We start from the raw sequence: 562,594 nt of genomic DNA, 5'->3' as shown, positions 1-562,594 counted from the left end.
ATCATTCAAAAAGAACATGAAAAATTGAAAAAAATAAAAAAGATTTTGTTATATCAATATTGAAAGGTACCTTTACAGAAACACAAATATATAATCTGCTGGAGAGAAAAAAGAAAATTAAATGGAAGAAAGAAGATATGAATTTGGCATTTACTTTGAGATATTTAAGCATAAGATCATATTTATACTTAAGAAATCAAATGAATATCCCGTTACCTGCAGTTTCGACACTTCGACGATGGGCTTCAAAAATAATTCTTTGTCAAGGCATATTAAATGATGTTATAAACATCATGAAAATTAAAGGCTTTGAACTTTCAGAAGAGGAAAAACTTACAGTTCTTCAGTTTGATGAGATGAAGGTAAATACTGTATATACTGTACTCATATTGATAAAACCACATAATTCAATAATTATTTTAATTTTCTGTTTTAACATTTTACTGATATTTCAGGTAAAGAGTATATATATGAATATGATAAAGTGAGAGATAAATTTATTGGACCCAATAATCAAGTTTTAGTAATGATGGCAAGAGGACTATTTGCATCATGGAAACAACCAGTTTACTTGGATTTTGATGTTAAAATGAAAAAAAAAACTGTTATTTACTGTTATTTCAAAACTTTTTGATGCAGGATATACTGTTGTTGCTGTTGTTAGTGACTGTGGTGGACAAAATATAGGATTATGGAAGGAATTAGGGATAAATATATTCAATACTAAATTTATACATCCATCTAATGGAAATAATATATACTATTTTCTAACTCTACAGCTATTGCTATTAAAAGATATATTAAAACTGAAAATGCCTTAGCAGCTTATGAATTTATATCATCAGTTAATGCATGGTTTGATGTTATGAATAGTTCAACACCCAATTTTCATTACAAAATTGATTATTCCTCCAAATGTGCTTATGGCATTAACATAAATGAACAAAATAATATACTTGATAATACTTACAGAATAATTGAAAGTATGAGATGTGTATCTAAACAATCACTTCAAACATTTCAAAAAGGAATGCTTATATCTATTAAATCTATCAAAGATTTATTTTTCGACCTTAGTTCAAAATTTCCTAAATACCATTATATCTTAACATGTAAAGTAAATCAGGATTCTTTAGAAAACCTATTTTCACAGATTCAAACTAGAGGTGGTTTATATGATCATCCTAGTCCACTCGAAGTAATATATAGAGTAAGAATGAAAATTTTAGGCAAATCACCAGGAATATTGCAAAATAAATTAAACACAGAAGATCAGATAGTTGAAAATTATTTAATAAATGAAATGTTTGAAGAGGCAGATTTACTGCAAGAAGTTTCAGATATGTCTAGTTCTAAAGAACAAGGAATATCTGAAAATTCATGCAATGTAAATGATGATGAGTTTATGTGAGATATCTCAGGAAAATGTAGAATTAAAAAATGATGGATTACAATATTTAGCAGGATGGATTGTGAGAAAATACAAAAAAAAAAAAATATTTAAAATATTAAAAAAATTTTGTACCTGATTTAATTGTTTTTACATAACACTTAATTTGTATATATTGATATCAATAATATGTTTATAACATAAAAAATTGTTCTTTTTATAAAGTTATTTTTGTATATGTATGAGTAAATAATATCGTTTTTGGTACATGAATATTAAAAATTAAAAAATAGACCAATATAATTTTTAGTTTTAAAAAAGAAGTCGTTTGACGATATAAATTAAATTAATTCATTTATATATAAATCACCTACGTAGGATTTACCAAAATTAATCTTTTAAGAAACTATTATTGTTATAATATCATAAAATAGATAAAATTGATTTCATTTACAAATTAGAAAAACGCATTTTAATTTCAACTTTACACGTAAAAATTACGAAGATTTGCTCAATATTCCGGATTTTTCTTATTTATAATCCATTTTTATTTACATTTAATAAAATATAAATCGTAATTAATGAAATATTAGCGTGTAATTAAAGCTACAAGCCTCTGATCGGTAATGTTTTTACCATAAGGACATAGTAAGATATTTCGTTTTCGACTAGGAATGACGTCAAATAAGCAACCAATGAGAAGCGTTTCTTCTCTATGAGCTAACCTTATATTCTAGGACCTTGAATTTTTTTTTTTTTTTTTTTTTTTTTAACTCTTTCCGCCCTGTGGGCACTAAGAGGGCCTCTTTTAGTAGGCCCATTATGGGTTCGGCCAGGCCCACAATGGGGCGACCGGGTGGTGAGGGACGGGACCCGACATATCCGAACGGACCACCCTCCGAAAAATTCCTGGGGATTATTCGATCCCGGGTCCCCCAGAGCGGTAGGTTGCCATCTTTACCGCTCGGCCATCCGGCCGTCTGACCTTGGGTTTTGGTAGGTATGCAGTGCGTGCATGCACGCTTGCAGCCTGTAGTGCACTAAAAAATATAATTTTTCATACTGTAAATATAATAATCAACTGGCTCCTGCCGGTCGTTATCTAACTCCTTTTGGCGGAGACCTTTTTTGAACGACGTGTAGTTAATCGGGACATGCCGTCCCTCAGCTTTCTACATTTGGCCTTGAGTTTCGTGTATCGAACTCCGTTCTCGAGATTAAGGAAGGGCAGTCATACGGACGGACGACAGCGGGAATTTATAGGTATTAAATTTTTTCAAATTGTAGCCCAATTTAAATAAACAAAGAGGTGCGCACCAACGTTGTTAATTTAAATAAATTTTTATATACACATATTCATATACTAAATGAGAAATATTTCATTTTAGTTTGCAGCTTCTATTTCATGGCGGCGCAGAAAAGCGCCTATTATCAACGGGGAAGTTTGATTTGAATAAAATTAATATATATCAAATATTTTAATGGATTTTTTAACCCCCTGTCAACTACATGAAACTATCGATAGTACGCTCTCATGGGTTGGCTTGGGTTTTGAATTTACTCGCGATCAGCATTGATAGGAGCGGTCAAATACGTGTAGCACGCAGGCGGCTAACAGTGCAAAACATGTCCTGGTGGCGTCGACAAGCAAAAGAATTCTACTTGCAGTTCAACATCCGCCTCCCACATATTGTAGTATTTTCCATTATCAGAAATTTCTTCAATAACAGCTACCGTGAGAAACTAAATTCATTCCACATTAAATAAATGTTCTAAAAACTGAAACATGAGAAATAATTTTCTCGGGCTACAAAGTATTAATTAATAATGTCATTTGTCTTGGTTCCAAGGGTGATCACCTTAAGCAGGTCCAACTGTATTTGTATTTTCAAATTATATGTCTGCAAAGACTTCAACTAAGTATGAGTTATGACGGCCGGATGGCCGAGCGGTAAAGGTGGCAGCCTACCGCTCTGGGGGATCCGGGATCGAATCCGAACGGGTCGAATAATCCCCAGGAATTTTTCGGGGGTGGTCCGCTCGGATATGTCGGGCCCCGTCCCTCACCACCCGGTCGCCCCATTGTGGGCCTGGCCGAACCCATAATGGGCCTACTAAAAGAGGCCCTCTTGGTGCCCACAGGGCGGAAAGAGTTAAAAAAAAAAGTATGAGTTTATTTAACATTAACTAAATATCGGATCAAAAATATGCCTTTTCCGAAATTCGTTAAAATTTTATAAAAAAAAAAAAAATTAGTTTATTTTTACTTAAAATTTATTTTTTAAATAAGTAAATTATTAATTCTTGTTGTATTCATTAGCATTAAGATAATTAAAGGAACAGGATTAACTATATACAGTGTTCCTACTCAAATTTTTGTTTTAAATTCTATGACATTCCCTGACCGACGTTGTACAAATTCTCCGACAGTATAGCACATTGACAAAATAAAACAGCACACGACTTACGATCAGTGGTGATATTCGAAATATTTAACAAAGGGTTCGCTAGCAGAAAATTTTTCCCTGACAATCACCGACAAACGAAATGGAACTTTTGGCTAGAAATAAATATAATACCTTTTCTTGCGATATATCTAATAATCAGTGGCGCATTTGGAAGGTAACGAGCCCTGAGCGAAGACCAGATAACAATAGTATATTAGTGCTGTCGACCTTTTTTTTGGGGGGGGGCAGAGAAATTTTTCACCCCGAATCGCACTACTCATAGTAGACAGATGTCATCATCTCTCGTAATACAATACAGTATTTGTTTTATTTCGCTGTCCATAGCCCGACACATCTTCCACAGCAATCTTGTATTTTCTCGCGCGCGTGGGATTGTGGGATCTCTCTTATGACTGGATCTAGTTTTAAGAACTCTCTTGAATCGATCACGATTAAACCTCGTTTCGGTCGAAATTGAAACGGTCGAGAGAGATCGCACCAAGACATAGTCCCCGACCTCGCTCACAATCTAGATTGAAATGCTCGGTGCGAACGGGGTATAAGGCTCTAGTTTAGTAGTATTACAGAGTATAATACGTATATTTTAATATATTTTTTAAAAGAAACAAAACCACCGAGAAATGTTCCGTGTGTTAACAAGGTTCGGAAAACTGAAAATTTTAACGAATTCGGGCAAACCCGTTCGGAAAACTGAAAATTTTAACAATGGGTTCGGCCGAACCTGTGCGAATCCGCTGAATATCACCACTGCTTACAATGCAAATATGCTATTGCTTCTTTGACCTTTTAGTCAGTTATTTTTTCTAATTAACAGTTACATAATTTATATAATTGCCGAATAATTAAAATTAAATATGAAATGTTTTATTAAATTAATCCAGAACCATAAATCTATGTGGCTTTGAAAAAAAATAAATAAAAAGCCATTATTTATTGATTCATGTAGAGAAGTATATATTTATTGAATTTATCTCTTAAGAAATTTCCTGAACTTTATGAAATATTAATAAACGGGGTAGAAAGATCAGAAATTGTTTTTATAATAAAATCACATAACAGATAACGCCACACACGATTCTATTTATTATGTCGTAGTTAAAAACACAAAAGTTATTTTTTAATAAAATCTCACAACAGCCAAGAAAGTTGCACAACTCGTTGCCGGGTTTTTGACTATAAAAAGAAAATTAGATCGTTCGTTTCGAGCAGTAGGCCCATCATTTTTCTCCATTTCCGTACAAGAACAACTATACTGGTAATATTTTGATTCCTTAATGTAGAATACTTACACGATATTTTCTTTGTGGCAGGTAAACTCATAAAATTCGCTTATTTAATATATAAGTCACTTCAATTAACGTTTACATAACTAAACTATAACACGCATATTTCATATAACCAACGTCCGATGACGTCAGGTAAACCACTTTTAAAATGGCGTCGGATAAACGAAATATTACGAAATTTAGCAAAAATTGCGCTGTCGGTCAATCGGAGAATACTGGACGAACGAGAGGAATGATTTGTTCTAGTTTTGGGGGATGGCGAGGTAAAGATGACGTTCGATTATAGAAAATCTTGCTTCTAACCCCTTGTGGAGAATGGAAACGGAGGGCGGTAGGGAGTCTCTCGATCCCAATCCGTCGTCATTCGGGGGATAGAAACGTAAAAAATGCAGATATTTAGCCTTAAAATTCAAAAAGAATCCATTACGTCAATCGCATTCGAATTCGTTAAGCGCTTTCTAATCTCCATAGAAACGGCAACAATTGCCGTTTCTATGTTTCTATGGCAGGGGTCCCCAACCTTTTTGTACCTAAGAGCACATTCCAGAATACCGGCTGGACGACGGGCACCATTTATTTTTTCAAGGTGAATTCATATTTGGACATAGTTAACAGCGCCGGATTAAGCCTCTAGTGGGCCCTAGACAAAATTTAAATTGGGGCCCCATTTAAATAAGTTGCTTCTAAACAAATCTTATATAATGTGACATTAGCATGGGTGACACCCGGTGCGGATATCGCGGTGTCACCCAGGAATATTTCTAGATGGTGCGAGAGATATCGTGGCGGAGATTACTTCTGACACACGGATGGCTGTTGACCTTTTATTTTTTTTTTTTTAGCTAACGACTGCTGAAATTTCTAGGTCACTCCAAGTTACGGACCGTACACGTGATTTTACGGTATTCAGAACGGATCGTTTTACTTCATTTCAGGTATGGGAAATTGAATTAGTGCACATTTGGCGGAGGAGAAAAAGAAATCAGTCGCATTTCGCTTTGTGCTTTCATCCGTGTTGGACGCCATTTCTACTTTTGAATGGTTAATCATTCAAAGTAAAAAAAACTTTTACATAGCATTTTATTGAAAACCGAAATATTTTTATTTTTATCGTGGTCGCACAGTGGCGGGCACACGTAAAACGATTGGCGGGCGCCATGGTGCCCGCGGGCATAGGGTTGGGGACCACTGTTCTATGGAAACGCGTATTGTTGCAACACGATTTTGCGTCACTTTGCACGTTTTCGCTTGCCGGACGGATGTGTGCGCTCTTTGCTCCTGTTTTCGGTGTGTTTTTTGCCTTTTTTCAAGTGTTTTTTGCTACCCGAAGTGGTTTTAAGAAGACTTTTGGACGCCGACAGTACACAAAGTAAGATTTTAATTAGAATTTAGCTAGCTGTAAGATTTTATTTTCGTTTCGTTTAATCCAACTTACGGAGACGGCATCGGCCGGCGTATTTGCGTTTAAATCTGCCATCGCTTGTGAATTAGGACTTTTAAACAAGCCGCCACATTGGAAAGCGACCGAAGCGCCGAAAACGGATTAAGTATTTGCTCATTGGTTTATTTTCGTAATTAATTCATTTATATTTTATAAACACTGTCAAAGAATAAGGATTATTTATAGAAATTCAATTAAAAATTATTTAATACTAACTTTAAATACGAATTCCATCGTAATTTTAACTGAAATATACTCTGGTAACATTGATGGACGGAGACGGCATTCTGAAGCATGGGATGTTCCTTCGACAGGTCAAAAATTTCGCCCTTTGACCTCCGACTTCTCCATGCAATTTATGTATTAGTTACAACGCTTTTCAATGGCTTATTTTGCTAGAATTAAATTGTCTGCAAACACGTCTAATAGTAATACACTTGACAGTTATCTATACAGGCTGGACACAAAGAATTCTTTTCCTTAGGCTCTTTGTGTCTTTCCACGAGGTGGTCTTTTCTGAGTGCAGTCGATCTTCCACACTTACGTAACCCTCTGCCAATGCTTTGTGCCACTTAAACGTTCGTGTCCCGAATGGCGAGTACGGCTGTGGGCACGTTTCGCTTCTTCGTACGTTTGTCTTGTGTTTTGGACGACTCGTTGGCAATTTCTTTGCACGAAACTCTTTTAAATGCCGTCGTTGCGTTTATGCGACATACACGTTAGGGTAAATTGCTCTATAACGAAACACTTGTTACGACTTGGGCTCGAGTGCCTTTTCCGCATGGCTACGTGCGGCGTGTCTTTAATTTTCCGTCGTACAAATACAAATTACATGTAAGAGAGTTTCTTCGTTCCGGGTCGGTCGTTTCTACTGCAAATACAGTTAGAACGTTCTAGCAATTTCCGCTAGGATCTAACGCTAGCTATCCGAATTCCGATTCGTCGTGAACTTTTTCTGCGTTAAGTATATCCGAATCCCATTAATATATATATATATATGTTTTTCTTTCTTTACAGAATGAAGGACTGGCGGTTTTGGCGGTGGCTGCGGCCTAAGAAGATGAAGAAGATGAAGAAGTGTGAAGGGCGTTCTCCTTCCGCAATGGATGAAGAGAGGGCCTTTTCCCCCTTTGAGCGGGGAGAGGAACTCTCTTCCATTAATTGCGGAAGGGGTTCTTTCTTCACCGGAACGACTTCAGGAATAGAAGATGTCGACAGCATTCTCTGTTCCGCGTTGAACGGAGAGGAGGCATTTCGCTGTTCGGACTTGTTCCGAAAAGTGAAAATTCTCCATGTTGACGACATCATCTTTGCCGCACTGGGAGGGGAGGAATGTTTCGATCATTCCTCCCTTTTCCAACGAGTGGGATCCTCTCGTTCGGTGTGGGCAAGGATGCAAAGGAAAAAGCGTCGCTTCGCAAGAGATGTGAACGACTTTTTCCTTTGCTATTTCTGAAGTATCATTTAAATTTAAGGTTTTAGTTTCAATTTACTAACGTAGTATAAGAAGGCAAGAGGTTTTTTAATTTTTTTTTTTCCTCTTGTCGTACTAACATTAAATTTAAGATTTCGGTTTCAATTTACTAACGTAGGATAAGAAGGCAAGAGGTTTTTTAATTTTTTTTCCTCTTGTCGTACTAACATTTAAACTAAAACCTTAAATTTAATTAATTTTTTTTCTATTTAATCTTTACCGGATTAGACACTTTTCACCCGGACTCGACACCTTTTCCCGGACGTGATCCACGGACTTGTCTCCCGAACGTGACACTCGGTCGACGACAACGGATTTGACTCCCGATTGTGACCACCCGGACGTGACACGTTTCTTCACCGGAATCGACATTCGGCTTACCTTTCTTCCCAAACAGCTGTTATGAGGATTGAGCTTCCGGTTAGGGTAGGTTAGGTTAGGCTAGGCTAGGCCAGGTCCTTCGCTCTTCTCATAACACTGTTCGGGAAGAAAGACTGTCTGATAAAGGTAATAATCTTCACCTTAGGTAATGAATGAATCAACTTCTGCTTTTCTTACTGTCTTTGTGTTTTGTAGGAACATTTGGGAGGGAGATTCTTCTCCCTTCCCAACTTTACCACGAAGAGGACCAAGTGGACATATGAATATTTTCCGAAATCTTCGATGGTAAGAACTCTTTCGTTTCATTTTTTAACACATCTTATTCTCGTATCGTAATTTACCGTTTTTCTGTTTATAGGCATGCCGAATACGTTCTTCGATCACACACACACACGGACACAACATCACTGTACACGAAGATATACACCGTTTAACCTTTACTCGAATTCTCGCACTCACGCACTTACACGTCAAGCGCCACGTTCTGTGTAATTCGACACAATGAAACAACCCGAACACTCGCTTCCCACAAATCCAACCCCTGGGTCCTCACATTAGATTAAAAGACTTTAAATTGGCGGCCGAAGGGGCTCTGGTAATCACACATCTTGCGTGGATTAAATAGAATTTCACACATTCGCATCAATAATCGTTTTGTGATAAATTTTTCTGTTAAATTTACTGTGGTAAGAAATTATCTGCGCACAAATCTCGCTCGTATTTTAGTATTGCTAACTCTTACCTAAGATCGTTAATTAAAGATCTTCGTGCTCATCGTATATTTCATCACACTTGCATATATGGCAGCTGGTGGTTCTTTGTTTTGTTTATAGAGGGCCGTTTTAATCTTACCCATCGTCGGTTTCTGAAGATCCACAATTTGGGCTGCTGGACTGTCTTGACACACCAGGTACAGATCGCCCCGGGTTCTTCAACAGCCCGAAATCGATCTCAGAGCGGTAGACTGAAGTCTTAATCGCTCAAACATCCGGTCGTCATCTTGTTAACATTAAATAACTCGTCGAACAGTAAAATTATAACTAACTGTACAGATACTATGTTGTTTCGTCATCGGTGTGTTTAAATTGTGAAAATTATATGGCATTGTAAAGCAAAATTAAAACAATTAAAATAATCTTAACACAAATAAAAATAAATGCAACACAAATAAATACTTACACATCTACATTACAGATAACCTTACTTTCTGCTGGCAACGATGGCAATCTTTAAAAGTGGAAAAATGTCCCAAATAATGCTTACGACCTAAGTATTTTTAGTTTAAAGTAATTTATATTCATTCCTGCACTAAAATACAGAAGCGTGAAGAAATAAACACAAATTTTAATTTTTTAGCCACGAAAAATTTGAAGTTTTTCTTCCAGAAATATTGAGAACAACGCAAAGTAATCAGTTCGACTAAAGATACGACTAAGAGAAAACTACAACAATTTTATGTTCCAATATTTTAACAATCATATAGACATTCAGGTAATCAAAATGAATAAAACCAATAAAAAAAAAAAAAAGAGCTAAGTTATCTCAAAAATTAGCGTTGCTTGGATTTAATTGGAAAGACCTAATCATTCTTAAAATGATAAATAAATATTAATTTTTGTAAAACACATTAGATTAATGTAGGTCATTCATCACATTCTAATATAATTTCCCGCATGGCTTCTGCATTTCTGTTAGCATTACGTAAATATGACCTTTGCTGGAAGTTAGTGACTCCGAGAAATCGTTAATTGATGTCATTGCAAATAAATAGCTACTGATAACTGGAAGTATAAGTTAAACATTTAAAAGTAATAGAAAGCTTAAAGGTTAGTTCAAAATTATTTTAAAATCTAAATGATTTTGTAGTTTGGCGTTATAATTTAAGTATGCGCCGATGAGATTTCCGTGGATACGCGCAAAAATTCTAAAAACTAGTAAAAATTGAATTCCAGTAAATTTAAATGCAGGTATAAATCATTTAAAATATTTGTTCTTAATCTTCATTAAGTAATTTGAATAGTTTTGTCAATATTATAATTGAACCGTAACGCAGCGATTCTGAACTTTTTTAAAACTTTCCACCCCGTAGTCACCGAAGTCTTTTTTAGCGAGCCCATTACGGGTTCAGCCAGGCCTTACATTAAGAGACAGGGCCCGACATATCCGGATAAAATTTCCTGGGTTTTAGAACTTATTTGGATATTCGATTCCGGATATCTCAGAGCCGTAGGCTTCTATCTTAACCACTCGGGCATCCGATCGTCAGTGATTCTCAACTGATACGCCACAAACTTTAAAAAATAATAAAATACTCCACAAACGATGATTACTTCGCTACTTTTTACTATTATTTACCTGGAGGCTTCGTCCCTATTCGCTTGCTCCATGGACTTTGGCACACGTTCAAAAACTTTCATTACGATTTGTCGATTGTTCCCTCACGAAAAAGTCTGACGATTTTAAACTAAGTAGATATATATATCTATCTTGAGGAAACCGTGTTTTGTATTTTCGTTTCTTTTCTTTTCTTTCGAAGACACAATGTAGTGACGTAAACTTAAACACTGGGCGAATTTTTCATCCTTTTTATTCGGTTGGCCGAATAAAAAGGATGAAAAATTCGCCCAGTGTTTAAGTTTACGTCACTACATTGTGTCTTCGAAAGAAAAGAAAAGAGATATATATATATATTGCAAGCATTGGTGTAGCCAGGATTTTGTTATGGGAGGGACCTAGTAGAGGCTACGCCCATGATTGCAAGTCACCAGCATCTCGTTCATTTACTTATATAAGTGCTTCTTTGGTTCGGTACTAACTTGTCACCAAAAATTTAAAATTGTAATAATATGCCACTAACTCAAAAAGATTAAGACCACCATGTTTCGGATATGTTACACCCCATCCCTCACCACCCAGTCACCCCATTGTGGGCATGACCAAATCCATAATGGGCTTGCTAAAAGAGACCTTCTTAATGCCACAGGGTGTAGAGTTAAAAAAAAACCCATAATGTTTTGATAATTAGTCTATGATATGTGAATTGGAAACAAATGAAGATGTAGGCTATCTAAATATACTGTGTGGAACATTTATGATTTTCAAGAACTATCTTTTTAGGGGCTCACAGTTTAAATTTATTATTATTTAGTAAATAGAGTAAGGTGAGTAAGAACCTCTTATACGGTCTAGCTTAGGGTCAAAAATCAGTCTATGTTTAGAGGCAATACATTTTATGAGTAATGATTGAATATATAATATGGGTTTATGTTATATGAGGGTTGTCAGCATTAAGGTTCCACATAAATTTGTGCACTACCCTCTCAGACAAAGCCTTATGGCTGAGCAATTAAGATGTCAAGCTGCTGCTCTGGAGAACCTAGGTACAAATGAGGATAGGTTGAAAAATCTAGGAATTTTACATAGGCATCCTGTTCAGATATGTCAAGCCCTATCCCTCACCACCTAGTCATACCATTGTAGACTTGGTTAAACCTACTGTCTGCTTGATTAAAAAAAAAGCCCTCTTAGTGCTTACAAGTTGGAGAGTTCTAAAAAATGTAGTCTCAGATGCAATCAATCTTTGTATTATTTATCACAGTGATTAGTATTCAGTAGTTCTGTTCTCTGTGTTTGAAATGTCAGAAGATGGAGAAGCACACTGTCTTAAGATTTAGCAACACTAGGAGTGCATTAACTGAACAATTCATCATCTGCAAAAACATGAATCTGAGTAAATCAATCCCACATAAAGCAAGACCTAATGTACTGATCTTACTTTGAAATTTTGAAATGAAGTAATTTCATCCATTCATTTTTTTACTCTTTCCTTCCTGAAGGCACTAAGAGACCTTTTTCAAATTTATCATAGACTCAGCCAGGCTCACAAAATGGGGTAATGGGTGGTGAAGGATGGAGAAAGACCAAACTTCATAAAATTTGTAGGGTTTTCAACCCATTAAGATTTGATCCTGGGACCACCAGAGCAATAAACTGACATTTTAACCACCCTGCCATCTGGCTGACTGAATCTTAAGATGTACAGTACCAGTTCCAACAGGGTTGAAGATCTATGGCATAATCTTTGAAGTCATTTTTTACATATAGCATACTAATTTATGCATAATTTTACAAATTTATAAATAATGGTTTTAATAAATAAATATTCATTTATTAAAACCATTATTTATAAATTTTTGATGAATGCAATTCCAATACTTTAACATTATTATTCAAATTAGCTATTAACTAAATATAACTATGCATAAAAATTCTCCTGTACCTTTCACATCTTCGTAAACTCTGCTAAGATTAATCTGTATGGATGAACATGCAAAAGGTAAAAATTTATGCTATTTTAATTAATGCAGTTGTTTGTTAAAGAAGCTTCACAAATCCAATTCAAACTGCTTCTTTCAGAATGAAATGTTTATCACTCTGAAAGAAGCTGCTTAAATTGGATTTGTAATTATTATATACAGTTTAATGATATTTATTTTTTAAGTTATAAGATCTCTTAAAATTAATAAATATATAATAATTTTAAAGATTCCTGTTGCTTACGTGAAAATGGATAGAGTAGTGTGCGGACAGGTAGTTGTTGAATCATGCCATAATAAGTGTTATTTAAAAGACTGCCCATATTTACCAAGTGAAGTCATTCAATGTGTTTATAAATATCCTGTAAGTGTAGTTTGCTTTATTAAAGTATTGTCAGCATCCTATCATTAACAATAATGAATTTATTTTCAGTTGAAAATAATAATACCTAAATATGCAGCAACTGGTTGTTGCAAATGGATTTATTCTTTAAATTTTGGTGTGGTTTTGTTTCTGGAGATTCATTCAAAATTGATGTGATTGTGAAAGAAAAATGTTCTGTTTTATGGACAACACAATCTTTTACTAAAGTTGGTAAACTATGCAATTATTAATAAAAGTTTAATTATATGGTATAGGACATAGTTATTAAATATTTTATATGTTTACTTTTAACAGGTATATAACTGCAAAAAGAATAAAGAATGTAAACAAGATATTAGATATACAGTAAATTCAGAAAGTCTCCTGTGCATCTTACCAGAGCCTGTTGTTTGCTTTAAAGATGCAAAATATAAACAATATCAAGAAGTAAATCTTGACTACGATGGAAATCTTGTACTGTTGGACTGGTTTACATCAGGTCGAAAAGCTCACGGTGAACATTGGGATTTCGAAAAGTTAAGTTCTATTAAAATTCATAATTTTATTCTGTTGTTAACTATTTTGTCTAATGAAATGTTTAACATTGTAGATATCAAAGTACTACAATAATTAAAGTAGCTGGGAAAATCATTTTGAAAGAAAATATTTGTCTTCAAGATACACCATTTCTTTTGAAAAGAGATGCCAACAAAAACTATGCATTATTTGGAATATGCATCATAATTGGATCAAAATTTTCTAAGTTAATAATGCACCTGTTACAAAAATTACAATTAAGAGAACCATATGGTAAAGTTTAAATGAATAATTATAATAATAAGTATTTTTAATATAATTATACTATCTTTTCACCATTTGATAGCTCTTATTCTTGAGATTTAATATATTTTTGAGTAATTGGACATTATTTTGGATATAAATTTAGATACGTTCTCTGAGCCAAAACTGGATAGTTTGAAGGTGGTGTTTGAAAATACATTGTTAATCATCAATTTTCTGGCACTCTTGGTTCCAGAGCCTTGTCAAACCAATCAAGATCATAATAGCAACCCAATAACACATCTTGGACCACTTATTTTATCTTATATTTTGATAAATGGAATTCAAAATATCATTATTTATCATTACCTTTTTTTAACATAGAAAACATTGTCTAGGTTTTTTACTCAAAGATGAATAAAAGCACACTCATCAAAAATGAGGAATAAAGCAAAAGTAATGAAAGGTAGAAACAAGTAAGAAAAGTCCATATTAGAATCTTTTCTGGATGAAGATAGTAAAGAATTGTTTTTATGATAAACTTGAAAAATATGTTTATCTCTAGAATTAGTTAAAAACAAATCCAGAAATAAGAGGGAATCGACATAATTTGCTACAATGGAAAATTTAATATACGTAAAAATATTTGAAAGTTGTCTATACTATGTTCTCTTCCTGTAATTACATCATCTCTACATATCTGTATGGTGCCAACGAGCTGGATAAAGAATTGAAATTAGATTATGGAAAACTCTTTTCTGACTCTTTCACTGAAACTGAACTCCAGGAACTTATGGATATGTTGCTTCTTTAATTAGATTCTTGTCACTAATGTCAGTCTTGATATAGAGATCTGAGTATTTGAGATTCATCACACAGTTCATAAAAATAATCAACTTTTTATTTGTCTTAACACTATCACAGAAACTACAACAACACACTATATTAACCTTCTTCAAACTGTCTTGCCATGTTTTGAGCACATGGTTATGTTTTTAAAAGCTGCCAACTCCTAAAGTATAGTGCACTCTTGTGGCAATGTAGCATACTGCTAGTGTATATATATATATATATGAACTGAACAAGTAACAAAAATATTTTAAACATACAGTATATATTATTTTCTCATGAGAGTGTAACATTGTTGTATGTCTGAAAGACTATTTGAAAGGGATGCAAGTTATGCGATGTGATAATATATGCCAATTTTAAATTGCAATTATGAACTCACACATTTGGAGCAATAATTACTCATAGGCATGAAGTGTATGGTGGAATGGATTTTGAGCTGGTTTTAGTTTTGTTCTAGCAATGTTCTGTGTAATATATGAAGTTAAGGGTTATATGCATGAAAATGCGGTATATGTTTGTTTGTCTAGTTTCTTTATCACACTACGGTTCACCGTTAATGCACATACCTGCTTGTTCTTGTATGTATTGATTATCACTTAATGTTATACCACTGTTGCACTGTATATCCACTGTATAGCCACTTCCATTTGCATCCGTGTAACCATTTACTTGTATAGTCAAATTTATTTACTTACAATGTAACATATTGTTTTAAATAAAATCCTGGTGTGGCTGGTGACCTCCCCTTCCCCGTCTCACTTCTCTTTCACATTTTCATTCCCTTTGATCTCTGCCACAAATAACTTTTCCTTCTGTCTAACACCTTCTCAATCCTTTTCATCCCCTTTAAAGGAAATACCATTGAGTAATGCCTTCTAAACTTTCCATATGTCTATGTCTAATTTCTTTATGTATAACTCTGCTAATCTGAATATTTCACAAATCTGAACAACCCGACCAATTGGATTAGTAAGTGCACTGTATTCACGTATTTGTTCCAAAATCTAGAAAATGAATAATTGCATAATTCCAAAATAATACTTATATAATAGATGGATAGATGCTGGACAATAGAAAAAGATTGGAATCACATGATTACTGTTTTTCATGATTTAACAATATTTAGAGATCCAGTTCTTTTCTTTGGAACATACCATATAACATACTATTTACATTAAAAAAGTTAATTTTTCTTTAAAATTTAATTAATGACAACAATGATTTTTGGATAGATGTTAACTATGAAATTCCTTGAAATGTTTTAATTATAAAATTAACTTTATTTAAGAATTACAAAATAAAAAGATTTTATCTTTTTGATACAATTGTTAATTATCTTGAAATTTATTTAACATCGTCTTATTTTTATTTAGGGAAAACTTCACATTCCAATTTTGTCTGTGGAATTAGTCGCTGTTCTCCTGTTATAAACATATCATTTACAGGTTGCATATTACGTTTTGCATCAACTTCGACATACAATGTGAGTATTTCTTAGACTGTTCAGTAGTGTATCATACTATGAAAAGAAATATTCAAAAATTTTCAAAATATATATTTTTCACCCCATTAAAAATTGAAATATTTCTCTCTCTCATCCATTCATTGTGGGTTGAATCCTTCTGATACAACTGATCTCCAATGCTCTCTATTATTTGCTTCTGTAATAAGTTCTCTTTAATGTATAAAAAACACTCCAAGACTATAAGTTAATCCAACTAATCCTGGAAAACCAGATGTTCTCTTTTCCTTTCATTCCATGCCCACCAGTAGCTAGGTGGTTAAAACTATTGGCTCTTTAAAGTAAGAGATTGGCATTCTCTATGACCAATTTCTATTGGATAATAAACTCATGTACTACAGGAACAACATGTTTTGTTAGCACAAGGATGTAGCTAGACTAACTATAGTAGGGATGACTCTAGCAAATAGGGAAATGGCTGTACCAGGGGTCTGAATTATGGATTATTCCAAAGAAAGTGTGTCTGGGACCCTCTCCCAGAAAATTTTTAAAATATAATATATGTACAAAATAGTAACATAAATATTCAACATTAAATGTTAAAAATTATATATTTATCTAAAATATATAAATAATCAAATATAATTTTATCATTTGGCCTTCCTGGGCCTCTACTAGTTCATAACACATTAAAATAGTCAACAAAAAAAAAATGTATAAAATGCTGTATTTTATATGCTATCATAATAGAAAATTTATACCAGTTATGTAAGAGAGAGTTGTAAAGCAAGGGTCTTAAAGTAGAGAATATAGGGGCCTTTTTATGCTCTCTTTTGAGCAGAAAAGGGCCTAAAACCACAAAAAAAAAAAGTAGAGAATATAGTATATTTGTATTTCTTTGACACATGTCATAATTTATGAAAAGCTAAGAATTCATAATTTAAATGTAATGCCGACAGACAGTGGTGTATGTTATCTTTCCCTATTATCATAATTTAAAGAAGTGTTTGTTTAAATAAAATTACAAAAAACTTCATAATTTGGTTTTACAAATCCTTATTATTCAAACTCCAGTAATGTTCAATTCTGTCCTAAAAAACGTAAAATCTAAAAAAAACTATCTTTGAGATTCAAGATTAACCGATAGTTTCAGATTCCAAAATATCTGAACTTTTACTATTTAAAGTACTTAAAATGTACATCAAGTCAAAAAATTAAGTTGGCAGGAGGTGTTTACTGATTATATGATGAATTAAAAATATGCTAAGACTATGATGTTAAGTTTTTACTTTGCACTTTATGCTACAGATACATAACTTTAACATTAATTAAATATAGAAAAATAATTGTAACATGATTGAAATAAGTAAACAGTTTGTAACACAAAAACAATTTAATTAACACAATTTAATTTTGCAAATGCCATCAAAACAATCTTCATGTATTGAAAGTTAGTAATGGATGTGGTCACCTTTGGCTGTAATAACTACCTTTAATCTCTCTGGAACACTTTAAACTAGTTTTTGCAGTGTTACAAGATATTTTTTTCTCATTGCAACTCTAGTGCCATTTGAAAAACATTTTTGTTTTTCTGTGATTCTGGAGGAATGTTTCTATCTAAAACATCCCATGTTTAATCAAACACCTTCAAAGACCCATTTTCTTGATGCATATTGAATTAAATTGGCATCTAATATATCTCTATAAGCAACTGCATTTATTGTAGAGATAATAAATTCTAAATTGCTAACATTGCTGTAAGAGAAGCAGCCCCAAACCATTACAGAGCCTCCACCATGTTTCACTGTGGGCTTCAAATGTTTTCAAGCATGATCTGTTTGGTCTCCACATACAGGTTTTTCTTTTTTGTCCAAATAGTTCAAATTTAAATTCATCAGACCAGATTTTCAAAATTCAGTAGTTTGTTGACATATTTTTTTACAAATTGTAATTTCTTTTCTTTTTCATTTGAGTAGGAGTTAAGCATTGCTTTTTTCTTACTATTCTGCCACAAAGGTTTTTCACAAAGGTAGTAGTGTTTGATCTTAGTAAAAAAAACCTGCCTTTAAGCAGTTGAAATTCTTTAATAGATTAATAGTGTTGTTTTTGGCTAGTTTTACTAGCTATCATCAGACTTAAATCCAAATTTAAATTAAAACCAATGGAATATGTTCAGCAAACAGAACTTATACACCGATTTAACTTAACGTTTGAAAGCAGTGCATTTTTACATTTAAAGTAAGTTAATGTAAGATTAATACTACAAGTTAAAAAATTAAGAAGTAAATTCAGTAGTATATAATTACATATTTCCAAGCATTCTCCAGATTCCACGTCCCTGTAGTTAATGTATTCTCCTTTGAATTTTTGTTTGAAAATTTTGAGCCTTTCATAGACTAATGATTTTGTATGGAAATTAATCAGTTTAATAGTATTGGCCTCATCCATATACTAATGTAAAGAATCTGTTTATAAAATTATAAGAGTTTGAAAAATTTTATATATTAATGAAAAAAATTATCTATTTTGTCTAAAACTATAAATTAATGATAATCTTAAAAGTTTTTTTTAAATGTAAATATTTACAGCTAAATATACAGTATTTATAATAGAAAGATATTTCTTTTTTTTAAATTAGATTTATTTTAATTATTTTAAATAATGAGATTTTTTAATGTTACAGGCTTATCCAGAAATATTAAAAATCCTTTCTCCTGTGTTTGATATCATTGGAGGAAATCCATTTGAAGATAAATAACATATTTTAATTATTAATCAACATAATTAAAGAAGTTCATATTGTTGTTTGCCACTAATTCATTACCAAGATTTTAAATGCATTTTTCAGATCAAATTAATATATACATTTCTACATGAATAGAATTATAAAATTTCTTAAAAAGTCTATAATAAAATCATTTTAGTGATTATCATGTTAGATTGCAAGATAATTACATAAATTACAGTATTTTAAAAATTAAATTAGTTCATTTGGAAACTTAAACAAATATAACGAACAGTACTTTTTATTTTATAAAACTTTCTACTTAAACTCAGCTGTTCCATAATCCAACATTATTGGACATCATCATCAGAATCTTCCTCACTAGAATGTTTTTGTATGGCTGAAGCAGATGATGGTTTCCAAGTGTAACATTTTATCGTTGTTGCTTTTAAGTAGCTCCTTTGCTTGCTAATAACAGTGCTTCACAAGAATCAGTACAAACTCGATTTTGTAGTTTAGTTTTTATTAAATTTAATTGCAAAAAAATATGTTCAACTGCTGCACTTGAATGAGGAAGCAATAAAAACATCTATTTACTGCCAAAGTAAAGTAAAAAAATATAGAATAAAAATAAATGTTTTGAAAGGTACTAAATTGAAAGGAAAGGTATTAGGATTTCATGAATGGTACTAGGAAAATTGTGTTGGATATCTTGGTACTGGAACAAGTAAAAAGGTACTAGATTAGTACAAAAGTACTAGGTGGAACAACACTGGTGCTGATTTTGTAGCCCTGATTCTGTTACCCGGCGTTGCTGCTAGAGGCGCCTCAATCTAGTTTTGCCGTTCCTTCCACTAACCCTATATGTGAAAAACCTGATAAGAACCAGTGTATACTGGTTCTTAATAGGTCTTTTGCATGAATAAGAAGTTTTGCACAGAGGTCAGTGGATGTAAAGTGAACCGTGAAATTTAAATACAATAGGCCAATGTTGTGATCATCAATAGGTGAAAATGGACATTGGTAAAATTTGTTCAACCTTGATTTCAGCAAAATGTATGCAATATTAAATGTATTAGTATCACCATTTTTATCTGTTAGTGAAGGCCAGTTTCCACTAGTGCATAATCACATTGAGAAGAATGCTGTTGCTTTAATTCATCTCTGTTTTTTTCATCACAGTAAAAATTTGTAAATGAATATTTGATCAATCACATCACTTTGGATTGATAATATTCATATATTAATGCATAACATGATAAACAGCAAGTGCTTTCTGAATGTTGGAATCCATTGTTGACAATCATCATGACGCACTAGATTTCTGGAAAAAATTTACAAAATCAAAACATTGTCAATGGGAATCACTGGACAGATTTTTCACTGAGATTATCTGCAACAGTTTTAACTGCTGCAGATAAGTTTAAGATCATATGTTCCTAAAGCCCCTAGTTTAAGATGAAAACCAGTCTTGTCCTTAAAATTTCTTTTGATGTAAAACTATTTTAGGTGGGTCTATTATACATAAGTTTATTATATTTGATAAGTACATATTCTTTTTCTATATATGTGTGTTTATTTTTATTTGAGTTTATTTCCTTTATGTAATATACCCAGTTTTTCTCATGAAAATGATGAGATATCTCAATTAGTAAAATTAATAAAAAAATTGAAATAAATATTTATTAAAACAATTAATAAAATTAAGATTCAATTCTATTTTACAACAAAGTTTACATTGATAATATTGACATGTGTTAGTTATTTTAACATTTGTAACTTCCAATCAACTGTTTTCATTTTCGGAGGATATTTTAATTCTGGATCAAGAACAACATCACTCTTCGAATGGACTCTACTGTGTAATGCTGCTAATGTATTTGCTGTTGATAATGGTCCTAAAGTCAACAAGTCCTCATTTGAATTTTCTGGAGGCCAAATATTTGTAAGGTTTTTTTCAATTAACTCTATTAAGCTATGTACTTCTTCCTGAAGTTTTTGACTTTCATCATCATACTCAAAAAATATTAATGTCTTTATTAGTTTTCTCACATCGGTTTTTATAATTTCCACATTACTTATCAGCTCTCTCAGGCTTGCAATTAAAGCAAGATCTTCATAAGGGCTTCCTTCTTTCAAATTATATAAATTTTTCATACTCTTTTTACTTTTAGATATTACTGTTGAAATAGACCTGGCTTTCTGTTTTGAACCTTTTACAGAATGAGAACTACCACTGACAGAACTAATATCTGAATAATTATCTTCCTGATCCTCTGCATCATAAGTTGCCCTTTCTAATTTTATAGCTCTTACCACTTTTAACCTATTCACTTTCTTTTGAAAATCATACTGTATACTTTTTATTGTTTCAAAATTACAGGTAAAAGTATCTATCAAAGCAGGTTTTAAATGTGTTTCTAGTAAATTTAGATAATTATGTTTATATATCAATCTAATAGCATCTTCCCACTCTTGACCTTCAATAAGAACTAAAATACTTTCTTCATATTTATTTGCAAACTGTTCCAAAAGTGTTGCTGCTTCAGCATATCTTCTATTATTCTTTAGAAAAATAACACTATTTGTTGCTAATTCAGCTAATTTATCCTTTCCAAAATCAAGCTGTAGTGCAATTGAAAGCATTAAACACCAATTTCCACACAGCTGAAATGCATTTAATGCATCATCAAATTTTTCACATCGCTTATAAACAAGACCTGCTTCTTCATAATGCCTTTTTGACATTAAATAATCTCCATATAAGGCCCATATTTTCTTATTTTCTTCTGAATGAGGTGGATATATATGTAATGCTTCTTTATACAGTCTCTCAGAACATATTAAAGATACACACTCATTAAAATGATCTTTACATTTGCTTATATGATATAATGCTTTTTCATAATCTTTAAGATGCATATCTATTTTAAACTTTTGATAATTAGAATCTAAAGAATTTAAGTAATTTAAAAATGGTAAATATTCTTTAGGATCCTTATTTGATTTCTCAGCAACCATTAATATGATATCAAAATCATATGTTCCTAAAGCCACATCATATAAACTGTTAACATCTATAATTGTGAAAATAAATTTGAGGGCTTCATCAACTGCTCTAGAATCATCAAGAGATTTTATTTTTTTTAATACAATATCTAATTCTGGATTAATTTTTCTTGCATGAGCAGCTAATATAGGTAATAAATATTTTTCTTCATCTAATCTTTTCATTGAATTCAATAAAGCATTGTAGACTGCATTCAATTTTAAAGCTCTGTCATTTTCATCTTTAGTTTCTAATTTAGAATTTGGATCAGAACTTGAATTTCTAATATCAGCAATAAATATGTTTATTTTTGATGCAGAATTTATTTGTTGGACAAACAGCTCAGTATTCTCTAAAAATGCTGTTGGGTTATGATCATAAATGAAATTCATGTTTATTCTATGTTTCCACATTAAATCAAAAGCAGTTTTAAATTCTAATTTGTCCAATAACTTTCTCAAAATGTAATATATTAGAGTACGAGGATGGATAACTTCTAAATTTCCTCTTGGCAATTGTAATACCACTTTAGTATCACAAGCAACTCTAGTTATCAATTTTGACCCCTTTTCTACCATTCTAGGATTTTTTGAATTGCAAATGTTCTTCACAATATCCAAAAAGTTTCCTTCCATTGATGTACATTGCAAAGAATGTTGATAAGTTGTATATATAAGAAAATCTTTGTTAACTTGAAATGAAATGCAATTAGATGAAACTTCTTTATCATTACAATAAAGTTGAAATCTTTCACTTAACCCAAATATAATATTATTATTAAAAATTGACATTTTAGGACAGTAATATGGAAATTTTATATGTTTATCTTCAAAAATCCAGAGATCCAAATTATTGGACTTACAATCATATTTGTATATACTTCCACTGTGTGTCTGAATAGCTAATATGTCACCAATATCATTAGTGCATATATTAATAACATCATCTTCAATCTTATGATAGTGTTCAATTACTAAATCTTTATCATCTTTTAGTTTTATATGACATAAGTAGTTATTTTTCTGTGATTTAGAAATTACAAATAATCTGTCTTCCATTGTCCATGTCCAGTGAAGTAATGCATTGTCATCTGGATCAACTATTTTATATAAAGTGCAAACACTTGGGATCTGGACTTGTGAATTTGGTATTTGGATTTCTAATTTGCATCTATCATCAAAACATGATGCATTAGAATCAAATTTTACAACAGCTATATTTTTATTATTAAGACAAATAATGAAATTGTTACTGTATGGTGATGGTGCAAAAATAACATTTTCTATATTGTAAGGCATAGTAATAGAAAATGCATACATTGGTGGTGGTACAACCAAATGCCTAAAAGGTGTCAAAAGTAATTTTTTACCATCAATGACAGCAACAGAAGCAGAATCCAATTCTGATTGCCCAAAGCTACTGTTTATTGACCAACTCCATAAATATTGAATGTAATCACCATTACCAAATACAACATGTAATTTATAAGGATTCTGTTGATCCCATTGTACAATATTAATTTTATCATTAATTCTGAAATTATACTTTGAATACCAATGATAATTGCCTGTAGTCCACAATGAAAGTTCAAAGTAAGTTTTGTCAGAACTGTTCGAATAACCAATTTCATAACCCCAAATTGCAAGAATTGAAGAATCCATATTCCAAGAAATTCCATTAACATAAAATGTTTTTGGTTCATATGGTAATTCAAATTCTCCATGTTGTAACCCATTCTTTTCAAAAAATACAACAGCATGCTTTTGAGGAAAGTGCTGTGATGAAGCTATCAAATTTCCTGATGGTTTCCAATCCAGAGTACTTTCTAAACCTACAATTTTCTCACTGGTAAATTGTAAAATTCCTTCTCTATTCCAAATTCGAAGCTTTCGATTATTTGATGAATCAGTTGCAGATATCACAAAATATTCGCCATCACTTCTCCAGCAAATGCAAGGACACTTACGAAGAAATTCTGTCGACATAACTTCTTTGCAGTCTTTATTAGATGGTTTTTTAATATCAAACTGAGTTTCTTTGGATCCCCATCCAACAGATATCGGTTCACTTTCACCAAATACATCTGAATGTATATTTTCTTCTATAATTGGATCAAAGTCTTTTGACATCAAGATAAAAAGATCTGTTCCTGTCACAAAAACAATCAGTTCTTGATCTGGACTCCATACCATATCTTGTATCCCATCAGCTATTGAGCCAACAGATTCTATTTGACTGAAAGATATATCATACATAAATATATCACCATTGGCACAAGCTAAGCAGATAGATTGCTTCTCAATAATATACGTGCACTTTACAATCTCAGGTAATCCATCTAATTCTGTACAAAAATCAATTTCTGAATTGCGCAAATGTAATTTATAAATAGAACTATCAGCTATAAAGTATACAAATTCTTCACAATCGTCGAGGCAAATAAATTTTGCTTTTTCTAAACATGGATCGTTAATACGACGAACGTTCATTAACTTTAGATTGCGCATTTTTTATACTGATAATATAAATTATATCACTAACATTACTTAATACATAAACATTAAATTTTTAAATTCTAAGTTATCCACAAATTCAAAAATTGTTATATTTTTTTGTCGAAACAATTTACCTTCTACACGTGTTCTCGCAGATGAGACGAAATGCAGGTTGCCAGATCTTAATTTTTTTCTTATAATTATATTTTTCGATAAAATCTTTATGCTGTTAATTAAAATTTAAATACATTTCAGTTAAATTTATTTTTATTCGTAATAAAAAATTATTGATACATTATAAAAATAAATAATTATATTAAATACATCATAGATATCAGAGGTATATTCAAAATTTTTCCAATGAGTTCTGCGTATTAAAATTTCGAGAAAGCCCACCAGTGGCCAAGCGGTTCCGTTCCCTGAACACATGGGGTGCATATACTTTTCGTTTTGTATGGATCGATCTGTAAAATCGGATCAGTCGTTGTCACGTGATACAAATAGCTTCTGTCACGGCAGAAAGTATACAAGTAGAATCGAAGATGGCGGCAAACATTTGTTAGTTAATAATAGTCTCTGCTTGTTAGTTAACATATACTGAATTTTAAAAATATTATACGTATAATATCTTTGAAATTCTGTATATGTTAACTAACAAGGATTAATTAATTAAATTAAAATAATCCATTTTATCCTTAGATATTAAAACTGTAGTTGGTACTAAACGACCAACGCTGTTATGAATTATCGTTTATTTGGCAAAATTGTTTGTGCTCATTCATGCGAATTTTTAAATCGTATTACTCTGTGAATAAAATTGTTTTCCAAAAAATAAAATTTAAATAAAAATTTCACAAAATTAAAAAATAAAACTTGCAAAAAAGATGAAAGTGCACGCTAGTGTTACCAGCCGTCCGGTTTTCACCCGGACAATCCGGGAATTGACTCACTGTCCGGGTGAACTATTAATTTTGTCCGGGAATTTCGTAGAAATTGTGAAATTACGATGAAACAAAGTTCTTGCAAATATTTTTATAAATTTACAGCATTTGAACAACGAAAGACCTCACACTCACTGAAACTCATCTGCCATTCCGCCATGTTACTCTGTTTATGCTGACGTGTGACGCGCAACCTGCCTCTCAACCTTTTTTTTTTTTCTTTTTTTGTCTTGCTTGTATGTTACTCCTACGCAAGTTCCTAGTCCCTAATTGTAACTGATTTAGAACCAGCATGCACATTATTCTTCGCATTGTAAAATGACATTGCGCATGCGTCAGGAACTTCTGTTCGAACAAACCTGACCTGCCGTCCGGGTCCAAGGTCCTAGAATATCAGGTTAGCTCATACAGCCGCTTTAGCCACTTCCTGCCAGATTCCGGATATACGTCATCCCTAGTCGATCCGTGGTCGAGCGACTGTTTCACCACAGTAAGCGAGGGAAGAAAATTTTGGAATTTCACTATTTTTGTTACTTTGTGCAGCGTTTTTAGACTCATAATCTTCGAAGGTAAATATATCTATCGTTATTACTATTATTAAACATAATTATGTCGATAAAAATTGTACGGAAGTAACAAGTGTGTTCCTAGAACCGTTTGATAATCTGTTGTTGTCTTTACTCTTCGTTCTATAGAAATTACAGAATATGATTACGGATAAAATATATTTATTACTAAAATACTTAAAAATACTGAGAATAGTTTTCTGCATGTATAAAAATAGTATCTGCACGATGAAACGACGACTACAAATAATAAGCTGGCCCCGTAACAGGATGGTGACACTTTTAAGATAACTCGAGGTGTAAAAAAGAAATATTGTTTATTATTAATTAATATAACTTTTTAAAATATGCATATTTACGTAAAATGCATAGAAATGCAAAATATAAAAATGTTTTATATATTTAGTATAAATTTATTGTAGTGTTATTTATTCGTATAATAATTTTTATGTAAGAAATGTTAATACTACTTTTTACCACTTCAGAATATTATATCTTGATTAGACTTACTTGGAAAAATGAAAAAATACCTAAATTTTATTATTATTTTTTTTTAGATGCCAAGAGGAACATGTGCTGTTGCAACTTGTAATAAAAGCTATTGTAAAACAAAGTTATTAAACAGGAAAGTTAGTTATTTTACATTTCCTAAAGATCCAATAATAAGGAGAAAATGGATCCATAATTGTAAAAGAAAAGATAAATTTAATCCTGATTCTTGTCATGTTTGCTCTGATCATTTCACAGAAAATGATTTTGAGAGAAATTTAAAAGCCCAATTATTAGGTTTATTGGCAAGACCTAAACTAAAGAAAACTTCTTTACCGACAGTAAATTTAGAAAATATAGAAAATGAAAATATTAAGCAGTCAAATGAAAGAAAGAATCGTTTATTAAAAAAAAAAAAAAAATAGAAAAAACCTGATAGAAAAACTTTTAGATGTAAATAAACAGGATAAACCAAAAGAATCTCTTAACAAATGTAACAATTGTAAAACTTTAGAAGATCTTAATTTTAAATTTAAACATGAAAATTCTATTTTAAAAATGAAGATTAAACATATTGAGATAAGAACGTAAGCAATCCAAAGAAATCTGAAATTGTTGAAAAGTAAAACTGTCATCATTCAAAAGGAACATGAAAAATTGAAAAAAATAAAAAAGATTTTGTTATATCAATATTGAAAGGTACCTTTACAGAAACACAAATATATAATCTGCTGGAGAGAAAAAAGAAAATTAAATGGAAGAAAGAAGATATGAATTTGGCATTTACTTTGAGATATTTAAGCATAAGATCATATTTATACTTAAGAAATCAAATGAATATCCCGTTACCTGCAGTTTCGACACTTCGACGATGGGCTTCAAAAATAATCTTTGTCAAGGCATATTAAATGATGTTATAAACATCATGAAAATTAAAGGCTTTGAACTTTCAGAAGAGGAAAAACTTACAGTTCTTCAGTCTGATGAGATGAAGGTAAATACTGTATATACTGTACTCATATTGATAAAACCACATAATTCAATAATTATTTTAATTTTCTGTTTTAAGATTTTACTGATATTTCAGGTAAAGAGTATATATACGAATATGATAAAGTGAGGGATAAATTTATTGGACCCAATAATCAAGTTTTAGTAATGATGGCAAGAGGACTATTTGCATCATGGAAACAACCAGTTTACTTGGATTTTGATGTTAAAATGAAAAAAAACTGTTATTTACTGTTATTTCAAAACTTTCTGATGCAGGGTATACTGTTGTTGCTGTTGTTAATGACTGTGGTGGACAAAATATAGGATTATGTAAGGAATTAGGGGTAAATATATTCAATACTAAATTTATACATCCATCTAATGGAAATAATATATACTATTTTCCAGATGCACCTCATTTGTTAAAACTCATTAGAAATTGGTTTTTAGATACAGGTTTTGTAACTTCAGATCATACATTAATAAACAAGGACTCATTACAACAGTTACTTCAAATAGATTTCAATGAAATAAAAGTTTGCCATAAATTAAAAGAAGAGCATATTACGTGTCAAAAATTTCAACGACAAAATATTAGATTAGCTTGTGAATTATTTTCTAACTCTACAGCTGTTGCTATTAAAAGATATATTAAAACTGAAAATGCTTTAGCAGCTTCTGAATTTATATCATCAATTAATGCATGATTTGATGTTATGAATAGTTCAACACCCAATTTTCATTACAAAATTGATTATCCCTCCAAATGTGCTTATGGCATTAACATAACTGAACAAAATAATATACTTGATAATACTTACAGAATAATTGAAAGTATGAGATGTGTATCTAAACAATCACTTCAAACATTTCAAAAAGGAATGCTTATATCTATTAAATCTATCGAAGATTTATTTTTCGACCTTAGTTCAAAATTTCCTAAATACCATTATATCTTAACATGTAAAGTAAATCAGGATTCTTTAGAAAACCTATTTTCACAGATTCAAACTAGAGGTGGTTTATATGATCATTCTAGTCCACTCGAAGTAATATATAGAGTAAGAATGATAATTTTAGGCAAATCACCAGGAATATTGCAAAATAAATTAAACGCAGAAGATCAGATAGTTGAAAATTATTTAATAAATGAAATGTTTGAAGAGGCAGATTTACTGCAAGAAGTTTCAGATGTCTAGTTCTAAAGAACAAGGAATATCTGAAAATTCATGCAATGTAAATGATGATAGTTTATGAGATATCTCAGGAAAATGTAGAACTAAAAAATGATGAATTAGATGAATTAAAAAATGATGGATTACAATATTTAGCAGGATGGATTGTCAGAAAATACAAAAAAGATATCCAAATTTAGGAAGTGTCAGTTACCAAAATAAATATGAACATAATTATACAATAATGTCCCTTGTTCAGGATTTATCTTCTGGTAGGCTATCACAACCATCAGAAGATTTCTTTAATTTAGTTAAAAAAATGGAATCAATTTTTACAAAAATTGTGAAACAGCATTTCAAATGTAAAACGGTTTCATCTATTACATCATTAATTAAACAAACAATTAACTTGCCAGAAGACGTTATATACACGTACGTAAAGCAACGTATATGGATTAGACTGAAATTTTTGAACAATTTAATTAAATATGATCGTTCTGCTGAGAAAAGAAAAGTAAATTGTAATAACAATAGGAAATTAAAAAAAGTTTGTACCTGATTTAATTGTTTTTACATAACACTTAATTTGTATATATTGGTATCAATAATATGTTTATAACAAAAAATTGTTTTTCTGAAACTTAATTTGTATAAATATGTTTATAACACAAAAAATTGTTCTTTTGACAAAGGTATTTTTGTATATGTATGAGTAAATAATATCGTTTTTGGTACATTAAAAATTAAAAAAATAGACCAATATAATTTTTAGTTTTAAAAAAGAAGTCGTTTGACGATATAAATTAAATTAATTCATTTATATATAAATCACCTACGTAGAATTTACCAAAATTAATCTTTTAAGAAACTATTGTTGTTATAATATCATAAAATAGATAAAATCGATTTCGTTTACAAATTAGAAAAACGCATTTTAATTTCAACTTTACACGTAAAAATTACGAAGATTTGCTCAATATTCCGGATTTTTCTTATTTATAATCCATTTTTATTTACATCTAATAAAATATAAATCGTAATTAATGAAATATTAGCGTGTAATTAAAGCTACAAGCCTCTGATCGGTAATGTTTTTACCATAAGGACTTAGTAAGATATTTCGTTTTCGACTAGGAAAGACGTCAAATAAGCAACCAATGAGAAGCGTTTCTTCTCTATGAGCTAACCTTATATTCTAGGACCTTGGTCCGGGTCGGCGATTTTGTAAAAGTGGCAACACTAGTGCACGCCATACGTTCTTGCTGTACAATCTAGCAAAATTATCTCTAAATACTTATTTTTTCATCTCAGTTTATCGGATATTTTAATAATGATGTTTTTACTTGTCATTTATAAGTTTTAAATAAGTTTCCTTGTCAACAATTAAACATGTTTCTTCGTTATTTACTGTAAGCTTAACTTCAACCATGGAAGCCGCCATCTTTAATCTCTTTTATCCGATCCAAACGATCCTACTCTCCGCTCGGATTAGTTTGATCGCGATCCAGTTGATCCTAGATGGCGTTTGTATACGCGAACAGAGGGTACGTTCGTTAAGTCGAACGAGTTAAGCGCGTTAGTAACGAATCGTTCGAAAAGTAGTAGTCTCGCTCAGTGCGCATGCTCCGCGGTGATGACGTATCGAACGAAACTCTAACGAAGCTCACGAAGGAAAGAGTTAGTTTACTTCGTTAAGAAAATGGCGCACGACGATATCGATGTTTCTAGATCTACTCGAGTGTTTAAATTGTGAATTAAAAAATGAAATGATTGAAATAACTGTCCATCCGAAGCAACCTAAGAAAAATATTTTGGATAAGGCTGCGCTAGCAACATTCGTATTTTCGATTTTAGAAACAGCCATTTAGTTATAACGAATCGTTCGAAAAGTCTAACGAAACAAGAATAACGATGACGTCATTCTTGTTTAACTCGTTTGACTTAACGAACGTACCCAGAGATTGATCGGATCGCAGTAGTTCCTTTGTATACACGATTTGAACGATCGAAGTGATCTTGGATCAGTTTGATTCCAAAAGTATATGCACCCATGGAGTCGGTCAGGGTTCACTCCTAGTCCGGACGAGCTGGCCATGTGGAGTTTTCTTCACGTCTGTAGCGCCTGAATAGGGACTAGTTACCCTTAAAAGACCTCCCGGAAGGCATTATTCCCACATATTCCATACAATTACGTCACACTTTACCATGGGGCGATATAACCTAGAAGCTCATGCCCAACTAGCCGATACGGCCCACCAGTGGCCGAGCGGTCTTCGTCCCCGCACTTGAATGGACTAGATCCTGAACACTGGGAGTTCAGTAGTGGATTTGCATCTCGCTAGGATGGGCTGGCCACGTGGAGTTTTTCGGGTTTTCTCCACGTCTGTAATGCCTAAATAGGGGCCAGTTTCTCTTAAAAGACCTCCCGGATGGGATCCCCTAGGCAGATCGCCCAAGTGTTGCATTGTCATAACCAAACAAACAAACTCTCGGAGTAAAAGGTGAATAGCCACAAAACTCCATATGAACCACCATCAAGAAAGAACTAGCCGATACAAGACAGGACAAATTTCGAGAAGCTTGTCCTGTTTCATTTATTTGTCTCGTATATACATAATTACAAAAAACATAATTAGGAATTAATTTTAAAAAATGTGTACTCCTTTTATGCCTTTATGACATAATTGCTTAGGATAAAGGTTTCCAACTTATTTTTATCACGGAACCCTTTTCACCTTAATAAAAATATTGGAACCCTAATAATAACAAATGTTTGAACTCTGCAGATATTAACGAATTAAAGCATACTAGATAGTAGGGTTTCTCATTTCCCGGTACTTTGCTTGTCCCTGTTTACGGGGATATAATTAATTATTTTTAAGATATAAAACAAATCTCGAAATGGAATGATATAATTATTTTTAATTTTTTAAGTAATTTAATACGTCTTGCAATCTTCAAAATAATAATAATAATAATAATGCTATGTAAAATATGTATTAAAAATTACCTTTGAATTACATAGAAATTTTCAGAAGTATAAAAAATTTATTAAAGTTTTTTTTACTCTTTCCTCCCTGTGGGCACTAAGAGGACCTTTTTCAGCAAGCCCATTGAGTTCGGCCAGGCTCACAATGGGGCGGCCGGGCGGTGAGAGATGGGGGCCGACATATATATATATGTATACAAATTTAACGATTGTATTTTAAATAAATATGTTGGATTTTTTAAAATTTATGATTTTTTTAATGATCTTATAGCTGTAGTTTATGTTTTACGGTTTTTGTGGTTTCCATTACTGTGTCTTGATTTCGGTTTATTCCGTTACTGATAAATCGGTACCCACTGTTTATAAAGCTATAAATAACTTTAGCACGTGTATAGTCTTGGATCGAGTCCGCGTATCGTCATACAAGGACTCGATCCGAGACTAGAACAATTACACCTCACCACCTAAATCTGCATTGGCACTTTCATACATCACTAGACTCAACTGATTTTATTGTGGAACCCCAAATTTTTACTGGCGGAAGTTCCGCCAATAAAAATTTGGCTCCACAAGTTAAAAAAGTTCCACAAGTTGGAAACTCCTGGCTTAGGATATTAGATGAAGATTAGATGCTTTAAATTTTGTTTTTTTTCTAATTTGAAAAATGAAATTCAAAGTAAGATATTAGACGATTTAACCTGAATATGTTTTGCCTCTCGCCATTCATATTCTCCATTGTAGACCTGGCAAAGCCTTATCTTTTTTATTCATTGTAGACCTGGCAAAGCCTTATCTTAAGAGGACTTTTATTCTGAGAGAAAAGATATTTAAAAATCTAAAGATCTAAAGCTGAGTATCCACTTACAAGAAATATTAAACCTGTCCCCCACCTATTTTGATGAATTTTGGTACAAAGGTAGTGTTTGATATGATAATGCAAGCATTCAAATCATTTTATTATATGGACCATAATGAGTGAGCTATCATGATTTAAAAATTAAGGTATCCATCCGCGTAGTCTGCTGCCATTGGTTAGGTTTTTAGAGACTCCACTGTATCACACTTTTTGGCGTTTAACTATGTTACGATTGTAGTCTTTTTACTTTTGAGTGATGGATATTTACAAATAAACACGTGTGTGATACGTTTTCCTGCTCTAGAGTTTGGTAAGCGCAGACGATGTTTTCGGATTCGGAAAGTAAGAAATCGGTGACGATAGGGCATTTTTTCGAACAGTGGAGGTTCGTCTGTTCATAGTTGGGAAATGCAAAGAAAAAAGCAGACGATGAGAGGAAATTTTTAATATTAAAGTTATGTCAGTATGGAAACTCAAGTTGAGTCTGATCTTATATTGCAGGGGTGGCCAACAAGTCGATCGCGATCGACCGGTCGATTACGATGCCAATTTTGGTCGATCGCTCGCGATGTCTTGACTTAATGTGTTACATTTGTAACTAAACGCAACTTGTGAACGTAACGCGCAAAAGCAACAATATGCATGCAGTTATCACTGGACTCGTAGAAAACACAGCTATTTAGCTTGAATATTTGATACTGTCATGCGGTAGCTTCTTTTCTTTAGTATTAACAATATTATTATTATTAATCAATATTATTTATCCACGGTGACAACGTTGAGTTTCAATTTTTCATTTGTTTAAAATGTAAGTACCTGTTCTTTATGTTTTAAATTAAATTATGGCTTTTCTTACCTATCTATTTACTTGATAAGTGAGCGTTTTCGGCAACAGACCTCTATATTTTTGGATTTTTGAAAATACGTCAATTGAGAAAAATATCCCAGTATCACCAAATGTAGCAAATATATTTATTCCTGTTTCGGAACTACATACCTGTGTGAATTGGCATTTTCATACTTAAAGTTAACGAAGACTAAACATTCTGTCCTGACTGATTCCCATACTGAAGAATCATTATTATTATCTTTGTCAGGATATACACCTAATTATGTTTCCTTGGTAAGAGACGTGAAAACTCAGTCCTCCCATTAATGTAACGTAATAAAATAAATTCTAAATCTGTCTTTATCAGTAGCTAATTTGAATTAATAAATATTGTTAATAATTACTCGTGTTGTTTTAATTCCCCTGGACGTGAGTTTTTTGGCCCGTTAAATAATTACGTTGTTTTTTACGTAGGTAGATATACAGGGTGTTTCAGTACAAAGAGCACTCCCGCGAGCTATTGATAGATTAGCAAAAAATAAGTCTAAAAATCTTATATCATTCTTCCATGATAAATTTTCCTCGCCCAAAAACAAATCGCGGAAGTAAAATCTTATAATCAAATTATCAGCCGTACTGTGCAGTTTTATAACAACTTTTTCAAGTTTACGAACAAATAGTACCACAATTTATACATTGTAATTGATAAAAAAAATGAAATTATATTTTAAGTTAATAAAAATCTATCTTAAAAGTGTGGAAAAATCGATTTTTTTTAGGTGCCGCCTGTACGGAATGAACTCCTAATTGCAAATATCAAAAGTTGGGTCTGGAAATTTATTTTCTTTATGAGCTTATATCTTGAAAACTTAATAAGTGATTTAAAAAATAAAAAATAGTTTTGAACATATATTTTCCTTATCTACCCATAGCTCGTGGGAGTGCACCTCGTACTGAAGCACAGTGTATAAACATAGTATGTATTTCACACCCCCCTCGCCACTTAGACTATGCCTACGACAAGTCGATCGCGACACATTTTTAAGATAAAAAGTAGATCTTATGTACACAAAAGTTGGCCACCCCTGTTATATAGTATCATATATATATGTAAATATGTATGTATGTATATAGATGTTACAGTCAAAACCCGTTTTTAGTTAGAACGCGTTTTAACTAGCTGAAACTAGTTTATGCTGGGTGTCTTTGTTAAAACCCGTTTCGTCTATTTAAAACTAGTTTTAACTCAAATTCATTTTTGATTAGCAGTAAATTCCAGTTTCAACAGACATCCAGTATAAACTAGTTTCAACTAGTTAAGACGCGTTCTAACTAAAAACTGGTTTTGACTGCAACATATAGAGTGATTCGGGGTAAGATGGTAAGCGGGGGTAAGATGCCTACTTTTTGATATTTTCAAACGGTGACGTCAGATATTGTCATGTGTTTACATGATGAATCGTTGGGCCAATATTGAGTGCGGAAAGTTGTAGTTGAAAGCCGTTACTTTATTTTCTACATCCGAGAAGAATAAAAGCAAGATAAGAACGAAGTTTTTGTTGTGAAATGTTTCTAGAATTATTTTAAAACTAAAAGTTAAAATAGAATTTATTAAAAATTGCGAAAAACAATTAATGTGTGATGTAGTTAAGGTTCCAAAGTTTCCACTGTGAACTACCGCCGATCCCGATCGGACACGCTAGAACAAGTGACTCCGCTAGGCATCTTACCCCAACAAATGGGAAAGATGCCACATTTTTCTTGGGGTAACATGCCTATTTTTTGTTAATTGAATTCCGATATGCCTATTTTAAATAAATTTTTGTTTTCTCGTTTTATTGCAGGATATGCATAGAAATTATATAAAGACTTCTCAAAAAGGTTTTTGGGCTGAAAAGAGCTTTCAGCTAGCTATAGAGCACGTTAGAACGGGCGGAAACTTAACAATACTTATACTGCGCTGTTATACTTACTATGAAGTACTTTGTACTACATGTGCAATAAATTAAATTTAGTTAAGATATTCGAAAATTAATTTTACGCAATTATATTTGTTATCTTACCCTAATGGCCTTTGGCATCTCACCCGGATACTTAGGGTGAGATGCCTAAAATGCCAGACAGTAAAAAAGTCGTCATTGCAAACACAATATACAATTATTTTTCATATACAGTAGAATCTCGGTATACGTCTGCTTTAGAATACGTCCAATTCGGAATACGTCCTGTTTGGACGAAACAAATTTTGCTCGGTATACGACTTTTGTTCGGTATACGACTTAATTCAATCATACGCACCATCTATGAACAAGTAGCACTATCGGTGTATTAGACCAGACTAGACGTTCGCGGTCCCACGGTTTATAACTTTGTTAAATTTCTTCTGATTTTAATTTGTAAGTAAAATTTTATTATTTTTATTAATCATGAATTGCAAAGAGGCAAGTGAAAAGCAACAGAAAACTAAAAAAATGACTAGAATCACAATGGAACTGAAACAAGAGATTGTTGAGAAATATGAAGGTGGCATGCGTGTCGAGATTTAGCTAGAGCCCAATATAATATAATAACTTTAAAAATCTGTAATTAAATTTATTTTCTTATTAATGTGCTCAAATAGTGTTTAAATTATTTTACAACCCCATTAATATATATTAAGAGGGTTTTTTTATATGAGAACGGATTAATCATTTTTACATTACTTCTTATGGGAAAGGTTGGTTTGGTATACGTCCTATTCGGTATAAGTCCAAACATCAGGAACAGATTAAGGTCGTATACTGAGGTTCCACTGTACTCCAAAGTTTTATTTGAAAAACATGCTTAAGAATATGATATTTTCGTTAGAGGTCTCCAAAACCCAAATTATCGCTACAATTTCCTTCATAAGCAAAATGTTAGGCATCTTCCCCCGAATCACTACACATAACTTTATTTGTTTCCCCCAAACATATTTATGCAGCTAAAATTAGTTTTAACTAATCTTAAAAGTTAAAACTAGTTTTAACTAGACAAAACGGGTTTTAACAAAGACATCCAGTATAAACTAGTTTCAAGTAGTTAAAACGCGTTCTAACTAAAAACGGGTTTTGACTGTAACATAGATAATAGAATGTTGGTGTTTCTCTGTTCTTAGCTTTTTGCTCGATCTGAATTAAATTTTTATAGTGATTCTCTAGAACTCTAAAGAAAATACAGACTACCATACACCTGAAGGTACCCAGAGAGCGGCCGGATGGCCGAGCGGTCAAGGTTACCAGCCTACCGCCCTGGGGGACCCGGGATCGAATCCGGACGGGTCGAGAAATCCCCAGGAATTTTTCGAGGGTGGTTCGTCCGGATATGTCGGTCCCCGTCCCTCACCACCCGGCCGCCCCATTGTGGGCCTGGCCGAACCCATAATGGGCTTGCTGTAAGAGGCCCTCTTAGTGCCCACTGGGCGGAAAGAGTTAAAAAAAAAAAAAAAAAAAGAAGGTACCCAGAGAGAATATAGACTTCTCCTGATTTGATCTCCTTGATTTTGTGATAAAACAGTAGACTAAAAAAACCAAACGTTTAATATAGTTTTTATTTTAACGTTTAGCTTTCTTACTTTTTAGTCTGGCAATGCCGGACATCTGCTAGTTAATAATAAAAACAAATAATTACGAACTCTATTGAAAATATAAATTTTTAAAATATCTTTATAAATTTAAAATATTCAAAACTACTTTCATTATTCCTAAAACTTCATGGAACATTTTAAAGTTCAAGTTCAAATCCAGATAATGAGTTCACTATTCCGTGAAAAGCTGTATTCATAGAAGAACGAAACGAAGAATGCATTGGTAGGTTCGACCGGAACTATCTCAACATTCGGTGTGGAATTGTTCCTAGTAGTTCCAAGTCCAGAACGATTCCGGGCCAGAACTACCTATCTCTAATATATACTAATGCAGATATAGCCAACGTCTAGCAGACACACCATTGGCTATATCTGCATTCATATATAAAAAAAGGAAATGTTCCCAAAATTGGGAACATTTGATGATTTTGATAATGATGAGATAACCGGATGGCCAAAGAAGTTACAGCGTCATCATACCAATCAGAGAAATCCAGAAAAATATCCGGACAGAGGGTCAAAAACGGGGACTGTTCCCAAAAATCAGGGACGGATGGTCACCCTATCTATATTGAACTTCATCAATGGGAATGAGCACGAACCAGAGTAACGTCATCTAGCAGAGATAGCGGATGTAAAAATCGCCTGATCATACTATTTACGTAAAATCATGAAATACGAAACAGATTCTCACTCTTACTCTACAGCCATAAGCAATTATCATCGATAATAAATATGCAAAAACAAAAAATAAATTCAGTAATATTCAAAAGTAATAAACAAAAAAAGTAATATTCTTATTACTTAGGCATACATCAAAAATTAGCAATAATAATTATTTAATATCTCGGCCGACGGTTTTTATTTTTTTTTAATATACTTTTCCTTTGCATATTCGTGATATTTGTACATTTTTAAAAAATAAATTATTATTATTATTTTCACCTTAATGGAAATTAAACAACAATTTTTCGCTCGCCAATTAGCGAAGGAGTACTAAATATTCCTTTTATTACAATAATTAATAAAATATTTTTACAAACTATTAACTTCTTACCTATTTATACAGTTATAAAATAATTCACAATAAATTTAAACATATTTTATTTTTTCGTGGTCAAAATAACATTTCAAATTTATTTACTCGAAACAAACCGCTAGAGGGCGTCTATGTTACGCGCCAAAATTAAGATCGAGGACAAAAGTCTGTGCCGCGTGTTATGTCAGTGCATTGAATTGTTAGATTGGAAATGGTCGAAGAAATGGACAGTGAAAATGTCTCTCTGAAGCAGACTCGTCTTCCTTTTAAAACGTTGGATGCGAAATCCGATCTGCATCCTGTAGAAAACGTGCGAAAACGAAAGTTATCTGATTGTGATGACATCAACGATGCTGTTAAATGTAAAAAAGGTAGCGAAACGTTATCACTCTCCAATTTTGATAAAGTCGAGGCAGATGTGGAGATCGAAAATAGACCAAACATTACGTCTAGTCCTAAAATTACTAAGCAAACTAAACGAGTTTCGCAGAATTGCACCGAATCAATGACATTATCACCATTAAAACGAGCAGTTTCTCTCGAATCGAGCAGCACTCGTACGTCTAAAATTAATCAAAATATAGAAACATTTAATGATTCTGGATTAGATTCCAGTGCATTGGTGGAAGAAAACAAAGGAGAACCTTCTACAATTAATTCGTCTTTAGACGAATCTTACAATGATACCGCACGAGTCGACAGTTCTCGAAATAATTCCGGTGTCGAGTTGGTGGGTGATTCTGTGTGTGGTGCCAATGCTTCTTTGACTGCCGATGCTCCTACTGATGAAAGTTTAAATAACAACAGCTCCGTGATAATTGATATTGGGGATGATGAGGATGACGACAATAGTCCGGGAATTAAAACTGCAAATGTTAATAAAATAAAATTAACTAAGATTCAGAAAGAAAAAATTAAACGGGAAAGACAGAGAATAAGATTAGAAACGAAGGAACGTAAAGAGAGAGAGAGATTGGAAGCCAAAGCTAAGAAAGAGAGAGAAAGAAACGAGAAGTTACAACACAAAATCGAGAAGAAGGAAAGAGAAGAAAAGGAACGTCTCGAAAGACTGAAACAGAAAGAAGAAAGGCGTCGGCAGAAACAGTTGTTGTTGGAGTCTAAATTACTGGAGAAGAAAAAACGGGAGGAAGAGAGGCAAAAAAAGTTAGAAGAGAAACAAAAGAAATTAGAAGAGAAACGAAAAGCTGAAGAAATGCAAAAAATTCTGGACGAGAAGAGAAAGGCAGAAGAAGAGAAGAAGAAGGAAAGAGAAAAGGCTGCTTTTGTTAGCTTTTTTGTAAAAACAGAACCTACACTGTTACCTATGATTGATTATCAAGAAAGTTTATTTCTTCCATTTGAAATTACAAAAGATATGAAAGTTGCCCCTCCTGTGCCTTTGGTTGCTTTTGAAAAGTTTAACCAAGAAAACTTTGAAAGCTTAGTAAGTGCTCAAAATGAAAATGTGTTATATACAAGCGAACTTAAAATTGGAGCACGTAAGCCATATATTTTTTGTAAAGAGTTCAGAAGTGATGTTGACGAAATGGATGATGATGTTATTGTTATAGATAGCAAAGAATGTGAAATGAAGAAGAAATTAAAATCTAAACTATTACAATTTTGTGAAAATGTAAGACCACCATATTGGGGGACTTGGAGGAAAAAAAGTGTTAAAATTTCTGCTAGGAAGCCTTTCCATAAAGATTCAAATTGTTTTGATTATGACATAGATAGTGACGAAGAATGGGAAGAGGGAGGTCCGGGAGAAAGCTTGTCGGGTACCGAAGACGAAAAAGAAAGCGAAGACGATTACGAAGTGGATAACGATTTTTTTGTGCCTCACGGATATTTATCGGAAGACGAAGATGGAGACGAAAATCTTAGTCCAGAATCGAAGACGGCTCTTTTAAAAATGAGAGAGAGAGAATTTCAAGACGAAAGAAAGAAAAAGTGCTCGGAATTAAAGCCCGAAATTATCGCAACATTTAAAGGAAATGGAAAAATTGAATGGACTGACAAATTAGAGGATGCATTAAAGTTATATTCTCCTATTTTTCTAACGTCATGTCCAATAATGACAACACAGATATCATCGAAATCCTCTCAAGATTCACACGTAGATACCGCTAATTTATCATCATCCGGTTTGTGTGAAGTTCAAAAATCAAGCTCGAAACAGTTTGTTCCAGAAGAAGCCATGCCACATCTAATTAGACTCGTTCACGCAAATACATTTGGTCGTCAGACTGTAATTAAAGAATTTCAAAAATTTTGGCAACAACACTGTTCAGATAAGTCAGATGCAGAATCTTTACAAGTAAGTGTTCCAACTTTATCTGAAAATATCGGTCAAAACGCGAACTGTCCACAGCCGTCAAATTTTAAAATTGGTCGCATATCAAAAAGGCAGGTAGACAACACTCTTCAGAAGATAGCCGAGTGGTGTAAAAATCTCACTCTGAATAAACATTGCTGGTGGGTTCACAAGGAAGTTCTGCAACAGTACAATCTGACAGATCTTCCAGTGCCTAATAATTGGCAGTACGTAACTCCACCGAAAGAATCGAAACGCTCGAGTATCACAAATAAAGATACGCCATCTATTAAAAAGTTTGCAAAAATCATTACTCTTAGTAATTAAAATGATATATTGGTTTAGTTTAAATATTGTGTTGTATATCTATTGTAATTCACAAGGAGCTTTTATAGCTAGGTGGATAAAAAAGAACTTAGTTTGTTAGTAATATTTATACAAATGATCATATAAAGAAAAATTTCTCTAAACCAGAATATTGATTTGTGTATTTAAAAAATATTTTTACTGTAAAAAGGAATCTTGAAAGAACTTTTTTGCATAAAATTTATTTTGTTCAACAGTTTAAATATTTACATTTTCCTTATATTGAAAGGATTAGAATCTTAATTGTGAGATATTGTAAATATTGGTAAATTTGGGTTTAATTTTGAAACAATGTAATTTACATTTTATGATTGTAATAATAATAATAATAACTTTATTATCTTTGGATAATAAATAAATATTTATGTGTATACAGTTATATTTTATTTAAAAAATATATATATATTTTTTTAAATAAAATATTTTCTTTTAAAGAATGTAAAGGATGCAAACAATAGTTGTCATAAATAAATTGATTTAAATTTTTAAGATGCTCTTTTCATAGTAGTTTTTACGAAATCAGAATTACTGACTCCATCTTTATATGTATTGATATATAACAAACCAAAACCAATTTTATTCAAGGATTCAAACAAATATTTAATTCTTACAATAAAAACTCCAAACTATACTAAAATGAACATGTGTTTACTTCATAAAAGCATTTTAAGGATAAATATCCATAAGGATTTTTCAAATATTCACTCATTTGCAAGGTCAGTTTTGAATTTTTTCAAATTGAACATATTGATCAGAAGAGCAAATAGCTCACAAACAAGTCCAAATTTTCTGCACTCTTTCCTGCTGCTAAGGATGGTATGGAATTGCTTATTGTTAGTGTTTCAACAATACTTTGTTGAGCTATTCACTGATAAACACCCTTCTCGGGTGTTTATCAGTGAATAGCTCTACAAGGTTTATCCTTGTGTTTACTCCAGGAAAGCATTGTTTTAATGTTTTCATTCTTGAACCTTATTACATTGTTTTGTTCAAAAGAATAAAAGATCTAAATGAAAAGTAAACAAATAAAAATTAGTTTAGGGGTTTTATTCAGTTGTAATTTTCTAAATTAAAAACAATTTTTTAGTAATAGTATAATTAATCTTAAAAAATATTTTAAATCATTCATTCAAGCAACTCTGCAATGAAACTGAAATGAAATTTTAACACATTATGTCTATCATGTAGTGTTCTGGGAAACATTATAGTACATTTTATTATAACCCTGCAGGGCTGTGATTCATCAATGTAATGTCTTGTCTAAGGAAACTGGTTATTTCTTTCAGTCTGTCATAAAAACTATGTTATCTATTCTTGTGTAGTGACTGATAACTTCTACAGCCAAATGAAATTTTAAGTTTTCTGATTAAAATATAAAAAATGATGTTAATTGCTGATGGTTTGTGTTAGAAAATCTTTTTCTGTTTCAGAAAGTGGAAATATTTGTTCAAGATACATCAGATTTTTCTTACATGAAACAAAAAATATATTAAAATTTCTGTCACATGAAGGGTGGAATAACCTTTGAAGAAATCCTAAATTCTAATTGATCTAATCTGATTAAATGGTTTATAATAATGGAATATTTTTATGGGATTTATAAAAATAGATCTTTCCACTATTTCAAACAATTTATATACAGAAGTTCTATTTTAATGTTTGTATTATTTTTATTGTATGAATTTGAGATGTCAATCAAGCAATTTAATATAATATTTAAATTGATTAAGTCCTATGTTCAAGTACTTTTAAGTAATACAGTATACAAGATGAAATATTGATCTCTCTAAAATACATCAAATAATATATGAAAAATTTTTAAATCAGCCTTTAGAGATTCAGGTTAGAAACATTGAGGAAAGGTTATGCATCTATGTTTACCAGGTGTATGATGTTTTATTAATGTCTCTAAAACAAGAAAAAAATTACTAGTTACTGAAGATGTAATATAGTAACAAATACATTAGTTACATAGAATATCAGCAATAAATTTTTTTTTCTTTTTCAAGTAATTAGAATATCTAATTTCCTTTATTCACAGATTCTATTATCTTCCATCTTAATAAAAAAGTGCAATATGTAAAGAAATTCAGTCAAATCAATTTTCTTATTATATAAAAGAAATGTTTTATTAAAAATTTAAACATTTTCACTCTATTTGATAGATCATCTTCACATGGAAACATTAACCTTTGAAATAAACTTAGTACAAACATTTGAAAATAATTGAATACTTAAATAGATTGACAAAACAATATACCACAATAACAATTGCATTAACATTCATGGCAGGAACACTGAGCTCAATGGGATTACAGGAATAGCAGTACTTGGATATAAGAAAGAATTGATCTGCAATCTGGTCCAAGTCTTTCATCTCCACAAAATAAACACCGATTTTCTAATAACAAAACATTTGCATTCTTCCAATACATTGGTAACATTACATATAGTAATGAATTAGCCAGGAAACAAAATGCTATGTTTAAAGAACTATAAACAGGATTCTTCAAGCACAATAAAACAGGTGTTCATGAGAATATGAGCACAAATACAATACCATAATAGAAGAAACAATACAGCTCTATCAGTTTTGCCAGCATTGAGAATATTGAAATAATATGGAAGAATGCAAAGATAATCAGGAACATCTCTAATATTTCCATTCTTCACACTGTGCACCTATCAGGGTACACGGGAAAGAATGGAAATATTTAAACAGAAGTTAGTAGGTGAATGCTTAAACATAAGATGCTGAATCTGTTTGCCAATGTGTGGGAATATACATTAATTAACAAGTCCAGAACAAGCATATCAATACAATTTTAATGCAAATATAATCCATTTGGTTATATATTTTTTTTATTATAAAACTGCAAGCAATGGTCATTTATGCAAAGTGTTGTTGTGGTTGATGTTATTTTGATGTATTTGAGCATTCAGTTTTCAAATCTTTGTATTTATTTCAGAGGTTATTGTTTCCATGTTCTACTTAGAACTGTTTTTTATCCAGAAGATAGTCTTTCAAATAGACTGAAAATGTTTGATTTTTGAATAAATCATCTGTTTATTCTGTAATTGTTTGCTTAATGGTTAAAGCAGTGTTCATACTGAATTTTAATAAATGTGCTTATATTATTCATCTAACGTTGTGTCTAAGGAAAATTTTTAATTTGGATTACAGCAGATTAAGAAAATATTATTTTTACTGTATAAACCAAACTTGATACAAATATATTAATGCAGACTTAATTCAGATAGAATGTCCTATAAGTAAGTTTAACTTTATGCATAGATAGTTTTTGCATGTTGTCTTTCCATATGAAGTATATTAAACTCACTATTATGCAATTTTTATAACTTCCTTTTATAACTTGTCAACCTTTCATTGTGTGTAAGGCTACACAATGAAAGGTGGTGACAATCTTTATACAAATGTGTTCTCTCTTAGTCGTTACATTGAAAAACGACTGAGAAATAACACAATTTGTATAAAGATTGTCAATCAAACTTGATATACTTTTAACCATTTATTCAATCTTCGTTCTTTTCTCAGTAACATATTTATAAAATTCTTTTTCTATTAGACAAAGTACTAGTAGGCTAGTAAAATGTAGAATACAATGTAATAGTGCATTATACCATATACACTGCCAGTGCCAGGTTATTTTGCACCCTAGGTAAAGTTTACAAGTGTGCCCCTTATTTCACAATTTGGGTACTTTTTAAAATGAAATTTAAAAATAAAAATTATTTTGGCATGCCTTATTAATGATATATAAAGTAATATAATATGTAATCCTACTAACAACAGAGCCTTTTTAAATTAATTTGAAAATTATATATCGTTATTTAATTTAATATTTTAGTGAAGTATAGCTTGAAATTTTGCGCCCTAGGCGGTTGCCTAGTTTGCGTAAATGGTAGCACCGGCCATGCATATATAGAGTAGTTCGTTTTAATCAATCTCTGAAATAACTTGAAAAATATGCATCAAAAATTATAAGTATAATCCCAGGTCAAGATGGCTATGGAGTACTGAGACTGATAATGTTGATGTGACGTCCGACGTTTTTATTTTCATTTGCATCTAACTCCGTACTCCGTATTTTATCGCTATTGTCGGAATTGATTCCTTTTTCTTGAGATTCCTATAAATGTTACTTTTTTGTAACAAATGTAGTACTAGCTTACTTGGTTTATGTTTTCCATGTTCAGATTTAAGTTTAAATGTAAAATGACTTAATCATTCACGTTCACTCACTAAGGAATTTTCGTGTACCAGCAAAGACGGCTTTAGCCAAAATTTCGCCCGAGGCAGTTTTAAAATGAGGCGGCCTGAGATTAATCTGAACCACTCACTTCTCAGAAATTTCTATGTATTTAAAACATTAAGCATTTTATTTTTCAATCCTACTTTCAGAAACTTATTTTCAACGATTATTTTTATTATACAAATTTAGCTTTTCTGGCTTTTATCCCTTTAAAACAGAATTATAATTAATGAAAAACCAAATTTTTTTATTGCAATAGAAATCTAAAGCAAAATGTAATCTATGTATAGTACTATAATTTTAAAAGTTATGTACAGGAAACGTACGTTTTAAAAAATAATAATGATAAGCTATGAGACAAATGTGTCCCAATTTGTTTCAACGGCCCAAAAGCATATATGTCCAGATATCACAAAAAGTATCAATACGAGTATCATGAATAGTTTTACAGTATCAGCATCGGGTATCGAAACTGGAAATCTTGCCGGCTGTCCAGTTTGTCGCGTCGCCTTCCAGTTGTTTTTACTGCTAAGAACTTTTTACGAGGTGGATACGTTTCAAAGAACGCCGTGTGAAAAAGAAACCAGCAACTTTAACGGCAGCATTAAAATTTTGGTGGTGTCATTTGTTATCATATTTTATTCAAAAAACTTTTTATATTTTTAACTATTATAAAATAACAAAAAGCTTAAGGGTTATAAAATAAGCAAAAAGCTTATTTTGAGGGTAGGGATGGGTTTTATAAAAAAAAATTGTAAATGCTAATAAGTAAACTCGTCATTAAATTTTAGTGTATTTTTATTTGATAGTACTATCGATAAATATAAAAGCAATATCTGTCATCCCTAAAGCAGGCGCTGATCTATCTGAGAAAAGACCAGCAAATGAATGTTAATGGCGTGTTTGTGATCTGCGTTGTGATATTATATCACTCATTAAAATATCAGCATAATTGTCATTTCAAGAGACAGTAGTTTTTTATATCAATTATGATTGAATTTTTAAATATCGTGAGTAGTTTTTGCATTAGTTACATTATATTAATTAATTGTATCAATATCCTTGAAAACACTTTCATCAATATTTTAATGAAACTTTCAAATAGATATATTAATATTTTAATAAAACTTGAGAAATGAAGTTTAACCAGTAAATCAAAGAAGTCATTTCATGCGGTGAGCTTATTTTATTTATTATCCATATCAGGACTAGCATCTAATATATTCTCAACAGTAATTATTTTTAGCGATTACATTGATATTGTGAGATCCCGGGGGAGGGAAGAAGTCTTATCTCCCCTTTCGGTGACTCACTTGTCAAGGATGGCGATTTCGTTTTGTTACGCGTTACGCGTCACGCGAGTGGAGGAGGAGGAAGGATGGGGTCGACGATAAGGCGAAGCCGACAGTCAAGAAAGACACCATTTTACGAGGGCTATTTTTTAAATAAGATCCGTTTGTGAATGAAAGTGAGAATAATGCGCAATCACGGCGGTATGCATGCGCTTCTGTTCCGAGCAAGCTTGGCGCGCGTTTTGACGCCATTTGCAGCTATATCGTCTGTCTGTATGCTGAGCTGTAGAAGTTTAAAATGTTTAAGAAAATTGAGTCTCCCGCCGACTGTGAGATACGATCTGTTATTCGATTCTTGAATGCAAGAAACTTGGCAGCAGCGGAAATTCACCGTCAGATTTGTGAAGTTTACGGTGATAATGCTATGAGTGAAAGTTCGAAAATGGGTAAGAATGTTCAAGGATGGGCGAGTTAATGTGCATGATGAGCCACGCCCTGGCCGACCTTCTCTGATTTCTGAAGATTTGATTCGTGATGTGGATAACAAAATTCGAAAGGACCGACGATTCACGATTTCAACGTTATCAATTGAATTTCCACAGATTTCAAGATCAGTTTTGTATACCATTGTTTCAGAGAAACTGAATTATCGAAAATTGTTTTCTCGGTGCGTTTCAAGACTGCTTTCTGACGATCACAAAACAAAAAGATTAAACTGCTTTATCGTTTTGACTCGATACGATCATCCACACACCACCCCACACCTTGCACCCAGTGATTTTCACTTGTTTCGATACTTAAAGGAGTTCCTTGGTGGTCAACATTTCAATGACGAAGAAGAAGTAAAAACTGCAGTCGTGGATTGGGCTTCTTGACAGGCGGCAGATTTCTTTGAAGTCGGAATTCGAAAAATTGTTGAGCTGTATGACAAATGTTTAAACAAAATGGAAATTATGTAGAAAAGTAGATAAAAGTATGTAGAATATGGAAAAAATATATATTTTAATGATATTTACAGTATTTTTCTTCTTATTAAAAAACGGACCTTATTTAAAAAATAGCCTTCGTATAACAAAACAAGATTTATTAAAATCGAAACGAATAACTACACTTCTACCCTCATATACGCGAAAGGGGTATCGAGAGAGGGAGTTTACAAATATTCGTTCATACCTCTATAAATTCCGTAATAGACGGAGTCCGGTGAATGTCCCTTAGGTAAATATTCACTCAGAAGTGATAATAATCTTCGGGATGACGGAGAGTCAGTTAATTGGACGGTGGCACGTAGAACCTTAGAAACTCGTAGACTGGACAATGGCACTTAAAAACTTAGAAACTTTCGGGTTCGGTCGATGGCGCAGTGCACTTCGTAATGGAGAGACGATCGGAGAGCCCATGGGGGGAAGGAAGCTCTTTTATAGATTCTTGATGAGAAAATCGGTCACGAGATCGACAGTGGAAAACAATTAGGGCTATAGGTGTTCCCGGGATTCAAAACAATATGACGAATTCGGACGCTAACTGTAAATTATCATGCAAGTCCAGCTACATGTTGCGAGGGAACAATGGCTTATTGACAGTTGGGGACGATTGTTGCCAGTCAAGGGTCAACATTTTCCCGGTTACGGAATGTTGTTGATTAAGCCGTTGTATAACAGGAGGGAAATAATTTAGAAATTTAGGATCTTAACTTCCAGATTTCACAATATTAATATCCTTTACTGAAGAAAAGAAGAAGCTGTGCAAAAAATAATAGTGGCTTTCAATCCATAAGCGATGCACACGTAAGCACTTGCGACAGTAGGCACATTTTATAAATCTATTTTGATCACAATCTAAAGCATCACAGGAAGGACTGTCTCGCTCAGTAAATGTGAACCTCACTTCCTTGACGCTGAGGAATTTTTCTCTACAAGTTAGAAGTCCAAAAGAGTAACGAACCATAGGTTTAAAAATGTCAGCTGTGCAAAATGATCGAAGTGCAATTGAGATTGCAACTTGATAATACCTTTGCGTGTGTTCAATTAACTTATCATCGTTGTATAATCATCATCTGAAAGGGGGCGATTTTCTCCTTCCACATTGGCTACATTATTTAATCGCAATATCTGCAAAACAGCTAAAAGTTCTACTTAAGCCGTTTCGCAGCTATTGCTTTACAAAGCGTAACTTTGTAGCGCATTTAGTCGATGTGGAAGGAAAAGATCGCTTCCTTTCTGATGATTATACAACGATGATACGTTGATTGAGATAAAGGAATGTTAGCATAACTGGGCTACATTAATAGTGCTGTAAAACAATAACACATACCAGATATTTCTAGTTGAAAGTTTGTTTGGGACATAATATCTATCATAGTTTCAAAAGTTTGAAATAATTTGTTTGCAAATGGACAGTCTACTTCGGAAGCTGATTTTACCTGTTATAAAATAGCGCAGTTATATATGCTTAGACATGGAAAAATTAGCTGACGAATATGTAATATTTACCACAGTACCGGCAGGGGCGGCACTTTTAGGGGCGGCAAAATTTCACAATAAGTAATAATAATATCTTGTAAAAATTTGAACCTGTACAATACACAATAATGATTGTTCTTGCTGAACAATCATCATTACCAGGGGTGGCCAACTTTTGTGCACATAAGATTTACTTTTTATCTTAAAAATGTGTCGCGATCGACTTGTCGTCGTAGGCATAGTCTAAGTGGCGAGGGGGGTGTGAAATACATACTATGTTTATACACTGTGCTTCAGTACGAGGTGCACTCCCACGAGCTATGGGTAGATAAGGAAAATATATGTTCAAAACTATTTTTTATTTTTTAAATCACTTATTAAGTTTTCAAGATATGAGCTCATAAAGAAAATAAATTTCCAGACCCAACTTTTGATATTTGCAATTAGGAGTTCATTCCGTACAGGCGGTACCTAAAAAAATCGATTTTTCGACACTTTCAAGATAGATTTTTATTCACTTAAAATATAATTTCATTTTTTTTATTGTGGTACTATTTGTTCATAAACTTGAAAAAGTTGTTATAAAACTGCACAGTACGGCTGATAATTTGATTATAAGATTTTACTTCCGCGATTTGTTTTTGGGCGAGGAAAATTTATCATGGAAGAATGATATAAGATTTTTAGACTTATTTTTTGCTAATCTATCAATAGCTCGCGGGAGTGCTCTTTGTACTGAAACACCCTGTATATCTACCTACGTACAAAACAACGTAATTATTTAACGGGCCAAAAAACTCACGTCCAGGGGAATTAAAACAACACGAGTAATTATTAACAATATTTATTAATTCAAATTAGCTACTGATAAAGACAGATTTAGAATTTATTTTATTACGTTACATTAATGGGAGGACTGAGTTTGCACGTCTCTTACCAAGGAAACATAATTAGGTGTATATCCTGACAAAGATAATAATAATGATTCTTCAGTATGAAAATCAGTCCGGACAGAATGTTTAGTCTTCGTTAACTTTAAGTATGAAAATGCCAATTCACACAGGTATGTAGTTCCGAAACAGGAATAAATATATTTGCTACATTTGGTGATACTGGGATATTTTTCTCAATTGACGTATTTCCAAAAATCCAAAAATATAGAGGTCTGTTGCCGAAAACGCTCACTTATCAAGTAAATAGATAGGTAAGAAAAGCCATAATTTAATTTAAAACATAAAGAACAGGTACTTACATTTTAAACAAATGAAAAATTGAAACTCAACGTTGTCACCGTGGATAAATAATATTGATTAATAATAATAATATTGTTAATACTAAAAAAAAGAAACTACCGCATGACAGTATCAAATATTCAAGCTAAATGGCTGTGTTTTCTACGAGTCCAGTGATAACTGCATGTATATTGTTGCTTTTGCGCGTTAGGCCGCGACTCCACTAGCCGTAAAAGGGCCGTAAAACTCCTCGCCGTAAAAGCTTTTAATCACGTGACCATGATATTTTACGCCTGAGCAGGTCGTAAAACCAACGTAAAAGCGAGTTGAGCAGTGTTCAACTTTCGAAGTGAATACGACCGTAAACCGGTACCATCCACCAATCAGAAGTCAGTGAAATCTAGGTCATCGTGACACGGTGCGAAAATGGCGGAAAACGAGCTTTTGTGTACGTTCTCTCGTGGCTACTCTAGAAGATCTGGAAAGATTTATCGAAAACATACGAAAGTATTCATGTATCTACGACAAGAGGTATCCCGATTTTAATAATGGATGCCTAAAACACGCGATATGAACGGCCAAAGGAAAATCCTTCAATTTAGAGGAGTATATAATAAAAAAGCTAAGCTTATAAGTGCTGTATATTAACTTAATAATATAATAATAAAAGTCAATATATGAAAGTAAAGATATTACTTTTACTACATTTGTAATTATAGTACAGAGAAAACTCGTAGAATATAATTATTGTCTTTATATCGATATATCACGTATACACCGTAATAGTACTGTCGCCGTAAAAAGCTTCGCTAGCCGGACCTCCACCGCAATCCGAGCGCAAACGCAAATAGGTCACGTGATTAAAAGCTTTTACAGCGAGGGGTTTTACGGCCCTTTTACGGCTAGTGGAGTCGCGGCCTAAGTCAAGACATCGCGATCGACTTCTTGGCCACCCCTGCTATATAAGTACAGTAGAGCATCGATTATCCGACTTAATTGGGGACTGGGGTTGGTCGGATAACTGAAAAGTCGGATAACCGAAAAGTATGAAAAAATACATTATTAGTATAGTGTATTAGGCCTGGTTTAAATACTAGCCTCCCTTTCATGGTCGAGCCAGTGTTGCCAGCTAAAACATGCAAAAATTTAACAAAAATAATATTAAAGTAGCCAAGACATAGCCAAATATTGTAGCGCCATATCACTAGCGGTCATTTGAATTTGCCGACTAGAACGCTGTCGGTTAATCGGGGGTCGGATAATCGATGCTCTACTGTATATATAACTGACGAGGAACCGTCTAGTCCAGCGGTCGCCATCCTTTCTGATTTCACGGATCATTGAACTTAAAATTTTGAATCTTGCAGTCCTGTATCATGAATTTTTTAAAACGATACAAACATCTACCGAATATTGATCATAAAAGTTCAATTTTACTTTACTAATATGAATTTCACTTGTTTAATTATCACAAATTAGTATGAAGTTTGTTGCTGCTTGTTTCAAACAAGTTTAGGAATTCTTGTCTTTTTTCCGGGAAGGACGACATTCGCACTTACAACATTATTTTTTGTTGATTATATATTAATAACAGTCATGTCGTGTATGGTTTTAGATTCGAATAAAAAATTCTCAATGAATGAGAAGAAGCAATCAAGCATTTTGCATTTCCTTCGTAATACTTCGCGTAACCTTGAGTTGATTGATGTTCAAATTCCTCCACGAACCATCAAAATTTTCTCATGGATCATCAGTGGTTCACCGGAAAGCGACCGCTAATCTAGTCCAGTAATGCCCAAACTTTTTCGAGCCACCGTTTCCTTTGTTTCATAAACTTATACCCAACGCCTCCCAGCCAATGCCCAACGCTCCCTAATCCCTAACCTATTTTCGCTTGTGTGAGAAAGGTTTGGAAATATTCATAGAAAAACTTTTCTATGAACGTAACATTTACCGTACAGTACATTGTTCTCCACACCTGGAAATCATCAAACTCGATGTTTCATGTCCGTTTTAAGAGAGAAAGGTAGGGTCGTAAGCAGTGGTGATATTCGGCGGGTTCGCACAGGTTCGGCCAAACCCGTTGTTAAAATTTTCAGTTTCCCGAACCTTGTTAAACACACGGAACATTTCTCAGTGGGTTTGTTTTTTAAAAAAAAATATATTAAAATATGCATATTATACTCTGTAATACTACTAAACTAGAGCCTTATACCCCGTTCGTACCAAGCATTTCAATTTAGATTGTGAGCAAGGTCAGGGAGTATGTCTTGGTGCGATCTCTCTCGACCGTTTCAATCAAGGTTTAATCGCGATCGATTCAAGAGAGTTCTTGATCCAGTCATAAGAGAGATCCCAGAATGCCACGCGCGCGAGATAATACAAGATGGCTGTCGAACACGTATCGGGCTATAAACAGCGAAAGAAAAAGTATAATGTATCTCGAGAGATGATGACACGTGTGTATTTCCAGAAGCGCCATTTCGCGGTAAAGATTACCCCTGCCTTAAAAAAAAGGTCGACAGCCCTAAAATATTATCGTTACCTGCCCTTCACCCACGGCTCGTTACGTTTCAAGTACGCCACTGATTGTTAGATATACGGTTGCAAGAAAAGGTATTGTATTTAATTCTATTCAAAACTTCCATTTCATTTGTCGGTGATTGTCAGGGAAAAATTTTCTGCTAGCGAACCCCTTGTTAAATATTTCGAATATCACCACTGGTCGTAAGTGACCACAGCCCTCATCTATGCTCACTATTCAGTACCATCCTGCCTTCAGTGCCCTCCTGCAGTCCACTTGCTTCTTTCGCTCCCTTAGATTTACTTACCGCCCACTTTGGGAACCATTGGTCTAGTCCTACAGTTCCGATAGAACTATCGGAACTGTAGGACTAGACCAATGGCGAACATAACGGCACCGAGGATCAGTGGCGTAGCGTAGTGGGGGCGGCCCGCCCCGGGCGGCATTTTAAGGGAGCGGCAAAATTTCACAATAAATAATAATAATACCTAAATAAGGGGGCGGCAAAATTTTCCTCCGTTCCGGGCGGCTGACATCCACGCTACGCCACTGCCGAGGATCCATCTAGTCTAACTGTTCCGATGAAACCGTTCCGCACGGTTCAGTTTCAACAGTTCCAGTTACAGAATCGGAACTGTATTTTCCACCTCTAATTCAAACATACGGCAATACGGAGGAAGTTTTGTAGTACAGTAATTATACCAGAGCACTGGCTTGCAAAGAATAAACTAGGGAGACTAGGCTAGTCCCTTAAATTCCTTGAAGTACCGTCTAAATATTATTTTTAGTGGATTTGTATTAAAAATACATGGAATTTTGTATTAAAAATACTGGACACGCACAAAACACAATACGTGTCTGCACAGTCCGTTCGACACGTCATCTAAAGGAGCTCTGAGAGGTGTTCAGGTTGGTTCGTGGAAAAGTTGAACTTAACGTAAAGGAGGGGAGGACGAATGGGGAAAAATACACGAAAAATACATATTTTTCAAGTGAAAGGTTTCAAACCTTTATACATATTTTTCTTGTATTTTTCCCCATTCGTCCTCCCCTCCTTTACGTTAAGTTCAACTTTTCCACGAACCAACCTGAACACCTCTCAGAGCTCCTTTAGATGACGTGTCGAACGGACTGTGCAGACACGTATTGTGTTTTGTGCGTGTCCAGTATTTTTAATACAAAATTCCATGTATTTTTAATACAAATCCACTAAAAATAATATTTAGACGGTACTTCAAGGAATTTTAGTATTCTAGTATCTCTATTATTTATAATTACAAAACTTTTAAAAGTTTTCATCTAAACTGTGAATCTGCTTAAAAGTCGGTATATGTTATTAGAAAACTTTGAATTCAACAAGGAAGGGGATTCGTTAGAAAAAGCGGGTTCCTTGCAGCGAAACAAAGCGTAGTTTGAATCTGTGAATGATGCAGCTGATCTAGGACGTGAATCGTCACAGAAGAGTGAAGACAGACAACAATTTCCGTTCTGTATTCTATTTTGTTTAAAAATTTATATATTTAATTATTATAAAATGGCGAAAAATTTAATTTTAAAGGTAGAGATGGGTTTTATATTTTTTAAAAATTGTAAATACTAATAACGAATAAAATCGTCAAGTTCGACCTACTCGAGACATGACATTAAGAGGGTAAACAAAATCGTGCCCCCAGACATACACTAACATCTATACATACAGAAAAAGCTCAGAATTTTTTGCATTTCTCGACGTTTCAAGGTCCCCTAATCCAAAAATGTGAAAATTTTAGGGGTCATTTTTTACCAATCATCATACTTTCCCTCTGTTATATATAACAGAGCTGGGAAAGTAAAATTAATGGACCAAGAATGTGTGAATATAATGAATTTTGTCTGTGTGTGTTTAAATAATAATTGATATAATGTATGGAAAATAGATTTTCTCACATCTGGTCCCTTTTAAAAACTGTCACGGTGACAGTTTGTGACATTTGATGATAGGGAAGCTGTGTTTCTGTAAGAAGCCGACTTCCAGGGGCAATCAGTTAATTACGCGTCAGTAATAATCTAGGATCCATTCGTACATGGGTGGTAGCTGTAGAGACAAAGACGACAAGTATCTGACAAAAACCGTTTATTTTAACATAAAATAAACATACACTATGTACAAAATAGTTTGCTTTAGGACAATCGGCCGTTCGGACGTCCTGAGCGTCGATGTGGTTCTTTGATAGTCGATCGAAGGTGGCCCCGGGACAGTGGCGTTAACGAGTCTGTAGGGCACAGGGAGACTTCGTCCGTTGGAGTCGGGGACACGGTCTAAGTTCAAAGTGGCACGGGTTAGAGGTTGGCACAATAGACGAATTTTTTCTGTTTTTTGCGCGTTGACACACAGCGTTTGGTTATTCGGAACGTTAACTGAGTGCCAGGTGTCCTCGATTGTCGGAGATTATATCAATCTCCGTTCTATCTTTCGTCCATTTTGATTGGTCGTTCTCCCTCAATCACGCTTCCCGAGTGGTTGGTCCCTCGTTACTAAACGTAACGAGACTCTTACCCGGAGAGTGAGAAAAGTCAAAATCGAAGATGAATTCGATCTTCCACCGATCATAGGACGACTTCCTTCCGCGATTTATGGTTTCTGCCTGGCAGTTTGATATAAACAATGGGTGTCCGACTACAAACGACTTTTACCTATGTTTTTTTAAACTAATAAATTTTTCTCTAAATTAACCGTTTTTTCGCGTATTTCGTGACGGGTCAGACCTGTCCGGTACATGACATTTCCATAAAAATTTTACACAAATACTGGAAATGACAAAAATAAACAATTTATGTACTTTAGTTCTAAAATACAATTAATACATACATAATACAAATTGATATGATACAAACAATAATAGAAAAACTTATTTTTTAATTTTTTACAAACTAACTCTATTCGGCGATTTTTTCCGCAAAGTCGTTAATTACTTTATCATAAAAGTCGCTGGTCGTCGACTCTATCAACGTATTTAAAAGCACTTTTTATATCGAAAGCAACGCTAGCGACGACAATTTTTCCTCCGACCGAGTGTTCCTGGCAAATGTATGAATTCGCTCCGTGGTTGAAAAACTGCGCTCAACAGACGCACCGGTAGATGGTACCGTAAAAATTAATGATATTAAATCATATAATTCTTTTAGTACGTCTTTGTTCGGATCGACATTAATTATAATATGTTTTATGTCTAAGAGTTACTCGTCAATATAGTCCGGACACGAATATAAATATTGCGATTCGCTACGTAATTTAGATCAATCAAAAAATTTCCCATAAAATTTACTTAATTTAAAAAATTAAAACACGCTCGGAAAAATTGTTAATAATTTTAATATTATGGAAAACATCTACAAGTGATAAAAATTCTAAAGATTTTGTCTCAAAATCTGTTAATATAATTATAATTTTATTTTAATTATTTAATTATACTGTAATTAAATATAACTTTGCAATAAAACGTACTGTACATAAAAATAACTTTGAATACTCTTTACTTTTTAAATCTTAAACAAAGATTTAAAATTTCACTTAGAAAGCTTCCTACCAGTGGCTAAGGGATAGAATCGTTGGAAGCGTTACACGTGTGTAGCTTCCACCTGCTAAACCGACTGAGGTTGGTGCTCTGTAAAGCGCATGCGCCAATGCCCTCTGGCTGCTTTACACAATTCAGTTATTCTCGCCTTGAAAGCTGTCTCGGAAGCGCTTCCATTCCACCACTGACATTCGAATATACAATAGCAATCTTATCGTTTTTTTCACATATAGCATAACATTTTTTAATAAGATACATAATGCAGTTATAATAAAATATTAATTTTAATTAATTCAAAGTACGTTAAAATATGAAAATTTATATTTTAGAAAATACAAGGGAAGGTCATTGGAAGGTGGATGCGGCGCTTCCACCGCTTTCAATGACGGCACGCCACTGCAAACGACGGGTGCAATCTTGCATCATCAAAGACACTTCGTTTCCCATTGTCAACAATCATTAGAAACAAACGAATCCTTTTCCCCGTAAACTAAACTGACCATATTTTGGTAGAATCAAAATGCGGGAGTCAGTCCCCACTTCCTTTTCCAATTCTAAACAAAACCGAATTAGTGGGAGGGTTTAGAACGAATGTACGCGAATTGCCGAGTGGAGTAAGGAAAAAACTGCCAATGAGGCAGCATTTAATGCTGCCTCATTGGCAGTTTTTTCCTTACTCCACTCGGCAGACTTTATGCTCGCTTATAACGGCACCTTAAATTAAAAAAATTCCAAAAAGAGATGCGCATTAGAATCGAGAAAATAAATACTAACACGTATTTTATTAGAAATTATTTCTTATTCTGTGCCATCTACGTGATTTTATTACGTTTATCTGAATAAATTTTCTTTTAACAGTTTTACATTTAAGAAATATTTTGCCAAATTCGAGATAAAAAAAAATTTGTTGAAAAGAACGTTTTCTTTAAAAAATGCAATTAAAATCCTCGAAATATCATATCTATGACGTGGAATGCGTGACGTAACGCATGACGCATTGCAACGTTCGACGAATTCGAATTCGTTCCATTTCGTATTCTCCGGCGCCATCTTGAAATAGAAAGTTTTCCGGAATTTGCAAGTTATTTTTCCCTCCATTTTGACATTTATAGAACGAATTTTAATAACGAAAGCCTACGAAATGTAGGTAACTTCATACTTTTCGACTCATAAGATACCAAAATTAAATAACTTAATTTAAGTTAGATACGCTTTAAACCTAGATTTGCGGCCTGTAACATTTAATAATTCTATTTATTACAACTTTCTTAACGATATTTTACAAAAAAGGACTATTTTAGCATTTTAAACGAAACATTTGCAATTAGTTAATATTCTGACGTATAACTTCTGACGTAACGCGTGACGCAATAATTGGTAACGATCCACAGATTCAAATTCGTTCCATTTCGTATTCTCCGGCGCCATCTTGAAATAGAAAGTTTCCTGAAAATTGCGAGTTATTTTTCTGGTTTTAGATTTATATTTTCATAAATAATATTTAACGTTGTTTCCATTTAGCATCGAATTAAATTAATTTATCAGATTAGAAATAATATCCGTTTGGATATTGTATTATATTCGTTACAATGAGGCAATAAATGCGCTGTATTAAAACATTATTTTCATATTTAATTAATTAATCAATCATCCGGATCTTTTCTATTCTTAATAATTAAATTCTCAAATTATACTAGGAAGAAGTATCGTTCTGAAATGTTATAATCGATTTTCCAAACAGACGTAAAAATATTTTGGAAACTTCTTGTGCTCAAACAATTAACAAGCAACAAAACACCAGACAGGTAAGGTGTTTTAATTTTCATTCTACTATGTTTTGATACATTGATGCAGTAAAAAATAGTATATAAAAGTTAGAATTTCTATTGCCCGGATATGAGTTTATTATAGTACAATGATGCTTGAAAAGTAATGTTATTCATTCACGCATTTCGCTATTCGGGTGAGAGACAATCCTCTAGTCCTCTCTATCGAATGAACATGCGATTAAAGATAAAAAAATTCGTATTAGTCTAATAACTAAGGTCCGCATGTTTCGGTGTCGCGCCAACTTCGATTTTTCAAAGTAGCAGAGTGTGAAAAGACAAACTAAGTTGGTTTTACTGCAGTAGGCCCACTCATTACAACCTTGTTTACCACCCAAATGCAAACCAGCCCGAAAACAGTGACTAGCACCAAACTGTATATTTTGCAACTAACTTCCCCCTTTTTTATATTTTCAAAAAATATGTTGACAATTATTTCTTTTTTTTTGGTGGTTTTGTGAGTTCAAACAACCGGACAAGACAACATACACAAGACATGACGACAATTTGGAGTGTCTGAGCGCTATATGTGGTCCGGTGGGAACGTGGTGGGTTTAAACAACCGGACAAGACAACATACACAGGACATGACGACAATTTGGAGTGTCTTTTTTTTTTTTTAACTCTTTCCGCCCTGTGGGCACTAAGAGGGCCTCTTTTAGTAGGCCCATTATGGGTTCGGCCAGGCCCACAATGGGGCGACCGGGTGGTGAGGGACGGGGCCCGACATATCCGAACGGACCACCCCCCGAAAAATTCCTGGGGATTATTCGACCCGTTCGGATTCGATCCCGGGTCCCCCAGAGCGGTAGGCTGCCACCTTTACCGCTCGGCCATCCGGCCGTCAATTTGGAGTGTCGGAGCGCTATATGCGGTCCGGCGGGAAAGTGGTGGGTTCAAACAACCGGACAAGTCAACATACACAGGACATGACAATTTGGAGTGTCGGAGCGCTATATGCGGTCCGGCGGGAAAGTGGTGGGTTCAAACAACCGGACAAGATAACATACACAGGACATGACGACAATTTGGAGTGTCGGAGCGCTATATGCGGTCCGGCGGGAAAGTGGTGGGTTCAAATAACTGGACAAGACAACATACACAAGACATGGACAATTTGGAGTGTCGGAGCGCTATATGCGGTCCGGCGGGAAAGTGGTGGGTTCAAATAACTGGACAAGACAACATACACAAGACATGACGGAAAGTTGGAGTGTCGGAGCGCTATACGCGGTCCGGCGGGAAAGTGATGCGTGTAATTCTATATTTGGAGGCTTGGAGCAAGTTGAATCGGTTTGTTTTGTTGTTCATGGGAAGATTTTTCGCGAAATGTATTTTGAATATTTAATTTAAAAATATGTTTTAGTATTACGATTTAAAACCTTACTTAATAACAATTTATTTTAGATTCGAGGCATTTAAACAATAAGATATTTGATTTAATAAATTTTATAATACGAGTATAATCGAGATTGGTTGATAATGAAAATGATAATAATAATAGTAAGTGCAGAGCTTAAAGGGTTAGGAATTGAAAGTTGAAATTTGGTATACAGTTATTGTACGCGATGCCAATGCACCTTAAGAAGGGATTTTTCGAAATTTTCTGATGGGGAGGAAGAGGGTTAAGGATTGCTCTGAAGAATTTAGCTTCTACTTTACTATTTTAGATGCGGTATTTCGCGTTTTTGCGAGAAATCGAGCATCTTTTCAGAACCATTTAAAAATTTTCTAATTATTCTGGGAAGAGGAGGATCTAATTTTTGCACCCAGTTAAAACGTAATAATCTGAATCTTTGCTATCGTTACTTTTTTCCTAGCAAGGCCGGACTTATCTGCTAGTACAATTATAAATATAATAATAAAACAAAATATTATTCTTTAAGTCTGGCATACCTAATAATATTTACTACATATTATATAAACTGTATTGTCGAAATGTAAGCAAGTTTAATTTCATAACAAATACATAATATTACTACTCAGACACCTTATACCTCTGAGAAATTATTAATTTAATTACGCAAACGTTTTCCACCTGTTCCACAGGTCATCCTCAAACAATTTCTTACTTCTGGAATGTTATCTCGTGCAGGTTCGAATATAGATAACATTCCAGAAGTAAGAAATTGCTTGAGGATGACCTGTGGAACAGGTGGAAAACGCTTGCGTAATTAAATTAATAATTTCTCAGAGGTATAAGGTGTCTGAGTAGTAATGTTTTAAAACTCTGAGCATTTATTCAAGTATAAATACATAATAATACATAAAAAAAACTTCAAAATTGTCTTCTCTCTTTTTCGTCTGCAAATCACTTTCTTCAGATTAAGTTGACAAGCTATTGTTTTTTCAATTGATATAGTCAGGGGTGAATCTAGATTTTTCCGGGCATTGGGCTTATTGAAGTCCAATGAGAATCTATTTTTTGTTATTACAAATAATACTATAAATTATCATTATTATATTATTATTAATATTTTAATATACAATAAATGCTCATTGTTAATGAAAAAGTATTAAAAATTTATGATGATAATTCAATTTTTGTGGGCCCTTGACACTTGGGTGCCCAGGGCTAAGCCTTATTAGTTCCTACGTAGATTCGCTTCTGAATGTAGTAACCAGAGTTGGTGTTGTGACATGCTGTCTCTTAAATAAGTTTTGATTAATTTTAGTTTTGAAAAACTTCGTTCTGCTGTCGTTGTCGTCGCTCGTAAAGTTAGGCCAGGAACACACATGCGTAAAATTGTGTGGCAGAAAACTGAATCAGAAATCAGCTTTCAGTTCAGTTTCTGTTTTACGCTTTTATGCCGGAACACACACACGTAAAAATTCTGGCCGAATATAAAACACCACTGCCACCAACAGTGCTAATTTTATTAATTTTTCCCTCTCATATAGGCTATCTATCCCTTTGTACCTTCCATTTTTTCTCCTCTGCTATAATATAGAAAATTTAAATTAATAGACTTATATTCCGAATTCAAATAAAGAACGTGTGATCTAAATACTAGGCCTATATGTCGATTCTACTAGACCTACCTGTTATTGAAATTTTGCACCTATAGCCATCTATAAACGTTGTTTAAATACAGTGTCTTTACGCATGACACTGATGCGGTCGAACGGATTCAATAAACTCCTCTATTTCATTTATTTTTCGTTTTTTCGAGACCGTCACAACTGTACGGTTAACTCTCATTGCCGCCATTGTTAGAATAAAAACCACGTGTCTACTTTGACGTCACAGAAAAGACTTCTCTTTATTGGAGGAATTTTGGCGTAAAAATTTTACGGCATAAAAGGTAGAGACATGCTCTACTGTTTTCTGAGTTCTGTTTCAGCCAAAATTTCATAAAAATTTTTACGTTTTCTGTTTTATGCTAGATTTTACGTCTGAATTTTATGCATGCGTGTTCCTGGCCTTAAAAAAATGAGGCATGCTGTAATAATATCGGAGAACCTATTAGAGGCTGCGGTGTGAAATAAAAGTAATTCAGCAATTTCGCTTATAGAAGTACAGTCAAACCTGTCTGTCAAAGCGGTCCCTATCCCCCGCATAAAAGAAAATGCATAAAAAAAAATCGCGCGAAACTTCACGAGTAGCTATAAAAAATAGTTTTCGCAACACAATTAAAAAAAATATTTTTTATGCGGTGAATAGGGACCGCATAAAAAAAAGTCTCACGTAGAAAATAACTCGAAACCGTACGAAATAACTAGGAATTGCTTTTTTAACTCCTTGGGCCTTTTTCTGCAACACCTAATGGGGAAAAAATCCTCTAAGAATTGTTAATTTTTATATTAATTAATTATTTCCACTTAAATACGAATCTAACATTAAAAAGTTAAAAATAATCGTTAAATAATGATTTTATTTGATAAATATAGCTGCAGGAAGTGTTATTTCATTTAACAAGGCGTGAAATTTCACACCTGCAGTCTAAAGCTGGAGGGGAGCTAACTTACCGCATCTGTTCAAATATAACATAATATTTATGGTTTTTATGCTATTAAAATAAGAGGGGACCGAAATAAACGTATGAGAAAAAAATTTTTCTGAATAAAAAATGAAAAAACCTGCTGATGTCATAGAAAACAACCAATGGAGTTTTTAAAAATTTTACAGGAGTCAATTATGTTCCAATTTGATTAAAATTTTCATATACGGCACAAAAAAAATTCGCACAAAACAAATCGCACAAATAAAAATCGCACAGAAAAAGACCGCACAAAAACAGGTTTGACTGTAATTTCTTTACCTGACTATAAAAACACATTTTAAATCGAAGCAGTTGAGCTCCAAAACTAGACGAATGTCGAAGGGATATGCCGATTATAATACAATTCTGATTGTTCCGGAATATTTTTATCAGATGACGTGACAAGATATGCAGGCGATAAGCACTTGAAAACTGTACATAATTGTCCAACGGATTCAAATTTAATAGTTGATTGATTAATTATTAAATCCAAATTTTTTTTTTACAAATGTTTTTACAAGTTTTTATTTTGCCCTTTCTAACTTGACGCCCTCGTGATTCGTGCGCCTGGAGCAGTTTGCTCCAACTGCTCCACGGTAGCTACGCCTCTGATCTGGCTGCTTTACACCATTCAAATATTTTCGCCGTGGAAGCTGTCCCGTATTCGACAATACGGCGCTTCCATTGGGAATGCGTATACGGATTATATTCGAATATAAAATAACAATCTTATCGTTTTATTCACATGTAGTATAGAAATTTGTAATAAGATACATAATGCGGTTATAATAAAATATTAATTTTAATTAATTCAAAGTACGTTAAAATATGAAAGTAATCGCGCAATATGTATTTATATTTTAGAAAATAGGAGGGAAGCGGTGGAAGCGCCGCTTCCAAGGAGGGCACGCCACTGCTGTCACCGCATGCAGCTGCACCAGATTCTACATATATCCATCGACTCTAATTATACTAAACAAAACGAGTGATTATATTTGTAATTATTACATACAACCTTATTATCATAATCATTGTATACAGTCTTTAAATAATGTATTTCTAGAGTGAAACGAATTGTTTAAAATTCAAATCTGGTCGAATTTAATAAGTTTCATAGAGGATTACAAATCCTGTATAACAATTGCATTTTGTAAATAGATTTTATGGCCTGCTTACACAACATTAATAACCAGAATATTGTGTATCCAGAATATTCTTTATTTAGGTTTTACGCCTTGTTGGACAATAGAAATGTTAGAGAATGAATTGTACAACAATTAAATGTCAGAGATATGAAATGATATATACAGAAATAAAATAAAATGTTCGTTATTTTTCTTTGTTTTATTCTAGTTTTGTCCATCGCACCTTATTTTCGTGGCATTACTTTTATTCGTTAAGAGTAAATAATGATAATAGATGGCAAACACGCTCAAAAATGATATCGGACCGTGTTTGGTTTCGTGTGTTCCAGCTTCTTTAGTCATATTTTGTCTAACACAAAAATACATCCAGGTATTTTTTATATTTTGATTTAATTTTTTTTGTAAATTTTGATTTAAATTCTCAATTTTTGAAGCGATTTTTTTGTTCGTAGTTAAAGTCGATTACTTTTAAATGATGAAAAATATCGAAGGTATTAAATTACTGCCTTAATAAATTCAGAAGGTATTAAATTATTACTTTGCAACAATCATATCGGTAATAACTTCACATAAAATTTGTATGATATATAGATTTTTAAATTATGGTAACTATAATTATGATTTTTAGATATTTCATGAAATTCATATGTTTATTGTGAAATTTTAAGATTTTAAGAAGATTCAACATTGATCAAATTGCACGCACCTTCCATTCAAATCCGACGGCAATGTACGCATTTTTTGTTACGGAAGTCAAGGTGATTTAATGAGTTTGTATATTTTTAATACGGTGACTTAAACAGAGTTATTTATTTTTATAACTGAGACATAATTGCGAAAGCAAAACAAAGTTAGCGTAACCTACAAATCTGAAGGCAAGAGTATTTTTTTCTTTTGCAACCAATTTAATTTATACCCATTTCTCATTCTTTTGATCATACTCGACAATGCACCTTACCAGAAAGCATTATTAAGCTGCTTGTATGCAACTCACCAGTTTCGTATGTAAGTATACTGTCAATTGATAAATTTCTTGAGATTGTTTTTATTAGTTATTCACTATAGTCTTTAATTTAATTTAATACAGTTCTATAATAAATTGAATAAAATATCACTTACAATAACACAATGGAAACTTCTGCTTGGGTGCAGATAAGATGCAATATGCTGATAAAGTAATTACATTTAGGTCATTCTTTCCAAAAAGTGAAATTAAGATGAAGAGAAATTTGATAATGCTAACGTTTTAGAAGTGTTTTTTTTTATTAATTTTATAAATAAGGTGACAGGTTAATTGATGTTTAATATTAATTTTATGTTTCTCAACAGTGTTAACTCACCAGTTCACTCGTGAGTATGCTGTCAAAAATGATAAACTTGGTGTTTTTGATTAATTGTTCTTCTCTTGATAGTATTTAATTTAATTAAATGAGTTCTGTAATACATTAAATGCAAATTTTGAGAATTATTACTTCAGTTGATGTAATGATAACTTCTAATTTTTGTGTAGATAAGATGTAATATGGTAGTAAAATAATTACATTTAGATAATTTTTCTAAAAAATAGAATTATAATGAAGAGGAATTTATAGAATAAAAAATTATTGTAGGGGATTTTTTATATTAATATTAAAATAATAATGTGATGTGTTAGCTGATGTATAATATTAATTATGTGCAAAAATATCTTTTCTAAAAATATATTTAGAAAGATCGATAATTAGTTCTAAAATTATTTTCTGTTCTGCTTTTGCACTTACATCTATAGAAAATTGAGATTTTTAAAAATATTTGTATTTAATAATAAAATGTATTTTTAATTAACTAAAGTTGTATAAGGTAGATCAAAACACAGTTAATTTAACTATCGTGAAGACTAGATTATTATCTTATTTAAATATTTTAGTGCTGACTTGCTACCTAATTGCTTATAAAAACACATCTGACTTTTGGCCCATTCCCTATACATGATTAGAAGCATAAATTTATATACTTTTTTTTCTTGTAATCTTGAATTAGTGATTTTTAATCACGTCTTTATTTCAGCAATCCGTACAAGAAAGAAAATTTATACATGTTATTTTTAATAAATATCTATTCCGTAGATTTCGTACATACTACTGAGCAATAGTTTGTATTATATTATTAATACTGAAAAACATTATTAAAATATACAGCGTGGCCACTTTACAGTATTGCGTTCTTTATGTTCCAAGTACAATTGCTAACAAGTATTATACTGAATTTAGAACAAGATAGTAATGTAATCCTTAAAATGGTACTTTTACTGTTACTGTGTTACTGACACTATTATATACAGAATGTTATATATTATAAAGTGTTGTAAATATGATTTATTATGCACACATTCTGTTATACATAGAATGGCAATTATCCAAAAGTGGCATTTTGGGCCACTTTCGAACCACTTTGTATACAATAAAAAATGTGTTTATAATAAATCACATTTAGATATTGAATATGGAAAATTGTCATAAAAATTTCGAAGCAAAAACTTGAGAAATTAACGTCATACAGCATCACTGTTTCTTTTGTTGTAGCGCAATTACATTACAGAAAGCAAATAATATAACACAAAATTTAAACATTTCACAAACTTCTGCTATAAAGCTTGTCGTTATCTGTTCATTGATCAGTAACGAATGTTTAACAAAAACGGCATTAAAAATCCCCAACGGAAATGGGTCACGTTTAAGTTTATCCATTTTTTTTTATTATAAAAAGTAGAAAAAAGTAAAGTTGAATGATCACGTTTTACCTTCACCGATATCGAAGCTCAAAACGTAGTATATAAATTGCGAAATCTGACCTCGTTCCATTCTTCTCAGTAATGCTCTCGGTGTCTCCATCTGTAACTATTTGCCCGTTTGACCACTTCTATTTATATAATATTTAATTCGTCTACAAAATATAATAGAAAGTAAACAAATGATTTGGTGAATGTTATACAATTTTTAAGTCGGTTATTGATGTATTATAGAAGTGCAAAGGAAGCCTTTCTTAAAATTACTGCCAGTTCTGGATCATTGAACTTTTGTAAAGACGGACTTTTCTTGTTAAGAATTAAATGTTATTTATATATTTTTTTTTTTTCTTGTAGAGAATTAATTTGAAAAAAATTGAGCTTTTCTGTGCGTAGTTAAGTTTTCTTTTTACGAAGATCTGAACTATTAGTGAAGAGTAGTTTGAAGAATGGAGTTCTTTTGCGAGAAATTGAGCTTTTAGTTTAAGGATCACGTTTCAACTGTGAAAAATTGAGTTTTTTTTTAATTTATGAATACATTTTAAATTAATTCTTTCATAATTCACTCATGGCTTTTATTATTTTATTTAATAACAGTTTAAAAAAACATTTGGCACTAACAAGGTAAGCAAATAAACAAGAAGCATTTCATACAGATGTTCCTCTTCAATTATCTTCAAATGCTATTTTTGTTCTTTTTACTTCGCGTAGTACAAAAGAAAATCATAAATCAATAAACCAAATAGCATTTTTTCATTTTTTCCCTTGCGTTTTTCAATTTTTGACACCATAGATACTTTTAACAACTCGTTTTGCAAAAGACTTCGTCTGCTATTCACTAACATTTATCAATGATTATCAATAAAAAAATTTAAAGTGAAGAATAGTATTAATATAAAACATAACATGTTCCAATTGACAAATTAATTTTTTAGAATCTTTGATTGATAGTTAGCATTATCTTTAAGAAAATAATACTTAATTAAAGTGGATAGAACAGACTAATCATTGAGTAAAGTGAAGATTAACGTTCGAAGTTTCAAACTTTTAAGAAATTTAAAATTACGAAAATGTTTGCGTTTTTTCTATATAAAATATAATAAAATGTAGTTTAAGTTTTATAAATTAACGAAATGGTGATAAATAATGAAAATTTAAAGGAGTTTATAACGTTAACTGAAGATCTATCCTCTCCAAAATCGTGATGTTTATAACAAATTTCTGATATATATATATATTTTTTTTAATTGTTAAGAAAAACTGAGCTTTTCTCATATAGAATACTTTACACTCTACAGAATAAAAATATTATTGAGTCTTTACAAAAAAAAAGAAAAAAAAATATACCATTAATTTTACTGTATTTGACATTTAACAAGGATCATTGTTGACCCAGTTATTGATTGAAGTGAGAGACGAAGATCTAATTTTGTGACTAAATATTTAACTTTTTTTTTTTTTTTGAGTCTTAACATTCTAAAAAATCGAAAGGAAGTGACTAATACCTAATTTAATAAACTTAATGATGACCTACATACGAAACCTTGCTCTTATAACCTAATAATTTCATTAAATTATTAAACTTGATATTGAACTAACGATGGGAAATGTTGGAATTTGTTGATTAGAAGAGTTTTAGAATGTCACGTCCTTAATTTAAGCTAATAGGGTAATTAGTGTTTTACATACAATGCTTAACATGCAATATGATAAAACTTAGAGTATACTTTCCGCTATTAGAATAATATTTCGAAAGTACTCTTGCTGATGATTATCTGGCTGTTCTTGACCAGATAAATTTTATATTTTCCAACAATCCTATATAACTATAAAATTGTTATAAACATACCGGAATAATGATAAGCGATAGCGATAGGGTCAAGAACTTGTAACTTAATAATATTTTTATCAATAGTGTTATTTTTAATGTATCAATGATGCTAGTGTTAATGTGTCCCAGTTTCCTTCCTGGTTGTTTTATATATACATATATATAACATTTTTTCAATTATAACCTTGGCATTTTAATCTTCATGTAATTTTTTATCTGTTTTTCTAATACAATATAGAATTGTTTTTAATTGTTTCGACATAGCCTTCATAAAGAGAATACGTGTTGGGGCCCATAATCTCAAAAAGTCCTTGGTAAAGGCCCTTTGTGGAGAGGGTGCTGTAGTGTCGTAACTAGGTAGGTACAGCGGTTGCAGCATAGAGCCTAGAGCAAAGGGGGTCCTAATATGGGGTATCAAAAATGATCAGTATTATATTTTTATTTTCAAATTCTAAATTTTCCGCTGTAGGGAGCGATTCCTTAACGTGTTAAGGAATCGCTCCCTACAGCGACAAAATTTAATAACTTAATAACGGAAAATTTATGATTTATTTGCTTCGTTTTGTCTCCTGGTTTTATTATGCAGGTTATCACATAAATATGTGTCATTCATTTATTGTGGCTAATTGGTTTTATTGATATATTATAGATGAATACAAAATACAATAAAATCAGCGTCAGGTTGGCAACAGATTTTGTCCCGAGAATCTAAGTATAGATCCATATACAGTATAAGTTATGTATATCGCTGCTGACGGCCTAGACTAGGGGTGGAGAACCTTCTTGAGCCTGCGTGCCATATAGTAAGCATACTTAGCTTTAAAGATGTTTATGCGTGCCAAAGTTTTAGACTTCGAATAACGATATTTAAAGAAATTAAACGAATATGCTTTAATTAGAAAAAAATGTAAAAAAGCTGATTGAAAAAAGGATCATCAGGTGATAAACCGAATGGATGATTGAAAACGACAGACGATAAATCGAAATAATATGAAACGTTGATGATTTCTCCTTACGTGCCATAGGTTCGTCACCCGATTAAGGCGTCAGACTACCACTTTGAGAGACCTGGAATCAAATTTCAGCAATCGAAAAAACCCAGGAATTTTCCGGGGTGGTCTGTTCCGGATACATAAGGCCCCTCACACATTCAACTGCCCCATTATAGACCAAGCTGAACCCATAATGGGCTTCAAAAAAGTTTTCTTTGTGACCACAGGACAGAAAGGGTCCAAAAATGTGTTTATTCATATTCAGAAAGAAATGTACGTCCAATTATTGAAGAAATTTTATTTTTTATAATATTAATTTGACGTTACGGCGGCACTCGGTCCAAGTTGTGATCAGTTATTTTCAAATTAGAAGTTAGAAAATGTCTATCATAGAGGCCCGAATGTCAATTCCCATAGACGGTTGGTTTCACGGGAACAAACGTCCGAATCAAGGTCATTCATTTTAAAATTTCAAGTAATAGAACATGTGTGCTATGAGCCGAGAGTCGGTTCGTATGGGCCAAATCACGGTGAATTAGAATTAATTAGAATAAGAATTGTTTTTTTTAATTTAATACAACAGTCAGCGCTTACGTTTTTTTTTTATTAATTTATTTTTTAAAGTGAAGTATAACGTATATTAAAATACCCAGCAAAGGTGTCACCGGAAAATCCTAGTCAGATATTTTTTCTTCTGGTTTCCCAAAAATTTCTGATTTTCCGTTGGGCCAATCCACCGTTAGACAAGATAGTGTCAAGGATGACTACAGAACAACAAGTGTACAGTACATTTATTTTCGACTAGAGGTTATTTAATTGAATAGTCCGAAAACGTTCGTTTTGTTTTTATTAAACTCCCTCAGCAACAAATAGGGTGTTAGTTACTTGATTTTTTAGAGGTTATTTATTAGAAAGAACATCAAAATTAACTCCATGCAAATTTAATGAAAAAAAAAACTATTGCTAATACTGTAATGTAGAATTCAGCAACGAGCTGCTCAACTTTCCCGGCAACATTTAAAATTTTAGTGGCGCCACCTGTTATCATATTTTATTTAAAGAACTTTTTATATTTTTAACTATTATAAATTGGCAAAAACCTTAATTTTGAAGTTAAGGATGAGTTTTTTCCTTTCCTTCTGTATAACAGCCGGAAAAACAATAAAATCATTTATTTGTATAATTATCGTTTACTTTCTTACATTACTGTTACGTTCTTTTATTTATTTTGATGTAAATAAAGTTTAATGGTAAATTGTTCATATTTTCGAAAATCCATATTATTTTTAGTTGAAATTTTGAATAGCAACAGAGCAATTTATTTTAATGTGTAATTTATATATTTGTAATATATTTGTACTGTATAATGTTTTCACATATAAATATTACTCTTTTTATTGTTCTTATAGAAAACTTATTTAAGTGCCGAGTATTCTTTGGGCGGTACAAAGTTTCTCAATTGAGTTAGAGTCACGACTTTATTACGTATGACTCATCATAAGATCTTTATGTGACTAATCAGTAAACCGCGAATAGAGCTCAGGCGTAGAGAAGAGGCTGTAGAATAGCAACTGTTTTCGTTAATCTCGAATGAGAGAGCTTTTTAGGGGTTCTAGTCTTAACTACTTTTGATAATACAGAGGTTTCAGTATCCAATTCACACTTTTATATAGGTTAATCTATTAACACTGAGTAAACGGGTCACTGAATATGCAGAAGTGTCCAAGTGTCAAAAAAAAAAAAAAGTTAATAATTGAACCGGTTCGTTGATATCTTTCTTCGTTAAGTGTGAGTGACGTCGCTCTACGTCACTTACAGGCTGATTTACCTAGTGATATTTTTGAAAATACAACCAGATTTTGTATAAAATTATTGAGAAAATATACAAGTTAATTATCTTTCTTCTTAATCTGAAGATAAATTAAATTGACGAGTGTAAATAAAGATTTGTTTTATTTGATCACCATCTGTCATAGGGATCTTAGCGAACTCTTTCAAAACAATAGCAGAAAAACTCAATTCTATTTAGGTTTGATTTAGGCCTACAATAAAATTTGTGCAGTTTTATAGGAGAATTTTAGGAGTTGCCACTTAACTGAAATGGCTTTAAAGAGAAGTTTTACAGTAGTTAACACTAGACCATTCTGGTGTAGAATGATTCATCGGCGAGAGCACATGAAGATAAACGTGTTTTCGTTTTTGCGTTTTATTAATATATCTATTTTTTTATGTGAACATATATACGTCGTTTCTTTATTTTATTGTAACTTAATAGGCCTGGTTGAAAAGAGAGTAAAAATTGATATACTTAAAAGATAAGATACGGTCGACAAGATCTTGTCTTTTGAGTTTTTACTCTCTGAGAGACCCACACTGATATGTTGGGCTCGGTCTCTCACCACCCAGCCGCCCCGATATGAGGCTGGTCGAATCCATAATGATCTTGATAAAAACAAAAAAGCCTTTTTAGCGCCCAAATGTGAAAAGAAAAGGATTGCCATTGCTTTTGCACACGAACGGAAAAGGTAGGCTACATCAGAATTCCTTATACCGAAATTAAAAATTTGCATGCGACTAAAATTATTTGCATAAAAAGTTCTTTAAATGTAATAATTTCAATTTGTATTATTCGTGTTATATTTACATTAGATCGGATGTTTATTTTTACATTAAAATTGTAATTAAAATATGTGGATTATAGCGAAATGTATATTGCTCATCGAACAGTTGTGTCAGATGACCACGACTAACGTGAGTCGCTCATCCACTCATCTAGAGGAGTGCTCTTCTCCTCTAAATTCTTAAGTGGCTGTTGTGAACCCTCAAGAAAAGCGATTCGTTGTTGAAAAATTTTGTACCACCCTTTGTGTTTATAGAATTTATAGAATATTCTCCACATGTAGAAAACACATGTGAGAGAGTGCGCTTATTTTTTGTACAGTACGTGTTGTCTATTACTTCTTCATTTGAAGAAGAATACACTTTCTTTGAACGTGTTAGAGCACTTTATTCTAATTATTAAACATTTTATTATGTTATATGTTTTATATACTGTATTTTACTATTCTCAGAACCGGAAACGTACCGTACATTAGAATTTAATGAAGAAAATTTTAACTATCAAATTTAGTAGAATTTTAATGCATGCAGTCACTCTTTCAATAAATTCACATATTATATTATAATATAAAAGACAATAATATATAATATAAAATGTGTTGAAAGTTTTAATTTCGGTTAATTTAAATTTCTATAGAAACATTTCGTTGTGTTTCTAAGTATGCTTTCGTAACATTATAATGTCTGTAAAGTAGATAAAGAATGTTTGCGTAAGCGTATCCACGTATTCAGTTACATTACGTTCATATTATTTAAATTAAATTTATTTTATGGAAGCTTTCGAGTAAGACATAATTAACATTCATCGTTCTTCCTCCGTTCAAAGTATTGACCTTTGAGAAACTGATTAATCTTCGTGGCATACTTTTAAGCACGTTTATTAATTCGTGCATTACGAAATTAATTTTATATTATTCATTAAATATTTTGGTGTTTCCGCTTAATTGCAATATATATTTATAAATGACGTAGGTTTTTAACGATTTTTAAATATCGACAATTAAAATTTTAGCATTATAAAATGAAATTTAACGTATTTGAAATTAAAATATCAAATTTAATTCAAATTAAAGAAATATCCCTATTTAGAACACTCTGCGGAGAGAAGCAATGGGGAAAACGCCGTTATATTTAGTATGTATACTTTCCAGAGCATGGGTAAGAGTTTTGGCAATAAATCAAATATGATGAAATATCCGATTTAAAAAAAATCACGGTGTTGAGAGTGGGAAAAGACTATGGCAGAGTAAAGATTGGTGTTAGGTAGATAGGTGGGATAATTGAGTGTACAGTACATCATGGGTAAAATTATATATATATATATATATATAACTTTCTGCCCTGTGGGCATTACGACGGCCTTTTTATCAAGCCCATTATGGGTTCGGCCAGTCCCACAATGGGGCAGCCAGCTGATGAGAAACAGGGGATGTATATGCTGTTCAGGGGATGTATGATGTTCCGTAAAGTATATTTCTCAATCGGTAGATTGAGAAATATACTTTACTGAACAGCATACAAAGTTTAATCGATGACTTTTATTGTGTTCATTTCATACACTAATGGGATACATAAAAAATTGATAATATACGTTAAAGAACTGATAAAGGCGTCATGTAGCTGTTAAGAATGATGGGGAACAATTTTCGATGTGTGTGTCGTTATGCAGGATCCAAAACTTATACCGTAGCGCAATGTTTTCTTTCTCGGTGAATATTTGAACTTTTTTTGCCATAATCTTTCTTCTATAATCTGAAAAATGCAGCCTACACATCAAGTAGGATGGCGATTCGCCAGTGGTTCTCTCTGCAGATTGCTCAGAATACTTTAATTTGAAAATAATTTTTGCTACATTTTTATAGCTAAATTGATAAACAGTGTAAGTAATAAAGAATTATCCTATCATAAAATCAATATGTAGTAAAATTAATTCACATAAACTTCACAATAAGAATTGAATACAAAACAGAAAAGATAAAATGAAAGTTCTACTGATTAATAAGGAATTGAAAGGCACAAATAAGAATACAATAAAAGAGGAAGCGATCAACTAATCAAAAAAGACAATAAGATTCGAAAGAATTAAATTCTCTATCTGAAATTAAAGTACTGTGTTTACTTTTATTCCAGTTAGAGAATTTAATTTCTTCGAAATCTTTTTGAAAGACAGAAAAGAAAACCAACGAAAGCCAAATAAGAAGAACAGTGAAGAAAATACTGTAAAGAAAGAACAGCAAGAAAATAATTGAAAAGAAAGACGGAAACTTATAAATTGTAGCATAAATTTCATTTATTTCTTCTGTTCATTCTTTTCTACAATTTTTCCATTCTTCCATGAATTAAGGATACGTAGCAGCTTAAATTGAAGATAACGAAGACGATAATCTGTTGATGAACTTAATTTTTCGTATGTTTTAGAAAAAATAAAATAAATTATTATAAATTAATAAATTAAACATATTTATTTTACAACAATTTAATAAACAAATTTAGCCGTTATATGTGAAGTAATTTCTTTTCTAATTGAGTTTTATTTATTTTTTAGAATCTGCATCCATACTTTAAAAAATGAAGCTGAATATTTTGCAAGAAACCTTAAGCAAGCTTAGTTGCTGCTTGGGTAAATTTATTGGAAGGCACCCATTATTTTTTGTCATTTTTCCTTTATTGATGGGAATTCTTAGCTCTGTTGGGGTCATCAGGATGACTACCATCACAGATATTCCTTACCTTTTCACAGCGGCCGATGGTCAAGCTATGAAAGATAAAAAAGTGGTAGAAAGTCTTTTTCCTATGAACGTTTCGCATAATTTTGATAAATTGAAATTAACTGATGATGGAGCATGTTTAGCCGTAATAATAACTGCCAAAGACGGAGGAGACATTATGAGAGAAGAGATTTTTGAAGACATTTTGATTCTCGACGAATTGATACGAAATTTTACAGCTCATCATCAATCATACCCATTTAAATTTCAGGAAGTATGTGCCAAAAATAATGGAGATTGTGTAATTAACGAAGGTTTAGAACTAGCAGCAAAAGTAACAGATTTCAGAAGAGGGAAATATTCCTTTAAGTATCCTTTGGATATTGATCCATTAATTTTGACCTTCAATATGTATTCCTTTAACCTCGGGGGTGTAAAAGTTGATGATAAACATTACGTAAAAGAAGTCAAAACGTTTCGTCTTCTATACTTCTTAGACGATACTGATGAATATAAAGAAGAATTGTCAAATATTTGGGAAGATTCTGTTATTCAGTACATAGACGAATCTGAGTTTCAACATATCAACGTTTATAGATTTGGTTCCTCAAGTTATGGTGAAGAAATAAATCAGTTTACAACAAAAGTGATGCCCCTTGGAGGTGTCTCAGCGTTTGTCATTTTATTGTTTTCTATCGTCACTTTAATGACTACGGATGTTATCAAAAGTAAACCATGGTTGGGATTAGCGGGTTGCTTTTCATCTTGCTTATCTGTTATTACAGCATTCGGTTTGGTTATGGCATGTGGAATTGAATATTCTGATCTGAATGTGGCTCTACCATTCTTGATTTTGGGTAAGTATCCTATTTTGTAAGACTTTACTGTTCATACCATGAATTTCTCATGTAAATCTCTTATTTTAGGCATGGGAATAGATGATTCTTATGTTCTCATAGCTGCATGGAGACGTAGTAAAATCACGAATACAGTCGAAGAAAGAATGGGAGAGACATTTGCAGAAGCAGCAGTCTCTATCAGTATTACTTCACTGACCAATTTTCTTTCATTTTGCATTGGGATAATAACACCCTTTCCAGTAGTCCATCTGTTTTGTATTTATGCAGCCACTGCTGTTTTCTTTACTTATGTTTATCAAATTACATTTTTTGGAGGTTGTATGGCTCTTAGCGGGCTCAGAGAGGAAAGAGAATGTCATCCTTTCACTTGCAGAAGAGTAGTCAAAGCGAAGAGAAAAACTAGTGGTAAATATTCGACGTTATTTTATTATAACTTTGACTAAAATATTCGATCTAAATTACTTTTATTATTGTATAGGTATATCACGATATGCCGTAAACGACGCAAGAATGGCAGATCATTTTCTAATGCGATTTTTCGCCAATACTTTGGGTCATTATCTATCAAGAGGACCTGTAAAAGTAGCTGTCATCATGATGTGCATAGGAAATTTAATGGTAGCGTTATGGGGGCTGACAAGTATCGAAGAAGGACTCGATGCTAAAGATTCTTTTACCAAGAACTCTCGAGGAAGACAATTCCTTGATTTACACTACCAATATTACACTGAATATCCTTACAGATTGCATGTGGTTATTAATGAAACTCTAGATTACTCAAACAGCACCGTTCAAGAAAGTATTGAAAACCTTCTACGTGATCTTGAAGCTACCACTTACATATCAGATGCATGGCTTTCTCAATCATGGTTGAGAAATTTTACGTATTTCATTAAGACTCCAGGAGTAGCAAGCTACTCCTTAGCAGGTTTCAATTTAGAAGAAAAGGAGGATTTTATATATGCCCTAAAACATATATTTTTAAGATTTCCCCAAACGAAATTATTTAGAAGTGATATAATCTTAAACGATGAAGAAACAGAAATACTCGCAAGTCGTTTTATACTGCTATGTGAAAACGTCAAAACAAAAAATGCTGAAAAAACTCTTTTGACAGAGGTAAGAGACGTTGTATCCAAAAGCTCTATACCCGTTACAGTTCACAGTGCATGGTTTCCCGTTTACGAGCAGATTATAGCAGTGAGATCTATGGCGATCCACACAATATGCGTAGCTGCTGGTGTAGTAATGGTGGCCTTCTTCTTGTTTGCTCCAAACTTGAAATGCGCCTTTTGCGTGACCATCATTGTGGCTCTCGTCGAAATTGAAACTATTGGTTACATGGCACTGTGGGACGTACATTTAGATCTTCTATCAGTAATCTGTTTGGTCATGTGTGTAGGATTTTCTGTTAATTATCCCGCTCACGTTACTTACGCTTACGTGACTTCACCCGGAAGAACTGCTGACGAAAAAATGAAAGGTGCATTATATGCTATAGGTTTACCCATCTTTCAAGGATCTATATCAACCATTTTAGGGGTTGCAATACTTGCTATCAATTCTTCTTATTTTATAGTTTTATTTTATAAAATTATCACTCTCGTCGTACTCTTTACCGCATTCCACGCTTTGTTTGTACTGCCTGTAGTCCTTACACTTTGTGTTTCGTGCGAGAACAAGGAAAACACCAGGGAACATTTCTTGGAAGACAATGGAGTTTCTCCAGCACCAGAATCGTCTAAATTTATTGTTAGCAATTTGTGAAATGGCAAATTTTCATATTTGTGATGGATAAAAGTTAAAATAATTTTAAAAATTGAATTATAGATTGTAGAATATGCCAGGGCAATCCGCACCTTATGCTTAGCAGCTGGTTCAGATTATTTCTTTAAATCGAGCAAGAATTTCTCGAATCATGACAATATAGACGTGTTATCTTGAGAGTTTTATATATTATTGTTAAATATTTTCAATGGTATTTTTATATGCTTTTACGCATTTGTTGATTTGTTAGTATTTTTATTAAAAATAAAAATATATTTTTTGAATTTTAAAATTCGATTCGTATATATTTCGATTTTTAGAAATAACTTTTTAAATTGCTGTTTAGCTAATAATTTAATGCAATTATTAAATTTCTATCAATTTATTTATTTACTAAAGAAAAAATTTTTTTTAAAATTAATAATAATTAAAAATAAAAAATTTACAATTTTATTCGCGAGATGGCGACACATATTTCTTTAGCTATTTAATTACATTTTTTCTGTGTCACAAAAATCCGTTACAAATACAGTAATTTTATTTGAATTTTAATTATGAAAAATTCAAATTTTTAAAAGAAAACACACTTTTTAATGTTTATTTTCTAAAAAATTCAAAAGAAATTTCTTATTTGTTATTAATGGTGTTATAAAATGAATCTTTTGTTAAAAATTTCACAATATTTATCATTAAAACATAAATCTACTTTAAATTTTTAAAAATTATTAAGATTTAGAAGCCATTTTAAAAGCTGTGAATAAGCTTTAAGTATCTTTACATTGATATATTTATCAATTAATGTTAATCGTAATTACCATTAGATTATAGTTATAGATCGTAAATATGATCTGTCAGGTAAATAGTCATATTAATGACTGTATTCATTGCTCAACTAATTTGTATGACTTTATTACTTTAATTTTACAATCATTGATTTAATATCAATTAGAGTTGATGGCACTAATGAATGTAAGACTATTTTAACTGTGAAAGAAAATTTGATTTACAGTATATATTGATTATTTTAATATCGGTAAGAATAAGCAAATAATAATCTTCTAAATTCATAAACAAGGTGGTGATTACGGATAAAGACGAAAAATAATATAGAATAGATAAATTATGTTATATTTTTCGAGAAAAACTGTTTAGGAAAAATAGTGACAACCACCCAAAAATATGGATAATTTAAGAGATATTTTTTTAAAGAAACAACGCATTTTCCTGTTGCCATCAAATTTGGAGGCACACATTCGGGCCCTGCCTTGGGGGCATTTCCCTCTTTCTGACAAAGGCCGGTACCAGTGACCGTGGTCAAAATTCAATTTATCATAGTCAATAATGAAAGATTACAATGATCAGACTATTGGGTTTCTGGCAAATGACTACCTTAGCACGTTGGAGCAACGCCTCTTGACATCCCCTGCACTGTAATTTCGGGTTATAATTCCGAACACTTCCGCGCAGACTGTCTCCTCCGTTTATCGCTCCATCCATAATGCTTCGGGATCCTCCTTACGGCTTACAGGGCCTTCCAGGTATGCTGTGTGTAACTAATTACAAGCATTATGGACGTCATTACCTGCTCCATACTATTCCACACTTGGATCGGGAGGGGTTTGAACGCCTCGAACAGTAATTGCTCTCGTGTAATAATTTTTCTGAGCATAGATGCTGTAACATAAGATACATAAGATAGAAGAACTAGGAATACACTTTAGTTAAGACGATAACTTTTCTAAAAACACCGAAATTATCTGTAAGAGTACATTCTCAAACAGAGGATTTTGATATCTTCCATCGCAGTCACGAAGAAAGAAAGATACGATTTTTCAAGAATGAAGATGCATCGGATTCTCGAAATTGTAACATAAAAGAATCTTTTACGTATACATTTTTTTGTTTAGCGCAAATGTCAGTTATTAAGAGCGATAAGTATTTTATTATGAGAGATAATAACCGTAATTTGTGATTGTTATCATTGATTCTGTTATAGCTTCCGATAACAGCACGCCTCTCGGATTAATGAAAAAAGACGTTGTTCAGCTACAGTACTTTATGATATTTTAATAACAGTAATATCTTCTTCTAGTCGATGGTTTCTGTCGATAACTTGTATATAACTCATTTCCCGTTTTGCTTTCTTTTTAGCAAAGTTCCTGTTACCATTTAAGCTAGTTGGTGGAGAGAACTTCGTCCATAAATTCAACTTTTAATATAGGAATCGTGTAAGATAGTAGCCAGTTCGACTAACTTGACGAATTGAAGTCGAACAATGAGCCAGATAAATCTGATAAGGCTCGAGTCATAAATAAAGCAGGCGTTATTGTAACAGTATTCGATAACGATAGCTTTACGATGAATGATGTTTTCTATTAAACAATCAGCTTGGCTATAAAACAAGAACCTACTTATCGGCTCTGCTGGACATCAATATATGTCACCATTGAGTTGTGGCCATCGATATTGCCTCCGGCCTCATGTTTATCATCGGCCTCTTAAGGGATGTAACAGAAAATGTTCGTGGCAATAAATAAATGCTCGTTTATTGTCAGGATTTCTTTCGTGGCCATGTGACAATTAACAAATGAAAATTGTTAGATACGGCTCGACTGTGCTGAAGAAATGCTGATTTGAAAAACTAGGCGAAGAAAGTTTAAACGTGTTGAAAAATAGAAAGAATAAGATTTGAAAACTGTGCCGAAAAATACTCAAAAGTGTTGAAAATACTACCGTAACTTAATCATGTCAAAAATAAGTCGTGATAACTGTATCAGGAACACCTGTATGTGTTAAATAATTAAGGATTTTTCGAATGTGTTTTAAAAAAATTATGATTACGGAAACTGAGTAAAGAAGGCTCCAATCTGTTGAGAAAGATCTGGTATCTGTCAAATATATTGCTCTTTTTGTCCCTATGGATGCTAACAGGGCATTTTTCTATACCCAATATGGGTTCAGCCAGGTCTAAAATGGGGGGGGCATGATAGGAAATGAAGCCGGGCGTATTCAGGACAGACCGTACGTAAAAAATTCTCGGATTCGGATTCGATCTCAGGTTCTCCAGCACACGTAGGCTAACGTCTCGGCAATCCAAACGTACTGTTAAATAATTATGTTTAAGAAGTTCCAAACTTTTAAAAATTATCTTGATATAAATTAAATGAAGAAGACTGTTATATGTTTTAAAAAATGTCTTTTAAATAGGATACTTACAAAAAACTAAAATGTGTTTAAAAGGTATTAATGCATAGAAAATTATGTCGAGAAAATATTTTATGAAGAAAAAACTTAAATAATGATTTATTTCACATTTTGTAAAATTTAAGCTATTTTGAAATTAGTTAATTTTGAAAGAAACTACTTTATTATTATGTAAAGGTACATATTATTTTGTCAAAGAAAAAACGGCAATATACGAAATGAAAGGGCAGATAAATACTTAATTCGACACATCCCCGAAAGGAAGAAAAAAAACCTAGCCAAAGTTCGGTGTAAGGGGGCAAATTTGGGATTAGGTCGACAGCCCCTTGTCTTCTGCAAAACCGAAAATTTTGGCGGTAATGACGAAGTGACCCTAGAAGTGGTTTTCTGTTACAACAAAGCAGCTGCACCTCGAAGCTTTGTTGCACCTTGCTGCCTATAAGAACGACATAAAAACACTCGAAACACACACACAAAAAAAAGTTAAAAACCGCGGAGGTAAAGAGGTTTAAAAAAAAGACCGTCATTATTGTCAAACTAGAGAAACAAGAGCTGCACATTAAACAGTTTATCATTATCGCAGATCAGGAATTCTTCCATTGTAAAGCAAAGATACGCTACGAGATGATAATAAACAAGTGGCAATGGATATACACACCCAAAACAAGTAAAAAAAAAAGAAAATCGGTTGGGCCAACGCCCCATCCACGTCTCTTCTATTGTAATTAAGATGGTCGATAAAATATTAATAGGGAATATCTTATACAGATAATATACCGCTGGTAGAAACAATTTTTTGTTTACTTGACCTCAAATTTTTTGGATATTAATGCATCTTCGTGAGATTTACAACTATGATTGAATCATTTTCTTTTTAAAAAACTAATCATTATAACAATAGAGTTTATCTGTTAAAACTAAAGAATATATGAGATTATCGTAGATAAATGTTTCAAAAACATCATACATAATATATGAACAAATATGAAAGATATTTAAAGACAAAATTTTCCTACTTTTTATTTTTGAAATTAATTTATTTAAATGTTGACTTGTCAAAAAATTTGTTTTTCGATGATGCCTTTCTAATTTGATTTCGCTATTTTATGTTCTTTTTCCTAATTTTCAGATTTTTTCTCTTAATTTTATTGTGTTTCTCCCCCCCCCCAGTTTTCACTTTATTTTTCCACTTTTCATGCTTTTTCCTAATTTCTCATGTCTCATTTTACAATTTTCACGTTTTATTTTCGTGCTTTTCATATTCTTTTTTCTGATTTTCATACTCTTTTTCATAGGCCCGTGTGCAGAGTTTTAAAAGAGAGGAACTTCTAAAAAGTTATATTTTATAATCTAATAGAGTAACACAATACATGAATGGAAATAAAATAAATACAAAGTCTTACACAATACATTGTTTTATTAATAGAGTGACATTTCTCTGTTTGAATTGCCAAATAGGAGGGGTTAAACCCCCAAAACTTCTAATGTACATGGCCTAAATTTTACATTTTGTTTTTAACTTTTTATGTACAGTGTTTTTTCTAATTTTTTATATTATTTTCCTTTTCATGTACCGTTTGATCAAGTTGTTTATTTCCGGTTTCGTAGAAATGAACAGCTAAAGATCAAACTAGAAACGATCACACAAAAATTATTAATTTTTCAATTACTGTACTTTATCAAATCTACCCGTTTTCCATTAAATTTTCACAGAAGGGGATGGCAAGAGAATTGAAAACAATTGAAGACACGCGTTTCATAAACAATTATAACAGGAAAATTTGGAACGAGTGGGACAAATGGTTTGGCGTGGTTGGATGGGAACTGTCAAAAATCTGTAGCAAAAATAAGCCAAAATGATTTATTAATTTTCTGACAAGCGATAACTAATGAACTTTTACGGAGAGATGAAGAAAAGCAAGAAAAAAAAAAAAAAGAAGCAAGCTAGCGCCTTGTATTTTGTCATTGTGGAATCTCCATTCGCGTCCGGGAAGAGGAATGGTAAGAATAAAAAAAAAACAAAGAAAAAAAAATACACGGGCTTGTGTTTTACCGACCCCCTTTCAACCCTCCTATCAGATGTTAGCATCAGTCATTTTTCATTCTTCATGTTTTTTTCTGGTATCTTGGCTGAGGTGCTGGCTTCAATCCTGTATCTACCGTCACGTTACTGTGACGTTCTCACTTAGACAAGTTAGACAACTTTATTCGCGTTTTGTATTGACAACCTACAATCTTTTTCATCAATTTCGTATGAAAGTAGATCATTTATTCCTTTCCTTTTTTTATATTTTTCAATGATTAACACGAGATACCCCCTCGTAGCCATTTTCATTTTGGTATCACTTTACGACGTCAGATGGCGCTTCGAGTTCTGTCATCGGAAATCGATCTTTTTTCTTTGTAGGTTCAAGTAATGAATTTCGAGTTGTGTCGATTTTTTAGATAATTTTTTTAAGAGAAATATTAATAAAATTCCCGATTGGTTGAATTATTTTTGGAAATTTTAACTGTTTAGAAGAAAATAAATTTAGAAAAAGAACTTTGGGGTGTAAGTGGATAATATAAGAGGTTTTTGGCTACCGGGCGACGGATATTGCCGAATTTTATCGTCAAAGGACACGGGAATATAGGCGATAACTGGAAAGAGGAAATACACGTAACCGCGTGTAGTTCTGTAATCGTATCTGACCATAATGTGCTAATTATCAGAGAGACGGAACAGAGTTTCAGGAGGGTGGAAATCTCAGGGGTGTTCTTGTCTCTGTTAGTGAAGTATGGATAACAGATGGATTAGAACGTGTTTTGGACCACTGTAACCGGGAAAAGCGTAATTTATCGACTCTGTCCGACACACAATTCTCAAGAAGACGTCAGACAGATCCCAGACGACAGGTGAGCGGAATTTGACAGCTGCAAACTTAGCGATCTTAACTTCTATAGGAATGTTACAGGACAGTTTACTGGATGTTCACACGACGACAACTGTCGCGTGCCGCCAGTAACAGGGAAATAAAAACCCCCACTCGATTTTATATAGGGTTGTAAGTGACCCGTCAAATTTTGGAACTTCGAAAAAGATGCCTAAAGTATCGAAATTTAGTTTTTTGAAAAAGAACTCTCTTCAGAATCTCGTCTCAGAGTCGATATTTGTGGATAGGCCCTTCAAATATAGAAGGGAAAAGACAGGGTAGGAGCTCAGATAGAAAATCATTCACGTCATCTGTCACTTCAAACTGTTTCTCTCGATTCCTAAAAGGATCTTCGTAGTTTTGGATGGAAGAAGATAGTTTAGAAAAATCTTTAAAAGTTAAAGTCATAAAGGAAGAAGAAAAATGATTCTCACACAACTAAAAAAAAAAAAATAATAATAAAAAATACAGAATAATTGTAAATGCCTTCAAAATTTTCATAATTTCTCTAAACCAAAGACGGGGTAATGAGGATTTTATTAGATTAAATTCTACAAAATTCGAGAATCGATCAATGATGTCACAGCTGAATGAGAGCGTATCAAAATTACGTCACAGTTTCGTTTCTTCGACGTCACACTACTTATATCGACATCAGTTACCGGGGCAACAGAACGAACCGAAAATTGACACGTGACTCAATCAGTGCTACAGGAAATGGCGGTAATTCGGCATGTCAGTCGACAAATTGCTCGTCGTCTGCAGCTATTACTCATTAAGCTGGGCAACACACCTGATTCTACAGAATTTCATTTGGAGGTCAATAAAATCCTTAATTACGAATCGTCCCTATAAAAGCCGGAGCGCTTGGTCAAACATCACTTTTTTCCGAAATTGGATTTTCAAAAATTTCGATCCAATCGGAAATTACACACCGGAACAAAATATGCAATTTCTAGTTCTGAATATTTAGAAATGAATGCTATTTAAATGTTCAGAAATCAAGGGATAATAGAAAATTTTACGGATCTGTCACAATCAACTAGTAGGTCGTGAACCCCTCGTGAGTTAAATTCAAATACATTCTACGAGAAAGTTATAGAAAGTTGAGGAATTAAAGAAGCGAAACAAAAAGAAATTAAAGAGGAATAAAAGAAAGGATGCTTATAAATATAGACCCTGTTATAAAACTATTTTCCAAAATAATGTTAATTTGGGAACTACACGATGAGCAAGTGTCAGTGTGCATCTACTGTTTATTACAGAAGTATAACGTAGGTGCACTTTATAATTATTTTGTAAAAAGTTTGATCTCTATTCTGGATTATATAGAAATCCAGGATGTAAAATAGGGACTAAAAATCAAACCTAAAAAATTCGCCTTGCACCTTTATTAAGAGTACAAACGATACAATATATGTGAACAATGATTTTTGATCACACACGTAAAAAATTAGGATCTTAATTAGTCCCTACTTTGGATCCTGCAGAAAATTAGAATCGAAACTAGAGGCTAAAAACGGTTATAAATCAGTTTAATTAGAGACTAAATACCAGTAGTTCCCATTTGAAAGAGATTAGAGAAACACTAGCGTAGGATATAGGCGAATCGATCGATCACACACAATGAAGAAATATCAGATTTAAGCAATGTTTTGATCCGATTTAAATATTGGAAATTAATTGGAGAAAGTGACTCCCTACCCTCACTTATCGATAAAAAGTGAAAGAAAAAAGTTCTCCATCAAAAAAATAATTTATTTTTGCGACAGGACGAAATCCAATTACTTCTTGGCATTCTTGATTATTAAGACATTTTTAATTAAAAAAAAAGCGCAGATTCAATGATTGATTGGCAAGACTCATTTAGAGGGAGGCCCTCTGACACTTTCGAATACTTGTCACGGACCAATGGGAATGGCGGTTATAAAAGTCACTCTCGAGTAGATTTAGCTATAGATGAGTGAGTGAGGCAGATTGACAAATAAATTTCTTTCTCATTGTTAGTTCCCTTTTAAATTTCAATCGTTTCATCTCGGTCCTCTTCTGTCATTTCCCTTCATTGACGACGAGTAACCAGTTGGAAGTGGCAACGACTCCAATTTCTCCACATAATCAACTTATCTCTCGCCACCTCTTATCGGAAGAAGACTCTCTCGACTGTTGGATTCTGCGGAATTCGTAGCTATAGAAGTTATAAGATGGTAGTTAAAACACTTCACTGGAGGGTTCTCGGCTCAACTTGTTCTCTTCTATGGTCGGTTATCGAAAAACCCTCTAACTCGACTACAATTCACTTTGCTTCACACATTCGTTAATTTCCTGTAGTTCTGGCTAGAGCAGCTGTCCCACTTCAACAAATGTCTTCGTCTAAAAACACTTCTAATGTTTCATTCGATATTAAAAAAAGAAATTAAATTATGAAAATTTCCAACATGGTAACAACAAATTGGGATTAGTTCCAATTGGTTTTGTGTAGATCATCCTACGTCTAGTAGAACTATTCATTCTATCATCCTTCGTGCTTTATGAAATATTGATTATTAAAAATGATAGAATCATCTATTATACTTCGTGAAGTAGAAGACGATTCTATCATCTTTCGTGAAGTAAAACGGTGATTCTATCGTCCCTCGTCAAGCACGAGAGATATTCTATAATCCCTCATGAAATACCAAAGATTATTTTATCATTCCTTGTAAAGCACGACAAATATTCTAGCATACTTCGTAAAACAGAAAGACTGTTCTATCATCGTACTGAAGTAAAATGGCAAGCCTATCATTCCTCGTGAAGCAAGAAGTTATTCTTTCCTTCTTCTCTTCTACCATATTTCATTCGATATTAAAAAAGCCCTCGTGCATATCTCGAGCGAGATAAAAATCAACCAGGATTAGTTCCAACTGAGTTTTAAGTGAAGCCAACTTTTTTTTCTTTTAAATGGCGACGTACTCGAGTTGATAGTCTATCTTTAAAAATGCAAAATTCCTTATTCTTCTAAACAAATTCAGTAAGGATCTCACGTCTGAGAAGGAACGTTTATTTCCTGAACGAGATAAATGGTGAGTATTGGGATCTATCTAATTTCCTGTCCTTCGGGAGAGTCGAAGGTCATTGAATACCTTAAGAGGGAGCTTATCGTCTGGACAGCCTCATTGTCACGACTATTAATGAAACTGTACGATTATCTGAGTTTGTTCATCTGAAGAAATAAAGCTTCGTTATTAATCGTTTGACCTTCGGACATAAGTTGCTAGTGTAGTGGGACGAAGTGGGTGTGGACGTAGGTGATAATGCAGAAACGGCCTCGTCTGTACTAGGTATAACCTTAGTTAAGATAAAGAAATTATTTTCTATCGTCTAGAACTGTCGAAGCCGAAGTAACAAGTAATTCATAGTAACCTTGTCTTCCCTATATCCTATTTAGAAGACTAGTTTTAATCGAATTTCTTTTTTTTTAATACCCTACTTTCTTCGTCAACCTGAATTTAAATTGTTTATACCACCAAAATATGTCTTTTCCTAATGCACCTTTATTTCTATAACCAGAAAAAATTGATAAACGATTTTGCATTTTCGTGAGAAATCCGTCAGATTTCTAAGAATACCACAAACTGTAGGTTAAACGATTATCAATACTATATCATTCTTCTATTTTGTTCCCTCCCAAAGGAATTATTTGAGCTTTTTTTCTGGTGTTCTACTGTCGAAAATATCCCATTTTTGAAATTCTTTTTCTGCATAACCATTCAACAGACACAAGCCACGAAGGCGTTCGACCGACAATGGAAACGATACGCTCTAATTACTGACTCCATCAAAGAAGTCGAGACGAAGACCACTCCCAGAATTCAGAACGGAGTGCTTCTTATCTAATGGAACTTACTTAATTAATCACGTAATGGTGGCTTTATGGGCACCAATCTCGTCCTAGAAAGCTCATATAGGTTATACCTTTCCTTGAGAGACTAGCTCTTGGTGAAATATATAGTCCTATATATATATATATAACTTATATGTGTGTGACGTTATTCAGTGTACTGTATTACTCCTGTTATTAGATCGATCCTCCTTTCTGCTTCACGAAGAATGATGAAATAACTCTTCGTGCTCGACAAAAGATGAGAAAAATAATTCTTTGTATTTCACGAAGAATAATAGAATAACTTTCGTGCTTAGCAAAGGATGAAAAGAGAATCCTTCTGCTTTAGGAAGGATGACAGTTAGGGTAGGATAAGACAGAAGAGACTCATCCTTCTCTCACGAGGATGATATAATAACTCTCGTGCTTCGTGAGAAATGATAAAATAACCCTTCTACTTCATGAAGGATAATAGATAGCCCTTCTACTTCAAGAAGGATAATGTATAGCCCTTAACTTCACGAAGAATAATAAGATACTTCTCGTGCTTTGCGAGGAATGATAAAATAGTCTTTCTGCTTCACAAAGGTTGATAAGATAGCTCTAATACTGCACGAAGGAGGATAGAAGCCCTTCACGCTTTACGAAAATGATCGAACAAGCCATTAGGATTTCCCTTCTTCATAATGGTTTTATTGTTTTATTCAAGAGATCCAGACGGAGAAATAACGATTTAAAACGTATTCGCTCGTTACTTATTGTCTGGATTAAAACCTGTAACGACGCGAATCAGTTTGTTTTCGACTGGGTAGCTGCAAAGTCACTCACGCTAGGACACGTTTCGGGTAACCGAAAGATTTTTTTAACTTGATCGAATCACCTGGTGCATAAAAATCAGAACAAATATTGCATTAACCATATAAATATTGGAGACGAAGAATATCGTTCCACCTTTCGCCTATCGTCTCGCTGGCTGAGTCGACGTCACGTAAAGGGTTCGCGTATCGAAACGCCAAGTCACGCCACGTTTCGTGACCGAGGCGCTTTTCTAATATAGAAAGCGATCGGCGACAACAGACAGACTCATAGTTTACTTCGGGTCATTTTCTAATAACAGATAATTATCTTCTCTTCTAAGTCGTAGGAGCTTTGTTAAGGAAGGGAGTAATCACGTATCGAACGTTTGAGATAATTGCTTTCACGTTCTATTTTTATTTACGACGCGAACTTTGTAGTGTGACAAACCGGAAATAGCCCTACTTCTTACTAAAGCCGACATACCGGAAGTTGTAATAGAAGTAAAATAAATAATTAACCAATGAGGAAAATCGGAGGAGGTGGTGGCCAATAAACGACCCGCTGCCGGATAAACAGTTGTAATTCGACGGTGCTACATGCGTGACGTCATAAAAAAGCGCGAGATGGATGCCGCTCGACATTCGCTCGACTGCCGCCGGAGGCGCTGTCGGCGTCCAGATAGCAGTGTTGCTGCAGTAACGACCGGAGCCAGATCCACTCTTTAACTTTCAAAATGGAGTCGACGTCGAAGAGCGGCACGTGAACAAGGAGCGATGAAGTTTCCGAGGTCGGGTGCTCGGTGATGCTCCATCACAAAAGGCAACCGTACAGGAGTGGGTCGGCTGGCAGGACCTTGCTCCTCACCGTCTGTCTGTGTCTTTTGCTGTGTTACGTCGTGGTCGATCTACAGATGACGTGCTACCGTAACGCTAGCCGTAACGAAGAAGGTTCAAATGGCCACTACAAGCCTTCGAACCTGGAAATTTCGTCACCCACGCGGCAAGCTTTTCGAAGTACGTCGCAAATTATCGTCTCATCGGCGTAGTCGACAGACTCAGGACGATTACGACGACAAAATTGCCCTAGCGGTTAAAAAAGGCGCGGGGTTGCAACGTCGCCAGCCCGGAGCGATCATCATCGGCGTGAAGAAAGGTGGGACGAGAGCCCTCCTCGAATACCTCAGGCTACACCCGGACGTCAAGGCTCCCGGTCCGGAACCGCATTTCTTCGACCGGTACTACTACAAGGGCTTGGAATGGTACAGGTGAGTTGCTTCAGTTAACTCCTCCTCACAGCTGAAGCGTGTAACTTACCACGTGGATCAGTCGAAGGGTTCACAAGCCCTTTTGACAGATCCACGTGGTAGTTTTCATTCTCGTAACGCCACGTTCCATCGATTATTAAAAAGAATCGATGCTATTGGACCAAAATCGATTGAATCAACGATAGAACCTTGCCCATTTAAAAAAAAGGATGAACGTGTAAGGATTACAAATGCACCTCCCTTATCGACCAGGTGTCGTTCTACACGCGGCAATTAGAGATCTGTGCAGCTGGATGCGGTTCCTCTTCGTTTACCTCCCTTTATCTGGATTTGTGGTCATGGGACGAATTGTCCTCGTCCCGAATTAAGGCTCCAAAAGCGGAACTAATCGCGACGTTCCGAGGCTAATTCTCTATCGATTGATAACAATGAGCGCATTCTCTCCTCTGTATTCTTCCCTTTCATCGAATGCAAAAAATGGGTCCCGTAACAGGTAGGAGGGTGCGAAAAATTCGGCAGAGGTGAGAAAAGAGGCATCCATGCGGAAGAATAGCCTCCATTTTATTGTTCAAAATTACACAAAAAAAGGCTTATCATAATAGAAACAGGATAGAGAAGTAGAAAATGAATTTAGATTTAACTTTGAAAACTTAGATAAGCTTTAATGGGTTAAGGTAATTAGACGCTATTTTAGGATACTGTGGTATATATTAGCGTAATTAAAAGGCTAAAGATCACCTTAGAGAAACTAATTTAACATTTAATCCTTAAGCCAGTAATTCCCGCGACTGAACATGTATTGTTGAATAATAGATAATGTATTAAGGATTATCCTGCAAGTCCCTCAACTACTATTATTTCTATAATAGTATTGTTCTGTAAGCTACTAGACTCGTTAGTATTTTGTCATTGCTCCTATAATTTGAAGAATAGTAGAATAAAGTAAAAGGTAAATTAAAGGTTTCAACAACCCTTAATCTACACTATTCAGCATACCAGTTTTAAGTAATAGTATAACTCTTAATTCGCCAGTACATTAATTACTGTCAAGTTAAGAATCATCCTAGAAAAATAATGAATTGGGATTATTATTGAACCCAGTTCTTCGTAAATTCAAAAGCAACTGAACTTAATATTATTTTAAAGAAGAAAATGGATTTTAAGAATGGCATTATTAAAGTGTCGTTTTGGATTTTTATATGTACTGATTTATATGAAAATAATTAAAACGAGAACTTATAGTTACAGCAGAATTCAAATTTATGCTTTTATTTAAATTATTTTAAGTGTTGAACGATGAAAAACTTAAAAAAAATAATAAAAATTAGGCAGAATATACAGGCTATTCGCGTTGAAGTATAGATAATCGCGTAGATTTACGTTACGTGAAAGATTATACGATGTTCTATATCCTTTGGATCGGTTTATAGAACAAATCTTAAATAGATTAAACTCATTTTAAAAAGTTTTTCTTTGAAATTTGCAAAATCGAGCATAAATATTTAATTACGAACAGAATTACACAAATCGTTCTACTTGGAATATAACCTTCATATTGCATTGAAGTCAAGTAAAGTGTGAATAATCAAATTTAGTATTTTCTATTAAATAATGTAAAATATTTTATCTTTTTTTTATATTCTGGAGAATAATTTACGATACATTTACTTCTATTTATTCAATATTTTGAAGTGTTATTACGATAAAGATGCACATTATATGGAGTACTTTCTATAAACTCTATCCATTAACTGATTCAATCGTGCGAGAATCGATATTTTTCTTCGTTTCGACGAGATGTGGAAGCGATATTTTTCTTATATTCGATAGTTATCCATTTTTCCTCCGGACAAAAGCCGAGGATTGGTATTGCATAGGTGCTCAATTGAACAGACAAACATTACATAGGATACTGCAAAGTTTTGTCATACAAAAATTGGAATTCTGTGAGGCACATTTTATAAAAATTGGAGTTTCTCGTTTACAGAAACCGTGAGTTTACTTTCAATTCTTAAATTTACCGACAGTTTACCCGTAGAATGGAACAGAATTCATTTAAGTAACTCATATTCCATTTGTGGCACGGGGATTAGTAGAGTATGGAATATGTCTTGTTACTCTATTTATAGATCGATTTATTATAGAAATTCTGATTATTTTCTTCAGAAAAAACCCAGAATTTATTTTAATTTCTTTTCTGTTTATTCGTAACTCACCTGTAGAATCTAGAATGTGCTAGAACTAAATTTAAGTTACTCGTCTTCTAACTCCATTTGTGGCATGAGGATTAGTATGGTGTAGAATGTGTTTTATGTTCCTTTTTGTAGACGAATTTATTTATCAAAACAAGAAGATAGAATTCCGAGAATGGTCTGGATGACATAAAAAAAGTTTTTACAATTTGTTTATACTTGAACGAACTTCTTTTAAAGCAGAAAGATCAAAAATAGGACTCCAGATTAACGTCGAGTTTCATACATTTTAATGAAGTTATATCGACTATAACTTCAATTTTAATTCAAAGAAATGTTTAAATTAATTCCTAGAATTTCATAAAAAGTAAAAAAGCTGATTTTTTTAGCGAATTATTGCGTAACGATATACATTACACATGTCTATAGATTCTATAGATATAAGTTTATATTATAATACAAAGGTTGCTATGGATTAACAGGCAAATAATGTTATCTTTTTTGATAATTTATAGAAAAAATAATTATTATTTTAAATTAAAAAGCAGTATTTATAACGTCTATTAGTTGTTTAATCGTTACTAAAAGTTATTTTTATATTTTTATTGATACAAAACTTTCATTTTATACAGATGTAGGCCTATGTAAGTTATATGGAGAGGCTCAAAAGTCAAATTAACCGCGTTTAATCCAAACACCGGTAAACATGAATCATAAACTCAGTTTAGGAGACAGGACATCAATTTAGTCCTTGAATTTTTGGGTCACCCTGTGTATATCGTAACATTTCCTAGTCCCAGACGGAATAATGGCTTCGTAGTAAACATTCCAATGAATGAGAATTTATAAATTACTTTTTTCTTTACTACGGATATTTATATTAAAAAATGAAAAAAAGTTCTTTGTTGTCGGAATGTCTAGAGATAGAAATTCGATCTGAATTCGTGCCAACACTACGATAAGAGTGTTCAATTTAGAGGCCATACATGAAAAGTAACATCTGTCCAGTCATAAATATGATATATTCATCACTTTTAATTAATTTTTATTACTGATACTTTATTTTTCTTAAAATATTACATCTTCGGTGCCTTATAAAAATGATTTATATGGCTCAATTTAGTGATTCTTTTTTACTAATTCCTTCCCTTTTTGTATCATCTATATCGAATGTCTTAATGCTTCTTTATGGAAAAAATAGACTGATAATTCGAATAGTTTTTGCATAATTTAAAGCAAAATGTTTATTTTTAAACTAAATTTAATGTACTTTTAACCTGTCTATGCACTAAAGTATGCAAATTTGTTTAGTTTACGGCGAAGTCTCCTTCGATTTTGTGTTATGTACAATGATTCTAGGTTACACGATCGTGTTACATCTGTCTGACCATTAAAATTCTCATAAAATTGTACGAGCTACGAGTAAAACTGCCATTACGAGCTGTACTAGAGATTAATTTAGAATTTCGCTTGTAATTTGGCTCCAAAAAATGGTTTTTAGTTGGTCTACATCGATCAATTATCGGCGAGTTCTCGTGTATTGTTTCTTATTATTGACCTCAATCTTTGATTATGAGAGGAAGTCATACACACATGAAATTCCCTTCAAGTCCACTGTCAAAAGGTAGAACAGGTAAATGACCTCCAACAAAGCTGATCGAATTGAAAGAATTGTTGTACAGGGGCACGCTATAACAATTTTGCATGATTTTCCGCCATTATTAGTTCTTTATCATCAATTAAAGGTGCACTCGATCACCCTAAATAAGTCATAAATATGTTGCTTTTTTATAGCGCTGCATTGCTGTATAAATTCTTAAATTGAATTATATTATCTGTTCGTGTCGTCTAGACAGACAACTGATTATTTTATACGCTTTTCCCCGAGTGTAATCTACTGCTGAAGCATATGTCACACTCGCAAATATTCTCAGTAATATAAAAATTAGTCATAAAATTTACATAATAGTATAAGAGAAATATCATTAATACTGTGTGTTTGACTGTGCTCTAGTTCAATCAGTACTAATTGCAATTAGAAGAAAGAAGAGGCTTTTTCTTATTGACCATTTCCCTTCTTTCCTGGGCAATAATTCTTTCCATTAACACCATTCTGCTTTATCTTTTGCAATACTTTACTTATTCAATTCTTTGTTTCTTCTGCAGAACTTTTAATTACTTTATGGAGTAGGTCTTCTAACTAGTAGGTCGCGACCTCACAAACCGTATTTCTGATTAGTGTAATGTCAAAAGATTGAGAAGAACTACTCGAATAATTATTTGTATTATCTAATTAGCGAGTTATAATGTAACAAAAATAACTTTCGGATTTAAAACACCATAAAAACAAAGAGAATGTTTCGAATTTATCAATCTACAATTCAAGTTGTGCATACTAGAAGGTGTAGATTGTGTTATTTTTATGCAATCTATGCTTAATTCTATAGAAATCATGTTTCTCTTTATGCAAACTGTGCTCCTTTTTAAACACATGCTCAGTTGTATGAATAAATTGTCATTTTTATGTAAACTGTAGCTAGCTTTGCATAAATTAAACTTGCATCTGTGTAAAATATGCTCAATTTTATGTAAACTGTAGCATATCTGTAACTACCGCATAAACCTAGTTAGAACTAAGCTATCAGTCAGTAGTTACTGGTCTCACTTTTGTAACACAAGCTGATTAGCCAAGATACTATCAGGGAGAAGGTAGTAGGCAAACGTGATTTTTGTGTGAAATATCTGCATAGAGGACCATGCAGATGGGTGGCAGATGCTAGTAACTTAGTTTTTTTGAGTAATGCATCGAAGATTATGGCATAACCGTGAAGTACAGAGATTAGAAACGTCTATTTGTAGGATGATGTATTGGACATCGTGAAGGAAGATCTTGCTCCCGGCCGTTATCTTCCTCTTTATAACTAAGATAGCGACCAAAAAAACGCTAGATAAACCATATCTCACTTTTTTCCCTCGCAGAATTCAAGTTTCACACCTCCATCGCCTGCAGGAAATGGATTACAATGAATCTTTGTACTGTACACTTTATCCTACAGGAACACCATTAATTTCGATAATCAACGAGCAAGATGCTGCAACAAGTTAAATTTTTTTAAATTTATTCGACCTGGCATTGTTAAGAGGGTGTTTTCCTATCCGGGAGAGTGTTTTTCTGTGCAGAGATTAACATAAATACCAAATTGTTCGTCTGAAATTGCAATGGTACATTATGGAAATCCCCAGTTACACACATATTTCTTATTTGTGGAGACACATTTCTAGGTCCACATTCCTTCAGAGAGAATGCCGAACTATTCCTGTCCTTCTGTGGTACCCCCGTATCCGAATTTACAAGCAAATTACGTCATTCTCTCTCGGTTCCGTTCACAAACTTTACCAGAAAAGCAGCCAAGTGGATCGATGGCCTCTTTACTAATTTTCTCCTATCCGCGAGATGGAAAAGTACGAAATTTCCATCTTTGCTCTCGGATTTCCGACTTGGCACACTTTACAGAACAAGTTTAAATTTATGTCTAGGGATTAGATGAACCAAGAGTTCATGAATGATTAGGCAAAGTACCGACAGTCATTGTCAATTCTGTATAATTTGCGTGTCTAAAGAAAGAAAAACGTTACGGCCTCCACCAAATTCTTTGATTAATCAAGCGAGGAACGAGAACTAGGATCATACTAGACACGCGCGAAACTAGCGAGAAAGTCAATTTTCCATGTTTGGTGGCGCAGCGAAAGGCGAGACTCACCTTTGACCCGAATACGTCAGTTTGATTTCCTCGGGATGATGTCAAAGGGCAGAGCGATCGTTAAGGCGCTTTTCAGACAACTTGTCTGTCACGGTTCCAAAACCGCAGGTCAGAGGTGAATAAGAAAGGCGCAAAAGTGAAATCCGAAATGGTGTTGTCAGATAGTTTTAGAGAATTCGATTTTTGCGAGAATTCAATTTTTCCGTCACGCGTGTAAAACTAAACCCTCACGAAATGTCAGACACGGTCAATTGCACCCTCTTTAATTAGACGAAACGGGAAGACGTTGGCGTTGGGTAATTGTTTGAGTTAGATCTATCTCGTTATAAAGTATGCCAACTTTCCCTCTGGACTTATACCTAGGCTATATCCTTAAAACATTAGGTTTTAGTCTTTAGTACTAAGAAACTTAATAGGATTGTCAGTCGGTGGGTGAAGATGCCGACTTTTTCCTTGATTACGTCGTACATTAATCTCCTCTTTTATAGAGCTATAATCTGTCTAGCTTTGGCACTTCGATCGTAATTCTTAGGTTAAAGTCTTTCGACAATACACAATAACGTTTGTGAGCGACTTGAACGAAAATCAATGAAGGTACTCCACAAGTTTGACTTCACGTCTTCGAGTAAATAGAACAATTTTTATTGAGATTCGAGATTCTTGCCAGAAAGTAAGTTTTTCTATTGAAAATTTTGATACAATTTTATTATTTCGACAAAATTTCAAACAGAATTCCTTTCTGTAACAATTTAATAAACCTATATTTACGTAGAATTCCATTCTTTAAACTGAACTGTTCAGGAGCTGACTTCTAAATTTGGAAATTTTTATTATAAATTGATCGTTAAAAGTTAAAATTTATGAAATTATCTTTTTTTTTCTATTAAAGTCTCCATACGATTTTATTTTCAGACTACTAAATACTCACTAGAAGGCTGTAGAAGATAATACATGCAGCAAGCAGCCTTCAGCTTTATCCATTGATGAAGACAAGATACCTTCATCGATAGGTTTATCGTCTATCTTTATGCTGTTTTAAGGCATCACTGCTGTTTCTAAAGAATCTACCATCAGTAGGTCTCTCAATAGGAGTCTCAACGTAAGCATTAACATTAATGGACGTCTTAAAACGTCAATGAAATCTAGGTATCAATAGGTCTCTCAATAATGTTGGAATCAGTAATTCACTCAATAATAGTCTCATTAACATCAACGGATACCTAGACTTCATTTATTGATGAATTCATCGATAAATGAAATCTAAACATGTAAATTTAAACCAGAGTTGAACTTTTTAATGTTATAAATCAGCATGTAAATTTACAAATAGGTTACTTTAAAAAAAAGTCCACCAACAGAAGAAATATTCTATAAATTTATATAGAAACCTCATAATTCTGGACATTAAGCCATTTGTAAACAGGGAGAAGAAGGAACACACAAGGTAAATGTTGACAAAAGTACAACTTTATCTTGGATTTTTCACTGTTTGTCACTTATCTGTTCTCTATTGTTTCACAGTGCAAACTTGTATTATTGAAAATTCTGGAAAAAATAGATAAGCTAGAACCGTAAAGTTCACTAGAGGATAACTTAAGATAACGTTATCCTATTTCACGTATAAATATTTATACCAGTTATAAAAAAAATCACATAACTACATCATACTCTACAGACTTTGTTTAGTCTTTCGTCCCACCTAAAGATTTATTATTGTTTTTACTTTATAAAAATTAAATTATGAGTTTTCGAGGACAGACAGGTCGACGGACCGGTCTATTGCGCTGGTGGTGTTATTAATATCTACCGGAATCGAGTGCCACACCTGCTAACTAAACACGTATATGACTCATTCGAGAATCACTGAAAAGTGTGAGCCAACTGCAAAAAAAAAAAAAAAAAAAAAAATATGTGCCAACCGCTAAAGGTCATAACATATTGATGACCATAATTTGTAAGTGCCTTATGTGAGAACAACCATCTGGTGTTAACGAGTGAGCGACAGGTGTTTGAATGTCTGAAAAAAACGCCTTGACCGAATCGAATAACCTCAAAAATCATCAATTTCGAATTAATATGGCGAGTTTTTTTTTATTATTTTTTTCGTGTGTTTCATCTCATTAGCCATAATGGGGGTTATCTTGGATAACTCGTAATGCGTGGTGTAACTTTACCTCATTTAGGGGTCATCATACTCGGTTGAACATCCCAAACAGATGAGTGTTGTTCTCGGTGTGTTGTTATGAATTTGGCATCGTTCTTTACTTTCCGTGTTGAAGTCTGCAATAAAAGGCGTTCAGCGTAACGTGGTGATGTGCAACGTGACATATCGTCTATAAATTACGTTATATAAGCTGTGAAACGAGCTGATAGCTAAATTGGATGTTATAAAAGCAATTTATAGTTATAATAATTACTTTGTTTTACTATTTTATTGTCACAAGCTTAATTTTTGCGTTTTTAGACACGAAATTGTCTTAATTTTAGCTAAAATAGCTAAAAAATAGGTTGTTATAACGAAAAAAATCTACACAGAGTGCAAATAAAGTTGATAGCCTATCTAACTAACTTAATAATATTTATTCCTCATCTAAAGAGTAAGAATAAATACATTTAATTTCACACAGGATCTGAATCCATGTCCTTTCGTTACACACTAAAAGACGTGGGTTCAGACCCTTGGCAAGTATTTTATATAAGAATTTCATATATTAGTTTTCTGACAGTAGTATTTAAAATTTTTAGCTAAAATAGATTGTAAAACAGCTTAAAACTTTTTAATAGAATGTATGAAGTTGTTGGCCTGATCCTAGTGTGTTTGTTTATTTTCATTCAGAATAAATGTTTATTTTTGTTTAAGATCCGAACACACATCCTTTAGCAATACACTATTTGTAACTTAGTAACTCACGTGCTAGATTTACATTTTTTATATTGTTATCATCAAAATAATCTAGTATAAAAAAAAAGAAGAGTTCATCTTCCCGAGTATTGAAATATGGCCAAATTATTCTTTTTTAAAGAATTTAAATGACTTTTTAAGTGTCTAAACGAATATTTTGTCACCTTATCCATCAGATTTAAAAGAATCTTAGCGGTATTCGCAATTTATGCCTCATAATTACATAACTTGTAACGTGATGAATGATGAATAACTTCAATGGTTTATAATATTATGGGATGCAAAAACACTGACCTAGAAATTTAATTTAAATGAACGACAGTGAAGATTTTCTATTACGTAAGCAATTAATTAAAGAGCAATTTTAAAGCTTTAAAACATAATTGAATTATTAAATTGTTACTGAAGAAACTGTAAGTTATTACATAAAACAATTAAAAAGAATGAAAATATGGTTAAATAAGTGTCAATTTTTATATCAAAAGTATTTTATTGGCATGTTGACGTCTAATAAACATAATATTTTAATAGAAAATGTATGTCAAAGTGAGAACCGAATCCATAACATTAATAATTATTCGTAATCTGAATGCAATTAGTTTGGATTTCATGTATTGTTCATAGACCCGGGTTCGAATCCAAATCCAGGAAACTTGTTTCATCAAGAAAAACATGTCTATGCATTTAAATACTAGCATACACTTCGAGAAGTGCACTTTAATAAAGTGTTAAGTGTTATTTATGTTCTAAAACTAGATCTATAAATTTAATTTACAATATATTTAACATCTTGTGGAAAGAATTAATCAATTGAACGCCGTCTGTTCCACAAGAATGGAAAGCGTAAACAAACAATTTAATATATCAAAAGCCGTCTCTATAGAAATAAACACAATTAATCTCAAATTCGATCCGAACCTACGACCTTTAAGCAATGCACTCTGCACTTTGGTATCTTCCTTTACGTCGGCATCTATTTTATATATAAGATTTACGATTTGAATAATGTTTATTGTCAAAATCAATTATTTATTTAGAACATGAACATACGAAGTTGTTTCGCATTTCATTAAAGACTTGTTTCTATCACGAGGCTGTTATGGAAACCATAACTCAATATAAACAAAGCGAGACAGAAACGTGTGTTTAGTGGAAATTGGATCGAACCCACACCCGCATATTCTAACTAGTTAAACTATTCATTTTGTATTATTCTCAAATGGTAATTTCAAAATAGGGAAACAAATGGGTAGCAAGCAATAGGGATCCGAACCCATGTCCATTGACTTAACCTGTTTGAGACCTATTCTATCTTATCTTCTAATAGGTCTCTTAACCTGAAAATAGTTTTAGAAACGCTGTTAGTCATTCTCTAATGTTCCATTCATTGAAACGGGATAAAGAATAGTTGGCAGGAGATGTTCCCATTAACCTCTGTATTTAATGTTTAGTGTGGACTGTGTTCAACAAGCGGTGACGAACGACCTTCACTGACAGTTTTACAATCATTCGCACTCTATTTCCAATTAACTTTACGACTTGATTCTGATTAAGTGCTTTAAAATGAGTGAAGTCTCACTTAATTGCCTTACAAATTTAACAATTTCTAATAAATTCTTAACAAGTCAAACTTTATTAACTTGTCCTTTACCAAAAATGCTTCCAAATGAATACAAAATGAATGCAAAATGTGCTCTAAATTCATTTATTTTAAGAGATAATTAGACATTCCTTTATTACTTGATCCTCAAAAGTAGTTAAATCCTCTTTGTAGCTGTGAATTTTTTCGAAATTTTTAGAAGTAAATTTAAAGCATCAACACTTTACAAATGAGTGATTAGGCAAGTGGCCAAGATTTTATTTATTCTGCAGCAAACATTCCGCAAGAATGACAAACTTCTCGATTGTTATCCTAGAAAAATTTTATCACAGTTTTGTTAATTGGCAGATCCTTCAGGCTATGATACAACTAAAGTGATCAACTATCTGAAACAGTAATCAACACCTCAACCTTTTTCTAATGATCCGAGTTGATTTAATGCTTTGTTTAACTAATTGAAAGTAATTCTATGTTGAAAATTGTAAATAAAAATATTTTTTGAATCGTATTTTTCTAAGAATGCGCCCGTTTTTCACATTTTTATAATAAGAAACTGTTTTGACAATTCAAACATTTAGCGTGTACGCGTGTCGCGATAAGAGATTTTAACATTTTTCAGCTGTTGTTAATCATACCCATATATTTTTTAAAGTAAAATGGAATTCTAAAAGGATCTTCGGTTCCTTTAAGCAGTTTTTTTGAGTCGTTTATGTCGAGAAAGCTCCCCCTTTTTTTATTTTTTATGATTTATATGCTTACATCTGGTAGCAGTTTGTCTACGAAATTCCCAACGTGGTGGGTGTTCGACTGGAACCTTCTTCTCGATTATTAGGACAATGACTTTTCTAAGTATCAGTACTATATGACAAACTGAAAAATACTTAAGTATTATCGTTATCATTAAATTTAATTATAATTATTTTGCATAAATTCCTACCGAAGTGCTTCTGAAGTACCCACGTTGCAATTCACTCCAGTGAGTTATCTTGAGATTGAAGATGGAGTAGATTCGTTGCTAGTCCAAATTCACTAAACTTTCTATCGATTGAGCGTAAATAAAATTATCTAGACAGATCTAATTACTGTTTCTCTATAAATTTCTAGAATGCCATTCTTGTTGGATACTTTTAACGATTTTAAAATTTATAGTTGGAAGTCGGAAACTATGGTTCTGTCTGCATGGTGATTTAATGAAAAACACACACAGAATAGATTATCTTTATCTTGAAAACTTGTGTAAAAACGCCAAGTTAACCGGAAATAAGCTACGATCATCAATTCCCTTAACAGCGAGCTGGAAACATTTAACTCTTAAGATGATAAGTTAATTCCATCGTTCTCCGGCTACTTAATGAAACGTCTGTCGACATGCGGGGCGTGATTAATCACTTGTATGTGGCACCCTCCGCATTAACACGTGACTGCATTAGACACCCGTAGTTGTGTGGCTATGTTGCTCACAATAGAATAATCTGGCTCTGACGAATCATAAATCACCAATGTTTGTAAGAATTATGGAGTGCAACTTGAAGCATTCGCTCAGGTTTTTTTTTTCTTCTTCTTCTTTCTTAACTTTCTTAAGACGTATTAATTGATTTTGGTGATAAATTATATTTTTAAATTAAAAATTCTTTAAAATTGTACCAAAATATACGAATTTGTAGTCGTTTTAGTCCATTTCTTATCGGTTCAGATTCGTTATCGAGTGGCACTATGTACGACAAGTTCTGGTTATTAACGATCAATCAGTCAATTAATCACTCTGTATCATTTGATAGTTATAAACTTCAAAAAATATCAAGTATTTTGTATGTTTTCTTCATCAAAATACAATTTAAATTTTTTAAAAAATCTTATAAAAAATAATTCTTTCATGCCAGTTTACCGAAAATCAATTATTAATAACGCAGTTTTATGTGTTGCTTGCACGTGTTTTAAGCGTGAAATTATTTGTGTTTTTTTAATTTATGGTGTTTTTTTAATAGTTTTGAAAGCAATTAAAGCAATGCTAATGAGTTATTTTTCTTTTTTAGGAAACAAATGCCACTAAGCTATCCGCACCAGATGACTATAGAAAAAACGCCTAGTTACTTCGTAACTCCAGAGGTTCCCGCTCGTCTACACAATATGTCACGCGACATTCGATTGTTAGTGGTGGTGCGTGATCCCGTTACGCGTGCTATATCAGACTATACTCAGGCTGTAAGTAAACGCCACGACGCGGGTACCTTCGAGGCTATGGCATTCTTGAATGGGACCACGGGTTTAGTGGACACGTCGTGGAGTGCTATTAAAATCGGTGTCTATGCCAGACATTTGGAAAGATGGCTGCAATACTTCCCACTCAAACAATTCCACTTCGTTAGCGGCGAGAGACTCATCAGCAATCCAGTGCTGGAAATGAGCAAAGTGCAAGATTTTTTAGGGTTAAAGAGGTATATCGGAGAGAAGCATTTTTCTTTCAACTCGACCAAAAAATTCCCTTGTTGGTGGAAATCTGAAGACAGCGTTATACCTCATTGTCTGGGTAAGACCAAGGGTAGGTCGCACCCTTTCATCCATCCAGCATCTGTGCAAAGACTTCGCGATTTTTATCGTCCATTCAACATGAAATTTTATAGGATGGTCGGCCAGAATTTCAATTGGCCCTGATCGATTTCCGTCCTTCTCTACAAAGAACTTGAGTGTATTCGCGATCACTCGACTTAAAAAAAGTGCCAAATTATTCAAGAACAACTTCTCTCGAAACAAAACTGGCTTCTCTGTTGGCTCCGAGAACTTAACTTTAAATTTTCTTTGTTGAATAAGAAAGGGGCAATTTCAGAACCAATCAAAACTCACCATCTATTGAAATTCACACTCCATTTTAAACTTTATTTATATACATTTCCGGCCAAGTAAATCTCCAAATCAAAATTGGCTCATATGAAATTTAAGAAAGTGAAATCGAGTAGAGAACTTTGATTGATATTCCGAGCTTTTATATCAATAGAAAAACATTGTTTAGGTTGAGCTCGAGAATCTCAGATCAAGAGAAAATGTTGTTTGAGATAGACTAGACTCGCAAAAAGTCAAAAAGTTTTGAGGTGTTTGAGAAATGAGAGCCTCAGATTAAATAGAACACATGATTTAAAGTGAAACTGAGCTTGAGGTACGGATCTCATATCAAATCGGAAAACATTGACGTGAAACCAGAGAGCCTCGTAAAACGGAAAACATTATATGAGGTAAGACTGAACCTCATTGTTGCAGAGTTAACTAAGAAACAGGAGGAAGAACAAGAATTTCCTGAAAGTAGAGTAAACTACTTTGAGGAAATTTCTTTTAATCTCTCACAACTCCAAATTAAAGAGGAAAGTAAATGGTGTAAGTAAATTTAAAGTGGCTTTTGTTTGAAGAGGCCCGTTAGAGAACTGCCCGAGGATGGACTTACGGGTTGATCTCAATCAAAGCTGTATTTATTATTTTACTGTATAGAAAAAAATTCGCGTAATAATTTATTTTAAGATTAGGGTATTGTTCTCTTAGCAAAAAGGTCCAGACGGCAATTGAGGGTTGTTTCTTCTATAACATTATTCCTTGAAAGGTCGAAGGTGGACAGAACAGACAATAAAGTGCTTCTCGCTCCGAGATTCTCCATCCACGAATGTAAAAGGTCAAGTAGATTCTACCCGGAGCCTTGGTGATGTAAATGCACAACACACGACTATAAATGACAAATTCCCGGCTTTACACTGACTTTTATACCTGAGTTATCGTTCTTTTTGAATCGGGAGGATGTTTTTTGAGCAGTGTAATACGTGAAAAACGTTCTTCCTCTTGTTATTTTGCGTGCAAAATTGTAAATTTTACACTCGGAAATTTATTAACTAGTAAACCACTGTAGGGTAATTCATAGAGAGGAAACCAATTGGTTAGATTGAGTTCTGTCATCGGAAAAATTATCTTATGGCTGTTTGCGAGACGGAACTGATTATTATTTTTTTATATATTCCTAGTTTTTTCCTTCAGAGAAGCCAGTTATGTAGGCAGAAGAATTCAGACGATTTTCATCACGTTGCGAGAAGTGAGCACCATCCTGCCAAAAAGGTAGATGTCCTACCAGAAATAGATGCTAGTTTGTACCTTGTCAGTTCTGTTTGAAAAGAATATATTTCTGTTAATCAATAATTTGTGTGCTTGTTTTCTTTTATTATTTTTAAATCTAAACATTACGTCACAACGACAAAATTCCAATTATAAATAATGATTTTTCCTCTAAAATCTCGAGCCTATTCAACTTCTTTGATCAAGTAAAAAATAAAATATTCATCATTAATTTTATTTTTTATATTTTATAAATTTAAAAAAGAAATATGAAATTAATCTTCTAGTTCTATAGTTTATAAATAAAAGAATTTTTAGAAGGAATTTCTAAAAAAAATACGAGAGTGTCTCGTTAGGTGATGTTTTGATATAAAGTTTTATAAAGTTAAACGTTTTAACATAAAAAAATATTTTTTTAAATAATTTAATTAAACTTTTGAGGAGTTATTTTAAGCTTTTGTACACAATAATCAATCGTGTGTATTGGGCTTTCAAATGAAAGAAGCCTAAAATTATAAACAATAATTTATGAAGGAATCTCAGTGTTTTGGCCTAGGGCTTTAATTGTAACATATATAATTAATTTTGTTTTTTTGGTACAGTACTAAGATGCTATTGAAGCAAAGTTGGTACGGAAGTATTTGATCGCAGAACGTTACTAATACCAAAACGTTTACATCAACAGTATCGTGTATCTTACATAGGTATACGATAATTCACACCTCAATAGAATTGCATAAAGATCCTCATTTATTGCAAGCGAGGGCGAAGTACTTGTCAAATTTTCTCAGTTCTTTAAGGATGATAAACACCGGGAAACAACCTTTACTACGCCTTTTTTTTTTAAAAGGTGGAATTATACAGGGAAAGTTTCCTCGGGTGCACTCAACCCGGACCCCACCCGCCAAAGGCCTCAACACAAGAATTGGTTACGGTAATTGGCGCATTTTTGATTTGACCACCCCTCGAATTAAACGGCATTCGGCGCCTACCGAGAATACGAGGATGCTATAGTGCCACCTTCGGTCTCGGAGAGGAAAATTGATAGAAGGGAACCGATCCCCCCCTCTGGTCCTATTTTCCTATTTTCGTTCGAATCTTTCATTCACACTCGATGCCACCTGTCGAAGATGAAGTTCAAAGGGAGAGAGAAAGAGAGAGGAAAAGCGTTGTACGCCAATGGCCATAGACTGTGGCTCCTCATAAAGAGTCCGGTAACAAATGGAAAGGGAGTGAGTGACAATGGACAACCACTTTACTCTTACATTGTTCCCCGACCCAAAACGTTGTTGTAAGAACTCTAGGAGGGCAGGAAGTGAAGTACCCACCCACAGAGCTTACTCAAAAATCCTATTTCTTTATTCAAAGCCAATCACGTGACCCACGAAAAGCAGATGACACAGGGTCACATCGACCGGTACGAGCGATAATTTAAAAAAAAAAAAAAAAAAAAAGTTATCCCAGAATCATCTTTCATCCCCGCAACATACTAAATATTTAAATCAGGCAAAGATAAGGAGTGCTAAAATCATCGCGCAATAATTTCGAGGGCGAAAGAGTTTATTTTTCTTAAACTGGAGTTCTGTGCTGGACCGCTGTGAGATTTATAGCTTCGATGACGCCCTGTTTATGTTGCCAGCCGTTCACACACACACACACACAACACATACCCGTAGCTTGCTCTGGCCACTGTCAAGTTTTGGCCTCGTTCTCTATGGAACTAGTACACCGACCACTTGGTCCATTCTGTCAGCTCCCCAGGAATTCACCCGTAAATCTGCTCTTGGTACTAGAAGAGGGCAAAACTGGCGTGGCAGTTAGGAACCATTTTTTACAAAAATTCTTGTGGGGGTGTTTGTCTGTCGACTTCAAACAAATTGATATAGGGGATTTAAGGAGCACGGCAAGAGATACAGTTAAGTGAATGTTCTCTACATCCCTATACCGTGTTGAAGGATGTGACGTGAGTGACGTGCAAGCACTTATGAGATTACAAAAAAAAAATCATTTTTTTAAAAAAATTTATATACTTTCAAAAACTACATAAAATTTTCAAAAAATGCAGGCATTACTTAATTGTGATAAAGTAAAATTGTTTGGATGATTGCTCACGATAATTGCCCCGTCATTCAAATTTAAATTCCGAAAGAAGTTTATCGTAACCATTGACTTAAATGAGTTTATCCTGGATTAGATGGATGAAAAATATCATTCGATTGGCTAAGTTTTCCTTTAGTTCTTTAAAATCAATAATAATGGGCTAAAAATACAGGAAAAAGAAAGAATAAATGATATTTTATATTTACATGACTGAAATATCAATTTAATTCATAAAATCTGGCTTAATTAAAATCATTAGTTTCTAAATCACTTTAATAAAGAGAGATACAACGAAATCATACGATGTATAAACAATACTTAAAGTCTTGACTCTTTATCCATCCTTAAAAAACAAAATGGAAGCGCAAGAAATGAGTTTAGCTCCTGTTGGGATGAAAATCCACGTCTTAAAGATCCAAATAAATACTGTGTTTATGTCGGAACCCACACCTCACGTAACTTGTTTAGAATAATTTGAACTTTACAGGGAAGCGGGAATTAGGATAGAATAGATTTTCAAATTTGGCACTCTTCCAGTGTGATATGACTTATGAACTAGATATTTGTTTGTTGAGTGATGCGGGTTATTTCGTAAAGGTACGAGTTTTGACGACGTCTTCGAGATGCGACAGATTCCAAAATATTTTCTTAGAGGAATTTTTATTTTTATTTTTTTGTTAAGTATAGTCGTTGATGAATAGGAGGAACGAGGAAAGCCACCGTTCACGGAATATCGAACCCAGACCAGAAATACAAACAAAGACTCTTAAACAGCATTCCGGAGAAAGGGAGGTAGATGCGACTCGTGTCGGATTTTCGGCACGTGCTTAAACGACAAGAGACGAGTCAGAAGAATTCTTCGCATTTTCGGGAACAGTAGTTGAAGTGTCTACCATTTCCGGGCCAGGTCTCCATCAGCTACGTAACCGGAACGAAAATTTATCCCGCCTGATTCTCCTCCACCCCAATGGGATCGTCTGTCGTCGACATCTGGAGAAAGCCTTCCGCCCAAAACTCCTGTTTTAGCTTCATCTATAGATGTAAGGGGTCAGCGCTAGTTGGTGACACGAGTCAAGTTTAGGTTTGACTCCATGAGAATGGTCATTGAACGGAGGTCAAGTTGTTCTAAACTCTAATCGGAAACCTCTATAGACACATCTTTAACTCCGTGTATCTAAAAAATTCTTTAACAAAATTACATTAAAAAATGATTTTACTGTGAAGAAAGGGTGTTTTTTTCGAAGAATCAAAAAATTGGAGCCATACATATTTATCTTCCAACGGATTTTCTTATCAGCGAAACGAACGTAGGCTGTTGTGTGTATAAAGAGATATAGGACCCATATCTGCGGTAGACGATGCTTCATTCCCTGATTATTATGTATTAATTCAGATTTTAAATTTATCTGCGAGTTGCATCAATCAAGAAGATCGATCGACGCTCTTCTTCATTAAAGGGTGGATCAATCCGAGCGACTGGCGGATAACACAATGTTACAATTTGTTTCCGTCGCTTTTGGATTTTCTACGAAGTCTTGGCTGCACCCCATTTTCATTCTAATCTTTATTTATGTAGCTTTATTAAATAAAGTTTACATAAATAGGAATAAAACAAGGTTGCATAGGGGTGCATATATAAAGAGAGTAAAACAAGAATATATAAATAAGAAGAATAAAGAGTTGTTGCATAAACAAGAAAAAAGCGGAGTGGTGCATAAAGAAGAGCGGAGCAAGATTGCATAAAGAGGGATAAAGCGGGTTGCATAGAAAGAGATGTAAAGTTATATAAAATACGGGGATAACATGAACGGAAGTAAAGCAGTATTATATAAATTGAAATAGAATTTCATATGCCTAAAGTAGTATTGCATAAAACAAGATGGAGTAATCTATTGAAGTACTCAGTGTTTTTATGAACCCTAAAATTAAGGTCAAATTATAGATATCACTTACTTCTACAAACTTTAATCCAATTTCTAGTTAATAATCGAAAAAATCAGAGTAATTGAACGAAAACTTAAAAATTTCATGGGTTCTCTTCTTAAGCTTTCGATTTTTTATCGAGCATTCTACTCAACCCTCGTTAACCTCATCTGCCAACAGTCATAAGATCTATAATAGGCTCTACTCGAAACTTTAGTTCTGGATAGTTTTTATATATAATAAAAGGGAAAAAAAGAAACTACTTTCCGTTTTTCAATGTAAATAAATCAGAACAGTCACGTGATCGGAAACGTGCATCCTTACAAGAACTCGCGAATGAATCACGTTAAGAGAAGCTGGTTAAAATAAAAGCCGGATCTGGACCCAGTCCAAAAAAATAAAATAAAAAAAAAGGCACCGAGGAGCGAGAGATAAGACTTGTATCTGTCACCTTGCATTTACAATTTTAATGTGGCAAGTCCTATCTACACATTTATTAAGATTTTTAGAGTGATAATGGGGGATTATCTTCTTACCATTTAGATTACATTACGGTTTTAACCTCATAATTTCCATCTTTATCTAGAAAAGTCGATAATTCGTAGCTGGAAATTCGACTAGAATCGTAGGAGAACGACTCTAAAAGCACACCAAAACACATTTTCCGAGGTGGAACGTAGTCAATTTTTGGAGTTTACACTCCAAGAAATCCAGAAAACGTAAGAACAGAAGGAAGAAGCAATTACGGAGCGTGCAGAGTGGATCGATGAAGCACTAAAAGTAAAGTGGTCGAGTTAATAAGGAGCGTTGCGCGTAGCTAAAGAGTGACGACGGGCTGTATGTCGGTCTGGCCCTCCAAACCATCTGTTGCCACCATTATTTTGATGGATTGACTCTTATAATAAAGTTTTATATTTCTCTATCTCCTTGGCTAGCAACCGTTCGATCCCTAGTTTTCTACTCCTGAGCAGAACCAATGGAAAATGCAATAACTCAGATACAACTCTTATTAAAAAATCGGTCTTTGGCATTTCTTTATAACTAAAAAGTCCTAGTTTCTTGCTGTGATAGGAGGAAGAATGTTATTTTAGTAGTTAACGACCTTTGCCTGGTAAATGTGGCGAATGTTATTTTCACCCCCTTAAACGGCGTTATATTCGTGAAAGTCTGATTATTGCAATAGTTTCTTCAAAAATAAATGAGATTTCTAGATGAATATAACACGTCAAGAGACGATGATGCTCCTGAAAAATTAATAATAACTAAATATGTGTTCCTATAGGAAGAATGTAACGTATATTAAGAAACAAAAGTAGCCTTAAAAAGAATTAAAACAAATTTTTTACCACGACAGATGCTTCTGAAAGACTGGATATAACGTATACTAATGACAAAAAGATGTTTCTGAAAGGATGAATATGAGGCATATCATGAATAAAGATATAAGGCATACTGAATTAAGACGAATATATTAACATGGATTTAAAAATAGTTCCTTTAGGAGAAATAAAATGTGTGTTAAAAATTAAAGGTGTTATTAAAGGTTAAATTAGCGAAAGAAGGCAATTCGGAAGAATAAATAGTCCTATAAAGCACATTAAAGAACAATGATATTCCTTAAAGTAATCTCGAGAAGCGAAGGTAAGAAGTGAATGAACTGTCATTACCTTTAACAATAACGGCACGCTTACACGCCCTACACTTGCATAAAAGTAGTTCTCACAGTTAATTTACAGTTGCGGAAAAATTTTACAGTCAGATTTTCCTAATAAACAGAAACATCACCTTAACAAACCTTCCAAACTCGAGAGTAGAGTAGCAGTACAGGAGCAACGCATTTGTATTAAAACTTTAAAGCTGCTGCCATTCCATTTCCATTTCCAATAGGAGCAATGCATATTGTTCGTATAGAAAACAGAAAATGGAACGTATCTCGATCGAAACAGTTCATTTTAACAAAGATAAAAATTTCAGCGAGAGAGAGTTTGCTGTTTCTCCGACGATAACGTCTCTAGATGACGTTGATTGATTGATTATAGCAGATTCGGCATCGGATTCCGGAAGGCGCATTTAGAAGCAAGTTATTCGGGAAGATAGACAACCCCGGTGTCGGGAGTGAGACACTTTCTTTACTTCATTCTTTCGTCCGGAACGGTTATCAACGGCCACATGATATATGGAAGGGAGACCCGGGTCACTGCTGTTTGTTGTTGCATTTGACTGTTCTGTAGATCGGCATTAGAGAGGGATTGATCGCTCGCTTCCCACCCTCCACCTAGCTAAGTCTTTCACATGTTCTCTTTTTTATACATGTTACAAGGTTACAGCACTCCTCCGCCGCCGACCAACCATCTACTACGGCTTACGCTCATTTATACACTCGGTGGAATCTACGCACAACGCGCTTGCATTTCACCAAGCCGCACCTGAATAAGTAGTATTTGGGGAATCTACATTCCACGAATATGTAAATGGATATAGATTTGTCAGAATTTACATTCCGCCGAGTCTTAAATGAATGAAATTTGGAGCAATTCGTGTCCTTCCAGCATAAAAGACTAGGAGCGACTTATGTTACAGCAAGTCTATAAATGAATGCAGGACTAAAAATAATTTATATTCCTCTAAACTGGAAAATTAATAAGACTTAGAAGATTATACATATTGTCAATTTGTAAGAATTTACAACCGCTAAGTCTTACGTGAGTGTCACTTGAAATAATACATATTCTTACAGCATATAAATGAGACTCGGAGTAACTTAAGTTCCTCCAAGTTTGTAAATGAGTGAAGACAGAATATTCTGTTAAACGAGTAATCTATGTACTATTGAACATATAAACAAATGTAAATTTGGCAGAATTTACATTCCCTCAAGTCTGTAAATGAGGGAAAGACTCGCATTACCACGTTCCTTCATATCTTAACGGTGTAAGATTTCGAGTATACCATGAGCTAAATATGTAAGTGCGTGTAAGAGTAACCTAAATTTGAATATAAGACATAGTAGATTGCTCGTAGGATGCGTTGTTGCAATCTTCTACTAGAAAGTCGTATAAGGGAACAATTAATTAAACTCGACTCGTAAGGGCAATAAAAATGGAGGAAGAATTTCTATAGCCATTTTATAACACGTGATTACTTTAATCTCGTCGCCGAATCAATGTTTACATAGACAGCCACGCAATGGTCAGTATAATGTCTGTTGTATTATTAAACTCTACAGTTTTAATTAAAGTTCTGAGTCGAGTGTTCCCACGTGCATTCTTCATACGATCACGAACTACAGTTTGTTATTACAAATGTTTATTAATATGACAATTATTTTTATAACTTTCCTCAATTATGGAAAACTTATCGAATTAAACTATTATTGTTCCTTATTTTTATAACAAACTAATCATGCCAGAAAATAGGACAGGTTCATTTGTTTATTTAAGTGACTAAGATACTAAGAAGTACACTAAGAAGGATGCAGTACAAAATTTAATATAGTATATCCTTCTTACAATAGTTACAGCTGCTTGGACGATGTACTTTGTTGCTTCTTACGTATAAATATTTCAAAACACAGGTGGGAGGTATAGGATGACCTTTGTGTAATCCGAATGGGGGTGTTCGGCGAGGCGCATCGGATAACTTGCAAAAACGCCGATAGGGCGCGGCACGGCGCTTTACTGTGAAAATAAACATCGAACAAAGCAATTGGTCAAACAGATGACAGAATGTAAATATTTTCTGCCATCTTTTAATCTATAGAATGAAATTATTCTTCTACTTGAATTTATAAGATTTAGAAATAAATCTTTTGTGGCATATTTATTAATATCAAATTTATGTTAAAAATCGTAATTATTTGTCAATTTTCTTAAAAATCAGTTAGTAAAATTAATTTTTTTCATTTAAAAATTAAAGATAAAGTTTAACGAATCTTCAGACGGTTTAGGTGCAACAAATCAATTCTGTAAGTAACTTATGAAGATTCAATTGAGAATTAATTACTGAAAGAGCTAAGTTTAAAGTTTATTTTTTATATAAATCAGATATTATTATTTTTTATTATGGGCTAATAACTCTTTAGAAATGGTCCTCTCCCTCGAATCTGGTGGAATGCCAACTCCCTGGTGAATTCCATTCCCCTAATAGATAAGATGTCATCCATTAAGAAATTCTTTGACGTATAAATATAAAGATTCAAATATTCAGCTCCAAATCTTTTTATTTTCTACTCTGATCCAGATTCATTCATTTTTCCAAGTTATATTTGGTAACTGCTTCGGTTACCTAACGAACATCCAAGCTCATTTGATGTTACATTTATATACAAAGCTCATGTGCAAATTATAATTTTTGGTTTAAAGATCAGAATTTAAGAGAAATTAAGCTTAAAAAATTATAAATAAGTTAATTATTTACTCATATTTTACTGATAAATTAACTAAACCGAGATAAAAGATTGGAAGTTTGGCCTATGTAAAACTTAAACTTATGAGAATATCAACTTACAATTATGGGAATGTAAATTGTAAGTTTTTCTTCGTTTAAATATGATTTCTTTACACTTAGTTTAATTTTAATGACACAAATTTGACAAATTTTACGTACTGTTCGCATTTAGAATCAGAAAGTGGTTCGTTAATCAGGTGAAGAGATGCTTTTTTACCTTCCTGAGAAATGGGTTTAAGGAGAAAATACACCGTTTCTGTCAACAAGTGCTCCAACTACAACCGAGATATGGTAACTAAATGGATTTCGTCAGCTACTTTCTCCATCGGTTACGAGTAATGACGTGTCGACATCTTGTATCACATACCAACCTTCACCGTTCTAAATCTGGTCTCCCCAGAACGCCCAGACATTCCTGTACACTCACACTTTGTACTAGTGACAAATAGGAGGGTTTTCCAACATTCTTGGCGCGAAACGATCTTAATCGTTCTCCAAGAGCATCCGCTAATAGTTTAAAAGGGGACAGAGTAGAGTTTCAACATCCTCCTCCATCTCTTATTTTTCATTTTTGGATTGGTCTACGTGAAATCTGTACAATTATCATCATCCTTCTCAGATGTCTTTGAAGAACACACAAAGACCAACTGGTAGAAGGAATGAATAAGTTAGTCAGACTGTAACAAACGTGGGTGGTACGTCTATGTCGTTGTCTGTCACTGTTTTTTTTCCCTTCTTTCCACCCTCACGCCGCGCTACTGTACACAACCGGAAATGACATCATCGTCCTTTCATCCATCCACCTTTCGTCAACAGGACAGGTCGAAGGGGGAACTGCCCCAGACTTGGCTCGAGTTCGTTTCTATTTTTAATTATTCCCTTTTGCTTTAATGCTACTTGTATTAAAACTGATAAATCTCGAGGCACACACAAACTTTGTTCCTCTTTTCTGTATTGAACCCATTATCTATTTGTATCCAGGTGTTAGCATTTTGTTCGGATGATGATAAAAAAAATCGGTGCATCCTGTCCTCCAGCTATATTTTAATCTGGAAGCTTGAATCGGCCTTTCTTTGGCGCACCCTGTTGTGAAAGGCGCCCCAAGGGTGCAACCCACAATACCACGATTTGACCGGGCCTGACGTGTATCTTCCGCACCTTTTCTTCATACGGAATATACCAAAAAGGTGGCAATGCCATCCAGGAGTGACTAATCGTGTCACAAAAATGGGTATGACAAAAATTCTCGGAAATTTCTGAAGTACCCATTCGCGGGTATTCACAGTGTCTCTCTCTCCTTCGACTAAACAAAATTGTTAAATATCATTCCTATTTTATTTAGAGGAGTGATTATATGTTGGAAACTTCGAATATATTTCATTTCTTGTTTGTTTGTAGAGAAAGAATGCCACCATCCAAGAGTTTTATGAGAGACTTTTGAGAACTTTGAAAGCACTCCCAACTACAGATATAAAAAAAGGATGTCTCTTTTATTAGTTGAGTTCTATACTTTCTAGTATATTGCTTATCATTTCCTGGTCCGTTTTTACTGGTCCTAAAATAAATCAATCAATAAACTTGTTTTATAATATTGAAAAATCTATAATACAATTCTTCAATCTTCTAATCTTCGAGTATCCTTGAGAATTCGAGTATTATCTCGAATAAAAACTAATAGAAAACCTTTATAAAGTACTAAAAATTTCTCAGCTCCTAATTTTCTTTTGTATTTTTATACTCTTTCTTTGTTTCCAATCGCAAAAAATCAAAAATTAAAGCTTGAAATGATGACTTTTACATAGACTATATTACTATTATTCCTCTTTTAAAAGATAATTTCTTACGTCTCATAGTACGTTTGTGTGTCTATTCGTATTTAGCGAATCTACAGAATTCGGAGTTTTTGGATTTCTTTTACAGGATTGACATTAAGAAGTGATTTTTTTCTTTTTACATCATATAGTTCGTCTGCATGTCTGTACGTACAGTTAATGAATATTTCTTAAATCGCTCGAGATGTGGGTTAATTTAATCGGAGCAACATACAATTCGTGCCACGAATTAAAAAGCTCTAATGCTAAATTTATCTTAAAAAATAAATAGATCTTCACTTATTTTTCGAATTGTCACGTTTTTATTGCCTTATATTTATAAATCATTATTCGTACAAATAAAACTTCGAAACTTCGGAATTTCACGACAAGGTTTTGTTATCAATGTATATAAAAATAAATATTTAACTTATTTTTTTAAATAATTTTTAGAGAAGTACAAATTAAAATGCGTGCATCCAGAAATACACAAGACCCAAATCGAATAATAAACCAAAGAGAATAATATTTACATTCAAAAATTTGTAAATGTCATGAAATCGAAAATATTAAATAGTTTTGCGTGACGTGAGGTATTTCAGAAAGAACTTTAATAAATTACAAATTATTTCTGTAAATAGCAAGAAAATCTTAAGATTTTTACCAATTTCGGTTAGATCGTTAATGAATTGCCAATAATTTTGGCCCTCTTACGCTCTCTCTACGTTCCTCAATCCCTTATTCATTAGAATCAAATGTTTTTAATCAAACTTACACGCAAAAGTGGAGCAAGACCCGCGATGTAAGATAAATAGGTAAAGCCACGTAGAGATAATCATCTCGAAAAGGTTGCACACGACGAATTAAAACCCGTCCACGCCATGTTCTCACCTAAATTGAAGTCGAATCTTGGTCCAGCAGAGATCAGCCAAGGAAATGGCGCAATGGGGGTCATCGTCCGATGTAAGGTAGAGAAGAAGCGAGTTTATTTTGTTGTTTCCAACCCAGATAAGAAGTGCTGAAGTCAAATATCAGGCAAAGCAAATATTAGGTTTATTTATCTCCATCAGTTCGTGCCGAGAGGACGATGACCAGCAAACAAAATAACCGGCGGATCTAAAAGTTAATTATCAGATAAAAAGTTTTTATTTCATCCAGATTCAAAGTTTATCGAACGAATATTAAAGATCGAAAGTGCAAAACGATCGTTAACATAACAATGGATTTAGCTTAAGTGTCTTTTTCTTATCTTAAAATGATTAGATATACAGCGATTGAAACCAATTTGGGTACTCTACCGTGTTTAATTTATCTTTCAAATTTTGAATTTATAGTTTTTTTCTGATTTAAAATGATTAAAAATGTGTTAATTTCTGCTTAAATATGCTAACAAGTTCCTAATTTCTGGTTAAAATTAATCAAAACTTGACATTTTTCCCATCAAGATTTGCAATTTTTAATAAAAATCTATTGAAAAATATCCAATTTCTGATTGATGAGAGTCAAAAATTTGCAATTTATGATTAAAGCGTATCAAAAAGTTTCTAAATTCTGATTAAAATTTGTCAAAACTTGGTGATTTCTGATAAAAAAATCCGTCGAAAATATGTTCAATTTTTGTTTAAAATGTGTCGAAAATTTGCAGTTTGTAAAATACGTCAGAAAAGTTTTGAATTTCTGATTAAAAATTTAACCAAATTTTACAGCTTCTGATAAAGACCAGTCGAAAGTTAGCAATTTCCGATAAAAAATGTTCAACTTCCGACTGAAATGTATGGAAAAGATGCTAATAAATTCACAATTTCTGATTAGAATTTGCGATTATTAATTAAAATACTTGGAAAAATTTAATTTTAGATTAAAACTTATACGAAAAATGCTAAAATTCTGATTAAAATAAGTCGAAAAACTTTGAAATTCTTATTAAAAGAAGTTAGCAAAATGAGAAAGTAATTTTCAATTTCTACTCTTACAAATTTACTAATTCTGGCAGATTTTCGAAACTTTTCCTTTTTATTAATGTACTTAATTTTAAAACTAGGAATGCCAAGAGTATTCAGTATGAACGTTACGACTCGGAGCCGACACATTTTCTTTATTATCTGTAGGATATTAGATGTGTTCCACTTAAGAATGACCTGTGACTATCACTCGATATGACTTCCTGGATTAGTGTAGAAAATTAAAATATGCAAAGGCACGTTATCTTCTCTTCATTTCTGACTCTCTGTTGCATGCCACTGAATGACTTTCGACTAGAATTTAATTTTCTAAAATTTTAATATTGTATTTTTCTCTTAAAATCGAGATTCTGTGACTACTCCAACTCGTCTTTCTTATTTTATCAAATAAAATTTTGGTACTCTTAAAATTAAGATGTTTTTTTTAGGGTACCTAAACGTCTATATTCCTTCTTTTATCAAGAATAATAGGAAAATTTAGTGAATAAATGAAAGATTAGAGCTTGGTACTTTGTAAAGGATCGATATGGCTCGATGCCCCTCGATTAATTTCAATTATTTTTCTTGGAATAGTTCCGTTTGCTGATTAAAAACTATAGAAAAAAATAAATAAGGAAATATTCGCAGAAACGAATTATTCTGTAATAAAATCCACTCTAACTTTTTTTTCCTTTTTAAGTCCAATTAATATCCGAGATATCCTTATCAGCGCTTCGCGTGATTTATATCCTGTGACTTAACACCATTCTTATCTCGGATTTAGAGAACGTTTCCACACATAGGAATTCCCACAAATGGGCATTATTTTTGATATCCTAAATATTATTGCAGATTCCTATTCTAGATCCAATAATGGATCATTAATGTTTTTAGATATTAAACGCGAAATCTACTCAATTATACTAATAAAATTCCACCAAAGACGTTATCTTAAGATGAAGATTTGTCTCTTTTAAGTGCTATTCTTTGTGCTTTCTTTGTGGTTTTTTTTTTTTTTTTTGGTTTATTTTGGCGTACAGATATGGCCAAAAATAGCATATCATGGAAGATAGTGAATCAGAGAATGGCTAAAAAGTATCGTGGTTGTTTATGGATCGTACAATCATTAAATTAGATCATGGAAAATCTAAAATTATGGAAATGGAAAAAACACATCGATAAATCATGAAAGATATATTTAATGTATTATAATTTAAGATGATAAAAATCGATTATGGAAGATCATAAAGCGTAGATTGAGCAAAAAATGACATGGAATATCAAGAAATCTATGCTCATAGTATGCATGTCTTTGACTTTCCACATATTTTTGTTTTCCCCCTCTCTTCCAAGGAATTTTCATCTTCGATCCTAACATAATTCAAAACCTCTGCATAGAATGAACGAAAATAGAAAAATACACGAAAACTGAGATAATAATCTTAATGAAAATCAAAAATTTATGCTTATAACATCCTCAATTTTCTAATATTTTAAAATCTTTTTCTTCCTTCTACTGGAGAACTTTCATATTCACTCTCTACTCAATCCAAGTTTTCGCATAGAATGAGCAAAAGTAGTGAAATACACGAAAGATCAGATATATATACTCATTTATTTTTCGTATTTTCCCCCATTTTGTTGATCTTCCAATGATGGCTTTCGCCTTGAATCTCAACTCTTACCAGTTTGCACCTGCAGGAGTGTGTAAAAAGTCAACGTAAACACTTAAATAACCAGCAGAAAAGTTTATTAAGAGAAGATTCATTTATCTGAGTTAAACACAAAACAGATTTACAGAGCGCTGACAAGATTTACAGCCGTAATTGTTTATCATGAATAAATGATGAAAGTAAACATGGCCGACAAAGAAAAGGCTTCGTGTCGCCAATGTATTATTATGTGACCGTTTTGTCCAGTTGCGCCGAGAGTACCTTTGCAAAGCCCCGGGCAGCGACCACCCAAATTTGCGATTGTTCCGACTTAATAATTACATACTCCCTCCCAAAATGCCACTCCTGAACTAGGGTGGCGCCCTCTGTTAGACAAAGCGACAATTTTTTTTTGAGGCACCTGCTGACACGTTATTCATTTATTGAATTCGTAATGAATTCCTGTTCATTTTTTTCGGCGGAGTTGTTTTATATGTAAAAATTAACACATTGTTGAATTTTTAATAATTTTATAATTATTTTCGAATGTAATGAATGTATTTTAAATTACGTTTAGTTAAAGAATGTTAGCAAAGGATATTCGAAAAATACAACGCGTTTAAATTGTGTTTCGATCAATAGATGGCAGTTATCGATTTTTAATAGTTTCAACGGAGCTAACGAGAGTGTCGCCATCTGTAGAGAAAAAGTAGAAAAGTTTATATTTTATCAAATTTTATAAAATAAATTTATACCGTTTTTAATAAATAAAATAACTTATTTTGTCATTCATTTTCTTTTTAAATATATTAAAAATATATTAAATTAATAAAAACGGTTTTATATTTGTGGTGATAAAAGTTTTGATACTACTACTGTGAAAGCACTCAATGGGAGTAATATCAAAACGGTCGTACGATTTGTATAAAAATCAATATAGTGCCTGAAAACCAGAATCTATGAAGATAAAAACGCCCGAAAACCAGATAAATCTATACTTTTAGACGCCTGTGCTAATATAATGCAAAAAAAAAAAAACTGATTTCGACTCCGTGAAAGTGTGGCACACACAAAAAATAGGGCTGATAAACACGCTATATAACTCTGGGCAAGTTACTGAATATAAATAGAAACAATTAGTTGCATAATCTCCTACGGTAAGCATCATGAAGCAATTGCAAGACGAAGAATGAATCACGTTGCACATTCAATTGCATCGATATACAAGAATTACCGACGTGTAAGTGATTCGATCATTGTAGTCCATTAAAATGGCCGAGTCGATCAGAATAAACAAAAATCGTAGGACCATCTGTTACGTAGCTTCTTATCTGTGTCGAGGGCGAGTCAGGCAGTCGCTGATATGGAGTGATGAAAGGGTTGAAGCGAGGATGATGTATGAGTGGCACCCCTTTTTTTTATTCCATATCTTACTCTACGAGAAAGGGTTTATCGCATCGAATGACTCAGCTATGAATAGTTGATTGTTCTGTCAGAATATCTGCCAACGTTTGATAGAGTGAACCGTTGCGATAGGTGTATCCATTACCCCCCTTTGAAATTTGCTTTTCAATATCGATCTTATGCTTAAACTCGAAAATATGTTTCGACCGTTAATCCCTGTCTTTCTACTATACTTAGATTTTCACTTATATCGGTATCTGATCATTTTTTTATAGGTCAAAAATGACCTTTCACACCATTACTATCTTAAGTTAGCAAAAAGCGATCTGTTTATAATTTAATTCTAAGATAAATGATTATCTATATAATTAAAGCACTTACTTTTCATACAGTTTCAAATATGAAAACACATCTCAGTGACCATAAATCAGTATAGATCATGAACAATAACCTGAGGGAGTCATTGAGTTACACACAACCCTATGCATTTAATCATAGTGTAGTATGACATGACACTTCAAGATATTCTCTAATAATGATTCTGCTAAAGTTTATTGACGTTGTGATACTCTACGATTTCAAAAAACAGACTTTTTTTTGTAATGGAATCACAAGAAGTCGGTTGTATGCATGAATTTCTGTAATTGTGAAAATCTTTTAACCTTACATTACTTATTTAATTAATTTAAATATTATTTCTCATTTTAAGGTATTAATTTCCAGATAAAAATGATTGTGTAGAAGAGGTGTTACAAATAAGAATCAAATACACAAAACTGTTATTATTCGAAATATTCACGAATTAGAAGGATACACAACATAATATCACGAATTTTTAATAATAATAATAATTTAAGATATTTTAGATAATTCTTCAATATATATAAATAGTCTGGAATTTTATTCTACAAAAAATGTATCGAAATTAATTGTTAATTAATACTCTGTACAACTGAACAGAATATCTTTAACAGTATAAAGTATATAACAATATCCTGTGTATATCAATCTGGTATAAGACGTTTGATGTACAAAATGGCCTTGTTTATGATATTTTTACACTATAATACTCTCAATTTATCGTGGAAATTGATTACATTCTAGCATTTCTCTTAATACCTATCATTTGTGTACGGCTCTCATCCATCACCTGTTATACTCACATAAAGAAATAACTTTTAAATATACTACAATAATTTACATCATGATTTATTAGTTTCGATGTAGACGCGCTAGATTTATGATGACCATCATAAGTTTTGCTGGTGATATGGTGAGGTGTTTGTATACTCGTGTAGTATTATCTGTTTATGTAACAAATATGGAAGAGCATATATTTTGTAATGTCAGTGGCAAAAAACTGATGTTTGATCGTTAAAAGCCTGACAAAACAGGAAATTTTATACCGTTGGTCCTATATGTAGTAAAGACCAATGGCATTACATTTACGATGTAAAAGCTATTTTTATTGATATTATTATCACGTTATCATCATCAGATCTTTACAGTCCGAAGGCATTCAAATTTTGGGGTTCTTGCTGTTAGATTAATAGATTTCATGAAATATTAGAAGATGAATTATGGAATAAAGTACCATTTATAAAGTTAAGTTATTAATAAAATAATACATGGAAAAAATAGAAGTCTGAATCTTCTTTTTCTGGGATAGGATAGCCGGATGCGGATCGGTTAAACCTACCAATCAGTGAATCCGAGTTGTCGAAAAACTCCAGGAAATTTCATCACTCATCACTTAGTCGCTCCCTTCATGGGTTTGGTCAAACCAATGGATACGAACAGATGGAAAGAGGGCTGAAAGAGTAAAAAATGAAAAAAGAAAAGAGATCCTCTTCTAAATTTGAACATTATACAAATAGAGAGTTAACAAGTTCTTATAACTGTACAGGAAATTCAAGAATTTGATGCATTTCCTTTGCATTTTTCGTATTTAAAGAGATCAGACAAATTCTATTTTTCCCGTTATAATTCCAGATAAAAATTTTACGTATTCATGAACAATTTTACATTTCACCAGAATTTTTTTACTCTGAAAACGAAGCTCCATATGAATAAATTATATACAAAGACTGTCTTAAAAAGTAATAAATAAAATTAATATAGTATACACAATTAAGTTTTTTTATATGAAACAATTAATATCAAAGAAGATGTGTTATTTTACATTATTTTTCCTTTGCTCGATTCAAAAGTACAAAAAAACATCTTTGGATATTCTTATGACATTTTATTTGTGATAATGTAGGCCTGTATACTAACAAGTGATATACAGTAGAATTTTTTTTATCTGTCTTTCAAACAGGCTTCTGTTTCAATTGTTCAACCTGCACAGTTTAGTAGTTTTGAATTAAAAATATTATTTCGTTTATTTTAAAATTACTTTATGCACTTTATTTTCCTATTTTATCTCAATTTCCACCTTTCAGTATTCTATTTGAGTCATTCCTTGCCATTACGCAACCCAGTTAAGCTGGTATTCGTGACAAAGAACATTTAAACTAAACTTGACTGGTGAAGAAACGATAATAAACTATATATAGTTTATAGAGAAGTTCTAAGAGTCAAACTACACTTACTGATTAAAGTATAGGTGTATTATCTATCTATTAAAAGTAAAATTGTTGAATCTTCAATGTAAAAAATATTATAAATGTATTTTTAATGACAAAATTAATAAAGTTTTAATTTTGTGTTAGTAATTTTCTTTTATTTTTAATGATGATAATGTTATGGTGAAGAAAGAAAAAAAATTTTTATGTAGGTACAAAAAGCTGATATAACCATAGAGTAAAATATACACTAAAATAATAAAAATGTGTACAATAGATTTACAATAAAATGAGAAATTTAGGTGTATAGAAACTGACAAAACTGCTTTTAGGAGCACTGAATTTATCAATTACAAAATAAAAGTCCATTTCTGCAGCAATATTTCTTTCAATAGACAGGATCGAAATTGAAGAAAATCTCTCTTGACACATTGTTGACCGGAGGTAATTCTCGATCAATTTCAACTTTGAAAATGATCGTTCTTCAGATGCAACAGATATAGTATAGACAAAAAATAAACGAATATATTTACTGCCTCCCCCGGCCTTAATCACCTCGACATCCGCCGACTCGAATGAACACAGTCAAAACCAAGAAGGATATCTTTTAAAGTAGGAACTGCTGTATTATTACAGAGGCCGTCGAGGAACCTAAGAATTTTTCCTCCGCCTCGGAGAAAACTTAGAAGCCCATAGCGGTCTTGCTCTTATAACTTAATTAATATTATTTTTACTAACAAAAAATAAAATCTTCAAGACTATTTTTCATTAATAAAGAAACATTTTACGTGTTTCATTTGTTCAAAGAAAAAATGGCAAAAGGAACCCACGCTACTCCTGGGCTCCATACATGGGCTCGACGGCACTGATTATCACACTTTTAGTGATCAATTTCATTATCATTTTTTTGCTCCTCATTACTTGTACATAATTGTTAATTTAGATTTAGACATAGAAAAACAAAAACCCTTACACAACTTTCCTATATACAGGCGTATACTGTACATACACCTGTAGGTCGCTTTTACATTGTCTTGTTGCCAGATGAAAATTTTTAAAACCTCATTAAAAAAATCATGTAATTTTGAATATCTTATTATGTTAAGCTAATTGCAAAGATAAGTTTTTTCTTTTTTTTATCTGAAAGTTATCGTATACGAGTATACTGAAATGCTTCTATTTTTTCAAATATTAAATTAAGCCGCTGCAATTTCGGACTGCGCTTCTAATTCTAGAAATACGGTACAGTACACTTAAATTAATATTGTGTTAGCCCCTCCCAAGCTTATCATCTGGATATGTCAATAATGTTTATAATGCTTAACTTATTTCCATTTTTTTTTTTTCAGAACGACTTTTCTCTGGCAAAATGAGAGTTAACATGACCAGTTTTTCTATAGCATGCTTTCATTAATTTTAGTTAAATTAGCATTAGGGAAAACTCATATACACGCATTTATATATTATATAGTAGTTTGTGGAAGCATATTTCATCACGACGCAAAAAATTTTTACTTTTATTTAAATATTAAAAAAAACCTCATATTTATATATACAACCATAGAAATATATCGTTCATACGGTATCTCTAGCAGCGCCCCTAGTGGCTAGTCGGCGTAAATATAGACATTGGTTGCCTTGGTATCATCCATTAAAATGATTAATTTATTGATTTTACCCAATTGAGTACGTTCACAATGGGGAATAGATTTAAAAATTTTGATATTTATCCAAATAAATTTTATTGAATAAATTTTAAAAAATTAATAAGTAAAATTTAAATATAAATTTTTGAAACTATCACATTAATAATAAATTGTAATGTCATTTTTTAACACCAGGTGAACTTAAAAATAGATTTGAATGGCAGCGATAGCGGCGAACATGGCGAAGCCCGAGCCTGTAACACATGTTATCTTCGATATGGATGGATTATTACTCGGTAAAGATTTTGTGGTTATGAAAAGCGTATACATTTAAATAAATTTATGCTTTTTTCTCTTTTAAAGATACGGAAACATTATATACCGAAGCAGTATCAACAGTGAGTAAGAGATATGGGAAAAATTATACTTGGGAAATCAAAGTAAAATGTATGGGAAAGACGTTTTCAGAAGCTGCAGCAGTTATAATTGATGAATTGGGTTTACCTCTAACTATCGAGGAATATAAAGAACAAATTGAAGAAGAATATCAAAAAGTTTTTCTTAAAACTGAATTATTACCAGGTAATTATGCCAATGTTTACATAAGAAATGATTAAAATCTCTGCCATAATTCTACTTCTTTAATTCACGCATCATACATGAAAAGTTGGAGAAAGCAATATTTAAAAAATCATTTTTACATCTATATATTACTAAATATCATCACAAATGACTCTAGATTAAGTAAACACCATTAATCAGCTGTTTTTATCTTATCATGTATTTAACTATGTTTTGTACTATTACATTATTAGGGTAGATGTACCAGTTTTGGCCAGCGTACCAGTTCTGGCCAGAAAACAAATTTAACTTAAAAATATAATAACCACATATTCAAATCTGTCCAATGAAACAAACTTTTATTGTTAACTGTTCACATAGTTAACAATAAAAGTTTGTTTCATTTGTGATTATATTTTTAAGTTAAATTTGTTTTCTGGCCAGAACTGGTACTACACTGGCCAAAACTGGTACATCTACCCTATGGACAATTTTATAGAAAAAATGCCGGTTAATGTGTACCTAGGTAGCCAAGATGGCGGCCGGGGAAATTTTTCCCTACATTCTAGATGGCGACGGGGAAAATTTTCCCAAATTTGAGACTGCTACGGGGATAATTTTTTTCCCTGCGTTCGACATGGCTAATGCGTTTCCGGTCGCCATCTTTGTCTTCTATGGAGACTGTTGCACACTGTTTCGTAATAACGCGACCTAAAAACTCCTAAATTATAATAAGCTACTGTAAACCCTATTTTAATAGAAAAAAACATTTTTTTACTCACGTTGATTGTCTGTCATTTCCCTTTTTTACATTTCCTCCCAACTTTCGAACTTTGATCTTCGTTTTTTATAGATCTTTTTCCCCCCTTGTTTTGCTTCGGCTGCTACTGTCGATGACTTCTTATTTCTTCTTTTTTTACTCACGGTGGTTGACGTTTCCTTATCCCGACCCTTCTTTGATTTATTTCACTTCTTCTTCTTATTATTATCAATGTTTTGAACGGGTGCAGACGGAACTGTCTCGGGTTCTATACCAGCTTTTCAAGATATCCCGTATGCTAAAGCCGAAATCGTCGCACCACATTCTAGACATAGGTAGTGCCAATATGAATGACAAGATACATCCCCAGGAACAGACGACCACATTTGCTTTTAAAAGTTCCTTCGTACACTGAATATTTAACTGCACACAAACTGCATCTAAGAAGACATTCATTTCTTTCGCTTCTGTAATATAATTTGCATGTCTTATTCGCACGTAGAACACTGCGATTCTATCTGCTGTATACGTAATTTGACAGCAAATTTGAATGCATTATCAATTGCCCAGTTAAATCCCAATTCCGAATAATCTGTTTCCATTATTTTATAAAACTTCCTGGTAGTACATTTGGCCCAGAATTCCTTCGAACTCAAATTAATGTCGCCCATGACGTGCACGAAATTTCAACAAAAAGAACGCAATATCTTTTTGTTTTTACTCGTAAAAAATATAAATTACCTTTTTAGCAATTCGGAAAGAACAGATATTGTAAAAAAAAAAAAAATTTTGATGCCAACACTGAACATGCAACACCCCGTCTTTTAAACTCCCTGCAAACGAAATTTGCATAATTCGACGATTTCGGCAACAACACATTTCGTCACAACATTTCCAAAGAGCTCCCTCTCACGTCACAAACGCGAAATCGCGCATCTCCGTTTCGAGGTTACAGGAAACGCGGCCGCTACGTCGAACACGGAAAAAAATTTTCCCCGTCGCCGTCTAGAATGTAGGGAAAAATTTCCCCGGTTGCCATCTTGGCTACCTAGGTACACATTAACCAAAATGCCTATTGAAAGTCTTAAATTTGTAATAACTTCTAATTATAATAAATGTGGTAAGATTTCAAGCTCTGAAAGAGGGGTTTTTCAACTCTCCGAATTGTAGACTCACTTGTACGAGCAGAAAAGTCAAAGGAACCATACCTGTACGTTTGACCCTTTGTGAGATATTTGCTTCCAAAGGTCAGTTTTTAACATGTATCAGTATACTGCCCAATCTCCTTGCTCTGAGTTGTCAAGGCAAGCAATAGCGAGCCTTGACCGACACTTTGCATGTAATCATGCACTTCAGGTCTTGCTGTCACTAATGCCTCAGCACCTAGTGGGGTGAGTCCCCACATCCCCTAAAACTATATAATATCAAGTACTTCACAAACAATCAAGTGGGCTAGTCGAAGTCAACACAGTCATGTAGGCTAAATAGCTAAACTAGCTATTTAGTAGACTAGATATTTTAGCTAAATAGCTAAACTAGCTATTTAGTAGACTAGATATTTTATCTAAATAGCTAAACACAGTAGTTTTAGCAGAGTGATGCAACTCGTGATCTCGCATGACCTGATTTTGAGGGGCTGTGTCTTGTGAAGGGTTGCTTGTAGAGGTGTGGCTCCTTTGACTTTTTTGCTCCTATGGGTATGCGCTACAGCTCTGATAAGGTCCCAAACATCTCTAAATTAAGTAAACACTATTAATCAGCTGTTTTATCTTATTACATATTTCAGAGCTTAAATTGAGCCAAAAACATGGCATGTATTAATGACTTTAGAAATATATTATTTGAATGATTTATCTGTAAATTCAAGGCGTTAGTGCATTGTAGGCTGAATGACTGGCTTCAATCATGCAATTATAGATAGCTATGCCTGATCCATAGTTGGTATTACTGAAAAATGGGAAATGATGCTTAAAAAAACTTATTCATAACTTTTTGTGAGTATAGATTCATTTATTAATTTGGCTAATTAACAAGTTTAACAGACAGTTTAACTGAATGGCTGCATGGTAATATTAATGTTAGTTCAAACAGTAACTTCTTTCTTTTATTAAAACAGTTTTAGACCTGAAAAATAGTACTAGTGTTGAGGCTTATCAGCTTAAATGTTATCAAATCCTTAAGATTATCATCATGGGTTCCTTATAATATTGAATACACATATGCAAATATTCTAAAAATTATGAAAACTATTAAGTTCTATAAACAGTTTTATTTTTTCAATTTAGAAGGAACTGTAGTGTAGAAACTAGTATCGATAGTTGGTCATGCTATCATTCTTTGTTAGATTTAATGGTTAGAGATTAATTGTGAATTATTTAATCAAATTGAATATTAGTTTCCAATCATATGAAAAAGGAAATTCAAACTGGAAAATATTCAAACAGTATCATGCAAACAACCTTGCACAAATTTAATGATTGGACAAATGTTTTTGAGCTGTTTTAATGTATGGTTAGATCTGAAGTTGATCTGTAAAGCAGCTTGAAAAGTCATTAAATTTGTGCTGGAAAGTGAAAAGGTTGTTTGCATGATATAGTTTCTAATTATCAAACTTGATGCATAACTGCCTACCTAAGGCCAAAATTCTATAATTTAATTAATTAAAAATTATTGTATATATAGCCCAAAATCTGACAATTCAGATTTATCATTAATTAATCTAGGCTTTGATTATTGTATATAATATGCAATATAATGCAAATAGACATAGAAAAAAAATGCAAATGGACAAATCCATTTGCATTTTTTTCCCTCATTTTATGATTTGCTATATATATTATGTAATTTTGTTACATGTTGACTCCTTAAATACATTTCTATTAGTAATTTTAGGTAGCCACCTCTAGCACCAACAATACTATGGACAGGTGAGTATTGACTGCATAGCTATCAATAGTCTTGTTATTGATACTTTATTCTTTGGTCTCTAATCAGTATCAATATATCATAGAAAATCTATTGATAGTTCAATCCATTGGTAAAAAAATTTAAACGTAATAAATGTCTTCTGTTCCTGACAGTTAACTTTTTTCATTGAGAACTTTAATGATATTAAACAAAGGATAATAAAACAATAATCAAGGTATAAACTTTGATTTATTTATAATACAAAATGAAAACAGCAGAGAAATATATGTTAGAGATAAAGTAATACAATAACACATTTAAAATTTTTTTAATTCATCATTCTCAATGTCTAAATATGTAGTTACTAAAAAATTCTTTCAACTTGTAACAGGAGAGAAATAGCTAGAATTCATGCTAAGAGGGAAACAATTTCTTTTCTCTAGATTTAGGAGGAAAAACTCTAAATTTAAACTTATATAAAGAACAACTCAGTAAACTTATATAAAGAACAACTCAGTAAACTTGATTTTTGATTTAAACTGGACATCTGGCTTTAATTCTAAATTTGCAATGCAAATTGAAGCATGCAGACTGAAAATTCATAAATGCATATGCACATTTGGCAGATGTTTGATTAAATAACTGTATTGATAGCGTATCATTAGACAATACAGCTTATATTTTAGCAATGCATAGAATTTCTGAATTACTAAAATTTTGACATAGACTTCTTTTGGATTTTCAATCATTAGATTTATTTCTGTATTACAAGATTGTCTGTTCCAGAAAAGCAATAATTTAGTCATTTTTCACTAACAATGGAAATAACTGTTTTTTCTTTATTGCTATTTTAATGAAACTAAATAATTTGGTATAAAATTAGATGTCTACATATAACTTAGGTATATTAAATTCTATATACAATTATATTACTATTAAGTTTAATATTACTTAAAAAAGTTTATATAATTATTATGTTTTTGTATAAAGGTTTTATATTAAAAAATTATCATTATCATGTAGTTCAAGAATTTTTTAAAATATTTTATTTAAGGAAACAAAAAATCTTATATAAATTTTTGAACAATTGAATACTATTTAATTTTCAGGTAAAATATTAGAATAACTCTTTTAAAAGAAATAGAATTCTGGTCATCTGGACTACTCATTTAAACAATGCAAGATGGAAGAATTAAATTCGGTATGCCTTTTCAAGCAAGCAGGCATTTTAGAAACAATTTTTCTAAAATTAATTTTAAATAATAATCACTAAAAATAACATTTGTAGTTGAATATACAAGGGTTATATAGAGATAGATCGATTTATCAAGAAATTAAATTTGAAATTTTTAAAAGTATTTTAAGAAGTAGATTAATGAAATCTAAAATTATCAGATTTATTTCCATCTCAACACCTATTAACCAATGGCATGCTGTCATAGGAAGTGCTGCTTCCACCTTCCAATGACCTTCCCTTGTATTTTATAAAATATAAATTTTCATATTTTAACGTATTTTGAATTAATTAAAATTAATATTTTATTATAACTGCATTATGTATCTTTTACAAATTTCTATACTACATGTGAAAAAAAACCGATAAGATTGCTATTGTATATTTGAATATCTGAATGGCGGAAGGAATGTCGAAACTGGGTCAGTTTCCAATCAGCCAGATTATATAGGCACATGCGGTTTACAGAGCACTAACCTCACCCGGTTTAGCTGGTAGAAACAACACACGCATAAAGCATCCAATTTTATATCCCGGACCGGTTGTGGGCTGTTAGCAGCTTGCCTGCTAGATATTCGGCCTCCCTCGTCCGATTATGTGAATCATGAGTAGACTAGATCAACGGCGGGCATTCCCCGGCCTGCGGGCCAGCTACGGCTCGCGAAAAGTTTCTATCCGGCCTGCGAGATCTTTAATAGATTATTAAATTGGAAAAATAACTAATTAATAGTTATTTTTCCAATTCTTTGTCATTTTCGAAAACGATAAGAGAAATAAATGTAGTAATTAACTTTTTATTTATTTATTTCATATTTGCAGACTAAAAAATTATAAGTCACAAGGCGTCAATTAACTACTACGGCTCGTGGAAAAAACGTAAAATTTATTCTGGTCCATGTTATAAAAAAGACTGCCCACCCTAGACTAGATTTATAACTTAACCCAACCGATAGGAGTTTACTGGCATGTTTTTATGATAGTTCTGTATAGTTGACAGGAGTTTAAAAAAAATCCATTAAAATATTTGATATATTTATTCTGCGTTTATTCTGCTCTCCCATCTTATATTACTTACGGATTTCAATGTTAAACCGGTGATATTACGATTTAGTATGTCCCATCTGTAAGGGAATGCAGAAAAAAACATGTACAATTCTTGCATAATGTTATAAAATTAACTGTTACTTTGGCAGCATCATTTACAACCAAATTTAATGAATGAGACATACAAAATACAAAAAAAGCTCTAGAATTTATTTTCCTTAAATTTACGATTTATATATCCATTGTCATAAAAATTTGTCTTTCCAATGTTTTCTCAAGACTACAGATATTGAAGTACAAAGTAACTGGTTTCGACTTATTTCTACTAAGAAGTAGTTAAATAATTAAGAGATTAGGGAATGGGGACATAAATAAAACCCTGCTGAAAGAGCCAGAATTTTACTTAAACAAAAGCTTAACCGAACCAATCACTAGCTCAGTACAGTGGGGAACTGATTTCTGTGTACACCTGGTATTAAAACGAATTAGTTAGAAAACAAATGACTATTAACTTTAACATATTTAGATTTTTACAGCTATGGTGAGAAATGTTTAAAATTTACAACAGCCCTGTCGCGTCCTTTGAAATATACTAGTGATGCGACAAAAGAGGCATTTGACATTGACTGGTATCGGCACCCTCGGGATTTGGCAACCTGCGTGCATGCACGCGCCACACACCTACCAGGACCAGTAGCATAGCGAGGGGGATGCAAGGGGGTGTATCATGCTCTGGGCGCCACTCGCAGAGGGGCACCCAAATGGTCTCCAAGACAAACTATATGTTTCTGGAAGGGAAGGGGGGCGCCAATAAAGTGTCGTGCCCCGGGCGCCAGTTATGTTCGCTACGCCACTGACCAGGATGTCTCTGATTCTATTCATTAGCCACTCGTAGGGAGCTATTTCACTAAGTGGAATGTTTTAAGATTTAAAAAGTAAAGAATATTTTGTTATTTTTATGTGCGTTTCTTCACAAAGTTATATTTAATTATAAGTTTCTTTAAAAGTATATTCATACAATTGAAGAATTTTTTGTACTAAGCATGTATATTCATCACACATTTTGTTTTACCAAGTAAGTTTTTTTTTTATAATTTTAATTTTAGCCCTTATATCGTGGCTAGTGATTAAAAAATTTATTTTAAAAAAGTTTTGGCTCGAGACCATATAATGAAAAAGAAAACATTATTAAAAGAGAAAAACCAACACCTAAATTAAATATAAATACGTCAACAAAAAAATTTTGACATTTTGACGATAAAATTTACGACGAATGACAATTCTTTCATAAAATTGAAGCAATTTGGAAATCAATGCAGAATGGAATTTAACATTGGTAGACAATATAAAATAAATATTGAAAATTATAACAAGATAATTACGATTAATAGATATATCTAAATTAATAGATGTTATATGTTTTTTCTCAAAGCAAGAATTGGCATTTAGAGGGCATAGGGAATTTATTGAATCTAATAAGAAAGTTCAATATAATTACCTCTGTTATTTATTAAGTATGTCAGATAATCTATTAAAAATACATTTAAAGAAGTATACGGTTTTTACTGGCTTATCGAACAAACAAATACAAAAGGGCCCTGATGCGCAATTAATTGATTGCCCCTGTAAGTTGGCTTCTTACACAAACACAGCTTCCCTATCATCAAATGTCATGGCCAGCCACTGCTATCAACCTTTAAAATGCAGCCTTCTAATTCTAATTTCAAACGTTTTCGGTTTTTTTTAAAGGCCTTCTTCAGGAATACAAATCAAAATGATTCTTTCTTTAACTGACTGTTTGTTCTGGAACGTTCTAGAACAATCAGTCAGTTAAAGAAAGAATCATTTCGATTTGTATTCCTGAAGAAGGCCTTTTAAAAAAACCAAAAACGTTTGGAATTAGAATTAGAAGGCTGCATTTTAAAGGTTGATAGGTGTTGAGACGGAAATATTAATTAGTGCAGTTAAAGAAGAATATATCAGATTTATGAAATTTAAAATGAAATGCTTTATTTGAAGTTGTTAACAATATACAAAATAAAAATTCACTTTTGAGCCGGGCTATGGAGTCAGGAGGAATTTTGAGTGAAGTTGGAATTTGTAAAAGAGTAACAATTCTTACCTCAACTTAAACTTAAAGGTAGATTTTAAGTTTAAAAAATAGACTGAAGATTTATATGGTAGTGATGTAATGTCATTTGGTAGCATTTGCTGTTCCAATAGTTTTACCATTACTAAGCTTTTATAAAGAAGCTGGAATTGGAGAATTAAAGATTGAGGAACTAGAATTGGAGGTAGCAGTTTTAATTGGATCTATGCCAACTCCACACAAAACTGCTAACTCCAACTCGTTGGTTCTTTGGCGTTGTCTTATAAGATGCCGTTGAAAAAATAGCATAGCTTCAATCAAATTTAAATGCAGGCAATATAAATCTATAATCAAATTTGATTGAATCAATGTTTTTTTTGTGTAATGTGGTTAAAGGTGAGCCTTAAAGATTCAAAAACATTTGAATTAAGTTTTGATTAATGGCTCTAAATAAGGCATTTTATTTCAAATTTGGGCTTTATATGGTATAATTTTAATAATTTATAGTGAGAATATTTTTTATGAAATATCTAACAACAAGAAAAGTATAATTTCTTTCAAAGATATATTATTATGAAAATTAAATCAGATATAAATGATAAATATACTCTATAGAGGGTGTTAAAAAAGTATTCAGCATTTATATGGTAGTCAGACTATACTATACTGAGTAAAAAAGCTTAACCATTTCTGAGATTTTAACAGTTTTTTATGTTGTTATTGGATTTTGTGTTTGGCATGTGAGTTGAAAAGAAAGGATAATCTTGTCATATCTTTACCTTCATATTTGCCAGGTGCTCCACATTTTCTTCCATTTCCATGCATGATTGGTATTTTAGAGTTGCAAAACTCTTGAAAATTCCAGGTTTTTATCAGAATATTTATCTCAGAAATGGTTGAGGTTTTGACCTAGGGTTTTTTACTTAGTTTGGCGTGTACTATCCATCATATAAATGCTGAATGCTTTTTTAACATTCTATATAAATTTAAAAAGATGAAATGATTCTAATTTAGAGAAAAAAAATGTCACGAGAAATGATTTTATTCCTTTGTTGGATCTCTTTCAATCCTATGTCCCTATCCTTGTATTTAAATTTCTAAAACAATAGTTTTTATTGCTCCAAATTAATTCAATAAAGAATTGAAACTTTTTACAAAATATTTAAATATCATTTATAGTTTATGGTAACATTTCAAAAATTTCAGTACCTTGAGGGAAACTTTATTTGATCATGTTCTAAAATACATCTATTACAATAACAAATTTTTTTTATCTTCAAAGACAATATTCCAAAACTGAACTTAAATTTGGAATGTTATTGAAGACTTTGAACATTTTGAAAATGTTTAGACGTTTTGAATTAATCTACTAATGGACTTATGAACAACTCCAACTTTGTAAACCTAACAAAATTCTGTGTTGTTAGAGTCAATACAAACTATGAATACAATGTGTAAACTTTGTTATTTGATATATTTTTTTATTTAAGTAAGTGCAAGTGTTGTCCCAAATTTGTTCATGGATTTTAGAATATCAAAATTTTCAATTTGTTTTCTGCCTTTTGTTGGGTTTACTTTAATGAAAACTGAGAGTGCAATATTTTTCTTCCTTGTCCTAACTTTCCTATCAACCCTGTGTTGTTGCTTTTAGACTTCAGCTCTTATGACTGGTCATTGTGTTTTCTTTTTATAGATTAATCTTCATATTTAGTACAGTTTATTTAAACATTTTTAGGTAAGTGTTATTAAACTTTTTTAACTGTAGGTATTAATTACCTACAAATGATTATTTCATTCGTAAAAATGATGAACAAAATACAGCAGTATCTTAGTACTCAAAAAATTTGATATTCGAACACAAATTCTGGAAAAAAGTCGCTTGATACTCAATTGAACAAATGTGGCCCACTAGAACAAACTTTTGATTAATAACATATTTTTATTTAGTCATCCATAAAATTTTTACGATAAAAATAAAAAATATGAAAATGTCGCTGATGCTTCTGATCAAGATTAACAAAAAAACTGAGATGACAATGATGCTCCGTAAAAAGAAAACAGCCTGGTTTAAGTAAAATTAATATTTATGTGTAATATAGTAGTTTTAATTGTAATTGTTAATTAATTATTGATTGCTTTAATAAACATATTTCTCTTAGTAACGAAAAAGAATAGTATATTTTTTCTAACTTCTGGAAACTAACACCATGTTTTGCATTTCGTATAGCATGGATTTGCATAACGTGGCACTTTTTCAGAACATTACCACTGTGTTATATGAGGGATACTTGTATATATAATTTTGTTAATATAAAAATCTTTGAAGCTTAACATTCTTTTAATTAGAAAATAAATTCACATTTTAGAAATCAACTCCAGCAAAAAGTTTAATGGAACAAAAATGTTTTTAATTTAATTTGATAGGTCTACATCAATTGAGTATTCCAATAAGGTGTGAATTTATTTTCTGACATTTTCTCTGGTTTCTGTATTTTGTTACATTCTTTTAATTAATTATATTTCAATTATCTTATTAAATTTCATACAAAATTGTTTTTGAACAGTTATTTGAAAATGATTTTATTTAATGGTTGATAATACAACTGAAGATGAAGACATTCTTAATAATACATTTTCCATAATTTAAATTTGCAAGTTTTATTTTATTTGTGTGTTGTGTTAAATGTATCCTTTATAAACATTCAACTAACCTGATGCATTAATTAAAACCAAACAATGTGCTGAATTATCAGGCTATAATGAGGCTAAGTTAATAATTAGATATGAAGTAATTTTGTTTTGTTTCTAATCTTTAAGAAATCATCCGGTTTTTAATTACAAATTACTTTGTATGTAATTATTAACTTAGCTGCTTATAGCCTGATACTTTAGTAGCTTGTCTCCTTTATTCTTAAAATTGTTATAAAGGACAATATTATGTAAATATCTTAAAAAAAATTTAAAGTAAAATATGAAAAGATTCATGGGGAAAAAAGCAATTTACTCATTTGCAATTATAATAATTCAATTTATAATTTTTTGTATAAGAAAGAAATTAAGAAACTTGTAATAGTGTACGGCATACTTAATGGCATGTTTTGTGATATATAAGACATTGTGATGAAACTTCAGAAAGTTTAAAATACAATAAATTAAAAATTATTTTTGATAAGTTATGTAAATGGTTTATAAAACAAAAATTCTTAGACTGATGATCTTCTACATGCTATTTTAAATTTATTCAATAACTTCCATTTTTATCAATAATAATGATTCATTTTACAACAGAACCTACATGAGGATTTTTTAAACAGCAAATCAATCTTGTATTATAATATAGTATATAAGAAACATAGTACAATATATGCCATATATTTTTGATATAGTGAAGGATTTTGGGAAATTTCAGTAACATTTTAACAATGATTAAATACTGCAAGTTCAATCAACATTCTGTAGACATTTTGTAAGGAAAAGACAAAACATTTTATAGTTCCTTAGCAACAAATATATTTTTCTTGAATAAACCAATAATTTTTAAAGTTTTATATAGTTACATGATTGCATCCTTGATTATGTTTAAGAAATTACTTCATTAAACTTAATATTCTTACTTTAATGAATATAGGCTTCTGTTTGTAGAACAATGTTTCCTTGGAGGAAGGTAATAACTATTATCCAAGGACATATACTTACATAAATTATGAAATATTTTGTACAAATTGTAGTTTTCTTTTTTAATATTAAAAGTTTTATTATAAAAAATGTTTTAAGTATTTGTTGATAAAAAAATTTACTTGCAAAGATCTTTGGCAATACCATGAGTAAGCTATGCTTGTTACTACTCTGCTACAAGTTATAAGAAACACTTAAATCTCAAACGTTATTTATTATAAACTCAAGGGATAACATGTGAAAGTTAAAAAATAAATCGGGAGTCAGTCAAGTGTCACTAAGTACTGGTGTCACTAAATACTGGTGTTACCAAGGCTATTCCTTACAAGAGAACTTTTATTACTTTGTTTTTCTTCCTTTGTAATTTTTCTGGCTGGGAGAATGATTTAAAGAAGTATTAATGATTAATCCTTTCCTAAATAAAAATTTCTCACTGCTGTCAGCAATTTGCATGATAAATAGGTCGTGAAAGAAATTCAGGAAATACAGAGATGTTAAGACACTTAGTGTCTTAACTTCTCTATATTGCCTGAATTGCAATTTAATGTGGCAATTACAGATTCTGTAAGTTGAAACTTTCCATAGATCACATGTAAATGTTTGAGTAATCAATAAATTAGACTAATGGTTCTACAGTACATGCTACTTTTATTAGTAATACTTTTATGTAATTTGAAAATTTAACAAGTTATTGAAATCTAATTGTTCTCTTTACAAAATATAAAACAATTTTGTTTATAAAATGTATTTGTATGGAAATTTTTTGAAATACTAGGTGACCATAATTAAAACACCCCTATTTAATATTGTCTAGAGAGATATAAAGTAGTCTATATACAATGAAATCTGGTTTGTGGCATTTTGAGACACACACAAGATATTTTCATAAAAGAAATTAGTACTAAAACAAACTACTATGCTCTTTTGGTGCTGCAACCAACAAAAACACAGTTTTCTTTGTATAAGCACATGTTCTGGGTATAAAAGTGGCCACAACTGTTGAATGACATTCTTATCAGCTATGATGGTTACCAGCTTGCTAGAATGCACATTTCTTATGAATCTGTTTTATGAAAATAATGATAATGCTATGGCTACATGTTGGGAATTTTACTGTTGTAAGAATTTGCACCAAGGACTATTGGCTCTACTGGCTCACACAATTTGAAGAAATTGGTATCTGGGAATTCTGCTTGGTCAGTGGCACAAAGCTATCACTTTACAAGTTGTTACCATAGTTGTTGTTGAGGAGTCAATGAATAATGCTGCTGACTTCAGTAGTGCACTACAATATCACAGTAGTTGAGTGTATCATATGGCACAAGATGAAAGGTGAGAAAATTGATACATTATCTATTAAATCAGCTAGGGTTTGCAATTGTTTACTACCAATTGGGAAACTTAACTGTCTTTTCAACATATCCCATGGAACAATGAAATGCATTTCCATCTAGATTGAACTGTGCTTTATTCCTCCACTGGTTGGAACAGTAAATACTGGTAATTGGGCCATGAAAAATCATCATGTTTCCCAGTAGATTCAACTATACTTACCTAAAGTTGTAGTCTGATGTCAATTCAAAGCCACATTTATCCTTGGATCATTCTTCTTTTAAGAAGGTAGTCTGTAACATTCTCTGTGATGGCCCAGGGATACTGAGAGATGCTCAACACTTTATAGTATTCTGGCTTCAACAGTGACAATGCCTTGAGTCAACCAATTTCATGAGAGATGGAATGCCTCCACAATAAACACTACATATAGCAGTTTCTGCAACATTTTACTGATAGCAGAATAATTACTTGTGCATTTCTTACCACCAGGCAATTTTATTCTCCAGATTTTAATTTGTGATTTTTGGTAGTGGGAACACTTACAAAGTATAGTTTATTGAGACCATATTGCAAATTTGGCAATCTTAAGACAGTATCATACTACATATGAGAAGCATCAAAGGATCAATTATTGTCAACTTGTTGAACACACTGTAATCACTTTTATGTTTTGTTTATGTTTTACATCTTTAGAAGGCGGAACCACACATTAAGCTAAGGTCTCTTTATAGTTCATGTCTACTTTAAATAAAATGTTTGTTGCTTGCAGTGCCAGAAATGCCATACTGATGAATTTTGGTACTAGTTCTTTTTTATGAAAATGTTTCACGTGTACTGAAATGTCACCTTACCAAATTTAGTTGCATTTGGACACATTTGGATTGCTAAATACTCCTATTCAACCTCTCTTGGTAGTATTGAATAGGGATACTTTATGATCACCTGTTAGAATATTTATTCATTTTTTTTTGTGTAGACTTTATCTTATAAATTCATATAAAATAATCACATTAAAATTTATGTTTTTGTCTATAATTAGATTGATTAATGTTTTAACATAAATTCTGTAATTAACAGGTGTTGAAAAACTAGTTAGACATCTTTATAAGAAAAATGTACCAATGGCTGTTGCTACAAGTTCCAACAAATTTAGTTTTGACCTAAAAACAAAGAAGCATCAAGATTTTTTTAAATTGTTTGGTCATATTGTTCTGGGAAGTAATGATCCTGAAATTAAACAAGGAAAACCTGCTCCAGATACTTTTCTTGTATGTTGCTCTCGCTTTAGTGATAAGCCTTCTCCAAATAAGGTAATTGTTTTTACTTATATGTTTATGTATTTTCTAATTATCATTAGATGGATGAACAATTTACAATAAGAACAAAATATTTTTAATATGTGATATTTTAACTAAAACATGAAAGACAAACTACTTCATATGACTTTAAATTTTATAATTAAACATTTGATTTTAATCATTTAAATGTTATAAATTGTACACTATCCTAATTATATTAATATGTACAAAAATATGAAAATGTACAGTTATTATCATAATCAACACTGTACAATGTACTGTACTTCTTTACAATATCAAACATATACAGATATACCTCACCTTATGTTGGTAATTGGTTCCAGGAGAGGCGACTTAAGTTGAATTTACTTGTCTTTCAATTTACTTGTCACTATGCTAAACCACAAATAACCATTCCCAGTTCTGTATTTTATTTATTAATGCATTTTTAATAATATATGGTTAATAAGAATCTATTTTAAGCTTAAAAACAAATGACTTTTTTTCTGTACTATATTAAAAACTAAAATTTATCTAAATTTATGAATACATGTACAGTATGTCACAGACTCTTTATTTGTTAATGTGGTTTGCTCTAAGACGTTATAAAATAAAATGATTTTGTAAGGTAAAATAACAAATTCAGTTATTAAAATTATTTTGCGGTAGTAGAAAATAAATTAATTTATGTTAAATTTACCAGTAAAGACTGCTAAATAAGACGACAACACAGAGTCTCAGATGTTTTCATATTTTGTTCTCTAGGATTTATGATGTACAGTATTAACATTTACTGTAAATGTACGTATTTTAATATGATTTAATATACTTTTATTCTTATTTATTGTATAGTAACATGATTTTGTGTGCTTCTAATACTTTTCTAGTGATATTACAACTTCAATATTTGTGGCAGACAGACGTAAAATCGAATAAAATGATTTAAACTTGATTTTCATTTTTTCATATACAGGCAGTCCTCTACTTACGAACATTTTACTTACGAACTTTTGAAGTTACAAACAAAGCCGACAGATGGTGGGTTAAAGTGCAGTTGGTTATTTTTTATGTATAGTCAAGTTTATTTTTGAAGTTTTACGTTAAAACATTTACAGTACATACATATGTACATTTGTAGATGTTTTAAAAGAGTAATTTTAATAAATAATGTACTGTACAATACATGTGATTGATTTGAATTTATACTTCCCTTTAACAATCTTAATTCAACATTATTCAAGTAGCTTAAACATTACATAATTGTAAAAACAACGTTGTATCTGAGTTTTTGCGCCAAACAGCGTCTTTTCGAGTTACGAACTTTTCGACTTGCGAACGACCCAGTGGCGTAGCGTAGGGGGGGCGGCAGGGGCGGCAAAATTTCACAATAAATAATAATATCTTGTAAAGATACCTAAATAGGGGGGGGGCGGCAAAATTTTCTTCTGCCCTGGGCGGCTGACACCCACGCTACGCCACTGGAACGACCGCTACGAACGGATTAAGTTCGTAAGTAGAGGATTTACTGTATATATATATTTTTTTTTACAAATGACGTATAATTGAGAACGATGTAGCCCAAGGTATACCTGTATAATGTAGAAATGATTTAAATTCTGTTTGCTAATTCAGTAGAATCTGCTTATTGAATCATGTTATCAGAATTAGCATGTCTCAAAACATAAAATACACTTATAAAACTTAATTTATCGTAGTCAGAATTTTGGTTATAGCTAGCATTATCTTAAGGTTATAGTATTTCCCAGAGAATAAGAATGGAATCAATATACTGGATCTTCCATGTGTATCATTTCACTATTGTAGCTATGCAATAAGGCAACTTCAGGCAACAAAGCAATAAAGCTTACAAAATATGGGATCACAACTATGATTGCATTGTATTGGATAATAATTGTAAGAAAATAACAGTAATCTTAGATTGTTATTAATTTTGAAGGTTTTATAATTACAGTGGGTGATCGGTTAATCTGTTCAAAGACAACATTCACTACCTGAATTGTTCATTAACTAATTAACAATTTACCATGGATATTTATGGGAATTGGATTAATTCCTTCTGGAGTCCCCAAAAAATAAATAAAAAATTATATAATTTTTTACTATGTTTATTTATATGTAATAACAAACTAAAAGCAATTGCTCCATTTCTTCATGGATGGCACATCTTTGTTTCTCAGACATGATTTTCATTACTCCTTTATCTGCACAAATCTTTTTGAATATAGTGGGTGATTGATTAACAAACAGTTCGGATTACGAACAAATCAGATAACGAACACCTCACAGAACAAACACAAGAAGAAGCAACATAAAATAATGAATAGCAATTGGTCTTCCCTTGTCTTCAGGCAACAATTTGAAACTTTTCGGAGTGTGGGAGACGTTGACATCGTTGCTCAACCCGGTATATACTGATCGGATTGTACTCCTCCAAACTTTGAAACTCTCCCTTGTAATTCCACGTTTTTATTTTTCTGGCAGAAACAATTTTTTTATTGTATTCATGAGACTGTCGGGTGGGCACTCATTAAGTTTGGCGTCAGTTTTGATTTTTGAAAGGTGAGAGTATAATAGCAAAGGTAGAGTGTGGGCAGAAGTCTTTTACTGGGCAGTATGGTTTGAACAGGTCTACAGTAGGCCGCAGTTAAATCTTATCTAAGAAAGATACAGTATAATCAAGAAGACTCAAGTATTGAGAAATAAAGAACATTGAAGAGCTCATAATGGAACCTGGAACAAATCTGATGACAGAAGAACGCCAAGAACTCTTGAATGAAGAACACTGAGAAACTCGGCGAGATAGGTTTTCTTCTGAAAAAGAGGATTAATGCCAACATCTGCTATTAAACATCTTTTGAAGAAGTGGGAGATGTCAGAATAACAGTCTTAGAATGGCATCCAAACCAGGTTGAGGTTAATAGGCTTAGGAATCTGTACAATTACAATGCTATTAATTACTTCTGAAAAATCCTGAAGAAGAGAGAAAAGCAATCGACATTAGAAAGATTCTTTAACCCCCATAATCAGAAAAAACATGACTAATAAAAATGCAAGACTGTGTATATATGTATTTTTATTATTACATATAAAAAAATGTAGTAAGAAATTATATATTTATTCTTCTTTGGAGTTTCCAGAACAAATGAATTAAATTCAAATAAAAACCTATGGTAAATTGATAATCGGTTAACAAACAAAGCGAACCAAGTCTTAGAATGTATTATGTTCATTAACCAATTACCTACTGTATATCTTTCTTAGCTAAGATTGTGCTTACTGCAGACCTGATGAAGCCATACTGCCTAGCAACGTCAGACATCTTCCCACTCTCTACCATGGCTCTTGCTTAGTTTCTATAGTGAACACAGTTTTCGACACTCCACTCTTTTTAGGCTTCATAATATTATCAGTTGTTTTAAATAAAATGTTCAGAAAAGCACTTACAAAAATTCAGAGGACAGAAATCAACTAGTGCAAAAAAGGTTATGTATACAACTGTGAAAGTCTCATTCCATAAACCATTTATAAATTCCAGTAAAATAGTTTTACAAATCTTAAATGCAGCATCACTTCTTCTTGTGTTTGTTCTGTGAGATGTTCATTATCTGAACATAAAAATCTTTGGTGAAAGTGTTCATAGTCTGATTTGTTTGCAGTCTGAACTGTTCATTAACCAATCACCTACTGTATTTTATAATTGTTTTATAAAGAATTTATGAATTATTAAATTTTATATTGTTTTAATTACTGAAATTGTATTTTACAAATAATAATAATAACAGTTTTGCCTTTTATTTTAAGTTATTAATATGATATTTAACAGAATAAAACAAAGTTTCTAATTATTTGACAACTAAGAAATAAAGAATTTTCTGCATCTTCAGTGATTAAATATTATTTTCCAATTTTGTTTAGTTCCATTCAGAATTCACAGAGTCTGATGTGTCTATATTAATGATCAATAGTTCTACAAAGTGTCTTTGGAAGAAAAATCAAATTTCCAAATTTTTATTCTTTTTTATCAATATGCTTGACAAATGAGGCATACATGGATTGATGAACAGCATTTATACCTTCTTCAAATAAAATTCTGACATCATCTGACTTGGAAGTTTTATTGGGATGTACTGGTACAATGTAATCTTTGACCTGATCCCAGGCAAACTCAATCAGGTTTAAGTTCTGCATGATATGTTGATAGATATAATATAGCGTGTTTTCTGTTGCTTTTGTCAATGATGTGATAAATATTTCTGCTCTATTTTCATTTTCTCTGACATTTCCTGTTGTTATTGGCATCATGAGATCTCTTTCTCAGTTAACCAGTCACAAATTTGTGGGTGGATATTCAGAGCAAATGCTATGATATCCTTGCATTATCTATAATAATAGTAGAACCACATGAATCTGTGCATTAAATATTTCAAACTAGTCTTCAAAGCAGAAGTCTTTCAATTTCTGGAGATAATTATGATTGCTATTTGATGCAAAAAGTAGGAGAGCTTCATCCACAAATACATTTTCATTGCCTGTATGGATGCAGCTTAAACATTTTCCACAATCACTTTGTTTTTTAATCCAGTTGATAACCCATGAAGTTATGCATCTTGATAATATTTCACAGTGCTATCTTCCAACAATTGAAAACTATATGATCACATTAATGAATGTTTCATCCAAATAGTAAATAGTCTTCTTTTCTTTATACTTGTAATATTGACAGATTGTTTTCAAGTAATGATGTTTAAATGTGATCAGTTTGGATGACTTTTGCAATATTGATTTTGACAATCAAACAGGAGTACAATTTTCTGTAATAAATGATGCAAAGATGACTTAAATTGTCAACTTTGCACTATTTGTAAATTGGGATTGTTATTTTTTTCAAGAATGGATTCAATTTTGGGAGACCCATTTCTAAAGAAAAGTTGCTGAATTGTGTTTCTAATAGTTCTGAAGACAAACTCATCACATTTCAACACCTTGTCTTTTCTTTATATGAAATATCAAACACACCACTTTTAATGTTTCAAATGTAATAAGTAAAAGACAATTTTATAAAGACAAGGTAAAGAAATATTTAGAAATGCATATGCTCAATTGTGAGGACACAATTCATTTTTGTTTAGTTGAAGAGGCAGCACAGTAGACTTTGCTTTATTTCAGAGTTAAATATAAAAGATGAGTTTTGTTTGGACTTTCTGTGCTATTTTTGCAGAGAACTGGATTATGTGGGCCAATTCTCTGAAAGGTTGAGGATAGTGTTAGCTAGGAAGATGTTACTAATGTATTGCCAAAACTATCCTTAGCTGGTCTCTGATTTTGAAGTAATTAGTGAGTAATGAATATCAGCTGCATTCTTATTCTAGGAAAGGCTATAGTAGGCATTTTTGAGTCGTTTTTTTGTTCTGTTGGCCTTAACATAAGACTAATAGCATGTAATTATTATTAGTCTTAATCAATGCCATATTATTCATTTTAGTCATTCAGTAAATGATCACTAACTTGAACTTAAATAGGGGTGGTTATTGGTTGATTTAATTGGATGTTTTCTCCAATGATGTGGAAAATGAGAGGTGGATGTACAATAAACTAATTTACTGCAATCAGTTCTATACAGTGTGGAAGGAAAAAAACTTCTAGGTTGTTTCCATTTCTCTTTTTATTACTTGAGTGCATTTCAAACATTTTTCATTTCTCTTCATTGGGTATAAAGGTAAAATTTTGGCACAAATTTACAGGCTAAACTACATAAAACATTTTTATAAAAATTGTTTTATGTGCTTTACATAATAAGTCCTAATTTAAAAAAAAAGGTCTAATTAGGCAAAGAATATTTTAAAACAAATTAAGGACAAGAAGCATTTTTTATGAAGGAATTATATTATTTGAAACCGTATATGAGTAGAAGATGCATATTCATTTCATCAGACAAGAATTTTATTTATCTAGTAGTCCAGTATGATATACATGTATAAAATTATTTATTAATTAAGCATACTCCTGTGATATCCAGGGACTCTGGAGTTATCCTGGCATCCCTGGATATCACATCCCTACTTTACTTTCCCATCCTGAATGTGGAACATTCAGGATGGGAAAGTAAAGTAAAAGAAAGATTGGAGAAATCCTTCTCAAGAGTTTTGACACCAGTTAGAATAATTTCTTTTGTGTCCTAACTTACAATTTTATTTGTGGAAAAAGATATATTTAGAAAACTTGACTTGAATTTTAGTACAAGGGTTTTGTTTGAATGCTAAATGACATGAGATATGTGAATTATGTGAGTTACGTGGATTTCATTGATTACATGAGCGATTACGGAGTTAGACATAAACCAAATCCAAATACAACAAATTAGGAATATGTCTATATGTTTATTTATATTTATACAAGATCTATAGTGTATATATATATATACATACATACATACTATAGAATCTTGTATATATACATTAAATGAAGTATTATAAACTGTAATAAGGATGAAATAGTTAGGTTCAACAATTATATAAAGAAGGAAGAAAGGCTTCAAATCGTAATCGTGTAATTCTATTCTGACGAGAGAGTTTACATAACAATATTATATTACCTGAGTCCATATGTAACTGAGGTGAAGAGCTGAGAGCTCCCGGGACAAGCCAAAGTGAAGAATTGGGAGAGGACAAGAGCATTAGCTATGAGCCTTGGCAAGAGCACATTCAAAGGTGACCTCTCACCTTCGAATGTGCTTTTTTATAAAGATTTATAATATAATATAATATAATATCTATCTAAAAGGCAACTTTCTCTTACAAGTTAGATATATAAAAATCTTTATAAAAAATTATAACAATTTAAATAAATTTGTTAATAAAATAATCTCCCAACTCCAGATTCTCGCACTTTCATAAATTTACTTAAAATTTGTTATAAGATATATTTTATGACATATAACAATTTTTTTCTAGAACCAACTTTTGAAAATTAATCAGTTGTCAAATTATTGACGACAAAATTTCAATGTATGCAGCTATACCTGTTATAAATAGAATGATGCCATAATTTTATAATACTCCTATCAGCCAGATTGTTGTGTAATAAGATATTATTTTACCATTGTAAAGATCTACCGTTTTTTTACTTCTTTATGGACAGTTTGATGTAAGGCATTATTTCTCATCTCAATTATTCTGTAATTCCATTTCAAGTTTGCTGTAGATTTATTTCATCCAGAAGTACATATTGTTGATTGAGACAAATATGAAATTTATGATTTGTTCTTAATAACAAAATTAGGCTGGATGTAGAGTTTATTAGGCTGCAATTTGAAAAAATTGTAGACCTATTAATTTCCATTGTCGTCTGTTCATTTGACTCTCTGTTCTTAAGATTAAGAACAGAATTAGATAGATGAAAGACAAGACCAGATATGGAAACTTTAGGGGTAGGAGCTCTGATTAACTATATATGAACTTTGATGCAAACCAGAAGTCATGTTAGTTCAATTAAAAATTTTTTCCTGAAAGGTGTTAGATAGATGATTGGCACGACTCTATTGTTAAAGGAAAAGCATGATGTAGAGGGGCAAGCCACTGCTAATTTGAGGTGGAGAGTATATATATTTTAAATTAAATAAATTAAAAATATGATTAAAAATTGCAGCTTGGCATTGTGACAATTTCACAATAAATAATTGCTTATTATACAGTATATTTATTAATAAATCAATTAGTACAATTAATGAGAGAAATTATAATGACTATATATCACAATAACTTCTAGTCTGAATACCGGTATTATGAACAATCTCGTACTCACTCGTTTAACCTTTAACTTCCGGTACTGCTTAAACTTTGGAAAACATTCATTTTCTGAAGTTTAAGCAGTACCTGAAGTTAAAGGTTAAACGAGTGTGACTATAGTCAAACTATAGTCACACTCGTTTAACCTTTAGAGAATGACTTTATAGTTTGCAATAACTCTAACTTGTTTTGGTATCTTATTCACTTGAATATAATAATTTTTGATAGAGAAATAAGTTCACACATAGTAGTTGCTTTTTTTTAATTAATGAAAGATAAATTTTCCATTAAAATATAATTTTAAACAAAGTTATTTAGAATTGCAAAAATGTTTATTGATTTTGGAAATGGACTTCTCATCATATCAGCATATTTTTTGAGGTCACATTTAATTTCCAGACCATATTTTTAGGACTATTCTTGATTGAGGCTTTTAAATTAAAATGCAATTACGTACACTCAAACCTGTTTTTGTGCGGTCTTTCTTTGTGCGATTTTTTATATGTGCAATGTGTTTTGTGCAATTATTTTTGTGCAGTATACCAATTTGATTGAAATTCATATACCGCACACAAAAAATCACACAAAACAAATCGCACAAATAAAAAATTGCACAAAAAAAGACCGCACAAAAACAGGTTTGAGTGTACTATGATAAGTTATATGCCAATATTTTCTAGTGTTGCTCAATTTAATTATTAATTAAGAGATCCTAACATGATCATAATTCAGTCTTATTTAAGCATAATGGTCAAGTAAAAACTAACACTTGATAATAAAGCACTGTTGTTATTCCTTGCTAAAAAAGCAAATGAACTATTGACAGTTTGAGATAGTAACTTCAAATGATTTCAATAAAGATTTTATTATGTATATAAATTATGTATGTAGTCCACAATGATTAAGAACACACATGTTACATTATAAGTCTGCTCTCAGTGTTTTTTAAAAAATATTTCTGATTATGCATGTTATTAATTAATACAATTGTAATTTTCATTTGTTGTGTGATGCAGTATATTACTAATTTATATTTAAAACGTTTTATTCACATTAGGTGTTGGTATTTGAAGATTCTCCTATTGGAGTTGAAGCAGCGGTGGCAGCAGGAATGCAGGTGGTCATGATTCCAGATCCCCGAGTGGATCCGAGCTTCTTTGAAAAAGCCACTGTTGTCTTAAATTCCATGTTGGACTTTCGTCCAGAAATGTTTGGACTCCCACCATTTGAAGACAGTTAAATTATTTAAGTTTGTTTTTTCAAACTGAAAATCAAAAAGAAAATTTTGAATACAATAAATATAATGTAAATAAAAATAAAATTCAAATCTTAAAAATTTTTCATGGAATTTTTTATGATTTCATATCATGGTTTTAACATTGTTTTTAAAATAAATTCAAATGAACTGTATACAAATAGTTTGTAATTTTTTAAGAATGAGTAAATTTCCATCAAAACTTTACAAATATTCAGCTAAAACTTATTCGAAAATACAAATAAGATTAATTTTTTTAATGATAGAATTAAGTTGTAAAATATGGGCAACAACACTTCCTCACTGAACATTTTAGTCATCTTACTAGATGACTGAAATGAAATGAAGCAGATTGGACTCAGCTAGAGGGAGAGTTGCTAAAGGAAGTGCATCATCTAGCCATAAAAAATATGTCTGAAAAACCATCTGACTATCCAGAAATACAGGAAACAAATGTGCAGTGATCCCATATCAAACATAAAACTGATAAAGTGAAGAATTAAGTCATAAGATATAAAATGCACATATTTATCATCATCTGATACACATCAATGTAGTCATAATACTGTATTTGTTGATATATATATATGAAAACAAAATTTTGAGTGAAATAAAAATATTTATGAATGAATGTACATTATTATCAGGATAAGATGGGAAATTACACATCAGTAGGCATTTATGTTCTTAAAATTGATGCTGTCATTTCTATGATGATAAAAATAAAAGTTTTCTAAAAATGCATATCTGCCCAAAACTTATTTTTAGTAGTAGTAATAATTGGCATTGATTTGCTGCCAAAATAATGAAAAATAAGTATGAAAATGTGTTATACAAAACAATAATAAAATTATCATTCACTTATATATTATTATATGATACAATGGACTCATGATTATCTAAATGCATTAGCCCACATGCCAAAAATAATTGTCATTATGTTGTCATAAATCACTAACTCATCTGCTTTGCTGGTTATTGACCAGCAGGGGAACCGGAATTATACTTTGCTGAAATATCCACTTTATTAGGAGACTGAGTTGTGTGTGTTGTTCTGGTGTCTAAAAATTTGCCTGTTCCACTTGCTACAGTAGATACAGGATTTAAATGGTAATGGATTAATTGGAATGGCATTTTTCTCGTTCATACTGGATAACTGAATATCTACATAAAGTGGTTAAATTGCCGTGGAAAGAGTGATCCTTTGTAATATGCAACTGCAATTAATGATGCCTAATCAATATGCATAAAATGAGATTGTTGAGGATGAACTTTAATATATTTTATTAAATTAATTACAATCATTAAATCTTATCATAACTTAATTTCAATAAATGGAAATATTGAAATGCTTTATGCATGTATAATATAAAATATTTTAATATTCCTGTTTAAATTAAACCCAAATTCTTTGTTTAAGCATGTAAGAAAATATGCAGACAAATCCCATATGATTATTAAGATGAGATTTGAGGAGAAAGAATACACTTCGAATTCAGTGCCGGATAAAGGGGCGGGCAAGCCGGGCGACTGCCCGGAGCGCCAAATTTTGAGGGGCGCCGATATAAAAATAAAATATTTTTTTACATTCATTATTTTTTTAGATTTTATAAATTAAAATTGATCATTTTTCATGAGACATCGATTTTTTTAGCAAGCAATAAATTGTTTTTTCTTTAAACGCGATAAGTCACCCTATAGCCGAGATATCTCGGGCAAGTTGTATAGCGTTACAAAAAATGGGGTCCTTTAGGACCCCTAAAAAATTTTTTTTTTTTTTTTTGATTTTTCGGATGTTTTCTAAGTCTCCAAATTTTTTGAAAAATTTTTACCCGCGCGAAAAAATTTTATTGCGAGTTTAATTAACCTTTAATGACACGCAATTAACGCTTAATGGTTTTTTTATGGGATTTTTTTATAAAACTTTATTCATCTTTCTAAAGTTCTAGTGCGTCGATTTTACTTCGGTAAAGTTATTTAAAGCTATTTTCTGATGTCAAAAACAGCATCCAATAGTTTTTTAATTTTTTTAATTAATAGATTTTATTATATATACGTTTAATTAAGTCGGGGGGGTCGGAAATTTCAATTAAAATCGTAATTTTAAAAAAATATTTAGAAATATACCGCCATCTAGTATTCACCCTACTTTTTACCCTTCTCCTCCCGAGAGTTTCATGAGAATGTCCCGCGAAAGACGACACCAGCTGTTCTCAAGGTCATCCAGCTGTGTAAACAATGACACATCGGTGTCAAGTTTCGCGCTAAGGCGAGACAAAGGAAATTATACTTTGAAGCTTTTTCTTCAAAATTAACACATTTCTATAATTTTTTTTTCGTTTTTATGTTTAACTACATTAAAATTAAAAAGTATTTAATTCGCCGGAGTCCCAAGGAGTTAATAATACCAAATAAAGGTCACACCGCTAATTATTTTATTATTGTCAACAGATATAAATAATATTACAATTATTCAAAGAAAACTCTGTATAGTCAGAATTCATAATAACCGAAAAAAAAATTAATAGACAAAAACAAAAATTTACTACAGTAGAGCGTCGGTAAGTGGAACGTCGGTAAGTGGAATGGTCGGAAAGTGGAACGATTTTCAGTCGGACTGTGTCGTGCTGAATCGAATGTTTTTGATACTAAATTTACTTCTAAAGTATAATTTTCATGTTTTTTATATTCTTTAATATATTTATTTTGTTTGTACAAAATGCAGAAATAATTTTTAACGATACGATAGCCTCGATGATTATTATAAAAATTTTCGTTAGGCTTAAAATCGACGAAAATTCAACACGAAGCGACACGCGACGGAGAAAAATTCAACAGGAAGCGATACGCAACGGAGAAAAATTTGAACATCGGACAGGTTAATGTATTTTTTCGTACAAAGTCGGAAACTGGAACAAATCATTAACTGGAAGGACCCCAGTCCCCAATTGGTTCCACTTATCGACGCTCTACTGTAATTAAAATAATGAAAACTAAGAATTTTTTATGGCTTTTATCACACAACATTGATGCAGACAAATGCTTTTTAATCTCTAAAAAGTTTGTTTTTATTTATTTTGAAAAGATAATTTGTAATCAGTATCACGTATCACAACAATCTACTCAAAAAATGGACGAGATCAAATTTATAAATTACAAATATCAACAAAATTATGAATAGTCAAAGTGATACTGGCGCCTGTCATACGCCTTAATGGTTAAATAACTTTGTCTTTCTGTAAACTTTGCATTAACAACACTTGCCGTGCTTTAAATAAATAAACGTTTTTACACAGTTCTTTATTGTGTAATTTTGATTTTTTGCCTTTTTTCACTTTTTTTTTAATTTGCAGTAAATTTGTATATTCTTGTATGAAAGGGCGCCAAATTTTGTTTTGCCCGGGGCGCTCAAAACCCTAGAACCGACCCTGTTCGAATTGTAAATTATCAAAAGATTGAACTTTTTTGATACGAATAGATAAAAAAACTGAAGTTGATATAAGTAAAGATGAATAATGCACTTATAACATGTTATTAGCATTCAAATATATCAGCAAAAATTGACCCTTTCTTGATCCCCCGTCCCATCATCAGTCATAAGAAATCAAGATATGCTTTCTCCTAATTATGACATCAGGCCATAAGGTAAAAACATTCGCAAATGCACTAGAATTATTTTCAGACAATTTTATGATGGGAGAACAACAAACGACGGGTGTAATCTTGCATCATCAAAGACACTTCGTTTCCCATCGTCAGCAATCATCAGAAACAAACGAACCCTTTTCCCCGTAAACTAAACTGACCATATTTTGGTATTATCAAAATGGGGGAGTCAGTCCCCACTTCCTTTTCCAATTCTAAACAAAACCGAATTAGTGGGAGGGCTTAGAACGACGTAATGTACGCGAATTGCCGAGTGGAGTAAGGAAAAAACTGCCAATGAGGCAGCATTTAAGTCGACTTTGTGCTTGCTTATAACGACATCTTAAATTAAAAAAATTCCAAAAAAAGATGCGCATTAGAATCGAGAAAATAAATACTAACACGTATTTTATTAGAAATTATTTCTTATTGTGTGCCATCTACGTGATTTTATTAAGTTTATCTGAATAAATTTTCCTTTTAACAGAGTTTTACATTTAAGAAATATTTTGCCAAATTCGAGATAAAAAATTTGTTGAAAAGAACGTTTCCTTTAAAAAATGCAATTAAAATCCTCGAGATATCATATCTATGACGTTGAATGCGTGACATAACGCGTGACGCAATAATTGATAACGATCCACAGATTCGAATTCGTTCCATTTCGTATTCTCCGGCGCCATCTTGAAATAGAAAGTTTTCCGGAATTTGCAAGTTATTTTTCCCTCCATTTTGACATTTATAGAACGAATTTTAATAACGAAAACCTACGAAACGTAGGTAACTTCATATTTTTCGATTCATAAGATACCAAAATTAAATAACTTAATTTAAGTTAGATACGCCTTAAACCTAGATTTGAGGCCTGTAACATTTAATAATTCTATTTATTACAACTTTCTTAACGATATTTTCCAAAAAAGAGAACTATTTTAGCATTTTAAACGAAACATTTGAAATTAGTTAATATTCTGACGTATAACTTATGACGTAACGCGTGACGCAATAATTGGTAACGTTCCACAGATTCGAATTCGTTCCATTTCGTATTCTTCGGCGCCATCTTGAAATAGAAAGTTTCCTGGAAATTGCGAGTTTTAGATTTAAATTTTCATAAAAAATATTTGACGTTGTTTCCATTTAGCATCGAATTAAATTAATTTATTAGATTAGAAATAATATTCGTTTGGATATTGTATTATATTCTTTACAATGAGGCAATAAATGCGCTATATTAAAAAATTGTTTTCGTATTTAGTTAATTAATCAATCATCCGGATCTTTTCTATTCTTAATAATTAAATTCTCAAATTATACTAGGAAGAAGTATCGTTCTGAAATGTTATAATCGATTTTTCAAACAGACGTAAACACATTTTGGAAACTTCTTGTGCTCAAACAAATAACAAACAGCAAAACAACAGACAGGTAAGGTGTTTTAACTTTCATTCTCCCATGTTTTGATACATTAATGCAGTAAAAAATCGTATATAAAAGTTAGAATTTCTATTGCCCAGATACGAGTTTATTATAGTACAATGATGCTTGAAAAGTAATGTTATTCATTCACGCATTTCGCTATTCGGGTGAGAGACAATCCTCTAGTCCTCTCTATCCAATGAACATACGATTGAAGATAAAAGATTTATATTAGTCTAATAATTAAGGTCCGGATGTTTGGGTGTCGCGCCCACTTCGATTTTTTAAAGGGGCAGAAGGTAAAAAAACAAACTAAGTTGGTTTCAGTGCAGTAGTCCAACTCATTGCCAATTTGTTTACCACCCAAATGCACCTAAATCACAAACCAACCCCAAAACAGTGACTAGCACCCAAACTTTATATTTTGCAACCAGCTTCCCCCTTTTTTACATTTATAAAAAATATGTTGACAATTATTTCTTTTTTTGGTAGTTTTGTGGTTCAAACAACCGGACAAGACATCATACACAGGACATGACGAAAATTTGGAGTGTCGGAGCGCTCAATGCGGTCCGGCGGGAAAGTGGTGGGTTCAAACAACCGGACAAGACATCATACACAGGACATGACGAAAATTTGGAGTGTCGGAGCGCTCTATGCGGTCCGGCGGGAAAGTGGTGGGTTCAAACAACCGGACAAGACATCATACACAGGACATGACGAAAATTTGGAGTGTCGGAGCGCTCTATGCGGTCCGGCGGGAAAGTGGTGGGTTCAAACAACCGGACAAGACATCATACACAGGACATGACGAAAATTTGGAGTGTCGGAGCGCTCTATGCGGTCCGGCGGGAAAGTGGTGGGTTCAAACAACCGGACAAGACATCATACACAGGACATGACGAAAATTTGGAGTGTCGGAGCGCTCTATGCGGTCCGGCGGGAAAGTGGTGGGTTCAAACAACCGGACAAGACATCATACACAGGACATGACGAAAATTTGGAGTGTCGGAGCGCTCTATGCGGTCCGGCGGGAAAGTGGTGGGTTCAAACAACCGGACAAGACATCATACACAGGACATGACGAAAATTTGGAGTGTCGGAGCGCTCAATGCGGTCCGGCGGGAAAGTGGTGGGTTCAAACAACCGGACAAGACATCATACACAGGACATGACGAAAATTTGGAGTGTCGGAGCGCTCAATGCGGTCCGGCGGGAAAGTGGTGGGTTCAAACAACCGGACAAGACATCATACACAGGACATGACGAAAATTTGGAGTGTCGGAGCGCTCTATGCGGTCCGGCGGGAAAGTGGTGGGTTCAAACAACCGGACAAGACATCATACACAGGACATGACGAAAATTTGGAGTGTCGGAGCGCTCAATGCGGTCCGGCGGGAAAGTGGTGGGTTCAAACAACCGGACAAGACATCATACACAGGACATGACGAAAATTTGGAGTGTCGGAGCGCTCTATGCGGTCCGGCGGGAAAGTGGTGGGTTCAAACAACCGGACAAGACATCATACACAGGACATGACGAAAATTTGGAGTGTCGGAGCGCTCAATGCGGTCCGGCGGGAAAGTGGTGGGTTCAAACAACCGGACAAGACATCATACACAGGACATGACGAAAATTTGGAGTGTCGGAGCGCTCAATGCGGTCCGGCGGGAAAGTGGTGGGTTCAAACAACCGGACAAGACATCATACACAGGACATGACGAAAATTTGGAGTGTCGGAGCGCTCTATGCGGTCCGGCGGGAAAGTGGTGGGTTCAAACAACCGGACAAGACATCATACACAGGACATGACGAAAATTTGGAGTGTCGGAGCGCTCAATGCGGTCCGGCGGGAAAGTGGTGGGTTCAAACAACCGGACAAGACATCATACACAGGACATGACGAAAATTTGGAGTGTCGGAGCGCTCAATGCGGTCCGGCGGGAAAGTGGTGGGTTCAAACAACCGGACAAGACATCATACACAGGACATGACGAAAATTTGGAGTGTCGGAGCGCTCAATGCGGTCCGGCGGGAAAGTGGTGGGTTCAAACAACCGGACAAGACATCATACACAGGACATGACGAAAATTTGGAGTGTCGGAGCGCTCAATGCGGTCCGGCGAGAAAGTGGTGGGTTCAAACAACCGGACAAGACATCATACACAGGACATGACGAAAATTTGGAGTGTCGGAGCGCTCAATGCGGTCCGGCGGGAAAGTGGTGGGTTCAAACAACCGGACAAGACATCATACACAGGACATGACGAAAATTTGGAGTGTCGGAGCGCTCTAAGAAATTTTAAATGTATTGTCGGCAGGGGGCAGCTAATAAATCTACATTTTTCAGCGCTCGTTCCAGTAGATATAAAGCAGAAACTTTTTGTAGGATGGATGAAAGGTAAGACGTCTGTTTGTCTCCGGTTCGTTTGTTTTTTTAAAGGACTTTTTAGCTTCTGGCGGCATGTAGCTTAAAAAGGAAGGTCTGTTGCTGTGAATGTGTATCGTCTGAAACGCAAAATAAATAGTGATTCCTATTGGGCAGACTTGTCTTGAAATTTGTTAAGCTTTTAAATACTTTTATGGAATCGAGTACTAGCGATTTATGTGATAAAGTAATTAACGACTTTGCGGAAAAAATTGCAGAATAGAGTTATTTTATAAAAAAATAATGAAAACATGTTCTTATATTCGTAGAATCAAACATTATTCGCATAATGACGATGTTACTCAGGATTTTCTTCATTTTTTCGTAAATAGTCTTAAACTTTAAATTAAATTCTTATATCTTTGTTTTGTGTCAATTATCTATTTTAGAATTAAAATAAATAAACTGTTTATTTTTGTCATTTCCAGTATTTGTTTAAAATTTTTATGAAAACAGCTTCCCTATCATCAAATGTCACGGCACGCCACTGCGCCATATGTTATGTAAGTGTGTTCTTGACCTAAGTGCAATTTCGTTTTAAAACAATGGGAAGATTACTCTGTTTTCCTGATGTTTTGACGTGTTTAAATGAGAGAGCATTGTCAAAAATGTTCAATTTTACATTTTGAAGCAATGATAACCATTTTCTTGTTTCCACCTGCCATATATAGAAAACCTGCTTAAGCTGGAAAGTTTATATGTTTTTATTATAAATATCAGTAATTAATGTCTTGTAAATAATTAACATATATATACACTCGAAGGTTAATGTTTATGTGATTTAGTTTAAATTTTGGAATCTTTTAATTAAAAATATATAAGACATGAAAATAAATTCTCAGCCTCTTCTGACTTTGAAGGTGATTAAAAAAGATTCAAATAACGCTTTAATCAGGTTGAGATTATTGGAACCTTTTATTTATAAAAAATGAAATGAATTTAGTCCACCTAATATATAGGCTTAAGTATTAAATAATTAATTTTAAGCAATTTTTAAATACTACTGATACTAATGTTTCATGATAATATAACTTCAAATAAAATTAGTCTATATTATGACATTACAAACGCTTTATTGTTGTTTATGTTCTATTAAAGTTTATAAACACTGAAGACGATGAAAACATTGAGATAAATATAATGAAAAACATTATTATATAGAATTTATAATGTTTAATTTCTTATTTTAAAATATTTAGAGTAATGGTAGACTTCAATACTGATGTTTCTTTCCATGAAATTCTTTGGTCAAAGATTAACAAAGAATCAGTGCTTAATTCTTTGTCTTTTTGTTAATCTATAATAAAACCCTTTTTTCTCTAACAATTTCTCGTGACTTCCAAATTCTGTCACTCTTCCATGATCTATGACCACGATGCAATCTGCTCCTTGAATGGTAGAAAGTCGATGTGCCACTACAATACATGTTCTTCCGTGACGTGCTTGATCCAAAGCCATTTGTACTAACTAGAGTCAAAGGAAATTGTGATTATTTTAGAGATTTAATCTACAAATATAACCAAAAAGTAATAATATAATTACGTTTTACCTTTTCACTTTCTGTATCTAAAGCTGAAGTGGCTTCATCTAAGAGTAAAATTTTGGGATTTCTAACTAAAGCACGTGCAATTGCTATTCTTTGCTTCTGTCCTCCAGAAAGTTGAGTTCCTCTTTCTCCTACTACAGTGTCATAACCCTAAATGATTAAAATTGTTAGTTTTGTAAAGATTTTAAGAAAATTTATCACGGTTTTTAAGTGCTGGATGTTAAATACCTGTGGGAGAGAAATGATAAAATTGTGAGCATTTGCCAGATGACAAGCCTTTTGGATATTTACTTCGCTTACGTATTCTTCCATACCATAAACAATATTATCTCTTATTGAACAGTTGAACAATACTGGCTCCTGACTAACAAGAGCTATGTGACTTCTAAGATGATTTATATTCATTGTTCTTATGTCGTAATCATCTATTTTCTACCAAGTTAACGTGATATTAACGTAAGAATTTACATGGTATGGCAAATGTATATTTTTATGTACTTACCACTTGCCCATGCATAGGATCGTAGAATCTTTCTATGAGAGAAACTATTGTACTTTTTCCGCATCCACTAGGTCCAACTAATGCTACAGTTTGTCCAGGTTTAACGTTTAGATTTAACCCTCTTAAAACTGGAAAATTTTTTCGACTTGGATACGAGAAATATACATCTTTAAAAGTGACTTCTCCTTTGATTTTCTATAAAAAATTTGTTTTTGGAATTTATGAGATTCAGAAAGATTCAGAAAAATTTGAATATACTTACTGGTCTCACCCCTCCCATTGAATAACTATCTATTTCAGGTTTTGTGTTGATGATGTTAAATACTAAGGCTGCAGAAAGTTTAGCTCTAGTATAATCAGGTAAATAAGAACTCCATTGTCCAACTGATACTGCGCTGAAAGCCATTGCAAAAAATACTCTAAGGAAGAAAAATTCAAAAATATTGAAGTTATGAGAATGATTCTATTAAGATAAAGTAAAATTACCTGTAAACATTGACTGCTTCCATGTCACCTCTTCCTACGAAGTAGGCTCCTAATCTAAATGCTGCTCCATAAATTAAAAATATCATTCCTTGCGAAAATGCAAAAGCTAAGGCGTATACTTGAGCATGTTTCTTATTCTCACTAAGATAATATAATATTACAAGATTAAAATTTATTTGTTATTGGATATTTGTATTATGGAAATTAATAAATTGAACATTTTGCTAATACAGTATTATACTATAGTTGTAATCGATATTGAAGTGGCTCGATAAGTGAATTCATTGGCTAAGAGAATATTGTATTCATAGATTACATAACATAATTGTGTGTAAAGATATAAAGAATATACTTACTTGAATGGTAATAAGAGATGATTGACATAATTGAGAAAAAATGTCTGTTGTAAATTCAAACTCTGAACGGTCCGTATGTTTTCTAAAGATTCACTAACTACCTAAATAAAATTTAACATATTTAATATAGAATTTGAAGAATAATTCTTAAATTTCAAACTTACATTTCCGGCATTTTCCATGAGTTCTGCATCCCTCTTTTGATTACCTTTTTGAACTTTCATCTGTACTGCTCCAGCAGCTAATAAAATTGGCATAGATGCCAACAATGCTAAAGCCAATTTCCATCCAAAGATGAAAGCTATTACAATGCTAGTAACTAAAGTAACTACTGCAGATACCACTGTGCCAATTCTATGCCCCGCAGCCTGTGTTTAATTCTATTATTAAAATAACTATGGTAAAGTTCTGCAAATAAGTATCGATGCACACTTACACTTTTCACCATAGGAACATCTGTAGCCAGTCGTGTTGCTAGTTTACCAGAAGTATGCTTTTCATCATCAAACCATCCAGCATGTTGTCTTAGAATATTATTGAATGCATTTTGGCGGAGTCTCATAGTAAGATGTTCCCCAGAATAAGCGTATCCGATGGTCTGAAAATTTCAAAATGTTTTTCATATTTAACAAATATCCTATTTCAGTAATCAGAAATAAGATAACCAGGTACAAACTCTGAAACAGTATCCAATAAAAGAAATGACTGCCAAAACAATAAACATCATGGACCAGAAAAATGCTGCTGATATCAATTTCTCACCCTCCAGAGTAAAGGTCTGTAATTTGAATGAATAAATTAAAGATCACGTGACAATTTTTCTGTATTATTTATACAAATTTCTATACTCACAGAAAAAATTTCACTGTAAAACACAGCGAAAGTTGGCATTACTGCTCCAACTATGATCGAGCATATTGTACCCATAAATATTTCTTTCCATTCTTTACTGCAGATTTTTATGATTTCCCACCCTGAAGGCAACTTAATATCTTCCTAGAGACATTATTTAAAAAATTAAGAATAAAATTAACAAATAAAAAGTTTCTAAACAAAATATTCGCACATTTTCTACTTCGCTCATTAGACGATTAAGATGGCGATCCTTTTCTGATAAGGGTCTATGAAGACTGTACTTCCTACTTGATTTAGTTAATGATTTTTCTACATAACCTGTAATTGAATTAAATATCATAAAATGTGAAAAAATTTAAAAGCAAAATTTACTTGAAAAAGTATTTACTTGGTTCCTCAGTTGTTGAATATCCAGTTTCGTCCATCATCATCTGGTTTGTAACTAATTGGTAATAGAGACCTTCTTTATCCATCAATTCTTCGTGTGTACCTTTTTCCATAATTTGTCCATTTTCGATGGCACATATTACGTCAGCATTTTTTATAGTAGATAAACGATGAGCTATTATTATTGTGGTTCGACCGGAACAAGCCTAAAATTCGAATTAATTTGGCATTTAATCAGTTTATCATCTTCCAATGTGGCATAAGCCTATAACCTAAGTTTTTCTACTTACATTATCTAGAGCTTGTTGAACAATGGCTTCGCTTTCTGCATCCAGAGCCGAAGTAGCTTCGTCGAGAAGTAAGATTTTTGGATCTCGAACTAAGGCACGAGCAATTGCTATTCTCTGTTTCTGTCCTCCTGATAGTTGAGCACCACGTTCACCCACTAATGTGTCGTAAGTCTTTATAAAATTTTTAAGGTATAATTATTTATTTTCGTTATAACAAACTTCATCTTATTATTTCGTATTAAAATATTATTCGTAATATTTCATATCACTATCATTGATTCTTCGAACCAAAATTATTGTTGCATTATCGTTAATCTTACTATTTTTACCTACCCATCTTAATTACAATTAACTTTATTTGACAGTTATTCAATAAGGCAAGTCAATTAATGAAAGCTACCCAAGTTAATTGATAGAATTCTATTAAACTAATAAAAACCCCACTTTCAAGTTAATCAACACAAATATTTAATTAATTAAGTTTTGCTTAGCTAACAGAATCCTGTCAACTTAATTAACCAAACCTGCTAAATTAAATAAGAGAATCTCACCAAATTATTAATAAATTTCTTCCAAATTAGTTAACGAAACATCTAAATAAAACGAAATAATTTACCCACAGGGTATTTAACAATACAAGTTATGATATGAAACTAAATTAGCTTACAAAGATATTTTCTACACACCAATGACTTAATTAATGATTATGAAATTACACAAATATAAAATTTATGTAAAACGCATCTTTAATTTTCAATTATGTTAAAAAATTTGAATAATTACATCTGGCAGGGACACGATAAAATTATGAACGTTTGCCATCTTAGCTGCTGCTACAATTTCGTGAAACGTGACATCAGGTCGTCCATATCGGATATTTTCGGCAATGGTGCAACCGAACAACACCGGTTCCTGACTAACTACACCCACAATATGTCGGAGCCAATTAACATTCAGATCTTTCAAATTGTGTCCATCGATTTCTATCTAAAGAATAGAAAATTTGCCTTATTAATTAAGGATTTTAAGAGTTGTGCTAATGAAATCAGCTTTTTTTTTTTTTTTTTTAATTAAAAATTTCAAATTAACACACCTGTCCAATTATAGGATCGTAAAACCTGAGTAACAAGCTTACTACAGTGGATTTTCCACTACCACTTGGTCCACATAATGCGATCGTTTGTCCTTCTTGAATGGATAGCGAAAAATTTCTCAGAACCTGTTTAATGGAATTTATTTCAAATTTTTTTTATAAATAAACTAAATTTAAATGATATAAATTGTCTTACTTTCACTGTTTTCCTGATAGGATAATTGAAAACTACATTTTTGAACTGTATATCGGCTTTGAAATCTTGTAATTTAATTCCTTCGGTAGAATAGGCATCTATCAGAGGTTTCTGCAATGAAAATGTAATTATGATCACAGATATTGTTGTGTATCCCATTCAGAATAAAGAGAAAATAAGAGAAAAATATAATGTACAGTACCGTATCTATAATATCATAAACGGTAGCAGCTGATCCTTTAGCAGTGGCCACCGCAGTTAAGTGAGGAATGGCATTCCCTAATGAAAAAGAACCGACCATGACTGCAAAAAATACCTGAAAGAGAATCGGAATTCAATGTTTTATATAATAATTTAATATAAAATTTACGAGAAAGTACAATATTTACAGTAAAAACTGCACCAGCATCTAGATTTTTATTCAAAATTAACGTGGATCCGTACCTGTTAAGATATTCAAGCTTTGAATTGAGAATTATAACTTCTGAGATTGATTAAAACTGGGATTTTTGCTTTAGTAACAATTTCATTTAATTCAAAGAAATACAAACCAGAATGCCAAAGCATATGAACAGTAAAGGACAAGAAATGTGAATCCAATTCCAATGGCCATGAAGAAGTATTTTCGAATAGCAACATTTTTTCCTTCTTGTAGAGCAGCAGTATATCTGAATCCATCATTAAAATAACGAATATTTTAAATTGAATTATGATTTTCATATAATTATTTTTTCTTACCTTTCAACTTCAAACTTTTGACCACAGAAAGCAATCACTGTTCTTATGCTGCTCAATACCTCTTCAGCAATGCTTCCCGCTACTGCATACTTCTGTTGCTCTCTGGATGTCGACGTAGCTATTAACTAAAATTGATCAAAATATAGTTTTACGCCATTTATTCATCTTTTTCCTGTACATAAAAGTCTATAAATAATATTTTTCTGTATTACTTTCAATAATTTAGGGATTCTTGTCAGTTTGAGTGCTAACAAAAAAATCAATTATAGACAGAATAAAACTGAATATTATGTATATCGTTCCTATTATCAAATGCCTTTAAAACGGTAAAGTTGTTAGAATTATTTACCTTTCCAAGAAAGGCAGAGGATAATGCAAGAAGGGGAGTCATCGACATAATGACTAGAGTCAATTCCCAACTCTTCACAAATCCCACGATAAATCCGGCAATAAAAGTAGACGAAAATTCAATAAACATGCTAAATTTATCTCCAATACCCTCTCGAACACGTTCAAGATCACTAAAATTCAAAAATTTTATTAAAAAATAAATTAACTCAAGTACTTTCTATTGCCACTAAGGATTTTGGCGACAAAACTAAAGTCTTACTCATTTAATTTCATGGAAAGTTCTCCGGTTTGATGACAATCGAACCAAGCAATTTCCTTTCTCAATACCTCGTAGAAAAACTCCTGCCTCAATCTGTATACTTGCCTCTCGCACGCCCACATCCAAGTCATCACCTGAAACACATTAAAATAATGTTCGAATCCTCACAAATTTAGTTACGCATTACGTATAAAATACACACTAACCTGCATGTAAGAAGTGACAAATACACCTATTCCAATGAAGACATAGTACAATGCGTACGTAGTCATGTAGTCTTCGAATTCTTCCTTTGTAACACCTTTGTATGGATCGGATTGTTGAAGAATTCTCACAGAGCTGGAATTATAGCCAGAAAGCGATACGTTCGTTTTTTGGTACATCGAAGTTGTGTAACTTTCGAATTGGTTGTCGATGAATCCTATTTGCGTTTGTTGAATGAACGTGTTTGTCATGCTTCCAAAAACAATGGCCAAAAGTGGCCAAGCGGCTCCGTGGATGACAGCAAATATCGATCCTATCGCCATAAGTAACTTGTCGAATGCTTTGGCATAACGAAACTGTCGAGGATAACTCGTGTTAACTGTACTATTCTTTGGTATTTTTTTAAAAATTAAACTCATCACTTACCAAACTTAATAAAGAAGTAGATGGGCCTGAGATTTTCTTATTTCTATAAATAAAATAACAAATATTAAAGAACAAACTTTGTTTTATATAATTTATAACCTCCTACCAAAGTCACATTTACACATTTACTAAACAAATTATAACTTAGAATTTCACACTTCTAAGTTAATTATTTAGTGAAGGGTTAGGGCCTATTATATTATTACTTTACACTTTAAACTATTTATTACTGATTTATTCCGTCCATTTTAAAGTGTTATATGACATTATCTATAAAATAGAATTTTGTCTAGCCTATATATACCTTGTCTTAGAACGAACATGGCATACAAATTAGAACAGGTATAGGTCTAATATAAAAAATTTAAATAATGGGGCATGTAGACCTATTTTAAATACTTTTTAAATTTAGCATGATTCTTAGAATAGAACAGAAATACAGAAATACTTATATATTTACACTTAGAACATGACTTAAAGAACCTTGGATCATGCCCTAAATGTAATGTGCATTCTATGCTCTAGAAATAAGAATACAGTCTATATGTTATAAGTTAAAATAATACTTGAAATAGTATCCAGATACCTTATTCCAAATACTGTAGTAATAAGTATAAAGTTTGGATTAAGGTTTATTGTTTTTTATCTAAACAGAATGAAGTCTAATCTATAGAATCGTATCCCTTAGTAAAACAACGCACCATAGCGATAGAATATATAAATCTATTTATATGTTATTATTTTAAATGTTTACAGAAGTTTATCATATTTCTTTATTATAATGTAAAAAAGTTATGTAATATAAATTATACTATAAGTTGCGTAAATCAATTGAACACTGTTGGATTTATAACAATAGAAATATTGAAATTATCACCAATAAACTCTCTTGACCTTTCATTTATTACAAGTAAAAATCAATGTTGAATAATCGATAATAATAGTCTGTCATTTATTTATCGATATATTTATTAAATTATGCAGCTCGTACAAATTATTGTTCTCATATTAATGTTTGATCTCAGGTCAAAGGTCAACTAATGATAATTATTGAAATGCGGTCGAGGACTGTAGTAGGGACGGCTCTAAGAGTGGCTCAAAATTTTCTAAGGGTGGCTGAGCTACCCCTAAAAAACTTGCCACTTTCTACCTACGGGCCTGAATTGAATATTAATTTTTAACAAAAATTAATATCTTACAATTAGGTTTTATACCTTAAATCAGTCTTTCTTTTTAGAAAACAGGAAAACAATAACTGAATATGTTATCTATTCAGTTATAAAATACTAATATAGGTGTGTTTTGCATTTATTTGCAGTACAAGATGTCAGCCACGAACCTAATTAATTAATTTAGATTTATTTTATAACTAATTTTTATAAATAAAATTACACGAAACATTTAATTTCATATCTCAGAACGATTCCAAAATCAAAATATAACCTACTTATACCTTTAAAAATAAATAAATGTTTAATCATTTAATCATAAAATAAGATTGATTTGAATAAATAATTAGTAAATATATATATATATATAAATGTTGATAAATTTATCTCGACATTATTCGTACATAAGTTATCTTGTTATTGTATCTTAATAGTATCATACTTCGAGTGAATCAATGAACAATGCAGTTTACTATCAAAATATTGCAAAATTTCATATCTTAACACTTGAAAAAAATAGAAAAATGTATGTTAGAAATTCGTATTTTGGAGATAGTTAAAGAAATTTGCAGTAGTATTATAGAAAAATTGTAAATTTCCATGTAAAAATTGATCAAAGGGCTCAATAAACAGTAGATGAAATGCACAGAACTTATATAAAGACTAACATCTTTATTTATAAATTAGCTTTTCCTTAATAATTCTATTTTATTCTATAAGAATTACATTTAATTTATTAGTAGAAGATGCAGTAACTTAGTCTACATGAAAATCTAATGTTTATAAATGTTACAAATATATAAAATATTGTTTAAATTTAATGCATAATTACTTATATAACAAGTCTTTAGTTAGTTTTAATAATTTTAAAACGAAATTAAATTCAATTTAGATGATCGTGCAATATGCGGGGTCTTCAGAGCAACGTTGCAAGATAATGTGTTAATTATAAATTTTAACCTATAAACGACTATTAATTCAGTTTATATTTGATCTGTACACTCAGTTGCAGTTTAATGAACTTTTATTATTATTGTGGCTACCTGTTCTAAGGAGTATACACGCAACAATAATGAATTATTTGAAACAAACTGTTTTAGTCTTTCATAAATTACTTTATTTATACGAAAGAATATATTAATGTTAATTAAATTTGTCCTAATTTTATTTAAAAATTAAAAAAAAAAAATAATAATAATTAGTGTTTGAAGTAAAGAGGTCAATGACCTTATATAGTAAACACGATGGTTTTCAGCTGTTTTCTAGTAACTAGATGTGTGTATTTTGTGCTATTTTCAGTAATTCTATACGAAAGAAATCTTATTTTTAAGAGTATTTACTGAATAATAATATATTTTAAAATTGTTTAAGTATTATTTATGTGTTTTAATAAAATTTAAGCAAACAACAAAACAAAACGATGCAGGTTACATTAGTTTTATCTATACAAAAAAATTCCGTTTCAGCAAAAATTACCTGCTCGTTGGCAAATTTATATTCAAGATATGAAGGAATCAAGTGGTAATATCAAATTTTAAGTTTTACCTATTGAAAAGAGAAGATTCTAATTAAGGATAATACTATTAAGAGCGATAAGACATTGCATTTCAGTATAGAGAGATGGCTTCGAAATTCTGTCGTTTGTTAAATATTAATAAATAAAAATAAAATGTAAGGTTAAAGCTGAAAAAAGAGCACTTATCTAGAAAACTATAAAGGTATTTTTGCTTTTTTATGTAATGTTAATCATTAGTTATAATTCTATCCTATCCTATTGTTGCTTCATCATCAGACGAATTGAAGAATAAACAAAGATTCTCTACCATTTTTGTCCTTAAATTTCTTTTCTTTTTCTATTTAAAACCGACTTTTCTCTCTATTTCGATGTAACTTATCACACCATATCCAGTTCTAGCTCTTGATCTACCACAAACTCTTTTATCTCTTAACTGTAATTAATACATTAATCATAAATATTAATGGAATTGACACAATATTTAAGGAAAAAATCAGTTGTTGACGATAAATTTTACTTAAATGTGATCAAGAATTGGTTGCATTTGGTGCAATTTCATAGCTCTTGATAGCAAAAGATGTGAGGAAAGTGCATAATTTAAATGATTATGCTTAAGTAAATAATGTTAATTATGTTATTTCAACGAAATTGACTTCGTTTTTCATTTTTGATTAAGGTATTTAATGCATCTGGGGCGAAGTTCTTAGCTAAGATTCATCAAGAATAACCGAGTTTTTCATCCAAGTATCTCGTCCAGAATAAATAATTATATATTTAATGTGAAATAAACTCTTCTAAAAATTCTTAAGATCACGATCAGTTAACTATTCTAATTCAAAATTTGGGTGTAATTACTCCAAAAACTCCATAACTTTCTACTGAATATTCTTTGCGAATATGATATGGGATATAACTGTCGTACGTTTTGTATATTCTATATAAAATACAGTATCTTGTAAAAATTAAATTTCAAATTAAAAGTTAGCAGAATATTTTGTTTGAAATTTTCCAAAAAAATTGCTACTTTATAGGCCATTTTAAATGGATGCTATCTAAGAATTGAGGTTGGTATCGCTAAATATGGCAGCGATTCTACATTTCGAGATGATTTAATGATTAAAAATAATGTTTTCGATGATTTAATTACAATCGAAGTATTTAAATACAATCAAAAATTATCTCAGGATCCTTCTTTATCAATTGATAAATTTGTATTTGATCTGATTAGATTCTTTTGCACAATCGCGATAATCTTTCATGATTATTTATAATTTATTGAAAAGCTTTTAATAACACTGCGAAATTATCGATAAATTTAATGAAAAATTTCAAAATTTTATGCTTAAAAATCTTAAATTTTCAAAAAGTAACGTTTATTTATGTATTTATTCTATATTTTTACAATATTTCACGTTTTGATGCCTCAAAAAATTGATATTTCGAATTATGCTCCTGCTCCTCTATTGGAGCATTTGAAATTTTTGGGGGAAAAAATAAAGTATTATTCGTGAAAATGTGAAAAAATATTCTAAAAATTAGCATTAAATATGCTAAAAATAGAATTTTTTTGTAGTTATGAATCGAATAATTCTGAAAAGATGCAAAATTTCTAAAGAGATAATCACTTAATTTAGTCCTTAGGATGCGTGTTATAATGTTTTAAATATATATATTTGAGTTTTTTGGAAGTTTTTCCATTTTTACGAATACAACAAAGAAATTTTCTACATTTGGACGAATATCTTTCAACGAAGTTCTGATTCATGTATACAGGACTGATCATTTCAGAGTAATTGAACCTCAAAATTAAACTTAATAATGAATTTTTTTTTTATACGAAACAAGAGAAAATGAATCGTAAATATCAAATTTGTTGATTTAAATTTATTTCTTTGCGTGCTCAAAATACATTTTCAGCAAAATGAAGATGAATCAACGAGACTCTTATGGAAATGCTTGCCAAACCTCTATCAATCGAATTTGAAGTTAAATTTTATTAAAGTTTTCCATAAAAACAAATTTAATATTTTTGTTGTTGAAAAATGTAATTTTCAGGAAAATCTAGTAAGCACTTTTTTTACAAAATTCTTTCAACGAGTCTGCAAATCTCGTAAAAACTTTTAATGAAATTTTTAATATAAATTTTCAGGAAGTTTTCAGAAAGAAAAATTCATAAACATTTTAATTAAAGTTTTCAGCGGACTTTTACAAAATTTCATAAATATTTTCTAGAAAGTCTCCAGATAGTTTACGTCACTTCTGAACGAGAATTTCTCACGAAATTTTCAGTAAAATTCCATACAGATTTATAAAAATTAATACAAAATTTTTATAAAAATTTCAGGAAAATGCCCGAAAAATTCTCTGAAATTCTCAAAAGAATTCCTGACGAAAATTTCCATCGAAATTCTGTGAAAATTTTCAGAGATTTAGTGATTTAATTTGAAGCGGCATAAATTCGAATTCAAAAACAGAACCACAACTATGAAAATTTGCCAAAATTATCGTACACTGAAACGATTTTCTTCCAAAAAATCTTAAAACCCTCTCATCCTACTTTATGAACTCTGACCTCTCATAAAATATACGTACAATTTAATACATATCGACACACAATACATACAATTCAACATTAATGACTGCTAGAACTTAAATAAGATTTAAAAGCATTAAAGAGAAGAAGGAGGGGGAAAAAAACTATTACCTTTTGCTAGATTTATTTTCGGTTGCACCATAGTCCGCATTTTTGGACAAGATCCGTTGTTTCTCGTCGCCGGTAGCCATTTTACTATTGACGAAAACGACAGAAATCTCCGCTTTTTAACCGTTGGATTCCCGATAAGATTATCAAAAGTAAATTACTAGATATATTTACATAACTCGAATTTAGTCCGAGAGGGGTCGCTGAAGTACGCCATGCTGCCAGATCGATCGATAGATTGGTTTATATTATCGTGGAGACACAAACATGTAGTCTCCTAGCTCCTTCCTACTCGAGCGAATGTGGAACCGATAGGTGAGCCTTTCTTCTCTTCGTTAGCAATCCTAATGTAATGTAGAAACTAGGAAAGATCTTTAATTAACATTATAATGAAGGATATAAGAGAGCGATATCGAGTTTTTTCCCTGTTTGCTTTAAACATGGTTTCGTTACTCGGATATTAGTATGGTTTAACGCTTATTTCTACCGTTAAACGTGTAGCAGAGCACATTTTTCGAGTATATAAGAGGAATTAACGTGATTCCACTTTAAAAAATTACAATAAAATTGAATAGGAAGGTGGGTCGCTTCGCCAGAGAGGTGGTTCCTCTTGGGAATTCACGCCGAGTTAGTTGCAGTGGGTTTCAAAATGGAATTTAGGTTTATGTGCCATTGCAAGTCTCTCAATTATCCTCGCAGTTAACTTTAATCAATATTGCTTTTCTAGCTTACATAAGATTAGAAAGTGCAACTTGGTGCGAGATTATCCGTATTTTCCGATGCAAAATAAGGATTATTCACTCCCAGGACTAAATGTTTTTCTATTAAAAAATCAGTCGAAAATAAAGAAAAAATGTACGTGAAAACTATAACTATTGACTACACTTTCGTAATCTTTCACGCAAACTTCGTTACTATTTATTTAGTGATGGATAGTTGTTCGTTTCTAGGACATTAAACGTCCGAATTTTCGTGTTAAAATTCGTAATTTTTACTTAAAATACTGCATGGAAACGATGGAAACGTGTAGATTATGATTTTTCCCAGACATCTCATCGTAAGGAGGCAAAAGCTATAGACAATGCTTTCACTAGACATCGATTTTTCTTCATAGAAAGGTAGAAACGATATATTGTGAGCTGTAACGTCCTTTGGGATTGACTCCTGGTCTTTGCTTCGCTAGAAACTCTTAATTTGTGTTGGTGTAGATGTCCATCTTTTAAACACCTAACAACCTAACATCCGATCACCCTCTAGCACTTTCCATAATAAGCAAATTGGCAAATTGTGTTTAAAACCGATTTGTATCTTGATCGATGATCCTTTGAGAGATGCACACCAGTCAGTCTTCTGTGCTGTGCAGTGAAACAGCCATTACAGGAACGTTGCTCTTTCTCCGTTTCCAATCATTAAAAAAAAATTCCATACTCATTTATTGATCGAGTGTTTTTTTTATTTTATATATTGAATTTTTTAATGTAATTCTTTCACTCATGCATTTTTATAACTTTTAATTGTTGGATAGAAAATGAAATTTTTGGAATTCAAGGTCGTGTGTTAGCATAGTTAGTGAGTGTAACGGGTCATCCGTGCATGCAACCAATTTAGAAAATTTAAAACACCATAAATGCCACAATTTTAATTATTTAAAACAGGAAATATTTTTAGTCTACAAAAAAAAATCTATTTTTTATTTTTATAAATTTTATATAAATTAACCTTTTAAGCGCTCCAATTCAACCAAAACGACAGCCTACACTCATCATATTCTCTACGTACTTAACAAAAAAGTGGCCATCCTTTAGACTTTAGAATGCAACTTAAATAAAGAATTACAGTCAAAAACCATTGTTTATTTAAAAAAACGAATATTAACCTGGAGAAAGCAACCATAAATTCAAATTTAGCCAAAAAGACAATTCTCATATTCTCTATGGATTTAAGAAAAAAGTGGCTTTCTCCGAGACGTGGAAATGTCTTTAGAACTTACATGAAGTGTTACCGTTCCAAAAACTTCAGTTGTTTATCTAAAAAAACTTTCTTCTTGATTGGCTTTGTGCCCTAGCTTTTAAGCACTCCGATTCAGCCAAGAGACTCTTCACACTCCTCGCAGTCTCTACAAAGTTTACAAAAAAGAGTTATAAAGTGTTATCGTTTCAAAAACCCAATTGTTTATCTAAAAAGCGAATAAGAACTTGGAGAAATCAGCTATAAATTCAAATTAAACCAGAGAGACAGTCTACGCTCACATTCTTTATTAATTTAACAAAAAAGTGGCCATTCCAGGGACGTAGAAATGTTTTTAGAACGTATATAAAGTGTTATCGTTCCAAAAAAAAAAAACAGTTGTTTATCTAAAATTCGAATATCAACTTGGAGAAATCTCGTCCTAGATTGGCTTTGTACCTTATCTTCCATTTTTGGAACGTGACTATTTTGGTGTCGTATATTTATTTGACATCATGATGGAATGACTGTAAACTCGTCACGCACAATTTCTGTTCGGATCATACTTTGTAAAGTTGCAGACAGAAATTTTCTAGTTATATGCTAAATATTTATTGTGAAAAATTTAACAGTTGCATTTTATTTTATTTTTTGAAGCATGAGATACGATCGTAAGAAAGTAGTTCACACTTAGGAGTGTATTTTGATTATATTTGCATCTACACTTCTACAAAACACACCATTAATTAACATGCAAGTGGGGTGTTTCGTGTAATTTTAAGTATCACGTTTTTAACTCGAAAAATTCTAATTGATGGATGCGTTTTTTTTAAAAAAAATAGCATTTATACCCATAAAAATTTCAATTTTCTACCACAAAACTAATGTAGTTCTAATGTAGGTCCATCGATTTTTACCTGTTAAATTACCTGTTACCTGGATCTTTTTAAAACCTTCCAACTCTTCTCTAACATTTTATAAATTATAAAATAATTTCTGCTTTATAGATATAGAGCTGATAGTTTAGAGAAGCTGGCACTTTACCAAATTCTTTCCTGGGTGGGTCTTGGTAATAGCATTATCTGTTATGTTTGAATTATGATTTTATTGTTTGATACAGTGTGTTGGAGTGACAAGGCCACGTGCGTGAACCGGGAGTTAAAAAGCGCACGCGCTATTATTTCTTAAAAAGCTACGTATAAGGTGTGCCACATTCGATTTTAGAAAATGAAGTGGATAATCCTTTTTTTTTTAAAGTGGATTTCTGTTGTCGGTCACGCAGTTCACCCCTCGAAACACCTTCTGTACTTGCTGCGTATCATGTAAAATCGCAAAAAAGTGAGTGGAGCGAGTGTATCAGTTATAAGCAAAATTGCGGCTTAACAGTCGTATAATGTCGACATGAGACGATGATTGTATAATACTAAAGAGATTTGTTGCACGACATTCATTTCCTCCATATTTAATGTGTGTTGTGTTGTAATTGTTTCCTCGCCATTAAAAGTTAACTAAAGCATCACGACATCATTTTCGTCGAGTCAAAACATTAATTTTTAAGTCTTTTTCCTAGCCGTAATCGGATGCTTATCCAATAATCCTTCTCGTTTATCGACTACTTTAATGTTTTTAGTAATAAAATACATTTTTCCCGAATAACGGGAACTATAAATTTTAATAATCTATAAAATGTTTCCATTACTTTTTTCTGTCCGAAGTAAGCGGAAAAAATATATTTTTATACTATTTTGGAGTTAATTTATAATCTTTGCGCGTTTCGCTATCATTCTGACCCGTTTTACACCTCAGAAATACTTTCTTAGAATGATATATTAATCAATAAGTGTTCAGAAAAGTTTGGCATTTATCGAGTCACCTTATTGCTCTATCAATCTATCTAACGATCGTTCCAACTATTTCATCACTAGTTCCCAGATGAACAGGTAACTCATCTTCTTTCGTTTTAAAACTCATTTATAATCCGCATTCTGTTGAGCAGAATATGAAAAAAGACTGATAATCAAGTTAAATGTAAAAATATGAACTTTCTGCTACTCGCTCTCATTCCCAATTCTTCTTATCTCACTCTTCACTGTTTTATATTCCTCTTACTGACGATATTTTTTCTTACTATTCCTTTTTACTTACCTTTCTAGCCCTTCTTATTATCTCTCTTACCTCTAATCCTTCCTACTTATATGCCTTATATTCCTGTTTTTCATACTGCTCACGTTATCTCGCTTACCTCCAATCCTTTTTATTTATCTTTCCATTACGTATCCTCACATTCCTGTTATTCTTACAATATTGTTATCTCTCTTATCTCTCATCCTTCTTCTTATTCTCCTATTCCTTACTTTAACTGATTCTGTTATCTTTCTTATTCCTTTTTTATTTATCTTCCTTACCTTCCTGCTCTTAGTTACCTTCTAAAAATGATATTTAATGAGACGAACGTTTAAAAAAATATATATTTATTTGTAAGAAAGTAAGATATCTTTTTTATCTTCGTCTTCCTTTTTAAAATTTCAGCTTCAATAGTTAACAAAATTCTCTTATCTAAGTCATTGAACAGACTGAACTGATGGGTTTTTTCCATTAATCAACGTGTTTTTTGAGTATTTTATAAAAATAATCAACGGTTTTCTGTCATTTTTACAACTTATCATTTTCTAAGAATTGGAAAATACATCTTTAAAGAGTAATTTTCCAAAATCTTACCTTTAAAAAACCACGAAAAGATTTTTAAAAAAAATCGAATTGGAACAAAGAATTTCTTTTTACTTTTCTCAAATAATTCTGTCGAAATGTAAGAATGGAAATTGAAAAGATGGATGATATTAGCTGTGGAGTGAATAATTTAATGTGTAACAAGATCACCCTCTGACATTTAAATTGTTATCGCGAATCGAATCTTTCTCTTTCTGTCGGGTGGATAACAAATTTTTCAGAATTGGTGTCTTCGTCCGAGTCATTGCACCACTTCTCTCGTTCTAATACATTAATGAATGCATCAACTTAATTGCTTGATCCAAAAAAAGAAAAAGTTTTGCACCCATTGGGACTTTCTTTCTCTCTTCGCATTTTGTCCTAATTCACTTAACGTTAATGTCAAATATTAAATTAACCTAAAATTCCGTAGAAATGTTTTATTTAAATATTGTTTCTTGCAGAAACATGTATATCATCCAGTTGTAATTTTTCTTGGAAAAACAGAAGATATGCTTCAAACGGAAGATAGTCCTTCCAGCGAAATGTCGCAGATAGTTACTGACAATCAACCTAAAGGTAAAAAGTCAACCTTCCTGTTTACATTTCTGTTTCTCTAACTCTTATTATTTTCTTTCCTGTTTCTCTTGTTTATTCTTCGCCTTTTCACAACTATCCTTCGTTCCTATCGTGTAGCTTACCTTTTATCTTGCTTAATTACATCCCTAATCCTCCTCCTCTTCTTTACCTACCTTTCTTCGGTCCATCTTTCTGCTCTTCTTCCTCCTTTACCCTTCAAACTTACCCTTCTATTTTTCAAATTAAATGGAGTAAGAAGGTAAAAATTCTTTTCTATTCTACTTAATTACCCTCTTATTTCCAATTTTACCTTCTTATTCTTTTACTTCTTACCCTAAATTTACCTTTCAACGATTTACTTCTCTTCCCTTTCGCTTTACTCTGTTTATTAATCTCCTATTTTTTATTTACAAGCCGTGGTTCGGATCCCGCATCTATCATTTGACAGTTTTAATAAAGAAGAGTGTTTTAGTCAGGAAGATCCCCATTAAATTTAATTAAACTAAAAGTTAATGGATTTAAAATGTCACTTAAGATAATTCGAACGTGATGACACGATCCACTTTATAAACAGTAAGCAAAATATGGGTCAAGTTTTGACGTTAATAACGCCCTAAATAAATGAAATTTTTTATATAGAAATGTTTTTTTAGAAAGTAAGCTTTAGATTATTCTATATATTCGGCATTATACCAAGAAATTTCTAAAAAATTCTACAGAAATTTTTAGAAACTACTCAGTTATCAAAGCACCCATCACAGAAGATAAAACTGATTGTATTTTGGAATGATCAGTCTTTTAAATTTAACAATACTTTTATGTGTACAGTTTTATAAATAATAAAAAAAACCTTATATTTTGACGAAAATATCTCACCATATTTAGAGTTAAAGTAGGGCAATCCTAGATCTTAATCATAATTCAGTTATAAATGGATCTAGTCAACTATTATACTTATATGTCATTGTAGGAGATCAGGCAGCATGCACGTCATCGGACTGTCCGTCCAATCGTTCAGAAAGCAGCGAAGATAGCAGAGGAAGGCTGTTGGCCCTGGAAAACGAATTACAGGCTCGAACACGTGACCTGGAAAGGCTCAAATTTAAGGCAAGTTTCTGTAGAAAAGAGAGCGTTAAACTCGATTCTCGAAAGAAACTTTTATTACTTAATAAAGGGACAGCACGCAACTTTATCGATATTTTCCCAAATTTGTCTCGATAAAATGATCACTTCTTTCAATTTTCTGAGTATTGTTTCTTGTATCCTCTTCTCTTTTTTCTGATTTCTGAGTAGAGCTTTCAACGTTTTCGTTGATTTTCCTGTTTTCTGACCATCGCTTTTTCTGCTTTATTTACTTCATTCTTAATTATATTTTATCGTTTTATGTTTTTTGAAGATCATGTTTTGTATTTTTTTTTCACAATTTTACGTTCTCCGAACATAATTTTACGTGTTTTTATTATTTATTAAATGTCTTCTGAAAGCTTTATTCATATTTTCAGTCCTTTCTTACGCTTCTTGAGTATTACTTACGTTTTTTTTCCCGTTATTTAGATATTTTTTCGCTTTATTTTCTCAGATTTTACTTGTATTTTTTGAGTATTATTTTGACGGTTTTACTTCATTTTTGTTTACAATTTTTAAAATCCGTGTTTTTATTCACTTCACACATTACTTTTTACATTTTATTCGGTGTTACTTTTATGTGTTTTGTTCTCTGAGTACTTCTTTTAATGCTTTTTTACCTTCATGTTTTTTTTATATTGCTGAACATTGCTTTTTTAGCGTTTTTGCACTTCTTTTTTAATGTTTTTATTCTCTAAATAATGTTTTTTACACATTTTCCTGACTTTTTGACATTTTTCCAATTTATGTATTTTTATTTTTTATAATTTTCATGGGTCAAGTTTAACATTTTTTAAATCATAATTCTCTCCATTTCTTTACCATTCCACATACTTTCTTCACCTTTTTCTCCCATTTAAAATGTGTTTTAACGATCACCTTTTGTATTTTCTGCGTTCTTTTATATTTTTTAAGTACAAAAATAAATTCCTTTTTTTGAAAACGACTGAAATTTCATAAATATACAGCCAAGTTTAAACGCAAAAGTACATTTTTAATATATTCTAAATGCCTTTAACAGATCATTATGTACGTGTTGTTCGTGTATCGAATATAGAACGTGGTTTTACCTGATATGCGCGTCACTGTAATAGAGCCTAGTTTAACATTACAAACAGCCACACCCGTCTCGAAATGTTTCGTGCGAACTCCAAGATCCCGACAGATGCTCTGGACTGTGTCGACGGAACAACGACAATGTCAAGGGTGAATTTAGACACGATTCGTTTTATTATGCTCGTGACAATTGACAAATTAGTTATTGAGACAATTCTAATCGTCTTGTATCCTGTGACCTTTTTCAACCTTTCAACTTCGATCGTGAACGTGTCGAGTGTTTGGCATCTGATTCGAAAGTCTATCCTTTGATAAGTTGCTTTCTTATTTTCTTCAGCCTTTTTCTTATCTTATGCTTTTTGCTTTTTATTTTACATTAGCCTGTATTTTCTAGCCTTTAGATTATTTCGCTCTGTAATCTTATGAAAATGCACTTGTTTTAGCCTGCATTTTATAGCCTGTATCATTTTTCTTTTAGCTTTTATTCTTATTATTCATTAGCCTTTTTTTAGCCTTTCTACATTTTGTCTATTTCGTTTATTTACTTACCGTTGAAAATGTTTCTTAGCTTTTTAACCTGTTAAACAGCCTTTTTATAATCTGTTAGCCTATATTTTATTCCTTCCTTTATCTCATTTATGGTCTTATAATCTTCCTTGCAGCATTTTATAGCCTTATTTTGAAGGCCTTTTCTCACATTTATAATATGTGTTCTTTATTACATTTAGCCTTTTCAAGTATTTAGAACTATTCTTTTATTCCTGTAATATATGCCTCGCAATATCGCCTCTATGTATCATAATTAGCCTGTTTTTATACATGAACCACACTTTTAGCCTTATGATCTATCTTAACTTGTGTTTATAGACTTTGTTCAAAAGTTGGAGCCTATATACGTCTTTATAGCCTATTTTTTTTCTGAATAAAACTTGAAATTTATGTAAATCAGAAAAACAAAGGAATAAAGGAATAGCCACGAGAATATGTCATTAGTGGGCGCACGAAACTTAAGAAATATTTATATAGTTAAACAAATAAGATATCAACTTCGTCAAGGAAACAATTTGATTCTAAAAATAAATTAAGTATTCGTGTGTCTACGTTTATATTCTTTAGTTTATTTTATTGTTTCCGGAAATTTATATATACCAGATTATATTTTTTTTAAACTTAAGCCTTTATTCTTGTAGCCTGTTTCTTTAACTTATACATTTATAATCATTTTATTTCTTCCAAGATACAATATATATTTCTGTATATTTTATTTTAATATCGTCTTATTGCCTTTTTAAAGAGGATTATTAGTATAACCTGTTAAAACCAGGCTAAAAAAGGCTGTGAAACGGACATTCTTGTGGCTTTTTAGCCTGTCTGTTCATGTTTTAATCTTGTAATATGTTAGACTGTATTTATTCTTTTCTTTATTACTTTTATAACTCTATAAACATTACTTTATAACTTTTTTTTATATCATTTGTGGTCTTATTAGAGTCTTTCATTGCTTCATTTAGCATGCATTCTGTAAGAAAAAGCTTTACATACTTTAATAGATACGACATTCTCTTAGTTTGCTTTTAAATAGTCTGCAAAAGAAAAATGAAAATAAAGTAGGCTTTATTTAGCCTACATTCTTATTGTCTCTTTTAAAGCCTTTAAATAATTTTTGCCTGTTTTCGTTTAAATTCTGTCTTGTAACCTATTTTATAGAACTGTCGTGTAGCCTTAATTATTTTACCCTATTCTATTAGCCTATATTTATATTGTCCAACCTTTTGACTCTGTGTCGTTATAGCCTATATTTAGCTCGACTTTTAGACTATAAAAGCCTTTTTTTCTGTACTTTATGGACTTCTTTTTCTTGTATTTCCTCGAAAAATTAAACGTTAAGAAACATACAATTAAATTTTTAAACTATTTTAATATTTAATTAAGTATTTATTTAATCATTTAGTGTTTACCTTTTTCTTTATTCTTTAATATTTTACAACGAATTTTATGATGTATGATAGAAAAAATCATCCAATACGTTGAGAAATTTGAAATTTTTCTTTGTTACTGTAGTAGTTAGTAGTATAATTACTGTATTTCTGTAATAATAAAAGCACAGCAATACTAACGTTTTCTATCGAGTATATTGAGGTTTTGTAGTATTGTAGAAATGATATTTGTGATATTATAGCAAACATATGTTACCATATTACTGTAGTAGCATAATATACAAGTACTACAGCACTGCTACATATTGTTGTAATATAGTATAGATTTCACATAAATTATTATAGTAGCCCAATATGCAAATTTATAACACCGTAAAGTATACCATACACTGTTAATTACTGTAATGCGGTAAAGAGATTACACTTTAAATTATCATATGACAATTTACAGTATTCAATTATTCTAGCACACTACAATGTTACATACTACTGTACTACTGTAATAATAATAATATTATTAGTGTTAAATTATTATATTACTGCAGTAGTATAGTATAAAAATATTATGCCATTCTAATGTATATTAGTATTCTGTAGTGCATTAAAGTACAGTGGTAGTAGTATAGTGAATAGTATACTGAACTATTATAGTAACATTTTTATATGTAGCATTATTATAACAGCACAATATATATATTATTATTATTATTTTAGTAGTACAGCACTATATTATTATGCTACTAAAATAATATAACAATATCTGTTACTGCGTGCTGTATTATTATATTAACAGAGCACACTGTGTTATTGCAGTAATAATAATACAAGATAAAAACTTTAAATTTTAGTTTTCTGATATTTTTAACAGCAATTTTATTAAATTTACACATTGAATAGGTTAAATTTTTAATTGTTCTTGAAATTTTTAATAAGTTAATTAAATATAAATAAATAACGACTAACCCGTTACAAAGCTATACATCCACAAGAGCCGAATTATCGGGCTAGAGTTGGCTATAATAAATAAATAATTAATAAGACAATTTGGCACTAGAGCTTGGCGTTAGGCGCCATCTCTTACTAAACTTAATAATTATAATTAAATTAAATAAATAATTTTAATAATTTGGAACTGGAGGAAAAGAAATCGGCCCGAAGCGGGACTCGAACCCGCAACTTCTGCTATCCGTGCAGACACGTTACCAGTTACGCTACCCGGACCTTCAGTCCGATCGCCTCCTCCTTTATTATAGCCAACTCTAGCCCGAAAATTCGGCTCTTGTGGATGTATAGTTAATTAAATTATTTCTTGAAAATCCTAAAATATTTTTTAAAAATTAATTGATTAAATTTCTATTTTTTAAATTAAAATTTAGAGTTTTATTAAAAATATAATTTTTTCTTTTAATCTTTAATCTTTTTCCAAAGTTTCCTTTAATTTAAACCTTGAATTTTTTTATGAAAATATTTTATTTCATGCATTTTTGTACAAAGAAAACTCAAAAAATACTTAGAAAATCTTTTAAAAATCACATTTTTTTCAGATCGACAAAATGAAAGCTCAGCAAATTTCTGGTGTATCGACTCCCAGAAGGGACACAAAACCAATAAATATAAGAATAGAGCTGGAACGACTCAAAAAAGACAAAAAGGTGATGGCGGAATTGCTAAAACAGTCCCAACAAGAAATTGCAAGAAAAGAATCCGTCAACAAGAAACTTAAACAAGAAAACGATAAATTAAGCAGGACGTTATCGTCGTTAAGAACGAAATTAACAGAAAATGGACGTAATAAACACCTTCTTGAACAATTAGAAAAGGTACGCAACGAGTTATCACTACTCACGAGTAAAAGTGAGCGAATGGAACACTATAGTGAAGGTCAGGACATTCAAGAGCAGGGTCGCATCATAGAAGATCTCATTGTCGAAAAGGAGCAATTGAAGCAGTGTTTATCAGCAATTTATTTAAAAATAACACCCTATGCAGTTAGTTTACCTTCTCGTGACACTCCTTCGCCCGTCTGGACAGAAGATGTTCGAAATACTTTCGAGCAGTTTTGTCAAGAGAAGATAAAACTGGAAAGGGAATTAGAGCATCTCAGACTAAGAGTCAAGTCCAGGAATGATTCTCAGGAGGACAATAAAAATAATTACGAAACAACAATAAGTGAATGTTCTACCGAAAGTAAAGTCGATTGTGACATACCCATGAACATTTCTGAAGATCTGGATAGGGATCTTTCACCTATAAATGTATGTAATGAGTATTTCAGTTTTCGTACACGGTTGTATGACGAACGTAGTATGTTGTGGAGTTTTTTAGATGATTTTTTTAAAGGGAATCTTCATTTACATATGGATTTCCGTTCAGAAATGCATGCAAATCTAGTTCGATTCTCCCATTTGAAATTCAGATGAACGTTTTCTTAATAAAGTTTCTTCATAAATTCGGATATTAGAGCTTTTTAATGAAAAAAAAAAATTGAATTATTTGTGTTCTTTAAAAGTGGATATCTCATACATAACTTTACAATTGTTTAAGAAAATGTACAGGCAATGTACAGTATATCTAAGGAAAATTTATAAATTTTTTGTATTAAGTAATATAAACTGAGTGAGAATCGAACACAAGCTTTTTAGGAAAATTTCTTTTATTGTCATTGGGACGTGGATTCGGTTTCCATTTGATTATACATATATACAATGTATATACACAGATATATGTCCAAAATTACGTTGTTTTAGTTCGCATCCTAGTCAAACAAATTTTTTTTTGTCTGAAACGACGTGGGTTCGGTACTAATCCATAGACAAAAACGTTTTCTTACAGTAAAACATATTTTTCCTTTGCACAGGACCATCGAGATATGGAAGTTTGTAAGTGGAAAGAGATGTATCAATTAGTGTGCGACAAGTACCGTTCAACAGAACGATCTCTACTAGAAAACGAGAAACAGGTAAATAAATTTAAATGAATTCTTTTTAATTTGTTGCTGTTTTTATACACGTTTTCTTTAAATTACAGTTAGATTGCATTTATTCTTCTCTGGAGAATACCGCTCGACATTTTTTTGGAGAAAACACAAATTTCACTAAACTAACTTCCGATAGTGCCATCAAAGTCATCAATCGCCTATCTGAAGAGTGCACACATCTTAAAGAATCTCTAAAAAAAGTCAGAAAAGAAGAGGAAAATCAATTTTATTTACAAAATTGCATCATAGATGCGGAGGTAAAAAATATAAATTCTGATAAAACAAATTGAAAATTCAATTCTGTAAATACTAAAATATCGTTTTTTAATTTAATTTTTTAAAGAAAATATTACAGAAAGATGGAAGGACTACCTCAACATTGAAAACAGTTATTGGTGATCTAAACATTGCTTCTAACATGGAAAGTAAATTTGCTTCCTTAGCGGAAACGATGCTCCAAATTTATACAAATCAACTAGAATGGGTTAAACAATTGGAACATAATAATGCACAGTCCACTTCAGAAGGTAGGAATTTATGAGAAACACATTACGTATATGTTTACAACTTTCATTGATGTGAGGATTTTTTTATAGGTGAAGATGCTCACTCGTCGTCTCCACAATGTAAATATACAAGTAGTGATAAACAAAGTGATGAAGACGTAGATAGCAAGCGGGTTAACGAAGGGAATTTATTGAAAGCCAACGAAAATGAAAGTGAAAAAATTGAAAATCCTAAAAATATTGAAGTTAATGAAGAATTAATTCACAAGAGTGATGTGTCAGATGTTCATCAGATGCCCGAAAATAACACTTGTGTCGAAGATGAAGTTGTTGAACAACAGCAAACAGAATTAGAAAGTGATCCAATAAATCCTACTGAAGAAAGAACTGAAACAGTGATAAGTGATATTCCAGAAAAGGAAAGTGAAGAAACTGTAGATGAAGGAGAAACAGTGATTAACAATAATGTTATTGTAAACGAAGAAAAACAAGATGATTCTGAATATGAAATTAAAACCGAGGATCATGAATTGCAAGCAGAAAGTAAAGAAAATTTAGAGACGCAAAATCAGAATGAAGATGAATCAAAAATACTAGACGAAAATGAAAAAGACAGCGATCAAAAAGCACAGTCTGAAGATGAAAATAGTCAGAAGCTACCAAATGAGAATATTGAAGTACAGGAAACCCCTATTGAAAAAGAACATTGTGAAGAAATGGCATCCGAAAATCTAGAAGAAAAAGAAAAGCACAATGAAAATGAGCATAGTCGAGAAGAACAGAAAGAACAATGTCAGAATGAAAATAGCCAGGATGACCCATCTGAGAATGCAAATGATCAGGAGGTACCATCTGAGAATGCAGATGGTCAGGAGGAGCCATCTGAGAATACAAATGATCAGGAGGTACCATCTGAGAATGCAGATGGTCAGGAGGAGCCACCTGAGAATACAAATGATCAGGAGGTACCACTGAGAATGCAGATGGTCAGGAGGAGCCACCTGAGAATACAAATGATCAGGAGGTACCATCTGAGAATGCAGATGGTCAGGAGGAGCCATCTGAGAATACAAATGATCAGGAGGTACCACCTGAGAATGCAGATGGTCAGGAGGAGCCACCTGAGAATACAAATGATCAGGAGGTACCATCTGAGAATGCAGATGGTCAGGAGGAGCCACCTGAGAATACAAATGATCAGGAGGTACCATCTGAGAATGCAGATGGTCAGGAGGAGCCACCTGAGAATACAAATGATCAGGAGGTACCATCTGAGAATACAAATGGTCAGGAAGAACCATCTGAGAATGCAGATGCCCAGGAGGAACCATCTGAAAATACAAATAGTCAGGAAGAACCATCTGAGAATGAAGGTGCTCATGAGGAACAGGCATCATCTGAGAATGCAAATGATGAGGATATACCGTCTGAGAATGCAAATAAGCAAGAAACACCAGTTGAGGATGAAAGTAGTAAAGATGCTCCAGGTGAAGACACGGAACAGGGTATATCCGAAAGTGTCATTGAAGAGAAGGTACAAGCTGAGAATGCAAATGATCTAGAAACACCTTGTAATGCTGTTGTGCAGGAATCACAAACTGAAGACGTAAGTGATGAAACAGTACCAAGTGAAAATATAGATGCAGAAAATATAAAGACCGAAAAGGTAGATGATCAGGAAACCTCAGCTGAGAATGAAGACAATCAGAAAATGTTAAGTGAAAATGAAAGTAAAGATGATGATGATGAACATACTAAAGAAACGTTAACTGAAAATGCCAATCAAGATGATGCTAAGTATGAGGAGAAACAAAATGAGTCAGTGGAGAGTGAATCAAAACAGGAAAATGAAGAAAATATACAAAGTGAATCCCAATTTGATGTTCAGGAAAGTACAGATAAATCGGAGGAACATGGAGATAATGTAACGGAAACCGATGACATTCAGGAAGGAGACGGTAAAACTGATAATGTTGAAGAAATTATTGAAAAGAAAGAATCAAACGAAGTAGAAGGCATTAATACACAAGAAGAACAATCCACAGAAACGAAACAAGATGAGGAAGTTGGCGAAGGAGATTCAGAAAAAGAAACCGCGGACAAAGACGAAGACTCCAAACAAAATTCCGCAAATGACTTACAAAACGAACCTACAGAAAATGTCCCTGAAACTGACTGTATTATAAATGATGAAAAAAATTGCAATTCTCATCAAGATTCTTTAACAGAAGTATCGGAACATTGTGAGAAAGAAATAGAAGCGAATAACATGGAAGATTCAAAACATGAGGATGCTGAACAAAACGAAATTAATGAAAGAAACGAAGAACAGGAAGAACAATCTTTGCAAGACAGCACTGGAGATTTTGATAAAGAGATATCGAAAAATGGGTCAGATGTTTCCGTTGAGAAACAAGTAGAAGCTATTCAAGATGATGAAGCTAAAGAAGTATCGGAAGATTCGAAGAAAGAAGAAGAAGAAACTACAGAGAATTTGGAAAAGGAACAGTTGGATTCAGAAGAAGAAAAAACAAAAGAAGATGTTGAAGAGCGTTCCGATGAGAAAAGTGTAGAAATCCACAAAGATGAAGTGAAGTCAACAGAAGAGGAACCTAAACAAGAACCAACTAATGAAGATAGCGAAGAAAAATGTCAAGAAAACGGAAGCTTAGAAAATAAAGACGCTGCTATTGAAGCTTTAGATGCTGAAGTTACCACTGCTGTTGAAGATGATGATGAAAAAACAAATAAAATCGAAGAAACTGTGGACCAAGATGTAGATAAATCAAAACCTGACGAAATGAGTCACGAAGTAAAGGAAGAAGAATCAGAAGACCAAGATAAAAATGATACAGAAGGAGATGCATTATCTGAAATGAAAAGTGAAGTTGCAACAGCAAATTTAGAAGAAGAAACTGCTGAGAATTCGATTTCTGCTCAGAACGTAGAAGATAAGTCTGTAGTTGTAGATTCAAACGATGAAGAAATAAATCCTGATGAGTCTAAAAGCGAAATTGTAGAAAATGATCAATCTGTTGATGAAAGCATATCCGAGAAAATAGCTGCGGAACAAGAAAGCGAAAATTTTGATAATAATTCTGAAGCTGGCAATACTCCAAAAATTTTAAAAAGTGACGTAGATTGTGCAGTTGAAACTGATCCAAATTCTCAAAATGAAAACCTAACAGCAGACGATCCAAAATTTCTTTTTAGTAACGATGTGAAGATTGTCATTAATTCAGCAAGTAGTGAAGTATCAGAAAGCACTGATGAACAGCTCTCAATTTCTGCTCTACCTCCTTCAATTTTGGATAATCATGACTTGGAAGACGTAGCTGACGTAGATGCAGATGCTACTCCTGTCATAGAACCAATTATAACTAAAGAACAAGTGGAAACAAAGGAAAACCTCTTCTACTCACCTCCAATTGAAGCAGAAGGTTCAAAAAACGGGAACTCATCTCCAACATCTGATAAAGAAGCAGAGTTAAGCCAAGAGAGATTTGCAAAGAGGATTGAGGAGCTCGAAACGGTAAGAATTTTTCATTAAAATTCGGTTAAACTAATTGCTAAAAGAAGTTTGAATGAAAATTTTACCATTTAAGCGTGCTGAAGATCAACCTTCAGCACTCTTAAATATTTATTAACCGTTTATAATTCTGTACGATTAATAAGTGTACAGTTTTTATGGTTAATAAATGACGAAAAAAATTTCAATAGGAGATGTTGGAGATGAAAGAAGTTAGACAACATCATATGCAGGTGGCTTGTGAACTAGCGGAACAATTGGAAGCCATGAAGAAACGGGAGTCAGAACTTCGAGAGCAATTAGCATCGGCCGAAAAGAATTCATCGCTAGAAGTAGAAGGGATGTACAAAGAATGGAGTGGAAGAGAACAAAGTTATCAAGACGAAATCGCAGCTTGGAAGGAGAACGTTCAACAACAGAATTCAGTTTTGCAAAGGTTGAAAGCTGATCTCGATCAAGCGCAACAAATGGTACAACAAAAAGAACAAGAGATTGCACAGCTGAGAGGTGAAAGAGGTAAATTCTTATAAATTAATTTTAGAAAATATACTTTCAAATATCATATTTTCATTGTGTTTTTTTGAAAAATCAGATTTATTGGAATCGGAAACTCAAACTTCGGATCAAGAAGATGCTTCAAATTCTAAAGAATTGAAAGCAACAGTCGAAAGATTGAGGTGATAATTGTTAAAATTCTAGATTTGAGAACAAAAATTTTGAATATTTTTGTTTAAGTATTGTTTTAAATTAGAAAATCTAGCGAACATTATCAACAGCAACTGCTAGAGAATAGGACTGTCGTAAGAGAAGTTAAATCCATCATAGAAGGTTCTGTGGCTCAATTGGTAACTCTTAAGGCTATGGGAACTAAACACATGAAGAGGGAATATGTTTATAGAAGTAATTTGGCTCAGGTATAGCAAAATTAAGGCATAAATAACTTCTATATTTCACTTATAAAATTGATGCAAAACATGTATTTTATAGAAAGAACAAGACCTGAAACACCTTCAACAAGAGTTGGATAGGCAGACAATAGATTCTAGATCGAAAGGGAATATCATAGATAAACAAAGACAGAAATTAGGTATATTTCTGTTGTAAAAAAGATTTTTTTAATTAATTTGAATTAATAACTTTTTTCGTTTGATTAGGTTATTGAAGGAAGAATTGAGGAAGTACCAAAATGACATAAGTGCCAAAGTAGAGTTTATCGATGAACTTCAAAATAAAGTGCAAAATCTAATGATGTCAGAAGTTAAAGAAATTAATATAAAGCCAAATGTAAGTGTTAAAAACAATCTTTAAATTTTTCATTCTACACACGAATAAATTTAGAAATATTCAATGGAGTTCGCGAACTACAAGATGAGAATAGATAAATATGCGGACTATTTATATTATCATTGAACTCAATCCAACATTTTTCACTTCGTAGTCTCTGTTCCAGACAGTAAAATTCAATAATGGGGTTGCGAGAACCGATTGAGAATAAAGGATTATGTAGCTAATTATTTTTTTTATATTATTATTAAACTTATTTCCCAATCCTTTTTTTTTAACTTTATAATCACAATTTGAAACAAACTCAATAAAGGTGATCGCGAGCCATCGACTGAGAATCAGTCACTGTTTAAAAAATTGGGTTAATGTTAACTTAGGTGCCAAGATGGCGGCTCGTCTCTGATTCCAGCAAGGAAACAGTGGAACTCACGTTCTTATCTAACCTAACCTATTCTAATAATTATGGTAATTTATTAGAATCGGTTAGGTTAGGTTAGAACGTGCGTTCCACTGTTTCCTTGCTGGAATCAGAGACGAGCCGCCATCTTGGCACCTAAGGTAACATTAACCAAAAATTGTTTAGTTTAATTATCATTTCAGTTTGTTTAACCTTTTTCTTTTATACTGACATCTCGTACATTGATCCGAAAGACTCATCGTGAATCGCGAACTACCTGTTGAGAATGAATAATGCATGAATAATATTTTTACTTTATCATAAATAAGATCTTCATTAAATCATAAACACTTCCTACTGCAGATTTTTAAAGATGATTAAATAAATTTTTTATTAGGTCTCAACTAGTTTTGAAAATAAGCTTGTAGAGATAGGGAATATTAATGTAGTTTTTATACAGAAATTAATGCACATTTCAGCACTGTAATTACCGAAAAACATGAGTCAAGAATTAAATTTACTTATTTTTTTAATATTTTTTTAGTACAGAGAAATATTTTCTGTGGGAGAAAGATGTTTAGAAGAGCAACATCTACTTCACTTAGAAAAGCAGAAAGATGATCTGAGAAGAATGCAAGAAAGAGTTATTCAGTTGGAAACGAAATTTCGAGAATCAGACAGTGAGTTATTATTTAAAACGTTAAAAGTATTTTTTTTTAATGCTTAAAACTGTTTAATTATTCAAACAATAAAGATAATTTTAAGTTTTGTTTCATACAAATCGATCTGAAATACATAAAAAGTGCATCATCCATTCATTAAGCTCATTGACATTCAACAGATGAATCAAGAAGTTTACAAATTTTAATGCAAAATTTAATTTAAATCAATTAATTTTAGACATTTATAAACTGTTATATCTTCACTTCTTTTAGTATATGGATTTGACCCTTTTTACTATCCAAAAACTTTACTTTTATTAAAATTTTCTAATAGTGATTTTAGAACAAGTCGGAATTTTCATAGCTGATGCTGCACTCAATTTTCTCATTAATCGATTATTGGAGTGATTGATCACTTCTAATGGGTTATTATTAGGTACTGGTGAAGCTAGTGACCAAGCACAATCTACGAGGAGTCATCCTGGTTCAGCAGGATCAATCGATTCCTTATCAGAGAGTGACAACCTTTGTCTATGTAAAAGAAAAGATTATAACAAGATCCTAAAATTAAGTGAAGAATCGGTAAGTCATTGGAATAACGTAGTGTTTCCCAACCTTTTTCATTCGATATTCCCATTCTATATACCTTTACATTAATCAAAAATACTTACTTAGTAGTGATCGCGAACCACCGATTGAGATCATTATCATCATTAGTAATTTCGTTCGCCTTATATCAGCAATAAACTCACTATAGAGTGTTTCCCAATCTTTTTTATTTGGCTGTCCTTTTTATGTGTTATTACACTAATAAGAAATACAGCGGAGATCGCGAACCACCAGTTAGGAATCTAACCGAATGGATAAATTTATCTTAGGAAGCTTTCCCAACTATTTTTATAACTCGATCTTCTCTGTAGATAATTAATATTAATCAAAACACTTGGTGAAATTCCGAACCACCGGTTGAGAACCGAAAAAAACACTTCACATTGTCATTAAAACTGATGATATAGTTAACGTTTCCCAACCTTTTTCCATTGGACGACACCTTTGTATTATTCTTAAAATACTTGGGGATTACGAACTATCGGTTGGGAAACACAACCATGTAATTACTTTCTTTTCTTTATATTTCTCACATAATTTAATTTATGATGCAGTACTTGAATCTATTAACAAGTCTAATCGTATGCTTGGGCATATCGGATTTAAAGTACAACAAATCTCTTCTACACCTAAATTGGTCACAGTGCAAAGATGTCGTGTCGGAAAGGAAAGCGAATCAAAAGAAAATATTAAAATTCATACAAATATTGAAAAACGAAGAAAGAAAATTCAGTCCACGACCCATTCATTCTAACAGAATCAGGTGAGTTCCATTAAATAATTAATATAATATACCTCCATTTTCTCTTTCTCTATATAGCCTATATATATATATATATACGCATATACACCAGTCGACACCTTTCATTTTTAGTATGGTTAACATTAATTTAAAGGGAACTATTCTCGTTTATATCGATTTATATCGAATCGATTCATCATTAAGGATCTATTTTTTATATGTACGATTATCAAAAAATCGATTTATATTCTTATCAAATTTTCATATATTCGAACAGGTGTTCGGACGAAAGCGAAAGCAGAAAGCTAATACCAAAGGTAAATAAAATACTTTACACGGGTTTGTAAATTAAATAAAAATTCTACTTCTTTTTTTTAGAATCTAAAAAGAATTTTTTGAATTTAATAGCCTCTTACTCCTCCTAATGGACAATCATCATATATATCGGATATGATTAGGCATGCGGAAGATAATTTGGATAAAGAGAGATTAGTAGTGAAAGGAGATGCCAAAAAATTTGTAAGGACCCTTTTTTTAATTTTGTACTGTTGACCCTCGATTTTACGGACCTCGATATAATAAATTTCGGTAACATTGGAACAAATCCGTGGCATCTGCGAAAGTACAGAAATTCAGAATATAAAATTAATAACGTTACGAGCTTAATTACGGCTTAGATTCAACTTCTATGCTTCCTAATCCTTGTCTTTGTGCAAACAACTATCCACGGTTAAGTATTGTTGTTCTTGTCAAAGGCCATCGATTAAACTAGGATAGAAGCGGGTCTAATCAGGCTTTTTAGATCTAAACTTTGTTTCTGTAATCGATCCTTAGTGTATGGTATGTTTACTAGACGTTGTTAGTGTTTACGTCCTTGATTATTCCCGCAACTGCCATTTTTCATTTTTGTATGGGTTAGACATCACGTACTGTACGTGAAAAGACCAGTGATATCACACTTAACAACCTCAAAAGTACGGCACGTCCTTGTTGAAAGGTGTGGTGTTTGTTTTCTTGTATATACAACAATATGGACTCTGTCGCTCGTCGTATCTGATATAAAGATCGTTTGTAATTTGGCTGCAACTTCGAATAAAACGCATAATCGGCATCGACTTCTTTTTATTAGTTCGTTATATATGAGGTCAACAGTATAAAATATTTTTTTAAAACATAAATGCAAATTTGCATTTTCTAATTTACTATTTCCTAACTTAATTTTCCTTTCCTAATCTAAAAACCTATGTCATGATCCTTAGTATTTACGGGGTGGCTGATCTTAAGACGGAAACAATTTCTCACCCTAAATATTTACCACTATAATTCAGTTTTTGCAAAAATATAATATGCAAAATTAAAAAATTTACACTTTAATTTTAATATTCTTTATCTTCCTTTAGAAAAAAACCATTTTAAAAACACTGTTTACGACTGTATCATTATCAAGATTGCTAAAAGAGATCGCGATCCACAGATTGGGAAACACAATTCTCACTTAGAATTTTATTATTTATATTTTATAAGATTTTTTTTTAATATAAAATTTTAATCTCTTACTGTTATGAAATTAAAACAAAAATAATTAGACTACAGAGAGAGATTTTTCTGTGATTAAATGATTTACCATTGTCATATCCATCATCAACAAATTATGAAATATTTAACTTTATATTTTATAATATATTTATATATCTTTTTTAAAATTTAATTCAGCTAAATTAAATATTTTAAAATATAACAGACACCTTGGCGACCCGTAACGTCTATTGCAGATAGGAGAATACCATTAGAGTTGAAGAATGGAGAAATTTTGGCTTTACTTGGTGTAAGTCGAACAATATTTTAGTATTATTACATATTGATAATCATATCGCTGATCACTGAAACGATCCTGCAATAGAATCAGCAAAATGATCACAGTATCAGCCATTTTGCTAATCACATCACTGATTGCTGATCGTACGAGCCTGCGATGTGATCAATGAGTGATTAGCCTACTTGAAAATTGATCAGTAATATCACTGATCAATTGCTCAGTAATTGATCAGAAAATCGAAATCGATCAGTAATATTACTGATCGATTGCTGAATATTTTGCTGATTATATCGTAGATCCCATTTCTGATCATGTTGCTAATAATTTTGCTGAGCGTGTAAAAGTATCCCGAAATATGATCAGTAAAATTTTACCGATCACATTTTAGGATCGATGTAACTAGGGGACAAAGGTGGGCACGTGCCCCGGGTAGCGCCAAAATGAACGTGTAGAGAATTTTTTCTAATTAACAGGAGCGCCAGGTTAGAGGTTTGGCCTCGGGCACCAAAAACTGCTCGACACGGCCCCGAATTTTGTGTTAAATACACAAAATTCGGGGGCCGTGTCGAGCAGTTTTATAAGCAGTGCTGATCATATTGCCTGACTTTTTTTTTTTTTTGTTTGTTTTTTAAATAAACTGACGATATTCTTTTTTCTTTAGCTCTTCAGATACAAAATCAGTGCCAAAATCTTCAATGAATTCCAAGTAAAGTAGAAGGAAAGAGACGGACACGCTGTGATAATATCATCCAAAGTATTACGAAGAAGGATATTTCTTTTTTTAGAATTAGTTTTGTTGGAATTAGGAAAGAGTGGAGGGACTCTTGTAAAACATTTTTATCGATCGTTTTTAAGAAGTATATACCCGGGATTCGACAAGTGTAGCCGATTTTATCTGATGTTGTCGACGTTATTTTTATGAAAAACCCTTGTTGATTATTGGCAATAAAAATACAACTGTACAAAAAAAAGAAGTGTGTACGTGAAAGATTGATTAAAAAAATTTAAAAAAATAAAAAAAATTCAGTTTTGCTTCTTAATTTTATTCTTCATTTATCAAAATAAAAGTACTGTCATATTTATTAAAATAATGTTCAAATTTCAATTAAAATTTTCATGAAAATTAAGCTAAATCTTCTTAAACTTTGCCAGATAAATTTGAATTTTTATTTAAATTATTCATAAAAATCGTATATTTCTGATGCTATTAGAAAATTTCTGCTTTGGGAACATCGTGAGAAGACCATGAAAACATTCACGAATTTTGCAAAATTAAACAACAGATGGCGCCAGTGATTCCATTTTCCACCCAAAAAATGTCACTTGAAATTCGATTTAACGCCTTCTCGTTATAAAGATTCCCGACACTTGTTAACGTTTTTGTATATATTTTTGTCTTTTTGTCATTGGAAAATGATAAATTAAATTAGATTTTTATCATTCCTTAATATTTTTTTTCACTTTTCTTAAATAAATCCTAAGAGAAGCTATTAATTTGAGCTTTTAAGTCGCGGAGAAGGCATTAAACGGTGGACTAAATCCTGAGATGATCTCATACAAATAATCTGCGTAGATTAAAACGAGGGAATAATAAAACTTTGCGTCGGGTTAATAAAATGCCAAGTGCAGCAACGTGTTGCCTGGATTTCTGACGAAGATGGTCGAGTGCCATACACGACATCTCCAAATTTTTATCTATTTGAGTGGATACAACGGGTAAAGTAAGATTTTGTAAACTTTAAAAATTACATTATTTAATTAAATATTTAAAATGTTCACCTGTGAACGTTTGTCCTGTCCAAGAATGAGATCCTTTGACCTCTGACACAGTGCCATTGCCATTGGTAATAATGTAACTGAAAATAGGACAGTAAAATAATACAGAGTAGTAACAAAAACGTAAAATTTTATTTTACAGCTACAAAATGCAGTGAAGTTAACAAAAACAGGGATAGATTACCTGTAATTTTCTCTAGTTGACGAGTAATGGGTGTGATTCCAGTTGGACACATCATGCAATGTCAAAGATTCGTTGGACACAATGGGTGGTATAGGGTAAGGATATTCGGTAGGTGGTAAACACCCGGTGTGCGGAGTGGTTCCATCCACATTTATCTAAACAATTTACACACTAGCAACAAATCTGACAATGTTAAAATATTCTGTAACCGAACTAACCTGAGTGTTTAAGTCTTTGGTGTACGGTTCCATCTGAAATGTAGAGAAATTCAATTGCGTGAAACCATTAGATGCCGGAGGATTGGCCATCGAACCGGACCAGATACAATTACCTGAAATATGATTCATTAAGGATTACTAAAATTTCACGAATATATATGAAAATCCGAATGAAATTAGTTACTTTGCTGTAAAGAAGAATCCACATACGACGGGTACATATGGACTCTTGAAGATTCTGAAAGTTTTTCAACTTGTTTCCTCCATCTTGCTCTTCTGTTACTGAACCATACCTAAAGAAAATCAATATGTATGACTCAAAATTAACAAGGAATTCTCTCGACAGGATCATTAAAATTCTGTATTTTATGTCAATTTCTGTGAAAATCACCTGTATTCTGGCTTCCGATAGTTTCGTGTTACGTGCAATCTCTTCTCTTAAGTAAATATCCGGATATTGACTTTTGCAAAAGACAGATTCTAGTGATTCGAGTTGTTCTGAAGTAAAAATTGTTCTACTTCGGCGTTGTTTCCTTTTCAGTTCTATTCCCGGTTCCGATTCACAATCAGAATCACTGTATTTATCTAAAAAAATATATTAAAACATTTGAATTTATTCATTTATAAAAAAACACGCAAAGACAATTAAATCTGCTTCTTTTCCAGTGTATTACTTCAGTTCGAATTGTTTTCTTTTACGTCATTATTTCGCTTTAAGACACGCGACTCTGAAAATTACGTCAAAATGCATGAACGAACACACCCTTCATTTAAAAAAAAAAACAAAAAAAAAACATATTTTTGATATTGAAAGTCCAAAATCTTCCTTTGAAATAATTTTCGTTCATTTAACTTATTTATATATACTTTTTTAAATAGTAAACTAGATTACTAACAGTCAAATAATTAAGTACAGTACAATAAGAGTTGATTACTAAACTACTAATCCTACCACCAGTTAGTAGTTTCTAGCAATAATTAAGCATTTGACTATTATCTTTAGTTTACTGTCAAATAGTTAATACTTAACTATTAACAGTAACATATATAAATCATATTATTTAATTGGATTAACATTTTCAGGATAAGGCTGATTGTAATCTCTTTAGTTAGTGCAAGGTCTATAAACACAAGGTCAGGACACCAATGTTCCTTATGGAGTAGCCATTCTGGTTCCTTAATTCCATCGCCACGGTAAATATTTTAGTAAAAGAAGTAGTTTGTTAGACTTTACTAGTTAATTACTAGGCTACTAGTAATTTTAATAGACTACTTTGACAGTAATTTTAGTGAAAGTATCAGTATATTCTTACTATCAAAAGCATATCTTAACTTAGCCCCACGTTGATAAATTATTAACAGTAGGCTAATAATTAATTATTTTCATTAATTTTATACTTTAAGTTAATTTTAGAGCAGTTACTTAAAAGAATGTGATATATGTACTCTAAAAATATCAAGAATATTAATGTGTTAAGAAAGTATTATATACAGGCATACTATGTAGCCTATAAACAAGTATCTATACTCCATATTGTATAGCTATAAACATATATATAAACTATAACTTAGAGCTCTCCTCTACGAGATTAAAGCTTAAAACATCTTATGTTTAAACTTATTACTATCTAGTAGAAGGTTGAAGAATTTATAAAGGACGTTTAAATCCGGCTCTGACCGTAATGCTATATAGGCCTACTACAACTATATTATACTACACTGGTCAAAACAATTAGGGGAGCATGTGGCTGCTCTCGTTGAGGAGTGGCAAACAATTCCCTAGCACTTCATCGATTTCTTGCCACACAGATGTGTAATCGTTTCGGAGTTCGTACACCGTACTAAAGTCAGCACAATACCCTATAAAAGTCATTCGCCCTGGTGCTTATTGTTGATCAACATTTTGCAACAAGTGCGATAAATAAAAATATGTCAACAATTCGGTTCATGTGAACATTTTTTTCAGATATTACTGTATATTTTATTTTACCATAATATAATTATGACATTCAGAATCGTTCGTCGTAAGTGGTTTTCTACACATCTCTGGTTCCCTCATTGTTTTGACTAGTCGAATATACAAAGAATGGGAATCTACTTTCAAACATTATACGCATTGGAAATGTAATAAAATTAAAATTTATGGAATTGATGGCCCTCTGCCAAATATTTTAAAATATTTTATTTAAAAATTCATTTGAAATGGAGTTTCAAACTTAAACAAGTAATGAGACATTTCGTTTCTTAAAAAGGAGACAAGGGGAATTTACGTAATTTTTACTTTTCCGGCTGTTATATGACAGGGAGAAAGTATGGCAATCGGTCAAAAAAATGACCCCAGAGATCTTTACATTTTTGAACTCGGGGGACCTTGAAACGTCGAGAAATACAAAAAAAAAAAAAAAAAAAAAAAAAAAAAATTCGGGGGGTTTTCTGTATGTATGAATGTTAGTGTGAGCGTGGTGGGCACGATTTTGTTTGCCTTGTTTGAAGCTTAATAACTCCCGTGCTTTTTGTCGAAATTTTCTGAAATTTTGCAGGGAGGTTTGTTTATTAGGGGATTGATGCTATCAAATTTCGGCAGTTGAAGATCGAGGGGTTGGGGAGATAAAGGGAGTAGTGTGTACCTCTAGTAGGATAGGACTTAATGACGATTTTACTCGTTATTAGCATTGACAATTTTTTTATGAAACCCATTCCTACTCACAAAATTAAGATTTTGTGGGTAGGGATGGGTTATTTTATTATAATTAAAAATATAAAAAGTTCTTTTTAATAAAATATTGTATTGGCGCTACCAAATGTTGCTGGAAAAGTTAAGCAACTCCTTGCTGGATATTTTTATTTTAAATATTTTACTATAGAAAATATACGATCTAATTATATTTTCTTTAAAAAATGGAACAAATTATGTTTTTTACATTGAATTCGTATGTAAAATAATACACAAGAAACATCTTTTTATTTTCATTAAAAGGATAATAAATTTACAAGCATTAATATTTAAAAACTTATACATTTTCTTACTAAAACTAGATAAAATTTATCTTATTTTAAGATATATAAAATATATTTACAAAAATAAACTAACGTGTTAATTATGTTACTAGTGAATGTAAACTAGTATTAGTACAAGTAGATTTTCTAGTAAATGTAATACAGTAGAGCGTCGATAAGTGGAACGTCGGTAAGTGGAATGCCCGGAAAGTGGAACGATTTTCAGTCGGACTGTGTCGTGCTGAATCGAATGTTTTTGATACTAAATTTACTTCTAAAGTATAATTTTCATGTTTTTTTATATTCTTTAATATATTTATTTTGTTTGTACAAAATGCAGAAATAATTTTTAACGATACGATAGCCTCGATGATTATTATAAAAATTTTCGTTAGGCTTAAAATCGACGAAAATTCAACACGAAGCGACACGCGACGGAGAAAAATTCAACAGGAAGCGATACGCAACGGAGAAAAATTTGAACATCGGACAGGTTAATGTATTTTTTCGTACAAAGTCGGAAACTGGAACAAATCATTAACTGGAAGGACCCCAGTCCCCAATTGGTTCCACTTATCGACGCTCTACTGTACTAATAAATGCACTAGGCTAGTAAATATTATTTTCAAAGATACTGATATTGCTAGGAAGGTGCTGATTTTAACAATAAGTTACTGATATTACTGTCTTGAGAGTGTTAGAATCGTTTCTGTTAATATTATAGGTGATAAAAGACGGATTCGAAGATGTTAAATGATTAATAATTAAGCCATACTTATGGAAAGATAAAGAGCAGTTTATAGAATTAAAAATTCATTATCATATATGACAGTATAACAGACAAGATGACGATAATTTCCTAGTTGATTTGTTCCTCAAAAAATAAATTATTACTCGTGCTTGATTATTTTATGTAAGATTAATTATTGCGTGTTACTAATGAATTAAAATAATAATAATAATAATAATATCTGTAAAATGAAATCTGTTAAATTTGAATACAGTAACATTTTATGCACTTATTTTTATTCATTTTTAACAGCTTAATTAACGCAAAAGTCGATTCTCACCATTCAAGATACCGTGGATGCTATGATCCGCTTTCTTATCCTTTACTCTATTGTTTCTTAATAATCTACTTATGGAACTGACACTCGGAACATTATTTTTATCGCAGATTCCATCCTAAAAATTAAATAATTAATAATTTAATAAATAAATTAAGGTCAAATAATCGAATTATCCACTCACAGATATCAAACGTTGCCTAATTTCCCAGGTATAATGATTAGGATTTTCACGAATGTACTGTCCGATGGTCCTTTCTATAGCTGGAGTGGTTACCTTGGGTTTGCTACCTCCTATCATACCCGGTCTGATGCTACCTGTTTCCTGAATATAGAAAACTATCACGTGATCGAGAGATGAACGAAAAATGTTGAAGGTGCAATCGATACTTACCTGGTATCTGTTGAGAATTTTGGAAACGCACCCGTGTGACACCCTCAACTGGCGACTAATGACGCAAGGACGTATACCTGCAGATGCCATTTGCACAATTTTCAATCTGATGTGACTAGGGAGGGGTCGACCGTTTATAAAAACTCCTCCCAACTGGTTAAGTCGACCCTGACCTAAACAATGTTTAAAGTAATTTATATATCTGTTCTAGACACGTCTTTAGATCTTCGACTCTAAATATAAATCCGAAAAATAATAAGTTTACAGATCTAGAAAATTTCATTCTGGATTTTTTTCTGTAAATTTCAGGAAAAAATGTTTATTTTTCAAATTAAAGTTCTAAATGTAGATCTATTTTAGAGATTATTCTTTTTTACATCTAATTATATTTTAGAAAACTTATATTTAGATCTTCTACATCTGCAATTTAATCTTCCAGAACTTCATTTAGATTTTCTAGACCCAACTTTATATCATTCTGATATACTTTAGATCTGAAAAAGTTATCTTTAGAATCTATATACATTTTTTTTTTCAGCATTTAGATCTTCAAAATCTACCTTTAGATCTCCTGAAGCTGAATTTAGATATTCCAGCTCTTCCTTGCACTTTCTAGTTGCATCTTTAAACTCTATTCTTAGATCTTTCGGACTTACTTTATACCTTCCAGATCTACTATTAGATCTCATAGAGCTGTTTTTAGATTTCTCATACCACATTTAGATCTTCTGAACCTATTTTTAGATACTTCAGACCTATATTTAGACATTCCAGACTTATATTTTTGTACATTCTAGATATAGCCTATCTTTAGATCATTCAAACTTATTTTCACATCTTCCGCAAAAAATTTAAGTATCTGGAAAATCTAAATATAGATCTTCACAACTATAATTTTTTCCAGATCTAAGTATAAATCCACGTAAAAACTATTTAGTTATCCTATTATAGTTTACAGAAATTTATAGTCGTATTGTACTGTACGTTAATTGTTCAATCAAAGGTTAAAGTTCATGAAACTACTCACCTTGAAAGGTATAATTAGTCAAATACGATCCGACCGTCTCCATATTTAAGTCGTTATTTCGTTGATCAGAAAGAAGAACTCGTGTTTCAATAAGTAACAGTACTCTTTCGACCACGCCTTTACTAAGGAGCAAAGCGATTTAATTGGCCATCCCTCTTTGTAACCCCGCAAACGATTGGTCGAAGAGGAAAGACACAGTGTCAATTGGATACAGGAGAAGTCGCATCAATCTCCGAACATCCTTCTCTCCGTTTCTCTGACAATTTTCAGGATATTTTTGATAATTTTAATGTTTTTTAAGCTGAAAACCTTAAGAAATTTATTTGAAAGTTTAAAAATTGTTTGCAGTTTCTATATTATTTTACCGCAGAGCGATAGAGAAGTGTTCTATTTGTTAGTAATTTTGGCTCACTTACGTAGAAAATGGCCATCTAAACGAGTCTAAAATTACAGGGATTTGCTTTTCAAACACAAATTACTCGTGTTTCTCCTTTAAAAAAGTCACTGTATGGTGCACGTGTCCAAGGTAGACACTAATGAAACACTATTTGTGACTTACCCGGGTCGGATGCGCCTGGGGTGTAACTGATGCAGGTGTGAAGTCAACGGGGCCAGAGGTCCTGCAGAGCATTGACAGATTGTCTGTGCCCCGAGCTAAGTCAAGGACTGGGATTGCTACTGGAACTCAATTATTTCTAGTTGGTGGGATCATTGAAGTAAATCGCAAAATGTTATCTCTACCCTGATAGCCACCATTCCTTAATTAAATCCTTAAACCAACAGAAAAGTAAAAAAAACGTATATTCTTTTTGGCACGTAATTCCTACTTTTGTGCACTTTCTTAATTTGCAGAGCACCATTTTTAACTTTAATGCAAAAAAGAAAAAATGAAACGAAATTCTAAACAGAGATCTAAAAAAAGTCATGTTATAGATATTTCCTATGCGTATAAAATACTTTACCATACTTAGGATCTGTATTTGAGATCCTTTGTATGAACTGTAGGCTTTTCTCCCTTATAAATAGAAAGTATTTTGAAGATAATGTAGAATTTTATAATGTAATCCAATACTAATGTACTAAATTAACAAGTGCTATAATTTTCATCTATGTTTTGTTCTTTATTCTGGTTTTACAGTTTTATTTTATTTGCAGGTGAACTCTACGATCAATCTTTTATGATATAGAATATATTTAGGATCCCATATTTCTAAGAACGTAGAATATATTCAATGTTCCTTGCGATTACATAGCTACATAACAAATATGAAACTGCAATTTTATACGCTATAGACATGAAAGTTTACAGATCTTTAAGTCCATAATTACATAGTTTATAAAACTCTGGATTATATTTAAGGTTGTAGAGTTAAATTCGCTTACATTATCATCCACACTATCAGTTTATGTATGTTGAATGCATAAGTATGGATATAAAAATATCCCTACTTATATAAATATAGGGTTCCACATTTACATGATAAATACGGAATTTTGAATATAATCTGTAGCTTTTGAACAGAACCATTGTAAAAAAGTTATCTTAAGCGCTATAAACTTACACAAACCTATAGTTTTATGTTACCTATCGCATACATACCTTGTTAAATTTGTTATAGTTAATGTAAATATGCAAATTATATTTGCATACGTTAAAACTGTGAATAATCTTGTATGGTATATTGTTCTCTCGTTTGTCATTAATATTATTGTTAAATTTTCAAGAAAATAAATTATAAATCTTAAAATAAGGTATTCAACACAAGGATAGACAGTAAATTATGGTAAAAGAACAATAATAATGATGAGGAAGGGTTGGTCTTGAACAGTAGCCGAGTCGTGACAATGGAAAGTTAATGGCCACTAGCAATGCCACTCTTCCATGCTCGACCATAAAACAATTCTCGAGAATTCCGTGTGGCCTTTACTTGACAGGTTTATTATAGAAAGACGACTTTACACATTGATTTATGTATCCCGATTGAAGCAGAACGTCACCCGTGACACTAAAAATTCACTAATGAACGATTTTCTGCTGATATGTTCACTCCGACCCTCCTCAGAAAACGAACGTTTACAGCAGCATAAATTGTGTGAAAGGTAAGATTTTGTTAGATATTATAAGTAAGCATATGATACCATTAGATATGTATGTGATGTCAGTTAGGATGCCAAAGTAGGATCCTAAATATGTAAAGGCATGATACTACTAGATGTGCAGACAGGACATTACGACTACGTAGCTGCACATCACTAGACATGTAAAGGTAGAACAAGTAAAGATGTGATACTACTAGACATATATATATACTACTAAATTTACATGTCTAGATATAATGCTACTAGGTATGTAATGACGGATGTAATTAGATGTATAAATAGTATATAAAAGGTATGATTGTATTAGAACGATAGGAAAGATGCCTTTAGAGAGATAAAAATGTGTAAAGGTAGGATTCCATTAAAGCAGGAAAACAGGGTGTTGCTGATATCTTCAAGAAGAACTCTTAGAGGTGTCTACTTCTCAATTTGTCACTCGCTAATGAAGAGTAAGGTCAAACGAGAGGTGAGATAGTAAAATCAATAAAGAACAGCGGGAGACAATCCACATTTATATTGTCATTAACTTCGCACCAGAAGGATCCATCGGAATAACACATTTATCTATCCCTTCTTTTACACCAAAAATACATTTAAAAAAAGCCCGAATTCCGCATCCAGAGCGAAGTAGCAATTTGCATTAATGATCACGTAGGTGTTCTCCTTAGGTGGTCCACGGTTAAAGGCAACAACAGAAATAGCCAAGTGCTGTTTTGTAAGGTTTTTCAAAGAAGCATTGGCTTTAGTGTCGAGTCGGAATCATTGAATAAAGACAGGCAGATGAAAGATGTGGGGGCGGAATCTCGGGGTATTCACAAAGCTCATTCTTGTCCAACAGATGCACGATTCGGGGGGACACATGTCGAACTGCGGGGTTCTATAGTTCCCGCGTGCCTGCTCTGGTTCTCTTCCATTGTGAAGCTCTATGTATTTACTACCTGTCGGTGTCTTTGACTTTTGACCGGTCGGACTTCTTCAAAAGCAAACCACTATTAATTAACGTAGACTTGACCGAAAAGTCTTCACTCCTCGACTAATGGACGAATCAAGAGATTATTAAAATCGGGTAACGAACCATCTAATTTGCTGATTAACCGTTTTAACAGTCTGCAACAGAAATCTACGCAATGGATTACGTGAATTTGTAAATATTCAATTCTCAACATCAAATAAAATTAAGATAAAAAATATCGCCATTTTACCGTATTTAAAGATTAATTAAAATAAAATTATAAGAATTGGGAAATATTTGTGTAAGCGCAAGAAAGTACTCATTATGCAAACCTTTAATGCAAGTTCTTAAATGATGAAGTACTTAAAACGTAGTTTTAGATGCACGAAAGGATTTTTAGATGTTTTATACAGGTATAATAGGCATTTTTTAGACTTTTTTACTTATATAATGATTATTTTTTGATCCTTAAAAGTTTTTAGATGATATCAGGCAGGTATAATAAGTGCTTTTAGATGCTTAAAACATTTTTAGATGTTTCTAGACTCGTGTTTGTTGTATTTCTTTAATACTTAAGAGAGCTTTTAGACAATTAAAACAAATATTTCGATGCATAAATTGATTGTTCTTTTTCTAGAAAATCTAAATATTTAAATTACTTTTTTAAATTCTGTTTTTTAATTAATTTAATTGAATTAAATGAACGTAATTAATTAATCTGCAATATCTCTTTTTTATATATTACGTAATGACAATCAACAGATGGAACGTGGATATTTTCATCCCTTCTTCAGTTTATGGAATGGAAAATTTTATAGCCACTAACTATAAAAGTACGGAACTTTATTCCCAATTTAGAAGTTTCGTGACGAACATTATTAACTTAAAAATACATATAAATAAACTTAAACATTAAAAAATACATTTAAAAAAATTCAAAAGCTCATTTCCTTCCTACAAATCAAACAGAAATTCTGAATTAATTATTATTTTTAGGAAATAGGAAATAACCGATTTCAAAATTATTTCCTTTGTAAACACAATCAAAGTGTGTTTTTAGATGAAAACATTTCGCAAGTACATTTTTAAATTAATGCTAATTAGAAGTAAATACAGTTTAAGATTGATAATGTATTTAAAATAGAGTATAATTAATAAAATTTGTTACAGTGTGATAAAGAAGACTTCTGTAAATAAGAATCCACATAGAACGGGTACATATGGACTCTTGAAGATTCTGAAAGCTTTTCAACGTGTTTCCTCCACCTTGCTCTTCTGTTACTGAACCATACCTAAAGAAAATCAATATGTATGACTCGAAATTAGTACAGTAGAGCATCGATTATCCGACCCCTCCGATTAACCGACTTATCGGTTAACCGACCGCGTTCTAGTCGGCAAATTCAAATGTCTGCTAGTGATGTGGCACTACAATATTTGGTTATGTCTTGGCTACTTTAATATTATTTTTGTTAAATTTTTGCATGTTTTAGCTGGCAGCACTGGCTCGACCACGAAAGGAGGCTAGTATTTAAACTAGGCCTAATACACTATACTAATAATGTATTTTTTCATACTTTTCGGTTATCCGACTTTTCAGTTATCCGACCAACCACAGTCCCCAATTAAGTCGGATAATCGATGCTCTACTGTAATTCTCTCGGTGGGAACATAAAATTTTTGTTTAAAATGCGAACAAATTTTTAAAAATTCTTGTGAATTTCGCCCGTACTTGATTAGTTTTCTGATTTGAGAAGTATTTGTATTTATGGTTTAGAAACAAAAAAAAAATTGTGGTTCATAAATTCGAAGTAATACAATATTAAATTTATTTAGGTCAAATAATAAAGGTCATTTTTCTCAAATTGAAGTCGAAATATTTTATTTATTTATTTTGATTTTGGTAATTTTTAGTGATTTTATTTAATATAACAAATGTAGTTTCATTGTAATCACTCTCAAATAGTAAACACAGTCCAGTTTTTTTTGTAATTTGTTCTTTTTTTAATTCTTAATTATTAAATTTGATAGGAGCCAAATACAATTTTAGTGTTTTACATCTCTTCATTCATCCTTCAGTTGCAACAATTAAAATTCATAATGATCAAAATTTAAATCAAATTTCATTTAAATTTTGATCATTTTAAAAATTAAATTAATATTTTTTTCAACACATTCTATCATTATTTCATAATTTAATATTCTAAGTACAGTAGTACCTTGCTAAAAGTATAAAGTAGGCTTTATTAAGCGTGAAAGTATGTAACAATATACTAGTTAAAAGTATAAAGTACAGGCAGCCTTTTATATAACACACGAACAAAGTGTCGTGTTATGCGAATCCGTGCTATACGAAACAAACGAATTTGTGTTGGAATACCGAAGATACCGCCGTTTTTCATTCGTCATTTTTACTAATGATTACTCACTTACGGTTAAAAAGAAATGTTTAATAACACTAAAAGTGTTTAAATAAACTTTATACATTAATCTTTGTATTTAGTAAAAAGAAAAAAGCAACAATAACGACATCCGGTTGATAGGAAAGTAAGGACGAGGAAAGAAAAAATTTCACTGACGGTTTTCATTAAAGCAAATCTGACGAAAGGCACAAAACAAATAGATTATTCGATATTTATTTATTCAAGTAAAGGAGTTCGCACTTAAAAATTGTGAAATTTTGTACGGAAGATTCCCGAAATTCGCGAACCGTGTTGTACGGAGGATTTCCCCAATTTTCCACGGTTGGAAAATTGGGGAAATCCTTCGTAAATACCTGTATATTAAAAGTGAAAGTATATTGTTAAAAGTATAAAGTATATTTAAATATGTTTTGTTGTATAATACAAACAAATGCATAAAAATACAAAGCTCAAGTTTACAAGTGTTTTATTTATGTTTTCCTTTCCTACAGCCGTTAATTTTTGTTATAGTCCTCGCATTCTTTATTTTTGGTCTTTTCTTTTTTTTTTTCCTATATTTTAAATCTAAAAAGCAAAGTTTGTAGGAAAAAAAAAAACCTAAAAATCTCGAAATAACGTTTCTTGATAAAGAACTATTAACTATTGTTTATTGAAATTTTTTATAATATATTTCCTAATACTTTGGCAATGCATTGTCAGACTCAATAATAATAACTCCATAAATTTTGAGAATATTATAATAAAGTCAATACAATAGTTATCCGAACAGTTTTAAAGATATTTAATAGTTTATTTTAAATAAATAAAAGACTTTTTTTTAAATATTCAATACAGAAAAACTTTAATTTTCGGTTGAAATAGGGATTTTTTTCGGCTCCCCTCTCGACAGCAATATTTTAAGAATATAACTCATTAAAAATAATTATAAAATTGCATTTAGTTTATTAAGAATTTAAAAAAGCATTAAAAAAGAACCAAAAATTAGATTTATTGTTTACAAATCTCACGGTTTTAAAAAGAATTCCAAGTAGTCAATTATTTACAAATCACAGTTTATTTAATCGATTTTAAAATGGTCGGTTAAAAAAAATCATAATTCGGTCGAAGGGTCGAGAGGTAAAATTTTAAACGTTAAACCGGGAACAAATCGCAATAAAGGAATAGGGGTCACAGGTCAAAATAAGAGGTCAATCTTTCTGGAAAGCCAATTAACTCGCGAACTGTTAATTACTCGTTTTAGTAAGATGAATAATTAATTGTTAAATGGAAACGTGACAGAAAGGGAGATTTATTCGTTTATGAAATCGGTACGAAATTCGAGAGGATGCAGTGCCATAGTGATCGAGCCGTTTCTACCAATCAGAAGACGACGACGATGCTGACGATCACAGCAAAATTCATATATAAAGAGAGCGGATAACATTGATATCTGCCTTCATCTTGGAATTCTCTTACAAGACGAGGTGAGTTCAAATGTTTTTTTTTTTTTTTTTTTTTCCTTTCCTCCATCCTCTTTTTATAAATAACAACTTCTGTTCTACGCTTTCTTCAACTCCTGTTCGTGTTTATTCAATTCTAAAGCCGCAACTTTTACTTTTACTAAACTCTACTTCACTTTTATTTATTAAAGAAGATGGAGATGAATTATGACATTTTGGAATTTCTTAATATGAATATTTTGGACTTTAATTCGTTTTTTTAAAACAAAATATTTTAATTTTTGTGAAGGAAACGTTTTTTTTAAATCTCTTAATTATAATTAAATGTAATTATAATATTTTCTTAATTAGATTCGACTGGAAGTTTACGATAATAATTATCATATATTTCTTGCAATTTTCTATGTTTATAATCGAAAATTTAAATAATTTTTTGACTAAAAATTACGTAAATTTGTGCGAGTTTTCAGCAGAAAATCAAGAATTTTTTTTTTAAATTTATTCAAAAATAAATTAAATATTTAAAAATTCAATAGATAATAATAATAATAATAATAATAATAAGAGAAATTTCTCAGAATTGAACGAAAAAATAATGTAAATTTATAAAGCTTATAATAGAAAATAGCATGCATTTTTCTAGATTTGTAATAAAAAATATCGAAAATATTTCAAATTTTAAACTAAAATAAACTTAAATTATTTTTGATTTTAGATATAAAAATTAAGTTTATTAGATTTAAATTCAAAATGACTTAAAAGTTTTGTTGAGACAATTAATAAAATGATGTGTATAAATTTAAATGACGCATGATTAAAGCTTCGCGAGTTGCGACATTTAGAAATAGGGCATTCTAAAAAACTAAATACTAAAGATTTATGTAATAATAGTTTTTAAAAATTATTTTTTTCAACATATCCTATGTTTGACATAAAGAAAAAGAGGGAAATATTTCGAAAGATTACCGATTTCCTCGATATTCCAAGAAATGAATCTAAGAAGACTTAAGTGTAAATACCGTTTTGACAAATAGAAATGATTCTTTTTTAAAAAAAATAACGAAGATAAATCGTTTAATTCTTAGAAAGAATTTTAAAAAAATTAAATAATAAGCATAATTTCCAAAGATTTTTAGAATTTCATAACTGGGCATTATCGAAATTAAGTGAAACAACATTCGATAACACTTGATTTTTCGCTGTGCTAAGTGCTGAAAAAATGTCCATTTTTTGTAAATAATTCAAAAAATTAACGAAAATTCGGCATAATTTTTAAAAAATTCAAAGTTTTTTAGAATTCTGATAATTAAATACCATCAAAATCGAGCGGGAAAAGCATCAAATAACGAAAATGGCCCCATTTCTTGGGACTAACTCGAAGAAATTAATATTAATTCGAGGGGCTTTTTTTAATGATTTTACTACTTAATATTATCGAAATGACTCGTCAGAACAACCAAAAAAACACTTAATTTTTTCGAAAATAATACTAATAAATGGGATAATTCAAAAAAGAAACAAGTGATCAACACCATTACGCGTTTTTTAGATTCCGTAATTGAATATAAACAAAACAAAACGAAGAAGAACACCCAAAAACACTCGACTGTACTCTTAATAACCCTATTAATTACTATTATTAAACATACAGGTGTATGTTTACGTAACGATAATAAAATTCAGTGAAGAAAATTTATTATTTAAACGAGATGGAAAGGGAAAGTAAGGGGATATATATATATATATAAATAAGTAAATAAATAAAAGAGGAGCCTGTTCAAGTATGAAATAGCATTCCAGCACTTTATAAAAGACCCGGATATAAAAGGGGGGAAGCGTGTGACGTGGTATTTCTTCCCGTTAATAGAAAATGGACGTCACGCTTTTAATTACGCGCGTTGTCATGGTTACGGAATTCTATTGGTTCTCCATCACGATATGACAAAAGAGATGTCACTCTACTTCCAAAATGGCACCGTATTAGCTTCTTAATTCGAATATTATAATGTCCACCCCCATTGGAAGTCTTCGCTCACTTCTTTTCTTTTTTCTTCTATGTAACCTGTTGACTAGTTCTATCAAAATTACAGCTTGTAAATAAGTAAAATACACGGGCATTAATTAATTTGGGGGAAGAAATTAAATATTCTAGCGTTTTAAGTGTCGAAGGGGGAGATTAATTAGGATAAAGGGCTTCCTAATGGACTAGACTCGTCGAGTAATTAATAAAATGATAAATCAAAATGGCATCATTCTTTTTCAGAATTTAATTTCATGATAATTTAAGATTATGTAAAGGCTTTTTTTTTATTTCTTTAAGATGTTGCTCTTGTAATTTGCTTAATTTCTTTGTTAATTTATGCGTAAATTATATTTAAAAAACGGAAACTTATTGTAAAAAAACTCTTTAAATTTATAAAAGTTGACGTTATTCAGAAGGATGCGAGGCGTGAAATGTGTATTTTTTTCTTCAGAATTATTTACTAAACTTGGATTTTATTGGTGAATATGTTAATGCATCAATTATTTTTTTCGTTTTTTAAAAATTTATCAACGAATTTTTCTATTTTTAATTAGAAAACACGAAGGATTTAATTACGTAAAGGATTATTTGTGTTTTTAAAGTTTATTTAAAGGACGTTGCTCATTTTTTTTAAACAACCGTTTGTAGAATTATATTCACTTTTTACTAATTATTCGTTAAAATGTGTTTATTATCAGCAAAATTAATATTCCTTGAACCGTTTTCATTTAAAGTAGCACATAGTTATAACGTTACACTTATTTCGATAGCTATTTTTAAAGATTAAACATTCGTTTTTATTAAATATTCCTAGCGTTATAGCCATTTTTTAGTAGTTCCTCCTAAGATTATGCTCATTTTTAATAAGTATTCCTAAAGATTACGTTTATTTCTATCGATTATGCCTAAGATTACGTTGATTTTTAGCCCATTATATTCGAGCTACTTACGTTTTTTAAAGAGCCACGGCCCTAAATATACGGATAATTATTTGATTATAACCATACAAGCTTCACAGTACCAGAAAGTAGTGATAATTCTAAAGACACCCGCGACTTAATACATTTTTTAGATAATTTTTTTAAAAAAGTCCAACAATAAATATAATCAAAATTTGAAGATAATTACTTTAGAATCGGATTCCGAAGCCGGAATTTGGTTTAGAAAGGGACGGAATCGAAAAGGACGTTGGACAATGGGACACCTGACGAGCAACTGACAACCGCAGACACTACATTTCCATCCAAGTCATTTGTCGAGTGTTGGACAAATAATGCAATTTTCGACTCCCTACACTTACCCGGTAAACGAGCTTTATTTATTTATTTATTTTCTCAGATGGACACGGCGGAATTCAGAAAGAGGGGACGGGAGATGGTGGACTACATTTCCGATTATCTGGAAAGTATTTCGCAGAGACGAGTCACCCCCAACATCGAACCGGGATATTTACGACATCTCATCCCCTACATCCCTCCTACCAAAGGGGAGAAGTGGGAAACTATCATGAAAGATGTGGAAAGATATATCATGCCGGGTGTAAGTATGACGGGAATGCTTTTACTACTCTTTTTTTGTATGTAAAAATTGAATTTTTTAAATTACTTTTTTAGATTTTTTAAAGAAGAATATGTAAATTTTGAGTTGGAAAAATTTAAATTATTTTGTACTTTTATCTATGCGAATTAGCTGTGTTTAAAGATTGATCATTTTGGATCTCCTGTGGAGTGTTTTCTTTATATTTTCTTATTACAATGACTCGTAGAGATCCTTCTAAGCTTATACGGCGCTCCTACAAAGCGTCATATGGAAAAATTTCTTATGGATTCGGACATAGACCCTTTGAAAAGTCGTTCCACAGAAAATTCTAGACGGGTTTCGTAAAACATTCTAGGCACAGTTCGAGATTCCAGACGTATACCTATAGAAAATTCCGAATTCTAAACAGGCTCAATAGGAAATTCCGAATATTGATTCCATAAAAAATTTCAGAAAGTTCCTCGGAAAATTTGAAATAAGGGTTCTTTAGGAAATTCCAGACAAGTTTCACAGGATATTTTACACATATGTTCCGTAGGAAATTCCAGATGTAAGCCTGGTAAAAAATTCAAAATAGATTCTATGACATTGAAACGTTTCGATGTGCTTTAACTTATCATTTGATAAAATTCATCGATTAAAACTCTGTTTTTCCATATTCACGTACCGTATCCGTCTTATTGCCGTTTTTAGATATTTTAAAGTTTAGTTTTCTGTCCGGGATGCTAAACAATGTTCAAAAAATCGTTTTCGTACAATCTAGAATTTACTGTGGCACCGCACTTTTAAAACACGGTTAGTTCTGCACAATTAATTGGCAGAATTTACAGCAAAAGATATACGTAAGATATTACTCGCGCTTACAATATGCAAATTAATTGATGCAACAGGTTTAACGCTCATTTATTTTACGATGCAACAGGTTACGCATTGGCAACATCCTCGTTTCCATGCCTATTTCCCTGCCGGCAATAGCTATCCTTCGATTCTGGCAGATATGCTGTCCGATGCCATTGGATGCGTGGGTTTTTCTTGGGTAAGAACCGTTATTTTGTATACATATTTTACATAAGAACAGTCTTTTCATGTGTACATTCAAGAGATTTTCTTAAATAATCTTTTAACTATGTTTGGAAAGAGAGTAAGAACCCTCTATTCCTTGTGTTCAGTACAAGTAACTGACTATTGTTTTCTTCAGGCTGCGAGTCCTGCTTGCACCGAATTGGAAACTATTATGTTGGATTGGTTAGGTGAGTATTTTTTAAAATCATTTTTATACAGATTCTCGTTTTTTAAACACAATTTTATCAACGATTTTTAGGAAATATGATCGGTCTGCCTGAAGACTTTCTTTGTCTATCAGATAACAGCAAAGGTGGAGGCGTGATACAAGTGAGTTTTTGATATAATTTAACATAAAATAAGGTAAAACATTATAATATTTGTTAATATTTATAAAGGGATCGGCCAGCGAATGCGTCTTAGTATCGTTGTTAGCTGCTCGTCACTCGACAATTCGAACTTTGAAACAGCAACACCCTTTTGTTGAAGAAGGGGTTCTTCTTTCTAAACTGATGGCATATTGCTCGAAGGAGGTAAAATTTTACATTTCTAGACCATTTTCGCTAAATGGATCCCGTAGATGATAGTTCTATTATCTAGAGTAACACGAGTTCTTTGCATTTAGGCACATTCCTGCGTGGAGAAGGCAGCCATGATTGGTTTTGTCAAATTGCGAATCTTAGACACGGATGATAAATTCCAATTGAGAGGTGCTACCCTTGCTAAAGCCATGGAGGTACAAAGGTCGATTTATCTAGAAAAGAAATGCAAACATGCATTCATTATTTATGTTTTTATTTTAGGAGGATCGGGCAATGGGTTTAATTCCCTTTTTCGTAAGTTTCTTTGATTTTTTTGGCAAAGAAATCTGGAAGTTCTTGTGCAAAATCGAAATAAACTCGCAGAAGGCTTTTTCCACAAATGCGAAAATCTTTCACAATGATAAATACTAAACAAGAGAGTGGTTTTCAATTAGAAAACTGTTCTCATTAGTTTCTGAGTGAATAAAACTACTTAACGGCGGTAGTTACGTGGAGTTTTCCGGATTTTCTTCACTCGTCTAACAGCTAAATTGGGGTCAGTTTCTCATAGAAAGTCTTCCCATAAATCGTTGTAATTCTGGATTTATGCAACTGACTCTATCTATACTAATGCAAATCTTCTGTAACTTTAAATCGTAAATTTCGGACTTCAAGATCCACGAGTTCCCCGAATTGAGAAGTTAGATTATGTCCATAAAAGATACTTTCATTAATTTACTGAGTGAAGTATGAATCCTCACATCAGCATGGGTAGATAATTCTGTGACTGTTTCCCTAGTAATACGATTTTCTTACAGTCCGATAATTATAAAACTTCGCATTTCTTTCTCACTTTATTGCACCAGAACTATTGTTTTATATTTATTAACCAATTTCATTAAATTTTGTGAGCTTTTTAAAGGTAATTGTAAAATATTTAGGTAGCAGCCACTTTAGGAACTACTTCCTGTTGTTCTTTCGATCCCCTTTACGAATTGGGTCCCGTGTGCCAGAAAGAAGGAGTTTGGCTTCACGTGGATGCTGCTTACGCAGGAAGTTCCTTCATATGTCCCGAATTCCAGCATCTGATGACCGGCATCGAGGTGAGAGTTATGTCATTTCATTTCGCCCGTTGCTAAGGTAACGCATACCCCTGACTCTATTCATCGACGTCACCATATTTCTCACCACTTTGCATTGTTTAAACTGCCATGATTAAGACCATTATATTTTTGCCAGTATGCCATGTCCTTCAATATGAATCCTAATAAATGGATGTTGGTCAATTTCGATTGTTCCACTATGTGGTGAGTAACAGTGAATTTCCTTCGTTTCCTCGCTGTATTTTACTGTTTAACGAGTTAATTTACTAGGGTAAAGGATCGTTTCAAGTTAACCCAGGCTCTGGTTGTCGATCCTCTGTACTTGCAACACAGTTACTCAGGTTAGAAAGCTCTTAATGACTTTACGAAAGTACCAACTGCTCACTACAAATTATTATTACTTTTTTTCCACCTTTTAGAAAAGGCTATAGATTATAGGGTAAGTTTTATTTTGTGTCTTTTAGAAATTAATTTATAAAATTAATTTTTAAAATATTCATAGCACTGGGGGATACCATTAAGTAGAAGATTCCGCTCGTTGAAACTGTGGTTTGTAATTCGTAAGTATGGATTAGAAGGGTTGCAGAAGTACATAAGAGAGGTAAGTTTTTTTTTAGTTTTCAACCCCTTCTACAGTTGAGTTCTGTAATGAAAACATATTTGGTGTGCCGCTAAAGCACGTAAGACTGGCGAAGAAATTTGAAAATCTGGTGAAGAAGGACGACAGGTTTGAAGTCGTCAATCAAGTGCAACTGGGTTTAGTTTGCTTTCGCTTAAAGGTGAGCAAATCTTTAGTAAAGTGAGTTTAATAAGTAGTTTATTATCTAAAATCTATCATAATTTGAATTTATTAGAAGAAAAGTTTGAGTGATTTTCTTATAATAAATTACTCGAAGTTTTTATATGCAAAATATCGGTTTTTCATAAATTCTCGCTGCTTTTATGTCATTTCATCATCAAATTTATTTATTAAACTTCAGAATTCGTCTAAAAGTTCGTTTTATTTTTAAATAATTCATCATAAAACTCAATTTTTATGGTAAAAAACACGCAAAAGATAGTAGTAGCCGGTAAAAACCATTCAATTTAGCGCTTCTCTGTGAGGAAGATTTAAAAAAAAGTATTTTTAGAATTGTAAATTTAGTTTTTACATTTTTCCATAAAGAAATATTTTAAAATATTTTATTATTTAAATTTTAAACGATTATTAAGAAAATCCAGTTTAAATTTACACATATTTTTGTAATTTTTCCCAAATATACGATTCTTTTTCATCCACAATGCTAAATATTACGAAATAAATCATTCACGAATGCATCTAGGAATTGAACACATCATTAATAGTATATTTACATTAGTCACCTAGCAATTTTATTACAATAATTAAAGTATTCTACGTGTTCAACAGCAAACTCTCGTCGATTATAATATAAAAAATTCGTAATTGAACACGCTAGAATTTATTACTAAGTACAGTTTAAACGCTAAATTATACAATACCAAGAAGGTCAAAGTTCAGTTCAAATGGTGAAATGATTATACAGATACTAGATTAAGCCTTTGTATAATGCTACATTGCCTAATTCTACAGAAGTCAAAGGTCAATTAAAGTATGCGAGATAGTTATTCGAGTGACTAGCTTCACCCCTCCATCGACTGCAAGGGGTTGGAAGTGATCAATAAAGCATTTTGCTGATCTTTTATTAAAAAAGAACAGCAAAACTTCTGCCTCTTTGGTACTTTGTAAAGATGCCACAAAAATACTAAAGTACCATAAAAGCACCAAAAATACCATACCAAATAATCATAAAGTTCTATAGAAAACAGAAGCATCTTTTTTTCTATTATAAAATTGCTTTATAAAATTCCCACACAACTTAAGTTCGGATTCTAGATATGAACACATTCCTTTGAATTACACGCAATCGTGGGTTCGGATCCCATACACGGAGGTAGATAAATAGGTAGTATATATTTTATATGATTTCTGGTCTCCTCGACACAAAAAACTGTTAAAATAATCCGCATAACCATAAACATAATTTAAATTAAAGTTTTTCACACTTACGATACGCTTCTATGGATATATTTGTGCAGTGTTTCAATTATACTACTTAAGAAATTTAATATATCAACATACGGTGTTTCAGGGATCCAATAACTTGAATCAAAAGCTCCTCTCCTCCATTAACGCATCAGGTAAATTGCATATGGTTCCGGCATCATTAAACGAAAGATACTTCATCCGATTTTGCGTGTGCGCTCAGCATCCAACGGATGACGACATCACTTACGCATGGAAAGTCATCACGCAATTCACTTCCGATCTGCTCGAAATCATGAAAATGGACAGCAATAAAGAGAAGAATAGAGTAATGTTTTCTATTTTTCTATTGTTACATCAAATATTTTAAAAGTAAAAACTTATTTTGTAATGGTGTCCATAATTTCAATCAAAACAATTAGAAAGTCGCGGGTTCGCTTGTATAGGTTTGGCTTGTATCATTTATACACTAAAGTCCTAAATTTGAGCGTTAATTTACATATCTTATGCAACAGTGTGTGCATTTTGAACGTTGTTTCACATAATTTATTCAATACAGAGTAAATTTTCAGCGTTATTTTTTAAAATTATCCTTAAATATACTTTAAATAAATGTGAAATTTTCTATTATAACTCCTCTATATAGTATCGTGTTAAAACTGCATTTATAAAAACCTTAATTTCAATTTATAATGGGAAATAGAGTTTCGCTTTACGACAGTTGGCAAGAACAAGTCGCATTAACTAGGGGTCAATCACGTTCTCCACTCAGAAGCAGAATATATAAGTATTTTGTGTTGAAGTGGAGTTCAATCATTAAATATTCTAAAAAGAGCAAAATAATACTAAACTTACTTGCCAAAGTACTATCAACCTCATTTTATTATGAATGTTCTTTAGATTTTGATGTAATTTTGAGATACTGGATGTATCCAAACATAATTAAATTTTCCATTTTAGGAAGAGGAAGAGGAAGAGGAAGAAGAAGAGGAGGAAGAAGAGGAGGATAAAGAGAACAAAGACGAAGAATCTGTAGACGAAGTTTTCCTTCTAGAACGCAAGAAACGTCACAGCTTAAAATACAAGAGAAGCTTCTTCGTCAGGATGGTGTCAGATCCCAAATTATACAACCCTAAGATAGTCAGAGCCCTTTCTTCTACTGGAAGTAGGAGACATACCAGTGATCCCATAGACAGTGATACAGGTGTTATAACACCAGTCTGAATTATGGAAATAATTTAAAAATATAAGTAGAAAAACTTCATTTATCTTACGTTTTGTGTCCAAATAATCAAAAATTATCTAAATCTAAAGCAATTTTTTGTGGGAAAAACAAAGGGTTTTACATTTACTTTAGTGATGTAAAGTTGTTCTCAAGTATTGATAAATTCACTAGTTCTCCCTTTGATTAGTAGTTTATATTTTTCTGATGTTTAAGGATCTATATAAATATATATACATATATAAAGTTAGATTTCTGTAAATGTGAAGATATCAATTGAACAAATGTGTAAATACTGTATGTAGTGTATATGTTAATCAAACAAATAATAATATCAAAATGTATTTGTTATTTAATTAAATTAAAAATTATATTATGGGCATATATTGGTGTGTTTCTATAATATATTTTTACTCAATATCTTAAAAATATATAAATCAATTGTATATATAGTGGAGGAAAGACATGCTAGAGATAAGGACAGATTTAAATTTGTTGTGACTCTAAGACCTAAGCTATAACATAAGACCTCTTACCCTCCATAAAATAGTAATGTTATAAAGATGTAAAAGTTTAAAACTAGTATTGTGAGGCCCTAAGTTTTAGCTTGTTCAGCTTATATCTAAACTCAGTTCCAATAAAGCAAAAAGATACCAGCATAATACTATAAATATTGATCTAAAGTAGGGTGACCAGATCCTGGATGTTGCCTTTGAATCTTTGTATACAGCAATTTTATTAACACCCCAATATAATCAAAGATCAATCAGTTTTAGACTCCATTTTCACTGATTCTGAACTGTGTCCCCAATTTGAATTGTAAATGTTATGGTCAGCCTATCTAAAGGCATACATATTATGATGATAAAGGAAAATTATATGTATAAAGGTGAAAATAATGGATATGCTATATTATGATTAAGGTAGAAGATCAAGATTGTGTATATGTTACCGGCAAAACCCGATTTTACGCCAAACTAGTTTGGCGTAAGTGTGTCAGGCCAAACTAGTTTAGAATCATTATTCAAGTATATTAATGGTTAAATATATTAATGATTAAAATAAAATTAAAAGGCAATCAATTAGATGAGCAATATTTATTCAAACATAGTCTACTTAATTATAAAAAACGGGATTAATGTTACCCTAGATATCGAAGGTGGAGGCTTGTCTCCCATTCCAGCAATCAGAAGACAGGGAACAGTGGGGATGCACATTCTAACCTAACCTAACCTATTCTAATAAATTACCATAATTATTAGCAACCAAATTATTAGAATAGGTTAGGTTAGGTTAGAACGTGCGTCCCCACTGTTCCCTGTCTTCTGATCGCTGGAATTAGAAACGAGCCGCCATCTTTGATACCTAGGGTAACATTAACCAAAAACAGTATTGATTAGAAGTGACACAACACTCGTACAAAATTATAAAATAAAAATAAGCTAATCAGTACTTATCAGTTTGTATTTTTTTTATTAAGTCATGCACTTTTCAAGATAATTGACTTTCAAAAATATTTTCAAAAATTCAAACGAAATGATAAAAATAACTTTTAAAATCAAACTAAAATTAAAAATGAACTTATTTGTGTTTTATGATGAACTTAAATTAACCATTAATATACTTGAATAATAATTCTAAACTAGTTTGGCCCGACACGCTTACGCCAAACTAGTTTTGCCTAGGCCAAACTAGTTTGGCGTAAAATCAGGTTTTGCCGGTAACATAATACATATTGACATAAAGATAGAAGATATAAATTTTCATTTTGTCTTTTAGTTTTTATCATTATACTTACCTTTTCCCCATGCAAGATAATATAAAGAATAAAGCATATATATTGAAATAAAGGTATAACATAAAGACATACTACAGAATGACTGAAGGCTGGATGGCTGTGGTAAGGTGGGATGCCACCACTCTGAGGACCCAGGATTGAATCTGGATGGGTTAAAAAAACTTCAGGAAGTTTTTTGGATGGTTTGTCTTGAATATCCATCCCTCACCACTGGGCCACCTCATTGTGAGCCTGGCTGAACTCATAATGGGCTTGCGTAATGGTTAGTGCCCACAGGGCAGAGAGTTAAAAAAAATACAGAATGACAATAATTCAAATCAAAATAATCAAAAACGTAATACTGAAAATTTATTGCTATGAATTTTCACTTATACAAGGATTTCAGTTAGAACAGCTTTGTTAATTACAATAAAACTCTTTTACTTTAAATAATTACCTAACTTTTGGATCATCCTGAATATTGATCTAAAAGAAAAAATAAAGGTGATACATAATAAAGGCAAAAAATAAATCTTTATCTTTTGTATATATTAAATTAAATTCACTTGATTACCAAAGTTTATGAGGAAGAGAATGTCTTAAAAATTGAAATAACAAAAATAGTACTAATTCTGGTTACTTTAATTCAAGGATTATCTCTAATTATCCACAAATTGATCAGGCAGATTGTATATAAGTCCAATAACACGAATCTACACAATCTCACATATCATCCAATACCACTTTAAGAACAAAAGAACAGAATTTTGCAAACTGTATAACTGAATACAGCCAAGATGAGTTTTACAATTTATAAAATAATGTGTTTTTCTCGTCAATTCTAATATTATAGACATAAATGATTGTTCTGTTTTAAAAATTAATACAATTTATTTTTTTGTAGTTTACTGCTTATTTACTCTCAAATTTACAGGGTGTCCCAAAAGTTTCCATACATACAAAGGTGGAATGTAACTTTATTCACAAAACATTAAAATTAGCATTTGTGTCAGTGGATTGATGGAGTAAGGCAATGGGACACATGGGTGATCTGCCAATGGGGTTTCCACATAGGAAGGACTTCCTATGTTGAAACGATTCTGTTTAGGTGTTAGATACATGAAGAAAACCCTGAACACTGCATGGTGGCCAGCCCATTGGTAAAGCATGAACCAATGACCAACTACCAGTGTTCAATAGTTTTATTTATTCGGCCACTGGGGGCTTGATTTGTGTCAATGTATGAATACTTTTAGGACAGCCTGTATTTCTGTATATTAAAAAATGTCCTCAAATTAATTCAAATTTTGTTTCTTAATTTCTATAACTGAAATTTTTATATTTTAGTTGACTTATCCTACAGTTTATAGGAAATGTAAATTTTTTATGAAACCAAAATTAAAAAAGGAATTTATTTATTTTCTTCACTTTTAAAAATATGAATAGGATGGCAACTCGAAATTTTTTTCTAATTAATGAAAGTCTTCAAGGACAATTTTATATTTAAAATGATGAAATTATGCATCACAATTTTGTCATGTATAGTTTTTAAGTGTATTAATCATTGCACTAAGGCTTCATCTTAGTCATAAAAGATCTGCATGCTTTCATCTATATGCTTTTATTCTATTCATTATAAATGAAAGTATTTAGAATGACAAAGTTTTAATAATGCTATTAAATTTCAAATATTTGTACAAAAATTTTTAATAGTATGTGAAAATTTGCTATATAATTCTGAAAATAATCAGTTCAAATTAAGTTCTTTTTTTATTTCAATTAATTTTTATCTAAAATTATGTATGGGAAGTAATTCTATCTTATTTTTATTTTTAATTTGAAAAAATACGGCATAAAATTTTTGAATTTAAAAATAGAAAATTTTATTTAAAAATATTTATTCTTGAAGTAAGGCACTAAAATGGTCTGTTTTAATTCCATCATTAGCTTCATCAGGTCTATAATGTGAGTGCAGTCAAAACCTACAATAGCATAAAAACAGTGCTGATGTATTTAAGTTGAATCAAATATTAAACTTTGGGTTCTGACCCAGATTCATATGAAGATCCCAGAGCACATCATCTGGTCATTAGAATCACACTTCAGATATTTCTCTTTGTGATTGTTATTCTTTAGTGAACTTTTTATTTAAAAAGAACCCTATGCCCACAAAAGTATGACATTTATAAACATTACTAATTAAACTAGGCCAAATTGAATCAAAGCACAGGAAATTGAGAAATTATAAATTGTTTCTAATTAATTCACATGTGTATTATTTAAATTTGTTATCAATTAATTAAAGCTTTTGAATTTTGAAATTCAGCTTTTTTGTTAAAAGTTAGTAATAAATTTAAAAAATGTTAATCATTTAATAAATACTTTTATTGAATTTATTTCAGATTCTTACATTCCTTTAGAAAGAATATTCATTTGTATGAATTCTTTTATTTTCTTTTAAAGAAAAACTTCTAAATTAATTTCTAATGCTGAACATGGATGAATTAAATCAAAACTGGTAACAATTTCAGGATGAAGTACACCTAATGAGCCAACAGATTGGCCATTGAAGATAATTTGAGCACAACGACCAGGAAAATACAATGAGTCTGTAACAAGATAATACATATTTAAATAACAAATATTTAACCAAAACAAATTTTATATATACTTAATTATTTAAGAAAATATATTTACCATTATGAGCAGATATATAATATCCTTTATTTTTATCTTCGGTGCATAGAGATACATCTAATATTTGCATAATCCTATCCATTATGCCATGAATTACTTCAAATCCAGGATTTTTGTTATAATATACAGCACAGAGGTGACGTTCATTACGAGCTCCTACATCTGTAATATAAAATTTTTTAGAATAAACTGAATAGCTATTGGTAATTTTTATTTAAAAATTTGTAACTGTTCATCATTCGTACATTGCATTCTGTTCTGTTCAATCTGATCTGAAGTTGTGACATTAGTTCTTAAAACTGTTTAATCCTAATAAAATATTAGGCTCTTAAAAGTGAATAAACATTTTTTTCTTTTTTTCATAAACTGAAATATAAGGAGTTGAATATGTCTCAATAAATGATGCTGCAAGTAGTGCATGTTCATGTTCATATACCGCAAATGTTAATGAGCTCTCTACTGCAAATTTTAGCTCAATTGATTTAAAAGTCAGAGTAAGTTAAATTTAAGAAAAATGTATGTGCCATTGGTATCAAGTTGAAATACCAGTTCATGTTCACATACGCTTAGAACAAGTTTTTATCAGCCCATAATGTTTTAGAAACATGAAGGCATATAAGTAGCAGTCCAGGATATATTAATAAGTTATTATTATGTTATCTCAGTTGTAATCAATTTTGGTAACAATGATTGATCACACTATTAACCAAACAAGGTTATGGTATTAAGTGTGATGTCTGGTCATCAACCCATATCTTGATAATTGATCTTGAATATTTAGAAATATGTATATTAATAATTTAAAATATTCTAACCTTTTGAATTATCTTTTACAACAATATCAGAAATTTCAAACAATTTAACAGGCAGAGGAATTCTTTTATTCGCATGAATAGTCTTTAACAATCCAGGAAGTAGAGTTGTTCGTGCTACCTTTTAAAACAAGATAAAATTATGTTATAGTCAACTAACAAAATTATTATTATCAATTTTAACAGTAAATATAGTCGACTCTGCATAAGTCAACACCCGGATAACTTGACACCGTAGGTTAATTAGTCAGTTTTCTGTGGTCCCGGCTGACTTACATAGGCAATAATGTTATTAAAGTTAAAAAACTCGGTTCACTCGACATCGTTTAACTCGTCACCACTGGATAAATCAACATACTTTTTCTGTTTCACACTTTTTAGAATTCTGATAAGTCGACTTCCCCCCTGAAAAATGAGTTCACACCACACAGCTTATTGTATGGTGTGAACTCATTTTTCAGGGGGGAAGTCGACTTATCAGAATTCTAAAAAGTGTGAAACAGAAAAAGTATGTTGATTTATCCAGTGGTGACGAGTTAAACGATGTCGAGTAAACCAAGTTTTTTAAGGTTAATAACATTAATGCCTATGTAAGTCGGCCGGGACCACAAAAACTGACTACATAACCAACGAGTGTCGAGTTATCCGAGTGTCGACTTATGTGGAGTCGACTGTATTAATAAAAATAGGTAAAGAAATATTAAACCTGAAATTCAATTGCTTTTGGATTGGAAATATGAACAGCTTCAGATAATTCATTTGGTTTCCTTAATTTGTCAGTAATGTCTTCTTTAGAAAGCTGCAAAAAATTTATTAATATTTGTAAATTAGTTTAAGAATCAGTATTAATTTAATCAGTGAACTTAAATAAAAAATTATTATACCAATGAAAATGTTAAAGTTTCTGTAAATCCAGCATGAGCCATTTCCTCACGTAGTTGATCTGATAATTTGTTTAGAGGAAACTAGATGGAAAAAAAACTTAATTTTACATTTCATAATCAGAAAAGAGAGCAAAAAATAAAATTAATATAGGATTAATCACAAAAATAAGCAAACTTTTTCTCACAATAATCTAAAAGTATCAATAGTGTATATATTCATAACATATATAAAGTATCTTTAAAACACGATGCAAGAAATAGTTTATTTCAGAAAATTTTTTCTACTTAAAAATTTTTCAAAATTAATTTTTCATAAACAACTGCATTGTTATTTGTATAGTTTTAAAAAATTAGTAGTTTTGGCGTAAAAAATCATATAAACTGTTCTGTAAGTCTAGTAAAATAATATGTGAATGTTTTTATGAATATACTTGAGAAAAATATAAATTTTTTTACAGGATAAATATAGATTTATTCCATGGAAAATCTTAAATTTATTTCATGAAAACTACAGGTATCCCTTGTACAACATGACACTTCAACATGATTTCACTCTAACACAGTTAGAAAATTGAAGATACCCCCTGTACAACACTATTTCCAGTTTCATTCTAACACAGTTTGAAAATTTGGAAAATTCTTTGTACAAAATTTTACAATTTTTTAAGTACAAACTCTGTTATTCAATATTTTTTCCTTTAAGTAAGCATGAACATTGTCTCAAATTTGCCAATGGATTTTAGAATATTGAAATTTTCAATTTGTTTTGTGCCTTTCATCAGGTTTACTTTAATGAAAACTGATAGTGCAATTTGGTTTTTCCCTGTCCTAGCTTTCCTATCAACCAGGTGTTGTTGTCATTGCTTTCAGACTTTAGCCTTTAAGACTGTCACTGTGTTTTGTTTTTATAGATTAATCTTTGTATTTAGTAAAGTTTATTTAAACATGTTTAAGGTAAGTGTTATTTAATTATCTTTAACTGTAGGTAAGTCATCACTCATAAAAATGATAAACAAAATACAGCAGTATCTCAGTACTCGAACTGTTTCCAACTCAAACAATTCAGCATTGAACACAAATTCTGTAAAAAAAAATTGCTCGGTTGTTGATTGAAGAAACGCAATCTGCAAAAACAAATTTTCGATTAAAAAAATATTTTTATTTTCTCACACAAAAAATTTTTATGGAAAAAAGTTTTAAATCATCTTGTTTACCTTTTTAACAAAAAAAAAATCTGTTTAAATTACAAGCTAAATTATCATCATTGATGTAATGATTTCTTTTTATATTTTACCATAAATATTTTTTCATTCATAAATTTATAATATTTGACAAAAATCACACACAGTTTCTAAAAATCAATACAAATGTTTTTCTTTAATAAACAAAGCACATAAAAATTTGCATGCATGTTATTGTTTACATGCTAAATATAATGATGATAATGGTAATAATAATATAAAAGTATCTCTTTTTAATAATATGAAATAAATAATACAGTAAAATATCAAGCTATTTTGCTTTATTGGTAATTCCTTGCATTATCTGAGTGAAACACTTGGATAATAATATTTTAATTCTTTATCACAATTAATAGTAATATAGTAAATATTACAGTATACCAGAATTATAAGCCAGAATAACAGTTTATAAATGATACCAACAAAGAAAAACACAGAAAAATAATTGAAGAAGATCTTACATTCAAATTACTCTGGCCTGGGTATTTTTTTTCTGGATTAACTTGTAAACAATAATTACATAACTTATGAACGTAGAGTTAATTGTTAATGCACAATTCAGAGTTATTTATAAATAATGTTTTATGCTCATTTTGAAAATTTCCATTATTACTATTGTTTTCTGTCAATACATAAAATTTTTCATCTTTCTATTATTGGCCAATTTTTCAATTATTTTTAGCCAATAAAAAGTAAACTTGAAACTTTTAAGTTATAAACTCCATACTTCAACAAGATGAAAAATTACACCAAATAACTTATTTAACATTGCTTTTTGTCTTGTTTCATAGTTATTTCACAACAGTTTTAAACATATTATTGTAATTTTTATCTTTTTTTTTTTTTTTTGCTCTTTTACATTGGGTTATTTTATTTATTGTTCTTTTGGGATGGCCACCATTGCCTTATGGCATTACCAATGTAATTTTGTAATAAAGAGTAAAGAATAGGTAACTAGTTATGAAATAAGACAAAAAGCAATATTAAATAAGTTATTTGTTGTTTTTCATCTTGTTGATGAAGTATGGATTAAGTAACTAATAAGCAAATAGTTATAAACTAGTTATGGTACTTCAGAAATTCAGCTCTAATCTGCTAGAATGAAGAATTCATTACATAGATGCAGACTACAGCTGAAATTATGAAATTTTCACCGAGGAGTCTCAGCTATGAGAAAGCTGTTAACAGGTACTGGATTAACAAATGATGTTACAAATGTTGGGAAAAGAATCATAATTTAATACACAATGCAACTTTGGTAAGAAGTAATGTCACTGTATGCCATTGTATAATTTTAGTTTAGTATATAGTTTTTAGCATTTCTCTTTTGTTCTTTCTTACTTCTAGAACCTTCTAATCTTAATCTATTCTCCTGGGTGGTGAGGGTCACTTTGTGAAATCACAAGAACAATGATGTTACCTTAGGGCACTTGTGACGAATGTAGGACACTTTTTGGCTGGTCTCCATGGAATAAGAACAAAGAACATAGTGCTGAGTGTTGTCAAGTATCTGAGAGATGAGTGAAACTAAACTGGAGTAAGAAAAGTTTATGAACTTATTGGAGTTACAGCATAATGAATCTTAGATATAAAAAAAAAAAGGAATGCAGAAGCTCAAAGGGAGTCTAAGGAAGTTCAATGTGGCCCCTCACACAAGATAAATAACATTCATACATCCCGGGTATTCTATTCTTTTCTATCAGCCATCTTGCTAACTCTGGTCTATACCCTCTGATCTCTTTTTCCCCTTAGCAAAAGTTAGTTTTTAAGGCTTAGTTATAAGGAAACTCTTGTTGTACCAAGCTTGGATCCTTTGTATACTTTGTGATTTTGTGTAATTGTCACACCAACATTTCAGATTTTGGGTGACAACCTGTTATACTGTTTTAGAGTTGGAATCCATTAGAATCTGTACCTTTTACATGTAAATAAATATTTTTCCTCTACCACCTGCTGTACGTGGTTCCTTGTTTGCTGTATTTGCCCTCATTGGTTAATGGTATTTTCATTCATAACTTTAAAGTAAGAATGTTGTCTTACTTAAAAACTATAGTATACGAAAAGCAAATAATGGTTTGTAATAACAATATATAAATGAAAGTATGTGAACAAGCCATGTTAAATTTAAGACAAATTATAAATATATACTTAATGGTGAATAGTATATAGCAGTTGGTATATTCTGGTACAGAATTACTAGTAAGGATTGCTAAGAAATCAAGTATACATGTCTTATACAAATTAAAATAATATGATAATATTAATATGACTACATATTTATACATATATTTTATACATATTTTTTTTAATTTCAGGAAATCCAAAACTTGGCTATATCTGATAACCTAGTTTCTTTCTCATCAACCTAAGACAACTGTTAGATATATTGCAGTGTTACATATTGCTTGAAACTTTTTAATAATTGAATCTAATAATTAAGAAATCTTATATAACAATTATAAATTAGTCTTACCTGTTGTGCTATTGTTGCAGTTTTTGGAATAGTCATTTTAATGTTGTTATACCCATAAGCAATAGCAATGTCTTCCATTATATCACAAGAGTGTAGAATGTCATGTCTTGTTGGAGGAATTTCAACTAAGATTTGAGGTCTTTGTTTCTTCTTACGTTTTACATGAGATTTCAAACTCATTTTAGTCAACATTTTTGCAATTTCATCTTCATTTAAACTAATAAAGTTTGATATATGAATCAATTTAAAATGATTTTAAAAAATTACTTTTAAACTACATAATCCTAAACAAAAAAGTTAATATTTTATTACAGAAATAAATAAAAGCATAGACAGAAAGCATTACCATTTTATACATTTAGAATTTTTCAAAAAGAAATACAGACTTCTTGTAGAAAAATGTATATATAAAAATCTAAATACAGTAGAGAGTCGTTAATCCGAATCAATTGGGGACAGGGGTTGTTCGGATTAGTGATTTGTTCGGATAACCGATTATGTACGAAAAAATATATTAACCTGTCCGATTTTCAAATTTTTCTCCATCGCGTGTCGCTTCGTGTTAAATTTTCGTCAATTTTAAGCCTAACGAAAATTTTTATAATAATAGTCGTCGAGGCTATTGTATCGTTAAAAATTATTTCTGTATTTTGTACAAACAAAATAAATATATTGAAGAATATAAAAACATGAAAATTATACTTTAGAAGTAAATTTAGTATCAAAAATGTTCGATTCAGCACGACACAGTCCGACTGAAAATCGTTCGGATAACCGGCGATTCGGATTACCGGGGTTAACGACTCTCTACTGTATTGCAGAAGATCATTAAGGTAGGTTCATATTTGATGGGAATGGATTTAAAATGACATAAAATTGACTTATTTATGACATTTCATGAATTACTCAAAATAAATTCTCATTCTCTTTTGATAATTGGAAAAAGAAGGTTTTATCTTTCTTTGCTTCATATCTCATAATTTTTTTGTGCTATTAACAAAGAAAATGCTAAAACAAAAATGTTTATTGATACTTTTATACATTATCTGTATATTTTAAATAATAAATTACCCAAATATATAATGTCAACTTTGATTTAGTACTACTATTTATTTATTCAACTGTAAAATTGACATTAAACCACCTGTGGTGCTAAACTGAAAAATTTCAAACAGTAGAAACAACATACAGTAAAATTGCTAAGTTGAAGTTTAAGGGATAAAAAAATCCTGACTTCAAGTTAAAAAGTTTAATACCCAATTTTTTCAAATTTTTTTTTGTGGCTGTAAATTTCCCATTACACAAAATCCTCATTAGTCCAAAATTCAAGGGATGAAATAATTGCAACTTTGAATTATCAAGTTTCAAATTATCAGAGATTTCTGTACAATATGCCAAATGCCCTGTAACTAATGTAATTTATTAAGCAACAGAACACAGCTATGTATACAGAACTCTATTTTCATTACTTAATAATTAATAATAATGTAAATAAACAGCAGGAAAACAGCACTTCATCTAAACAAACAAGTTAACATACACATATTACAGTTCAAAGAATTTTCACTTCAAATTTCAAAGTTGCCATATTTTAACTAACCTTAATGTGCAAATCTCTATATCTCTGGCCAGGACAAAAGTGCAGTTACAAACTAACAGAATTTCAAACTACCTGAGTTCAAATTAACAAAGATTTCCTGTATTAAGCTATTTCTCAAGGATTCTGTTTGCAAAATAATTGCAAAACTGTATATAGTTTATAGCATTTTTGAGAGCACTGTCAAGGTACTCCTTGTGTCCTAATCAGAAGGCCAGTAACATACTGTATTAGTGAAAGGATATCACTATGATAATTTTCATGCCAAATACTGTATAAACGATGAGAAAAATACACTGAGTTCAGCGTTATATACACATTTGCTTGTCGCAAGTACTTTCGACAAGCAAATGTTTATGTATTCGCCTGACGACAACGGCAATAAGATTCGTCAAAAGTCCTTGTGACAAGCAAATGTGTGTATAACGCTGAACTCAGTGTATTTTCGCATCGTTTAGTGAAAGGATAGCTATACAAGGTTGAAATAGTGTGTGTGATGTGTTAAGCATGGAGCCATAGTGTTTTTTATCTTGATCATCTGTATTGATATGGAACATAAAAGAAAATGAAGATTGTAGACCTATCAAAGAATGGAAAAATATGTTCAAGATAAAAGTACCAACAATTCAACTTAACAAAATCTTATTATATGGAAAAATCTTACAATACTGTGCCTGAGACCTGTAGACAGCTTTGAGTTAACAGAGTTTGACTTAGCAAGGTTTTACTGTATAATGATAAAGTCTATATGCACATTTGAGTTTGAAAGTCACATGATTTGTAATAATATCATTTGAAATGCAAAATCATATATTTGGTTATTTATCTAACCACCTAAAAGGTGTTTGTGGACTAATAAATAAAAATTGTTATGCCCTTCTAATCCAACTGTTCACTAGGTTCAAGAATTACCCAGAAGTAATTTTAATTTCCATGTTTTATTTATATGCATTTCGGATCCAACTTTTTCATCGATCCCTCCTCAGTAACATTTACACAAATATTTTACAGTAGTACTGTCTATGACAAAGACTTTGCCAAGTATTCACAACTATCTAAAACCACTCTAAAATTCTACATAAAACCTTGTTTATTAGTCCAAAAACCCCTTTTAGGTGGTTAGATAAATAATCAATTAAGCCAACTAATATTGCCGAATTTATCATATATTTGGTATTTTACAGATATCAATTTTCTATTTAATATTTATGGAGAAGATCTGTTTAAAGTATTCATCAGCATTTTATGAGTGGTGCTTTTTAGAAGTGTGCTATTTCAAGGTTTCACTACAAATTCAAAATTTAAATAAATATTAATTTAAAACATAAAATATTTAAAATATCCTTTGGGATTATTTTCCTTAATTTTTTCTATTGGTGTATAATACTGTTTGTTCTTCTTATTCTCAAATTTATTAGACATGTAGTTTCTTTCTTTAAAGCATTTTGAGTAAAATATGACTTTTGATAAGTCATATTTTACTCAATATTTTACCACATTTTAAATCAAAAGTACCCAAAGTGTATGTACATTTGTTATTCATTGTTTTAAAGTATAAATATTTGTGAAAACATAATTAAACAGAGAAAAAGTTTTTTTTCTCTTTTCCATTCTGACAAAGTAGGACCTAACATTTATTCTTAAATCTTTGTAAAAATGGTATCATCATCAATATCAATTTTGCTTAATGGTAACTTTTAGTGATCAAATGTTTACTTCTATCAGGTAATAAAGTAAATTTAGTGATAACAATATTCTCTCAAGAAGAAGATTATCAAAGAATATGCATAACATTCTTCCAACATTAGTCACACATTTTTTTAATACAATTCCACATTTATTTTTTTAACACTTACTTAATTCCAACAAATCTATTCACTGCATCCATAGTTACAGAATCTTGTCTATAGTGTAATTCCTGTAAAATTATAAAATAAAAATATAACATTTATAAACTTTAAGGAATAAACTTTTAATTTCATAAAAAATAAATTCAATTTTATGTAAATAAAATATAATATTAATTCTACATTATTTAATAAAATCTTTAAAACTTTAACTAAATAAAACTTAAACTAAAGATTATTTCTTACTGGATAACGAGTTTCAGTACCATCTGAATTCACAACCAAAGCCTCTTCAATCCTATCAAAACATAATATAAAATATAAAATTAAAGTAATTAAATACTTTAATTTTAATCATTCTCATTCAGATTGATACATTTTTCAGCATATAAAAAAGAAAAGAAAAACAAAAACGTGCATTACTCAATTTTGCATTAATTTTTCACAGAACTTCAGCAAATATTTATTTTGTTTCGTTTCCATCCATATTTACACCATATGCTATGCATGTTCTTGAAATGTCTAATTTTGCTTTAACTCTTTAAGCTTTGAAAATTTCTCCTTTCTATGTATCTGGAGATGAAACTGTTTTTAGCCCTCTTGTTATGAGGAGATTTTAAACAGCAAAACTATTCAAAAAACTTTTCCTTCAACCAATTTCATCTTGAATAGATTAAAGAAATTTTGGTCAATTTCATGTTTAAAGAGTTAAAACAATGGTAAAACAGAGCAATCTTCCTAATGTTTTGACAAGTTTAAAAATATACATATATTACTGAAAATGCTGAATATTTCACCATTAATTATAACAAACTCAAAGAGTATTCCAAAGTAAACCACCCATCATGGCACTCATGATCTAAAAGTCAACATTTAAAGTAAGAAAACACTAATAATTTTCATTTAGAATATGGGTACTTAGCACACTCTATCCTTTTTTGGTTGAAAATATATATAAGAATGCATAAGTATTTTACTTTCTGTGCATTTTTCCTTTTATTTTAAGTTCATTTCAATTAATAAATATGGTCTAGATTAATATTTTCTAAAATAAAAAGAAAATAAATTCACATTGTGTAGTAGTGACTATTTTCTCATTCCAGCTTGTCTAGAACAAGAAATTTGCTAAGTTGAAAAGTTTAGAGAGTCCTTCATGCAATTCTGGCTTTCACAGATCTTACTGTAGTAAATTAAACTCTACTTTTAAAAATAATTTTTAATAACTTTTATTAGCATTTTCATAATTGACTCACATTTTCAGATTTTTTGTCATTATTAAAAAACTTTCACTTCGATTGACCTCCAGTTGAACAAACTTCAAATGGAATTGAAGGATTTTTAACAATGATAAGATCCAAAAATAAGAATCAATCTCAAAAATGTTAACCAATGTTATTAAAAAAGAACTTCTAGAAGTATGAGATTTAATTTACTATGTTAAGTTTGAACAACAGAAATGAGAGAAAGGTCAATAAAATTTTAACTGTAAATAAAATTAAACATATTTCTCCTGTTTGTTGAAAATTTAAAGAAATGAATACATTCATTAAATGCCATTATTTTAAAGAAATTATTTTTCATGTTATTAAATAGTTAACATTATACTTATAAAATTCTTCTTCTATCATGAGTATTATTTAAATGTTAATTCTTTTTCAACAAACTTAAGCACAAACACCTTTTTTATTTATCTTTTTCTTCAAAATATGAAATTTTAAATAAATTAATTGATTTAAATGAAATATTTCAATCTTATGTATTTCTGATAATCAAGTATAAATAGACTGAAAAACATTAATTTCTTTTAACAAGTTAATATTTATTATTATTGTTTGAAATCTTTCTTATTTCATTTTCATTTTATAATTTAAATGCAATTTTGACCAATTTATTGATTGCTTATTAATTATGTCAGTGAACACTATTATAAAACTTTGATGAATTATTATAAATAATTTAAGAAGTTTGCAGTTATGAAGTTTTACTTATAATAAGAATTTACTCCATAATTATCTATATAAATAAAAATGTAAATGTTCATTTGTTCAAAATCTTAAATCTCCAAAAGTTCTTCACCGATTGCTTTAAAATTTTGACACAATGTTGCATTTGAATACATGCATATTTTTATATACCTACTATTATATAGATATGACACGAAATCCCCCCGTGGGAGAGAGGGGACCATGGATAACTCAGCTTCTATTATACTATTTTAAATGCGGTTTTTTGCGTTTTTGATTGCGTTTTAATAGAGTAGGTCATAAGAATGTACACTAAGAAGGGATTTTTCAAAATTCCTCCCGTGGGGGAGAGGGAAAGGATTAAGGCTTATCCTAAAAAACTCAGCTTCTACTGTACTATTTTAGATGCAACTTTTTATTTTTAACTGCATTTTAGTAGGGTACCACATTTACTAGGGTATCATGTGGGGATGAAAGAAGTGTATTCCTTAACAATGGAAGTGTTAAGAGAAAGCGACGAGCAAGATTTACAAGTGCAGATGCGGTATTTTGCATTTTTGCAGGAAATCAAACATATTTTTAGACCCATCTAAAAATTCTCTAATTAGTCTGGAAACAGAGAAACCTAATTCTTGCATTCTGTGAAAACGGGTAAGATTGGCTATAATGTAATAATCTTAATCTTCACTATCGTTACTTTTTGCCCAAGCAACGCCGAGCTTATCTGCTAGTTATTACAATAAGAAGAGAGAGAGAGAAGAAAAAGAAAATGCAAATTTTTATATAACTGTTTAGAAAAAATAATTTGACACTCACTTCTTATCAATAAATAATAAAACTCAATATATTTTACTTTTAAAAAATTTACTGATAATTTAAGTAATATCATTAAAAAAACAAATCGAAATAGTTGGACTATGTTTTACTATTAGCACCAATATTTTATTATAGTAAACAAAGAAAATATTTTAATATTGTTAAATAAACTTTTTCTTATCAGAAAACTCATTTTTTTTAAATTTTTTATTAATTGTTGATTAATCTAAATAAATTTAATAGTTCAAAATTAAAAATTTTCTCTTCTAGGGAAATCATTTTTATTTGAAAATAGTATACAACAGAAGTTTTATCCTGAGCCACTTTATAACAGTAATTTCAACAAAATGTATACTATTATTTTGTCCAATTTATTAGCAAGTTGACATTTTTATAGTCCATGTGCATAAATACCATCATTTTATAAGAGAATGCTAATGCTATAATCATTAAAAGTGTAATAAAAACTCACTCTATAATTTGAAATAAATGATTACATTATCAGTGCCCACAGAACAGACTTCAATAAATAAATACATAAATTATTAACATACTCTGCATTCAATGGTATATATTATAATCTTTATATTAATGTAAATAAAAACTTAACAACTTACGTGAAAGGTTCATCGCAGTACTGACTAAACATACATACAAGAACATCTAAAACTATTTTAGCTTTCTGTAGATCTACAGCTGTACATTCAATGAATACGTTTCGAGTATTTAAGGTTATTTTTGAAGTATTTCCTAAAAATTCCATATTAAAAATATTTTAATTAAAAGAAATAAAATTTCTCATATTTGAAAATAAAAACTAACCATTGATAATTGGAGGCATAGAAAGTACAACATTATTCTGATCATAAATAATTGGATATACAGGTTTATCTCTAATAATGTGCAAATAATGTCTTAAATGACTGTCAGTCTGAAAAGTAATTATTAAATATTAACAAAACATATTGAAAAAATTCTGTAAAAAAATAGTAATAATAATAATAACAACAATCAAGTTTCTAAATTAGAAAGCTACTAATGCTGTACTAAACTGTAATCCTTGTTTGCATGTATTAAAAGTTTATGTCTCACTATAAATTAAAATATTTATTATTATAATGATGATGATGGATCACAGAAAATATGAAAACACGTGAAAAAGAAAAAAAAACAAAAGTTAGATTGCAAGCATTAAGTTCTCTTTAAATTAACAACATACCTAATTGTATAATAGTCCCTAATCAAATATTATTAATAAAAATAAAGGAACATAAAAGAGATATTGTTGTAAGCAAGTTGTTAGTCCATTACAGAATAGCATTCTGTTAAATTTATAAAAGAAAGCAAATACATGCCTAAGTCTTTACAGAAATACTATGCCATAATCTAGTAAATAAAGCTTCTTATCTGCAATTTATTTGATGTACTTTTTATTTATATTACATATGCTATCAGTTAATAAAATGTTTGTTTTATTTATATTTTATGTTCTATTACTAAGTTTTATGTGCTATTATATTATATTTCTTATATTTCATTGTTCTGGAATTTCTATTTGAAAAAACTTTATAATAATGGTAAAAATACACTGAATTTATAGAATTCATTTATTTTATATATTTTTAAATAACAACCACCTGCTTTAAATTCTATTATATTTCCTAGTATGATATAAAAGACACTACTCACAAGAAAAGATACCATGCTATATAATTAAGATAGTTATTGGTAAATGAAATTTTAAGAAAATGTAATTTGTAAATAAAAAATATATATTGAAATTATCTGTGTATTTTAATTTTATACTTTTAAAACTTACATATATTTTTCAATGTATATTACAAATACGTTGAAAAATATATGTAAAAGTTTTAAAAGTATAAAATTAAAATACATAAATAATTTCATTATATATTTTTAATTTTAATTAATTAAAGTACATATATTTATATATTTAATATTACTAATAATAATACACTTAATAATAAAATACTTACTGAATACAATTCCATTAATTCTGTTGCAGAAAAGGCTTTATTTTGATTTAAAGGAACAAATTTAATTTCGGAGGGAGGCTTGGCATCATAAATAAATGGACCTTCTATTGTATCTAAATCATGAGTTCCAATTGCAACAAGGCTACGTTTCCTAAAAAGATAATTATGAATCTTTACACAAATACAAATAAATTTGATTTACCCTATTCTCTTTTTAACAGTCTATGGACTAGTTATTAAAAAGCTGCATCTCATCACAATGTGTAGTCTGCATATAAGGGTGGACTATATGCAAAAAAATTAAACTGAATCAAGAATTCTTTTTGATACCGATAATACCAATAACTGTTTTATTTGAAATCACTTTTAAATTAACATACATTTCTTGAAAACAATCAGAATTTCAGCCATCAAATTCATCAAGATTATTGTTTGATTGTAATGAATCTACTGACCATGAATCCTCTTTGCCAGTAGCCCCATCTTGCATCTCTCTTCATGCTTATTAAGAGTAGATCCTTATTAAAAATTTTATTTCAGCATTTTGGACCTCACCATACAACAGCAATTATAGTTATCTAGTAACAAATATTTCTCAAAAATAAATTCCAATTGATTGAAAAATACTCAAATCTCACAAAAAATAAATATTACCCATAATCTCTCATTATCATATCAAAAATCCTTCAAATTGTAAAAAATCCCACAAAGTGGCAATTGATTACATGCTAATGAGATCAAGTCCCTTAAGGATTTTCTGTTGCTGTTTCTGGAAAATTGAGTTATTTCATCATCAATAATTGGTCTCACCATATAGTCTGTAAACAATATTCAAGGAGAAATACATAAAATTTTGAAATGAAAAGCATGTATAACACTGCACATAATATTGATAAGAGCAGACTATTGCAATGGGATTTATCTTGTATATCAATATTCAAGAGAAAACTTAAAAATTCAATTTGATGAAATTAAGTACTTATAAATCCTCTTTTTCAAAAATAAATAAATATTAATAAGATATTAAACCAATTAATCATTATTATATAATTTATTAGAGAAATATTTTTGACTTGAGTTTTGTAATCATAAAATAATGAAACTGGTGAATCTGAAAACATTAACTTATTAAAAAACTTTTTATTTCAAATCTTTTAAAATTCTATAAATTATTATCTATATATATAACCCATTGAACGCGTGTCTGTCCGTGTAATGTTATGCCAAAAACAGGCACTAGAAGTGCCCCTATCGTGTATCATATTTCAGACATTTAAATTAACAATATAAATTATTATTATTCATTTGGCCAATAACAATATAAATAATTCAGTATATTTGCAATAGGAATTTATTATTGTCACGGAATGTCTGTAACGTGCACTAGGGGCAAATAACGAAAAAACGTATAGTTTTGAATAGTTTTGAAAATTTTCAAAACTATAAAACATAAAACTTTCATATATTAAGTGCATCAAACATGCCTCATAGTAATTTGTAATGCTGCTAGAATGCCTACTAGGGGGCATCCCGGGCAACTAGTGTATATATAACTGGAATACTAAAAGTAGAATGAAACAGATTAACAAACTAGTAAAATTACAAATAAAACTAGCATATAACATTAATGTCTTTTCTAGATACATTTTACAGAAGAAAAATAATAATAAATAAACTATTTACTAATGAAATAAAAATAAATTTGTTTTATCTAGCAAATATCATAGCACAAAAATGACATCAATCAATAGAATCATGAACACATTTGTTCCCATAATGTTCATTACAAATACTACAGTACAGGTGGTCCTTGACTTTTGGTTGGACATTTGACATTCAGACAACTACTCTATCATACATAATACTTTATACTCTTTCATTACATAATACACTTTAACTGCTATTCAAACACTGAATTCAATCTTTTGTACATTTTCAGCTAATGAAAAAAACTTTCAAGCTATTGTGCAGTAATGCTTGTCAGTTTTGGTTTTAGTAACAGCAAATTCATTTATGAAATTTTTATGATCTGTTTTCTGTTTAGTCTATAATTTTAAATAATGTTTTATGTACAGTAACATATTCACTATAATAAAAAGTAAACTTTTCTAACTTAATAAAACACTTTGGAATTTTCCTTTTAGCCCTGTAGAAATGTAGAAATAGAATTTCTTTATAATATGCAATTTTATGACAAAACATGCAACTTTTAAATATTAAAGTTTTGTACATATTTTTAAGTACACATCACATCAAAAAATCAGGGACTGTTTTACTGCTGTTCCATGTTCAAACTAAAAATAATAATGTTACATCACAGTTAAGCAGAGGCTATTCATTCTTATTTAAATAAATTATAAAAATAAAAATTTTTGATTAGTCTGAATTTGACTCCATAAAATGTCAATATACTCTACAGTAATTTATATTTTGAATAATTTTATTTATATAATTTCAACATAATTTATCTACATGTTTATTGTAAATACAACTGAAATAAAGCCAAGATTTACCTGCACAAATTTTGATGTAATTTATCTTGCAAATCAATAAAACTATTATATCTTTCTTTTGTGAAAGTAATATTTCTCAAAACTGCAGCAACAGCAAAAGGCCTGACTCTAGTTGTCTAAAATAAAATAATGTTATTTGCAATTAATAACTCATTAAAATTAAATTATTATTCTCTATATATTATCATTTCATTAGACTTATATCATTAAATTAAACAGATAAATTATATTGATAATTAACTTTGTTTGCTTTAAAGTGTAATGCAATTATATTTTAAGACCAATATAACTACTGAAAAAAAATTTTTGTTTACTATATAAATCAGTCTGCATTGTTACCTTAAACTTTTAAAATAAGGTCAAAAGTACTTTATTTTCAGAGAAAAATTATTATTTTTTTATTTATCCAAAAATATGTTTTTCTAAAAGTGTACCAGAAAAATGGCTATTGAGTGAAAGACAGACTAAATAGAAGTATCTCTCTAATCAAGATATATTGCCTTCAAATTATCCAAATTTATGTTAATAATTTGAATTAATGGTGTTTTTTAAATACTAATTTAAATACATATGAAAGGAACAATAGTGGATTCAAATTACCCAATAAATCAAATTGATCATATTCAATTGTATTTATAAATGTATTTCATGTGTCTAGATTATCATTATAAATAAATTTATGTTCAATGTCATATTTACAAGATTTTAATTGTCGCTTTAAAGCCAGTAAAAAGTAGCATTGCATGTAAAATTAAGAAATTAAAACTAACCGCAAAGTTAAATTAAAAATCTTTACCTCTGATTTAATTATCAACTGTTGTAAAACCCCAGAAGGTTTCACTCTTCGATAATGTGGAATAGTAGCTCTAAAAATTAAAAACAAAATAAATGAAAATAGTTATACTTGTTGAATATTTATTTATATATTTTTTAATAAACAATTCCAAAATATGAAATATTACTTAATATTTATAAAAATTTTGAACTAAATATCAATTAAATCAAATTGTTTACAAGATTATTTACAATTATGTTATTCAAAAATATTTATATTTAGGTTTACAATTGAAAAATTTATAACAGCATTAGCATAATTAAATTTAATTATTAAATCAAATAGGGATTATTTCCATTCAGAAAAAGGAAACATATGAAAATCTTCACATCCTTTTTTTCATCTCTAAAGTTTTATTCAATTTTATTCTGTAAAGTTTTTGTTTAATTATATATATAGTGAAACTTGCTAATGCAACCAATGAAGGGACCAGCTCAAAGTAGTCATCTTCTGCAGGTGGTCAACATTAACAGGTTTCACTGTATATATAATGAAACAAATGTACAGAATAAAAAAGGCTTCACTGTAATTACTACAATTATTATTATTTTCAAGAGATAGATTAATTTTCTAATCAAGTAATGCCATATTTACAAATTTTAATTTTTTCAACAATGTATTATACAATTCAACGATTATATTTTTAAATTGTGATATCTAAATTTAAAACTTTTACTATGTTGCAAATATTTAAAATTGGTGTTTTTTGATTGAATGTACATATCTTTCAGTAAAATACAACAACAGAAAAATCTGTATAAGATGATTGGAACTGTAATTACCTTATATAGTAGATTTCCAATTAGTCAGATAATGTCAACTATGAGTATCTCAGATAACATGGAATATTTGGTACAAAGTAATTTACGAAATACAAAAAAATCAAAGTTTTAAGAGAATTATCATTAAAAATTCTTCAATTTTTTTAAAATTCACTTTGTCATAAAAAAATTATTAATACAAAAGTCAATTTCTAAAGTGCCTTTCAAGAACCATACATCTCCCAGCCAAAACTTTTAAAACAAACTGTTTTCTTGTTTCTACATTTTCTTGTCTTCATTCACAGAATACTCTTCACAATTAACTCCAGCTAATGCAAAGTCTCAGCTAAGCAGATCTTGGTTAATCAGGAATATACCAAACTGCCAATTTTATTCATTATATTAAATATCTACTTTTTGTGATTTTTATAGTGAGTGAGATTACTATGTTAACTGTATGAAAAGTAACTCTGTCAATAATATATAAAATTTTATATTATCTATCAATTATTATATTTATCCTGTTAAGATGATTATCTTGACTATAAGAATTATTCTGTCCAAGAGTAACTTTTATGCTTTATTTTCAAAAATTACATTTGGAGTATATGTATAATATTATTTTGCATATGAATGAATTTTCAGCCTGATAAATAATTCTTGCCATTTGATCATACCTGTTGTATTTTGAAAAAAAACTTTTCAAACAGATATCATACATCCTGTAATTTCATAAATCATATATCTCAAGTGTCATGTTACTTAAAATTTCATTTATGTTAATTTTTTCTGCTGTTGATTACATTAAGAAATAAATCTTCTAATACAAACTAAGAAATATGATGATTTTTATTAAATGAAAATGCAAAGAAACCCATGAGATAATATTTGTTAAATGCAAATTTATGAAACTCTTGAAAATGTTTTCTATTTTCTCAAGTTTTGTCAGTTTACTTACATCAAATCCAAGAAAACAGAGCATTTGAAAAAAAGAAATTGATTTAAAAAAACTGAAGAAAGCTGTTTAAATAATTAAACAAAAATGTTTTCTTAATAATGTTTTTTTTTAATATATAAAATAAACATTTTAGAACTCAACATTGCTTTTATAATTTTAAGTACTGTACTTCTATACAATGTACTGAATTTATTATGTAAGTAACTTAATTATATAAATTCCCAGTAAGTAAATATAGAGCAGGAAATCAATCTAATATAATGGAGAATAATTAACAACTTTTGTTAATATTAAATTAATTGTACACCCAATTCTGTTTTTACACGATAGATATGTCCAGATAAAATCATGTAAAAAAAGACATGAAGTACTGTACATAGAAAAAAGGGGGATTAGTTCCATATCCTTCAACCCTGTAAAAAATAGTTAAAATAAAATGATTCATACAAAAAAATATTATGAGAGTCTTTATAAAAGCCAAATTAAATTTTTATGTGCATTAATGCACAGTTTATTTCATAAAAACAAAAGACAATTCAAATCTTAAAGTAAAAGTAACATAAATATAAAATTATTGTAGTTCAGGGACTGAAAACTTGTACAAGAAAAGAATATGAATTAATAAACAAAAGTTACATAATCCAATTCTTAAAGTAAATTAAAACAAATTAAAAATCATCACAAATTCATAAACAAAAAATTAAAAACAGTCAAAGTGATGAAAATAACATAGCTCTATTCGCCAAGAAGAGATCGTCGGTTAAATTTGAATTGGTGGCGCATGCGTCTCAGGGACATCGGACAATCGCGGAATGTAATGAAATCGTATTGTGAGAAAAAATAATAAAATAGTTTTATTATTAATTAATAATTTTTCTTGTTGTACTTAAGAAAATATTAAAAATTAAAAAATACAGTACAGTATACTTAAGCTGCTATGAAAATAAATTAGCAAGGGGAATTCCCTAACTATTTTATAAATACAATACAGTACAGTAACAGATAGAAAAAAAATTTCTAAACGATTACAGTTAATAAAAATATTTTTCTTTAAAATTTCAATCAAATAGCTGTTTTTAATCGTGCTAAATCAAATGAAATCATGTAAAAAAAAGACCATATAAAAACAGAATTGGGTGTATTATTCATCAAATTTCTATATTCTTACAGAATATAAATAAAACAATTTTGGATAAGTAAAATCATTATATTATTTTATATTAAATATAAATTTTAAATATGAAATTCATATACAAAAGAACACAGAAATTTTATAAAATATCATTACTGTAAATGAATGTATATTCATCATTAAATGTAAAATTTAAAAGCAATTTACTTACTTTCCTTGAAATATTAAAAGAGCTCTTGCAAGACCTTCTAAGCATAAAAGATCATATCTATAAAATAATGAAATATTTTATAATATATATTTTCAAATTTTATTCTATGAAAAATAAAGGTTATCAATATCATTATTATATTTAAATAATGACATAATTCAATCCATTAAATTAAAATGCCCTCTGAACTCTCTAACAATTTAGGTAATTTTAGGTATAATTTAGTTTAATAATTAAACTTTATTACTAGATATATATATATATATATATATGATTTAATCTCTTCATTACTCATGGAAAAATATTTATAAGGTCATAAAGCATTCAATAGCATAGCTTTATTTATATTACTTACAAGAGAAAGTTGATAATTACAAATGCCACTTTTCAATAAAATGTATATATATATCATTTTATAGAAATTGCCTCCGTGATAAACATACTGAAGATCTTTTTTCTGCAAAATTCTTTTTTTCTGTTAAAAAATTTTAACTTATTTAAATCTCATAACTAATGTAAATACTAATAAGTAGTAGTAATGGCTAAGTTATCTAGTTTGTTGATTCTGTATTTCAAAGTGAATAAGGATGCAGTTTTGCAGCTCATTATGTTTTTCTTTTTTTGTTTCCTCATATATATTTTTTGTGTTTCTCCATTTAAATATCTTTATAGATTGTGCAAATGATTTATATTAATTCATCTGGTAAGTTTTAAACTTCACATAATGGCTGTTTTCTGTCTTAAGCAATGATCTTTTCAATAAATTTTATTACAGCAAATGGATTAATTTGATATCTAATGAAAATAACACCATACATGGATTCTGAAATAAGTTAAAATATTAAGACGAAAACCACACTTACATAAATACTGTATTTTAATTACTTTTAAAAAATTTCCATAAAAATACATCCTTTTTAGCAACACACAATTTTCTTTTAACAATAAACTTGTTTCCTGATAATATTATAAATTTTGACTGTGTGCTTTGATTATCCAGCAATTTTACCTCTCTGCTATCAAAATAAACATTCCTTTCTGACTTTCCAACATCAATGATTCACCCTAACAGCTTCCTGCAAACAATCTTTCAAATTACAGTGAAAAACAGTCATATTTTTTATAAACAACAATAAAAAAGAGTATTTGATTTTAAACTGTATATTTTTTGAAACAAAAGGGGCTACTTCAACTTGTCAAATTTTCTAATATTACACACACACGTGTGTGTAATATTAGAAAATTTGTGTGTAATTTTTGTTAATTAATTATTACACAACTGTTAATTAATTAACAAAAATGTTGGAAACAGCTATTATGTGTAGTTTAAAACTTACTAAATGGATCAATATTAATCATTTACACAATATATAAATATATTTAAGTGGAGAAATGCAAAAAATACACACAGGAAAAAAAAGCATAAAGAACCATAAAATCATGATTTTCTGAACATCAAAATGTACAACCAAGAAACTAAACAACTCGACCATCATCACTTCTTATTAATATTTACATTAATCATGACATTTAAATACAGTAAAATCTGTTTTAGGCTCTTTTATGAAAACAAAGAAAATTTTGCAGAAAAAAAACCTTCAGTACATTTATCAGTGAGGCAATCTCTATAAAATGACATACATTTCATTAAAAAATAGCATTGGTAATTCCAACCTTCCTTTGTTAGGTAAACAAATTCCTAATTCATACAAATGAAGTCCTGTTTATATTTAAAAATGCTTCTTTATTGTTATAGATTGGGTTCATATATTCATTAATTAGCAATTATATCTATTATCTAAATGTTTTTCACTATATACATAAACAAATAATCGGCCTAAAAATAAACAGTTAAGTTGCTTGACTTTAAGTGAAATTTCATTATTTAAATAAAATTAGAAAAAATAAATAAAATAAGAACAAAGTTTTCTTATTCCATTCTTGTTGGGTGTACCTAATAATAATGATGATATGTTAAATGATATGTCTGTAGTTTGAAATATTGTATAAATTTGTACAGTAAAACCCAATTATCTGAGATAATGTGGATCAATGCTACACCTCAAATAGAGCTGATGGCCATGCCATTTAGAATTAAAAATTATGAATATAAAAGATTTATATGATATAGCACTTTTAAACCTCTTTTTAAACATTAGTGAATTTAATCATATATAACAACAACAATTTTTACATCATTTATTATACAGCTAATATACATGCTATAGTTTTAAGAATAAAAGTATGTATTATTGTAGTTACATTTTAATATAAATGATTTGTCTAATAAAAGATAATAGAAATGAATCATTTTGTAACAAATGTTATCATTTTAAACTTTCTTTTATAAACTACAGTATTAGAAAAGAAGTGTATTCACTTGCAAGTTTACCTTGGATAATGCAAAGTCTCATATAATAAGAGTTTTACAGTAATTATTTAACATCTCAAGACAGTTTAAATTTCTTATAACTGCTAAAAACAATATGTGAAACCAAAATCTCATTATTTTCTTCAAATTCACTTTTCATGAATAATAATCATCGTAGTAAAAGAAATACAGCCTTCAAGAAGGTCACAAAGAATGACAGTCATCACCTAGATATGGCTGACCTTGATAACACAAAGCAGCAGTGTGCTGAATACATGCAAGAGTTATGTATTCAGTGCACTGTTAATATTATCTCTGATTCATATTATTTTCTGGAAGCAAACACTATATGAATAAAACAAGAGCACAAAGATTGTATTATTAATCTAGCTTAAAAGTATTAATAATAGTTGTAATTTTAAACAAGCTACCATTTACATTATTACAATCTTAGACTGCATTCACATTGCTGACAAAAACAACCACAGATCCTAAACAATGATGACATATCTTTCATTGTATTCATTCATTGCCAAATGTCATTCATTCATACATTGTTCACTAGTTTTTGCATTACATCATGTGAAATTTACTTTAGGTTTAACATTATTTCATGGATTTCTGCACTTTTAGATAGAGCTCATCTCTGTTCTTAAAATGGATATAATTTTCTTCCAACTGTTGTTTTTTTTTTTTATCAACATCTCTATGGTCTTTTCTGGACATGTCATAGAGTCAAGATGTTTCTTCAACATACAAGTTTAGCTGTTTCTCCATTTTGTTCAAAGAGAATTGTGGGAAGTTTATGTGATCAGCCAATACCATTACAACAATGGCAAATGCTGAATCTTGGCTACTTTTGAACAAAGAAGAACTAAGATGATAATGCAACAATAACGACTAGAGAGAATGTTTTACAGACAAAGATGAATGATAAAAATATCAGTTTTTGTCATTGTCATTCAGTGTAAACACAGCCTTAAAAGGTTATTCATAAAATCAAAAGGATCCCTTCAATCTTCTGTTACTTTTTACATCAGAAGTTAAAATGAACTATTATTAATTTAGGTCTTAATATTTCATCCTGAATATATTTTTACATATAAATATGTACATTATGGCATACAAATATGTAATAAATGTAATTAATTATTACAAGAAAATTAGAATATAATATTTTATTAGCTAAATTTGATATTTTAGTATAAACTAACCTGTTTGCTGGAATTTCAATTCGATAGATTTCTTCTTCAGATGCTTCTAAAGATTTTTCTTCGCCTTGTTCCTTTGAGATCATCTGTTTTTCCGTTGTCTAACCAAATTATTAATTATCATTATTATTATTATTATTAAGGACAAATAGTTATGGGAAAAAATCTAATAAAAGATGATTATCAATATACATTTGTTCAATAATAAATATTATATATATAATTTCTGTAATAAAATCTAAATTAAGAAATGAAAAAATGAAATAAAATACATTTAAAAAAGTAAAGTTCTTATTAAAAAACACAAGTTTTATTAGATTAATTCTTATAATCTTTCATAATTATGTATAAAAATTTCACTAAGAATTGTCTAGTAATTCTAATTAACTAAATTATAAAATCTATTTATATAATAAATATATTAAAACAGAAAATATGTGTTAAACATTCAAAATAATACAGTTTTAAAATTATTAGAATATTTTAATTTAAAAACTGTTCAATGTTAATTGTTTAATTATAAATCGTAGTAAAATAGTTTTTTGTAGCTAAAAACATTCATCATTTATGTATGAAATATATAAATGTCTTCATTGTGTGTTTATGAATAACTTTAATATTCATTTATGTATTTCATAATAAATATATCATAAATCATAAAATTATTTATGAAATGCATAAATCATGATAAATATCTTTAAATATATATTCAGTATTAACATGAACAGAAACAATGAATACTTTTTGTAAAAGTATTTTGTATTTTTAACTTTTTTTTAGCATCGTGCAACAATTAAAGTGTAATGACCTGCAATATAAAAGTATAATGAACAGTTAACATTCAGAAATAAATTATTCATAAGCAAGTTTTAAACTGTTTACAGAAAATTCCAAAACAGATACAGAGTCAATAACTATTCATTACTTCTTTTATGCTTTTATTGATTAAATATAATGTATATGAACAGAATGTGATTTTAGGTAATAACATTTTTTTTAAATAAAATACTGTACTTGAGTTATTTCATTTAGTTTTACTTTACTAATATAACTTAAACTGACATTCCTGGCATGTGAATTTACTAGAATAAATAACTATTATAAAATGAAGAATGTAACTTGAGTTTTCCTATTGGAAATTATAATAATTATGATTTTAAAGTAAATAATAATATTTCAGACTTACTACTTCATCTAATTCCAATCCAAATTCAAAACACAAGTCATTAAATTCTTCTTCAGCTATAATTAAAAATTTAATTCAATACTGTGCAATAATTAATATAATTTTATAGATTATAAACATATTTTTGAAAAACAAATTATTATTAAATAAGATTTTCAGATTTACCAAATCAAAAAATAAAATGTTATTTATAAAACTGAAAAATAATTCTAAAAGACGGCATTTAATACATGGAAATAAAATGTTTCAATTAAAATACTTTCGATTTATTCTTTCTTTCTTTTCTCTTTAAGAATTTCAATACAGCACTTCTAACATCCAAAGATTTCCAATGATGACAACTTTATTTGTTTAATTTATTATTGTAACAGCATTTTGGAAAAATGTATAATTTTGTTCCTTCTTCAGTGCTAATTAATATAAAATAGTTCAGACAATTTGTTTTTAGAGTTCAAATATATCAAGATTGCTTAATTTAAAAACTTGTTAATAGACCTCTCTCCTGTATCGTGTTAAACAAATAATTTTAAACCTTCATAACTTTACACTATTAAATGTTACTTCAATAGTTTTACACAATCTGATATGGGAGAGAGAGTGGTGATGTTTTATTTTTGTAGGATGATAACGCCACATACTATTGAGCCAAATGAAATAAAGAATTTTCAAAAGGCTAAGGACCTGCAAATAACCCAGATTTAAACCCTATCAAAAATTTATGGGCAAAATTGAAAATGCTGGTTGATGAAAGGGTGCCAAGTAATAAAGATGAACTTAAAGAAGCTATTACAATTAGCTCAAGTCAAATAACATCAGAAACCTTCAATGAATTAATTTTGACAGTGCCAAGATGCATAAAAGATGTAAAAAAATCAAGAGAAAAAACAACAAAATATTAACTTCTATTATTTTGCATATGATCCTTTTATTATTATTGTTGTTCAAATGTTCAAATACTTTTTTCCAACTTCCTATATGTTCAGAAATATTTTTCCAGTATTGTTTTATATAAGAATTCTTTTTTGGAAAATGGTTTGGTTTATTCATTTGAAATTAAAGTGATTAACACTTAATAGGTAAATGAAAGATATGTGTACAGTAGACCCCCCTATAACACGGTAGATACGTTCCATGTTATAGGGGGGTCTACTGTATTTTTGTTTTCAGCAATACATTTCTATTTTCTTGTAAAATGAGCTAAAACTAAACAATTTTATTTTCTTATATCATGTTCAAATATTTTTTGCCAAGGGTTGTAGTTTATGTTTATTTGTAGATACAAGCTGGCTTTATTAAGTAATTCACAGATATTTGCTAATTGATTTAAAGAAACAAATTATAAAAAAATATACTGTCTATTTAATAAGATATTTTTAGTTTATAACTTTCCTTTTTAATTGATTATCTATTATTTTAATAATCTTTTTCCTACTTTTACTCCATCCTTTTTTCTGTCCATACTTCCAAGCAAAATCTTTCGGTAGGAAATATATTATGCTTCAAAGTATTTCTTCTGTATGTATTGATAAGTTAATAAGAAAATTTATCTGTTAAACTGTTAAAACTAAATTTTTATGGTAGTAAAAGTTTTGTTTTAAATTATATTTTTCTCTTTAAAAATTAGCACAACTTTATCCCACTTGCTAAGCTTCTAGAGATGGCCACTAATGTCAGCTACTGAAAATTTAAAGCTGTTATTGGAAGTTTAAATTGTGTTGATATATTTTGTAACAAATTCCAGTTTTGATGTAACTAGATCTATCTTCAGCACCTTAGCCATTTAATCAGTCAGTATAATTTTATATCATCATCTCTGAACCCAATTTACAGTTAATTCAAACCAAACAACCTGCCAAATTTAATAAAATTAGTACAGTGTATAAATAGTACCATAATTAATAAATAGTAAATAAGTGATTATTTATTGTGACTTTGTCACAATGCATGGCTGCAATTTTTAATCACATTTTTAATTTGATTTAAAATACAGTAGAGCATCGATTATCCGACTTAATTGGGGACTGGGGTTGGTCGGATAACTGAAAAGTCAGATAACCGAAAAGTATGAAAAAATACATTATTAGTATAGTGTATTAGGCCTGGTTTAAATACTAGCCTCGCCTCTCTTTCATGGTCAAGCCAGTGCTGCTAGCTAAAACATGCAAAAATTTAACAAAAATAATATTAAAGTAGCCAAGACATAACCAAATATTGTAGTGCCACATCACTAGCAGACATTTGAATTTGCTTACTAGAACACGGTCGGTTAACCGATAAGTCGGTTAATCGGGGGTTGGATAATCGATGCTCTACTGTATATGCTGTCCACTTCGTATTTGTAGTGACTTGCCCCTGTACATCATACTTTTCCTTTAACAATAGCTTTGTGTCAATCATCTATCTTACATCTTTCAGGGAAAAATTTTTTAATTGAAATAACACAACTTCCGGTTTGCATCGTAAGTTCATATACAGTGAATCGAGGCTCCTGCCCTAAGGTTTTCATATCTGGTCTCATCTTTCATCTATCTAACTCCATTCTCAAGATTAAGGAAAGACAGACAAATGGACAACAGTGAGAATTTATAATTCTACAATTTTTTCAAATTGCAGCCCAATAAATTTTTTCAGAATTACACAAGTATCATATGCCAGTGGCATGCTCAGGATTTAATGTTGAAGGGAGCAGAGTCAAACAGATAAACTTTCAATGCAAATTCAATAAAATTCCCACCTAATGTGACCACTAACTCATTACTAGTAGAGAAGTAAAAGACATACCACAATATAAATAATAAAGTAAATTTTAATTAAGAAAAGATGTTTGGAAAATTTTATAGTACAGTATTTGTTTTTCTTTTTCTTTGCAGGGTGTCGGCGTGCCACTGCTGTACACAAATACAGTATTTTGTATCACACAAAACCCGACAATGGCTACATTCAGCAGATTGAACAGTTCCGGAGCTGTTGAGTATTTTTCTGCCGAATGCCCTCTACAGTGGCACTCTTTCAGAACATGTTTGATGTTTTGATGTCACATTTGGTAGCATCTTTCATTTACGCTACCTATTGCTACCTGTAACTGACCAATGAGTCTTTTTGTTCCAACGCAACATCACTCATCGTTCAGCAGATCCAAGTTGCTACGTAACACCTACCGATTTGCTCAGTTACAACTGTCGAGTCTGCTGAATGCAGCCAATGAGAAATTTTTCTTATCGTCATCAGCCGTCCCTGCCAATATTTATACAGATCAACCTGTGGATGAAGATAGTAGGAAGGATCTGTGTAGGAATAGGAGTAGATGAGGCCCTGCCGATCACGAAGAATCTTACCGAAATGGTAGATAAAGTGTACCCATAAATCAGTTCATAAAAACAATGTTTATATATTTAAAAGCTTTTTAATTAAAAAAAATCATAATTACGTTAAGATTTTGATTAAATCACGCTCGATTATTTATAATTCAGTTATTTTTATATATAAATTAACATATGCACACAAAATTATAGATCAACATTGCCACGTGTTTTGATTCACTCTGTCACGTGCAAAAAATGTATTAAACTTACTGTATGTTTGGCCTAAAGCAGTAAATAATAAATCCTTTTTTATTCCAATTGTTGGCATTTTTAAATTATTAAATTAAATATATTCAGTTTTCTTAAATTCGGGCAGACGACGACTATTCACTGTTTAAATGACGTAACACGAGGAAACATTACAGGAAGTGACAAATTCCGTCCATCTCCATTACCAAAAATTAGCTTTTACTATTTAAAAAAATCTGATTTAACTATTTTTATAAAAGTTTTAATGTAATATTAATTATACATTTATAATTATTTTATTTAAAGTATTTAAATTAATTGATTTTTTAATGCTCCATATCTCTTTTATTTTATTTTATTTTTAACTCTTCCGCCTTTTTTTTCTTATTAACTCTTTTTGCCCTGTGGGCACTAAGAGGGCCACTTTTAGCAAACACATTACGGATTCGGCCAGGTCCACAATGGGGCGGCCGGTAGTGAAGGACAGGGCCCGATATATCCGACGGACCACCCCTGAAAAATTCGACTTTTCCAAATTTGAACACTAACTATTCGGCCATCCGGCCGTCAATGAGCGACATCAACGCATATTTTTTTTTTTTTTTTTTTATTTATTCTCCTTCCTGCGAACAATAAGAGGACTTTTAATCATTATCATAGTTATCATATTCAATATGGGTGGCCGAGATGGTAAAAGTATCAGATTGTCGCTCACATATTTATACTTCCCATTCAACAGTGCAATGGGCGCCACGCTGACTGGTGGATCCATCCTAGCAATCTGTAGATTCACCCATCGATGTTATATTTATAATTAATTAATTATTTATATTAATAAATAACATAAAATTATATTTATAAATACAAATGTTGTACATTTTGTTTGAAGTTTTTCTTACTAATGCTGTCATAAGCTTGTTGCTGGAAAATGGGAAATGGATGCATCAAATTTGACGAAATGTCGTTGTCAAAAACAAACATGATGGTCAGCATTAGAATTATCTTGTTTGGAGACTATAGTTATAGGTTCATTGATCGTGCCTAGTATTATATCAAAAAGAATTTTTTCTTCAGTTTTCAAATTAATTTTATCAAATATGAAGAGTATGCAAGATAATAATTTTTGATCCTATATAGCAGATATGATGCAATAGCAGATGCCTGTTGTTTTATTTTTTTAATACTTTAGTAATGTTATTTATCGTTGTAAAAAGAAAAAATACATTAATAGAATAAAATATCTCAATCACATATAGTTCAACACTTGTTTATATTTATGCAAGGGCATGGTCGTGTAAACTTTTCCGCGTAGAGGATCCCATTACGGCCGCGAAAAGAGTAACGAGCTTTATTTGTCATCAGAATTAAATACTAAAATAAGGCATAAATCGTATCTTAAAAAGTATGGAAACAACTGTTACCAATTGCTATCAACTTCTCAAGTAGACAGCCGATGCCCGAGTGGTTAAGGTACTACCTTAACCGCTCGGTCATGCCAGCGTACCGTTCAAATGAGCGAATTCTGGATGGAAAATTCCAGGAATTATTCGGGGATTAGATGATCAGAATATATCAATTTTCGTTCCACCACATCCGGCCACCCCATTATAAGCTTGGCCAAAAACATAAGCTTGCTAAAAAGGCTCACAAAGCAGAGTTTTTAAAAAATCTTAGTTATATTAAACAAATAAAAAAATTTAAGTGTGATATTTTAAAAATATTTTGGCTTTTTATCTTTTTTATCTAAGTAAAGATAATGACGATAAAAAAAAGGTTTGAATAACATTAGCGGGTTTTTTTTTTTGTTTTTTTATTGGAAATCGATAACCCAATCCATGCAAGAGCTTTTATTTTATTTTATTTTATTTTGTGAAAAAAACCACGACATTGAAAAAGGCGAAGGATTACCAATTTTCTTTTTAAAACAAATCTAAATTTAATTAACTACAATGAAATCTGTGTAAACAGAAATCACATGGTACCGAATAATTATTCCAATTTGTCACCGGGCTGAATTTAGGCATTTCGAGGCCCTAAGCAAAACCGTGAATCTGTGTGAGGTCACTTACCAACTCAAGTAAGTTATATTTTGTTAGTTTGTAAAAAAAAAATTTATTACAAATTTAACTTCAATTTTCTTTTTTGTAGAAATTTTTGAGGCCCATTGGAACTCGAGGTCTTAAGCTACAGCTTATATCAATCCGGGCCTATTTGTCACGTTTCCACTTTAAATAGGTTTTTTTTAAAAAAACATAGAAAATCGCTCTGTTTCGAAGAATATTTTCCGTTTAGGCATGTTTCTGTTTCGGCGACCAGTAAGAGGGATGCCATTAATCGCTCGACACAGGGCTGTACGCCTGGCGTGGTCAGGGCCGGATTTACTAATCCAGGGGCCCTAGGCACAAATTTGGTGGGGATCCCCCCTTTAAGAGTAGGCAAATTTGATGATTTAGAAAATTTACACAAAATACTGTACTTTCAATTAGATTTCAACTAGGAAGTTGTAAATTTCATTTTAAAATAAGGTTATTGTAAACATACATATATTTTATTGTGTAAAACTAATTATTTTAATTTAACTGAAAAATACTTATGTGAAATTTTTTCCCGAAATTTTCCGATGTTTCATAGACTTTTTCTCGGGTTTGGTTTTTTCTGCCTGTTGCCCTCATGATTAGGCCACACTAGGCTGTCGCAGTAATAGAAAAGTTTTAGTTTTGTGGAGGCCCCTATTTTGTGGGGGCCCTGGGCACAGGCCCCAAATGCCCTTATGTAAATCCGGCCCTGGGCGTGGTGTCGTTATTATCGCAACTGGACCACTTAATGACATCGGGTATTGTTTACGGATGAATACCGCTTCTGTCTGTGGAGAAGTGATGACCGTGGATGGGTGTGGCAGTATTTCGGGGCCAACCCTTTTCGCCGAGATTCACACCGGGCATCATAATTCGGGAGTCATTATGTTCGATCAGCGGAAAGTTCTGGTGCACATTTCCGGAACTCTAACAGCGGATCAGTACAAATTTTGGGACCTGTGATTTGGCCACTGGTGCAGGCCGCACTCGACACGGTGTTCCAGCAAGACAATGCCTGACCGCACGTAGCACGGAGAACTCTCATCAGCCTGAACGGAATTTACATCCTTCCCTGACCGGCAGCCACGCCAGATCTCTCTCCCATCAAACATCTGTCGGACTTCGTCCGACATGAGGTTCACCGGAGATCACTGCTACATACCGTATGCGACTTGCGCGCCTCAGCGGAAGAGGCTTGGCACGGGATAACCCAAGCAACCATTAATAGTCTCATTGATAGTATGCCTCGCCGTATAGCGTTTTGTATAACTGTCTGTGGGGACCATATTTATTACTGAATAAACAGGTGTCTGTTGCATATCTTTGTTCTTTTAATCATTTGCATATCTCTGTCTACTTCTAATGGCCCTACAATTTGCATGTGGCTACGCGCATTCCTTCGTGATGTTGCGATTTTACTTTTGAGGAGTGTGTGTGTGTGTGTGTGTGTGTGTGGATATTTATATATACATGTATATATGTACAGGTAACCCCCGTATAACACGGGAGTTACGTTCCAAAAAATTGCCGTCTTATGCGAATCCGTGTTATACGAAACAAAGAACTAGTACGAAAAGGGGGGTTAGGTTCCAAAAATTAAAAAACATGCTATTATATTTTCATAATTAAGAGAAATATCTTTATTAAAATTTTCTTAAGTGAGTGATACATATTAACATAAATTAAACCAGTGATTCTCAAAGTGGGGGTCGCGACCCCCAAGTGGGTCGTGAAAAATATTTGGGGGGGTCGCTGAAAAATTGATGCCAGATCAATTTTTTTCAAATATTTTATAAGTTTACTATGGATTCATGTTTAGAAATAATAGAAATAAAAAATATATAAAATAATTTTTACTTAAATAAATTGCACATATAAATAATAAAAACTATAAATATTTAACTACGAGCCTAAATATAATAATAATAAATTTGTGCGCTATTGGGGAATCCTCCGAGTTCCACTCTCCGCCTTAACTATGATAGAACAACGTTGTCATTTGGAACGGTGTTCGCTAGCAGCGTTGCGTCTGTAGGCAAGTCGAGTTAGAAATACAGTAGAGAGTCGTGTCCGAAAACCGAAAGCGTTTCAGTCGGCAAATTCGAATTTCCGCTAGTGCTGTGGCGCCGCAATATTTGGCAGTCTTGGGCTACTTCGATATTGTTTTAGTTGATATGCGTATTTAGCTAGCAGCATTGGCGTGACCATGAGAGGGTAATTAAGGACGCGCCAGTATTTGAACCCGACTTTTTTTCCCATCGTGAGCGGTAAGTTTTTCTTGTTTTACTGATGACTGTGTTATGGTGAATTGGAACGTTTTGAGACTAGATTAACTTCCGAAATATAATTTTTTTTGTTTTTATATTTTTCAATATATGTATTTTGTTTGTGAAAAATAAAAAAGTAATTAAAAAAAAATTTTGTTAGTCTTAACATTGACAAAAATTCAACGCAAAGCGACACGCAACGGAGAGAAATTTCAACATGGGATAGATTAATTAAACAAAACAAATTAACTCTTCTTGAATTTAAATTAACCCCCTCCCTCCAGGATGTTTTCCTACACATACTCATTCTTCGGGGTCTTTTGAAATTTTTAAGTGCAAAAGGGGGGTCACGGACCAAAAAGTTTGAGAAACACTGAAATAAACAATGTTTTCTTCGTCATTACTAAGCACTATTAACCGATGGCGTTTTCTTTTTGGCAAGTTATCCTTATCCTCTGAGCATTTTTCTGCATTGTCTTCAGATCCATGCTTTACCTTTTGCAAAAAGTATGTAATTTTAGATTGCGTGCTTTTAATTAAAAGATTGTTATAAATTTCCTTATATGGTGCTAAATATTTAATTAACTAATATATATATTTTTTTATATCAGGCGCATTTGAAAACACGATAATCATTCAGAACACTCAGTTTCGATCGATAAATGAGATATTAAACATGATAAATAAAATAGACAAGCTAATTTATTATAAAGATTATTAATTAATCAAATTAGGATAAAAACATTTGATTTTAAATAAACAATTTATTCGAGAAATCAGATTTATTTACTCCGAGCAAACGCGTACTGCACCGAAACGAGTTTATGATTTCCGAACGCGCCAAACATTAAAAAGTGCTGTCGATTTAATTACTAGATGGCGCTACGTGGTGTAAATTTTCTGTAATTTTCTGGAAGCGAAAATAAAATTTTAAGGTAATATTTGATATTATTTTTAAATTTTTAATAATCAAACATAATAAATTGGATCGACGAAAAGAATTTGATAACTTCGAATTTATTTGCCAAATGAATTCTCTTGCGAAGTTGGTCGACATGTTTGAAACTGATTATAAACATCTCTGCAGATTCGAAGTGACGTCTCAGTACTTCTAAACAAGCATTTTTGGTATATTAATTGAAAATTATTTATATTTTTCTATTTTAATACAAATCAAATATACATTTAATTGCATTTAATTACAGTGACACTTAAATAATGAAAAAATATATACAAATGATTCTGATCAATACATCTGGAATATGAATCACGTTCTTTTGCATGATTCTTGCAATTTATTTAAAATTGAATGCAAAAATGACATCAATTTTAAAAATTGCAATGCATAAGTCCCAAATCGGTTTGTTTATCATGTGAGAAATTATGTTTTATGTTAAATCATTAATACACATGAAGCTTCTGTACATAATTTGATGCAGAGATCTTGAGTTTCTACACTATATTATGTAATAAAGCTTCATTTGTTTTAATTTGCAATTTTTGAAGTGTTTGGAACAAAATATTTGAACTTGAGGATAGAATGTTTTTGGTAGATTTTTCAATATTATTACTTCAAAATTATGATATTTTGATTTGTTTTATATTCCCTGAATGCAGATCTTTGTATTTTGAACTTTTGCCTGTTTTAAAATTTTCAAGTCATTGAGTGAGGTGCGTCGAATCTTTCTATTAATTTTTGTTTTCCATTTCAGATTTTGTATCATTGCTTTACTAAGCTCATAAACTTTTTTTGAATCATTTAGATCCATTTTTGAAGCACACTGCTTTATCTTCATGTTTATAGTTGATTTTTTATGTTGTTTCTTGCAAAACCATCATATATCAATTTTGTTTTTTCTCTCTATTTTTTTTTTATTTGATCAATTTACATGTTTTTGTACTTATAATTCATTTTTGAACCTGTACAATATGGCATAAGATACATCAGGATAATAAAAAGAAAAACTAATTATATTACTAATTTATTTCTTTTTTTATATTATAATCAATTAAAAACTTCATAACTGTTTTTAGAGACTGAAATTTGCTCAATCTGACATTGCATTTAAGTTGAATTAATCTTTCAATTCTGAAAATCCATTTTTAAAATTGTTTTTAGTGATTTCTGGTTTTATTTTGTGAATTTTTTGACAATTACAGCAAGTTTTTAAATGTTTTTGTATCATTTAGATTCATTTTTAGAGGCAGTGTTTTGAAAATGTTTTTAGTGGATCTTTTATTTTCTTTCTCACAAAGTCATTACATTTTGACTTATATATTGTTTTCTTTGAACTTTAGGCTTTGTTTCAGTTCTGAAACTTTCAGCCATAGAATGAGATGTATTTGAATGATACTTTGTAAAAAGTACAAATTATAAATGCTTCTGATAACATTGTTTCAATTAGTTTGTTTTTCTCTTTTTTTATATTGCTATTAAGTTGCCAAATGTTTTTGATTCACTCAGATAAGTAGTTCTCGAACTTTTCAAAGAGAGAGTTATTTTCGTAAAAAATCAATTTCACTTTTGTAAATATATTTATTAAAAAACATACTGAATTATACTTTTTTTAGGATGTATTTTATTTTAATAAAACTGAGGTTTTACAGTTTTTGATGTTACATAAATACATTTTGAATAAAAGTAAAATAGCATGTAGATATACTTACCAATAAATTAAATCAAATTTTGATGATGAAATAATGAAATAACTACATCATAGTTATAATAATAATATCTTTTATATACCTCTAGAAAGATTCTTAACCGACAGTTTGAAAACCACTGATAAAGATCAATTTTTAGCCCATTATTTTAATAGATATCTTTACTTTGTTTCTTTCAGAATTATTGTATTTTTACTTGCATTTTGTTGTGTTCAAGTGTAGATTTTTTCCTCGGTTCTTGAAACTTTAAATGTTGAATAACTCATATAAGAATTGTAATTTAGAAAAAATATAAATTAAAAATGTTTTTAGTGATTCAAACAAAAATGGCACATTTAAACTGGAACTATATAATCAACTAACTGCTACCTAAATGCAAATTCTAGCACATAATAAAGAAATCTTAATGTTTAAATGTTTTCAGCTGTCTTTTAGAGGCCCTCATCAGGAATGAATGCGCAAAAAACACAAAAACAGTTCTATCCTTCGAAAATTTCTTCACTTTGATGGTCAAACTTACATTCAAAAAAGGGGAGTACCAAAGGGTAGTCCTATCTCGGGAGATCTGTGCAAACTCATCTTAAGAAACTTGGAATAAAGGGTGTTAGTAAACTTAAAATCCAATATCCTTAGTTATACACGGTATGTGGATAATATTTTGATTATATGGAAAACCAAACCTGATATAGGGAAAGTGTTAAAAGTTTTTAACAACAACAGCTACAGATTAACACTAGAATTAGATCAGGAAAGTCATATGAAGAACTACTTGGATATTAAAATTCGTATGGCAAATAGAATTAGAACCACGAAGATTTACCACAAACCAACATACATTCCCCTCTTTATACCTGCTAATTCAGTGGACCCTTGGCCTTTTAAGATAGCAGCATTCCTGGCCCTAGTTACAAGGGCTTACTTGCATTGTTTGGAGACATTCGATGCCTACAATAAACTGGAATACGTTGGGTGTATAGCATCTGCCATGGGTACTGCCATTTGTTAATTAACACGCTCGCTGCTAAACAACAATTTAGTGTAGCTAACATCAGTACAGGGGCAGAGGGTACTCGTGTTGTTATGTGTTACAAACTGTCCCTACACCAAATTTACAATAGAATCGCTAAGGATTTAAACATGTGCTTAACATATAAGAGAAAACCAAACATTTTCCGGCTTTTAACTAATGCAAAAGACTGGTTGGATGACATGAAAGCACCAGGGATGTACCGTATTCCATTGCAGAATGGATGATCCAATAGACGTATATCATACATCGGATTTACGTACAGATCCCTTGAAACTAGAATACGTGACCACAAATATGATGTGGCCAAGGGGAATTATAATACAGCATTTGCCCAGTATGCTACTGAACCCAGGGTTTCTCCCTGTTGGGATGAAACTACTCTTATATGTAAGGTTTTTAACTGACATTACTTACGTTCGTTGAAGGCTCTAGAAATTTATATCAGGCATGAAGGGAGATTGCGTTAACTTTGACTATATTACAGTACTGTAATCATGGAAGTACTATGTAGATTTCCACAGAGTATAATAATAATTTTATTTGTAATTATTTATTTAATTTATGTGATGTAAATGTAATGATTTCTGTATCGAACATTGTTTAAATGTTTAAAAATTGGAACACAGTGAGGTTTGAAAGTTAGATATTTTCAAAGATTAGAACTGTGTTTTTTGTGCATTCATTCCTGATGAGGGCTACTAAAAGACAGCTGGTTTGAACATTAAGATTTCTTTGTTTATTATGTGCTGGAATTTGCATCTAGGTGTCAGTTAGTTGTTTTTAGTGATTTGTTATTTTATTTTTCAAACTCTGTTGTTTTGATAACTTGTTAAATGCTTTTTGGATCATTTACATCTATTTTTAGGGGTATAATATTTTAAACACATAAATACACACTCTTAAAAACCTTTTAATCACAGCCGTTTTTTTACTATTCTTCTAACGTTTTCGGTTATTTTTAATAACCTTTTTCAAGAACAACTACAATTGAATGTGGCCGGAATTTGAATTATCGACAAAAATCATTGTGAGAATGCTTTCGGCCACATTCAATTGTAGTTGTTCTTGAGAAAGGTTATTAAAAATAATCGAAAACGTTAGAAGAATAGTAAAAAAACGACTGTGATTAAAAGGTTTTTAAGAATGTGTATTTATATGTTTACATAATGCAGTCATGGAAAAATTTAAAGTTTATAATATTTTAAAATGATCAATGTGAATATACTTCCTGATGATGATTAAATAAAAATTATTAATGATTTTTAAAATTGTGATGATTCATTCTTGATTGAACTACTAACTGAAGAAGCATGATTAATAAAGGTAAAAGTACAGTAGAACTCTGATTATTCAAATTGATTCATACACATGATTTAAATAATTGGATTATGGAAAAACCTGAACATGTTCTTATATCCACAGAGAATGCCATGATTTAAAACAGTTTTTGGTAATTTTCTTCTCTGCCTTTTCTCGAACAAATTACTGTATTTACTCACATATACAGGTAAGATGACCTTGCATGTAGGATGAGGTGTGACTTTAATAATCAAAATAAAGAAAATTAGATTTATTAATACAGTTCTAATTTTATTTTGTTTAATCACAAGTAAAATATCAAATGAACATAAATGCTCACATTATCTCACAAAAATAACTGGCATTTTAAACTTTAAGGAAAATTCTTGTAGAGTCGACAATATAATTTGTTCATGTAAAGCTGGACAATCTGGAACCTTTTTTTTGCCAGTTCTTAACAGTCAAATCCACTCTTCGTCGATTACACTTATGAGTTTTTCTGAATTCTGATTTTTGAATAATCATCTGTTTTCATGTGGGAATGGATTAAAACTTATATTGGGCTCCTGTGTGATTTTGGAATTTCAATCTGGAATTCAATTCAAAAGCTTTGCTTTTCCTGTTGCTATTCATTTTTACTCCTGACAATATACAAGAAGGATTCAAATGAGCCAGATTAAATACTTATGTTTTTAAATACAAGAGGATAAGCATCCAGTAAAAAATGTGAATAAATAATTCGCAAAAATTATTTGCAAAAACACAAAGAATCTTTTGCTCGCACGTAAGGATGACCTAGGAATTTGAAGCTGTGATAAATGAATAAAAACCTCATCTTATATGCAAGTAAATACAGTAATTATTTCCTTGTAACCACCATTATCAGACAACATATTTTGGTTTATTTAGCATTGTAAATATTTTAATATCTATAAAAAAAAAAGAACAGGTTTGAAAATCAAACAATGCACAGCTAAACACTGACATGCAACAACTGAGAATAGATGGAATGGACAGGAATAATAATCATACAGATTAACTCAGTGAATAGAGGAAATAGTTGTGGTGATTCAATTAATTAGCAGTTTGGATAATTTGAATTCAGATAACCAGTGTTCTATTATATTCTTGGAATTTGGTTTGTATTTTTTTTTAGGCATTTTTAATATATGTAATATGTTTAATATTTTGGGGTACCATTTCACATGGTTTATGTATTTATTAATGAATGTTAGCATATTATTTAATGTTTGAATATTTCTTTCCAAAATGCCAAATGAACTTCCAAATTATTAATCAAGATATAACCCAATTAATAACTCAGCAGTTTGTTTGGCATTTCTAATTAAATTTGGTTGATATATATGTTATATATTTCTTTTCCATGAGTTCTCTGAATGTTAATATTTAAAAGTTTTTAATGTTCCAGTTCCGTTTAGTTTGTATCATTCTATTTTTCTATATTCTCGTATAAGTTGTTTTGAGAACCTTCTTCAGGTGTTCAAAAGAGCAAGACCAAAAATATTAACATCATTTAAGTTTCATTGCTGAATTTACAAAGATTTTTGTTATTTGTGGAATTTGATTTATTTCTATGTAATGTATTTCAATTTTCAATGGGTTTTTTTCTCCTGGAAAAATTTTTCTATAAGTTATCTAGTAACATTAAAATAATAATTTATAATTATTAGAAATAAATTTTTGTATACAATCAATCCTTGATATTCAAAAAAGTTTTATTGAAGTACATGGTAGGTGCCAAAAGTTTCTGGTCTAACTATTTTTTAGATGTTATAAGTGTAAAACAATGATGTCATTTTTCAATAGTCTTGTTGCAATTAATACACTTTAATACATCTTGGAATTAGCATTTCAATATCACTGAAAAAATAGTCTGCAGTTTTGTCTGCAAAATGCTTATAAACTGCCTCCTGCAACTCTTCATTGCTTTTTTAAAGATCTTTTTTGAGTTTTGGAAATAGATGATAATCATTAGGAGTCATGTCTGGGCTGTAGTGTGGATGGTCAAACTCCTCAAACCCACACTCCTTCACATCAGCCTTGGTAATGGCAGCCATGTGCATTGGCACATTGTCCTGCAAGAGGCTAATATGATGCAAATTAATGCAACATGTCTAACTAAAATGAATATTTCCAGGCGACTTACAAAAATTGAAGGGATAAAACTGTTTTATTAGTCTGTATACCTATGGCACTAACTGATACTATCATTATTTTATTCCTCCCATGTCTAAAATATAATTAGGCTGGAAACTTTTGATATCTACCTCATATTAGTGGATTACATGATTTAAAAGAAAAATAGAGCAGACATATGTTATATATTACTTTTGTACTTTTTTCTTGTATATTTTCTCAATTGGTTGAATTTTATCAATATTTATGTCAAAGTCTCTTACACTTAAAACTATATTGACTTCATTCATTCACTTATATGATATGTTTAACTGGATGAGAACTTCTTTTGAAAAAATGAAATGATCCAGTGGAAAAAGGACCTCCATACATCACCAGAAAAGTCTAAAATCTTGAAAAACTCAAAAATTTTATTCCCTACAATATGTTAAAGATTAACTTTGGATGTCTACAGAATAAAATAAATATGCCATTTTATGCAGATGACATTAAAAAAATCTGTTGCTTACAAAAAATATGTTTCAAGTATCAGCTGCCTATTTTTAAATCATTTAGTTATTTGCCATGTGTTATTTCAAATTACATTTCTTTGTTTTACTATCAATAATTTTTTATTTTGATACAAATAACTGTAAATAATATATAAAATTGATATTGTTTACAGAGAGTTGGTATTAATTACAAAAATATGGGAAGAATGCTATGAAGCAATATAAAGCATTAGAATTGGACCCCCTTTTGATGGTTCAAGTAGATAGAATTGAGCTTTTCATATTTTTATATAAATATTTCTCTCAATAATAGTAGAAGCTGGAACTTCACCAGTATGTCAAGACACTAAAGACACCTTACACATCTTTCCAGCAATTAAATTTAATGAAAACAAATGTTTTAGACCTGATTGATAAGCTTTTGTCAGATTTTTAAATAGAGATTCTATTTCTGGAATTCTTTGATGTAATTGTATTTTTTAAATCATAACAGATTTCTTTTTTTTTTATTTGTTTTCAGGCTGAAAACATTTATTTTGATTAAATTGAATTGCTGGAAAAGTGTGAAAGGTATGTTTAATGTCTTAATCCTTCTCTCTCATAAAATGCAAAGAAACTCAAAGTATTTCACCATTGTGTTATATACATGTTATGTCGCTTTTATTTATATTTCACAAAAGAGAAGATACTTCTTATAGTTTTTTGCATTGCCTTTTTAAATTTTTGAGAAATAAATAAATATTTCATATCAGTTCAATAAAACTCACATGTTTTGTATATTATGTTCACTTCAAGTATTTACTAGAGCACAGATATTTATAACTGTTTACACTTGCTAAATTTCAATTGCAAACTGTTAGAATTAATTTCATCTTGATGCTGTAGATTATTTTGTACGTGAATAAGACAAGAATCAAGATTTACATGTGTGTGCCACATCAAACAACAAAGTCCAAAATTATAGGAAAGTTTGAAATTTATTAAAATTTACCCTCTGTTTACACCTGGAAAATGGATTATAACATGCTGATTAACATAAAAATCTGAGAAATGCTTTGAATATTTTTAGAAATTTTGTAATCTTCTGTCCAAAATTCCAAATTTTATTTTGAACTTGCATAATTTTTTATTAGTTCAATTGAGAAATGTGTGTGGAAACTTATTGAAAGTATGAGAAAAAAAAAGAGCTTTATTATTGAATGAGCAAAGTAACAATTATCTTGACATTACACTAGCATTTATAAAGCATTACTTCAGCATATTAGTAATTAATTATTATAATTACAATTAATTATAATTATTACAGAATATTATTAAATTTTGAAATTTAAATTTCATTTCTAGTAGAACAAATTGTTTGTTATAAGTTCATAAGTAAGTCTACTTAGTTTAAGATAAACTGATTTTGTTTTCTTTTTGTTAATTAAAATTTCTATGGTTTAACTTTAACATTGCAGGTAAGTTATTTTAACTAGTTTATACTGTTGAAACGTGCAATTACATCTAGGCCTATAATTTTACTTCAACATAATATTTTGGTTTTAAAGTTATATTTAATTTGCATATTTTGAAAGCTATAGCTTCTTAATTTATTATAACATCTTATGATCACTTACTATTTAATATTCAAAAAATATATTTTTTCTAATTTTGTGAATGTGTTTTTTGAAACTTGATGCTCAAAACTGGAAAAGATGACTTTATGGCTGTGAAACGTAAAGAAACTCAAAAGAGTTAAAGAAGTTGGGATATTTTTTCAGGTTAAAAATAAAAACATAAACTGTATATATACCTTAAAATATATCTACATTATGTATTTTATAAGGTAGATATGTTTTTGTTTTTAGTTTTGCTTTGTACTTGATGTACAGATACTGTTATATCTACGTTATATTTTATTTTAATGTTTATAAAATATCTGTTAATTCATTTTAAAAAATGCTTGAATTTGTAGTGTTGACCAGTTACACATCATCAAGTCATCATCATCATCATGTTCTAACCCTATTGAATCATGTTAGTCAAAGCCTTTCATCCTTTCTTGTCTTCCCACAATTATCTTTTTTCATCTTTCTGCTTTTTTCATATTCTGTCTCTGTTGTCTTTATTCTAGTCTTTGAATCTACATTTTTTTTAACTTAAAAGTACTGTGCACTACTTTGTTGATGTAGCATACTTTTTTCTTCAAAATTTCATTATTTTGCTATAATTATTTCTATAGTAAGATAAAAAAATTTTAGAAATGAGTTATGCAGCCTGTCTGCTATACATTGACATATAGGATAGCTCAAAGGTCTGTTAACTATTGTAAAGAATAAATTAATGTCTTATTCAATTACTTTGTACTATTTAAAAATTTGTAAGTAATGAAGTCTGTGAACTTTGTAAAAGAAGACTTATATCTTGCAAATATGTCTGGAACATCAAGTAAGACATGGTTAACCATTTTGTATATAAATCAATATAACATTATTATTAAAGTATAAAATTGTAAGAAAATTAAGCTTTCTTGGAATGAAAAATCTTCAAATTTTTAAAATCCAAAAATTTTCAAACCTTTTTACACCTAGAAGATGAGCAAAACTTGAAAGCATTTTTCATAATTGTTATACGAGGGCTATTTTTTAAATAAGGTCCATTTGTGAATGAAAGTGAGAATAATGCGCAATCACGGCAGTATGCATATGCTTCTGCTCCGAGCAAGCTTGGCGCGCGTTTTGACGCCATTTGCAGCCATATCATCTGTCTGTATGCAGAGCTGTAGAACTTTAAAATGTTTAAGAAAATTGAGTCTCTCGCCAACTGTGAGATACGATCTATTATTCGATTCTTGAATGCAAGAAACTTGGCAGCAGCGGAAATTCACCATCAGATTTGTGAAGTTTACGGTGATAATGCTATGAGTGACAGTAAAGTTCGAAAATGGGTAAGAATGTTCAAGGATGGGCGAGTTAATGTGCATGATGAACCATGCCCTGGCCGACCTTCTCTGATTTCTGAAGATTTGATTTGTGATGTGGTTAACAAAATTCGAGAGGACCGACGATTCACGATTTCAACGTTATCAATTGAATTTCCACAGATTTCAAGATCAGTTTTGTACACCATTGTTTCAGAGAAACTGAATTATCGAAAATTGTTTTCTCAGTGCATTCCAAGACTACTTTCTGACGATCACAAAACAAAAAGATTAAACAGTGCTTTATCGTTTTGACTCGATACGATCATCCACACAGTCCAGACCTTGCACCCAGTGATCTTCACTTGTTTCGATACTTAAAGGAGTTCCTTGGTGGTCAACATTTCAACGACGAAGAAGAAGTGAAAACTGCAGTTGTGGATTGGGCTTCTTGACAGGTGGCAGATTTCTTTGAAGTTGAAATTGAAAAAATTGTTGAGCGGTATGACAAATGTTTAAACAAAATGGAAATTATGTAGAAAAGTAGATAAAAGTATGTAGAATATGGAAAAAAATATATTTTAACGATATTTACAGTATTTTTCTTCTTATTAAAAAACGGACCTTATTTAAAAAATAGCCTTCGTAATTTGATTTGAGGTTTTATTGGAGAGAATAGGGATAAAATATTATTTGGGATAAAATATTAGTATGGAGACAGTGAAAGTATATAATGGAGTAGAACATAAATAGACAAATTAATTTGCACCAAATAATTCGAACACTTGAATTAATTGGCAGTTAATTTTTGAACTCCAGGCATTCCATTGGTAGAATATTATCGAATCTGGAGCAGATCTCAATAGCGATACGAAAACGTTCGTTTGTGCAAGTAAATATTATTATATTTTACTAGAATAAAAAGGCTTTGAAAGCGTTAGTTTTATTGGAGTTTAGGAGTGTTCTGAAACCTAAAATAAAGAAAACTCAAATATATGTTTGTGATTTTTATAGAAAATGGCATTTAAAAATCTCAGCAAATTTAAATCTTGTCTTTAGCTTACTTTGCAAATAATTGAAATGAATTAGAATTATTCAATGTATCATTGAAACATGCATTTTAGTTATCTATTACATTTGAAATGCTTTAGTAATAACAGAAAATTTTAGAAACTGTCCTTCATTTGTATTAGAACTATTGTGAGCTGATGGATGAGGATACAAAATGTTTTGAAAAACATTTTATTGTTTCACCTAGTCAGTGGCATAGCTAGGATTTGTGCTGCCTAGGGTAGTTCTTGAGTTTGCCACCTCCATGAAAAACAATATAATACATGTCAAACATACTTAGATAAAAAATGAAAAAATATATAGCCACAGGGAAAAACCTATGAAAAATTTAGAATTTGTTATTAATTAAGCACAGCTAAGTACTTAAATATGAGTCAATGTGGCTAGCTTCAAGGGAGCATAGGTCTTTCCATAGGTGAGAATTTTTGACAATAAGCAGTGCTTTCATGGTAAAATAAAACTGTGCCTGGCATTTTGTATACTTTTACTGTCCCAACAAAGAACTTTTTTTTTACTTTTCCAGCTATTATATATAAATAACAAGGGAAAGTATTGGAATCATGTCAAATTTGACACTGAGTTTTTTGCATATCTCCACGTTTTGAGACCTTTTGAATCCAAAAAAGTCAAAAAAAGAAAAAAAAATCTGTGTTTGTGTGCGTGTATGTGTGTGTTGGCATCTATTTTGCTTAATATCTCAAGATGGGGTAAAGATTAAGAAATGATATTTGACATGGTGGCTTGTATATGAGGGTCCATTGATGCTATTAAATTTTGGTGATGAAAGGTCGAGAGGGTGGGGAGATATAGGGGGTCATGTATCTTGAGAGAGGTATGCCTTAATGAAGTTTTTATTTCTTATTAACATTTACACTTTTTCATAAAATGCATCCTTATCCTCAAAATTAAGCTTTTGCCATTTTACAGTAATTAAAAATATAAAAACTTTTTATAATAAAATCTGATAACAGATGGCACCACACACAATTTTATTTATTTTGCTTAATAGTATAAAAGTTAATTTTTTTAAATAAAAATTCATAACAGCTGAGAAAGTTACGCAACTCATTGCTGGATTTTTTGTTGTAGTAGATCAAAAGTGTCACCCAGAATGGACTTTTCTCTCCTAGCTATGCTATGCTAGCTAGCTATTGCTATCCTATGCTATTGTAACTAGTCCTTATCATGATTTGAAAATAATTTCAAATTTATTGTTGTTTAGAGAATTTTGATGTTTTATTAGAAAAAAAAACCTCTGCATTTCAGACAAATTAATAAATTTCAATACTGATATTGTTAAGAATAAAATTTGATGATGATAGGTTTAATTTTCAAAAATTTTAAATATTTTATTAAAGATTTTTTATTTCTACACTCAAATCTTGCTATTTATTTCTTTTTGTCAAGCTTATGATTAGATATAAACATACAATAATTTGACAAATTTTTAACATCTAAGCTCTCTCCTCCTCAATACTTTTTGCAGAAGAAAGGGATCAGAAAAATGATTTTTGAAAAGTTTTTGTTTTTGGATCATTTTTTTGAACAAGATTGTTGTGAATAATTCAAGTTGGATAATGCCATTTCACATTCGTCAGCTCTGTTATCTGACCTCATTTTGGATCAGCTAGTATAGGTGTATTTTTCCAGCTGTTGTAACACAGGAAAGTATGTAATTGTGTCAAATTTGACCTTCTGAGTTTGTGGAAATCTCAATGTATTGAGACCACCTCAATCCAAAAAAGCTAAAAAAAAATGATTAAAATTCTGTGTGTGTATGTGTTGGCATCTTTTGTTTAATATTTCAGATTGGGATAATAATTAAGAAATGAAATTTGGCATTGTAACTTGTATGTAAGGGGCATTGATGCTATTAAAGTTTGGTGGTTAAAGGTCAAGGTATAAGGAGATAGATGGGGGTCACATGTCATATCTCAAGTGGGATCTGACTTAATGAAAATTTTATTCATTAGAATTAAAAACACTAAACCTATAAACCAGCAATTTTTTTAATAAAAGGTGCAAATGTTTTTGCTCATGTTGAATGGGCATCATCATGCATCCTAATCCCCAAATGCTGAAACAAACGAAGGATTGCCGAATAGATGTGCAAAAGGGAGGCGACATAAGATGACAGAAAGAGGAAGGGGGATGATGTTTGCACTTTTTATTAAAAAATTTGCTGGTTTATAGGTTTAGTGTTTTAATTTTAATTTAACCAGTTTTAAGTGGCAATTTTCTTCTATTTTACTCATTATTTTGACATTTACAATATTTATGAAAACTCATCTCTACCCTCAAAATTAAGCCTTTTTTGCCTTTTTATAATAATTAATAATATAAAAATTATTTTTTAATAACATCTCATAACAGATGGTGCCACATATAATTTTTTAAACTTGAGCTAGTGTCATAGTTAAACTTATATATTATTTAGATGGAAATTTTTGTTATAATTTAACAAAATTATTCCTTTTAAGCTTTTGTTATTACTTAAATTTTATATCCTAGTACAACTGAACTTATTAGACTTCCTAATGGTCCCCTTAACCTCCTGTTTGAGTGCCAGGAAAGTTGAGCTAGAATTTTGCCAGTTTTTAAAATAATTATTAACTTTTGACTTCAAATAACCATTTACTTTTTTGGTCAGAAATCTGATTCTATTTAAACATTTTATGCCAGTGATTAAGTGAGGCAATATAGCTTTATATATTGGGTTGTTCAGAAAGTAATTTCATTTTTTTTTTACCACTAGAGGGATTAGTTGTGTTTTTACCTGCCATTTTCATTCAACCATATTGACATCATATATTTTGGCAGCTGACATTTCAAGGCTTATTTGTAAAAAATTTTGTTAGATTTTGTGCAATTGTATATTTTTTTTTGTCCCTTCAAACATGGAAGAGCGAAAGCAGAATTTTTGGCATATTTTGCTCTTTTATTACTGTAAAGGTAAGAATGCTGTTCAAGCAAGAAAAAAATTGTATGATGCATATGGAGATGTGTTGACAGAACGACAGTGCCAAAACTGGTTTGCAAAATTTTGTTCTGGCAGTTTTGATATTGAAAATGCACCATGTCTGGAAGGCCAGTTGAAGCTGATGAAGACAAAATAAAAGCATTGATTGAAGCAAACCACCAAATAACAACACAAGAAATTGCTAAGAGATTAAATTTGTCCAATTGAACTGTTTATGATCACTTGAAACAACTTGATTTTGTTTCAAAGCTCGATATATGGGTTCCACATGTTCTTAAAGAAAGAGATTTGCTTCATCGCATTAACATCTGTGAATTGCTTCTTAAACGTGAGGAAAATGATCCATTTTGAAGTGAATCATAACTGGTGACGAGAAATGGATTGTATACAACAATGTCAAACACAAGTGATCATGGAGTAGAAAAGATGAGCTGGTTCAAAGCACTTTAAAAGCCGATATTCATCAAAAAAAAGTGATGCTCTCTGTTTGATGGGATTTTAAGGGAGTTGTTTATTTTCTGAGCTTTTACCAGATAATTCCACAGTTGATTCAAAAATGTACTGCCATTAACTGGACAAATTGAATGATATCATCAAACACAAAAGACCAGAATTGATTAACAGAAAAGGTGTGGTGTTTCACCATGATAATGCCAGACCTCACACAAGTTTGGTAACTTGTCAAAATCTGTTATAGCTTGGATGGGATGTGCTACCACACCTATCATATTTGCCAGATCTGGCATCTTTGGATTATTACTTATTCCAATCTTTACAAAATTTTTTAAATGGTAAAACATTTACTTCAAATGAGTATGTGAAAAATCTTTAGGATCAGTTTTTTGTAAGCAAAGATCAAAAATTTTATGAGCATGGAAACATGCTACTACCAGAAAGATGGCAACAGGTATTGGACCAAAATGGTCAATATATAATTGAATAAAATATTTATATATTATAAGAAAGTTGTTTTTTTTTCATGACAAAAAAAATGAAATTACTTTCCAAACAACCCAATATATAAATGTTAAGCAAGAAGTGACTTACTTACACATACTTTATATACAATACATGCATGCATGCATATATACATACATACATAAATTTACATATACAGTAGAGTCTGCTTTTTGAAGACACCATTGTATATTAAAATAAATAAGGATGACAGAAGACTCCTCAAAGCTGGATGGGATTGTATATCTCAGGCCTAGCCAGAATCTATACATTAAAATTTTAATTTATTATAAAATCCAGTAAATCAGTTTATGTAATTTCAAATGCATAAGGAAGGAAAAGAAAAGTGATAAACTGAAAGTGTCACATCAGAAGAAGGTATAGAAAGGCTTTGGAGACCTGAAGTTCCAGGTTCCTTGATGGCTGGTTCTCCATGGCCCTATAGGTGAGTCCAAAAGTGATTAAATTAAGCTGATGCTATTGTATGAATATGTATATATGTATTATTTATTATTTAAGAATTGTAGTTGATTCCAATGAGCATTTTATTGATGTGGTTGAATGTGGTTATTGATTATTCTTATGTCATGAGCATTTCTCAGTTTGTGACTACATATATCATTTATATTTAAATTAAGTGACACATCTAAATTTTCTGTCTTTCTGTTTTTATCTTTGAATCTTTACTTACTTTTACTAAACATTTAACAATTTGTTAAAATTACAATTAAGTAATTCAGAATAATTTAAGCTTAAAAATTTGAAGAAAACAGCTAGAAGTGGGATTAGCATTTACAATTTTTGCCTTATGTACTAATGCATTTCTTTAAGTTTTTGTGTCATAACTTAATGAAGTTTTGATTTTATACATCTATAAATATTTTAAAATTTAATTAGTTATTACTATTGTTCTTGTACTGAATTTATTGAACATAACATTGTACAAATATAAATTGAACCACAGATCATGTAAGTTTATACCATAAAGAATGTTCGAACAGTTATCTTATACACAAAGTGAATATTTGTTTAAGACCTGTAGTTAAATTCAGAATCTCAAATAGAAATAATTTGATAATTGGGATATCTGAGGTGATGAAAAATGCCAGCTTTTCATTCTAGAAGATCAGGATCTGTGTTTAGATCATGAGAAAATTTCATAGATCTAAGCTAGATATGCTGGATCTAACATAATTAAGTTTTAGTGTTGTTGTTGTTCTTCCAATACCAAAGAACATCTACAGGTTCTTTGAAGAATTTATAAAATTGTTTGTATAAAAACCACAAACAAGTATTTATTTATATTAAAATTTGGCTAACAACTCTCAAACAACAGCTAATTTCTGAAGGAGGCGTGTTACATCATTTTTCATCAGAACTGTTGAATCTCTCAAACTCATTCAGATACTTTTCTATTCTAAAAACCCATTTGTGGAACAATGTTCTAATATTCTAATACCTCCTTTCCAGAAAGGACCAAAGAGAGCTTTTTTCTGACTATTTGGTTTAACAAGCATTTACATTATCTCTATATATATAATCGAGACGAGTTGATAATAATAATAATCAGCGCAGAGCCCAAACAGTTAGGAGTTGAAAGTTGAAATTTGGTACACAGTTAGGGTACGTCACGAGAACGCACACTAAGAAGGGATTTTTCGAAATTCCTCCCCACAGGGGAGAGGGACAGGATTAAGTCTTAACACTTCCATCAACAATGGAAGTGTTACATAACACTTCCATTGTTGGAAGTGTTAAGAGAAAGCGACGTGCAAGACGCAGATGCAGTTTTTTCGTTTTTGCAGAAAATTGAACATATTTTTAGACCTATCTAAAAATTCTGTAATTAGTCTGGAAACAGGGAGGATCCAATTCTTGCATTCTGTGAAAATGGGTAAGCTTGACTATAATGTAATAATCTTAATCTTCGCTATCATTACTTTTGCCTGAGCAATGCCGGGCCTACCTGCTAGTATATATATAAATCAGTTGGTTAATGTGATGACAAAATGAAACATTATTAATTCTAGAAGAACAATATCAAATTAATAGTGATAATAAATTAAGCAAAGAGTAACAAATAAAACACATGAAAAAAGTATTAATGGCTAAATTATTATAAAAATTATAATTTTGTTGAGAATAAGAAATGATTTTGTAATGTAAGTTTGTTATTAATCTTTAATAAACATAATATATATATTACAATCTGTAGTTACAGATTATTTCTGAAAGTATTACATGTTACAAAGATATTACATGATTGAAAAATTAATTTATAATATATTTTTTTAACCTTTAGTAAAATACTTTATCAGCTATTTGTAATATATTCTTAAATTATATTTTTCAGAAATTGCATTAGAGAATACAGGAAAGATATCAAAAGTAAACAGATAATATGTGAAGTCTGCATTTGTTGCAATGACTTTGAAGGTATGAGAAAAGAAATTTTTTAACTGTATTTGATTTATTATTGATTATGTAAATCTTTAATTTGAACAATATTTTTAAAAATTCAATTATACCAGATAATGAAATGAAAGTAGAAGTTGCTAATAGTACAAGGAATTTGTACTTTCAGTATCACCAAACTTCTCAATGAAATCTCTTATGAGTTCTAATTTTGTTTGATCCTCCTGTATATGTTGAATATACTTCAAACAAAAAACTTACTTGTGAGAAGTATAGTAAAGAATTTGTTTGGTAAGGCCACCAAAAAACATATTTTAATGAAAACCAGACAATGAATTAAATTGAGACATATAATAGGCCATATGTATCCTTAGGCACTATGCTGTACACTATTGTAATGTATAATTACATATAATAAACCTATTTTTATGACTTAATTAGTTCCTGGAAAAACAATATTAAATGAACTGTTTTAAATCAAACTGATTTTTCATAAATTTAGTGTCATAAATTAAAATTCTGTTTTTTAAAATATATTTTTAATTACCTAAAACTACACAAAGATGGATGACCAAAGAAAAAAAATATGGCATTAATGATAGAATATTTATACCAATTATAAAAGTGGCCACAAATTGAGTCTACTGTGTTTTATTAATTTTATATATCCATTAAGAATATTGAGATTTGGTTTCTTATATATATTTTTTATTTTATTTTCTAGATGAAATTTTAATGTCCATTTTGTTACATTACACCTCAATATCATGCCTACTAAACAACAGTTAGATAAAGCTGCTTGGGAATGGGCTGAAAAATTTGAACCATCTGAATTAACTCAACAGCATATTGAAACAGCATACAGGGTAAAATTAAAACCATGTAAACCAAATTCCTGCAGGTATATATTTTAGAATGAAATATTTAATTAAGTTATTAGGGAAAAAATATCAGTTTATGCATTTTTTAGCATTAAATATGGCAGATATTTCTCGAATATAACATAAACAAAAATTTGAATATATTAGAATGATGATTATCTGAATTTTGGTTATTCAAATCACCAATTAACTAAATCACTACAACTGAGTATTCAAGCTCATTTAATAATGTGTGAGAGGTATAGTCAGTTTACACTGTCATTATTTCCATTTCAGTTGTCATTATCATATGTCAGTATTTAGTGTTGTGTTCTGTTTCATTTTCAAACTCATTCTATTTTTATTGTTATTAAAATATTTACAATGCCAAATAAACTGAAATATGCTGACTTATAATGATGGCCAGAATGGAAGTAATTTGTTGAAAAAGGGTAGGTTGAGAAGAAAATCACTAAAACTGATTTTTACCATTCTGGTAGTACATTATAATAATGTACTTTATTGATATGAATATTTTACTGTCTTTCCCTTAATCCTTACATCCAAATTTTTGATTTTCCAGAATACGATCAATTTGACATTTACTATCCTATCATATTATGTATGTAATATCATAAGGGAAGATTTTATATAAAAAGACAAATTTACTTTGGGACAAACTTTAAAAAATTTAAATAAAATTATTGAAAGAACAAAGTTATAATTTTCTTAACTTAATGAATACAGTTTTTTAATTACAAAAGATAACATTTTAATAAAAGTATAATACAATTAACATTAAAAGATACAAAAAGCCTTTTTGTTGAGTTAGTTCTGGCTTTTTCAATTCTTTGTCATTTGATTTTTTTTAATCAATGACAAAGAATTGTTTGACTTAAAAAACTGATAAAGCCAGCATTTTTTGTATATTTTAGTGCTAATTACATCACAAGTTTTTATTAAAATGCTGCTTTTTATAATTGAAACTGCATTCATTAAGTACTATACAATATACAGGACAAACTTCATTCTAGTGATAATTTTTCAATGGCTACAGTTTTCTGATATTCTTACATTTAAATTTTTGAAAGTTTGTTCGTATATCTTTATTTTATTGTTTATATATAATCTTTCCTGTTGATATTATATACATAATATGATAGAAATATTCAAACTTCTTTCCATATTTGTATCTCTTCAAGTAATATCTGCTCTATTTAATTTTAAAAAATGGATGAAACATTAACTTTTGAACATTTTATTTAATATATATTATTATTACTTTTATTTATATAGTAATAATTATTTTACCAGACGAAATTGTAAAGGAAATCCACATTGCCTATATGGTTTGGGAGAAAGAAGTTGGTTGCAAGAAATTGCTGATGAAGATTGGCATGAAATAGATGATCCAAATTCTGAACGAAGACCGAAAGTATTTAATGTTTTAAGAATTTTTTTAAAAATATTATAAAATGTTTATATAAAAATTATATCTGTGTGGGTACATATATATTTATATATATATTTTTTGTTATTTCAAGGATTCTTTTGTTGGTTTAAAAAATCTAGGAGCAACTTGCTATGTGAACAGCTTTCTTCAGGTATTTGAAAATTTAAAAACTTTTGTAATTAGAGAATTGTTTTGCACTAAATTAAATTATAAGTTGTTTTGATATTTAATATTTTCTCACTTAATTCACTTAATTTTTATATTTAAAATGGAAGTTATTATTTAAATTTGCACACCAGCAGTTAAATTGTGTCTATTAATAATAATTTTTTGATAGGATACAACACAACAGTGGATTGTTTAAGGCAACCAAAACAAGTACTGTTGTATCGTATTCTTACATAATTATGTCAAGTTTTGTTTATTTTTATGACTACCCTCAAAAAAATAAAAGTCATATACAGTCAAACCTGTTTTTATGCGGTGGATAGGGACCGCATAAAAAAATGCATTAAAAAAATCGCACAAAACTTCACGAGTGGCTATAAAAAATAGTTTTCGCAACACAATTAAAAAAAAATTTTTTTATGTGGTCCCTATTCACTGCATAAAAAAAAAGTCTCACATAGAAAATAACTCGTTTTAAAATCGTAGTCTTAGTTTCTAAGGAAATTACTTTCCTCTTTGCTTTGTTTTTGCCCTTATTCATTTTCAGGGATTATGTCTAAACATAAAATAAAAATTCTAAAATTTTATATCTAAATAGAAAAAATAATACAGTACATTTCTTTCAATTTACGCTTTGAAATGAATCTTATCTTAATGGTCCAGGAATGTGAAAATACTTTGAAGGTTTAATTAACGTAATTAAAACACATGTAAAATTTATTGACAACAGATGTCAGCACTTGACTGCATCGTCTTGTCTATCGTCTGTTTTACATATTTTTGTCTAGGTGGTGTTTTGTTGACTTAAAAAATAAATTATTTTATTTTTTGCATATTCATGCAATAATATTGCTATAATAAGTTAATTTATGCTATAGTAAGTCAACGTGAGACATGACAAAATGCATGACACTAGTCGCCAACTATACCGCACAAATAAAAAAATCGACCAAAAAAAAACCGCATAAATAAAAAATCGCATAAAAACAGGTTTGACTGTATATCAAATGTGTGTAAAAAAGTCGTAATAATTACTGTTTTGCATTTTGCAGGATTTTATGTTTTTCCAGAATGATATTAAAGGAAACTAATATGCAAAATGTAATAGTTAAAATTGTAGTTATTGATTTGAAACAGGATTTGTAAGGATAATGCATTCTGATATGTGTAAAAGACTGAATCATTTACAAGTTGAAAAACTGAATTATTTGTGGACATAATCAGCAATAATTTTTAAAATTACATATTAAAACTTTAAATAAAATGCATAAAAATAGATATGGTAAATTAATAAATGAATTTTTTTTTGTGTTATAATTGTGCTTTTGGGATATATGCTAATTTATTTTTGTTTTTTTTATATAATTATTATAGAGTGATCAATTGAATGTTTATTTATGGTATCTCATCCACTGTAATTACAAAAGGAAAAATTACATTTTATGTATGCAATATTCTATATGTTACAGGTATGGTATCATAATCCAGCTTTTAGAAAGGCAATTTATCAGTGGAAAGCAGATGACGATCCTCAAGAAATAGAGGCAAAAATGAAGTGTAATTATATTAATTAGTCATTAAAACAAATGGAATAAAGTATTTATTAGATATTAATGATTTTATTAATTTTTAAGGTGCTGAAACAAAAAGTGAATCAACTTCTTATAATCCTTCTTCTTGCATTGGTCATTTGCAATTAATATTTTCTTTTCTTCAATTTAGTGTAAGAAGGTAAATTAATTTTAAATTAGTTTTATATACAAAAATAACAAATATTGAAATATTCATATATTTAAAAGTTACATCGATCCTTCACAATTTATAAACTATTTGGGCTTGAATGCAACTCAACAGCAAGTATGAATTTTTTTTTTTTTTAAATTTCATGTTTAGCCAAGTTAAATTATATTTATTAAAATATTTCTTTCATAATGTAGGATGCCCAAGAATTCAGTAAATTATTTATATCATTATTAGAAGGCAAACTTTCATATCAGAGTAATCCTGCTGTAAGCAATATTGTGCAAGAACAGTATAGTGGAGAATATGCCTATATCACTAAGTATGAATCTGTTAAAGCAATTTAAAGACTCATACTTCTTACTTAAATTGATAAACTGCTTGTTACAGGTGTCGAAATTGCTTGAACGAATCGACATATCCTTCTTTATTTTATGAACTTGATCTAAATATTAAAGGACATAAAGACATCTATTCATGTCTTGATGAATTTTTAAAGGTAAAGTAGCAAAATTTACTCAAATAGAAGTATGTATGTGTTTTTGTATTAGGGGATTGATGCTATTAAACTTTGTGATTAAAGGTCAAGGGAGTGGGAAGGTAATGGGAGTTGTATGTATCTCCAGTATTGTCAGATGTAATGACGATTTTACTCATTGTTAGCATTTACAATTTTTTGTAAAACCCATTCCTACTCTCAAAATTAAGTTTTTTGTCATTTTATAATAGTTAAAAATATAAAAATTTTAAAAATAAAATACGATAATAGATGGCACCATCAAAATTTTAAATGTTGGGAAAGTTGAGCAATTTGTTGCTAATTTATTTTTTAGACGTCTTAACTATATTTGCTCCAAATTACATTTTCATTTTCATTTTATTGTGGATGCATTGAAAATTTTAATTAAGTATTTTAAGGCAAAATAAAGGTTTCATTAAGATGATTTTACATTGATAAATAGAGTTGCCTAGAAAGTTTTGTTGCTTTTAATATTGTAAGTTCAATATATTTTTGAATCTTAAATTATTTACTTACAATTAAATGTTTTCTAATTACATGGAATTTTGTTTTGAATCAACTTTTATGTTTAGAGTAGTTTGTTTTTTTATTCAAAGTTGATGTTAGAATGAAAGATTATTTTACAACATTTAAATTTTTAGTTAAAAAGGTAGATGGTGTATTTGCAATATAAAAATACAGAAGAAACTAAGTTGTCTTCCTTCCCATCCTGTCCAATCCCAAGAACAAAATTGGACAGGACAAAAAGGAAGACAACTTAGTTTCTTTATTTTTATATTTAAACTTTTGTTCAAATGAATCACAAAATTGTTTAAAATTCATTCATTTATAATTGTTTATCCCACATAAAGTAGTATGATGTATTTTGAGATATATTTGGAAGAGAAGAATTTAAAAGCTTAAGGAAATATTTTGATTTATGATGATTGATTTTTTTAACTTTATTATCTTTTTTAATTTTGAATAAGTGTGGTGTTACTAAATAGAATTAATAAATGAGTACTTTATGTGGTGGTCAAAAATAAACTGAACTTTTAATATAGCTTTATTTTGTTAATAGTATAAATATTTACAGAAAATCCTCTTTAAAAGTAAGCAATTTCTATAGCTACACATTTCTGCCAACGTTTATATCATTTGTGAAAACAGTCCTGGAAGAGCATTTGTTACTGCAGCTTCTATATGCCTTCATCAGATATTCCTGGTCAAATTTTTTCAACTTCTTATTTCTTGCCATCAAAGACTTCTATCTGTTTCCTAAAATGAAAGAAAATTTGAAAATTTTCAGACTTCAATCACAACAGAAATAGAAACCATAATAAGAATCCATAAAGATATCTCAAAGAATAACTTCAAGGACTGCTTTGACAAGTGCTATAGATATAGGCAGAAGCATTTAATTACAGTAATTTAGTAGTAATAAAGTAGTATAGTGTACAAATTTATATGTTGTGTAATATGCTAAACCTGTGCCAAAATTTGTTTTATTTTTGGTTCTATTATGTCTATATATATATCTAAGCCAATTTTAATAATTAGATCTCTGAATGCCAGATTTTTTTCAATGAGCAAGCTTTGTTATCAATGAAACTATTTAATTTGGTCTAGAGATAGGTAATTAGGCAATCATTTAGTTATTAATAATTGTATTAATTTTATAATTAAATTTAATACTTTAGAATATTTAAAAAAAAAGCAACTTAAAGCAGAACTTAAACCTGCAACTTCTGCTTACTGTGCAGATGCATTTCCAGTTATGCTACATAGACTTCTGTTTGATCTTTGATTCCAGAACTGTTCATTTGAACCATGTGTCAATCATACCAACTGACCTGTATAATTAGGTAGTTGATGGTTAATCATCTATGTCAGGGGTGGCGAACCTATGGCATGTGTGTCCAAAGTGGCACATAAGAGAAATCATCTGGCATGTAATGTATCATATGATTTCTGTTTTTTTCAATCATCCTTTCTGTTTATCACCTGATCATCCTTTTTTCAATCAAATTTTTAACATTTATTCAAATTAAAGCGTATTCGTTTAATTTCTTTAAATATCATTATTTGAAATCTAAGACTTTGGCATGCATTAACATCTTTAAAGCTAGGTATGCTTACAATATGGCACGTGGACTCAAAAAGATTTGCCATCCCTGATCTATGTTTAGACTAAATTACTTAGTTTTACTGATTAAAATCTAGTCTGAATATAGCTAAAAAAACTGATATGATTATATATAATATAATATTTTAAATATAATATATATTATATTTAATTCAAAAAATAGTTAATGTTACCTATGGTTCCAAGATGGCACTGCTTCTGGTCGCCATCTTGACTTAGTATCGAGACTGCGCTGTAACTGGTTATTTGATTGGAGATCATGTGACTCCAAAACTAAATTAAACAAAATATTACTCACATTAATCCATTTGTTTTTTTATCCTTCCTACATTTCTTTCCAACCTTGTTATTTTCCTCTTTACTAGTTGTAGGTCTTTTCTTCACTGATCTTGTCAATTCTTTTACACTTGTAGACAAACTTTTCCTTGATTTTGTATTCATTTTTGATGTTAACTTGTTCATTTTTCTTTTCCAATTCCTGAGTTTTATTCTTATTTATATTTGAAACTGGTGCAGACGAAACAGTTTCAGGTTAAAGCCATTTTGGTGATTTTCCAGTACCAGGATATATCATAGTCAAATGTTTTGCATAAAAATGATTTGACTAATCGATGCTTGCATTTTTAGATATACCTGCCACAATAGCTGAATTAGTAGCAGTACATTTGAGACAAAGATAGTGCCAAATGAAGGACAGAGGACACCCCCAAGAAATATTGCCAAATTTGCTCTGAAATGTTCCTACAAATGCTAAATATTTAGTTCCAAATCTACTACATCTTAGAAAATAATATTTTTGGTCACTTCGATAGTATAATTTACATGTATTAGCACATGATTTACATACTGATTCTATTTGTTTAATTCCTAATTTCACTGCAAATTTAAATGCATTAGCAATATCATGTTCCAACCCAAATTCCAAATATTCATTTTCTATTAGCTGATTGAATTTGCGAGTAGTACATATTGACCAAAACACATCAGAATTTAGGTCTACAAAGCTCATTTTCAAGTTATTAACAATAATCTAGAACGAATGAATTTTGCAAATATTTAAGATTAGATTTAAAAACTATATTTGAAATTTGTAATTTTTAAAAATATATTTACCAATTTAACAAATAAATCCAAAAAAATTATGTGAAAAGTTTTAAAAAATCCAACAATCCTACAACGCAACACTGTCACGTTTGACTTGCAACCGGATAATTTGCATAAATCCAAGTCAAACTACGAATCACACAGTCTTGCCTTATAAATTTGCATATTACTTTGCAATCTCTTAATACATCATGTTTATCAAATTTCCATATTTAGTCACTACATTATCAGTCCGCTCCCTCTATCTTCATTACCGCACTCATCACCAATTCGAGATTACTGGAAGCGCCACCATCTTGGAACCATAGGTAACATTAACCCAAAAAATTAATAAAAATTATAGCTAATTTCTGAGAATTTTAAATTAAATATTAATTTTATTTAATTATTAAAACAGTATTTTAAATATATATATAAAATGTTTTTTACATAAAAATCTAGCAATTTTATTATTTTAGGAAGAAGAGCTTGATGGAAGCAATCAATATTACTGCAGCTATTGCCAAAATAAACAGAATGCAACGCGTGCCATAAGACTATTACGCTTGCCTAAACTTCTCAATTTACAGCTACTAAGATTTGTGTTTGACCGTCAAACGGGTTGTAAAAAAAAACTTAATTCCTATATACAATTCTGTGAAGTTTTGGATCTGAGTAAATATGTACAAAAACCAGGTAAATAATTTTCTGTACTATAATAAAAGATTACCTTTAGTTTTAGTACAGATAATGGAGACTTTATTCTCTTAGAAAACTCTGTATTATATGACCTTTATGCTGTACTGATTCACCAAGGACCTAGTGCGTATTCTGGCCACTATGTGGCTCACATTCAAGATAGGATATCTGGTGCTTGGTTTAAATTCAATGATGAAACAGTTGAAAGAATGGAAGGAAAGAAACTTCAGCTTGGTACAGAAGAAAATTTAACAGGTACAACAATAAGAATTTAAAAGAATTTTTCTATTAAGTTAAACTAGAAATTTTTAATTTCAGATAATTCAACTAAAACTAATCCTAAAGCACCTAAATTAACGAAAGGAAGCCATGCTTCAAACAATGCTTACATGTTAGTCTATCGATTACGAGATGATAATTATAAAGGTAAACATAATTTGTATGAATTGCTTTTCTTACTTTAAGCAATAATAGGATCAAATCACCAATTTTAGTCACTTTTAACATATTTTGTTCCATTAACTCTAAATATTTCTTCCAAGTTCATTGTGAATTAATTTGGATCAAATTTTTTTCATTCAGTTTAAATTATGTAGTATGAGAAAGTTGCAACAGCATAAAAATTATTTTGAAATAAATATTAAAGAAAGAAATCCACAAATGTCCAGTTACAGCCTTGTAATTAAAAGAATCATCTGTATTATGAGTAAAATGTGTTTATATGGTTATTGTTGTATGGCCAAAAATTATCATCTGTATGATCATTACTTAGCCATATAGATGAGTATTTTTGATTATAATTAAAATAAAAATAAATGAAATTTTTATTATTTTCATTATTTTAATATAAGCAAACTAAAAATTAAGCAGTCAAACTGATGGCTTGACCCCACTAGTTTATTACTATTTATTTACTGTAATATTACTGTTTGTAGAGCTTGTAATTACTGCATTTGACATATAAGTTATTATTTTTTCACTTAAGTTGACTTACTATTTTTAACATTGAGTCAAAATTGCCTTGTAAAAAATGTCTAGTGAAACTGATTTTTTTTATTTTTATGCATTTTGATGTATATAAAATTTGTGTCTAACACATGGACTGTTTATTGCCTGGAAAAAAAAAATTGAAACTGAAGAATTAAGTGATTCAATTTCATCACAGCTGTGTACTATCTGAAACAATACTAGATAATTTATGGCAATTGCCAAAGCTAATTACACTCCATTAGGCTGTTATTTCCATTATTTTATATATATATATATGTATATTCTATATATAAAAAAAAAGTCTTTGAGATGGAAATAATAATTTTCACATAGCTATAATTGTTTTCAGACTTTTCTTTTTTTTAGTAGTTATATTATAGCAGATGATAATTTTTCATTTTAACAAAGTAAAGACATTCTTATAAAACATATAATAGACAAAGAATAGACGAACAATAGAAATAATAAACAAACAATTTTGGAATTGAATTGAAATTCTGTATTTTATGTTATATTTACATATAAGTGTTTACAGAATATCCAGCAGACACTTCTGAAGAGTGGGATCTACCAGAGTATTTGCAAGAAGCCGTAGTTGAAGATAACAGCAAATTTGAAGAATGGGTTGCTGATTTGGCTGTTATGAGGGTAAGTTATTTGTGAAGTTTTAACTAAATAAAATAAGTTAAGTTTTTTCCTACATATTTTGAGACATGAAAATATTTATTTATGTATTTGATTGAACAATCAAATATATAAATAAATTAATTGGAAGAATATTACCTTAAAAAATATTTTATTTTCTTCTGAATAAAATAAATATTATTCTTACATTTACAAAAATAAGAATATTTGCTTTATGAATTATTATTTACATTGATACAGCAATATAATATATCAAAAATAAATGGTTTTGATGCTTTTCCTGTTTTCTTGTTTTTTATTAAATCATAATTTTAAAAAAATATATAAACTGAAAACTAAATATAAATGAAAGTTTCAAGTTGTCTTATAAACTTTTTCTTTCTTTTCTGTTTATAAATAAAATAAAACATTGACTCTGCTAATGTTAACTGTGTTTATGAGTTATAAAGAATAATTTGTAAACTTCAAACTTTTATTTTTATTTGGTTTTTAATTTCTAATATACAGTTGACTCCGCATAAGTTGACACCTCCAGGAGAAGTGAAAATGTGACGACTAAAGCGAAGTTGAAAAAAAAAAACCACAAAACTACAGTTAGGAAAATACAGTAGTGCGTTATACAGTAGTATAGGCTTACAATACACTGTGTTCTCCATTTACAATTACTCTGTAGATGAAAAACTGAAAAATTCGTTTAGTGTTGTTTGTTTTGAGCACTTAACTGTCTCGACTTTCTTTTTCAATGATCACAAACGCCTTGAAAACATCATCTTTGCAATTGTCAATTGTTGGCAAGTAACGTCTAAGGATTCTTAATGCCTCTAGTGTGAGAAAATGCAAAATTGGATTCTGGTGTGATGTTGATGTAGATTGTATATTTTCTTTCTGTTTATCTGCTATTATTTTATACATAAAAATACATAAAATCGTTAAGCATTTTTATTAATATATATATATATATATATGTCGTATTATTTTGCAGTCGTAGTCGTGGGGTCGAGTGTAGGGTTAGCAAGACAAAAGAAAATTGGAGACCATAAAAACACGTCCGTTCACTTTCAGGTCCTCACTCGAACTCTCCTTTATTCTTTATTGGTGTTGTTAACCTCATTCCAAAAGGGGCGAGATTAACAAAGTAAATTACAGAAAAATATACAAAAATATATACAAAATTTAAAATATGTTAAATGCCCCCCTCCTGAAAAGGCGACATCATGGAGCCTCAGGGAGGTTGGGCTGGGTGTTATACAATTTATCGGCTTGAACTCTAAAGTTGGTTGGATTATAATACGGTATAATTTTATCTACATTTACAATATCAGTTAATTTATTTAATGATTGGACAGGTCTGTCTATTTCTACGTTACAAGGAGATACTATCTTTAATATGGTGAAAGGTCCATGATACTTTGGAGCAAGTTTTCCTTGGTCGGGATGGAAAAAGGTTTGTAGTAGTATTTGGTCTCCTACTTTGAAGTTTGGAGTTTGGTGTTGACTATTATATTTATCTCTGTTTCTTTCATGAGCTATTTCGGTTCTTTCAGTGGCAATCTTACGTGCTTCACTGAGAGGGGGATAATTCAAGTTGTCAGGTGAATCGGGGATTTCTCCGTACATTAAAAACATTGGAGGGAATCCTGTTATAGTATGAGGCGTTTGATTGTATTCTTTCACAACGTCACGTAACATTTGAGTCCAGGATCGTTTTGGATTCTCTGAATATTTTATTCTTAGTCTAGAGACAAGTGTGGCGTTTAGTCTCTCAACTATCCCGTTGTGCTGAGGTCGCTGAGTACTTGTTAGATGTTGTTTGATTCCATTCTTTTCTAAATATCTTCTGAATCTAGAGGAGGTAAATGAAGGTGCTCTATCTGTTAGTAGACGTTTCGGGCTGCCTGTCTGTAATATTTTGCCTAGACAATCTATGTAGGCGTTTATAGAAGTAGATTTGGATGGAAAACACCAAGCAAACCTAGAAAAGTGATCGATGGCAACATGAAGGTAGCCTTTAGTAGATCCGTATCTTTGCATTCCAGAGACAGTGTCCATAGATAACATGTCAAATGGAGCTTTTGATGAAGGTAAATCACCTAACAAGCCAAACCTTTTATGGTTGTATGTCTTTGCTTTCTGACAAGCATCACAATGTTTAACAAACTCTACAACATCGTTGATGACATTCGGCCAATAGTAACGTGGACTAATTAGTTTCAGCATCTGTGTTATACCTGGGTGACCATAGTGTGCATGTGCCCTGGATAGCACCTTGTATTGAAGCGATGGAGGTATGACTTTCTTTGTAAATCCCTTCTTTCTGATACAGATTACATCTTCACGATCTCGGAAGAATTTGGGTGAGGTGAGTAATGAGGTATCCTGGTTGGAAAGGACTTCCTCAGTGGTAACAAAATGGCTCACGGGGGCTCTGGATAAATAATCAGCTTCTACATTCTGGCTTCCCTTCTGATGTTTAATATCATACTGATACATGCTTAGTTTCAAAGACCATCTAAATAACCTTCCAGATGGGTTTTTTATACCTTTCAGCCACTGTAAAGCCTGATGATCAGTGTGTATGGTGAAATAGATATCATGAAGATAAAAGTGAAACTTTTCAATAGATGCTACAATTGCAAGGCATTCTCTCTCACTAATGGTGTAGCTTTTTTCATATTCACGTAAGGACCTGGAGAAATAGGCAATAGGAAGTAATCCTTTAACAGGGTGTTCCTGTTTCAAGATACTCCCTATACCATCTCCGCTAGCATCTGTATAAAGATGTGTAGGAAGCAAAGGGTTATACATGTTTAAGATGGGTCTGGAGATAAGTGCTCTTTTTAATTTCTCAAAAGATTCTTGACATTTAGTCGTCCAAACCCAGTTTTGATTTTTCTTTAGGAGCTTATTTAGAGGAGCTCTTAAATTTGCATAATTTGGAATAAATCGATGGTAATGGTTTATGGACCCTAAAAAGCCCTGTAATTGTTTGATATTGGTTGGACATTTTAACTTTTGTATTGTTTCTATATTTGGTAATGAGGGGGAGTAACTTTCTGGTTTGATGTTGAACCCAAGATAATTAATTTCAGATCTAACAAACTGACATTTTTTAAGATTTAAGTAGAGACCCTCCCTTGAACATAATTCAAATACTTGTGTTAAATGTTTTAGGTGTTCGTCCACGTTCTGACTAAAAATTAACAAGTCATCAAAATAATTGATGAGAAAAGGAAATCTATATTTATTTAGGATATTTTTTAGAACTAGCTGAAAAATCTGGGGTGAAGTCTTTAGGCCAAATGGTAAACGATTCCACTGGAAATGACCAGAATTCGTTACAAAGGCAGTTAGTTCTTTGTCTTCAGAATGGAGAGGAACCTGCCAATAGGCTGACAGAATATCTACCGTAGAAAATATTTTCGCACCTATAAGTCTATCCAGTAGCTCATCTATTCTGGGAATAGGTTCATTGTTAACTTTAATCCTCTCGTTTAATTTCCTATAGTCCATACATAATCTAGTTTTTCCCTCATCTCTTTTCTTGGCTAATGTGACTGGGGCAGCGTAAGGGGACGACGATGGTTCAATCAATCCCGACTTTAGCAATAGTTCCACCTGTCTATCAATCTCTTCCCTATCACGGTAAGATGCTCTGTAAGGTTTTAAAGTTATGGGTCTTTCGTCTTTAAGTAATATTCTAGGGGAAGCTATTTTTAGGGCTGGCACTGAAAACTTCTCAGCAGAAAAAACTTCCCGAAATCCTAAAACAATGCTCTTTAGCTTCTGCTTCTGATCATCCTTCAGATTAGGGTTAACAACATCCCTAATGTTAAAAATATTTAACAGAGATTCCTTTAAGGAAGTAGAACTATTCCTACCCCTACAAGTTCCTGCTGCATTTTGAGCCAAAGGAGGTGGGAAGACAAGGTTAGGAGCCTGAGGGGTCTCCTTCTGATCTATCTTATATAAGCTATTACTATTTTTACTTATTCTATTACAAAAATGATTAATGTCTCTACTATAGTAACTATTTGTGGAACTAGAGTGATTTGAACGTACTTCAAAAGTATTAGGATCTAATGCTAGGATAGTCTGATTTTGGGAGATCTGATTAAGACTAGAATCTATGACAAGACTAAATTTTCTAATGTCTGGATAAGATAAAATTAAATAAGGGAAATACCTGGATACTACATGTAAAGTAATGTTTTTTGTCAGGTTTCCAATCTTAAGAGGGATTGATACATTAGCCATGCTTGTGGTAGATCCTGCAGCTGTAGTGATAATCTTCACATCCGATTGGTATTGAAAGTATTTGGATAAAGTATCTAATAGTTTTTGGGATATAAGGCTGATGGAACTTCCTGTATCGATGAGCGCAGGCATCGTCTTGTTCTCCATTGAAACAGTTAGTAGTAGTCAAGATGGTGAAGTTGGTTCTGCCTCATTTGCTTCAGATACCTTGTGGACGTCTCTGTGAATAGGAGCTGAATATCTTTGGGGACAGTCTCTTCTCCAGTGCTGTGCTGGTAATCCCTGCTGATAGCAAAAACGGCAAGGGGATGGCGGTCTGCTCATGTGATGTACCAAATTTCTGTACTGGGGTTGACCCCGTGGTGGAATCCAAGATGGCGTCGTTTTCTTTGTGTGCGGCCATGACAGTATCTGGTTTTTGGCAAAGTGTTGGGATCCTGTGTAATTTTCTCGATTCGGTTTAGTTGCCGGATGATTTTCTTTCTGGGTCTTCGGCGGATGATCTGCTTCTTCTTGAATTTTTATTAACTTAGTAGCCTTCTGAAGCCATTCGACAGCGGTGGCTGGCGGTGCGGCTATCATATATTTTCTAATTTCCGCATTTATGCCGGCATTGAGACCTGTAATGGTCTGTTGCATGTTTAACTTAGCTTTTTCCGCCAAGGAGGTTTTGTCCCTATAGTAAGTTAAGACATCTTCATCTCGCTGGTGTTGTCGATTTACAAAATCGGTGAAGTAATCTTCTTCTTCCTGTGGAAAGTACTCGAGTAATTTTTGTTTAATTTTGTTCCAATCCGTTTCCTCTACTAAATTTTCACAAAAATAGTCGAAAGCTTCATGCTGTAAATACTCTGGTATGTAAAAGTGGAGCTCTTGTTCGTCAATCCTTTGTCTCGCCGCTTGCTTCTCAAACAGTCTCATCCACGAAGTTAGACTTAGCTTTCCACGTGGGTTAAACGGAATAAGATTTAGTTTAGGAGGAGAGGTAGAACTACCTGTTTCTGGGATGGATTTGTCTCTAGATTTACTCATTGCTGGATAAGGTAATCCTGTCGACTCTTATAAATTGTCGTATTATTTTGCAGTCGTAGTCGTGGGGTCGAGTGTAGGGTTAGCAAGACAAAAGAAAATTGGAGACCATAAAAACACGTCCGTTCACTTTCAGGTCCTCACTCGAACTCTCCTTTATTCTTTATTGGTGTTGTTAACCTCATTCCAAAAGGGGCGAGATTAACAAAGTAAATTACAGAAAAATATACAAAAATATATACAAAATTTAAAATATGTTATATATATTTATTATATTTATTTATTATTATAAATAAATACAGTAGAGCATTGCTTATCCGACCCCCGATTAGACCGACCGCGTTCTAGTCGGCAAATTCAAATGTCTGCTAGTGATGTGGCGCTACAATATTTGGTTATGTCTTGGCTACTTTAATATTATTTTTGTTAAATTTTTGCATGTTTTAGCTGGGAGCACTGGCTCGACCATGAAAGAGAGGCTAGTATTTAAACCAGGCCTAATACACTATACTAATAATGTATTTTTTCATACTTTTCGGTTATCTGACTTTTCAGTTATCTGACCAACCCCAGTCTCCAATTAAGTCGGATAATCAATATATAGCCAATCTTACCCATTTTCACTGGGTCTAAGAATTAGATCATTCTCTTCTGAGACTAATTAGAGAATTTTTAGATGGTTCTAAAAATATGTTAGATTTTCTGCAAAAATGTAAAAAACTACATATAAAATAGTACTGTAGAAGCCAAGTTCTTTTGGGTAATCCTTAACCCTCTCCCTCACAGGGGAATTTCCAAAAATCCCTTCTTAGTGTGCATTCTCATGATGTACCCTAATTGTGTACTAAATTTTAACTTTTAACTTCTAAACGTTTGGGTTTTATTATTATTATCAACCTATCTCAATTATATTATAAGATTAATCATTATTATCATATTTTAAAATGAAAGTGTAAATTTGATTGTTGAATTGTTGGAAGCTAAATAGCTTCCAACAATTAAATTTACACTTTCATTTTGATTGATTGTGAATTTATTCATAAAAAATTTCAAAAAGTAATGATTTATCAATAAGAAATGATTTACAATTTATAATTAAATAATTTCAAGTTTTATTTAGTAAAATTGCCAGTTTATATCTTATAGTTTAGTTGAATCATTACAATATACAAATTCCAAAAACCAAATAAAAGCATCTTAATTAAAGAAGCCTCATTTAAATGAAAGACAAATTATTTCTTACATGATATATTAAAAATAGATAATAATAATAATGTTTTTATTTACTTATAAAAGTTTTCTTTTGAACTTCTTACAAAAATATTTTAATTTTCTAGGAACAAAATGTAATGACAGGTAAAGCAAGACAAATGGAAATAAGGTCTTTATATGAAATTCTTCCAGTAAAAGAAGGTAATTTTATTATAATAACTATACAAGTGTTTTAATTTAAATGAAAACTTGTATTTTAAACCTTAACATAGGTATGCCTTATGAGTGGATCAATATAGATTGGTTAGGAAAATGGCTCACCAGTGACACAGGAAATATCTTGCCCATCGACAATTCTCAGTATTTCTGTGTGCATGGAAAGTAAGAATTCTAATTTCTAACTTAATTTTATTAATTATAATGATGAAAATTATATACTACTTTTAAAATAGGCTACATCCAGACCAAGTTACAAAAATGAAATGTATTAGTTTGGAGGCAGTAAGAATTTTTTAAATTTATATTACTTAAAATTGTTTAATATAATAACTATTATTTAAGTAAATTTTATTGATGATGTAGGCTGAAAAAATTTATGAGAAATATGGAGGAGGACCAAGATTTAGGTATTAAAATTTCTGAACAATTTCTATTTGGTTATTTCAATCTAACTAATTTATTCATTTTTATTTTTCAGTAACTTATCTCTCTGTAGAAATTGTGTTGAAATGAGATGTAAGTTACTTCGGCTGAAAGCCAAGATACAAGAAGAAAGCAAAATACTTACAAATCTCGTAAAGGCAAAAATTTCTGAGTATGTTTTTGTTATATGATATATGTCATAATTAAACAAAATTTTAAATAATAATCAAAACTTTCAGTAAAATTTCCAAAGCAAAGGAAATTTTACAAACTTCTATTTCTGAACTGTAGAAATATATTTTCTTTTATTTATTTTACAAGGAATAAAATCTGTTGTACAGATACTACTTTCTGAGAAAATAGTGTCTGTACAATAATAAATTCAGAAAAGAAAGAAGCAAGAATCGTTTTTTATCATTACCATGTTGTAGCAAAATTATGAGTGAACTTGCATTCATAATTGCAGGTTACTTTGCCTGTTGTATAACAACAGGCAAAGTAACCTGCAACATTAAACAGAATAAATTTCCTTTAATAAGACCTATATACAAAAGCATTTTTGCCTGAACTATAAGGCTTTTAGTTAAAAACTTTGAACATTAAGAACAACATTAGGTAATAGTTTCCTTTTGGAAAGTATCTAATATATAAAAATATTCAGGTTTATTCATAATTTTGCAAAATGATGCCAACATTAGAAAACATTTCTACTTCTTTTCACTTCTGAATATCAGGGGAAACAAGTGCCTGTACAACAACAAACTATATTCCTCATAAGATGCTAAAAAATAAAATGCATTTTTGAGTTTTTCAAATTTAATTTTTGCAAATTTCAAATTTATTGTGATATTGAGTATTTACTTTACAGCAATATATAGTTTTATAGCCCAATACAATATCAGTAAAAATGGTTTTGCAATAAAATATCACTGAAAGTTTTTTGTGTTGACAATTTAGCAATGAATGATAATATAAATGTATTGACAGAATGTTATAAGTATTATTAGCACTTTTCTAAATATTCTAAGAAATCAGTAGTAGCTATTAAGTGATGATGATAAAAGAGACAAAAATTTTTGATATATGTGAATAAATTTACTTTGTTTTATTAAGAATTAGACTGGAGAGAATCATTTCTTTAAAAAGCTGATTATCCACATGATTGATTACATACTTGAGCTGAATGAACTTTTTAATGTGCAAATCAGATGCAGCCATCAGCAATGATTGTCATCAGATGGTTTTACATCCTTTTCTACAAAATGGCTCAGTGAATGGACACATTAAATGAGAAATTAATAGAATAAGTTTATAATTTCCCAGAAATTTTTGATAAAAGGGAATAAAAAATATAAAGATGACAAATGATAAAAATAATAATAAATTGATGTTTTGATTTATTTTTACTAAGCCAAATAATTGCCATAATTAATCGGGCTATTAACATGCTGTAATTAATAATTGGAAACTAAGTAACTTGGTACTAGAGTAGACGTTAGGTGCCATCTCTTAAATTAACTATAATAATTTAATAATTTTTTAAATAATTCAGAACCATACCTCTAGTACCAAATTACTTACTGTATTTACTCATATATAAGACAAGGTTTTTATTCATTTTTCACTGCTTCAAAAACCTAGGTCATCCCATGCGCGCAAGTGAAGGGTTCTTTTCGTTTTTGCAATAATTTTTGTGAATGTATTTGCATTTTTTATCAGATGCTCATCCTTTGGTGTTTAAAAACAAAAGTATTTTATCTGGGTCATTTGAATCCTTCTTGTGTATTGTCAGGAGTAAAGATGAATAGCAATAGGAAGCAAAGCTTTTGAATTGAATTCCAAAATTACATGGGAGCATGATATAAGTTTTAATTCATTCCCATGTGAAAACAGATGATTATTTGGAAATCAGAATTTGGAGAAACTCATAAGTGTAATCAACGAAGAGTAAATTCAACTTTATGAATTGGCAAAAAGGTTCCTGATTGTCCGTCCAGCTTTACATGAACAAATTATGTTGTTGATTTTACAAGATTTTTCCTTGAAGTTTAAAATGCCAGTAATTTTTGCAGGACAATGTGTGCATTTATGTGCATTTGATAGCTTACTTGTGATTAAACGAAATAAAACTAGAATTGTATTAATAAATCTAATTTCCTTTATTTTGATCTCTAAAGTCACACCTTGTCCTATATGCGAGATCGTCTTATATGCGAGTAAATACAGTAGTTTCTAATTATTAATTATAGCATATTAAATAGCCCAACTAATTATGGCAATCATTTGGCTTAGTATATCAATACATCGGGTTTTGGGAAGTTAATATTTATACATTTATTTTTATTTACAAAGAACAGGCATGTCACCAGTGGCAGATCCAGTAGCCTCTACTTTCACTATCACTAAACTTAAAGCAAACACTATCAGATTTCATACTTTTAAGTTTGAAATCTGATAGTATTTGGTTTGAGTTTTACAAAGTTTCTGCTGTAATTTTTGCTGGTGATGATAAGCCAGAAGATTTGTAAGTACTTATGAATTAAGGGAAATAATCTAAAAATTTTTAATAAAGCAGAAATTTACTTTGGCAAGTAGAAGTGAATTTTAGAATGCCAATACATTTGCTAATCTGAACCAGTGCTAATCCAAATATCACTTAAATCAAACTAATTTTGTTTATTTTTCTACTAAATGTTCCAGCCAAAAGCAAAAAGAAGTTGCAGATTATTATTAAAATGTGACAAGTTTGTAAAATTAATAAGTAGAACTTATCAGAACAAAAAGTCTATTTTATTCATCTAATAGTGTTCCTGTGTGATAAGTTCTACTTAGCAATTTTGTGCTTACTCCTAAAGAACAAGAAGCAATCAAGTTGTAAAATTAATGTGAACTACATATTTCAACATAAATATATAAAGCAAATATGGTATAAAAATTTTTTTAAATGTGTCTTTATCTATAATCTATTTTTGATTTCCTTCTTTTTACATAGAATCAGGTTAAACCAAATATCTCACTAATCCAAACGATTCCATATAATTAATAATTAGTTTGTAATAGCAAGTGTATACTACTGTACTTGAGAATTAAGAAAAACCATTCAAGATCTCCAATAAAGCATGGATATTGATATTCATTTTAGTTTTCTCAGCATCTCTCTTCGATCTAAACACTAAAAACTTATAATAGAAGTATAATGTATAAGACTTTGTATAAATAAAGTCCATTATTTTTTTCTGTCAAATTAGTAAACCAGCATGTTTTAGCATTACAATCATTATTAGAGTTAAAATTATTGGAGAATGTAAGAATATTAATCAATTTATTTTAATGATTATTTTTATATTGTGTAACAAGCAATTAATTATGTTTAAATATTACTGTTCTAAATGTTTTTGGACTTTTGTCTCCTTTTAGAGCATGATTTTTAAGATATTGATCAGAAGTTTATTTTTATAATAATATTTAACTGTATACATTCAATGATTTACATTCTTTGGAATATGTAAATCAAGATCTTCAGTACTTATACAAATTTTAATGATCATTATAATAATTATTATTTTCAAACAGAATATTTATCAATTGCATTTCAGTACTGAATTACTAAAGATTATCTACTTATTTTCAGCCTTTTATTATCAATTTTAAATTATTAAATGGGATTTGTAAATATTTTAAATTAAATTGTACTACAGTATTAATAAAACCTTTCATGAAAAAATTTCTACATATCTATTTTAAGTATTAATTTCTTTTCTGATTTTATTTCTTAAACTATCTCAAACTTGTTTAAATTTAGATTTTAAAATTTTAATATTTTTGTTATACCCAGAAAAAATTACATAAAGTAATTTATTTATTTGGCTTGTGAATTTTTTAAACATTACATATCATGCATACAGTCTTTCAGCAAATAATATGTATTTGAATTAAATACAAAAAGGAACATTTTCAGCCTCTTTTAGAGGCCTGCATCAAGTATCAAACTTTACAAAACATTAGAGATTCTAATTTTATTCTAACTCTACAGAACATTAGAGATTCTAATTCTGTAGAGTTTGATGCTTGATGCAGGCTCCTAAGAGGCTAAAAACATTCTGTTTTATATTTAACTCAAATACATATTTGCTGGAAGATTGTACGCATGGTATATAGTGTTTAATTTATCTACATTTCAACTGTTGTAGCTTTTTGTCATTTGAATTTTTTTAAGGACTATTTTTCAAAATTTTAGTCTCTCTGTAAGAGGTTGGCTTTGATTTAGTTTATTACTTTAAGATAAATCCCTTTGATTCCCTGCTACAACAACCTGGTTTTTACAGATGCTAATAGTTTCTGAGATTACAACCTTAAAAAATGTTGTTTCCAAAGGATTCTGTGATGTGTGGTGGCAATTGGAATGTTGAAAATGCTACGTTTTCTCTGATGAATTTTCACGACAAGAAATTGTCTCTCAACTGTCAGTCACTTCTGGCAAAATGGGCCTTTCAGGATGAAGTGTTGCTTGATACTTTCTCTCATTCAATTGTGTCAAAGCATGCCGTTGCTCCAGTTTACAAAAAAATTGTCATTCAATTATTTAGAGATCAGAAATACTGTAGTGTGAAACTTGGAATATATTTTATTAATGTATTGTGATATCATCAAATTCTGTATTTATTCTTTTTTAAGAGAAAATTGTTTCTATAAATGATTAAAATGATATTTTTTCAGTTTAATATGGAAGTTTGAAATATTTTTTATTATTAAATTGAAAGAAATAAATGATCAATGTGTATAAAAAAAAAAGTTAATGTTTGATGATAAAAAATATTTAAAATAACTTTTCTCTTACAATGAATAATTAAATAGTTTCTATAAATTTATTTTAGTGAAGAAAATGCCTATTGGATAGGAAAATGTTCTCTTCGAAGTTGGAGAAGAATGGTTTTGGATCAGTATGAACATGATGATTTGGAGAAAACTAAAACTGAAAATACTTCTGAAATTTTTGATAATAATGAACATTTACTAGAATGTAAGTATTAATAAAATAATTGTGTATGTATAGTTTTATCAGAATATGAAATGTTTATTTAAATTTCAGCTGGAAATAATGATGACCCTTCCATTACACTTCAGGATGAAACTGATGATGAAGTTCCATTAGGATTTAATGAAGATCTCTTATGTGAACACAGTATGATGGATTAATGTTCTTAATAAATAAATATTATAAGTTTCATTTAAAGAATAATAATTTTTCTCAAAAGATTAATTCAATTTTATAAAAATTTAACTTTTAGATAATTTGTCAGTTGATGGAAACACTAGAAAATTAATTCCAGAGAAAGCTTGGAAAATATTTAAATATTATTTTCCTTTTGCTCCTGAATTTTCGAGGAATAGAGATCCTTGTTCTTTATGCTTGGTTAGTTACATATTTATTATAAAAAATTGCAGTGAACTGTCTAAATTCTGGATAATTGATATACAAAATTATTTAAAAGAAAGCCATTTTTTTAAGCAGTGTTTTCTTATCATGAATACAATTCTTATCTATTTATTCATAATTCCAAGTAACAATAGATAATGGTGTAAATGTACTGATTACTGCTACTATAACCTGACCACTACCTTTTTCAATACATTCTGATTATCATATACAAGCCATGTTTACTATATTGATATCTGGTTATTGTATTTGATGGATGAATAATTTTACATTAAAAAGAAAAAACCAAAATTGAACTTAATAATTTAATTAAAAAAATCCAACATTCTTTCTCTTCCATATTTACCAGATTTTAGATTTTCACTGTAAAATTTACTTTACTAATTTTTCTAAACATAATAATTTAAATTTGAGAAAGATATAATATTCTAGATTAATAAATTGTGTAAGTTAAAATAAATATTAATATTTAATTTATTTTTATTTAACAGTTTTATTTGCTCATTTTTCTGCCAGTTATATGAAAAATATATTAAGAGGTTTAGCACAAATTATGTTTTTTTCTTTATTATTACTATGTTGTGAATGTCATGCTCAGCTGATACTGATGCCAAGTGCTATGCTGGACTAAAGCCAAGGCATAGCAACCAAAACAAAACAAAAATAAGTGTCAGTGTGTGTGTCTGTATTCAGGAATTTCTTAACAATATGATGTATTCAATATAGTGGCCTTCTATAGTGTGATATATGTGTTTCTGTTCAACCATAATGTCCCCAGGCTTTTGTATAATGTATAATGTGTGTGGTATGACACCTGTAGAGGAGAGAATGACAGGTACAATAAGCACCCTATCCATTCTCCACGGATGCCTTATTTCTTGAGTGCGTTCTATACTTGCTGATTTTTTCAGTGCACGTGTACATTGTGAGTGTTTGGAATAGATGTGTCTATAATATGTGATTTTATTGTGTTTGTCAATGAATATGATTTCTGGTCTGTTGTGGTAAATAGTTTTATCTGTGATTATGGCTCTGTCATAGTACATTTTGTGCATGTTGTTTTCCAATACTGTCTGTGGAATGTATTTGTAGTACAGTTCATGGATGTCTAATAATTTGTGTTTGTTTGCAGTCTCTTGGTATATTATATTTGCTACTTGATTATATCTATCTAAATAATGTCTGTGCTAAGAGCTTGCAACCAGAAGTGGTGTGTTGTATAGTTTCTGGAATAATGTGACATTTTCTGCATGTCCGTCATTTGTGAGTGTTGTATCTTTGAGTTGTGTTTATATGTGTTTTCTGTAGTTTTTAGTATTTATGACTTGATTCTGTATGGCAATCAGGAACCCTTCCATCTTCCCAAATAGGCATCCCCGAGCTAACCAGCTGTTTGACGCAATTTTGTCAACAAAATCCTGGGCCAGGTCGTAGGGATGCCTGCTATGGAGTGCCTTTTGAGCCCACGATTGTTTAATGGTGTCTATGCTTTTTATATGTTGTGTCATGTCCATATGTTGTGAACGTAAGTTAAGTTTAATGTGTGTTATTTAAGTCTGCTAGAGTTACTGCTCTATGTAACTGTGATATTCCTTTATTATTATTTTTATTATATTATTATTATTATTATTATATTTTTTATAATTTGTTTCAGTTAATTTTATGACAATAACATGCTGTCAAATCTCAGTAATGCACTTCCTTAAAATAGTGTCATTTTTGTAAAGTGCCATTGAATATTTGTAATGGATTTTTTGTATAAATACTAAATAGAGAATCCTTCAGCATACATGAATGATTGAAAGTATACTTCTTCATTTCAAATGACATTATCGCTAATCTTGTGACTTCGAAACTCTCAAACTTGTATGAAGATTAATTACTATTGTTCCCATTCTCATTGTTTGAATAACTTCAGTTTAGTGCCTCACTCGATTAAGACTTAGTATGTACAGTCAAACCTGTTTTTATGCGCTCTTTTTATGTGCGATTTTTATTTGTGCGATTTTTTTAATGCGAATTTTTAATTTGTGCGGTATAGTTGGCGACTAGTCTCGTGCGATTCGTCATGTCTTACGTTGACTTATTATAGCTAAATAAACTTATTATAGCATAAATGCACTTATTATAGTAATATTATTGCACGAATATGCGAAAAATAAAATAATTTACTTTTTAAGTCAACAAAACACCACCTGGACAAAAATATGTAAAACAGACGATAGACCAGACGATGCAGTCAAGTGCTGACATCTGTTGTCAATAAATTCTATTTCGTACGGTTTTGAGTTATTTTCTATGTGAGACTTTTTTTATGCGGTCCCTGTTGACCGCATAAAAAAATTATTTTTTTAATTGTGTCGCGAAAACTATTATTTACAGCCATTCGTGAAGTTTCGTGAGATTTTTTTTAATGCGTTTTTTTTAATGCGGTCCCTATCCCCCGCATAAAAACAGGTTTGACTGTACTAAGGTATTTTCAAATATACAGTTCTGAGCATGCACGAAGACAATGGCTTAGAACATTGGCATACACAAACAAATGTGTTTTTGTTCTGTATCTTTAATGTATGCTTGAAAAGATTTTACTAGCATGCATTAGGCAGACCCTTGAGGTACCAGTTTTAACCTGTTTCTATTCAGATGAATGCATTCTTTTGATGAGAATAGAATCTGAATGCTTCAACACAGAATTGTTCATTGATGAAATTTTAAAAATGCCATTGAGACATGAAATCCATGAGTGATAATGCATCTTGATATATCAAGATGCATTATCACTGGCATTTGTAAATCATATCTTCATAACTTTAACAATGTTTGGTCCTAACATAATTGTTCAAATTGCTTTTATTTTGTTTTAGGTAAATAATATATTAACATTGATTGGTCTGTAGCTGTAGAATATTCATTGCTCACTGGCCAACATTCCAAAGACACATTTTGTGCATTGCTATGCTTTTGAAAATCAATAATTGAAAAATTTTGTTTTCTTTCAGCTGCTTTTCATTATAGGGTTGCAAGAGATTTTCCTCAGTTTCAAATGCATCATCTCTAATCAAATGTATTTGAGACAAAGATGTGTCATAACACTAGATATAATTTTTTGGTCTGAGACACTTAATGTATGTTCTAGAGGCTTTTTGTATATTAATGAATATTGGAAAACTGCTTAATCACTGCTTTTTCTATATTCATCAATATGCACACAAATAAGAGTAATTAGCATCACATACAGCTATAGCATAATTGAAAAGTTCTTATAATTAATCCATGATCACGTGAGGTAGTGGCAATTTTCTGCACCTGTTAGTTTTTGTGGACATTTTTTACCAAATTGGCTTACTTAGTTGATCTTCCACAATATCCTCTTGTTATATGCTATCCATCTAACTTTAAATTTAAAATAAAAATTAAAGTCAAAAAACTTTTTTTTCTGTTTATCTCAGGCCCTCAGAAAACTGCTGTGGAAAATTGCTGCCTTATGCATTTGATCACATACAGTTTTTCATTATTGTCATCATGCATAAGGTGACAATTTTCCATTCTGACATAATTTTCAGTGATCTTGACATCATGATTACATCTTGCAGCACTCATGAGAGATTTCCATCGTTGAGGTCTCTCATGATTGCTGCAAGAAGTGATGATGACATCATGAATGCTGGTCAGCTATGCATGACGTAATGACATGTTGGTCTGCAAGTTACTACCACCTTGAATGTTTGTCTCCGTAAGATAGTCTGGGGTACTAAGACCTTCAACAATTTAAATGTTTTTGAGATTTATTTCTTGCCTGAAAAATACAGGAAAACCATTTTCTTGTCCTTCTGAGAAACACCTTAAATCATTTATTTCCAGCTGAACTTATTTCACATTAGCCCATGTTATCACAAAGTTTCAAAGACTATCTTTAGGAGTCTGGTTAATGACATTGTTCTGTAAATAAAACAATATCTCATAAATGAAACAATGTATGATGTTGAAATTTGGCACATGCAGAGAAGACCCCATTACAGATTTTTCAGAATTATCAAATTTTAGGAATGGCAATTATGTGCAGCATAATTATGCATGAAAATTTCATAATCAGCAGAAAATTGCTACCTTATGTTTTGTGATTGCAGGTTAAAATAGAGATCCTGTATCAGTAGGTTTAAGTAATGTTAAGTTTTCCATTGATTGCACCAATACAATTCAGAAAATTGTCCAAAACTCATTGCAACTTCCTTCTATTTCTCTGTAGTCATTTCTGGCATGTAAATTGTCTTTAATTTATCACAAAGTATAATGAACACTTTCTGGATTATATTTGAGATAATGGACTTCTCAAGACAATATCCATAGTTTAAATCAGAAAAGAACAACTGAAAGTCAAACAACTGGAAAAAACAAAACACATATGGATTATAAATTCTGAAAGATATTTCTGATTTTTTAAAAATTAATAATACATTTTTTAGATTTAAATTTTTTGCTAAAATGGAAAAACTTAAGGGATAACTACACAAGAGAACTGAAAAAGCAGAAAAATCTTCCATTGGGATTGGGAGCAAGAAATACAAACATCTATATTTATTTCAAGAGGTTGTAGTGTCTAAAAAGGTTTGTCACCAATAAAGAAATGACTAGTAATATTGGTGATAATGTAATGGAAACATTGTCAGATGAAAATTTTGATATTACAATAGAACCAGGTAAGTGGAGGCAAGTTGGATTCCCCAAAAAAAGGTTAAATTCAATTGACCAACAGTTTTTAGACACTTCAGAAAAAGTTTATCATCAAGAGAAACATTAGAACAGCAACTAAATGATCAAGATGATGACAAACTACTTTGTATGTTACTATACAAGGAAATGAGATATTTGCCTGAAAACATGTTTAAAGACAAAAATTGAAATACAATAGAGTCCTACAAACTCAACATAATGTGGACTGAGAAGGTGACAAGTTACCAAAAATGACATGGTTTACAGATAGTGATGATCCTAATCTAAATAACAGAATTTTTATGAAGGTATTATATGCACAAATTCATATATGTATTAAATACATACCAATAATGACTATTTATACTTGTAGTTAAATTTTAATTTTAAAATAATATTGGTTTAAAGATGATGATAATGATGATGTAAGATTGAAGGAGGACAATATTGATTTTATCTTCGATACTTCAATTACCAAGTAAAATCATAAGTTTGTTGATATAAAAGTTAAAATATAAATATTATATTTTGTGCCCAAAATTAACTTATTTGAATGACAGTTTTTTGCAGTGTTTTTATTTTTTATGGAAAGTATTTTTTGATGCTTTGATAATCGTTGTACTTGATCTGTTGCTATAATGTTATTAAATATGATTTAATTCTGTGTTTCTTTCAAAGATTCAAGAAGCAGAAGACAAAGAAACTCGTGATCGGAATCGTTCCCTTGCTGTTGAACAGAAATCTCTTCTTCAGGAGCTATACTTGGATCGCAATAGACCAAACTGGCAAAAGTCAAATATAGGACAAAAATTTTTTATAGTTTGCCATAACTTTATTGAACAGTGGAGGAAATTTATCAAGTAGGATACATATATTTCTTTAAATATCCATTTGAAATTACTACAAACTCAATTTATTTTTTAAAAAATTTAAAGAGAACCTGTTCGTAAAGAGCCAGTAGAGAATGTATATAATTCTTTTTTGCTGTGTGAACATGGATATTTATTATATTCATTTGAAGACAGTACAAATCAAAGGTAAGTTAGCATTTTGAAAATTAATATAGAATTTTTATAATTTATACATTCAATTTTCAATTTAGACTTCCTGTTTTTTTTTCTAATGATAATGTAAGTTTAAATAACTTGGATTATGTTTTGAGACACCATGAAGTGTTGACACTAGACACTGGATTTTTCCACATCCATTTTATTTTCCTATGTACTATACAGTCTTTAAACTAATTGTTCCAAGTGCTAATAAGCATTTTGGGCTGATGCCCCTCAGCTGTTGGCTGATACAGTGTACACATTCTTTACAGGGTTTTTATTTTATTGTCAATGTATGTAAACCAAAACATCACCATGAACTTGATGTAACTTTTTATTTAAAGAATTACTTGCAGAGTTTTATTTTTTACATTACACAGTACCAATAATATTGCACATTCCATCAGACAGTAGCCATATACTGCTTAACACAGATTTAGCACTTCATGATTTCTCAAAACAACTTAAAAAAAGACATGGTTTCGACACAAAGAAGTAATTTAGATTAATTAAAATAAAACGATAACACTTAAAAACAATTTGACAAATAATAATACAGGTATACCTTGCCTTACATCGGTAATTGATTCCAGGAGAGGTGACGTAAATCGAATTTACTTGTCTCTGAATTTACTTGTCACTCAGCTTGTAAGGAACTGAGTCCGAGCATTATTTTTATTTTATTATTATTTTTCGTTTTATTATATTTTGTTTGGGGGCTTATGTTTAGTTAGGACGAAGGTTCCCCACCATTCTCTTAGTAACCAAAAAAGATAATAAACCAACTCACAAAAGAAGGAGTGCCATAGGAAAAATCATGTGCACTTGCGCTGCCCAGCGGAAATGAACAGTCCGCAGAAAAAAATGGAGGGGGGAATCCCACACTCACTAGAAAAAGAAATACTTACTAAACCATCATAAAACATCCCAGAAAATTGTGCTAAATGCTTTGTAAACAGTTTATAAGATTTCGTTGGAAAATTGAAGCTGCCAGAAAGAAATTTGATGTTAGACAATTAAGTATGTAAATAAGGGGAGTAACCTAGCTGAATTGTGACGTTACTTCACAACATAAAACCAGCTCGCTAACAGAAGACGAACGGGGTGATTTCCAGAGCGAGGTGTACTACTGAGTGAAAAATTTGAGGCGAAGTCCAGATTGAAAGTTAGGCGATCCAAGGAGTTTAAAGAGGAATTTGATTTGACGATAGGGAAAGGATTGAGGAAACAGGTTCCTAGTATAGTGAGGTGACGGATAGGCAGTGGTGATATTCAGCGGGTTTGCACAGGTTCGGCCGAACCCGTTGTTAAAATTTTCAGTTTCCCGAACCTTGTTAAACACACGGAACATTTCTCGGTGGTTATTTATTTTTTTTTTTTTTAAATATGTTAAAATATACGTATTATACTCTGTAATACTACTAAACTAGAGCCTTATACCCCGTTCACACCGAGTATTTCAATCTAGATTGTGAGCAAGGTTGGGGACTATGTCTTGGTGCGATCTCTCTTAACCGTTTCAATTTCGACCGAAACAAGGTTTAATCGTGATCGATTCAAGAAAGTTCTTGAAACTAGATTTAGTCATAAGAGAGATCCCACAATCTCACGCACGTGAGATAATACCAGATGGCTGTGGAAGACGTGTCGGGCTATGGACAGTGAAATAAAAAGGATATTGTATTACGAGAGATGATGACATCTGTCTGCTATGAGTAGTGCGATTCGGGGTGAAAAATTTATCTGCCAAAAAAAGGTCGACAGCACTAATATACTATTGTTACCTGGTTTTCGCCCAGGGCTCGTTACGTTCCAAATATGCCACTGATTATTAGATATATCGCAAGAAAAGGTATTGTATTTATTTCTAGCCAAAACTTCCATTTCGTTTGTCGGTGATTGTCAGGGAAAAATTTTCTGCTAGCGAACCCTTTGTTAACTATTTCGAATATCACCACTGCGGATAGGCATTTAGTTTGTAAGAGATTTTGTTCATAGTTCTTAAGTATTTGATTTGTCAAATTTTCAAAGGAGAATTAAGATTAAGTTAAGCTAAGTAGCTGAGTTTTATTGTCAGGTTGACTTGTTGATTTTCATTAATGAATTTTGTTTTGGATTATAGACAATTGTACATAGTTAAATTCGATTTACTAATTAAATATATTTGAAACTTTTGCTTTGACTTGATATTTGTCGTTATTCTTACTAATTTTTTTCGGTGCACGCGGAAAAGCCCAGGCCTGGCAAACTAATCTCGAATCCACGTAAAGTACCCGTTAGGTTAATGGAAGTTTTACCGGCTGCAGTTAGTGTCGGTTTCCTGAGATACTAAAAATAGTACTTTACAGGCTAAACCACAAATTACCATTTCCAGTTATGCATTTTTAATAATATATGGTTAATAAGAATCTATTTTAAACTTACAAACAAATAAATTTTAGTTTTTAATATAGTACAGAAAAAAGTAATCTAAATTTACGAATACATATACTGTACTGTACATATGTACAGTACATACTTGTTAATGTACATGTTTACAATTTGGTGATGTTTACAGTACATTGTGGACTCTTTATTTGTGAATATGGTTTCTCTAAGACATTATAAAATAAGATGATAACACAGAAATACAGATGTTTTCATGTTTCCTTCTCTAGGATTTATGATGATTATATTAACGTTTACTGTAGATGTACATATTTTAATATGATTTTATGTGCTTTTAACGCTTTTCTAGTGATATTACGACTTCAATATTTGTGGTGGACGGATGTAAAGTCGAATAAAATGACTTAAACTTGATTTTTATTTTTCCATGTACTTTTTTGACAAACGACATATAATCGAAAATGACGTAACTCGAGGTATATACCTGTATATTTTTATTAACATTAACAGTTACCAAGCCTGATAATAATATACAAACATCTAATTACTGGGTGTTTTAGGATGTGCATTAGCTAGTAACCAATTAAAGTAATTTTGCTTAAAGATATATGGTTAAGCTGCAATCTTACATTAATTTTAATAAAGTTGTTTCTTGATTAATCAAACTTTATTGACTTGAATTTTGTCCCACTGTAACTAATAATCTCAATGCAATGCAAATACATATCAAAACAGTTTTCAGAGCACATTTTGATAACTTGGAATCTAGAATTCTATTAAAGTTAATTCATGTCTATTATTGTAAATTTTCTGTTGCATTTTCCAGAGGTCACATTAAAATCCACATTAAGATGAACTTCAAACAAATAAACATTTAATTATGTACACTTGAAACACATAAAGGTATTTGATGCATTAGTACTTCTAAAGTCACCGACACAAAAATACAAAAAATTTAAGGATATTTCACTTCTAAAATGATGACTTTATTTTTAAGTTTTTACAAATTAGTCGATCAAATTTTATAGATAACATACTTTAAATTTCAAAGGGGCTTTCTAGAAGCTTGTCACATGTGAAACAAGATGTTTTTGATGTGGTCAAACACATCCAAGACATTGTCAAGCAGGAAATGAAGAATTGTGAACATCAAACTCATGCACATTTGTACATTTAAAAATCTAAGAAACACTAAAACTATAACATATTTAAGTTTTAACTGTAGTGTTTACATTACAATATTTCCAATTCCATTAAAATAATGATAATTTTATTAACTCAGAATTTTTAACTCAATTCCTTCTCTCCCTTCCAATTCAGATTATTGAATGTTAACTGTAATTAGAAATAAATTTAGATTAAATTAAATAATTTAGCTTCTAGAAGAAAATATTGACCAGAATGGGATTTGAACCTACATTTTCTGCATGGTATGCAGTAGATAGTGGTCATACTATTCAGATACCTTTCAAAGCTATACTCTCTGTATATCCATTCAATTGCCACAAGTGTAGTTCCACAAGTATCAGTTAAATTAATATAAATTTCACATAATGTTTACATATATGAATAATAATATATTAAATATATATTATGCTTGACAAACAACTATGTGTGTATTATTTGAAGGATTGGAACAACATAAATTTGCTCTAAAGAAGACAGCACTTACCAATACTATGAATAAAATCATATATTTACTCTGTTAAAGCATTTTATTAAGTATATTTTGATTGAATACTTTGAAATTTTGTACATTTTGTATCTGTGGATATTATGTTATAATAAATAACTGATATTTGACTTTAGATTTTGAACAAATAGCTTATTTTAATGAAGTACAATCAGTTTATTTACAAGAAATACATTGTTGAAACTTTATATTGTCAGGTGTTTTGAGGCTTCTTAAACAAATATTTTTTAACAGATATTTAGTATGTTTAAAAAATAAGGTTATAATGAGCCATTATTCGTGGAATAGGGAGTCTTACATTTAAATTAACACATGGCAATAAAATCTAGCAAAAGATGCTAACTTTATGAAATATTAGTGATATTCCTTGTTAAGGATTAGCTAAGTTGGAAATAAATTCCTTGTTCTAATATACCTTTTTTTTCATACAAACTAATTATTTGGATTTTATTAGAAGGATAATTATGAATGATAATGTTTTATATATGTTACTTGATTTTAATTACTGACAGTTAAATTCAAAGTCAGTTTTTTAATAGAAATTAAGAAAAATATTTAATTTTGAAGACATTTTTGAAGAATTTTATGAAAACATTTCAAAATTACTATAAGATACAGATTTATTATGATCTGAGAAATGAAAGAGAAGAATGATAGTTTAAAGACATCTTTTAAAATTAAATAGTTTTATTAAATTTTAAAACTCTTGGTTTTAATTAATCAGTACAACTTTTTATTTTATTTTTGAAGGTTGGAATTATTGTGGGAACAGGAATGGAATATACTGAAAAGGCATTTTAGAATAGACGTTGAAATAACTGCACAACGAAAAGAAGAACTTAATGGAAATTCCATTCTTGCAACTACTCCTGGTAATTTTATTATTTAAACATTTGATTTATATTGAAAAATATTACATGTCTAAATTTATGAATGTACTTATATCACATTTTTAGAACTGTGTCATTCATGTTATGCAAATAGACTTCAGTTAGAACAGCAGCAGTTACTAGATTTTACAAATGCAAAAATTTATGTCCGGCGGGTGTCAAAACTTGAAGAGACAGAAATAAATGAACTCTTGGATAATAACTGTAATCCAGATAATAATGATCATAGAAATAATGATAGTGAGTTTGTACAAGTAAGCAAAATCAAAAAGAAGATATCAATTTAAGACTTCTAATATGATAACATTTATAAAATATTGTTTTACTTATGCAGAATGTTAAAAAGAAGAAAACAGGTAATGAGACTGAAGCAGTTACTGCTGATTGGCAACCAAGAAGAAGCAACAGACGCAGAAAGTTGAGAGGAGAAAAAGAAATTATTGTATCTTCCAATCAAACTTTGAGAGATTTAAAATTAGAGGTGTGATTTTATAAGTTAAGTAAATATTGTAGCAGGTTAAAAAGTGTATGAAAATATTTTATTCATTTTTGTTATTTTTCTTAGATAATGAAAGTATTTTCAGTAGCACCATATGATCAACATTTAACACTAAATGGACGTCCATTATTAAATAATCAAGCCACTCTAACTGATTTATGTGTATTTCCTGAAAGTTTGATATTATTAAGGGTATGTAATGAATGAAGATGAATTCTATAATAAATTTATTTTAAGATATGTTTTTTCATATCATTATAAAATTATACAAAGTGATCAAATAAAAGGAAAATTAATGAGAAATTTGCCAATGTTGTGAGTCAGAAAAGTGTGGCTGTTTCAGTGTTGTCAAACTCCTCATGGTACTTCTCACAAGTTCTACTTTCATTTGATCACATATCATTCAGTTTTACTTGAATTATCTAAATGCTGAGTTTTATGTTTTTTTAGTGTTTTCTTTCTTTTTTAATCTATACTTTACATATTGGGTTATTGTAATTAAAGTAATAATGCTATTCAATGCTGTCTAGAGAGATATTTAGCAGTCCAAATGCAACCAAATATAGTAGTATAATGGTCATTTCAAAATATTCAGAACATTCTGTAAGAAACAAAATTGGTATCAAAACATAATACAGCATTTTTGACATTGTAAGCAGTGAACATTTTATTTATGTAAAATAGTCATGCAGTACAGAGGATACTGCTGTAATTTGGTTTATATTCTGAAGGTGTGAAACCTGAAGGCTGTGAACAATGTATTCAACAGTCACTCATAATTGATTATCTACAGTGCTTCTCAAAGTGTAGTATGATACTGTCTTTCAAAGCTGCCAAATTTGCAACATGTCCTTAATAAACTACACTTTTCACTTGCCCCACAATAAAACTTTTTTTTTGTAGTACCAAAATTGCCATAGTTGATGAGTTTGGCACTAATATTTTTTACAGAATATCTTCTGCATGTCCTGAAATGTCACTACCCAATTTAGTTGCACATGGACTGTTAAATATGTATTCAGATAGCAGTGAATTAGGAGTACTTTAATCACAATTACCCTGTATTTTTTAAATGTATTTTATATATATATTTTAAAAATTTGAATAACAAGTTTATAACAATAACAAAACAGTTCCTTTGAAATGTTTTATTGATTATTTAAATATGATAAGAATACACTAAAAGTTTTACTGAATTTATATTGTGTTAGAATTCTTATTCTGCTTATATGAAAATTTCATGTTTAGTTAAATTGTACGTTTCAATTTTTTTAATATAATATATTATTAGGCAATATCTATAATTCTAACAGAGAATAATTTCTCTTTGTATATTGCCCAATACTGCATCAACACATAGTAAATCAAAGTTACATAACAAGAAACAAAATAAAATACAAAATAAATTAAGTTTTTTTTAAAAGGATATATATGCAGATAAAGTGGATTATTAATATAAGAATGGTTTTATGACTGTTTAGTTGCAAAGATGTCTTGTCAAAACTGATAGGGACAATGTAAAATTCCATACAATTCATTTATTCCAGATGGAATGAATGATCCTGAAATGTGTCTATGACCAGGGCTATTCAACAGCAATATATGAAATAAAGGTGTTTGACAAGGCAAGTGTTGTTTTGGCCTAATCAGTTCTCATAGGAAACTCAATAAATTAAATAATACAATGCATTTTCAGGATTGACTAATTATAAATGTAGTGCTTAAAGTGTTATGTCACATTCCTGTTTGCCTTATATTTGACAAGTATTGAACTTTGATATCTTGAAGAACATAAAATATTTGACGTTTTTGAGAATTCAGATTTTTCTGTAACTCACTAGTCATCCTCTTTCTACTGATTATTTATATTTTGGTAAATTTCTGCTTCCATTTGAACATTTTATGTCAGTGGGTAAGTCAGTGACCACTGTAGCTTTATGTTAACTGGTAATTTTATATTTAAAAGCAGTAGGTTTTTTGGCAATTTATATATTTAAAATGAAATATATTACTTTATTTCTTTTTAGAAAGTTAACAAGTATTTAAATAGATAATCAGATATTCAATCTATAATTCTTACAAATCCCATTGTTAGTGTTGCATCTTTAACAAAAAGCATTATCATATTAACTAAAGGTGTTTTCTAAAATAATTTTGTTAGAACAAAGTTATCACATATTGTATTCAATATAGTGGACCTCCCACTTACCAGTATCTCCTATGCCATCTCCATTGTTTATATTATTAATGCTATCTATTGAAATTATTTTTTTCATTTAAATATCTCTACCTGTTTTAAAACGGAACAGATAATGATATGTTAAAAGAAAACAGGATGCAATAGAAAGTGTTATTAATATATATTATGGAGATAATTTATAATACGTTGTTAACTAAATGGTTCACTGTGTCAAATACAATATGGGATATTTTTCAAGTTATAATACAGGATTAGGGATATTTTTAGAGAAACAATCAGTATTGTATTCTTTACAGTTTACATAAGGATTCTTTTCAACTTTTTTGAAATTTTTTTTAATCTTAATTAAAAATTTCATCCAAACAACAAGACTTGTTTGATCTATTACTGGACCAAATATTATTAACTAAAAATTAATAGAACTGGAATATCTGTATAATAAATAATAAACATTTTAAATTTTTTAATCATATTTTTTATGTTGTGAACTAATACTTTCAATATAAATCTTAATTTTATTTCATCAGAACTATAATACTATTACATCTTACTAAAATTATTTTCCTATTATAATAAATTCTAAGTTTTAAATTTTTCTGTCAATTATTTAATAAATACTTTTTCATTTAATCAAAGTTAGTTTATTTTTTATAATTCTATTCAACTTATATTCATTATTTTTAATATATTTAATTGATTAAAATAAAGCTCTGTTCTGCTTTTCATCAGTTAGATATTGGCTTCTTATATTCTAAATTATTTTAACAGCAGGAACTTTTATTTGTCAAAATACAAACCAATCACAAACCTCAGGCTTAGAACAATGACTCTTTTATTATATTTCTTATATCAATAATACTGATATGCATTCAGGTTTTCTGAACTCCCCTCAGTTGCTGCAAATGATCTGTTTACTTGGTAATGTTTAACAAATTTTTTTTTACAAATTCATTATTTTGCTCTTGAAATCTTGTATCAAAGACACTACATTTTATCAATTTTTAAAAATTTTGAAAAAGTTATTAATTTTTATATTTAATTAAACTATTAAATACTCTTGCAAAGTAAAACTTAAAATTTTTCTTTTATTCTATACTTTCTCACATAGACTTCTTATAAATTATTTCAGAAATTGAAAGTTATTTATTTAATGATTTTTAATGGTGGGAAGAACATATTTCAGATTATTCTTGAATTACTTTTTTAATACTGAGATCCCTCCTGATGAAGTGGAAGGGTCAATGAAAAAGAAAAAAGATTTGTGTGTTCATTTATGCCTGTGATTCTGGAAGATATGGAATAATATCAGAATGAGTAGCATTGTTAGTTTGAATTTCTTCAGTATATCGTCATTAAATTATTTTTGGAGGTTTTTAGGATAATGAATGATAACATGAAATAGTTTTAAAGTATGATCATAATCTTTTTCAGACACGATATCTTGAGAGCATTTTTCCAATTTATCATTTCTCCTACTTGAGTATTATTATTTGAATAAATTGACATTCATTTAAAACACGTTACTATTTAATGTATAATAAAACAAATGAATATTATAAATAGAAAAAAATATTATTTTAAGTCACAGATAAACATACTATACATTTAGAATTGCTTAATTGCAGCTTTTCTTTATTATGTAATGGTTGATTAACTTTTGAAAATTACTCATTCTTAATTAATAACCTGTTTGCATTTGGAGACAGAGACATTTTTAACACATAAAGAATGACTTCAAGAAGACTGTTTTGTTTAACCTTCCTTCAATTATATAATCATATAGATTGATGGATGATGATTTAATGTATTATGTGAATATAAATGTCAACTAGCAATATTATTGTCCTGTGTATAAATTGGATTTATTGTGATGCACTCATCCTTCTATATTAATCTTAGTTGTTCTTCCTGCTCTGTCATGAAGAACAATTATTAATTTCTATAGCTGCAAGTTTTCATTAATGATATTGGTAATATTATCAATATGACAGATTTTTCAGACTTATTATTTTCTTAAATTGTAAATTTTCTATTTTTGTAGTGTATAATGAATAATATATACCAAAATTTAATTTTGTAATTTATGATTATTCTAGTACTTCTTACTTTTAAGTTAGTTTTATTATAAAAAATACACTTTATTTCTTGGATAAAAATTAAATTGATATAATTTGAATAAGAAATAATTTTCTTATAGATGACAAAAACAAATAATAATAATTGTTATGTAAACTACAATATTAACTTTTCTATTTTAGTTACTATAATATTATGATTTAAAATCATAATATAGTATAGTAGAACTATAGTAAAATATTATAACTTGTTAAACAATTAAACTTGTTAAAGTTCAATCAAATAAGACTTTATGTAAACATCATGAATTAATAACAGATAATCATTATGAAATTTCATTCTATTTTAGATAGCATATTGTATTATGCTGTTTAAATTACATTAATAATTGTCAAGAATTAAAAAATGGAGGCAATTACTAATTCTCAGAAATTTGAATTACTGATTTTCTATGAATTAATAGTTCAGTTTTATGGAGATTTCTACTAACAGAATTTGAAAACCAATAATTTAGTTTATTTAATCAGTTGTAACTTTGAAATTGTTTGTCATTCCTCTACAATCAGCTGGTATAATTTAATTTTCCTTGTTTTTTTTTTTCTCTGACTTCTTCCTTTTCTTCTCAGTTCAGGTTAGCTTTTTCATCTGCCTCTTCTGATTTACTATATTTCAAGCTCTGATATTTTTTGAGATTAATTTTTCAGTCATTTCTAAAAAGATTTTTGGCATTTGGCAACATTTCATTTACATTTCTATTTGTAATTCTATTTGTAAAGATGAGATTAATGTAGAGATTAATTTTTCTGATTTAGTTTACTATTAAATGGTTCATTGGCAATATTAAAGACCATCTAACAGGTTGTTTGCAGAACTCTCTATGATATCTTCTCTATGAAAGGTACAAACTTCTGGAATATAGTTGATAATGATTAGAAATACATTTTGTTATTTTTGACAAATTTTAAAAGTTGTGTTTAAGTTTTCAATTCATGTTGCACATAGAAATAGCTTCATGGCACATAATTTTTATGTATGCTAATTGGTTTGCTATAGTTTTGATTATGTGAATGACTACCTTTTAGATATTTTATTTTCATAAAATTCTCAAAATATTCGTAATAGAGAACAGCATTTATTTTTCTTTATATTCCAATTTTTGAAGTTGTTAGACATGTTTCTGAGGATAGACAAAACCAAATACATTAGAATACATTATTTTTCTTTATTTACTTCAAATAAAGCACATTTCAATATTTTTACAGAATAATCAGTTTATATAAAGTTTAACCTTAAATTTTACTAATTACAGAGCATTTTTAAATTTCATTTTTAATGTTGTGATTACTTTTATTAATGATGTTATATATGAAGGAAGGAAACTTTCTAATAATGTTTCAAAACAATTTTTAATTTTGAATTATCAAAGTTGTTTGAATAATAATAGGATTTATTCTAACAGCCTCTACTGATCTGTGAAGTTAAGAATTTATTTTTATCTCACTTTTCTTCATATTAAAGAGTACATTATGATTTTTTAATTGTTCAAGTATTGATGACTTCTAAAGAATTTTATGCTATAAATATATAGCGTAAAATATAGTATATAGTACAGTTTTAAAACATTGCTTTCTGGAGTTTCAAGAAGTTTATATTATTAATATACAAGAATTACAAGTAAAATAAATTCATATTTGTCCTTAGATGACAAATTTGAATTGATCTTGATTATTAATTAGAACTTTTATAAGTTAGTGAGGTTGCACTTCATTAATTGCAATGTGTCATCCAGATGATTGTATGATAAAGTTATCTACTACTGTTTGAGGTTTAAGATTCAATAATTTTAATGTAATGTTTCCTGTACCTGTCTACCTATTGCACCTACTTAATTATAACACTAATTACATGTATAATAAAACTGATGCATCTCAATTTAGTTTTGTTAAAATGGATGAAATTGAACTAAAAGTTAATAATTTAGAATTTGTTGGAAAGTGTTAACTGTAATTCCCAATTTGTTTAAATAAGTAAAGAAATTGCTGTTATTCCTCAATAAGGTAAATTATTCGATAAGGTAACCTGTTTTTTTTGTACTTAATTGCTTTATGATAGACACACTACAACAAAATAAGGTTCACCATATGATAAATATTCAGTTTATGATGGACTTATGATCATGATTACCATTTACCAGACTAATTTGGCTGAACATGGTAGTTGATAAATCAGTTTTGTGTAACTATTTATCATTTGAAATATTTTCATAGAAAGTAAAGAAAATTGGCATTGGTACCCCATTGGCATTTTTTAAATCATATTTTAATATTCATTTTCTTAGTATTCTACATAAAACTAATGTTTCCATTGTAAAACTGACCTTTTTAGAGAGGAAAATAGCTTAATGTAATTGCGGACATCTCAAGTTTTGAGGTCCTGGAATGAATGAACATATAAAAAAATGGTGTTTCTACACACACATCTATGTGTATGTGTAATAATAATATATATCTGTTACAGTAAAGTAAAACCTGTTTTTTTTTTTTTTTCTTATATCTTGAATAATGTATCTGTCCTATCTTAATTTTTTGAGTTAATACATTATAGATAATGTTAATTTATTGATAAAACTTTACTTTAAACAAAATTAAAAGATTTAATAAAGTAATTAATTAAGAAAACATGAAAGATTAAAAAAAATACATGGATTACACACAAGTAATTATTAAAGATTTTAGCATCACAATCAATGAAGGATCTTAAGTAGTGAATTTCCTGACTTTAAAGCCTGATAATACTACAAAATTATGGCACATTATTAATAGAAATACCATAAATCATGTGATTTTGTAAATGTGTCAATAGAATTCAATATTGTTATTGAATTATTAGATTAGAAACTTTTCCTGTATTATATTTTGCTTTATGATTAATAATTGAAATGTTTTAGAGAGCATTCTGAGTTTATACATTTTTACTATCAATTTTATTTTAAAAAAATTGATAAAATAAAATAATTACACATGAATAATAAAATCAAACAACAATAAAATAAACAATATTTTATTGTTGTTTGATTTTATTACTCATGTGTAATTTGTTAATTTTTCAAATGCTTCCTTTGGATTCTCACACTAATATAAGAAACAAAATGTATTTTATTCTTTTTATTTTTCTGAAAAGTTATATCTAAGGAGTTTAAAAGTTTTTGAAATTATTTAAGCAGATTTTTATTAGAATTTATAATTATTTATTTATTTATCATACAATTAAGGAAATGTCCTTGGGCAGTTAATTTCCACACCTCTTTTGACAATTATACTCACATTAAAAACTTAAAAGTGGGAGGAAATTAAACTAATGATAAAATTTTAACTTGTAATTAAATATGATTATTTATAAATAGATTTGGTTTCTGGAATAGAGGCATTTGAATATTTATTTTTCAAGTGACAAATTTCCAACAACTTAGTGAAATTTTCGAAAATTTATTATGTCAACTTCAGTGCAATTTTTCCTATCATGAGAACATGGCATGTTGCATGTGTGAATGTATCTGCATGTTTCTTTATACGGGTAACAGCACTAATAATGTAAACTACCAGTTTATCTTGCGTATCCACCTTCATTGCACTTCACTTTTCATCAAACATTGTAAACAAATCTTAACAGAGTTATATCTGGAGATCTTGGTGGCCAGATAATGACACCAGTAAGACCAATCCACTGATTATGGAAATTGCAGTCAAAATATTGCTTCACATGTCTGGTGGAAAGCAATCAGGATAGAGCATATGTTTATATAATCCTTTTTGTTAAAATAACCTGTCCTTTTATCTCTGGAATAGTGTTGTTTTCAACTGAGACACGCTATATAGTTACAAAAATAAACTTTATAACGTTCATTTTTGTAACTACAGAGACATAAAAATGATTTATTGAAAGGTTGAAAGTACTTGTCAAATAAACATGTTTGTATTAGTAATCAAGGTTTGTTTTTAATTACTAAAATTTCTCTTATTAATTTCTGTTCTGTTCTATATATTCTACCTTATTTCTCCTTCTATCTTAATGGAGATGGCCTTAGATAAAGAAAAAGAAATTATTTGGAAGGATGTGGCTTTATTGGAAGAAATAAGAGATGAACAGAACAATGTGATGGCAGAAAAATTATGGATTTGGAAAAAAGTGGGAATATAAATATATTATCAGTGGGTTGGAAGTGGGTGGTCAAGAAAAGGAGAAAGTAAAAAGAAAAATTTTTAAGTGAAAAATCTGCTTGACAGTTTGAAAATTTTTAAGAAAACAAATAATAGAATATAAAAACTGGAAAACACATACAGTAGAATTCCTCAAGCACATGTTTGAAAACTAAAAGTTGCGGCTAAGAAGAAGCTCATGAAGGTGAGCCTGATTGGCTTGAAAGTACCGTATTTTACGGACTATAAGACTCACTTTTTTCTTCGAAAAATTGCCTCCAAAATTCAGGTGCGTCTTATAGTCCGTAGTGTCTTATAGTCCATAAAATACAGTATTTGGGCATTAAAGAGAAAGAATAGTTTCTCATGTTGGTCTCCAAAAAAGTAGTATGTTAGTTTAACTTTTGTCTGTTACTTCTATCCCATTTTATTTCCTAATATTATAAATTTTATTTTTATTATATAAAACTTTTTGATGTAATTTTATCTGCTGTGTTAACAGCAATTTGAGATTTTTCATTTAATAAATAGTTTCTAATCTTTTCCCACAAAAATAAATTTTGACACAAACAAACTGGAATAGGTGGCTTGACTGCTACTTTTTTACCCATAACATTAGGTACCACATCAACAAGCTGTATCTATTGAATACTTGACATCCTATGAATTTTAGATGTGTTCCTTTTTGTGGTCCGATGCCTTTGCAAGTTTGCATGGTTTAATTAAAGTTAGTTTACATCAATGTTTTTCCTTTTTCTTGCTTTAAAAAAAATAGTTAATCGGAATCTAGATTTTTGATTAAATTGCATTTTTTTGCATATTTATCTTATTTAAAGTGTTAAAATTAATCATTTTTTATTTTATAAATACAGTTCAGTGACTAATGTATATGAGTAATAAAGTTATTAGTTTTCTAATTTAGAAATTATGTACAAGTTTAGTTAAAATGTTAAATGTTGCAACTATATACATTTAAAAGTTTTTTATCATCATTATTTACTATTTGATATTCTGTATAGTTTTACAGGTTACATTATATTATTAATGTAACCTTAATTGTCATTATGTGTTATAAAAAGATAATTTTATATTTTTTAAGTACATTTAATTTTCTAATGTAGGTAAAAAAAAAAAAAAGAGTATTAAAATAATGCACCTTATTCCAAGTATATAATAACACTAAAAATAAATCAACTGTTTTTTTGGGATAGAAGTGAACTAACAAAATTTTATATTGAATTAATTGATGATCAATTTATGATTATTTTAATTTTATAGTTTCTAATATTTATGTTTGAATTAACCACAAGAATGTCAAGCAATTAAAAAACATTTCGGTAAAGCATTTATACAGTAATTTTCTAAATACATTAGTTGAAGAAAAAAGATGTTATGTACTTGTAAGATATTTATTCATAACCCAGTTTGAGAATTGAACAACATTTATAATGTGATTCTCGTACTTTTCTAAGACTAGATTATCAAATGTATTAAGCAATCAAATTAAATTTTAATGTGAAACCTTGTTATTATACTAATTAATACACAGAATTGCTGTGGTTTTATGTTTGATCCACATATCTATGCATTTTTACATATCTTTTCTTGACTAATACATTTACTGATTATGATTAAGAAAGATATTTGGCTTTCAAGGAAGCAGAAAAATATAGATATTAAGAATCTTTGAAGAGGTAAACTTAATAATATAGTAAGTACCATTTATTACAATCATGGATATTGTTATCACATTTAATATTACTGTAATTAGCAAGTCTCAAAATATATAATCTAAAATATACTAAAAAAAACTTTGCTTATTGTAATCAGAATTCAGTTATTGTTATCATTATTTTTGGGTAAATGAACATGTTTAAGTTGTCTTTTTATATTATCAGCTTCAATTTACTGAAGAAACTGATTAACACTGACATAACTCCTTCTAGTAACTTATATAAATCAGCACACACTTCAATAAGTTGTAAGTTTCAATTAGTGTCTGTTTGAGTTATTGAGGTGTGTGCTGATTATATAAAGTCACTAGGAGTTATCAACTTCAATATAAGGTAGATAACATACAATTATTTTAAGATATTATCATAAGTTTTAACCAGTGCTTTAAACGTTAATTGTTTTAATTGTTATTTGTTTGGAATGCTGTAAATTGTTTGCATTTCAACATCTTTTGAAATTTCAAATTTATCATCTTTTAACACAATATGTGTTCTCAAGTTCCTCAAAAGGAGGAAGATTGAAATCCATTACCTTTACTAGATGTTTTCTACTGAGTTTATCTTTTGGAAGAATAAAATAGCTTATTGAATTTGTATTTGAAGCAGATATAGAGTTTAGTTTTTTTTTTGTGTTACACTATAATATATATTTTTTAGGATTCAATTTTTATAAAACTTTATATACTTAATTAAAAAATACAAATGCTAAATAACATTTGTTTTTAACATCATATTTTACAATACATTTGTAATGATATAGTTTTCAATTTTATATTATTATTTAAAACATAGAACTATAAAATCACATATAAGTCATTGTGTTAGTCTAATTAAGTTTTCTTTCTTAACAATGAAGAGATATTATAATAAATATAAAAAAAAAACATTTGTAATAAAAATAAAAAATATAAAAATTAATATTTGTTTAAAATAATTCTCCACTTAACTTTAATTAATCAACAATTTATTTCTATTTTAACAGTAAATACAGAATAATAATTAGAAATTTAAATGTCTAATTATCTAAGTTATATTCAAATTAAATAGTTTTGAAATTTTTCAAACAGCTAGAATTTAAATATATATAAATGAATGATTGATTTTTAAGAATTTCCTTTGTAAATTGTGTTTTATCTCTTGTTAAAACATGATTTCGAAAGAAAAATTTTCAATAAAATGAAATTTTCTTATGTTATTATAACTTGTAACATGCCATCATCATCAGTTGGATTTTATGGATTTTGTAGGCTTATTACCATTATCTCTCTTTTTTTACTTTAAGATATTAAAATAAAATGATTACATTATTATTCTTTAATTTTACAATTTTATTCTTACAAAATATCCATAACTTTTGTATCTTAAATAATTATTTCTAATTTTATAATTTAAATATAAATTTTCTTCTTACCAAATTAGGTTATTGTGAATATCTTCTAGAATACTCATTACAATTCATTCTAAACACAGTAGGCTTTATTTAACAGAAAAAAAAATTTATATTTTAAAGGAAAAACACTTCAATGTATCTTGTATGTCATTAATTTGTTATTAATATATGTTTTTTAAAATACTTTTGATTTAATGAACTTTTGGCAATAGTGGACACTTTTTCTCTCAATTAGTCTATTAATTTGAGGGCCTACTCTATGTCTAAAATAAAAGTCTATGAAATTAACTCATGTATGTATATATAATAGATAAAAATTACAGAGTATTTATTTGAAGCAATTCTATTTTTTTATTATTATCATTAATCTTGATTTAGCATAACACCACTAATTATGGTGATGTTACACTAAATCAACCTTAGTAGTATGATATGTAGTGGCTTAGTACACTCTCTAAACAATGAATGCAATTATCTATATTCAAAATGGAATTCAAATCCACAATATAGTGAATTAGGAATAACACTTTAAAATGCTTTTTCATCAGATCTATTACCAATTTTTCTAAAATATTTGTTCCTGTTTTTAATTGGCATTTCATTCAGAAATTGAAAATACAGATGAAAAGTAATCATTTATTTTATTTACGAGGGAATTATTAAATATTTTAAATTGCCTAATTCAGTTTGATAATTAAAATGGATACTTTCCTAATCATATACATATATTAATTGAGACAATCCAAATTTTTTCTGACATTGTGCAATTATAGATCTATTCTGAGAGATATATCTCACTTCAAGTTTGTATTTAATGTCAATTGAGAGTTCTGTTAAAAGTAATAAGAATCAATAGGATACTGATTTTTATTATTATTAACAAACCTGCACTATCTTGCTTATTTATCATGCAGGATATTGCAAGTTTTTTGCCTTAGTTATCAGATTTTTTTGATGCCTATCCTTATCCAGTTCTGAGGTCCACTTAGCCTCTTATCAAATAAATATTTGAGGGTGATCTTGGGGTTTAGAAGTGACTAGATTAAGATGCTTATCATGCCAATTTGTTTTAATACTGACAGCTGTATTGCAATAGATTGGGTGTTACTCTTACATACATTTTATATGTGCAAGAAAGTTGATTACACTTTATTTTAATATGATTGTGTATATATTAATTCATATGGCTAAATTGTATAATATACTATTTAATATTAAATACAAGAAGAAAGTTAATGACTCTGTGATGATAAAGATAACTGTTCCTAATTTATGTAATGTATAATTAATATTATTATTCATAAACAGGATAAGAATAGTTAAAATTAAAAATGATATAAGTGAGCATACTATTATAAATAATGCTGATTTTGACATTGATAAAATTTGCTTAAATTGGTATGCGTTAACCATTAAAAAAGAAAATTTATGTAGAGAATTCTTTTGTTATTTCTAAACGATGAAGATTAAAATAATAGTTTTAGTTTCTAGAAGCTTTGAAGATTTAGTTATCTAAAGATTCTTAAACCATTTTCACTCTGCATCCTGAATGGCCTCTTTTGTGGACAGAATAATACATATTTTGAAAATACTGAGATAAATTAAATAAATAAGTAATCTCAGTTTTACTTTTTGTAGTTTTAGGTGTAAAATCCTAAAAGTGAAATTGAAACAGATTATAGTGGTAGTTTAGTAGAAAACTGTTGATTGTTTTCTTTCATAATCAAAATATTTTGTGAAAATTATTGAAGCTTTTAGTTATTTTGATTAATCTCTGGAATTCTTTAATGTATTTATTTTTAACATATTATTGGTTTTTATAACTTTTTCATTGATTTTTTTCCCTATGTAATTCTTCTTTGTAGACACATATTACAAAGTTGTTAGAATTGAGAGAATTATGCACATTTTATATTATTGTTTAAAGATTAAAGCAATACAATGTTGAGTCATCAATGCTATAAAAATATTTACTATATTTATATATAGCTAATTTTATGTTTTGGCAATTGAGATCAACACTAATAGTTATGTTTATCAATTTAAAAAGTTTGATTGCATACTTAGTATGCAAATTTATATATACATATTTGTTTAAAGTATGTGATAGTCTACAAAGTATTTTATTCTATACTTATCAATGCAATGCACAGAATTTTATGCAAGTATTTCAAGATTAAAAATGACATTATAACAACAACTTAAAAATTTTTGATCATAACATCATTTTAACATTACATAAAATGGAATATTTTTATTAAATTTTTAATTATTTTCTACTCTAATTAACACTGTGAGGGCAGTTTTTTTAGGCTTATCATGAGTTTAGCCATGACACAATTGGAGTAGCCAGATGATGATCAACATATCAATGGCGGACTGCTTATGAAAAGTTTGAGGCTCCTAACCCACATCCTTCCAAATTAGTAGGCAGCACTTTTACTGCCTTAGCTATCAAATGAACAATTTAAAAAAATGACATACTTATAAACTAGAATTGTATGATCAAATAAACAACACCTAAAAGTGATTTCCAACAAACAATAAATAACAAATTTACTGCTTAAATGTTTTTGGCCATCATTTAGAGACCCTCATCAGGAATGAATACATAGAAAAACAGTTCTATCATTCAAACTTTGCCATGTTCCAATCTGATGAGGGCCTCTAAATGATGGCCAAAAATGTTTAAGTAGCAAATCTGTTATTTATTGTTTGCTGGAAATTGCATTTAGGTATTGGTTATTTGAAGAATATTTTTAGTGTGACCCATTAATATTCCATATTTTAAATAAATATGTACACAAAAACTTTTACATTTTGTACCGTCATTCTAAACTGACAAATGTGATTGTTAGTGCTGACTGCAAAATGCCAAAACAAAATTAGCAACTAACATTCAAGAATCCATCCGTTAGTATATAAATTTATTAGTTTCTAGTTTTCTAAATAATTTTTTGTATATTTCTGTATATAAATAGTGATTAAAATTATAGATTTTATAAGAGTGTTTTGCGTATTCTGAATATATGTAGACATTCAGTATGTATTAATTATCATCAATAAATATAATTTGTTGTATTTTATCATTTTAATACTATTTAGTATTTTTCTTAGATTAAAAGTCAAGTATATCAATTTAAATTAAAGCTAAAATTGCAAGGATTTATTTATTTATTTATACAGTAATTAAATATTTGATTAAAAGTAAGCTTGGGATATAAATATTTAAATCCTTGAGATATTTAATTTTTAATAGCTTTGCAAAAACTCAGGCACTTCTTAACTGGATTTGTTTTTAAATGTTTAATATAGATTATCATTGATTTTTTTCCCTTTTAATCGATGATTATATTTTTAAAAATGTATGTAAATTTTATAATTTCTTTAATAGAATTAAGAGTTAAGATTTCATTAAAAAATACAGTCAATGTTTTATTAACTGAAAATCTTTATTTATGGCAAATTATTAATGTTTGTATAACGAAAACATTAGATTATTTTTTTAGAAATTACCTCATAAATATTTTATTAAATGTTTTTAGAATTCTAAGTCTATCCTTAGAATATGGACTCTCTGTTCAGAAACTTCATCAAATGATTTGGTCATTTTTTAGAAGTTACAACAATTAGAATTATTCATAAAATATTGTAATGATAATGCTTAAGAAGCAGCTTTGAAGATATTTGAAGTTCAGTATTTATTGGGTTTTCTTTTTGATATATCAATGCTATACCTTGATAAATTTCAAATTATATATGAAGTGCTTGATAAATAGGTTGTTTTAATGAAACACAATTTAGTATACTCTTAAGTGGTGATGCTTCTATGATAGAGAAACATCCATGATTATAATAAACCTTGCAACTTTGATTACCAAAGAACATCTTTATAAACTCCCTCGCGAATTAGACTATGGTTTCTTTTAAATCGGATATGTAATTTTTAGAAAGTCATTTAATTGAATAGGTAATTTTGTATGGTATAAAACTTACCATGCAAATTATGTGTTCATTTAAAGAAACAAACATAAAGAAATCTTTTGGTTTATAGTTCATATTTACAAGTGTATCTGGAACACACAGAACATGGTTAATTTTTGGACTATATAGTATTTTGTTTCTTTGAATGAATGTTAATGTATACAAATAATAAAATTGTTAAATACATAAAGTAAATAAATAGGATTTTATTTTCTTAAGGTCATCTTTAATAAAATATAATTTACTTTAGAATAAAGGTATTTTGTTTACATAAATGCAGGTTTATTATTTACATTTAAGATTTATTTAGGTATCAAATATAAAAATTTGTATGGCTTGAAATTGTACCTGAGTCGAGAAAATATAATGCATTTAGAAAAATGTTCAGAATTAATCCTTTTATTTCAAGCTTTGAATTTTATCTTTTTACATGTTAATAAATTTATAATTTATATAGATTTTCTTATAAACAGTGTTTTAAAACCCTAATTAAATCATTTAAATCTTTTATAATTTATTTAATGAATTATTGTTATTAAAATTCAAACCTTTTTATAAAAAGCATTTTTCTTAGTAGATTAAGTTTTGTTATAGTTTTACGTAATTATAATCATTATATTTAATCAAAGATATTAAGATGATATTTGCTTTAGCAAGAATTAAAAATATTATAAAAATTTGTCATTTTTTTAAAAAAAAGGAAAAATTATCAATATTTAAATTAGTGTAAATGACTTTTGGCACTGTTTTATGCATTAATATCTACTGCTTTAAGACAAATATGCTTCCAGGCTCAAGTCCGACATTTCAATATCAAAAACTCTCTTTTATCTACCCAAAAACATTTTTAGAAGTAAGTAAATAAATATGTTTTTCGGGATTTTCATTATTTCATTATATGAAAATTTGCTTTTTTCTCTTCTAATTTTATTTATAAAAATGTTTTATTGCTCATATTTATCTCTTTATGTAAATGAAAGGTAAGAATTAGAAACAGCCCCTCTTCTTTTAACCTTTTTTCTAAGGCTTTTAAATTGTTCCTAGAGTTTTTAATTATCTCATCCATGCCGAAAGGATATAATAATATAGTACAAAATTCATTTTTACAAAAGAAGTTCTTCCTCTTCCAAATGGACTTTTTGGAACTTTGACCTCTGATACCTCTTTTTTGTGCCAGGACAAGTCTCATTAATTTTAATGCTGCTTCAGTTAGTTTGTAAGAAGTAGGACTCTGTTACTGTTAGTAATGGTTAACTATAAATTTGCTGGATAATTTTATCACCTTTACTGTCATCTGGCTTTCTAAAATAAGAATTATAACTATTGACATTTAGTATTTTATTTTTTAGAATTGTATATACTGTATATTTAACTTGATTCATTTCAAGGATGAGGAGGGAGGATGTGTCTGTAAGGTTAGAACACTAGTGAAAAGTAGTAGATGCATTTAGTGATTCGTTTGATAATTTTATCTCTTTTAATAATATCTGACGTGCTAAAATAAGAATTGTATTAATAACTGGTGGCATTCACTATCTTATATTTTAAAGTTATTTAACTTAACTAGATTCACTTAGGGAATGAGGAGGAGGAGGATGCTGTTAAACGCTATAAGTTTAGAACACTGATGAAAGATAGCTGATGAGTTTAAGTAAAGGGAGAGAATGGAAAGAAAAGGGAATTTTAATTGATTCAAAAGTTTAAATTTTAATAATGCAAAGTAATATGATTAAAAAGAAGATATTTAAAAAACACTCGCACCATTATCAATTCAATGAGCGAAGGTTTCATATCACGTACGAGAGATAAATGATTGAAACTTATCTGGAGCTTTAGTAGGATAATCAGTAGCACTTCACGTGATAAGAATAAATTTTCGCTTAAAAACTTGGAATAGTCGAAGACGGACGAAATAATACTTAAAACCGTCATCGTAGAGAGACTAGTCCAGATCGATGCGACCACCATCAATAAGCATTAGTCAGATGTAACAAGTGAAATTTTCGCTCCGATCGGGATAATAAAACTCGTAAACTTATAAGTCGACATTTATTTTTATCAGATTATCCCCCCGGATCAAACAAACGACGGAATTTATTTTGTCATCCTAACTGCTCTTCAACAGGAAACGGGAGCAGTTTCTTGTATTGACCCTTTCTTTAAAAAAACGCAACAGTTGCAGATAAGTACTGCTCGAATTGTCATTTTAATTTGTTAAGAATATCGACGAGTCGGAGGGGGGATGGTTTCGAGTTGTGGATACGTAGAGAGCGAGACACCAACGTGGTGGTGTTTTGGGGAAACGGGTTTGTTGACCAGAGCAGTCACCCGGTCGAAACATCCTGTTTGTAAACTTGCCGACCTGGCATCTGGAGCACAGATGAAATATCGTTGGATGTAGCCTGGAGGCATTCTAGAAATCCTATCTGATAGAAACCCTGTAAATATAAGTGTACATAATTTTGGGTGGATGTTGTAATTTGTCATCGGACAACGTTGTAATTACTTTGACGTTTTTCTCTCCTCAGGCAGATGAACCGAGCGAAGAGACCATTGTTATGGAAGATTATTTGAAAGGTAATTTAGTTAACTGGCAGAATACGAAATCGGTTAATTCGATGAAATGTGGCATCAAATAAAAATCTTTTTATTCTATTTTCAGCCGCGGTGCCAGAAACAGGATTCAAAGGTAAATTATTATTATCATCTGTATTATCTGTCGGGTATCGAATGTATGTCAGTAGTGTTTCCATCGATTTTTACTTCCCGATGGACTTCTGGTCACTTTTCTTTTATGGGTCGACCGCACCAAGAAATATGATCGTGATGTCAAAGATGCCGACCGAGGATCGTTACTCTTGCTTGCGAGTTGTCCACTCTCGCTTACCTGACCTGGAACAGAGAAAGCCATCCTTCATTCTCCTCCCCGTGGTCAAAGAATCAGTTAATGGCCTTTACCGAGGTGAGAGGGTCACTTCCAAACATTGTTTAATAGTTTCGGAGGGAGGAAGTTGCCGAGACTTCGGATGTTAGCTGTGGATTTCTTTTTTTCAAATCGACAACTAATAGGGCTTTAAAATCGGTAGCAAAGTCCGAAGACGGATTGTCTCTTAAGAGAGACGTCTCACTGCGAAGTTAAACATTAACCGGTGTGTTGAAAACCGATGGTTCTCACCTAAATTTAGACTTATGTCTTTCTTTTTCTTCTTTTTTTTTAAGGGACAGAGTTAGTGAAGAGTTAGGAGTGCTTCGGCATCAGAAATCCTTCAGTATTAGCACGTGACAGCGTATACATCGAGCAGCACTTGACTTCGTTGGATCCTACTCTTAGCGATTATAGAAAGCATTCCAGCTTACCCCGAGAAGGAAAATAAATTTTTGGACGCTAAAAGTGTTGCCAATGAAATCAAGTCATATATTTGAGTGGGCCCTTTTTTTCTTCTTTAGGAAAAAAATAAAAAATAAATAAACTGAACCGTGCGCTGTTACGTTTGACTTTTGCTATCTCGTTTTTCTTTTTTTTTTCTTTTTAAAGTGAACCAATGCAAGATCTGTTAGTTCCGAAGTGATTATAAATGTAAAGGTCAATGCTCCGGTTCTCCCGATACCCCGAGATCTCTGGGACACCGAACTAAAGTGTCCTTGGCAGTCTGTGGTTGATGAGTCGTAACAGTGATCCTTCGTCTGTAATGACCGCTACATAAGGCTGCTCACTGTATATTATTGGAGTGGGAGGGAGTCTAAAATGTAAAGACGGATGGGCATTTATATACATATGCATATAGAAGTGTATCCGATGACATCAATTGAAATAAAGTAGATAATTCTATTTGTCTGCTGGATTTCTCTACATAAATTACTCACTCGGTTATATAACCGACACTTATTGTTAGCGCAGTTATTGTTAAGGATTTGGCAGCCTTTAAGAAGTCTTAACCGCTAGTCTGCGAAAATGGCATTCGCTTCCATCTCCTCGTAGGATTGTAGCTTGATTGATTGCTTTACTGTCACGACGCGAACTTTCCTCCAACTGTAAACTAAGCGAAATCCGCTACTAGAAATCCCGGCTTTCTTTGAAAAGATACCCCCGAGTAACCAAAAATTCGACCAGTATTTTAAAAATTTCCCAGTCGAAGGTTGGAAGTAGAACCAAAAGAGAAAGGAACTAGAAGAAGAGCAGGAGCTCGAACGTCTTCTTTTTCCTCTACCGCTCTTCATATTAATTTATCAATTTTAATCGATGTAAAGACAAAACATTTATCCGCTGCGATCGATAATTTTTGGAAAAGCCAAAGCACTGGCTACACCATGTAGCAAAATGCGAATATTGTAGGAAGCGGCGGCGAATCTATTCATCAATCGAACGAGCTGCCATCAAAGAAAAGCCTTAGAAGTGAGACTATCTCTTCCGTGAATAGTTTTTATAATCACTTCATTAGCCGAAGAAAGTATTAAGTAGTTTGTCTGAATGGAATATCGACAAGTGGGTTTCTACACACCGCCCCAAAATAAAGGATATTACTTAAAAGTATGTTGAATAGGCTCCCGCCTTTTAAAGAAATTAGTGAAAGTAGCTACCAAACTGCGGATGGGATGCTCGCAACAACAACAATTTTTTAACCATTTTTTTTTCTTTTTTGCCTTTGTCGGCCTCCTCCGCTCCTACGACGATAAAGCGCGTACTAAATAATAATTAAACGTTATAATGCGGAAACAAATGCGTCGGATAAGGTGTAAAATCGGGGTAAACGAGCCAAGGTCGGTCGGTAGGATCGGTATTAAGGAATGCAATCTTTTGGTATCGGCCATCTCCTCAGACGAGCGGCTTCGTTCAAAGTAATGATTCTCCAACTCCCGCAGGAGTTCGAGAGGAACGGCAACTCGTTGGAGCAGAACAGATTATATGTTAGGCCCTGTAAAATTTTAACGTTGACATAGAGACCAGTCGTGGGACCAGATGTTTTTCCCTCCGCTTTAATTCCTCCCCCACTCTTAAATTCGCTATTGTTCCTCCCTTGCCGCGTTACGTCTTACGAGAGAGAGAGAGAAATTTCGCGAATTTGACAATAATTTTCGTTGTTCCCTTTTCGAAAACAATATATACACACTAACCGAACTGAGAAGTCACCTCGTAATAACATCGCTCGCTTTTATCGCGCTTCCTATTAAAAATAATGGCCTACCGGAGATTCGGTTAGGCCAGATAATGAGACGTAACACGTAACAGACTGTCACACTTATCTGCAATAACATCTATAATTAGAGATAATGAAATAAAGCCGTGGATAATTTAAATTGTTATCCACATTAAGAGAGTCTGATTGTCTGTAACGATTATACCATCCGATACTCGGACTTACTCTTCTTAACCCTTTAATAGCCAACTACCCTATTGGTTAACCATCGTTGTTTTGTAGATAGGTGCCACCACCGGCATTTTATTATTACGCTTTAGATAAAATCGTTCCTATCTCTCGTCTTTGGTAAAGAGAAGATGGACTCCATTTTCCACGCTCGACTCTCGACTCGATACCGCACTTAATGACAATCAAAGAAACGGATTTACTCGATGGTCCTTCCAAATGCAAATAAACCATTTACGGATCTCCGCCACTTTAAATATATTTAAATTGTCGGTCGGTAATTTTCGTGGAATTTCTTACCCCCTTTTACGGGGCAGGAAATTCCACTCTAACCAACGATTTTTTTAAAATGTTTTCTCATGTTTCTGACCGGAAAATAGCGACTATACATGAAAATATGGCTGCTGCTGCTGCTGCTATCTGCAAAAAACGTAAAAAACATTTAAACGTTAGTCGAGTGGTACACCATGACTAACATATTTCGGTGCTCGGAAAGTATTATTAAAAGGTCAGTTCTAAGCATCAAGCATAAGCCTAAATTACCTTTAAAACTGTTTGCGTCAATTTTAGGTAAACACTAAATTTAATATATAAAAAAAATATGATATAAAATATTTTCAAAAGCTGATTTAGAACACGTTAGAAAAAGATTTTTTTTCTTTTTTGAAGAATCGATCGTTGCCCGCGGATTACAGATTTCCAAAAATACTCCTCCTCCGAGTTTTTAGAGTAACAAAATGGAGCGATTCGTCCCATTTTCCCCGTTGGAATCCGGCGGATTTTCAAAATTTAATAAGTAAATAACTTTATTGACGTTTCGAACTGGTGGGAACGTGCCAAAAAATTGTTACGTCACCGATTATTATGACTCCTTAACTAAATTCGCGTCGGCTAACGTTAAATTTTGGTATATTTTGTAAAGTGAATGTCGTCTCGAATGACTTTTTTTTGTATTTTTTTCAATATTAAGAACAGGCTTTGAACTTTGTAACGCCGAATACAATACGCATGCGCGCGACGTATCCAAAAACCAGTTTCCGACGTCCGTAATTAAGTTTCGTAAAGAAAATTACATCGTTCGTCCGAGAGGTGGCAGCACAAAACAACCGAACGTAGAATTAGTCGGAAGGTAAAATATATGCGGTCCTGAAAGAACGTCAGGAATTTTTAATATATTATAAGCGTCGGACGATTTGAGAGAATAAAGTTAGGCCGACGCTTTTAAAAATGTAAATACAAATATTTCTAGTAAATTGTTTCTCTAAACGATGGAAATTTAACGGTGACGTAATAAAAAAAAAATAGTCCACGCTACGCGTAATCACGAGGTCGGAAGGTCGAAGTTTTCCACGGCGAATTTTATTCGAATCTGGTAGAGAAACAATCAAGTAATTGGTAGAAAATTACGTACGAGGAATATACTTAACGAGTCGATTATCGATATCGCAAACCACGAAGCCGACTACTACCAATTATTATCCATTTCCAGAATGAGTTGCGGCCACTAACGAAAACGCCATAGCATTGATAGATGACCGACCTCACGCCCCCTGGCCGCAAATATTGCTCTTCGAAGAAATAGGACCGCAGTAACTGTAGACGGAAAAACCTCGTATTTTAATTATTCGAAAAAGATCGGGTTCGAAATACAAAGTTCTCTCTTCCTCCCCTCCCGTTCTTCTAATATAGCGGAATTAATTTCGGTAATTAAACGAGTGTAGGTCTGTTCGCGTGTCATTTCTCGATACTTTTGTTACCCGGTAATTTAATGGTATTTAATTAGCTCTCTCGGTTATGTCCCCTTGGCTAACGTGGCGAATATATCAAGCCGGACTAATAGTTACCACTCCGATTAATCGGGTTGGAGGCAGAACGGAAGAGCGGGGATTGCTCTTCATAACTATTTAATGCCGATGCACTTCGACTCCGTATTGTCCGCTGCATGCAGTTTCTATTCACCTCTTAATGAATTACCCAGTCCAGGTAGGAGTGCGTGTCTTTAACCAACTAATAGTTTTATGATGGAATCGGATATTAGCCCCCGACCCGAATAATAATCGTTTTTCCTAATGACCTAATAAGAAAGATTAAACGCCGCACCGCTCTTTTACCTTATACGTCCGTTTGTCTGTATGGCACGAATCACGTTAAAGAATCTATCGGATAACTTCGCTTCTACCTCTATTATTATTTAAATTATAGCTAATTCCGTGCCGTGCTTCCTCCCCTCTTTTCAAATTTTAAACGATCGAATGACACTTTTTTCCTAAATGCAATTTAATTTGGAATATATTAACCGTATTTAAGTTATAGTTTTGTATATATAGAGATAATAAAGGCATAAAAACAACGATGCGGGCTTTAAACAATTATTTAAATAATTTACGTAAATTTAAAATACGTAAAATTCTTAAGACATGTCGCGATTTAAAGTACAAAAACGAATTTTTGAATCGTTTCTAAAAGCGAATTCTTTTACTTATCAAATCAATTTTAATGTTAAATAATGACATTTTTATCGTCGGTTATAAATAATATCAAATTTTATCGACAGAAAAAAGAATTTATATACTAAATTCTGTAAATAAATACAATTTTTCTATTTTGCCATTGATTTTCTGTTTAGATCGTACATAACCCATTTATGCTTTAAGACATTTTAAAAGACATCGATTAACATTCGACTCGAGGTTTTTTCCTTTACGTTTAGCCTAGTTTTCGGGCCTTCGGGCTTCTAAACTTGTCAAAAAAATTTTATTCGACAAACGAGAGCGAAGTTCGGATAAGGTTTTCGAACGAAACTTTGTTTTTTAAGAAAATGGCGCGTTACAAACGCCAGGATCGATGACCGAATGGATTTTTGTAGACTCTAATTACCGATCGGCAGCCATTTCCGAAGGCCTTTTAAAAAGTTCGTAAAGAAGAGGCTCGACGGCAAATGTCTTAACGTTTCTGCGGAAGATCGAGATGCTGAAAGATTTGTAGAGGAACAGAATCTTCGAATGTTTCCGAACTCCATTTTGGATAAGTTGACGAATGAACCAAAACTTGGCTCCAAAACAACCGACGCCTACTTTTTTCCGGACGAGAAAGAAGCTTTTAATTAAATAGTTTTATTTGAAATAACCATTTCGTTCATTTCCGATCTTTAATTAACCAATCGGAAGACGTATAATAATTCATTAACCGGATTCTAAAAGTTGATTTCTGGCAGGGGGCGTTTAAATAAACTCCCCCTGCCAGAAATCAACTTTTCGACTTGGTGACGTCATAAGTGAGATTTAAAAAAAAATGATAAAAATTTCGGAGGTATTACGGAGTGATCCTTTTTTTATTCGAGTTTAATGGAGGAGCGGTTTTTAAAGGAGACAAACAAAAGTAGAACATTTTAATAAACCGAGTGTCGTCCGTTAATTACGAAAAGCCCCCCTATTGATATATCAAAGTGACGAACCGCTCTCTATGCAGACCGCGCAGACCCTGCCCCTTTTCTCCCTCTCCGGCACCGTTCTTTTCTTTCAGCTTCCTACCTTACAGTCAGAGTTCCCCTTTGACGCGGGTCCCGTCGGCATACGAACACGTTCTCTGCCCACAGTTGCGCAACAAACGGCAGTCCCGCCGGTTTTCGTTTCACCACGTGCCGGTCCCCCGTACGAAAATTTTCACTCCACGAAACCCTCGGTCATGCTGGACAGCAGTTCTCAGGTAAGAGCGCTCCCGATTTAAAAGTTCGAATATCCGAACGCATTCCACCACTCAGAACAGCTTTTGTTTAACGTGGCTCGATCCGAACGGGCAATTATCCGATAGGAAGGGGAAAAAAAATGCTCTTTTCTTTATTGCTTTCGCCTGCCACACGGCGCAGCGCGCCATCTTTCAACGGACGGCCGTACTATTTTTATGAAGTTGCTGGCTGCTTATCGAAAACATCCAAGATGGCCGAAGGTAGTGGAGCGTTGTTTTTGTCAATGTAAATAAGAGCAACGTGCGTCGTCCGTTCCCATCCGAGGTAGGTTATTTAATGGGGCTACGATTTAGTTTGCGGATATGGCGGATAGCTGGTGGTGCCGCGGTGCGGTCGGGGCGACGACCCGCGGGCGCGGGACCGACGTTCTTGCACAAAAAAGCCGAATGGTTCGCTTTTGGATCGTGCAAATCGCGGCAGTTTTTGTGTGGCTGCCTACTTAACTAGTCGCGAACACACCACGCACTCTCCTTAACCCGCTTTAATCCCGGGTCGCCTTTCGTCGATTTTAATTGGTTAATTAGAAATTATAATAATGAACTATCATAATTTAGCCAGAAGAGCCCGCCGGGCGCGTTACGCCACGCGACGCGACGCGTATGGTCGCGTCCGTACCCTACTCGACTTCGCTTGGACATATACACCATGTCGGAATTCGAATCATCGTTCCGTTCGAGCACGCGTTTAGTATCTGACATAAATTTCGTACGCGTCGTAGTCGACCGGTCGGGGTGATAGCGCATGACGTCGACACGACCGATTCGCGTGGTGTTCTGGTTGGGTGATCCCAATACGAATGTAAGTAAGTTATCCGGCCACGTGAGTCGTCGTTACGCTCGTGCAGCGAAAGCTATAAGCGACGCGCGTCGGGTTCGTTTGCGAATTCTTAATGGCGCCGACACATCGGTGAGGACGGTGTGGTCCAATTTTTTACTTTTTTTTTATTTATTTTTTCCTTCTAGATTTTAAAAAGGGGATTAACCGTAACTTCCTTTATTGGGAGTGACCGTTAACCGATGGAAGCGCAGTCAAAAGAGCGGGCGAGGGTGAGCGATAAGAGCGTGCCGGTGAGATACTCTCTCCATGAATGAGACGTCCAGACAAGCTCTGTGAGACCGGCAGCTGTTGTGTCTAGACTTCGATGCTGGGAAAGTTTGCGGGGAAGACGGGGGAGCGACCCGACTGGTTTGAAATTTATGTCTCTCGGTACCTCCCCCGGTTAATGACGAGTAAAACGTCATCATTATCACACCGCAGTAACCTTGGCCCTTAATACTATCGAAGCGCAAAACAACGATTTTTATTTATGTGGACGAGTTTTCGAGTCGAAGTTCGTAACTCGTTCGCAAACACCGGACGTTTATCGACGTTCGCAGTTTAATCGAATTAGCGGGCCGCGCAATCCCCCCTTCAGTTGTGTTTCCTTTGAAGTGTATGTTTATATATTGCAATTTGATTGCAGATTATGAACAAGTGTGCGAGGAACTCGGAAGGGAAGAGGCTAACAGAACAAGATTTCTCGTATTTACCTCGTCTGATCAAGGTATTTTGCATGGAGAAGGTGTATTTTGTCGCGTCGATGTCACAGAGCAGGGAACAGAAGGAAAAAAAGAAAAAAAAAAAAAGGCTTTTTCGCGCCAGGCCAAATGGGTCAGACAGCACGCGGTACTCCCGCCATTTTTGCCTTCCCCCAGTCTAGATGGAGGAAAGGGCGCGGGGAACTGCCAGACGTTGACAAAAGTCTCGGCGGGGTAGAGAACGTTTTCCGTTATTTGGCTCCCCGAATTTCCTCTTTTAATTAATTGTTTACCGTGTGGTAAAGGTAGAAATTTGGGGATCGAAACCAACGCGCGAATGCGGCTCGAACCTCCCTCCTGTAGTTTGGGAAATGGGTAATGGAAGTTGGTTGGGAAATGACTATTAATAGATGCTAATGCGAGAAAGGAGAAGTGTGTCCGCGGGACCAGATAATGTAGCATTGTGTTTGGTCCGGTAACGAAAAGTGGCCCCGAGCCGCGTCGCTAAGCACACGATCATTATAAGTCGGTGGTTGGTCTTTGACCTCCAGCTCCAAACGAGAAATCTGTCGTTTTGCCCATGGGAATGAAGCCTTAAGGGCAAGTGGAAAAGCGCGAGACAGACTTTACGGACCGACAAGTCGACGCGGAAAACTTTGTGCAATGTTTAGATAAGTCGAGAAAATAAGGTTTAAAAATAATTCTTTATCGGAAAAATCACGGGGTCGAGCATTCAAGGTCGCCGCCAGGTAATCTCTTCGAGGCCGAAGTCTCCGAAAATCCGTCCGCGACAATAATCATCATAATTCTGTTTTGCCTCCGGGCCACCGACCCACTAGCTGCTCCTATCGAATCTTTTTCGCCACCTCCATTAAGGGGCTTCCGATTACTTCCAAGGATATTCCAAGGTTTCTCGGGATTTAATACTTAATAACGACAATTCGACCGTCGGATGAAACGTTGATGTCTAACACCTTTACCCTCCTCCCGTATGCGGCGTCCGTAATTTCTTCTCCTCCTCCCCTTCCATCGAGTCGAAAATTTTACTCCTGTGCCCGTTGTAGATCGTACCGTACCGTCAGTAGTTCTCTGTACAAATATTTTTATGTCCGTTACGTAACGGCCGTAACGGCTCCACAAAAATTTATGCGCCCATTGTACGGTGGCGTTAGTAGTTCATAAAAATTCGCATGTGCCCATTGTACATCAACTGTTAGTAGTTGCAAAAATTTATATAACGACCGTGTGACACTCGTAGTAAATTCATAGAAATTGATTTATGCGTTGTACAAATGTCATTAGTGGTTTGCGAAAATTTGTGTAAACGTTGTACAACAATCACTAATAATGTGTACTCGTTGCACAAAGCGTTTGGAATTCACGGGAATCCTTATATAATGTACAATATCTTTGTAGATAGAATCGCTAAAATTGATTTATCGCACAAATGTCGTTCGTAGTGCGCAAAAATTCATTCATACGTGTTGTACTGTACCCGTTTATGGAGTGACCTCATACAGTGCATATGCCCTTTGTACTAAGCATTAGTAATTTATGGAAATTCTTACGCTCCACGTATAAATATCTCCACAATTGATTTATGCAACGTACATAAGTCATTAATAGTTTACAAAAAAGATAAATAGAGCATTAGTAATTCAAAGAAATTTATTCTTTCATTACACCAATGTTGCTAAAATTGATTTATGCAGCCTATCGTACCTACGTTATTAATAGTTCTCAAAATATTGCATGAACGTGTTGTACAGTAGCAGTTAATAGAGCAACATGGAAATATATACGCCCATTGCACAAAGCGTCGATAATTCATATAAATTTGTACGCTTATTACATAAATGTCGCCAAAATTGATTTGCTTATCGTACGTACGTCATTAATAGTTCTCGAATTATCGTATACACGTGATACAATAGTCGATGGTAGGTAATAAAGCAAAGATTCGTACATTTATTGTACTACAATAGTTAATAGTTAACTTAGCCAGCGCATTGTACAAATGGCGTTAGTAGTTCGCAAAAATCCCCAAACACATCTGAACATCAAGCCGCCAGTAGTTAACTTGGCAAGCGCGCGTTATACTTAATTTTGGGAGGTTAAGTTACCCCAAAAAAAGCCTTTTTAATTCCTAAACGGTTAACAAGTTTCAATTGTTGGAGATTGGAGTAGTTAAGATCTTATCGCTACATTTTTTCCCTGCCTCTCGTCGACAAATAGAAAGCGAGGATTACAAATAAGGTAAAAATGTAAACTTAACCGGATTTCGATTTAAAAGACCAAAAAATGTTTGTGGTGGGAGAAGCGCGCGCTCTCCCGGATATTTGACTGCAATATAGAAGAAATAATTAATGTATCGCTGCTTGGTTTGCACGTGTTTTATTTCACGTGGGATAATAATTAGCGGGGAACATATTGCACCTGTAGAAACGTCGCAGGTAGATCCAAAGAAAGGATTCTAAAATAATTTCCAGAGAGCGGGATCTCCCGTTTTAATAGCCTATTACGTAAGTCACTTAAGTATTGTCTCGACCTTTTTATCGGATTTATTATTAAATCTCGGCGAATTTTCATCTCTTCCCGGCAAAACGATAGTCTCCATTAGCCTGGTGTTAAGTGCGTCACCGAAATAGCCCACCATTATTCTTCTTCTCTTACTCGCTATGGGACGAATTGGCCCTCTTTACTTCATAGAAAACTACACTGTTTTAGCGCTCTTATCGCAGGCGAAAAAATGGTCGCCGTTCTTGTGTAATTCGTAACTAACGGGGTTGCCGGTTAGTTTTAAGGAGGGCGAGTGTCGTGTTGCGTTTTTTACTATTTTTGGTCGTCTATTTTTTGTCCCGTTTTTCGGAGTAACCGTTGTGTGTCGTTTGTACGCGCGAAAATATCCACTCGGAAGAAATAAAGCGTGCAATGCGTAGATGGCTTTTGTATTTGATCGATGACACGAAAAGATCTATCGGCAATTTCCTCTATACTCCGAGTCGAAGGGAGACAATGGCTTTTTCTCTATTCTTTTGCCTCCTCGCTACAAAACCCGAGCACCGTAACTAATATGCTAGACCGATAAATATAAAATATATTCAGTTTGCGAAGTTGGCAGCACTGTTTACGTACGTGTAACGATGGATGCACAGTCTATCGGTGACTTATGCGACGAGCGCTTCTTGTATCCGAAAAAGTCGCCAGGAAGACAAAATGGCCTACTGCACGTGTCGAAAAGTCGATTTTTTGGCATAAAACTTCGATCGATTATTATATAAAAAGTTTCACGAATGGTTAATAAATGACTTTTAGTGACTTGCTTCAGATTTATAAGAACTTTCTTTTTATAAATTTAGGGTGGCAAATGATAGGCCTTTTTATACAGAAGTCGAGTACTCGATTTATATCCAAGAAGGACAGTTTCGAAGTCGATTTCATCTCGATTTGTAGTTTTGATGATATCGGACGTCGCGAGCGTTGTAATTTGCGTAAAGAGCTACAAAGTTAAGGAACTTAACCGGAGAGGAAGAAGCTTATCGTCGATGACCCCTCGGGTTAAGGGGGAGGGTTTTGGAAATGGGGTGGCCATTGGGGTATTTTGTTTGGAGACGTGGCGCTCGATCGTCGGGAGGAGCGCGACCGAAATCAGTGCCTTATGTTTGTCACCGGGATGTATAGCAGGCAATGGCCATATTGATTAATACCTAGCAGTCGGAGCGTTGTCTGCAGTCAATATTTTCCCAAAGGCAGCATAGCGCTAATAACATTCTTTCTATCGCCGGTGACATTTCTCTAATTCACTTATAACTCGGCGCAGTAGTGTAATAAAAATTTTAACATTCCTCAAAATGATGGCTAAAAATAGTAATTTACGCCCGAATAAAGTTTTGTCAAAGAGAGGGGAGGGAAAGCGAAACGAAAGGAAGAACGGATATCCTAGTAAAAACATCGCAGTCGGTGATGTAATTAAATTTCTGTACACTTTAACATGTCTTCTCCACCTCCTTCGAGTAGGACCTTTTGTTCCGGTAAGTTTGGGAGGCAGGTGGTCTAGGAGAATAATTTATGTACGCCGGGACACTTCACAACACTAATAGAAAAATCACATTTGGTGGCTAATGTATATTCAGGTAGTTTTTGCAGGGTCACCGTCCAACATCGACGACATTGTTTCAGTTTAGCAAATTCCACCGCCTTCTTTATCGCTAATTAGATATATTTTACAACTTTTTAACTTTGCTCTTCTCCAATTTCTTCCTCAAACTCTTGTGTGTCCGGTCGCTAAAGCTCGTTGATTGACCCGCCTTTCGTTGTATCACCCACCACACTCTTTTAACTTGGTCTTACGTAACAATTTCGACACGTGAATATTCGCTCGTCGTATTTGGCTAATTCTTGTTTAAGTAACGTAAAACGTCACGCGGAGGTGGAACTCTAAATTGTTTTTCTCTTATCTATACTTTTGTATATGTGTTGTTTTCTTATCGAAATCTTGTTTCTACCCACGTTCCGAGACGGGCTTCTGGTATAGATAACGCCGCTTCTGTCAGAAAATCTTGTCCCTCTCGTAAAATGGCGATTGTAAATAAGTTTCTGTCGAGTTTCCGTATGTTGCAATTAAGGTAAAGGTAGAAAACAATAAAAATATATAGGCCTAACACGTATAACTTCACCTGAAATAATACCTGAAATAATACGGAGTCATTTCTTTACGTGTTTTGTAATGGAAGTTGTGGTTTGTGGACGTAATCTGAGTTTTGGCATGGGTCGTTCCTTTCTGGAAGTTGTTCTCCTATCTTCCCATTCGGTCGTTCTAACTGTAAATAAATATATGGTACACTATAGCCTAATTTCCAAGACGATGGTCTTCGGTTCGCTCACCCCTTTCTGAGCGGGAGACGGGGCAAGAAACATTAATCACAACAATCCCTTCCACCATTGGCATTCATTGGAATGAACATATGATTAATAGCATCTTTCGCCACAGTAAGGAGTGGAAGGAGAATTCAGATTGAAGAGACTACTAAGGTCAACAATGTATCAGAACTGGGGGGCCGATAGTGTGCTTTTCGTCTCTATGACAACGAAAGGAGCGTCAATCTGGACGCCGTCTCCTTGGCGTCCCCCTCTCCGACCCCCCGAGTCCAAACTGACTTCCTTCTGGGACAGTGTCCGTGCTGCAGGCCATATCGTCTCCTACAAGTCTGACTTGGAACTCAAAGGATTCTTGAAAGCTTTTGTGTGCGCTTGCAAACATGGTGGAACGCACAAAGAGCGGGACATGAGTCGACCAATGGGGCTGCCTCGAGCCGCTCTGTGACAGAATGATTGATACGACGGCCACGAAATTTTTATCGAAAGTTCTTGTTCTCATTGTGCAGGTGGAGGGCGTAGCATTACCAAAACTCTTCAGGATGTTCCATTACAAAACTGGCTCCAAAGTTTCTGGGATTTATTGGACGAACAATCTTTTTGATTTCCACTCTTGAGTTGTTTTTTTCCTCCTCTCTTTCTCTCCCTTTCTCAGACAGAGTAGGGCCGATCGCTGCTGCGAGCATTTCCCTCGCTAGATTTTTATGTATTCACCTCGGGGTGTGAAAAAAACTGTAAAAGGGAGTAGCAAAAAAAGAAGGGCTAGATGAGTTAAAGAAATATAGTGGAGTTTTTGTTCTTCCGACATTCCTATTATATAGCAAAATAGCGTTACCTGCGCCGATGGCCGACAATTACCCACGTTAAGTGGGCTAACTGCCTCATCTGTAAAATCTACGATACGAAGCAGTATTTATTGCCCCTTCTTACACTTGGCAATATAAATTTGAAAAAGTATTTTCATCGTCCGTCAATAAGCAATAGCGAAAATTCGGCATGTTTATTATTGGATTGGAGCCAATTCGCATTGTTACATAATGATGTTTTATGATCATCAAACAATCTCTTTTTACCCATTGAGAAGTTGTCGACATCCTTTCCATTCAGATACAATTTTGGGACGGAGCAGCAGCCAGCCACAAACAGCGCCTTGTCTTTCCCATCTGCTGTCATCCATCGCTGCAGATATTTTCAGCTGCTGGCATTTTTGTCTCGCTTCCGGAGTGACGTCACTTCCGTTTCGTGAATGGAAACACGTTTCAGTTCGAAGTTTCGGCGCGGGAAGAAACAAAAAGAGAAAAACAAAACAAAACAAAAAAAAACGAATCTCGGACGATACGCATGAAGCGCAAATTAACGCGCCAAAGAATGGCCGCCGACTAGCAGATAAGAGTGGAAGGATTCTTGCAAACGAGGGGTATACAAAGGTCTGCAAACTTCAGACGTGGACGTCAGAGTTGCCCAGGAGGTTATTACAAGACAGTGTAGAGGTTTTAATCCACAGCTAATTGGTTTTTTCTGTCATCAGTAATACCAAGCCAATCGATAGACGGGGAAGTGCTGCTCCCTCTCCAGCAAAAGAGAACAGTCTTGCATACATCATTCCTGCCAAGCAGTTTGCTGTCGTTTTAGTCATCGGGTTCTTAAAACAGCATAAAACCCCCCAGATTAACATCGTGTCTGCAGCAAATTTCCAATCGCTACAATTTATAAATATATGATTTATGTTCAAGTTTTAAACACTTATTAATGTCCAATTGCGGATTAGACCGAAAGTTTCGTGACGAATATTTAGCACCTTCATTTTTCTCTTATTCTTTTTCAGTCCAGAACTGAAGTTTGTGAGTTTTTCTACCCGGGTATAATGAACTCTGCAGTGCATCTGACCATAGAACTATGAGCAATATATAATTAGCCACATGCTCTCTTCTAATTACGTTCGAGTCTTGTGGCCAGATAATTAACGCCGATGCTAGCGTGAGAACTTATTGTGTGCCATCTTTGGCCGTGCACCCGGGTAGGCCAATCTGAAGATTAGAGTCGCGACCGGTCGAGCTACCGTAAAGTCTTTTTTTATTTATTTTTTTTTTAGTGGCAAAAATGAGTGGTTTAAAGTGCAGCATTAAAGGCGAAGGAGCATTGTTGGCGATATGGATAGCGAGGTTCCGTAGCCAACAGAGCAGTAAACATTGTCAACACAGCGTGAAATTGCCAGCAAGGTATTTTTGTAGGTAATCTGAATACAATCTAACAGGACGGGGATTAATGGATAGACATGTGTACTCTAGTCACGGAACACCAGATAATTTATAACCATAATTTAATACAATAAGCACAATACGTTCAACAAGCTGTGCTAATTGCTGAGGCAGTTGCGTTCAAATGTCTCTGATGTATAGGGGCAGTGATTGGTTTAACTAAGAAGTCTCGCATTAAATCGCCGCGTAGAAGTCGAGCCGCTGTTCGAATTCCCCCTTTACCAAGTTTGTCACTCGGTTGGATCCATCCTGATGTCGAATTTCGTTCGGTCACAGGTGCGAGAAGAATTTTATGTCCAAGATAGACGACATTCGACTGTTTATATTGGACACCTTACAAAAACAAGAATGTGGAAAGCGCGTGATCGAAGGGAGAAAGATGGCGGTGTCGGGGTCGATAAGCGGGCCGAAATTATCGGTGGGAGGGTCAGTTGGCTTTATTAAATAATTACAAAAGGTAGAAGAGTGGTCGGGGGGTTTGTTTTTTCCCGATTATCTATTTGAAGATTACGAAAGAAAAGAGAGTTTTGATAGCCTGGGGTGTCTAATCAAACCTAGTGATTAGCATCTTTATGTAGAGTGTCTGTAGAAAGAGATTCTGTTGAACATTTGTCAAAACAATGTAGTGAGATGAATACCGCTTCAACATAATTATTAATGAGGTCTAAGTTGAAAAAGGAGCAGGGGAGATGGAGAGAAAGAAAGGTAAAAAAAAAAGTAGATACTTCCTTAGTGCCTAGATTAGATTCGTACGGTGTTTGTCTGTAAAACTCGAGGGAATGAACAGAGTAAATAGGTGCATAATAAATGTTTCCCCCTTCTCCGGGCACGTAAAAACCGAAGTGAAGTAGTGGATGCTAATTATGCACTAACAAAAATTAGGTACGTTTTCATCCAAGCAAAAGTTACCGGACTTGTACGCTAAGATGACATTACTCGGGTCCCTGGTGGGATTAATAGAAACAGGCACGTCGAAGGACATGATTTTTTCATTAAAACTGCACATGTTCCCTGTCGAATATGCTAGAAATCAATTGGCGAGAAATTCTCGTCGATTCGTTCATTAATCCCGGTCGGACGATCGGTTTTTGTTTCAACCAAACTTAGTTTACTGATGGAATTCGGTGGAGCCTATCGAAAATGTCATTGATTACGCATTAGTGTAGCCCCCTCGGCATCAGACGCCACAGTTTGCACTTGACCATCTTCCTGCACAGAAATTAGCACTCTTTAAATTGATGCACTCCGTCACATCTTCCAGAAAATCGTTCTTTTCTACAATTAGTAAAAGATGAAAACAAGTTCTCCGGGCCGGTTTCTACACCCTTTTTACGACGTTTTCCCTCGCGGGTGACGATTCAGAAAACTGGTTAAAGTCAGCGATTGACATTAAATATCCTCGTTATAAGCTTTCGGGATGAAGGCTTTGGATCATCTTCGGATGAAGTTAGGATTATCATCAGAGAGGAAAAATGTTGGGAAAGTAGCGTAGAAACTTACTCGAACGACTGCTTATTTGTATAAATCATGTTATTAGATAAATATAAACATTAGACATCGTTGTACTTTAGAGTACGTGACGCGTGGACCTAAATGGCTGCAAATTACGGTGTCATAAAACATACAGAATACATACGAGGCGTAAACACGATGCATAAACACTGGGTGGTGATCCAAATAGCCGTCGATGTTTCTCCATTTTAAGATCCGAAAACGTGCCAATACTATTATCGTTACCCGCGTCTTTAAGGGGAGAGAAAAAAAATGAAGTGAAGCACGAAACGGTTATAATTTTTGTAAATTAATCTCAAAAACTGCCGAAGTGGCGCGAAACTCGGGTAGGCGCCACTCCATCATTGACTAGTTTTCGGCTTTTGATGTATTTCCCCTCCAACCCGAAATCAAAATTCGAGTGTCACGATTCGTGGAAAATCACACGACACGCATTTTTACCGTCTTCTTATTAATTATTACTGATACGAGTGAGGAAAAAAGTCTACGGATTACCGACTGATGTCAAACTCTTTGCCATCATCTGATGTAATAAACGATCTGACGTTTCGACCGGTAGATGGAGACACCGTTTGTCCAGACAAATTAGGAAGTGGATAATCGCTTCACCCTAACGAAGGGTGAAACGAGGGGCTCAAACTAATCTAACCTTTACTAGAGCTAGGGTGGTTAGAACGGGAGTTACTGCAAGATCGAGTAAGGGAGCCATCTCATGGGGAAAGTCAATTGTAGAAAATGAGGGATAACGATTGTTTAACCCTTTTACACGAGTAAAATAGAAAAAAATAACCAAAATCGCTGAATGCGAAGCTCAGGAGCACTCAGTTGGCACCCGAAATGTGGAAATTTGTATATTAGTAGATTGGATAAGAAAGCGTGACTAATTATTCCTTCACGGTTTTTCTGAAGGATAAAAAAAGTTACTCGATAGAATCGTAACTCTCGGAGCGTCAAGACTGTAATAGAGAAGAGCTACGGGTTGGTGCGATTCAGGCGTTAACGCATTCTTTCTCACGGCTTACGCGCACGTAAACAAACTCCACACAATAACCGTTTAACGCAACCACCGCGGCGACGTGCATCGTGAATAGTCGCCAATCGTTTCTTAGAAAGAAACTGTTTGCTCCGAGAATGTCTATTGTATAGTTACGTACGACATTCTATAGCGGCGCCATCGGTTTTTCCCCCTCTCCTCTCCTCCACCCCGCTCTACTCTGCATCCCCCCGAACACCAGATGTCGTTCCTCCGCAGGTCGTTGACGCTACGCGCGAGGAAGCCATCAAAAAAAAGTAAAAAGAAAAAAAAAAGAACGCTCTGTCCGCGGATAGGTCATGCAGAAACGACAGTTTCCGACGTCGAAATGTCTGGACCGTAGTCCGTCTCCGGTGTCATTTGCATGCCTTTATGGTCAGGTGATTGTTTCAAATTGGTACCCCGGTCCCGCCACCCGGCGCGGTGACACTTGTTGCCCGACACCGTCCGGGGGGAGGGTGTTCGACCGTCATGGCGCGCGAGCACGAACGGACCTTCATTAAAGTTCGACCCCGAGCTTTAAAGTAGCACCTCCATAGACGAATTGGGTGATTAACCCAATTCTGTGTAAATAAACTGAGGTTATTAATAGAGGTGGTCCTCTCGTTTAACGAACGGCTTCGGTATTTTTGGAGGGGGTTAACTCGATGACCTTCGCCGGTCGGGATGGTTCTACACTCGTTCGCGCGTTTTTCTCGCTCCTCCGAGTGCGCATTGCGACTCCGAGCGATGTATTCGTCTAAAATCTCGTAGACTAGCGTTTAAAAATGCGTGTTTGAACATGTCTGGAGTTTAAAAAACGTGTCCAAACACGACTGAATTTAAAAAGGAGCGCGTTTAAATGTGTCGAAAGTTTTAAAAATCGCCTTTCGTCCAGGCAAATGGCGTCTAAAGACCGATACGGGGCCCGAACGGCTCTAGCTACGTCACACTTTCTAAGCGGGCGTCGTTCTCTCGAAAAAAAAGAAGTGAATTATTGAACCGTCGGCCACATCAAACGCCTCTTTTTCTGGTATTTATAGCCCGCTTTCTTTTTCGGGACCTTACCGAGTGGGTTATTAATGGAAAGTGTTTGTGCGTGTGTTTGTGTGGAGCGTCGAGGCGCGCAAAGAGGGCGCGAATAAATTATTCGAATTTGTTATTCGCTATTCGATTGGCAAAGTGCTCTTTCTCCGACGAATTGATCCGGTCAAATTCCCCTATTAAGAGGCAGTAAAACACCTTTACTACCCCCGGCTGGTGGACTGGACTCGTTTAAATCCCCCTAAACGTAGTGGGATCGAGGTGCAGCGTGTGGCTTCTATCAAATTTCCATCCGTTGCGGAGGATGTCTCGATACAGGAGCCACAAGTTGGGATGGCTTCGCTTCCGAAATACCTCCACGCGGCGGGATCCAGAAAATTTACGTCATTTAATCGGCCTTTCACCATTCTGTGCCGTTCTTATTATCGTGTGAGCGGGGGTCTAAATGAGGTCTAGAATGCGAAAATACAGTCCGGAACGAAAGATAGAGCGGACGTATTTGGGAATTTTTAAATGCCTTTCTCGATATAAATATATATATATATAGAAGGAGGGAGATCAGTGTGTTGTAACTTTGCTCGCAGCCGGCATATGTAAAGAATTCTTGTTGTGGAGTGTGTGTGTGTGCATCAGCAGCAGCACCATCAGCAGCATACGTGAAGTGGGGGATTTAACTACTAAAGGAGGAAAATTCGACGATAAACAGTTCACTTGTTGATGTGATTTGTAATAATACGGACGAAAGACTCGCTTATGATGAATGTAATAATATAACGCGCGGAAAAAGGTCAAGCATGCATGATCAATATCCTCTTCTCCTGTAACAAAGTAAATACATGTAGCAGTTATTGCATCTTGTTTATTTTGTTGGCCATGCAGAGTATTAATGACCGAATTATTGCTTTTTTTATATATATATACATACACATATACATAACTATCCTCAGATGACGTCCTCAATCTTAATATCGGATATCGGAAAAAATAACCCTTTCCAGCGCCTAAAAGTCGCCTAGCGGGCATTTTTTGTTCTAGTGATGTGGATTTAAATTATTTACGAAACGTTTCTGGTCCACTTTTACGGCGATGATGCTGAAGTTTCTTACAGCGACGACATTTATTTGTATTGTTAAGAAGGGGTGATTTTTGAATAAGAGGAGAGAGCGAGCGAGGAGGTTCTTAAATTTATAGAAATTTTCCCCTGTTTTTTATTGTTTACTCAGTTTAGATTATCAACATAAGTTTGGTGCGAGTGAGAGGATTTAGGAATTGCGATACAAGTAAAGCGACAAACGGAAACCCGCATAATTTGTCTGGTGTTAGCTTTTCCTTCCTCCTTACTAAAGTAACGTGCCGTAATCGCAAAATTTAAACTGGAACAAACCTGTTCTGTTCCTCGTCTTCTAGACCAAATTTAAAATATCTTTAAAGTATAAATATATTAAATTATCTTGTGATTATCGTGTGCTTAACTTGCCGTGTTTCACGATAAAGATGTCTCAGATAAGTGAAATTTGCTACAATTTTCTCGTCAGAATTTCTTAAATGTGGTTACGGTTCTTTTCTATATATTTATGGATAGGTAAGGGCCATTTTCATAACGAAAATTTCGAAGATTCTTACGTACATCGCTGTACAATTTTGGTGACACGTGTTATAAGCTTCGTAACGACTGCAATTTGTTCCTGTTCTCTATAAGTTAAAAGTGTTTACGATACACAAATAAGTGCGTTATACTCTCGACTTTTATTATAAAGCGCTTTTTTCGTGATTCTTTAATGTTCGAAATCGTAAATAAATCTCATTTGCCGCATTTAACCGGGAGGAATGTACAAAACGGAAGTGGTAAGTCAACTTTATTCGATAAACAGAATTGTATACGTGCTTTTTTTAAAACGTTTTTAACGCTGCCGATGGCGAATAAGTCGAGTGAATTTTCAAATTTAGCGTCACGAAATCTTTACCTACGTAATTCGCCCCGTTATCGACAGAAAGACAAAAAGGGACGACGATATGGTTGTTAAAAGTTTCGTGACTGGTGCAATTAACGTGACACGTACGCGACATTTTTCACTTTTCGTCGTTCGGACGTTCTGTTTAAGCCAAAGGGGGTGGAAGATTGTTAAAGTTGCATTTTAGAAGAACCTTTCTGTCCCAAAACTTTTAGTCGTGTAGAAGAAGGGGGCAGGAAGAAGAAGAAGCGCAAGTGCCACTGATGTGTTTACACAGAATTAACTGGCTTTTACTTTATAAAAATGGCCAATTACGCGAGTAGATTTAGCGAAAGTATTTAATCTTTTAAAAGATGTTTTATAGAAGTTTTAAGATCCACGAGATTATTTCATATTGGAGCACAAACACGCCGGTGCCTCTTCTTAAATGAGAACATTCGACTGTTTCTTCTTTGCTTTTTTAATTAGTAGCTAGATTAAAAAAGAAGTAGTATATATATATATATATATATATGTGTGTGTGTGTGTGTGTGTGTCTGTGTATGTGTATGTGTGTATAAAAAAAAGGCAGCTCTTGGTGAAGTAAAAGCTGCGCCGATGCACTTCTCTGTTTGCTAAGATGGGTGTTTCGCTGTGTTAAAATGATTTTTGATCATTCGAGCAAAAAGCGGCGCAACTAATTGAAATTGGACATTATCGTCCGACGAATTTAATTATTAATCTCGTGCTGGGGCCTTCGTCTTTACGTCGAGGCCCTATTAATTTTTGTTAGTGAAGTTCTTTTATTTACAGTATTTATGTGTATGTATATATATGACATTAAAAAGCGTATCGTCTTCGAATTTAAGGTATAAGTATTTAAAAAATCACATAAAACGTAAGTATAGTCACTTGCATATGTTTGTGTATATAGATAACTTTATACTAATCTCTTAAATTCGAAGATGATACTCTGTAATATCATTGGAAACCCTTTTTATGCATCCTTACAATAAAAAGTTAAGAACGAATCTGACTTTTTTTTAGAAGGTTTACTTTAATTTATATTCAGTTGCGTTTATAATAAATGAATAAAAATGCATGAAAATTAGTACTTCGTTGATAGATTAATGTATTTTTAATAACTTTACAGCGTTATACGAAGATATTGAATGTAATTTTCAAACACTAAATAACGGTTTAAACTTTATTTTATTCAAGGATTCCAAGTTTTTCGAACATATATCGATGCTCTTGACTAGTGAACTTGTTCTCCATTCTGCTATTTGGCAAACAGTTTCCGAACGAAATGGATAGGAGCGAGAACTAAGACGACACTAAGCATTTAGGAAATTGCATCCAGAATTTTGGCCAAGAGGATCCGCTGCCAAAATTTCCTCCTATTTCTGTCTACGTTCGAGTTTTCTGTTCCTACCTTTCATAATACGAGTTTGCATTTAAAGAAGTTTTTTCTTCGTTTATTATTTTTTTGTTTTTTGGTGGGCACAGAACGAGTATCGTAAGCATTTTGTTCCACTGTATAAGTAAGGATCGAGCTGTATGGGAAAAATTTTTAAAGAAGAGAAACAAAAGCCTTTGGGGAAAAAGACAATTTTTATTTAATTCTGCAGAATTTGGCACGAATCGCGAATTTCTCAATCTATCATTAAATTTAGTAGGAAAATTCTACAGTAATCAATAAAAGTTTTTCTAAATGTTTCCCTACCAGATCTTGGACAATCGTGTGTGTTTTGTAGATGGCCCTTCTTTCGGAACGTTACGGCGGGACACGAAAACGAGCATTCTTTCGACCTTGTTACGGTCGGAACAAGCGAGATGCCACTTTTAATAAAATACTCACTAACACGCGATTCTTTTGCCTAAAATGCCGAGTTAATTCAGAATGCATACATAGACGTCCTTGATGAACAACTTCCACCCGTTGCCACTAAAATATTCAGATGTAGGTGAGATAGATCCAGACAAGTTAAGAAGAAATCTATCGGATGAATCGATAAATCTGTTCGTGTTTTTTTTAAGGTTCTTCATTCTTAAATCCTAGATTCCTTCCTCTTAAAGTGCTGTAGGATCGTCTCTTTTTTTGCCTTGTTGACCCTGTTCTCTGCTCTTTTTTCTAACGGCGTATTTATTATCTACAAACAAATTTCTTCTAATAAATTCGAAAGTCTCCTCGACCTTTCCGGCGCATCACGTGATTTTCTGTGGGGGTTTATGTTGTTATAAAGTGATTAATGGACGGAAAAGAAGCTGCCACTCTCGGCATATATAAGTGCGTTTGCAGCTCTTCTTACTGGAAGGTGGCATTTTTCCGAGAGTAGAAGCGAAAGAGTTATCAAGGACAGAAAAGTTCTCGGGGGGACCAGATTCACGGAGGTGCCACGCCTCGTTCGAAAACGTCTACGGGTATTAGTTTGAAGGATAAAAGAAATTTAATGAGTTGTTGCAGAGTTTTGTGCGAGGAAAAGTCGCCAAGGAAACCGATTGCGTGTTCTCTTATTTAGCCCGGGAGAAACAGCGTCAGATTACACATCCAAGTTAGTGGTGTCCCCCCCTTAATGACCTTGTCACCTCTACTTTCCAGCAATCGTTCTAATGAGCCTATCAGGCGTGTATTATACATCCGGACATGAGGCTCACGACGAACGACTTCGCGTCTCAGACAACACACTAGCAAAGTTTTCGTCCAACTGGGTCCACTACCCATCCGATCTCGAGCCGTGGTTGACGGGCGGTGTGACGCAAACGCTTCACGAATGGCGTCGTCTTTTGCTAAACACTGTTTATATAGCGCGCAAGAAGGGGAATTAAACCGGTTGGGATGGATTATTTTTTCTCTTCCATCGAGAAAAACAGAATTAAAAACGCCGACGGGGTCTTTAAGAACCATGTTGCTCCGAATTAATGCAGTCGGATAACCCACTCTCCGAATCTTTATGGTCATCAGGAGGTGCATTTTTTTCCTCCTCCTTTCCCCTTCTCAACCTCGCGACTTTCCAATTTCAGCCTGACAGAATTTGGGTAATATAGTTGAAATTCCTGTGTCATTCCCTGCCATTGATTTCTGCTCAGTTTTCAGCATACACCCCCGATGTCCCAGAACGTAGTTCTTGATTACTTAATCGATATTTCTGTTGTGTGTACGCAGTGCTCGCTCATCCAACTCACGACTCGCTAGGCGTGTAGACGTCTCTCCCCTTCCCTACACTCTCTAGGGTCCACAGGAAATTTTCTAAGTCCTCCCGGGTACAAGAGATTGGCTGGAATGGAGAATTGAAAGTGGGCGTAAGGATCGAGAAAGGGGGCGTAGCACCATCTTCAATGAAACAACCCAATCTAACATATTTTGTCGTTTGAGTATTTACCGTGGTAATTGTGGATTGTATCCCCCGCGTGGTTCTCTGCAAACGGCATTAAATGTCGGTTGCGATAGTCGATCCCTCGTCTTCAAACTGTCATAGCCAACATCTGTCACGCTCTCGCCCCAAAAATACTTTAAATAGCTCATCAAAGAAACTAATAATTCTAAACAAACTCGTACTTTTTCCTCTCCCCCCTTGATCCGTTTTCGGAACGATAGGATTCTGCTACTTGCGAAAACCTCGAGCACTCCACGTGAGAAAATGCTGCACATAATTTACACTCGGCGGTAAATGAACTTGAGATGAAATTAAACAGAGAGAGAGATTACATTCCAGAGATGTAAAAACGCTAGAAATAGAAGTTTTAATAAGTTGTCCATCTCTGTTTTGCTCTAGGCTCGAAATTACTTCAATTTTGAGATTCACTTATTATTATTAGAGGCCTGCATTCCATTCTCGGTGCACTTTTATCATTTGCTTCTCGATGCAGATTAAAAATTTTACCATGCTTTTTGTGTACCGGGTCACTTTACGCCATTACACGTCGATCGGACTTTGCTCTTGCTCCAATTTGCTTCTATCCTAAATTTCATCGCTCGCTTGCGTTCTGCTCGTTGTCCTAAATTTGCACACTTGCGTATATTTTGCTCTTCCCTAAGTGTGCTCACTCCACGCTTAAATCTGCTCGTTTGTACAAAATTTTTTACTTATTTTTACTTTGTATCTATCTTTAATTTGCTTGCTTCTGCACGCTTTACTCATGTTGAATTTGCTCCTGTTTAAATATGCTCATTTGTACATATTTTGCCCTTATCTTAAATTTGTTTCCTTGCATGTTCTTTATTCCTATTTAAATCCACTCACTTTCGCATATTTTGCTACAATTCTAAATTTGCTTACCCTCCCATTCTTTGCTCCTTGCTCGCTTTCTGCTCCTATCCTAAATATTTTGAATTGCATGCAATTAATTTTTATCTTAGGTTTATTCCTTTGCATATACTTTTGCTACTGCTTTAGTTTTACTCAATCGCCTATATCAAGTTTTATCCTAAATTTGCTTATTCACACATTCTTAATTTCTGTTATAAATTCGCATTGCTTCTATCTGAAAATTTGCCTGGAAACAAAATTTTGCTCGCATTGCTCCGATCGTAATTTTTACTAGAGGATGACCTCTTAATAATCATTCGCATTCGAGGTTAAGAAAAGTAGAGACAAATGACAAAGTCGACTTGCCTTTTGGCTACTCCTATTAACGTCTCGATTGTGGACAAGATGCGTGGAAGACGATAATAATTGGATTTTGCCCCAAGTTCCACTCGTTAAACCATCTGCCGTTTTCTGTTTTCGGACCGAAGTAGAGAGGAGGAACAAGAAACGGATCTCCTCCTCTCTGCAAAATCCTTTTTTTCTGAACGATCTCTATGAAGAAAACGGCTTCTTATCCATCGAAACAATAGCGCGTATGTGTGTCTGGTCGTGCGCTCTCTCAGCTCCCAGAATAATAATTTAATTAAAAACATAGAACGATCTGCCGTAATAGCCGACAAACTGTGTAATTTAAGTAGTTCTAATGGTTTAGACCGGATAGGCCAAGCAGAGGATGATCAGTTGAAAGAAGAAAATTAGCAGATCTTATCGAGGTAACTGCTGCGCTCCTTTTTTTATACGTTTAGTCAACTTTATATTGAAGCAATGAACTGATAATTGCCGTAAGACCGGTAATAGTTGTTGCCTGTGTCGCTTACTCCTCGACTATTCCTCATCCTACGTTTTCGCATCGTTCCTGTTTTATTTTTTTATATAATTCGTACAAAAATGGCGGCTTACCAAAAACGTTCTGGTATATTACTTCCTATTTCTTATACCCAAAAACTTCCTCTCAATATTTTTATATTAATTTTTGACATTTAAAAACACTTAAACCAAACTTCTCCTTAAGATTCCTGCTGGTGTATTAATCCTAACTCTCAAAATATCGATTTTCTTTCGTGTTTTTTTATCTAGATGAAATAACCAATTGAGATAATATGGTTGAGGACTCGCATCAGTTTTATGTATTTTAAATCGGAGCTTCATACTTTTAAGTGCTGTTTAAAAAAAAGTGTGTTTCCATCTCTCATTTTATCCTTTAAGAACAATTTGATATCTCAAAATCCCTGTACAGTTGTCCTGTACTTTCTGCTTGGAACCAGTTGTGGCTCTTGTTTCTTATTTCATTCTCTTCATATTTTGGTCTGTACTTGGTTTTACGATTGCTTTTCTTTTACTAAACTAGATATGTACAGAGATGTAAATGATTATAGCATAATAATCACTAAGTTTAAATATTACTGAAGTAGAATAAAGCTGCAAAGCTGTACGTGTTATAAAATTATATAATCTTGGAAGGAGTACGTTACGAAAGTTGCATTCCTGTAAATTTATATATTACTGAAATGGATAACCTTATTCTTTAACTAAAGATGGAAAAGTAAGGATGTCGTATAGAGCGTAATTGGTGTCGAAATGCATTTAAACGTGTCGAATATCTCTTTGCCATAAAGGAAACATCGTTTCTGATGTCATTGCAGCGATTGATTTCTTTTGATCAATAAAGGAAGCGTTCAGAAATCTGTAAATTCGCCCCCAAGATACTTTTTTCCCTCCTGTTTTCGTTTCTTCACGATACTATCTGAGATTTTGATAAGAAGAATTATTATGCCTGATGTTATTTACTATCCATATTTAAATCGTTTGGTGGGTATTTGTCGTTCGTAATTTTATAGAAATTTGTACGTAAATCTTTCAGAAATACTTTAAACATCTTATGAGGGAGGATTTTATGATCAGTTTGTTTTTATTGGTAAAGTGTTTTATGTAATTTCAACAACACAAATTAGTGAGATTTTTATTTAAGACTTTTACTGAAATTATAATGCGGAAGGTTGTTCAAATTATTATTTAAATAATTATAGACTTTTAGAAGAAATATACATTAAATTTTCCAAAAAAAATTCCCTAAAAACTACGAATTATGAAAGTGTTTATGCTAATAAAATTTTGTTTTGCTTAACTCAAAAAAATTCGTTAACCCGAAAGAAATTCGCACTAAAAAATGTCAAGATAAACTTTCCTTAGCGAAATTGCTAAGGGAATTTGTCGAGATATTCATGTTCTATCCTTTAAAAAATGTTCTGAGGAGTTTAACTCGCGTACAGATGACGTAACGTATAAGTTTTGGTGGCTTAATCGCATCCGTTCACCCTCAACCCATTCACTCAATAATGTATGTCATTGGTAATTCTAATTGGCAGAATGGGAAATATTATCGAAGTCGCCATTTAAATTTATTAGCGAATGACCTTCGACCTAAAGGTGGTGCGTGACGAGCCGTAGCAAGGTGAGACGAGGCCTCCGGACCTCTACTCGGCCCACCTGTCCTTCGTGTGGGAACTTCAAATACTCCTCTCTGCCTCTGTTTATTCGAAACTTTTGTCGCATGTTTGTTCCCCTCCTATTGTGTTTGACCTTCTAAAAACTCCCCTTTTCGACTCCCGATGGTCCAAATATTATCTAACAAAATGCTTCTTCACTTAATTAAGTTCCAGCACATAAATTTTTGACTAGTACACTTTACTAAACTTTTTTCCGACTATACGAATAGTAACGTGTTTTTGTACTACAAATCTCGACGATTTTGTTAAAAACGCCCCTAAAATTACTCGAGAATTCTCATTTTTATAAAATTAAAAATAGTTGTAGAAAATTTCCCTAAGATCTTATAAAATATCCCCTTCGGCTAGGAGTATTGTTCATAAAATTCATTTCTGTTTGTAGCGTGTTCTCGTTTGTAAAAACAGGGAAATTGTTTGATAAAACGAATGAATTTTATCGGGTGTTAAGCATTTATTAAAATGGAGATTATCGCTATCCTCGTTTGCATTTATCGATTTCTAATAGGGCCTATTAAGGGTAGTAGATGTAGCTGAATGCTTCAGATAACGATAATCATCGGAATTAAGCGCAAGAAGCCACCGTCTTCCCTTATAAACAGGGCATTATCTGCTAATAATTACTTCCGCCGCCAATGGCTGCATTATCATTCGTTTCCACCTCTATCTTGTTGATTTTGTACAATTATCTATATAATTAATTTTGACCAGGTTTGGCCGGTGTTGCTCCGACACGACTAGCGAACGATACGTTAATAACCCTAGTAAGAGGGTGTCACCTGGTGGCGATGTTGCGAACTAACGCAGTTGTCGGCCTGAGCCATAACCCCCCTCTAATTCGAGAGGGTCACGCCGAATTGGCCCACAGAAGTAAGGTGGATTTAGCGCGCAACGCATGCCTAGTTGTTGCTTTATTCAGTTTATATATATAAATATTAGTTGCAGGAAGGAGTTCACACTGAGAAACAGTACATTTGGCGACGATTTCGTCAACTGTTTTGCTTATCTGGTTGCAGATCTGTTGTCGTCCAGTTTCGAGGCGTGCTCCGGGGTGGTGTCTCGGCCAACCGGTTCTAACGAAGGGTCACATGGACGTTTTCTGATCGTTTTGGATCACGCACACGCACAGATATCACGATACTTTCCCGCCACCACGTGCGCAACGTGGGTCGACCTTCCTCTTTTTCCTACGGCCATTACCTAAAATGGCATTTTCGGCCGTTGCTTGCGCATCGATACTCTTTTATCCTCCACGGAGAGGGTGGGTAATAAGTGCAGGTTCGCAATCGGGTAATTTTCTCGGGATTCGCCTCGGGTGTCGCTGTTTACGTCGTAAACTGCGAATTTTCTTCGTCCGGTCACACATGATGTCCTCTCGGTCGACTGGTATGTCCATTGTAGCTGCTGGAACTGATGGGGCATCTCCGACAAAAACGGCACCACCTCTTCTACGTCACGATTGATGAAGGGGACCGAAATTCTCTGGCACGATTTTACACAGATAGCTATTTAGAAACAGGAAGGGACTTTAGTTTCCCGCACCGGAAGCCGTGGGGGCGATTTAGTTGGTTTTTTTCCCCACGCTCTCTCTTTCTCTCTCTCTCTTTCCTCCCTGGAAGACGGGGAGAGTGAAAATTTCCCTCCCCTCTTAAGTACCCGAGGGAATTCTAGCGAAAGCGGTTGTACTTATAATTACCCACTATATTTATATCTCGGTGACTTAGTTTCTCGGTGGTATCAAAAAGGAAAGAGTTATCAGTGTGGGACATTATTGGGTCAGCTGCAGTCCTCTTAATTGTCGAGCATTAAATATAGTCAAAAGAAGCGTCCGGATGTATTTATGGGCAGATGGTGCCATCCGAACTTAATCTGTGCTTGGAGTGTCCATCGTGTTTTGCTCGCTTATTGTCGTTCCGTTTTGTTTCCTGGTTGGACGTGACCATCAAGGACACGCGGTTGTGTCATATCTGATAAAAGTTAAATCTGGTTAAGACCGGTTTTTTTGTAGATCCGGTCGAGAATAAGGCAATCCGAGGATGTTTAGCAGAAGGTGTGTGCCCTTTTTTAATGATCGGACGAACCAATTAATTCAATCCTACGGGCTAAGAAATCCTGTTTTGGCCGTGGGCCGAGAGGGTTGCCCGTTCGTGTCGGAAATAGGGACATCTCGATCCTGCTTCTGTCACGCGATTCCACTGAGTTTCAAAATGGAGTGCCCTCTCTTCTACACTCCATACTAACGTTACTAATACCGGGGTGAAAGGGATTTTTTTCGTTCCTCCTTCGTCCAGAAAAAGCGAATATCGCCAGTTTAATCTGCGATTTGGACATGCCAGTAGCAAATTAATTACTTGTCATGAGTGAAAATTAATTAAATCTACTGGAAGAGTAATTAGGCTGAGGTTAAATATTGAATTGGAACACAGATTTCTGTTCGCAGTTCCCTTCAGCGGTTCCTAAGTTTTCTGCCAAACAACCTTTCTCCCCGTAAAACCCTTCATTACTCTTATAATAACTGGCCAAAAAACACTATTTACTAATTTATTCCTCCCGAATTTCTCTCTAATTACGTTCCGTCTGTAGAATCTGGCAAATCTGCTCGCGTCAAAAGTCTAGAATCGACTTTTTCTATAGAAAAAGTGCCATTCTTCGCCGTTTGCGAAGTAAAAAAATCCGTCACCCTCGCGCTGGTGACGCGTTTCGTTCGGAAGTTCTCCGCGAATGGGACAGATTGTGTTTGTGTTGACGACAAATGAGTCATCGATATGCGTGAGAACGTCACTTATCAGTTATTACAAATGAGGAGTGGCTCGGAGATGGGCACAGATATCCTCCTCTTGCATTGCACTTCAAACGTGGCCGTTGGGTGTTAAATCTTGACCATTCGAAACACTTAAGGGAGATTAGGCTACTCTGACAATTGTCGGGGTTGTCATTTATCCGAGGTAGTATATATTTCCTAGAGCGGGGCAAGGATCGACTCTCGGTGCGTGTTTCATTGTCTTTTCTTTCAAAGGTCATCCTGGCGATTCTTGGAAGTGTCATGCATATTGAAAAACTTGTAACTGCGACCGTTTTTTTTCTCTTCCATTCTCCCTTTCTTATCTGCCAGTGCAGAAAAACAGGGTCTGTGCCTTTTATTTCAACCTCCTGCTCTTGTATCTCTTTCGTCACGTGATTGGAGATGGGGAGACGACAAAACTTTCACTGGCTCGTCAGTTGCTTAGTGCAGGAGTGGATGGAAAACATAAAAAAAAGAACTGGATACAGTTCAGTCCCCGAAAAAACTGTCCAAACTTTGCCAAGATTTTTTTCCACATTTCTTCCCACCCGAAACATTCGATGATTTTGTTCAAAGTTTGTGATCGATAACGTTAATTACCTTTTTTGTGTATAATTAACAGAATTGATTCCATATTATACGTCTGATTTTTTGTATCTTTTTTTGTTTCCCACCTTTGGTTCCCATGGCAACAGTGTAGCGTGACGTCACAGGTATGGGTTAATATCAGCTGATTGACATCCCGACGGAGAACCAAATTTGATATTTCGTCTGGTAGATAACACTCGATCCCATCATCTTGGATGAGTATCGCATGATTTCATGATTTACTCGATCAATTAAGTGACGATATCGAAGAAACAGAATCGATTCCCGATCATACGCTTTGCAATTTCATAATTATCGCCTCGGTTGCTGCTTATGTAGATGAAGTCATTCGTAGTCCAACAATGACTAGTGAAAATAACCTCGATCGTCAATATTTAGACGAAAGTTCCCACAGGAAATAGTGTTTGTGTCCTTGATTTACATTTTGACCTTCAGTGCAAATCATTGGACTAAGAGAGCAACGATCAGAAACTGTATAAATGCAAATCCGATGTGAAGGAAGAGGTAGGAAATAAAGATTTCGTTTCACTCACGAACGGAAGAAAGAAGTATTATTAAGGCGGTCAAACTGGGCACCATTACGTCACGTTAATGACGCAACGATGTCCATTCATACTCAGGTTCGCTTTTCCACCTCTCGAGTACGTTGAACCTGTTGTCGATGTCACTCGACTGGATTTGTAGGTGCAAATTAGCCAGTCCCGCATCCATCAATCAGATCTGTGAATATCCAAATAACTCGAGACGACGACCCACAAGGCCGAAAGGGTTAATCAAGCAACAATGGTAGTTACACTTCCCTTTGATTTAAATGTTTTCTGATAGAAAACCCTATAACAGAACTTAGTATAATTTTTGCTTACTATAGATTTAATTTTAATTTTCTTGGAGACTGTTTTGACGGTGTTTGTTTCAGATTGGTCTTTCTTGATGACGCTAACAGAAAGTAAGCTCTTTACGTGAAATTTGTCATAATTTATCCCCCTCTGAAGAAAAGATTAAGGAAAAAACTTAAGCAATACGATAAGTACTCAGTTCTTAAAGTAGTACAGTTTTTTAGCCTGTACGAAGATCGTATTTTACCGCTGAGAAACTTCAGTTTTGGAGGTTGTTTTTAAAAGAAATATCATCTTAACGTTAAGATTATTCAACGATGGACTTGTTATCCCTCGAAAAAAATCTAGAAGAGTTGGACATTTTAATTGTGGGGATCGGAGGACGAAGCGGGACGTTGACACCTGCGCATTCGTGTACCACCCGAGGGGAGCAACCTATAACTCAGATATTTTCGGTAGAAGGATGGCTCCACCTCAACTAGGATTCTTTTTTTTTCTTCCTACCCTCTTTGGCGGCAAGGGTAATGGCTAGCCATCACGCAGAATTCGGACGAGAAGAGCAGAATTATTAGCGCATTGTTGGCGGGAGTCTTTGCAAGAGGAGAATAAATCGCTAACGACCAAGTTACGTCTGGCCGGATGGTGGAACTGATGGGGATGTTTACCGAGCTAGCGATAGCGGCATTATCATATCTGTCCGTGGCCGTAACTGCAGTTTTGTTTCCTCTAATTCGACCAGCTCGGATATGGAGGCACTTACGTTGCTCTTCGATGCGTGTCGCGCGTTGGCCAGTCGCAACGACCACCATTAATGGCTTTATAATGTGGCCGGCTCGGGATATTGGTCCTAGAAGAGCACCTCGGGCGGCTCCTCACGATACGCGATCGTGTTGGCAGCTTATCTGAAGCGATGGATAAAAAAAAAATAATGCTGTCAGTAGGGATATATTGATTTATGATTTTTGGGATCAATACAAATAGCGAGGGGGTGCGGAAAATGAGGCTGCCTATCAAAGAAAGTTCATTGTGTGTTAGTGCATGGACTCGGTCTTTGGATCTCCGCAGATCGATGGCCAAAAAACCTTCTTTATTTATAATTGATTTTTAGCTTGTAACAATTACAAAGAAATAGAATAAATCCTCCCGGTAAAAGGAGAGGTTTTGCTCCTCGTGTCCGCTACTTTAAGTAAGAAATTGATGGAAAAAAGTGCTGCAAAACTTGTACTAACCGGACTAGGAATGGTAGAGTAGAGAATCCATTGGAGAAGAGGTTGTATTTTTTCGCCAGACAGAAATCGATGATACCTCTTGCTTGCTAATTAACGCTGTAGTATAAGAAAATGGCGGCTCCGATGTGGCGATGCTGGGACACTACCAACGACGAGGACGAGTCTTCGTCTTTCTTGGTTCTTTGTCGTCGTTCGGATTTTCACGCTTCAAACCGGCCCTTTCGATACCAAAGTGTTTCCAGTTTGCCCCAAAATTCATTAAGAATTCTAAAAATTCACCTCCGTCTCGGGAGTAACTTTTCGCTAATAAACGTTGCAGAATTATTAGAGGGGTGGTTTTTTTGTGACGAGTGGGTTCAGTTATAGAAAATGGTAAATCTCTTTTAATGAAAAAGTTATTCCCTGCACGAGATTTCTCGGAGAGCGTTTACGCCGCGCACCATCCAGAGAGAAAACAGGTAATTAGCGAGTTTCGGGAGGGAGGGGGATATACTCGAAAATTTCAATAATTGTAGAAACTACGTTCATAAAGAAATAGGAGATAATTGTACGAGCGGCATAAAGACAGAAGGGCGCGTTGATTAATCTGACAGAAAACACAACTTTAATTTAGTGCCAGCCAACTTGTTTGAAAATGGATGAGAAAAAGTTCTTGAAACCCGTCTCTTTCTGTAAGATGCATAATTACAAGTATATAAATAAAGCCTGGCTCACTTCTTTTCTGTCTCTCTATGTTTTTTAGCTTCGTTTGCAGAAAGTAATCAATACCTTTAGAAAAATCTGCCATTGGCAAAAAAGAGTTGCGTATCTGCAGCTGGTGAGGTACTTCTTTGGTGCTCGTTGTATCTCCGTCCCGATCCTTCCACTTAACGATGGACCACTGACCAGCGCCCAATTTACCTCTGGTGGCTAATTATGACCCTCAAACCGCTTGTTAAACTAGCAGGTGGTGCAATAGCCACTAATAGACGGCCTTAGATATTTATTGTTGAAAGGGTTATATAGTAATGGGGATGGTAATTGTTGTTTTCTCCCCACTTTACGGAAAGACTTCATTTCATTATTATTCTTTTTTTTTTTTTTTTCTATCTGCCACGACGCTATTTTCTGATGGCAATCACACAAATCCAATTGTTCTGCAGGAAGCACAAGTTCTGATTAAATCCGACTAGGTTTTCGAGGTGGTAAGGTATCGACTGTTTGTCGGTGTGGTTTGTCTGAACGTTTTCTCCCCCACATCATCTATCCATCCCCGAGAACCCCTCTCTTCTATCGATTGAGTAGAGAAACCCTAATGATACCTGTCTGGACCATACTTTGTCACTTTTACTATTTTGATTGCTCGTGTATTGTTTAACCCCTTTGCTCTTCGGAATTTTATCCGTCTTCAGTTTATTTTATCTAACGGAAAGGTAGTAGTTTAATCTCGTTGTTTGCGCCCGTAAACAATTATGAAATCGTTGAAGTATAAATTTAAGTGATTTCGCGTAAACAATGATTACATATCTTTCGTGATAAAAAAGAGAAGGTTTATAAAATAACAAAAGACTTTGTCCTTGCCAGATACGAATTTTTGGTTAAACTTTCCGGCAATAAGTTAATAAATCACTAGCGTTGTCCTTATTAATTTTTATACCGTCTTCCAATTTGAATAATCTTGTAAAATGATTTTAAAGGGGGAGGAGATACCCATAAAAAACATAAACAGAATCTTTTTTTTTTCTAAGTCTCTCTTACGGTTTATCAGATGGCAAGGAAAAAGTCGAGAGGAGCAAAAATAATGATTATCGATCCTCGCTAAGTATTAGTCTTGTTAGGATCATTTATGTATTTTTTAATTACATCTTTAAAGGGGGACTATTTGTATTTTTGTAGTTTGATTAATTGTGCAGGATCGCCAATTTTCAATTTTTCGCTCACTCGGAAAAGCTTTCCGCATCAGTTTTTCGCACCTTTATCGCAAGGAGCATTTTGGGTTTTTATCTTCTTCCGATTGTGCTTCACGGCTTCGACCCGGGTTTCCAGGAAATTAGTCGCGTTCGAGACAAGAATCGGAATGCCTATAGGCGGTCTGAGTGACCCCACCTCTGGCGAAATATTCCAAAATTTAATAATGGACCTGCTAAGGTCTCGTGACCTATTTATATGGCAGGAAAAAGTGAGTGTAAAAAAAGGCAAAGTACTCGGCTTCGTAATCATTCATAGAGTAGAGGGAGCGAGAATTAAAAAAAAGACGCCTTCTCGGCCATTCGATATTCATATTAGTTGCCGGAGTGATGAATGTTGTTGCGAATCCAGGCCAAGTTTAGTGACCAGCTCGCGTGTAGCTGTGCCAAAGAAAAAGGCGAGGATAACATCATTGTTCTGTTTAGGAACAATGTGAGGGAAGTAAGAAGTGTAACATTAGTAAGGATGGGTGTTAATGGCAAGAAAAACTGCCGAGACAATCGGTACGGAAATTGCCGTATGTCCTGCGCACTGTGACAACCAGGCACTACCAGTCTAGGGGAGGGGGGGCGAACATTCCGTCGTTAGCAGCCCGGCGGGGAGGATCAGTGTTAGCACGCACACGTGCATGATCATAGTACGGTGACGGAGACACCTGACCAGCAAAGAGTGCAGAAAAACCTCCCTTTAATTATGCTGGGGACAGGGCTGGCAGGCTCCAAGTCTTGTCCAATTGGAGACTGCTCAAGTAGAACAGACGAGGCCTGTACAAATATGCTCCGTCCTCGGGAGATGGCAGGCGGGACTCCACTGGTGCAGGGCGCAGTCGCGCGCTTAATCACCTTGCCCGCAGAAATCTGACTGAGAAGGATTGGTGTTTTGGGTAGGCGCGCACTCCGGTCTGTCTCGTGCGCGCGTGCTGTGTGTGTGTCCCCGATGCAGTCCTGTCTGGAATTCCATCATTCTAACGTGACATTCCGACGGTATTCGCCGTCTTCGCCGCTTCAACATCCCGTGAAGGAAGAAGACCAGCTACACGAGCCCCACTTGGACAGCTGTTCCGTGTCGAGTTCTTGTGCAGGTGGGGTTACTCCCACTTCATCACGTAGTTCTGGAAGTTTTTATGGTGCACCTCACTGTTATGTGCCGGGCAAAAAAGTTGATTCGCTTAACAGTCTCCCCAGGCTAGGGATGCTGGGAGGACAACACTCCATGTATCCGGTAAATATTCGTTTTTTTATATTTATTGCTTATCTCGTCAACGGAACGAAAGAACCCACGTGTACACTACTTGCGAACACGTGGACGCTCCGTCTTTAGTTTCGATTTTGCCCACTTAAGTTGACGCTTCGGAAGTACGTTCGGTTGATTCCAAATTGTGTTTCTTCTGATCGTCGAGATTTGCTGTGTTTTTGTCGATGAGACTCGGAACTAGGCGCGTCTTTCCCTCTCCCTCTCCTCTCTCCCTCTCTCGCTCTCTCTCTCCTCTTTATGAGATTAAAATCGATGATTTTGTGTCGTTTCGTTTTTCACCGCAAATCACTCCCAAATGGCGTCGACCTACAAGGAGAACTCAATCAACAGCAAACATCAAACACGTGAAAGGAATGAGTAAAACAACTAATTCCGTCTTGTCTGGATGATTTGCTTTACTGCGCGCATTCCAACGGTATCGACAATAATTCTATCTAGCGTGGCATGTGCCGAAAGTGCCGATCCTGTTTGCACGTTCGGGTATTAGTCGGCGGTGCCAGGCCTGCTCCACTTTTTAAATTAAGTAAGCGAAGTCGATTTCGGTCCATGAAACTCACTTACGTCGCACCTCTCGTGAGGCCCATCGTTTACTTTATTTAATCGTAGCGCTTCTCGATTTCAATTAAAGAGATTCGGGGCTTGATTTTCCGTCTTTTGCTTTTACAGAAGGCTGCCTTGGTTTGGTCACCGACTTCGGAGACTCATGCTAGTAAACCGGGAGGATTGGCTGCTGCTGCAACACCGTCTCCTGGCCGGCCTGTGTCACCCGCTTCATCCGGAGTCATCCAGTGGATGTCGATGATGGCCGATCACGCACACAGCAGCGTCTCTACCCATCACGACGTACACTACATGTGGAACGGCGTGGAGGTAAGCAGAAACACCCCAGTCGAGCCACAAAGGTGGGCCGATCCTCTCGTGTCCCGCGAAGAAGATTCGGCACACTCTTGTGGATGTATCGGAATTGTAGCCAGCCAGAAGGGGGAATACAAAAAAGGGGAAAATGTGTCAGAAGGAACCGAAACGACAAAATGTTGCAATATACAGGAAGTAAAAATCCCCCTCGTGTATAGATATCAATTAGGTTGACACATTTTTGTCGAAAATACTGGATGTTGATGAAATCTGACCGAACTGCCCAGTAACTGGTACTAGATATTTTCAGTAGTTTCACCGACAGACGTACTAAATATAGAAGTTACTGTTTACGGTAGGCCTAATTACCACATAAACCACGGCTACCGAAGGCAAAACTATGTCAACTTTTATAATACCTGCGAGTTTGTACTTCCTGTTTTCAAACTCGAACGAAAATCGGAGAAAACCCTAAGGGAAATTTTCGCGTACTTCCTCTACTGTGGCTAAGGGCCCAAATTGTCACCTGTCCCGAGTCGCAATTATTACGTAGACCCCGGGTCTTTTATAATTATTGAACTTAATCATCTGCGCATTCCAGAAGCGTCCACAAAAAAGAGGACGGGGCGAACGTGTCACATTAGTCATCAGTCATGTGTGAACGGCTCCGAATCGCCGATAATCAGCCATTTTTAATTGTTATTCTTTATTAACCGTTGAATGCAAAACGACACTCGACTAAAGAACGCGTCACCGGACAACTCTATATACCGGACCGACAACAAAAGAACCTCCCGTATAATGAAGCACCCGGGAGGTTGCCAGTTACACCCAGTAGTTGGCCCTACGTGTTTCGATTACCTGTAGACAAAACCTTATGAATATCGATTGTTTAATGGTCAATATAAATTCCCTCGTTATAAATAGATATGCAGTTATAAATACAACCTCCCTCCTCGGCTCTGCTGCCCTTATTTTTGTAACGCGTAGGCTCTCGGCGCCCCCATTTTTATTTTAGCTTTAATTACCGGGATGGAAAAATGTGGCTAAATGAATACGGTAAGTTAGCGTGGAGTATTTTTGCTTAACATCCGCAGGGAGAAGATCCGGAGGAACTGTCAGGATTTGTGCCGTATGAAAGATGAAGGGATTTGCTGGATAAAGTTAGCAAAGCGCTCCTCTCGGAAGACTGACACTTTGCTGGATGTAATCGGTAGACTTATTGGGTATAAAGCTGGCAAATTCTGTAGCAAAACCTTATATCGAGGATTAAATCAAAAGGCGCGGTGTAGATTGATAGCGAGATGGCAGAGATGCCCCGTCACGCGTCCCACTAGCCACAGTTAGTCGTGTTTTGGCCAAACGTGAAGTCGAATGTTGCAGAATCGCAACCGGACTCGTCCGTAGTGGTAGGGAATATCCTAAATCTGGTTAAGACACGTGATAAGGGGAAAAATAAAGATCGTTAAGGGGCCGGATAGAAATCGATACCCATCAGCGAAAACTCGTCTCGGGCAGGAGGGCATTTTTTCCTCTTCTGTTCCTCCCCTTCAGGCTTTGTGTCCACCGATCGAATTCGGATTGGCACGCAACTATCACTTGCCGTATACAAATATGTGCACACCAGTCGGGACCATCTAATGGAACTTATTATTGTCTAAAGACGGATAGTCGCGTTAGAGGAAGCAAAGTGTTAAGAGTTAAACGTAGTAGATCCGGTAGTTTATACGCGGCCGGCACGTCGCTCTACACAATAGATGTCGGGAGGAGAGATGGACGGAGATCACGCTCGCAACACAAACGATTGCTATTCTATTGCTGAAATTGCCGACAGCAGTAAGGGTGAGGTGGTCATTAACCTACTCTTCGGGCGGTGCATTAATATGAGGTTGTGCAAAGGTCGACGTCTACCAATACTTATTTCATCACTCAATTTCTATTCCACCCTTTGCAAAATCCGCTTTTTACTCCCGTAACCACTCCATCGATTGTTATCTTCCTCCATTTATTAATAAACAAGGTTTATGTCGAGAAAAAAAATTGGATTTCCGAAGTGATTTCTCGACTCTTCATTGATTCTCTTAACCGAGACGCTTCTTCACAAATAAAAATCTACACTCGATAACCATCAGATTAACAAACGGAACGCCTTTAATCTTTGCAAGATATCTTCATTTTTTACTTGTCGTAACTAAATTTTCAACGGTTTAACGTATTTGTGGTACTTTTGTGCCAGAAAATCTCGTTATTTTCGAATTTTTCGATGTCGAGAAGGACGGGTTCCGGGTTTTTTTAGTCGGAAATTTTGCCTGCAAAGCGTTTAAATCTGTTCTAAACAAAGAGGGTGAGATTTTTCACACAGAATGGCAACTTTTCGAGAGGTCGGCCGCGTGACGAAGACCATTCGAGAGGAGTTAAAAGTGTCGTATCAACTTTTATCGGTGGTTAGTGCGTAGAGCAATAATTTGAACGAGGGTTCCGAGCATCTGTTAACCTATCGAGTGTTGAAATTAGCTTAAATTTCAAGCCAGTTCCGAAAAAGGATTCGGTCAAGGCTGATTGGCCGGAAGTGGCGAGCGATGTGCTAGAAACTGTCCACTTGCTCCGTCATCTTAATAGTTCTGCTTATCTTTAAGTCCTTGAAAAATTCCCCTTCGCCGGGGGCGAGGAAGTCAACATCGTGTCGAGAATTTATAGCTCATAGAAACCCGCTCCTCACCGGATTCTTTCTGCCCATCCAGCCCTCCACTCGAAAACAAAGCAGGGCTCTGGCAAATCCCACGTTCTACGAAAACTCAGTGGCTTTTTCTTTTCCAAGCCGACTTTGCAAATATGTTTAAAGTTATGTAAGACTTCAAAAAAAAATCTCTCAAAAACAAACACGAAACTTTCCCTATCGTCATTTTTCTCAATATTTGATGTGGTTTTTTTGAAAAGGATCCAATTTTTAATGTACATTTTTTACTTAAAACCGATGAGGATCATAAATTTTCGATTCCAGATTGATAATTACGCAGTCAAATACTGCCAAACGCGTAGATTATTGAAGAGTTTTTAGATAATATCTTCGTTCTTAATCTAAGAAATCATCTCGGTTTGATGGCAAATTTCTAAAAATTAGAAATTTAACAGTTTCAATAGTGATCGCCCGTTACGCGCCGATGTACTACCTCGATAGAGATTCACGTACAGAAGACTTTTTGAACTGTGATTCTTTGGTTCCGTTATTCCGGAAAACGTATTCGAAACCTATAAACGGTTTTCCGGTATAAGTATAGAGATTTTATATAAGGAGAACGGTTAAGGAGAACCGTTCTTGTTCCATTTATTTTAATCTATTTTGCCATCTCGTCACGATATGTTATCGATACCAAGTTTTTTCCCTTTTGAGTTGACCTCCTTCGAACGACACCAATCGAGTAAAGACTATAAACAATTTGTTGTGATCGGACTTTTCGGTTGTCGAAGAATGGCCACGCTGCAATTCCAGTTTTATATATCTTCGGGGGTCAGAAAGATGGCCTCAGATCAAGTCAAAGATAGCAACACAACGGCCCTTTTTTCTTCTTCAGTTTTGCGCCCTTGGAAGGATTTCTTGATGGCGGTGTGCAAGAAGGAAAAAATTAAGAAAAATTCAAAAATTACTCTTAAGAAAATTTTTTGATGATCAATCGGGGATGTTTGCCATTGATTTAATTAATAATTTATCAAAGGGCCGGTGATGCAAACTCCGGTATTCCATTAGAAAACAGTTCGATCCTTTACATAGCTCTTAGATTCATCTTCGTTTTAGTTAAATTTCGTGTTTTAAAACGAGAAAGTTTAATTTTAATTCACAAATTTTGAATTTTTTGCCGAAAAAATTCAAATTTTCTTAATTGTAATTCTTTATTCACCAAGAAAATAGCTTCGGAAAGGATACTTCTTTGCAAATTTTCGTTATGTGTTTTTCTTGTTTCTTTTTTAAGTTTTGATGGAAAATCTTATTTGTGGAATGATTTTTTATGATATTAAAACTTTATTTATTTTATTTTTTTTAAGTGCACAATCGTAATGAAGTTTAAAATTGTAAATTTTTGTGTCGAATCACATGAAGATACCGAGTCGCGTTAAGATGAAACTACACTTTTCTTCGTTGATCAAAGCTTTAATACTTGAAATCTGCGATAGTTTTATTGTAAGTGTTGCGAATTAATGGGTATTCTAAAAATTCTAGTCTACGAAATGCTTAAATACACTTAAATTCGTGATCGAGACGACTCGTGAATAAATTTGAGAATTATAAATAATTGAAGGGGCAAGTAGTTGAATGGGTGCTGTGTCACGTTTTTTTTCCAACTACGGTTATTTGTAGTGTTGTGAAGATGTTATGTAGTAATTTGCGCAACATATTTAGCGCTACATCGAAGTGAAAAAATTCCGAAGTTGGATATTTTATTGAAATTCGCTACGTAACACGTTCGTCTACTCGTCCCCTTCAATTATTACGAGTGTTATTTTAACGAGTTTTTGAGGCACTTCACTCGAACAAAATAGATTAATTTTTAGTTAAATGAATCCTCTTCCGTTTGAATTTACCAATAATTTGGAATTTTTGGCTCTCCTCAGCACTGAGGATTTAATTTGGTTAATTCTTTGTTAGTTGAAAATGCGGGAGACTTATCTTTCAAGTTTTTGAGTTTTTACGTTTAAATTTAGCTCTATTTAATATTTTCTTTAAGAGTATAAGGTCTTAAAGGGTTTAGTTAACGAAAGAAATGGTGTTTTTTTGAAATATTCAGGCAACAGACGTCGAAGTTTTCGTTTTCTAATACAATTTCGTAGCAGAGAAAGGAAAGGAAACATTTCGACCGAATTGACTTTTCGAATCCTCCTGTAATAAAATATTAAGCTTGATTCCTATTTAATAGCCTATTAAGTGCTGCAAGAACGTGTCTACAAGCTCGTCCATTCTCGCTGTTACCGGATTTGTCTAGCCTTGCAAAGAGCCTCTTACTCTTGTTCCCCTAGATTTAACCAATTGAAGTCGATAGCCGACTTTAAATAGACTAGTTTTTAGGGGAGTAACCTCCGCCGAATATACCTTAAAAGTACTATTTTAACTCCGATTTTGGAGTCAAATTAATTTCTACACCAAAGTTGATGGTTTAAAGAAGGGATTTCTCCCGAAATTCACTTAAACGAACGCAGTATCGGGGTTCTTCCACGGTAAATCACTAGGTAATGACATCGGGAAGAGTGCAACCAAGACTGCAGTTACGTGCAGCAGGCGCTTATGATAACGCCTACAACAACTATATAATGTTCTTCTTAGCAGAAATGAAAGAATGATAGAAAAAAAAACTAACTAGAGATCACGCAATTTTCACGCATTACTGTTTTTCTCAATCTGTTTGGAGCACGTTATGTAAATGCCACCATCGACCATTTCCTGCAGCAAGTCACGTGCAAGTTAACAACCCCCTTTGCTGCTACATCTGAAAGTTTACAGAATAAAAAAAATATTAAAAAAAACTCAGTTGTAATTAATTGAGTTGTTATATGTCTGCCCGCTTCTTATATAATGCACTCGATCCTCCGTTAGAACTGGGATCGACATTGTTGTAACTTACATCAGAAGACGAGATTTAAAAGTTGTGGACGTCGATATCAAGTTGGAAGGTTTTGAATGCGAAAAAGGAGCACGTAAAGTATCCTGCACTTGTGGTTTACGTTAGAAATTTATCAAAATTTTACGATTTTAAACTTTTTACTCGGAACTTAGTTGGAGGCACACTTTAAACTTGGCACACAAGCCGAATCTTGGTGCGAAATTCACGACTGGAAAAGTTGTTCGAGTGTTTGAATCGTCGTGGAAGTTATAATGACCCCGTCTACTCTTTAGAAAGGAGAATATTCGGTTTAGAAGATGATTATTTGAGAATTTTTAAAGTGGCGATCGCTGGTATCATCCTAGCAAACGGCATTCACGTGGAAGGGGCGATTCAATTTCTGCATTAAAATTAACCGATACGAGCTGCACCCATATTTACATAGCGAATAAACTGCATTTCCTAAGAATGCACGTTATTCGGGATTGCTTTTTTCGGCCTGATTGACACGAAGCTGTTATCGTTGCTCCAGCCAATACGGATGCGTAAATTGTAACACATTTTTAAGAAAGTGGCGTAAGATGGTCCGCAAAATCCATTACATCCGATAATGGGATGTCCATCAAACATCTCACTCACGCGTCTTAGCAGCCGAGATCATCACTACTATATATATATATATACACTTTTTTACTTCACGTTTTTCTTATAAACCCAAACAATTTTATACGTTGTAGTCAAATTGTAACTGCCATTTTGGCGCAGCTCGAGTTTGGTCGAAGCTGTTTAGATAGTGTTTTCGATGGTGTTGCGTATCACTTTGCCACAAACGTGGTTTAGATAAGAGAAATGTGGCGTTGCTACTAGTTCGTAGTGTCGATAACGCGGGATAGACTTAAGTACCACCCCAAGCAACTGGACGGTGCGACTGTGTTTTTAGACTACCCCATCCTTCCTTTGACGGGTTACATTTTGGCTTGGGGCTATCCGGCTATCCTCTATTAACACACTTCTAAACCTTCCCGTGTGATAAAGTCGGACGGTAACACGGCAGAGTTAATTATTCGTACGAAGGAGTGTTTTTTATGCGTCATCTCGTCCCTTCTCCTCTCTCACTCTCTCTACTCCGTGATTGAAAACGTCATTAGAACGGCCAACCACTCGCTTCTAGGACCTAAATGGAACCATTTTTGTCGTTAGTAATTTCTATCTCTTTCTCTCTCTACACACATAAACACAGACACGCGCTGTTATTAAACACGGACCTCGAAAGCGCAATCACGTAATCGTCGCAACAAAGCCACCTGGTCGAACGTTGTTACACGTCACGCGGGTTCAAAGTTCATCGTATCGGTGACTTAAATGGCTTAATGGGCACAATTTCACGCGTGACGATATTTATTGTTGGACGAGCTTCACGAGTTTCGCCACTCTTTTGCCCACGCCCGGGTTTATTTTCGATTCGCATTCACACTCGGCTTATTTCCTTAATGACTGGCGCGTTTCCTGATTTGGGGGAGGGCGGAACGCTGTCGTCACTTGGAAATCTGATTTTTGTGTCAGTTTTTAAATAGATCTGCGCATTATCTATTCATATAGCTTTTTTCACCCCCTTCTTCTTCTTCTTCATCCGCGATTTTCTTTTGTTCCTTTAAGAGAAAGGAAAATCGATGCAGTTAAAAACAATTAAAATACTATTTCTAGATCTGGCTCCGTCGTAAACGCTGATTAGAGGGCTTTATTTCGGATGCCAATAACTTAATGAATTCGTCGGCATCTGCGCAAATGAGACCCTGACGTTTTATAATTAATAAAATTCTTCTGGTGTGCGGAATTTTCGCATTCTTTGCTTTTAATAAACGTCTTTAATATCCCGAACCCCCCAAAAAAGGCGTTCGAACTTTTAATAATTATTAACAGTTTTATAATTTTTGCTGCACTGTGGCGATAATTATTTTGTTCATCAACAACCTCCTCTCTCTCTCTCTCTCTCTCTCTCTCTCTGCATCAATCCTCTGCCAGATAAATCCTTGTCTCGAACGCCTGTTTTACTCCGTGCCCCCTCCAAAGTATTGACTCGCGGGCACTACGCATGCGCCCACCATCACCGACGTCGTTGGGGATTAAATTTCTTGTGTCCAGCATGGCGGTGCCTGTAATTAAGAGACTCTCATCTCCATGATGTGAAGGCAACCATCGACTACACCCTGCCCGGCGAGCGGCGGGAAGGGAGGAGCGAAACCATCTTTTCTGACTGAAAACACTAGGAAAGAAACAAATAAGAAAGTAAAAAAATAATAAAAAAAAGACCACTTCTCTGACTTTATAAGAATCACGAGAAAGAATCTGTTTGACACCGTGTACCAGAGAAAATAATGACTAGGATATGTAAAGTACTTATGGCGGTAGATATAAGAACGATTACCACAAATACGGTTGGCGGCAGGGGGGAGAAATAAGAAGAAGAAGAAAAAAAGAACCCCCCAAAAAAATGCGCGCACCGGAGATGATTTTAAAAGAGCTTTATTGATGAAGGAGTAACGAGTTTGTTAATTATGTACATGTATTTATGGGCCTAAAATCGCACTGGTATTTCGGTAATTAGCGTCGGCAGTGAGAGTTTTTATGTGCACAAAAATGGCGGACAGAAATGGACTCGTAGTCTTTCGGATCTACAGTTATGTCGCTTGACATCTGTCCGACGACCCTTGCATTGCTTAATGTTTTTTAACTTTCTTTTTTTCATTTACAGTAGGTATTTTATCTTCCACCCGTCTCACAGTGGAAGGGGAGAAGCTGATGTGGCTTCTTAGATGTATGACGTCGCCAAAGATTGAATTACACGGATTTTTTTTTCATCTATTCTCCTCCCCCTCGTTCGCTTTGCTCCTACCACGTCGATATAACTTTTAGCATTCTGATCGGTTTACATCGTTCTCCCCAATCGTGGGAACGTTTACCAACTCGGATTATAATGGGACACGCTGTTAAAAAAGTGTCGCTACTTTAACCCTTTGGCTTAATGTGCTAGAGATGTAAAAATGGGGTGAACAGAGTGCAGAAACCGCGATTTTCTCATAAACTGAAGCATTTCGGGTGTGACTCAATTGTCTTAGTGGATGCACTTAGGGTGAAGTTAACGAAGAATTGAAAATGTCTGTTGTGGTCACCCGTATCGAGCATAAGAGATGTGTATATGAGCAGCTGCCCACAACTATCGCGGCATGGGCGTTTCGCATGCATAAAACATGAATGATGAAGTTAGATGCGCCGTTATTGCTGTTAATCAATGTAGGGAATAATCTGAAAAAGCTCAACTGCATTCTCATCACACCTTTAGCCCGATTATTATTCTGAAAGTGTTCATTTGGAAGCCAACTTTATGCAGTAGCTGGCCAAACATTATAGGAACGTAGTCGAACAATTTTCGCCTGGATAGTTTTTTATTGAAGCAGCGATCATTCTACACTATGTATAAATTATCGATTGGAGCAGGAAGTTGAGCTATTACGTGCTGGCAGAGAACTGGCTACACCACTTTTTAGCCATTCATGTCGACAACTTCCTGAATTTCTACCAATTACCCAGCTTGGTTTCTTTCTTTGTTGGGTTTCTTAAATATACTATTGACGTCGTGACGTCGCTGGACTGTTGCCTTCGGTTCTTCGATGATCCGTATCAAAAGTTGTTAAAATTTGGAGCCACTTCTCGAATCTCGTTGCTGTCACGCCTCTGATTCACGAAATCTTTGTTAAACTTCGACGAGAAGTCGTCGTCTTTCAGATCTAATTAAAGATTTTGGTAGAAAGTTAGAATTCAGGATAGTTTTACAAAGGGTAGAGTTGATCTTAAATGGTTCTAATGGTTTCTGAAATAAATTCCAGTTCATAGACGATGGAAAAAAACGGAAAGAAATGCACAACTCGTCTCGGATTTTATCACATAACAATCAGTTAAAACGTTAGAGAACCCTTAAAATTCATTTCACGAATAAAAATTAGCTAGAATAAATGCTTTCGCACCACGAAACGAAGTACTACTCAAAGAAATAACGGTGAGTTAGAGGCACAAAAATGTCCTCTCCTTAATCGAATGATTAACTGATAATAGTAATTGTCCCACATAACAGTTACTCAGAGCAGATGCAAAATGTTAAAACTACACATTATAAAAAAAACTATAATTATTTTACACATTTTTTTAAATATCGAATATTCTTCCAATCAGAAAGGCATTTATGATGTTTGTATCTTAATCATGACAAGTGTTTACCATTTGTAACTAGTGTTTTCGTGATGGAATCAAAGAAATCGTTCAGTGGCAAATTTCTATCGAGTTATAATAAGCAGGATGATTATCCTGTGGAAGCTCCCTTCAGAGGCCCCTTTTCTCTGTCTTGAGGCAATGAAGGAAGCTTCTACCCTATCCTCACCGATTAAAATGGAGAAAAATCACAAAGATGTCGACTCGATATTAGGTTGTATTTTTAACGAATTTGACACTTTAAATTTGATTTTTTTGGAAGTATTTTAGTTAAATATTTTAGAAAAATATCAGAAAAAAGTCGATGTAATTTTATATCTGTTCGTTGTTTCTCTTAATGGTCGTCGCTTACAAGAAGATTCGATTATAGTTGAAATGTATGAAATCTTTCGTTAACCATGAAATTAAAATTTGATTTGGTAAGTAATTTTACTGTCGATGTCAAACGTATAGAAAAAGCAATTTTTACTCTTAATTTCTCAATTAACGAAGGCCAATTCGCTTCGACGAATTTGTAAAATTGTCAAAAATTTTCATTAAATCATTCAGAAGTTGAAGGAGTTTCGAAGACCGAAACGCAGTTCCTATTCGTTTTAAACGAATTATTCTTAATAGTAATTGTCTGACGTGAGGACACTTTCGGATGTCAAAGGTCATTGTGGTTAGGCCTCTTTTAGAAGTCACGATCAAGACGAGAAATAATTAGATTAATTGGAAAACACGATCCACTTTTTCATTTTGCAGTTTTAAGTATCGGGTTTTAAGAATCTCGCTAATGTAGGGAGTGCCGTTTGTAAAGTTTTGAATATATTTTCTTGGAAGAAAAAAAAAAACTATTTTTAAATGGTAAATATAAGCTTAAAGGTATAAAAATTAGTTTAATAGTAGATGTTTAAGAAATAAGTCGTAGTTGCGATTGCGGTTTGCGCTTTCTCTTCTTGTGTTTATATTGGAGGATTTGAATACGTTGATATATAGACTTATTGTTCCATTTTTCAAAATATAAGCGATTAAATATGAACTAGGCCATCTAAAAATATGATTTCTTCGTATTCATTTCCATTTTGAAAGGTCCTCAAGTTCGTTCGTGAAGTTTCACTAGGCCTGGTATCATTTTTCGTTGTTAAACAAGAAAACGAAGCGATTATTCTTGAATTTTTTTGATGTAGGAATGCTAATTTATGCTAAGTTAATGACAAAAGAATTAAAAACGATCTTGCTAGGATTTAAGAGTAAATTCGCTTTGATTACGTAAAGTTTTCAACCGGCTAAACATCGGGAACCACACTAACTCCCGAGCCGATAAAATTCGTAACATAGAAAAATTTGGATAGAATTATGGGTTTTACGAATAAATAATGAAAAAGAAGAAAAATAATAAGTTAAATATTCGTTGGGATCTTGATTATTTTCGTATTAAAAACTGTCTTGGTGGTGTTGCATATAATAATGATAACTACTGCATCTCGGACGAGTTTAATTGCTCAAACGGAAGCGGAATGGAAAGAAAATTATGGATTGCAGTTCTTTTCCAATCATCATTTATATCAATTTCGAAAATAAAACTTTTGCCAATGTATGTGTGTGTGCTTCCGAGTAAAAGTTTGTCTTGTTCTTACTTAGTTTATTATCCGTAATGAGGCATGTGTTGTGATTTTGAGGACAGGTAAAGAGTGCGATTTGGTTTCTGATCTCAACTGCAACATTTGATCGATAGGCTATCTCTTTGCCCGGATCTGAAATGTTTTGTTGATGTGCTCCGCGTTATTTTCCTTTCAAAATGCTCCATCACATCCTTTTTTTCCGATTGCTATCTTTAATTCTTTCTCTGCACAAGTGCGAATCTGATCAATTCCGTTTTAACCTTATAAAAATACATGCAATGATCTTTCTAATCTACATTTTAATCCGTGTTTTACCATTTTTTAAAATGTTTTCGAAAGTCCGAACTTGAAAATCATAATGAGTAAATCCGTTGTCGAACTCACAAAATAGATCTTTATTCTGGAACATTTGAATCTTCTCTTTGAAATGGATCATATTCTTGTTCCGTGTCGTTGAATCGGTCTATTTTGTGGCTCACTCGATGAGAAGATTGATGATTTTCAACTGGCTATACAGGCGCTCTTCTTAGGCCAATTTTAAGCTAGAATAGGCATTGACAAACTAGCAGTGGTTCCCAAATATTTGATTCTTTGTTTAGCCGTTGTTACCATTACCATTCTTCAACCGCGGTCTTTCTTTTTGACTTTTCCCGTTGAAAAGTACAATGCTTAAAACTTTTCATCTACTTCGTACAAGTTCCGCTTTTTCGATTTAAACAGTCTAAAGATGTATTTCCCATTGGGTCCGTACCAAATTTTAACTTTTTTTATTTATCATAAGAATTTAAAATGTATACCAGACTCGATGATTAAGTAGGTGTTTGCTTGAAACGAAAACGTAGGATGGAAACGAGTAAATAAGAAGTGAATGTCGCTTCTTCCCATCCGTTAACTCCAGATGTAAATCGAGAATAAACACTTTTTTAACGGATAATTAAGATATTTTGCCATTGTAGGTTATGTTAAAGTTGGAAAAGTTACCAAAAACTCATATTTTGTACTTTTAATTTAATTGTTTTTCTTGAAAACGAGCCGATTTTGTACTTTTCGAACTAAATTTTCTGTAGATATAATCATTTTTTTTATAAAGAAAAAAACGCCTCGTATAATTTACTTACAATAAAAATAATTTGTTCCGTAAGAAAAGTTTGATAACGATAACGAATAAATTTACTATAACAAGATACTATAAAACGTTTAAAATTGTTTTCGCCATTCTTGAAAATAATCGATTAAACTTATTACGGAACTGAGTTGTATCCTCTTTAAAGCTATGAAGAAGAAATATCCCCAAATTAACTTGTAAGGAAAAAGTAGTTTGCTGCCATCGTCGGTGGCTCCAAAATAGTTTACATACTGGAAAAAAAAAGAAGAATACTTTGCACATACTTACATAAATGACGAATGAAACGATATTTGAAACAGGAAAGGTCGAGTCCCAAGGCAAGAATAAAGATGTAGACCCTGTGGACATAATGCCCACTCCAATTAAAATGCTCACTTGTTTACGGGGCATGTTTATCGTAAACAAACTTTTAATGACCCTTTTTTACGAGCGTACTAATCAGGGAACAATTCCTCAATAATCATATACTACTATAGTAATAAAAGAAACCGGGAAGTGAAAGAATGTGCGCGAGAATCGGAGATAAAATTCGAAGTTTATTTCCATCGGAGTCGATATATTAAACCAGATTTAGTGCCGATTTTCGCGATGCTACCCAAGTAACGAAATCTCTTGCGGCGCCATCTGGTGCCCGTTTAAGCAACTAAAGAGGGTGATTTTTACGAGTTTCGCCTTTTTAGCGATGACATATGCAAAATTCGTAACAGAATTTAATTTCTGGCTTTAATTTAAAATTTTCCTCGAATTAAATATCTGAAAAAAATGAGCACCACTTATTTCTCTCGCCGCAAAAACGCGAGGTGCCACGACTATAATTATAACAATTTAAAATTTTTATTTGAATTTTTCCATTTTAAATTCTCTAATTAATCGTTTTATTGATTTTTTTATATTTTCAGACTAAGATGAATACTTCAGATCAACATAATTCATCTCCCTTGCAGAAAGGTGAGTACCAGAACCAATGGATATCTCGTACAGACAAGAAGTGTTTAGGTACGTTTAATTTATCTTTGACCATACGAAAAAAAAATATATATTTTTAGGATTTCTCATTAGCCAAATTCTGTACATTTACAAGAAATTGGGCTCTATCATGCTCATGGCAACCCATAGTTTGCGTCTGCCCTTCCGACTGATTACTCATCAACTTTAATTCGGTCATATTGAATTACAACAGAGCGCAAGAAAACATGAATTGCGAAAAAACTTCAAAAATTTTTAAGCTTTTCATCATGATTTAAAATAAATTTTAAGTTGTTTTAATATAATTTAGTAATTTTGCAAACTCCATTTTACATTTTTAACACATTTTTATCCTTTGAAATTAGACTTTTTTTTTTAAACTTGGCTTCCGTTTTTTCAAATGGCTTCCAATCGGGTACTATTAAACCCATTTTTTAAATTCAAAAAAGTTGGAGAGATTGGGAAAGTACGTTTTATCAAAAAACTTACCATTATTAATTTATTTTTTATATTAAAAAAATTAATTTAAATACCCACAGACACTTCGAATTTATTTATTGTATAGTTGGAGCACGGTCTAAAAAATCATTTTTTTTTGTGAGGTGCCAAAATTTTAAAAAATTTCTTCGTTTTTTACATTATGTGAGGGGTCTTTTTGCTTATACGATAAGAATTACTTAGAAATTAATTGTTGTTCGTAGGGTCCACTCTGATGCTTTTTGCAAAAACAAAGGGCTTCAAAAATTGATCCTCGAGGGACGTAACAGACATTCCTATATTTTGTGTTTTAATAAATGTATTGCTCGTCGTTGTTGATTTTTGTGTCGAATTTCCTTGGGAATTTTTAGACAACATTGAAAACACTAGTCCATAGTTTTGTTTATCCTTGGGCAATTTGCCATTTCTTCCCTAGGCTGACTCGTACTCTCTTCCTCGTCGCACTCTTTGTTTTTATATATATGTGTATGTGTGTATATATATATATATATATATATACACTTAGTTCTTTAAATATAATAAGTTACACATATATTTATTTATACAGGAGAGATTATATGGCACACTAGCAATGCGTTAGTATCACAAGCATAAATATGCAAATTAAAAAAAAAAGAAGATTAATTTGTGTAGGTCAAAATGTGTAAGGTGTTAGTGGAGCCGGACAGGCATCAGCGATCAAAATTTGTGCGTAATTTTAGCAAAAAAGCTGCAAGAAAAACAGATAAAAATGGGCATTATAATCTGTCTGGTTGTGATTAGACTCGCATTCCCATCAAGAGGGGTGAGGCAGATTTTGCCGGGTGAAGTACAAGTACGGAATGGCACATTACGAGGCAAGTACTGAAAGGGTTGAGATCGATAATGACTAAAGCTTGTGTTGAGATTTACGCGCGGTCTGCAGCGACTAAGGAAACGCCGTGTAGTCGACCGAATGCAATGCAGAATTAATTTTTTTTTTAATTTTATTTTTGAAGTCGGGACAGTTACTTGCGCGTATCGGATAATAAAAAGTATACGCATTTACGCAGGCCCGATGTATTTTTTGTGGCATAAAATGCGCCGGCTTTAAGAAATCGTAGAAGGGAGAAAGTTTGCTGACAGTCGTGATTGATGGGTATCCCATAAGATTGATTACTTAAGTAAGAACGGTAATAAGCGAATGGGGACTGGACTCGTGCAGTATTAAAGGTTGAGGACGACGTCCTTTTCCATAATCTCCGGTTCCTGAAGGCCCCGAAATTTAGAAGGAAAAAAAAAAAACGTAATTAATGAGGTATTTACCGTTGTTAAGTAGAGGATTATTTATCGGCGCAGGTAGCGCAACGGTTCCTTTTTAAAACGAAAAAGGTGGCGATAAACAAGTGCATCAGACACAACAACGTAACGAGAGAACTCTTGGCAAACACGTGACGTCGACCCATCCCAAGGTCGGAGCGCCGCTCGATTTTCAAAAGGCCGGCCATCCCAGATTCCTTTTGGTTTTTAATCTGTCCGGCCGCATCCCCGGTTGTCCACTACGAGATCGGGTCGATGCCGAGCATTTTCCTGTCGACCATAGTTGCCGCCGGTCACGTGACGCGTCGAGCAGGATAACGTTATCGTTCTCCATAAATTTCAATGGGAGATAAAAACTGGGGAGCGTTAGCTATGCGGTGCTAGCTGCTAGCTGCTGGCGTTGGCTGGCTGGCAAGCAGTGCCACACAGTGGAGAACGGCTGGCGTACGAGCCGCCATGATGGAAAAGACACTGACGCCAAGTAAGTAAGCTAGGCTTAAAAAACCGACGGCCTTTGCCTTAACGGATGGGTTGGACGCTCGGATTTCGGGTCGATGACTTTCGGGGTCGGGTGGACTGCACGTTTGGCGGGTGTGGCGGTAAAGTACACGTAGGGGAATGACGCTTACCCATCCATTTGTTCGAAAGGGTAGCGTTGGCCGCTGCTCTCAACCCTTTGAACACTGGTTCGGAGCGCGTGTGCGTCGTCGTGTCGTTGTTTATTATCGCGGCTCCTTAGTCGCATGCCTAATAAAGCCCCTCGATCGTATGCCACCCGTTCGGACCGGCGCAAATTTTTTTTTAAACGATCCCTGATGTCACGATGATGGGTCCGTTAATTATTTGCATGCGGTGCGAAGGGGATTTTCGACGGACGGACCGAACCGGTCGAGACTGTGTCGGCCAGTCGTCCTTAAACCGTCTTTAGCACGTTCGCTAGTTTGGATAGCCTTGGAAGGACTCTGTCTAGACGAGACGGCCATTACAGGTATACGCACACCAGTGCACACGTACAGTCAACCAGTCTCGCACTCGCGTTTACCCCACGCACGCACACCTTCGCTCCACTGTCTGGCTCGTAGACGTAGAACACGTGACACGCTAACAGTTGGTATTATAACCGGTACATACAATTTTACCGTGCGGCATACGGTGGTCAGAATGGACTGAATAGCAACTTTAACCCAATCTCTCGCAGCTTAGACGCCATGACACTACTTCGCGATGCTAGAATCACCAGAGACGGTACTTGTTGGGAAGCTATGGAACGCCAAGGCATAGGCTGTGTGGCCCCGGTCATCTCCCTTCAGAAACTGAAGAACTTTCTAGTACAGCCCAAGTTCAGATCCTTAACTCAACATGGTAAGTTCACCGTCCACTGGTTTATCTCTGTGTGTATGTGTGTGTATGTCTGTAACGTAGCATACGCGTCGTCGCTTAACCCTTTGCCAACTAAAGATGGCAGCCGGTAGACGGATCGGTTTACCTACGCTCTTTTGCCAACCAGCAGTTTTTAATCGTCCTCAGTGTTTTTTCCCGTTACGGTCCCGGAGACACCGACCGAGTTACGAGGACGGAAGGTCGCCGTCCACCATTTTGAACAGAGGAAAATAAAATAAACAAAAACACGTATACGTCGGATCGACCACGTGATCCGGCCGTTAGCTACGGTGACCTCATCGACACAAACAACCCGTATACGTCGGCCACGAGCGACCACTCACTCCCATTACGTTTACGTTAAGTGGCGAGGCGTGGGGCCTCCGAAACGGGCCCCGAAAGTGGGCAGAGTTCGATGGCAGCGAATACGAGCTCACCCCTAACGATTTGCGCGCACCGACCATCTGTTTTGTCTAACAGATCCAGACGGATTTGGGCAAAACGTCTGAACCGAAAAGCTTCATGTTTACAGTCAACACGATAAATTTACAACCCGTCCCATTCGTAATTGAACTTTTTTAATTCCGTGTTTTTCGGCTCCATAATCATATTTAATGCTTTTTGGACGGAGGATCTTTCTACATTTTAAGCAGCTTACGTCCGTCTGGCATTTCAGCACAGTTGTGGACGTAAGAAATCCGACTAATCTTCTAACTCGCTTTGACTTTTGCTATACTAATCTCACGAAAAGGAGATTACCCGAGACTCTAAGCTAATTAGTATCTGCTGTGCGATATTCCCGAATAAGATCGATGCGCAGCTCTGATCCACTCTCCATCAATTAGGCGCATTTTACACGATTCATAACTTCCGTTTTTTTGCCTCTAATCTTTAATTTAAAATTACAAAATCAGCGAAGTAATTGTGAATTTTCCCAATAAAAACCTAATCCAGATTGTCTTCCCCCTCCTCCGACTTTTTTTCCGATTCATTGTTGCCAGAAAGTTGATACTTTTTTTTGGCTCCGTCTGCTTTTTACTGCCGACAAATATTTCCTCTTCTGTCTGGAATAACAATGCGACCCAATTGTGTCCTCGATTCTAACCGGAGAAAACCGGTAGATTTATTATTATTTTTTATTATTATTATTTTAAAAAAACACACATTTCTTTTAATAACTCTTCCACCTTTCCTGGAAAAGGGCCTTTCTGTGCCGTGACATAATGTTCTTTGCTGGGGTATTTCGGCCTTATGGGAGCAGCTGCCATCTATGTAGACCATCTGGACAGATTCGAAAATAGATTTAGGCCTGAAAAATAACAGTAAACCTGTTTAATTTTGAAATTATTATTATTATTTTTTGTATAAGGGCCTCTCGCACGTTACACGCGTACCACTCAAGAAAGTGGGTAGATAACATCGTAGTTAATGGGCCTAACCATCGTATATTGTACTCATCTTTTAATTGTTTTTTCGTTACGGATGAATGAATTGCGTGAAAAGCAATACGCGAATCTAAAACTCGTGTGGTGTTTTTAGATACAGCTTCTAAAAAATATAAATTTCCAATCGTGAATGTCCCCATTCGATTATTATAAATAAACACTTGGGATGCTCGAGTAAAAATAGCCATTCGGAAAGTTTGTTATTTAAATAAACTGAAATTTTTTACACGTTTCTAGCTCTACTTAAGGATCTTTGTTTTCTGATGTCACGATCCTTTAAAGGATCGTTTTTTGCAACCGACAGATGCAAGAATCTTAAAGGACTTTGTTACGTTCATCGCGACAATAGGGTCGAAGAACCGAGAGCGGCTCGTTAAAAAATGCAAGGAAAAAAATATAAATAAATAAATAAATACAAAATATAAAAAAATTAAATGAGACGAATGTTGCAATGATGTACAAAACTTCATAAATTATGCATAAAATATTTAGCAACAAAATATTAATTTTTAATAATCATAATAACAATACAAATAGGCCATTTATAAATGCAAAATGTGTGTCTCGTTTAAATGAATTTTTATTGTCTTAACCTTTTAAAAAAATATTTTTTAAATTCCTGTTTGTGAAACGAAACTTTCGGTACATTTTGTTTGTTTTTAGGTACGAAAAAGTCAAAAATATCCGTACTTCTCTCACAACTCTTTCACTTCTAACAAAACTTGGCTTGTGTTTTTTTTTTTAATTTTTCTTTTGATTTTGCTTTTCCATAAAAGCATTTTCATCGCAAAGCCAAAGTCGGTAGTGGGAAGTGTTAACCTCATTAGTGCAATTGCGGCTCTTTTTCTCTTTCTTCCCTCTTTTCCGTTCGCAGAATTTAAACTATTCTAATATAAACTTATAGAAATGAATGGAAAAAGCACTCCGGAGAAATTAAATTAATTCCGACCATATCAAGTTGCACCGGCATTTTTCATGGAGTTGCAAAGGTGTTTACTGCCTGATGTTCATTATTCATGTCATGATTGTCAGAGGAAGATCTCTCTAAAAGCGCTCGTTCCATTAATCAGAATATCTCCGATGTCATATCTGTAAGCGGTTGAATGACAAATTGTCATTTTCGGATATGTTGTTACAGTTTTTGATCTTCAATTGATTTTTTTTTCTTCTCTCTCTCTCTTTCTTTACGTTTTTCCCACTTCTAACGCGTCTTATTTACTCTACACAACAAGCATTCGATTATCTAACACACAACTCCCGTTTCTACCACTCTTCAATTTTCTGCACCTCGGCAATTAAATATTGTTTTTATTTATTGGAAGCGAAGAATGTGTTCTTCTCCTTTGATTTGTCGCATTCCTTTCTCCGAACAGGAATTTCCTAATTCTTTCGCTGCGCTCGTTGCCCGTTAACTGATTTCGTTTTAAAGAATTTACCTATTTTACAGCTTCTCTTGACACTTTACTTCGACCGCATCGCGCTTTTCCATGTGATAAAAGAGTGTGGATCTTTTACAGAAGCGTTTGATCTCGCCTTCTGTTTTGCTCCTATTAAAAATTTAACAAAAAAAAAAAGTGCCGTCCTGGTCCCGATTTTGGCCAGTTTTAAGTCGTCTGCCTTAGAGTAACTTATATTCTCTTTGATCTTAATTGCTGAAATAGTGACGGAAATTTGGATCCTAAACACTCCCAAAATTTCTTAATTGTACTTCCTGCTACAGGACACTTTGTTTTCCTCTCGGAATTGTTACGTGATGTAGAACTTCGAACTCGAAACAGATGCTCGTATTTCTTAGCATTTCCTTATATTGATATATGAAGAGATTTGATTCCGAAACGATAACATATTCGCAATTCCACTTAAACTTTTTATTGTCTTCTTCCAAAAATTGATGAATAATGTAGAAGTTTGGATCCAAAACACACTCACATCCTTGCATCTTTTGTTCTGTGATTCCAAAATTGGAACATGATGCAGGAATTTGGCTCCGACACATTCCTAAACTTATAATTCCTCTTCTATTACTTTTTCTATTTTCTTCCAAAGATTTGCGCTTAGGTCAGGAATTCGGGTACAAAATATTGAAATTTTTAATTATTTTTTCTTTCTATTGTCCAAAAATTTGTATATACCTCAGAGATCTGATTTTAAAACACACACAAATTCTTACACTTTTTTCCATTATTTTCCATAACTGGAGGAGGATGCAAGAATTTTCTTCCAAAACACTCCGGAAACTTTTAAATGTCTTCTATTATATTCTTCAAAAACTCGAAATTTGCGAAGTAATTGAGTCCAAAACACATTTATCGAACTCCTTGCAAAATTTCCACATGAATAAGCCACGAATTGTCTTTTCTCTTCCAAAATCTTCTTTACTGGATAATTCTAATTAGTTTTACTTTAAATAATTAAAATTATTCGAAGTAATCTTCGTTGTTTACACAACAGACCTATTTCTTCAGCCGAAATCAAATTAGTCGAAGAGAAAAATGAAAATTTCCTTTCTTCTAATTTGGCAATAATTACAAAATGATATCTTCCAAATTTTTTCTTCTCTCTCTTTTTTTTCTCCTCTTGCTTCTCGTGACTAACGAGGAAAGTCAAAACGAATTCTGGAAATTCGAGACATTTTTTCCCCTCCAGGTTTTAAAGTAATTAAAGAAGTACAAGATTTCGTCGGTTAATAACGACGGATGGCGATAAAGTTTCTCGACAAATTCGGCAAATTAATAGGAACAGAATAACGGCCATCTTACTAATCTAATTACTTCTTCGTCAAATATTAACCCCCAAAATAATAATTAATTGCAATAGTACAACTACTTACCTTCGGTAACCGAATCTTTTCGGATCCAAAAATTGCTTCCCCGCGACGAACTGCTACTTTTCGTACTCGTTTTTGTTACGTAGACGTGAGGTTTATTTGAGTTGTGTGACGTGGAAATGAAGCTTACTTTTGATGTATGACGTAGAAGTTAGACTAATTTCTACTGTTCTGAAGCATAAATAAGGCTCACTTTCGATGCTATGGCATAACAAGGGGATTCATTTTCATTATGATGAAGCATAAAACTTATTTTCACTTTATGATGAAGAAATAAGATTCATTTTCGATATTTTCATGTCGAAGTGGTACTCACTTTCATTGTTATCACTTAGAAATAACACTAACTTTTAGTATTGTGACGTTGAAGTTAGAGTAATTTTCGTGACATTTTTGTGACAAGCGAAACTCATTTTAATTGTTATGACATAGAAATGAAGTTCATTCTTAATATGATGACGTTGAAAAGTGATTCTCATTGTTTTAACGTAAAAATGAGTCATTTTTGTGGTGATGCACAAGCGAAATTCGTTTCCTTATCGTGATGTAAAAGACTAATTTCTATTGTTACGATAGAGAAGTGTAAAACTAATTTTCATTGTTATGATATACAAATGTTAAGATTCATTTTCATTACTGTGACATAGAACTGTTGAGATTCATATTCACTGTGACTTAATAACGTTATGTCTCGCGGCAATTGTATCTAAAAACTATTTATTTTACGAATTCGTACATTGTTTTCTGTCTTATTCTTTTCGAGTGTTCTAATTACATTGGAAGATTTTTAAAAAATATTAATTTAATAATTGATAAAAATTTTCGACGCCTGTTCTTTGAGAGATATATTTTACATCCGACTCCCGACTTGATATCAAATGAAGCCAATTCGTCTACATGTATATGTGAATGCACTTGATTATTCTTGTACTGATAACATTTTAACGAAGCCTCTGTGATTTGTTTCGTTGCAGTTTGTAAGAGTTATGTTGAAAAGATTGTAATAATTGTTAATGTTTTCTCTTTGTTTATCAACTGGAGAAACTCAGAAATTGGGGGGGAAAAAAGATGATCGACATCTTTCTAGTGGATTGTGATGGGTGATGTCAAAAATCCTACTGCAAAGGGGGATTTCCGATGTTACTTGTCATAAACCAGTTTTGCAGTGGCGGATTAGCACATCTGTGGGGCCCCTTAAGCTGGGGCCTCCAGTCAGCGGTTATTTTGCTTACAGTCTAATCCTACACTGCACCTTTGGGCTGTTCACGTTTTCCTCTTCTTCCTCTCTTCGCCAGTAGCCGTTAGAGGGCATCTCGACGTATTTTACCGATCGGGTGAGAAAGTGTTGCCAGGAGACATTTCGTAAATTCTGCGGGCAGAGAACTATTCGATGCCCGAATGAATCTGCTGGTGGCGAAGAATTAAGTAATAAAAAAAAAAAGAAAGAAAGAAAGAAACCGATTACTCGACTGGTTTGCTTCTTTAGTCTGAAATTTGCCTTTCATCAATTAATACTTTGTGACAAATGTCCATTTTTGTGGATAATTGGAAGTTTTAAGTACAGGGCATTAACCATTGTCCCCATTAGGGGTCGAGCCCGCTAATACCGTCCCGTTCACTTAGCAAATCCTTTCATTTTTATCCGAATATGAAGAAACGCCTTAATCAGGACGCTACAAATTTCGTAACATGTGCAGAAATTCCGTCATGCACAAATTGGAAATCTCTCATTTGGAAGAATTTGGCTAATGAGTAAGACCAGATGAATAATCTGCATAATTAATTTAATGATACGACATTAGGAGATTTTTGTGAGGGAAAAGTTTTCGAGCGAAAGGGATAAGAAAGAAATTATATTTGCAGAGAACACACACTGTTGTGGGTTGACAAACACGATATATAATTACAAGATATTTTATGCATGAAAGGCAAAAATTCTGTAATAACGTCAATTAAATCAAAATCGAATTTAAAAAACTCGCTACCATGATTGACTCTTTCTTTCCCTCTTTCCAGGTCCTGGGAGCAGCGGAGATGAAACCCGTTCCGGTGGCATGGATACCTCCCAGATGCATTCTATGTACGGGAACAGGACAGGGGGCAATAGCACCAGTCCACCCGTATCCACCTCCAATTCGGCTTTGCTGGTCGTGCCCCAGCCAATCAATGCGGCCAGCAAACCGCCCAGTTTAACTGCGACCAATTGCACCGGCCGAAAATACCAGTGTAAAATGTGCCCCCAGGTAAGTCCTCTTAATCTTTTTCGTCTTCCTTTTTTTTAATATTGTTCCGCGTTTGAGGTTTTCACACGAAATTTTACACAGCTTACTAGCGTTACGTTCATCTGTCTTGTGTAATGGGTGTCGGAGTTATGGTTTCTGAGATACAGTTCTGATCCACGTGGGTAATTCCGTATTAGAGCATGGTTAACCATTTTTCATCCATTCTTCACTCTCTTTAATGGCAAAATCGAGACCGGCTGCGTAACCTGTAGTGTATTGGTGGCTCGCGTGAACAGATCCAATCTAGTCCACCCTCCCATTGCCACGAAGGCGAGTCGGCCGCCAGCGTCTTTGTAAAAAGGTTTTTAAGACAGCTTTCGTCTCCCGATGACAAGCGATTTCGTAAGCAAAATCGATACCGCGATGGTGGATCGTATTTTGAATGGTATATGCGTTCTTTTCTATATAGGGGGAAAAAAGGCGCGGCCCCACTTTTTAGAAACGGGCTGCTGGTTACTATTAAAACAAGGTTATTCTTTCAAGTGAGTAATCGTATTACACCAGTGGGGAAAGTAAGACAGCTGTAGACTCGGTGATGAATGGTGGGGCGCAGAACGGACACAAACCACACACACACCATGTGTCACTGGGTATGCAATATACTGTTATGAGTCTGTGGGAAATAATTTTTAACCCCTTGGCCGTCGGGAAAATGGCAAAATGCAGCTGACTCGAGGTGACCAAAAACAAGATCGAGAACGGAAGGAAACACTTGTGATTGACTCTCCCAGTTAACATTCTTTCCTCCCCTCTTGGCAGATGTTTTCCAGGAGTTTGCCTTTTGTATCTAACTCGAAATAGCGTTAAATCGATTACAGAGGTTATGCATTTGTCATTATAGGAGGGATTTAAGAAAAAATGATGAAAAATCCATCTGTTCGTTTTATAAAATTGTTAAAGTTGGAGCAGATAAGGCGCCGTAGACTTAATTATATACAGTAATGAGTGTATTATCTTTCATTACCATCTATTGTTTCGATTGGTGGCCGGATAATTAAAGTCAATACAATAGTGATTGATGACGAGCAGTCGAGATATTTCGGCTTTTTCTTGAAGTTTCCGGGTCTTCTAAATCGTGCGCAGATAGGAAAGTATCGCCTTACTCTACGGGGACACTCGGAATTAATCCCTATCAATTTCCCTATTGCGAGTTAGGAAGGTTTTTCTCAACAATGCAGAAGGTGACTCGAACCTTTAATGTGCCTTTATACTTCCGGTCGTCGAAGATTCCCGGCGGGCCTTTCTTAAATTTGATGGTGGTCCAACCGATGTCGATCTATTTTAATCGGCTTACGACGTGGGGAAAAAGAGGGAAAAGAATTTCCCTCTTTTAGGGTTTTTTCTGGCTTTGGTCGTTAATTGCGCACACCGATGGTAATTTCGGCTTGTCCAAATATGGAGAGAGAACGAGAGAGAGAGAGAGAGAGAGAGATAGAGAGAGAGAGAGAGAGAGATTGATAGAAACGAGTAAAAAAAAAGAAGATAGCGACGCAAAAAATCTCCGATCGTTTCCGCTTTTAGCCGTACACAACTGCTTACGTCTTCTCGTTCTGGCTGGCGGTTGTCTTGGCAACGCCCTTGAATTGTTCAAGGATTTTTTTCCTCCCCCCGCAGAGGAGGACCCACTTCTGATCGGCGGTTGTCATGACGACTGTTGGCCAGAACAAATTATTTATCTTGCGTCACCGCGTACCCGGATGATAGTGCATTCCCCTCTTGCCGGTCAATCGATATTTTGTACCGACGTACACGTACACCGGAGTAGTATACCTGTACGACTTTTCCAACATGGACGCCACCATTTGTTCGTGTTGCCATCTAGCGAGGGTAGCAGCAACCCATCGACCCTAATGCGAGTTTGCATATATAAGGAAGTAGTAAGGGTAGCATCCGTTCTCTATTTGGGTGCATAAAAAATTATTGCTAAATAAAAAAGAAATTCTTGATGGTAGAGGTGGGAGTTTTATTAGAATCGAAAACGATCTGTGTTCCACTGCACAGATTTATCTCGGTGTTAATATGACACAGTAGAAGTGTCCAGCAGCTAGTGTGGCTAACGACGGATCGTCAGGCAGGATGTCTGGTTAGCGGTGCAGAACAGGCTGCCATAATGGCGTGCCTGTTACTTAAATAATTCCATCTTAATGTCGCCTGTTCGGGATGGCCGCCGACATCGTTCGTGTACTCAAATAATGCGATTTTGCGCAAGATCCCGTTTGTCATTTGCTGAAGTAGAAAGATCGAGCCCCCCGATAAGAAACGATATCTATGTTAAGTCGGATTATGTTATAGATTTTAATTTTCTTCTTTTTTTGATGATTTTTTAAATGTGTATTGTTGTTTTGAAGTTATTTTTTAATTTTAATTTGTTGATTGAAGGATTGGTGGGATGTCGTGGGCTGTGGTGAATTTTACTGACTCTAGTTGTTTCTGACCAGAGTATAGCCACTACATCTTGCCAATCCTGCCGGCCACACCATGCCCGTGATGCAAGAATCCGGAGTGTTTAGCTGCATCTAAATAAGCCTTGGTTACCCTGGCTTGGCAAATTTTTTAATCGTTTCGGCACTTTGCAAATTTCGTTTTCTAAAATAAAAAGAAATTGTTGGCCTTAAATGGTGTGGTAGGCCATTTTCGAAAAGTTCAAAACAAAAATTATACCGCGTTACCTACAGAGAGGTCTTACTCACCTTTCCCTCTCCCTTTACAGATCTTTGGCTCCAAGGCAGACTTGCAGCTACACACTCAGATTCATATGCGTGAGGCCAAACCATACAAGTGTTCCCAATGCTCCAAGGCATTTGCCAATTCTTCGTATCTGTCGCAACACACACGTATTCATCTGGGCATCAAACCATACCGTTGTGAGATCTGCCAAAGAAGGTTCACCCAACTGTCTCACCTGCAACAACACATCCGGACACACACAGGTGATAAACCGTACAAATGTCGACATCCGGAATGCAACAAGGCTTTTTCTCAACTGTCCAACTTGCAGTCTCATTCCCGGTGCCACCAAACCGACAAGCCCTACAAATGTAACAGTTGCTACAAATGCTTTGCCGACGAAGCTAGTTTATTGGAACACATCCCGAAGCACAAAGAGTCCAAGCATCTCAAGACTCACATATGTCAGTTTTGTGGAAAATCTTACACCCAGGAAACGTACCTGGCTAAACATATGCAGAAACACGCCGACCGTTTGGAGAAGCGGGGTCTTCAACCTTCTCATCCCACGCTCCCACCAGTTTCGGCCACGCCCGTCAAAGCACCGACATCCGAAAATTATTGGGCTAAACCGTCTGCCAACAGCAACCTGGGTGTCAACGAGACTACGTCTGCTCCACATCCCCATCAACACGTTTCGGATGCTTGCTTGCATTCCAGCCTAAGCGAGCCCAGGCTTCACTTGACGTCACGTGATCTGGACCATCGTCAGTTGCTAGGAAACACGAACGGACGTGATCATAGCGATCTGAGTCATCTGGCTGGCAGTCAGATGGCCTACGATGGCTCCAATCTCAGTAGCCCCACCAGCAAGACGACGTCTGCCTTTACACCCATCCAAACGGGGATAATGTCCATATCTTCTGGATCCCAGCTTTCCATGGCTGGTTCGTCTCGTGCCTATTTCCCTTACGAACCAATCAACATCCCCAAGAACCCAACCCCGATGGTGTCCATGGAATCCAAACCATCTCACAGTAGTTTCCCCAATCAGTTAATATCTCTGCATCAGATCAGGAATTATGCCTCAATGCCCAGTGTTTCAGGAGGAGAACACCCCATAACAGTAAAGGACAAAAGTCAGCAGTAGATAAGGGTGATAGCCAGCTACAAAGAATGTTCTGTGTTAAAAAACTAAACTGTGGTATATACACCGAAGAGTGCAATAAATGTGATTAATGCTACCCGGTTTAGCGAGGTAGCATCGATGTAAGTTGCCTGATGGTATTATTTTTTTTCTTTTCAAAAAAGAAAAAAATAAATAAAAGACAATATGGCACTTGGCTCCTCGGAGCATCTTCGTATTGTGATTCGCAGATTTCAAACGGAAGCTCAAATAAAAGCCAAAGTTATAAACAAGACTGTCGAGAACTGATTGTTCGCACGATGGTGTAAAAAATCGGTCATCTGTCATGCCTAATATCGCTGTTTCATTTAAATGGCATAAAAATTAGTTGCATTTGCAACATTCTGTGATGTGAGAACCCCGGACATTGCTACGAGGGTTCCAGGAATTGAGCAATAGAGCATGACACTACCTGGTGCCTTCGTCTCGAAATATGTCAGCACAAACTTTGTTAATCGTTTCATCAATCGGCAGACATATCTAGTACGCATGAGGCATTCAGGCATTTCATCACTACAAATGATATAATCTCAAATTAGTTTTTCGGCCAGAAAAAAAAGTCATTTTTCTGTGGTGCTAAAGTACAACAGACACCATTAGTTTATAGTAGTTCAGATGTAGGTACAGGTAGTGAAGTTTTAGCCCTACACACTACCCTGATGACGTACAACGGGGCATTGCTCATTCTATCGGACCAGTACAACGTGTGAATTTAGATGTCTTAGCACACATTATACCAATAAATTGCTCACATAAATCCCTGTTACAATTAGTTGTGACCAATACCAGCCAAAGTATCCGTATGTTTAGTGTTCACCACCCGGGTTTTTGTGAACGGATGATACTCTATACTGCCTTCCTAGGTTACATGTTCGCGTATTGTGTGTACGTTAGGTTTGTAAATTAGTTAATCCCTGTGCTCTACAGTGAGCGTGTTGTTGTCCACAGTCTTTGGGACTACACCGCTAGCCACTACCCTGCACCTTTTCGGCTTGATAGCAATTGCTCAAAATTAACCTCACCGATGCTTTTTTTAGAATCTAAAAAGTGTAGAAACCGTACGAGAATGGAATACCTGGTCATTTCTGTCTCCCTTATATCTATAAATAATGAAAAATAAATAAATAAAAGTGAATATTTGTGTATTGTGATCCGAATCGAGAATTAACAGGGTATAATTAGCTGCTGTCCTAGAGTCCACGAGGCTTTTAAACAATTGGTTCTATTTTAACATTCCTGATTAGTTGGAGAACGTGTTTAGCTAGTTGGAGTGAAAAGAGATGGGAAAGCCTCAGGTTTCCATACAGTAGATGATGACATTCCGTACAAGAGCAGTAGAGACTGCGGCGCGGACAAAAATATCATAAACTGTGGACAACGACATGTCAAGCATGGAATGCAATAAACGGGATGTCCCCGAATGGTGTAGTTTTGTACATGTGTACACAGTGTCAAACACTGTCTAAAACAGCATTAAAAAAAGGCGAGACGTTGTGAGAACGAACGATGGCATAAAATGCCAGTGTATTGTTAGAATGTGTGTAACGTATGGTTTTAATTTGCACTGTATGTACATATAAAAATTACAAAAAAAACAACTTTTCCATGTATATGCAAGGTAGAGGGCTTTCAGATATTTCTCTTGCCTGCTAGAGCAGCGTTTGTTTTTTCTCCTTGTGATAGGCCTGCCTGTTAGTGGTCTTTATTTGAGTAGACGAGTTAGGAACTGGTCTCCACTCAACCTTATTTAGATACTGCCTCATTCGGCCGAAATTTAGTGTACGAAAGACGAAAGAGAGAGCGAGAGAGAAGCTGACCATCTACACAGTAGGTGTCCACTCGTTTGGTAGAAGTGCCCATAAAGTTCTAATGGTTTCGGCATTTAGATGAGGATCGACCATTTCTTTCAAAAAACGCAAAAAATAAATAAAAAAAATAATAATAAACGAAACGCGCACTGGCTTCGGACTTACATTCTCACACTGTAAGCTCCATTTTTAAATTGTGGTGTTTGATTTAATGATTCTGTTGAACAATTCTTCGCGCACCATCCATAAAAAAAAAACAAAATGTTGTCTATGTATAGGCTTTATGTTAGTATCATTTAAGAGAATATATAACGCGAAAAAAATCTCTGTCCTTTGTATTTTTCTGTTAATTGCCAGTGAACCCTGTTAGTAGTGATGATGATATTCTGAATTTTCCAAAATATTAAAATGAGTTGTCCATGCTATGACGTTTTTTCTTGTTTTCTCACAACACTACTCAACAAATTAAAAAAAAGAAAAAGAAAATACGTGTTTTCTTTAATTTTTAAATAAATTATTTATTTATATTTGAGAATTAAAAAATCAAAATCTTCTCTTATTTAAAATTAAAGGAATAGAAATCAAATTTTCTAAAATTATTTTTATTCTCTGGGAAGAAAATCAAAAGTTTTTCTTGTTTTTCTCGAAAAAAAGATTCAAAATATTCTGTAAGTTTCTTAGAAATATAAATGAAATTCTTGTAATTTTACATTAAATTTTAAAAATAAATTTAACCAAAAATTTCTTCAGTTTTGTGAAAAATAAAATCAAAATTTTCACTAATTTTTTAACAAATAAATTCGAATTTTTTAAGGAAAAGAAATCAAAAATTTTTCGTAAACGGAATTTGAAATTTTCCTTTAATTTTCTTACAAAACAAATCAAATATTTCTCTAATTTAAACAAAATTAGGAAAGATTTTGATTTTTTAAGTTTTTGTACAATAAAATTTAATATATATTTTTTTTTAAAAGTAAAAAATGTGAATATAGAACATTTTTTATAAGAATATTTTGGTAATTATGCGCGTGTTAACTTATTAGCCAACCAAATGTTTTATTATCTAAGAGTATCATAAAACACTTTTCCTATTATCTTCCGGATCATTATCGTAAATTTGTCCTTCTTTAAACACAAAAGATACTTTTCTCGGTTATAAACGAGCAAAATTATCATAAGTCTAGTCGATAAATAATTATTTTCGCTTCTTGGATTTATTAAAAGTAACTAACCAAAATTTATTTTGGTAATTTTAGCCAATTTTTTTCAAAATGGCGTCGTTTTGAAGTATTTTTTTTTTTTTTAAACGCAGCATACACGAAAATCTCGGTTAAGTTGATTAATAATTGAACTTCGTAAAGGGGGTTTCCTCGTCGCCGATAATTGTACAACTTTAGTACGTATGTAGGACTAAACGTAACGCGTATACGCCGTTCTTTACGAACGTAACGAGGAGGGGAAGCGGTTTATTAAAGCGGAATCTATCAAAAATTGCGGTAATGAAACGATTTGGAGTGAGTTTTTATCTCGTCCATCCAGTCGCATTTAGCTTAATAACTGTTCTCTGCGTTCGAGATACACAGGAATTACTCAAGGCTGTTAACGCTTGATACCATCTCAGGAAGGAACTGCATGTTCCGTTACATACACCTATCGAAGAATTTCCTCAACAATCAATTGCATTAATAAATCGTCGAGGTTAAATAAACGGTTGTGCTCTTCCTCTAAAAAAATCGCTATTTTTTGGAGGGGGTCTAAATTCGAATGGTAACCGTAGTAATAACAGCACTCTCTAAAGGGCAACGCCAACAGATTATGATGGTTTTATGGATCCTCTAATTAATAAAGATGCGCGTAGTGAACATAATCCGAATAGTTTATCACCATGCAGCTGTCGGTTGCAGTTTTTGCAACGAAAGAAGCGAGGTGTGTTGCAGAATGTGGAATGAGTAACCATAAAATTAAGACAGTAATTTTAAAGGAGGCTCTTGATGGTGGAGCATTAGAATGACAAAGTGTGATTGCGTTTTTGCCATGGCGCTCCAATTATTTTAAAGGATTAACAATGTCCAAAATCATCGTCTTATTATCGTGATTTAACTTCGATAATGCTACAAAAGATTTAATATCGTATTATATTTTAATAAGGGCATTTAAACCCTCTCTGTCCTTGCCATTTTATGTACACTTTTTTCGAATGTACTTTAAAAAAATGCTCGATTTTGATGATATTTTCGCTTTTAGAATTAATTTCCTCAACTAAAAATGCGTCGGTTGTCTCCCTAATTTTAATCGTGCCTCCGACGTGAGGAAAAGAATTCGTTCGAAGTTGCAAAAATCTATACACCTTCATTTGCATAAATGTAAACACGCATTGCACGCTTGTCGTTTAATTTATCTAAATGAACATTGTGCAATTAAATCGGAAATATTCTTAACTTTTCCTCATTTTTCCTCAGATTTAGGAAAAGTAGTGATTAAAAATCCATAATTCTTAGAAGGATGGAAACGATAATAATTAGTTTCCGCCGTATTCCTCCTATATAGAAAGTACACACGATTAGAGTTTCGTTGGGGGTGGAATTACGTCTGGTATCCGTTTAACCGGATGGAGGGATGGAAGTTAAACGTCATTTAGTCGAGGATCTTGTCGAAAATCGGTTATCAACGAAAGGTCGAGCCATTTATTAAGGTAAACGAGTATCCGGTGGCAAAGTAGTAGTAGAGAGAGGGGGAGGCCGGGAGAAAAAAAAAACCGTTTGCGATCTGGTCGAGAATTCAATTTTCATGCGGATTGCTTTGTGGGAGGTTTCGGGACCGAGATTTATGGGCATTTAAGTAGTTCGGCAGCGAGGCAATTGGTGCGGACGAAAGAACTCGAGGATTGTTGTTGTTCTTGCAAGAGTGGCTTCGACGTAGAGGGATAGAAAGAAAGAAAAAAAACGTCATTTCATAAGGTGGATTGTGCTCGGGGCAAGCGGTCTTGTTTACACATGGCATCTCTTCTAAACTCGGCGACAAATACCTGAAGAATTAAAAATCTCATCATCAACCCCGTCCGGGGGAGGGGGTCGAAAGAGCAGAAAGTTTCCTCTAATGTTGTTAGTTTAAGGTATACGAGTGAAAAAAGGTTTTGCCTCTGGCTCTGTATCTCGCACAATAAAGAATGGCTGCATAAAAAGTCATAGTTCCAGTTAGTCAAGTTAGAACAAAGTTGTGTTTGTTCATTAATAAAATTTCCAGATGTCTACGGTATTTGCAGCGGAAGTAATGTTTGACTTTAGCCCCCGACTTGTTAGTTGTCAATAGGAGGGACTGCGGTCGAAAATAAAATTTCCGTATAGAAAATTATCTTGTCCTTTTATGTTGATTTTTTCTCCGGGCAATCAAATGGTGTTGAGTTTCTAACGTTTAATCTAAACAGAAACGGGAGTCAATATTTGTGCGATGGATTCTCCGCGATTTTATCGGATTAGAGTGGTGCAGTCGCCATTGCCAAAAAAAGCGCGCGCGCCACAAAAAGCGCAATAATAAACAATGATCGGTGCGCGAGTGAAGCAACTTATAATTTTTATCGCGGCAAATATTGTGCTGATGGTCACCGAGGGATGGCCGCTCTGGCGTTTATCGCCTTCACTCTCGATTAAATTACAAGCGAGTGTACATTGTCCGCCGAGAATCGCAGGCAGGAAGTCAACATGGTCCGTCAGCACATTAATATGGAAATTTCATTGGTTGTGCTTTTCCCTGTTCTTCCTGCTGATTTGCATAGTTGGATTGCCCCCTCGGAGTTGTGCAGCAGCGATTGCCGTCACATCCACGTCCTGGGGGCCCTGCAGCTTCGATTCTTGTTAATGAAACTGGTAATTAAGACCGTGATCAATTATGCGGGTGGAAAGGGTTGACTTGTGACTTAGGCTTTCCCGGAGGACGAAGTGAGTGAGTGAGAGAGAGAGGGGACATTTTTAAAAGTTTCCAACAGAGCGGCGAGGAGGGGAGGGACGAGACGAGCGGGGGGACACTTTTACTTAATGCAGCTGCAGTCTCTGTAATCTGTTGACGCCCAGGAAAAATTTTTGCTTTCTGCCCTTTGGGGGAAATCTCTGGTGGTGTACGTGCTCTGGCTCTTCATGCAAATTGGCCAGTGCGCTAAGAACGTCTTCACGGAGGCTGTGGCAGTGCAGTCAGTGTGTGTGATACGCCTGCCAGCAGCCGTCCGGACCAGCTGTGAGATAATTACCACAATTAATCTTGGTTGTGCGATTCCTATATGGAAACGGAGACTTTGCAGTTGTCAGACGGTGCAGCTGGTACAGAAAACCTACCTAGTCACGTGGCAGATGTCCGTAGAGAGCTAGCTAATTGTCTGCTAGATTGTCATGTGGGATGACACTCCGTCTGATGTCCTCTGTTTTAACTATGGCTGGAGAACTAACGAGTCTCCCCCTCTTTTGACGCTTCCGTCCCTCCATACCCGAAAGTAGAAAAACCAATCTCTGTCTCGGCGATCATATTCTGTTAAATAAATGTCTCCCGCACGAACAGGTGACGGGGAAAGTGTTTTTGTTACCCGCTAAAGGTCGTGACAGATGACACCCGAAGTTAAGATACGTATGCTTTGTATCCGAAGAGTTGGCTACTTACGACATTCTAATTTTTTCACTCCTCCTATTTGTTTACGCTCCCCCCTCACGATTTCCATCTATTAGGAGTGTCCATCCATTAGGAACGATTCCATAAAAAGTGCAGCCCTTCTCCTAATCCCCTCCAATTGCAGAAAGGAGGCCTTCAATCATTCTACTCCATAATAAGGTTTTTATGACGCCAACTGCGCGTGGTACCAACACAGGTAAATGTCGCTTCTTCCACCCTCGTGAAGAGCCGAAATTCTTAAAAAACTTCTCAAGAATTTTTTATAGTAACCATCGTTTTTGTGGCATATAAAAGAGACAATTGCTATAAAGTGGAGGAAGATGACACGGCGATTATCTGTGTCATCTGTGGGGGGTTCGTCCGTATTAATTGCATATTTTTCCATAGTTTGGGTGTGTAGAAACGTACAACGTACAGTATTAATCGTAAATAAAAGACAGCTTTCTACTTTAAAAACTCGAGCGCAGATGTACAGACAAAAAAGTGAGCTCTTGTACTTGTTCGGGTAGCGTATCTAATGTACTGGATAGTTCTAATGGACTTGGGATATGTTTAATGCGAAAATAAGTGCTGCAGAAGAAGAGGTCATGTAGGATACACCTACTACCTATATACAAAAAAAGATATAGAAATTTCTTTCGCTATGATATCTGAAATTTTTAATAAATGCGTTAGTCCGTTTTATGCTTTTATCGATGTTTTCTCATAAAGAAAAAAGGGGGGTATGATGATAAATTTTAAATATATGCACCCTCTTATATTAGTCTGTATTTTGTTTAGTCGGCTGTAAAAAAGTCTTATTGGTTGCGTGATTGGAACATAAATATATTTAATTCATTATGCGGGGCAAGAGAAATTGTCTATTATGAGTACTTTTTAGTTTTTTGAAAAAATTCTCGCGCATTTTATTACCTTTTGGCGATAAAATGGTTTAAGAGGGCGTTACACTTTATCCCTTCTCACCCCCCACTCTCGCTCTCTCTCTTTCTCTCCCGTTCCATCGAATGATACCAGCCTCTCGTGACGTCACATGGTTGGCGTCGTTCGGGATTTTGGCGAAATTTCCGATATTTCTCTTGCATCCTCTTTATATATACACACACATACGTGGACCGTGCATCAATTCTGACTTCTCGCTTAAGAGGCGCTTTGAAATTCGCTCCATTTGTAAATCGCTAAGCTTTCACTTCCCAAAATTCCTAATTAATAAATGACGGTGACGTCATTTAGGCAACTTTCTAATGGTACTTTTTCTTCTCTCTCTCTCTCTCTCTTTTTCTTTCGTCCCGGCAAAGTCTTTCATTTTTTCGTTATTCTATCCGCATTTTTCTTCATCGATCAAAATCAAAATCAAACGTCTCTCTGGTTTAAAATTTATCAATTTTTGTCGTTTTCCCAAATTCTGTTGCCTCAACGGTAATTTCCTCATAGGTGACGTTACGCCCGGATTTTAAATAATAAATTGAGATGGTGCCAAAAAAATTAAAGTTGGTGTGTTGTATGTGTCTGAGAGAATTTCTGTGTGTGTCGCGTGGCAAAGTAACCATTTCCAATTAGGGGTGGAGTTATTCCTAGATCTTTTCTCCACCGAGTTATAAAACCGCTCTTCGATTTTATACTGGAAAAACGAACTAGTTATCGAGATTTTTTAGAATTCCGGAAATAGAAAACGAGTTTTTCGTCTTCCTGCCTCTTTGTATTGTTTTTTTTAGAATTCCTTCTTATTTTTGGTGTGTTGCTCTTCAAAAAAATCATTTTTTTCTTGTATATAAGTTATTACTACATTTAGAACCATACGAAACGCCACAAAGGCAATACACGAAAACGTGTTTCGTTAATTGCTAAAGTCACGAAAATCACGAATAAATTACCTTCTGCGCTTCCTAAAAAAGCATTTCTTTCTCGATTCGCTTCCCTTCTTTTTAATAGTAATGTTGATAAGTCGTCAGTAAACTTACCTTTACACATCATCAAAAAAATTTAATAATAATTTGATGTATCACATGACCGGTCGAGGCAGGACCCGTAAACTTTTCGAGACCAGATATTTTTTTGATTTTTATTGTTTCAAATTTGCATCACGTGTCTTAATAGAAGTCGTCGTCGTCGTTTCCCCCTGCCCCCAGCTCCGGGCCATTCCTCACCTCGACAAGTAAAATATCATCTGTAAAAAGTCACTCTAGAATTAGAATCTCGAAATTACCTCCGGAAATAGGCACGAAGCCATCAATTATTTATTCGTTGCTTTAACCATGAATTAACGTTTTGTCACACTTTATAACGCTTTAAGACGCGAAGACGATCAAATTAAAAGCGTTCTCCTGTCTCAGATCTAGAATCGTTGCGAGTTTTTAGATTTTGCTAAGTGTTTTTGGATGTTTGACTCAATATTGATAGCTACTTTCCACCTGGCAGTGTGGTTCTCTGGTGTCTAAAAATCGCTTTGTGGTATCTAAAAACTTAAAATAACTCTCTCTTATATGGGTTCCAATATCCTAAAATGTCTTGCAGAGTATGAAAAACATAGGCCCTATACAACTCTCAAAAATCACAGGAAACTGACAACGTTACCTTGTGGAATCTAAAAACTGATAGCGATTCCCAATATGTTATGCATCTTCCAAAAACACTTTATAATACAAAACCTTAAAATAACTTTTAACCATATGGGATTTAGTATTCAAAAACAATTTTGACAAATCTAAATAACTCGCAATTAATTTTCAACGCCGTTTTTCGTTTAAAAATCCGATTGTAACTCCGAAAGACGTATCAGTTATACCTTTCTTTTTCAAATCGAAAAACTCATAGTAATCTCACAATATGTTAGATACTAACTGAAGATACTTTAGAATCCAGAAAAATTTAAATAACTTCGTTATAAAGGATCAGGTTTTTAAAAAATGCTTTGTAGAATGTAAAGTACTCACAAGAAACTCGCATTTTAACGTCATGGAATTAAAAAAATCTGGTAGCAATCCCCAAATACCATCCATATCTCTTATCAAAAAAAAAAAAAAAACCTCTTTGACGAATCTGCAAACCTATAGTGATCTCGCAGTACGTTATGTATTTTCCGAAAGCACTTTAAAGTCTAAAATCTTAAAATAACTTCTTTATAATATCTAAAAAAAACTTTTAGTAATCCTGCAATACCGTATCAATTATCCAAAAAGTTTTCTCTCGATTCCATAAACATGAAATACACTTGCAATACTGTACTTATTATCTAAAAACGCTTTGTGGAATTTAAAAAAACTCGCAGTAATTCCGCAATACGCTATCTAATATCCCGAAACACTCCAGAATCTAAAATTTCACAATAACTTCCTTATAAGGATTAAGTATCCAAAAAGGCTTTGTAGAATCTAAAACATAATAAATTTTCAGTGCGCATCTAATATCTAAAAATATATTGTGGAATGTAAAAAATTTATTGTGTAATCTCGCAATACCCTATCTATTACCCAAGAAACTTCGTTGTCTAATTTAAAAACTCACAGTTATCACGCAATAAGATACCTACTATTCAAAAACCCTTTAGAATCTAAAAACACAGCAAATCGTACAGATTCTAGCATCTAAAAATAGTTTATAGAATCTAAAAATCGAACAGTAAGTTTTGAATGCGGTATAAATTACTCCCAAGAAAACAATCTAAAAACTTAAATTGTGAATTGTGTTATTTTCCGAGTGATAATTAAGAAGACAATTGTATCATTCGATTATTTTTAGAAGGTATTTCACGCGAGCAAACTAATTCAAAAAACTCCGTATTCTCCAATCGGTAGTTTGCGATCTCCGCGAGAGACGAAAGATGTTGAATAAACAAGAAAGGTTGAGAAACACTAATCTATTCAATTCCGATGGCAATAATCTAACAGATAACTTTTTATCTCGTTGGAAATTAAGATGGTGGGGAAGGAGGGATGTTACAAATATTAAATGCAGTCGACGTTCCCCATTCTCTCTGTATTAAAATCTTTCGGTTACGTTAAACACCTTAACCTATTTTCTGTCATATTTTAAGCGAAGCAATTACTGCCAAATAATCTACTCTTCATATTTTAACCGGAATTTGCATCTGACCATGACCGTAACCAGTTTATTTTTTTTTATTATTTTATCGGTAAAATTACTTTCCTGTCCTTTATTATATATATATATATATTATTTTTTTTGTAAACTTTCGCATATTTTAACCTTCCTTTTCTTAAATAATTGCAATTACTTAGGTTAAACACTAGCGCACACACGCATTTAACATTTTCTAAAAAAACCAGTGCGTAACCGATGCCGGGATGGTATTATTTAATATAATTTTTAACGCAATTAATTACGATTTTATCTGAAAAATTCGGGGATTTTTTTTAGATTTAAGTCGTCTTACATGGGTTTTAAAATAAAGTTGGAAAAAATCAATAAAATTTTCGGTTCGTATAATATCATATTCACTCGGAAAATATTTATTCAGATTGTGTAATGTTGATTGTTTGGGAAGTCGCCAGCTAGTTCCACAAAGCTGTTTTGCGTAACACTGTCTGGATAAACGCGGTAAAACCAGATTTGAGTTGAGCAAATTACGCACATTTGCTCAACTTCGACCCCCGCCCGGATGTGACGAACCGATAGTGTAATCGTGTTAAAACTAATGTTACCAACTAAGGTCAAGGTCGACGATGTTTGGATCGTTTCACTTTGGTAATTATTGTTATTATTGTTATTTCAATTAATTTAATGGAAATGTGATACTTTAATTTCTCAATATGGCGAGAAAAATTGTTGGCTGGATTGTTCGATTCGACCATTGGATGAATTGGTACTGCATTCTATTGATTGGACGAATATTGTTTAATAGTTTAGCTATTGGATCGACTCCTGGTTCGATAAGCAAACCATTGGGCTTATTTGGTCCAATTTTTGTATAAACCGATCCAATCGTTTGAGTATGCTATTTCAATAAACTGTTAGATTTATTCGATTCGATCGTTAGATCGAATTGGTATGATAGAATAACTCTTACAAGCTAGATTTATTTGGTTAACCCGCTGGATCAATTAGTCCAATAATCTAACTCTTGGATTTATATAATAAATCAGTTGGTTCAACAGTCTAACTATTGGATAATAGTCCAATTTCTGGAACAACTGATCAAAAGGTTAACCATTAGGTGAAATTAGTCCAAGAGCGTAACTATTTGGATTTATTTGGATCGGTTGATCTAGCGATCTAACTATTGGATAAATTGATTTAATTGTCTGAATGCATTAGTCCAATAGTCCAACTGTTAGATTTATACGGCCCAATCATTGGATAGATTAGTCAAAGTTTTAACTTAATCGGTCTAACAAAGTAACCATTAGAAATCATTCTAACAGTATAACTATTTAAATTTATTTAATTAATCCCTTGAATTAATTGACCAGTAGAGTAACTATTAAATCATATTAGCCAAACTTTTGAAGCAATTGATAGTTTAGCCATTAAATAAAATTGGTCCAAAAATATACCATTTGTATTTGATTAATTGATCCAGTGAGTCTAACTATTAAATGACATTAGTCAAACTTTTGTGCAATTGATCTAACGAATTAAACATTAGATGAAATTGCTCCAAGAGTATAAATATTTAGATTTTATTTAATTAATTATTGGATCAATTGATAAAATTGTCTAATTTGTGTGATATTGGTTCAACTTTTCGCGCAGTTGATCTAATAATTTAACCATGAAATTGATCCAAGGATATACCATTTGGATTTATTTGATGAATTGGTCTAACTGTTAAATGATTTTAGACGAACTTTTGGAACGATTGATCTAACGATTGAACGAAATTGGTTCAATGTTAACAAAAAGTGACGAAATGTAGAAGAAGAGTTGTGCAAAATCGCATCCACTCAACTTAACGTTTAGAAAATCATCGATAGGGGCATTCCACAAGAATCGATGTGTCCGAGTAATCTATATTTAGAGACAAGAGAAAGTAAATAAAACTAGTCATAAATTTTGAATTGTGTTTAAGAATCAATTCCAAGATTTCGAATATTCATCGAAATTTTCCTATAATTTTGAAAATTATTTAAAATCTTAAGGAAAGAGGAAATAATTACAAATAAGAAGATTATTTTTGTATTTTGACTCATTTTATTAGAGGAAAAATTTTTAGAGGAAGAAATTTGCCATTTTGAATAATAATAATTCTAGAAGATTTTTCGTATTCTGTAAGTTTTATTATTAAAGATCCAAGCGAGTTATCGGGGTTAAGAGTTTACATTAGCGTGGAAAGGCGGATAAATTGAGTCTAGAAGTTTAAGATATTTTCCAGTCGATTCTTTTAATTCCTCTCTTTACTATGGCCTTGGAGTGTTTGACAAATACTACAAGACGTTTTATTTGTTTTAAGTTTTCTATCATTGGCAGTTCGATTGAAAACAATCTTTCTAAATTGAAAAATTTTAATGAATTGTGTCAAGCGTCGAAGCCATAGGCTCGTATTTACTCAAATCGTGTAATTTTGATGGTTAATAAGTCTCTCTCTTTCTCTGCTTTATGAGGATCCCAACGAGTTTAAATTTGTAACTACAAGTTAGAAGGTACCAAAAATAAGATGGCGACATTTTTTTAGATGTATGATAAAAAAAAAACACAACTCGAAGCTTCTTAGAAGTTCGAATTGCGTTAATTAAATTGGTTGTAGACGAGTATTTTTATTTTTGAGCAAAACAGAAATGTAGTAAATATTAACAGTAACAAATCAAAATTTATCAGTTCGAAGACAATCTCTCTAAATTGAAAAGTTTTAATGAATTGTGTCAAGCGTGAAACTCGTATTTACTCAAATTGTGTATATCTTGATAGTTAATAAGTCTATATCCCATTCTTTAACGGGATTCTAACAAGTCTAAATTTTTAATTATAAGTTAGTAGGCATTTAAAGTAGGATCTTCAGGTTTTTATTCGTAATAATATTTCTGTTTTCTAAAAGAATTCGCACAGTTTGACGAACCTCTTCGAAGTCTCAAATCACTTAATTTTGATGGTTAAGAAATTTCTCTTCCTTTCTCCTTTAAAAGAATACCAGCGAATTAAAATTTTTAACAATAAAGTTAGAAAATATCAAAGAATAAATGGCGACAATTTTTATATATATCAATAATCCCGTTTTCGAAAAAGCGAAAATTTGATGAAGTATAATCGTGCAATTTTGTTAGTTAATAAGCCTATTGTTTATGAGGATTCCAACGAGTTTAAATATGTAACTTTAAGCTACAGGGTAACTAAAACAAGATTTTTTTAGGTGTATTAGGCTAATATTCCTGTTTTCTAAAAAACACACACGACTTGACGAATCTTCTTAAAGTCCGAATCCCGTTAATTAAATTGGTTATAGATGAGTATTTTTATTTTCGAGTAATTCAGAAATGCCGTAAATATCAACAGCGACAAATCAAAATTTTGTCACTTTATATAATCCCTGTAGATTTGATGTAAAAGCGGCAACGAAAGTGATGATGACGACTCGAGTTCATTTCTGCAAAACTTTAATTTCCGATCCAAAAGGTTCCCAAGTGACCCAACCGTGTTGTATATGTATCGGATGTATTAGCCGGATTCTAAAAAAAAAATTACATAAGTAAATAAAAAAAAATCAAATGAAAACTTTCGGAGCAAATGGACTTCAATGGTTTTTGTTGGCGGTTGTTTTTGAGTAATTTTTACTTCTTCATATACGAATCCCTGTTGAGTACACAAATCGTAAATTTCGGTTAAACGTTGCCGATAAAAAAAATTAAAATATATATATATATATATATATATATATATATATATATTACTCGGATTCCATAAAAGGTTTTTTTTTTTATTTAAAAAAGTTTTTTTTTTGAAGGATTTAAATCTTTGACGTTGGTTCTAATCGGTAAATTTAAAATGGAAAATACCTCGATGGATAAAGTGTTGATATCGAATTTTTAATGTTGAATTATAGCGGAAATAGTACTTGAAAAATAAGATTAAAACCCTATTTTTTGGTTAAAAAATTCTAGTATTTTTAGATTTCTTAGTCTTCACAAATTCGTAAAGACTTGATTAGTTCAAACATTTTCAGGAAAACAGACTCGAATATATCAAATCCTTAAAAGAAGCTGCCATCTTTTAATTTTAGATTGATTTGTTGACCATATTTTAAATATAAAATGCACAAATTTATGTTTCTAAGAAATCTTAGATTAATCAAATCTTAAAAAAGCCGCTACATTTTAATCTTTTAGATCTATCCGCATTTTTACGAGTCAGATTTTCGGATATTGAGTTCTCAAACGGTAGATACGGAGCCATAAAACTGTATGGCCTAAGAAATTTCACACAAAAAATACTGACATCTATTTATATGTAGGCTTTAACGATTGATTTTAATGTTAGACAGAACGGGACTCATTCAATTTTGTACACTTTTGGATTAAAGCAATGTCACATTGCCATTGCCTGTAATTAAAACTGGTTCCAAATTGATTCATCGCTATATTTTACCTATTTTTCCATCGACGATATCATCGATGGCCCCATTTATTTGAACGACAATTTAAGGATTTAAGTGTACTTTATCCTACTGACATACATGCGATACGGATAAACAATGAATTTTTATACAATTGGCTGGTACAACTTGCCAGATTTTAAGATAAAATTCCTCCACCCCAAGGCGTTTTCTTCTTTACCATTTGTAAATTTACAGCTGCAATTTAGTTTCGTGATTTTTTTCAAATTTTAAATTTATTTTTTTTTTATTTCATAAATCGGAAATCGTTTAACACACCATCTCGTTGTCTGTTAGACATAATTTATAAGTGAACACAATTACAATAATAATCTCTCATTAAATAGATTAGCAGCAATAAAATTACAGTTTTATCGACTCGGAAATGATTATTTTGAACCAGAAGGCCCGAAAGGGTGGTATAAAACTGGTCTTTGAACCGCACCTGTACTACTTCAAACGTACGGGATCTTCGCTAATGAATTGTAGATTAAATCGGGCTAACTTCTAAAAAATGTATATAGGCCTAACGTTTTGTAATTTAAGAAAACCTTCTAAAATTTATTTTTTAATTTAGCTTAGTGCTTAAATTAATTGAATGCTGTGTGGTCATTTTTTGTAATTAGAAATATTTTTAATCTTAAATTTGAGAAATTTAGAAGGTTTAGAATTAGAAAATAATTTTTTTTAAGAAACCTTCTAAAAAATCTTTAGCCTATTACACTGAATTTAAGAAAGTTTCTAAAAAATCTGTGCGTTAACTTTAGAAGGTTTCTAAGTTTTATGTGTTTAATTTAAGAAAATTTCTTAGAACTATGTCTTATATCTATGTATTCGATTAGAAAACGTTCTGAAAAATCAGTTTTTTAACTTAATTTTATATTTTAAAACAGTTCCTCGTCCATTCACGAAATTTTGAGCCGTTCTTTTGGTTAGAAACATAAAAAAATTCATACATAATTTAATCAAATGCTTGTTATAATTACTTTTCTTATTCTAGAATACTAATGTACAGTACGTACAGTACATCTCGCATTATAAAATTATTAAAATTTTTTAGAATGATATAATTTATTTATTACATCGAAAGATTGGAACTTTCTAAAAAAACCATCATTTCGCAATGGCGTTAATTACATTTTAAACAAGATATTTCTCCATTAAATTTAGGCAATAAGTAAATATATTATACACTACATAGCTTCTATCTACAATCGATAGTTTTAAACAAGAGTTTATTTATGATTCTCAGCGTAAATTTTCGGTCTTGAATGTCTCTTACGTGGTCAAGGCCGTTTCACTTAAGAGTGTATAGAATGTTTCGTCTGGAAAAAAATAATTAACCTACGCGATAAATTTAAGAGAGCTTCTAAAAAATCTTTTCTAATTTAAGAAACCTTTTTTTTTTCTCAAAAAAATTAGCATGTTGAATAAATTTGAGAAAATTCTAAAAAACTATTTTAATTATTTAGCTTATAATATTGTTCAGTTTAAGAAACACAGAAGTTTTTTTTTTGCATGTAGTCTATTTGTTCAATTTTTAAAACTTCTAAAAAGTCGAGATTGTAAAAAATCTGTTCCTTATTCTGTAATCTATGAGGTTGGGTTTTAAAAAGCCGTTATTAACTTTTAGTATAGGTATTCATTTAAGGGAGGTTTGTAAAATGTCTTTTTTTAATTCTTTAGCCTATGAGCTCAATTTTAAAAACTTTCCAAAAAAATATTTTCTAGTGTAAGAAAGATTCAACCTCTGTGATGTTGGATCTATGGAACATTTAAAAAAAATCTATACTAATTTTTTAGCACGTGTATTAAGAAAATTTCTATAAAATCTTTGCTACTTTTTTAGACTATATGTTCAATTTTTGAAACAATTTTAAAAAATAATATTTTCTAAATTAAGAAAGCTTCTAAATAATATTCTTCTAATTTTTCAATTTTTTATATTATTTTGGGTTTAAGAAATCTAAAAAGTCTAAGTGATGTGTTCAAGTTTTAAAAAATTCTATTTTTTTTATTTTAAATTTAGATTTAGCTTATGTACTAAATTTTAGAAATTTTCAAAAAAATTCTTTTCTTATTTCAATTTAATTTAATTTAATTTATATGCGAAATTTAAGAAGACTTCTAAAACCATTCCGACTACTTTAGTCTACGTATTTAGTTTAGAAAGACTCTAAAAAATTTATGTTCCTATTATAGACTGTGCGCTCAAATTTAAAAAAAGTTCTAATGAAATCCTTTATAAAAAGTTTTTTTTTTTAATTTAACAGTTTTCAAAAAGTTTATTTTTTCGGATTTCTAAGTTTTTGCCTTATGCTAAAGAATTTTTTTAAAAATTCTTAGAAAAAAATATTTAAAAAATTTCTTCTGTATTAAATTTAAGAAAATTCCAAAAAGTGTTTCTTAACTTTTTAGTCTATGTGCTTAATTTTTAAAAAATTCTAAAAAATCTTTTCTAAGAAATTTCTAAAAATCCTTAAAAGTATTTGTAAAATGATATTTTCTAATTTAAGATATGTTTTAAAACAAATTTTCTAATTTTTAGTTTCTGCTAAAAAGTTAGGAAAATATCTTAGAAATGGAAAATCTAAAAAAAAGATATCTTAATTTGTTAGCTAATATCGTAAATTTAAGACAATTTCTAAAAATCTTTGCTAGTTCTTTAATCTATGACTTAAACTAAAAAAAAATTAAACAAAAAAAGTTTATTCTTTAGTCTACGCCCTAAATTTAAGAACATTTCAAAAAAAGATTTTTTTTAAAATTTTTATTTTTAATTTAGCCTATATGCTAAATTTAAAAATGCTTCTAAAAAAACGCAAATCTAGTCTATGTGCTCTCAATTTAAAGAAAAAGTTTCTTAAAAAAAATCTGTTCTAATTTTTTAGAAGACTCCACCCACTAAATTCATTATTTTTTTCAGACATTATTCTAATAAAATCATTTAAAAAAATGTCGAGCGGAGTTCATGTTTGTATAACTTAACTTCAGACTGTCAATAGGCATAACAACTCGCAACATTGGATACAACATATCAGTGTTTTTGATATGGTATCAGACATATTGTATCAGTATCTATTTATAAGTTAGTTGTGTATGTATCATGATACTTTGAAGTCTCTATTAACTATAAAGTTTGATAACATTCCAGACATAAACAATGGGGGTGCCGCACTTTAGTATACGCAATACAATTATATATATATATATATATATATATATATATATTGTGTGACGTGCCTAACGTCATTCGTGACATCATCGTATTATCATCGACGTTTTGTGACATCATGCTTAATGACGCTCATTCATTACGATGTCGTGTGCTATAACGGATAAAAATCGTTTCGACGTCACAACATGAATATTGAATTATGAAAATAAGCCAAAATGGCATCGTTACACAGTCTGAAATTTGAATGATTTTTTTGAAAAGTCGTGTGTGTCATTGACGAATTTGTTACGCGTATTTTCGAATTTATATTGAAACTAGAAACGAAAACACGATTTTAAAGTTTAATAGATAGGGTTTTTATCTCGTGTTTTAAGAGATAAGAGCCCAACGAATCTTTCAATACTCGTACAGTCCATTGCATCTTTACTCAGTCAAATACAGTTTATTAATCCTTTAGATTAGATGCTTCGATGAACTTTTTTGGGAATAATGACGTCAATTTCGATGTAGAAAGAACGATCGTCGCATCGAAATCGAATAATTTATGCCGGTTTTTAAAATAACTTCATTTTTACGACGGACTTTTTTATGTCGTGGAATACTACACTATTTTATTTTATTTTTTTTTTATTTTTTTTTAAAGCCGTATTTCTTTCTTCGTTCGCTCGGATGACCAATCGCGTTATACTAGATGCATCACGTGATTAAAAAGCTAAAAATTTGATCAATGATTATTTTAATAATTAAATAATTATTCGTTTGAATAGTGAGAATATTTAATGCGTGATAAAAATTCGAAATAATCAATTTTTTAAATAAATTTTTTTTTGTAGTAGAGCAAACGATTTTTAAACTGCCTTCAGAGGACGCTGCTGTCGGCTTTCTGATTGGAGTAAGGAGCAGTCGTGTCTGAAATTGAGTTAATTTCAAAATATCTTATTTTGTATAGGAAATATTCAAATGAATTATATATTATGGAAAGTATCCTTTTGTAAAATGCGTGTCGTGTTTCTATAGAGCGTTAGAAGGTCTTAAATATCGTATGAGAATTGATACAATTAAAAAATAATGCTGCTGAGAGGTATGATATATATTATCTGTCAAGGTGATGGAATTTGTTTCTCTTATATTTCAAATTTTTCTATTCTGAACATCATTCAAAAGCTAGTGAATTTAATACAATTCACACTCCAAACATACATAGAAATTGACTGAATAATTTTGCAATTTATCCATTGACAAAAATATGATAATTTCCACATTTCTCTTTATAATATAATTAATTTGTTATTAAATTTAAACATATGTTTGCTTGTATTATTGGATTTAATTGATTCCATTCAGTATATTCAAGGTTTTAATCTATTGTTTACATTTTTATGTAACATGCAGCATTTGTAGATAGGAGAATATATACAATTTAAAATGTTCATTATATATTTAAATGCAATCAGAATGTATTTCCATTTGTTTCTTTTATATAGAAGCATAATTAAGAGACTTTATAGCATCCTGCAATTTATTAGCAATAGTAAATTTGCGCTTATCGAGATAAGAAGTAAAACTAATACAGCCGTGATAAGCCATCAGAATTGATAGGGAAATGAATGAATGCCATTTACATATAGTAGTTATCTTTTTTTTTTATTTGTCTGATCAAGCTGCACTTATTGCTTTTCATCTAAATATAATATGAAAGCAATTAGCCTATAGGTAATTGACCCCAGGTTACTCTATGGAAATTCCTTTAATGAGAGTTATTAAGTATAATAAACAATGTTATCATTTTGAAATTAAAAAACAAAAAATCTAAATAAAAATAACTGAAAATTTAATTATGTAATATACTTGATTATTAAAAATTCATTGTTTTCAAACCAAATATTTTTCTAAAGATAAATTAGCATTTGTGCTAAGTTAAAATTTTAGTCAAAATTATATTATTAAAAAATTGAATAAATAGAATTAATATTTTAAAGTATTTAAAGCTTTTTATTAAAAATATAATTGAGTAATGATGCATTTTGAAACAAAATATTAATGAAGTATTTAAAAATTGACAAAAGATTTTTTTTAATGCTGATAATAAAAAAAATTAAATTTTTTTATAAATGTTTTTATGGTATAAATAACAAAGTAGACTTTTTATTTGAGTAATTACATTAATCAAATTACCATTCAGATGTATTAATCATCAATAGATGGCTTCTGCCATCTATTGAGCTTTCATTGTACTAGAATATATTTAAATATATTTACAAAAGAATAATATTTTTTTCTTTTAAAAAATATATCTTTTTTATTGAGAGTATTTAAGAATTTTAGTAACACTTAATAAATAGATAAATACAATATTTTTTTTTCACGATTCATTTATATTCATGACTTCTTTCTAAACATTTACATTGATCAGAATTATTGAATGTGAATTATATTGTGATAAAAAATTCTTTTTGAGAGCTGTTCAATAATGAAATTTAATAATAATTGAAAGGATTTTATAATACATTTTTAATAATAGTTTTTTTTTTAAATAATTTAATTTGAATTTTTAAAAATTATAAAATTATAAATATTTTATAAATTATTTTTTTATTTTCACTGTTTTTATAAATTTATTTTAAAATATTATTATTATTATTATTATTATTATTATTATAATAATATTACTTTAATTTAATTTTTTAAAAATTATATTTCAAATACATAATTTATATAAAGTATAATTAATTTCTGTCAAAATTGTTCAAAAAAGCATTTTTCTTGGATCATTTTGAATTATTTTTCTCATAAATCAAGTTAATATAATATCATGATTACAATGAAAATCTATATCCTTTGTCACTAAGTATATTGTTATGCACTAAGCCAGTGATGTCACCAGCTTCTCCCCTCTCTCTCCCAGCATCACAGCATCCCTATCATAGGCAGCCATATTCTATTGGACGTTGGTCATGCGTACAGTATAGCCAACGACACCCTTCTAATACTAAATGAAATGATGACAGCAATGGTTCTCTGTGATATTTGATGCCTATAGAATAGATTCAAAGTAAAGAATTTATTTCTTTAAAAAATGTGATATTTAAAGTGTTGGCAAGTTATGGAATTATAGCTGTTGTTTTGTCTTTAGAAAGGATATACTTTCCATGATATAGATTAGGAATAATGCATTTAATTCAGATATCTTTATTACGACTATAAAATGCGCAGCCGACAATGTCTGAATCTCCGGAGTCAAAACCTTCGCCTCTACTAGCTCAGGTAAGAAAACTAATATTTAAAAATGGACAAATTGTTCGGCTTTTTAAACAATCAAAAATAACAAAGAAAAACATTAAGTCATTGCGATCTATATTTATTATTATTTTTTATAAGGTAATTACGAAGAGTGCTTCAATTTTTCTGGACGTCAATTATTATGAATAGGTTAAGGTCGTTATAATAGATAGTGCTTGAAAATATCTTCTAGTTTGTTATGTTAACCTGTGCGGTAGGCTTTTCAACTTACAAATGAAGGTGTGTTCTAGTCTACCTGATCAGCATGCAAATTTCTCATTTCCTATCTCAAGGTTCAGTCACACTTAGAGAATGCATTTATCTCAGATCACTTTTTCATGCAATGACAGGACCTCTAGGCTATTTTTTGAGTTGTCCTTCCAGTAACCATGACCTATGCGCATTCCGAACTAAGGGATTACATGCCAGTCGTACACCTGGCTCTCTGCCATACTTGGTCTCAAAGGGTTGGTCGATTGTGGTCGGCTTTCGTAAGGAGACAAAGCAGAGATGGGAGTTCAACAATTATTATGTTAAATTTAAAAAAGAGTTTTATTAACTGAGAATGTTAAAGGATGAGTAGTGAGAACCTAGAACTATGTTTATATAGATTAATGTTAAATGAATAATAAAATGAATAAATTATGATTAGAAGTAGATTAAATTAAAAAGTTTTTTGATATATATAAATGTATATATACAAACATTATTTTTTACCATTAAAGTATATAAAATTACTCTATAAGTGAATCTAATTCTTCTAACATTTGGAAAACATACCATAAATTGATAGAAACCAGAAAAATAGTATCATCACAGTAATTGCTACATTCTTAGATGTCAAAAGAGATAAGAAAACAGGGTGATGGTGAACAGCAGGAGTCACTCCACACAATCACAATTCAGCAAAAACGTCATTATAAAGTAAAAGTTTTCAGACACCAAATAACAAAATGCAGCTGTATTTTATTGCCCTCTAGCTAGAATTCAGCAAACTGCATTCATGACCACATTTGTAATCAGATAAAAGTGCAATTATCTTAAACCCATTATGTAGAAGTAGAGTAGTTTCCATTATTTTGACATTGTAGTAAAAAAAAAATCTGTCATAATATAATTTCCTGTATATCTATTGTCAAAGAACAAGGCTAAATATTCATTTTCGTAAAAATTAAATTTAAATACGTAAAAATATAAATCAATATTTTCAAGATATTAAAAGTAATAATATGTTTTTTAATGACTTAATTGCAGCATACTTTACAACATTCTTTACTTGAATATTCAATATGTTGGTCAGATATTTATTAACTAGGAAGTCAACAATGTTTAAAAATGAACAAAATTCGTGGTTAATTTGTATAATTTTTTTTGCTTTTGTCCTCATAAAATCATTAATTTTGATTAGAATTAAGAAATAATTTATTCTGAAATATGTGAAGAAAAATTAAAGAAGAGAAGACATGTTAAAATTATTAAATTGGTCAAATTTATAACTAAAATGGTGGTAACTGTGATGATTTTTAATTGAAAATTAAAAAGGAAAATTATATTTTTTGAGATTTTCGTCTGCAAATCTTTTATTTTTCTATTTTTGTCTAATAATACAATTCTTTAAATTAATACTTCTTGTTTATATTTCTGGTTATATAAATATTGTTTTTAAACAAAAATCCTTTTGAATTATACAGCAAACAAATCTAATTTTAAAATAAGATTTAATTTATAAATATATATAGTTAGAAAAGTTGTAAATAAGTTACCTAATGTTAAGTATATTTTACTTTTTATTTGATTAAATTAGATCAGTTTAATGAAAGATAAAAATCTACTAGCATTTATTCTTTTAAATATCTCATACATAAAATTTCTCCTTTCTCAATTGGCATCAGGTTATAAAATTTATTACTTAATAAATTAAATGTAAAATTTATTATTTTAAGTAGTAGTAATAAATTTTTATAAATTTCAATTATTAATTTACAAAATGAAATCATTTTTAAAATTTTTAAAATAATTTTATTCTTGATAATTTTTCTGCACGTAATACTAATTTTTGTACGTAATTTTTCTGTATATCATAATTCGATTCAAAATTTATTTATTAAAGAATTAAATTTAGTTTTACATAAAAATATAATCAAAAAAAGAATACAGTTGGATTGTTAAATGTCAGAAAAATATTTTGCAGACAAATTTTATAGTAAATAAATATGATAGTGTAGTTATGAAAGGGTGATCCAAACATGCTTTTATGTCACATAGGATGCAATTTGAATGTATTTGTTTGAATTGTCATGCAATTTTATCAAACTGCTTAATATACCACATGACAATATAAAAGTGAATGGTATAATGAAAATATTTGAATTTATTTTCTATTGTTTGATTTTCTATGTAGTTGATATTGATATAATAATAATTATAGGAAAAGTAATAGGCTGCTTATGAAAAAATTTTTTATTAAAATGGTTTCATTTTTGTTTTTCTGTGGTATTTACATAGGTTTTTAAATGTGGAACTAATGCAATTTAATTGCTTTCCTGTTTTATTATGTATATTTAGATATACAAAATATAAAAATTAATGTAAACAGACGTATTGAAGTATAGAAACCAAACAACATAAATGTTTTTGAATAAATAAATACATTTTTGAACTTCCTGCTATTATTTCAGTTGTTTTAAATATGTGGATGGCTAGTGTTGAATTTGATTGTACCCATTTTTTATATTTAAAATGGCAAAAACTCCACAAGAACCATAGTAATTCGAAAGCATTTTTTCATCAAAGTAAAACTGTTAGCTTCAACATTCATGTCTTTTTTCATGTTAATTTCAGTTACAGAATCATTATTTTCTTTTGTAAATGAAAGTAGAATAGTTATATATTTGACTTACGTATAAATATACAATATACTATAGTCCAATTTTTAATACACAGACATCTTTTTAGATATGTTTGTTTATTAAATAGATTATTTTGGACTAGAATTAAGTAAACTTTTTATTAATTATAGTCTTTAGTTTTAAGATAGGTTGTTAAGCTATCATAAATGATAGCTTAACAACCTATCTTTAGATTTTGAATTTTAAATAATTTAAGATTCTAGAAGAGAATATTGAATTATAGTGGGACTCTAATTCACAAATTGTGCTTACTGCATAGATCATTACCAGTTAAGCTAGCTGGACCTCTGTAGCTTAACTAGAATTATGCTAATTTAACTCTAATAATTCAGTTTTTATGTAAAATTTAATTTTTTTTTTTTAATATATGTTTGACTTATATATTTGAGCACTGGAAATTAAGATATTTCTTTCATCATTTTTGTTATATTACTGTAAGATATAATTCTTGTTCTTGAATAAAAAAATATTTAATATAAATTAATTGTAGGACTCTCAATTATAAGTAAACTTTATTAGTATTCTATAAAACGGTTTTGCAATATGGCTCAAAATTGTACATTTGCAGTTGTTACTATGCCATTATTAATGTCATAACATATTAACTATTTATAAAATTTATAGGCTATGTGACCTATTTTATAGTAAAATAATGAATAATTATCTTTTTTATGTATATACTATAATAAGAATAAATAAATAATGCTGATTATTTGTTTATTTTCTCATTCTGTTTAATGTTTGTATTTTAGAAATATATTAAGTTTTGAATATTAAATGCTATATAATTTGAATAATGGAGATTTTGAATGTAAAAACTAATTTTTGAAACTAAAATGTTTCACTTAAAAATATTTCTGAAGATAGCCTATATTGACATTTGTTTTTGTGACATATTTCATATTATATTTTAAAAAATTAAGTATGATTGATACAGTTATTGTGATTATGAGTATTTGTAATATGGAGAAACTGGAATGAATTATTGTTAAAATCTTTTTTAATTTTTTTTTTATATAATGTAACTGTGTAATGCTTCCATGAATTAAACTGAAACTAAACTAACTTTAGTTGGATTTAAAATATTTTAACTATTGTTTTGTAGTATAAAAATTAGTAAGAAGAAAAAGAATTTTGGTGCACTTATGTATGCTTTGTCAAAGGAAGTTTTATTAGTCAAATCATATTGCACATAATTTTAAAAATGATCTTTGTAGTCCTGAAAATATTAAAAAGAAATGAAAGCTATTTATTTTCACGATAATTTCTATAGAATGAATTAAAAAAGTTTCATGTGTGCATTTGATATATACATGTGCATGTCAAACTTGTTATCAAACTTGTTATCAAACTTGTTAATGCACATTTGTTGTATGTGGGAGGAATGCATTAAATGACACTCATGTCAAGCATATTTTGCTACTTAAAAGTGAAATTGTAACAAAATTAACTCTTCTTCTATATGAAGACTTTAACTCAATTTATGTAGCATGAGAACATGGTTAAACTCTCTGAAATAAAGATAATTTTTTTCTAATTAGAAAAGCTATTATACAAGAATTGCAAATAATAATTTTTATATAAGTTAATATATAAATGCACAAATACATTTTATGACAGTATACTGACTAGTTATTATTGCAATAATGTTTATTAAAACTTTTTTATTGCAATAATACAAGGTGGTTTGAAATTATTATTGTGGTTTTCTTGTCCTATAAATTTTCAACAGGAAACAACAAGGTAAAACTTTACAGAATATGAAAGTATAACTTAAAACATTTTATATGTATAAAATCAATACTGATTAATGCTAAATTCAATAACCGTGTATTTTGTGGCATGCACAATTTACAATTGATGATCGCTTTTCCTTAAAGCAGTGTTTCTCAACCTGGGGGCCGTGATGATATTAAAGGGAGGGTCACGAGACAATAATGAAATTATTTTATGAGAAAAAATCATCTATTATACGTTTTACTTACAATAAGTACACATGTAAACAGCACCGTAACTAGCCTTTTACGCTACGCGCCTGGTGTGAGCATCTGTAACTACGCCCCAAAACTATGACCCAAAACTTGGTCCAGGTCATTTCTGCGTCCCCCTAGGTCTACGCCCTGTGCCTGGGCACTGCTGGCACCACCCTAGTTACAGCACTGCATGTAAAGAAAAGAAATTAATGTGATGGTCGTATTTGTTTTTCATTTAAAATTTTCTCCATTTGTGGGTCAAATTACAAAGAGCATGCATACATCAAGTTGGAACTTGTAAATTGTTCATGTATGTACACGTCATACATGCATGTTCATACCCATTGCTAGAAACACAGCGACATAAAATAATAGGAATAGTTGTATTACATTTTTTATACTGTCGGTATTTTCTTAATGTATAAAATTAGTGCAATATGATTATATAATACTGTATTTAAAAAATTTACATTTATAATTAGTCAAAATTCAATTAGTAATAGTAAGGCTTACTGTTATTATTCCTTTGAGTGGGGGTCGCAAAATATTAATTTTATTTATATTTACTATTTGGGGGGAGTCACGGAGCTAAGAAGGTTGAGAATCGCTGCCTTAAAGTGTTCTCCAGCATTTGCAATGTAACTGTCTCTATTACAGCAACAGTTTAAGGAAGTCATGGTGACTTGTAAATAGTGTTCTTCATGAATTACTACAAGAAGAAATCAAGTTTCATAACATGAGATGACTGCAGAGACCACAGAATTGGTCCACCATTGGTCCACCACTAACTTAGTAGCCAGGAAAATGCATATCAAGAAATTCTCAGACAATAAAAGTCTACTGTGGCAGTGTGATGTCTTGCTGGAATGCCACGTTTGGCTGATCTTCCAACTGGAGTAACAGATACTGCTGTAGCTATTTTTCTGCAAAGAAAAAGGACCTCAAAAATTCAAGTATATTGGATGTTCACTTTTGGACTAATTCTTTTCATTTCTCAAATGATATGAGCGTTTTCTAATCTTTATATTCTGCAGTTTTGATGATTTACTCTCCCTGATAGTTAGATATTGTTTTATCACTAAGTTGCTATCTCTGAAGGTAATTTTTGTTAGCTTTGACTTTTGACAGAATGTTTTGGGCAAATTAGCAATGGTAGGATTTATCATCCAGCTGTAAAGCCTGTACAGCAGCATTACCGACAGACTATAAACAAAAGTAGAGCAATAGTACAAGCTATAAAAAAGAGCATTGTATGTATCTTGCATAATGTATGTATAATGCTCTTTTTTTATATATATGTGTATTTTTTAATTAATGCAGATAATTAATCCCTTGATGCTACTGGGTATATCAAAATTTTGTTAATCAAATACAGTGGTGCCATGCTACTTAACTGAACAATCATGATCCGCTAGAACAAATTTTTGGGTAATAACAAATATTTTTATTTTGTCATCAGTAAAACAGTTTTCTGTAATAAGAATGAGTAACTAATTTAAAAATAAAACGAAACCTTGGAGCTCTTTTCGGTATTATTGAAAGGACACCCAACAAATAAAGGGGTACGTGTCTCGATGTATGGGCATCCCTGCTATCGGTGGCGTAACTAGGGGATGCGGTAGGTGCAGTCCACACCAGGCCCATGGGGGCCCCAAAATCCCAAGAAAAAAGACCCGAAAAATTTTTCATGGCAACCAGAACAAAGCAAAATTTGGCATTTGGATGCTCAAGCTGGGGCCCCTATTACACAGGAAAACTAGCAACTCAACTGTAATCTAGTTATACACTATATAAAGCACTACACAAAAATATTTTAGTCCGTTTACGTAAACAAAACAAAACAATACCTAACGCATCATTCATCAAACTAAAAAAATTGAACATCTAAATGCAATGTTTTTAATGAAATAAATAAATTCAAAAGCTGAAATTTATAGAAAAAGTTACTTGTTTTCATTTGGATGTTCCCGATTACCATTATGGAAAAAGGACACCCCTGCCGAAAAATTTTTTCGGGGGCCCACAAACTGGTTCTGCACTGGGCCCAGAGAACCATAGCTATGCCACTGCCTACTATACAATCTGCAATTTGTAGGCACAAAGGCAAAGGCAGTTATGAGCAACCCTCCAAATAAATTTAGTTATTTGTGGTATATCTAACTGCAAAGAAACTCTAGTTGATAATTTTTTGGGCTTTGAGAACATACTTCTTGGATTTGAATCAGCATTTTCCTTTGAAGTACTGTCTTTCCACTCTGATTTAGTGCTAAATACTATCAGTCTCTTGAAATTGCTTTAACCAATGTTGAGTAGCACAGATCACCCTGATTTTTTTTTATAACAAACAGCAATCCATTTGCCAAACACACTTTTTATTCACCAAAATAGAAAGTTATTTACCAGGTTACTTCATTGCTTACTGTGACTTTTAGTACCAACCAGAAATGAAAAGACAATTGACAATATAAAAAAAGGCAGTTTTGTAACTGAGTTTCTCAAGCAACTTTATTTTTGTGTATTAAAGTAAAATTGTATAGGACCAAGACCAATTCATGTTCTGTGATACTATACCAGGGGTGCCCAGATATTTTTCTGTAAGAGCCCTAGTTACCTACCTGAAAATATTGGGAGCCACACCTAATGTTCTTGGTATAAAAATATAAAAAAAAATTTCAGAATCATAATGTATTTATTTTGACAATTTTTACATATTTATTACATTTTTGCTTTATTTACTCTTTGCTAGTTGAAGGTTTATGAATTTGTAATGTTTGTAATGAAATTTAAAAAAAAAACAAATATTTTTTGTTTATTAGTTGAGCCATAATTAAGCTCTCGAAGAGCCGCATGCAGCTTGTGAGCCACAGTTTGGGCATCGTTGTACTATACTCTTTTTCACTGGGTGACATTTTTTCTTTTTTTGCAGACTGCTTTCTGGTTATTTGCCACTCCAGTTGCCATATGAATAAAATTTTGCAACAGGCAGTACACTGATCCCTGGATAGCATTTTCTGAAACTGGATCTTTTCCACATTGAGTTCTGTAATGATCTTGTATTGAACTAATTGGTTTTGGTTTGAACAAACCAAAGTATGCACATTACTCTCTCTTGAATAGTTATCATTTTAAAGCATAATGTCATATTATCTTCTATACATCAATTTAGCAAGTACAATGTTATCAAATAAAACTTATTGGGTTAAATTTTCATATTCTGTAAGTAGTTTTATTTTGTTGTTTCCAGTTGGAAACTTATAGGATATGGAAACTTGGCAATAATTTAGAATTTCATGTACTATAGATTCTAGTTAAAAGTTTTGTCTAATATAGCATGCTATCATGTTAATTTTTATCATCTCAAAAATTTATATGAAAAATTACAATATTAAAGAATGAATCGGGACGTTTTCATATGTGTCGATTCATCTTTCTCCAGTTGTTTAATCTGTTGTTTAATATATTAAAAAATATCCCTTAGCGTAATTGTGGAGATTTTGCCATCATAGATTATTGATTTTTTTTAAAAATAAGCAGTTTTATTAGAAGTATAAAATTAATAAAACTATATACAAACTGATGAATTTATAATGCAGAAATCCTGTCCTGAATTGGATATATAAAAGATGCATCTTTGTAAAGGTTGAAAACATGTGTTCTTCATTAAATGTTTTTGTTCTAACTGGATTTTAGGTTTGGGAGTATTGTAGGATGATTTTTAATATTTCGTTTGTAGGTTACAATGCAGTAAAGAAATTTTAACTATTACCAGATAAAAATTAAGACTACTGTCTATTGGTGTTAATAAACTTTAATAATTAAAACATGAAAAACTAAACAAGTACTTTCTACATTTATAGAATGTCATCTTCAGGCAAAAAGAAACAAATTTTAGAACATTGATAAAAAAATCTTAAATTTAATGTTAACATGTTTTACAACTGACTCAGTATACTATACCAGGGATGGCAAACCTATGGCACGTGTGCTAAAAGTGGGAGGTAGCAGAAATCATCTGGCACATAATGTGTCATATGATTTCTGTCTTTTTCAATCATCCTTTCTGTTTATCACCTGATCATCCTTTTTTCAATTAGATTTTTTACATTTATTCGAATTAAAGCGTATTCGTTTAATTTCTTTAAATATCATTATTCAAAGTCTAAGATATTGGCATGCATTAACATCTTTAAAGCTAAGTATGCTTACAATATGGCACACGGACTCAAAAAGGTTTGCCATCCCTTTACTATACTATTTAATTGAAAAAACAAAGAAACAAACGTTTTCGACCTTATTCAGTCTTCATCAGGTTTCAAACTCTGGGAACAGTTGTGTGCAACGCTTTAAAATTTTTAGAACATTTTTTGGAACCTTGCGTATAAAACCATTGTGCGCATGCATTGCCATATGTAGCACACATATCGCAAACGAAAGAATATAATTATTCTATACACAAATAAAGGGATGGAAGTGTACGTTAAATAGAGATGTGAGGGTCTTCCCCTTTGTAACAGAACTTCCAAGCTTGAGAAATATTAATTGCATCTTGGAATTGATACAGTTAGTATGTAACCTGGCTTTGTATATTTCCAGAGTTTCTAGTGATCGTATGTGATCCACGTGGTGTGAGAGTCTGATTATTTCAGCCCTGTGAAGGTCAGCTCTTATGCATTTAAATTTAACATGTTTTAATTGGAAAAAACATGTTAAATTTAAATGGTAGGTTATCAATTATTCATCTACTCCAAGGTCAAATGGAAACAAAAGTTATTTGTGGCCAGGAGTTAATTTTTTTAAATATTGAATAGAGAAACCATATAAAGACCAACACTGCCGAATTATTGGGCTAGCAAATGGCTATAGTAATATTAATAATTTAAGTTAATTTGATACTGGAGTTAGGCGTTAGGTGCCATCTCTTGCTAAATTTAATAATTAGAATTTTAATTAAATAATTTAAATAAATTAATTTAGGCTTAACTGGAAGAAAAGAATCGGCCCGAAGCGGGATATTTGCTAGCCCGATAATTCGGCAGTGTTGGTCTTTATATATAACGGGTTAGTTGTTGTTTATTTAGAGAAACCATATCCTTGGGAGCTCTAGAGTGGGCCTATTACAAGATTCCAATTTTTCAATAAATATTTCCCAGATAAACAGTCACAGTTCACATTGTATAAGGAGGAAAGACTCATTCTACAAAGGCACGAAACTATAATCAAGTCTAAATTTTAACTATTAAAAAGTTAATTGGGAAATTAATATATTGAGTTTATATCTATAATTGTCTAGTTCATTGAAATGTTTTCAATGCTTTAATGTTTGTCTTAGTGATTATTAAAACATTTGAATGAAGAATTAGAATCTTCAATAAGATGAATGGTTTAAAACTGTTTGGTTGAATGTATAACTTGTATCTCTTAAATTAGTTAGTCTGGAAGCAAGATTGGATGCATATCTGAATAGAATTATTGGTAATGTGTCTGCATAAGTAAAGTAGAAGTTGTGGGTTTAAGTTCCACTCCAGGTAAATCTCTCCTTTAGCAATATTTCAAATTATTAAAATTAATTCCAAAATTCTTATAATTATTAAAATTAATATAAGGTGGTAGACTAACTGCTTATCTTTAGATACAATTGTTTTGTATTGATAACTGCTATAATAGTTAAGTTATTGCCTGAAAGTAATCTGGCATTTACTGATTTGATTAATATAAAGTTTGAGTTTGATTTATATATTAATACTAGCTGACCCGGCCATGCGTTGTTGTGGCTCAAAATGTATCTATTATAAATGTATAACACTTCCCCCGTGGGGGGAATTTCAAAAAATCCCTTCTTAGTGTACATTCTCTTGACGTACCCTATTAAAACGCAATCAAAAACGCATCTAAAATAGTATAATAAAAGCCGAGTTCTTCACGGTAAGCCTTAATCCTGTCCATCTCCCCCCAGTGGGGGGAATTTCGACATGTATATTATATAAAAACACGTGCGTATTCGAATGCAACGTTGTGTCAAAATTTCAAAGGAATCGGTAGGAACAAACGAACGTTATATTTTATTTATATAGATAGATAGAAAATGATCTGCTTCAGTCCATTCTCACAGAAAAGCAAACTTAGGTCGTCGGAAGTTAGCGCCATCTGTTGGACATAAAAGCCTTAATCCATATATAAATATATTTTTGAAAGGGGGAAATGGTGTAGGGGTATGAAAAATAGATAGTAGCCGATTCTCAGACCTACTGAATATGCATATAAAATTTGGTCAAAATCGGTAAAGCCGTTTCGGAGGAGTACGGTAACAAAAATTGTGACAGGAGAATTATATATATAAGATATAAATGGTTCTCTTATTATCTTTATTTATTTTAAAAAATAAATAGAAATAGAATAAAATTACAATACTGGCAATTTTTATATATAAGTAATAACTTTTATTTATGGTCTCATGCTCTTAGAAGCATTTTACATGCATAATCAGTTTTAGTTCCACTGCTTAGAATTCAGTACAAGCAGGGATCATAGACTGTACATAATATCCTGTGGTATGAGCTTTAAATTATATAAATTTAAAGGAATGTTTATCAAATTTACACTATTGGATACCGGAACTTTGTAAATAACCCTTTCAGAACTTTTTTATCCAGTAATGTACGTTATTTAGACGAAAGAACAAAAGTTTTCGACACTATTGAGTTCTGCTTCAGGTTTGATATTGCAATTTTGTTCCAGCTTTGGAATGCCCAGAGTTCAAATTTTAAACTGCCAATTAATTCAAGTGTTTGAATTATTTAATACCAAATAATTTGGCTATTTGTGTCATTCTCCATTATATAGGCTCAGCACTATTGTATTATGTTTTCATTCGATATTCTGTAAATAAGATGTCACTATTATTGGGGATCCTTCTCATAAGCATATTGCCACATATGTTTATGTTTGGAATGTTTATAAATCCACACTTGGTTAGAACCTCTTGCAGTCTAAAACCATCAATGTATGAGTTATGAGATGTTTCAACTTATCACTTGACATAATAATATACAGAATATAAGCATAATTTTACAATAATGAATTAAATTTAATAAACTATATTGTTTTTTATAAGATATCTATTTTTCAAATTACTAATAATTTATAATAATTTATTTTTCTGTAACAGATGGTAATGTATATTAATAAAAAACGATGATGATAATTTGTATATAATCCATTTTATGTTATCTAGTATGATGTAAATTTTCAACCAATTGCTATTAATCTTATGGAAGAATTTATTAAAATATTACTCGTCATTTGTCAGATTATAGGTTTGAATCTAATTTTTGCATAGTTTTTAATGGGACCATTATATATGAAGAAGCACCAATAGTATTAGCTAAATTGCAATTAAAGATAACAACAATATAGTATAAGATTGAGAATTCTGATATTTAAACTATAATTGAAAGTGTTTTGTTGATGTGTTCAATCACATGTTAAATTATCCAATGTCTATAAATTCATTTGCTTATTACTCTACTATTAAATTATTTGTTCCTTGTTTTTAAGAGGACATTTTGAAAGAAAAAGTATTTGTTTTAAAAGATACAATAATAAATTTAATTTGAATCACTTGTTATTAAAATAAATATCACTTCTTAAGATTTAAAAATATTTTATAATCTGCATTTGTCATGCTATGTCATCATTAATTTGTGACAAGACAATAATAATGATTTTTAAATTTTTGTTAATGTATTTTTGAAAAAAATTTAAAAGGATAAACATTAATACTTTTTTTTTATAAATGTCTCAAAATTACAGTATACCTGTTTTCCCAGTATATAAATTGTAAAAATGTTACATTAATTAATAAAAATAATCAATCAAATGAAGGTCTTTTGAGCAATTTGACTAGCCTAATTTTTTCGGTATGTAAAAATATTTAATAAAATAATATTGATATACAGTATTTTTGTTGTTATTTTAAATGTGTTATGCAAGGAATTTATGTAACAAAAAGAAATTTAACTGATAAAAATCTAACAAATGGCAATTTTGCCTTAAAATATTCATTTCCTAATTTATGGCTCTGTATATTGTATGTTTTTAAATGGAAGATTGTTATATAGTGAAACTAGAATCTGTAGGATGCATCAAAAGTCTCCATATAGCATAAACTGCTTGAAGAGCTATTGGATGTGTGCATGCACATAATATTAGATGTTTTAACATGCGTTTATATATTTATTCAGTTAAATGGTACTCGCATAAATCTCATTTTGTGACTTTTAAGTAACTGCATAATAAAGTCATTCTTTGTCTATGTATAGAGGTTTTTGAATCACTCTGTATATGATGAAATATTGAAGATGATGATGTAATTTTAAAGATATTCAAAAATGTAACAGGTGTAACAAAGTTGTAAAAAATTCAAGTGTAAGAAAGATGATGCATTTCAAAAAATATTTTATTAGAGAGAAGTATATAAACATGTCAAAGCCCAATGATGATGTTAAAGCCAAATAATTATCAGATTAAATTGGACTACATTACTGCTACTATTAATAATTAGCAATGGTTGACTAGATAAAACTTTGAATTGTAAAAAATTTGATTCATACAATGAAAGTTTATTATTAAAGCTTAATAGTATCTCAGTGTTAATGGTGGAGATAAAATAATGTTAACAGAAGTTGATTAACAGAGTATATATTTCTAAATATAGACTGATTTTTTACATTTAATTTTATTAATTTGAAAAAAAAAATGTTTTAGTAAAGCTAATGAAAAAGTATTTATTTAACAACATATTTAATAAATGAAAATAAATTCAGTTTTTCAGATATAATTGTTATCTGAGAATAATATCACAAGCATATAAAAAAATGTTTAAAAAATATTCATTAAAAAAATCTTTAATTTCAAGTTCACATAAATCCTGCTTTATCAGAGAAGTCAAAGTTTGAAAAATATATAAATATCTTGTAACTTTTCAAGCCTTGAGAATTACGGTATATCAACATACCTTCAAAGTCTGATAACAAGTTGAGGGATCCAGAAATATCAAAGAAAAATTGTAAAGTATATTAATACAATTGACTTCTTTGATAAAGCAAGATATACTGTATTTGTAAAAAATATCTGTTAAATTACAAAATAAAAAAGTTAGATATTCCTGTAATGATAGTTCACTCTAAAATCTTAAATCTTTATTTTTGAAGTTTAAAATTAGCAAATTTGCATATAAGATTTGTAAAATATTTATACCAAAATATTGTTTTTACAATAACATATAATTTATTGCAGGAATTATCTTGTAAATTATGCATCTAAGATTGTGTTAATTATTATTTTGTCACATGGTTTTGACCTGATTATAATTATTAGCTTGCTTTGCATTGTATATTATGTAATTTAGCAAACTTGATAATAGAGTTTACGATGATTTTCACAAAGAAACTTGCTCTAAATATTATTATTTTAATAATTTGTTCTTTCTTTTGTTTTGTTTCTATATAAGTCTTACATGGTTCTAAAAAAATGACATAAAAGTATTATTTAAAATATATAATTCTTTTATATTGAAGTTTCAGAAAGATACATAAAAACATAATATATATGTATATATGTATGTGTGTGTACATATTTATAAATTAATTCATATTAATATTTTGGATTCCCTAATTTATTCATATTATTAGTATAATCAGGTATGCAATTTTTTCTGTTTATTTTGATTCAAAGTAAATATTTTATACCATCTTAAGTTGTTTTTTTTTATAGAAAATTTTAACTCTCAGAATCTGAGATCAGATCTTTGCAAAATTGATCAAAACTACGAAGGACTGAATTTAGAGGTTAATTATATAATAATTTTTATAATGAGATTTGATGATTTTGAGAAAAAAATGTTTAACACGTATGTGTTACATTTTACATATACACAGTATTCTATAAATTATTATTATGCAATGTTCTGTAATGATTCACACTTGATGCAGACCCCCGAAAGAGGTTGAAAACATTTCGTTTGTATTTAATTTAATTACATATTATTTGCTGGAAGATTGTGCGTATTGTATGTAGTTTTAACTTAGAAGATTCACTTTTAGATGAGAAAGTAGTTTTTTTATATTTTTATTTGTTTTTTTAATGTTAATATAAAGTAAAGATGATGTCAACATCTCTTTGAAGATTTCATTCTCTTTGCTTCCATGACTGCACAACTTTCCAATGCATTCCTGATGTTGAGCATTATGATTTGAAAAAGCTAGAACATTCAGTTTTTGGTTAAGCTTTTTAATTTTGATATTAATCTCTATGTGTTAATTTAGATTTCTTTTAAACTCCATAAAAAGCAGTTCTATTTCTCTTTCTATTTCTTACTCTGGATATGCTAACACTAATAATGGCAGTTATGATCAGTAATGTATTGATTTTCATTGAGAAATTGACATTTAACTATTCTCATATTCCATTATGGTAAGTTATCAGAATGCCATATATGTCAAATATTGCTTATGGCAATGTAAACATAAGAAGTACCATTGACACATGTCTAATAAAAGATTTTACATTATCTTGTATTTATTAGTTTAACTCTCCATAACATTAAATTTTATTTTATTTTCATTGAATCAAATTCATAACATCTAATTTAATACAAAATAAAAATAAAAAAATGTAATTGACATTTCTACATACAGTATAATGTTAGCTCTATAGTTTTTCCATCAGTCCCATCCCAGAATGCTTCATTTTTAATTGCCATTATTGACTAGTATGTTCAGTACATAACTTCTGATAACACAACTGTGGTTAATAATAACAACTGTTAACATTTTATAATTAGTAGGCTATGCTCTTCATCCTAGCTAATGCTGTCATTACTTGCACATCTGTACAGATAAACACAGCACAGTTGAAATTATACACTTTGCCTGTGAGCAATGATGCTGTTGCACAAAAACAATTAAGGCAAATTTAATTTCACTGCTATGGAAAACAATTCTATTTTCATTTAATCCTTTAAAACCTTAGATAACTAGCATCTAAGAACCTGCATGATTTTAAACCTCCTATATCTGCCTTAAGCCAACTATGGATACATATATAAATAAGGATAATCAATCTTTAATATCCAGTAAGAGAAAATTTCATAAATTTTTTTGTGTATTTCCTTCAATACAAAATTGTTTTAACATGTTCAGTGCAGAAGACATCTTGAACCATCCTACACTACCTTGCCCAATATGTTCAGGACATTTGTCTGCATCCTAAAAGCTTGATTTTATTATTGCTTGCCAATTTTTTTTTTGTTTATAAGAAAGATTGTTTTTATCATTTATTGAACAATCCAAAGAATATACTTCATCCATTGGTTTTGTATTAATATTCTGCATATTAATTTTTTATTGGTACAACCCAACTGACATGTCCTATTTTTGGGGGGGGGAAGTGACAGCTAAAATTTGTTTGGCAGTTTTAACATACATATGTATGTTAAACAAATTACATATTATGATTAAACAAAAGATAAAAAAGAAAACAAAAGATAAAAGAACAAAGATATTACAGTAGAGCATCGATTATCCAACCCCCGATTAACCAACTTATTGGTTAACCGATCGCGTTCTAGTCGGCAAATTCAAATGTTTACTAGTGATGTGGCGCTACAATATTTAGTTATGTCTTGGCTACTTTAATATTATTTTTGTTAAATTTTTGCATGTTTTAGCTGGCAGCACTGGCTCGACCATGAAAGGGAGGCTAGTATTTAAACCAGGCCTAATACACTATACTAATAATGTATTTTTTCATACTTTTTGGTACAAAAAATGTAGAGTAAATATATTGAAAAACAAGAGAAATTTTTCAATAATGTTTCAATATTGAAGAACTAATGGCTTTTATAACACTGATCAAATAAGTCATTGTTCTTCACTGGCAACATTTGATAATAGCATCAATTCCACGTTAATGAAAATTATAACCCTTTCCTAAGGTGCCACTGCAAAACACCACAATGCAAATGTCATTAACTTGAAAGTAGTTATTGAATAGCCAATATATTTATAAATTAAAATTTAACTGCAGATAGAAATAGTCACTATTAGTGTGCAGTTAGTGTGTGTCTGAATTTGCACACACAATACCTTTATGAAAATTCCCTATTTAGAATATCATTGTCACTTTGCCGCACTCGTTATTTTCAGTAGCTTTCACTTCTCGGTCCACATTAAGTTGAGTTTGTGGGACTCTATTATGTTGTGAAGCAATCATAAAGTTAAGATACTTTGTTAATTGTTAAGATATTGGTTATGACAAAACTGTTGCAATATATATTCAATGTATATTAATGTGTCTCAAGAAAAATTACTGGAAATTACCAAGTACTTTTAAGCAATAAAGTTTAGAAAAGAAAGTTCTAATAAAAAGTGTTTTTTATTTTAGTATTATTTTGAACTTAAGGTGAGCTGCTTAAAATAGATAAAACATATATTTATAAATTTTCTGTGGATATTAAACATTAATCATCCTTGTTTATCATCAAAAATTTATGTCAGTCTTTAGATAATATAATAGATTTCTATTTCTTTTTTTATTTATTTTTTATTTTTAAATATATCAATGGAAAAAAATGTAGAGTAAATATATTGAAAAACAAGAGAAATTTTTCAATAATGTTTCAATATTGAAGAACTAATGGCTTTTATTATAATAGTTTGTTACATTGTCATATTTTATTAAAAGTTTTTATTTGTGCACAAATTTCTAGTATTTTAATATAAAATTTATTTATTGTTTTAGCTGAAAGCAGTAGATTGAATATATTACATTCTAATATTCTTGTATTTAGTGATGAGAATATAAGAATCCAATATGTTGGATCCTATTTACTATCTTTGGCTAATTATAAAACTCATCATTCACTTTCTCAACTATATGTATTGTGTATTTATTATAAATGAAAATTACTATTGAAACAAACATTTAAACTAAGAAATTTATTTAAAAAAACTACTGTTTTCAATTGCCTTAATCAGTCATCTTCAGTTTGGAAACAAAGTTTTAAGATATCCAAATCTGAAGATGACTGATTAAGGCAGCCAAAAGCATGTTTTTTAAACAAATATGTTGGTTTTAAGATTTTTTTTCCAATAGTGATTTAACTAGTTTATTCATGCCCATTTAATGAAAATTATTTTAAGACACACAAATGATTGTCAAATGTATTTTTACTCCCAGAACCATTGCATTATATTTTTTAATCAAATACTTTTAAATTATAAAATCATGCAAAATAGCAGATTTATTTATCAAAAGATTCAATATTTGCATATTTGCAATTGCATTATATTTGAAATTAAATTAAAGGTAACAGGATAAATAATAATACAATTTGTTTATTGATTATTTATAATTGATTTAGGAGAATCAAGTAAAACCATTTAACGTGAAAACTATTTTGTGTTACAATATACATTAAATTGAAAAAAAAAAGATTTAAATTAATTTTATTAGAATGATTAAAATTGACTGAAAAAATATGATTGTTTAAAAAGTAAATATTAAAAAAAATCTCACTTTCTTCAACAAGTTTATTTGTGATATTAATTTATTGCAATTAATAGAATAGTTACTAGATAGCCTATATGATAAAGACAAAAGTTGCTAGATCAAGATAACCTGAAATTTTATTAAGAAATGTTTTTAGCATCCTGTTGGGTCATTTTTAGCATATGTGTTAATTACATGTTGGAGAACAAAGAACACGAATGTTATTGCATGTAATATTGGAATATACCTATTTAACCTTGTATAATTATTTGAAGAAAACGTGAGTAGTCACGTTGTTTCTGCGAGAAGGCAATTTTTAATAACTGTAAACAAACTATGATCACATAAAAAAAAGTATGAATATATATTTTATTTCTGTAATTTTTGATGATTCTATCGATATAAAACAATTATAGATTAGTAGATTATTATTGATTTTATAAATATTTTTATGCAATATGATCCAAAAATGCAAACAAATAAACATAGTTTCAATCTGTCATTATTTCTTTCAATATAATAGCAGCCATGCACTCTTTGTGTATATTTGTAGACTGAAGGGTTTTATTATAAGATTGCGCTAGAGGGGTGTCAAATTTACAGATCCAAAATCACCAACTGGACGCAACTACTACTACTACAAAAATGTAAACAAGCGGCTATGATTATAGTGGGGAAAATGATTTCTTTCTTTTTTCTATTGCTAACAGCTATAAAATTCTTTATTTTTTTTCTACAAGTGAATTTTCGGATAGTTAATTATTTTACTTGAATTTTATAAAATTTTATATTCGGACTACTTTTAATATAGTGTATAATCATGAAGAACCATTTATATCAATTTAAAAACTTACAATAGTGTAATGATGGAATAATTAAAGGATATATGAATGGCGGATGTCTGCTTTTTGAGGAAAATAATAAAAGGTTGTTGTCATATGTTTAGCACCAGAAAAATTTGGAAAGGTGTCATATCTTTTCACCTAAATAAGCTTACAGTAAAGTAGGAAACAAACTTGAATATAAATTTTCTAATATAGAACCAAATCTTGTATAGAAAATTAACATACATTATTACAATTTGTGGTTCTAATAATTTGTTTTTTAAGAGGTGTAATGTTTCAGTTATTGATGCCACCTCTTATGCCGCACGCTGTCGTGACACACGCTACTTGTTTGTAAACAGTTCTCATAATCAGTGATAAGTATCAATTTATTTATTTGAAGTAATAGTGTACACAGTTTTCCAAACAATTAAAAAATAATTTCTTATAACTTATCAAGAACTGCTTGGCAATATCGCGACTCTAAGCGCTGACCTATTTTTAATGCAGCTTGCTGGAATAATGGGGAAAAACATTACGACGAAGTTAGGCCATCCGGCTTCTGTGAGAAGCTACAGAATTTTCCTGGAAAATGATAAAACTAATGCAAAAAAATGTTAATGATAGAGCATAATATACTTATTTTTAGGAAGGTAGAAAATTTTTAAATTTTTTTTTTTCGTTTTTTTTACTTTTAGAGTGCTTGGTATCTCACAGGAGCCACTTCACTACTACAGAGTTTTAATTAAACTGATTCAAATTTCATATATTTTCAGTTAAATTTTAATAAATTGCTACTTTTAATCAAAATGTTCGTATTTGGTGATCTTTGAACTAAACGAGCAAATATTTATTGTGACAGCGTCACAATGCCAGGCCACAAGTTTTAATCATATTTTATTTTATTTTATTTAAAATATGTGCTCTCCACCTAAAAATAAATCTAGTGTCTTGCCCTTGTACATCATACTTTTCTGTGAGCAGTAGAGTAGTGCTGGTCACCTATTAACTGCTTTCAGGGGAAAAGGTTTGAAATGAAATAACGTGACTTGTGGTTTGCATCAGAAGTTCATATATAGTTAATCAAGGCCTCCTGCCTCTAAGGTTTCTATATCTGGTCTGGTCTTTCATCTATATAACTGTATTCTCGAGATTAAGGAAAGACAGATGGATGACTGGGAATTTATAGGTTTACAATTTTTTCAAATTGCAACCAAATTAGTATACTTTAAATTATCAGTAACAATATGTGGTCAGTCCTCAACATTCAGGACTAACATTTTCCTAAAAATGAATATGAAAGTCAAACAATACACTTCCATATCATAGTGTATCTCATTCTCATTCCCACAGAGCTAAAAAGAAAAGTAAATCATTATACTTATATAATAAAAGGGAATTGATCAAATAGGTTATCATTGTGCAGACATGACAATAAATGATATGCTTTGTGAAATAGTTCTGTCCAGAGTGAAATCTTTTAAAAAATATTAGAATATTTTAAAAAATGGATGGAAACAAGTTTTGTTAAGAATATTGTATTCAGTGAGAAATTCAAAAGCAATATATAAAAATTATAAACTGACTTAAAATTAAAAAAATTGAATTTTAAATGAATTTATTTTTCAAATTTTGAAAATACTTCAAAAAATCTTTACAAAATTCACTTCTGAAAGAAATAAAGTTAAGAAAAAAGAAATGAATAGCATTTATGAAAAAATGTAGTAATTCTATTTATTATAAACACTTACACAATCAAAAATCTAGCTAGTGAAACAATGGTGGAGAAAATGAACGTTTTTAATTGCTTTTAGCAATCATCCTCAAGTTAAAGAACTTATTCAGAAACAAGAACTGTTATATGGTTCCAAATAACTTCTTTAACTTATTTGGAAACTTAACAGTTTTTGGAAACATTTAACAGAAATGAATAAGTTCTTTAACTTGAGGATGATTGTTAAAAGCAATTGAAAATGTTTGTTTTCTCCACTGTTGTTTCATGAGCTGGATTCTTGGTTGTGTAAGTGTTTTGAATATTATCCAGTATTTAGTGCATTTATTTCTATTTATTATGAATGCACTTCTTCTAATGTAGCCTTAATCCTTCCAGTTAATTTCTTTCACGTTTTTTCTAATGTTTTCGGCCCACGTTTTTCTTTCACGTTTTTTCTAATGTTTTCGGCCCACCCTGGGCCATCTTCAGGAATATAATGAATGAACGTGTAGAATTACACGTTCTACACGTTCATTCATTATATTCCTGAAGATGGCCCAGGGTGGGCCGAAAACATTAGAAAAAACGTGAAAGAAATTAACTGGAAGGATTAAGGCTACATTAGAAGAAGTACATTCATCCAGTACGTTTGATTGATGTGAGTTGGAATTATTATGAATGCAATTCAAAGTTATAATGACTGTCTCTTATAAAGATAGGAAAGTTTTACTTTTTTACAGTGAATACATTACAATGCAGGAAGCATTAGCTAAAACATTAAAGCCATAGATTAATATATAAACAAACCTCATGAAACCTGATAAATTTGTAAAGCCAAACAACCATCAGATTACATTGGGCTACTTTATGATATAACTGAGGATGGGTTATATCATATTTAAATATGTCTGGAAGAGGAGATCGGAACGGAGGCTCGGATAGTGTAACTGGCAATGCATCCTCACAGTAAATGGGAGTTGCAGGTCAGAGTTCTGCTCCGTGCCGATTCTTTTCTTTCAGAATATTCTAAATTGTTTAATAAATATTAATTCAATTATAATTATTAAATTTAATGAGAGATGGCACCCAATACTTCTCTTTAGTGACAAATTATTTAGTAATTAATTAAATATAATCACAGAAAAGTAGCCTAGTGTAATCCAGTGGTTGTTTGGCCATAGATTAAATGTAAAACAGACAATAAAAATTAATTTTTACAAATAATTTTGTTATTACTAAAATCAAGAAGGGTAGAAAATACCACTGCAAAGATTGATAAAAATGTATGAAAGTCTGAATTTGATGTACAAAAAGCAAGTTATAGCTATCAAGTATAGGATAAGTATTACATGCAGGATAATGATTTATCCAAAAATGAATTATTTCCTGCAATTTTAAATTCAATATGCTACAAGAAAGTTATATGATTTTCTAATATTTGGGTATTCTAATATTGTTCAGTTTTCAGAAACTTAGCACTAAGCTATTTTTTTAATGGAGGGTAGTGGCTACATAATTAGTCAATCACATTATAGATGTTTATAAATTTTTGACATATTTAAATATGAAGAATATTATAAATTAATCTGTACATTGATGAAAATTTATATTTTTAACATTTTTTAATGTTAAATATGTGGTAATGTTGAGCATTTTATTTGTTTATTAGTTGGTCTAATTAATGCAAAATCTTAGAAAAAAATTATCATAAAAATCAAATTGCAATCGAGAACTTTACTGCTGCAAAATTTAAAAAAATATATGGATTTAATTCATTAAGAAATCAAGTAATATATGTATTGAATATTATATTGTATATATTATATGAAGTGTAATTAGCAACAAGAAATTTTGAGCATTTTTTATGAAAATATTTTGACCTAGACAAATAGTTTCTTAGTTAAAAACACAATTAAAGAAACAATAATTTATTTCTGAATGATTCTTAAAATTTAATTATTTGTGATGTTTTAGTCAATCAGATAAGACTGTGAAGTGTCATGAGTTTTCTATTATGTACAGTATCATGTATCTAGTCTGTTTTACATAAACATTCACTATTTACACTTTTAAATATTTTATTACTACTTTTAATGACATTTTATACTGTGATTTGTAAAAAACAAACTCCTCTTTGTACTGGCAGATATCCATTTATACTGTTAGAAGTACATTGATAAAATATCATAGCATAAAATTTAATTAATTATTATAACAATCTTAACATGTTCAATGAATTAGAATATTTTTTAAAGCAAAGTATAGATTGTTATTATTTAGTTTTTGCATAAACTATTTTAATTATAAAGAATCTTTTTTTAATAAATAAATTGGAATTTTTGATAATATATTTTATTATAAAATAAGTTAACAATGAAAGGAATTTGGCTCTAAAGTTTGATGAAGGTTAATTATTATTTTAAAAATTTAAATAAAGTTTTTTATTATTAATAAGTTTAAAAGTATTTAGAGTAATATTTACTTTGGAATGCCAAAGATTACATATATACATTACACACACACACACACATATATATAGTTATTTTTTTAACTTATGTTTTCCTCCCTCAAAAAAATACATTATAATTTTTAATTTGTTAAAGAAGTTTGCATTGGACCAAGTGGAAATGTTTACTTTGTCTTGCAATTAAATTAAATTTGTTAAACAAACTTCAACAGCCAACCCGATATACATTAAAGCAATACACCAACCAAAGCCGAATTATCATGCTACAAACAGCTATAATAATAATAATTTATAAGATAATTTGGTACTAGAGTTAGGCATTATTTCTTGCTAAAGTTAATAATTATAATTTTAATTAAATAATTTAGAACAAACTGGAAGAAAAGAATTGGCCTGGAGTGGGACTCAAACCTGCAACTCCTGCTTACCGTGTAGATGCGTTGCCAATTACACTACCCGGACCTCCAGTCCGATCTCCTCTTCCAGTATATATAAGCATTGTAATGGCCATTGATGGTCATAACATATGCTTATATATACTGATACACTGATAGTGTAAAATCAAAAAAATTTTTTTATTAATGTTGATATTGCACAATGCTTATATTAAATACCTTTAATAAGCAAAATTTAATGTTATCTCTGCATATGGTAGCTTATAAAGATATTGCCGTAAACACTGTCAAGAATATTGCAATAGGTTATACTCTTTAACATCACAGTTTAAAACATTCAGCAACGAGTTGCTTAACTTTCCTGGCAACATTTACAACTACATGTGTGGCACCATTCATTATGATATTTTATTATTATTAACTTTTATATTTTTGATTATTATAAAATGTCAAAAAGCTTAATTTTGAGGGTAGGGGATGGTTTTATAAAAAAATTTTAAATGCTAATAACGAGTAAAATTGTCATTAGTCGAATCCCAATCAAGATACGACACATGATCTCCTTTTATTTCCCCATCTTCTCGACCTCTAATTACCAAATATGTAATAGTATCAATCCCCAAGCTTGGTTCTTTCCCAATTTAATATATAAAAATATCAATCTTTGTTCTTTTCAAATTGAAGAAATCTGAGAACATTGTTCTGGTTCGTTTCAGTTGTTTGTAATAAAATATATACAATGTCTTCAGCATATATATTGTTACTAGACTTGTTAAATGAAGTATTTATGTGATGATATCAAATTCTTTAAAACCCCTGACAAAAGGAAAACACGGCCTGTCCATTGACGGAACATGCAAAATGCTGCTAGTCAGCATCAAATGCCGATAGTTGGCAACTATGAAAGTGTTTTACAATTTTTCATTTGTATCCAGTAACAAGCTAAAAAAAATATAAATAATTATCTATTGTATAATTGTTGCCTCCATTATCATAAAATCTTTATTCAGATTTATATAAAAGTTTATATAATAATAATATCCTAATTTTCAAACAATTGTTTGCATCTTGTTATATTAATTAATTAAATACAAATTCACACACACAATATTAAAATAAACTGAAATAAGGTTAAAAACAAGTGCTTTTGTTTTTTACAGGCTTGAAAAAGTTCTTTTATAAGAAATGAAAGTATTTGCTTTTAGCCTTATTTTAATGTATTTTAACATTGTTTATCCATGAATTTATACTTAATTTAATTGATAAATAAATAATGTTCTAAAACTCTTTAATTGAATAATCAAAACTATCTAAATAAAAGTTGAAATATAAAATCTTTATATTTTAATAGTTTTTATATATACAAGGCTCAAATATTTTTTTAGTAGGGTTTTGATTTTAGCCATTTAAGATGTCTTATTTTTGTGATTAAATCAATGATGGATCTGATAACTATCATTGATCTGAGTCATTAAAATTATGTATAACAATTAGCATTTGTAATTTAATTATTTAATGAAAAGGAAATATGTTTCCATTCTCAAGTTATCATCACTACTATTAAAATGTTTACAGTGACAACTTTAACATGGAAAGATATAGTTTGTTTTTATTAAATAACTATCTGAGATATATATATATATATATATATAGAAAAAGAATATGTATTTATAATAAACTTATAATGGATCTAACCCAAAAAACTACATCAAAATTTACTCTAAATGCATTCTATAGCCTGAGAAGGATTTAACTGTTCTCACAGGATACTTGAACAGAGACAGATATCTGTGGATTCAAAAGTAACTTAGAGCCTTCCTAGGACTATCTTGAATATATGTACAAAGTTTCATAGAAATCAGTTTATCTGTTCTCACTTGATATTCAGACAGATGTGAATTCAATATATATATATATATATATTTGTTTTTGGCTTGATTTACAGACCTTCTTTAGATTAGAAGCCATTTTCAAGTTGTTCTGAAGAACAGCTTCTAACCTGAAGAAGACCTGTAAATTAAGCTGAACATATTCATTAGAACTATAAAGAAGTGCTGGAAACTTATGAAAAGGTGTGGTTTTTTTATTATATATAATTTACAAAAAGTCCAGCTTATGATAGAAGATTTAATATAATTTTAATGACTAAAATTAGCAATTGTTATTAGATTTGTCATTGACAAATGAAGTAAGAAGTGATATTTTCATAAAACTTACTTTATTAGAAGTGTGAACAAAATATAAGACTTTCAAGAACTTTAGACCAGCCCTTTTCAACCTTTTTTTGTCTCATGGCTCCTGTGCTTGTTTGCTTGTTCACCTGTGGATCCCTTATTTGGGAAGTTACATTTTTACTGAATGGTAAATAAAGATTGGAAAATTGTGAACTCAGAAATGATAACTAGAACTAGAAAATAATAGAACTGAAAACATTTATTTTCAAGTCAATAAGTATTGTTTTCCTTCTTGAGGAACATTTATTCATTAAGAATAAAAATTTCAGTTTTATAAAACTTAAATAAAAGTTAAAAATCCAAAATGATAATTATAAACTAGGAGAAAATTTTGCATATTTCTTAAATTTGTAAAAAGTATATTGTGTATCATTAACATAAATTTAATTTTAAAATAAGTAAATGTTTAAAATATATAAGTTCAAAATGTAAAATCTTAGTGTGAGCATTCTAACTGATGAGGAGTTGAATATTTGTTTTTGTAAGATTTTGCATTTGTTCACTGACAATAAAACTGGATGTATGTCAAGAAACAAGAGCACTTGCCTCAAAGAGCATCAGGTTTCTGTCAGTAAGGGACTTATAACCACAGCCCTAGTTACATATGCCATCAACTCCAATACTGTGGTCTGTTTTGACCAAGCCAGTCTCATAAATTGTACCAATCACAAGAAACAACTCAAATATTTGGAAATATTGGAGATTTATCTAGCAACTACAAGAAATACGGCAATCAACTCCATAGAAGTGGATTCCTTCCCCCATGTGGAAGATGTTCTATGATATCTCCTGAGTGTACATCTGTCTCCTATGTCATCCAACTTTAGTATATGGACAGCAATCACCAATCATAAGAAGTTTTATTTTTGAACCATCATTACATCATGTTCCTTTTTTTTTTTTTTTCAAAGGTCTCTAGACTGACAATGACTGTTAAACATGGGAGAAAACATTTGCTCCTGTAAGTGTTTTTGTCTTTTTGCTGGATTTTGTTATTTAAGTGTCTTGCTTTTTGTATATTTGGCTGAGAATTTGTTAAACAAAGATCTCTCCTCTTCTTAATATCTAATATGTTTTAAGCTTTAAGCTAACAGATGACTACTAAAGCCTGATTCAGCCAAATAAGAACTTGGAAAACCTATAAAAAAATTGTTCTGCCTTGTTTCAAAGCTGAAGAAATTTTTTCCAATAATCTGGAAATTCTCTCTGTTATTCCCAAATCATGCTTAAAAGTACTGAACTGTTCTGCAGATCCACAAGACATTTTTGTTGTTTCAGATCCACATTAACCAGAAATTAAAAATTACCACATTAAAAGTTTATTTTCTGTTTTGTACAGATTAATTTTAAGTATAGTGATACCTTGATTTTTGTTGATAATCCGTTCAAAAACAATCTGCAAAACCGACAAAAACCAAGGCAATTATTTCTATATGAATCAATGTAAATCCAATTAATTCATTCTAGACACTCCAAAATACATACCAAAGACACATTTATAGAGAATAAATATAGTGTTTAATACTAAAAACAATAAGAAGTTAATATAAAATAAATATAAAAGAGTAATGTAAAGAATAAATGAACATTTAACATGACATTCAAAGGGCTGCTGGCTCTGGAAACTTTCTTTGGTCCCATGATGGAGCTAAAAGGAAAAGAAAGCAATGGAATTGTTTGGCTAGATGTGTGGGGTAATGCTCACACAACAAGAAATGCCACACTGAGCAGGAAAACACATGGGTCGCCCTTTGTTTTTGCAAAATTAGCAGCAAGGTCACCAGGTAGACCAACAAAATCCGAGGCAACCGATGAAAACTGAGGCAAATTTTTTGCAGAAAAAATCAATGAAAACTGAAACTGACAATAACCGAAGTCAACGAAAACCGAAGTATTACTGTATTACATTATAGAGATGTTAATTGAGAATCCAATAACAAAGCAAATATAATTGTGGAAAGAAAATTTATATGATGGATTTATGTATATATGTAAAGTTTTTATTATTATTGTTATAATAGCCAGTTTGGGAATAATTAAATGTTTATCATTGATTTAATTATGGTGGTAAAATATTACGATATAGAAATTAGTTTATGAATTGTTTTAAATTTTAGACCACAGTATGATTTGCATTATCTTAATTTATGTGATTTCAAAATAATGAACATTTTTAATAATAAAAGTAATGATAATAAATCTTATTATATGCATAAAAATGAATATAATACATTCATTTTCACACAGAGTATAGAAAATACTCATTAAATTGATCATTCATTCAAGAAATTGAATGTAAAATTGTCAGTGAGTGGTGTATACAGTTCACATATATTTTCTTCTATATTTTACAGATAATGTTCAGTTAAAGTTAAAGAAAAAAATCATCACAAATTTCATTTAATTTTAGTTTTATTTATGTTAATTATACCTTAAAAACTCAAATATTGGGTTTATATTTTCTTAGAAATTTCCTTTAATTTAAATTTACATATGTGAAATAAACTGTAAATTGAAATAAAGATCTGACAGATGTCTGGTAGCATAACTAGTAACACATCTGCATGGTAAGCAGAAATTGTGGGTTTGAATCCTGTGGAAAGTTATGGCTGAAGGAAATTGTACATTTGGTACATTTTTATAAATAATAATGTTTTATAAAGCTTGCATATTGCATTGAAATTTTATGTTGTTTAAGTGATAAAATTAAAATTACTGAATAGTTTTATGATGATGAGCATCCATTTTATGTTAGAGTAACATACAGATAGTTTTTGTATAAAAGTTATCCATATATTATTTCTTTAATAAATAGTATATCATCCTTTTTTAATTTTTGTTATTTATGTTTATATATTATATTCAGTACATATGAACAAGAAAACTAGAGTCTTTTCTAATATCAAGTACAGTACAAGTGCATCTGATGTAAATAATCAAAAGTATGTCATCTGATTTATTGCCTGTTAAAATAATTGAGAAACACAATAAAATAACTCATTCATCTGCTAAATTGAGGATACCAACTTTCTTTTTATTCACTGAAATGTTTTTGAATGTATGCAAGTTATCTTTAGCAGTTGTGTAATAGAATAGTATATGAACAAGTTGAGTTATTTAATTGTTTGAATATGGTGCCAGCTATGTGGAATATAATTGAGAAACTTCTGGAATTGAAGAATGCATGGAGATTGGTGTAGCATAACTGGCAATACATCTACACAGAAGGCAGGAGTTAGTTTGAGTCCTGCTCCAAGCCAATTCTTTTCTTCCAGAAATTCTGAATTACATTATTATAATTGTTAAAATTAACGTGAGATAGCAACTTCATTGCCTATCTCTAGACAAATTACTTAATAGCTAATTAATAAATTAGTCTTTTAATAGCTTCAATAATTTGGTTGATCATCAGTTGTGATTAATTAAAAATTTTGGTTATAGAATTTTGTTTTTGGATAAGATGCTGGAAAACTCCAGCTCCTTGTTGTAGCATGTGTCAACAAATTCTGTTGTTGACACAAGCTACAACAGAGTTTATCAGAATTCTAAATGTGATATTAACATAAAACTGTTTTATCTTAATAATATAATGTCTGTTATATTTTAATGTATATTTTTACAACTCAAGTAATGTATTTAACAGTAATTATTTCCAAAATATAGTATCTTCTTAGTGAATAGTGCATGTGGAATGTGCATTTGTAATAGACCAAGTTTGGATCTTGCTTGGTTTAACGTCTTCTGTTTGAATATTGGTTTCTTTTTGGATCCTTCAGAATGGAAATTTTAGATACATCCTGCTTTATTGGCATATAACCATAAAAATATATTATCAGCAGCATCTCCAATAATTTTGAGCTTTTCTAGTTCTTCAATGTACAGTACTTACAAAAGTGAATTTTCAAAGTTTAAACTTTCAAACTTTGTAACTTAAACTTAATGGAATAATACAATATTCAAAAATTTAAAGGTTGAACATTGGTAATACAAACAATTATTTATTGTGACATCGTCACAATGTCTGGCTACATTTTTTAATGATAGTTTTTAAACTTATTCAGTTTAAAATATATGCTTTCCACCTCAAATTAGTAGTGGCTTGCCCCTGTACATCATACTTTTCCTGTTAGCAATAGAGTCATGCTAGTCACTATCTAACTCCTTTCAGGATTTCTCCAACCCTGAAAGGAGAAATGACATGACTTCCAGTTTGTATTGGAAGTTCATATATAGTTAAGTGGGGGCCTCCTGCCCCTAATCTTTCCATATCTGGTCTCATCTTTTATCTATGTAACTCTGTTCTCGAGATTAAAAAAGAACGGATGGATGGAGAACAGGGGGAATTTATAGGTCTAAACTTTTTCAAATTGCAGTACAATAATCGACTATGTCTTTTGGATTTAGATTAATTGTGCTAGACATACTCCAACCCTATTTTTAGATCATGTGGCCATATTAATTAATAATGTGAAGATGATGGCTTAACATAGTAAGCCAGGTATACTTTTAGAATTTCTGGTTATCATAATTGGCACATTGAAATGTAAACATAAGTAATTATTAAAATGTCCTTAAGTAGAATACTTTCACAATGTTCATAAGTTTAAATAATCTGTAGAAACGAGTATATAGCATATAACTGTAGTTGTAGGATCTTACAATTTCTTTCTGTATTAGATTGGAACCTAATGATGACTTGTTTAATGAACTGAAAATATTTGTTCTTGTATAAATTTTGTTCAGGATATTAAGATTTTAGTGTCTTTTAGAATATATTTACTTTTTAACATTGAATGATTACTTTATTAAAATATTTAAAATAAATTCTGTTAAGACGATTTTTGTAACATTTTGAATAACAATTTTGAAAGTTATTCTCATTTTCAGATCTTCATTGAAAACTTTCAGTTTTGTTGATCATCAATCAAACAAATGTATTTTGATTCCATTCTATTTATTCAAGTTTTACTAGTCTTTTTTAGTGTAAGAATTTTATTTATTTTTATTAATTTGAATTTATACAAAAACCAAAAAAACTTATTTTGAGCAAAGTCTGAATAGTAAAGAAATATAATTTTAAATTGTTTATTAGAATAATAATTTTATAAATTGTTTATGCATGGCTATAAATATTTCACTATTTTCAATATTAATTCTTTCCCAACATTCAATTAAAATAGGAGTTATTCTGTTGTTTTCTAACATTTTTATAATAAGAATTTTTAATGTTTTATTATTTTTGTCTTTTATAAGATGTAAATTATTCTAAATGTTAAAATCAAAACTGATTTTCAATAAATTTGAATTAATTTGAAGAGCTGTATAGTTTTTACAGATCAATTTACAGTAATAAGTAATCCATGAGAGTCATTATCATTTTTATTTTTTGTAAGTAGACAGAAAATTCCTCAGATTCCAAGGAAAAAAAAGATGACAGATAAAAACAATGGAGATAATATTAGCAGTATGAAAAAATCATAATTAAATGCATGTGATAAAGACACAGTTTCCACTGTAACCTATATTTTATTAAGAACAAATCTATTATGCAATAATTGAAGAATTTTACTAAGCAATATATAATCTTGATTTGATTAAAATTTTAATTCAAATTATAAGATTTTGATGATTTTATTGAAAAATATTAAATTTTCAATGCTTTTTACATTTTTATTCATACTTGTCATTTATTAGTTTAATCTATTTTTTTGGGATGCTGAAGAAATAAAGATAGAATACACTTTTATACTTATGCAGGCTGTCCAAAAAGCCAGTTAACTATTGTAAAGACTAAACTGTTTTATTCAAATATAGTACTTTATTGATTATTAACTAAAAATATGTTTTAAATGAAATCCTCCTTGCTTGATTCACAAATTGCAGTTTTTTAACAAATTCAATTAATGATTTATATTGAAGAATGTAACTATAAGGGTTTTTCTATTAGCTATGTGTCTTGGTTTAGGGGAGGAAGGGAGTATAAGAAATGACCACAAGAGACCATATGGGGGAGAGATGGATAAGGTAAACTTTTACTTAGTTAAAATTATTTTAATAAAATAAATGAATTTGGAAAAATTAAAAATTATGTACTGCATGTAATAATATATTGATATTTTGTTAGTTAGTTAAATTGCCAATTTTCATACATTATCAATATTTGAAATACCTCTTATCCTCTGTATTCAGTATGTTGGCTTTACAGAAACACACAGTGTTCAAAAATTATCAATGAAACATTAATGCCAACACCAATGCATTAAAAATAAAATAATTTATTTTTTATTTGAAAGATTGAAAAACTGCTTTAAATAAATCTGACACTAAAGGAATATTACAATTTAAAAACATTTTAATATAAAATCAATTATACATGTCATAAAAATATTTATATTTTGACTTTTTATATCAGGAATGGAAGGAGAAAGATTGGATAGACATTACTGGATTGTATTTTTCAAAAGATTTGGAAAAAGTTAATAAAATTAAAAATTATAGTTTAAATTGAAGACACAATATAGCCAATGTGGGAGCTGTTGGGCATTACTTTTAATGCCCCTATATTCCAAATCTAATTTTATATTTTAATATCCAAAATTATAATTTTAATATAGCATGTGTTACTAAACTTCACTTCCCTATTGTATTTTTGTCCTTGTGGTATAATTTAACATTTCCAAAAAAAAAGAGGAGCTTTAAAAATGATAGTACTGTAGTTTTTGACAGATGCAGTTTTGTTGAAAATGAAATGCTGAAGATTCCACATGGTTTTTTGGGGGTTGAGCTAGAAACCGCATGCAACCAGTAAAGACATGGGAGGGGTTTTAAACTTTATCTAAAGTAGGACATGCAGATTGTGGAAATCCTTACTAAAGAAAATCCAGCAATGAGTTACATAACTTTCCAGCCAAACTTTAAACTTTAAAATTTAAAATTGTATGGCCCCATCTGTTATGAGATTTTATTTAATATACAGTGGGTGATTAGTTAATGAACATAATTCATTCCAAGACTTTGTTTGCTATTCGAATTGTTTGTTAACCGATTATCGATTTTATCATAGCTTTTTATGGGAATTTGTTTAATTCATTCTGGGGACTCCAAAAAGTAAAAAATATATACTTTCTTACTACATTTATTTATATGTAATAATAAACATACATATATATACAGTCTTGCATTTTTATTAATCATGTTTTTTCCATTTGTGGGGGTTAAAGAATATGTCTAATGTCAATTGCTTTTCTCTCTTCAAGATTTTCCAAAAGTAGTTAATAGCATTGTAATTGTAGAGATCCCCAAGCCTATTAACCTCAACTTGGTTTGGATACCATTCTAAGATCGTTGTTCTGACATCCTCTCACTTCTTCTTTAATAACAGATATCGGCATTAATCCTCTTTTTCAGAAGAAAACATATCTCACCAAGTTTCTTGGTGTCCTTCTGCCATCAGATCAGTTTCAAGTTCCATTATGAGCTCTTCAATGTTTTTTGTTTCTCAGATGTGATTTTTGTTACTCCTTAATCTGTTTGAGTCTTCTTGATTATACTGTATCTTTCTTAGATAAGATTGAACTGTGGCCTACTGTAGACCTGTTCAAGCCATACTGCCCAGCAACATCAGACATCTTCTGTCCACTCTCTACCTTTGCTATTATACTCTCACCTTTCGAAAATAAAATCCGACGCAAAACTTAACGAGTGCCCACCTGACAGTCTTGCGAATACTATAAAAGAATTGTTTCTGTCAGAAAAATAAAAAGCTGGAATTACAAGGGGGAGTTTCAAAGTTTGGAGGAATACTATCTGATCAGTATATACCGGGTTGAGTATTGATGTCGATGTCTCCCGCGCTCCGAAAAGTTTCAAATTATTGTCTGAAAACAAGGGAAGGTCTGTCAGTATTCATTATTTTACATCGCTTCTTCTTGTGTTTGTTTGAACATAAAAATCTTTTGCGAAAGTGTTTGTTTTCCGATTTGTGCGTTGACCAAACTGTTCATTAACCAATCACCCACTGTATTTTTGTTATTAATTATAATAAAATGGCTTAATTTTGAATGTAGAAATGAGTTTTATAAAAAAAGAAAATTGCAAATGCTAATAAAGAGTAAAATCTTGATTAAGTCCAACCTCACTCAAAGATACAAGTGACCCCTCCTCTATCTTTTTATCCTCTTGACTTTTAACCACGAAAATTTAATAGCATCAATGCTCTTAATTAATACGCAAACCTACCAGCAAAACTTTGACAAAAGGCAAAGGAGTTATCAAACTTCAAAGTAGGTGAACAAAATTGCATCTTCCCACACACACAAATATCGATACATACAGAAAAATACCTAAATTTTTTTTGCATTTTTCAATGTTTCACGGTCCCATGGCCAAAAATGTAAAAATCTTGTGGGATTATTTTTGGACTGATCACCATATCCTCTGTCATATATAAAAGCCAGGAAAGTAAAAAGTTAACTGGCTTTTGGATCATTCTGTATTTTAGCATATTACACATGATTTTAAAGCAACAATATATAAATTTTTGCAAATATTATTTAAATTTAGACAAATTTTTATGCAAAGTATGCATAAAAAGTTTCAGAAAAGCATTTTTCTGGTTGTTTTCAAGTTATGAGAAATAATTTAAGAAATCTTATGGAAAATGACAAAAATTAATTATTATATTAGATTTGAAACACCTATAATATATATTTCATTTATGTTACATTACAAAATACATATATACAGTATATGGTGGCTCATATATAAGTGCTGTGTTTTGTTTTGCTTGTTCCAGATACACTTGTGAATATGAATTTTAACTGAATTTAGAACAATGTGTTTTTTTGTGTTTTAAAGTTGGTGGAAATATAAGGAAAAATCAATTGTAAAAAATAAGTGACTCAACTGTAGTCACTTATTTTTTAGTTAGTTTGATTAATTGCAGTTTAATCTTTATAATGGATAACTGACTTTTATGTTATACTATATTAAAAAAATAATAATAAAATGGAAACAAATACTTAGCTGGTATTTGTGCACAGATTTTTGGAAGATATCATTTTTAATTATTATTTTAATATGTTTAATTATCAAAGTAAAAAATGTGATTTTCTCATAAATTTTGAAGATTTTACAAAGCAAGTAATTGGTATTTTGAGTAACAATTTATGCAAACAATTAAAATTAAAAATTATAATGTAACAAAATCAAAAGTTTATATTAAAATTTAATCTTTAAATTTGCCTTTTAAATTATTAACTTAGTATTTTGTTTTTGATAAAATAATGGATTGATCAACTATAGTCAAATTTTAAAAATTAAAAAATAATTTTATTGTAGTGCTACTTTGTACTTAATTATTTATGATACACAAAATAATGCTACATACAAAAAAACTTAAATTTATTATGTACATGCGATATGGCACGATTGTACAAGTTGAATATAGAGGCAAGGACACGAGCGTCTAGAGCAAGGTCCGAATCCAAAATGAGGTCAAAGGGTTGGGTTGCCAGTTTGTTAAGTTCAGGGATCCTCCTGGTGGCGACTTTTGGATTTATGACCAAAGCTGTTGTCACAGTACTCCCCCCAGTACCGTAGGTACGAAGTTAGAAGTATCGAGGGTTGAATCTAACTCTTCTTCCAGATCATGTCGTCATTGTCGTTGTATTAGTAGGCATTGAGTCATTCAGAGTGTTTATTGTTGGTTGCTCTGGGGAGTCTGGACGTGTTGTCCTGCACGAGATTGATGATGTGCTGATGTTCTTGCTGTCCAAAAATGCTGGCTTCAGTTGGTCGATGTTAACTGTTATCGTTTTTTCATTGACTAGGATCGTGAAGTGCTTGGGTGTCTGCATGGTAACTGGGAAGTGGCTGTCGTAAGGGAGGTCAGAGAAGTTCTATGACCTTCTCTCTGCACAATGGGAGCAGGTGTTGAGTGCTGGATGAACAAAGTGTGAAGGTTTTACACATGTAGATGTTGGAGTCGGCATAAGCAACTGCATTGTGGACCATAGGTGATGGAGGAAGGATGATGGATCTGCTGACAGTTCCGGTGAAGGATGGAAAAACTCTGCCAGGAGATGAGGTTGTCCCATACACCATCTCAGCACAAGTACCATTGATGTCTTCTTTTAATGTTGATTGGAGGCCGAGAAGGACAATTGGGAGAGATTCTGTTGTTCGTGACATCTGAGGGCTTGTTTTAAGGAACGATGTAATTGTTCAACTAAACCATTGGCTTGATAGGTGGTATGGTGTTGTACATGTGTTGGATGCCCAACATAGCTGTCAGTGAGGTGAACAGATGAGATTGGAATTGTTGGCCTTGATCGGTGGTGATGATGGAGGAAACACTGAATCTGGAGATCCAATGAGAGACGAAAGTGTAAGCGACTGTTTCAGCAGAGGTGTCATGGAGGGGAACGGCTTCTGGCTACCTTGTGAAACTATCTATGCAGGTGAGTAGGTTGGTAGATTCATCTGAAGGTGGGAGAGGTCCGACAAGATCAAGATGCACATGTGAAAACCAATTGGATGGAAGGTCTAATCTCTGAAGAGGGCTGTTGGTGTTCCAATTCTCTTTGAACCATTGGCAATTTATGCAGGAACGGGTCCATTTGGCAATGTCCTTCTGCATCAAAGGCCACACAAAACATTCTTGGACTAGATGTCTCATGGCAGGACCTCCTGGATGGGCCAAATTGTGCATGGAAGAGATTTGATGGCGAAATTGGAGTGGTATATATTGGCAAACCTTGCTGTCTTTTGTGTCACAATATAGTTATAGTGACGGGCTGATTCGAAGCGGCTGTAGCATGAGTGATGTTTTATTGTCCATGAGGAGTGTGGTTAGCTCATCATCATTTGCTTGAGCTTCCGCTATGGCGGTAAAGTCTGTCACAGGAAGTCGAATCTCGTTGATCTGAGAAAGGGTGTCTGATACAATGTTGTTTGAGCCAGTGATAGGCCAGTGACTGCACAATGTAATCGAGATGTCACAGCTGATCCGGGGAGCAAGTTTCCAGTTTTTGGTGAAACACGAAGATGAGAGGACGATGGTCCGTAAAGATGATAAAATTCTGACCTTCGATGGTATGGTGGAAGTGTTTGATCGTGGAATATACAGTGAGCAGCTCCCTGTCGTAGGTACTGTACTTTATTTTGGTAGGCGTTAGTTTCTGTGAAAAGAAGGCTAGTGGATGAGTTTCTTCAGCAGTGTGGGTTTGGAGTACAGCACTAATGGCAACATTAGCTGTGTCTACCATTAAAGAGAGATTGTCGTGTGACAAATAGTATGCAAGGGTTGTTGCATATGAGATGTCTGCTTTAAGATTAGGTTGATTGAAGGACTTTAGAGCAGATTTGTTTTAGGAGATGATGCGTTTATCATTTTTCTTGGAATCCTTGAGAAATTCGCTGAGTTTGAGCTGCATTTGGCAAATAGTCTGTAAAAATTGAGCATGGCTAAGAAGCGACGGAACTCAATGACAGTTTTTGGTTGAGGAAAATTGTTGATGGTTTTGGTTTTTGATGGCAAAGGTTTTACTCCTGACGATGTGATCATGCAGCCAAGAAATGGAACTCCAGATTTTCCGAGGATGCACTTGGATAGGTTTAGTTTTAGGCTGTGGTCTTGCAAGCAGAGGAACATTTTGCGGAGGTGGTCCATGTGTTCGTATGCATCCTTGGATGTGACCAATATATCATTGAAATAGGGGATGCAGAAGTCAAGGCCAAGTAGGACCTGATGTATGTACTGCTGGAAAGTTTAATAGATAACACTTTTGCAATTTTCCTGGTAGTGTAATGTGAATTTTCTTGAATTAATGCAGTGATTGTGTCATCAACAACAACTGAAGGTTTTCCAGATTATGGTATATTGTGTAAAGAAAAATTTCTTGTATGAAACCTCTTAAACTGCTTTTGACACGTATGCACATCACCACCAACTACCCATTAAACAGCACATATTTTTTTTTTTGTGTAGTTGTAGCATTTTTTTTTTTTTTTTTTTTTTTTGTGAAGTAGAAAACCATAAAATGATGAAAATTTAACATAAGATGCTCCATTTTTAAGTCCAAAAATTTGAAAATAACAAATATTAATTGCAAGGTTGAGGCCAAAGTTTTAAATTCGAAATTGTGTATGTCGGACATTCAGCGTCACTTTCCTTTAAGCCTGGAAGTTTGATAATGGTGTTTGGAAAGTCAGTGGAATCATGCTCGACATTCGAAATGCCATCATCAAACTTCTAGGCTTATAGGAAAGCGGCGCTGAACATCCAACATACACGTTTTCACGTTAAAAACTTCGGCCTCAACCTTTCTAATAATTTTTTTGTAATATTCATTACAGAATGTTACATTGAAACTGATAATGACAATTGAATATAAATTATTGTTAATAACTATTAATCACTACTAGCAGCATCTTATGTAAAAAACAAACTTTTTGATTAACCCAATGAATAGCTTAATCTATCAATTTAGATTTCTGATTGACTGTTGAATTTAGGATTAGATTATATTGTATATTTACAGATAAATTTGATTAATGGAATATTTTATTTATTAAGATTGCCTATTGCCTCATTTCCAAAGTGGCTTTTGGACATTTTAAATGACCAAATGATGTGCAATGATATCACTTTTTATTATTTGAATGACTAAATAATACAAAATGGTAAAAATGATATCACTTGATACTAGTTACTACAAGATGTAACTTGTTATCACATATTCAGAATTTAAAAAATTGAAAATTTTAAAAATTATCTGATTATTCCCACTACTTAGAGTTCTTTTATAAAGAGTATATGATTACATAAGATATGACATTTGTTGTTATTGAATATCATTTCTTGTCAATTGACTTCAGTTAATATATCATCATTTATCATTGACAAATGGTTACAGATAATAATTTTATTAGGGTTTTATTTTTGTGAATTAAATATACTGATTAAAGTAGTAATGATTTGTTTTGTGATATACATTAAACTTATCTTTCCTTTCATTTGCAAATGTGATTATACAAGTTATAGAATTGTTTCATAAATTTTGAGGATATTTAAATATGTTAGAAGTTTCTAAGAGTACGTAAACTTAATACTTAGTATTATCCTTTGTTAAAACTTTTTCAAACACGAAAAATGTTAAGCAAATGTAAACACTTACATAACTTAAATACAAGAAAATGATTGATGATTGACTATGATGAAGTTTGCAATATTATTGAAATCAATTTAGCTAAGAATTGCTATGATGGAGTACTATGCCTAATGTAGTTTTTTGATATTCTGTTGTCCTTTTTTGAATTGTATAACATTGTGCAGAAAGAGAATTTTTTTCTAACTAAAACAATCAAAGCACCTGATATAGAGGTATCCTTCTTATATTAACTAATTAAAATAGCTTCATAAATTTTTATGATTAATTCTGCTTATTAATTAATCTATGTTCCAAAATTCTAGTAAATTACAGCTTATAGAAAGATGTCTAAAGAAATAAGAGAGAGTTTTATTATAAATTGAAGTTTAAAAAAATATTATATGTCCAGACTTTATAATGATTTAATTGATTTACTATACATAAACCTCTCCAAGATAATTATAAATATATCTTTGGATTTATGTTGTAAAATTATTATTACAGGATTCATGGAATATTACAGTTTATCAAATTTATATTAAAAATAGCATCTTGTTTTAAATAAATAATTCAGTTTTTAACTTCTAAAATATATACTGTATGTATAAAAATGTAATTATATAAATATTTCTTTTGAATTCTGATGTTGAGATTGTAAAATTATTATATGATTTTTTCAATAGATGAAATCTTCATAAGATATGAAACTAAAATGGGAACTTTTTAAAAAATAAATACAAGTTGTTTTGAAGAACCAAATTTATAAATGTAAACCTTTAAATGGATTTTGTGCATCAGATTTAGAATACTTCAAACTACTTGAATTTGGTAAAATTTGAATATGAGAATAGAGAATTGAATTATATTCAAACTAATGATTAATTTTATGATAAGTAACTTTCAAATTTAAACTTATTTACTCTGTTTAAATACTAAAATATTAAAGTAAGATTATTGTGTTTTGATCCTCTTCTTTCAAAAAATACGAGACTATAATGCTATTATATTTTCCTATTTTGTACATCTTTTTCATAGACTTTGCCGATTTTACATTGAAATTAATTTTTCTCTTGTTAAATGTTTTAAACTTTTTATTGTTTACTCTTTTCTTTTGGTATATAGACATTATTTATAAATAAAAAATTAAATACCTTCTTAATAAATACTCCTTTAAGTTGAGAAATACAGCTTAAAAATATTTCAAGAACAAAAATTATTGAACCTAACATATTTTATTTTTAAACATACATTAAAATAGGATAACAAAAAATTGGACTCACTTGAATCTTTAACTGGTGCATATGTTTAATCTTATAAAACAAATGTTTTTCTAACCCCTTCTGGGTTCTTCCTCAGGTAAATCAGCTGGATCGAATCCAAATACGAAAATTATTTGAACAAAATCGAATGATGGAAATTTCGAATGTCCAAATCGTCTGCGTATCTGTTTATGTGACATGTTTAAATATGTTCTAACTTAACCAACAACGTCCAAAACGGTTGTCAATGACAAGTCAGAATTTCCAAAATATATGTGCATGTGTGTGAGATGTATTATCCATAACATATGCACATGTATTCCCATAGTTTCCTTAAAAATTAAGAGTAGAATGTTAACTCTCTGTGTGTAGTAAAGCCTGCCAGGCCATTGAAAGACCAATCTTGTCCTTTGAATTAATGCAAGTGAATGCAGGTATGCTTTAAAAATCTCCATCTCCTCCAACCATTTGAGGTGCTCAAGGTGTGGGGTGGTAACTATTAATTTTGCTCTTGTGAAGTTCACCATAAAGGTTCAAGTGAGTCCAATTTTTTATTATATACACCCCGGTGTGAGGTTCTGATTTATAAATGGATAACATTTGGAATGAAGATTAAGGATAAGAGTCAGGGTTTGAAGTTTGTATACCAAGCCCCCAACTCTATTATAGAATTTTAGAAGGTCCAACTCTGCTTCGCTCCTTCATCTAAATAATAATTTAAAATATACTTTAATTATATTAACCCAGAATGGCATTTTATTACTACCAAGTGGATCTTAAAATAAAAGAAAAATGCACCTTGTAACTCCAGCAATAAGTTTTAATAGAGTAAAAATGTTTTCAACCTTGGTTAATAGGTCTTCTTCAGTTAGAACACTATTTTGTTTATTTGTTCATCAGAGATTTCAGTAGAGTTTAAAAATTTATGTATATTCCTTACATTTACTTCATTTAAAGTTATTTGTGTTTTGACTGAAAAAGTCAAAAACATTTTTATTTTATTAAAACATATTGCTGGAGTTACAAAGAATGTTTTTCTTTTATTTTGAAATCTCCATTTTTTGTATATTTTTTACTTTACTCGATGAAGCTACTTTTTAAGCATATTTTAAGTGAATCATCAGGCAATTGTCTTGAAACCACTTAAAGTACTTATGTTTTTTCACAGTGCTTTTTATTATCACCACTACATTATCTTCAACCACATATTGACACAAATGTTTTCCATATGTGGTTATAATAAAGTATTCAAAAGCATTAAATTTAATGCAAGTCTTAGCCATTTTGTGTTGGTTTTTGACAATAAAGATTTAGAATTAGCTAACACAGAATATATTTGAACATAAATTTCTGAAAATAAAATCTACAGTGTTATTGATATGTAAAGATCATGATAAAGGAGAATAATGATATGAGGTCTGTTCAGAAAGTTTGTGAACTTCTTAAATTATGCATCAACCAATGAATGCAGGTTGCACAGCTCTCTAGTGACAAGTTTTGTGTATTGTCTGCCAAAAGCAGTTTATTCTATCTTCGTTTGTTGTTGTGTTACATTCATTTGTGTAAACACATGATTGTGTTTTGTGATTTTCTTTCAGTGACTGCAAGTGAGTGAAGTGCTTCTGGAATTGCTAGGTCTGATTAAAATTTGATGAAAAACATCATCACTGGGGATGAGACATGAGTCAATGGGTACAATGTGGAAAAAAGTCAGTCATCAGGATGGGTGAGATCTTCACGTCCCAAAAAGGCACAACAAGTTCAATCAAATGTGAAGGTCTTGCTATTCTGAAACTGTCGTTTACTATGAATACTATTTGGAGGTGATGAAACATCTTGAAGCAGTGAGGAAGAAAAGACCAACTGTTTGGAGAGAACAGCATCAAGACAATGCACCTGCTCACACATTACTGTTGATAACAGAATTTTTGGCCAAGAACTTGACACTACTTGTTCCTCAACCTCCATATTCACTGGACTAAGCTCCAGCATACTTATTTTTGTTTCCCAAATTAAAATATCTGCTCTCAAAAGTCACTGTTTTGAATCCATTGACATAATTAAGGAAAATTCACCAGCGGAACTGTGCATCATTCCAAAAGAAGCATTTCAGGAAGCATTCTTTTCATGACAGAAACACCGAATTAGGTGTATAGACTCAGGTGATCGAGGGATCAGTTCAAAACTGACAAAATCGACAAACTTCTAGGTAAATTCAAACAACTTCTATTTGCAAAGTTTGCAAACTTTCTAGATAGACCTTGTAAAAGACCTTGCATTACAGGAGGCTCCTATAATGCAAGATAGGAAATTATTAGAAGCTTAAACCTGAATCAATATAAAGTATATAATAATAAAACAGGAGTCAGTCAATTTTTACTAACTCCAACTCTGATCTCTTTAGCAACAAATTTGCATCTGACTCCAATTCAACAGCTGTGAGAAATATCCAGATATATTTATAAAACAAATTAAGTTCAACTGGGGTTTAGGGATACTACTATTTAGACCGACTTCTAGAAGTCAAATTCTAAAATTCTATTTAACACTTTCAAGAATTCTTTTTATCTTCAGAATAATTTTATCTGCCCAATTAGACTATTGAACAAGATAAAACATTTCAAAATTATCATGCTTTTGGATGATTGCTAATTAACAATCCAAAATAATAATTGGAAATATATACTATTGATAGTGGTTTAATGATATCAAATATTCAATAATTGAAGATGTAGGTGATAGTTTAGAAGAGACTTTAGTATTTATTTATTTAAGCATATTAGATACACTCCATGATGTGGGGAGAGAAAAACAAACTCTTACAAATACAAAACTTTTGCTATTAAGTACAATCAACTTAAAAATTGCAAAAGTAGAACAAAATAACAGAATTAAATAACATTAATTAAATTAAATTAAATTTGGAAGCTTCTGCCAGTATAAATGAAAACAACAATAAAAATAATATTTCTTACCTATAAAAGACAAAATATTAGTAATGAAGCTACTAATTGTCAAATGCTTCCAAACTTCGTCAGCAGTTGAACTGAATGTAAAGCAAAGGAATTGTGCCCTCTAAGACAAAAGATCAACTTTCTTAAAAAACAAAATACCTTAAATTGAAAACAAGGGTTGTAAAGAACTTTAAGAAAAATAAAACTTGGAGAGAACAGTATAACCAAAAATTTTTTCTTGTAGTGATTTAAAATGCATGCAGTTAGCCAAAATATGCAAAGCATCCAAAATCTCTAGAAGAGACCAGTTATCAATAAGATTCATTATTTTAAACTATCAAATGTGCAATTTATAAAAATATTTGTATATTTTACAGACTTAAATTGAGTACTTCAATTCTAGATAAATTTTTAAATATAATTTTAGTTAAAAATTGTATTAATTTAATTTAGAAATTAAAAATCACAGATAAAAAAGTATTGACTGAATGTAATGTATATCTAAATACCATAACTAAATATTAAAACAAAGATTATTAAAACATTATATTCAAATGATATTTTAAAAATTTTACTGTTTATTAATTATATCACATAAGGCTAATAAGTTAAAATAATTAATATTTTTATAACTTGTATATTTGTTTATATAAATCTTTTTTTACAAGACCAACATCTCCATGATGTTTGGACAAGATGAGGATCTCTAGACAATCTCACTCATCAAAATTTTGACTGTTGTCTTCTTGACAAAGGCGTTAATATTCTTAGTTGACAATTAGAAGAAAATAAATTATCTTAATCACAAATTTATACTTAATGTAATTAAGATTTATGACAAATTTATTATTTGAGTGCACTGTTGACTTTGTTCAAGATGCATTGAGTCATCAATGAATTAAAATAAATCTGAAAACTTTTAACAACTTCATTGTTTTAAAATTTTGTTTTGAATTTTGAAAAATAAAATTATTATTTATTGGAGAGAATTAATGAATAAGTTGTACTGATATTGTTTAAAATAAAGAGAAAAAGGTTAAAATATAGAATGTAGTTTAACAATAATTACATACACTTTGCTATATTAAAAGAAAATCAATTTTGAAAACATTAACAATAAATAGATATGAATTGAAAAACTTTATTTACAAGAAATAAATGAAAATCTCAACCAACATTCTTATTTTCTTAATAAATTTTCAAATGAATTAAGATAAGCAATATTGAAATATAAGAAAATGCTGTTATGTGAAAAACGTTTTGTTAATCAAATACAGAAAATTTCAGACAGTTTAAATTCTGAAACTGAAATAGTCTTTGAATATTTTTAAAGAAATATTGGCATTAGTAAAATTTGTAAGCAGATATCAAGAATTGCAAATATTCTACAATTTTTTCATTGTATACTTAGTAAGATGGCACCAGAAGTATTTTTTTCATATATAAATATCAAAAGAGCTTAATTATATTTCTTTAAATTCTAAAAATTCAGCAAATGAACATGTGATAAAGTACTATTTAATTGTTAGGCATCCATGTTTGAATCTGACTAGATAGTTCTAATTCTTTCAAATATGAATTGGGGCTTGTTTTTCACTCTTTTTTTTCCATATTGGCTAATCCAGTTTTGGTTGTGTTAATTATAACGGACAAAATTGACTCAGTGTAATTGTTCGGTATTACAGGAATGGCATATGCTTTTATAATTCTGAGTTTAGAACTTTTTTAATGGAAGGGCAACCAACCTTCTTTCAAACCATCAACCTAGAGAACCAGGATGTTTCTTTTTGTCTGGCACTATTTCTTTTGCCTGTCAGATTCTGTGACTGAGTTTAACTTGTATTATTGTCATGTTGAAGATAAGTAAGAAGACATTTTTATGAAAGTTTTTAACAGCAAAGTTATACAGTTTATTTTTCATTCATCAAGTCAAATCATTATATTTTTATGTATCAATAATTTATGATGTTGTGCTAGTATAGCAAGCTATGCTGGTGCTAAGTGCTATTTACCACCAGCATAGCCCTTAGTCATGTAGGTATACACAAGCTCCATCACCATCATGGGATCAAGGTAGAAACACCTGTGGATATGTTTTTGACTAAAAAAAATATTAACTTCAATCTGTTTTTGAATTTGTATTGGGAATTATTTAGATTCAATTGTATGAAAATGTTGATTTAAATTTCTTTGATAAATCATTAAGTAATGTTGTCATATATAAAAGCATCATTTCAAACCATATTTAATTTCTTAATTTAATACAAATCAAGCAAAACAGGTTAATAAGAAAATTTATGAATATTATTTAACTTGGAATCATAATAGCTTTGTTTTTCTTAATGAATATTTTTGTTATAAATATTGCATAATATTAATATAAATGTTTTAGAACTTGATGTCCTATTCTGCACATGCAGTCTTTAATTCAAAGAAAATAATTTTATACACAGTATATACTTAAGAACAGGCTAATTATATAAGTTTTCATATACAGCTCATTCATTACATACATGTAGATCTATGTCTCAGCAAAGCAATTAAGAACGTTAGGAGATTTCATTACATACAAAAGTCAATTAACTGATATTATTATAAGAATGTTTAAAACTGAAACAGATAAATGAATGAATTGTGAAACAGCCACTCTAAATCAGTTTTAACTATTTTTAAAATAATCTTAAAATATGTTTGCTTTTTTTTATAAAACAAAAAGAAATGATGTATTTTTAATTGTTTTGGGCTTGTCACTGGAGAACTTTTTAGACTTTATTGCATGTTTTTTGCAGAGGCGTAGCCTCTAAAGAAAAGTCATCTCTGCAGTGGAAGACTGTCGTTCCTGGTGATTGGATTTGGCAAAAATGAAGACAGTTTAGTCTTTCTATGTATTTTTTATTTAATATGTTTCAGTTGATTAACTTTTATGTTGTGGCATAATTCAAAAATCTTTTCCCAGAAGAACTTTGTTTTTATCAATATTATGAGGTTCACAGTTTGATTTGGATGGTTGAAAAATTAGTGTTTTAATTTTTATCTAATTTATATGCAATAAGAATGTTTTTATATTGCAATATTTTGTGCTTTTTGAATCATAACTGTTATTCAAGGAAATTGGTAAACTTGGACTTCAACCTCGACTTAACCATAACTGTTTGACTACTATAATTTTATTTTATTTTTTATTTTTTGGTTCATTATTATTTTCCTGTTATCATTATGTTGTTTTAAAATTGGCCCAGCTGCATTCTGATATGTAAATAAATTTATTTTTTTTAATAAGCTTTGATGTTGTATAAACTGAATACAAACAAGTTGTAATTAGTAAAAGTTCATGGAATTCATGGCAATGGTATAAAATTTGATTTAATATGGGTTTTGAAGTGATGCCAGGTTACAATTAGTACAAGCCAAAACTTGATTTAACATAAGTTATTAATTGACACTGGTCTGTGTGTAATGAATTGATATTTGGTTAGTAGTTTAAGGTTATGGTATTGGATTTGACACATCAATTAACAATCACCTGCTGCCCTACATCAAGAAAAAAATAAAGAAATCTTTTTAAAAAATAATAAACACATTTTATCTTTATGGACTCCATTGTTTCTCAGTTAAGAACAGCAAAGTTTTATATATCGTACCTTTATTTTTTTTGTTTAATATCTTTATTTTAGCTTTTTATAGTATATTATTTTGCCTTTAATAAATCTTTGGTTAATTAATTCATTTTGATTTTCCTTAGCTTTTGTTCTATATTAGAAAACAGAAAGCATTGTATATGAAAAGTTTTTACTAAGCATTTTTAGTGGGCTGAAGTAGTTACATAACTTTGTTGTAATCACTTCAAATAGAATGGTATTTTCATAGAACACAATACTCATACTAATTACAATTTATCTGTATATTCTAAACTCTTTTTACATTTTCAACAATAGATATATATTTTTGAAGATTTTATTTATTTCTCTGATGTTTTTAATGTAATGAAATCCTATTTTGTGATTACGTGTTTTAAAATGCTCTGCTTTTATAATGTATATAAATTATCTGTTATGATTGAAATGTTATATTTAAACATCATAGTTTTTTATACTTATTTGTGTGGTTCTATGCAGTTAATGCTATATTCCCCTGAACATAATCTCAGTTTGTAATACAGCTAGTAGAAAATAGAATGGTTTGCTTTGATTAAAGTTTTTCAGAAATCAATTGGGTTGAGTTCTACTCTACATTATATCATTAATAAAGATATTTTTAAAGCCAAATGATTGTCAGATTAGATAAGGATATACTGCTATTATTGCTACTATTGCTACTATTAATATATTATATAATCTGGTAATCATTTGGCTTTAATATAAATATTGGGCTTACAGATGTTTATATTTATATAAAGGCACTTTTACATATGGATTAGTTTAGATGTAGATTTGTCATTTCTAAATTTACTGTATTTACTCAAATATAAGACAACCTCGCATATAGGACAAGGTGTGACTTTAAAGGTCAAAATAAAGAAAATTAGATTTATTAATACAATTCTAATTTTATTTCGTTTAAGCACAAGTAAGCTATCAAATGAATACATTATCTCGCAAAAATTACTAGCATTTTAAACTTCAAGGAAAAATCTTGTAAAATCGACAACATAATTTGTTCATGTAAAGCTAGACAATCGGGAACCTTTTTTGGCAATTCTTAACAGTTGAATCCACTCTTCGTTGATTACACTTATGAGTTTCTTCAAATTCTGATTTCCAAATAATCATCTGTTTTCACGTGGGAATGAATTAAAACTTATATCAGGCTCTCGTGTAATTTTGGAATTCAATTCAAAAGCTATGCTTTTCCTATTGCTATTCATCTTTACTCCTGACAATACACAAGAATGATTCAAACAACCCAGATAAAATACTTATGTTTTTAAATACAAGAGGGGAGCATCCAGTAAACAATGCGAATGCATGATTCACAAAAATTATTTGCAAAAATGCAAAGAATAGATTGTCCTATATGCTTGTGCGTATAGGACAATCTATTCTTTGCATTTTTGCAAATAATTTTTGTGAATCATGCATTCGCATTGTTTACTGGATGCTCCTAGGAAATTCCTAGGTTGTCCTATACGCACAAGCATATAGGACAACCTAGGAATTTGAAGCTGTGATAAATGAATACAAACCTCATCTTATATGTGAGTAAATACAGTAATTTGACTAAAATTTCAGACGTTTCTGAAAGATTACTGCAAATTTGTGCTATAAGAATAATATAATCTGACAAAATATGGCTGTGCTGGCTAAGGTTTATCGCAAACTGGTCCTAACCCTAATGAGGGCTAGAGAGAAGTTCAGTTTTGACAAGTTACTGAGAATTTGTGTAGTAAGTCATCCAGTTTGAAGTTGACTAACTGTTAATATTTTTATAGCAATTTAATTTTGAAGGTCAGTTCTGAGCAATTATTTATTGTGACATTGATTGCCACAATGCCAGGCTGCAATTTTTAATCATATTTTTAATTTATTTAATTTAAAATATATGCTCTCCACCTCAAATTAGTACTGGCTTGCCCCTGTACATAATACTTTTCCTTTAACAATAGAGTCATGCTGGTAATCTAACACCTTTCAGGAAAAAATTTTTGAATTGAAATAACATGACTTCTGGTTTGCATCAGAAGTTTGTATATACAGGGTGCGGCGTGGGAACTTCCTTATCTTAAAAAATCATAAAACAAAAAGTATTGAAGATATCAATTTAATTCTTTTTTCTTTACATAGAGGTACATTTAAAGTTTTATTTCATTAGGTTTTGAAAATGATATCTTGAAGGCGGCCTCCATTCTGGTCAATACATTTGGAGAGTCGAAATCGGAAGTTTTGGTCCACTTTGTCCAGTATGACTGTGTCTATGTTGGCAATAGCAGCATGCATATTGTTCTTCAGCTCACCCAGGGTCTTTGGATGATTGGTATACACCAAGGATTTAAGATATCCCCATAAGAAAAAATTGCAGGGGGCTAAATCTGGCAAGTGTGCTGGCCATTGAATATTGTCCCTCAGACAAAATTGCATGGATTAAGTTGTTGCATCACTGCCAGTTTGTCTGGATGAAATCTCAGGTCTTCATGAAGATTTTGTTTCATTGTGCAATCAGAAATTCTAAGCACAGCTGCATATTTGCATGCAGATTGCTTAGGGGATTTCAAAATTGCCAGTCTTACTCTCTCAACGTTTTCTGGTGTCCTGGCGGTTGTTGAAGGTCCTGGTTTTTTTTTCTGCACACTACCAGTATCTATAAACGTGTCCACCCACTGAACAATCGATTTTTGATCAGGAACACGACCTGCAGGCGTGATATTAAACTGTTTCCTGAATGCACGCTGGGTTGCAATGACTGAATGGCTGTTGGAAAAGTAAGTCGCCACAGCAAACATGCACTTCTCTCTCATCCACTACATACATGATCATTACTAAACTAACCATACAAAAAACATTAGGCCCTGCCCTTTCGAATGCGCTCACCCCCATTCTCCAAGGAGGCAACAGCTGTTTTGTGGCACACATTTCAAATAAGGAAGTTCCCACGCCACGCCCTGTAGTTAATCAGAGCCTCCTGCCCATAAGGTTTCCATATCTTGTCTCATCTTTCATCTAACTAACTCTGTTCTTGAGATTAAGTAAAGACAGACGGACGACAGTGGGAATTTATAGGTCTACAATTTTTTTAAATTACAGCCCAAACACATATTTCATAGTATCAGTGTTTGCCTTTTTACTGCAACATTGGCAATTTACATAATTATTAACTGGTGTGCAATTTTGCCAGTGTGGACATATGATATGTGCAATTTTTATTTTATTTTTGTTTAGTTTGTTAATTGTATTGTATACACTCTTATTTAAATTAATTTGAATATCCTGCAGTTAAACATTTTAGAACACTGACATTCCTTCACTTGATTCAAGTTTAAACTTGATGAAAAGCTATAAAGCTAGATCAAAAACATTAGTTAAAAAATATAATTTATGCTGGGATTAAAAAGTTATATTATTCATTGTACCTAAATCAAAGCACTTAAGATAAACATACAATTAAGTACTTTTTATATTTTAAACTACATTTTTATGTATGAAAGTTGTGTTTAAATATTGATTTATATATTTATATAACAATAAGAAACTAAAATATAGTAGTGTTTTGTAAAGAATCTTTTTGCAACATTATGTAATAATTTGTTATAGAATTTATTTTATTTTTAAATTTACTGCACTTGTTTATGAATAGAAAAAATATTTCAGGTTAAACAGGATATTGTTTTATACAGTCTTATGTAAAGTTGTGTGACTGTTGTTATGCAATCAGATAAGTTATTTGTAGGTATATAGTGTTGCAATCTACCAACAGATGGCAATAGATTACTATTTTATAAGACAAATTGGCAAGAGGGGAATTTGATGTGCTTATGAAAAGCAGATAACAATGATAATTATAATATCAACTATAAGATTATATGAAAAATACATTCAACTTAAGAAAGATCAAACTTATCAATGGATAATTTGGGATACAGCAGATCTCTCTTGATATCTATCAAAGTCTGGGAATGAATAACCATAATAAATATCAAATATTTGTATTATTTGTATTTTGCAAAGGGCACATAGTTGAATACATGATAAGAAACAGTGTGCTTCTATTCAGGTATTACAGATTTACTGAGATTGTAATGAATAATTAATTTGTAAAATCTTTAGTCATGCTTGTAAATTGGATTCTGGATCAAATTATTTGTAATAAAGTAGGATTCTTGATTTACATAGTAGAGAAATCCATAGTAGAGTAATTCATTTTTTATGTGAATTTTTTTTTTGTGGTAGTTTTTGGGTAGTTTTTGGTGATACCCCCAAAAGAATTTAGCGAATATATACGTCCCTCACCACTGCCACACGATCGCCCTCAATGTATATATACGTCCCTCACTGCTGAGTGGTTAATTAATGATCTTTTAATAGTTGTTTATATAACCAGCAATTATTAATAAGGTAAGGTTAAAGTTTTCATTATCAATATAATATCAAAGTTTTCAGAAAGCTTTTCTAAACAGTTTTGTACCTATAAATCTGTCTGCATACTGCATGTGCATAAAACATCCAGTGTATAGATTGAAAATCCAAGGTATAATATATTAAATTGTTTTATTCTCCGATTCATATAGATACTGTATTGATATCTAGTACTTACCACCTTTTAAACTTTTCTTAAGGATCCACTTCTAAATTGAAGATACTGGTTGATTGTAAAGTTCCCAAACTCTGAATTTAAAAACTTAAAAATTTTTATTTGCATTATTTATATATACTGTATATTGTTATTTAAAACTTTGAGATGTATTTCTTCAGTTTTTGAACAATTAATGTTTACCTAAACAAGATGCTAGAAATGATTTTCATGTTGCTGATGACAACATCCATGTGTGGATATTTGTCGCCAGTATTTATAATACATTTCAGCACAGATGATGATTTCCTCTATAGAACAAATAATGTTTGCTTTCAAGGGTTTTAAGTCGTGCAGGTTGTTAGCATAAATATAGTCTTTTAAATAATCCTAAGGAAAAGGTCTGGAGATGAAAGATCTGATGAGCATATAGGCTAAAGTCCTGTAGAATTTATGCATTCATCAAAGAAACTTGTTTCTGCAAAATAACTCTTCCTGATAGCAGCTGTATGATATGTTTTTATTAAGTTTTGTTACTTAATGTTTTTACTTAATTATTTTTAATGTTAATATTTAATATATTAAATTACTTTAACTTCAAAATTATGAAAAAAATTGTTCATCAGTTACTTAAAACAATTAATTCTAAATACAAAAAAAAAGCATATATGAAAGTATAATTGCAATTAATAAATATATAAAAATAGATAAAATTAAATACAAAAGAATTAAGAAAGAAAAATAGAAATTGTTATTAAGAATTTTCAGCTTGTTAATGCATTCAAAAACTAAAGCAGATTCAACAACCTGCAAATTCTGAATACTGGTTTTATTTTTATTTAATTTCTTTCATATTAAACTATGTTATTTATTTTATACATTACTCTACTTATTTTTATAACTTTAGTAACCATGATTATTTGTTATTGCCATTCATATTTTTAACTGTTGGTTTAATTTATCTACAAAAATTATTTAAATTTCATAATTTTGAATTTAAAATATGTTTTGTAAAAATTAATCCCAAAGGTGTTAAGTAATGAAACTTGATAAAAGCACTCAGATAAATTATCCAATTTTGTTTTATTCTAGTGCATAACATCCAAAGATGATTTATTTCATTAGTATCATCATAAAGTAGTTCTGTAGATATAGATCTGTTCATATCTCAACATATAATTTGTAATATGATGGATTGACTATGTTTTCATAAAGTCAATCTGTCATATCAGAAATTATGCAGATTTGATTGAAGAAAAAGATATACTTCATAACTATTTTAAATCAAATTTTTCAGTTCTATTTTAGATTTCATTAATTAAATTATAAAGAAAAAAATCCTTTATCAATAGTTCAGCTTCCATAATTGGTCAACTGCCATATTTACATAGTATTTAATACATTTTATATATTGTATTAATTAACAATTAACAAAGTATTAATTAAAAGTTCGAAGGTTTGTCATCTACGTTTACATGATATTAATGCTTCATTTGAATAAAGGAATATTTATTTAATTACAAATTTCTGAATCAAAATAAGATTTGATTCACAAATCTTACTTTTGATCAAATTCTTAAATGACTTTTTTAAGCTGTCCATTAACTTCCAAGAGTTTAAAACAACAAAATATCTAAAACAAAACTAAAACAAAATATCAGTAGCATGTTTAAATGGTTTTTTCACTCCAAATAATGCATTTGTTTTGTATTAATAAGATGTTTTGCAAAATTACATCCTTTTTTTCTAAAACACAAAATCAAATACTTTACTAGTATATACATTTTTTCATTACAAAGCACTATTAATAAGTAGGAAATAGTAATTTTGCAAAGATTACTAAGTTGTAATTAATTTATTTACAAGGGTATGGAGCTAGTGCACAAAACTGTCAATTCTAACTTTGACTATGGTTCTTCAATTCTTTTGTCCATATTCACAGCCATTTATTAAGAATTAAAGTTAGAAATTAACCAATAAGCATTCAATTATTTAAAATAGCATTAACTATAATTGATTAAGTTATAATTCTAACTCTTAATTTTTGGTTGAGAATATAGTCATTAAATCAGCTTCAACTTCTTCATGAAAGCTCAATAAGTAGTAGTAATAAACTTATTCAAAATGGCATCATAACGCATTTCATCATGCTATATGAATCAGGCTATTTTTTAGACTTGCAACCCATGTTAAAATGTAAGTCTATAATGTAAGTTCAAGTTTAAATTTAAATCAATATTGGATTTTTCTTTTACAATTGCACAATTTAGAATAACTCAATGAAATTTGGAAATCTGCACAGAAACAAGTTTGGAGCACAATTTGAACTCTCAACTGTCATCTAACATTTGAATACATTATCAATCAGGCCATTTAAATATTCTATAGTAGGTTCTTTCAAATGCATATCAACTCTGGCTAATATGTAATAATAATCATCCTTTATAGTGTCATTTATAATGGCATTATAATGATGATTAAATATTTATTGAATTTTTTGTTTGTTTTTCAAAAGCTGTCTTAAAAGTTGTTTTAATAGATAAAGAATCAAAAAATGAACTATTTACTCATAGACAACAACCATCTTTTTATTTCAAAAATGCTTTCAGATTCCATTTTCAAAATAAATATTTTGTGGTATTCACAAACAAGTAGTTTTATTTCTTGATTCTTTACTATAATAGTACTAAGTTTTACATATTTTCATGTTTCAAATAGATGTTTTTTTCTTGATAACAATTAAGTTTTTATTCACTCTTTTAAAAGTCACATCCTGCTGAAAAACATGCATATTCAATAGCATAAACAATAAAAATTGGCAAACACAAGTTTGTCTTTTTAATACTTGTCATCATCCTTGTGGAAATGAGGAGTGATAAATATTTTCTTTTTTTTAGTTTTTTGAAAGTATAACAAAGCATGTTTTATTATTAATGCAGAATTTTACATGAAGTATTGCTGATATACTATCTTATACTATCTTTTTTTTTAGATTTGTTATTAAAATTAAAATAGGAGTTTTACAAAAATTAAAAAAAATTGCAGAATTAAATCACATGATTATACAGTTTATATTTTAGGAAACAATTGATTAAATACACTACTTGATAGAGGAAAGGCACATCTTGAAGAAATGTGTGAAATGAGACAAAAGATAACAAATACATAGACAAGTAGGTTGTGAATAAATGATTTTAATTTTGCAGTTTTATTTAATTTTATTTTCTTGTCCACTAGAAAGTGACCAAATTTGTGGAGTAAGTTGATCTGACTCAATAGATCATATGGTCACCAAATCATATGATCATATACAGCTCAATGCCACATTTGGCAATATAGCAAAGTATTAAGGTTATAAGTCCTTAACTTACATTCTGAGGAATTGTTGACCATGTGATATTGACTAGGGTTTACAATTCATTTTCACTCTGGTAGTGTTAAACAGAGGCATTCATTCAACAGCCAATAATATCCTACAGATATTCAATTGGAGTTGAGATCTGGGAATCATGCTGGCAAGGAAATGCCTGGACACCATACAGGAATTTCAGCTCTCTGTGAGCATGCATTATTGTGCAGAAAAATGTCATTTATGCTGCATCTTCAGAATATACTGTGAAGATACAGTAATAAGAAGTGCTGCAGCACTTCATAACTTATCAGATACTGTTCTTGTACCCATTGTATCAGAGTCTGTTGATGATGATATCTAATATCATGATTTCAAGCTGACAAGCTGTGTTATGCTCATGAAAGACAGTAGGATCAGCCAGTGGTCATATTATTTTCAGATTCTCAATTGGCAAGTGTTAGAACTCAAGCAGAAGCAAGACTTGCTACTGAATATGACAATCCACTCATCATACCGGGTAGCTCCAGTATAATACCCTGCACTATTTCATGACAGTGGACTGGGATGAGAGGCAGTCTTTGTAAAGGTGATGTCAATGATGTGAAAGGTAATCTTTGCAAAGAGTTTAAGCAAAGAAATCTATATGCAATTACTCTTAAACTGTTAAAAAAAAACAAATTCAATATTTGTATATGATATTTTTGAAGTTAACACATGATTTAGTGAACCTGAGGATGATCACTTAAAATTATTGAAAATATTTGTTTTTGCAATAAATTAATTGTTGGTGAATAAAGAAATGTATTTACCTCAACATACTTATATTGTTTTTATTAAATATATTTCATTTTTCAACATTGCAATTTTGTTATTGTTTAATTACTATAGCTACTTTTATAAGATACAGATGATCCAATAAAAGATAAAAAACATTGACAAAATATTTTGGTCTTTTTAATTAAAGCAGTATATAAATATTTCCTAAACACATTGTAATGTTATAAATTGTCATTAGATATTAATATTCTATTTTTGTGATTTTTCCTTTCATTTGATTGATAGGTTTTTTAACCACTTAAATTCTGTTAATCAGTTATCAATTACTTTATCCTTAATATTACTTTACATACTGATGATGCTGGAATAGCATTATGCTTTGGAATTAGAAAGTTTATTGATAAACTGATTAATGAGTTTTTATATGTTGAATAACACATTATATGAAATTGCTTGTTTTCAAGACTATGCTTTGCAGAAAACTTGCATTCAATGTTGCAATGAATTTATCTTGTGAAAGTCAACAAAATAAGTTTTATAATTTGCTAATGGATCTATTGAATAACATTATTTGCATAAGTTTGTTGAGTTTTATAGTCTAGGTTGTTATGTAACTACAATATAATTAGGTATGTAATTGATATTTTAGAAATATCAGTTCTTATAAAGATAGTTTGAAGAACTTCTATTAATTTACTACAAATATTTTTCAAAAGTGTATTTATAATTACCATTAATTACTGAATTAAATGTTTTTGATTTAATTAGTTTAACTAGGAGAATATACTTTTAGATGAAGTTTGATGTGAATGATAGGTATGTTGCTGTCTATTGGTTATTATAATTGTCAAATTATTTAAAGTTATAAATTAATTTTTTTTTCTAAATGTGGAAGAGAAATCACTCAGAATAAGATCTAAATCCATAATTCTATACATAACGCACCTCACAAATTTAAAAAAAAAAAAAAACAGAAAAAATTTTTGCTTTAATAGAGTATTAAACAAAATAAAAGGAAAAAAAACAAGTTCTAGCAATTTGGACTTGCATCCATCTTCAGGAACAAAGGATTATAGAATTTTCTTATCATTATAACATGTACAGCAAATGATTGTTTGTTATGGGAACAAATATCTAGTATTAGGAACATATCTCTATAGGGGCAGTTTGTAGTACTGATATACATCTCAAATTTATGCTTTTATTCTCATAAGAACACAATCATTGGTAGTATGTTGTAATGGTAACAATCTCCTGTAATCCTGGAAGTGTCCATGAAGATGTCCAAGAGCCGCAGAATAAATTTTTTACATTATATTTTCTTTTATATTCCAATAGTATTTTTTCACAATTGTATATGTTTATGTAAAAACTCTTTTAGATTTGGAAGTTATTGCTATTGCTAACTTTTTAAATTATATATAATAAAATATTCAAAAATTATTCTTGGCAAATGTCACAAGCATTGAAAATGTGTTAGGTTTAGTGTCTTTCCTATTTAGACAATTCTCAATTCATCATTCTATGATGAATTAAGAATTATTAATTATATTATATTGAATATGTTATCAGCATAAATTATAATTACAAAGATATTATTTGGATTTTTTTTTCAAAAACAAATTTATTGAATCATAAGAGATTTAGCTTAAGCTTTAATTTTCAAATACTAATTTAAATTTAAAAAATATTCATTTAGTATTTATAGCTATTTTCTTTTTATATTTCTTGCTTCTGATTGTGTAAGTACAAAAGATATAAAAATTATCAAAAATTTGTTTTTGAAAAATTAAAATATGTTATTATTTATTAGTTCTCATTTTATGATGTATATATGATGTCATTTTATCTGACAATCTGATTTTATGATAGTATGAAATGATAACAATAACCAGATTTTTAAAGTGATGAGTTTTGAAGATTGTGGCACAAATAATTAATTTATAAAATGAAATTGAGAATTAAAGCATTTTATATTTATAAAATGCTTTCTGTAAAGTTTGTGAAATGAATTAGAAGTTAACATTTAAATTCCATAAGTTTATGATGTTTGGTGTCAATTTATAGAACTATATCTTAATTTAGAATAAATTAGAATTGTTTATATTAATGTTATATTTAAAACAAATCAGGGGCTATTATTTTATATCATTTTGCAAATGTACATAACATTTTAGTTATATACTGATCTACATTCAGAAATTTGATTAAAATTATAAATGGAACAAACTTATATCTAGTGACTTGGATCATTTTTGACAAATCTTATTTCGGTCCATTCTTCTGGAATTTTAATTATAAAGAATACTAGCTTTATTTAAAAATTATGTAAATTCTGATTTTAATCATAAAGAGTCTATGAGAACAAGTTTAAAATTCATTCTCTGTATCAAATTTATTTCTTGTGGCCATCAGAATTTTTTCAATGCTCTCCAATTAACCTCTCACAAATCAGTGCAGCCCCAAGATAAGCAGTCATGAAAATGCATATGAAAATATTATTGATTTAATCTTATTGAGGTCAGTGTGTTAGGCTCAGAATGATTCATCTGAATTTAACCTACTATATGAGTAATGAATTAAATGTTAACAGTACATAGATTTCTTATTTTACATTTCAACCTCAACAGAGAAATTAGATAAGAAATAGCATAAATTCTCTTTATAGAAGTATTTTTTTCATGAAAATATTACAATAATACTTTAAATACAGTACTAATTTGAAATCAATAATATCTAATGATTTATTTTTCTAATTATCATATCTTTCATTTTTAAAAATTTTTTTAAGTTCAAGGTTTCCAATTTATTTATTTTATTTTTTAAATTATGACATCTTTTACTACATTTTATATATATATTTCCACCAATATAAAATTAAATTTGATTTTGGTATTAAAAGAATAATTTAACATATATTTAAAATTATTTTCTAGTTGCAAAAGGTAAAATTTTAATTAAAACAGTTTGAATTTTCCTTTCTAAGAATTATATTTATTTATTTATTTTTCTTGTTTTTGCTTATTTAATTTATTGGTCAATCAAACTACAACTAATTGCTTAAAAAATTGGTTGTGGTTTAGTTGACTACTCATATCTTGTGTGTATGTATGAATATAAATAATGTTTTGAGTGAATCTTAAAGCAATAATGAAAATAAAATGAGAAAAAATCATTTTAGTATATTAATTAATTTATATTGAATTTATTACTATAACTTAATAATGGATCTCTTCTGTCTAATTAATGATTAAACATGTTGCCAGAAATGAAATATTGTAATAAGAAAATTAATTTTATAATTTATTATGTATTGATTTTCTATGAGAAGTTATGTAGTTATTTAAACTTACTTTGGTTTTCAAAAAATTAAATTTCTAATAAATTTTAATAAAGTATTTTTAAATGAAAATTAGTGTAAAAACTGGTTTTTGGAACAAAACATTTATTTAATGGTTTTGAGTGTTAAATAGCTATTACTTACTTTACTTGATATCTACTAATTGAGTAATCAGGATATAGGATATTACTAAAATAATTAGGATATATGTTTTATTAGTGCAAGCACTCAATGTTAGGTAAATGGATTCTAAGACACTATTACATGTAAAGTCTGTAGATGTGTTGCCTGGTAAAATTATTTAAAAAACTTTGTTAAGAGACAGTTTAGTGACTTCTGCTTTAAGTTATTTTCTGTAGTTTGCAGGTGCAGCAAAATTTAGAAGCTCTGAAGAATTGTCTTCAATATTCAATGTGGCTATTATGAACAATAAAGTACAATCAAATAATAAGCCAAATTCTTATCAGGCTATAATTCAGTTAGTTAATTATTAAAGTACTAAGTAAAATAGATTGAAGATAGGCTATTAAGCTGCCATTTTTTTGTCTTTGACAAATTTTTTAGATTAGGGACTATTTATGTTTTTGATATTATAATTTTTATAACATAGGCTATAATTTTGCATCATTTCTGAGTGAACATTTGATTTATATAAAAATAGTGTTTACCTACTGCAAAGCAGCAATAGCAGAGCTATTTCCTTCAAAAGTGTAAATCACTTAGAGGAACCCCAGTAGCTTAACTAAAGCAATTTTACCAAGAAATGCACTCTATAATATCTGAAATTACTGCTTTTAGGAGTTTATTGCTAAAAATTATTGCTCCAATATCTTCAGCTGTGCATACATATTCAAGGGTCTATGGCAAATAAGACCTATGCAATAAGATATCGTTTAGAGAAAGCCTCAAAATAGATTCTTAAATAGATATTTTATTCTTGAAGATAATATTCATGTAGGCTACTGTACTTTAGTGTGGAATATAAAGGATAAGAATAGCAAAAAATCTTGAACATGTATAGAGAAAATGCATTTGTTCTTTTTAATGGAGAATTTTGTTTATAAAATGAGCAAAGTTTAAACAATTCTATTATTATTTATATCAACTTTTATTTATGGGAATTCTCTGTAAGACTTTTTTACATAAATACTCTTTCAATAAAATGCTGTGAATCTCAGTTTATTATTTTTATAAAAGACCTATGAAATTTAGACAAATTATTATTTAAATTGTAATTTTACTGATAATAATGTAGTAAAGATAATTATAGTTAAAATTATTATAATCAATACAGTTTTTATTATTGTTATTATCATTATTATTATATATCTACAAAAAAATGTGTATAAATAAATAAATATTAAATTTAACAGCATATAAATACATTTGAAAAATTTTAACAGTTTCTTCCTGACTGTTTCTGATTTTCAAAATTGATAAAATTTAAAAATTGTATTTCTGTTAGTTTTTTCTGAATTTAATGTAATTGATCCACTTCAAAAACTAAAATAATATGAAATCAAGGTTGAAATTGTATAATAATCAAATTTAGTTTTTTTCTTTTTTCAATGGATTTTTGATAATTGATTTGAGAGTTTTTTCTTTTTTTCTGTCATGTAATTCAATGATACAAATCTTTTAAATTGCATAAAATTCAATATTATAAAGTAGAAATTAATAAATTATTTCTGTGGAATTTGATATAATAATATATATAATATAAATCTTATTAAAAATATTAGAAAATTCCACATAATAGAAGATTTAATATTAAAATATTTTTAAAAAATAAGAAAATTGGATATGTGTATGCAGAGTTTGTCTTATTTGACTTTTCATGAAAATCATAAAAATTTATAAATGAAATCAACAAAACAGATGAAAACAGATTTCTTTATCACTTCTCAGAAGATACTTTTATTGTATTATTTTTTTTACATTAAAAAACTGTTTTGGGGTTTTTAGTATCCAGTCTGCAAACTAAATGACCCTGTTACAGAGATGTAGCATGGATTAATAGTAGTTACAAGCAATGCATATGTATATGACTAAGCATACTTTAATAGAATGCATTGAATAAGACAATCTTTTAAATTTTTCTCATTAGGAAAGTTTATAGCTTTTTTTCTGACTTAGTATCTGGTGGTATATCTCTTCACTCTTCCTCTATCCTATGTCTGTCCTGCTGATATTTCTATATCTATGATACCTCTGTGTATTTGTCTATGTAGGATGCTAAAAAAGTATTCAGCATTTACATTCTAGATAGTACAAACTATTCTGAGTAAGAAGAAAAGCTTAGTAAAGATAGCTTCAAAACTCAATCATTTCTGAGAAATTAACAATTTTATAAATTAGTATCATGACTGATGTATTGGTTTCTAAGTGCTGCATACATTGTAAAAAGAGAGGATAATCTTGTTAAATCTTAATCTCAATATTTACAGCAGGTGTTCCACAAGCTCTCCTCTCATTTCCATGCCTACTTGAATCATCTGTCACAAACTCTTATTAAGTTTATTTTTCCACTCAGTATGGTGCATACTATCTACTATATAATGCTGAATTCTTTTTTAACACCCAGTATACATAATTGTGAACAATATATTACTAGAATTAAATAGTTAATATCACAGTAATTAATTAAATGCAAGAATGTCTTATTATTATTTCTATATAGTTAAAATATTGATTCTCATAGAAATAAGCTCACTGTAAGTACCATTCAATAATTTAAAAAAGATGATAACCATAAATTATTACTAGAAAGAAGAAAAATATAAGTTCTTAAAACAATTTTACCTATAAATAATTCTAATCAACTGTTCAGTCATTCTCAAATGAAAAAGTTTTCATAATATTTAAAGAAATTTAAAAACGAAATTCCATTTTTTGATTTAAAACAATATTCAGTCCAAATTAAAATATTCAGATATATGTTATTAACAGTAATTTCGAGATTTTTATATGGAAAAAAATTGCAGATAGACAATTATTGGGGGTTAGCAGTCTTTATCTAAAGATGTTTTTAACTCTTTAGATAAAGAGTTAAAAATGATGATAAAATGGGAAAAAGGGGGTAAAAAAGTATTCGAAATATTTTAGCAAAACAAATAACAGTAAATGTGCAAATTGCATCTTGATATTCCCATTTTTTTCCGCCCTTTGCAAATGCTCGAATATCTATTACTTCGAACAGATGCCAATTTCAAAAGCCAGATGCCATGTTTTTTTTTTCTTTTTCTCTTCGACTTCTCTCAACTTTGAATTGACCGTTGCTGAAGAGTAACACAAATTTTATATTCTTGATGGGATATTTTAATTTTTTTTAATCGATTTCCATCGAATTCGATAAGAATTTGACCTGTAGATGTAGTTTCTCTGCACGTTTCGTTGTAGTACGGGGAAGTTTTACGCTCCATTGTTTAGTAATTGTGTTTTATGTTAAAAATTACGTTGAAAATATATATAATATATATATATATATATATATATGTATAAATATATTTTTTATGCTTGCGATAAAGTTATCTAACAATTCATTCATTCCGAATAGGGAATTATTTTAATGAGGGGGGAAAACGTTTTTCGTAATTTTCGTTATCTTTGCTTGTTGTAATTTAATCGCGCCGAGTAGTTTGCTTCATTGAACGACATACGAAGATAGATAAGAATTCTGTCTGCTTATGATCGTTACATACTTGCAATTATCGTTTCACTATGCGGCACGTCAAAATCGGATTCTTTTCATTTAGTTCCTCCCGTTCGCCTGCAATTACACGCTTTAAAAAATTCACTATGCCCTTTCGAAGTTTATTTTCGGTTCTGAACGTTAAGAAATATAGTAATCTGAATATAAACTTCGATACATAAACGTTTGTTTTTAAAAAAGTTTAGAAAACAGATTGAATGCGTATTTTCGTTTTTAGTTTTCCAACTGTTAGTTCACGGACTCCGATAATAATAATCTTTCAATAGGCTAAAAGGAATTCTTCAATGAGGTTGGGAGAGCCGGAAATTTGTGACGATACGTTTAATTTAGAGCATTATTGAGATATTTAAGCCACGTTTTTCTGGATTAATAACATCTGTTTTCAGTTCTAAAAAGGTTATGCGGGATAGAAACGTTTTTTGCATTATTTTCGGAGTTGAAAACGTTTTTTAGGAATTTGAAGATAATGAATGTTTTTAGGTAATGATCATTAGGATAAACGGTTTCAGGAGCACGTATTTTCTATAAGAAACGTTTTTAGAACAAATTTCGTGGCAGAGAATAAAACGGCAGGTGTTTAGAATCCAAAAATGGCGTATCCTTATCGCACCATTCTCACGTATTTGTGGTCATTCAAGTTTCAGTCGGCGACATTCTTTCTAACCCAACATAACATTATCCGTATTCCGGTAGCAGTCATCTGTAGATCGTTATCCGAAAACCAGAATGACCACCCCCCTGCATAAACCTGTTTTCGGTATTATTTTCCCATTTCATCTGTATAATGGGCAATGAACGTTTAGTAAATATCGTGTATCGATCGAAGAGAAACGTTTACCAATTAGTAAAGATTCTCTTACTCCTTTTCTGACACTAAGAAAAACACTTATTCTTCCCCAACAATTGGCAAGTTTTTAAATGAAATCTTTATTCCAAAACTGTCAATTATAACAGTTTTTTGGATTTTTAAAGAATTATAAATCTTGGAAAATGTGTAGAGAGATCTGCCATTCGAGTATTTGATACAAAATAACAATGTTTTGGGAACGTTTCGGATTTATAACGATTGCAAAATTTTTAAAGAGAATAGAGACGTTTGCGCTTCAAAATATCTTCAAATTTTTTGAAGTTTTACGGATTTCTACCATTATAAATTTCGGAAGATGGTAGAGAAGTGTGCCATTAATGTTATACGTCTATTTTTAGAAGTTTTTTTATATTTAAAGATTTTAAATTTTGGGAAAGGTAGAGGGGTACACACATTAGAATGTTACACAAAATGCTTGCGTGACGCTATTATTAACTACTATGCCTTATATTTACGTATTTAAAAACTAATTTCGGACAGTTTTTTTTTCACACAAATTTTATGCAGATTACTTGGCGCAACGTACGAATATTTAAAATTTCCTCTTAAGAAAACAGATATCCGAGATAATCTGTTCTTCAAATTGGTTATTGGTCACACGAGCATCCTGGAAAAGGCATTTCGTTCTTGCGTCTTTAACACGATATTTCCTCGCTTTTTTTCGACCCCCTAGCTTCTTCTTCCCTCCAAAAAATATTCAAGAACCTACGAATATCTTTGGAAAAGCGAGTCGATAGCAGGTGTGACTCCAACGTTTTCTTATCGCGTTTCTAAACTACTCCCAAGGAACAGGGTGTGTCGTGATTGATGCGGTTTATATATTGTCATAACGTTTTTTGTGTGTGTATGTATATATATAGTATATATATATATAAGCTCGCAACTTTTATATGCAATTTTTAGATAAAATAATCTTAAAATTTTTCCAAAAAAAAAAAAGTCGTACGTACGTGTGGTTATTGTTAGTTAGTAGATATTTAAGCTTATCGCGTGTCCTTGGGATGAGAAATCGCTTGGAGCTGTTCTCACGTAGCTACCGATCTGTGACCCTGACTAATATTATCTTATCCTTTCTACGAGCACCGGAAAGTCTAGTTTGAACCACTAATTTATAATTCTGTATACTGTCAGGGGACGTTTACTGAATTTAAGACGCGTTTTGTATTAAAGAGACTCATTTTTTAAGCATTAATTTTAAGTAAAAGTTAATGTCAATATTTGTTTCTGTGAACTACTTTTTATCTAGATGATGACAGTGAAGTATCTTAGATCAAACTTAGTATTTATGGTTTTCAACAAGATTGTTTACTTTGTCTTATTAATAAAATCATTCCTTTTTTTAAAAAAAAGTATATATATATATATATATATATTTAAGTGCGTTTCCGAGATTGTCGAACTTCATCTAGGAGTGAAAACATCAACAAAATAAGCATGGATAATGATTTAAAACAACATTTTATCACAATTCGCTTTGTTTTTAGGGCACAAAAAATGTCGATTTTAACGTGCTTCAATTGATAATTATGAATTGCTTTATGAATATTCTGAATAAATTAAGATTTTTGTGAAATTTATAAAAGTAAACCGGTGTTTACCGTTGTTAACTCTACGTTTCTTATGATAATGTTTAATTAACAACGTTTTTAAATGATTTTTTAAGGCAAAATATGGATATGGAATTAAATTAAAGATAAATAATATAAACATTAAAAATGTTCAAAACCCGATCAATTTCTTGCCATCTGTTCTTCACGATATGCCAAGGAAATTTCGATATTGATCAATACGGCGGCTTTTTAATTACTACAAAGAGTATAGTTTAACTCGATATCAGATTTATAGTTTTAAATAAAACAAACCATTTTAAAATTACTTTAACGTTATTTTAGACTACTACTATTATAAATTTGCCTTTCTTCGATACTGAGGCCTTCATATATTTTTTTCGTTTCCTTTTCCGTAGTTTTAAGCTAAAAAATATCTAACAAAAATTCATTAATTTTAACTAAATTTTTTATGTTTTTTAATATGAAAGTGTCGTCTATCTATTCAAATAAAACAACACACTACAACTATATTCTAATTACGCTGTGGATCATGCAACTTAATAAATTTTTCTTAGATCTAAATCTGTTAGTCGAATGATAGATTTATTCTACAGCTGTAATTTGATGACGATGATCTATGGCAAGAGCGAATAATTATTTTAATTAACAAACCACATTTTTATATGGTTGGCACGCCTACCACTTCTGTTCAAGGATCTCTTCGAGGATGCAAACCGTGTAGATCTTTAATTTATCGATTTGAAAAGTGTATCTGTTAATTACATTACCGTTCTTTAGAGTCTAAGTTATGAAGATTTTAAAGGTTTACATTCCAAGTTGCTAAGATTTTTACATATTTTTACAACGATTTAAAGCGTTATCTTAATGGGAGAGTCGCGAGAACTGAATTGATACTAAATTTATTCAAAAGTTTGTAGACTTAAAAAACTGCCGAAGAGGAAAATCGAATGGTTAGGAATGTTTGTCAGGTGCGGTTCGATATTTATCGCCAGCTGTATTTCTATAAACCTGCTTTGCCTAAGGGAAAACAATCAGGCAACTCAAGATATATGATTTTTGACTAATCGAGATTTTATGACGTTTAATTGGAACTTCGCTTCGATCACAAGTTTCGAGTTTCTTTCCCCCTTTTTTTGTCCATTATCTAAGCGAAACGAATGCGAAGCAATTGATTTCTAAATCAAAAAAATTGTACTCGAAAGTGAGAAAGAAATGTAAGGATTTAAATGCCAATTGTCTCCAATGTGATACAAGTAAGAGGGATGGCGCGTTAGTTTGATGAACCGTGGTAAATGTCACGGCTCGCAGACATTTGTTGACAGTGGGTCTTCTAGAAATTGGACGTGTTAATGGAATTTGCCAACCGCAGTCAACACGTTCTTTGACAAGTCTCGAAGTATTTGCCACAAACGACTTGTACCCAACAAAATTTTGCACTTTTGTCGACCCGGTTCCCTTGCCGTAGGTAAACACATTGAGTTAAATGCGAACCTTGATCTTTCTTAAACTAGACGATAACACTTTTTAATCGTAAATAAGACGCATTACGCGATTAGATACCCGAAAAAAGCACTAAACCTCACTTACCAGTCCATTAATAGTTTTAAATGCCAAATGCCAAGATATAAACGTCGCAGATATACAGTTATAATAGATTAAGTTGTCGATACAGACAATGGATAATCGAGATAAAGAAAGGCATTAATTGTATATCCGATGTTTAAAATTTAGTTATATGAAAAAAAAACCTGGCGTAATTATGTTAATAAGGATAATTTAGATTCGTTCTCATGATCGGTTTAAAGCTCGGCACCATTAGTTATAAAGAAGAACTGTTTAAGATTTAATGCTGTGCCTCCATGTGGGATGCAAATGCAACGTTCTAGAAGGGAAGCAATAGAAAAAAATTGTGTAAAATTACGATACGCTGCAACTTTTTTAAATAGATATCTAACAATTAATAACACGTGTACGAATTTTGATTTAATTATCTTCGAGGAGTTTTTTCTCGAGTAATTTTTAAGAAATTCATTTAGCAAATTGTTATTGCGATTATTTTGTAAGTGGCGAAGAAAATTTGTAAAGTGGCGAAGAAAATTTTAAATTTACTTTCTTCCTCTCCCTTTCTTTCTTCGTTTTTAAATAGAATTTTACGATGTTCCTTAAATTCTCCGAATGTCTAAGAGGGTTATCTAATAAATATCTCGTGTATGGAATTATTTAGAATTGATTTTCGAACATTCCATAACTGCCATCTTGAACAGGGCGTTACCCTCTTCTTCTATATTCCAAGGCAAATGTTTGCCTTTCTGTGATAAATTTTAAGCGATTTATTATCTTTCAAACGGTAAATTTGCGTTGTTTTATAGTTTACACCTCATTACTTTGAATTACTCTTCAAAGATTTACTTTCTGATCCAGAAAAAAAAGCGTTATATTCTCTTAATTCAATGGGAATTAAACGAAAATTTGTATGTTTAATATGAACATTGGTTTAGTTTTATGTTATAAATTGCTAAAATTTGTAAACTTTGATCTTTGTTAGCTCTAGAAAACAACGAAGGAACAAAATTTATGATTTTCTAGGCGCGAATTTTATAATTGTTCTACTCTTCTATTTTGTGATTTTTGATTGCATAATAATAAAATTTTAGAAGTATTTAGCAAAAATATAGATTAAAATAAAATAAAATAATAATAATCCGGTTTTAAAGTAGAAATTTTAAGATATCAACGCAATAGTTTGGCATACCTTATCTTCGATTTGTAGCCATAATTACTACTTTATAAACGGTTTTAGTTAAAGAATTAACTAGAAAGTGGATTGTAGTTTAACTTGTAAGAATCCTGAAGATAAAAATCCTCAAGAAAATTAAGTTTAAAGTAAGGATTAGGAGAATTTTCGGTAGTTACTCTGTATAGAAAAGTGGATTCTGTTCAACACCGTATGAAGTATTAAGCATCTTCTGTCAATTTTTGGTTGCTCAATCGACACATTTTAATCATGTTTGTCATAAAGATAGCTGACGTGAATCGAGCGAAGTCTTGAAAAAAATTCTCTCTCCCCTTTGCAAAATGCTGCCAGTGGGAGTTATGGATCATTAACGTCCACACTGCTTGCTCTTGGTGTCTCCGGAGTTTCGAAACTTCTTCGGTCAGAGGCCATCAAATATAGTCGAATAGGTCGGAGATTTTCATAATGTAGAACTCCCTCCTCCTTTCTGTATCTCCTTTTATGATGCATAAATATCGAATTTAAATTATTTATTTTACATCTTGTAATATGTTATTCTTATAAGCGCCAAGATACTAAGATGCATATATATATATATATATATATATATAATTTTTTTTTTCTTTTTTTGCGAGTGCGTATGTTTGTCTGGATGTAAGCTTGAAGAATCTTTCACACTAGATTTATCTAGTTCGTATAGTCATATCGAAAACGGATTTTGGGGAGGAAGATGGAGCATTTTTTTTTTGTTTTAAACGTTTTAAAAAGCAACTTTTTGACTCGATTTAGCGCGTTTAAATTCGATAATTATAATGCGACGATCTGATAAATATTTGGAAAACATATTTTAATTCATGAACGTTTTATTTCTTTTTTGCATTATTTAAATTGGAGGAGGAAGAGGAGGTAGGATGAAGGAGGAGGAAGAGAAAGAGGAGGAGGAGGAGGAAGGGAAAAAAAAAATGCGCGCAGTTATTTTTTGGCGAATTATTTTTGTCGCCGTGTCTTCTCCATTAAAAGAAAATGGAAATGCGGATGTTGACATTAGTAACAGACGTTCAAATTGTAATTTCAAATTTTATCTTGTTAGCTTCCACTCCGTTTATTTAGATATTCCGTTTCGGTTACAGAATAAAATTGATTTTACAAGTGAATTAAATTTCTGTATCAATGTTAAATAATAATCTCAGTATAAAGAGATTTTTCCCACTTTTTTTTTCTTCTTCCTCCCTCTCTTTCTCTTGTTATATTGTATTAAAAGTCGGCATTTCGTTCTTTATTAGTATTGTTGTTTAATTTATTTTCTTGCAAATACACAAAATAGCTCTCGGTAATTCTTCAAATTTCGATTTATGAGCTTTAAATGTTTTTTATCTGTCTGCGAATCGTCACGCTGGGATAAAGATTGTTTATTCTTATCGCAATCGTTGGCCTATGGGACTTTTTGAAGTGCAATTTTCATTTGATTTTTATTATCAAATTGTCTACACTTCTTACCACACTGATGAGAAGATTTCATAATTTAAAACGGGTTCCGTTCTAACGTACGGAACAGAATTAGGAACCTATTTCGTATAGAACACCCTTCTAAGACCAATTTTCTTTAGAACAGTGTTTGGAATCTCTTCTGGAAATACTTTTTGTACAGAACAAAGTTGGGAACCATCATCTAAGAATACCTGTTTTGTATAAAAGAAGTTTGGAATCATTTTCTAAGAGAACCTGTTTTATAAAAAAAAGAAGAAAAAAAAATGGAACTGTTTTCTAAAATACTTTCTATTAAAAAAAATTGAAACTATTATCTAAGAATATTTACTTTCTACTGAATAACTTCAGAATTGCCTTCTAGAACACTGTTTTTGTATAAGAAAAAGTTTGGTTTCGTCTTCTAAGAGCATATATTCTCTATAAAACAAAGAGTTCGAAACAGTCTTCTATAAATACTATTTTCTATAGAAAATCTTTGGAACAGTCTTTTAAAGGCAATACTTTCTATAGAAAATATTGGAACTGTTTTTTAGAAACATCGGTTTCGACAAAGAAGTTGGGAATTATCTAAAATACGTTCATAGGGATAGTTCCAGAAACACTAGGCCTGCATGTTTCTATGGAGCAAAATTGAAAACTGGCTTTTAACAATACTAATTCATATAAGAAAGAGTTGTAATTGACGTCTAAGAGTATCAATTTCGTGTCTTATAACAAAACTCGGAGCGATAATTTATATTGCTTTCACTTTGTCTCTTTTGTTTTTGAAAATGGAGTTTTATTAGAGTAACGATAACGCATTTCTTAACGGTAATTAAAGGGTTGTTAGGCAAAAATAAAAATGATTTAGATTTAATAAGCGTAGTTTTATTATTACATGTATATACATATATAAAGGCGATTCCCATTGCGTATTAGCTAGAGAAGCTTCAATTATAGAGATTCTCTCTAAGAAGCAAAATACAGAGAAATTGCCTTTTTTTTTTTTTTTTTTTCTTTCTTCTTTTCTTCCTTTCTCGAATGGAAATTCTGTCGAATGACAATGAGGCTATTAGTCGCAGGCGTTCAGGTGAAACAGGACGGATACAGCAATTAACGACGTCAAATAAGATTTGTTCTTTGACTGCCATCGTTCCGGGCACCAACTATGCTTTAACTCAGAATTTCTGCTTAAATTGATACCCGATATTTTGCTCTTTCACTTCTAAAAAGTCGCCAAAAATTTCTTAGAAGTTACCTTTTGTTAGAAAATTCTCTTTGTATACAACCCGCAGGCTCTCGTCGGATCTAGACTTTTGGAACCATCTGGACGTAGTCGTGGCATAAATAAAGTATTTATGGCCCATCTGTAATATATATCCACCCTAAATAAAATAAAATTATCAGCTGCCCTGTCTTGTTTTTAGATGTAGTTGATAGTAAATTTTTTTTAAGGAAAATACAGTACCTCAGTTTACGCTTCTACATAAAATGATAGGCCTACTTATTAAGCTTAGATGATGGAATATAAGAATATTAAAGTTCTGTTTATACCATTTTTTTTTATAAGTTCGGTGTGATTTAATACTTGATTGATGCGCGACATTTAGAGTTTATTTGCGTATATTCGTAATTAAAAGAATTAAAATTTAAGCTCTAAAACATGCGAATGTTTTATATATCAAAATCAATTTAGCGTTTACATAGAAAGTATACGTATATAATATGTTCTTATATTTATATAATATAGGAAAATTATATTGCTTCTGTACAGTAATGTATCAGTGTCTATATTAATCAGTCAATCAATTCATCCTTTGTGTAAGATGTGCACACAAAAGGAACGTAACAAAGCATTACCTTACTATAGGCCACTCTATCTACAGTAATAAGCAGGCAGATTGGCCTATAATTAGAAAATATTACTTTGTTGATGCATTTTTTAAGCACTGAAAAATTACAATGCTTAATAACACGATATGTTTTATGTATAACCATAGTATTAACCTTAAAACTGGATTGAAATTATATAAACTCGTATCTTTAGACAGACAACACGGAAGAACGAAGCAAGAAAATGTATTTTTTATTGCCCACGATAAAAGAATGCCTTCAATTAATCATAAACTAGTGTATATACATATATATATATATAAAGCCGAGAACGATTGGTTAGAACGAACAAAGCCATGAATTATTCTCTCTCACGAGAAGTATATTTCACTAAGTGAATACATCATATAATTTCTAACGATCTATCATGCGGTTTTCATGCTTTATTATTTAATCTCGTTTGCTATATACATAATTCAAACCTTTATTTTTCGTGTCAGCTATATATATTTATACTTAAATAACATCACTTCTTCGTTACAAACCGCGTTCAAACTATTAATATATCAACCGTACGTACTTAAAATCACTTAAAACTTTCCATAATTATTATTAGTAAGAAGGTATATTTTAAAATAATACACTCCTTTTTTTTCCCCTCGTGTGTTGGCGGAGCACCCCTACAACACACACAGTACAGAGATTATAGCGTTACTCTGCTTGATGAAAATCTGATTAAAAGAAGTTAGCGATAAGCATTCTTGGGGAAGTTTTATTTTTCAAAATACCTTTACTTCTTTTCAGCAAATTAAAGCCCAAGGGTCCTTCTTCAGAACCTGCACAATGAGTGCGTTGAAAATGCTGTCTTTCAAGATCCTTCTTTTATAATCTCGTCATTATTTAGTTTGATGTGTCTCCTTTTACATTCTTGTTAAATGAAACTTCTGGCCAATATATAGATTAGTCTGTACTTAATAGATTAAAAATAAGTTTGCGTTTTCGATCGATAGGCGTTTCCATAATTTTAGACTTTTTAAAGGTTGTTTTTGGTATTTAAAGAGATGTTTTCCGCGCTACAAAAAAATTATCAAAAAAAATGCATTTTATAGTCTATCAACTTTTATTGCTCGCCTCCAGATGGCATTACTCGATTTTCTAAAAAAAGCACTTTTTGAGATGGAACGACCGCGTGTAGACTTTCTAAAAAATGAAACATGTTACTCCGCTTCAATTTTTTTTACGTTTGTGTATCTATATATAAGCACCGATATGTTTTTTTCCTTTTTTCTTTTTTTAAAATGTTTTCCTCTAGAATAATTTGCCTAATGAACGATCGTGTTACGCTTTGGTTTACACACAAGTGTCGATTGCAAGAATATGGTCACCCTTCAAGAACCGTTTCGTTTTTCTCTTTGCAGATATTTATGCACAAGTCGGCAATGCAACACCATTCTCGGGAGATCCATCGTGGAGAGATCAAACCTCACCAATGCCAACAATGTCTGAAATCCTTCTCTTCCAATCATCAACTGACCCAGCACATTCGAATTCACACGGGAGAAAAACCGTACAAATGTTCGTATTGCGACCGACGTTTTAAACAGTTGTCTCACGTACAACAGCACACGCGATTGCACACAGGTAATATTATCCTGAATCTTAATTACTTTACTTTTCGCTGTTGTAATTTAAGTTCTGTTCGCGTTATTTCGGGGTAAAACTCGTCTCAGCCTACGATTATAATCGGAAATTAAAGCATAATTGGCGCGTAATCGACAACCGAATCCTTTGATAAATTAAAATAAAATTGCCGAAATTTAACGGAATTTCGTGAAAAATGCTTTAAACAATGAATTAAAATCTTAATTTTTTATGTAAGTTATATTTTATACGGTTTTTTATCGGTCGATTTTCGGGTAAAAGTGTAGAAAATGCGTATCGGAAACTAATATTTTGCGGTTTTTTAAATGTTTTTCTTTAAGTATTTGAGTTTTTAATCGTTTCATATAACATCAGACATTAAAAAAGTGGAAATAAAATTTTTTTAATCTAAAAATCGAGTTAAAGTCTAATAAAAATGTCTTTAAAACTTCAATTATAATAGAGTTGTATTGGTTTAAGTGGCTATAAATTCGATCTTTTTTCTTCCTTCAAATTTTCGTAAATCTGAATCGAATTAACGTTTTAAATTATTTCTTAAACGTTAAAATATTTAGTAAATAGGGAATTTTACTTTATACCAACGTGCCAATTTTTTTAAAAAAGGATTTAGATAATCGTACTCGAACAGTTAAAAACAAAGAGTCACTTTAACTGGAAATAAATAAGCAGGAAACGTTACATTTTCAAACTTTTCGAAGAAAAATCCCTATAAAATCCCTATAATTGTTTTAAGAATATGTTTGGAATTTGCTTTAGGTATTGTGGCAAAATGAAATATTCGAAATTCCTTATCAAACTCTTTAATTTTCTTTTTTCGAAATTTTGTAAAGTAAATTAATTATTTTGAATCGTTTATTCTTGCAGAACTTTCTTTACCCGTTATTTTAAATATTTACTGTGTTTGCCATTTATAGATGAATAAGAATAAAAGAATAAAGAGCGGAAGGGGGACGAAGAAAAGTAATCTTTACTCGTTTTGATGTAAAGTGAATCCTAAATATAGTAAATTTCGTTAGTTGGTAACCAGATGTTTAATGATCAATGACATTTTTTCTGATTTCATCGAATCAACCCCAGTGCTTCTTTTTTCCTCCTCTTTCTTTCTCTCTATACACCTCACTAATAGTGAATTGTGTATATAAAAATAATCAACCATTCAAAAATTAGCTTGTATTTTATAAAATGATATTTTTATCCATATTTTTTTAAACACAGAAACTGGAAATTTGTACTTTAGTCACAGCACAAATCGTATCAGTGTGTAAATCTTCGGTTCTTTTACAAATTTAAACAGTTTGGAGTGTGTCAATATATTTATTTATGATAAATAATTAAAAAACTCGATCGTCTTCGAGTGCATCTTCAATATTTTATGAAGCGCAACGATTATTTTGAAATTCATCACGCGTAACAAGGAGAATATAAGTATTTTTTTAAATTTTTTTCTTAAATCATACTGCATTGTTAATAGCTTAAAGTGTTTTTTTAAAGACGAGAGCATATTTCAAATGGTACATTTTATAATAATAATAATTTTTGCGTGAGTATATTATTTATAAATAGAAGAAAATGATGTAAAAATTCGTCTTCAGCATATTCAATTAGGGACATGCACTGTAACAATGCAGAATATGCGCTAGGAAAGCAGGTGTGAGTTTAGATATAAAGCAAAGTTCGCGTGGATGCAGCTGTCTGCGTTTTGTTTTTCCTGCTCTGTACTAGGAGGAAAAAAGAGCAGCTAAATATATTAACACGCAGTATGCTTAACGGAAAAGCAACGGGCCTAATAACCATACCTTCTTCACTCCCCGTTTAAGAGTTATGGCAATTTTTATTTTAGGAAACGATTCCGCTTACGTTAACGCAGAAAAAAGAATTACAGTTGCCAACTTAATAAATTAATAACAATCTCGTCCACTGGATCGGTTACCTAATTACGATTTATTCTTTACTTCTCGACTCGAAACAACAAGTTTTGACTTTTCAAATGAAGTAAAAGAGAGAAGAAGAAGGGAGGGAAGAACGAGGAGGGGAGAAAAAAAAAGCAACCCGAGTCGACACTCTGTCCGTGTTAGTCGAAGACTAAAATGGAGTCATCAAAAGATAATGATAAATTTTGACATGTACTGTTCTGCACATTAGGTTAGTCTTTTGTCATTTGCTTTCGTGTTCTACCGATGTAGAGGATTGGACTTGATCACTTGCCTGATGGTTTTTAAAGTCGCTCGCTAAAATGTCAAACATGAATTTGCAAAAAGGCAATTTTTCACGTTTCGAGCTAATTTCTGCTCGTAGACGTAATTTAATTCTGTATGCCGTTTTGATTTTTCATTGATTAATTTGTCGATTTTAGTAGCAATTTAATAATTTACTATCGTTGTCATAAATGCCAGTGGCTCCTTATTACTAGATAACGATGATGCCGACTATTTTCGACTACTTCGTTAGGTGTTTTTAGGGGGTAAAAAGAAAAACGCAAAGGATTTTGAGAAGAATAGATTCCGTAGTGTGCCAACTTGTCATTTTACTCGTTTGTACCGCAAAAATTAAGAAAAAAAAGAAAAATACAGAAAACGTCTATTACAGAAATTGTGAATTAAACGCAAATTTAATTGTTTCGACTTCTCTTACTACATTATATTAAACTTTTTCTTTTTTTCTCCTTCTTTTTTTGAAATTTATAAGTCACCGAATTGTGGAAGAGATAAGATGTATTCGGTAATTCAATTGAAAATTTACTACTTGCATCTCGTGTTGGATGTACAGATTAAAACCATTTGAATGTTTAGCATAATTCCATGGCTTACTTTTGTGTTTTAATGAAAACCGTTAAGTCAAAAAAAGATAAAATAAAATAAAATAAAAATAAAATAAAATTACTTTTTCTAATTACAAATCATTAAGAGCTAGATAACTCTTAGTAATTAATTGCCTATCTAGTTGAATATAAATAGGTTTTTATCGCAATTACTCTGCAGACAATAGGACAGAGAAGCGAGTTAAAATTGACTTGGCTCTAGGTAAATACTATACTGATTACTATTTAAATTAATTTATTTTTGAAATTTATAATTATTATTATGTCATTTCCCGTATATAAGACGAGAAGAGCTCCATTATACTAAGGTTTAGTAATAGGAAAATGTTTCGCGCGAGTCAACATAAGCATTACTGCAACTTTTTTCCCCCTTCTTTGCTCTCACGTTTTTGAACTTTCTGGTTATTCTAGAATTAATTTGCGGATAGATCTAATAATTTTATGCTTTTATATCGACTTATCGTATCAAAAATCAGACTATTTTTTGTTAATTATATTCTCTGTAGCCGTCGTGGTGGCCTAGTATTATGCTCACTAACTTAATTCTTTGAAAAATCTATAGATATCCATTTTCAAGGAAGATAAAAAAAATCAAGGATAAAAGAAAGCTTGCTTATTCAAAAATTTCGTTACACTTTTTTTTTTGTTATTGATTGATCTTATCAGGATTATTATAATGACAGATATGCCGAACGAGTCGAAACAGTAGCGATATGCATGGAATTTTTTCGGTACAACTTGAATTAAAGAACACCAAAACCTGAAAATTAGCATAGGTTACAGAAATGTCGCTTTTATAATTTATTTTGCATAGCTTTATTTAAACAAGTATACGAGGCATATATTTAATCAAAGCAAGCGAATGACAGACATCCAACTTGACTACTCACATAATAATGAAATCTCTGTGCTGGAGGACTTTTTGTTTCCTCAAATCTCTTATAAAATTTTAATCCATGTAAATATAATTTGTACTTGGTACACTTCGTCTGCCAAATACAAAAGGAGAAATATAGGATAAGCTATAAAAATAATAAAAAGTACTACAGGAATAACGTTAAAAAAATCTAAATCCCCTGACTTTCTTGGAATAAAGTCAAAGATTTTTTTTTTTTGGTAAATTTTACGAAGCGTTAACTCAAAAAAATTTATTAAATCATCAATCAGCTGTTGCTAGTTATTTAAATAGGTGTAAGTTAAATTTTTGTTACGGTAAAAAATTTGTGTTTAGTGTATTTTAGAATGAAAATACTGCGTTAAAGTTTAGTTTTGATTTTTATTTTGAAAAAAGGGAACACAATGTCTACCTGTTTTATATATAAAACGGAATTTGTTAATTTTGAAGAGCATCTTTCTTATTTTAGTTTCAGCTCTTTTGCTAATTTACCGGATTTGAGACTAATTTATAAAGTTACTGTAAATTAGTACAAGGTTCTTATAAGTTACTTTCAGGTGCTATAAATTAAAATAAGATGTTATTAATTAGTTTCGAGTCCTATAAATTAGGTTCAGGCTCAAGTAAAATATGCAATAAATTCACTTGAAAAACAAAATTTATCTTGGACAAGGATTTCTTCGCATATGAAGTAGAATATTAGAAGAATTTGTTCTACTGAATTATTTTATGTTACGATAATTAAAAGTATTTATTTTTCATATAAGCGAAGTATATTAAATGGACAAAAAAGCTAAAAAGTAAACTTTTGAGGTTCTTTATGCTCAAGAGTTAGAAAGATGATTCAAACTTTATGACAAATTTGTTAATTACGGTAACAAACCGTATTTTGAGACCATTATACATTCGCGTAAAGTATTTAAATAGTTTTTCATATGTATTATATATAATAAGATAAATAGTTTTGATTAACTGATATTGCCATCTGCTTCATTCTCACCTATTTTTCGTAAGCGTCATCATGAAAGGAAACATTGAAAAGACAAACCAAATTTCGCTTCTATCCCTTGGCAATGATTACTTTTTGTTTGCAAATCCCAAAGACTTAAATTATGTGTACTCTGCTGTGTGCTTATTATCAGATTTATCATAATAATAACCTTCTGACTTGATTGATCAAGTCATTGCTGCATTTTAAATAAAATGTTTATTTTTCTAGGGTATTTTTTAAAATACAAAATCCAGCAATAACGCTATAAAACTTTAATTAAAAACAACGTTTCATTTTGTTTTTATTGTGTATTTTAATAAATTGCGCGATAAACGTGTATAACAAAAAGAAGAAAGAAAAAACTTTAACAAAACCGAACAAAATGGCGGAAATGTCGATTTCTCTTGCACGTGTTCTCGCGTCGCCATCTAGCGACGACAAAATGAACTTTTCTAACGGAATTTCGACTCGTATTTTATTTCTCGAGCGCTGTCGAAATTTAATTCGAATTCGCGTCTCCTTTTGAGTGTTAACGCCGATTTACGTAGTTTACTGGAGTGAAGAGAGAGTGACGAGCGTTTTTATTAGCGAATGACCACTCTCGGACTTTACAGGAGTGTAATCTATCAGATGTATCACGTAGGTGTGATCCAATCAAAAGTGGTGAACTGATGTGACAGCGAATCACGGTGACTGTCGAGAATCTAGGTCGTACATCACCCAGTAGTGACAGCTATTTGACGCGCTATGATGGATGCTTCTTGCATACATTAAGGCAGGACAAAGTCGCCCACAGACATTGCGTCAGGTGGTCTTTATGTAGACGTCATGCCACTGGATAATGGATGATGGTCCAAACCCTGTGGGGTCATCGCTGATCTGTTTCCTTGCCGAAACTTTCCCCCGTGAGGTTGACTGTTATACTTTTTTTTCTCCGTGGAGAACCTCTGACCTCGTTCCACTTTCCCCTCTGCTTATGTCTTCTGCAGAAAAACTGTCTGGGGAACTTGGGATGGGGTGACTGACCGTGCACTTCCGTGCTGCTTCTGACTTACTAAGCCCTCATATGAGCTGTTTACATTACTTTATTATCCATCATAAGATGCTAAAGTGCATTTGTCATTCGGATATTGAAATGGTTGTTTTTAAATGTTTGTGGTATTTAATTTTATTCTTAGAAGAGTGGGGTAAAAAACTTCTTTTTTTTTGTTAGTGTGTGAAGTTATATGATCTTGTTTAAGAATATATATATATATAATTTTTCTGATGATCATTTAAACTGAATGAAGAGAGGAGTTTTTTTATTAGGATAGTTTATAATTCTGTTAAAGAATCATCTTTGAAAATGTTCTTAAGAAAAATTTATTCTATTTCAGCACACATTTTGTATGTATTTATATCTATTAAAACTAAATATTGTATTAAAAAATTGCAGTTTTTTTTATCTTTAGCAACGTTTACTTTGATGAGTAAGAAAATGTTTTAATTTATTTTTATAAAATATGAAATCGAGCGGTACGGCTTTATTGGTTGCTGAGTGTAAAACATAAAAACAATTTTTTTTTTGACTGGAGCTTTATGTAAAAGAAAGTGAGATATTGGAAAGAAAGTAATGGTCTTCTGGAGTAGCAGTAATAAAATAGGGCCTGGGCACTTTAATTCCACTTTTAATTACTTGTGATTCAGTCCACGGTAATTACAAGCTGTGAGACTGACGGTATGCAAATCTCCATTACCTACTAATTAGTTTCATCAGGTTGTCGCCTTCCAGCATGTCTACCTAAAGCTGTTGCATATGTATAACCTGGTAGGCTTTCATTTTCACTGTTCCTTGTAGCGTATAACGTACAGCTAACAGAACACTTTGTAACAACTTAAGGAAACAGTTTCTAGAATCCACACGGTGTCGGCATATTTGAACAAGAGATGAAAAAACTGTATACACACGAGGCTTTGGTCCTTTAATGTTTGAGTACAAACTTTAGAAACAACGTCGCTTACTTTTCTCGACTGAACCTTGTGAATTTATTATCCGTAGTCCATTTGTTGGATATTAGTCGAGAGAAACAATATTTAATGATATTTTTCTTGTAATATTTACAATTTTAAAAGTAACCAAACTTTTTAATTTCAAAAAGTTATTTTTAACGAACTTTTAAATTATTTTGTAGTATTATATTTGAGAGATTGTAAATTATATTTATTTGCTAATTGATACTTTCAAATTAATTTGTGTAGAATCATTTGTTATATATCTAAAATTTGAATAAATTAGACAATGTAAATATATTCTTTGTTAGTATATATATATAAAGATAAGTGCAGATTCTAATGACAGTTAAATGCTTTTAAAATTTATATTTTGAAACTTACTCATATGTAGTTTTTGTTTATTAATTTTAATTAATGTTTCAGGTGAACGACCTTACAAATGTCACTTAGCAAACTGTGGAAGAGCATTTATTCAATTGTCAAATTTACAACAGCATCTGAGGAACCATGACAATCAAATGGAGCGTGCCAAGAATCGTCCATACCTTTGTAACATATGTGGCAAAGGGTTTGCTTCAGAAAGTAGTTTAAGAACACATCGGTCTAAAGTAAGCTTTTAAATTTAAACTGTTCCTTCGATCGATTCACGTCAAAACAATGCGTAAATCAAAGCAAAATCAAAAGTTTCTTAAGTATAATTTTTTTGTTTTTTTTTTTAAATAAGTAACGTTTATATCTATTTTTAAAATACTGTACTATTGTAAAAAAATACCACTAATTTTGGTTGTAAATAAAAAAAATTGATAAATTAACTAATAATAAATTTGCATAATGTTAAATTAGGTAAATTCAAAAAAACAAATATTGAAACGCTAATTTATTATTGAGAATTATGACACTGTAAATATACTTAATAGGCCTGTAGCCAGGGATGGGGCCAAATGGGTCAGAACCCTCTAAAATTTTCCGTGACCCCTCCAAATGTAGAATCCGAAGCAAGGCGAAATTCAGCGGAAGGCAAGAGTGCAGGATTTAACAACACTTCCGAGGTATATAATAAAGAAAAATTTCTACCTATACTACGCCATTCTTTAGTCTTCCCATCACTTAAATCATTAAAAAAAATAATTTCAAATCTTAAGATAATCCAATGCACATAATAAACACTCATTTATTAGTATATGCATAATTTATGTTGTCATTTTTTTTCCCTAGTTTTTAATTATTATTGATTAATTTTGAATCTAGATGTACTTTATTTAGAATTACCAAACCTTTGTTTTTAATTTAGTTATAAGTATTAATTTTATGCATAACAAAATTATTTAAAGCTAATTGGCATTTAAGAATTAAGATTTAAATAATTAACGATAATTGCTTTTTATATCTAAATGTAATGACTGTAATAAGCATTTTATAGAATTTATTTATTTATTTATTTTTTTGTCGATGTTTTACAGACTTTTTTACTGCATTATAAGTATTTATATTGTAAAGTATGACAATATTAAAATGCGTGTCGGTATTTATATGTTTTATTTTTTTTTTCATTGCGTAGTTTGAAATTTGAGACGACTGATTTTGTCGCCTTCTCGCTTTTCTCTGAATCTCTCTCTTAACCAATCAATAACACAATCTGATTTATAACTCAACAAAATAAGTAATGTCTTGTCCTTCCTTTTAAATGTCATTCCGCTCTTTTATTACGAGAACCCCATTTTTTGTTACCAGACCTTCTTCTGATCTTTTCTAACATAGTACCATTTGCACCAAAGTTAAATTTTAAGAAAAATGTTTAATTTTATTGTTATCATTATTTAAAATTGTTTCTGTTTTTTTGATATAATATATTCAAGTTTTTAATTATTTGCAACAGTACAGTATGATTATTTGAGGGGAAAAAATAATTATTGACATTAAAGTAATATCCAAGAATTCATTATAAAATTATGCATAGACAAATAGGAAATAAGTAAAAAAATAAATGACGACAATTACATTCTTATTCTTCATTTAATTAATGATAATATTCCATTGGAATAATGTAAATAAATAATTAAAACTATTACTTTACTGCTTGATACAGTAACTAAGTGAATAAATAATGTATTAAGTTTTGTCTATGCAAAATATTTGATTAACTTTTTACTAATTACAAAGAATGTATTGTAATTTTAATTAGAATAGAATTTTGTATATATTTTATTAAATTTCTCATTCAACTTTAATCATATATTATATTACAGTGTCATAATTCATGATGATGCTCATACATATTGAACACTAAATTATTATTGCTAACACATTCTGAAACAATATATTGACTAAATAAAACAAATATTATGATAAAATTATCTTTAAAATCTTCTAATTGCCACATTTTTTAAAATATTTTCTCAAATAGATAGGAAAATAAAAGATGAAGAATATATATATATTTTTTAATGTAAATAATGCAGAAAATTAAATTGAACAGTAAATAAAATATATACATTTATAATTTATTAAATAATTTATTTTTTGCAATTATTCTCATTTATTTCTGAAGTCAGTCATATAATGCTTATTAGAATAGGTTATTGTAGAAAGTTAAAAGAAGATAGGTTTTATGTAAGCAAAACTCAATTCAAATTAAATAAAATCAATATTTAACTATTTTGAAATGCTTACATTGAGATGAATATAAACTGTTTTTATATCAAATGTTAAATTCCTAACAAAATAAGTTGGTATATTCTTAGTGGCACAGTACATGCAGTTTACTTTGCTAGGATGAATTTAAATATAGAATAACTTAATGAAGGATAATTTTATTGAAAAAATTCATCATTTATTGATTAAAAAAAGTCTTTGATGATATTTAAGTTTCATTAGTTTTGAGATTTTTTGAGAACTTTGTCCAAAAAACAAAGTAGGAAATTGTTTAATACAATTTCATCACATTCCATTCTTTGAACCAGTGAAATAACAACAAACAACAAAAACACAATTCAAATAAAGAAATTAATTTTCTATTTGTTTTGTAATTGTAAACTTGTCCGAACTTTTAAATGCAGAATACCAATTTAAAAATTTAAACAATAGAGTTAAATTTTTCTCATAATATCATTAAATTGCAAATTGCTCAAATTAATAGAAAAAAGAAAATATATTCTTAAAAAAGAATTGTTTTTCTTCTCAACAATTTTAATACAAAACTTTAGCTATAAAAGTGTTAAATAACTTCATAAAAAAGGGGAAAAAAATATATTTCTTTGAAGTTTTAATGATAATTTTAGTGTGTGGCTTCCTTTATCCTGCAAGTATTGCTTTTTCTGTTTGGTTGATTAAAAGCTGCATTTATAGTTAAATTAAATTTCTGTTATGAATATTCAGTAGAGAAGTAGATGGTAATTTGATACTACTAGTAATGAAAATGAATTACTTTCCTCTCTTAAAAGATATAACAACTTAAGATATATTTTTCTCCTTATATGCTAATGAGGCATTAACTTATCTACTATTTTGAATTTAATTTTTAATATTTTACTAATTATATTTCAATCTTCCCTTTCTTTAACTTTTTTCCTCAATTTTCTATGTAAAATTTCTATTTTTTAAAAGTATTTAAAGTTTTATGAATATAATTTTATAATTAAGTTTTCGTAAATATTTTTTACCTTTTTTTATCTATTTATTACAGTTTGATGTATAGATAATATAAAAAGTAACTACAAAATTGTTGGAATTAGAAGAGGTAGACATTTTTCATCAATCTAGTCTACAGTTATCTGATTCTAATGCAGATAACCATCATTTGATAAATTATTGCATAAAAATATATTTTAATTAAATATAATTAGTAATTAAGTAAAATTTTTATGATGAATTATTAAGAATGCATGCTTCTCTTTTATGTTAGAACAATTATTTCACATGTCTGTAGAAGAGAATTTATTTTATATCGAGAAAATAAGATATTTTATTATAATAGTAAAATATTAAAATAAATTGTACATACATAATCAAATATTTTTATCTATATATATAGTAAGATTAATTGATGTAAAGTCAACATTATCAATTTCTCAAACTAATATTACAAATTTTCAATTTCAACATGTTTTATAACAATTTAAATAAACAATAAGAATTGACTTTATAAAAGATTTCAATACAAAAAAAATATATAATTTACATATTCTAAGATCTGCCAATTAGTGTTTTTTATCATTAGAATCTTTTCATAAAATGAATAATGATAGGAAAGAAACACTTGATATTTATTTTATAATAACATTAGTATTACTTAGACATATTTCATCAACTTTTCACCTTCATAAAATAACAAAATCATTCAACTTATTTTGAAGGAATCAGTTATTTCAATTACCAATAACAGAAAATAAATATCACTATTAACTCTAACAAAAATTATATTGATGTGATGAATCATCTTCAGGCATTACACATGCTGATAAATGTTTTCAAAGCTTTTTATTCTTTCCCATCAGATCATATATGTGAATTTTTGCCATTCTGTTATAATTTTCAAATACAAAATGAAACATAGTTTAGAATAAACTACTACATAATCTAATTTTTGATTAATAACTGACATTGTTCATTTGATGATTTTATTACAGTATCTTACAGCAAAATTAATTTTTAAGAGGCTAAAAAATATCCTTTATTAATTTTTAAGGTGTTTTTATTTTCATATGAATTTTGTTGTTGGTATTATTAATAAACATTATTCTTATTTTTAATATATGCATATGTATATAATGAAGAGCTTACACATTGTGCTTTGATAAAAATAAAATAAATCTTTAATATTAGAATTGTAAGTTGTATAAAAACACAATTTAGAAGTAAAGCAAGCACTTACTCTTTTATTAATGGCTTCTTCAATAAAAAAGGCAAATTATTTTTATTTTATGATATAAAAAAAGCAAAAGTTATCATTTTAAGTCATACATAAATTATATTTTTGGTTTAATGAATTTATCTGTGCTTTTCATTTATTTTTATATATCTATGTTACTCTAATTTTGTATATTTCTGATTATTTACATTTATTATTTACTTTTAACTCAACTTAAAGTTTATTATTTGTTAAAAGGTAATTTTTAGTATTAATAGTAAATTATCTGTTTTTATTTAAGATTAAATTTACATATAATTTACTTCATGCATTTATATAGTTTAGCATTAAAATTAATATAAATAAACAAACATTCTGCTGTTTTTTGTTTTTTAATATAGATTTTCATTGTCATAGCTTTATCTTAGATTTGTATTCAATATTAATTTGCAGTAAATAAATAAATTGCAATGAGTCAAATATTTTTAACATTAATGATTTGAATACCAAAATTAATTAATTTTTAAGTGTACTACAGTAGAGAGTCGTTAATCCGAACCCCGGTTATCCGAATCACTGGGTTATCTGAATGATTTTCAGTCAGACTGTGTCGTGCTGAATCGAACATTTTTGATACTAGATTTACTTCTAAAGTATAATTTTCATGTTTTTACACTTTTCAATATATTTATTTTGTTTGTACAAAATAAAGAAATAATTTTTAACGATACAATAGCCTCGATTATTATTATAAAAATTTTGGCTAGGCTTAAAATCGACGAAAATTCAACACGAAGTGACATGCAATGGAGAAAAATTTGAACATCGGACAGGTTAATATATTTTTTTTTGCATATAATCAGTTATCTGAACAAATCACTAATCCGAACAACCCCAGTTCCCAATTGATTCAGATTAACGACTCTCTACTGTATTTCAGTTGACTAGATGTTGAGTTTATGCACTAAATAAATACAATAATCCATAAATAGTAGTAAAATGTGTGTATATATATATATATATTTATTTATTTATTTTATTTAAATTTTTGTCAAATGAAAAAAATATCACAGTATAAAGAATTTAGATCTATACAATATCTTTTTTTAAAAAAATGCTTCCACTAATCAGTGTGAGTCTTATAATTCTTTTCCATTGTATGTGGTCATCCCAAGCACCATCTTAAGATAAATAAGTCATATTTTGGGTACTAATTATTAACTAATTATTAACTCATAGTTTTATTTTTATTAATAAAATTTTAGTGCTTAAGTTTATAAGTATATTTGAGGTATTTTAGAACTCAAAAATTAAAAATTTGTTTAATTATACCAGCAAAAGTTATAATTATGCTTAGAATTTGATACTATAATGAATTATATAATAGATTTTTGAATAAATAAACAATTTCAGACATTAAAAGATGCTCTTTTGAGGAAAAATTATCATAAATTTATTTTCAGCTTGCAGTTTGACACAGTAAAATATAGAGATCACAGAGAGATATTTGAATTGTAAGCTGAGAATATTTTAAATGTTTTTTAATAAAAATTATGAGCTTCTAAATATCTGAATTTGTTTGTTTATTAGAAGAAACAATATAGAATTATTATTGAAGATTTCTAAATTTAATTAAATTAATTTTAATTTGTGTTTAGAAAAACTTTATTCATTCATTTAACTAATCATTAATGACTTGTTTTTTCATGAATTATATACAGTCTACATTCTATTATATTTGGTTGAATATATATATATATAAGGGTTATGAGTAATTGGGATAACTCTAATTGTAATGTAATAAGTAATAAGTTGATGAATGAGGATTTACAAAAACATATAATCAAGAACAGATTATTCAAGCAATTATATGGATTAAATTATAATGTAAAATACTTTTCTAGTGGATGAGATATACACATTTCAATTCTGACTTGAGATACTTTTTGAAAACTTTACATAGTTAATATTAATTAATTAAGTTCAATATCCAATAAAACAACCTTTTTTACATTCCAGCACTATTTTTAATTATGTAAAAACGTTTTCAACTGCTTTAAGCAGCCATCTTCAGTTAACCAATAATAACTACTCTTCTATAAGTTTGAAATTACTGTATAATTTTTCAAAAAAATTGTACAGTAATTTCAAATTTCTTAACAATAGAAAAATTATAATTAATGAGTGTTTTTGATATTTAGAAGTATTTGAGATATTGTGAATTATATTACTGTAGTTGGTAAGTTACTAAAGAATATACATTACTGTAGTCATGAAATTTTTTAAAATCAATAAAATGTATGTATAGAGCTGATTGTAATAAATTACTGTACTGTAGTCACCTTCTTATTTCCACATATCAGAGAAAAATCCCACTAACTCAGATTTTTGTAAACTGAGAATTTTCACCACATATTAGTCTGAGTATTTACATTATTGCAACAAAAATTAAAGTACAGTATATAAGTATTTGCTATTTGTCTTGTTCTAGAACCAATAAAAACTACTGAATCTAGTTTTTTGATCTAGTTAATTATAAATAAATATATATATATATATTTACATATTATTAACAATTTATTATCTATTAGCATTTAATTTTTAATAAATTACATTATGTAATGTAATATTTTTCATTTTTTAATATTTCTTTACTTTTTTCATTTCAACAATGAACAACAAAATTCACAATTTGAACTCTCCAGTCATTTTTAACAAAATTATTGGTTTTTTTCCACTCTAGATTTCTGTTTTATGAAACATTTAAATAGTTTTAAATTTTAAGAAAAAATTTAAGATTAATTATTTATCTATGAATTATACATATTAAATAATTATTCTAATATATACATATATAAGTTTGCGAGACAATTAAATATATATATATATATTACCTAATATATATATATATATATTAGGTAATACTTTCCATGAATTCTGTGTTAATTTAAGAATTCACTGTTTTTTATTCAGTATCACTATTGAACAATTGAATTGTATAGTATATAAAGTTATTTCAATATAGGCTACATTCTAGCATACATTGGTGTACTCCAGCCCAATTGTATCATTAATAATCATCATCAAACTTCCTGTGATGGTTTGATTTAATATTGTGGAAGAGATAGCAGACAACTTAAAATTATATTTTCCTCTGTTTAAAATATAATTTTTGAGACTGCAATTATTTTTTTTCTCTAATGTGAGATGTTTTTTTAATGACAGAATTCTTAGCAACTTTATTTCAGTTTACATTTTAACTTTAGTTACTTCAGTTTGAACTTTAAAAAAGGGGTTCTACATTAATAATTACTACAGAAAACAAGATAAAACTTACTGAAATAACAAAAATTCAAGCTCTCCAGTTTCCTGTATATGTCTTACAAAGTCCAATATTAATTAATTTATAAAATCCTAGTTTCATGGAACTACAAATACATAACCATTATATGAAATGTTTGCATAAGAATAGTTTTTTCTATATTAAAATTACGCCAACAGTTATAATATATACCAAACTTTAATCAAATTAATGTTTAATTTATTTGAATGAATAAATAAATAAATAGAAATAAACTTTAAAAATCATTTTAATGAATTTAAAACAAAACCACATCTCTGAGATGTTTCATAAATATTTCTCTTTGAAACTAATTGTTAAATTTAACGTAACCTAAGAACTCAAAAATACTAGTTTAAAATTTTTTAAAAAATCCAAATTTATTTTTTAATTTTTTTTTTAGAACAGCAAAATTTTATTTTGCAGAACCATTTGTTGGTAAATGAATTTTGAGAGAAACCATATGTAAAAAAATTTATAAATATTCTTGACACAATGATGTTTTCAATTAAATTTCTAGTAATTAAATTTGAGGAATTTGTCTTGTTTATTAAATATACATAAAAAATTTAAATAAAATAGCTATTTTTATTTGTATTTTAAAACTTTTATTTTGAATTTTTTTTATTTAAATTTAATTCAAGATTATTTACATAAACAGTGTTTCTTAACAGAGGTGAAAATAGTTTTCTTTGGTTTTAAGTGCAAAAACATGTTGGGAATCACTTTAACCAAGAATATAAGTAACACTATCAGACAAAAGTTAATGGGCATATGTATAACAAATTAATACAGTAGAATCTGCTTATTATAATTATGAATACTGTTATTACTCATCTGATGTTATCTTAATGTTATCCTCAAAGCATATAAGTTAAAATACACTTAAAACAGGGTTTATTGTGATTACCGTTTTGGCCTTATTTATCATTATCTTCAGATAAGTCATCATTTTTAAACCATCTGCTTTTGCTATTAGCTTAAATATATATCTGGAACTTGCAATTGTTGTTTGTTCTCATTAAAGCAGTTAAATTAGTGGCATATTTTACTTAAATATTACTTCTTACTTAAAACTTACTTTTTTTATATATGCTAGTTTTATTGTTATGGACAGTATTGCAAAAACAGCAGGCAAACAATATTAAATGAATCATAATTAACAAAGTAAATTTTGATATCTAACAAACAAAAAATTATTTGGTTGAATAATTGAACTAATTAGACAAGTACTACACCATTATTAATAGATCTTCAAGTTAAACTTTACTATTATTATTAATTTATTAATAATGTTTCTAGAGTTAAACATTAATTAAGTAATAATTTTCTATGTTTTACTTTCACACTTTATTGTGGTCAGTGTTAATTGAACTGTCTTTAACTTAGAATAATGTTATGAATTTGATTAATATATATACTCGTATATAATAAAAGTAAATTACATAGAAAAATTATATAATAAGTTTATTTCGACGTTGCAAATACTGATTAATGTGTGAAGTGATTTTTCCATTCAGATAATAATAACTGTCATTTAAGATTAACGAGCCGAATTTTTGTATCTGTCACTCAGTTTACAATTCAATTTCTTTTGCATAATTTGATGTTTACATTTTATAAGCAGTACCTTGAGACTGATTAATATAAACAGGTTGAATTGTTTGATGTTGAAATATTATTTATAACTAAAGTCAGACAGTTCTTAGATTGAAAAGGGAATTATTTTCCACAACAAACTTATTATCCAAAAATATCAAATGAATTCATTATGCAGTTTAATAAAAATTTATCTGAAGAGTAGTAGTCAATTTTTGTGTTAATCATAAACTGTTTTATTGTAATTATCTAATTAAATGATTACTGGAGAACATTTATTAAAAATTAATTGCATATTTAAATTTCTTCTTTTGTACATGCTGTACTTTTATAACTATTTGACACAAATACTCAATGCCATATCATTGTGTTTAGTAGTGATATTCAAAATATTTAACAGTCAGTATGCTAATATAAATTCATGTATAATGCAGCTAATTGAAAGTAAAAAAGAACATGCAAGCAAGCTAGAGTATTATATTTATTTGTACACTTTACATATAACTTTAGTTGATACAAGTTGTGTTTTAGAAATTATTGTAATAATTTCTAAAATTATTTTTTCATTTTAAGAAATTGTTGGTGGAATCTTTTTTTTTTGATGAAAATGTTGCTAGTTAAATGATTTCCCTGTCATAATTTAATACAAGGACTTGCATCAAAATTCAGTTCTTTAAGTCAGTAATAGATATTAACTATTACTACAATATTTAAAAATTAGTATGGAAGCATTTATAAATTTTAACAACTGGTATGGTCATATCAATGCATACCAGCTGAATATTACCCTTTATCAAATCAATCATTTTACATTTTATATATATCATCACCAATAATACGTTCTGCAACATCACAGATTAAAGTTTTATTTGCTTTATTATCCAACAAATTGTATTAAGGAAAAAGTTATTAAAATTGTGTTGCTTTACAGATTATATAATAAAACTGCTACTTTCTATAAATTTCCAACCTTTACGGTTTTGCTTTAGGCCCTTCAATTTTATCATTATGTCTTATGTCCTTTTTATCAAGTGTAAATTGAATTCACTATAAAATTAGAAATTTAAATTTATTTTTTGTTAAGAAATTAATTATATTATGTATAATTATCAGTTTTGATACAAATTATCCATTGAATAATCAAATCTTTATTAAACTTTATAATAAGTATTTTTGGTCTTTTTGCTTGTTGCCTTAAACTTTATGCTGATTAGTTCTTTGTCTGGCCCAAATAGTGGTGGCATTCAGAAGCACATCGAACAGGCTTTCAAACTTATATTCTAGAATTATAGTGTTCCTGCAAAACGCAGGAAAAAAATAGTTGCCATGAATTCTCTTAGTAACCGTTGTATGTATGTGTATGTATGTATGTATTATACAGTCTATCCATTTCTCTGTACATCTTTATTGTCTAAACAAATAACATATAATCAAACACAAAAACCAATAGGCAATAAAGAATCAGTAAAGTTTGACATGGCCACTTTGCATGTCCACACACACATCATTTCCATCATTCTGCATTTGCATGAGACAATTTCCAACTTTACAGGTGTTTCATTTCATACAGCTTCCAATAGGTCATGATACATTGCTTGGGGAGCAACACAGTTTTTGTCCTTCAGCTTATGCAACATCTGAACACAGTTTGCTTGTTTCATGAGTTTGTAATGAAAAATCGTTCAGACTGTTGGTTATGCACATCAAATTCCTGGTTTAGCCTCTTGATTGATGATATAGAATTACCTGTTATAGCAGTCTCTACACTTCAACTATTTTGTATAGTATGGTGGGCTTCCTGATACATTGTGTTGTGTGCCCTACTGATTATTTGAAATAGTACTAATTTTTATATAAATCTTAAATTGTATTATCAATTAATTCATAAACATTAATTTTTTATAATTTAATTATTACAAATTTTTATATGATTTTAAGAAAGGAATTTTTCATTTATTTTTTATATTCAAATATCAAAACTTTACACATTAATTGTTTATCAGTAAAGACAAACATTACAGCCATCCAGAATTTTCATTTTAAGAGTCAAACTGATCTTTACTTTCAAAATGTACTGTACTTTGTACATCAATACATCAGAAAATAATTGACTGTTTTCAATAAATATTTTCATCTCTCATTGTGTAAAACCAGTATGGATATCCAGAATATCCATATGGATAGTCAGAATATTTCAAAATATATATAAATCTGCACAGATTTATTATATTTATAATTTAATAATATGTAAATTAGGGGTAGCATTACTTTGTTTACACATTCAGTTTTACTGCAAAATATTAAAACCTCCCTGCAAAATTTCAGAAATTTAAAAGCACAAGAATTATTAAGCTACAAAGGAGGGGTGAATAAAATTATGCTTTTCTCACACACTACTAACATTCATGCTTACAGAAAAACCTCCAAATTTTTTGCATTTCTTGATGTTTCAAGATCCTGAGTCCAAAAATGTAAAAATCTTGGGAGGTCATTTTTGACTGATTACCATACTTTCCCTCTGTTATATATCAGCAGGAAAGTAATAAATATAAAAATATAAACAACAAATAAATGTTGCATAATCAAAATGGCACCCAAAACATGTTTGTACAGAATTCTCATGGCAGTCAACATGAGAATTAAAGTTTGTTATTCTACTGATTCCATTTACAATGGAATCAGTAGAATAACAAACTTTAATTCAAGTTACAGAAGTAAAAAAATTATATGAGTTGAGAAACATTGAAATCTATTGAAGATAGAAAATATACTTAACAAAATACATTGATTCAGGGAAAAAGTTACATGTCTAGATAGAATTGTTCAATGACTGCAAAACTCAGCATATAGCCATATCTAAGACATGTATGTAAATGATTACAATTGTAGTTTGATTGAATAGCAAATAATGCCACCAGAGTTCCTTAAAATCACTACCCCAGTAGTCTTAAAAATGCCTTCAGAGGCACACTGTGTTCAGAAATTTCTGTGTACTTGTTGTTTGGAGGTCTTTGAATGCTACGCATACCTATATGATACAGTCACACCTACATTTGCACAATTGATAGAGTTTGAGAACATTCTTGTCTTTACACTTGAGAGAAACAAGATGGCAGTTTGGCCAAATTTCCTGTCATCTGGGCCATTTGGACCTGACTTTGGTATTGGGGACAGTGGCAGGTTCTGGATGCCATTGCCACTTTCTTTATTATTCCATTTGGCAGTGACTAGCAGAGACAAATTTGCATGTATGGTGATCACTATGCAATCTGTCATTAGCATCCTAATATTGTGTTAACAATATAACATTTACTATTGTGTGACACATTATTCCCATTGCTGGCAGGCTGGTCTGGGAGGGATCTTGTATGACTAGCAGTCACTTCTAGTAGTGTTATAAGAGACATTGATATTGACAGCATAGTAGTGCTTTCAGGAAGTCCTGTATACCTTTGTATGTCACCTTTTATGGCAAAGTTTCAGACAGCCTTTTTTCAGTAAGATAATGCTCACTCATACATAGAGACATTCCTGGATAACACTAGCTATGTTGCCACAGTTTTTTGGTCCAATCTGTAAATTTGTTATGCATTGAATATTTGTATATAGTTGAATATTTCTACAATAAATGAATTGCAAAAAATAGCTTTCTTGTAAAAACAAAGACATCAGTTAAGAAATAATTTAAAGTTTAGAAAAAAATTATTTCAATAATTTTCACTGCTGTTAAATAAGTTTTTAACAATTAAAAATAATAAAATACGCTCCAAATTAAACATGAATAAATTTCAATTGAAAATGACAACAACAGATTTAACTATAACAAAAATTGCATTAGTTCTTTAGTAAAATTATGCAAATAGCAATGATTTCTATTATCTTTATCATTAAATCATAATATAGAATAGAAAAATGTTTACTTGATACATATTATAATTTTGTGTTAAAATATAAACTCTTTGTCACTACTACTATATAACTTGGTATTGAAAATTTAGTGTTAACAAAATACAGTAAACCTTCCATTTGTGACTACTCTTAGGGAAAATCAAAAGTGATCACATATCAGAGGTGGACACAAAACAGAGGATGTCATTTATAACCTTTATTTCAATATACAGTATTACAGAAATTTCAACAGCTTACAAAGTCAAGAAGGATGTTTGTTCAAAATTTAAGATATTTTAAGTAAGTAAAGTAAGGACTGAGTTTCAATAGAAGTTTGTTAATGATGAAGTTAATGTTTTTCTAAAATTTTTTGAGTGTTATTAATAGCTTAATTTAGAAAATCAATCAATTTTGAATATCAAAGACATTCACAAAAAGTGTGTGGAGACATTCTATGAGCATCTTTGATATTCTAGGTAATGCAATCTGATGAAGACTTTTGAATAAGGTCAAACATTAATTATTAAAGAATTTTGGCTGGAATTTACAGTTGTTTACAATTCTGTTAATGAATGCAAGTCAGCAAAAATATTGCTAGCTAACTAATCCTCTTATTACTGTAGAGAAGTTACATAGTAGGACGGAGAATTCACTGTGTTCGGCATTATAAATGCGTTTTTGTTGCAAGTACTTTCGACGAATTTATAATCATCATCGTCAGGCGAATAAATGTACAAGAATGACCTGTTCTTTTTTTCATTATATTCTGTACATTTATTTGCCTGACAACGACGATTATAAATTTGATTTTTGTGAAACCGTGTTGTATTATTCTTCGAAGTATCAAACACAAATTCGTGTTAATAACAACCACTTGGCTTTTTTCCACCTTTATTTAGTTGATACGGTACACGTTTCGGGCCTTATGCCCCTCATCAGTCAACTAAAATAATATAAAATAATGTATACAGCGTTTTTACTGACAAGTTATATAAACATTTAAACGTATATAACATACCAGTTCTTCCCCCAGTATGGCACTTGTACACGGTAAGTTTGGACATTACAAACTCGAGAATAAAAGTTATAAAATTCTTGCACATCTATTTTGAATTAAAAAGTACAACTATTTAATATAACAATAAATTTAAATTAACTACGAATAAAACTGGGACAAGTTCTTACTTTGTTGTTCTCTTGTACTTCTTAGTAGAGATGGTTAATACACAGTACATTTTCAAAGGTCGTTCGAGCACTTTTGGCTTGTTTATGTTGAAACAGAATCCAGAAAATTTCTTTAAAGACAAATTTGTAGACAAACTTTGGGTATAAGTCTTAGTCTGAACTTTCCCCTGTTGAACATTGTTTAGGTTGTGTGACATTTAAAATTTGCATAACTACATGTAGGGGGTTGAAACAAAGTAAGCCCCCTAGTGGTATTTTTGGTAAAATATTAAGATTTATTGTATTTTTAACTAAATATTAAAATTTATAATATATTTAACCAGTTTTTGTTAATATTTATACTTGTATTTTTATTTATACAATTTTCTGAGTTAATTATAGCAAAACTTTTTTTAAACTTTCTATTATATAGGTCTTTCTTATCTAATTTAGTTGACTGATGAGGGGCATAAGGCCCGAAACGTGTACCGTATCAACTAAATAAAGGTAGAAAAAAGCCAAGTGGTTGTTATTAACACGAATTTGTGTTTGATACTTCGATTATAAATTTGTCGAAAGCACTTGTGACAAAAACTCATTTATAATGCTAAACACAGTGAATTCTCTGTCCTACTATACAATATTTGGCAAGAGTATTAATCTACAGTATACTAAGAGAAGTTACATTTTATTGGTTTGTGATAATCATAATAGCATTTTTGAAAATAAACCAGATTGTCCACTAGGCATTGAATCATATTCAGGGGTTCTAATATTGGAAAACAATAAAGTAGTTTTACTGTTGCAATTGTATATCATAATTTATAAATAATTCTATAACTACAATTAGACATTACTAGTTTATGATATAAAATTACAGTAGAATCTCATTTTAACAGATTGCTCAGGGTGCTGAAAATCATTCGTTGTTCCGAAAATCCATTACATTGCGAACAACAGATTTTTCACACTCCCAAGAAAATATCTTTTATTCAAAAAAATTTTCGGTTTTTAAACCCCCTACGTAAAAAGACGCCTGTACTCAAAACTATTCAGTCTCTCAAGATTTCTATTCTTTATTTTATATAAACACATATATTACAAGATCATACATTATGTCATAACAAAGCTGACAGAAACTGTATAAATTATAAGCCAAAAAGCAACAAAGTATGTATGATCATTAGCACTTTATGATATGTTAAAAAAACATGTCCATCTTGGTTTACTTTGATGACACTGTGATGATGCAATATTTCTGGGCTTCTTTTGGTGGCATTGTCACTATGAAATGGACCATTTATTTTGAAAGTGGTGTAAGTCCGTTTTTTAAAAAATTGAAAAATTGCATAATTTAGTCTAAACTTTTTATTTCTTTATAAACAATTCACACTTAGTATTTTATTATAACCATATGCTTTGATCAATTAAAAGTTTGTCAGTAAATGACATTGCATAACCATTGATTATGAAAGTAGTGTAAGTCCATTTACGACCCAAAAAGAATATATTGGTTTAGTTAAATTTGCATAAAAGTCTTTATGTAATCAACTTATATATTTTTAAAATCATAGACACTTTGCCAAATTTAGTAGACTTTATTTGTATTTTTAAATTGACTAAAATGCAATCTTTAAATATTTTGAAAGAAAAAAAAATGGACTTGTACCACTTTCAAAATAAACAGTCCATATGTTGGATGACGTTTTGCAAAAGTGCACTGTATATAAAACATCGATGAAGGATACAGAATTTAAGACATTAGATTTATTACCTATATGTTGGAGAAGACCGCCGAAATTTGAAAGAATTGTCCTGACGCTTTTGTATAACAATGCCAAACCTATTACGTATGAAAAATATAAAGATATGGAGCAGTTATTACCTCTTGTGCATCATGAATATCTCAAAACACTTCCACATAAAGAGCATAAATAATAAATAATAGCAATATCTTACTTTAAGTTTAACAATATATAAATATAATCAACGTTCAAAATAAAAAATACTACTACTATTTTATTTCTTGTTATTATTTATAAACAAAATTGGATTAAAACAAAATATATTTTAAGTGATATTTAATTTTTCATAATTGAAATTAAATGATTTTTACAATTGACTAATTGTGAAAATGGCGCAAGTCCATGTACAGCTTGTAAATATATATTATTTTAGTTAAATTTGCCTAAAAGAAATTTATATAATCAAATTACATATTGATAACTTAGTAGAAACATTGCCAGACTTGATTTGACATAATTAATTTATATTTTTGAATTGACTAATATGCTAACCTTTAATTTTCTTGAAACAACAATAAATGGACTTGCACCACTTTCAAAATAAACGATCCAAATGTGAGTGTTATATGAGCACAGTTTCAAGGTGGGTTATTCCAGAAGCGTGTCTGCAACAAAGTATTCATGTGTCTGCAACAAAGGTGCAGCACACCTTTGTTGCAGACACATGTTCATCTAGATATGTTAAGCCAGAAATAGTTTCTCTCAACTAATCAACATGCTTGCTACAAGAGGTTACTAATGCACGACTGCAACATTAACAGTGAGAACCGTGACAATTATGCACTTAGTTTGCGTGACTTGCAATGTATTTTTTAAAATTCAGTATCAGAAAACATCTAATTTTTAATTAAAAGTTGAAAAAAATCTGTTATTTCAAGTTACTGAACCACTAAAAAAAGGTAAAATTACATTGATTTGGCCAGACCTGGAGGAAAAAAAAATCCATTGTTCTGCAATCTGTTAAAACAAGATTCTACTGTATGTAGAGGGGCTCCCAAACTTCTGTTTCTAGGGATCTTAATCGGCCACTGTCTAGAAACATAACAAAGTAAGCAGCTCCATTCACCAAACAAAATTGTATTTGAAACTAACTTCATACCTAGACTTGTGCAAATGGTCACATATCAGAGGCTGATTTGTATGGACATGTGTCCACATATTGGAGGCAAGCACAAAACAGGTGTCTGTATCCCATTTAAATCAATATTGCTTTGGGAGTTTTGGGGAATTTTTCTGCTGGTCACAAATGAGAGGTGGGCACAAAATAGTAGTCACAAAAGGAAGTTTCACTGTATGTGTATAATATAAGTTAGCAGAGATCTTAAACTTTGTTGTCATTGTAAAATTGAACAGTAAGTTGTCTGTCTTGCAGAAGATTAAAGCTAGATTACTAAAATAGAATTTATAAAACCTTTAACCCAGCAATTAATCATAAAAAATAAGTAGCATTTTTGGATGCTTTGATCAGTTTGAAACTAAAAGTGTTAAAATGATATAAATTGAATATATAATAGAGATAACTTTTACAAATTCAAAAATTTGTAACATTAAAATTTTGATTCTCAACCACTATGTCGTGGCACTTTAGTGTGTCACAAGATTTTTGAAGTGTGCCACCACACTGCCAATATCCATACATAAACAACTTCAGACAAGTAGTTTAATTGGTTCTACCATCCTAGAGTGTGTTTGGAAATTGTAATCAGTGTTACTGGTATCTGCCGGTAGTTACCAAGGCATTTAGAAAATGTGACCTAAATAACCAACTGCAATGACGTCACCAGTTGTCCTGCGGTACTTACTGAAGTAACCATGTGTGTCGCCAAATTTTTAAATTATTAAAAGTGTACTGTGATGAAAAAAAGGTTGAGAATCACTGCAGTAGAGTCTCAATAGTTCAAGTTGATCAGGAATAATACAGCCTTAAACTAGTGAAAATTTGAAACATATGGAATATACAGTAAAACCCGCATTAATGGACACTCTTGAATAGCAGATTCCTCTACTTAATGGACATTTTTACAATCCCCAGATCCTTCAAATAGAACATCTATTATATTCATCTCTAAATAGCGGACACTCTAAATAACAGATGCCATCGTCCATAACCTACCTTAGTCCTGCAAAAAGTCCTGTCTTCAATATTCTGAAATAATTAATTATGTTCAAAGTATTTTAAAACTAACAAAGAATTGGTTCAAATACTCTTTCAGACAACAAATTTTGACTGTAGGCATCAAATGAAGACTAGCTTAAAATAGGAATAGAGGAAAAGGGCAGGTTGTAAAAAGCTGAACAATATTTATTATCTGTTAGAGAAGAGTAATGTGGTTAAGTTGTCAATCACCATTTATCACCATACATATTAATGTTATTGAACTTTTGTCTTATTGTTGGAATTAAGCTTATGGTACCAACAAACTATAAACTTTTCTGAAGTTATTCATTCATTCAAGAATCATAGTACAGTAGTAATGGAAAAGAAACAGTTTAAGGTTAAGACAACAGCATTTATGTGGTGAAAGTTCAAAGATCATGTTACGAAGGCAATTTGCCAACCACTTTAAAGTGTAGGAAGATATTCAGCTTTCTCAAATTTGTGATGTCATTTATGACCTTAACAGCTTTGTTGTAGCTAAAGTAATTTTTAATAAATCACTTATTGAAAAAAGCAAAAATGTTTAAAAAATTACATCTAGTTACTTAGATCATAAATGACATTATAAATGCAAGAATACCGAATACATTTCTTACCCCTGAAGTGGCTAGCAAATTGTCTATGTAACTTGACATTCAAACTCTTATCACTTAAATCCTTCTGTTCATAATAACAGTTTCATTTTTCTTTTTTGTTACTTCTAATCATAAATGTTGATTAATCATTAATTCATCAAAGACAATGAAGATATTCATTTTGATGAATTAATACAGTAGAGAGTCGTAAATCGGCACCCCAGTAATCAGAATCGCCGGTATTCGGCACGATTTTCAGTCGGACTGTATCGTGCTGAATCGAATGTTTTTGATACTAAATTTACTTCTAAAGTATAATTTTCATGTTTTTATATTCTTCAATATATTTATTTTGTTTGTACAAAATGCAGAAATAATTTTTAACGATACGATAGCCTCGATTATTATTATAAAAATTTTCGTTAGGCTTAAAATCGACGAAAATTCAACACGAAGCGACACGCAACGGAGAAAAATTCAACACGAAGCGACACGCAACGGAGAAGAATTTGAACATCGGACAGGTTAATATATTTTTTTGTACATAGACAATCCCTATCGGAACAAATCCCTAATCTGAACAACCCCAGTCCCCAATTGATTCCGATTTTCGGTTCTCTACTGTAATTAATCAACACCTATGTTTTATCATAATTTTTATGTTCCATTTAAATAAAGCATCTCCTATACAATCTGTTTGCTATTTAGAATTCCATTAAAATGTGATTTTTACAGCTGAAAAGATTAATAATATACTGTGTATATATGTATATATATATATATATTTTAATTATATATGATACATACCGTATTTTACATACTATAAGACGCTACGGACTATAAGACGCACCTGAATTTTGGAGGCAATTTTTTGAAGAAAAAAGTGCATCTTATAGTTCGTAAAATACGGTATACTTTTTGTATATTTATATTCCTAATGCAAATTTGATGTTTTCGTAATTTATCGTATTCTTCACTTTATAATGACCAGGTTAAAATACAATATGGCCACTGGCATGTACAGTACTTCCAAATAGTGGACAAACTTCCTGATTCCAATGGTGCCCACTATTTAGAGGTTATACTGTATATGCATATACACAATAAAACTCAAGAGACCAAAAAACATGACTTTATACAGTTCAAATTATCTGAACTTTTTTTTTAAATTGAAGCTTTTTTGTAATTCTTGAATAAAATTTTGACATTATCATATATAATTTCACCCATTTGTTTACAAATGCATTAATATTAGAGTTATTACTAGTAATTTAAGATATTTAAAAAAAAACTGTCAGTTGGCATGTACTTGATGAAAACATAACCAAATTACATTCAAAGCAAGACCTGAAAATAACGTATGAAAGACACTTAAGTGCTTCAGTAAGAATTACCATATCAATAATGCAATAAATTGAAAGTCAATGTTAGACCTTTCAATAGGTTTATAGTTTTAGTGTACAGTGTCTCATCACACACTTGGTTTGAATTACTCATTTATGTAATTTTTATACCTTCTACCATATTTTTCCGGAATGATCAGCATGCTGGTCTATCCAGGGGAGACCATGAAATTAGATATTTCCATATGGTAAAAACCACCATGCCAGTTTAAGTGAGGCTATACGTCTCTCTCTAGAGGGTGCATTAAAAAAACAAACAAGTTACATCACATAAAAATGAACAAGTATTTATTCTAAAATTGTTACACTGTCAGCATTACATAAAAAACTACAATTGTATGTTTAATTTCTTTACTTTAACTTCCTTCTAATGACATAAAACACTCTTGGAATTCGGAAGGTACTTTTTTGTGTGTGTATTTTATTGTTATTTGATTGAAAAATGCAAAAATAAACATTAAACTTAAAAAACTCTCTGTAAATTATCTCAGCTTACACCAAAATTAACATTGGCTTTGTGTGAAATTTGAGAGGAGAGGAAGGTGTTATTTTTAAGGTCAGGGTAGATGGTCAGTGTAGCCCACACTGACTAACTACTACTACTACTACTACTACTACTACTACTACTACTACTACTACTACTACTACAAATAAATCATTAATTGTTTTATTGTCTTGTAAATGAAAACTCTCTTCCTGATTTTAAGTCAGTCAAATTACAATGTTATTATTTTATTGTAGTCGGAAGAATGCTTTCTTTAATGTTTAATTAACAATTAGTTTTGTTAGATCTGATTAATTTTATATTTTAGTCACAGTTTAACCAGCATGCCAGTCATTCTGTGAAAATACAGTATTTGAATGTACTTTGGCTTAAAGCTGGTAGTGCCTTGAACTACTGAGACCCAAACTATCTCTACTATATATTCATAGAACTTAGTATGGTTAAAATTTAAAAACAAACAAAAATGAACCAAATGAACAAAAAAAACAGAGTTTTTGTTTTATAGAATATGATACTTTCTTTGAGTTAGATTTTAAAGCATTACTTTCAGGCATTAGGTACAGTACATTCCCTGCATTCCTTGAATTGATACAACTGTATCTCCTACTGATGGACTTGCATATTTCCAAAAGCTCCAATTTTTTTATTCTAAAATGTTTTTCACAGGATGAATTAACTTTGATTTTGCCTTTGTCAATCAACATGCACTTAGGGCAAAGGAATAGATTTTCAAAATAATGGTATTATGCTCCTTTGCTCCTTTCAAATAGGCTTGTGATGCTCATTTAAGCTTGTGCTCATTAAGGTGCTCCATACAGACTCTAATTAAATTACAAAATGGTAATCTTGGAGGGGAGTGCTGTAAATTCCTGGGATTTTGGATTGTTTTGAAGATATTTCTCATTCTTTAACATTTAAAATATTTTCCTGGCAAACTGGATGTAAGACAATTAGATAAGGAAACACACCTTTTGATTTCTAGCAGTAATTTAGTACTATAAAAATATTTTCAACCTATTCATAAATCTTCCTCAATTACTACTAACAAATTTATATTCAATTCATTAGTCCTAATTGAGGAAGATCTATGAATAGGTTGGAAACTTTTTATGGTATTAAACTACTGCTGGAAATCCAAAGGTGTGTTTCCTTATCTAATTCTTTAACATTTTGTACAAATTGAGATGTCTTCTGTGACATATTCTACTATTGTTTGTCTATCTCCTGATGTATGCCTTTTAACTGTGTACTGAAGTTTATTACTCTCATGATCATGGGTGTCTCGTGATATGGGAAGAGGAGACATACTCCCTGTACTTTTGTACCAACAAATTGGCCACTCCCAATTTGTTTTTTTTTTTTTTTTTTTTATAGTAAACTACAAAAATTAAAAATAGAAATGACAACTGTACACAACAAATACACCTTATTTTTTATATCCAGTCAAAATCTGACAATGAAAAACTTTTCTTATCATTGGCATCGCCCCAATATTTATACAGATTGACCTTGATGCTCATGATGTTTGTCTAGAATTGTTGGCATTATACTTGATTGGATAATTTGTGAAAAAGTTCATAGATTTCAATCCAGATTTAAACTTTGAATCCTTGTAGTATGCAAATATCTTTGTCCCATCAGTCATCAAGTCAACATTTGCTACAGAAACTTCTTTATTTAAAAATTTTCAATTATTATAATTAAATATTAAATGATGGTTTATCAAATTTATGAAACACAGAAAAGAGGAAGATCTGTGTACAAGCAGATCCAAAAAAGCAATCTTTACATGCTTCTCCTCCTCCTCTGTAAATACATTAGTAAAAAAGAAGCCTATAAAGTGGCATGTCCTAGATTATTTTTTGAAATAAAAACAGACAAACCTGCCTGGCCTCTGCAAGTCTTGGCAAATAAGTGCTCCCATTCAACTTCTTAGAAAAAGCACTTTCTAAAAAAAAATTGCTGCACTTATTCCTATCTCCATTTTTGTTGTAACTTCCGTTCTTGAGGCAAAATCTGTTATAACTATCTTTACTGGGACTATACCTCCAGTTTGTACCATTTTTTCAAAATTGATGTGGTCTCCTTGAACCTTTCAATGTCTCACTTTGAAGCAGTGATGCCTGCAAATACTGTATCTTGCTGATTGAGAATAGTTGTTCTATACCACAGGAACTGGGCTTCAGTAATTATTTTTGTTTTAATGGTATAATATTTACAAAAGCAGGGAGTGCCCATGACTAATTCAGCTGCATTGGCTGAATTAGTCATATGGCCATAGAGCATAGAGTATCAATGCTTACCATATGGCATCCTCTTCTCTATTTGCAGATTGTCATTGATGTACTTCTGGCATGTGAGGATATTGATAAAGAGTTTATTCAATTTTTATTTACCATTTTCCAACTATTGCATTTACAAAGGAGAAGGATGCAAGGATTGCTTTTTTGGATCTGCTTGTACACAGGTCTCCCAGTAGGCTTCTCTTTTCTGTGTTTAATAAATTTGATCTACCATCATATGATATGGTACCCTTCTATGGCTTTCCAACCTACTCAGTACAAAAATTGTCATTATGGTACTCATATGCAGGGTCTTTTTGTATCCTTTCACTCAATGCTTGTGGTCAAGGAACTTTCCCTTGTTATATTAACAGTCTGTATAGCTGGATATTTTCTAGCCAAGTTTATCCATCTTGTCAATTGAGTCAAAGACAAGTTGTTTCCATGTTACACATTGTTTCTTAAGAAGGAATTAATTTTCGTGATATCTGCCATTCTGTATCTGGGTTTGCTCTCATTATGTATTTGCCAGGTTTTCAAAAAACATAGTTAGATATTGCCACTAGCTCCCTAGCTCACATCATGCAGGATTCTTTGTGATGATAGAGACAAGATCTCACTCTCTGAAAAACCTGGAGTTTGTGTTCCCTTACAAAATTTACTAACTGGGTCAAAACTTTTGTATGTTGGAGCAACTGCAAGATTTCTTTCCTCTGTTTTGCAGAGCATTTGGAGGATGTGGCAAATAATAGATGTACAACAGAGCTGTCTAAAAAAGTAATAGTGGGGTTGCAGATCTTACTCCTAAGACACTGTGGAGATCAAAGAACACTATTTATCTGAGAGTATCTTTTCATTGCATCATATGTTGCCACATAACTCCCCCATGTTTTGACATCCCAGAGTTGTGGATAGTCCTGTTTAAGCTTCTAAAATCTTAAGTTGTGTATTTTGTGATTGAAAAGCATCTCATTTCATTAATTTCATTTCTTTGTTTTAATTTACTTCTGTATTTCTTTAGTTCAGCATAATTGAATTTGATTTATTTCATTGTGTGCCCTGGTCTTTTCAAATTCTGTAATTTTATATACAGGATTATCATAATTTAAGTTTCATTTTGAACCCTCTACAAAATGAAAACTACTGGACCAAATGTTCCCAAACCTGGAAATATTACAAAGGAGGTCATGGGATTTTATAACCAGCAAAAAAAAATAATTAGTTCAAAAAGACACCACCAGGAGAAAATGGTGCTTTATGAACACCCAGTGTTTATCCAAATTTGTATTGCATGTCAAATGGTTTAACTTCTAAAGCACCATTTATCACAACTTCAGACATTTGTCAGAGCTGGTAGATGTGATTCCCTGGCATATTTATAACATTTTGGCTGATATGCTTCGAGCTACTCTGGAGAGTGTGATATTTCTTTTTCACCTGGTTGTAGAAAATGGTGGACAGCACATTGAACATCTACTACCATGGCTGTTATTTGTAGTGTGTTGTGGTATCAGTTTAAGAAATAAATCACGATTTTTTCCCCTGGTAGTGACTTTTTGAACTAATTATTTTTTCAGGTTATAAAATCCCATGATCTCCTTTATAATATTTCCAGGTTTGGTATTTCCAGGAAACATTTGATCCAGCAGTTTTTATTTTGTAGGAGGTTCAAAATGAAACTTAAATTATGCTACTCTGTATTTCAATTACATTCCATGCTTGTGCACAATGAACAGCTTCAGTAAATATTCTTTACTGTTTGTGATCAATTTTCCAAAAGGTACAATTCTGATGTCTGTGTAAGGTAATGCTCATGGAAGAGAACAATTATATGCTGTTGAAAGTACTTACTTAAATAAATCTGCTCTGTAATGTTGATAGACAGTTGTGTTGCTAATTCTGTATCATTGCTTGATGTGGAGTGTTTTGACATTTTACAGTTTTTATCTTTAAACTACATCTGATAAATATCACACATACATAAAGAAATTTTATTACTAGGCTTAATCTAAATTAATTCAATGTGATTCCAACTAAAGACAAGTGCAAGAATTGGGAAATATTTCATTGCAAAAAGTTTGTATTGTTCCCAAGAACTTGTGGTAGGTATTTAAGTATGAGATCACATAACAGTGGACAAGCCAATTTGAGTTCCAAAAGCTAGAATCTTGCTCTGCCATTGGAAATTCTAATCACATTACAGTAATACAGAGATGAAGTTATTCTGTGATCTGGCTTCTTGAGGAATTTCAATACTCTAGTTAGAGATCATTCAAGTACTGTAGAGCATGATTATCTGAAAAATTGACTTTAAAGAGTACTATTTTCAGAAATTATGAAATTTATACGGTGGATGATCAGTTAAAAATGTTGTATTTTAGTAAGCCAATTCTGACATTGATCAGTTTGCACTAATTGCTGGACTGTTTGTCATTTTTATAACCATAGCAGTTTTATTTCTCTGTAAAACAAATGTTTTTGATCTTCTAAGATCTTCCTCGGGTATTATTCAAAAAATGGAAATGTCTAAAGAACACAATGTATTTCAAAAATGAGGAAGATATTAAGAGACCACAGAAGTTTGTTTTACAGATAAACAAGTAATATAAAAAAATTGTTTTTAAAGTCAATTCCTACTAGGGAAATTTTTTTCCCCAGATAATAGACAGCGATGGGGAAAATATTAATTTGCATAATGCGACAGATAGTACGGGTACACCTCCTAATGTTTAGATTACTCTGTATTCTACTTCGAGATTATCCATTGTTAATCTGCTTCCAGATTATCACTCGATAATCTGATTCGAGATTACCGGAAATGCGGCCATCTCAAACTTAGGGGAAAAAATTTCCCCGTCGCCGTCTAGTATCTAGGGAAAAAATTCCCCATTGCCATCTTCGATACCACAGGTAATATTAACCAATAATTAAATTTAATTAATGAATTAATATTTGAAAAAACTGTATTAACATCAAGTGTCATCACTATAAGTTTAAAAAAATGTATTTGAACTTGAGTGGATGAATAAAAAGTATTTTATTAACGATTGAAAATTTGAACAAGATATATGTATATATAGGGAGAGTGTGAACTAATAGTAGGAATTTAATAATTTAATAATAACAAAATATATGTTAAGACAATGGAAAGAAACTTGAACAAATATATTATAGAACATGAAAGAGATATAAAAATGTTGAAAAAGAAACTTTGGCTATCTTATCTTCAAACATGAATTGCATACCAAGATGGCACAAGATGAAATTTTTATTTATACCTAGAAATCAAAGAACTTCATTTTTGGCAGAAGCTATATATATTAAAAGACTGCATCATGGGTTCTTCCCAATATGTCTAAATAAATCAATAAAATACAGTAGAGCATCGATTATCCGACCCCCAATTAACCGACTTATCGGTTAACTGACCGCGTTCTAGTCGGCAAATTCAAATGTCTGCTAGTGATGTGGCGCTACAATATTTGGTTATGTCTAGGCTACTTTAATACTATTTTTGTTAAATTTTTGCATGTTTTAGCTGGCAGCACTGGCTCAACCATGAAAGGGAGGCTAGTATTTAAACCAGGCCTAATACACTATACTAATAATGTATTTTTTCATACTTTTCAGTTATCCAACCAACCCCAGTCCCCAATTAAGTCAGATAATCGATGCTCTACTGTATATATATATATAATATTAAAAGAACTATTGCATGCAATATTTTTGCATTTAAATTATCAAATGTGTGGAATTATTATTTAATCTACAAAAGTATAATGTTTCTAAAAATATTGTGAAAGAATAATGTTACAAATACATCCCCACTTGCAATGAGTTTTGTTCACCAATAAAATCTTAAAATAATTCAAAGTATATTGCAGAAATTTTTATTTTTGTAATGAAAAGTAATTTATTATGAAGATTACTGGTCACACAAACATATCACAAGCTCAGATTTCAGGAAAATACTTTGCTATTAAAATATGTAATTTATAATTTGTAGAGTCTTTACAACACACTGCTTTGAACTTTACAGAATCTTAACAGATTGAACAATCACCATGGAATAGCATCACCTTTTAGCTTTGTAAGAGTTCTAAGGTGTTGAGGCATGAAAGATACAAACTTGTGCAGCAACTGCATGGGAATCTTTTCCCATTCTTCACTTAAATAGATATGTAATTGTTCTAATGTGCAAGGATGATGATGAGTCATCATTCTTTTCAAAAATCTCCATACATTTTCTATTGAAGACAGGTCTGAGCTTGATGTTGGCCAGGGGAGTACATAAATATGATTAGACTGCAGCAGGCTTGGTTTTTCTAGCATTGTGCAGGCAGGTGTTGTCAGGCTGGGAAATTCAGGCTTATCTTTGGAAAACTTTGTTTTGATTTGCATAGATATTGCTGAAGGATTATAATATAGGCTTTGAAGTTCACAGCACTACCACCAAAATGCAAATCTCCAATTCCCTCAGTAGTCATGTATCCCCAAACCATCAGAGACTGTGGTTCTGGACCTGTCGTAATAACATTGTGAAATTATTAGTTTCATGTTTAATATGAATGACTTGCCTATATTCCTATGGTTTACATGAAATGTTGATTCATATGACTATAGTATTTTCTTCCAGTCACCATTTGTTCACTATAGATGAGTTCTGGCCTAAATTAAATGTCTGTGCTTGCATGATTCATTTATGAAAAGCTTTCTCTTGGATTTGTACAGTCTGTATTTACATCATTGTTTATATCTCCATGCTGTGTATTCAGATAATGGGATATTAGATTTTTTCCTTGTCCACTTTGTCCAATCTTCTATGGAATCTTGCATGTATATAACTGTGAAAGAACTATAGTTATCTAGAACTGAGAAATAGTTTTCTTCTTAAAGCTTTTCTTGAACAAGTGTTTTCTCTTTCCTCACAAGTGTTTCCTCTCAAAAACATTTAATAATTCCCTGGAAAGTAGCCTGAGCTATTTGTACATCCTGCATGGAGAGACTCTTCCTTTATACTTCTGGATAATAATTTTCCTGATTGGTTCTAGTACTGCTTTACCTCTCATCATTTTTCACAGACACTAATATGAATTGCCTTTTATATGCTAGTTGTGTGATATAAGAATAATTACCAGAAATTCCGGGAAATTCTCCAAAAATTCTTTCTGAACAAACTTCATTGCAATGTATTGCCAAGATTTGCATATTATATTTTAGTTTTGTATTCTGAACTAATGAAATACAATCTAGTAAGTTATTGGAATGAACTAGTTTATTTACAAAAGGAATTATTTATACTACTTGGTTTTAATGTTTACACAAGTTTATGTAAATTTATGAAAGTTTAAATGGTAAATGGCATTCATTGCAAACAGGTTGTAGTTTATTTTATTGTGCATTTGTATTTGAATTTGATTTATTTTTAGAACTGCATCAACTGAAGAAGCATTTTTATATATAAGTGAAAGTTCTTTTTAGTACAATTTTTTCAAAAAAATATCATGAAATATGAATATGAAATAGTATCATGGAATATGTAAACAGTTTTCTATTGGATAATTAATACTTTTAGGAATAAAGAAATAATGTCATACTCTATACTCCAAGAATTTTTTTTTAATATGAGGACAAGCAATTCCAAAAACTTTTTTATATCCAAGCACAAAAATATGGACTCAGCATGTTTTTTAATTATTATTTGGATTCAATAATGCATTTAAAATTGCATTTGCATTCCAAGAATGTTTTTTAATATGATGACTGACAGTTGTTCTCTGTAACATCATATCATTCATATATTTTTTCTACAGAAGTACTTCCATTATTATCAGTGTCACTCTCAATAATTCATGTTTTCTGTTTCTAACATTATTATATCATTATCACTATCACCATCAGTATCATAATTACTTTCATTTTCTTCTACTTTAGTATCATTCAAATTGTTTCCATATAGTTCAAAATCAAATTTTTCTTCACTTTCAGCATTTTCAAAATTTTTATGTTTTTCTTATGTATGATAAAATTATGTAATGACTTGCACTCATGATTTTACACTCAACAATGCCATAGCAATGTATGAAGTATACGTGTTGTGATATCTAAGTAGCAGGCTTGTAATGTTTGCTATCAATATTGCTATAGTGGTGTCAGTGGATTTGTGATGTCTACTATCAATGATGCCTTAGTAGCACTAGTATGTATTCATAATTTACAAACAGTATATCTATAATATACATTATGCTGATGCCATAGTAAAGTTATGTGCTATATGATCATTGTTGCTTTAGTAACGTCTAAGAAATGAAAATTTGTTAATACATCTCTAAACTCTTTAAACTCTGTCATTTGAGCATTTAAATTAAGAATTTAAAGAGTATGAGATGATTTCTTTATGCAATTGAACCTTGAAACTCTTCACTTGAAAAATTTCAAGTTTTGTTTGTGATTTACCTTTTATAATTTTATTCAAAAGTATCTGTATTTTCAGAACTTATGCTGCAACTATATTGGCATGTTTCACATAACAATTACATGAAACTATATTTATAGATGTAACACAAGATAAATAGTTATTTGGAAAAAACTAACAATTGTTTATTGTGTATTTTGTCTATATCTAAATATACTGTATATTATTTACAGGCTACAAGAAAGACATAGAAAGGACTTGTCTTAGAAGAGTTCTAAGAGAACTGTTACATCTTTCTCTGTTATCATACATTAATCATAATCATTTAAAATACCTAATCAAATGTAGATTGTCAATTGTTAAAATTAACATATTCCACTATCTTTTGATTGATATATTTTAATTAATATATTTATTAATATATTTAATTAAGCATTTATTTTTTATATTGATTAAGTTATTTATCAAAATTCATAGAATGAAAAAAATACTGTATATCTCGGCAGATAAGACAACCTTCAGATAGGACTCTGTATAAATTTTTTGTCGAAGTTTTATAGTTTTTGCATATATCTGTCCTATAAGATGACTCCCAAACTATCAATGGCCTATGAATTTAGTTTAGATCAGTGATCATTGTCTGGATAATAACACTGTATAGAGTATACGGAATTATGTCCTATTTGTAATTTTTTGAAAGAACATCAAATTTTATTTTCTTGCATCTGGTAGCACCGCCTTGCAATTGTTGCAAATGTTCACAGATTCGTGCATTTGGGTAATGACCTTGACTATTCACAAAAACGTCGTATGAGCTATTCTATTTTGTGGACATACCCTACTCTCTACTAGTAAATAATTACAGTTTGTCCATTTTACTGTAATGGTTTTAATTTATATAAATTTCAATTTTTTTTTTTTTTTTCTATCTGTCCTATAAGACGACCCCGATTTTTGGGGCCTTTTTTTATGATTCAACTATCATCTTATCTGCCAAGATATACAGTATATAAGTTGGAAACTTCAGTAACCAATATAACAATGCTTTAAAAGCATGAAATGCAGCAAAATTTGCATAAAATTTGCTTTAAACATATTTACTAACATTTTCAGCTGTATTTAACCAACCTTTTTCATGTAGAACACAAATTTGAAAGTAAGTTAAGAACGAATGCAACTGTAATTCAAATGTAACATTCCAGAATACAAACATTTAAAGCAGGTTTAGCATTGTTCTTATATATATCTTCAGAACAATCGTAATGTAAGAAGGTCAGTAAAGTATGGATGAAAATGTTAGTAAATAAAAGTTTTGCTGCATTTTATGGTTTTTTTAAGTGTTGTTAGAATGGAAAAAGATATAACATGATAATTTAAAAAATAATTAATTTATATTTGTTTTCTATTAGTACTTAAGTTTGAAAATTGTTTTATGGAAATTTTATGAATATTTATTAACATTCATCTATTTGTTACTGAAACCAAATATGAATTTAAAATACATGAATAAATACTGTTTTTAAGAAAAATAAACTTTTCAGATAAAAATTTATTTTATCTGATGTGTCTGTATACTTAAAAGTATACACACATCAGATAAAATAAATTTTTTTTTGTTTTAAAAGCAATGTTTATATGTGTGTTTCTTTTGTATAACGTAAGGTAGAAGAATGATTGCTGGTAATATTAATTTATCAAATTATAATAGAACCAGACTACTGCTATAAATTAATGATTAGAATATTGGCATTATAGTTAGTCATATCATCTATGATAATTAAATTTATTATTTTTTAAAATTTGGAAAACAAACATATTAGGGTCTGTAGAAAAAATGATTGGTATATCCATATATAATGATAATATGAATTAACATACTTCTGGAAAGAGGATTGGATAGTTTAATTGACAATGTTAAGAGTTTTGCTTTAAGTGATTTATTTTATCTTTTTTTATAAATTTAATTAGTCAATATAAATGAAATAATTATTAAAATTATCAATAGATGAAGACAAATCTATTTCTAAAATTTATAGCTGATAACCTGATATAGTTCAATGAATTAAGTTTTTTTAGCCATTTAACACTTTAACATAAATGTACACAACATATCAATATCAGCACACTGAAAATGCTTGTTTGTTATAAACAGATGAAAATATTAGTAAATATTTTTTAATTTCAAGTGTGCTGGTAATGGCATGTTGTGTATGTTTATTTTATCCCAGTATTGGAGAGTTATTCACTTTAACATAATCACCCATATAAATAAATTATTCTTTTAATATATTAAAAATATTATTTAATTAATTAAGTTAAATAAACTTGACTGTTATTCTTATTTAACATAATAAGTAATTATTTAAAATTGATAAATTCCTTATAACAGTTTAAACAATAATAATAATAATTTGGGTATTTCTTTTCAGCAACATGCAGCATTGATAGGAGGTGCCAATTCTCAATCGTGCCCAGTATGTCACAAGATATGTTTGAATGGAGAAGCTCTGATGGAACACATGAGAACTACACATAAGGATCCAAATGCATCGGGCACGCCAAGTAAGAAAAAACGTGGCAGATCATCCCGTTCCTCTGCTGCCACCACCACTGCTAGCAATGGGGATTCTGTTAGAAATACTTCCCCTCTGTCTTCCACTGTTCTTGGAATCAGAGTTTCTACATCTAAACATTCTCTTACTGCTATTTCTAACTCTTTGACTTCTAGCGCTCTAACTGCTGTTTCCACTACGGCCGTCTGTGGAAGTGGTAGCGCAAGGGGTATCATGTCTACAATGGGAATGAGCATGAGTAATTTCCTGGTACCATCCATGGTTGGCTCCTCCACATTTGGAGGTCACTCGGGCGGTCCAACACAAGGCTGTCACTATCCCCACCATCCGTTGGTTGCACGGCCTCAACCTTCCTTTCTCAGTCTTTAAATATAAGATAGCACCATGAATGTAACATACGAATCGGACCATCTTTAAAAATGGACCCGAGCTCTCGTACATGACGATAAGATACACTTGATGCAAGAGAAAAAAATGTTTCAAAGCTACATAGAATTTATTTAAATAGTTTCATATATTTTCCTGCACAAAAACATTTAGATATTGTGCTTTAATTCCTTCACTGAGCATGTTTGTCTAAGAATAAATGTTAAAAGAAAACTGGAATTACTGATACTTGTACAATATTGAAACATATAATTTTAAATTTTTACTAACAAAAAAATATTTGTTCTCATAATACTAAGAGTATAGGTTACATACAACAAGCATCATTCCAACATAATGCAAATGGCTACACTCAACTATTACATCTAAAAGTTTAATTTTAAGATTTATAATCTACATATTTACTTCTCTTTGAAAAAAAACAAATAAGGTTCCTTAAAGGATGATTTCCACTCATCCACATCCTAACAGTCTACTAATTTGGTAGGTCACTATATACTACCTCAACTCTCACAATTGATGAGAAGTATCATACAAAAAAAGCTTTTCCTACAGTATTATCCCTATAACACAGCTCAACACTGATTTCCTATGAAGAGCCATTTTGGCAAGTATAAATGTATCCACTCTATTGTAAAAAATAATACCTCAGTATTCAGAAATACTGTAATTCACTTAGCCATTCATATTTTGTTGTATTCTAATAGCGAATGGCCAAAAATTACTAAAACTACATTTCTTAATTACAATTAAATCTTTTTATTTATTTATTTGAGGTTTTTCTTTAATATTGAATCAAAAACTAGTTTTAGTTAAAAGTATAAAGGATAAAGTTTTCTTTATCATAAACAGATGAAAAATAATTATTGATTCAGACTTGGTAACAGGCTAAGTGTGTTATATTTTACTCCTCAGGATATGGATGCAAGCAATGACTATTACTTGCACTGCCACAGTTCTGTGTAGTTCCTATTATGCCATTGAAAAAATTATTTAAAAATAAAGAAAATAAATAATAATAATAATAATAATAATAAAAAATAATAATGATGATGATAATAAAAAAAAACTGAAGAAAAAGTGTTACTATCATGCATAAAGTGGTGAAAAGTTACTATAATTCCAGATATTTCAGCTGCTCGGATCATATATTGTACAGTTTAAATATTGCAATCGGCACAAATAGTAATAAACATATGCATGCATATTGTTCATAGGGACCCAGTTATATCATTCATATCTTGTAATCTCCATGTGTATTCATTGTAAATAAACAGGTTTAGTTTTGTTCATTTTTTCATGGTGCTATCACTACCGAATTTTCACTTTTTCATTACTGTTTTCCTCGTAGTTAAAAATAAGGCCTAGTGGTGGCAGTATTCATATACTTTTTTATTTTTTCATTTCATTTGTCTTCCAGTGCAAAAGTCACACTAAAAATGTTTCCTGCCAAATGATGGCAATAAAAATAATTGTTTTTTAATGTTTTTTGTAGCACTGGCAGACTTTGATTGGCTTAAAAAGCCAAATGGTACGGCATTTTCTTATAAAAAAAAAAGAAGAAAAACTTAGATTTTATTTGAAAATATGGGACTCATGAGGTGTGAAATTTTCTCATGTAAATGATTTTGTTAAAATATTGATTGTGTTTTTTAGGCTCTGAGCCCTGTTTTACAAATTATTTGTTGATTTGATAAATGTTTAAAAAAAATTTTTTTTTATCATTATTATTATTATTATTACAAATTTTTCTGCTTTGTGCAAAGAAAAATTATATAATATACATATACATATATATTGTTTTAGCACATTATTCTTGTAATATCTGATATTAGAATTTATTGTAAATTATACTTTTCAATTTTTATTGTAAAATACACACAATTACACATTTTTTAACTGACAAATTGATATATATATATATATAGATCTATAAATTTAAAATTGTACATTTTTTTTTTAATTGTTATCCATTTAAATAATGGTAATTAGTTGAAATTGTTAATGGTCATAATTATGTATGAAATAGTACTTAGTAGTTAAATGAGGTGATGAAAGAGGTCATAATATTTAAATTTTCGTTCATCATAATTTTCTTTTATTTAAAAAGAAAGGAAAACTCTTAAGTTCAAACTTCTGTCAACAACAAAGTAAAAACTATAAAAAAATTAAAAAAAAATAATTTTTCAATTATAAAAAGCATGTAATTTGGAAATTGGAAGAGTTCCTAAAATTGCAGTAAAATTTAAATTGGCAATATCAGTAATTATGAAAAAATTGTAACAGTGGTTTTTCTCATATTCTGAGTTACTACTATATAAATATAAATATAAATAGATTTTTACAGTATAAAAATATAGAAATAAACTGAAAAGATGTAGGTTTTTTCATCTTTTATTCTTAAATTGTTAATATTTTTAAAAATTAAAATCATAAACAAACATAGGAAAGTACAGTACGGTCAGTTACAATCATGTATCGTCTTGGTCCGTCGTATAAACTAGTTACATGTATAAATATTAGACAACTAAAATAATTTAATAATGTTATGTCTAATACATTACGAAGAAAAATTTGTAAATGCTCAAGTAGTGGAACTTATATCACGACATAACGACGAGATAGTTCGCTACAAAATAACATTTTAATAAATGAACATTAAATGGTTCATTGAGTTGCAATATTAACAATAAATTATTAAATTTCAGATTTTTTTAAAATAATTTTTGCCAAAAGTGCATTCAGGGTTTAATATTGTTGAGACAAAGTACAACATAAATCACTCACTATTAGAGTTTTATCCAATTGAATGTTTGGAATAGGTAGTAGAATATTGTGTAAAATGATTAGTGATAATAGGAAATTAATTAAGTTTAAGAAAAAAAATAATAAATCGTCACAGTATTGTTGGTGTTTCTTGTATCATTATGCAAAAGCATAATTGTCTTTCTTCCCACAAGAAATTATTAATTTCTAAATAAGTTCCTGTTTTTAATTGTCACTATTTTTTTTTCTTTTTTGTTTACATTTACAAAGTTATTTTTTGTCAGGAAATCAAAGTTTTATGTATTATCTTTTTTTTATTTTGTATGTTTATCTAGCACATTTTTTATATTTATATACTGCAAGCATTTTTATTGCTTATATATATATATATGTTTAATTTTCATGTGTACATAGCATTTACATTTTAAATGTATAATTCCCTTCAATGAGATGCATCTTTAAACTATTTTGTAAGTGAATTGTGAATTAAGCTGATTTTTTGGCCAGTTGAAAACCAAATGTAATACTTATCACAAGTATCATGTTAATAGTTTAGTTTTTATTTGCATATTTAAAAAACTCAGAATTATCTGGATCCAAACTGAAATATTTTAATTTACAAAGTACCAAAGATTTTTCCCATAGATTATATATTAACCTTAGTTTATACGAATGATATTTATTGATTAAAGTTGCAAGAAATAAATGTATATTAAGAAAGAATTTGTAATAATTTGAATGCAAAATATTTTTTTATCATTTCAATATTATCAGCATGCCCAATTTATTTTCAACTTAATGAAATTTGAAAGAATGCTTGGAAATGATTGTAGTGTGTTATACACTAATAATCTTTATTTCCTTCAAAAGGAAAGAAAGATGGGAAATAAAACGATTGTCAGGCAGTCGGATGACTTTAAAACTTAAAAAATAACAAAACAATTGAATTGTTTGTAAGAAAGAATTTAGCTCAAAGCTCGTGATGCTTTTTATATTCCTCGGATGGAATATAAGATCTGTTTGAAAGCATACGGAAAGGTGCAAAACTTCAGAGAGAAATGTTTACTGTGTAACCGTCTCGAAACTGCGAGTCGGGATTTCTTTTCTTATGTATGTGTCTGTAAATAATGTAACAGAGACAGTGCCTAAAATAATTTCTTATTTCTGGTGTTAAATTGTTACATGTATCATTGTCATTCAATAATATGCATTTAGCTAATTTTTTTTAAATATGATGTGGTATTCATAAAATGGAATATGTCTTAATTAAACATTATTTGCAAAACAGCCATTGAAAATTTATACAAAGGATTGTCTCTGAAAAGAAGAGAGAAACTTAAAAAATTTAACTTGTCAATGTTTTCGATGATACATTTCCTAGATTAGAGTTTAAACATATAGAAATTTTATATTACCTATGAATGTATTATAACTTATTTATAATGATTTTTGCTAAAATATTTTATATTTAAAAATATTATTTTACATAATTTTTTATTAATTGTTCTCATTAATTCTTTTATAGCTATGGTTAAAAACTTTACAGTAATTATTGTAAAAAATGGCTTTATTTTCCTTTTACTCTTATTGCAAATAGAAAAAATAAAAACACTTTTGCATATATTTGCAATGTAGATTTGAATAGATTTTCAATGGCTGAAGGTTTGAATACTTATCCCTGCTGCAGTTTCTACCAATCAATGGATGATTAAAAGCATTTAGAGTGAAGATTTTGTGCTATGTGAGGTATCTGAGCAATAACAGCTTTTCCGCATGATACATTTTACTTTTTTATAATTTCAATTTGTAAACATAGCCATAAAAAATATATAAATATATATATATAAGCTGATACTGGCATTGATGATCTGTCATTTCTAGAGAGAATTACAGTAATTCTAAAAAAGTTTGTGCAAAATTCTTCCTTCTCAATTGGATTGAACAAGACATCCCAACCATCTTGATTATTTCATAATTGTAATCTGTTGGACAATTAATGGCTTTTCTGGATGAAAGATCATCAATGATGTAATCTTATGTTATTTATTATGACATATATGACATATTTTCTAAATGTGTATAGATTTACATTCTGAGAAACGGATGCAGATTTTCCTTCTTTATATGAATTTTTCCAAAGAAGTTCTGAATATTAACATTGTGAAAATGACTTGCTCTGTTTTTATCTGTATTATTGTAAAAGTAGCTTTAAAAAAACTGAGAATTGTCAGTTTACGAATTATGGACACTAGTTGTGCATATTGTTTGCAAATGTATGTACAGTAGATTAACATTCAATAAAAATGATATCAAGGGATCCTATATTCTTTCTATAGACTTATTTTACTTGTTACATGAGAAAAATTGATCACCTTTTGAGTCCCATCTTCCAAAGAAGTTAGGTTTTTTTATATATAGTTTTTATAATTTAAGTTGTTATAATAGATTTTTTTATGATAAAATTTTTATATTTGTAAGTTTAAGATTAATTTTAATTAATAATTTTTAAGCTTCCATTATCAAATATTATTTATTTTCAATAGGATCTTTTCCTTTTGAGTATTCTTAAGAAGATGGACTCAAAAGGCATGAATGTTTCTGTTGGATGCATATTTTTACATATTATGAATGGAATTTAGATTTAGTTTCAATTTATACCAGTTACAGTATGCATCTAACCTATTAAATCTGCATTTATGTATTCTTGTGCATGCATATGTGTAGATACATAAGTGTGCACAATTAATTACAAACAATATATTTATAAAATTAAAACAAACACGATTGAAACAAATAATTTAAAACAAATTGACAAATTGTTTCTATTTCTAAAAGATCTGAATTATAAAGAAGAAAGTTTGAATAAGCAATTTCATTAATTTTTAAGTATTTAAGAATTACAAAATTAAAAATTTATTTAATCAATTCAAATTTTTTATTGGCTATTAATAAATTAGAGTGATATTTAAGAAAGACAAGACAAAACTTAATTAGTGAGCAAACAAATTACAATAAAATAATAATTATATCTTTATAATTGTATTTCAAACATGAAGTGTATGAAAAATTCAGCATAATTAAACATATGTGCATAAATGTAATTTAAAGAAAACAAATATATTAAATGTTAGAGATAAATTTTAATAAACGTTCATGTCTTTTTGTTATGTTTAAAATTATTATTTAAGTATTTCAAGGAACTGTAGTTGAGGCCACAATATTCATTTCATACATAAATATTCTGGGTAAGTTCATATAATTAAATGAGAATGATGTCATTGTTGTTATTATTTTAGATAGACATTTTGACTGATTCATTTACAAAATGTCTCCTTCTAAAGTTGAAGTCTTGAAATGATGCTAGTCTGAAATTTCTTTTTGTAATTCTTTACATGGACCATTGTCATTTCACCTTTTAATCTCAATTTATGCACTTGAATGAATTTATAAATTTCAATACCACAACACAACACCATGTTCTTTACAACATGAACTAACTTTTTCATGAATTTCATTAGAGTTTTGTTTCAAATATCATTCAATAATAAGCACACTAAACTAAATTGGTACTTGACTGTCTCATTAACGTGTGACAATACAGATGTACTGTACCTGCTGTATTTTAGAATTAAATAATACTTTAGCAACAACTGTTGTGTTTATATTTAAACTAATTCTGAGCAAATATAGAACAAAATTCTAAATTTAAAATTATATTTCTGAAATCTAAAATAAAATTTACAGATAAATTAATAGAAATTAAATGTTTACATTGAAATACGTAACAATTGTTTTAAGTACATTTGGCATTATAGTAAAGTCTTGTTTTTCATTTTCTAGCAACTAATGTCTTTCAAACACAGTTTTAATTCAAATTTATAAAAAATTAAAAACTTTCTGATTTTTAATGCCTTCCAGCAAACATTTTGCATAATGAACTGTTATTTTTCTTATGTAAGAGCTTTAAAGCTGAAAAGATAACCAAATCCATTTATTTTGTTATTTAAGGAGATAATTACTGTTTTATAGAACTGAAAATGTTAGACTGCTTTGGCAAAACATAGAGATAATATGATTTATTTAGTGTTTATTACAAATAGAAAGTGTAATGAAAGTTTAACTTGCATAAACATAGTCAAGCCTTTATCTAATGAAATATCATTTTTTATTGTTATTCTACAAAGTTGGTGAAATTCAGTGTTTATAAACATTTTAAAAGTTTTTCCGCATTATACATGGTACTAAAAGTGATTTTTTTTTTTCACTATTAGGTATCTGAAAAGTATTTATCACTTATCTTTCATAGATAAATGGATACAGAAAATAATAGTTATTAATTTACAATATCAATGTATGAATTTAGAAGTTATTTCAATATATTTGTAGTAAGTTTATTTTCAGAATTAAACAAAGCTTATTTAATCACAAAGATATCTTGGTAAGGAAGACATAATTTCATTGGATTTATGTGACAAATTACAGGTTGAATACACTTGTTCTCCAAGAAAATAGCTAAAAATCTTATCAGATGTCATTCAAAAATTATTTAGTTTTCAACAGATGAAAACTTCAAAATCACAAAAAATATTATCTGTTAAATAATATCAAAGGCTATGATACTGTTATTATGAACTTTATTATTTTTATTTTTAAACAAAGCACATTAGTGGGTTCGATTCATAAAGTTTGGAATGACTGAGATACAGAATATGTTACAAATGTAAACAAAAACATGAAGATGCTATCATTTTGTCCATTTTTATAATTAATATTAGGTGAGGACTTAAACAGGAATAGAAGATAATATTTAAAAATGGTTAAATCTAGAGGATATTTTCAATAATAACTATTTGTTTTTGTGAAGTAGACATTGAAAGCAAATACAAGTATAATGATAAATGAAAGAAACATTTTTAAAAATGGAGTGTTGAAAATTGCTGTATTTACTTATTATCATTCAATTTTAAATGAAGTTCAACATATCTAGTTCTATGTCTAAAAGTTCATTATAGTAAAAGTATGTTGCTAACTGATTCATTGTACAATATACCATTTTCCTTTATTTCTAAGATGCATCATGACTTCATAAAAAAAAAAAAAAAAAAAAAAAAAATCTTAAAATTTGATTTTAAAGGGAGAAATTTCAAAATAATGAATTTTATTAAATAATAAATTTTTCCAAAAATTGTGAAATTCTTCAACTTTTGAACTGAGGCTTGCTTCTCCTGTTTTATACTCAACAAATCAATTATCTTACAAGTTAATATTAGAAAAAAGACTGAAGAATAGAAGATGAGGTTCAAAAATGTCAAATTTTTAAAACTTTTTTTCTCCTGGATTGGAGTAGTTTCAGAATCAACTTTTCAGGATTTTCCTAACTGATTGTAAAACTATGCAGAGAAAATAGTGTGTCCCAAAAGTATATATAATCAACATTTTACTGCTTTTCAAAATTGTTAGGAATTTAAGAGAAATGTAAATGATTTCATTTGTTTATGCAAATTACTTTACACTGATTTTTGATAATTTCAAAATTAAAGATCATTATATTAATAATTTAATAACAAAAATACATTTTTTAGCTGTCCAAAAAGTATAGATAATAAAACAGAATTGCAAAATTTGAAGCAAAAAAAAAAAAACTTAAAATTATAAAAATAAATGACATCACTTAACAATTTTACTCTGTTGTCAAGTAGTAATCTAAATATTGAATCAAAACTTTCAAAATACCACATGGAAGAGAGTTTAAGCATGGAATTGTGTCTGAATAACTTTATAAGATTGCATTGTTTTATTTTTATACATAATTTAAAAGCTTGTTTATCACTTGTTACTAAAGAACTTTGAACTATCTAGGATTATCCTTTTAAAAATTTTTTAAGTTTGAATTCTGATACAAAAAATTGACTTCTAATAAATAAATTAATCTGATGCTAAAACTAATAAAGCTCTCAATATTCCTTTCCAGTTTTCCAGTTTTCCAGTCTGGTTTCTTCAAAAGTAAATTTGTTATTATTTTTCTTAAAGGATTTATTAGTTTCTATTTTGATTTCTTAAAAATATTCAGTGAAATTTACAACTCAGTTCAATTGCTTAAATCTATTATTATATGATAAAAATACTACAAAATGTGTGCAGCTGAAATCTACTATAAAGGAGAGGGCAAAAGTTGGTTTATAATTGTGAGTATGTCAAACAGAATTTATTTTTGTATTATTATTGCATCATTTGTAGCCATTGTGACTTTCTTTTGAATTAATAAAGCTATTGTAATAATCATAACCTGCATTTTATAGTACTTTTTTTTAATCAGAAAGTAGTAGATTTAACCAATTGAATCGAGCTCTAAATTCTACTGAAGATTTTTAATAAATCAAAAAGAGACTAAGTAGAATAGTTAAAGATAATTAAAAATTTGTTTAGTTAATATGCCTTTGTGTCTTTATCTTAATTTAAACTTAACTCGTCTACTAGTACTTTGTCAATTAACAGGACTTATTATACCAGATTTATGGATGCAGCATCCATAAATCCAGTATAATAAGTCCTCTTAATTGATAAAGTACTAGTAGAAGAGTTAAGTTTAAATTAAAAGATAAATTTGACTAAAATATATTTGATAATTAAATGGTGTTTCTCCTATCAAAAGATAGCTAAAAGTTTGGCTACAAAATATCTAATATACAGTCTTGGAAAGACAATTAGCAGATGTTTAGTTTTTAATGTTAATACAACACAGAAATTTTATTTTAAACATAAAACACTAATATCATAAAAACACAGCTTTATTATTAGTTATGTTTAAATAAGAAACATGCTTGCAAAGAGATTCATTATAAAATGTGTTCTGTATGTATATGTATTAAACAGTACAAGACAAAACTTTAAGACCATCTATGATTTTCTCAGTAAAATATTTTAGGAAAGTTGGAACTGAATGACTAGAAATAACATAAAATGTAAGTATATTTTAGTAAGTTTTAATGTTTGTTGTTATCAATAATATATTTACAAAAACTAAATTTAAATTTTCTTCTGTAATAATACACTGGATACAAGTTTAAACCACTTCAAAACATTTCTTTAATATGAAACATGCACAGTTTTTGTGCTTAACTGATTATGAAAAGGGACAAATTCATGCATATCATAAAGTTGGAAAATCAGAATATGAAATTGTAAAATCCTTAAACAGATTCAAAACAGTTATTCACAATTATTTAAATGATTCTGACGATTATTGCAGGATCTTAAAGTAATGGCAAAATCAGATAATTTTTTATTATCTGAAAATGAAAGCACAACCAGAACTGGATAAAAAGTTTTTTTGGTTGGACTCAGTTTTGTGAAGACATTTAAAACACTGAATTTTGGAAAATTTTGCTACTATTGATGAGAAAAAATTTTGTCAACAAAGGGAGCCTGAATTAAAATGTAGCCCATCAGGCTACATTTTAATTAGCATGACTTAATGAAAAGATCCACAGTTTCTTTCCCATGATCAGAGTGGAGGTTGATACGATCTGGGGTGTCTTTACAGCACAAGCAAAATTAAATTTGGTATTTGTTTCCCCAAAATCAAATGCTGATGATTATTAAAACATTGTAGGAAATTATTTTTGCTGTTAAGTAAATAATACAAACAGATCAGCTAAATTTATAATACAAATGTTATATTTCAGCTAGATAATGTATCTTTCCATGGCACACATTCAACTGTGGAATGGTTAGTAGAAAACAACATTAAAACATTGAAATAGCCCTGATCTCAACCCATTAGAGCAGGGGTGGGTGACCTGTGGCCCACATTAATATTTTGTGTAGCCCACATCACACAAAATATTAATAAATATATTAATTTCCTAACTTTAGGAAGTATGCAACAAAAATTCTATCATTTTTTTCTACAACTTAGTAAAAATTTAGTAAAAAGTAAAACAAGAAATCGACTACAGAAACATCAAAACTAATTTATAACTAGCAGTGACTAATATTACACCAAATATTTTGGATATGTTACATTCACATGACAGAAATCAAATTAAGTATACTTGTGTTAATTTATAATCATGTATGAATAAATAATTGTGAGTTATCTGCAATATTTTTTTCTTTTTTCTCATGTGCCCAAGTCAGTTCAAAAATTTTAAATGTTGTGCTTACATAGAAAAAGGTTGCCAATTTCTGCAATAGAGAATCTCTGAGTTGATCTTGCATGCATAGTGTGTAATGCTAGATGTTATGGAGCTGGCACTGCCAGAGGGTGTTCAAGACAGACGGCCCTGACTAATGTATAAGGGCGGAGATCGCCCGATCCAGGAAGGACCCCGAATAAAGTATTCATTATTAACAGTTTTTGTGATTGTTCTACCAGTAGCTGAAAGAAGGCTGATTTAGTATCCATAACTGTATAATATCTGGCTTTTGGAATGCTTGATAATAGTTCTGTTGGCGATGGTATCTGATAAATATCTCTAATAATGTATTTATTTAACTGACGTGGATCCATACGCATGTGTAATTTTCCTTATTTCTTTTTAACAATGATCATTGAGTAGACCCAACTAGAAGTTTCTTCTGTCTTTTTTAAGATTCCTTTTCTAATCAGATCCTCTAATTCTTGTTTAACTTCTGTTTTTAAAGCTTCTGGGATCCTTCTAGGAGGGACAGGTTTTGGAATTGCATTTTGATTTAGTTTGATTATAACTTCATATTTGAGTTTGCCACTTCCTTCAAATATACTGGAATAAGATTCCAAAATATCTTCTGGGTTAAGTTCAAGTGTAATAGAATTTATCCTTTTAATAAGGTTTAGTTTTTTTGCGTGCATCTCCACTTAAGAGAGGTAGTTCATGCATCCTGATGACAAGGAATTTGCTCGTAGTTTCATGGCTTCCAGACTTAAATTGGAGGTGACATTCACTGACGATAGGTATTCTTTCGCGTGTGAAGGTATAGGCTTTGACCTTAGTCTGTTTTATCTTTGGAGAATTGGTCCACTGCTTCAGATACATCCAAGAAATAACATTAGTGTCCGTTCCAGTATCTAATTTGATTTTAGTGGGATTCCCATGTATTTCAATGACTTCTTCCCAGTGTTCATACGTGACTTTATTCAGCACAACAATTCTATCCAATAGATAATCTTCCTCATCTGAGATGATGGTGGAATTAGGATTATCAATTTTATTTATTTTCTTTGCCTTACATGCTAAAGAAAAATGGTTTTTCTTTTTGCATTTAAAACAAAATTTGCGAAAAGCCGGACAGTTTCCATACTCATGTACAGTTAAACATTTGTGGCACTTTTTATTCATCATACACGTATTCAATTTTTTTGGTTTATCTTTTTGTCTTGGAAACTGAATTTTCACCTTGCTCACTGTTATTTCTGTTGCCGATTTTAGATAATTGGTGCTTAGATAATTCGGATGCTCTTGCCATGTCTATTGCTTTGACTAATGTTAATGTCAGATCTTGCAGCATTTTTTGTCTGATACTATCATCTTGTGTGTCTAAGACAATTCTGTCTTTTATGAGAGAGATTCTGTTAGGGTGTTAAAATCACATCCTTGAGCTTTTGTACGTAGCTCTGTTACAAATTTGTCTACAGTTTGTCCTGGCTTCTGTACAAGTGAGAAAAATACATATCTACTATAGATAGTGTTCTTATACAACTGGAAATGGTCCATGAATTTAGCTAAGATTTCATCCACTGTCAGATTCGTGGCTTTTCCTCTAAATGGAAATTGTATATTTCTAAGCCTTTCTCTCCGATAATATGGAGCAGGATAGCTCTCTGCTGCAGAATACTTTTTGCAGGTAAATCTATAGCTGTTGCATAAATATCAAATCGTTGCTTCCATAAACTCCAATTTTCTGGATTTGACGTATCCATGGATACAAGCTCCAGAGGAGTTAAATTATACATCTCACTTTTTAATTAAATTATATATATATTTCTTCTAGTTTAAAGTAATCATTATATTAATATACTAAGAAGACTTTTCTGTCTGCCGCAGCATCAACCTTTGAATGAAGTGTCTAATTACTTCTTTAAGCTAGCACGTGTTCGTTAAGCCTCGTTCCCTTCACTGGCTTAATTATCCGCTGCCCCCATGTTTTAAGTGGTTTACTTGGTGTTTATATGCTCTTTGTGACATACTTGGAACCCCCCACGAGACAGGAATACAGACACTTACTCTGAATATTTTATTCAGGGTCCTTCCTGGAGCAGACAAGCTCCACCTTTATACATTAGTCAGGGTCATCTGTCTTGCACACCCTCTGGCAGTGCCAGCTCTGTAACACTAGAAAGCAGTACAAGCAATGCCAAGGAACTCAAAAACAGCTGTAATCTCTGCTTGGAATAGTATTTCCTCTGAACACTTGTGAACTCTAGGAAATTCTTTTTTTGCATTTAATACAAGTACTTGAATGTAAAGGAAAGTGTTGTGATTATTAGACAATGTAGTTTTTATTTTATTTGCAACATTTACATTAATTTGTAAATCTGATCTCAAACTTTTGTCCAGTGTAGTATTATAGAAGAAAATTTAAATTCATTACTTTTTGTAAATATATTAATAACAAACAGTGAAATTTATTAAAATATATTTGCATGCGTTTAGTTATTCAGTTAGAACTTTGCTAAAAGTTGTAAAGAGAAAATCATACATTATCTTACAACTATCTTGTTTTCAACTTCTGTCTTGCACTGTATACCCACTTTTATCATATGAATCTTGTACAGCAATGAAAATGATCATAAAACTGTGCCATTCTATTAGGGGCTGTCCATAAATTACATCCACATTTTTCTTGAAATTTTTACTTTCTCCTCTCCCATTGTCCCAGTTTGTCCAAGTTTCCGTAACCCTCTCTCCTCTTCAGATGTCCAACAAAACTCACCCCCCCAAAATCTTTACCACTTTATGAATAAAATAAAATGTATAAACTGTATAAAATTCAATGAAATAAAACGGGCATCCATTGAAGTTTAACATCCCTTGTGTGATTTGTCATAACCCCCTCCCCCTTTCCAGTATGGATGCAATTTATGGATAGCACCTTATAAAGAATGCTTTAAACAATTATTCTCTTCTTTATCTTAGTAAATGTTTAATACACACATTCAGTCATCACTATTTTTTAAAGAGGTGACAAATATCAAATATATTGCAATAAGTAATGAACAGTTCCAGCAATTGCATCTGTATTTATGTTCTCAATGTTCTACTACAATGCTATAGATGCATAATATAGTTATTATAAAACAGTTCAGACCTATAAAATTCTAAGAGCTAAATTAGTGGACCAGTTTAAATGATTATTATTATAAAATATCATCATCAAAAATATAACAATATTTGAATTTGGTAATCTAAGTTTCATAGTGTAAATGATAACACCCAAATGATCTGAATTATTGGGCTACATTAATAAATTAATTACTAATTAATTTGACTAGAGGTAGATGGTTACACTGCCATCTTTGATTCATTTTAATAATTATAATAAATTAATTTAGAAATTTTTGGAAGGAAAGAATCGACCCAGAATGGGACTTGAACCTTCACCTTTCACTTATCATGTGGATGTGTTGCCAGTCACTCTGCCAAGACCTTTGTCTGATCGTCATTTTCAGAATTATTAATTTAGACACACAACCATACTATTATGGTGCTAACTGGAGATGACTTAAAGCACCCACAGCCTTTAACTCCATGGCACTCAGCCAACATTGCATTCATCCATCCTATAGATAATGAAATAACCTGTTGATTTAACCAATTTTTAAAATAATTCCTATTTGTGTCTTCATAACCTAATTTTTCATTTATAACTATTATTATTATGATGTATAAAAGTTTAGAATTTAAATAAAAGTGAATGAAATAATTATTAATATCACATAAAATTCACACTCCATTACACTAGTATACAATAACATTAAATAAATCCATTTATGATAGTTTCACAAAAAATATTATAAAAGTAGAGAAGAAAAAGTTTCTGGCAACCAAATACATTTATTAAACAAACATTTTTGACTCATATAGTTGGGCCATTTTCAGCAAAAGAAATTTGGAATCAAAATTTTGTTTGTTGAACACCATAACTATAAGAGTCAAAACTGCTTCAGTTTAATATATTTGGTTGCCAGAAATTTATTTCTCTATTTTCAAACATGGTACAAAGTTTTTATAAACTTCTTGATATAAGGCAATTTGAGGTTGGAGAGAGTTTTCCCTTATATTTTCCATTAATCAATTTCTTTGGAGCAAAAATAACATTAAGAAATCAATGTCAAAAGATTTAACAATAACAGAAAATAAATAAATGTAAAACTTGAAAACTTAAATTTTATATTAAGATCTGAGAACAATAGTTAATTAATAACTTATTGTCATAGGTTAACTTATAAATACACTTTCATTATTATATTAAATAATACAAGCAGTCCTGACTTTTGGACATAATGTTCTTAAAAATGTGCACAAAAGTCAAACAATAGTTTGTATGTTTTAAAGGGAGTTTTGGTATTCAGGGAATTAAAAAGAAAAATTATAAAATCTCTTATTAAGATAGTTTTAGTTTTTATAGTGACAATACATAAGAGATCATCTATAAATTCATAATGCTGTTTTTATACTCTTTAAACATCATTTCATCTTCCTGCAACACGCTAATGTCATTGCATATACCCACATCCAAAATTATGTAATGCATTCCTGAATCAGCCTCATTAATTATACTAAGGAATAATACATAATGTGGCAATACTGTTACATTATTTTATTACATATAAAAATATGTAATGTGCATCAAAATGATTACCTTCATACCCGCCATCCATATCTGCATTATGTAATTTATGCATTCAGCTCTTAAAATGTTACTGGAATGTTAAAGCTGTAGATTAATCAGAAAACAGATAATAAAAATTAATTTTCACAAATGATTTTGATATTACTGAGAATTAAAAGTGACAGAATGTGCCATTGGACAATAGCTTGAAAGTTTTGTTTGTGGCTGAAAATATATGAAAGTCTGAATTAGGCACACAAAAAGCAATTAAGAATTATTAAAATATTATGTACAAAATATCAAGTTCTTCAAAAGTCACAGATTGCCTGTACTAGAGTTGATGATCACTGTATAGTATACATTACACCAGGGTTTTCAACCTTTTTCTGAGAAGACCATGTGTGCTGTAAAAGACAAGTCTGAAGGCCAGGTACAAAAAATATAGTCGAAAACTAAGATTAATATTCTTTTATTTCTGAATAACAACAGATATTAAATCAATGTAAAATCTGCAACTGCTTTTTTGAAAAATGCCATCAAAATTTTGTGGAACTCAATATTAAAATCTTTAGATGTTTGTTAAACAGCAATGTTTGATACTTATTAAATTTTCTATGGTAGCTGTATTCTATGTTGATCTAGTAAGAGTCTCTTTAATCCGAAAAATTGACGGTAGACTGCAACATGCAAGTAGTTTATATTAATGGAATCATATTGTCGTGGACGGGAGAAAACTGTACCGAAGGGATTATTTCAAATGTGTATGACATATATAGTGATTTTTAAAGAATTGTGAAAAAGTTTTAGAACATTTTTATGGAAGGCCTGTATGTATTATTGCTGTAGTGCACTGTTGCAAGGAAAAAAATCCATATTTTTTAAGGCAATGTGAACAAAACTCGAAAGTACTGTATAGGTGTAAAAGGAGTGTATGAAGAACTTAAGCACTGAAGAGGGATCAGAGAAAATAATACTGACCCGAAATGCATTTGTAAAAAGGCAATAAAAGAGTTTGAACCTGTTAAGCTGAGAGGGAGTCTACCATCAATTTTTCGGATTAAAGAGACAATTACTAGATCAGCAATGATTTTATATATTTCATTTTCAAAAAAATTTGTTTGCAAAGGTACATAGAAGTAAAAATAGAAAGTATCACCTATTCAAACTTCTTGACTTGTAAAATTCTCTTCTGACAGGGATTTTAAAAATTTAATAAACTCTCATCTTTAAATAGGTTTTTATAAAAAATCATTTTCAGAAGGTCTATTAATGCTAGTTGACTTTTTAAAAATTTATATCCTTTGAACTAGTTCAAATGTTGATGATAAAATATTTCAGTGAAAACAAGCTTTATAGGTCAGATAAATATGCTTTTATTCAGAATATCTTTATGCTTTTTTATTTAGCCACGGGTCATAGGTTGAAACTCCTGTATTGTACAATGAACTAAACATTTTTTGGTTTGCTCTAACTCAAAATACATTGTATATCAGGATAAATGATTTCTGTTCAGATAGTGTGACTTGTCGTTTACTTAAATGCTATTTGTTGATCTGGAATACATAAAAACAGTTTTGACTGTATTATTATTATTATTATTTATTAAATATTCAAATTGATTACCATTAATTGTTTGCACTCATCATTTCTTTCATGCAAGTTTATTCAAATATTTCTAATTATTCAGTTTGATTATGTACATTTCAAGCATTTCCTTTAAAACTAAAATCAAAATAAAAATATGAGTCTGGACCAAGAAGTAGAAATGCATGTCATTCTGTCTTCAAAGCAGCAGTTGGGTTACTCAAAACAATTCAATTGTTACTCAGATTGAGTTAAGTGCTTGGGTGAATGATGGCCAAGCAGCTTAGAAGGAACATTGATAAAGAGAAAACTGGTGTTTATTATGACTTATGATTACAAATTGTTAATGCTCAGTCAATTTACAGTTTAGATTTTTAGTGCACAATTCTAAAAACTACAGTGAAATTATACAGTTGCTCAATATATACATGTACACACACATGTGCATACAAAGTTTAAAACTTAAATTATTCATTTTGAATTTTTTAAACAAGATAAAAACAATGGAAAATTGACTAAAGAAATCATTTTTTGCTTATAATAGTAAACATATTAAATTTTTGTCATTGACTTAAAGATACATATTAGCAGAAATAAAATAAAGTTAAAGCAAATATTTATTTTCCAGATTTATCACACTACATTTGGGCAATGACAAACAATGCATTTTTCAAAAATACTATGAAATGTAATCAATGATATGAAAAATTAGTTAAACAACCATTGTTTGGAAAGTGGAAAGTAGATCTTATATAACCATTAGTATATTTAAATTACAAGTAATAATTATAATATAAAATAATAATAATAAACAATCCATCATCCTGAATGGTAATACTGAATCTCTTTGATACAAATTAAAACATTATATTATTTAGTATTTATATTTTTCATACTGAGTTTAGAAAATGAATTTTATGCTAGCACTATTGGATTGGTGTTATGAGTGTATAAATAGTAAACGAGACAAATTAACTCAAGTATGGTATTTTTATAATTGTGTTTATTATTTACTGCTAAGTATATAATATCTGTTAGACTTTTTTTATTCTTTCAACAAATATTCAAGTTATTCACAGATAATTAAAACAATCAAAATAACAATCACCCATATTTTAATTTGAAATCACTTATAACAACACAGACAGACAACCACTTTTGTTTTTGTAATTCATAATGAGTAGTGTAATAGTAAATTGTACAAGTATCTGTACTTTCCAGAAGTACATGCCTCAAATATTTGGATTTAATTATTATTTATATATACTGTACATATGAAATAAAGAAATTATGTTATAGTTGCAAAGAAAAAAAAATACATTTTTTCAGACAAAATTTTTTTTAAGTTCTAAATTTTATAATGTATATAAATCAGTGGTGGCTAGCTATAACCTGTAGAGACTTAAAATAATCAGAGAAGAATTTATTCTTCATACATGAAAAATAAAATAGAAGATAAACAGATAGACCGTAGTATATTCATGAATATTTGCCTTAACAATATAATTTTATTTGTTAGTTTTATCAGGAATATCATTTGTTGAAGTAGTATTTAGGTTCCCTTATTCAGTAACAATGCAACTTTGTTATATTCACTAGCATAACAAAGGCTCAGGCCACCTTCGTAATGAAAAAAATTAATAAAATGCTAAATTTAGGAAAAATAGTTATGGAGTTAACTACTGACTTAGTAATTTATATATATTTGTTATAATTTATTATATAAGTATTAAAAGTAAAAATTTATTAAACTGTATAGTAATTTAACTAGGGCTTTCCTTTACATTGTATCTAAATATGTTACTAATTATTTTCTATAAGTTTTTATTTATTTTAGAAATTGTTATTCTTATCATAAAACTTGAAAACTACTGTTTAAAGTTTAAATATAGAAGTAACAGGAAATTACATTAAAAATATTTATCTTTACAATCACTAATGTGAGTGTAGTTGATATATCACTCATTTACCATTAGATTCTTTCTTGTTCTTACTAGATGACAGCAGCACTAAGTATGGCTAATAAAAGCATTGTGTTTCATTTCCCTCTCTGATAAATAATGTTTGTGAGATGCTTTGTTTCTGTGCATTCAAAGTTATCTACAGGTTTAAAAGAAAAAAATTTGCTTCCACTGATACATTATAACTAAACAGGATTGTATCTAATTAATACCAAATTAAATGATGATTCATTTACATTCTTTACTGTTTTTATATTTACAAATCCCATATATAAATTTTGTCTGGAAATTTTCACAAAAATAATAATTTATTTCATAAAATATTAATTGACGTATGTATTCAAATAGCAGGAAAATATATCATATAATTACAATATAATGTGTGTAGTAGTAAAAATATTTAAGTTTTATAATCACAAAGTATATTAATCATCATAAGACACAATGCTAGTAATTTTTAAGGATTCTGTTTATAACTTAACATATTGGCTGACTTCTTTTGAGACAGTCATATCTCATTGTTAGATTCAAATTTAACATCATCAGTCATTATTAAGTTCGGATCTGACAATGAGATACGATAGTCTTGAAAGATTTTTTATCATAAACTGACTCCTTAAAAATGATTAGCAATGTGTCTTACGGATGATATAAATATGGAATGATGATGAAATGTTTCATTTCAACAAAGGTATATTAATGAAATTGAAATTTTATAAAGAAAAACATTAAAATTTGTAAATTATTTAGATTTATAAATAATTTTTACTGCAGAATATAAAAATTTCAGCCATTTTGAAATTTTTCTATTTGAAAATATTAAAATATTGGTATATAAGTTTTACTCTTTATTTATGTAATCTCTAATACTGTGCATGGCCTTATGATATCCCTAAAAACAAAGACATGCACATGAGTGGTTCTATGGCACCATCACTTGTCCAATAAATTTTTAAGATAAAGATGAGTACTTGAGTAGTATTTGAATTCTACGTGTCAAAAAAAAATTTCTTTTGATTGATTCAATTTTATCTCACATGAGAAATGAGTATAGCAAACAAGTTAGTATAGTAGGCATGATTAAGTTATAATCAAGATGACAGCCACCAAATATTTAGGGCTGAGCATACCATTGCTCAGAAATAGATTCATTCAATCATTGTATTTAAAATAATTCAATTTAACAATTATAATGTAAAATTTAAATTTGAATTTAGATATTTTCTTAACTGAATATGATTAATAAGAGTCTGTTCTTAAAAAAATGTTTCTATTGACAGACTTATACATGAATTGTAAGCATTCGTAATATAAATTTGCTTTTAAATTTATATAAATTTTATTATATAAAAAAATAATAAAATTTTTATAATTTGCTTATAAAAATAATTACCAAATTAAATATTTTTATATTCTGCATATTTTAATTTTATCTTATATTATAATATTTGATTCTGTAATAATAATGATAAATATTGAATTATTTTTGCATATTTGAATCCCAATATACAAAAATAATTGTAGCATTTCTGACTTTTTAACTAATATTTTTTATTGTGAATTTTAGAAATGTAGCATACAGACAGAAGTCATAAGTAATTTTAAATATTTATGACTTCTGTCTGATTTCTGACTTTTGGTGTACACAGCTTGCTTTGCAATATCCTATTATTATAATCAGTATAAATTTCTAATTATAATTTTACAAAGTATTAAATTTTAATAGAATTTAAAAAATCAAAATTAGTTATTGTGACATCATTATAATGCCAGGCTGCAGTTTTTAATCATATTTTAATTAAAACAAATCTACTTTCAGAATGAATCAAAGTATAAATTATTTAAATTTTTAAAATTTGAGATCATGTGAATATTGTACATCATACAGAGTCAGGGGATATATTATTGATCTCACTTTATTGTAAGGATCAATTCTATACCAAATTTATCACTCTATATAGTAAGGCAAAAATTTTGAATGTAAATCATGTGATCAGAAGTTCATATATTTGCATTTTTCACCAGATGCTCACTCTCTGGTGTTTAAAAACAAAACTCTTCTATCTGGGTCATTTGAATCATTCTTGTATATTATCGGCAGTAAAGATGAATAGCAATAAAAAAAGCAAAGCTTTCTGTTGTGTTCCAAATTGCAATTTCAAAGCCTTACAGTTGAACCTACAGTTGACCTTAGCCCAATATACGTTTTCGTCTATTCCCACATGAAAAACATATGATTATTCAGAAATCCGTCAGTTATATTTATGAGTTGCTCCAAATTCTGAAAGAGTGGATTAGACTGTTAAGAATTGGCAAAAGTTTCCCGATTACCCAGCTTTTCGTGATCAAGTTATGCTGTCAATTTTAAAAAATAGTTTCTTAAAGTTTAAAATGCTAGTAATTTTGTGTGAGACACAGGGTCGGATTTAAGCATTTTGAAGCTCTAAACTGAACGCTGTAAGGCCTCTTACCAACCCTTCACAATTTTAGAAGTCAATCATAAAAAGAAAAGAATTAAATCAGACTATGTTTCTGATTTAATGCAGATATTGGAAGAGAAAGACGACAAGTTTCACTAGTCTTATGTTTTATAACTGAATTTAATTAAATTTTTATATTTGTTCCATTAAAAATCTTTTTTTTAACACTAAATCTGGAACCTGTTACCAGTGTAAATTGTGTAAAAATTTTTTTTAATTGGTTTTTTTTATCACTTTCTTTTAAAAAAGACATTATGTTAATTCTTTAAAAAAAAATTTTTATTACAAAATTTGACTTCAATTTTCTTTTTTGTAGAAATGTTTGAGGCCCCTTGAAAGTCGAGGCCCTAATTAACAGCTTACATAGCTTACTTGTAAATCCAGCCGTGATGGGACAGATGTGAAAGCTGATGTTTTTTAACACAAAAAGCACAAATATGTTTGGAACAATTGTGCTAATTTGTTTCGATACCACATGATGTGTCTCACTAGCAATAATTGTTCTCTTTCTATAAAATTTCTCGATAAATAGCTACAAGCAGCATATATCATTATATTGGATAGTAATATATGATTACTTTTACATTACTAGTTACAAGCGACCCAGATAAAGTAGCCATTTTGTAAAACTGCAGCGCCCTCTATAGTTCATGAAAAATGCTAATAGTTAATTGGGGCTTATGGCCCTGTAAGGTTTCCATATCTTGTCTCAGTTTTCATCTATCTAACTCCATTCTTGAGATTAACAAAGGATGGATGGATGGATGGATGGACAAACAGATGACAGTGGGAATATATAGGTCTTCAAGTTGGAAATTATAGTCCAGTTATCGACCACTTTGGTGTTGTATTGTACAGTATATTTCAAAGTTTATTTCTGAAATACATCTTGATTTTAAGATACCAAACCTAGAGAAAATTAAAATTGGATTTACAAGAACCTGGCAATATTTTCCAGGATTTATTAGTCATGAAACTAGAAATCTATGGTACTGTAATTAAATAAAACTGTCATCAGGGCCGGCCTTCTCGATAAAGGGGCCCGGGTGCAAGAAACTATTTGGGCCCAAATGTTTTTCTAAAATAAAAAAATTTACAAACACGAACATATATTAATGCATGTTTATTTAAAGCGTGATTTTGTTCTTGCTAATACATTAATTACTTCAGAAAAATTACTAAAAATACTGCATTCTTGATAATGTTGGGGCCCCCTCAATCGCGGGGCCCCGGTGCGTAGCATCCGCCGCACCCCCCGATGGCCGGCCCTGACTGTCATTAAAATGTTAAATAAAAGTATAATGCTGGCCCTCTATTATTATTGTAAAATGCCAAATATATACTCACTATGAAATTTAAAAACATCATATCTATTAACAATAGGCATATATTGTTAATTTTTTACACACATTTTTTTAATGAATTATTTGGGTTTTTTATTAATTTATCCAACATTTAGCAATAAAGTAATATCTAAAAAATCTTAATTTATATGGGTGCTACACAAAGTGGTAATCTGTGCACCTATATCAGTTCATGGAAAGGTTTCCAGTATTTTTCATGATATATACAGTATATGTACAGGCATTATTCTTATTTTTTTGGAACTTTTTAATTGTTTTCTGTATGAATTAATTTTAGATTTCTGTAGTTTCTGACTATAGATGAGATTATATACAAAGTTCATTTAAATATATCTTTTCAGTTTAATCTTATCAATTTATCTGTAAGATCTTGATCAAAAGATTTCAAAAAATGTAAATGTATGAAAAATCATTTAATCTGTAAAAATCAAACTTGTTAAGGAGCAATATATAAAGTTCACTCAGTTAATTGACACCTTATATATGTTTTCCTACATGTTTGGAATTTTGAGATTTTTCATTTAAATCTGATTGATTAATGAAATCTCTCAGCTAGATTTGTTTGATATTTAACTTTGATAAAATTAATTATATCCAAAACTGGAAAAACAACTCCATGGGAATAAATGTTAGAAAGAAACTCAAAAGGGTTAAAGGTAGTTGAGATATTTAATATCCTGGCTCCTTAACTCTTTTGAGTTTATAACAATTAACTATATTAATTAATTTATTGCTTTTTATTAATAAAGAATAGATAAAGTTTTAAGAAATGCAAAAAATATATTTATTAGAAAATAGTGTTATGAAATATGAAATATCAGCTAGACAGTTGAACTCATGTTCATATTTGATAAATAAAAGAACAGTCATAAGAAATATGTTTTTTGTATTGGGATTCATTTATATTATACTTGTAGTTTAAAAATTAGATAAAGTTCTTAATTATTTTCACAAAAATTAATTATAGATAAAAGGCGCACAACAAGTCATCCTTGTCCTGTCTGTGGGAAGACTTACGTCAACGAAGGCTCTCTTCACAAACATATTGCAAGTCATCCTGAATCTGCTTCTTCCAGTCCACCAGTTCGAATGTGGCCATGTTCAGTGTGCCAGAGTGTATTTTCTCAAGAAGCAGGTAGTTTATCTTTGAATTTGCTTTAAGTTAATTATGGAAGTTTCCCTATTATAATTATTATGAATAAATCAAAATGATATCACCATACAGAAAAGCAAATATATCTTTACAAAATGTAAAGATTTATGATAAGTGAATATTTATGTGTTTGTTAAAATCTCTTTTCATTAAACTATTAAATAAACCAAATTCTTAAAAGATTTTTTAAATATATTTTATACCTGATGATTTATGAAAAGATATTAAGCTGTTTTCAAAAACAGCATTATATCTGATTCAGGCTGATTCTGCTCATTATTATTGACGAGACTATGTCTCAACTCTAAAATTGCACTGCTGTCAATGGCTGCACACCTTAGAGGTATGAAGGAATACATTTCAGGAGTTGCAATTTGGCACAGGGTATTTGGTGCCCAAATCATGAACACACACAATAAACCAGACTTGTAGGTAGTCAGGGGACCGAGAACAAGGTTAAAAGAAAATATGAAATGCTAAGACTGTTTCTACAAACAGGTGTGAGTGCGAGATTTGTGCATGTGTTGCTCGCACTCTCCGACTAATAGCTCATCCCAAAAATGGCTTCACTGTTTTACTTGTTTGTGAATCAAACAAATTTCAGTAGCTTCATATCCACAGGTTGAAGTACATTTATACAACTCACACCAAAATTAAATTAAAAAAAAAAATTAATAGCAGTCAAGATAGCTGAGGTAATACAGGTACCATCCTACCACTCTGGGGACTCATGATTGAATCTGGACATACAAAGAACCCCAGGAATTTCTCAAATAACTGTTCAGATCTCTTTCCATTCATTTATTCATTAATGTAAAGTTTTGAAAAGGAAAATGCCATTCTGTAATAATTAACATTGTAAAACGTGGTAGTGATTACAAATAAATAGTAACTTAATAAATTTTGTTTTATTTGAACTTTATTTTTTGTTAATTTAAATTATTAAAATGATATTGTTTATTTTATTACTTGTGATAAATATTTATATATATCAACAAACAATTAATTAATTTAATTTATATTCATTCAATCTACTATTTTCTAGGTTTACTTCATCACATGGAAAATATGAGAATGGAGCCAAAGCACCAATTTGCAGCACAATATGTTTTGAGTAGAGCAGCAGCAGAGAAGAGAGAAAAGGCTGCTACAACAGTTGGATCACCATCTAATTTACCTAGCACATCAATGAATATTTCAAATGATTCTACTAGTTCAAGCAATAATGGTGGTATGGAATTTCAAGGATCAATTGCATCTACAAGTTCTCACACTCCAGCAATACTCTCTGCTTCTTGTTCCCTTCAGATGCAGGGACCTGGAAATCAATAGATATTTTGTCTTTAATTGGCAACTGCAGAGAAACTGATGAGCTTGTGAGGTAACACAGAAATTAAATTGTGATAACTTTCAGACTTTCAAAGGAATACAATTTTCGTATGAATTTAAAGAATGAAACAGTTGTCTAGGAAAAAATAATAAAAAAAAAAGCTTGTTAATGGATGAAACAGGGTGTAAGTAAGGCATTTAAAATGCTGCTGATATCTAATGCCAAAAAGTGATCTTCTAAAATAATGACTGCCTTTGTTCAGCTTCAGCTGTGATATATTATAATAGTGGCATTTCAACTGTATTAACTGACAGAATATTTGCAAATGTCAGCCAATGTGTTGTGTAGTGTCTTTAGTTTAGGTGTTGTCTCCAAGTGCTGTTTATATAAGCACTCTAAATACCATAACTTGAAAAATACTTATCACCTTAAAAATCTACATAAAACATTTTGAACCAAAGGTCAAAGAATTTCACTAAATAAGGTGATCATTTATCCTTTTATACCTGAATTTTATTGTCCGAAAGATTATCCATTCATCTTTTAAACATACTACCATTTCTAAATCAGTAGAATATATATGAATTTATTCGGGCAGCTATGTATAATAATTCGTCACAATATTTATAGTTTAGGTACAAAAGTTTACGATTTTAATTACATTAAATGGGTCTAATTAAGTGTGAAATTGATCAAAATCATGTAATTAGTAACTTAATTCTTTATTATTATTATTTTTTGATATGTTGCATAGCTGTTATTACTATTGTAAGTGTGCATGAAAAAACATTCCTCTTTAATTGCATAAAATATAATCATTTCCACTTAATCAAAACATCTTTTAACTTAGGAAATTCAGAAAATGTTTATCAAATCAAAATCAGATTATTTTAAAAATACGTTACTTAAGTAACAAGTTAACAGTCCATAATTGATAAAGATTGGCATTATGAATTCTTTGTTACAGAGTTGATTTTGTTCAATTTTTTTTGTTTTTGTAAGTTATAAATATCTAATTTTTAAATTTATTTAAATCCTACAGTTCATATAAGATGGATTAAATCACAGAAGAGGAATGTATTTTAACAGTTTTTTAAACTTAATCTCATTCATGCAAAGATTATAAGTATTTTTTTAATCTAATTTGTTTTTGAAAAATCTTGGTATTATTTTAAATTTGGTAAAAGTTATTTTGTTGAAGTTGTGATTTAGTTAAACTATTAATCATTCTTCTTTTGACTTAGCAAATTGTTATAGTTGTAATAGTTATTTTTTCAAAATTTTGTTTTTAGGATTTCCATTTAAAACACTTTTAATGCGTTAAGTGATTTGTAAATTGTCAGCAAAGGCTTGAAACATCTTATAATACCCATTATTGTAGTGAAATTACAAAAGTTCTTGAACTACTTTCCACATTTGCCATCTGCATAACCAAATAGAGAAATAGGAATATGCACTAATTGAACAAACATAACCAATCTGTATACAGGATATATTAAAAAACAATAATAATAATAATACATTCACTAAAGCACATATTATCTATGAACCATATACAAATTTGCACATCACATGCCATGGATTATACACAGTATGTCTTTTTAATACAATTAAATTTTCATTGTTTGAAGAGGATTATGTTAAAAATCTTTGTTGCATTTGAAGATGGGTAAAATGCATGTAAGAGAAGTAGCTTATCTATAAAAAATGGTATTCTGATTTTCTAATGTAATTATGTTGTTTATACTTGTAGAGAATAAAAGGATAAATTTGTTGAAATTAATTTAACTGGAGTAACTGGATGTCTAAAATTTATAAATTTTACAATAGTGACTGTCATAAATTTGACATTCACTATTGTAAAATGGCTGTTCTGAAAATTTAAGCAATAGTTAAACCAGTAGAAAAGTAATTACAATGAGTAAACGAAGAGAAAATTTAAACACAAAAAATATCCAAATGAAGTTGCATAGAAATCACTTGTCAAGCAGATTTTTAGTGTGAGAAAAATCCATTGTAGATACATTCATTTGAAGCAAAACTAACCTTGTTGTATTTGCAGTCTCTAAACTTAGATGTCAATCAAATGTATCCTCTCAAATTTTCACTCCTTATCATTCTTTAACATAGGTATACCATCTCTGGGTTTCATATTCCTACTTTAAAGCGTATCAATATATTTTCTTTACACTATAAGACAGATAAAATATTGATACTATCAGCTATAGTAACTATCAGCATTGAAGAATTTGACAAGTTGTTTCTCGATTAAAAATGTTGGAGTAATTTTCCAACATTTTTAATTGAGAAACAACTTGTCAAATTCTTCCATGCTAAAGCTCATTATTAGCATTGATTTAGCAAAAATTTCAAATACTGTTTTTACATTCTTTTTTATTCTTTCTGTAGATGTATTCACTGTTCACCATTTGAATTTTTACAAGAATTCATTTTAAAAATCAAAGATACCTGATCATTCCTATATTTTCTATAGAAAATAGAATCTACTAAACAAAAACTATTTCTTAGAATTGGAATAATTGAAGTGATATGCTATATTATATTATTGGTTTTTCTTCTTTCTCTATAAGAATGTGAAAAAAATTACATTTAGTTCCATTGAAGAAAATATTGATGAAATCTTTGTACAAATGAGATATTTAGAAGTTGAAAGATGAGCATTTTTGATTTAACATTCCATATTAATAAGGATTTTTCATCAGGATTTCATTCTTTGTTTTTAATGGGATGGATCAAAAGTCCAAATTAACTGTTGTAAAGACTAAATTATTGTCTTATTCAAATATAGTATTTCATTACAAGCTTAAAAGTTTTCAGAATGAAAGCCTCTTGTACAATACATAAATTTCAACATAATGCATGTGACTGGTTCAGGATCCTTGTTCTAACATAATGCATTTTTTAAGATCCTTTGAAAGCTTGTACAAGTGATTCCAAATTCAGCTGATGTCACAATTACTGATTCTTGGGTCATCCTATATATGCCAGTCAATATTATTGTGAGTAACTCCTAATATCACCACAAGTAAGATAGTCTGTAAGAGGCTGAAAGAACATATTTTTGACATTCTCATGGGCTATTGGAAGCTATGTTTGTGATAAACTCTGTAAGATTTCCTCTAATCCATAGAAACTTGCTGTAAAAGCTGGATTACAGAAAACTATAATCTAGTTTTTATAGGTAGCTCCTTACAAATGGCATTTGTAATCTCAACATTATATAAAATCCATCCAAAATATTACTATGACAAAAATTACATTTTTTATGACTGACATATATTAGAAATGAAGGTAAATTATAAAATTTTATCTGTCTTCAAAAGCAACAGAGATATTGTTTTTTAGCTTTTTATTAGTTACATATAATTTAAATGGCCATATTTTATGATATATAATGTTTCTCATATAATCATTACTTATTTAGAAGGAAAAAGTTAATTTCATCAAATATGCTGTATTTGATTATTAGAGAATTGAATGGACTGTTACTTGATTCTTGAGATAATGAAAATTTCATAGAAACTATCACCTTTAATCTAATATTTATATTATAAATAAGATAACTTTTATAAGTTCCTATTTTTTATATATATACATATTATAACCTTAAAAAAAATAATACGAACTATTGTTTTCTAAACTAAATTACATCTCGAGATTTCATTTGACTCTTTGGATATTCTTTTCTTATGCCTAATACATTTTAAATTAACAGAAATTTTGATATCAAATGATTAAATATGGAATTATTCTAATCGAATATCAAGAATGTATAAAATAATTTTTTTTAATTATTTTTATTTTTGTTATTTTATGTTTATGTATCTTTCTTTATACGAAGCTTTTTGAGATAAGACTATTTGTATGACAGTATTGGGTTATATATTTTTACACTTGTTATATTGTATTGATTACACACCTCTGCAAAGTTAGCTTAAGCACGTTTGCGTTTTTTGTTCTGCTTCTGATTTTGAGATTTTGGTTAACTACGTAGATTTACATTACACCAATTATCCTACATTATTTGTAGTTTACTATTTTTAAATTTTATTTTACATTGTGGTTTTTTTGTTATGAATAAGAAATTGTTCTTATTAGAACAATGGCATTGTTTAAATCTACAAATTTAAGAGATGATTGAATGGAAATCTGAAAATTTTCTTTCTTTAATATGTACTTATAAACAATGTTCATTTCTTAAAAATGTAATTTTCTTTTCTGGCAATCAGTACAATCATTTTATTAAAAAAAATTGGGAATGTGACGAATGAAAGTGCAATGGAATAAGTATGTCAAAATGATTAGTTTTCTGCATTTTTTCACAATTGCAAACACACAATTCACATTGAATTTTCAAAGAAACAAATCTTCAAACCAATAGAATTTATTGAATTAACCAATTTTCATTCAAGTTTATTGCTAATGTCAATGCCAAACAAATGTTAAAAGAAATTAGTAGTAAGGATTGTAAGAAATTTAAATAAGCTCAATCTCTTACTTCAATTTTGACTCAGTCAGGCATTCCCTGTGTCAAGCTATCACATCACTCTGCCCTGGGAATGATCTCTCACTGGTATCATAAGAAAGGACCTTTTAACTTTATTTAGAACTTGAATATAACTGGTTAAGACAGTCATAAATGTTTGTTTTAAATAAATTCTGCTGGTATAAAGATTTTTTTCTTTGAATCTATTGAAATAAGCAGTTTTCATTCAAGTTATTGTATTGAGTCTTCTTTTCCTTGCATTGTATAATCAGATAACGTAAATAATAGAGTAAGAGATTGTTGTATTGATAAACAGATGGAAACAGAAAGTTTATATTATATTATTATATTATATTATTATTATTATTATGTTTATTATTATAATTATTTACAATTAGGAATATTTTTTATATATGTATATTGCATCTGCTTTTAAATACTTTTGTTTTTCAGTTATGGAAAATGGCGGAAAGGCTTTTTTTTTAAATCATATTTTTCCATATCAATCTTGCTTTATTTATGTGGAGTAGTTGCCAAAGTGAAGTTCCTATGTCACTTAACTATGTGTGTCATATATATAAATATATACATATATATATACTGTATGTAAAAGTGCACATAAAGTTGTTAGGACAGGATTTTTAATTTTTGTATGAGGTTCTCATCAGCACTATCTTATTTATACATTTTATATTGACTATTTTTTTTATTGTTGTTGTTGTATGCTTGTTGTTATTATTTTGTTATTTAAATTTGTTTGTCTTTACCTTTAATTTTTGCTTGTTTTTTTGCTCCTAGTTGCTGATTTGTATGTACCTGTTTTGTGCATTTGTTTCTGTAATTTACCTTTCATCAAAAAAATCTCTTTTATTTTACTTTGTTATGTATTTATTTGTAGAATGAATAAAAATATCAATTGATATTATATATTTTCTATACAAATTATTATTACTTTTTTTTTATATATTATTATTTTTAATTAAGAAATCAAATTATTCTGTTTGAAACAGAAGTTTTAGATTATTTGTTGAAAATTATATGGGGCTGTTATTGTATCATAATGCATGGCAGATCCAATACTTTATGATTACAATCGCTGTCAGATTTGTGTTTTTAAAAACTTAGTTCATAACTAACTTGTATGATTTATTAACATCAAAATGAATAATAATAAGTATTTTTGATGTTTAGTTAAAAAAATTCTCAATAGGAATTTATAATCGAAACAGATTGAGCATAGAGTTACACAAATAGTTTCTCAATATTCAATACTTTTTGTTAAGTTATATCCAAGACAGATGAACACCCAAATCCTACATACTCAAAATGCAAATTTACTAATGACTATTAATTTTTGCCGCTTATTATGTATGAAAATTCTTCTTTCCAAAACTTAATTATGCAACATACCAAATCAAATTTAGAAATATATGATTTTAAACAATAAGTCATGAAGAATTCTGTGGATAAAATTTGGTATTGCATCTTTTGAAAAATATAACTCTTGTTATTTGTAGATTATTATTTATGAAATTTATATAAAACACAATTTCAGATTTTTTTTAAAACAGAATTTAATTAAAATTAGTAAATGCAATTTTATAAACTTACAGAAAATTTTTGTACTTTCATTATGTATGCATAGGTGAAATGCATAAAATACAAAAGGACAAATTGTTGTTATGCAGGTTGTTTGCTTAAAAATTGGAAACAAGAAAATATTTTATATATTGAGAGGACTACTGTAAAGCCAGAACTGAGTTATTGATTTAAATACATACATAGACATTGTTTACAGAAATAAAAAATCCATTTTATCTAACACAGCTGTGCACTGAGGTCTCTGTGGATTAGTCAGAACACTGAGTACATCAGTACTCAAAAAATGATAAAATAAATTTTCTGTTTCTGAAAAAGTGCTTATGTATCATTGTTCTCCATAATGTTAACATTAGTAGAAGAGAAATTTCAAAAAATGATGTAAAGATACAATGAATGAAATTGCATTCAATATATATTGTTTTGCTTATGAAGATATGATGCTTCATATCAAATTCTATTCAATACTACTATGTTTCTTATTCTTATTCAAAATATGTTTTTGGTTTTTTGTGAATAAAGATTTAATTTTTTCTTTTAAAATACTAAAAATGATGATAGGCTAATTCAAGAAAAGTTAGATTTTATTGATTTTAAAACATTTTCAGTCTTACACATATGGTGGATGTCACACCAATAATTGTACTGACTCAAGAGAAAATTTTTACAAAAAAGGTGTTAAGGAACGTTTTCAGTCTTCTATAATTAAACATTAACCGTATCAAGCATTCTATAAATAATAGAATCTATAAAATGTTTTAATATTGTTATAGTACACAGTGTGGTATTGTGTGCTCTAACACGTTTCAAATAATGTTTGTTAGTTTTTAGAGAAAAATATGGAGCTATTTGACAATATAATAGATTTCCATTTAGTTTTATAATAAATTGTGATAATGTAAACTTTTTTTAATATAAGTTATTATAAATACCAGAAAATAAAGCATATTCGGCTGTAAAAAAAGGAAAAAACAGTAAAAATTACGACTTAAGCACTTGTCATAGCACGGCACTAGTTATTAAATTCCTTCGTCATAGACTTCCGCTGCCAGTTCTTTCAGCCAGTTAGTGACAGCTTCTTGCATCTCATTATCTGTTCCAAAATGTTTGCCACCCAAAAACACTCACTTGGAAAAGGGGTGAAAATCACTGGGGGCCAGGTCAAGATCTATGGTGGGTGGTCAAAACATCCCAGCCAAATTTCTGATGTACTGGTTGAGTGGTTGCAGCAGTGTGTGATTGTGTGTTATACTCCTTGATTAAAGACCATTTCTCACACTTGCATCATTCATAATGTGATCACCATACACTTCCATGATTTACTTATGAATTTCTATAGGACAAACATTCTTTGCATTTGGACACTGCAAAAACACACTGCATTTAGTGGGATTTTTGATTTTTGTACATATTTTAACCCTTGACAAAACAGTAACAATAAGTTTGCCATTATTGAAACTCTAGACATGCTAAGCTAACATATCAGAGAACAAATTGACCTAGAATTGATGGCAGCCATTCACCTGCACAGATTGCTATGCACAAACTTTATTTTCTGGATGTCCCTCGTATATATTTCATTGCTTTAAACAGAACAACTAAATTATTGTATAAAATATAAAATCTAGAAACTGATATTACTGAAATTTCAGAAATGAAAATAAATTGTTAACAACCACACGAAACTGGTTATATTTAATAAATAAAGGCAAAACAAACCAATATCCAGCACAAAAATGTAAGACAGCTAATGTTTTGCCTGTGTTAAATGTTAGCTGTCTTACATTTTTGTGCTAAATATTGGTTTGTTTCACCTTTATTTATAAATTGTGATCAACAGATTAATTAATACTCGTGACTGAGTCAAGCTGGTATGTAGATTACTATTAAAAGTTTTCCTTTTTTGTGAATTAAGATGATACTGTAGTTCTGGTATCATAAATAATAATTGATTCTTTCAACATGTAATAAATAAAAGGATGTCAGTTAATTTATTGACAGAAATGTATGAACCTTTCGTAATTGCATATTATCATCTGTTGTTGCAACGTTTGTATGCAGAAAGTAAACAACTAATATCATAGGAGTTTTCTTAATTTTTTTTTCTCAATCTGAAGTGCAGTAAGTAGTCAATTTATACAGAATCATTAAAATGTTTCTTTTCAGACCAGTAAATGATACAAAATAAACAATTTGTATGAATAAAGTTTCCCAAAATAACTGAAAAGTGAATAAAATGAATATAAAAAGTTAGTTCTACCTGTTTCTAGATAAGTGCAGGAGCATTACAGAAAACACCTATTGTTATGTTAATTTTCATTTAAATATCTGAAGACATATCCTACGGAATTAAAATATAATTGATAACTTAATTTGAAAAATTAATTGAAATGAATAATTGTGAAACATTTATTCAGTTTTAATCTGGCTTACAGTATTCCTCTCAAATTATAAATATTTATATGATATTTGTTATACTGTAAAACTTCAAGAATGATTCTATCTGTCAGAGATCAATTTAGATCTATTTTAGTACTGTTTAAAAGTTTCATAACAATTTTTTTTATTTAAGCACATGGATAAATAAGAATAAATTCATAGACAAGAGAAGGAATATATATTACATGTAAATGCTTGTATGAATTATAATTTTATTCCAAAAAATTATAAACACTTTTATACAATTTATGGATTAATGAGGCAAAAGTTAATTTAACTGTGGAATATATACTAAACACATAATCTTAAATTTAAATCAATATTACTGTAAAAAATATTGAAGTACATACATATTTAATGTAAAAACATTTTATAAATTATGTTAAGAGCCATTTTTATTAGAATTAGATTCATTTATGAAATCAGGACGCGACGACAAACTGACCTCTTGTATGTTTCCAGCAGTGACAGCATTGTAAACAAAATACCAAACATTTTTGGCCACGTTCAGGGGCTAGTATCAAGCTTCTACAGAAGACTTTCATCATTTCTAGTCAAACTTTTAGAATTTAGAACATTTTTTAAAAACAAGGTTCTGGAACAAAATTTTAAAATAAGACTCATCCTAATTCTCTCTCATTGTTTTAATTGTTTTAGCATCTTTAATGTCACACAAATTAGCATATCTGTCAGGATGAGCTCGATTCTTTTCTGATTGATTTTAAAATTTTCTACAACCATTTATCTCTACATTGTAAGTTTTTAAATTGTTTGATAGCATTTTACTATATTATTAATAATATATTAGAAACTAGTGTATATTAATGATTAACAAGAATGTTAGAGACAGCATATGTATAAACCATAGTAGAATTTTCAAAACTAAATGAAAAGATTTTGTTTTATACTCCTTCTTTGCAGTTTATTCAGTTCTGTTTGAAATTTACAAATATGTAAATTTTAATTTCAATCCATAATTACTTTTCTGATGAAAAGAAAAAATTGCTAGCAATAAATAACACAAAATAATTCCAAGTTTTTTAACAGTAACAAAAATCTGCTTTATTGGAGTTTGCTTTAATAACAGTTTTTTTTGACATAATTGAATCTTTCAGTTATGTATCAGTTGTGTCTCCTGACAGTTGGCTTGAATGCCCAAAAGTGCTTGATAAAAACTGTTATTAAATTGAACTGTAATAAAGCAGATTAACAATAATTTATGTTTAATTTCATAATTATACATATAAATCCTTAACAAAATTTCTATTGTCTCACTTCTGCCATTTTATTGTTCTGTGTTTATTGGTTTTACTTACAAATTTTGCAAGAATTGCTGATCTGCGTGCAAACAATACATTTAACTGATTATTGGCCTGCATTACATATATATATATATATATAGTTAACTAAAATGAATTTCAAACTTTCTAATATTAACTATAATAAAAATTACGGAAAAATAATTAAAAATGTATACAGTATACTTACTATTCAAGTGTCAGTATGATGATACAAAATTATATTAGTTTTCAGCTTATAAACAAAATTGTTATAAACTTTTAAACAGTACTCGTCTAATCTTAATGATGTTTCTATATATACAATTCATTTTAAATGAGAAATTCAACAAAACTAAACAGATAACAAATAATATTACCGAACTTTCACTTTAAATGAATTATTTATCAGTTTTTCAAATATAGTAATTAAATTTATGGGTTTTCATGACAAAAGAATTTTATTACAGAATGAGTCAAAAGTTTCCATACAAAACTTGAACAAGTACTTAAAGGAACATTACTGATGCATGTGCACATAACACCAAACAAGTTAATGTGCATTTGCCATGAGTTGGAGGAATGACTTCGATGTTCATTCAGTAAAATGGCACTCACATTTGGCATATTTTGTGATTTATAAGTGATCTCCCTTTCTTTGTATGGAGACTCTTGAATCACTGTAACAGTGAAAAGGATAGATAAAGAGTAAAGTAGAAATGACAAGCATTTTTAGATTAAAGAGTACTTAAAATAAATTGCCATTTTGCCAGTAAGATGAGGAGTTTATGATCATTATAACAGGACCCCAAATGTAAATTATTTTTCATTTTACATAAACTTATCAAAATTATTCTTGAGTAAATCCTGCATGCCAATCCAGAACAACTTTCATATAATATAAAAATGTATATTTTATAATCTTGATCGGATGTATTTAAAAAATTTTTAATTATGAGCTTATGGTAAAGACCATTTTGTTTATAGAAATCTTAGTTTGCATTAAGTGACATATCAAATGAGTTTAGTTTAATGATACTTTAATGGAAACTTCATAAGTAGTGTTGCATTATTTCATAAAAATAATATTCTTATAAATAACATGCTTTGATAATATTTTAAGGAATTATAAAATTAATCAAAAAAAAGATAAAAAAAAATAAATAAATTATCATTACAATTTATCCAAGTAACTTAATAGATTTTTTGATGACTTATCATATTTTCAACATTAAAAAGTATTTACATTAAAAATATAGGTGCTTTCTCTATATTTAGTAAAATAACAGAAACGTGGTGCTGTATATAAACTCTATTTGTTGTGTATTACCCTATTTATTACTGTAACATTTCTAGATCTTCCAAACATTGTAGCCATGTGTAGAATATTTGTCCAGGTGTAACTCTGTAGAAGCTTTTGTGATTCCTAGACTATGCAATGTTCAAAATGTAGTGATAATATTATTGATGGAAGTGATTGCTCTTAAAAGTAGAAAATAAAAAAACTTTAGTAAATAAGAAAAGTGTTTAGCCCATGACAGAACTGAGAGTTATGGTTGAAGGTATAACAGTAAGGTCAAATATTGTTGAAAGTATTTTAAAAATGTTTGAAAAAGGAAAAAATGTTGGAAATGAGCATTGTTCTTAGAGGGTATCATGTGATCTATTTTATGGGTTTTCTTCAATAAAATATGATTAAAATTATCTTGTTTTTATTTTTAATTGCACATTTCTAAGTGGAGAGGCCATCAACTTTGCTTTGTTTTCAGGACCCAGTTTGAATGTTTGTCAGAATCTCATGCTTTGACGGGCGATTTGATCTGTATATGTTGGGCCCTGTCCCTCATTAACCAGCTGTTTCTATTGTGGAACTAGTCTAACAAAGGATAGGCATGCGAGAAAGGTGCTTCTAATGTCTACAGCAGGAATGGGCAACCTTTTTCTATGTAAGGGCCACATTTCAAAACTTTTGTACTGATGCAGGCTGCATACAAGAGAAAAGAGGGAAAAAATGCCAGTAAATCACAATTATTTATTCATATATAATTATAAATTAGCACAGGTGTACTTAATTTAGCTTCTGGAACTGATGTGAATAATATATTGGAAATATTTGGTTAAATATTAGTCACTGCTAGTTTTAAATTAGTTTCAATGTGAGTCTGTCAGTTGGTTTCTTGTTTTAATTTTTACTAAATTCATTGCGGGAAAAACTATTCACATACATAAGTTGTAGAAAAAATGTTTGAATTTTTTCTGCATACTTCCTTAAGCTGGGAAATTGATATATTTATTCGTATTTTATGCGACGCAGGCCACAGAAAGTATTGATGCAGGCTGCATGCAGTCCGAGGACCACGGATTACCCAACCCTAGCCTACAGGGTAGAAAGTTTTTCAAAGAACAAAAGAATTGAAATGACCACTTCATTTTACAAAGTTTATAAATCAAAGCCACATTTTTTTATCACTGTCTTCTCTTACTTCAGTTTATTTGAATAAGCATAAATTCATATAGCAATGAATTTCAATGAATCAATATTTTAAGTGGCTTAAAACACAGTTTCATGAAGTTAAAACAGAAACCAGCTAAAGAAAACTTAACTCTTAAGTTAAGAAAATCATTTTTTAAAAAAAGCTGCTAGATTTTAAGAATTAAGAAAATCTATTGAAATAGAACTCTTTCAAATTATTGAAATAAAAAAAATGATTTTGTTAAAGAAATATAGCTATAGTTTATTGCTAAATATTTATATTGTATGTTATATACAATGTAAAATATTCTAAATTATTTAATAAAAAAAAATGTATTTTACAGTATATTAAGCAAGTTTTATGTATGTATATGTATACATGTATGCGAGTTATGCAAGTTCAAATTTAATCTGAATGCACAATGCACAAAAATGCACAATGAAGTTAGGTAATGTAGATCAGGATATTGTTCCTTGTCTTTTTCTTGCATGTTCCAATTCCACTGCAGGTTTGATCAGACAGAAATGCATAAAATACAGTTAATTATATGTGATGGCTAACCACCAAGAGGCATTTCCATTGCTTTTAGAGATTCCTGTTTAGTCTAAATTAGATTCTAAAGAATTCTTTAATGCATAATTTTTCATGCCTAATTGTAGCTTGAATATAGTAGACCCATGGCTGGTTCATGAGTTAGTGTTCAGTGGAAACTACGACATGGGTGCTAATGTGCCCACCCTGAAAAAGTATTAGGCATATATATGTTAGAAAACTGTTTGGCTGTTATATAGAGAAAAACCATTAAAGTCATACCCTACCCCTGACTTGTAATTAGGAAATTTCATGAAAGAAGTATTGCAGATAAGTGTTAAGTGGAGTAAATACTTCACAGTTTTGTCATCAACCTGTAGAATGGTTACTCAGTTCCGGTTTATCATGTATGAAGTGTGTGGATTTTCATTCTTGCTATCCGTGAAATTGTTGAATCGTTATTTTGAGGCGTAATCACTTAACTTCTAAACAGATAAGCATTCATTTCTAAGTACTAACACGAAGTAGTAGAATAAAATCAACAGATTATGTGTTTTAACCGTTTTTGACAAGGTTTGCTCATTTTAAAAAAAATCTAGCAGCGAATTGAGTAACTTTTCTAGCAAAAAACTTAAAATGTGTTATGAAATTTTATTTTAAAATATTTTTGTATTTTTGTAATTATTAGAAAATGGCAAAAAGCTTAATTGAGGGTAGAGATGAGTTTTATTGTAAAAATTTGTAAATGCTAACGAGCATTTACAAATTTTTATTGTTACAGCGTCACGATGCCGGGATGCAATTTTTAATTTATTTAACTTAAAATATATGCTCTTCGCCTCAAATTAGTGGTTTGCTCCTGTACATAATACTTTTCCTTCAGCAATCGAGTCGTGCCGGTCATCTATCTAACTCATTTCAGGGGAAAATATTTGAATTGAAATAACATGTCTTCTGGTTTGCATCGGAAGTTCATATATAGTTAATCAGGTTCTCCTGCCCTTAAGGTTTCCATATCTGGTTTTGTCTTTCATCTATCTAACTCCGTTCTCCAGATTAAGGAAAGATGGATTAACGGACCACAGTAGGAATTTTTTGGCAAAAGCACAGGGGTTATTAAGCTTCAAAGTGGGTGAACAAAATCATCTCCCCTCACAAACTAACGTTTCAAGGTCCCCTGAGTCCAAAAATTAAAAATCTTGGGGGTCATTTTTTGACCATTTGCCTCACTTTCTCTGTATATATACATCGCAGCCGGATTGTAAATTTAGCCGCTATACAAAGCGCCTAGCCATTTGATTAAACCGCGCAGTTTTGCAATAAAGTTAATTAACGAGCAGTAACCTTACAAAAAGGCTAAACCAAATCCATCCAGAGTGAATGACATTTTACGTTTTATAATATGGCTGACAAAATGATTAGCCCCTTTACAAAGGGGCTAATCGTTTTGTCAGCCATAAGGCGTTACAATGCGGCATTAGATTATCATATTTATTCCGATTCTTACCACTTCAGTGCTAAAGAACGTTGCCAGATTTGACTGCCAAAATGGGCTAATCTTGTAGTTTAGCGCATTGCTTACTTTTTGGGCTACAAAAATTTGAATTGGCTGCATAAATTATTTAATCGTTTGTTTCGGCCTAGAACAGTAATACCTATCTCTATTCGTGTCACCTTTAGGCATAATTTTTGCTTTCCCGGCTGTTATATATAACAGAAGGAAAGTATGGCGATCGGTCAAAAACTGACCTCCGAGATTTTTTTCATTTTTGGACTTAGGAACATCGAGAAATGCAAACAAATTCGGGGGAAATTTCTGTACGTATGGATGTTAGTGTTTGTGTGCGGGGCATGATTTTGTTAACCCTTTATGAAGCTTAATAACTTCTATGCTTTTTATCGACATTTTCTGAAATTTTGCAGGTAAGTTTGCGTATTAGGGGAATTGATGCTATTAAATTTTGGTGATTAAAAGTCGAGGGGGTGGGGAAATAAAGAGAAATATGTATCTCCAGTAGGGTCGAACTTAATGACGATTTTACTTGTTATTGTCATTTACAATTTCTTATAAAATTCATCCCTACCTTCAAAATTAAGTTTTTACTATTTTTTAATAATTAAAAATATAAAAAGTTTTTAATAATAAAATATCGTAACAGATGGCGCCACCAAAAATGTCGCTGGTAAAGTTAAGCGACTACTTGCTGGATTTCTTGTAAAGAAAAAACTTTTATACAGTACTTTATTAAACGAGTATAAATTATTTTAATAGGAAAAAGTATAAGAAGTTAAACGTTTATACATTTTTTATACTTTAAAATAATTCATACAACGTGAAATATTAAGAAATTTTACCACTGCATTAATCTGCCGTTTTATTTTCTAAAACAAACAAACAAAAAAAAAAAATCGCCATCATAAATACTGTATTTTTAAAAATAACGTTTCGAAGTTCGAACAAATAGCGAGGTTGAGGCCGAAGTTTTCAACGCGAAAACGTGTACGTCAGACGTTCAGCGCCGCTTTCTTGTAAGCCTACAAGTTTGACAATGGCGTTTGGAAAGTCAGTAGAATCATGCTCGACATTCGAAACGCCATCATCAAACTTCTAGGCTTATAGGAAAGCGGCGCTGAACGTCCGACGTACACGTTTTCGCGTTAAAAACTTCGGCCTCTACCTCTCTAATAAATCATTTATTTATTTTTTATTTATGTGTGTGTGAAAATAAGAGGCTACAGGCGCTTAAGCCTGTAGTCTCCCGCAGATCCTCCCGTGTTTGACTAGAAGGATCACAATTTCGTATCATTCATGACGGATGCTTTACGAGCTCTGGAAAAATTCAAAGATTTGCGACCGCATGCGTATCGATAACGAGTTTGAGCATTGATATTTTCTATTAAGCTTATGTCTGACTTGTACAATCGCGCCATATATCGTATATGTAATAAATTTAAGGTTTTTGTATGTAGCCTTGTTTTGTATATCGTAAATAATTAAGTACAAGGTAGCGCTACAGTACACCTCCACACTCAAATTGTACACTATTTACAGTTTATTTACAATAGGTAGAATATACAAGCTTGAAAACATAATATTTACTAGATAACAACAGGTGGTGTCTCACGTGTCAGCTTAACCTTCGGGAACTACAGTATTATACTCTGGGGAAACTTCGGTCGGTTTGTGGAGTTGGCTCAACTATACGGCCCGTCCAGTCTCTGCACTTACCCGTCCCTGTGATCGTTATCAGAGGAGAACACTCTCTCTACGTTCAGCGGGCTACCCAAGTGCCTGAGACTACCGTATTATCAGTCTCTTGCCCTTCTCTCCTTTTCTCTCGCCACTCTTACTATTTAAAAAATTTTTGGACGATAACTTCCGACCAATCAGGATTCTTCCTTTCCTCGGAAGCTTTCCAAAACGTCGGCTCTTCTCCCGACGAAACAGCTTACCGTAACGTCCGTCACTTGTTTACATTTTTTTCTAGTAGGCTAACATGCGGTAAACACATTGCCGCCCACACACAAGTCCCATAAACAGAGACGCTACTCCCTTTGTCTCCCCGACTGTTTACAAATACAACGCCAGGTGGGACCAATTAACAAGATCGTGTCGCTTTTACCCCTGCTCTGTTAAAAGGGATCCTTTACAAACGATAATCGTCTCATTTCGCACGGATGGATAAGGTAAACCACAAAGTTATGACAAATTGACTAATCACAGCACAAGCTGACTGTGCTTCTACAGTACTTATTGCTTCTAAGTCAATGGCTGGATGACCTAGGAGTTAAGGTGTCAGCCTGCCGTCTGAGGATTTTTTTAACTATATGTTATATGTATACCTTTTGGCCAGAGTTTGGCTAGATTATTTGTAACCTGGTAACTCGCCAGTTGTGTTAGAATTAATAAAGTGGCTGTTATGATGGCGTTTTAACCGTTGAATATACTTAAAGGTCGAAGGCCAAAACACTATCATCCTCGTGAGCACTAACAAGGAAAGTTAGCAATCTGAAATTTCAGAAAAAATCTGAAACGTGTAGTTCATCTGTAAAACTATACTGTTTTTCGTTCGTTCCATATTACGGTTAGAGGAGGTGAAATCACTGCTTGAAAAAAATGTTGATTTCCTATTTTTGCGGAATAACTGCCGATCGGGAAGAGAACGAAAAAAAGTTTAAACGAAAGTTACATCTCTTTTCTTAAGTTGTCTACGAAGCTGCGTATAGATAAATATCGAAAAATTTACGTTTTTTGAGTTTTCCCACTGCCAATCCTTAAAATAGAGATTTTATACTTTTTAAATGTATGCGAAAATACTTCTTTTTATACATCAACATACACGCATTACTTGAGATATTATTTTATTAGGCTAATTTGCAAATCACACGCTAAATAAGATACATAAAACTACTTTAAAGGTTAGTGGTGAGGGCTAAGGTGGGATTTCTCTTACAAGGGAAATTGCCTAATCTGCGTTGTAAGAGGGCCTTTTAATCAAGTCCATCGCTCGTTCGGCCAGCTCTCGAGGGGACAGCCGAGTGGTAAGGGACAGGGCCCGACTTATCCGGGATGGACCACTCCAAAAATTCGAAAAATTCTTGGGGGTTTTATCGACTCGTCCGGATTCGTTTCCGGTCTTCCAGAGCAGAGCATTTTAATCGATCGGCCATTCTGGAGATTCGGGAACGAATCGCACGAGCAATCTCAGGAATTTTTCTTGTGCGTTCTGTCTCGGATATGTTGGATTTGTCCCTCGCTATCCGGTCGGCCCCATTGTGGACTAAATCCATAATGGGTTTGATTGAAAGGCCCTCTTGTGCTCACAAAGCAAAATGATCATTAAGAGGGCCTTTATTTATATATATATACAGTCGAAATCTAAATTTGATCTAAATTCGGTGATCTAAATTTCTCAGCGGCCGTATGAAAATAACTTTTTTCTATAGCTTTAGAGCCGGGTTATCGAAGCAACGAGACAACTCTCAAGCGGCAAAATGAGCGATCAAAAATACCCAAAAGGAGAAAAAAACAAATTAAAATAATATGCCGATTACAATAAAGTCCCGTAAATGTATTCTAAAATTGTCTTATAAATAGTTCAGCAGTGGTAGAAATGTTTCTATTGATAATTTCCGGAAGCAGGGGCTGAAAGAATTGGTTTAGGTCGCTCAGAGGATAATGAGGCTTAAGACAAAATATATATAGGGACTCTCTAGCAAATTAAATTATCAAAGTAAAGGTAGTAAACGAAAAAACAATTGTATATGGGCCCAAGACAATTTGCTCCTTTGCCCTAGAGCCCTCTATAAACAGAGTATGGTCAACTGGGGGGTCAAAATATGATTGGCTACTGCCGGTCACGTGGTTTGTGGACGCCATTATGAGGCCAGCTTCCGATCCGCTTATGACAAGCGAGTGTCAATCAGATATTTATTACGATAAATAACAGGATTCGAAACTTTATATACCAGGTAGTTCCAATCTAAAATAGATTCTAAACGTCAAGTTAGTCTTTACTTTGCTATACTGACGTTAGAAATTATTATTTTAGCCTTTAGATCTATCGATACGTCTATATCGCTCTTAAAGCTACCATGTAAAAATAGATCGTGCCGGGTCGATCAGCCATTAATTGCTCAAAATAGAGCTCCTAAATTCAAACTGCATAGATTTCCAAATGATAAAGCTAGGAAAAAAAGCATTGGCGATTAAAGT

At 31.0% G+C, this 562,594-nt stretch overlaps 14 protein-coding genes and 5 long non-coding RNA genes across 29 annotated transcripts; 13 read left to right on the top strand and 6 right to left on the bottom strand.

Annotated features, from left to right (window-relative positions):
* Nucleotides 1-13,219: 13,219 nt before the first annotated feature.
* On the top strand, nucleotides 13,220-19,003 carry LOC136985395 (uncharacterized). Its single transcript, XM_067282664.1, has 5 exons — nucleotides 13,220-13,347; nucleotides 13,436-13,656; nucleotides 13,731-13,930; nucleotides 16,126-16,235; nucleotides 18,898-19,003. The coding sequence occupies exons 1-5, from the start codon at nucleotides 13,234-13,236 to the stop codon at nucleotides 18,970-18,972; spliced, it is 720 nt and encodes a 239-aa protein (XP_067138765.1). The 5' UTR covers nucleotides 13,220-13,233; the 3' UTR covers nucleotides 18,973-19,003.
* Nucleotides 19,004-20,596: 1,593 nt separating this feature from the next.
* On the bottom strand, nucleotides 20,597-24,617 carry Elp1 (elongator complex protein 1). The gene has a single exon (XM_067282687.1). The coding sequence runs from the start codon at nucleotides 24,493-24,495 to the stop codon at nucleotides 20,701-20,703; it is 3,795 nt and encodes a 1,264-aa protein (XP_067138788.1). The 5' UTR covers nucleotides 24,496-24,617; the 3' UTR covers nucleotides 20,597-20,700.
* Nucleotides 24,618-38,103: 13,486 nt separating this feature from the next.
* LOC136985398 (chromatin assembly factor 1 subunit A-like) lies at nucleotides 38,104-40,680 on the top strand. Its single transcript, XM_067282666.1, has one exon. It carries the CDS (start codon nucleotides 38,176-38,178, stop codon nucleotides 40,606-40,608), a length of 2,433 nt encoding a protein of 810 aa, XP_067138767.1. The 5' UTR covers nucleotides 38,104-38,175; the 3' UTR covers nucleotides 40,609-40,680.
* A 33,168-nt stretch (nucleotides 40,681-73,848) lies between these two features.
* LOC136985393 (patched domain-containing protein 3-like) lies at nucleotides 73,849-76,480 on the top strand. The gene is made up of 3 exons (XM_067282662.1): nucleotides 73,849-74,710; nucleotides 74,780-75,118; nucleotides 75,192-76,480. Exons 1-3 carry the CDS (start codon nucleotides 73,849-73,851, stop codon nucleotides 76,478-76,480), a joined length of 2,490 nt encoding a protein of 829 aa, XP_067138763.1.
* An 11,436-nt stretch (nucleotides 76,481-87,916) lies between these two features.
* LOC136985408 (heparan sulfate glucosamine 3-O-sulfotransferase 3A1-like) lies at nucleotides 87,917-103,145 on the top strand. The gene is made up of 2 exons (XM_067282685.1): nucleotides 87,917-88,520; nucleotides 101,009-103,145. The coding sequence occupies exons 1-2, from the start codon at nucleotides 88,210-88,212 to the stop codon at nucleotides 101,625-101,627; spliced, it is 930 nt and encodes a 309-aa protein (XP_067138786.1). The 5' UTR covers nucleotides 87,917-88,209; the 3' UTR covers nucleotides 101,628-103,145.
* Nucleotides 103,146-122,745: 19,600 nt separating this feature from the next.
* LOC136985406 (pseudouridine-5'-phosphatase-like) lies at nucleotides 122,746-146,597 on the top strand. Its single transcript, XM_067282681.1, has 4 exons — nucleotides 122,746-122,846; nucleotides 122,914-123,132; nucleotides 137,233-137,465; nucleotides 146,316-146,597. The coding sequence occupies exons 1-4, from the start codon at nucleotides 122,768-122,770 to the stop codon at nucleotides 146,496-146,498; spliced, it is 714 nt and encodes a 237-aa protein (XP_067138782.1). The 5' UTR covers nucleotides 122,746-122,767; the 3' UTR covers nucleotides 146,499-146,597.
* An 8,586-nt stretch (nucleotides 146,598-155,183) lies between these two features.
* On the bottom strand, nucleotides 155,184-167,136 carry LOC136985413 (ATP-dependent translocase ABCB1-like). The gene is made up of 26 exons (XM_067282688.1): nucleotides 167,084-167,136; nucleotides 161,695-161,737; nucleotides 161,271-161,624; nucleotides 161,065-161,198; nucleotides 160,804-160,975; nucleotides 160,455-160,579; nucleotides 160,268-160,384; nucleotides 160,106-160,160; nucleotides 159,919-160,032; nucleotides 159,717-159,827; nucleotides 159,521-159,646; nucleotides 159,211-159,414; nucleotides 158,428-158,598; nucleotides 158,139-158,343; nucleotides 157,962-158,068; nucleotides 157,748-157,891; nucleotides 157,572-157,673; nucleotides 157,332-157,493; nucleotides 157,060-157,263; nucleotides 156,896-156,996; nucleotides 156,540-156,680; nucleotides 156,316-156,472; nucleotides 156,054-156,248; nucleotides 155,780-155,983; nucleotides 155,555-155,701; nucleotides 155,184-155,472 (listed from the first exon to the last, which is right to left on the bottom strand). The coding sequence occupies exons 3-26, from the start codon at nucleotides 161,589-161,591 to the stop codon at nucleotides 155,272-155,274; spliced, it is 3,720 nt and encodes a 1,239-aa protein (XP_067138789.1). The 5' UTR covers nucleotides 161,592-161,624; nucleotides 161,695-161,737; nucleotides 167,084-167,136; the 3' UTR covers nucleotides 155,184-155,271.
* Nucleotides 167,137-167,315: 179 nt separating this feature from the next.
* LOC136985412 (uncharacterized) lies at nucleotides 167,316-173,584 on the top strand. Its single transcript, XR_010882340.1, has 3 exons — nucleotides 167,316-167,395; nucleotides 172,198-172,312; nucleotides 173,283-173,584. It is a non-coding gene; the product is annotated as an uncharacterized lncRNA (long non-coding RNA).
* Nucleotides 173,585-177,974: 4,390 nt separating this feature from the next.
* On the top strand, nucleotides 177,975-180,884 carry LOC136985392 (chemotaxis regulatory protein ChePep-like; the record flags this gene model as incomplete). The annotated part of the gene is made up of 5 exons (XM_067282661.1): nucleotides 177,975-178,685; nucleotides 179,288-179,389; nucleotides 179,458-179,664; nucleotides 179,763-179,934; nucleotides 180,004-180,884. Coding segments are annotated over exons 1-5 (2,064 nt in total), but the record flags the coding sequence as incomplete, so codon positions are not given.
* Nucleotides 180,885-180,886: 2 nt separating this feature from the next.
* Nucleotides 180,887-184,750, top strand: LOC136985391 (glutamic acid-rich protein-like; the record flags this gene model as incomplete). Its single annotated transcript, XM_067282660.1, has 6 exons — nucleotides 180,887-183,445; nucleotides 183,634-183,958; nucleotides 184,035-184,119; nucleotides 184,194-184,356; nucleotides 184,430-184,542; nucleotides 184,597-184,750. Coding segments are annotated over 6 exons (3,399 nt in total), but the record flags the coding sequence as incomplete, so codon positions are not given.
* Nucleotides 184,751-185,317: 567 nt separating this feature from the next.
* LOC136985401 (protein gooseberry-neuro-like) lies at nucleotides 185,318-196,777 on the bottom strand. The gene is made up of 10 exons (XM_067282671.1): nucleotides 196,616-196,777; nucleotides 195,589-195,761; nucleotides 195,379-195,519; nucleotides 195,198-195,312; nucleotides 191,522-191,715; nucleotides 191,315-191,423; nucleotides 191,131-191,243; nucleotides 190,913-191,067; nucleotides 190,732-190,808; nucleotides 185,318-185,400 (listed from the first exon to the last, which is right to left on the bottom strand). Exons 1-10 carry the CDS (start codon nucleotides 196,656-196,658, stop codon nucleotides 185,318-185,320), a joined length of 1,203 nt encoding a protein of 400 aa, XP_067138772.1. The 5' UTR covers nucleotides 196,659-196,777.
* A 6,680-nt stretch (nucleotides 196,778-203,457) lies between these two features.
* Nucleotides 203,458-213,416, top strand: Tdc2 (Tyrosine decarboxylase 2). The gene is made up of 16 exons (XM_067282659.1): nucleotides 203,458-203,553; nucleotides 206,891-207,091; nucleotides 208,014-208,127; nucleotides 208,290-208,341; nucleotides 208,413-208,483; nucleotides 208,552-208,686; nucleotides 208,779-208,889; nucleotides 208,957-208,989; nucleotides 209,616-209,777; nucleotides 209,914-209,981; nucleotides 210,048-210,118; nucleotides 210,197-210,216; nucleotides 210,280-210,378; nucleotides 210,455-210,556; nucleotides 211,928-212,149; nucleotides 212,782-213,416. The coding sequence occupies exons 2-16, from the start codon at nucleotides 206,891-206,893 to the stop codon at nucleotides 213,043-213,045; spliced, it is 1,725 nt and encodes a 574-aa protein (XP_067138760.1). The 5' UTR covers nucleotides 203,458-203,553; the 3' UTR covers nucleotides 213,046-213,416.
* Nucleotides 213,417-217,183: 3,767 nt separating this feature from the next.
* Nucleotides 217,184-246,070, bottom strand: beta-PheRS (phenylalanine--tRNA ligase beta subunit). Its single transcript, XM_067282686.1, has 17 exons — nucleotides 245,899-246,070; nucleotides 242,327-242,382; nucleotides 241,144-241,241; nucleotides 237,559-237,615; nucleotides 234,458-234,527; nucleotides 233,662-233,777; nucleotides 231,149-231,299; nucleotides 229,974-230,082; nucleotides 229,769-229,901; nucleotides 226,618-226,669; nucleotides 226,381-226,442; nucleotides 222,928-223,144; nucleotides 219,214-219,294; nucleotides 219,036-219,128; nucleotides 218,333-218,450; nucleotides 217,518-217,679; nucleotides 217,184-217,429 (listed from the first exon to the last, which is right to left on the bottom strand). The coding sequence occupies exons 1-17, from the start codon at nucleotides 245,954-245,956 to the stop codon at nucleotides 217,278-217,280; spliced, it is 1,785 nt and encodes a 594-aa protein (XP_067138787.1). The 5' UTR covers nucleotides 245,957-246,070; the 3' UTR covers nucleotides 217,184-217,277.
* A 5,054-nt stretch (nucleotides 246,071-251,124) lies between these two features.
* LOC136985399 (ubiquitin carboxyl-terminal hydrolase 48-like) lies at nucleotides 251,125-321,676 on the top strand. Of its 3 annotated transcripts, none has more exons than XM_067282668.1 (32): nucleotides 251,125-251,154; nucleotides 258,381-258,441; nucleotides 268,133-268,203; nucleotides 268,907-269,083; nucleotides 270,357-270,477; nucleotides 270,587-270,646; nucleotides 272,133-272,220; nucleotides 272,298-272,394; nucleotides 272,463-272,520; nucleotides 272,601-272,725; nucleotides 272,794-272,902; nucleotides 276,611-276,827; nucleotides 276,903-277,085; nucleotides 277,149-277,256; nucleotides 278,356-278,468; nucleotides 285,086-285,161; nucleotides 285,233-285,341; nucleotides 285,413-285,461; nucleotides 285,543-285,586; nucleotides 285,658-285,774; nucleotides 290,477-290,622; nucleotides 290,692-290,784; nucleotides 290,891-291,015; nucleotides 296,428-296,609; nucleotides 296,685-296,786; nucleotides 301,630-301,751; nucleotides 301,836-302,023; nucleotides 302,104-302,250; nucleotides 302,335-302,460; nucleotides 320,376-320,424; nucleotides 320,510-320,536; nucleotides 321,067-321,676. In XM_067282668.1, exons 4-32 carry the CDS (start codon nucleotides 268,950-268,952, stop codon nucleotides 321,087-321,089), a joined length of 3,138 nt encoding a protein of 1,045 aa, XP_067138769.1. In that variant the 5' UTR covers nucleotides 251,125-251,154; nucleotides 258,381-258,441; nucleotides 268,133-268,203; nucleotides 268,907-268,949; the 3' UTR covers nucleotides 321,090-321,676. The 3 variants fall into 3 exon arrangements, with proteins under 3 accessions (XP_067138769.1, XP_067138770.1, XP_067138768.1); XM_067282667.1 differs by lacking the exon at nucleotides 251,125-251,154 and adding an exon at nucleotides 251,266-251,347; XM_067282669.1 differs by lacking the exons at nucleotides 251,125-251,154; nucleotides 258,381-258,441 and adding an exon at nucleotides 251,264-251,347 and having other exon boundaries at nucleotides 268,121-268,203.
* On the top strand, nucleotides 299,192-299,600 carry LOC136985400 (uncharacterized). Its single transcript, XR_010882336.1, has 2 exons — nucleotides 299,192-299,318; nucleotides 299,489-299,600. It is a non-coding gene; the product is annotated as an uncharacterized lncRNA (long non-coding RNA).
* A 4,957-nt stretch (nucleotides 321,677-326,633) lies between the features above and the next one.
* Nucleotides 326,634-545,834, top strand: LOC136985402 (zinc finger protein rotund-like). 9 transcript variants are annotated; one of them, XM_067282675.1, is made up of 11 exons: nucleotides 326,634-326,915; nucleotides 328,418-328,498; nucleotides 357,242-357,445; nucleotides 370,914-370,962; nucleotides 380,425-380,651; nucleotides 478,721-478,943; nucleotides 486,084-486,268; nucleotides 486,578-486,709; nucleotides 518,070-518,202; nucleotides 542,536-542,703; nucleotides 543,767-545,834. In XM_067282675.1, exons 1-11 carry the CDS (start codon nucleotides 326,673-326,675, stop codon nucleotides 544,051-544,053), a joined length of 1,932 nt encoding a protein of 643 aa, XP_067138776.1. In that variant the 5' UTR covers nucleotides 326,634-326,672; the 3' UTR covers nucleotides 544,054-545,834. The 9 variants fall into 9 exon arrangements, with proteins under 9 accessions (XP_067138776.1, XP_067138773.1, XP_067138778.1 ...); XM_067282672.1 differs by having other exon boundaries at nucleotides 370,914-371,010; XM_067282678.1 differs by lacking the exon at nucleotides 326,634-326,915 and adding an exon at nucleotides 327,064-327,219 and having other exon boundaries at nucleotides 370,914-371,010.
* On the bottom strand, nucleotides 330,123-334,510 carry LOC136985405 (uncharacterized). Its single transcript, XR_010882338.1, has 2 exons — nucleotides 334,183-334,510; nucleotides 330,123-334,079 (listed from the first exon to the last, which is right to left on the bottom strand). It is a non-coding gene; the product is annotated as an uncharacterized lncRNA (long non-coding RNA).
* On the bottom strand, nucleotides 375,203-378,475 carry LOC136985404 (uncharacterized). The gene is made up of 3 exons (XR_010882337.1): nucleotides 378,412-378,475; nucleotides 375,324-375,445; nucleotides 375,203-375,236 (listed from the first exon to the last, which is right to left on the bottom strand). It is a non-coding gene; the product is annotated as an uncharacterized lncRNA (long non-coding RNA).
* Nucleotides 545,835-546,317: 483 nt separating the features above from the next.
* LOC136985389 (uncharacterized) lies at nucleotides 546,318-549,483 on the top strand. Its single transcript, XR_010882335.1, has 2 exons — nucleotides 546,318-547,211; nucleotides 547,254-549,483. It is a non-coding gene; the product is annotated as an uncharacterized lncRNA (long non-coding RNA).
* Nucleotides 549,484-562,594: the final 13,111 nt, after the last annotated feature.

Source organism: Centruroides vittatus, unplaced genomic scaffold, assembly GCF_030686945.1.
Source record: "Centruroides vittatus isolate TY-2023 unplaced genomic scaffold, ASM3068694v2 contig_964, whole genome shotgun sequence".
Taxonomy (NCBI): domain Eukaryota; kingdom Metazoa; phylum Arthropoda; class Arachnida; order Scorpiones; family Buthidae; genus Centruroides; species Centruroides vittatus.
Note: the sequence above shows the minus strand (reverse complement) of the source record. Positions and strands in the feature narration are given on the sequence as shown.

Coding starts and splice junctions, on each gene's coding strand:
- LOC136985399 (XM_067282668.1), top strand. CDS start 268,950: ATGCCTACTAAACAACAGTTAGATAAAGCTGCTTGGGAATGGGCTGAA. Junction 285,587..285,657: donor GGAGGAGGACCAAGATTTAG/GTATTAAAATTT, acceptor TTTATTTTTCAG/TAACTTATCTCTCTGTAGAA. Junction 302,251..302,334: donor TGAGAGATTTAAAATTAGAG/GTGTGATTTTAT, acceptor TATTTTTCTTAG/ATAATGAAAGTATTTTCAGT.
- LOC136985402 (XM_067282672.1), top strand. CDS start 326,673: ATGCAGACCGCGCAGACCCTGCCCCTTTTCTCCCTCTCCGGCACCGTT. Junction 326,916..328,417: donor TGCTGGACAGCAGTTCTCAG/GTAAGAGCGCTC, acceptor ATTTGATTGCAG/ATTATGAACAAGTGTGCGAG. Junction 478,944..486,083: donor GCACACGCGATTGCACACAG/GTAATATTATCC, acceptor TTAATGTTTCAG/GTGAACGACCTTACAAATGT.
- Tdc2 (XM_067282659.1), top strand. CDS start 206,891: ATGGACACGGCGGAATTCAGAAAGAGGGGACGGGAGATGGTGGACTAC. Junction 210,379..210,454: donor TGCAGAAGTACATAAGAGAG/GTAAGTTTTTTT, acceptor GTGCCGCTAAAG/CACGTAAGACTGGCGAAGAA. Junction 212,150..212,781: donor GCAATAAAGAGAAGAATAGA/GTAATGTTTTCT, acceptor TTTCCATTTTAG/GAAGAGGAAGAGGAAGAGGA.
- LOC136985413 (XM_067282688.1), bottom strand. CDS start 161,591: ATGGCGATAGGATCGATATTTGCTGTCATCCACGGAGCCGCTTGGCCA. Junction 159,647..159,716: donor CTATCAGGAAAACAGTGAAA/GTAAGACAATTT, acceptor TCCATTAAACAG/GTTCTGAGAAATTTTTCGCT. Junction 156,681..156,895: donor CATCTCTTATTACCATTCAA/GTAAGTATATTC, acceptor ATATTATCTTAG/TGAGAATAAGAAACATGCTC.
- LOC136985395 (XM_067282664.1), top strand. CDS start 13,234: ATGGATTTATTCTTTAAATTTTGGTGTGGTTTTGTTTCTGGAGATTCA. Junction 13,348..13,435: donor CAACACAATCTTTTACTAAA/GTTGGTAAACTA, acceptor TACTTTTAACAG/GTATATAACTGCAAAAAGAA. Junction 16,236..18,897: donor CATCAACTTCGACATACAAT/GTGAGTATTTCT, acceptor TTAATGTTACAG/GCTTATCCAGAAATATTAAA.
- beta-PheRS (XM_067282686.1), bottom strand. CDS start 245,956: ATGCCAACAATTGGAATAAAAAAGGATTTATTATTTACTGCTTTAGGC. Junction 233,778..234,457: donor AGTTGATAATTAAATCAGAG/GTAAAGATTTTT, acceptor ATTTTATTTTAG/ACAACTAGAGTCAGGCCTTT. Junction 217,680..218,332: donor TGTAAAAGATAATTCAAAAG/GTTAGAATATTT, acceptor TTTATATTACAG/ATGTAGGAGCTCGTAATGAA.
- LOC136985398 (XM_067282666.1), top strand. CDS start 38,176: ATGGTCGAAGAAATGGACAGTGAAAATGTCTCTCTGAAGCAGACTCGT.
- LOC136985393 (XM_067282662.1), top strand. CDS start 73,849: ATGACTACCATCACAGATATTCCTTACCTTTTCACAGCGGCCGATGGT. Junction 74,711..74,779: donor TCTACCATTCTTGATTTTGG/GTAAGTATCCTA, acceptor CTCTTATTTTAG/GCATGGGAATAGATGATTCT. Junction 75,119..75,191: donor AGCGAAGAGAAAAACTAGTG/GTAAATATTCGA, acceptor ATTATTGTATAG/GTATATCACGATATGCCGTA.
- LOC136985401 (XM_067282671.1), bottom strand. CDS start 196,658: ATGGAGACGGTCGGATCGTATTTGACTAATTATACCTTTCAAG. Junction 191,068..191,130: donor CCAAAGACTTAAACACTCAG/GTTAGTTCGGTT, acceptor TAAATTGTTTAG/ATAAATGTGGATGGAACCAC. Junction 185,401..190,731: donor GACAGGACAAACGTTCACAG/GTGAACATTTTA, acceptor CATTCTCAACAG/GTAGTTCGCGATTCACGATG.
- LOC136985408 (XM_067282685.1), top strand. CDS start 88,210: ATGGCCACTACAAGCCTTCGAACCTGGAAATTTCGTCACCCACGCGGC. Junction 88,521..101,008: donor AAGGGCTTGGAATGGTACAG/GTGAGTTGCTTC, acceptor TTTCTTTTTTAG/GAAACAAATGCCACTAAGCT.
- LOC136985406 (XM_067282681.1), top strand. CDS start 122,768: ATGGCAGCGATAGCGGCGAACATGGCGAAGCCCGAGCCTGTAACACAT. Junction 122,847..122,913: donor TATGGATGGATTATTACTCG/GTAAAGATTTTG, acceptor TCTCTTTTAAAG/ATACGGAAACATTATATACC. Junction 137,466..146,315: donor ATAAGCCTTCTCCAAATAAG/GTAATTGTTTTT, acceptor TATTCACATTAG/GTGTTGGTATTTGAAGATTC.
- Elp1 (XM_067282687.1), bottom strand. CDS start 24,495: ATGCGCAATCTAAAGTTAATGAACGTTCGTCGTATTAACGATCCATGT.